The following is a 565,739-nucleotide window of genomic DNA, read 5'->3' as shown; positions in this document are numbered from 1 at the left end:
TGGCGATTTGAATAGCCCACGTGGGTTAAAAATTAAATAATAGTCTTGGAATTATTTTGAATGTGGTTTGACGAGATCTGTGTGCACCCTTAGACAAGCAACGATCTACTTTCACCGTAACACAACATATATTGGGTACAGATTAACAGGATAGCAGTTACAGGTGCCATGGTTTTGTTTTAGGGCGCCTTCCGTACATCATATAGGCAATCATTCCTCCAACCAGACGTCGAGTTTTCCAGAGTTAAGTTTATTCTCCCTGGTCCTGTATTTGGCCACCACAAATATGGAACGGAATTAATCGGTGAAAGCATATTTACAATCACTGCATGGGGATCAGGGGAACTGTATAGCATGATCAGCTGTTTTATTCATCAATCAAAACTTCCCCCGTGGTTTGGAATCCAACAATTGACAATGTGAAGTATTGTAACTTTATGTAGTTGACAAGTGGTTTCAAAACAGATGAATATGTTTATGTTTCGACCGCAAAGTCTATATGGACTCGCCGTTGATGACGTCGTTCATTAGTCTTCGTCTACTACTGAAAATGTTGAACCCCAGAAAGGGTTATGTAACACAATGAATATTTCTGCAAGTATGATGTGAGTCGTTAAAGGATTTGTCTATGAATCCTTAAAGTTGTCCCGTGATACGTATTTTTGTTCTTACCCCTTATTGTCGACTGACAAACTATCACCTGATTCTTTCGAGTGTTTTGATCTATAAATATGCTTTAAGAGCCCACCATCATCAGTTTTTATTTTCAAATTTCCTGTTTCCCATGGTTTCTTTTCGGTAAGAAAGCTCCTTTTGAACAACCAAATAGGATATATCAGTTGGCACAAAATCTATGCATTACATTGTATATGAATACATATAGTATACGAAGGCCACAGTACACTGCCTTATGCCATTGGTCACCGGTGCTTGTGGCGTTGACCCTTGACCCTTGGTAAATCAACAGTCTCCACTGCTCTGACATTAAAGGATGTGGTTCTATTATCAATAAGATCCTGAATAAAACCAGGTGCCATATCATTCATTTTCTTAAAAACTTCACATGCTATTAATTCCGTTCTTCTTATATGTAAAAAAGTAGTATTTGACATCAAAAGTATTTGTTCCTAATTAGCGGTATGTTCATTAAAAACAAAATGAAGTCTCTTTCTTATATCTCCTCTATCTTTCAGGTAGACATCTGACTACAACAAGAGATCCCAGAGGGATCTTGGCGCCCACCATTGAATGATCTTCATAGGTTCCATGTCAGATTGATCTTTTCTCTACTTTTCCCTTCATTTTACTAATCTGTGCAAATTGAGACATCCCTCCAGTACCTTTCAAACAAGGGAATCCTAGCTATATAAGAAATTTGAGATTTAACGATAATGGCTGTTTGTTTGCCAGGTTGTTTTCAGGACAGACTGGTCCAAAAATGCAATACAAGGGACCAAGGGGAACCTACTTATGAAATTTGAGAAAGATCCATTCAGTACTTTGAGAAATAGAGATAACAAACTTCAATTGTCAAAATCCAAGATGGCGGTCTGTCGGCCATATTGTTTTCCAATTGATCTCAAAATGCAATAAGCATAACGAGGCACCAAGGGGAACCTCCATATGAAATTTGAGAAAGATCCCTTCAGTACTTTCTCAGAAATAGCGATAACAAACTTCAATTGTCAAAATCCAAGATGGCTGCCTGTCAGCCATGTTATTTTCAGATTGGTCTCAAAATGCAATATGCATAACTAGGCACCAAGGGAAACTTACATATGAAATTTGAGAAAGATCCCTTTAATACTTTCTCAGAAATAGTGATAACAAACTTCAATTGTCAAAATCCAAGATGGCTGCCTTTCGGCCATGTTGTTTTCAGATTGGTCTCAAAACGCAATATGCATAACTAGGCACCAAGGGAAACTTACATATGAAATTTGAGAAAGATCCCTTAAATACTTTCTCAGAAATAGCGATAACAAACTTCAATTGTCAAAATCCAAGATGGCTGCCTGTCGGCCATGTTGTTTTCAGATTGGTCTCAAAACAGAATATGCATAACTAGGCACCAAGGGAAACCTACATCTGCAATTTCAGAAAGATCCATCCAGTACATTCTCAGAAATAGCGATAACAAACTTCAATTGTCAAAATCCAAGATGGCTGCCTGTCGGCCATGTTGTTTTCGGATTGGTCTCAAAACGCAATATGCATAACTAGGCACCAAGGAAAACCTACATCTGCAATTTCAGAAAGATCCATTCAGTACTTTCTCAGAAATAGTGTTAACAAACTTCAATTGTCAAAATCCAAGATGGCTGCCTGTCGGCCATGTTGTTTTCAGATTGGTCTCAAATCGCAATATGCATAACTAGGCACCAAGGGGAACCTACATGTGAAATTTGAGAAAGATCCCTTCAGTACTTTCTCAGAAATAGCGATAACAAACTTCAATTGTCAAAATCCAAGATGGCTGCCTATCGGCCATGTTGTTTTCGGATTAGTCTCAAAACGCAATATGCATAACTAGGCACTAAGGGGAACCTTCATATGAAATTTGAGAAAGATCCCTTCAGTACTTTCTCAGAAATAGCGATAACAAACTTCAATTGTCAAAATCCAAGATGGCTGCCTGTCGGCCATGTTGTTTACCGATTGGTCTCAAAACGCAATATGCATAACTAGGCACCAAGGGGAACCTTCATATGAAATTTGAGAAAGATCCCTTCAGTACTTTCTCAGAAATAGCGATAACAAACTTCAATTGTCAAAATCCAAGATGGCTGCCTGTCGGCCATGTTGTTTTCCGATTGGTCTCAAAATGCAATATGCATAACTAGGCACCAAGGGGAACCTACATCTGAAATTTCAGAAAGATCCATTCAGTACTTTCTGAGAAATAGCGATAACAAGAATTGTTTACGGACGGAGGGACGGACGGACGGACGGACGGACGACGGACCACGGACGCAGGGCGATTTGAATAGCCCACCATCTGATGATGGTGGGCTAAAAAATGCCATCAATGTACCGAGGGGCAATAATCGAAGTTGGATAAAACAAAGAACAAATGATTTGAAAATGAGCATTCTTTGTTAAAAATGTCCTAATCTTTTCAGGACTGCTAGCTGTCTTCAGACCTTTCTACACAGATCATAGTCATGTTTACCAATTTTCAGTAAATTATCCATTTCTACACCTAAAAACTTAACATTTGTTCACAAGATTTCCGTACTGGCTATGTTACAATGATTGAGGCCCCTCTTATCTAAACATATCGCTTGAAACTTGTCTGGAATTGGCTTTCATCTCATTGTTATTAAGCAAATCAATTAAAATTGTGGCCACTTGCACTAAAATATTTTTCAAATTACGTGTTGTTATATACTAAAATAACTGAGAGTGTTATCATCAGCAAAGTTCCAAAATGTAGCCTCTTTGCAAAAATAAAATATGTCATTAATAAAGATATTAAAACAAACGGATCCAGTGTAGACCCCTGTGGTAGCCTTTCACCGAAGATGTCCATTCTGAAAGGTTCATCCCCAGTCTGATCTGCTGCTTCTTGTTCCCAAGATAGCTGCGCATGGGGCTGACCGCCCGACCCCCATCCATCACACCATATGGTGACAGCTTCCTTAAGAACATGTCATATATATATGGAAGACAGTCAAGGGCCCTTGGAAAGGTCGGCTGTCCAGTGTTTTTCGCCAGTTCACAGCACGCGCAGCAGGACGAACTGACATCCCAAACCCTGTCTGTACGCAGCTAACAAAGGATGAATGTGATTTTCGAAATAAAGAGGACAACTGCTGGTTATGCATGGCCCTTTCAAAAGTGGGAAAGACACATGAATTTTGAAAAAACGCAGCCGAGGGTATTAGAGCAAGTTTTTAGCACCTTGACAGAAATTCCATCCGCACCTGTAGCTTTTAATGTTGTGACGTCATTAGACATGCAAAATAATGTGCAATGACCCTCAATTTGATCAGCATTATCACTTTTAACTTTAATATACAGATAGTTGTTCTACCATAATGGATCTTCTTTTGATAACCAAAAGTTTACCTCTATTCTCTATTATCTTTACTTAATCTTAATCACGCTTGTTAAGAAATATGGTATAAATTTCAGAGCTTTATTTGAAAGATTTAACAAAGAGTTGAAACATTTATCGTCCGATGCTTGATTTTTAATTTTAAAGCAATACAAATTTGAAAGAGACAAAAAAAAATCATTGAAATCATTTGCACTTTGAAGTTTTTTTTAATTTTTTATAAGGGGAGGTACAGTTGAGTGTAAGCTAACCTTTACACCTAGTGCACTACGTTTAAACTACAGGTAAACTAGTAGTGCACTACGTTTAAACTACAGGTAAACTAGTAGTGCACTACACCCTAAGAGGTGATGAACAGCAAAACCCCCATACAGGTAATGGGCAGTACCCAAGGCTACCTGTGATTGTTACCTGTACTGTATATACTATCTAACAGCTATATTCAAAGAGTTATTAAAAAGGTTTTGGAAGTTTAGTTTGATGTTATATTTCAACCTTTCTATTCTTGTTAATTATAAATCCTTTAACTAAGTTAAATTGTTCAAGCCAAGTTTCATTTATCTTTTGGTACTTTATATTTGGTATTGATTGATCAGTTACATATTTCACGTTTAACTCCAGTTTTTGTTTGTTTTCATCACATGAAAGTATATAATAAAACATTTGAAAACAATTATCGTCAATTTGATACATTTAATTTATATTGAAGTTTAATTTCAGATTAAATTACGCGACATATTCATAATTTCATTTTTGATGTGATATTATGCTTATTAAAACCTTATTCAGCCCATTATTGCATAATATATGTTGTACATTATATGTGTATACACACACTGCTTAAAGTCAGAAACCTGAACACATAAAGAAATTAATTAAACCTTGATTTAACATGTAAAGAAAGAGATTATTTGAATGTACTGGTAATTAAGTGATCATAACAGTTCTACATTTCAAAATTTTAAGTTTATAAAAGGTATATGTCACTTGAAATACACCTTCCATCTTCCTTTAATGAAATAGTTGAAATTTCTGTACATGTACCCGTGTGCAGGTATCTAATACTTTGAAGATCTAACATATTGGGTCTGATTCCAGGTACATGTATCAGTTACAGGTAACACAGAATGAGATAATGGCCTGAGGGAACGATTAATGCCATTTTTGTTATGAAATACATATACATACTGGCAAACTTGGGGAGGGGGAGGGCAACAGTTTTAAGCTTATATAACACACAAGTTCATGTATCTGGAGCTGTACAACACTTGTATTTGTGATTTCATAATTTTCTTCTATAAAGTTACCTGCTAACAAATATCTTATATACACATGTGGACCTTAAGCCAAAGTTTTTTTTTATTGTTCACGCTAACATGTTTTTTTGCAATATTGTTTAAAAACAAAATTTTGGGATACATTTTGATCAGCATTTAAGTGTTTCCCTATTGCATTAAGAAAATGATTCTTGTGAAGAAAAATGTATATAAAAATTAATCATTTTTTGAAAAACTCCACAGGTAGACATTATGTATGGGTAGTGTTAGATGCTAATTACAGGTAGGTAAGGCAAAGGAGCCTGGCACAGCATGCTATAAATGGACCCCTGGGGGGATAATTGGGGACTTGACAAAACTATAGCCAGGTGTTAAAACAGGCACACCTTAAGATGGTTATGGAGGTCCATAAGGTGGTGGCGAGGTGGGGTTTCGGGCATGGAGCCTAGGTGGCCATGACAACAGGCATGTCATGAGAGTACCAATTATACATACAGGTACATGTACATAACTTGTTGTGTAGATATTGTCTCTTACAGAACAATAAATGAGAAGATACGAAACTTCTGATTCTTGATTATGTACTATAAAATGATTAAATGGCTGAATTAACAGATATTAGTTAGTTAAGTAACAATACGTTGAATTTGAAAATATTTTTGTCTGATGAAATAATAAATATTAAAATATATGTACATATACAGTGTACTCGAGAGAAAAAATCTACAGTCATCTAGGCCTAAGGTAGAATTAATCATTAATATAAAATGTATATAATTACATCTAAAAAAATAAATGAAAAGCTTGAAAATATAAAGATAAACCTTAATTTTACTCTATATTGAAATCTTTAAAAAAAAAATGATAAAAAAACCCACTGCAAATCCAATTGATAGAGTTTTTATTCCTCTTGTGCAATATTTCATATAAGAACCGCAGCCAATTTTATTTTGAGTTAACATTAGATAAAATTTTATCAACATTTAAATATACCTGGTAAAGTCAGGATGACAGATATAAGGTAGTCAATTCACACAGGTCTGTAACAAAAGTTGGGGGTTTTCCGTAAAGGCGGTAAAATTCGAAATAAGGAATCGTGGACTTACCACGGGAAAAAACTTGATAGTGTTGACGAATTTTCTTACCTTGGTGTAAACCTTAGATACAACAATAAATTCACGAATTTACAAAAAAAATTGGCGGACCAAGGACGTAAAGCCATGTTTGCTTTATTTTCTAAATGTTCAAATATGAGTTTAAATTGTAAAACCATGTTGAGTTTGTTTGATACTTATGTAAGTAGTATTCTGTTTTATGCATGTGAAGTGTGGGGCTCGACCAAAGGACCAGATATTGAAAATGTACATGTTCTTTTTTGTAAGAAATTACTTAAGGTTAAAAAATCAACAAATAATGTAACAGTTTACTGGGAACTTGGTCGTTTGCCCTTAGAATATACACGCAGATATAGAATTATTAAATATTGGTTCAAACTACTCGACACAAAAAACTGTATTTTGAATACTGCATATGATTTTTTATTAAGTAAAAACACTGGTTTATGTTTTAATTGGGTACACGGTGTAAAGGAGTTATTATGCTCTTTAGGTTTCGGCGAAATATGGTTCTGTCAATCACCAAATAACTCTGAAACTATTTTACCTTGTATACGACAAAGAATTTTTGACCAAGCCCAACAGTATTTGAGAGATGCATTAGAAAAGTCCTCGAAATGTGTTTTATATAAACATATTGTGGATAATTTTTCTATTCAGTTTTATTTAACTAAGTATATACCTATGAAATTCAGAATATGTTTATCAAAACTACGCATGTCTGCGCATTCCTTAGCAATCGAAACTGGCCGCTTTAACAATATTGATCGAATTTTGAGACACTGTTTAATTTGTAAATCAACGACTGAGATAGAAGATGAATACCATTTTGTATTAATATGTAATAAGTATACCAATTTAAGAAGACGCCTCATTAAGAAATACTATTGGCAAAAGCCTTCAATGTACAAATTGATACAGTTATTAAGTGTACAAAATATCAAAGAATTAAGTCGCTTAGGCAAATTTATATTTGAAGCAAACAAAATCCGATCTTTATATCTTTAATCCGTACTCCACTTTGTATTTGTACTGTAGCATTGCTGTTCTATGCCATTATCATGTATTGTTTTGTTTATAATATGTACTTATGGGCCGTATGGCCTACAGTCAATAAAGAAATTGAAATTGAAATTGTATATGTAACAACTACAGGTGTCTAACACAAGTGTCCAGTGGCACTGTCTCATTACCTGTATAGGGGGATTTGTGGTCACACTTGACTGGACGTAGTGCACAACTAGTTTACCTGTAGCTTAAATGTAGTGCACTACTAGTTTAAACGTAGTGCACTAGGAGTGCACTACGGTGTAAAGGTTAGCTTACACTCAACTGTAATTATCGGGTCTTTATGGCGTCATGATTTATCTAAATCAATATAGTGTGATATGTCCTGAAAGGTGTACTATACTATCTCTGTGCTTATTCTAATGTATATATATAGTTGTTCTATCAATTATTATTAGTAGTATTCAAGCAGAGACATATATAGAGAGATAAGTAACATCGCTATTTCCCCGTACAAGTGGTGGCTCCCTTTATTCGTGACCACTCAAGCATATCCCTTATCGAGAGCGCCCTGTCCCCTATCAAACACACGCGAGTACAGGTAAATCGGGCTTTGCGCATGTGTGTATCGATGTACTGGAACTTATTCGACATGTTCTGGTTAATCCGCCATTACGTCAGACCAAAACATTGTCATTTTAAACACACACAAAAAGCACATCGTTTTATTTAGGCCACTACAAAAGTTACCACATTAACCAAAAACTATCATACTTATGGGATATAGTCTTATTGATCATGCACATTGTTGTCATTAATCCGTATTTTCGAAAATCCATTGGGTCCTATTCGACAAGCCGCCATTACGTCAGACCAAAACATCGTCAATTTTAAACGCACACAAAAAGCCAAAAAGCACATCGTTTTATCTGGGCCACTACAAAAGTTACCACATTAACCAAAAACTATCATACTTATGGAATGTGGTCTTATTTATCATGCACATTGTTGTCATTTATCCGTATTCTCGAAAACCCCATAGGGACTTTTCGAAAATTGGAGATTCCCGCCGATCTTTCCTGCGGTGTGCTTGATTTTCATAGTCAAAATACAAACACTTGGACAGCAAATTGTGATATATTTCATATTGATTACACTTCTGCACTTTGGTATTAATAAAATTAAAGCACATAATTGGATCTTGGTGATGATTTCAAATAGAAATTATCGATAATTATGTGCTGGTTTTCAAGTTTTCTCCAATATGGCGTCTAGTGAAGACTGAACCGCAAATGTCTCTGATTCAAGTAAGGTATACTGAAAGTGAAAAAATAACTCCTTCTTTTCGGTGATGGCTTTAGAATTTTTAAATATTAAGCAAGACATGTTACAGATAATGGAAACCAAAAAATAAATTCTTTTGCAATTAGTTTGAGGTTAGCCATATTTTTACTATAAAATGACTGGACTATTTTTTCTTCTGGAAAGTGTCGATTATCTATGGCGCGGGAAGGATGTCATAATTAAATATTTTGCCTAGGCAAAATTATTTTTGCCTAGGCAGAAATCGAATTTTGCCTAGGCAAAAATAAAATATTGCCTAGACAAAAATATTTAATTATGACATCCTTCCCGCGCCATAATTATCTGTGTAATCTTAGTACTATTTATATGTAGACCTATAACGTTAACTGTTTTGTTAGGTATTCAGATTTTTATTTATTTTATTTCACCGTATTCTTAATTCCTTTTTCAGCAAATAGGTCCTATATTATTTGTGCCATGTTTTAACGGCACACTATTCGACAAACAAGGAAACAGAGACTTTCTGTCTACCGGGCGCTACCGAGCGAATAGTCGGTTATGCCATTGTGCCAGACATAATCGTGCGCCAAAGTTCTACCGAGCTGTAATTAGGATCACCCTGGTGTTGTCGGGGAAGATGGGACTAAGACCACAATTAGCTTCGCTATATGTTTCATTGTAACATTAAAATTCATAATAAATTCCCAACATCTCATATGCAACTTTCCATCTCACCTGGCCAAGACCAACATCTGAGAAGCAAAATATAAAAGTTTCAACCCAGCATGTTCAGCATTTTCTGGAGATAGCTGTCAAAATGTGTCACCAACGTGGATTATATACATCCGGGTCAGGGGTAGAGGTCAAATCAGGACTCATCACACAGGGTCCTGGAGCACATAATAAATGATCAATATTATTATTTTACATCACAAAACCTAGATTGACATCTCTGCTATAAATCCACATTAAATTCATCAACAGAAATCAAGTTAAAAGAGGCATTTGATTTGTTTTCCTGAAATACATACATTTTTGAGGGGACTTCATTCGTGGGGCCTGAACCCGGAAGTACTTAATTGTGGTCTTAGTCCAGATGAAGGCAAACATGATCGATGCATAATCGTGCATTAAAATGGTTGCAGGGAGAGTCACGAACCCAGTGCATCTGTACCGACATCTAATGAGATGTGTCAAGCAGCTACCGAAAGAATCACAGCCGTATTACAAACATCACATACAACAGGTGAACACAAACGTTCCGTTCAGGTTATTACCTCCCCTTACTTAACTTATTTGACATCTTTGAAGTTTTCAAGTTTAGGTTTAGCTGAAGCACCTGTGAATCATTCTGCGACCTATTTACCAGCTGAATTAACACGCACTTATCCATGATAACTGACAAATTGATCAGCATCTTAACTAGACTATCTTACTGAAATTTTAGAGAAAAAAATAGAAGAGTGGGAAAATGCACGGCCAAACCGGGGTTCGAACCCGGTAGTACCTTAGAACACTACTGTACGGTAAGCAAATGCTCTATCAATTCAGCTACAGGGTTGCCGATGATAGACTAGGTCCTGTTCCACAACACACTTTCCTCCCATCTTAACAGCTTAAGTCTTCGACCTGAAGACCTACCAACTCGCAACCTAGCCCAAGTTGCCTCTGGCCTACTCCAACAATGTTAGAGGTTCAACACGGCGAGAAACTTTTGACAGGCGCCGTGTAACAGATTCGCCAATGCAATCAGGCGGACTAAGACCTCTTATACGTATAGGAGTACTTCTGGTCCTGACACGATGTCTGGTGTTAGGCAAACCAGTCATGGTGTCAGTGTCAGAGGAAGCTCGGGCTGCTCGCAACCCAGGTTCAGTTTTCTCCTTTTCAAGTATTCACCTGACTTGAAACGTAAGAGGAGTGGATTTTAAAATGCATGACTAGACCAAAGTTCGAACCCGGAAGCAACGCTTGAAATAAAGACGTGAAGTATTTGTAAAGAATCAAAACAGTAAAGTTATGCATTAGAATACATTCAATACAATAATTGTATCATAAATAATAGAACAACTTCAGAAAATTCAGAAATATTACTTGTCAATGTTTTGGTTGCTTGCAACTTGTTTGATATTGTTGGATAATACCAAGGGGAAGTAATTTGCAGTCTTTTATCAGAAGCTTCCATTCAACAAGCTAATTTTGCTTTTTAACAGGAATCATGTGGCACTTATTTTAGGCAATAAAAAAGTCTGAAAAATATCATTTTATTGTAAATTGATTTGCAATGTGGATAAATGTCAGATCGATTTTTAACTACAAGGTAATTGTAACACTACTACAGTACATTTTGATAGATATTATAAATATGTGTAACAATAATTAAATTTTTCCTCTGTTCTGCCTCTATGTGATGAAGGCATACAAGAGCCATTCAGACGAGACTGACCCTGAAAGGATTCAGCAGATAGTGGCTCGGGCAGTGGAAGATGCTGAGTGGGTTATTAAAAAGGTAAACACACAAGGCCATGAACATAGAATGTTAAATATCGCTACATATATACATGTGTATGACAATGTCACAATACAGCTGAGAAAACATGTAAATACTAGTCACAATATGCCTCTTGACTAAAGTCTTTTAAAGTTATTTGAGTGTATACTTATAGTAATCCAGGGATCCTATAGTGGGTTCGATCCTGAGCAGGGTAATTGTTAAAATAAATAATTAATACAGTAATAGCTAGTTACATTTGATATTCAAAAGGCTGTGAAGGTCATCCTTAGTGTGTCCTACAATGACAAGTCACATCAATTTAAATGGTGACGGATTGTCATCAAAATAGCTCTTCAATCCATAAGGATAATTGTTAAAATAAATAATTAATAGGCATAAATAGCTCTTCAATCCATAAGGATGACACCGTCAACAATGATTGAGTATTTTATTTTATGTTAACTAAATTAGAATCTATATAAACCAGTGTAGGACATGGAGATATTACATATATCACACATTAATAGAGTGCTGCAAAGTTCTGTTGAACTATGAATACATTATCAAAACAGCAAGTTCACTGCTATAGATATGACAAGTGTTTGGATACATATGTTCAAAATATGTCTGTAACCTTTTGTATTGTGTTTACCCTTTGATCAATGGGAGAGATTTTGTATATATATGGAAGTAATAGTTGTTTTTGACTGGGCCGTAATTTTTAAGTATTGAAATATTCTTTATAGATCACAGCTTGTGTAGACCCTAGAACACAAGATGTGTGTAGACCTTAGAACACAGGTTGTGTGTAGACCCTAGAACACAGGATGTGTGTAGACCCTAGATCACAGGATGTGTGTAGACCCTAGATCACAGGATGTGTGTAGACCTTAGAACACAGACTGTGTGTAGACCCTAGATCACAGGTGTGTAGACCTTAGATCACAACTTGTTTGTAGACTCTTGAACACAGGTTGTCTGTAGACCCTAGATCACAGGATGTGTGTAGACCATAGATCACAGGATGTGTGTAGACCCTAGAACACAGGATATGTGTAGACCCTAGAACACAGGCTGTGTGTAGGCCCTAGAACACACGGTGTGTGTAGACCCTAGACCACAGCTTGTTTGTAGACTCTTGAACACAGGATGTGTGTAGACCCTAGATCACAGGATGTGTATAGACCCTAGATCACAGGATGTGTGTAGACCCTAGATCACAGCATGTGTGTAGACCCTAGAACACAGGATGTGTGTAGACCCTAGAACACAGGATGTGTGTAGACCCTAGAACACAGGCTGTGTGGTGACCCTAGAACACAGGATGCGTGTAGACCCTAGATCACAGGATGTGTGTAGACCCTAGATCACAGGATGTGTGTAGACCCTAGAACACAGGATGTGTGTAGACCCTAGAACACAGGATGTGTGTAGACCTTAGATCACAGGCTGTGTGTAGACCCTAGATCACAGGATGTGTGTAGACCCTAGATCACAGGATGTGTGTAGACCATAGAACACAGGCTGTGTGTAGACCCTAGATCACAGGATGTGTGTAGACCCTAGAACACAGGATGCATGTAGACCCTAGATCACAGGATGTGTGTAGACTCTTGAAGACAGGATGTGTGTAGACCCTAGATCACAGGATGTGTGTAGACCCTAGATCACAGGATGTGTGTAGACCCTAAAACACAGGATGTGTGTAGACTCTAGAACACAGGATGTGTGTAGACCCTAGAACACAGGATGTGTGTAGACCCTAGATCACAGGATGTGTGTAGACCCTAAATCACAGGCTGTGTGTAGACCCTAGAACACAGACTGTGTGTAGACCCTAGAACACAGACTGTGTGTAGACCCTAGATCACAGGATGTGTGTAGACCCTAGATCACAGGGTGTGTGTAGACCCTAGAACACAGGGTGTGTGTAGACCCTAGAACACAGGATGTGTGTAGACCCTAGATCACAGGCTGTGTGTAGACCCTAGATCACAGCATGGGTGTAGACCCTAGATCACAGCATGTGTGTAGACCCTAGATCACAGTAACTTCCATCACTCTACACTTCATCTCGAAGTCAATACTTTATTTCAAGGTCATAGGTCTGATAAAGGCAGACTCACCCACAGACATTGTTCATTGCACTAAAACATGCTTACTTGAATCCACTTGGTTCATTACAAATCATTTTAGTGGAATGTCTGTTTAATTACAACTGTGATGTATATTTCACTAAATTATTTTTGTATTTCAGTACAAGAAAGACTGAAGTGAATCATTCTGCAGTAGAGGCTGAACATTTTCAAGTGTGATAGTATTGAGAGATCTTAAGGTTGTCTCCATTTATCAAAAAATTAATTTTAACTTGATGCTGCATTATTATATTTATATCCTTGCTTTACATTTATTTATATTGTAATGCATGAAGTGAGTTTTGTGAAATGCTCTTTATCAGAAAACTTTTATACTGTATGAGGTTTGTTAATAAAAAATGATTGAAATGACAAAGTAGCAATTATTTTATATCATAGGTAAGTCCATTATACCAAGTACAAGTAAATACTACACCAAACTAATGGACTTATCTTGCATACATATGTACCTGGCTAGATATTTTAATGTGAAAATAAATTTTAACCTTTAATATACCCACATTTTACAGTAAAACAAGTATAATCGATACATCCCCCTACCGGCCCTGCTAGCTATTTACAAATACCGGGTATCTGAAGTTTGAGCCAAATGCCTTAAGGAATCAAGCCTCTAGAACACCGACAATGACTTTCTAAAAATAGTAATGGTGACCTTGACCCAACATGCCTGAAACTCATATTTGTCTAAGGTACAGTGTAATATATGATCCTAAATAAGAGTCTGAAGTTGATGAAAATCACCCAAAGGAACCCACTAGAACGCTGAAAAAGAATTTTTTGAAACTAGAGTAACGTTGAACCTGACCTTGACCCAGCATGGTCCTTTGTAATTGGGTGAAGGTCGATTAAAATCCCTTGAGGAATGAAAATAGTGACCTTGACCCAACAACTCTGAAACTCAAAAGGTTTTATCAAAATCTCGAGGAATTCAGATTTTAAAGCCGACAAGGATTTTCTAAGAAAATAGTAAAGGTGACTTTGACCTTGATCCAACAATCCTGAAACTTGAACTTGTCCCCGATTTTATGCTCCTTTCTAATGGTGTGAAGTTCGATGAAACAGCTAAAACTGCGGATGAATGAAGAAGAGGCTAGATATCAACTTCATATAAGCTCAAAGCAGTAATTTTTAGTCCACCATCATCAGATGGCAAGTTATTCCCTATGATATTTCTAAAACAGATTACATTTGGTCCCTAATTGTACCTATTCTATTTCAAGTCTGGGGAAAACAAATGGTAGACAGGCAGCCATATTGAATTTAGCCAGTTCCAGTTTTCATTACAATTTGGATTTCAAACTCGCAACCCAGTGGTGGAGGGCTAGTGATAGTGTCGATACCACTCATTCACTACATGTGGCCCCTGATTTTGATGCCCCCTCCTGAATGTTCTTTAAAGGCTCTATGTCCGACTGATCTTCTCTCTACTTTTCCCTTCTCTCCGTCTAAATCTGATACTGTCAACATCCAAGACAGCTGCCTTTCAGCCTTTTCCTGATCAGATTTAAAGTTGAACTTTTTCCTGCACTTTTCAAGAATTAGTGATAAAATTTCTTATTTGTCAAAATTCAAGATGGTTACCTGTTGTTTTTTTATCGCCCTGTGAACAGTCAAGGTTTCCTTGTAGTAGTTGGTCACTAACTCACTGAACAAATTACGGAGGCAAGTTGCATGCCATCCAGAGCAATAAGGATAAATCTTCCCCAACGACACGACGGCATAGACCTGCCCATTTCTCAGCTTCTCAAGAAACAAACTGACATGGGTTACATGGCGGCCGCTCTAACCCACTAAGCTATTGCACTACTTGTTGGGTCATTTTTTTTCAGATCAGACTTAAAATTTGGTACAGCTAAGGACCAAGGGGAATTGTGAGACTATCTTCAATTCTCAAAATCCAAGATAGCTCTTCATTTCTGTATCAAAGTAGACCAAATGTACCATTTTAGACAAATCCACCTCTTTTGACACTTGTGACCTTGAAAGCAAGTTCAGGTTCTCCATTTGTACCAGCAGCGGAAAGTTGACAGACAATACTCCAAGGTGCAAGCCACCATACATGTCTAATAACCGAAATACCTGTACTGAATCAAGGACCCTTTTGGGCAACAGGCCAGGATTCAACTCAATTCCATCTATGCACCCTGTGTAGGTCAATCATAACATTTTATAAATGTTATCTGTTGCATTCTGGTTAAAACACTAGATAAATTTCAATCAAAACTTCACATTTCACCTCATATAAAGTTCCTTCATTAATTTTAAGGTTGTACACTCAAATTTAGGTTTTGATGAATTTTTTAAAGAACTCTACATTATCTGTGTTTATAGTACAAAGTTTTCAAGGTTGCAGCTTAAGGTCCCTTGGGTCTTTTTACCATGATAAATGTGGCAGTATAAACTTGACACTGTCCATCTCAATCTCCAGTTGGTAGAAGGATTTTTTCAAACTATCGAATGTATATAAACAAAATAATCAATACTCAAGTTCTTTAGGTGAGTTTATTTATCTTACAATAAAATAACAAATGTACACAGCCACCCATTTTAGATGATTCCAATCTGAAAGCAGAAAATACAATCAATTAAAATCAAATCAACAACGCAAGTTTACAAAATATTTAGGTTGTAAGGACACTGAACTGAAAATAACCATAAGAGCAATTAGAAACTGGTACATCATGTTTTATTTACACTTCAAAATGCTTAACAATCTACCACAAAATATAAATATTTATCATCACAGTAAAGTTAAAATAGTAAAGGGACTTTTAATTACCCTGTTTATCAAATCATTTCGAGAATGCTTAATAAATACTTAATCTGTCCTATGAAGATCTTTTTTTTCATGCTTAAAGGTGGCTTAATTCAGGGCCATAAGGGCACAAATGTACAACGTACTTTGTTGGCAACATCGAGAGCATCATAATCGGGGGCTAGTCGTACATAAGCCTTCTTCTCACCATCGGGCCTACAAAAATAATATAGCAATGTAAACCATAAGTAAAATCATCAGACTGAAATTTGGTGACTTTCAGCCATACAAGTTTGGTTCAGAATAAACAATCTTATCTCACCATAAAAACACATGTAAAAGTGATGTTTTATTACTGTTTGTTAACCTACATATGGTAGTGATACCAATTGTGAACATTTGTTTTACATTTATATCACATTTATTCACTGCCAATGACAAACTGGAAGACAATGAAATAATACATGTACCCAAAATCTAAATAGTCTAAAATCTCTGGTAAACAGTTTTAGATAATTCCTTTTTTGTATAAGAGCTACTGGTTCCTAATTCACTATATAAATATGATATACATTTGTTATTCATTTTAACTATTGTATAATACTAGATTACCTGACCAAAGTGTTGACTTTTGCAACATCAATATCGTAAAGTTTTTTCACAGCCAGTTTGACTTGTGGTTTGTTGGCCCTTTTATCCACAACAAAGACTAAAGTATTGTTATCCTCAATCTTTTTCATGGCGGACTCAGTTGTTAATGGGTATTTGACAATTCTGTATTTGTCTAACCTGAAAAATGAAAGAAAAGTATACATTAGGAATCTTTTCACAGCAAATATAATATTTTTATCATGATACTGCAATTAACAGACACAAGTATACCAACATCTGACAAACTATAAGTTATACAAATGGGCAGTGTAATAGAGAAATTATAGTACTGGATTCTCATGTGACAGTCAAAAGTTTACTAGATACACTGATATTCTATGTTCTTGCACAATCTGGAAAAATAGGAATAAGTCAGAATGACCTACTTTTGATACAGAATCCAATGCTACACATAAGTGATTGAATGGTGGCACAAGAGGAGGACAGATTTACCTAAATTGTGGGTGTCTGTATAATGCCTCCTCATAATGTAGGACCTCTTCAGAACAAAAAGTTGACTGGGAGAGATGTTATGCCAATGTGACTGGACTGGGACAGATATGTAAATATGCCTATGGACTGGGAGAGATGTCATGCCAATGTGACTGGATAAGGAGATATCATGCCAATGTGCTTATCGACTGGGAGAGATGTGCCAATGTGCCTATGGGGTAGGAGAAATGTCATGATGATTTGACAGGGCTGGAACAGATGTCATGCAAATATACCTATGGACTAGGAGAGATGTCATGCCAATGTGCCTATCGACTGGGAGAGATATGCCAATGTGACCATAGACTGGGAGAGATGTCATGCCACACTAATGTGCCTATGGACTGGGAGAGATGTCATGTTAATATGCCTATGGACTGGGAGAGATGTCATGTTGATGTGCCTGCAACATGACATTACAGTGGGATGGCACTTAATTAAGAGCAGCCCTTAATTTGGCAACATTCATGTAGACCTCAAATGGCCATTTTTAATACAACTGAAAGACGAAATAGAAACTAGCTTACGTTGCAGTCTTCGGCACACTTTTCCTGGGATATTTGGGCTCCCTGGGTAGCTTGAGGGTCTTGGGTCTCCTGAAGTGTACTGATGTGCGAACCTTACGATTGCGCTTGTCGTGCACTCCTCTTAGCTGAGACTTCTTGGCCTTCTGAGCCTTTTGCTTGGCCTTACCTGGAGCTGTGTTGGACTCCTTTGTTTTGGCAACATCTTTCTTGCCGCTCTCTGAAATAAATACAAATGACAAATTTTTAATCTCTTAAATAAACTAATGGAGCAAATACTTTATGAAAACAGAGTTTGTGACCGAGGATTTGTTAATATAAAAAAGAGGATAGGCAGAAATATTTAAAAATTACCTGGTTCTTAAAGCCCCAATATACCTATTATCTGGCAAATTTTCCTGATTTCTGAGAAAATATCCACTGATGATAATGCAAAGTCAATACTAAATAAACATATTTCAGCTTAGTGTTATCTATTAAGACACACTTGGTGGGAACATCAAAAGAAATGAAAATTAATCAAAGTGGGCCCCACTAAATAAACCTATATATGTTATGCAAAGATCCGAAGGCACCCCTGAAACAAGAGGCCCATGGGGCCTGTATCGCTCACCTGGTTGAATTAGACCAAATGTCAAAATAATGTTCATATTCAATTTGTTTTATTTGTAAATCTCAAACAATGCTATATATGGTTATAGTGTGGGAATCGGAACTGCTATAAAGATTAATGAAGTCCAGACTATCTAAGGTCTGAAAGTCCTCAAGAATTGTTTTTAGAACATGCATTCATCACTTTATTACTAGTAGCAATTTAAAGGAATTACCTCTATTTCCCCTATTGGGCCCCGCCCCTTTGGCCCCTTTGGGGTCAGAGTCACCATTTATGCAAAATCTGTTCCCCTTCCTCCAAGGATGCTTCTGACCAAATTGGGTTCAAATCCATTCGTAACTTAATAACTAGTAGTGATTTAAAGGAATTACTTCTATTTCCCATATTGGGCCCCTCGGGGGTCAGAGTCACCATTTACGCAAAATCTGTTCCCCTCCCCCCAAGGATGTTTCTGACCAAATTGGGTTCAAATCCATTCATAACTTTATGACTAGTAGCGATTCAAAGGAATTACCTCTATTTCCTGTATTGGGCCCCGCCCCTTTGGCCTCTTTGGGGTCAGAGCCACCATTTATGCAAAATCTGTTCCCCTTCTGCCAAGGATGTTTCTGACCAAATTGGGTTAAATCCATTCATAACTTTATGACTAGTAGCGATTTAAAGGAATTACCTCTATTTCCCCTATTGGGCCCCGCCCCTTTGGCCCCTTTGGGGTCAGAGTCACCATTTATGCAAAATCTGTTCCCCTTCCCCGAAGGATGTTTCTGACCAAATTGGGTTCAAATCCATTCATAACTTTATGACTAGTAGCGATTTAAAGGAATTACCTCTATTTCCCCTATTGGGCCCAGCCCCTTTGGCCCCTCGGGGGTCAGAGTCACCATTTATGCAAAATCTGTTCCCCTACCCCCAAGGATGTTTCAGACCAAATTGGGTTCAAATCCATTCATAACTTTATGACGAGTAGCGATTTAAATGAATTACCTCCATTTCCCATATTGGGCCCCGCCCCTTTGGCCCCTCGGGGGTCAGAGCCACCATTTATGCAAAATCTGTTCCCCTTCCCCGAAGGATGTTTCTGACCAAATTGGGTTCAAATCCATTCATAACTTTATGACTAGTAGCGATTTAAAGGAATTACCTCTATTTCCCCTATTGGGCCCCGCTCCTTTGGCCCCTCGAGGGTAGGTCACCATTTATGCAAAATCTGTTCCCCTTCCCCCAAGGACATTTCTGACTAAATTTGGTTCAAATCCATTCATAACTTTATGACTAGTAGCGATTCAGAGGAATTACCTCTATTTCCCCTATTGGGCCCCGCCCCTTTGGCCCCTCGGGGGTCAGAGTCACCATTTATGCAAAATCTGTTCCCCTTCCCCCAAGGATGTTTCAGACCAAATTGGGTTCAAATCCATTCATAACTTTATGACTAGTAGCGATTTAAAGGAATTACCTCTATTTCCCCTATTGGGCCCCGCCCCTTTGGCCCCTCGGAAGTCAGAGTCACCATTTATGCAAAATCTGTTCCCTTTCCCCCCAAGGATGTTTCAGACCAAATTGGGTTCAAATCCATTCATAACTTTATGACTAGTAGCGATTTAAAGGAATTACCTCTATTTCCCCTATTGGGCCCCGCCCCTTTGGCCCCTCGGGGGTCAGAGTCACCATTTATGCAAAATCTGTTCCCCTTCCCCCAAGGATGTTTCAGACCAAATTGGGTTCAAATCCATTCATAACTTTATGACTAGTAGCGATTTAAAGGAATTACCTCTATTTCCCCTATTGGGCCCCGCCCCTTTGGCCCCTCGGGGGTCAGAGTCACCATTTATGCAAAATCTGTTCCCCTTCTGCCAAGGATGTTTCTGGCCAAATTTGGTCAAAATCCAGTTAGAACTTTTTGACTAGTAGCGATTTGAAGCAAATGTTGACGGACGACGGACGGACGGACGGACGGACGGACGGACGACGGACGCTGCGCTATGACATAAGCTCACCGGACCTTCGGTCCAGGTGAGCTAAAAATTGTGACCAATAAAACCCATGGTCACAAGAACTGTGTGCATCGTGGATGGCGGATCTGGAAAATTTACGAAACAAAGAGTTTTGGTTAAAGGACACAATTGTTAGTGCCTTGGATTAAATTTCATCATCAGTTTTTGGTACTCTTACTCCTTTATTCCCGTGTCCCAGCAGACGACACATCATGTGGTGCCATACTGGATTGACTCACCATTATAGTTCAATAAAAACAGTGTAGGGTCATGTGTAGTTTGTTACAATGCCATATTTTCAGTCATGTAGTTATGCATGTTACTGTTTACAGGGAGTGTTCTCTGTTTACCTTTGATGTCTATTTATAGTGTCCATATGTGTCCAGTGGTTATGCAATGTTGCGTCTATTTATTTGTCCATGTATGTCAGAGTGTGAAGTGAATGCATGCAAGTTTGAAAGTAATTAGGGGCATGCAAGTGAGAGTATTTAAGTAGTTCGGCTTTGAGAGGAGCGGCGCACTAGCCAGGGATAGATGCACCATAACGAGCATCCATGGGGCTCAACTTTGGATATATCATTACATGTGATCATGAGACCATTATATCTGGACTACATCTCGTAATCAAAGGTATGCTATATTACATGTGTATCTGTTAATGATTTAATATCATTAGCATGCAGACAATGTATAATTATATGTGACTGCATATAACATCAGTTCTTTTCCTTCAATTGAACAATCTTGCTTTTTAATCACATGGGTTTTATCTCTCGGTATGTGTAGCGATGTTCCTGCCTAATCAACTCACAGGCGTCTGAAGTTCTGACAGTAAACTGAGATATAATACCATAGAAAAAATAAGAGTATCTACTATGAAAAAAGAAAAATCGTATATTTTTCCCGTTTGCAGAGATTTAAGTGATTGTTGACATCGGAGGCGTTGCATACCTGTTCTTTTTTTATAGTAGATTCTCTTATTTTTTCTATGGTATTATATCTCAGTTTACTGTCAGAACTTCAGACGCCTGTGATCAACTTCAGAAGGAAGCAATAGGTTGTTTCTTTTCCCCATATGGCTGGATTTGCCGGTACTTCCCGATTATGATGTTACACCGCATGAAAAAGACATTCGAAAGTCCTTCCCACTACAACAGAAGTACACCCCCCCCCCCCCCCCCCCCCATCTTATATGTGTGAATCTATATCGATCTATGCCTTTTCTAACAGATTAGCACATAGACTGGCAACACTTAATTTCTTATGCAAATTATGACTGATATAAACAATTTTTACATCTTAGGAGTGTGATAGCAGTTCAAAGAAGCACCTGGAAGTGGGTCGCCTGGAAGTTGTTACAACTTACATTATATATAAACATCTTTTTCTAAATGTGATAATTATGCATTTGATGTGGATAATATAAACCACATCATGGATATAAACATTTTTTTCTATTAAATATCGTATTAAGTAATTGCAGAGACGAAAAAAGTAATGTTTAATTAAATTCAGGGCTCGCTTTTGACATTTTAAAAGACACATACTTTCTGCTGTTGCCTTCTTTTTGGGAGCCATGTTGAAAAAGGACGGATTTGGGGTTTCCACGTGGTTTGTAAAGACCAAATTTGCCTTGTACGCATGTGCACAAATTTGACTTCCGCCTCCTTGATTTTTAATGGATCATGTAAACGTTTTCTTGAAACAGACGGGGTTAATAAACATTAAGCGTTCATTGATGCAGGTATTGCGTGCATAGTTTCACTTCCGCTAAATCGAGGAATGGAATGAACACCTTGAAATTGGCAGGTTGATGTTTAAGAAACAAATAGTGAATGAAATACGCCAAACAGCTGTTTTAACATACAAAATTTACCAGTTTATTTTAATTTTAACTCAATGTAAGTATATTGTAACCTCGTTGATTTTTAAATGCAGTGAATTTTTGGAAAGTTGAGATCCTGACGCTCTTAATAAAAAAAAGAAATGCCACAAATGTGTATTAAAAATGATTCGAATGCGTCTAAATCAGCCTATAGACTCCATACTACCAAATATAATATTACCACAGGTACTTGTGGACAGGAGTGATTTATTCCCATTAAATATGGTGTGGATTGTTAATATTATAAATTTTCGAAGTTTAAAAAAAATAAGCATTCGATTGTTACTGTTATGTCCAGTCAATTATCTATTAGACTATTACGACCGTAATATTAATTAACTTCACTCATGTCAAGGCTTATCAGCCCAGGCCCCGATCATGGATATTACACAGGTGTATACTGACAGTATTCTGTACATGTATCTGTATCAGAAGGCACCATAGCCATGTAGCAATAAACATGTAGTTAGCATAATTACGGCCACAAACAAACGCAATATAACAGTTACAAAACAGTTTATTCTCTCCTTACTTGCCATTTATCGCCATTTTTATTTCATGCACAACTATTTTGATGTTTTAAAGTCCAACTTCAATTCAGCAAGAATTAAAATTCCAATTTCATGGTACTGGAGTTTAAGAATTTGTCAAGAAATCGGGATGTACTTTAGGTAGCTAAAGGTCTCTTGCATTTGTAGTGGGACTGGACTGGGTCGATCATCGGTGACCAGGTAGCTCAATTAATAGAGCATCCGGCTAGTGTTTGTAGGTACAGGGTCCAAACCCCGGTCTGGCCGCTACATTTTCTCCTCTCCTGTTAAAAAATTGGCACCTAACTAAAATACCCACAGTGATGGTATAGGGGTCTCGTGTGTCTTCGAGGGCGAAGACTTGGTAAAAAAGGAGGGAGGTGTGTAGCGGGACTGGACTGGGTCGATCATCGGTGATCAGGTAGCTCAATTGGTAGAGCATCCAGCTAGTGTTCGGATCCGGAGGTCCCGGGTTCTAACCCCGGTCTGGCCTCTACATTTTCTGCCCCCCCCCCCCCCCCCCCCCCCCCCCCCCCGTTACATATTGCTAATTATTTGCTGTGATGCCAAGCCACAAGGCACCCATCATAAGCTCTTACATTGTTGGAGTAATCGAGAATCTGAGTCATTGTTGATTTTTATAAGTTGGTAGCCATCTTCATGTCATTATGATTTGTCCCCAGCCACTGATATCATGCAATTTGGGCTAGAATGACTGAAAAGCTAGAGCAATTACAGTTAGAAAAGATGAGCTGCAAAACATTCAAGACAGGTGTTGCTGCTGTTACATTGCTATAACAACATTTGGTTGAGATTTATCAAGGATTTTTATACGACAGAAAAGTAAATATAATCATAAAAGAAGGGTGGAAGGAAAAACGTTTTTCATGATTTAAAAAAGAAGTTTAATTGTTTTATTATCAAAAACCTATTGTCATTGAAGCAAACTACAGGATACAAAGACATGATTTTATCTGAGACTATATAGTACATGCTATATTTAGACCGATGAAACTATATCAGGTAGTATAGATTAGATTTTGACCTGATATTTGTTATTGATAATTGTAGATTGATGAAGGATCACACGATTTGTTGACTACTAAGTTAGACATCTTGTCATCATGTCCTGCTGGAAGGACCATCATATCAAATACAGTAGCCAAGGATCGGGTCATCTCTAAATTTCCCCAGGTAATAATCCAGCCATCTCTAAATTTCCCCAGGTAAGTAATCAAATACTTACAGTGACTACAAATCCAGCCATCTCTAAATTTCCCCAGGTAAGTAATCAAATTCTTCCAGTGACTACAAATCCAGCCGTCTTTTTGGGTAACATATCGGTTATAGTGACCAAAGATTGGGTCATCTCTAAATTCTTCAGTTAGTTCATCAATCACAGTGGCCAGTTGTGAATTTGTCGATAAATTCCTTCTGAGTATGTCAAAGTCAAACATAGTTTTCAATTGGAAATTCCGTATAAGATATAGCATTAATGTTCATAGACAGATAACTGGTTCTCATCATCATGCTTTCAATTTTCCTTATGACAGGCCTTCCATCCTGATGCCACCCCCTACCAAAAGATGAATTTTCACCCGAAGGTGAAGAATGCCTGCGCAGAAAACAGAACTGGAAGAGTTGGGTATGGTCATTGACATACTACTATTGTTAATCAGTCTATCAATCCTAAACTAAAATTACAAACATCATTTCTCATATAAATATATATATACAGACTTAATTATTATATGTCCCATGAAATAATAACTTTGTGTGTTAGTGAGTGGGTCTATCTGTACATCCATACAAAGCTTGTGTATAACATATCTCATTACCTCAAGACAGATTTAGTTAAGTTAAGGTTAAAGTTCAAAGGTTGCATTTGACCACTTTGTGTACAACATCTCTCATGAAGCCCTGAACAGATTCAGTTCTCATGTTATGGAGGGTATATCTGTGGGTGAGACCTGATTCAGATCTCATGGGATGGAGGGTATATCTGTGGGTGAGCCCTGATTCAGATCTCATGGGATGGAGGGTATATCTGTGGGTGAGACCTGATTCAGTTATCATGGGATGGAGGGTATATCTGTGGGTGAGACCTGATTCAGTTATCATGTTATGGAGGGTATATCTGTGGGTGAGACCTGATTCAGTTCTCATGGGATGGAGGGTATATCTGTGAGTGAGCCCTGATTCAGTTCTCGTGTAATGGAGGGTTTATCTGTGAGTGAGCCCTGATTCAATTCTTATGGGATGGAGGGTATATCTGTGGGTGAGCCCTGATTCAGTTATCATGTTATGGAGGGTATATCTGTGGGTGAGCCCTGATTCAGTTATCATGTTATGGAGGGTATATCTGTGGTGAGCCCTGATTCAGTTATCATGTTATGGAGGGTATATCTGTGGGTGAGCCCTGATTCAGTTATCATGTTATGGAGGGTATATCTGTGAGTGAGACCTGATTCAGTTCTCATGTTATGGAGGGTATATCTGTGTGAGCCCTGATTCAGTTATTGTGGGATGGAGGGTATATCTGTGGGTGAGCCCCGATTCAGTTCTCATGTTATGGAGGGTATATCTGTGAGTGAGCCCTGATTCAGTTATCATGGGATGGAGGGTATATCTGTGGGTGAGCCCTGATTCAGTTCTCATGTTATAGAGGGTATATCTGTGGGTGAGCCCTGATTCAGTTATCATGTTATGGAGGGTATATCTGTGGGTGAGACCTGATTCAGTTCTCGTGGGATGGAGGGTATATCTGTGGGTGAGCCCTGATTCAGTTATGTTATGGAGGGTATATCTGTGGGTGAGACCTGATTCAGTTATCATGTTATGGAGGGTATATCTGTGGGTGAGCCCTGATTCAGTTATCATGTTATGGAGGGTATATCTGTTGGTGAGCCCTGATTCAGTTATCATGTTATGGAGGGTATATCTGTGGGTGAGCCCTGATTCAGTTATCATGTTATGGAGGGTATATCTGTGGGTGAGCCCTGATTCAGTTATCATGTTATGGAGGGTATATCTGTGGGTGAGCCCTGATTCAGTTCTCATGTTATGGAGGGTATATCTGTGGGTGAGCCCTGATTCAGTTCTCATGTTATGGAGGGTATATCTGTGGGTGAGACCTGATTCAGTTATCATGTTATGGAGGGTATATCTGTGGGTGAGCCCTGATTCAGTTCTCATGTTATGGAGGGTATATCTGTGGGTGAGACCTGATTCAATTCTTATGGGATGGAGGGTATATCTGTGGGTGAGACCTGATTCAGTTATCATGTTATGGAGGGTATATCTGTGGGTGAGACCTGATTCAATTCTTATGGGATGGAGGGTATATCTGTGGGTGAGCCCTGATTCAGTTATCATGGGATGGAGGGTATATCTGTGGGTGAGACCTGTTGCTTTTATATTGATTATTTTGGTGTATTTTGTTGACATGATAGATTGTTGGAGAGGTTGACATACTAATGTAACTGATTTGTTCACAGTTCACATATAGGTACTTATGTAATCAGCTGCTTTTCGCAATTTGAATGAATTAAAATTACCATTTTTGACCCCATGCCTACATCAATTTTGATCAGTCAAGAGTGGTTTAGTAATTTAAGTTTATGATTTGTTTTTTTAGCCCACCATCATCAGATTGTGGGCTATTCAAATCGCCCTTCGTTCATGGTCTGTCGTCCGTCCATAAACAATTCTTGTTATCGCTATTTCTCAGAAAGTACTGAAGGTATCTTTCTCAAATTTCATATGTAGGTTCCCCTTGGTCCCTTATTATACATATCGCGTTTTGGGACCAGTCGGAAAAAAACATGGCCAACAGGTAGCCATCTTTAATTTTGACAATTGAAGTTTGATATCACTATTTCTCAGAAAGGACTGAAGGGATCTTTCTCAAATTTCTTATGTAGGTTCCCCTTGGTCCCTTATTATACATATTGCGTTTTGCAACCAGTCGGAAAACAACATGGCTGACAGGTAGCCATCTTTAATTTTGACAATTGAAGTTTGTTATCGCTATTTCTCAGAAAGGACTGAAGGGATCTTTCTCAAATTTCGTATGTATGTAGGTTCCCCTTGTTCCCTTATCATGCATATTATGTTTTCGGACCAGTCGGAAAACAAAATGGCCGACAGGCAGCCATCTTGGATTTTGACAATTGAAGTTTGTTATCGCTATTTCTCAGAAAGTATGGAAGGGATCTTTCTCAAATTTCATATTAGGTTCCCCTTGGTCCGTAGTTTTGCATATTGCATTTTGGGATTGATCAGAAAACAGCATGGCCGACAGGCAGCCATCTTGGATTTTGACAATTGCAGTTTGTTATCGCTATTTCTCAGAAAGTACTGAAGGGATCTTTCTCAAATTTCATATGTAGGTTCCCCTTGGTTCCTCGTCTATTCATAAATAATACATTTTTTTTTTCAGATTGAAGATTTGTAAAGCTGTTCTGGTTGGTGATGTCTCTGTAGGGAAAACAAGTCTTGTGAATAGGTAAGTATAGAGAAATTCTGTTAGAGGCATGTCCGTATAGTCGATACAATGTATTTCTATTGTTTATTTAGTACTGGACTACTGGTACATATTTCAATTGTTTATTGAGATACCTTGAATACACTGAAAAAATTAATCCAATGCTAGCCGGTCCCATCTTCAGATGGATCTACGATGTCCTCCAGAGGTGTGCCTGCCAGGTTGATCAGGCCCAACCATGGACCCGTCAGCTGTCGCTTCCACTTGTTGCTGCAGCGTGTTTAACTCGCTGTTTCCACATCTTGTAACCTGCTGCATCACCTTGAGCAGTGATACCTACCTGTCTCTCGTCTCCTTGTGACTAGCATTGTATCTAAAAAAAAAAATGTAAACTTTATTTATTTTACAACAATTGTGATATTGTTATATCAACTTATATTAATCATGCTTATTGGCCCAGATCGAAGCACGCAAGGGTCTTACTGTGGGAGGAAACCGTAGTACCCGGGGAAACCCCATGTGGTCAGGCAGGTGATTCCATACCTTTTTATGTGCAATCCCGGAATCAAACCTTGGCCGTCTAGGTGAAAGGCAAGTGTGACCACTGTGCCACCCAACCACCCAAACTTTTCTTCCATATCTAGTTGGAAGCAATCTCTGCCTGCCTGCTTGCTTCCTGTATCATGTTCCTCCGGTCTGCTCCTTTGACTCCTAATAGACATAATAGACATTTTTTGGCCCTTTGGATAAAGTCTGTCTCCTTGGTCAGCGCAGTCGATGTTTGCCGCTATCTTTTTCAGAACCTGGTAATGCCTCCATGTGTACCTCCCATCTGACAGTGCAACCTAGCAAGATGTGAGAATATGTGCCAGATAAGCTGGTCACCAACAAAGTGCGCCTTCTGCACTGTCCTTTAGGCCCCAGGAGAAAAGTTTGGTTGGACGGAGCAGTACAATGTAAGCTGACGTCAGTAGGAAACTAAGCCCTCACTTGCCTAGCCTCTTCATCCATAGCTCTGATCTCTGTCTGAGTAATGTCCCCTACATTCCGACTGGTTAGCATTGCCCCAACTTGGTCTTGTGATGGTTTCTAGACAAAGGCACCCTCATGCTACAGTTCTAACTGTATTTCCGTGCTGGAGTCTTGACTCTGCCTCTTTCAGTGCCTGTTTGGCGTCCCATTTCCTTCCTGTCCGTGTGGCTCCCGAAGCTCCTCTGAACTTTTCACTGGCTCTGTCCTTCATCATGGTGACCTTTGCACCCTAGTTACCTTGAAATCCTCCGTCAACGACTTGAATGAGAGTTGGAGCCTGGATCCTGAATTATACAAACAGAAACTCTGAGGTACACTCAACCATTGTCAAAGGTAACCGCTGGTACTTTGTAGACAAGTAATGGCCACACGAGTATGGGAAGCACACCATGTTAATATCCAAGCCTTGAACTTCCCCAGTAATCCACCTCTGCCTGTCTTTTCATCTCAACAATGCTGTTTCTGTTGTTTAATGAACCATCAAACCACTTGATGAGGGTCTTCACTGGTTTTTCTGACATTTGGTACATCCTATCCCCTGTTCTTGAACTTTTCCTTCTTGCCGTTTTTCAGTACGAGACTGTGGGACTTGGCTGGTTTGAATTTCATGACATCGTCTCGACAGCTTTGACAATCAAGTTCATGACTGCTGTAAAGAGTATCACAGATATCATTCATCAGGTACTATCCGGACCTCAAGGGTGTGCTCGATTTTGAGTCTGGAATCTTATGGATGTTTTGAATCGCATTCAATTACATTTTGGAACATTCTGGAGGCATCCAATTTCTTCCCACCAAGGAAGTGGTGTGCATAGAATCATTTTACATGTATATCATTTACATTGGTCTCTGTCGGATGTGATGATGAGAATTGCGATAGAAAATATGGTCATTCACAGTTTATTTAATACATACAAAGCATCTGGTATTACTGGCAATATAGTAATGATAAAATTACCATGATCTTCCTCATCTTGAGTGCCAATGAGGTCAAGCTCACATAGCACAATAGCAAAGATGGAAGCAGCCATATTTAATTTGTCCGGAATATGCCGTTTTCATTAGATTTACAAGTCGTTTCAAACTTTCAGAACATTTCAGGACTGTACAAATCGAGCACACCCCTAGTCTCTGTCAAACTGTCATTTGTCACCTACGGTTTGGTTTGATTAGTTTTATTTAACGTCCTATTAACAGCCAGGGTCATTTAAGGACGTGCCAGGTTTGGAGGTGGAGGAAAGCCGGAGTACCTGGAGAAAAACCTTTCCTTCTTGATTAGTTCCTGAACCCCCCAAAAGCTTGGGTTCACTGTCTACATGTTGAATCCCAGAATTCTCTGCCAGAGTACTAGACTACTACATGTATATATTATTTTCTGTTCCCGTCAGGTTCTGTCATGACGTGTTTGATAGAGACTACAAGGCTACCATTGGAGTGGACTTTGAAGTAGAAAAGTTCAGCATCCTTTCTATACCCTTCACACTACAGATGTAAGTATATACTGTAGATTACACTGTGGCACTTGTCCAGGCTATTGTTTCCTCAATTAAAAAATATCACTGGTATTTTGACCTTGTATTGAGATGGTATTGTGCACTTATATCAGACATGAAAATATATTCTATAAAGACACATTTTGAGAAATATTTTCCCAGTTTCAAATCTTGTGGTCTGATTCCCAAATAATAGTGAGTGAATGTGGAGAGGAGTTGTGATTGTTTGTGTCCTTAAATCCACACCTTTATATATAATTACAGATGGGAGTGATTGTTTGTGTCCTTAAATCCACACCTTTATATATAATTACAGATGGGAGTGATTGTCTGTGTCCTTACTCCCACACCTTTATATATAATTACAGATGGCAGTGATTGTTTGTGTCCTTACACCCACACCTTTATATATAATTACAGATGGGTATGATTGTTTGTATCCTTACTCCCACACCTTTATATATAATTATAGATGGGAGTGATTGTTTGTGTCCTTACACCCACACCTTTATATATAATTACAGATGGGAGTGATTGTTTGTATCCTTACACCACACCTTTATATATAATTACAGATGGCAGTGATTGTCTGTGTCCTTACACCCACACCTTTATATATAATTACAGATGGCAGTGATTGTTTGTGTCCTTACTCCCACACCTTTATATATAATTACAGATGGGTATGATTGTTTGTATCCTTACACCCACACCTTTATATATAATTACAGATGGGAGTGATTGTTTGTGTCCTTACTCCCACACCTTTATATATAATTACAGATGGGAGTGATTGTTTGTGTCCTTACTCCCACACCTTTATATATAATTACAGATGGGAGTGATTGTTTGTATCCTTACTCCCACACCTTTATATATAATTACAGATGGGAGTGATTGTTTGTGTCTTTACTCCCACACCTTTATATATAATTACAGATGGGAGTGATTGTTTGTATCCTTACTCCCACACCTTTATATATAATTACAGATGGGTATGATTGTTTGTATCCTTACACCCACACCTTTATATATAATTACAGATGGGAGTGATTGTTTGTGTCCTTACACCCACACCTTTATATATAATTACAGATGGATATGATTGTTTGTGTCCTTAAATCCACACCTTTATATATAATTACAGATGGGAGTGACTGTCTGTGTCCTTACTCCCACACCTTTATATATAATTACAGATGGGAGTGACTGTCTGTATCCTTACTCCCACACCTTTATATATAATTACAGATGGGTATGATTGTTTGTGTCCTTACTCCCACACCTTTATATATAATTACAGATGGGAGTGATTGTTTGTGTCCTTACACCCACACCTTTATATATAATTACAGATGGATATGATTGTTTGTATCCTTACACCCACACCTTTATATATAATTACAGATGGCAGTGATTGTTTGTGTCCTTACTCCCACACCTTTATATATAATTACAGATGGGTATGATTGTTTGTGTCTTTACTCCCACACCTTTATATATAATTACAGATGGGAGTGATTGTTTGTGTCCTTACACCCACACCTTTATATATAATTACAGATGGCAGTGATTGTTTGTGTCCTTACACCACACCTTTATATATAATTACAGATGGGAGTGATTGTCTGTGTCCTTACACCCACACCTTTATATATAATTACAGATGGGTATGATTGTTTGTATCCTTACACCCACACCTTTATATATAATTATAGATGGGAGTGATTGTTTGTGTCCTTACACCCACACCTTTATATATAATTACAGATGGCAGTGATTGTTTGTGTCCTTACACCCACACCTTTATATATAATTATAGATGGGAGTGATTGTTTGTGTCCTTACACCCACACCTTTATATATAATTACAGATGGGAGTGATTGTTTGTGTCCTTACACCCACACCTTTATATATAATTACAGATGGGAGTGATTGTCTGTGTCCTTACTCCCACACCTTTATATATAATTACAGATGGGTATGATTGTTTGTATCCTTACACCCACACCTTTATATATAATTACAGATGGGTATGATTGTTTGTATCCTTACACCCACACCTTTATATATAATTACAGATGGCAGTGATTGTTTGTATCCTTACTCCCACACCTTTATATATAATTACAGATGGGTATGATTGTTTGTATCCTTACACCCACACCTTTATATATAATTACAGATGGGAGTGATTGTCTGTGTCCTTACTCCCACACCTTTATATATAATTACAGATGGCAGTGATTGTTTGTGTCCTTACACCACACCTTTATATATAATTACAGATGGCAGTGATTGTTTGTGTCCTTACACCCACACCTTTATATATAATTACAGATGGCAGTGATTGTTTGTATCCTTACACCCACACCTTTATATATAATTACAGATGGATATGATTGTTTGTATCCTTACTCCCACACCTTTATATATAATTACAGATGGGTATGATTGTCTGTGTCCTTACTCCCACACCTTTATATATAATTACAGATGGCAGTGATTGTTTGTGTCCTTACACCCACACCTTTATATATAATTACAGATGGATATGATTGTTTGTATCCTTACTCCCACACCTTTATATATAATTACAGATGGCAGTGATTGTTTGTGTCCTTACTCCCACACCTTTATATATAATTACAGATGGCAGTGATTGTTTGTGTCCTTACTCCCACACCTTTATATATAATTACAGATGGCAGTGATTGTTTGTGTCCTTACTCCCACACCTTTATATATAATTACAGATGGCAGTGATTGTTTGTGTCCTTACTCCCACACCTTTATATATAATTACAGATGGATATGATTGTTTGTATCCTTACTCCCACACCTTTATATATAATTACAGATGGCAGTGATTGTTTGTGTCCTTACACCCACACCTTTATATATAATTACAGATGGGAGTGATTGTTTGTGTCCTTACACCCACACCTTTATATATAATTACAGATGGGAGTGATTGTTTGTATCCTTACATCCACACCTTTATATATAATTACAGATGGCAGTGATTGTTTGTGTCCTTACACCCACACCTTTATATATAATTACAGATGGGAGTGATTGTTTGTATCCTTACTCCCACACCTTTATATATAATTACAGATGGCAGTGATTGTTTGTGTCCTTACTCCCACACCTTTATATATAATTACAGATGGATATGATTGTTTGTATCCTTACTCCCACACCTTTATATATAATTACAGATGGCAGTGATTGTTTGTATCCTTACTCCCACACCTTTATATATAATTACAGATGGGTATGATTGTTTGTGTCCTTACTCCCACACCTTTATATATAATTACAGATGGGTATGATTGTTTGTGTCCTTACACCCACACCTTTATATATAATTACAGATGGGAGTGATTGTTTGTGTCCTTACACCCACACCTTTATATATAATTACAGATGGGAGTGATTGTTTGTATCCTTACATCCACACCTTTATATATAATTACAGATGGCAGTGATTGTTTGTGTCCTTACACCCACACCTTTATATATAATTACAGATGGGAGTGATTGTTTGTATCCTTACTCCCACACCTTTATATATAATTACAGATGGCAGTGATTGTTTGTGTCCTTACACCCACACCTTTATATATAATTACAGATGGGTATGATTGTTTGTATCCTTACACCCACACCTTTATATATAATTACAGATGGCAGTGATTGTTTGTATCCTTACACCCACACCTTTACATATAATTACAGATGGGTATGATTGTTTGTGTCCTTACTCCCACACCTTTATATATAATTACAGATGGGAGTGATTGTTTGTGTCCTTACACCCACACCTTTATATATAATTACAGATGGGAGTGATTGTTTGTGTCCTTACACCCACACCTTTATATATAATTACAGATGGGAGTGATTGTTTGTGTCCTTACTCCCACACCTTTATACAGTGGAACCTCTATAAACCGAACATGCATGGGACATGACTATTTGTTCGGTTTATAGAGGGTTCGGTTTGGAGAAGTTGATCGAAAAATGACCGGTCAAATTCTGGATATAATTGGTTGGACGATGTTTTATTAGAATGCACCCGATTACAAAACGGCACGTACATACTTAGACAATTTGGATTGTCTGAATAATATGCATATTATGAAAGTTAATCAATGTATATATTGCAGAATATATAAGAAAGGCAAATGACTATAACAATAGTTTTAAACAGTATTTTCACATGTACAACTACACTTTACGATCGGCCTACATTTTGTTACATCCGGTGAAGCCTCGTCATGTGGATGGGGCCAATAGTCCGATACAGAATATTTTACACATCAAATAATATTAAAGGGTGTGAAGATGTTTTGTTTCAATATCACAATTGATCAGATGATACTGGTCGTATTTCCGACATCGCTGTTGTCTAAAAAAACATCACGGGCTTCTTCACGAAAACAACCCCTTCTGGGCCTCATTTAAATTAAATGCGAAACTCAGGCTTCTAGCTCTACTTGCATTGAGAAGATAAACGAACCGATGCGCGTCAATGAAGTGTGGCATTGTTTCATAATTGTCGTGTTGATTATACACTAGGCCTTCCGTCATAATGCCCCCTTGGGGTATATATTGGATACCTGTACAAATCACCTACGTAAGTCCCGAGACAATAAGGCTTCACACAATGCCCGTCACAGTTGTTGTTTCACGGTTGACTGGCCTGACCTCGTGTCATAATCGCTCAGGTAAGGCCGGTTTTCAGAAGTAATTTTTGGTATATTTTAACAGGAACCGGACACAAAATCAGTCCGGTGTTCAGAATTCAGAGGGATCGGTATTTGGAAGTTTTTTAATACTATAATAAAGAAGGACCAATTCCGTACAATGACAATTCGTTCGGTATTCAGAGGTGTTCGGTTTTTAGAAGGTTCGGTTTTCGGAAGTTGCACTGTATATAATTACAGATGGGAGTGATTGTTTGTGTCCTTACACCCACACCTTTATATATAATTACAGATGGGTATGATTGTTTGTGTCCTTACACCACACCTTTATATATAATTACAGATGGCAGTGATTGTTTGTGTCCTTACACCCACACCTTTATATATAATTACAGATGGGAGTGATTGTTTGTGTCCTTACTCCCACACCTTTATATATAATTACAGATGGCAGTGATTGTTTGTGTCCTTACTCCCACACCTTTATATATAATTACAGATGGGAGTGATTGTTTGTGTCCTTACACCCACACCTTTATATATAATTACAGATGGGAGTGATTGTTTGTATCCTTACACCCACACCTTTATATATAATTACAGATGGGAGTGATTGTTTGTATCCTTACTCCCACACCTTTATATATAATTACAGATGGGAGTGATTGTTTGTGTCCTTACACCCACACCTTTATATATAATTACAGATGGGAGTGATTGTTTGTATCCTTACACCCACACCTTTATATATAATTACAGATGGGAGTGATTGTTTGTATCCTTACTCCCACACCTTTATATATAATTACAGATGGCAGTGATTGTTTGTGTCCTTACTCCCACACCTTTATATATAATTACAGATGGGTATGATTGTTTGTATCCTTACACCCACACCTTTATATATAATTACAGATGGGAGTGATTGTTTGTATCCTTACTCCCACACCTTTATATATAATTACAGATGGGAGTGATTGTTTGTGTCCTTACACCCACACCTTTATATATAATTACAGATGGCAGTGATTGTTTGTGTCCTTACTCCCACACCTTTATATATAATTACAGATGGGAGTGATTGTTTGTATCCTTACACCCACACCTTTATATATAATTACAGATGGCAGTGATTGTTTGTATCCTTACTCCCACACCTTTATATATAATTACAGATGGGTATGATTGTTTGTGTCCTTACTCCCACACCTTTATATATAATTACAGATGGCAGTGATTGTTTGTATCCTTACTCCCACACCTTTATATATAATTACAGATGGGAGTGATTGTTTGTATCCTTACTCCCACACCTTTATATATAATTACAGATGGGACACGGCAGGCCAGGAAAGATTCAAGTGTATCGCTGCCTCCTACTACCGAGGCGCCAACGGTAAACACAACATAAATCTATACCGACTGTGGTATTGGTTGTGTTATATTAATTCCTATAAGATCAGTATTGGATGGCAGTTTGATGTTATTCACATATTGACCATGACTAAGCCCGGGGAGCTGACCATGACTAAGCCCGGGGAGCTGACCATGACTAAGCCCAGGGAGCTGACCATGACTAAGCCCAGGGAGCTGACCATGACTAAGCCCGGGGAGCTGAAGGGATGGGCCAAACAAATTTAAATCTGACTTCTCAATACCCAGATATAAGATTTGATAGAATCAAGTACTCTTCATAGATGGGAGGGTCTTAAGGTGCTTTACCAAAGTTGTGAATTTCATTACCCTTAGGTCTCACATTCCCCCCTAGGAAGGGGGTAACCTTCATCATAGTTTATATAAGGAAATCAGTTTTTGAGCAGGATTTGTTTAATTACCATTGGAAATGATATAAACCTGGTTAGAATAATCAGTATGGGATGGCAGTTTGATACTCGACTCACACTGACTCCCAACGGATGTTCAGCGAGGCCAAGACGAGGCAAATATTTTAAAACTCGGGTGCCTGCTGAGGCCCATGTTTTTCCCTTTTTCATTTTTTATATAAAATTCATTAGTCTGTTTTAAAGATGTTTTTTTCATACATGTGTCAGTAGGATTAGTAAATACTCATATATTGAATCCTTATACCTGGAAGTGTCTGTTTCAGTGGTGGTGGTAGTATTTGATCTGACAGATGAGATGTCCTTGTCCAACGCTGCTAAGTGGATGCATGATGCATCAGAGAGTGCCAGTGATCCTATCAAACTGTTGGTCGGCAGCAAGAAAGACATCATGGTAGGTCCCCTTCAACTTTATATAAAGATACCAGTAGCACAGGCTTTAAGTTGTATATATAGAAATAACTTTGTGTGGATGAATCCTTGAACAGATTATTTAAGAAATAATTAACGATGATTCGTGTATTATTGCAGGATATACAACGAGGACAAGGATATTTTGCAATTGAATTAATAACGAAGGCCACAGGCCTGAGTTATTAATTAAAATTGCAAAATATCCGAGTCCGAGTTGTATATCCTGCAACAATACACGAGTCAAAGTTGATTATTTCTATTCTACCATGTACTGTTTAGTTCTGAGATCGACCTCTTTCTAATAGAAAAACAGCAAAGAAACCCTGAGAAAACCTTGTAATTTATTTCTTGAGTATTGCATTATTTGTTGATGAAATATACAGGCAATACAGTACTACGATCAAGAGCATCTATCATATAGCATTGATTTTGAAAATAAAAAAAGGATAAAAAAAGAAAGAAAAAAGAAGAAAAAAAAAGGGGGCTTCCGTAGGATTCGAACTCGCGTTGTGATACAAATTTATTGAAAGACTAACCCATTAGCCCACTCGGCTATGGTAACCTTTTATAAAATGGGTGAATATTAGATATATAAAATTGTTACAGCCGTGACTCCCGACCGTGTATTATTGGCACGAGCGTGGGTTATTGGAAAATAATACATGGTTTTAAACCAATCAAAACTGGCGTTGCATAGCAAACATGGTAGAATACAGGTTATAACATTGTATTACAGTATCTGTATAGCATTGTATTACAGTGTATATCATTGTTACAGTGTATATCATTGTATTACAGTGTATATCATTGTATTACAGTGTATATCATTGTTACAGTGTATATCATTGTATTACAGTGTATAACATTGTATTACAGTATCTGTATAACATTGTATTATAGAGTATAACATTGTATTACAGTATCTGTATAGCATTGTTTTACAGTGTATAACATTGTATTACAGTATCTGTATAGCATTGTATTATAGTGTATAACATTGTATTACAGTATCTGTATAGCATTGTATTACAGTATCTGTATATCATTGTATTACAGTATCTGTATATCATTGTATTACAGAGTATAACATTGTATTACTGTATCTGTATAACATTGTATTATAGTATTTCTATTATACATGTATTATTATAGTCTGATGCTGGTTATGAGGCTGTGGAGCGGCGAGCGGCAGACATTGCTAACAGTCTGGGGGCGGAGTACTGGGCCGTGTCCTCAAAGACAGGTAACCAGTTGTATACAGTATAAAGCCTCTAACTCAAACTTCAGGGTTCCATGTCAATCGTTGGGGGAATACAGAGATATGACACTCCTAAACTGTTAAGATCTTATAATAAACTTCATGCTTATAACATCACCAATTATTGCAATTTATTACACTTTTAAACAGTGTAGTACATACATGTAATTTCATAAAAGGATAAACTGAACTTTGTAGTCATTCAGTTACAATGGAAAGAATGCATATATCCGAAATCACAAGTCCTACATACACTTTATCTACATAACAAGTATGTGTAGATAAAAAAAATGCAAAAATTATGGGTACACCCATGCAGTTAAGTCAAATTTACTAAATTATAAAGATATATGCAAATGTCTTCCACACTTAAATTACCCCCCTTCCAAGTCATTTATTGTGTCGCCTTCAATGGATGCCGGAAAGGCAGCACATAGGCGTTGCTTTTCCGACGTCGGTGGTGTCAACATTGTTAAGGTTTTGTGTTTAGCTCTGTCTCTGTTCCTGACAGTTAGACCAACACAACCTTGATCATAGATGTATCATTGGTAGTAGAGCCTACTACACTAAAAATATTTCATGGATTTCTCCATATTTGGGGAAAGAACTCAACTTTCCGCACATTGGAAAAAAAATTAGGTTTTGTGTTTAGCTCTTGCATATTAGACTGCTTTTGATAAACTATAAAAGCTGAAGCAACCAAACTTAGGTTATAGGTGTATCATGGGATGTTTATCTGAATGCATTACACTCTTTACTAGTTTGTCTGTTCCTGACAGTATAAGAGCTGAAAATCAATGTTAAGGTTTTGAGTTTGTCTGTTCCTGACAAAGTATAAGAGCTGAAAATCAATGTTAAGGTTTTGAGTTTGTCTGTTCCTGACAAAGTATAAAAGCTGAAAATCAATGTTAAGGTTTTGAGTTTGTCTGTTCCTGACAAAGTATAAGAGCTGAAAATCAATGTTAAGGTTTTGAGTTTGTCTGTTCCTGACAAAGTTTAAGAGCTGAAAATCATTGTTTAGGTTCTGAGTTTGTCTGTTCCTGGCAAAGTATAAGAGCTGAAAATCAATGTTAAGGTTTTGAGTTTGTCTGTTCCTGACAAAGTATAACAGCTGAAAATCAATGTTAAGGTTTTGAGTTTGTTCCTGACAGAATATAAGAGCTAGACCAACAAACCTTGGCCATAGATGTATCATAAGTAGAAGAGCCTGTTCCACTAAAGCATTTCATAAGTACTCGTGTAAAATGCTTATGATATTGTGGGAAAGGCTACAAAAATAATTACATGTAATTCTTGTAAAAACATATACTAAGTAGTGTCTGTCTGGACCAGACAGCTGTGACAGTGTGTAAACGTGTACAACATCTAGTGTTTGTCTGGACCAGACAGCTGTGACAGTGTGTAAACGTGTACAACATCTAGTGTCTGTCTGGACCAGACAGCTGTGACAGTGTGTAAACGTGTACAACATCTAGTGTTTGTCTGGACCAGACAGCTGGGACAGTGTGTGAACGTGTACAACATCTAGTGTCTGTCTGGACCAGACAGCTGTGACAGTGTGTAAACGTGTACAACATCTAGTGTTTGTCTGGACCAGACAGTGTGTAAACGTGTACAACATCTAGTGTTTGTCTGGACCAGACAGTGTGTAAACCTGTACAACATCTAGTGTTTGTCTGGACCAGACAGTGTGTAAACGTGTACAACATCTAGTGTTTGTCTGGACCAGACAGCTGGGACAGTGTGTAAACGTGTACAACATCTAGTGTTTGTCTGGACCAGACAGTGTGTAAACCTGTACAACATCTAGTGTTTGTCTGGACCAGACAGTGTGTAAACGTGTACAACATCTAGTGTCTGTCTGGACCAGACAGTGTGTAAACGTGTACAACATCTAGTGTTTGTCTGGACCAGACAGCTGTGACAGTGTGTAAACCTGTACAACATCTAGTGTTTGTCTGGACCAGACAGTGTGTAAACGTGTACAACATCTAGTGTTTGTCTGGACCAGACAGCTGTGACAGTGTGTAAACGTGTACAACATCTAGTGTTTGTCTGGACCAGACAGCTGGGACAGTGTGTAAACGTGTACAACATCTAGTGTTTGTCTGGACCAGACAGTGTGTAAACATGTACAACATCTAGTGTTTGTCTGGACCAGACAGTGTGTAAACGTGTACAACATCTAGTGTCTGTCTGGACCAGACAGTGTGTAAACGTGTACAACATCTAGTGTCTGTCTGGACCAGACAGTGTGTAAACGTGTACAACATCTAGTGTCTGTCTGGACCAGACAGTGTGTAAACGTGTACAACATCTAGTGTTTGTCTGGACCAGACAGCTGGGACAGTGTGTAAACGTGTACAACATCTAGTGTTTGTCTGGACCAGACAGCTGGGACAGTGTGTAAACGTGTACAACATCTAGTGTTTGTCTGGACCAGACAGCTGGGACAGTGTGTAAACGTGTACAACATCTAGTGTCTGTCTGGACCAGACAGTGTGTAAACATGTACAACATCTAGTGTCTGTCTGGACCAGACAGTGTGTAAACGTGTACAACATCTAGTGTCTGTCTGGACCAGACAGTGTGTAAACGTGTACAACATCTAGTGTTTGTCTGGACCAGACAGCTGAGACAGTGTGTAAACGTGTACAACATCTAGTGTTTGTCTGGACCAGACAGCTGTGACAGTGTGTAAACCTGTACAACATCTAGTGTCTGTCTGGACCAGACAGTGTGTAAACGTGTACAACATCTAGTGTTTGTCTGGACCAGACAGCTGGGACAGTGTGTAAACATGTACAACATCTAGTGTTTGTCTGGACCAGACAGCTGTGACAGTGTGTAAACCTGTACAACATCTAGTGTCTGTCTGGACCAGACAGTGTGTAAACATGTACAACATCTAGTGTCTGTCTGGACCAGACAGTGTGTAAACGTGTACAACATCTAGTGTTTGTCTGGACCAGACAGTGTGTAAACATGTACAACATCTAGTGTTTGTCTGGACCAGACAGTGTGTAAACGTGTACTACATCTAGTGTTTGTCTGGACCAGACAGCTGGGACAGTGTGTAAACGTGTACAACATCTAGTGTTTGTCTGGACCAGACAGTGTGTAAACGTGTACTACATCTAGTGTTTGTCTGGACCAGACAGCTGGGACAGTGTGTAAACGTGTACAACATCTAGTGTTTGTCTGGACCAGACAGTGTGTAAACATGTACAACATCTAGTGTTTGTCTGGACCAGACAGTGTGTAAACGTGTACAACATCTAGTGTTTGTCTGGACCAGACAGTGTGTAAATGTGTACAACATCTAGTGTTTGTCTGGACCAGACAGTGTGTAAACGTGTACAACATCTAGTGTTTGTCTGGACCAGACAGTGTGTAAACATGTACAACATCTAGTGTTTGTCTGGACCAGACAGTGTGTAAACGTGTACAACATCTAGTGTCTGTCTGGACCAGACAGTGTGTAAACATGTACAACATCTAGTGTCTGTCTGGACCAGACAGCTGGGACAGTGTGTAAACGTGTACAACATCTAGTGTTTGTCTGGACCAGACAGCTGGGACAGTGTGTAAACGTGTACAACATCTAGTGTTTGTCTGGACCAGACAGTGTGTAAACCTGTACAACATCTAGTGTCTGTCTGGACCAGACAGCTGTGACAGTGTGTAAACGTGTACAACATCTAGTGTTTGTCTGGACCAGACAGCTGGGACAGTGTGTAAACATGTACAACATCTAGTGTTTGTCTGGACCAGACAGCTGTGACAGTGTGTAAACGTGTACAACATCTAGTGTTTGTCTGGACCAGACAGCTGTGACAGTGTGTAAACATGTACAACATCTAGTGTTTGTCTGGACCAGACAGCTGGGACAGTGTGTAAACGTGTACAACATCTAGTGTTTGTCTGGACCAGACAGCTGGGACAGTGTGTAAACGTGTACAACATCTAGTGTTTGTCTGGACCAGACAGTGTGTAAACCTGTACAACATCTAGTGTCTGTCTGGACCAGACAGCTGTGACAGTGTGTAAACGTGTACAACATCTAGTGTTTGTCTGGACCAGACAGCTGTGACAGTGTGTAAACATGTACAACATCTAGTGTTTGTCTGGACCAGACAGCTGTGACAGTGTGTAAACGTGTACAACATCTAGTGTTTGTCTGGACCAGACAGCTGTGACAGTGTGTAAACGTGTACAACATCTAGTGTTTGTCTGGACCAGACAGCTGGGACAGTGTGTAAACATGTACAACATCTAGTGTTTGTCTGGACCAGACACCTGGGACAGTTTGTAAACGTGTACAACATCTAGTGTTTGTCTGGACTATCATTTAATAAGAAATCAGCATTCTGTGTCCAGGTTGTTATTGGTTTAAGTAACAAGACTCTTGGTATGAAAACTAAATTTTCTGATTCATTTTACATTGGTACATTTTTCTAGGGGAGAATGTAAAGGATTTCTTCTTCCGAGCAGTATCTCTGACATTTGAATCAGCTGTTTTGAGGGAGGTAGACACAGACCATTCCCAACCAGCCAAACAGATCGGCAATGACTTCATTCGTAAGTGTCAGGAAATGATGCTGTTTTGCTTATTTAGCAACAATCTTACCTGTAGACATTGTTTTTGGTGACACAATACCTTAATATGTCCCTGTCTTCATTTAACAGGTTACAGAGAATGGTACGCATTGTAAACATTGCAAAATGTTATGTTGTGAAGGTTTTGCTATTTAGCTTGATACTGATATATTTTTAGGGTTTCTGTGAGGATTAAGTTTTACCGGGTACTTCCTGGAGTCAGAATAAACTATTTGTGGGGGGAAAAAATCACTTTTTTTTCAAACATTTTGGGCTTAGACTTTTTATGTCAAATCAATTGTGTAAATAATTAAAGTTTGGTGTTGATAGCAATCGATACATGTATTATAATATGTATGTAGTAGGCTACCAATATTTGGTATTGATGCCAGTTTATGAAGATATCCCCTAATGGTTTCATGATGTCCCCTAATGGTTTCATGATGTCCCTTAATGGTTTCACTATGTCCCCTAATGGTTTCATGATGTCCCTTAATGGTTTCACTATGTCCCCTAATGGTTTCATGATGTCCCCTAATGGTTTCATGATGTCCCCTAATGGTTTCATGATGTCCCCTAATGGATTCATGATGTCCCCTAATGGTTTCATGATATCCCCTAATGGTTTCATGATGTCCCCTAATGGTTTCATGATGTCCCTTAATGGTTTCACTATGTCCCCTAATGGTTTCATGATGTCCCTTAATGGTTTCACTATGTCCCCTAAAGGTTTCATGATATCCCCTAAAGGTTTCATGATGTCCCCTAATGGTTTCATGATGTCCCCTAATGGTTTCATGATGTCCCCTAATGGTTTCATGATGTCCCTTAATGGTTTCATGATATCCCCTAAAGGTTTCATGATGTCCCCTAATGGTTTCATGATGTCCCCTAATGGATTCATGATGTCCCCTAAAGGTTTCATGATGTCCCCTAATGGTTTCATGATATCTGTACTGGATCTGTACCATTTACGGTGCACTTGTTTGGTATTGGACTGTTTGATTTAACTTGATAGTTACCGTATATTAACAAATGGAATTAAACTTATTAACTATATATAGAACCACACTAGTGATCACTATGACAACCATGAGTACTACAGACTAGTAGGTACATAATTTATGTACGATAGAGATAACAAAAACTAACTACTGGTGTTTATCACTTATAGACAAAACATTGTTTGTAAATCATTATTGAAACTATTAGATATTAAATAATATTCTTCATTTACAGGAGTGGAGAAGGACAATCTGTATGAAAGGAAGAAAAAGAAAGGCCTCAACAAATGTTGTGAAGCATGATGATATGGCTTAATGTGCTACAGTACATTCCTGTTGATTGGTGCTGATAATCTATCGTTCTAAACAACATGTTATCATTGTACAGCTGGGCATCGTTACATTACTATAAACAATATGTTGTCATTCTACAGCTGGGTATCGTAACATTACTAAACAATATGTTGTCATTCTACAGCTAAGCATCGTAACATTACTTAACAATATGTCGTCATTCTACAGCTAAGCATCGTAACATTACTAAACAATATGTTATCATTATATAGCTGGGCATCGTAACATTACTCAAACAATATGTTGTCATTCTACAGCTGGGCATCGTAACATTACTCAAACAATATGTTGTCATTCTACAGCTGGGCATCGTAACATTACTCAAACAATATGTTGTCATTCTACAGCTGGGCATCGTAACATTACTCAAACAATATGTTGTCATTCTACAGCTGGGCATCGTAACATTACTAAACAATATATTGTCATTCTACAGCTGGGCATCGTAACATTACAAAACAACATGTTACCATTCTACAGCTGGGCATCGTACCATTACAAAACAGTATATTGATTTAATCATTCGACAGTATTGTAGTATTTCACAAACAACATTTTCAATCATTATTTTGAACTTAAGTATGGTCACATAACATGTTTAAATCCTTGTCTTACCTCTGAACAACTCTATGTGTAAAAGTTTTTTTCATGTCACAAAATATTTTGAACTTTTGAAGCCCGCCATCATAAGATGGTGAGCTGTTCGAAACGCATTGAGTCTTTGGTCTGTGGTCCGTGGTCCATGGTCCGCTGGTCCGTGGCCTCTGGTCAGTCATTAAACAGTTGTAGTTATTGCTATTTCTTGAGATGTACTACATAGATCTTTCTAAAATTTCATATGAAGCTTCACCTTTTTAGAACTGATCAGAAAACAAAATGGCTGATGACAGCCATCTTGGATTTTGACAATAAATATTTGTTATTATACCCCACAACGAAGTTAGGGGGGGGTATACTGGAATCAGGTTGTCCGTCTGTCTGTAGACACAACGATATACCGGCTACTCCTCCTAAACTAATGATCCGATTTCAACGAAACTTCATGACAATAATCCTTATACATTGTAGATGTGCGTAATCTATATAACATCGTAATTTTTTGGTTACCATGGGAACCAGGGCACAAAACTTAGTTTTTTGGTCGAGTTTGTAGATGCAACGATGTACCGGCTGCTCCTCCTAAACTACTGATCCGATTTCAACGAAACTTCATGACAATAACCCTTATACATTGTAGATGTGCGTAATCAATATAACATCGTAATTTTTTGGTTACCATGGGAACCAGGGCACAAAACTTAGTTTTTTGGTCTACTCCTCTTATGGTTACCATGGTAACCAGGGCACAGAACTTAGTTTTTTCATGACAATAATCCTTATACATTGTAGGTGTGCGTAATTTATATCACGTCGTAATTTTTTGGTTACCATGGTTACCAGGGCACAAAACTTAGTTTTTTGGGCGAGTTTGTCACAACGATGTACCAGCTACTTCTCCTAAACTACTTATCTGATTTCAACGGAACTTCATGACAATAATCCTTATACATTGTAGATGTGCGTAATCTATATCACGTCATAATTTTTTGAATAAATCCCATTCACACTTTACCTTTCTCATAACCTTTTTAATTTTTTCTTTGTTATAAATTGATCAATTGAAAAGATTTTCTCATGTGAAATCATTTCATAATGTCATGTACAAACATTTCTTCATAATATAGATAAAAAAAGAATTAGGGTAACCAAGAAAACTGAATACGACTAAGTGAGATTTAACTGTATATCTCGTTTATTGTATAAATGAACACATAGTAATGATGTGGGATGCAGGAGCAGGGGGTATGAGTTGGCCCTCTGGACGACAGTTCTAGTTGCTTTTTCTTCAGAAGTTCTCAATGGATTTTTTTTCAAATTTCAAATGTTCTGTATGTTCCCTTTGGTTTTTTGATATTTCTCAAACTTTATGAATTGGTCCATAGGTTCATATGTATATTCAATTTGAGTCTGATCTGGTAAACAAAATACTCAATCTGGGGACCATCTTCAATAGTTGAAGTTTAGTATCACTATTTCTTGAGAGTACTTGGAGGATATTTCTCAAACTTCATATTTAGTTTGTTTCCTTTGCTCCCAATCAGATGAAGAAAACAAAATGGCTGACAGGTGGCCATCTTTGATTTTGACTATGGAGATTTGTTATTGATATCAGAAAGTTTTTTTCAAGCCTTCCTTATAAAGGTTCCCCTTGTTATCAAATTATTGACAGGAAGTGAGGAAAGAAGGAAAAATAGGAGAAAAACATAAAAATCATAAAACCAATAAAGATCATTCTGTGGTGCATGCAAAGATCCCTCTGTTTTATAAATTATATATTATGAAGGTCAAAGGGACAGATATTGACCTTTTCGATGCCCATTCTTTCCCGTACTTGTTGTTGATTTGTTGAGTTGAGTAATGTTGTTTGTATTACCTATATCGTGTTCCATAGTGCTATATTTTGTTATTGGTTACAAATCTTGGACATTTTGACAACTACTTAAAAATTTATTTGAAATCAACATGAAGTAGAAGGTCCAAGATTTTCTGGACAATCAGACTGTACAGTACTGTAAACATATGTATCTTGGAGCAGTTAAAGTTGAGCGTTTACCAGAATTAAAACAAAATAATGCCATTAAGAATTTGTGCTACCATGATACTTGCCATAGAAAACAATGTACATAACCTACAATACGGTGGTCATAATTTGGTTTAATTAAATGCTGAATTACAAATATCTCCAAGATATTGCCGCTAAAATATGTATGTTTACGTTTGTAGGCTATCCCTTCTGGTGTCATATCTGTGTTACCTATAGAGTTTTATGTGTACCACTACATATCCAGTCAATGTGTGTCATATTTTTAAAGTATTCATAATGAATCATTGTCTTTTTAATTACATTCCACCACAAGATGAGTTAAGTTTGTCTCTGCTATCTACATCATTACGTCCAACTAACTGCTGCAGGGTACTGTAAGCTTTGTTGTGTTACTGTATATCTTTATTTCTTCAAGGAGCCTTATTTCCCGAGACTCTGATTTCTGGTCTGTCATGGTTAACCGTAAATGATTGGCCGAGATCCTTATTTCCCAAGACTCTGGTTTCTGGTTAGTCTGTCATGGTTAACCTTAAATGATTGGCCGAGATCCTTATTTCCCAAGACTCTGGTTTCTGGTTAGTCTGTCATGGTTAACCGTAAATGTATGGCCGAGATCCTTATTTCCTGAGAATCGGGTTTCTCGTTAGTGTATAATCCAAAATACGGTTGAAATATATAGTGATTTTTTTTATAAGTATCTATTTCACTTTAATAGTCTGATCTTCATTTAAGTTACGCAAAGCTAAAACTGTCAGGTGCTAAGAGGTTTTGTATTTCAATCTTTTATAGAATTCATCGTCTGAAAAATTGTTGAATAGTTTTGTAATTGAGCATGATTTCATTTATAGCCTTGGCATTGAACATGTTTGATTTTTAAATGCTCACATTTATTCCTTGTACATTGTAACATTATTATATATAGTAGCAATAACTACCTACATTATGTGAAATTATTACTTTTCTATAATTATTTTCAAACTAATACAGAAATCTGGCTAATCCTTATAATGAGGTGTGTGTGTATAGCTACATGTTAGTGTATCCAGCAGAACTACCAAAGACCTTTATACAATCAGCTGTTGTGATGTTGATCCTTGCCCTATGCAGTAATTGGAAGTGTCGTCCATGCCAAGGCTTTGAAGTCATTGGTTATATAAAAGCCGGACAATGAAGTTTAAAACAAAGCCCTGTTACTGTAACAAGGTTATGGAACTAAAGTTCATTGTGTAGGAAGTTATTTCAAATAATGATATGCTATTTTAAAAGTGCTTTCAGAATTTTGACATAATACATTTTATGTGGATGTTCATGTATGATGAGGCTGTATATACCTGTTTTCATTTATTTGTTAGATTAAGTGTGAGGTGAGTAATGTGAAGCGATATAATATTGTTTCTCCGTAAGTGTGAGGTGAGTAATGAGATGAGATATAATATTGTTTCTCCGTAAGTGTGAGGTGAGTAATGAGATGAGATATAATATTGTTTCTCCGTAAGTGTGAGGTGAGTAATGAGATGAGATATAATGTTTTTCCTCCATAAGTGTGAGGTGAGTAATGTAATGCATTTTGTGAATATTTTTCCCTTTTGTATGAAATTATTGCACAGAGTACATTTACAAGCATGACCGTCCAATGAAATTGATATTTTTAGTTAGATTTACATTTACATGTGCATTCTCAGAAGAAAAATAAATCTTGTTTGACATTGGTAAGGTGATGAATGCATGACATTGTTAGTAAAACAAATTTGTGATAAAGAATAATTTTGATAAAAGGATGTTATATTACGTGATTTGTTATGAAATAGATATGTATAAAAAACTAAATTATTTCAAAGGATTCATTCAAGTGGAATTGGTTGTCGTGAATTGTAATTAAACAATGGTGTTGTATTGTTAAGGTATGGGTAGTTGGTTGTGATTGAAGATTTACTATCCGTCCACGTACGACAGTAAACTTCGGCACTTTATTTTTATAAGTTGTCATTGGAATCTCCTGGTCTGGTGTGATAATTGACTCATTAAGTATATGTGTTTTATAAGAGCCATATTTGCTTTTAAAAATTGCTTTATTTTATATATATACACACATGATGTATGATTTGATGTGATGATCAGTAAAATGTAAAATGGCCTGCAATTGTGTAGCTTGTTGTCAAGATACAGTTAATATCACATTTATCCAAAGTCCTAATAAAATTGTTTATCCTAAGTCATTATAAAGTAACAGTATACGATTTACATTCTAGATCTGATTCTAGATTTGTTTTCTTTGTAGCAGCCTCTGGTTACCCCAGATATATATGTACTCCCTGTAGGGGCCACCACCTTCTCGGAGTTTTTACTTCCAGCAGCTGCCAAGGTCTACTCTAGAATCACGATCACGATTCATGCTCCCTGTAGCGACTACTGTCTACTGTAGATTCAAGCTCACTGTAGCGGCCACTGTCTACTGTAGATTCAAGCTCACTGTAGCGGCCACTGTCTACTGTAGATTCAAGCTCACTGTAGCGGCCACTGTCTAATCTAGCTTCATGTTCCCTGTAGCGGCCACTGTCTACTCTAGCTTCATGCTCCCTGTAGCGGCCACTGTCTACTCTAGATTCAAGCTCACTGTAGCGGCCACTGTCTAATCTAGCTTCATGCTCCCTGTAGCGGCCACTGTCTACTCTAGATTCATGCTCGCTGTAGCGGCCACTGTCTACTCTAGATTCAAGCTCCCTGTAGCGGCCACTGTCTACTCTAGATTCACGCTCCCTGTAGCGGCCACTGTCTACTCTAGATTCACGCTCCCTGTTGCGGCCACTGTCTACTCTAGATTCATGCTCCCTGTAGCGGCCACTGTCTACTATAGATTCATGCTCCCTGTAGCGGCCACTGTCTACTCTAGATTCATGCTCCCTGTAGCGGCCACTGTCTACTATAGATTCATGCTCCCTGTAGCGGCCACTGTCTACTCTAGCTTCATGCTCCCTGTAGCGGCCATTGGCTACTCTAGATTCATGCTCCCTGTAGCAGCCAAGGTCTATACTAGATTTATTCTCCCTGTAACAGCCACTGTGTACTCTAGATTCTTGCTCCCTGTAGCGGCCACTGTCTACTCTAGATTCATGCTTGCTTTAATGGCCACTGTCTATTATTGATTCTTGCTCCCTGTAGCGGCCACTGTCTACTCTAGCTTCATGCTCCCTGTAGCGGCCATTGGCTACTCTAGATTCATGCTCCCTGTAGCAGCCAAGGTCTATACTAGATTCATGCTCCCTGTAGTGGCCACTGTCTACTCTACATTCATGCTCCCTGTAGCGGCCACTGTCTACTCTAGATTCATGCTTGCTTTAATGGCCACTGTCTATTATTGATTCTTGCTCCCTGTAGCGGCCACTGTCTACTCTAGCTTCATGCTCCCTGTAGCGGCCACTAGCTACTCTAGATTCATGCTCCCTGTAGCAGCCAAGGTCTATACTAGATGCATGCTCCCTGTAGCAGCCAAGGTCTATACTAGATGCATGCTCCCTGTAGCGGCCACTGTCTACTCTACATTCATGCTCCCTGTAGCGGCCACTGTCTACTCTACATTCATGCTTGCTTTAATGGCCACTGTCTATTATTGATTCATGCTCCCTGTAGCGGCCACTGTCTAGTCTAGATTTATTCTCCATTAATAGGCCACTGTCTACTCCAGATCCAGGCTCCCTGTAGCGGCCACTGTCTACTCTAGATTCACGCTCGCTGTAGCGACCACTGTCTACTCTAGATTCATGCTCACTGTAGCGGCCATTGTCTACTCTAGATTCATGCTCCCTATAGCGACCACTGTCTACTCTAGATTCATGCTCCCTTTAAAGGCCGTTGTCTACTCTAGATTCATGCTCACTGTAGCGGCCACTGTCTACTCTAGATTCATGCTCCCTGTAGCGGCAACGGTCCACTCTAGATTCACGCTGGCTGTAGCGGCCACCGTCCACTCTAGATTCTTGCTCCCTGTAGCAGGCCACTGTCTACTCTAGATTCATGCTCCCTTTAACGGCCACTGCTGTATCTAGATTAATGCTCGTTGTAGCGGTCATTGTCTACTCTAGATTCTTATTTCCTAAAGCTGTCACTACTGGGTCTCGATTCATTCTCTTTTTGCAATCACTGCATATTTCCTGTAACAGCTGCTGAAGCTGTAGATTTGTGCTCTAATTAGAGGCCACTGTCTACTCTAGATTCTTGCTTCCTATTTCGGTCACTGCTGGGTCTAGATTCATGCTTCTTGTAGCGGCCACTGTCTACTATAGATTCATGCTCCCTATTGCGGCCCGTCTACTTTTACATTTAAGTTCTGCAGTGTCTCCAGTTTCATATAACAAGACTCCTACATTCTATCATCATAATGGACAAGATACATCCTAAATAGACCACTTTATTGAAACAGGAAATCAGATCACAACCTACACAACTTTCCAGCGGGAAGCAAGTAATAACACAACTCACGACTCTATACTAATCACAGTTAAGTGTGAGCTATAACAAAACCTTCAATCATAGAACGCTATGGCCCAGGATGGACAAGACTGCATATCAGGCAATAACTGAAGAAAAAAATGAAGAACTTATTAGTGATGGCGGAGTTATTACCAAAGAGAATTTGGGTGTATTTTTAGAGACTACAATACAAATACTGTCAGCTACAGATGAAGCACTAATCAACAGGCCGGAAAAAAGCATGGACCCCAAAACTGACAGAAGCCACAAAAAAAGCAAGGTACATCATGCAAGATGGAAAGCGGCAGGAAGACCAAAACAAAATATAATGCAAAAGATATCTGAGATCCCTACTTTAACTTTAAGCAGCAAAACAAACAGACAACAATAAACTTTACAACGATGATGTCAGTGTATGTGAAGCCTGGGCCGACTACTTCGAAGAGATTTCCACACCTACCCATAACAAAAAACTTCCATGATGAACACAAAACTGTAGTAGAGAATGATATTGTAAACCTCTGGCATATCCAGCGAACAAAGCATCAAAAACCTTCCAACTGTCTCTAAGGAAGACGTCATGCAAACTATAATGTCCACGGAACATTTAAAGTACGGTGACCCTCTTCTCATGTCAATCATCACCAACCTTGTCAACTGTATATTTAAGAACCTACATATACCAGGCATTATGAAAACCGGCATCGCAACACCAGATCTCACAACAGGGTGCAGCAGGGAGTAAGACAAGGTGAAGTCTGGTTTTCCCAGCGCCTACAAGATATTAATTAACGACCTGCTCATGACCCTTGAACAGAACCAGATTGGAATGCATCTAGGGAACATTTACAGTGAAATTCCACCAGTTCCGCCGACGACGTCACCTTGATTAGCAACGATGCATTCGAGCTACAAATCCAAGCTTGATATACAGGCGGCTTATGCAAATAAACAAAGGTACGTTCTGAGAGCAAAAAGTCCACACAGTTCTCATATTCAATGAGAGTGAAGAACAAACCTGGCTGATAAATGGCGAAAAACTCCCAGTATCAAACTCAGCAACCCATCTTGGAATTGAGAGAGACTATGGCAAGCCGTTTTAACATTTAATCCCATTTCCTCTTAAGGTAAAATATGCTTCAAATTTATTTCACTTAAGTGAAATACTTTTTACCTTAAGGTTAAAAGACTTTTTTTTGCATTATGTTTTATTTCACTTAAGTGAAAAAGAATTTCACTTAAGTGAAATAAATCTTATTCATCTTAATGGAAAATCTTTTTCACTTAAGTGAAATAAAACATAATGCAAATGCTGCTGTTGAGTAAATCGGACACCCACTCTCATGAATCAGATATGGACTAGTCCATCTATTGACCAAGCATTGGGTGTTTAATTTCTGACCAATTCGAGACGTTTCTCTACTTCATTTGTTGTTAGTAAAATCAATACTATTTCCCATATGATTTACTTTCATATGTTTTATTTATTTCCCTTATGATAAGTGATAAGAACGTATCAAGGTTAAAGTTTACTCACACTGTTTCTTAGTTGACAGGTCCAAGGGGTTCATTCCATTATACCATGGGGTGGATAGGAGGACAGAGTGACTTTATGGACATATGGTCAGTTTTATTTACCTTAAGATGAAAAGAATTTCACTTAAGGGACAAGTATTTTGCATTATGTCTGCACATAATTTTTTTTCACTTAAGTGAAATTCTTTTTGTCTTAAGGGATTTTAACATTTATTTGCATTATGTTTTATTTCACTTAAGTGAAAAAAGTGAAATTCTTTTCACCTTAAGGTGAATAAATTACATGTATTTGCATTATGTTTTTTTCACTTAAGTAAAATTCTTTTTTCACTTAAGTGAAATTCCTTTTTCACTTAAGTGAAATAAAACATCCCCTTAAGAGGAAATGGGATTAAATGTTAAAACAGGCTTGCCATAGAGACACGAAATCAACCTCAGGAACAAAGGGCGTAACTGAGAGTCGTGTCACCACCGCAAGTAACCTCTCACCTTATAGAGATTTATGTATTACCAAGGTTAACCTACGGGCTAGCTAGATATAGTGAACATCACAGCCTCAGATATGGATAAGCTGGACCTCAACTTTCGGCAGCTGATCAAACGCATACAGCATCTACAAACTCGGTCTTCAAACGCTGCTGTAACGCGGAGACACACAAACGGATCCTTAAAATCTTAGGGACCATCATAAGAAATGCAAAACTCTAGTACATTGTCATCCTGAACAATTAGGGTAAATTGCCTTTCCCAAGAATGCAACCATGACAGCACACACATGACCGTTTTCAGCTTCCTGAGATACACAAACTGACACTGATTAGTAGCGTCGAACCACGCACCTTGAATCTTCAACTGATATTATTTCATGGCAAGCGCTATGATCGACAGAGATATGCATGTAAAAACAAGATTGTCAGCGGTCAAGAATGTCCACGGAACATTTAAAGTACGGTGACCCTCTTCTCATGTCAATCATCACCAACCTTGTCAACTGTATATTTAAGAACCTACATATACCAGGCATTATGAAAACCGGCATCGCAACACCAGATCTCACAACAGGGTGCAGCAGGGAGTAAGACAAGGTGAAGTCTGGTTTTCCCAGCGCCTACAAGATATTGATTAACGACCTGCTCATGACCCTTGAACAGAACCAGATTGGAATGCATCTAGGGAACATTTACAGTGGAATTCCACCAGTTCCGCCGACGACGTCACCTTGATTAGCAACGATGCATTCGAGCTACAAATCCAAGCTTGATATACAGGCGGCTTATGCAAATAAACAAAGGTACGTTCTGAGAGCAAAAAGTCCACACAGTTCTCATATTCAATGAGAGTGAAGAACAAACCTGGCTGATAAATGGCGAAAAACTCCCAGTATCAAACTCAGCAACCCATCTTGGAATTGAGAGAGACTATGGCAAGCCGTTTTAACATTTAATCCCATTTCCTCTTGAGGTAAAATATGCTTCAAATTTATTTCACTTAAGTGAAATACTTTTTACCTTAAGGTTAAAAGACTTTTTTTTGCATTATGTTTTATTTCACTTAAGTGAAAAAGAATTTCACTTAAGTGAAATAAATCTTATTCATCTTAAGGGAAAATCTTTTTCACTTAAGTGAAATAAAACATAATGTAAATGCTGCTGTTGAGTAAATCGGACACCCACTCTCATGAATCAGATATGGACTAGTCCATCTATTGACCAAGCATTGGGTGTTTAATTTCTGACCAATTCGAGACGTTTCTCTACTTCATTTGTTGTTAGTAAAATCAATACTATTTCCTATATGATTTACTTTCATATGTTTTATTTATTTCCCTTATGATAAGTGATAAGAACGTATCAAAGTTAAAGTTTACTCACACTGTTTCTTAGTTGACAGGTCCAAGGGGTTCATTCCATTATACCATGGGGTGGATAGGAGGACAGAGTGACTTTATGGACATATGGTCAGTTTTATTTACCTTAAGATGAAAAGAATTTCACTTAAGGGACAAGTATTTTGCATTATGTCTGCACATAAATTTTTTTCACTAAAGTGAAATTCTTTTTGTCTTAAGGGATTTTAACATTTATTTGCATTATGTTTTATTTCACTTAAGTGAAAAAGAATTTCACTTCAGTGTAATTCTTTTCACCTTAAGGTGAATAAATTATTTGCATTATGTTTTTTCACTTAAGTGAAATTCTTTTGTCACTTAAGTGAAATTCCTTTTTCACTTAAGTGAAAAAACAACCCCTTAAGAGGAAATGGGATTAAATGTTAAAACGGCTTGCCATAGAGACACGAAATCAACCTCAGGAACAAAGGGCGTAACTGAGAGTCGTGTCACCACCGCAAGTAACCTCTCACCTTATAGAGATTTATGTATTACCAAGGTTAACCTACGGGCTAGCTAGGTATAGTGAACATCACAGCCTCAGATATGGATAAGCTGGACCTCAACTTTCGGCAGCTGATCAAACGCATACAGCATCTACAAACTCGGTCTTCAAACGCTGCTGTAACGCGGAGACACACAAACGGATCCTTAAAATCTTAGGGACCATCATAAGAAATGCAAAACTCTAGTACATTGTCATCCTGAACAATTAGGGTAAATTGCCTTTCCCAAGAAAGCAACCATGACAGCACACACATGACCGTTTTCAGCTTCCTGAGATACACAAAATGACACTGATTAGTAGCGTCGAACCACGCACCTTGAATCTTCAACTGATATTATTTCATGGCAAGCGCTATGATCGACAGAGATATGCATGTAAAAACAAGATTGTCAGCGGTCAAGAATGTCCACGGAACATTTAAAGTACGGTGACCCTCTTCTCATGTCAATCATCACCAACCTTGTCAACTGTATATTTAAGAACCTACATATACCAGGCATTATGAAAACCGGCATCGCAACACCAGATCTCACAACAGGGTGCAGCAGGGAGTAAGACAAGGTGAAGTCTGGTTTTCCCAGCGCCTACAAGATATTAATTAACGACCTGCTCATGACCCTTGAACAGAACCAGATTGGAATGCATCTAGGGAACATTTACAGTGAAATTCCACCAGTTCCGCCGACGACGTCACCTTGATTAGCAACGATGCATTCGAGCTACAAATCCAAGCTTGATATACAGGCGGCTTATGCAAATAAACAAAGGTACGTTCTGAGAGCAAAAAGTCCACACAGTTCTCATATTCAATGAGAGTGAAGAACAAACCTGGCTGATAAATGGCGAAAAACTCCCAGTATCAAACTCAGCAACCCATCTTGGAATTGAGAGAGACTATGGCAAGCCGTTTTAACATTTAATCCCATTTCCTCTTAAGGTAAAATATGCTTCAAATTTATTTCACTTAAGTGAAATACTTTTTACCTTAAGGTTAAAAGATTTTTTTTTGCATTATGTTTTATTTCACTTAAGTGAAAAAGAATTTCACTTAAGTGAAATAAATCTTATTCATCTTAAGGGAAAATCTTTTTCACTTAAGTGAAATAAAACATAATGCAAATGCTGCTGTTGAGTAAATCGGACACCCACTCTCATGAATCAGATATGGACTAGTCCATCTATTGACCAAGCATTGGGTGTTTAATTTCTGACCAATTCGAGACGTTTCTCTACTTCATTTGTTGTTGGTAAAATCAATACTATTTCCCATATGATTTACTTTCATATGTTTTATTTATTTCCCTTATGATAAGTGATAAGAACGTATCAAAGTTAAAGTTTACTCACACTGTTTCTTAGTTGACAGGTCCAAGGGGTTCATTCCATTATACCATGGGGTGGATAGGAGGACAGAGTGACTTTATGGACATATGGTCAGTTTTATTTACCTTAAGATGAAAAGAATTTCACTTAAGGGACAAGTATTTTGCATTATGTCTGCACATAATTTTTTTTCACTTAAGTGAAATTCTTTTTGTCTTAAGGGATTTTAACATTTATTTGCATTATGTTTTATTTCACTTAAGTGAAAAAAGTGAAATTCTTTTCACCTTAAGGTGAATAAATTATTTGCATTATGTTTTTTTCACTTAAGTAAAATTCTTTTTTCACTTAAGTGAAATTCCTTTTTCACTTAAGTGAAATAAAACATCCCCTTAAGAGGAAATGGGATTAAATGTTAAAACGGCTTGCCATAGAGACACGAAATCAACCTCAGGAACAAAGGGCGTAACTGAGAGTCGTGTCACCACCGCAAGTAACCTCTCACCTTATAGAGATTTATGTATTACCAAGGTTAACCTACGGGCTAGCTAGATATAGTGAACATCACAGCCTCAGATATGGATAAGCTGGACCTCAACTTTCGGCAGCTGATCAAACGCATACAGCATCTACAAACTCGGTCTTCAAACGCTGCTGTAACGCGGAGACACACAAACGGATCCTTAAAATCTTAGGGACCATCATAAGAAATGCAAAACTCTAGTACATTGTCATCCTGAACAATTAGGGTAAATTGCCTTTCCCAAGAATGCAACCATGACAGCACACACATGACCGTTTTCAGCTTCCTGAGATACACAAACTGACACTGATTAGTAGCGTCGAACCACGCACCTTGAATCTTCAACTGATATTATTTCATGGCAAGCGCTATGATCGACAGAGATATGCATGTAAAAACAAGATTGTCAGCGGTCAAGCGGCTACAGTCATTGTGAGACTTTGATCGAACTTCAAGCAATAATAAAGGACCATGATATCTTTAACTAATATTAGTTTAGGAGTTTTTGGGTCAAGGTCACCGTTACTAGGTTTATAAAATCCTTCTCAGCGCTTAGCGTCTTCATTCCTTGACGATTTTGATCAGACTCCACACAATTGAAATCCAGTTTCCAGTTTCACTCGTTACATCTCGGCCGATTCCGGACCTATGGTTTGACGAAGTGTACCGGAATGACTTCAATTTTAGGGTTGTTTGGTCAAGGTCAAAGTCACCATTTCTATTTTTAGAATATTCAATGTCGGCCTGTAGCGACTTTATTTTTTGAAGGATTTTTATCTAACTTCACACTACTTAGGGACCATAATATCATTCAGTGTTTGGGCCAGGGTCACCATTACTATTTTTAGAAAGTCACTGTCAATTATGTTGAGGCTTCATTCCTTAATGGATATGGATCAAAGTTCAGACATTTGTAAATGACCATAATTGCAAGCGGGGCCGGTAGCAGAAATGTATTGCTTCAGTAATACTCTGTTTGTTTGAGTCAAAATTACCTTCTTTTAACACAGTAAAAAACACACATCGAAGTGCATTGTACATATTGCGTTAGATTTAATTGCAATTATCACAGCATTAGTAAAAAATAAAAATTAGTAAAACAAGTGAATATGAAGAAGGGAAATATGCTACTACACCAGTCGAATGCCACATAATATTGCATTGAAATAAGATTTACATCACCGTATCTGTGATTAGGTGACATGCTTTAACCCTCGCCATTTGCTATCATTATTATGAAAACTTCACCTGGCAACTTTAAAAGAAATCGATTCTGTTCATAGGACAAGATTAGAACCAATGGAATCAAAGTGCCGCTCTGGGAACCATAACTTTATTGCGTGTTTACTAAGACGTCCCTGATAATGCCTACCAAGTTCAAAATAAATTGGGAGAAAACTATAGAAGACAAGAAGTACTAGAAATAAACAGAAAGCAATAGCTGAATCAAAATAACACTCATGGAAACACTTATATTATGATGATAAAGCCTACCGTAAATTTTCACTGAAATTCATGGTTTTACAGAAATCGACAGAAAAGTAGGTGGAGAGATCCCAGGCCGGTTAATCAAAAACTGAAAAAGGCTAAGGGCAAGGGGGAATTACTCATTGAAAAATAGCCGGTTAAAAATAACACAAAAAATAGGGGATTACTTCTGAAAAAATAGTCGATTTAAAATGATTCTAAGGGAAACACCACATTATATCATGATTATAAATTACAAATCCTGCAAAGTTTGAAAGAAATCGATCAAAAATTGTAGAAGGATATCCCAGGCCAATAAATCAAATACACAAATAAGTAAAAGGCAATAACCTTCGCGGAAACTGTCGAATCAAAATTCTTTCGAGCTGGAAACATTCGCATGCCTATAAAGCCTACGGATTCCACGTTTAAAAGAAAAAAGAACCGTACTGGATCTCCGGGGAAGATAAAAGTACTCAAAAAACGCGGGAGGGTATTACTTCTGGAAAAATAGTCAGTGAAAAATACACTAAAAAAAAATAAGAAAAAAATGGGCAAATTACTTTTGGAAACGAAATAGTCGGTTTAAAAAGTTTCGCAGAGAAACACAACATTATATCATGATTATAAATTATAAATCCTGCAAAATCTCAAAGAAATCGATAAAATGTTGTAGAAGATCTCCGTGATATATATCAAATACTGCAATAAATAAAGGCCAATAATTTTCGCGAAAATATTCCTAGCAAGTTTCAAGGAAATTAGTTGAAAATGTAGAAGAAATAACGAAAAGGCAATTACTTTCACAAAAAATAGTGAAATCAAAATGCTGTTAATTATCCATACATAGTTTCAAAGAGATCGGTCAAAAATGTAGGAGGCGATCTCTGGTCAAACGAAAGTTTACGCCATATCACGATATAATGTCAAATGACATGTGTATGGAAATGAAAGTCCAGGTAGAGATATAAAACAGAATATGGTGGATTAAAATATACGTTAACCTTACACTGGGTGGATTATCATAAAATAATGTCTTACTGGATAGGTACTGGGGACAACTAGATAGTTTGTTCAACCATAAATGGTGAACTTGTCCATCTTCATCCAGAACTAATGTTATCATTATTGTTCGATAGTTGTGGGTTTGATTTTCTCCTCCTCCACTTTGTGATAAATTCGCGGATGTTGCCCTCGGACATTGTCCAGTCGTCAGCAGCCACGTACTTAGTTCCTTTACTTATGTCTGCAATCAACAGACAGCGGCGTTTCTCAGCTCCCACTAGGAAATTGTAGAAAATCCCGCTCAATCGGCCCTGTAATGAAAATAAAATAAATAAAAAGAAACCTCTTTGTTGACGTCACTTACATTATATAAATACCCCTCTCTGTTCACATCACCTTAGACTCTGTGGGGACACTTACATTATATAAATACCTCTCTCTGTTCACATCACCTTAGACTCTGTGTTGACGTCACTTACATTATATAAATACCTATCTCTGTTCACATCACCTTAACTCTGTGTGGACGTCACTTACATTATATAAATACCTCTCTCTGTTCACATCACCTTAGACTCTGTGTTGACACTTACATTATATAAATACCTCTCTCTGTTCACATCACCTTAGACTCTGTGTTGATGTCACTTACATTATATAAATACCTCTCTCTGTTCACATCACCTTAGACTCTGTGTTGACGTCACCTACATTATATAAATACCTCTCTCTGTTCACATCACCTTAGACTCTGTGTTGACGTCACTTACATTATATAAATACCTCTCTCTGTTCACATCACCTTAGACTCTGTGTTGACGTCACTTACATTATATAAATACCTCTCTCTGTTCACATCACCTTAACTCTGTGTGGCCGTCACCTACATTATATAAATACCTCTCTCTGTTCACATCACTTTAGACTCTGTGTTGACACTTACATTATATAAATACCTCTCTCTGTTCACATCACTTTAGACTCTGTGTTGACACTTACATTATATAAATACCTCTCTCTGTTTACATCACCTTAGACTCTGTGTTGACGTCACTTACATTATATTAATACCTCTCTCTGTTCACATCACCTTAGACTCTGTGTTGACGTCACTTACATCATATAAATACCTCTCTCTGTTTACATCACCTTAGACTCTGTGGGGACACTTACATTATATAAATACCTCTCTCTGTTCACATCACCTTAAACTCTGTGTTAACGTCACTTACATTATATAATATAAGGCTCTTTCATATGTGAATATGTAGGATAGGGATATTCCACCCGAGGGGTCACAAAATGTGGTGAAACCCGAGGCTTGCCGAGGGTTTTACCACATTTTGTGATCCCGAGGGTGGAATATCCCTATCCTACATACACACATAATGAAAGAGTCTTTTTCTCTCATATCATTACCGAATTTCTGGCGAAAGTGTCCCTCAACCATCCATTTTTTTCAATTTGTTAATTTCTTTATTTGACGTTTTTACTAAAAAATACTTGTGATATTCTGAAAGATCATACCCTTTTTTGGCAAACTAAGTTTGCACACAAATTTCATTCATTTTGTGGTTAAGTGATGAACGAATGAACAGTTCCCCGATAAAAATTACCGTAACTTGACCGACTTTTAACGTGGCCGTGATCAAATTGTCAACATCCGAGAAAAAGAAGTTCTATCAACAATACTGAAAGCCAACGCTAAAATGAGTTTTCCAACTTTACATATAATTTGATTTGCACCTCGACATATTTAATCATTTCACAGAACACACTGTACTTTTAATTGTCAAGTCAATTTTTTTTTATAAAATACTACGTCACTGCATGACGTCACGACTGTTATTGGAATTCCATTCATAGTTCAAGGATATTGAGAGTGATGTCGATCTCGATCGCCATGACGCGGCGATGTTTCGTGGCTGGTAATTTTAAATTCACTGTGATTTTGGCAACTTCGTGTGTGAACCAGCGAACAGTGACTCTATACGAGTATTCGATCTTTTCTGTGACATAGGATTATATGTGTTTAATCGGTTGTCTTGATGGAATGACGAAGGTAGGTCAGTCGATAACGATGATCATATTGAAAGGCTAGGATGACAGTTAGTTTTCATGGTTACTCTACACAAATATAGACTCAATTAGTTACAATTAAAATAAATATTTTTATATGAACATCGAGGGGTGTCATTTTTACCGAATGTTCGTTCATTTAAGAGCCAATTCCCAACTTCCAAATACACAGGTTACTGAGTAGGCCTAACAGTTACTGACAGTAGGCCTACAGACCTACAGTAGAGTAAACAATATTCCGCTCAGATGAAATGTCTAATCGTTAAACCGTGTAGCCCTATTGCTTTACTGCTGATATGATATATATTTATCTAAGAATGTATGTATTTTTATAGTTAAGTCCAACGTTTCAAAACCGACACCGACGATAAGGTTCACATCACCTTAAACTCTGTGTTAACGTCACTTAGATTATATTAATACCTCTCTCTCTGTTCACACAACCTTAAACTCCGTGTCGAGATCACTTACATGATATAAATATCTCTCTCTGTTCACATCACCTTAGATTCTGTGGGGACACTTACATTATATTAATACCTCTCTCTGCTCACATCACCTTAAACTCTGTGTTGACGTCCCTTCCATACTTAAATAATTACGCGTATAACTGTATGTACAGTAGGGGGAATAAAGGAGTCCTCCCCTTCTGTGTGTCAGGCAGTGCGTCCACTCAGTTTCAGGGTTTTGGGGTAAATATCAAGGTCACTGTTACTATTTTTGCGGGGCACGGTAAAATGCTTATTTCTACTTAATATCCGTTTGTGACTAATATATATTGAAATAATAGCATTATTCAACGACCTTAACATAGCAGCTATGCTCATTTAAGGACGAATATGTGATGGCCAGAGCAGCAGATGCTGATAAAAATACCTTATCGACATTTCCCCCCACAAAGAAGTACAGTTTCTGTTCTTCGCCATCTTTGTAGTACTCATTGGCTGGTCCTGACATGATCTCCTTGGACTTCTGCACATCTTCAGGATCTACAGCAAAAAGGGTACAACTACAAAAAGGCATGTATTTGTTATATGGAAAGTAAATGTATTGATTTTAGTGCTTGGTCTCAATCACAGAATGTCAGCAAAAGAGTCATGTCCATCTACTAAACTTCAGTGTTGAATAGTCGTATCCTAAGCTAAACTGCAGTGGCACATAGTTATGTCCTTAGTTAAACTGCAGTGTCGAATAGACGTGTCCTCGGCTAAACTACAGTCGTGAATAGTCGTGTCCTCAGCTAAACTGCAGTGATGAATAGTGGAGTACTTCAGCAAGATTTTAAACACAGCAGTCAGTCAGTTTATCTAAATTGTTAACCTAAACAAGCCAGGTCTTAGCCAAATTGAGCTGGTGAACAGTCGTTTTCTTTGCCAATCGCAGTGGTGAACAGTCGTGTTTTTAGGCAAATTGCAATGCTGAACAGACATGTCCTAAGCAAAACCGTAGTGTTGAGCGATTGTGTTCTTGGCCAAACTGCAGAGCAGAACAGTCATGTCAAATCGTAGTGAATCGTAGTGTTTTTTAGCCAATATGCTGTGTTGGAAAGTCATGGTCGTAGCGAAACTGTAGTGTTGAACAGTTGTGTTCTTGGCCAAACTATAGTGTTGAACAGTTGTGTTCTTAGCCGAATCGAAATGGTGAACGGACGTGTTCTTAGCCAAACTGCAGTGGCACACAGTTGTTGCCTTAGCCAAACATTCTCAACCAATTTATCACGGCTATTGGCCAAGAGTTGTATTGTTAGATAATTTACAGGGTGGTTACAGTATTCACTGTACAAAACGTAGTTATATAATTTATTTCATACATCTTAACCAAGTTTTGTTATAAAAATAACAACAAGAGCCCCATGGGGTATGCATCGCTCAACTGGATATCTCAGTAATGATGGCAAAGCACTCTATGTTGTATTACAAATACATTTTTCGATCTGTATCTCAGTACCATTTATTGCAGACAACATTTCCCTTCAAAACTCATTTACCCGGTAGATTTCTGTGTTCAATGAAGATCCAAAGCAAGTTACATTTAACTTGAAAAGTACTTGACATAAGAAATCTCCCTGTATTTGGTACTGCCTCTCTACCTCTGGATAGATACGTAAATTCATGTTCAGTTGTCTAAGGATTCTACAGATCAAATTGTGATCAAATCATACCTCTGTAACAGGAAAGGAGAAAATGTAGCGGGTCTGGACTGGGCCGATGATTGACCCAGTCCAGTCCCGCTACACACCTCCCTCCTTTTTTCAAGTCTTCGCCTCACGTTGGGCGTCAATTTTGTAACAGGAGAGGAGAAAATGTACCGGCCAGACCGGGGTTCGAACCCAGGACCTCCCAACACTAGCCGGATGCTCTACCGATTGAGTTACCTGGTCGCCGATGATCGACCCAGTCCAGGCTCGCTACACCTCAAAAAAAAAATAAAGAAAATTCTTTCTTTTCCCTGTTTGAGCCCCGCCCCTCCACCTCCAGGAAGACAGACTCTCCATTTATACAACAGTGTGCCTCCTTCACTCAATAATCCTCAATATGAAATTGATCAAAACCCATCCGGCAGGTCAGAAAAAGTACTCTAAACGATTTATCTCTGATATATCATATTTCCCCTTGTGGCCCCGTCCCTCAGGCTCATGGGAACCAGACACAAGAGTGCCTCTGACTACCTGATAGTTGTAATTTTAATGAATGGTTGCATAATTTATATCACAGATTAAAATTAGATTAGTTGTATCAGACTCACAGGAGGAGTATCTTTATGATATAAACAAATTAGATGAGATTAAGAAATTGGAATTTATTCATTCAAATAGATCATCGGATAACCCATAGACGGACGCTGCGCCCTGGTATCAGCTCACCCACCCACCCTTCCTTCTACTTTACACGCAGAAAGTTGATGCGTGGCCGAGCATCGCCTTACCTGTGAAGTATATAAGGCACCTGGAATTCCCTAAAGTGTCGAAGAACCTTTCAGACACCGGATTTACTGGCCCAATTTTGTAAGGGAATTCCTGTTTGACATCAAATCACAAAATAACAAATTATACTCTTTTTAATTTAATCTTTATTTATTTATATTTCTTTATTTAATTTCTGTTTCCGTGTTTATTTTTCTTCTTTGAAATATTTTACCGACACTGATACAGGTGGAATATTACTAAGCAAAAGCTGTTAATCTACCATTGGAAGATTATTTCATTAACAAATAAAAAACATTAAATTTGACAATTTGACATGGAATAATCCCACTACCCATATCAATTATCTTTGTGGTTAGGAATACCTACCACAGTTGAGAGTTGTTAAGAATGTATTGATATAACACAAACAAAAGAGGTATACAATTTCTCCTAAGGATGGATAGCGTTTTGATGGTGTTCGATCTACACGTTTTACTGCAATGATTAACTATTATTAATCTAAGTAACCAGCGGGATAATTAACGGGATGTTATCATAGTTAACACAGAACCCCCCGTCAGCAATATTACAGTCTATACCTCAATCGGAGATTCCATGATTGCGTGCTGGCCAGCTGTTGTGATCAAAGTCCAATCTACGTTTATTAAAACCAAAGCAGGAAAACCTAGAGACAACAAAGTAAACTGGAATTACTTAATGCCAAAATCTCACAAGAACTCGTTAGGAAGGAATGGGAGGAATGGCATTATAGCAATGTATACTGTGTGTTCGTTTTCTTTCTACAATAGTAGGACTTAACATTAGACAATGACAGTTAATGAGTACTAAAAACATTTCTGCCATTTGAAATCAGATTTCAAAAAATCAACTGAAAGTTTAAATAGTGTGTACAGTAACATATATTCCTGACACACTACTGTATGTACAGCAAGACACGTCTCTGATGTATAATTTATTACTGACACACTACTGTATGTAAAGTAAGACACGTCTCTGATGTATAATTTATTACTGACACACTACTGTGTGTACAGTGAGACACATCTCTGATGTATAATTTATTACTGACACACTACTGTGTGTACAGTAAGACACGTCTCTGATGTATAATTTATTACTGACACACTACTGTATGTACAGTAAGACACATCTCTGATGTATAATTTATTACTGACAAACTGTGTGTACAGTGAGACACATCTCTGATGTATAATTTATTACTGACACACTACCGTGTGTACAGTGAGACACACCTCTGATGTATAATTTATTACTGACACACTACTGTGTGTACAGTGAGACACATCTCTGATGTATAATTTATTACTGACACACTACTGTGTGTACAGTGAGACACGTCTCTGATGTATAATTTATTACTGACACACTACTGTGTGTACAGTGAGACACACCTCTGATGTATAATTTATTACTGACACACTACTGTGTGTACAGTGAGACACATCTCTGATGTATAATTTATTACTGACACACTACTGTGTGTACAGTAAGACACGTCTCTGATGTATAATTTATTACTGAGACACTACCGTGTGTACAGTGAGACACATCTCTGATGTATAATTTATTACTGACACACTACTGTGTGTACAGTGAGACACATCTATAATGTATAATTTATTACTGACACACTACTGTGTGTACAGTGAGACACACCTCTGATGTATAATTTATTACTGACACACTACTGTGTGTACAGTGAGACACATCTATAATGTATAACTTATTACTGACACACTACTGTGTGTACAGTGAGACACACCTCTGATGTATAATTTATTACTGACACACTACTGTATGTACAGTAAGACACATCTCTGATGTATAATTTATTACTGACACACTACCGTGTGTACAGTGAGACACATCTCTGATGTATAATGTATTACTGACACACTGTGTGTACAGTGAGACACACCTCTGATGTATAATTTATTACTGACACACTACTGTATGTACAGTAAGACACACCTCTGATGTATAATTTATTACTGACACACTACTGTGTACAGTAAGACACATCTCTGATGTATAATTTATTACTGACACACTACTGTGTGTACAGTGAGACACGTCTCTGATGTATAATTTATTACTGACAAACTGTGTGTACAGTGAGACACGTCTCTGATGTATAATTTATTACTGACACACTACCGTGTGTACAGTGAGACACATCTCTGATGTATAATTTATTACTGACACACTACTGTATATACAGTGAGACACATCTCTGATGTATAATTTATTACTGACACACTACTGTGTGTACAGTGAGACACACCTCTGATGTTTAATTTATTACTGACACACTACTGTATATACAGTAAGACACATCTCTGATGTATAATTTATTACTGACAAACTGTGTGTACAGTGAGACACGTCTCAGATGTATAATTTATTACTGACACACTGTGTGTACAGTGAGACACGTCTCTGATGTATAATTTATTACTGACACACTACCGTGTGTACAGTAAGACACATCTCTGATGTATAATTTATTACTGACACACTACTGTATGTACAGTGAGACACAACTCTGATGTGTATACAGTATGCATACCTTCTATGTTGAATTCCTCACGAAAACTTTGAATGCGCGGGTCTCCATATGGGAAGGCGAGCCACGGCATCTTCTTTCGATAGTCATTGTATTCATCTTCGCTGCAGTCTGCGGTAGCGAATACGATTTCGAACGGCTTCCCATCATTCTTGAGTTCTGTATACTTTGTCACGAGCTGGGATGTGAATGCACGACATGGTGGAGACTGTAATATAGAAGGTGAAATAGTTAGCTCCGATATCGAACTCCTCTGTAGCGATCAAGATCAAGAGATCCGGTAAGAATTTTTGAAGCCACTTTCGAAATTCCTTTTCTGATTTTTTGTTATATCTTTCCTCTTTTCTCCTTTCCTCTAATCTCCTTTCCTCTAATCTCTTTTCTTTATATTTACCTCCTGCCATATACAGGTTTAACGCTTTACATAAACGTATTTTTCTTCCCCAATATATATTTCATCGGGAACTTTTGTACTTTTGAATGCTGTAAAACATAATATAGAGACAACTGCTTTTAGAGGTCTGTCTTCTTTATTGGTCCGAATCAAAGTGACACAAATTCAGTGTTTACAATCAATGACACATATCAAATGTACATACAAGAAAATTAAAATAAAGATCCAACATCTAATGAGCTTCAATTGATTTTTACAAATTCGGAGGGAAACAACAGACATAATAACTTACAAAACTATTCGAAATAAGAATGATTACACACAACTGACTTTCACAATTTGGGGAAAATTAGCAAAACATTCAAATATATGGTAGAACTCGTTTGACAGTAAGAGGGATGATGAAGGATATTTTCACTTTTAAAAATGATAACTTAAGTTACATGTATAATCTGTTTCTGTGTTTTGTAATATTTTAAACATTTAACCTTGCTGAATATTGTCACTTATTACTAAATTTCATTAAAAGGTACTTATCTGAAGTTAATCAAGTTTCATTACAATAAAAAAGAAAACTTCCGGTTTATAAAAGTTATTTCCGGTTTATGAAAGCAACTTCCGGTTTATGAAATTAACTTCCGGTTTATAAAAGTAACTTCCGGTTTATAAAGGTTTAATTCCTGTTAGCACATTAAATAGGAACAATAATATATGTAGCATACTAAGTGTTATCACTGAATAATAGAGACTTGAATTATAAAACATTTGGTAATTAATAAGTTTTAAAACAAATGTATTAAGCTATGAATCTAAAAATTGATGAATAAGAAAATCACTGAAATTACAGAGGAGAAATTGATAATTTGTTAACCGAATAAAATAGTTATGAGTGAAGATAGTTATTCGTAAAAGTTGTAATCAAATGTTAAGCAAATAATTAATTCCCTTAAGGAAAATCTACAAATTAGAGTATTCTGTAGTAAGTTAACCTGTTTATTTCAATATGTGGTAATTTAAATTATAGATCAATCAGTATGTTATATATCAAATAATAATAGTAGCCATATTTCTAAATCAGGCCTTTTCTACAGAGACATCTCTGATAAATATTAATCATTCAACTATCTGGAAGTATCTATTTTCTATAACAGGGGAGACAACTTTAATTTATTTTTCTTAACAGAGGAGCTGTCTCATTATCCCTAATTAGATATTATCAATTAATAATCTACTTATATAGTATCCACAGAGATGTTTGCCCTCAGAGACAAAATCTAAATGCTCGATACATTTTATATTGTATATAACATCAGTAGATTAACAAGATTTAAAAGCATATAAGCAGATAATAAACTAGCCCGAGTTTGCTCTGGCCCTGTCACCATGTCTGGTGTAGGGCCCCTACAGCAGACATAGTGACAGGGCCAGAGAAAACACGGGCTAATAATAAACCTGAACAATAAACTTTGATTAACAGTGCAAACTATAGCCAGTGATGCCTCTTGTGCTCTCAGCGACAATGGAAAGAACTATCAATCAAGTTTACAATATTGACATTTATAACAACAGTTACCTGTTTTAAAAAACATATATCCAACCTTCAGCATGTCTATTACTTTAGAAAACACTTGAGATTTCCTTTCCCAGACTGTCAGTTATCTTGAACGCAGGAAACGCGCTGAACAACAAAATGGAATAACTCGCGTCACCCGCTTAAGTTATTTGGCTGTATTCCAGTAATTACAAAGTGGCCAAGTTTGCAATAATTACTAACTACTGGGAATATGATCCAAAGATAGTAGATTCATATTTTAAATAACAAACATGCTTCCAGTGTAGGATTTAACAAATAATACACATAATATTTAGACAAGATTTACAGGAAACAAACTAATTGAAATATCAATTAATTTCCTATTAAAAATCATAGTTTTGGATATCATTGATAATAATTTGTACATTAATTCAACATTTGAAACATAGCAAATTATAACAAATTGAACATACAAAATATAAAAATATTGTGCTCACCTGTAAAACATAATGTAGAGACAACTGCTTTATTGGTCCGAATCAATTTTTTTCAATTCATTTATTGACTTTAGGTCTATGACCCATCAGTACATCAATTAATATACATGTATTTATATATGTATATATATATATATGAATACAACATGAATTATAATAAAATTACAAAACGTAATTAACTTATGATAATTAAATACGGAAACCGATTAACCGACATATGTACTATATTATGAGGAATATTAATCAACCATATTGTCTGCTGGCAACATCAGCAAAAAAAAATACATTGTAACCACTTAATCTTACAAGGGCTGCGCCCAATCACAGTGACCAAGACAGTTGACCGAAACAGCGTCTCCGGACAGGTGAGCATGCGCAATCGCATGGATAATTAAATGGTAAAACAAACAAATCCCTGAACCCGGGCGGACGGGCCCTTACACATTACATTAAAAGCAATTAATCACCTTGGGATAATTATGTACAAAGATGCCAAAACCAGTGTCCGGTTTGGACAAAGGCGAGTTTTAGATAAAAGACCCGACATCATAAGCTCAACAGATTTGAATTAGGGGTTCGAGCAATAAAATCTGTGGCATGGAAAGCTATTCTTTGTTCCATTTCTTAAGACACTAATTAGAGCGACTAATAAAATCTTTCATGACAGGAACTGGATAATATGCTGTGTTTGCTAAGATTTTATATGTAAACAAGTTTTACAGTCTTTCAACCCTGTCCTGAACTTATAAAATTATTTACAATTTCTGAATTACAAGATATCAAATATAAAATAAAACACAGTTTTCCACTATGAAATATATTTGATCACATGCAACTAGCGACAAAAGAGGTCACGGATAACATATTGGAAATATTCATTGACAAATATCTCAGAACATGTAATTGCGAACTAATCTGTCAAAATCTACGGTGTCCGTCTATTAAGCATGTTATTTTTTCAATCAGTCTCAAAAAGGAACGTGCAAAACTAGGGGGGTCTTCCCCGAACACCAACTCTGGTTAGGGTTGGGTGTTGACATAGGGGTTAAGGTGTGTTGATAGGGAGTTATAGTCTGTTACAGAAATGTTCTCAGTGTAAGAACACAGGTAAATCCGAACACAGGTAAATCAACTCACCTGATTCAAGATTGCATTCATTCAAGACACACAAAGTGTGTAACAAGAGCCAATATGACAAACCAATGTATAAGAGTGCATATACTAACATGGCTATAAACAATGTTATCTCACTATACATATAATAACTACAATACAACATATGAAATATTATACTTATCTATTATCTACTTGAAATACAAAGTTTTTCTACAATTATCAGGAAATGACTCACTCTAGATAATAATGACTTGTTACATATTTCAAACATACGTTCCATTTTAGTTAAACTTGGATTTATATAGTAATAATTTGGAATGTATTTGTGTCTAAACTCTGTCACTAAAATAGTATTGCATTGAAATAAATAGTGGTATTCATCACCAATAGTGTATGACATAATAAGCAATCACGATTATTACGTGGTATACCAATCCAATTACCAGTTTCAACAGGTAACTTTAAATTTGACATTCTAAATTTGCTGATGATAATGCGTTCTTGGGAATTAAGCTTAATTAGATAAGACTCAATGCTAAACTGTTTTTTAAAGATAGAGTAAAATTGTCCACGAGACGATGATTGGATAGTTACATGAAAAAATCAGATGTCTCACTTCCGTTTCGAACACATTATTTAGTGTTATCATATAAATTATTGATAACTTTGAAAATTTTACCCGTGAGGGAAGAGGTCTGCATTTTTCTCCATAATCCGATACGCCACACCGTATCAAACGCTTTTTTAAAATCAATAAAAGAACAGTATAGTTTATTTTTTATTTTTAGAGAAATCGAGATAAGAACATGTAGTATGAAAATAGTTTCAGTGGTTGTGTATCCTTTTCTAAAACAAGATTGTGCTCGAGATATACGACTATATTTGTCTAACAATACTTAGTTTTTTTTTTTTTTTTTTTTTTTTAGTTTAGATGTATTTATTTATATATATTTTAATCTAATATTGTCATTATATTTATATATTGTAATCTGATATTGTTACTATTAACAATAAAATATATAGTTAGGCATAGTGCTTTGAAAATTAGATTTTTTATTTATATATTATATAATATTGTCATTTCATTTTTATTACTAGTAAAATCATCTATATGATAGTGCTTTGTATTAGAAAACTATATCTGATTTATTTACCTGAGTTGACCCTATTTTTTTTACCTGAGTTGGTATTCCATATTGAAACAGACTATAACTAAACTTCAAAGAACTTCCTACAATAACACCTCCCTTTGTCTTCACCAGAGTTGGTGTTCGGGGAATGAGCCAAACTAGGGACCAAGCAAATCCTAAATGTGAAATTTGACTAAGATACTGCGAGAATTCATCAAGAAAATTAATAGTGGAAACAAACTTCACCTATCAAAATCCAAAATCGCCACTAATCGGACATTTTGTTCTTATTATCAATCTCAAAATTTGCAAACTTTGCAAAACAAATGACCAATGGGAACCTACAAAATGTATGTAAAATTTGAAGATCCATCAAATACTTTCTGAGAAATAGTGTTAAGAAACATTCCCTGGCGAAAATCAATATGGCCGACAATCGGCATTTTGTTTTCCGATCATCGTCGAAATTTGACATCCAAAATTGAGAATCCACATAAGTTTTCAAAAGATCCATTTGGTACTTTCTGAGAAATAGTGGTTATGAATTTTAAATGTGAACATTAAAAATTATTAACGGTCATTTTAAGGGACCAAGGGGAACATACATACTAAATGTTAGAAAGATCCACTGAGTACATTCCCGTAAACAGCGAATGTTGTGGGGAATCAAGCTACACGTACATCAGATATAAATATCCAAATACGAGTAGATGCCCATAAGGCAATGCGTGACAAACCACAGTACAACAATGTTAGGAAGTAAACCGATCACTGAAATGATCCGGAAATCTGTGTCCCATGGACATGGACTAACTTAAGTCCGTGCAGGCCCGATTTCTCTGGGATAACAGATAAGACCACTGTGACTGTCGTACCCTTGAAAAAATTAACGAAAAATACTGAATGTGCTTACGTAAATCTTGAATGCACAGAAAACAAAGCAAAAATTTACATAAAATCCGTATTCACGAAGAGAAGAAAAGTTCCGACAAAATTACTACGTGAACAAACAGCACATAGATGTCTTATGATTTCAAATTGGTACAAAGAATGTTGACTACTATGTGGCATGTGGCTAGAACATTACTTGTTAGTGCCATACAAATTGTCCAAAACTGAATCCAACACAAGAGACCAATCTAACAATTAAATTTGGGCTGCAGAGAGGAGCAGAAGGCTATGTAAGTTTACGGACCTCACCAATGAAAATAAATTTGCAAGTGAATATTTGAAACCAGTGGAAAAGTTGAAGGCCTCACCATTTAACCATAGAATTTAGTGTCTCATATCAATACACAGATAACAATATGTATCATTAAGTATAAATTATATATTTCGGATGTATAGAGAATTTACTGTGTTCTCTCTCTGTGTCATTTCCTCTAGTCCCTTATATATACTTATACTCTCTCTCATCGGCTTACATCCGCTCATCGGGGCACCTGTAACATTCCTCACACTGACTGGTCAACCCCATCTCACCTGGCTCCTCAAAGAATGATTACTATACTAGTAAGCTGTAGTTTTACATTCACTGTAGTACACATACTTACTGGCACATTTGTAAAATACTATACGATCTCCATGGCAGCAACCTTTGACATCTGACCAACCAGAAAAATAAAACTTCGTCAGGACCATCCAAGGATGGCATCAGGTAAGGTAGAGCTGAACCTGACAGGCGGAACTTAAGAAGTTTGAAACGTGAAATGTTTGCGGACGACGGGCAAAACACAATGGCTATAGAACGTACCAATAGTGTTCATCAACAGAATCATTTACCACTGTACTGAATCACCAACCACTGAACTGAATCATCAACAACTGAACTGAATCATCAACCACTGTACTGAATCATCAACCACTGAACTGAATCATCAACCATTGTACTGAATCATCAACCACTGTACTGAATCATCAACCACTGTACTGAATCACCAACCACTGTACTGAATCACCAACCACTGTACTGAATCATCAACTGTACTTAAACATCAACCACTGAACTGAATCATCAACCACTGTACTGAATCATCAACCACTGTACTGAATCACCAACCACTGTACTGAATCACCAACCACTGAACTGAATCATCAACCACTGTACTGAATCATCAACCACTGTACTGAATCATCAACCACTGTACTGAATCATCAACTGTACTTAAACATCAACCACTGTGCTGAATCATCAACCACTGTACTGAATCATCAACCACTGAACTGAATCACCAACCACTGTACTGAATCATCAACCACTGTACTGAATCACCAACCACTGTACTGAATCACCAACCACTGTACTGAATCATCAACCACTGTACTGAATCATCAACCACTGTACTGAATCATCAACCACTGTACTGAATCACCAACCACTGAACTGAATCACCAACCACTGTACTGAATCACCAACCACTGTACTGAATCATCAACCACTGTATTTAATCATCACTTTTATCACACACCTTAAACCCCATCAGACGTTGTAAGAAAAGATCGATGTATGGTATTATATATATATATATAATATGCAATTAAGCCTTTACATATTGCATTCATTGTTTTGCGAAACGAGAGGACACTTACCCACTGAGCTGAGAAATACAATCCGAAGACTTTCCCCTCCAGTTTCTCCAGATAATCGCCCTTTACAAACGTTTCCTGATATTTTTCAGAGACTCCATCGCCGTTGAGAATTTCTCGGTATGTCTTCGGACTCCACGGAAACATTATCCCGTCAGGATCAGTGCCGACCTTCTGACGACCGTTACGTGTGATAAGCTTCCCTGTTTTGACCTCTAGTAAAACCAATGTAGGAATTCCTCCAACCTTGAACGTTTTGGAAAGCTGATTCTGTTCGGAAAATAATAACGGTACAGGCAGATATGGATGTTCATATGATTTGCATTATTACACAGTACTAATCGATGGTCTGTTACAACAGCTTGGTATTACTTAATGACGAAGTAGGCTGACCGGTCTATGGAAGACTGATCTTTCCTCTGCTTACCTCTTAATCATTTGAATTGAAGACAAGCCTATGAAAAATGAGAAAGGTCCTTCAAGAACTTTCTGAGATATAATGATAACGTACCATCAAAATCCAAGATGGCCCCCTGCCGCTATTTGTTTTCTTTTTTCTTTTCCGCGGTCTGCACGAGTCAATGGTGAATTGGAACTCTTAATTAGAGGCTAAGATAACCCAGCACATCTGCATATGGTCCTCTATATTTGTGTGAGGTTTCATTGAAATCGGCCCTTCGGTTTAGGAGGAGTTGTGCGGACAAACTTAAAGTTATGGTTCTTATCAGAAAACCTGTTTATAGTGACCAGTTGCCATAGCAACCATAATCTTAAGAAAAAGAAAGTGAGATGCACATCTACACATGATCATTAATATGTGTGTGAAATTTCATTGGAAACGGCCCATCGGTTTAGGAGGAGTTGTCTGGACAAACTTACAGTTATGGTTCTTATCGGAAAACATGTTTATAGTGACCAGTTGCCATAGCAACCATAATTTTGAGAAAAAGAAAGTGGCATGCACATCTAAACATGGCCCTCTATATTTGTGGGAAGTGTCATTGAAATCGGCCCTTCTGTTTAGGAGGAGTTGTCCGGACAAACTTAAAGTTATGGTTCTTATTAGAAAACCTGTTTATAGTGACAAGTTGCCATAGCAACCATAATTTTGAGAAAAAGATAGTGGCATGCACATCTACACATTATCATTAATATGTGTGTGAAGTTTCATTGGAATCGGCCCATCGGTTTAGGAGTTGTCCGGACAAAATGTGTCTACAGGCAGACGGACGGACGGACGGACAACCTGATTCCAGTATATCCCCGTTGCGGGGGTATAAAAAGAGTGGAAAAGTATTAAAATACTGAAATAAAGCCATAATGATGTAGTAGCGGACGTAAAACCCGTTTGAGTCTAGAGTTCGGAGGTCCCGGGTTCGAGTCCTGGTCTGGTCGTTGCATTTTCCTTCTCCTGTTTCACCTAGGTGTTGTAAGAGAGCATATATTGGTGCTTGCTGTTCACAGATTCTGAATACAAACGTGCGAAACAGAATCGGTGTTGAATTGTATTTCTCGACGACCCGCATTAACTCGGGTATTGTCGCTGGTACCTGCTGCCTACAAGGACACTTGTGGAAGGATCCATGCTACATTTGGTGGCAGGGCTGGAATTTCATGAGTGTCATTAAAACGTTTAATATTATACAAAGTCTGTACTTTTCTGAGACATGAACAATTCACAATATCTCCCATTGATATTTAAATATTTCAATTTCTACTCAATTGGACTCAATGAAACTACCAAACTTAATTTGTTTCATTTGCTCATGAATTTGACCAGATTTACACTGATCAGTGCGTATGAATACCTAGACAAAATCCTTCCACGGAACGATTTCACTTTTTCTACATTGTTGTAATAACCATGGAATAATTATTAAAATTTCAAAAATGTATTCTTGTATTCTATGAAAGACCAGATATGATAAATACCTCTATTTTGACAAAATAATGCTGGTTTTTTTTTAATCCTAAAATGGCGGAATGTTTTACTCGACCGACTAGACATGCACAATCCGGAACTCCTCGGGCTTTTCTGCATTTGGACTTTCACAGGCTTCGAGACCGACTTTTTTATTCGAAAAAAAACCCCAATTGAAATATAAGGATTGAATCTTGATTTGGTCGATTTCATGGGGTTAATGCTGTCCTCGGTTTATCTCCCTTGAATTACGCACGATAGCCTACACTCACCTTTCTATCCCGGTCTGTATACGGCAGGTATAGCCATGGCATCTCCTTCGCATATCCCTTGAATGACGATTCGTCTCCGTCAGAACTAAAGAAGACAACTTCGAATTTGTTTGCTCCAGCTTTCTTCATTTCTTTGTAAAACTGTATCAGTTGTGGTGTAAAGGATCTGCATGGAGGACACCAATGTGCAGAAAAATATATTCCAACATACTCCTTTTCACCAAGTCCTTCCGATTGGTCGGTGTCCACCTGGATAAAGTTATCTCCATTTTGCTTCAGGAGACTCTTTCCTAAAAGCTCACATATTTTTCCTTCAGCCATTGTACCAATAGGATAATGGTCCGACTTGTCGACCTAAACAATCGAGAACGACTATATATGCACGGTTGTCTATGATCTTAATTTAACGCTGAACAACTCGTTCGACTAGGTTCTACTATTTATAGTAATGATCCGTCAATTACGATAATTGATCCAGACCGTCCCATGCTATTTTAATTCAAAGCGAGATTGCACAAAGTATTGAGTGACGTGTATTCACAATGTACCTGTAGATAGGCGAGGCGTAATGATATACCGGTACCATTGTCTAGCCAGAAAGGTATATGTATATATGTGTATATAATGCACAAAGTATTGAGTAACGTGTATTCACAATGTACCTGTAGATAGGCGAGGCGTAATGATATACCGGTACCATATTTGTCTAGCCAGAAAGGTATATGTATATACATATTGTATATATATATAGGCATTAGCGATCAACCTATATCAGCAAATGAAACTGCTGCAGCGATCAAAGGTATGGACGACGGTAAAGCAGGCGGGCATGATGGCATAGTCATTGAACACATTCGGTATGGTGGCAATAGCCTACTCGACGCGATTGTTATACTTTTCAACCAAATACTTTCGAAGGAGGAATACCCAGTACATTTTAAGAAAGGCATAGTAATAACGTTATTCAAGGGTGGTAATAAAGATCAACTAGATAAAAACAATTATAGAGACATCACGCTAACGCCTGTTCTTCAAAAGTTATTAGAAAAGGTTTTATATCAAAGATTGAAAGTTAGATGTGCTGAAATACAGTTTCCGCATAGACTCCAACAGGGATTTCGGGCAGAATGTGGAAGCATCATGGCGGCGTTTACTGTTAAGGAATCAATATGTCACTACATCGAAAATAAGTCAAAAGTATTCGCTGCGTTCTTAAATAATGCTAAAGCATTTAACAGTGTATGGATAGAGGGGCTATTACATAAGGTGTACAGACTCGGTTTTAATGGAAAATTCTGGAGAATATTAAAACATTCGTTCGAGAACGTGACTTCGTGTGTGCTTTACGAAGGCAAATCCAGCGGAAGCTATCCGGTCAAACAAGGGGTCGGTCAAGGGAGAACTTTGTCAGCATGGCTGTTCCTTGTGATGATAAACGATCTCGCAAACGCTCTGGATGACGCGGAACAGGGGTTACATATACAAAAATTACATATCCCCTGTGTGTTTTTAGCCGATGACACGCTACTATTAACGGGAAGCATCGCAAAGCTTCAAGCTCAATTAGACATTGTATTTGAGTATGCTAAAGAGTGGAGGCTAAACTACAACTCTGCTAAATCCTCACTGATGGAGTTTTCATATAAGAGAGAGATCTTAGAGAGAGATCTTTATTAGCACTCAGGCACACTATTGTGTGCGACAAGAGGTCAACAAAAATTACAACATCATAATACAATATATAATATATAATATTCTGTACAGAGTAGTGAACCATACATTGAGACAAAGTTTGTAGTGTACACTGCATGAAACGTTCGTTCAATACAGGATGGTATATTTAACCTTACAGTAGTACTTACATAACATTATGTTTTAAAACATATAATTTCAATATTTTTACAATACTGTATACACTATATAAATTTTAGAATTTGATGTTGGAAATTCACATATTATTTTTTAGATGTTTTTCTAGTAATTGGATGAACATAGATAGATTTGATAATACTCTAATATTGCATAATGATAATAATCCTTTCATTTTATGAATAGATGGGTTACATGTATAATAACTAGGTATATACTTTCTACGAATTTGATTTACATATATACTAGAACATAAAAATAAATAATGGTACTCGCATCCAACCCCAGTAAAACATAGCGGACAAATCCTATTTTGACGAGACGTTCCGGTCCATCGCCCTGTCTCTACCGGAAGAAATATATTACTAGTTCTGAATTTACATACTGTTATTCTATCTTTTTGTTTAAGCATGGTTAAATATTTTTCAATCTGGAACTGATTTTTAAATACTGCATATGTTTTACCACGGGAAGATTTGTCAATATCAGTATACCACTGTTGTATAAATTGATCGTGCAGGATAGTTTTTAACCGTAATTTGAGGTAATTTTTATTCATAGTGCAGCTATTTTGATGTAACCAAACGTAACTTAGCCCTGTACTATTAAGTATATCCTTTATATAAGAAATCCATTTGAAACCAGAAAAATCATTTACATGTAAATTCAGTATAAGCTTGTACATTAGACTTGATAATTTATTTTCACCTGTAATTAATTTATACCAGAACATTATCATTCTAGACTTAATTTCAACATTTAGGGGATATCTACCCGTTTCACCATATACCATTATATTTTCTGTGGAACTACGAACATTTAAAACTTTTTTACAGAATTGTACATGCAACTTCTCACACACCTTAGCATTTTCAAACCCCCAAATCTCAGACGAGTATAAAAGTATGGGGGAGATTAAAGCATCAAACAATTTCAACTGAAGGTCTATTGGTAATATAATATTTCTAATTTTTCTGTATAATGCATATGTTGCTTTTTGAGCCTGCTCGACCAGTTTTTTCCTCGCTTTACAGAAACTGCCATTACAATTAAACAGCAGTCCTAGAAAAGAATAACTGTCCTGGGTATCTAGTACTTCACCAAAAAGGGTAAAACGAACATTTTGTACATTGCTTTTTCTTTTTTCAAAAATTACAACTTTTGTTTTATTAAGATTTACCTTAAGTTTCCAAATGTTACAATATATTTCGAATTCTTGAAAAGCTTTTTGAAGACCTTCTGCTGTTTCAGAAATGACAACTGTGTCATCTGCATATAGCAGAATAAATAATTTAACGAATATGCCAATGCGTTCTTGGAAGAGAGTATCGATATAGTGAAGTTGGTCAACATTATTATGCATAAAAAAATCTTCCATGTCGTTTAGATATATCGAGAATAAAAATGGGGAGAGATTTTCCCCTTGTTTTACCCCGACATGACATGTGAAGAAATCGGTCATACCATTGCTAGTTTTTACACAAGATTTAGTGTTATCATAAAGACTAATTATAACATTAAAAATTTTCCCCGTGATATTGCTTTTTAACAATTTCTTCCATAATCCTACCCTCCAAACAGTATCGAACGCTTTTCTAAAATCAATAAATGAACAAAATAGTTTTTTATTTTTGGAAAGGTATATAGATATCAAAGCGTGCAGGATAAATATGTTTTCAGTTGTAGAGTAACCTTTTCTAAAGCCAGCTTGGACATTTGAAATTAAATCGATTTCTTCCGAAAATTTGTTTAATCTTGAATTCAAAATAGCAGTAAATACTTTACCGAGACAAGAAACTAGAGTTATTCCTCTATAGTTATCGAGATTTTTAGGGTCACCCTTCTTTTTGTATATAGGTTTAACGACTCCAATAGTCCACGCTTCTGGTACACATCCTGAGTTTAAAATAACATTAAAAAGTTTAACATATATAGGTAGAAATGTGGACTCTGTATGTTTTATGTACTCATTAATTATATTGTCATAACCAGGTGCCTTATTACTAGGGAGGTTAACAATAACCTGTCTGATTTCATTTTCAGTTATTTCACTATTTAGTATAAAATCAAATTCATTTTCAGTTGTATCTGGAATGATAACTTCATCCTCTTCATCCTCAGAGCTGTTTAATTTTTTGAAATAGTCATAGAGCTCATCCAAAGATATATCGACATCGCCATTTCTATTATTACTTTTATTGAATGAATCTAAGATGTCCCAAATTTCTTTGGGATTAGATTTTGACATAGTACGTATTTTATTTTCAGTGTTAAATTTATATACGTTATAACAGTTCCTTATGATTTTTTTATATTCCCTAGATTTTTTATTCATATTTCGTCTATTGATATCAGTTTTGTGAGTTGTGTATATATTTTTCGCATCATGGAAGGCCCGCCTTTTGGTGAGACACTCAGCTGTAAACCATGGCTTGTTATTAGAGGCATTATTTATATTTTGTTTACCGATGTGATTCTTTTTGTATCCAAAAATGTCTGTAGCTGCCGTTTTAAATAGATTAGATATTTGGTTAACTACCTCATTCACTTCAGATTTACTTACAGAAGCCTTCTCCGACAAAACATTGAGTTTATCATTTATAGAATTTAGTTGATCAGGAGAACAATTGTGTACTTTATGAATAAATTCGTTTTTCTTCCCGTTCTTCCACCTGATATATTGACCTTGACCTTGGTCTGAACATGTTAGGCATACGTCTTCAATATTTTTCAACCAACCTTGAAGGGTAAAGACGATTCTACAATGCATGTCGGAGAAGGTTCCATCAAAATCAATAATTTCAAAGTCATGTAAACAAGGAAATATCCCTGATGATACAATTAAATAGTCAACCACACTAATTCCGCCACATGTTGTCTTGCCCAGAAGTTTGTCCTTACCAACTCTGCCATTGGCTATATATAAATTGTTATTTTTACAAACGTCAAGAAGCTTAGACCCGTAATTATTAGGTCGAGATTTGCATTGGCTACATCTTAGTAATGGGACATTAAATACCGGTAACATTTCAAAGTCATACAAATAATTATATAACGCATCATTATTATTAAAATCAACAGTATTTGTTAGGTTATTATCGGGTACATTGTAATCTACGCACTGTGCTGTTTTGGCGTTGAAATCACCAATTAACATTACATTATAACTACTCTTTTGAAGGTTAATTAGTTCATTCTCAATTTCAGTAAACGCCTCAGAAGAGGAGTATTTAGAGTTTTCAGGAGGCACATACGTGCACCCTAATAACAAATCACCTGCGTTATTTATTAAATGTGCAGACAGTATAACCCACTGGACATATTCAGAGTCTGTTGTACAGAATTTTAGAAATTGACTAAGCTTGGTTCTGTATATGATTACAATGCCCCCGGATTTTTTCTTAACTTTTGATCTATTTTTCACATGATAAGAGTAATCTTTTGGTATATCAAGTATATCGATATCATCTGTTTTGGATTCAACAAAAATAAGTATATCATGGCATGTAATAAGATCACTAAATTCAGGTAAAAGCAGTTTGCTTTTGATACCACAAACATTGAGACATGTTATTTTCAGGTCAGTACTCGCAACACCGGGGTTGTCATGGTGACTTATATTGCGACCTCTTGGTGCGCGTCCCTAGTAACGGTAACCGGATGGAGCGGCGTTGCGCGATTGGTCGCGAGTATGATGTCCTTGAGAATTCCTTCCGGTTTCTCTTTGGGAATGATTACCGTTTCGCGAGTTGCTGTTCGATGAGGCATTAGGTGATGCGGTTGGTGCTCTCACGCGTGTCACTGCACTGAAAGAGGGACTATTTGTAGATTGCGGCATAGTTGGTGCTGGAGACCTACTAACATTGTTCTGGATGATGACAGGTCCATCATAAAGTCTACCGTCAACTATAAGTTTATCTCTCACTAACCTCACATTTTTGCCTTTGCTGCGGAGCTCTTTGATGGTTGGTCCGAGTTCTCTCCGACGTTGATGTATTTCCGACGGAAATTGCTCGTTGATGTAGAATGCTGTTCCCTTTAACCTTCGCGCACACCCTAGCACATTTTCACGGTCTTTATTGAAAAGAAATCGGGCTACTACTGGTCTTTTCTTCCCCTCAACGACCCTGCCGAAGCGATGAACATTTCCAAATTCAATATGGTAATCTATGCCAAGTTCTATTTGGATGAACTCCCGTAGTAACAGTTCTGTATTTTCGCTCGGGTTTTCAGCAAGGCCGCTGAACACTAAGTTATTTTTCATTGACCTCCACTTTAGCTCAGTCACACTTTCTTTCAGTTCCTTGTTTTCCTTTGTTATATTGGTTATGTTTTCAGTCAGTTTAACGATGGTCCCCTTGCACTCGCTGATGTTTTCTGATTGTCTCCCTTGTTCCTTTGTGAAATTACGTAGGACATTCTGGGTATTTGTGTTATTCTTCTCAAACTCGTCGATTTTATCCGAGACAAATTTAACTGACCGTTCAAGATCTTTTGCTTTTCTTTCACTTTCTGCCATCCTCGATTCCATTTTGTCAATTTTTTGTTCAATCATTTCAAATCTATCAAGTTTTTTTAAGATAATCTCAAAGTTTTTATACATGTCTTTTTGGAAGTTGTCTTGTTCTTGACTAGGCTTTGTTTTAGGTGTGGGTGTTGACGTTACCATATCTGTGCCATATAAAGTTTCACTGGCCTCCCCAATTATAGTACTAACGGGTACGTTACTGGATATATCAGTGCTGGTGTCACTCACTGACTCAGTTTTCCTTTTCTTTCCTTTATGTTTGCCCATGGTTAGTATATACAGGTATGCTCACTAGTTACTGGTATGCAAGTCATTTATACTCATCAGACCGTGACGAGTCGCCGACGATAAGGACAGTCCCTACAGGTAATCGCACGTGAGCTTGTCACCTCGATATCTAAAAACAGCACCACAGTAGGGTTTGATAGAGCGGTAAACCTGGTCTACAAACAACAGTTTTTCGCAATATTTATATCATATGACTACCAACAGTACAGTAACAATTGTATCAGGACGAGACATCGTTATCCGTATTGAAAAAATCGGACAGGAATCGGTCAAAATCGAACTTCATACCTTCCGACACTCATGTACGTCCACCTGTCAAGGCGCCATCTTGAAATCTGAGACGATTTGCCAATAGCAAAACAGCCGTATGTTCTCTGGGAGACGCGATTATCCAATGGGCCGATACAAAGACTTACGCGGGAATAACTTTTTGCCCGAACCTAAAAGCTGACGTAGGCATAGAAAGTGCGTGTAGTAAAGGTAGAAGGAGCCTTAACAGTCTAATGAGTGTGGGTGTTCATCCTGGTGGATTAAATCCTCTTATAAGTGCGAAGCTCATAAAAACCATTATCCTACCTGGTGTCATATATGGATGCGAACTTTGGGCTGTCACGCAGAAATCAGCGGACATGTTGAATAGAACTATGCGGTATGCTGCACGAAGATGCCAAGGTTTTGAGGAAACTTCGCCATCGGCCATAACTACTAGAGCTATAGGCTTACCCGATGATTTATAGTCTGATGTAGAAATAAGAAAACTGTACCTATGGAACAAGCTTTGTAACGCTAAATCGTCATTTGTGTGGAAATCTCTTTTTATCATTCGACTGTGCTCATTTATGTTCACCGCGCAAACTTTCCAAAACGTGAGCTTCGTTGTAGACATTCTACAAACAATGGTAAAATATCAGATAGAGTCATTCTTTTTCGAATATATCCTTTCTGGTACGTGTTGTAGAGAGTTTCAGTGGAAATCGTTTGTTAAGAAAGTCGTGACAAACTATCATTTTGATGCATGGTGTCAAACGTGCGAAAGTCGTCCCGATTTGTTATACTATAGAGCTGTCCATCAAGATATTGGACCAAATCCACCATGGTTACTGACTTTGAAGTTCCCTAAAATGACATGGAAAATCTGTGAACTAATCAAACTTTCCTACAGAGTTGATCTCAAAAATGTGATGAGCAAACTGTGCAATAAAGCTGTTAACAACGACGTTAAGCACTTTCTATTACAATGTCCTGCACTGTTCCAAAGCAGAGACATGTTACTCGAACAAATTGTTAATTGTATAAGTGTTGACAAGTATGTGCAATACGATATGATAGGAGAAGACGAGAAGTGTTCATTCATACTCGGCGGAAGGCACGACATCATCTTGGGTGACGAGGAATGGGACAATTTAATTGTTGCTATTAGTGACAAACTTACTGAGATGTTTTCCGAAATGACCAAACTTCTTCAGAAGAGTTCTTGACTTTTTATAATCTGATCAGAACCATGATTATGTACATAAAATAATTCTTTGTTTAAATCGTTACACACAAAATGACATGATAATGTAATATCTCAAGAGGAAATAAAGAATGTCTGTCTGTCTGTCTGTCTGTCTGTCTGTCTGTCTGTCTGTTTGTCTGTCTATATGTGTATATAATATGTGTGGCACTAAAGATATACATTACTAACCCTGACTCGACTATGGGCGGCCGTTTTAGGATAAAACACAGACACTACTTAAGTGCAAAAAAAGCCAAATGGCCATTATGTTCTTTTGACACTTAAGTGCAAAAGATTTGCACTTAAGTGTCAAAAAAATTATTTGCACTTAAGTGCAAAAAAAAAATGAAGCGGTTTCCAACAAGAAATTCACCTACCGAAGTAACTTTTTCGACTGGTCCAAAATGAAGCACAATGATTGGTCGACCAATGGGCGAAGTTCTATCAATTTCGTATCGACCAATCAAATCATGCATACTGTCGCAGTGTGCCCTAGCGATACGTAAACAATATGGCGGCTTCTATATTACCTCGTGTTAATCTTGTAACCGACACATGTCGCCCGAGACACGAATTTCATGGAGGTGTCCACAGTTGTAGCAAATGCTCGGCAATTAATATAAAGATAGAATGTAAACAATTTTATCGAAATTAGCTGTAGTGATGAGGGAAGTAACCCGTACATATAGAAGTGAAACAATTATAAAGCTTTGTTGGCTTTTAAAATCGTACAATTGATCAATGTGAAAATATAAACCATAATAGAAGGTTTTTTACAGTAGACCTTCTTTGACCACGTCTTCCAGTATATGTTTGGCAACAAGTTATGGTAATATTACATAGTACTGTCTTTACCACGCAAATATCTATGAATTTACTTACTTTTTGTGGAAATAAATGCAACTGTATTTGACTTGAATGCAAAGCTGAAAACCAGAGCTTGAAACTGTGCTGGTTGAATTATTATGCCACACCCCAAGTATTGATTAAAGAAATATTCCTATTTTGCAAAGAGTATCACATGTCATGGCGAATATCGACATTTCCGGGAGTGTAGCATAATAAATGGGATTAACTGTAACATTTATGACCAAAATAATGTAAACAGTGAAGGAATAAGGACACTTCACATGCTTTTATGTATTAATTTAGACATATTTACAATTACAGGAATTTCTTATTAAAAAAATATAAAATAAAAGCCTCCTCTCCCCGCCCAGGCCTGATAATGAAAATGGATGATAATCTAGGGATGAATTTATTACAGCCTTAAGTGTCACAGTAGTTTTTTGCACTTAAGTGTAAAAAAAAAAGTTTTTTGCACTTAAGTGAAAAAAAAAGTTTTTTGCGCTTAAGTGTAAAAAAAAGGGGGTTTTTTGCACTTAAGTGTAAAAAAAAAGTTTTTTGCACTTAAGTGTAAAAAAAAAACCTTTACTTTCCCCCTATTGCTCAGCAATGGCCAAGTTTGCAGTACATGTATTTGGGAGCAGCTATGTTACTCCTCTTGAGAGATATTGTCATGGTGACCTTAAGGAAAATAATGATAACAAATGTGTTTTAGAAAAGAAAATATCAAAATCTCTATTTGTTGGGTAATTCCCAAAATGCAAGTAATATATAAAAAAAATCATAACTGTCAAAGTTAGTATTTAAATTTAATTCACAATCTTGTCCACTATTATGAAATGTTATATTTATTCATACTATTGTTTCTTATGCATGTTCCTGGCACTGTCAGATTCTTCGGGAAGGATGGCATGCGTTCAGATTCGATCATAAGACAATTACTTAGAGACTTGATAGAGTACAACCCTGATGTTGTACTCATCCAACTAAGAGGAAATGACATCTCGGCGACATTATCCCCAGCTACATGTTCCAGAGATTTCCGACACTGCAGGTGGACCTACATCATGCTGGGATTCAGGAGGTGTACTTTTCAGAGATTGTGCGACGTGGTAACTCTGACAAGTCCCCCGGCCTGACAACGACCTCTTTTGAGAAACAACGGAAGAAGATAAATGAACAACTGCTTACTAGAGGACTTTGACTGTGACCAAGTGCATTTCAACAACTCAGGACTCAGGACCAAGTTCCATGCTTTGAGACGACCATTTTTTGTATAATTGATTGAAATTGATAAACATCTTTAATATGTCATGTTATGCTTTGTAATTTATAATATGTTTCAAGCGATTAATCTTTAAAATGTATAACTATTAACTAGGATCATTTCATGATAATCATATTTTATTTTATTATTCAATCAACTTTATTGATTGTGAGTTAGAAATGTAAACATTATGATTGATGTTGTTTCCATTATCATTATTTTTTGTCTGTGTCATATTAATATTTTGATCTATCTGCTTGTGTATATAATATAATAATATAAATATCCGATTCCTTTTAAATGTTTAATTCCTTTAAATGTTTTGTGTACTACTTTATTGTATATAAAACTATATATCTGCCATTGATAACAATATATAACACATAATCATGATTAGTTTTCATAGTTGCAGTATATGGACTGTATTAATATCTTTAATAAATAAAAAGTGTTTAATAGTGTCCAATCTGGTTTTTTTCATTTTGTAAATGTAAGGGTTATGCCTTTAAAATACATATTTAAAAACAATTTTTGGTAAAAAAAAAAAAGGGGGTATTTCAATATGTAATAGAAACAAAACACTGCGAAATAACACATTTATAAGCGATAAACACCTTTAATACCCATTCTGGTCCAGTTTCATGTCTCTATGATGACTTTGTAAGAGTTACTTCCCTTGAATTGACCTGAAATTACGATAGACAAAAAATACCGATATTCGTACAAAATACACATTTTTGTTTAATGCAACTTTACTATATCATGTATATTACACATACAATTTGAAAAATCCTTTGATTTTGCAGAAACAACTCTTGAATTTTACTATGGCGTGCAGAAACACGTATGCCGAATAGTAGTGCAAAGCGCTTCATCCTGGCTACGCAAATAAGACCGACTTTTTACAAAGTGCACAATTTTTTTAATGAAACTTCATCAGAACCTGTAAAAGAGGTAGACCAACGCAAAAAACAAGTTATTTTGTGTATATATCGTTAACATTTTGCTATGGCGTGCGAAAACCCCTATGGCGTATATTTTCCTATGGCGTACATGTATTTAAGGGTCACCCGACATGCGCAGACAAGGGATAACATTTGTGTTGTTTAGTGCAAAGGAGTTCTAGTATTACTGGAACGATCCATTTTGAAGAGAGGGATACGAAGAATTTTTTTGTACTTAAGTGCGCAGCTACATAATGTAAAAAGATTACTACATAATGACAAAAGAGGTTTTTTTGCATTATGTGGTTTTTGCACTTAAGTGAAAAAGTTTTTGCCATTATGTAATTTTTTGCCATTATGTTAATTTTTTTCACTTAAGTGCAAAAGATTTGCACTTAAGTGCAAAAGTTTTTGCACTTCAGTAGTGTCTGTATTTTATCCTAAAACGGCCGCCCATACTCGACGGAATCTTGTTCTCTGTCATTGAGAACTCCGGCGGATATTCCGTGAACTGAACTCTTAACGGAAACCCCGTCGATGCGAGCACACTAGTAAACTGTAGACTTTATTGTTTATCAGAAAAAACATAAATAATCGATATATATATCTGTTGTTCCTTTTTCTATAGTCATATATAATCCAAACAATAACGTATCTGTATATTCAATCAGAAATATGTCTATTTCATTAAAACAACTTTTTGAATTGCTTAGAAATTTTACACAACAGAAGAAACTGTGTGTTCTGCTTCATCGTCAACACCTCATATAAATTTTCCCAGTGCGAAATTTCATCCCGGTTTTAGCCCATCATCATCAGATAGTGTGGCTATTCAAATCGCTCTTAATCCGGCGTTCGGTTCGTCTGACGTCTGTCCGTCCTTTAACACTTCTTGTTAGTGCTGTTTCTGGACAAGCGATGGATCGATCAAGGCCATATTTCATATGCAGGCTTCCCCTGGCCCCTAGTTGTGTGAATTTTGAATGATTTCGTCTAAAATAAGTTATTTTCAAATCAAGTCTTTTGAGAATATATCTATTCATTATACCCATGTTTGATACAATTAATAAAATGATAAAACCTGTGTCATTAATATGGTAAAGCATGTGTCATTAAGTAAAGTAGTAAAACATGTGTCATTAAGTAAAATGGTAAAACATGTGTCATTAAGTAAAATGGTAAAACCTGTGTCATTAAGTAAAATGGTAAAACGTTTGTCATTAAGTAAAATGGTAAAACCTGTGTCATTAAGTAAAATGGTAAAACGTTTGTCATTAAGTAAAATGGTAAAACATGTGTCATTAAGTAAAATGGTAAAACGTTTGTCATTAAGTAAAATGGTAAAACGTTTGTCATTAAGTAAAATGGTAAAACCTGTGTCATTAAGTAAAATGGTAACACCTGTGTCATTAAGTAAAATGGTAAAACGTGTCATTAAGTAAAATGGTAAAACCTGTGTCATTAAGTAAAGTGGTAAAACATGTGTCATTAAGTAAAATGATAAAACCTGTGGCATTAAGTAAAATGGTAAAACCTGTGTCATTAAGTAAAGTAGTAAAACATGTTTCATTAAGTAAAGGAGTAAAACATGTGTCATTAAGTAAAATGGTAAAACCTGTGTCATTAAGTAAAATGGTAAAACATGTGTCATTAAGTAAAATGGTAAAACATGTGTCATTAAGTAAAGGAGTAAAACATGTGTCATTAAGTAAAATGGTAAAACATGTGTCATTAAGTAAAATGGTAAAACCTGTGTCATTAAGTAAAATGGTAAAACATGTGTCATTAAGTAAAATGGTAAAACCTGTGTCATTAAGTAAAGGGTAAAACATGTGTCATTAAGTAAAGGGTAAAACATGTGTCATTAAGTAAAGGAGTAAAACATGTGTCATTAAGTAAAATGGTAAAACATGTGTCATTAAGTAAAGTAGTAAAACATGTGTCATTAAGTAAAATGGTAAAACATGTGTCATTAAGTAAAGTAGTAAAACATGTGTCATTAAGTAAAGTAGTAAAACATGTGTCATTAAGTAAAATGGTAAAACATGTGTCATTAAGTAAAGTAGTAAAACATGTGTCATTAAGTAAAGGAGTAAAACATGTTTCATTAAGTAAAGGAGTAAAACATGTGTCATTAAGTAAAATGGTAAAACATGTGTCATTAAGTAAAGTAGTAAAACATGTGTCATTAAGTAAAGTAGCAAAACATGTGTCATTAAGTAAAATGGGGTAAAACATGTTTCATTAAGTAAAGGAGTAAAACATGTGTCATTAAGTAAAGGAGTAAAACATGTGTCATTAAGTAAAGTAGTAAAACATGTGTCATTAAGTAAAGGAGTAAAACATGTGTCATTAAGTAAAATGGTAAAACATGTGTCATTAAGTAAAGGAGTAAAACATGTGTCATTAAGTAAAGGAGCAAAACATGTGTCATTAAGTAAAATGGTAAAACATGTGTCATTAAGTAAAGGAGTAAAACATGTGTCATTAAGTAAAATGGTAAAACATGTGTCATTAAGTAAAGGAGTAAAACATGTGTCATTAAGTAAAATGGTAAAACATGTGTCATTAAGTAAAGGAGTAAAACATGTGTCATTAAGTAAAATGGTAAAACATGTGTCATTAAGTAAAGGAGTAAAACATGTGTCATTAAGTAAAATGGTAAAACATGTGTCATTAAGTAAAGGAGTAAAACATGTGTCATTAAGTAAAATGGTAAAACATGTGTCATTAAGTAAAGTAGTAAAACATGTGTCATTAAGTAAAATGGTAAAACCTGTGTCATTAAGTAAAGTAGTAAAACATGTGTCATTACGTAAAGGAGTAAAACATGTGTCATTAAGTAAAGTAGTAAAACATGTGTCATTAAGTAAAGTAGTAAAACATGTTTCATTAAGTAAAATGATAAAACCTGTGGCATTAAGTAAAATGGTAAAACATGTTTCATTAAGTAAAGTAGTAAAACGTGTCATTAAGTAAGATGGTAAAACATGTGTCATTAAGTAAAATGGTAAAACCTGTGTCATTAAGTAAAGTAGTAAAACGTGTCATTAAGTAAAATGGTAAAACATGTTTCATTAAGTAAAGTAGTAAAACATATGTCATTAAGTAAAATGATAAAACCTGTCTCATTAAGTAAAATGGTAAAACATGTTTCATTAAGTAAAGTAGTAAAACATGTTTCATTAAGTAAAATGATAAAACCTGTGGCATTAAGTAAAATGGTAAAACATGTTTCATTAAGTAAAGTAGTAAAACGTGTCATTAAGTAAAATGGTAAAACATGTTTCATTAAGTAAAGTAGCAAAACATGTTTCATTAAGTAAAATGATAAAACCTGTGTCATTAAGTAAAATGGTAAAACATGTGTCATTAAGTAAAGGGTAAAACATGTGTCATTCAGTAAAATGGTAAAACCTGTGTCATTAAGTATTGACTTTACATATCCAAGGCATGACTTACCTTAATTTCGATTTCTAGTGGAAATTTTCCCAGCTCATAATACACCATGAAGCTTGATTTACTACTTCGAACATGTAACATTTTCCTACAAAATTATAAATGGATTAAAAAATATACTTACATTTTCAACATCCCGTAATTCACAGACATATAGTTGGAGAGACCAACGAGTAAACATTTTTCAGTTGTAGGTCAATTAATAATGGAATGCTGTCATTTTCTTGGGGGGCCGCGGTGACCGAGTGGTTAAGGTGTCCCGACAGTTTAACACTAGCCCTCCACCTCTGGGTTACGAGTTCCAAACCTACGTGGGGCAGTTGCCAGGTTCTGACTGTAGGCCGGTAATTTTTCTCCGGGTACTCCGGCTTTCCTCCACCTTTAAAACCTGGCAAGTCCTTAAATGATCCTGGCTGTTAATAGGACGTTAAACAAAAACAAACCAAATCAAACTTTTATTTCTTTGTTTCAACAAATTATCAACTATAGTTGAACCAAGATAAGGATAAGAATCTTGACGAGTTATTGGATCGTTAAATAGAGTCAAATTGAAATGTCGTCAACATTTACGCTTTATCAAAAATAACCGTTTTTGCCTTTTGGGTATTGACAGGTAATTTCCAATTTTTACAATCATGTTTAAGTATTCAAGAGCACTCTGTAAACCTTCTGTAAACCTTCTGACATCAACACAGTATCATCTGCATATTAAATAATTAATTTTATACAAAAACTAAGTTTATATTCACATAAATGACCAATTTCTCCAAAGTTTGATACATTTTGTTGTAGATACTTCTCTAAGTCAGAAGACTGTATGAAGGTACTTTTCCAACTGGGGAACCCAGTGACTGCCAGGAAAGACTGGATGACAACCAAGAACAGAATGGTGATACTGGAAAGACAGATGGCAACTAGGAACAGACTAGTACCGGGGTGTAGTGGGGTAGCATCCCACTCCACAGCTTCCGCGAGGGGGCAACCTACAGCCAGCTACGAGTAAGAATACAAAACAACACCCCCAGAGTCTTCCGAGAGGGGGGGAGGATGAAAGACTCAACATGGCAGATAACACGGCAACGACTAAGCTAGTACAACGGACTTTGACTGGAGAAAAGACGAAGGAGACCAAATGCAAGTGTGGAAAGGTCTGCAAGAACTTGCGTGGATTGCGAATCCACCAGGCGAAAGCGAGGTGCCAACCTGAGGAGATACAGCAGCAGCGCACAGGTAGAAGACCTGATGAGACGCAGGAGGTTCCCAGCCAGGAGTCACACCACAGTGCTGAGGACCTCTCCGCTGATGTGTCATCGCAGCGAGACACCCCGAATTCATTAGGGGGAGAAGCGAGCCAAGGGGCGCAAGTAGACAATGACCACACAGAGAGGAGGGAACGGGTGAAGTGGCCAAAGATAGTCGACAGAAGCAGATGGAAACAACTTGATGAAGACCTAGATAGTATTTTGGAAGCAACGCTACAAGGCGGAGTGGAGAAGAAAATCAAGTCTCTGACAATGATTGTTTATAAAGTCAGCTGTGAGAGATTCGGTGTAGAAGGGGAAAAAGCAGAAGTAGTCCACCAGCCTAACAGGAGACAACAGGAAGTGGCCAAGCTTCGGAAAGAACTGAAGGTACTGAGGCGACTATTCAGGGAAGCTAACGAGCAAGAGAAGTTCGGATTACAGCAGTTAAGATCCGACATTAGAGGAAAGTTGACAACACTACAGAAGGCAGAGAGATCTAGGAAGAGAAGAAGAGAGACAACAAGGAAAAGGGCAGCATTTATAGCCAACCCATACAAGTTTACAACCTCACTTTTGGGTGGAGAGAGATCTGGCAAGTTGGAAACCTCCGAACAAGAAATAGAGCAACATCTGGAAGAGACACACTGTGATGCTGAACGGAACAATCCTCTGGGAGAGTGCGACAGAATACCATCAGAGGAAGAGCCAACAATTCCATTAGATGAGAAAGAACCAACCTGGAAGGAAGTTGTAGAAGTGGTGAAGAAAGCAAGATCAGGTTCAGCACCGGGGCCGAGTGGTATACCTTACAAAGTTTACAAGATGTGCCCGAAACTTCTACGACGACTTTGGAGGCTACTGAAGGTGATTTGGAGGAAGGGGAAAATACCAGAATGCTGGCAGACGGCAGAAGGAATATTTGTTCCGAAGGAGAAGAACTCTGCATCCCTAAACCAGTTCAGAACCATATCACTCCTGAGTGTAGAAGGAAAAATCTTCTTTGCCATACTTGCCAGAAGGATGACAACATACATGACATCTAATGAGTATATAGATTCTTCTGTGCAAAAAGGAGGGATTCCGGGATTCCCTGGATGTATTGAACACACCAGCGCAATCACACAGCTTATCCGGGAAGCAAAGATTAATTATGGAGACTTAACAGTTGTATGGTTGGACCTCGCCAATGCATACGGTTCTGTCCCCCACCAACTGATCTTTAAGGCTCTGGAACATTATCACATCCCGGAACATATCCAAACAATTGTGAGGAGCTATTTTAGTAACATCAGGCTACGGTTTACAGTTGGAGAGATAACAACATCATGGCAAGCACTTGAGAAAGGTATTGTGACTGGATGCACGATATCTGTCATACTCTTTGTGATGGGGATGAATTTGATCATCAAGGCTGCAGACAGGGAAACTAGAGGACCTAAAACTTCATCAGGAGTGCGATTACCACCAAACAGAGGATTCATGGACGACCTGACGATAACAACTACTACACATGTACAGGCGCGATGGATCATATCTGCTCTAGAGGCAACAGTTGGATGGGCAAGGATGAAGTTCAAACCGGGGAAATCTAGATGTCTCATCTTGAAAAGAGGGAAGGTGACCAGAAGGTTCAAGCTCTCAATACAGCAGGAGGAGATACCCACAATTGTAGACAATCCAATCAAGTGTTTGGGGAAGTGGTTTGATGCAAGCCTGAATGACAGCAGGAACATCAAACGGTTACAGACCCAGGTAGAGGAGGGTTTAAGGAAGATCGACAAAACAGGGCTGCCTGGGAAATTCAAATCCTGGATTTACCAGCATGGACTTCTTCCTCGCCTGACTTGGCCTCTTACACTGTACGAAGTCACCACTACTACAGTTGAAGCTCTTGAGAGGAAGATCAACAAGTATCTACGACGTTGGCTTGGAGTCCCTCCAAGTTTCACCAGTGTGGGCCTGTACAGCACAACAGCCAAACTTCAACTACCCATATCATCATTGGTGGAAGAGTTTAAGGTGGCAAAGGCTAGGCTGGTGATGACTGTGAGAGACTCCAAAGATGAGAAGATCAGGAATGCAGGGATTGAGACTCGGACAGGACGAAAGTGGTCAGCAAGCAGCGCGGTCCAGGAAGCAGAAAGCAGATTAAGGCACAGCGACATTGTTGGGACTACCTGCATTGGAAGACAGGGGCTTGGGACAACACAAGTGCAAAGGTGGGGAACAGCGGACACAGTTAGTAGGAGGAAGATGGTCCAAGACAACATCAGGAAAATGGAAGAAGAGATACGGAAAGCAAAGATGGTGGAAATGGGAGCACAGGGTGCATGGACCAGATGGGAGACAACTGAAAGGCGTCTTACATGGTCAGACATCTGGAAGTTGGAACCATGTAGAATCCAGTTCCTCCTGCGTTCAGTGTACGATGTTCTACCAACACCTACCAACTTGCATCGATGGGGAATGACAGAAACCCCCAACTGCTCGTTATGTGATCGTCCGGGAAACCTGGCCCATGTACTGTCATCGTGCAACACTGCTTTGACCCAGGGGAGATACACATGGAGACACAACAAGGTTCTGCGGGAGCTAGCAGACACGTTGGAGAAAGAAAGGCAGAAAAAGAGGAGATGTATGAAACAACAACCCTACATCAACTTTGTAAGATCTGGAGAGGCAGGCAGTAAAGTAACAGCACACCAGAGAGGGATACTGGACGGAGCTCAGAATTGGGAGATGCGAGTTGACTTGGGACAAAGACTGGCTTTTCCAGAGGTCGTCCAAACCAACCTGCGTCCAGATATTCTACTCTGGTCACAGCAAGGGAAGAAAATGATAATGATTGAGCTTATTGTCCCCTGGGAGGAGCGGTGTCAAGAGGCCTACGAGAGGAAAAGAGAGAAGTACGCCAATCTTGCTGATGACGTGAGAGCAAAAGGATGGTGTGTGTGGGTCATGCCAGTAGAGATGGGGTGCAGAGGATTTCCTGCACAGTCCATGTGGAGGATGTTTGCTGCTGTAGGCATCCGGGGGAAAGACCGAAGGGCAGCTGTACAACGACTGGCAACAACAGCAGAGAAGTCGTCCAGCTGGCTTTGGTGGAGAAGGGAGGACAAGAGCTGGAAGCCATCCATCGACGGGCAGTGATTTGGCCAATCACTGTCGACTCGCCACCTTTAGGGCGTTCCAGGATAGGAGTCGAAACGCCCAGTGAGAGGTGGTCCTGGCTGATGACGTCGATGGATTTTGCAGTCAGAAGACTGTATGAAGGTACTAAATCGTTTGTATTTAAACATATTTTATTGCCAAATTAAATTTGAAAAGGGGTTGGGCAAAAATTATAACAACATTTGCAATGGTAAGAATGAAATACACTTAAATGGAGTAGATATACATGTATATATAATACCAGGTAAAGTCATTTTCACTAGGCAAGGCTTCTAGTTGTTACACTTAAAGCAATCAGACTTCTTGGCTTACGAAGCTCGGTACATGTACACAACATAAAAAATATACCACTCTCAAAATACATTTAAACTGGATTTGATATAACTGTGTACACCTCTAAACACAATGGCGTTAAAGGTCTATAGAAAGGTCTGAATTACCAAACAAAAGTAGTTCTGAGTTTAACTCGGCTCCTAACGTATCTAAATTAATGCACATAACGCGCCTTTCATTTTCAAACAAATGATGTCCAAAGAAAAAGTGAAAGACATTCTCACATGGATGTCCACAGAAACAATCTGGATCTTCAACATGATTCACACGATAAAGAGCATATCTAAGAGAACTGCATTTGTGTCTCAGTTTAAAATGCAACATGTTCAACATTCGTTCTCCAATACTGAAGTAAATAGGTAGGAATGGCTGTATATTTAAGGTAAGAGGGGTTTTAGGTAAATTATGGAGGACAATAATAGATCTAATGAGTTCCATCTACGAATTATGGAAGGTATGGAGGATAAAGCCCAAAAGGGGAAGTATATAATCATTGTCATTTGTAAGAGTGTATTGGTTATTTTCTGCTACAGTAGATGGGAGGAGATAACCAGGTACATCTTATATAAAAGTTGGAGTTTGCTTCGCTTTCGACGATAAGGAAGAGTATCTAACCCTGTTTAAAGATATAAATCTTCGATACTTACAATACTGTTATAATACGAGCAGCTTCTCTTTGGGCTTTCTCTATTTTTTCGGGTTCAACTTGAATACAAGAATCTCATAATTAAACATGCAAATTTTTGAATTGGCAAAATAAATTATCTATATTTTTAAAAAATGACTATTTCGAGTTAACAAATATTTCAAACTTTGTACGACATCAATTTTCTTCGTGACATATTTACATGTCATTGATATAAACCCACTCAACACACCAGCACACACTTGGCGCTGGAATTTAAAACTACACCCAAATACTGACGATCTGTAAAATTGAAATATTTCCCATCAAAATTTAATTAAATCTTCATCTAGTTCAGCATAATGTGGCACAAATATTCAAAGACACCGACAATATCATAAATGTAAATAAAAAACAATACAGAACCAAGAATAGATCATTTAGGCACACGTGCTAAGATCAGACCTAAATGAGAACAAGAATTATTTACAAAACAAAATCTGCTGCTTGTAAAGTAAGTAATTTACTAACCAAGTATAGAGTTCTCCACAAAGTCCGTAGGATTTTAACTTCAGCTTCAAACGTGCGTGTCAATCCCGGTCAAAGGCCTTAGAAATGTCACAGACTAGCATGTATTTTCTCTTCGAGAGCAATACAAATATGGTATATTTTAATGAGTTGATATACACTACAATGATCATGCATAAAACCAGACTTATGTTTATAAAACAAAAAAATTTCTACTAAATTATTATGAAAATGTTTAAAAATTACTCTCTTTACCATGGTCCTGGTAAGGTGAAGCATTTCACTATTTTCTTACTAATTAACTTTTTTCACCAAATCTCTTTTTTTTTAGATTACTTTGTTTAATTCCTCTTAACACAATAACAAAGAAAAAATGTTTGGGTTCAGGAAATTTAGGATGGAGCAGGGCGCTTCACTTTACCATGGCCATCGAAAAGTGTAGCATTTCACTATTTTCTTACTAATTTACTTTTTTCACAAAATCCTTTTAGATTGTCTTGTTTCATTCTTCTTAACACATTAACACGAGGCTTGTAGATTAGTGTTCTTCACCACCCTAAATGTCCTGGTCCACAAAATATTTTCGTGTGTTATTGTGTTTAGGGGAATAAAACAAGGTATTCTAAAAAGGATTTGGTGAAAAATAGTGAATAAGTAAGAAAATAGTGAAATGCTTCACTTTACTATGGGGAAATCGTGTGATTTGTTGTCATTTACCGGTGACCTACAGATAATAAACTCAATCCACATCCAAGAGAAAAGGTTCAAAGTCAGAAACTTCAAATTTCTTAATACAGCCCGCTGATACCAGACGATTAGTACTAGTGAATTATTACCTGTAGTTTTGTCTGTGTAAACAGTTGAATGGCTAGAGGTTTCTGGCGGGATAGATATACTACCCAGAAGTATAAACCAAAGACATATAGCTAAGCTAGTTTGGGATGAATATCTTTAACATATGAAAGCCATTCCTTTGCATTGATATCGATGTTTATCAAACAATGCAGTAAGACTACCCGGCCTTCCGGTACATCAGATTCATCCGTTTAAAAAAAAAAAAACAAAGAAATACAAATAAATAAAATTATTTGAAAGTTGTTCAAATTCTGTTAGAATCACTTTTTACTTTAGTCCATAAACATTTAAGAATGTAACTTTTAGGGTAGGGGCAGGGTCAGTTACGATTTGGGGAATCTCTTGTCCCTATGAGTTGCTCGGTTCGTTGCCTGACGGGTTGATACCGCCCTGGGCACTATAAGTCCTATTACTGTTAATATTAAGCTAAGAATGATAAAGTTTTGGTATACTCTTCTAACCAATAAAAGCAAATTGTCTAGTACTATATACAAATTGATGTATACTCTCCATGTAACTGGTCAGACTGAGTTTAAATGGATGAAATATGTTAAAAATATTTTAGATAGCGTTGGACTAAGTTTTGTCTGGATACAACAGAGAAATTGTGTACCTGATATTAAATATCTACAGTCAATTATTACTAAAAAATTACAAGACCAATTTATACAAACATGGTTCAATCAATTAGAAAACACGTCGAGAGGACAAACATACTCTATATTTAAATATCAGTTTGGCTTTGAAGATTATCTTCTGCGACTAAATGTAAAAGATAGGAAAACTATATGTAAATTTAGAACGTCAAATATCAAACTTCCGGTTGAAACCGGAAGATGGACTGGAATCCAGCGACAAGATAGAGTATGTCCACTTTGTAACGCTGGTACTGGAGATGAGTTCCATTTTTTATTTGTGTGTAACAGCCATAATGTACTCCAGTTGCGTAGTAAATATATCCCAAATTACTACTACAGAAATCCTAATTACTTTAAAATGAAAGGAATGTTCTCAATCTTTTATAAGAAATTGTATATGAATGTCAGTTTATTTATCCAAAAACTAGTCGAGTTATTATAACACACCTTTATCATCCAGCATTGTGATTATGCAGTATGTAAGCTTTATTATATTAATAATTATATTTATGAAAGGTTAAAATGTATTTTCCCACATTTCCTCTTCAAATTATATTATATTTTGCCTGTCATGCATCCATTCTGTTGAAAATGTCTGACCTCTTGTTATACACTATTATGTGTGTCTGAGTGAAAAATAAAATCTTGAAATCTTGAACATTGATGAGGAAGGTATGTCCGTCTTGCCGTTGACTATTCAGAATTACTAGCTTGGGGGAAAGTATGTCCGTCTTGCCGTTGACTATTCAGAATTAATAGCTTGGGGGAAGTATGACCGTCTTGTCGTTGACTATTCAGAATTACTAGCTTGGGGGAAGGTATGTCCATCTTGTCGTTGACTATTCAGAATTACTAGCTTTGGGGAAGGTATGTCCGTCTTGCCGTTGACTATTTAGAATTACTAGCTTTGGGGAAGGTATGTCCGTCTTGCCGTTGACTATTCAGAATTACTAGCTTGGGGGAAGGTATGTCCGTCTTGCCGTTGACTATTCAGAATTAATATCTTGGGGGAAGGTACATGTATGTCCGTCTTGTCGTTGACTATTCAGAATTACTAGCTTGGGGAAGGTATGTCCGTCTTGCCGTTGACTATTCAGAATTACTAGCTTTAGGGAAGGAATGTCTGTCTTGCCGTTGACTATTCAGAATTACTAGCTTTGGGGAAGGTATGTCCGTCTTGTCGTTGACTATTCAGAATTACTAGCTTTGGGGAAGGTATGTCCGTCTTGCCGTTGACTATTCAGAAATACTAGCTTGGGGAAGGTATGTCCGTCTTGCCGTTGACTATTTAGAATTACTAGCTTTGGGGAAGGTATGTCCGTCTTGCCGTTGACTATTCAGAATTACTAGCTTTGGGGAAGGAATGTCTGTCTTGCCGTTGACTATTCAGAATTACTAGCTTTGGGGAAGGTATGTCCGTCTTGTCGTTGACTATTCAGAATTACTAGCTTGGGGGAAGGCAAAAAAAAAGCATTTACTGGAGGCACAAGTGCATGAGTACTAGTCCTTCAACTGTGTAAAAAGTTTCAAGAAAATCCATTGAAAACAAAATATATCTATACTATAGCGGGACAAACTTGTAACCAATTTTTTACATAAAGCGTCATAACTCTGGATTTTATAGGAAAAAGCTGTTCCTGGCGGCAAAATTCCATGTGGTCCTTCAACTCCGTATAAAGTTTAAAGAAAAGTCATTCAAAAATAAGTGTATGCATAGACGGACAAAATTTTGCTCGTTTTAAAAGAAGAAGGGGGAAAACTCTATTAGAACTGGTAATTCGGCAAATTCTTTGCATAGAGCTAAGCCTCATAGGGTCCTCTAACTATATACCAAATTTTAGTAAAATCCATTGAAAACAAAGCAAATGCATAACCGGACAAGCTAGTAACCATTATTTACATAAAGGGGCATAACTCTGTAAAAAGTTTTTTTCGGAAGAAGCCATTACTGGAGACACAATTTCATGCAATCCTTCAACTCTGTAAGAAGCTTCAAGAAAATCCATCAAAAACTAAGTGAATGCATAGCCGGACAAAATTTTGCTCGTTTTTTAAAGAAAACGGGAAATAACTCTATTAGAACTGGTAATTCGACAAAATCTTTGCATTGAGCTAAGCCTCCTAGGGTCCTCTAACTATATACCAAATTTTAGTAAAATCCATTGAAAACAAAGCAAATGCATAGCCGGACATGCTAGTAACCATTTTTTTTCTTAAACATAAAGGGGCATAACTCTGTAAAAAAAATTCGGAAGAAGCCGTTACTGGAGACACAACTGCATGCCATCCTTCAACTCTGTATAAAGTTTCAAGAAAATCCGTCAAAAACTAAGTGAATGCATAGCCGGACAAAATTATGACACATTTTGTATGAAAAAGGGGCATAACTCTGTTTAAAAGGGCTAAATCTCAAAATCACTGCAGGAAACACAAGTTCATACGGTCTTCTAACTATATACCAAATTTGAGTGAAATCCATAAAGAAATGAGCAAATGCATAGCCGGATTAAATTTTGTGACAGACGGACGGACTAGGTTAGTCCAGCATAAGATATTGATGTATTTTATATCATTTTCCAATCAAGGGTACCAGACATATTTATACAAGACTGGCATAGAGAGCTTGTAGAATCACCACGAGCCAGATGTTATAGACTTTTCTTAAATGAATTAAGTTACAAGAGATATCTTGATATTGTAAATATATATATACATGTATATATATAAAAAAAAAACAAACAAAAACAACAACAAAAAAACAATTAACAAGGTTTCGAGTATCTTCCCATAGATTGAATATAGAAGCGGGAAGATGTCATCGCCCGATTCCAATACCTCCGGAAATGCGTTAGTATTGCAGTTTTTGTACTCGAATATCATTTGAAAACGAATATCATTTTATTATGGAATATCCCTTATACTCAAAAAAATAGTTCTTTTTTTTGTATAGGAAATATTGTGTTAGACCTAATATGTTTAGATTTATATATGTTATGACATCAGAGAACTGTACCATTATTCAAAGCGGCTGTGTATATTTACATTATAAAGCAAATAAATTAAGAAATGAAATACTGTTAACAAAGATACATATGAAATTACGTGTACTGGTTTATTATCATTCGCTTAGTTTATGCAATACTGTTTTTCATGCTTTAATATTCTGTCCTGTTATTCAATTAATTTGCAACAGTTATGTTTGTAGAATTTAAGCAATATTTTTATTGTACCCGCACATACAATATTGTGTAATAATTGGCCTACTGTAACTATGTATAGCTATTCCCCAACCGAATTACATCAAATCCAACGCGAAATGTGTGTAATTTGACCATCAACTACCATGGTCAACCATGGTCGACCATGGTCTACAGATGTTCGACCATGTTTGGTAATTGGCACCATGGTTTGAAAACATGGTCGACCATGGTAGTTGATGGTCAACCATGGTTCATCATGGTCGACCATGGTCCTGGAAAACCACGGTCAATCATGATTCATATAAAAAGAAACGGAGGGTCAAATCAAGGTATTATAATTGGCATTTGCATGACATTCATACAGTTTTCACAGGGCTTTGGATCCAGCATCCGTTCTCTTTGATATTGTGCAAATAAAAAAAACAAATTCAAACTCTGGCTATTTCTAATACCTCGTCAAATAAGTATTTTACAACGCTGCAACTTGCAAGTGATAACATTGTTGTACAAGTCTGTAATCTTATTATTTGTTAGAATCACGTCACTTGATAAATATATTTTTGGGGGATAATGTAATGAATAAACTTGTACATTATTAATAAAATTAGCCCAATATTGTTCAACTAATAAATATACTACCACTGAGTGAACGATCTTATAAAATATGTTACCTCCAACAACACGCCCCCCTCCCCCCCCCCCCCCCCCCCCAAAAAAAAAAGAAATAATAATCCAAGACGCATGATCAGCTGGTGGGCTGTTCTGTTTGAGATCAAAACAATTTCATTTTTTTTTCAAAGGTCTTAAAGAACAAAAAATCAAACGGTTTTAATTTGTGAATCTCTGATTTGGGGGGTTTATGATGCACTAGAATGCACCACAGAGCTTTATATAATTCATTTTTTCGGGGGAGCACACCCGGACACATTCTGCATCCCCCCCCAAAAAAGGCGCTCCCAAAATCCTGCATCCACCACTGCCCCCCCCCCCCCCCCCCCCCCCTTAACTGTCTAAAATATCTAGTGCAATTCCCTGCTGAATGTACATATGCTGACTTCGCTCTGCATGAAAGTAATTTCTTCATATATATATGTATTGCATATTTATGGAACGCCCAATTAACATACAATGTATATTCAATTAATTGAACCTATCTTCAAATAATTGAAGATAGGTTCAATTCAATTAAAGATAGGTTTAATTCAATTAGAGATAGGTTCAATTCAATTGAAGATAGACAATTCTATAAAAGATAGGTTTAAATAGGACTTATTGAACATATCTTCAATTGATTTGAACCTTTATCTAATTTAATTGTGAACCTATCTCTTAATTGATTTAGATATTGAATTGAAGATAGGTTTGATTAATTAAAGATATGTATGGAACGCCAAATTAACATATATATTCAAGCTGAGCTGAGGAAATGGTTGTATCTGTCCATAGTCTGTCCTCCTCGAAACGTGTCGAATGACCTCTATTGACGCATTTAACCGTTGGCGAGAAGAGTTTTTCTCCGTTCATTAATTTGTTGGCGGAACTCGTTTCATGATCCATTCCTCTTAGCGCTCGGCCATAATAGCCAACTGGCTAAAAGGGGTTGTCTTCGTTTCTTGGACAGGGCCTGTGCACCATAAATTACAGTGTAATGCCATAGAAAGGGTACTTGGTCAGGAATTTCAATAACATTACTGATAAACTCCTTTAGGTCCTACCACTTTCTCAGCCCACGCAGATATATACGTCTTTGGTCCACAGTATTAATTAGCAATTTTTTTATAACAGTTAGGTAACTTATGGCATCACTACAGCACTAACAGTGATAGATTCTTGTCTAATATACTCTCTAGTCTAAATAAATATTTTTGCATATTGATATTCACGAAGCCGTCCATTTTGCCGGACAGCGGTTTGTCGTAATAATACATGTAAGTTACATCACAAAGGGACTGTACGTCTGTATCATATATATTATACGACGTGGTAGGAAATAGTTCACGAGGAATCTCCAACCTAACAAGGTCATACAAATATGGAAACGAGGCTTGTTGTGACGTCAAACTCCGCCAATGTCCTACACACAAACAAAGATGGAGGTTTATCAGACGGGGGACACACCAGGGGGATAGAAAACAACGTAGATTTTAAGTGATGTGTGTTTCGTGACTGTTGATTTCTTCTGCTGTCAAAACAAACAGCATTGTCATGCAATCTTTAGCTCTTTGTGGGCGATTTTTCTCTCGAGCGTTTGTAACAAGCCTAGGACTGAACCCCGAACGTCAGATTAAATCAAGAAAGGATTTTCACCTTGTGACTGGATCTGCGGGATTTTCGAAGTCACTTACAAAGACACAGGGTCCAAAACAGTGGACATATGGGGACGATGCTTATTTCATTACCAGAAATAAAGTAGCGGACGTCATAGGTAAGTACAGATATTCTGTGTTGTCTCTGGGGGTCTCTTAAAACGCACGTGATGAGGTTTGTTATTGTTGATTTGTTCATAACTGTACACGAGCGCCCTCCGTAGAGGTCACGTTTGGGGGAACACACATTCTGTGTTTTGTTCATCGGCCTGGTTAGTTTACAAGTATGCATCTGATTTAACGGTGTGACGACATACCAACACCAGTCGCGTGCTTTGACTGTTGAAGGCAATAATCTTTTTGATCCGTGTCCAGAGAATTATATCTTCCTGTCCAATTTGATGTCAAAACTTTAACAAGTTGCATTTTGGAATTCCCTCGGAAAGTCGATGCTATTTTGATAAGACAACTTTGTAAAGATATTACAACAGCTGCCTATTATTTTCAATCAACCATAATCTCTCTTTTGTCAGCTATTATTATCATCTTTATTTCCTCCACAAAGAAGAGCATGCTAATACAAATACAATCAATGTAACGTAGATAATACGTGACTATTTCCATAGTGATATCAAGCAAAAAAGTGCATGCGATTAATTTCACAATATGATTTTATATACATATAGTTAATTATCATAGATATAAGCCTCAATGTTTTTTGTTAGCTTCATATAATGCCCTATGGGTTCATTTAACTAGTGGGGTGACACCTAAAGGATTCGTTGTCACAGAAAGAATGAAGTGAAGTGAGGTGTGATAACTCCATTTCAGCACGGTTATCATCAAAACCGCTCAATATCTTAATTTGTATCATTACCAAGAAGAAGACTCCGTGTTGTTCCTATTGGCAACGAGACAAAAAAAGTTTAATTTGCAGTCCCCTAATACAACTACATACCAAATTTAATCAATATCGAACAATATCTAAATTTCGACCAATCAGACAGATGTCAGGAATTGGCAGTCATTTTGTTTAAATATGAAAGTGAGGTATCAAGAGTAACTGTGTCCCATATACATACATGTACATACATACAGCAGTACCTACATATCAAATTTCATCAAACTCGGATAATATATAAAATTGGACCAATCAGAGGCCTGGAAAGGGTGGCCATTTTGTTAAATGCGAAAGTGAGGTTACGAGAGTGACCTGTGTAGGTTTAATTTAAATAGTCTTACAAAATTAATTGAAATCCCAGTCATATATAAGTTGCCAGTTCTACATATGCTTGCAATTGTAATATGATATAACTGCAGTAATATTCACCGAAAAGGTTAGTCTTTCTCGTGCGAGCATGATGTAGCAAGATAGATGTGCCCAAGTAAGACTTTTCTTCTCCGTGGGGACACTAGTAAGTCTATGTGATTGTTATTAATTCTAGTTTATTCATAAGGTAATGCATATACAACAGTAGCTGCAAAGTTGAATCTCAGTAACCTTTCATTTGTCCAGACTGTTTTGAGTTAACTGTACTGTAATGTTTCTACAGCTTGGCATTTTTTACCCACAGATGATCGTTCACTAAATATATTGGTCCACATTCTTTTCAACCCTGTTTTCAGCATAGTTTTGAAGAAGGCTGCCATCATCAGGACAAAAGAGTTTGCGAGAATTCAATGTAAACAGATAGGGCAAAAGTCCCTTGCAACGAGATTTAGGTCATGTGAATAGCTATAGTGCACGTAGCTTTGAAATTCTCTGAAAATGAGATGGCAAAGTATATATGTGGACAGATATATGTAGTGAACAATGACCAGTAGGTAAAATATGTACGTAAGCTAATAATACATGTATATGATCTTATCTGTTAATCGATGTATACCATTGATGAGCCAGGTTGAAGAGAATGGGGAGTAAATGTTGTTCAAACACCGACCTGAGTGAGGGTGGGTCGGAAAAAATTGCTCATTTTCTGTATATAAGAAGTTCTGACGTATCTACAAAGTAAGATCGTCAGAAAATTTGGACTAGTTGAATATGTAAGTCGTAGATCTGTTGATGTGTGGCAGCAGCCAGTAGGTCCAATCAACTTTGGGCTTCTGATGTGCAGGTTTTTCCCTGACACAGGTTTCCTGCATCTTGGACACAGTAAAAACATGAAGGACTCCCAAACTAAATACAATGTAGAAATAAGAGTTTATTTCATTTAACACTATAATTTTATTGTGTTTGTATTTTATTACATAAGGCAACATTGTTATACCAGATGACCAACTTGGATTCTGGAACTGCTTTACCATGATTTATGTCATCAGACTCCTGGATTTCAGAATGGAACTCATAATTTTCACATCTGAGAGTCCCTATAGGACCCTGCATAGCAAAATTACAAGGAAAACCCTGGATGCATAGCATAACTGCAAGTCTGCAATTCTATAAAACAAACCACTTTGCACATATGCGTGAAGTTGATGAACAACATATTTTCCATTGCTCATTTACATATAGAGAGTGGAGCACTGCATTAGAATTTCCCTGTAATTAGTGGGTATATATATATACATATAGTTTCCCAGTTTTGACTGCAATTAGGAAGAACGACAATGCTCACATTATATCATCGTTAGGGTATATTTTATATCATTCAATGTACTTTTGTAATTTTGTCATAATTTATATGTTACGAAAACATAGAGAGGCTTTAAAGCATCTTAAAAACTGTTTATTATTTTGTTTATGTAAAGATTTCATAATCGTCAATCCTTTGCACTTCATTAAGGGCATTTATTCTGTATCACCGGGGTAATCAAATTAAAGGAAGGTAGATCAATTGCCAGGTGAATCTCCAGTATCACTTAACACTGAGACATTTATTTTTGTGACTCCAAAATTAGAATCTTAATTGTCTGTATATAATTAGATCATAAGGTTTGTGATTTGACTTCTGAAATTGCTAAATGTCAAAGGTCAGCTGAAAAATCTTTTTTTTTTTTCATCAATTTGTAATTTTGATCATGATAGCTATAATTGAGTAATTAAGCTCTACATGTCATTGAATTAATTCAGAATGAGTACCTGGTCCGCAGTAGCTAATTGTTTATTTATAATCAGTTCAGTTTTCTGTGGTCGTGGACCTTAGAGGTCTATGCCAATTACCTTTTATACATGAGTTGTATTATGTTCTATAAACATTGTTTTGGGAACCCATGTGAGAAATAAACCAAAGTCTCATTTGAACATGGTTTATACAGATATGAAAAATATTTGGATTACATATGTACACACAGCTCTTGCCTAAAAAATCTTGGAAATTATTTGAATTCAATGTCATACCGTAAAAGTCTTTTAATTTGACCTAAAGGCCTTGAAAAGTCCTTGAAATTGTATTTTGAAATATTCACTGAATCAAATCAGACATACTAGCTATAGTGTCCCAACCTACAAAATTGTGACATATATACTTCTTTTCATACTTATTTTCCTTTAATTTGTTGCAAAATTTTGCTCTGTTCAACATAATATATAATGACATGACAATTACTATCTGTACACTGGCATGCTTTCAACATAGATGATGTGACGATTACCATTTGTACACTGCTTTCAACATAGAAGATGGATTACAAATAAATACTCTGGTCTCACCTAATCATAAACATGTTGTTAATTTCAGGTGTAGCTGATGGAGTAGGGGGATGGAGAAATTATGGCGTGGACCCTTCAACTTTTCCAGAAACCTTAATGACAACATGTGAACGCATGGTCAAAGAAGGAAGATTTAACCCCAGGACACCAGCGAAAATCATACAGGCCAGCTATGAAGAAATGCAGGAGCAGAAAATACCCCTGATTGGTATGTTTCTACTCGTATTCTTATGTAATTCTATCCCATTGTATTGAAATTGTGACCCTTGGCTTGCAGGTCCAATCTGCATGCTCTACCGACTGAACTAAAGCTAGGAAAAGTCCCTCTAGGTCAAACCTGCAAGGTGACCACATCATTATGTACACCATTTACAATTAAAATCTGCTCCACTAGTTTACCTCTCTATTTTCAAATGTGTTCATTGACTCAGGTGCTTACTTCAATGAAGGCTCTCAATTTCCTATAGCTTGCACTTGGAGTGATCAATGGCACCAAATACAACAGGAAAGAGAGTAGTATTCTCCATCAAGAGTTCAAACCTATGACCCTCAGCTTATAATGATTACTGTCCATCTCTGCTGACTGAGTTAAAGGGTAATTCCCACAAGTGTGAAGCAAGAAGGCAACCATATCACTATATGCACACTATTTACAACTAAAACCTGTCATACATAAATGTGACAGCCATATGCATAGAGGCCTTAGAGGAGTCTTAACATAGAATGTCAGTTGGCAATCTGACACTTGATTGAGCTTAAGAGTAAGGACGATTCTCTGTAGGAAGCAGGATGGGCTTAAGCATTTTACTAATCTTTTTAAACTCACAAATATATGATAAATTGCTAAACTGCATAAAATGTTCTTCTGGTACTTCCTAAGTTCACCTATAATATCCACTTTTAGTTTTACATATATATGTACCTGGAACAGACTTCCAAATTTGAATTAACAAAGAAACCAGATTGCCATACACTTGCCACTACCATGCAGATCTAAGAATAGCTCCAAGGTACACATTGTACGTGATAATGGGATTTATTTGTCTAATATTCAGCTGACACTTGATGCAATTAAATTACATATATATGTATCACATGTGAATGATCATTTGATGTGACGAGACAAGGCATGAGTTCATTATGAGGTGGGTCTAAGAAGATTTCTGATTATTGATCTTCATTGAACTCATGCTGTGTGGACAAGCTTATTTCAGAGCTTAATGCAAACTACTGTAAAATAAAACATGGTTTACACAGAATTCTCAGTGGGAGCTCGAGTTAGCCCTTGTAAAACCTGATACTGGTGACATTGTTAATGTCAGATCTAACAAGGAAAGTCATCACCCTGATAAGCTGTGAGTTAAGTAGCTATATATAATGTAAGTGTACAGGTATCCTATAGATCTAAGAGCTTAAGGGCCACTTGTTTATACCTGAGTACAGACACATTTGTCAGCTATGACCATGAATAACAGATTACTTCAATCTTTTAGTCATTAACCTCCACAATATACATATTATCAAACATGACCTTACACAATACTATAAGTATGTATAGGCAGACATGTACTCAATTCATCAACTCAATACATGAGCTCAATACCTGAACTCAATACCTGAACTCAATACCTGAACTCAATACATGAACTCTGTACATGAACTCAATACATGAACTCAATACCTGAACTCTGTACATGAACTCAATACATGAACTCAATACCTGAACTCAATATACATGAACTCAATATACATGAACTCAATACATGAACTCAATATACATGAACTCAATACATATGCATGAACTCAATACATGTACTCAATACATGTACTCAATACATGAACTCAATATACATGAACTCAATACATGAACTCAATATACATGAACTCAATACATATGCATGAACTCAATACATGAACTCAATACATGTACTCAATATACATGAACTTGAGCAGTATCATACTCATCAGAACTCTTGACTTTTAGGGGCCAATTAAATGGCCAAATGGATAATCTGCAAATGAAAACATTTATACTAATTATAGAAGTACAGTAAACTCCACATATAAAGAGATTGTTTACTGTGGGACATCTGCTGTAATGAGACGAAAATAAATCCCTTTCAACAAGAGTACATGATGTGTATTATGTTACAGTTTCTATTGCATGGAATGATTACTATAAAGATTATCCCATCTCTTGTGTACAGGCAGTAGTACAGCATGTGTGGTGTCCTTACACAGAGAGGATCGTACTGTGTATACAGCTAATTTGGGTGACAGTGGCTTTCTCATCATCCGTGACAGTGAGGTGATCCATCGCTCAGTGGAGCAGCAGCACTATTTCAACACTCCATTCCAACTGGCAGTGGTTCCCCAAAGTCAAGAGGGTCAAGTGCTCAGTGACAGGTATGTCTACAGTTCTCCATAGTCACAAGGGTCGGGTGCTCAGTGACAGGTACGTACGTCTACAGTTCCCCATAGTCACAAGGGTCAGGTGTTGAGTGACAGGTACGTCTACAGTTCCCCATAGTCAGGAGGGTCGGGTGTTCAGTGACAGGTACGTCTACAGTTCCCCATAGTCACAAGGGTCGGTTGCTCAGTGACAGGTACGTCTACAGTTCCCCATAGTCAGGAGGGTCGGGTGTTCAGTGACAGGTATGTCTACAGTTCTCCATAGTCACAAGGGTCGGGTGCTCAGTGATAGGTACGTACGTCTACAGTTCCCCATAGTCACAAGGGTCGGGTGTTGAGTGACAGGTACGTCTACAGTTCCCCATAGTCAGGAGGGTCGGGTGTTCAGTGACAGGTACGTCTACAGTTCTCCATAGTCACAAGGGTCGGGTGCTCAGTGACAGGTACGTCTACAGTTCTCCATAGTCAGGAGGGTCGGGTGTTCAGTGACAGGTACGTCTACAGTTCTCCATAGTCACAAGGGTCGGGTGTTCAGTGACAGGTACGTCTACAGTTCTCCATAGTCACAAGGGTCAGGTGTTCAGTGACAGGTAGGTACGTCTACAGTTCTCCATAGTCACAAGGGTCAGGTGTTCAGTGACAGGTACGTCTACAGTTCTCCATAGTCACAAGGGTCAGGTGTTCAGTGACAGGTATATCTACAGTTCTCCATAGTCACAAAGGTCAGGTGTTGAGTGACACGTATGTCTACAGTTCTCCATAGTCACAAAGGTCGGGTGCTTAGTGACACGTATGTCTACAGCTCTCCATAGTCACAAGGGTCGTGTGTTCAGTGACAGGTACGTCTACAGTTCCCCATAGTCACAAGGGTCGGGTGCTCAGTGACAGGTACGTCTACAGTTCCCCATAGTCACAAAGGTCGGGTGTTCAGTGACAGGTACGTCTACAGTTCCCCATAGTCACAAGGGTCGGGTGCTCAGTGACAGGTATGTCTACAGTTCTCCATAGTCACAAAGGTCGGGTGTTCAGTGACAGGTACGTCTACAGTTCCCCATAGTCACAAGGGTTGGGTGCTCAGTGACAGGTACGTCTACAGTTCCCCATAGTCACAAAGGTCGGGTGTTCAGTGACAGGTACGTCTACAGTTCTCCATAGTCACAAGGGTCGGGTGTTCAGTGACAGGTATGTCTACAGTTCTCCATAGTCACAAGGGTTGGGTGTTCAGTGACACGTATGTCTACAGCTCTCCATAGTCACAAGGGTCGTGTGTTCAGTGACAGGTATGTCTACAGCTCTCCATAGTCACAAGGGTCGGGTGCTCAGTGACAGGTATGTCTACAGTTCCCCATAGCCACAAGGGTTGGGTGCTTAGTGACACGTATGTCTACAGTTCCCCATAGCCACAAAGGTTGGGTGCTCAGTGACCGGTACATCTACAGTTCCCCATAGCCACAAGGGTCGGGTGCTCAGTGACAGGTATGTCTACAGTTCTCCATAGTCACAAGGGTCGGGTGCTCAGTGACAGGTACGTCTACAGTTCCCTATAGTCAGGGGAGGTCGGGTGTTCAGTGACACGTATGTCTACAGTTCTCCATAGTCACAAGGGTCGGGTGCTCAGTGACCGGTACATCTACAGTTCTCCATAGTCACAAGGGTCGGTTGCTCAGTGACAGGTACATCTACAGTTCCCCATAGTCACAAGGGTCGGGTGCTCAGTGACAGGTACGTCTACAGTTCCCCATAGTCACAAGGGTCGGGTGCTCAGTGACAGGTACATCTACAGTTCCCCATAGTCACAAGGGTCGGGTGCTCAGTGACAGGTACGTCTACAGTTCTTTGTAAAAGGTTTTATACAGCACGTCCCTTTCATGGTTTTATAAGATCACCAAGTACTTATTAGGTCATGTACAGTCTTACAATGTCTCCCATTTAAATAAAATAAAAGTCCTTTCTCTTTACACCATTACTCTGGTATGTGTTAACTGTCTTTACACCGTTACTCTGGTATGTGTTAACTGTCTTTACACCATTACTCTGGTATGTGTTAACTGTCTTTACACCGTTACTCTCGTATGTGTTAGCTGTTTTTAAACCATTACTCTCGTATGTGTTAGCTGTCTTTACACCATTACTCTCGTATGTGTTAACTGTCTTTACACCATTACTCTCGTATGTGTTAACTGTCTTTACACCATTACTCTCGTATGTGTTAGCTGTCTTTACACCATTACTCTCGTATGTGTTAGCTGTCTTTACACCATTACTCTCGTATGTGTTAACTGTCTTTACACCATTACTCTCGTATGTGTTAACTGTCTTTACACCATTACTCTCGTATGTGTTAACTGTCTTTACACCATTACTCTCGTATGTGTTAGCTGTCTTTACACCATTACTCTCGTATGTGTTAACTGTCTTTACACCATTACTCTCGTATGTGTTAGCTGTCTTTACACCATTACTCTCGTATGTGTTAACTGTCTTTACACCATTACTCTCGTATGTGTTAGCTGTCTTTACACCATTACTCTCGTATGTGTTAACTGTCTTTACACCATTACTCTCGTATGTGTTAGCTGTCTTTACACCATTACTCTCGTATGTGTTAGCTGTCTTTACACCATTACTCTCGTATGTGTTAACTGTCTTTACACCATTACTCTCGTATGTGTTAGCTGTCTTTACACCATTACTCTCGTATGTGTTAGCTGTCTTTACACCATTACTCTCGTATGTGTTAGCTGTCTTTACACCATTACTCTCGTATGTGTTAACTGTCTTTACACCATTACTCTCGTATGTGTTAGCTGTCTTTACACCATTACTCTCATATGTGTTAGCGGAGAAAAACTCTGTAGACTAGCCCTTTATTTGTGAAAAATTGCTGGGAATCTTTGTGAAGAATATTGAGGATTTTGGTTTTGTTTGATAGCCCTGCCATGGCAGACAGCACATCATTTAAAGTGGAGGAAGGTGACATCCTTTTACTTGGCACAGATGGCCTATTTGACAACATGTGTGAAGATATGATTGTGGATCACATCTCAAAAATCAAGGTATGTTGAATTTGTAGGTTGTTCCGAGGTATACTGTTGGTAGATTGAACCGAGGTATACTGTTGGTAGGTTGTACCAAGGTATACTGTTGGTAGGTTGTACCGCGGTATACTGTTGGTAGGTTGTACCGAGGTATACTGTTGGTAGGTTGTTCCGAGGTATACTGTTGGTAGATTGAACCGAGGTATACTGTTGGTAGGTTGTACCGAGCTATACTGTTGGTAGGTTGTACTGAAGTATACTGTTGGTAGGTTGTCCCGAGGTATACTGTTAGTAGGTTGTACTGAGGTGTACTGTTGGTAGATTGAACTGAAGTATACTGTTGGTAGGTTGTACCGAGGTATACTGTTGGTAGGTTGTACCGAGGTATACTGTTGGTAGATTGAACTGAGGTGTACTGTTGGTAGGTTGTACCGAGGTATACTGTTGGTAGATTGAACTGAGGTATACTGTTGGTAGGTTGTACCGAGGTATATTGTTGGTAGGTTGTACCGAGGTATACTGTTGGTAGATTGAACTGAGGTGTACTGTTGGTAGGTTGTACCGAGGTGTACTGTTGGTAGGTTGTACCGAGGTATACTGTTGGTAGGTTGTACCAAGGTATACTGTTGGTAGATTGAACTGAAGTGTACTGTTGGTAGATTGAACTGAGGTGTACTGTTGGTAGGTTGTACCGAGGTATACTGTTGGTAGGTTGTACTGAGGTGTACTGTTGAATTGGTAGGTTGTACCGAGGTATACTGTTGGTAGGTTGTACCTAGGTATACTGTTGGTAGGTTGTACCGAGGTATACTGTTGGTAGGTTGTACCGAGGTATACTGTTGGTAGATTGAACTGAAGTATACTGTTGGTAGGTTGTACTGAGGTATACTGTTGGTAGATTGAACCGAGGTATACTGTTGGTAGGTTGTACCGAGGTATACTGTTGGTAGGTTGTACCGAGGTATACTGTTGGTAGGTTGTACCGAGGTATACTGTTGGTAGGTTGTACCGAGGTATACTGTTGGTAGGTTGTACCGAGGTATACTGTTGGTAGATTGAACTGAGGTATACTGTTGGTAGGTTGTACTGAGGTGTACTGTTGGTAGGTTGTACTGAGGTGTACTGTTGGTAGGTTGTACCGAGGTGTACTGTTGGTAGGTTGTACCGAGGTGTACTGTTGGTAGGTTGTACCGAGGTGTACTGTTGGTAGGTTGTACCGAGGTGTACTGTTGGTAGGTTGTACCGAGGTGTACTGTTGGTAGGTTGTACCGAGGTGTACTGTTGGTAGGTTGTACCGAGGTGTACTGTTGGTAGGTTGTACCGAGGTGTACTGTTGGTAGGTTGTACCGAGGTGTACTGTTGGTAGGTTGTACTGAGGTGTACTGTTGGTAGGTTGTACATAGGTATACTGTGGTAGGTTGTACATAGGTAAACTGTTGGTAGGTTGTACCTAGGTATACTGTGGTAGGTTGTACCTAGGTATACTGTTGGTAGGTTGTACCTAGGTATACTGTGGTAGGTTGTACATAGGTATACTGTTGGTAGGTTGTATCTAGGTATACTGTTGATAGGTTGTACCTAGGTATACTGTGGTATGTTGTTCCAAGGTATACTGTTGGTAGGTTGTACCGAGGTGTACTGTTGAATTGGTAGGTTGTACCTAGGTATACTGTTGATAGGTTGTACCGAGGTATACTGTTGGTAGGTTGTACTGAGGTATACTGTTGGTAGGTTGTACTGAGGTGTACTGTTGGTAGGTTGTACTGAGGTATACTGTTGGTAGGTTGTACCGAGGTATACTGTTGGTAGGTTGTACCGAGGTATACTGTTGGTAGGTTGTACTGAGGTATACTGTTGGTAGGTTGTATCGAGGTGTACTGTTGGTAGGTTGTACCGAGGTATACTGTTGGTAGGTTGTACCGAGGTATACTGTTGGTAGGTTGTACCGAGGTATACTGTTGGTAGGTTGTACTGAGGTATACTGTTGGTAGGTTGTACCGAGGTGTACTGTTGGTAGGTTGTACCGAGGTATACTGTTGGTAGGTTGTACTGAGGTGTACTGTTGGTAGGTTGTACCGAGGTATACTGTTGGTAGGTTGTACCGAGGTATACTGTTGGTAGGTTGTACCGAGGTGTACTGTTGGTAGGTTGTACTGAGGTATACTGTTGGTAGGTTGTACTGAGGTATACTGTTGGTAGGTTGTACCGAGGTATACTGTTGGTAGGTTGTACTGAGGTGTACTGTTGGTAGGTTGTACCGAGGTGTACTGTTGGTAGGTTGTACTGAGGTATACTGTTGGTAGGTTGTACTGAGGTATACTGTTGGTAGGTTGTACTGAGGTATACTGTTGGTAGGTTGTACTGAGGTATACTGTTGGTAGGTTGTACTGAGGTGTACTGTTGGTAGGTTGTACCGAGGTGTTGGTAGGTTGTACTGAGGTGTACTGTTGGTAGCTAGGTTGTACTGAGGTATACTGTTGGTAGGTTATTTATGATATTGTTAAGCACTGAAAAGGAATAATACGTCCCAGATTCATCAATCCTTTTGGATATAAGGAAATTCTTTTACCCAAAAGAAAGCACTTTCGGAGTGCAGAAAAAATCATAGCTGAGAGAAAGTTTCCAACTTTTGTAATGCCTTTCTATAGAAATGTTTGAAGTTAGGAACTTCCTCAGGTTAAGAAGCATTAATGACACTCTGGCCAGGAGTACCAACAGACAAACAGTAACTAATGAAGACTGGTATGCTACCTTAGGATCTGTATCAAGTTAAGGGCTATTCCATTGAAATATCTACCTGACCATAATCCATGGTTGGATTTCTTTCCTATACGTTCTAGTAATTTATCAAATAAATTCTATGGGTAGTACCCTTTAACAAAACCTGGTGTCCTGGGGTGGGATAGATGTTTTACTGGAATGGTCCTAAGGAATTATCAGACCATTGTTCTATCATTAATGGTTTCTTTGTTGCCAGGACCACCGAGCAGATATACAGAAAACAGCCAACAACATGGCAGAGGATGCCCTGTCTCTATCCTTGGACCAAGACTACTTATCTCCATTCTCCCTGTCAGCTATTGATGCTGGAATCAATCTTAAAGGTAAGTTTATATATATAATTGGTCATCATTGCTCCCACACAATGTTTCAGTTGTGAGCTAGCCTACACCTGTATGCATTACTATTTCGATACTTCCACATAAACAGTACCATCTTCTCTAATAAGCCCCCTCCTCTAGAGTAAAGCTAATAGTATTGAAGTTAAGGGAGAGCTTATTTGTTAACCACTTCCAGCTGCTGAAAAATTGACGATTCTGGAAAAGTGAAGAAGGGGGCTTTTAGTTCTCGGGGGATCATTTGTGGTGGGTGGGGGTTTACTTGTGGACAGGGGATTATTTGTGGGTGGGGGTTTATTTGTGGACAGGGGATTATTTGTGGACAGGGAATTATTTGTGGGTGGGGGTTTATTTGTGGATAGGGGGTTATTGGTGGGTAGGGGTTTATTTGTGGGTGGGTTTATTTGTGGGTGGGGGATTATTTGTGGGTGGGTGGGGTTTATTTGTGGACAGGGGATTATTTGTGGGTGGGGGTTTATTTGTGGGTGGGTGGGGGGTTACTTGTGGACAGTGGATTATTTGTGGGTGGGGGTTTATTTGTGGACAGGGGATTATTGGTGGGTAGGGGTTTATTTGTGGGTGGGGGTTTATTTGTGGGTGGGTGGGGGTTTATTTGTGGACGGGTTTATTTGTGGGTGGGGGTTTATTTGTGGACAGGGGTTTATCTGTGGGTGGGTGGGGGTTTATTTGTGGGTGGGTGGGGGTTTATTTGTGGGTGGGGGATTATTTGTGGACGGGGGTTTATTTGTGGGTGTTTTTTTTTTTGTGGGTGGGGGTTTATTTGTGGACAGGGGAATATTTGTGGGTGGGTGGGGGTTTATTTGTGGGTGAGTGTTTATTTGTGGGTGGGGGTTTATTTGTGGACAGGGGATCATTTGTGGGTGGGTGGGGGTTTATTTGTGGACAACTATAAAGGTAAATATTCTTGAATTTGTTTTGCATGTAAACAGAACTGTCTATTGATATATCCCTTATATATGGCTAGATGACGTGCATTGCAGTATATTATACTGTGTGAAATACTTAAGTAACAGCTGAGGTAATGATGTTAACCTGTTGTTTGGTTTTATTGTACAGGAGGCAAACCTGATGATATAACAGTGATCCTCGCCAGAGTAGCTGTACTAGATATGTAACGTCTAGTAATAACATAGACCCAAGTATCTGTCTTCTCCATGTCGATGAGCCAGCACACCTACTGGAATTCTGGTGTACCTAGCAAACTTGTTTTCTGAAGGAGAGGAATATTTTCATTGTAACACGCAGGAAGTGTTGGATTATATCTGATTTATAATGTTTTGTTTTGTAGTTAAGTGATAAAGTAAAAGTCTTGTTAATCCAATTTTATTGAAGATGATTTTGACTTTTAACTGAAACTTTGACATGGTTCACTGCAGGGTTACCTTAACTGACACTACAAACTTGTTGAATTTAAATTCCTCAGTAAAACTTTGTAATACTGATATAAAAGATTGAATGTTTTTATGTACTAGAATAACCATGTGATATTTGTAATAGATGTGATTGAACTGTGTCAAAAGACTGCAATAGTTATACAAGGCTTGCTTGGAACTTAAGATTAATAGACTTCAAGTTAGTAATTCATGTAAAGGTCATACATGGGAAAACCTGTGCTCGTACTTTATCAGCATCTAGGCAGGAAAAAAATGTGAATGTCGAATGATGCAGCCAGTATAAAGCTCTGCTATTATTTATCAGCACATGATTAAAAGTGAAATTATAGGTCAAGTATTTTCGCTATCTTCAATTAAAATTTCAGATATCTTACTAATTGTAATGTAATGAATTGTGTCTGGATATTAGTAATAAAAGATAGAAAATTAGCATGTAAAAGTGACATCTTGGCCGCTGTCTATAGCTGGTGATAAAGAGATGGCATTAAATCCAGAACTTTTCTCTCCCAGTCTGTAATTAGGTGTTACAAAATAAGGAAGATTGTCTGTAGTTGTTACCACATACAAATTATGTGTAAATACTTTATTGCTGATTTCATCTCACTAAGACAACTGAAAACATGAACTAATAGGTGTCTGATCAGTTTGAAAATGACCAAATCTAATCAAAGACTACACTAAGAGTTACCTCAGTACTAAGCTGCGGCCATGCTGATGTGTTGAGAGGTGTCCACTGTATTGATGTGTGTTAGCAGAAGATTTGTACCCCACACCAGTTCAGTCTGATTTTGTTTTATATTCTGTATTTGGTGTCAGTAGAAATGATGTAATAATTAGCGGACTGTGTATGTGTATCTGTAATGTGGATTAGCGGAGTGTGTACTACTCGTACCTGTAATGTAGATAAGTGGAGTGGATATGAATGAGAGATGAAATTGATCGTTTTATTGTGATCGGTATAAATCATCCTGTCGTTGTTTATATGTTTTACAACAGTTGTAAAATTTATCTGAAGTGGTTTCATTTTGTATTTCAAATGTAATACTGAATGTCAAGGTTAAGTTCACATCATTATAAAGCAACTGTTAGTTTGATCTGATCCACTAATTTAGGGTAACTAATTAGGATAAAACTTTCAGCTGTTTTTGTTTTTTTATTTTTTTTATAGGATTTTATGGACCAAGTTGTGTGCCATTTTTTAAAGCTCTTATAATATTAAAACCCGATACTTACTTCAATCTAGAAACAAACTGTATTTGTGGGTGACAAAACACCAAATTTATCACTTCGAGCATTTAAAACTTTCACAGCATTGGAAATGATTCCTAAATATTAAAATGCTGTTCTCTATGCCAATGCCAAGCTTATAATGATCGACGGTAACTAATAGCTTTGTTTTCACACGTGTACATTAAACTGTAGATGAAATGTATACCCAGTATTCTAACAAACAAAGAAAATCATTCTGTTGAATCATGCCATATGTACATTTTTGTTTGTTATGCTTTTGCTGTGCTATGTAAGTAATTTTATAGAATGAGGAAATGTGAAGTACCCTGTCGGTTTTTTTGTGTTCATACTTTATAATGTAAACTGGTATATAATTGTACTTACCACACAGGCACTTTTGTTGTTGTTGAATGAAAACATTAAGAAGAATCCACTTAATTAGGTAAATATATTGACTTATACATGTACACCTTGTATTATTAATAAGAGTCCTAGCAAGTTGATAAAGAAATAATTCTTATGATTACTGACTCTCCATCATACACATATATCTACTGTAAACAAAGTTGTATAGACACCATAGGACTGTGATCTGTAGGTAGTAATACAGCTTAAAATTTAATATATGCTAAAACATACACATTATTAATATAATTTAGGGTACCTAGGCAAGTTAGTATTGAAATTATGATATTTGTATTAAATATAATTTAGGGTAGGCAAGTTATTATTGAAATTATAATATTTGTATTGATACAATTTAGGGTAGGCAAGTTATCGTGGAAATTATGATATTTGTATATATTATTCCAGCCATCTACAACTATAGAAATCCTCATTTAAGAAGTTACAAAGTTCATAGTTTCTGATCTGTAAAGACAACTAGAATACTCGATCCTTCTGTTTAAATGGTAGATCTTAACTGTACAATACACCAATAATGTTGTAGTAGTTTTTGAGGTTATGTCTTTTCACGCTCTCAAAGTACTTAATCTCTTTAAATTTCCTGAAATACAACCTATTGGAGATGTTCAACTTTTTTCTCCAAGTGTTCACTAAACAGGTACTTTCTGAAAACCTGACAGCGTAGAGGTTACGTATATATTGGTACTATAAACTACTGTAAAGTTGGTATTTGCAGGGGATTTAATATGCCTATATTTCCAGTGATCAAAATACAGCAGGTATAAAGTGAAAGAAAAAAAATACCTAGTTATTATTTTTACAAATGTTTAAGAGTGTTCACCGCAGAATGTTTACGATGCAAAGTTACACGAAATTTAATATGCCCCAACTCTAGGTTTAGTGTACATAATTCTTTAAGTTTACTTGTATCATTGAATAGTGTGGTTTGTCGTATTTACTCTGTTTAACAATTATAATTTTGAAATATGCAATTTCAAATGTAGTTGCATGGATTTCAGTTATTACTTGTGATTTCTGTTGCATCAGTAAGAATTTGAATGCACTTACTGTATATTCATATTTGTCAGATCTCATTGTTGTATTGAAGAGAAAGAAATTAATATATAATATCTTCATGTAATTATGTTGTAAATATGATTTGTGGTAAGGGTGCAAGTATATATAAGCTCATTCAATCAGAAACATACAGACAGCCTCAAAATAAATAACGTTTTGGAAAAGATATTCTGAACAATGCTAAATTCCCATCTGTTAATTCTGAAAAATAATCTCACATTTCCAATATCATATCAAAAATGTCAAAAATGAATTGCCAAGAACCATTAAATGAAACATATTTTTGTTCAGACTTGGCAGAATTTCAAGCCCAATTCTCTTTATTTAGGGGCCATGTGTGCATGCCCCACTGTTTGAAGAGCAATAAATATAATATGAAAATAATTCTGAGATTGTGCCTGAAATGGATATTGTATATTAGTACACTTGTACAGCACTTATGAATCAATGTATTTTGGAACATTGTGTAGTTTCTGATTGAATGAGTCTCTTGTGTGATTCCTTAATTGTAGTTAATGAAAGGTGTAACTTGTGGATGTATTTCACACAAAAGACTATAGAATGAAGGGTTGTTTGATCAGAAACATATATAATTATATTCTATGTTCAGTAATATTGAGGATAGGTAAAACTTTGTATAATTGTGTGCGAGATGTTTTCAGACAAGGCTTCATTAAGTTCAGGAAACCAGCATTTCTTTCTCTCATGTATGTGCAGTCTTTATTGATTTACTGATATGTGAGTTATTAACTTTGAGAATCAATTAAGATGAATTTACATGTACTGAAGGCTGTAATTCTGTACACCACATCAGTATGTGTGGTATCAAGTCTGGTATTATGTTAGTTTTACAAATTTTACACTTGTGCATAGCTCATAGCATGCATTAAGATGTAAACCAGACTTTTCAAAACAAGGTTTCAAAGTTGGATCACTATCAAATTTTTCTTTCATGTGAAGTGTTTCTTCTAGTCATTGTGTCCGTGACGCCAATTTGTTAACTAGCTTATATTTCACTTGTATTTTGATGTCATGACATCTATTTTGATGTCATGTATTTTGGAATTCAAACAGTTTTTCAGCACTCTCCTCACCTGTACAGAGAGTGCTGTGCTTGTAACCCCTGGAGTATCAGTATACCGTGTCCAAACTTATCTAATTTAAATTTACACTGGTACAAAGACATGGCAATGGTCAACCTGAGTCAATATTGTTTATAAATGTACATACTGTAACATTCCCCTAAACAGTTTAGAATACTGAATACCATTTCTACGTGTGCTATTACTTAGTCACTAGTGGTATATGTTACCAGTCTGATAATATATAAATGCCACTCCTTTGGTGTAGTACAGGTTGAATCAACTCCTCTTCCTGCAGGCATACAAGACAAGTACTCCACTTTAAAAAACTTAAATCTATTCTGAATACCAGTATAATTTACTTTTTAAGTACCTATATACCTTTTTAAGTACCAACAACTCCATGTTCATTGATGGGGTACCTTTTACCATTTTATATATATCTCAAAAACTGTCCTTTCTGTAGTCATTCATGTAGGTGTTATGAATTGTAAGGAATAGTCATCCTTCTCTGTAAACTTGACCAGTACTGTCCAGATTAGAGACTAGCCACCTCTGTAAACTTGACCAGTACTGTCCAGATTAGAGCCTAGCCTTCTCTGTAAACTTGATCAGTACTGTCCAGATTAGAGCCTAGCCTTCTCTGTAAACTTGACCAGTACTGTCCAGATTAGAGACTAGCCACCTCTGTAAACTTGACCAGTACTGTCCAGATTAGAGACTAGCCTTCTCTGTAAACTTGACCAGTACTGTCCAAATTAGAGACTAGCCTTCTCTGTAAACTTGACCAGTACTGTCCAGATTAGAGACTAGCCACCTCTGTAAACTTGACCAGTACTGTCCAGATTAGAGACTAGCCACCTCTGTAAACTTGACCAGTACTGTCCAGATTAGAGCCTAGCCTTCTCTGTAAACTTGATCAGTACTGTCCAGATTAGAGCCTAGCCTTCTCTGTAAACTTGACCAGTACTGTCCAGATTAGAGACTAGCCACCTCTGTAAACTTGACCAGTACTGTCCAGATTAGAGACTAGCCACCTCTGTAAACTTGACCAGTACTGTCCAGATTAGAGACTAGTCGCCTGACAGTTATTGAGGTTATTCCAGATAAATTCAGTTCATTATCTTTTTGGCACTGTTATACCAGTGTTGACATTTCTATAAAGATTTGCTGTCATCCTGTTGTTTCTTATGACATGGCATATTTAGCAAACACTTTTTATGTGGTAATCAAGGAACATTGCGTAAGGTTAGCTTCTATCTTGAATATCATTACATCACAATTAATTTGGGGAATATGTGTGCAGAATGAAAGTTACAGTGTTTTCTAGAAATCACACATGTGGAATGTTTGATAAAAATAAAATTTGTAACATTTAAACTTAGTTTGTTGTGAGCTTTTGTAGTGTTTCACATGAAAGGTAAAAATAATCGTGAAATTCCGTAACACAAACTCGCTTGAGCTATTGTGCCATGGAATATATGTAGCATGTTTGATCAAAATCTGTTGATAGATAAAGGAAAGAGAGCGCTAACAAGGAAAAGTTAACGGATGGACAGCGCAGGGTATACCATAATACGACCCATTGTTAAGGGCATATAGAAATAATTACGATCTACAAAACCAAATCATATGAAAAATACTTATTTTATTCAACAAATAATGATATCCATTATTATTAGAGAAAATGGATACTGTGTCAATGATAATAAATAACAATGATATCTGGATAAAACATTTAACTTGCAGCATGATCTCCACAAACACTTTATATGAATAGCACTTTAAAACAAAATTTGATAAATCTTTTGAATAAAAATTGTCCCTTCATCTTTGAACACTATTCTGAGGATATGCCTCATAGCCATTCAAAATTTACATAGTACTGTATTCATCAACTCCGTGTTACTGGTAAATATATAACACTGCTATTAAAGCAATATAGTCTTTCATTGAGAATGCTAAGGAAATCCTCCTAAAAGATCTTCAAAAATACATTCTACAGTTGCAAGGTTTGTATGCATCATAACCCTGAAGTTCATTAAAATATCCATATTTATGGCCTTCAATATCACAAAATCTGAATCCGGCTGTGGTCCTTGGATGTCTGAAATCTTAAAGGACATCCTGCCCCAGGACTCAGTGTTGTCTAATGAACCAAAAATAGATGTCAGTCTTCTTCGTCTGTGTCCTCTGCCAGAACCACACTGGTCTGCAGAACCGACTGTGTTTGTGTGCTTGCCTGAGAGCTACCAAAAAACAGCGACCGGAACTGTAAACAGATATAAATGTCAAAAGAGTATATATTGAAAGCAGAAATATTATTGCTTCAGTCAATTTCAACCCTTAACCAGTCAACCTTTATTAGCATCTCCCAGACATGTTCATAGTTTTAGAGAAATATTAAATCAAAAGGTTATGTAGGAACCATATTTGTGCATTTTAACATGACGCCCAATAGACCTGCATTGCTTTTGCAGCTATGAAGTAACTTTTTGAAAATTGATCTTTGTATAGTTGTGTTTAGTTGGAATAACACCAATACTTTTTGAGAATTAATCCCAACACAGCTTTTAAAACTGGGGGAGGGGACAGTTAATGAAAATGGTTCCCCTTCACACAAGGATGCTTCAGACCAAACCCTTTCATTCCTACAGAAGAAAGATTTTTAAATAAATGCTATATTTCCCCTATTGGGCCTGCCCCTCAGCTGGTCCCTAGAGGGCCAAGCCCACCATTTATACAAAATTGATTCCCCTTGACCCAGGGATGCTCAGACAAATATGGACTGAATCCTTTCATTCCTACAGAAGAAAGATTTTAACCACAACTAGGGACCAAGGGGAAGCAGACATCAAAGTTAAGAATGATCCCTTCATTACTTTCTGAGAAAAAGCGGAAACAAAATCTCAAAATCCAAGATGACCATGTAGTTTTCGAGTGGTTCCAAAATGTAACATGCACAGCTAGGAACCATAAGGAGCCCACTTATGAAATTTGAAAGAAACCTTTAGTACTTTCTAAGAAGTAGCAGTAACATAGTAATTGTCAAAATCCAAGATGGCCGACCTATTGGTCATGTTGTTTTCTGATCAGTCCCAAAAAGGAGCATGTACAACTAGGGACCAAATGGAATTTGAGAAACATCCATTCAGTACTTTATGAGAAATAGTGGTACCAAGAAATGTTTATAGTCAAACAACGGTCACATGGTGATTTGAACAGCCCACCATCATCCGATGACAGTGGGTTTAAGAGAGCTGGTATCAATGTGCCACTTTAGTGACTAGAACATACTGATGTTAAGGTTAACAAGAAATTTGTAATCTGAGCTGGATATTCATTAGGTGTTATTTGAATAATAGTGGCAAGCATAATTCATTAAAACAAACTATGATGTTTAAATTAATGAAGCAAAGTAATATGTTGAATGGACAAGGTGTTTTGCTATCTTTACTGGAATGGTGTTGCAAAATATGAAATAGTTGCTGAAGCTTATACTAGCTTTCAGAAAAGAGAAGAAAATGTTGGTATGAACTTTTTGATTTTTTTTTAGACCAATAATAATGTAAGTAAAACGTTACAAGTCTTGATTCAGCTGATGCTGTACATGTTGAGGCATCCACTTCCAAATTCTGTAATGTCAATTAATGTCAAACCCGTCTTCTACAACTTTCCGAGGGAACCGGTAAAAATGTCACAGAAGACAGGTGGTCTCTTGTTAGAAGTTAGAATTGTACGTCACATTTGTTTATCATATACTGTGTTTACTCAAAATGCAAGGAAAGACATTTTACCGATCATAACAAATTATATTTTCTTTAAAAATACAAGATAGTTGTATTCTATTATGGTACGATTTTTGCACTGACATGTAAGACTTAATACAGTGTTTCTATTGTGTAATGCAACTAAAAACAAGGTTGTTGGTTGCAATAGAGAGGAAATTGCTAAGAACAGGTCCTAATTGTAGTGAAATGCAATGGGAGGATATGAAAAAATGGGGTTGCTAAGACAGGCTTGACTGTTTTTATGAACAATGCAGCAAATGTGGTGACCAAAGTGATTCCTTGGCCATAAATAGCGCAGGAAAGCAGTCTAAACAATTGTAAGAAAGGCTACAGATGTTGTCTATGTTTGCAGCTGGTTCATAACTTCATTACAAGTAGCAATTTATAGGACTAAACTCCATTTCCCCTATTGGGCAACACCCCTCAGGCCCCAGGGGGGTCCGAGTCAATATTTATAAAAAACACTGTTCCCTTTCCTCCAAGGATGTTTTTAACTAAATCGGGTTCAAATCCATTCATAACTTGATGACAAGTAGCAATTTAAAGGACCAACCTCTATTTCCCCTATTGGCAACACCCTCAGGATGTTTCAAACTAAATTTCATATCATAGCACACCAAGTTTAAAGGCTGTACAAGGAGATTTCCAGACATACAAGATTTTACACAGGATGGACAACACTATATCATAATACTCTCAAATTTTAACTGGCATACGAAAATGATGTTGGTTGAGGGAGGAGGACGCCATTTGGTTATGTATGTACAGACAGATCCTTTTTGATACTGTACAAGAATATAGCAGAAATTTGGATGTCGTACCTTTTTCCTCGGCGGTGTACCAGGCACTACATCTTCCTCCTCCTCCTCCTCATCTTCATTAAATGTAATATTTGCAGCACTCATGTCAAAAGACTGTAAATGAACAAGTACAAATCAAAATTTAGCTGCAAGCAAATGCATGTTCCCTACCATAACATTATGTAGTATATGTCACCTATCCAGGACGTTGTTTAACATATCTTAATAAGAGAAAGATAATCGTACTTCAGATTATCATAGTCAGTGCTGGACAGATTATCATACTCAGTGCTGGACAGATAACCATACATCAGTGATGGACAGATTATCATACCTCAGTGCTGGACAGATTATCATACCTCAGTGATGGACAGATTATCATACCTCAGTGATGGACAGATTATCATACCTCAGTGATGGACAGATAACCATACTTCAGTGATGGACAGATTATCATATCTCAGTGATGGACAGATTATCATACCTCAGTGATGGACAGATTACCATCTCAGTGATGGACAGATTATCATACCTCAGTGATGGACAGATTATCATACTCAGTGCTAGACAAATTACCATACATCAGTGATGGACAGATTACCATACATCAGTGATGGACAGATTACCGTGCATCACTGATGGACAGATTATCATACCTCACTGATGGACAGATTATCATACCTCAGTAATGTACAGATTATCATACCTCAGTGATGGACAGATTATCATACCTCAGTGATGGACAGATTATCATACTCAGTGATGGACGGATAATCATACTTCAGTGAGGGAAAGATTATCATATCTCAGTGATGGACAGATTATCATACCTCAGTGATGGACAGATTACCATGCATCACTGATGGACAGTTTACCATACCTCAGTGATGGACAGATTACCATACCTCGGTGATGGATAGATTATCATACCTCGGTGATGGACAGATTACCATACCTCAGTGATGGACAGATTATCATACCTCAGTGATGGACAGATTATCATACCTCAGTGATGGACAGATTACCATATCTCAGTGATGGACAGATTACCATACCTCAGTGATGGACAGATTATCATATCTCAGTATGGACAGTTTACCATACCTCGGTGATGGACAGATTATCATACCTCGGTGATGGACAGATTATCATACCTCGGTGATGGACAGATTATCATACATCAGTGATGGACAGATTACCATATCTCAGTGATGGACAGATTATCATACCTCAGTGATGGACAGATTATCATACCTCAGTGATGGACAGATTATCATACCTCAGTGATGGACAGATTATCATACCTCAGTGATGGACAGATTACCATACCTCAGTGATGGACAGATTATCATATCTCAGTGATGGACAGATTATCATACCTCAGTGATGGACAGATTAACCATACCTCAGTGATGGACAGATTATCATACCTCAGTGATGGACAGATTATTATATCTCAGTATGGACTAGTCATTGTACCTTAGTCATTGACTGATTGGGTATAACAGGGCTGTCCACGCTTTCCTGAGATGTCCGAGCTGTAAACATTGGAACCTCCTGACGAGATGTGTGTGGTACTGGGCTTTCTCTCGCAGGTTCAGTTGTATTTCTGCCTTGATGATGGCCAGCTGGCTCACTTTGGCATTGCTTATGTGTCAGTAAAGTCAGGTCAGTGTCATCATTGATCATTTCATCATTGAAATCATCTTCCATCAATTCTACATAGGCCATTTCTAGACGCTCACTCCTATTCTGTTTTTCTGTGCTGTAGGATACAAAACAAATTCTTTGCATCTGATGAAGGCATTTTCATAAAATTGAATGCATATTTATTATCTACACTGTATTTTTTTTTTCTTAATGTTTTTTATTCCAAATAAAATGCATGTCATATAGATTTAAACTGAAAATTCAATTTCAGTATTATCAAATTTAAATATGAGAATTAAATTTCCATAAGGAACTGTTTGATTAAAACTATGAATGACAAGGCAATCACAAGCAGAAGTTTTTAAAGTGACTTTTTGTGTTCCTGTGTCCCCTGTTTTAACAACACAACATACAGTCTGTTCTATACACAAAACAACACAACATATACAGTCTGTAAATAACACAACATACAGTCTGTAAACAACACAACATACAGTCTGTAAAAAACACAACATAAGTCTGTAAATAACACAACATTCAGTCTGTAAATAACACAACATAGCTTGTAAACAACACAACATAGTCTGTTCTATACACAAAACAACACAACATACAGTCTGTAAACAACACAACATACAGTCTGTTCTATACACAAAACTACACAACATACAGTCCATAAACAACACAACATACAGTCTGTAAACAACACAACATACAGTCTGTAAATAACACAACATACAGTCTGTAAATAACACAACATACAGTCTGTAAACAACACAACATACAGTCTGTAAACAACACAACATACAGTCTGTAAATAACACAACATACAGTCTGTTCTATACACAAAACAACACAACATACAGTCCATAAACAACACAACATACAGTCTGTAAACACAACATACAGTCTGTTCTATACACAAAACAACACAACATACAGTCCATAAACAACACAACATACAGTCTGTAAATAACACAACATACAGTCTGTAAACAACACAACATACAGTCTGTAAACAACACAACATACAGTCTGTAAACAACACAACATACAGTCTGTAAACAACACAACATACAGTCTGTAAATAACACAACATACAGTCTGTAAACAACACAACATACAGTCTGTTCTATACACAAAACAACACAACATACAGTCTGTAAACAACACAACATACAGTCTGTTCTATACACAAAACAACACAACATACAGTCTGTAAACAACACAACATACAGTCTGTAAACAACACAACATACAGTCTGTAAACAACACAACATACAGTCTGTAAACAACACAACATACAGTCTGTTCTATACACAAAACAACACAACATACAGTCTGTAAACAACACAACATACAGTCTATTACCATATACTGAATTCCCTACCCCTTTCTTTGTCCTTTGTGGTTATTGGTGGCCTCATTGATGTTATGGTCTCCATCACCTCTGTTAGATGGTCCTCTTTGATTGCAGGATACATGATCACTGGGTTTGGATTTTCTGGTAAATAAAAGAAAACTTAAAAGAAAAGACATCCTAAAGACTCTGAACAATTTTGTCCCTTCATTCTTTTAAGGCCAACCCAACAATGTTATAACACCTACTGGATAACTTTTATATCCGATATCTTATACATGTAGTTATAGTAACTGTTATGGATGCAGCCATATTTTGCCTCTATATCCATATACCATATATTGTGATTGATTCATTATTCATAATTCCTTCAAATTATTCAAAATCATCATGACTATCAATTAAAATCATCATGATAACCAATTAAAATCATCATGACTACCAATTACAAGAGGCCCATAGGGCCTGTATCGCTCAACTGGTTGGATTAGAACAAATGTCAAAATAATGTTATGTTCAATTCGTTTTATTTGTAAATATCAAACAATGCTATATATGGTTATAGTGTGGGGATCCCAACTGCTTTACAGATTAATGAAGTCCAGACTCTCTAAGGTCTGGAAGACCTCAAGACTTGTTTTTAGAACATGTATTCATCATTTTATGACTAGTAGAGATTTAGATGAATTACATTTATTTCCCCTGATGGGCCCAGCCCCTTTGGCCCTTTGGGGGTCAGAGTCACCATTTATGCAAAATCTGTTCCCCTTCCCCCAAGGATGTTTCTGACCAAATTGGGTTCAAATCCATTCATAACTTTATGACTCTTTTTGGGGATCCATCCTTTGGGTTTTTGCTTTTTCTTTGTTATATCTTGAGCCTTTAGACACATAAACACGTATCAACCTGGTATACATTAGTATACGTATTTACTATGTAAAACGCAAGATATGGCAAAAATACTGCCCCGTCTCTATGGGGCTACCAAATACACAACAGTATCCTTGGCTTCACAGCTGGATATAACTGACTGTAGATTGAATGTCTTCACCAAAACTATAAAATTTGTCTCAAATTGGTTTAAAATTGTGTTGAAAGATCTAAGAAATTCGGAAATGTTTTTAGCATGTTTGATAGTTCTCAAATAATTTATACCATATCCTGCCATTAAAAAGGTTTATCAAAGGCTTAACAAAGACAAAATCAGAATGACTTTTCAGTACCTCCCTGTATAACCAGTACCTGTTCTGTTTCTGTGGGACACTCCTAGATGAAGAAGCTTGCTGTGAGACAGCCCCAGACTGAGATTGCTGTTGGTCAGCTAAAGTTGCCAAGACAAAATTGGCTTCAAATGCACTGTCACTGTCTATACACAGCACTACAGGCCTGCAAATATTTAATATAGAATGTTACATTAGAGGTCTGCAAATATTATAGAATGTTACAGTAGAGGTCTGCAAATACAGAACTACAGGGCAAGCAAATGTCATAGAATGTTACAGAAGTCCAACAAAACTACATGTAGATAAATCAACCAGCCATGCTAACCTTCCAGAAGTCTAACAAAACTAAATAAATCAACCAGCCATGCAAACCTTCCAGAAGTCTAATAAGTGCAATCAATGATTGCGAAAGCTCACCGGCGGCAGCAATCACACTATGCATTCATTTTTTATGTATGTATAAGCATGTCATTTTGAAATTGTATGTCACATAATATCGCTCCTAGACCTCTAATGGATGTATAAACCAAATAAGAAGGGTGTGGACTTACAAGCTTTTCAAAACTAACCCCCAAAATCTTTAAAGTGAGTTTTTGTGTCAAAAAAAGTAAGTCCACAAAATGGTAAAATACCAAAATGCCAATTTTTTTCTGCATGATTTGCCACAGCATCACTCCTGGATCTCTAATGAATGTATAAACCAAATTAGAAGGGCATGAGGTGTATACATTTGGACTTACAAGCTTTCCAAAAACTTACCTCAAAAACTTTAAAGTTTTGGGGTGGGACGCTGACCCCAACGCGACAGCATTAGCTCTCGGTTACTCGTAACCGGTGAGCTAACAAAACTAGATAAATCAAACAGACATGCTTACCTTCCAGACGTCTAACTAAACTAGATAAATCAGACAGACATGCTTACCTTCCAGAGGTCTAACTAAACTAGATAAATCAGACAGACATGCTTACCTTCCAGAGGTCTAACTAAACTAGATAAATCAAACAGACATGCTTACCTTCCAGACGTCTAACTAAACTAGATAAATCAAACAGACATGCTTACCTTCCAGAGGTCTAACTAAACTAGATAAATCAAACAGACATGCTTACCTTCCAGACTTCTAAACTAGATAAATCAAACAGACATGCTTACCTTCCAGATGTCCAACTAAACTAGATAAATCAAACAGACATGCTTACCTTCCAGACGTCTAACTAAACTAGATAAATCAGACAGACACGCTAACCTTCCAGACGTCTAAACTAGATAAATCAAACAGACATGCTAACCTTCCAGACGTCTAACTAAACTAGATAAATCAAACAGACATGCTAACCTTACAGATGTCTAACTAAACTAGATAAATCAAACAGACACGCTAACCTTCCAGACGTCTAACTAAACTAGATAAATCAAACAGACACGCTAACCTTACAGATGTCTAACTAAACTAGATAAATCAAACAGACATGCTTACCTTCCAGACGTCTAACTAAACTAGATAAATCAAACAGACATGCTTACCTTCCAGACGTCTCAAACTGTAGAGAGATTGGCATTCCTGTGGCTTCACCAAAAGATAAAATAGCCTGAAAAAAGCACTATTATATTGTAATATCAACATTACATCTTGGAAACAAACCCTAAGTGTACTTGTGGCCAATACAGCAAACAAGCAGATCAAATGTATTATGTTAAAAGAGCAATGATAAATATGTTCTGCTAATATCAGACAAGGTATTCAGATTTAAACATGTTTTTCCCATTTCCCCGACAGCTATCAACTTGGTTACCACATTCCCCTGATAACTATCAAACAGGGTTATCACATTCCCCTGATAACTATCAAACAGGGTTACCACATTCCCCTGATAACTATCAAACAGGGTTACCACATTCCCCTGATAACTATCAAACAGGGTTACCACATTCCCCTGATAACTATCAAACAGGGTTACTACATTTCCCTGATAGATATCAAACAGGGTTATCACATTCCCCTGATGACTATCAAACAGGGTTAATACATTCCCCTGATAACTATCAAACAGGGTTACCACATTCCCCTGATAACTATCAAACAGGGTTACCACATTCCCCTGATAACTATCAAACAGGGTTACTACATTCCCCTGCTGACTTTCAAACAGAGTAGATTTTGCTGACGGACGAGTGATTTTAGTTGTCAACAAGTCTGTCGGACGAGAAGAATTTTTCTATGTTATTTCAGTATTTGTTAATAAAATTGCTTAACAATCGATGCATTGTTAGTTATGTATTCTTTTTTGTGCCATTATTACGAAAAATAGTAAAATTTCTGCATGGTAGCAGGTAAGTAGGTTTATCTTCGTCTGTAGATCGTAAGTCCATGTACGATGACCAATAACCTCTGAGTGTTCCGGGTGACATGTAAGTATAATGGGTGTTGTCCGAGGATGTCTGAATAAAAATGGCTCAACAAAAATTGGATTGTTTTTTTTATTGCCAGTCAACCTAAAAACAGGATGACAGTTGTGTTGAGACGACTGATTCAAATGAAAACCGGAACCATTATGATCTCTAACAAATAACTGATTAAGTCACTGCTATATTTTATACTGGCTCATTGAAATCTTTCTCACAATTACTCGTGTATTGCGACCTTTTTTCCGATGTTTACATTAGCTACAGTCCTGTACTTGTAGTTGCTTTAGTCGTAATTGACATCTAAATTGCAATGAATAACTGTATTTGAATGAAATAATGAATTTCAAAAAGTTTCAATTGTCATATGAATTAAATAAAGTTGAATACAAATGGTAAACAGCCTTGTTTTGAATACTGTAAAAAATGAGAATGTTGTATAAAGCAGATAATTCTGAAAATTTCCGGACTAGTGAATTCTTTGTTCGTACGAGTACTTTTAACCAGGCCACTAGTCCGATGGACGAGTGCTTTTGAAAGTTTTTCCTGGGCCCTGATATCTACACTCACCCGTAATCACTGATATTTACACTCACCCGTAACTCCTTTAGACAAAAGGTGATTTCGGCGTCCACGCCAACCTGACAGCTATCAAACTCACTGGGGTCAAGGTTCAACATTGTATGCATAACTTTGTTTGGGTCTATAACATCAAAATAAATAATATAACACAGCATTGGAAGATTTGTATATTGAGTGATTTAATTGGAGAAAGATAAGCAACATAATACTTGTTGAAAGGTAATCTAATATGTGTTTGGACAAAGTCTTATCAATAGAGGACAGGCAGAAGAACATGCTGCTTCCAGTATACCTCCACTTCATTATACATGTAAGAGGAAAAGGATTGTTGTTGTAATAATTAAACAACATGTAAAAACATTTCATTGGACTTCACCATATATTCGCTTTTTTTTCTCAGCTGAAAATAATTTTGTAAGCAACCAATAATGCATTATGTACCAAACCACAGAATCCTATCACGGATTGTTAACTAGTATTACCTGGTTCCTCTTCCACATAGTTTTTTAGACTTATTCTTTCAGGAGATGCAATCAGTGTTATTTCCTCTTGATTACTTTGGAAATTCAAAACAGCATCTGATAACAATCTACAACAGAATAAATATCATTTCATTGCAAAATCTATTCTCATTAAACATAACTTGATACCTGATCGGAAAGCCTACCAACTTTCAAATAAATTGACAGAAAACTGTAGGAGTTCTGCGAACAAGAGTTTATGCAGACGGACGAACAGACAATGCCATATCATAATACTCTCTGTGAACTTTATTTTAAAAAGATGGAATACTCGTTTAGAATCAAATTTCAATTTATTGCCTATTATATTGTATTCAATGAAATAGAATCACTGACACAGCAAAATCATTCACACCAAATTACTTAATCAATGCTAGCCATTTATAAGAAATATTTCAAACTGTTTGAACAAATTAAACAGATCAAAAGTTTTAATAAACTATTGTCATGATTCAAAATTAAAGGCTTCCATTTCTTTTAATCATGTAAAATGTATGGCAACATTGTATTAATTGTGACTATAATCTGATATACTTAGGATGAGCTGTGAGCTTGTTGATACACATGTCTTTAGAAAACACTGCCTGGAGGGTCTCACACTCTATAAAGGCTAAGTTGTGGGTCTTCACAATACCTAAAGTAATAAAAAAACAATTTATCTCTATCAATATGAAATATTTCTCTTTTTGCGATACAATTTGTGTTATAAAACTTCACTTCTTAAAAAATAATTGCTGCATCAAAATACAGCCACTGCAAAAAATGATATCTAGAACTCAAAACCCTGCTTTATAGAAATCTCAGATCATTTACTAAAACACTTTCTATCTTAGTGTACTTCATTTGTATGATTAATTTGATTTATAAGGTGTACTTTGGTTAATTTGAATTATCAGGGGTACATTGAATAACTTGATTAATAAGGTGTACTTTGATTAATTAGGTGTACTTTGATTAATTAGGTGTACTTTGATTAATTTGATTAATTAGGTGTTCTTTGTCTGATTAATCATAGCTGAGCAGATAGATGATTGTTTTCTCAAGTATATTTTTAACATACCATGTTTACAATGAAGTTGGAATATCAGCCGTGCTTCCTGCATATTCATTTTGATCTTACATCTCTCCACTGTCTTCTCGATGCTGGCCATCGATTTAAACACAGTCAGACAAGACTATTGAAGAAAGGTATAATTATATTATTAATCAGTTGAGAATGTTAAAGAAAAAACAAAATAAAATTTAAAAGTAGAACACAAAATATAACACATCAGACTATGGCTGGTATTTTGATCAACGTTATGAAAATATCCGAAACATACCTGAACCTGAATCAAAATTTAAAACCAAGACTGATAAGAAATCAGCAAATAATATACTTGAATATATGTAATCACCTACTGTAAAACAGTGTTTCTCACCTTCATCCCAATTTTACACCTGAGTGCATCCTCATCACTGTTTTGAGATGAAATATCAGATATTCCATCATCATAGTCTTGGAAGAATGAGGGAGAAAACAGGAAACATGCATAGGCTGATCTGGAAGAGTTCACTGTCCTCAATGCCAGCTGTAAGTATAGAAAACAAGGAATGAAAAGTTTAAGATTTCATATGCATAACTAATTAGGCTTATAAATAAAATTAATTACTTGGTTCTCAGGTCATTTTTTTTCTAAAAAGAGATGAGTAAGGAAGATAAACAGGAGTGATTTTTTTTTTCAAACCAATCGTTATCCATTTTCATATCAGTTGCTTCAAAATGTGGGAACAATGATTTATCACAGTCCTTTATTTTTGTTCCTCATTAATGAACATGAGCTCCTATTTCAAGGTCAAATAGCTATAGTATAGTGGATATTACAGGAGAAAGTTTTGTTGATGTTTTTTTCCCCCACATATTCTCCCAAAAAAATAATGGAGATAGTTTTTTTCCTCAACCAGGAAAAATATCTGAGGCAATTTTAAGGTTTTCTTTCTTTTTTTTTCAACTTCAAAGTCTGAGAACCAAGTAAAAAAAAAAGTTTTGGCCTCAATATGAAAGAAATGATTTAGTCAATTATCTTGTGTACAGTTTTGCAGTTTCTGTAACTTTTTTATTTCTATCTAGTATGGAATACTACATATATTTCCAAAGCAAACATTGATATTTTCATTGACCCTTACACAATCTACTATTTGCTGGTGTTCAGTTGGACTAGTGAAATTTCTTTCATGATTCAAATTTTCATATAATTATACTAACCCCATGTTCTAAAGGTTCAAAGTATAGCTCATCTCCAATTTTTGACAAGGAATGGATTGCTCTTCCAAACACTGAAAAAGAATCAATAGGATGATAAATAACATTAATGCAGCATGTTACAATGAAATGAAACATGCTGCTGACAATACAACTAATTATCTCATAGGTAATTATTCTGTGTTAAGAATCAAATTTAAAGTCCTTCAACAAGCTATTTGCTTACAACCTTTTATGTACAGACTTGTTGCAAGGATGTAACACCTAAAAGAAATACAGGGTATTCCACATTTCACTGAATTGATAATGGGGATTTACATGAACAAACATATTCACAAAATAAATTTGGCATCCAAATTCAGCTGGATTCCCCCATTTATTTTGTCAACATCCAAAACCAGGACACAAAATCAAAGATAAAAACATTATTTCCAACAACAATTTCTGAAACTTTTATTAACTGTAACCCTAGGAATCTTAATATATTACTATGTCAATTACGAAATAATGCAAGTGACTTACAACGTGATAAATTTATTGATCACTTGACTGATGATGGTTCCTGTGAATGTGGTGCACCAATAGAAAATACTGAACATTTTTTTCTAGAATGTCCTATATATAATGAATTTAGAATACATATATACACAGTATTTAATATTATTGGTTTGGTAAATGTGAATATTTTATTAAGTGGCCCTCTTGAGAAATCAAATGAAATTAATGAAATTATTTTATTTCATACAAGTACATGTACATATTTAAATTTTTTTATTTTTTTTTTAAACTTATAAGTAATTTGTACTATAAAAACACACCAAAATGTTATATAACACAATATAATTATGTGTGACAGTGTGTATGTGAGTGTATGTATGTACAAGTGTATGTATGTATCTATTATGTATGAAGATAGGCGATGGTTTTTTTTTTCTTTCTTTTCTTTTTCATCTCTCCCTGTTGTTTTGTTTTTTCAGCATCTCTATTATTTACTATTATATCTATTATTCATTTTTTTTTTAATTTTTAATATTTTTTTTTTATTGACCTTTTCTCTTCTTTGTTAAACTTTCTCTTCAATAAATTATCTTCTCTATTATAAAGCAAAACTTTCCTCTCAATTATGATCTTTCTTTTCCTCCATTAACTGATAATTAACATATAAAACATATAACATTTAATATATATATCGTTACATAATTAGAAATACAACTATACCACTAAGATTATTTATAATATTTATGATAACGGAAGTACGGAAAGGACCTGTATAGGCTTAGCCTGTTGTCCAATCCATTTTTATATCTAAATTCTATCTCTATTATGAAATAGTATATGCAAATTAATTCAAATGCTTGATTGAATAAAATATTTTGAAATGAAACCATGCAGGGCACAAAATTGCATTGGAAAATACCATTTTCACATTGGTGTAAAAGGTTAAGGATTTAATAATAAAATAATGGATGCAGGCTGTAAGCCTCTATATATCCATATCAATTGATATTACAATATTTAATACTTCTGGCATAATTAAATGTCCTTTGTATCTAAAAATAGCTAAATTGTTTGTTGGAATTCCCTTCAATGATAGTCCTGCAGTAGAATTTCAAATTGTTTTACATCTATAACATGTTGTGGCAATTAAGTTGTTCCAGGCAACTTCAACACAGAAACTAAAAAATGTTTTTTCCCAATATTCAGTTTACATTAATATATTGCTTTGGAACATAAATGTTGAAACTTGTTCATCATAGATAATTTTCAAGATTTTAAATTCCTTAATTGGGTCCCCTCTTTTCCTTTGGTGTTCTAGTGTTGGCAGGTTTATAATCAACTAATTAGCTTTAAATAACCCCCGGCAGCCCTTGCCCAAAAAATAAGCCAGCTTCTTCATTTTTGTAGAATTAATCATAAAATAAAATAAGTCATCCCCAAACCTTAATACTTCAATTATTCATTAGGGGAGGAGGGGCTATATTGGAGGATGGATACAGTCGTTTTCCATAATTATATACATTTGTATATGGTTTCAGTCATTAAGCTGACCAAGCAATGTTTCTCTCGCCAGACTTGGTTTGATTCCTGTTTGGGCACTCATGATCAGCTGAGAATAAATGTTTTTCCTTGTTCTTTCAACTTGACACCATGAACTATAGTCCCACAATAATGGAAGTGAATAAAGCCTATTAATTAAAGGTTCAGATTTGGTAAAAAAGTACAGGCTCTGTCACTCAGTTGATTGGGCATACTTTTCAGGGGGAAGTGCCGGATAATATCATTATCGTTGCTGTTGTTGCGGAAAAATACTTCACACTTCTGTCTACTTGTCAAATACTTTTCGGCTACAACAGTAGCTATCCTATCAATAAATCATTACATTATATGACTGCTGTCTTATCAATGAAGCCTCTAGTTTCAACCAGATTCAACACTCTACTTCCAGTTTCCACAATCAGTTTGATTTGGCACAGTAACTACTATTTGTAGAATATTAAAGCATATTTAAAATTATATACAAGAGAACAAAACAAAATGAATAAACATATAACAATAATAATGAAGAGTTTTCGTTCTGTTGTTTACAATCACTGATCAGATAGATCTAACACATTTACGCAATCTGATGTGCTTCGATTTTGCACCTTTGATGTGAACGCCTGGGATAATGCACTTCATGTTGGATTCATCATCAGTTGGAATCTAACTTGCTGACGAATGGAATGTTTTCAACAATAAGTCTTAAAAGTGAGCAAAAAAAAGTTAAAGATCAGAATGACTGCTTTCAAGCAGACCGCCATAGTCGTCTTTTAACCGAGCGTAATATGAAACGACTAATTTCATTGGCCAAATTTTATGCATTCTTGCCAATCAGGACACGTGTTTCAACGTAATTCACGGAAGTAGTTCTCTATGTTATTTCCGGATATTGATCACATGAACTTCTGGATTGCAAGATGGTAAAATGACTGTCTATGTATAATTTTTGTTAAGAACTCGGCACTTCAGTTGTTTTGGAAAGCAATAGAATCACGTTTTTTGAGAGACAACCGTTTCTTATGGCAATAGAATTAATTAGATCAATGTTATAATTGCAGTCGTCATCGTGGGGGTGTGTCAGGCTAACGTACGCGTGTTTTTGGTCCCATTGATATGCTCTGATCTCCTGTCGGGAGAAATCACAAACACGACTTCGTGTAATTCATTCATTACTTCATGCACATGTACTCGCATCATACACTATTGAATAGTTGGGTGTATTAACAGACGAGGCGAATACCCTTGCTTCATGTTCAAATGAAATGGATAATTGTGTTGTCATAGATCTTCTCTTCTTCTTATAATAACTCCCTTCCGTCAATAATGACGATTATGTGGAGTGTGTTTTGGTGTTGGGTGCACAGGGGCGCTGATTTAAAAAAAACTTGTTTGACCTAGTGTTTGTTTATTAGGGGTTCAAGGACTGAGTGTGGTATGTGTGCTTTGAAGCCCTCTAGTGTGGTGCACTGTACTACTGCTACCGGGAGGAGGTTCCGAAGGAGAATTTATATGTGTCCTTGGTAGCAGATATGTGTTTGTAAGTGTAGGGGTGTGCTTGTCTGGTTCTAGAGTCTGTTGGGTGAAGGATGTTCTTCTTCTTCTTCTTCTTTGGTTGGCTAACCTCCGTCAAAAATGACGATTACGGTTGTGAGAAGGATTGTACTATGCTTTAAAAGAATTAAAAACAGTGCAGGGATTTGGTTACAGTGAGAGGGTTTTTTTTTAAATTAATTTTTTTAGTGGAAACTAAGATAAAACATTATGAGGGTGTGTTTATGGTGTGTGTTTGAGATCATCAAGGGCTGCATTGTGTATATGTGCCTTGAAGATCTCTAGTGTAGTGCATTGTACTGCTGCCACTGGGAGGAGGTTCCATTGTGTTATTGTGTGTGGGAAGAAGGAGTATTTGTATGTGTCATTGGTGGCAGATAGGTGTCTGAAGGTGTAGGGGTGTGTTTGCCTTGTCCTAGGGTCTGCTGGGTGCATGATGCCGTGTGGGTCTATTGCGACATGATGGTGAATGATTTTGTATAATAGTATGAGTCTGGTCTTGAGTCTACGTGTTTGAAGTGTGGGCCAGTTGAGTTTGTCCATCATGTCTTGTACTGAACTTGTGTTGTGGTATCTGTTTTGTACGTATCGTGCTGCTCTGCGTTGAATTTTTTCTATTTGGTTGATTTGGTTTGTGTTGTGCGGGTCCCATATGGAAGAGCAGTATTCCAGTTTGGGTCTCACTAGGGCTTTGTATGCATGTTCTTTTATATGTTGTGAGTTTATTTTCAGGTTGCGTTTTAGGAAGCCTAGTGATCTTGGCGTTTGCGGTGATGTTGTTGATGTGTGTATCCCATTTGAGATTTTTCTGTAGTGTGAGTCCTAAGTATTTGCTGGCGTCGACTTGTTGCAGTGTGTGGTCGTGCAGTTTATAGTTGTATGTTGTTTTGGTGCGTTTGTTTGAAGTGGATATGATATTGCATTTGTTTGGGTGAAATTTCATGAGCCAGTCTTGTTCCCACTGTCCTGCTGCGTTTATGTCTTGTTGTAATTTGTGTGCGTCGTCTATGTTGTGGATTGTCTTGTAGATGATGCTATCGTCGGCGAAGAGTCTGAGAGTGCTGTGTTTGATGTAGTCTGGTAGGTCGTTGATGTATATGAGGAAGAGTATGGGGCCCAAGCAGGTTCCTTGAGGTACTCCTGAAGTGACTTGGACTTTGTCCGATTGTTTCCCTTCAAGTCATACTGTTTGGGTGCGGTGTGTTAGAAAGTCTGTAATCCATGTGAGTGTGTTCCCTGTAATTCCGTAGTATTTGAGTTTGTACTGGAGGCGTTTGTGTGGGACTTTGTCAAATGCTTTGGCAAAGTCCATTATGACAATGTCTGTCTGTTTGTTTGTATTGTTATTAAGTGTTAGGTCGTGTATGAATGTGGCGAGTTGTGTTTCGCATGATCTTGAGGAGCGGAAGCCGTGTTGGAGGTTGTAGAGTATGTTATTGTCCTCTAGATGTTTCATTGTTGCGCTTGTGATGATATGTTCCATGATTTTGCATGCGATACAGGTGAGTGAGATTGGGCGGTAGTTAGTGGGGTTGTGTTTGTCTCCTTTCTTGTATATTGGGTTTACATTTGCGTGTTTCCAGTCATGTGGTAGTGTCCCTGTGCTGAGTGAAGTGTTGAAGATTTTTGTGAGTATGGGTGCTATATGGGGTCTTTGAGCTGTTTAAGAATTTTGCCGTGTATTTGGTCAGGTCCTGTCGCTTTGTGGGGATTTATGTTTCCTAGTAATTTGTCTACTCCGTTGCGTGTAATGTGGATTTGCGGCATGGTGGGGTGTGGCGATGGTCCTTTGTCTGGTATATTGTTGTTGTGTTCTGTTGTGAATGTGGCTTGAAATTCATGATTGAGGATGTTTGCTTTTACGGTTGGGTCTGTAGTCAGATGTCCGTCTTTGCGAAGGGATGTGATGTCAGTATTTTCTTTTCTTGTGGTTTTGATGTAAGAGAATAGTTTTTTGGGGTTGTATTTTCGGTTAGGAGTGTGGGGAATCTGGTTCGTTTATGGGTATGTCTTTGATCATTTTCTCTATGTAGTTTAGGTATGCATTGCGTGTTTGTTTCTGTACTTCTGCTTTTATGGTTTTGTATTTTTGTGTGAGGTGGTGGTTAGTGCGGCTTTTGGAGTGTAGACGTTTGGACTGCTTTATGAGGCAGCGTAGGGGGTGTGTCATCCATGGAAGTCGGTGTTTGTAGGTCAGGAGTTTTTGAGGTATGTTTTTGCTTACTGATTCGTGGAGTGTCGATTTAAACTTGTTCCACATGTCATTTGCTGTTTTGTCAGTCTGTTGGTTAAGTGCAATATTTTTTAGTTGCTGTATTCTATGGATACATGTTGGTGTATGATTTTGTAGAACAGAATGAGTCTTGTTTGTAGTCTTCTTGTTTGTAGTGATGGCCAATTTAAGTTGTCTAGCATGTCTTGTACTGAGTTTGTGTTGTGGTATCTGTTTTGTATGTATCGTGCTGCTCTGCGTTGTATCTTTTGTAACTGGTTTATTTGACTTGTGTTGTGAGGGTCCCATATGGAGGAGCAGTATTCCAGTTTAGGTCTAACAATGGCCTTGTATGCATGTTCTTTGATGTGTTGTGAGTTTATTTTTAGGTTCCATTTCAAAAATCCTAGTGATTTGTTTGCATTTGATGTGATGTTGTTTATATGTGTGTCCCATTTAAGGTTGTTCTGTAATGTTATGCCTAAGTACTTGCTGGAATCTACTTGTTGTAATGTGTGGTTGTGGAGTTTGTATGGGTATTTAATTTTTGTGCATTTGTTGGATGTGGATATGATATTGCATTTGTCGGGGTGAAAGGTCATCAGCCAATCGTGTTCCCATTTGCCTGCTGCGTCTATGTCTTGTTGTAGTTTGGTTGCATCATTGATGTTGTGTATTATTTTGTAAATGATGCTGTCATCTGCAAAAAGTCTGAGGGTGCTGTGTTTAATGTAATCTGGTAAGTCATTTATGTAGATGAGGAAAAGGATGGGTCCCAAACAGGTTCCTTGGGGTACTCCTGAAATTTGAAATTTTGACTAGCGTAACGCGAGGGTCTATACTGACAGAATAAAACATCTAGATGAGACTAAATTGGTGTTCTGGGGTAAATAAATACCTTAATATATTTTATTGTATTTGCACCACATGGTGTCAGGGCCAGAAGAAACTCGGGCTAATTCAACCCGTGACCCCTAGTTAAATAATTTCCCCCTAGCCAAGTCAGAAGGAAACTACAAGTATTAGTGTAATAAGCTGTAATAGGAAGGAGTAATGAATGATACAAAGCTTTCCATGCTGGTGCTCGAACTAGTGAACATCCTATCACAAGGCTGCAAGGAAATTCCCCAAAGGCTAGAAGGTGACTGTGTCACTATATTCTGTTCACAATTTACAATTTGAACCTGCCACCCTACTCCCATTTCGAATTTTTTGACCACTCCCTACAACACACATCAACCCAGGTTCTATCTCAAAAAGATGAGAGCCTCTTGATCTAGCCCTTGGAGCGGCAAAACTATCTTGCCCGCACCTTGGATAAAATTAACACCGATCCTAGAGTAGAGCTGCAACCCTGTTACTTTAGTTCAGGTTTGGTTGGTTCTGTTGATCCTTTGCCTGGATACCAACCAGTATTTAAGGAAAACCTAAGAATAGAGTCAACCGCAGCAAGCTTGGGATCAATTGAATTTTCTTTATTATGGATCCATCTACCAGTTTTGCTGAACAGCGAGTTTCTTCAGGACAATAAAATGAGGAGAGCTTGTTCACTGAAGTACTAAAAAATGACATTTATGTCGTTCATTGTAACGTGAAACAATTAATATCACGATGATCATATCTATTTTTAATGTTCTTTAATGTTCCATCATGGCTATCTATTGAATGAACATTTCCTAGTCTGTAGCATTGAAAACATTAATACAATTTACTGATTATTTTTAAAGATACCTATATATGTGTACATAGTTTCTGCAAAAGTTGAAATCTCTTTGACCTGTACATGTAAGCACTATTGATCCATGTATCGAAGTGTTCAAGTTCACCCTGACATACTGTTCATGTGACTTGCATTCTAAACTCCTGTAGTCTATATATTATGTTACCTGTCTCTGATGTGGATGCTGTGTCACCACTGTCTGATAGCTCCATGTCCACCTGGAGGATTTCTAGAGCTTCACTGAGACCTGAACTGTTTATATGCTGGTCCAACTCTTAAGATTAAACCAGCACAAGGGATCTGTCTCCTATAGTACATTACTTGTCACTGGAGTTCATACTTGGGACATGGATTCACATTCGGGGTAAAGTGATGTGTTGTGTAATAAACAGTAGGTCCCTTTAAATTGAGCTTTATTTTTGTCTTTGGCCCATAAACTCATCATCTATGCATTCTTGGCATATTATTTCCTGTCAGGTGGGTGACGAATTTGCCAAATTGTCTTGTTCTTTAATGCCTCTGAAGGGGATCAAACCAATGCAAGGGTCCTTGATTCATAATCTACTAGTCTAACACCCTGAACAATAGGCTAAATAATTCTCTACGAAGACAGTAGGAAGCAGCTGAGTATTTACCATTGTTACATCCCAATTCTACTTTAAATTAACACTGTTATAAGCTCTGTTATAAGCTCTGTTATAAGCTCTGTTATATTAATATAAGCACTGAAGGACTCTGCACCTTTTTTAATACATTTGACTTTCTAATAAAAAGAGCATGGTGCAATAAATCTTTGGATTGATTAGAGTCACCAGCATTGTTATCATACCAATGGGGCTATTTATTATGGGTGTATCAACAGAAAGGGCAAGTGTTTAAGCTGAATAATCACATTTCTTCAGGAATTATAGATAAAAAGAAATATGTAAGTTGTTACATGCTTAATTCTCATTTCAGTTGGTTTTAGTACTAGGAGATCTTCACCTTCCTCACCGTTGCCATACACTGCCGTCAAGGTTCAAGAAATTACTTGTCCCTGGAAAGATACAACACATCTTATGTACAGGAAATCTTTGTACAAAGGAGTCATTCGACTATCTCAAGACACTAGCCAGTGATGTTCACGTTGTGAGGGGTGATTTTGATGATGTAAGTCATATTTATACTGATAAGATTGATTGATAGACTGAAGCTGATTAAGGCTATCAACCAATTATGATCTCATTTTATGCAGCAATACATACCCATCCATTTTAAAAATGAAGACTCAAAAGATTCATGCATACTTGAGAGAAAGTAATGTTGTCATGTTATATAATTAAAGTCAGCTATTTACAAAACAGGAATCTTGTTCCTCAAACAACTTTAAAGCAATAAGATTGTTTTGTAGCCCTGTTTGGTATAAAACCTTACTTCTTCCTAACCCTTAGATTGATTACATCTGAATTTGGTGTCAAACATCATTGGGGAAGTCAATCATATTTTATACAAATGAGGCTGGTATGATCCCTGTATGATCCCTGGGACCAGTGGAGTGGGGCTACAGAGGGGGGAACTTGGCTGAACTTTTGCTTTAAAACTTTACTCCTCCTTAACCCTTTGGTGGATTACAACCAAATTTTATGTGAAACATTTTTGGGAGAGGACAGTCATATTTTATGTAAATGAGGCTGAACTGACTCCTGTTGACAGGCAGGCGGGGCCCAAAAAGTATTTTATAAATGAGGCTGGTGTGACCCAAGTAGTGGGCTCCTAAAGGGGAACTTTGCTGTAATTTTGCTTTCTATATATAATGATTCCATTGTCAGATGTCTGTTAAGGGCCATGGCTTAACTAAGAAGGCTTTATAATTATGATATTAAGTATTGTGTAATGATTTGGAAACTACTTTAGTAACGTCGGCTTACTGGTAATCTTTAAAATGTTAGAAAATTAAGCATTGTCTTTATAGTGAAAGTAAAGGTGAGCGTAAAAGCATGCCACTAAACCACTCGTATGGTGATATAAATCTTATTTAAATACAAGATAGTATATAACACTACATGTTATTCGTATATTGTGCCGCCATTTGCAGCTCGTTTTTATTTGTTGAACAAATTATCTCAGTATTCCTTTATTGGTTTGGTTCCAGAACCTGAATTATCCTGAGCAGAAGGTTGTGACAGTAGGACAGTTCCGTATTGGTTTGTGTCATGGCCACCAGGTGGTGCCCTGGGGTGACACAGAAAGTCTGTCTATGGTTCAGCGTCAGCTAGATGTAGATATACTCATCTCTGGTCACACACACAAATTTGAGGCATTCGAGCATGAAAACAAATTTTACATTAACCCTGGTTCAGCTTCAGGAGCATACAATGCTTTAGACAGGTACGTTTTTCATACAGTGAATGAACCACCAATATGAAATTAAAATTTGAAGCTGATTAATTAGGACAGAGATCGAGTTACTCTCTAAAGTAGCTAATGAATTAGGACGGAGATCGAGTTACTCTCTAAAGTAGCTAATGAATTAGGACGGAGATCGAGTTACTCTCTAAAGTAGCTAATTAATGAATTAGGACGGAGATTGAGTTACTCTCTAAAGTAGCTAATGAATTAGGACGGAGATTGAGTTACTCTCTAAAGTAGCTAATGCATTAGGACGGAGATCGAGTTACTTTCTAAAGTAGCTAATGAATTAGGACGGAGATCGAGTTACTCTCTAAAGAAGCTAATGAATTAGGACGGAGATCGAGTTACTCTCTAAAGAAGCTAATGAATTAGGACGGAGATCGAGTTACTCTCTAAAGTAGCTAATGAATTAGGACGGAGATTGAGTTACTCTCTAAAGAAGCTAATGAATTAGGACGGAGATCGAGTTACTCTCTAAAGTAGCTAATGAATTAGGACGGAGATCGAGTTACTCTCTAAAGTAGCTAATGAATTAGGACGGAGATTGAGTTACTCTCTAAAGAAGCTAATGAATTAGGACGGAGATTGAGTTACTCTCTAAAGTAGCTAATGAATTAGGACGGAGATCGAGTTACTCTCTAAAGTAGCTAATGAATTAGGACGGAGATTGAGTTACTCTCTAAAGAACCTAATTAATTAGGACGGAGATCAAGTTACTCTGTAAAGAAGCTAATTAATTAGGACGGAGATCGAGTTACTCTCTAAAGTAGCTAATGAATTAGGACGGAGATCGAGTTACTCTCTAAAGTAGCTAATGAATTAGGACGGAGATTGAGTTACTCTCTGAAGTAGCTAATGAATTAGGACGGAGATCGAGTTACTCTCTAAAGTAGCTAATGAATTAGGACGGAGATCGAGTTACTCTCTAAAGTAGCTAATGAATTAGGACGGAGATTGAGTTACTCTCTAAAGTAGCTAATGAATTAGGACGGAGATCGAGTTACTCTCTAAAGTAGCTAATGAATTAGGACGGAGATCGAGTTACTCTCTAAAGTAGCTAATGAATTAGGACGGAGATCGAGTTACTCTCTAAAGTAGCTAATGAATTAGGACGGAGATCGAGTTACTCTCTAAAGTAGATAATGAATTAGGACGGAGATCGAGTTACTCTCTAAAGTAGTTAATGAATTAGGACGGAGATCGAGTTACTCTCTAAAGTAGCTAATGAATTAGGATGGAGATCGATTTACTCTCTAAAGTAGCTATTGAATTAGGACGGAGATTGAGTTACTCTCTAAAGTAAAGCTTAAGTCTTGTTTATTTTACAGCAATTCCGAAAGTTATTGGAATGTAAACTTAACAATCTTGTTGATCCTGCTGGAGGAAAACAACTAAATGTGTGATAAACTAAACCAGCATTGTTGTAAAGTGATAATGTAATTTTGAGAACTTATAAAAATAATCATTGGTATCACATACATGTCTTGGTAAGAATCCTGTGTTTTGTTTTTCCAGCAACACTTCACCGTCATTTGTTATCCTGGATATACAGCAGTCAACAGTGGTAGCCTATGTGTACAAATATATAAACAATGATGTCAAGGTAGAGAGAATCGAGTACCGCAAAAACTGAAATCCCGCAGACCAGAAAACTGTTGAAGTGATTTTCAAACTCATCACCATTTCAACACTACTTTGGACTTGATGATAGTGCTTTGGACCCATCTGAATGATACACACAATTTCATAAGATACACATTTTGTTGCGTGTCATCTTGCTAACATGTCATGCTGTCACCATTCTGTTGAAGTAGTTGATGAGTCAAATCTTGTTGTTTTCTCGTATTGATAAGTGTAATTATTCAGAGAAATCTGACTTATAATTAATGTCCTGTATGCTTCAGTAAACATCAATTTCTCACCTAGAAAATGTTGTGTATACAGTCAGTACATACAACAGTACCTAGTTTTCAGTACTACCTGTGAGCCTCTTGTTTTCAGTACTACATTTGGGCCTCTTGTTTTCAGTACTACCTGTGAGCCTCTTGTTTTCAGTACTACATTTGGGCCTCTTGTTTTCATTGCTACCTGTGGGCCTCTTGACCAAAAAAAGTGATTTGTGGATAATTTTATGTACATATCTATATGTATATAAACATTTGTATAAAAGAAATTGTTAAAACAGAACCAGTTTAAAAGTGTGAAGTAAGACCTAGTATAGTATAGCAGTGTAACATCAGATGTTGTTCTTGTCCTTTATGTTACAAATGGGTACTTGTAGTGATGGTTTAAACAGAAATCTGTACATGTGATGTTTTATGAGTTGCTAAAATACATATACTTCAAATACTAGTAAACATTTCATTACTATTTCAGTGCAATACAAATATAAAAGTCAATGCAAATATACAAGTCAGTTGTCAATACAGATATACAAGTCAGTTGTCAATACAAATATACAAGTCAGTTGTCAATACAGATATACAAGTCAGTTGTCAATACAGATATACAAGTCAGTTGTCAATGCAAATATACAAGTCAGTTGTCAATACAGATATACAAGTCAGTTGTCAATGCAAATATACAAGTCAGTTGTCAATACAGATATACAAGTCAGTTGTCAATGCAAATATACAAGTCAGTTGTCAATACAAATATACAAGTCAGTTGTCAATACAGATATACAAGTCAGTTGTCAATGCAAATATACAAGTCAGTTGTCAATACAAATATACAAGTCAGTTGTCAATGCAAATATACAAGTCAGTTGTCAATACAGATATACAAGTCAGTTGTCAATGCAAATATACAAGTCAGTTGTCAATACAAATATACAAGTCAGTTGTCAATGCAAATATACAAGTCAGTTGTCAATACAAATATACAAGTCAGTTGTCAATACAGATATACAAGTCAGTTGTCAATACAGATATACAAGTCAGTTGTCAATACAGATATACAAGTCAGTTGTCAATACAGATATACAAGTCAGTTGTCAATACAGATATACAAGTCAGTTGTCAATACAGATATACAAGTCAGTAGTCAATACAAATATACAAGTCAGTTGTCAATGCAGATATACAAGTCAGTTGTCAATACAGATATACAAGTCAGTTGTCAATACAGATATACAAGTCAGTTGTCAATACAGATATACAAGTCAGTTGTCAATACAGATATACAAGTCAGTAGTGCTTTTATCTAGTACTGATCACATTACACTCAAATTAATTCAATGTATAAAAAGAAATATCTAGAAAATTTACTTCTAAAACATTAATCTTAAAAACAGTAAATTAACATCGAGTGATGAATATATCATTATGTAACTATTAATTTGTTAGTTGTACTGAATGCTGTTATCATCACTGTTTGTTCCCTGTAAGTCATTAGTATATGTTTTTATTGTTTATGTCTGTGAATTAATTTATATGTATAAATTGGTACTTGAAGAGAACTATAAAACATGATGTAACAGTTGGTGTTGTTTGGTCTGTTGTAGTTATCAGGTCAGTTTTTGTAGGATTTTTTTTCGGGCAATCAGTCTAGAACACCTGAATTAAAATGTTTGAGTCGTGGAAATCACTGCAGCCATTCTAGAACATTGTGGTTTGGTTGTAGTATTCAGCTTAAATAGGGTCATGTAAAATACCTGTGCTGGGCCTCGACCTAGTGACCTTTCGCTCTCCGAGGAGATATTGCACCACTACACCAAAGGGACATTCCTAACTAGTAAGGTGACCTATACTCTCCACTTTTACACGACTCCCGCCTTCCCAAAGTCTTCTCTGCCCCAAGGAAGCCTCCCAATCTCCTAAAGCTTAATACTTGGAGTAGTTACGGTACCAAATCTGTGTTAGGAAGGAGTATTGAAATATACCCTGTTTATGCTGGGCCTCGAACTAACATCCTTTCGCTCTCTGAGTAACCATCCTACCACTAGCTAGTAAATGGAAATCTCCACTAAATCTCCACTAACTCTCCACTAACTCTCCACTTAATTTCCACTAACTCTCCACTAACTCTTCACTAAATCTCCACTAACTCTCCACTACATCTCCACTAACTCTCCACTGAATCTCCACTAACTCTCCAATAAATCTCCACTAACTCTCCACTAACTCTCCACTTAATCTCCACTAACTCTCCACTAACTCTTCACTAAATCTCCACTAACTCTCCACTTAATCTCCACTAAATCTCCACTAACTCTTCACTAAATCTCCACTAACTCTCCACTACATCTCCACTAACTCTCCACTAACTCTCCACTAACTCTCCACTAAATCTCCACTAACTCTTCACTAAATCTCCACTAACTCTCCACTACATCTCCACTAACTCTTCACTAGCCTAATTAGCTAGTAAGGCGACCTTGATACACTCCACTTCTACATTTCACTTCTACATTAATAGAACATTTTGGTTAGCTATTTCAGAAATTCGTGATAATAGTACTTTTTGGTGGAGAAGGGCAGTTTCATGTTATTTCTGGATAAATTTGTGTTTCCTGAGACTATCTCAAAACCTCAAAAATTTGCTTATTTCAAAAGCCCTGCTTCACACATTTCAATACATTTCAAAATATTAAAATGTAAATTAGTTTTAGAAGTTTGTTCCACAAAACGTTTTACACAAGTCTATCTCTATCCAATACCTGTGAGGAACGTTATTTTCAGTGCGAGTCTGTGTTTAAATTTTAAGTACAAGTTTTATCTCCAGAATGCTCTGGCATTTTTATAAGGGCATCTACATCTATTTTCTATAAACAAATGACAACTTCAAAATATATTTGTAATGTACATATTTAATGAAATTCCTCAAAAAGCGCAACATTTAAATCAGGACAATGAAACTATAGACTTTTAATTTTAATATGTAAAACAGTTATGATTAATTTGGATAACTACTTAATCATCATCAATGGTGACTACCACATAGAGCTATAAAGGAGATTAAAAACAATACAGTAGAAAAATATAAGTGTCTCTAAAACTTGTACACCTCTCTACACTAATACTGACATTGATGACAATGTCGATCTCTGTCATCATCAACAGCTACATGTCATACATGTATGGATAAAATCTAAAAAGGTCTAAAAAACAAACAAAAAATCACAGACTGTTTTAATACTGTTAAACAATGGCTGCATTCACTATACAATTTCATAAACATTATCATGTTTGTGACGTCTGTTTAAACTAGAATTATCTCCCTTACATCTGCTTTTCTATCTAGCTAAGCAAACAAAATCACATAAACCTGCTTAGACAGCAACAAAAACATAAGAAAAGTTTGACCGATTGACACTCATTTTTTAAGGCCATTACAGATGGAATAATGGAATAATTTTTACCATCCAAGGTACAGCTGACAGTCCGACACTACCATCCAAGATACAGCTGCCAAGCCGATACTACCATCCAAGGTACAGCTGACCGTCCGATACTACCATCCAAGGTACAGCTGGCAGGCAGATACTACCATCCAAGGTACAGCTGACCGTCCGATACTACCATCCAAGGTACAGCTGGCAGACCGATACTACCATCCAAGGTACAGCTGACAGTCCGATACTACCATCCAAGGTACAGCTGACCGTCCGACACTACCATCCAAGGTACAGCTGACCGTCCGACACTACCATCCAAGATACAGCTGCCAAGCCGATACTACCATCCAAGGTACAGCTGGCAGGCAGATACTACTATCCAAGGTACAGCTGGCAGGCAGATACTACCATCCAAGGTACAGCTGTCAGTCCGATACTACCATCCAAGGTACAGCTGTCAGTCCGATACTACCATCCAAGATACAGCTGCCAAGCCGATACTACCATCCAAGGTACAGCTGTCAGTCCGATACTACCATCCAAGGTACAGCTGTCAGTCCGATACTACCATCCAAGGTACAGCTGTCAGTCCGATACTACCATCCAAGGTACAGCTGTCAGTCCGATACTACCATCCGAGATACAGCTGGCAGGCCGATACTACCATCCAAGGTACAGCTGCCAAGCCGATACTACCATCCAAGGTACAGCTGCCAAGCCGATACTACCATCCAAGGTACAGCTGGCAGGCCGATACTACCATCCGAGATACAGCTGGCAGGCCGATACTACCATCCAAGGTACAGCTGACAGTCCGACACTACCATCCAAGATACAGCTTCCAGGCCGATACTACCATCCGAGATACAGCTGGCAGGCCGATACTACCATCCAAGGTACAGCTGGCAGACCGATACTACCATCCAAGGTACAGCTGACAGTCCGATACTACCATCCAAGGTACAGCTGACCGTCCGACACTACCATCCAAGGTACAGCTGACCGTCCGACACTACCATCCAAGATACAGCTGCCAAGCCGATACTACCATCCAAGGTACAGCTGGCAGGCCGATACTACCATCCAAGGTACAGCTGGCAGGCAGATACTACTATCCAAGGTACAGCTGGCAGGCAGATACTACTATCCAAGGTACAGCTGGCAGGCAGATACTACCATCCAAGGTACAGCTGTCAGTCCGATACTACCATCCAAGGTACAGCTGTCAGTCCGATACTACCATCCAAGATACAGCTGCCAAGCCGATACTACCATCCAAGGTACAGCTGGCAGGCCGATACTACCATCCAAGGTACAGCTGGCAGGCAGATACTACCATCCGAGATACAGCTGGCAGGCCGATACTACCATCCAAGGTACAGCTGCCAAGCCGATACTACCATCCAAGGTACAGCTGACCGTCCGACACTACCATCCAAGGTACAGCTGGCAGGCCGATACTACCATCCAAGGTACAGCTGCCAAGCCGATACTACCATCCAAGGTACAGCTGGCAGGCAGATACTACCATCCAAGGTACAGCTGCCAAGCCGATACTACCATCCAAGATACAGCTGACAGTCCGATACTACCATCCAAGGTACAGCTGCCAAGCCGATACTACCATCCAAGGTACAGCTGGCAGGCCGATACTACCATCCAAGGTACAGCTGACCGTCCGACACTACCATCCAAGGTACAGCTGGCAGGCCGATACTACCATCCAAGGTACAGCTGGCAGGCCGATACTACCATCCAAGGTACAGCTGGCAGGCCGATACTACCATCCAAGGTACAGCTGGCAGGCCGATACTACCATCCAAGGTACAGCTGGCAGGCCGATACTACCATCCAAGGTACAGCTGGCAGGCCGATACTACCATCCAAGGTACAGCTGGCAGACCGATACTACCATCCAAGGTACAGCTGGCAGGCCGATACTACCATCCAAGGTACAGCTGGCAGGCCGATACTACCATCCAAGGTACAGCTGGCAGGCAGATACTACCATCCAAGGTACAGCTGGCAGGCCGATACTACCATCCAAGGTACAGCTGGCAGGCCGATACTACCATCCAAGGTACAGCTGGCAGGCCGATACTACCATCCAAGGTACAGCTGGCAGGCCGATACTACCATCCAAGGTACAGCTGCCAAGCCGATACTACCATCCGAGATACAGCTGGCAGGCCGATACTACCATCCAAGGTACAGCTGGCAGGCCGATACTACCATCCAAGGTACAGCTGGCAGGCCGATACTACCATCCAAGGTACAGCTGCCAAGCCGATACTACCATCCAAGGTACAGCTGGCAGGCCGATACTACCATCCAAGGTACAGCTGGCAGGCCGATACTACCATCCAAGGTACAGCTGGCAGGCAGATACTACCATCCAAGGTACAGCTGGCAGGCCGATACTACCATCCAAGGTACAGCTGCCAGGCCGATACTACCATCCGAGATACAGCTGGCAGGCCGATACTACCATCCAAGGTACAGCTGGCAGGCCGATACTACTATCCGAGATACAGCTGGCAGGCAGATACTACCATCCAAGATACAGCTGCCAAGCCGATACTACCATCCGAGATACAGCTGGCAGGCCGATACTACCATCCAAGGTACAGCTGGCAGGCCGATACTACCATCCAAGGTACAGCTGGCAGGCCGATACTACCATCCAAGGTACAGCTGGCAGGCCGATACTACCATCCAAGGTACAGCTGGCAGGCCGATACTACCATCCAAGGTACAGCTGGCAGGCCGATACTACCATCCAAGGTACAGCTGCCAAGCCGATACTACCATCCAAGGTACAGCTGCCAAGCCGATACTACCATCCAAGGTACAGCTGGCAGGCCGATACTACCATCCAAGATACAGCTGCCAAGCCGATACTACCATCCAAGGTACAGCTGGCAGGCCGATACTACCATCCAAGATACAGCTGCCAAGCCGATACTACCATCCAAGGTACAGCTGGCAGGCCGATACTACCATCCAAGGTACAGCTGGCAGGCCGATACTACCATCCAAGGTACAGCTGGCAGGCCGATACTACCATCCAAGGTACAGCTGGCAGGCCGATACTACCATCCAAGATACAGCTGCCAAGCCGATACTACCATCCAAGGTACAGCTGGCAGGCCGATACTACCATCCAAGATACAGCTGCCAAGCCGATACTACCATCCAAGGTACAGCTGGCAGGCCGATACTACCATCCAAGGTACAGCTGGCAGGCCGATACTACCATCCAAGGTACAGCTGCCAAGCCGATACTACCATCCGAGATACAGCTGCCAAGCCGATACTACCATCCAAGGTACAGCTGGCAGGCCGATACTACCATCCAAGGTACAGCTGGCAGGCCGATACTACCATCCAAGGTACAGCTGGCAGGCCGATACTACCATCCAAGGTACAGCTGCCAAGCCGATACTACCATCCGAGATACAGCTGGCAGGCCGATACTACCATCCAAGGTACAGCTGGCAGGCAGATACTACCATCCAAGGTACAGCTGGCAGGCAGATACTACCATCCAAGATACAGCTGCCAGGCCGATACTACCATCCGAGATACAGCTTCCAGGCTGATACTACCATCCAAGATACAGCTGCCAGGCCGATACTACCATCCGAGATACAGCTGGCAGGCCGATACTACCATCCAAGGTACAGCTGGCAGGCCGATACTACCATCCAAGGTACAGCTGACAGTCCGATACTACCATCCAAGATACAGCTGGCAGGCCGATACTACCATCCAAGGTACAGCTGGCAGGCCGATACTACCATCCAAGATACAGCTGGCAGGCAGATACTACCATCCAAGGTACAGCTGGCAGGCCGATACTACCATCCAAGATACAGCTGCCAAGCCGATACTACCATCCAAGGTACAGCTGCCAAGCCGATACTACCATCCAAGGTACAGCTGGCAGGCCGATACTACCATCCAAGGTACAGCTGACCGTCCGACACTACCATCCAAGATACAGCTGGCAGGCCGATACTACCATCCAAGATACAGCTGCCAAGCCGATACTACCATCCAAGGTACAGCTGCCAAGCCGATACTACCATCCAAGGTACAGCTGGCAGGCCGATACTACCATCCAAGGTACAGCTGGCAGGCCGATACTACCATCCAAGGTACAGCTGGCAGGCAGATACTACCATCCAAGATACAGCTGCCAAGCCGATACTACCATCCAAGGTACAGCTGGCAGGCCGATACTACTATCCGAGATACAGCTGCCAAGCCGATACTACCATCCAAGGTACAGCTGGCAGGCCGATACTACCATCCAAGGTACAGCTGCCAAGCCGATACTACCATCCAAGGTACAGCTGCCAAGCCGATACTACCATCCAAGATACAGCTGCCAAGCCGATACTACCATCCAAGATACAGCTGCCAAGCCGATACTACCATCCAAGGTACAGCTGGCAGGCCGATACTACCATCCAAGGTACAGCTGTCAGTCCGATACTACCATCCAAGATACAGCTGCCAAGCCGATACTACCATCCAAGATACAGCTGGCAGGCCGATACTACCATCCAAGGTACAGCTGGCAGGCAGATACTACCATCCAAGATACAGCTGCCAGGCCGTCTATAATAACTAGGCAGATCTGTTCACTTAAGAACAGTATACTTGTAAGATACTCGCACAAACTTTTTACATAGCTATTAACTTAAGGTTGCTGCAGGTACTGATATACATATAGGGCTAATATACAAGTCTTAGGATATTGTTTGACACCTGGGTATAAATGAATGACAGATATATTTCAAAACGTATCCCTAACCAAACATTCTGAGTAATATACAAAGACAAAATCAACATTGAAATGGGATTGGGGAAATGTACATTACTAAACATTCAATCACTGAACAGAAAATACTGATACAGTATCAACTTTACCACAGGTGATATACTGATACAGTATCAACTATACCACAGGTAAAATATTGATACAGTATCAACTTTACCACAGGTAAATACTGAAACAGTATCAACTTTACCACAGGGAAAATACTGATACAGTATCAACTTTACCACAGGTAAAATACTGATACAGAATCAACTTTACCACAGGTAAAATACTGATACAGAATCAACTTTACCACAGGTAAAATACTGATACAGAATCAACTTTACCACAGGTAAAATACTGATACAGAATCAACTTTACCACAGGTAAAATGCTGATACAGTATCAACTTTACCAGAGGTAATATTATACTGTTTTCACTCAGTTCCTGTCATGTTGTAATGAGGATGTTATTTATAGACAAATTTAAACATTTATTAATGGTGTAGAACTCTGCCAATCTGTCATTGATAACTACAATAGGAATGTCATCAGTGTGTAATTAAAGTCATTGTTAAAATTAAGTTTCCAGTGTATGAACTGGACAATAATTTTTTAATTGTTTTAGTAATATAGACACTCAGTATTCTATTTGATCTACATCCTTGTTAACACGTCTTGGTTCATCTACATCATCAAGTTCTAGGGAATCACGTCTAGGTTGCACCTTACTGTCATCAGTATAATTTGTGGTGGTTTTGTCCTCAGCTGAGCTGGACTTCTCAGTGCTGAGATTTCGGATATCTGATGTTGTATTATCTGTTGGCTGGTTGGTGGCAGAACTGTCGTACGTCATAGTGTACGTGTCATCATTAGTACTCTCGGTGTTGTCACGAGGTGAATAACCCTGTGTAGCAGAGCTGGTGTGGGCGTCAGATTTGTCCTGTGTTGTTTGAGACGTGTAGGTGTTTTCTGTTGTAGACTTTGTTGGCTGGGTTTCCTCAGAGGTTGTGTAGTCAGACTTCGTGTTGTGGTCATCATCTCGGCTGTAATCTTCAGTGACCGACACATCCTGACCAGTACTCTCCTCATTTGAGGACTTTAACTGACTTTTCTCTTCATCGGTTAAAGACCTTTGTTGACTTTCACTATCATCTGATGACCTCTGTTGACCCTTGCTGCTATCATCCATTGATCTTTGTTGACCTTGACTGTCATCTGATGACCTCTGTTGACCCTTGCTGTCATCATCTGTTGATCTTTGTTGACCCTGACTATCATCTGATGACATCTGTTGACCCTTGCTGTCATCATCTGTTGATCTTTGTTGACCTTGATCATCATCTGATGACCTTTGCTGACCCCTGCTGTCATCTGATGATCTTTCCTGACCTTTGCTTTCTTCAGATGATGACCTTTGTTGACCCTGACTTTCGTCAGATGATATATTGCTGTCGTCTTTTCTGACATTTGAACTATCACTACTTTCATTTTGTTCAGAACTTGTTTGATTTTCTAATACAGGTGTAAGCCGCTTATTTTCATATGAAGAAGTACCATTACTCTGCGATTGCTCATCTCTTGGAGACGAAGGTGGAACTTTCTGGTAGGTGGTGCTTGTGTCAGTTCCATTATCTTTTCCACTGCTTTCTGAGTCTGATCTCTTCTGTTCAGCTGTGAGAAAAATAGAAAGGATAAAATATTACTGGTCTAAAAACTAGTGACAATTGAATCATTACCTGAATTTACCAACACCTGACTGACTGACTGACTGACTCCTGGTTATACTGATACCTGCCTTGACTGATACTTAATTTTACTGACGTCTTATTGACAGACAGCTGTCTTAACTGACATCTGACTCCTGGTTAAACCAGCACATGACTTATCTGATGCCGGACTTTACTTACACCGGACTTTACTTACACCTGACTATTGACAACGACTTCTAGTTTAACCGACACCTGACTATTGACTACTTGTTCCTGGTGTAACTGACACCTGACTATTGACTTCTTGTTCCTGGTGTAGCTGACACCTGACTATTGACAACGACTTCTAGTTTAACTGACACCTGACTATTGACAACGACTTCTAGTTTAACCGACACCTGACTATTGACTACTTACTCCTGCATGGTGTAACTGACACCTGACTATTGACTTCTTGTTCCTGGTGTAGCTGACACCTGACTATTGACTACTTGTTCCTGGTGTAGCTGACACCTGACTATTGACAACGACTTCTAGTTTAACTGACACCTGACTATTGACTTCTTGTTCCTGGTGTAGCTGACACCTGACTATTGACAACGACTTCTAGTTTAACTGACACCTGACTATTGACTACTTGTTCCTGGTGTAGCTGACACCTGACTTTTGACAACTTACTCCTGGTGTAACTGACACCTGACTATTGACTACTTACTCCTGGTGTAACTGACACCTGACTATTGGCTACTTACTCCTGGTGTAACTGACACCTGACTATTGACTACTTAGTCCTGCATGGTGTAACTGACACCTGACTATTGACTACTTACTCCTGATGTAACTGACACCTGACTATTGACTACTTACTCCTGGTGTAACTGACACATGACTATTGATTGCTTACTCCTGGTGTAACTGACACCTGACTATTGACTACTTACTCCTGGTGTAACTGACACATGACTATTGACTACTTACTCCTGGTGTAACTGACACATGACTATTGACTACTTACTCCTGGTGTAACTGACACCTGGCTATTGACTACTTGTTCCTGGTGTAACTGACACCTGACTATTAGCTACTTACTCCTGGTGTAACTGACACCTGACTATTGACTACTTACTCTTGGTGTAGCTGACACCTGACTATTGACTACTTACTCCTGGTGTAACTGACACATGACTATTGATTGCTTACTCCTGGTGTAACTGACACATGACTATTGATTGCTTACTCCTGGTGTAACTGACACCTGACTATTGACTACTTACTCCTGGTGTAACTGACACCTGACTATTGACTACTTACTCCTGGTGTAGCTGACACCTGACTATTGATTGCTTACTCCTGGTGTAACTGACACATGGCTATTGATTGCTTACTCCTGGTGTAACTGACACCTGACTATTGACTACTTACTCCTGGTGTAACTGACACCTGACTATAGACTACTTACTCTTGGTGTAACTGACACCTGACTATTGACTACTTACTCCTGGTGTAGCTGACACCTGACTATTGACTACTTACTCCTGGTGTAACTGACACATGACTATTGACTACTTACTCCTGGTGTAACTGACACCTGGCTATTGACTACTTGTTCCTGGTGTAACTGACACCTGACTATTAGCTACTTACTCCTGGTGTAACTGACACCTGACTATTGACTACTTACTCTTGGTGTAGCTGACACCTGACTATTGACTACTTACTCCTGGTGTAACTGACACATGACTATTGATTGCTTACTCCTGGTGTAACTGACACATGACTATTGATTGCTTACTCCTGGTGTAACTGACACCTGACTATTGACTACTTACTCCTGGTGTAACTGACACCTGACTATTGACTACTTACTCCTGGTGTAGCTGACACCTGACTATTGATTGCTTACTCCTGGTGTAACTGACACATGGCTATTGATTGCTTACTCCTGGTGTAACTGACACCTGACTATTGACTACTTACTCCTGGTGTAACTGACACCTGACTATAGACTACTTACTCTTGGTGTAACTGACACCTGACTATTGACTACTTACTCCTGGTGTAGCTGACACCTGACTATTGACTACTTACTCCTGGTGTAACTGACACCTGACTATTGACTACTTACTCCTGGTGTAACTGACTTTAGTGACGCCTGACGTCACTAATATTTTGTCCTTTATTTTATTAATCAGTTCATATACTTAGGACAAATTTACATTCCTTACCTGCTGTGGTCTTGGGGCTTGCATGACCTAGACGAGATTTTGGTCTATCGTTTCCCTCTCTGTGTGAGCTACTGCCTGCCTCTCGTCTGTTATTATCAGATGAACTCTCGGTTGATGAAGATGCTGGGGAGACTTCTGTCTTGTTGTTCACCCCTTGCTTTCCATTGTTTTGAGAGCGATTGGCCTTCACAGGAGGCTTGTTAGTCGATTCTTTGTTTGATCGTGCTGGAGGAATCTCTTGAGTTGCTTTATAGATTTGCTGTGTCTTTGACCTTTGTGATGACTGTTCCCTGGTTGATCTTGGAGCTCCTGTTTTCGGTCGCTTTCCTTCCTTTTCATCGTTGGAATTTTTCTTGGTATCAGAGCTGCAACAGAACAAGATTATGGTTATTACACCATTTATCAGTAACAATCTGGGTTTTTATACAACTGTTTGTCTAATCATTCCATGTTGGTGACTTTACTTACAATTGTCTAATCATTCTATCTTGGTGACTTTACTTACAATTGTCTAATCATTCTATGTTGGTGACTTTACTTACTATTGTCTAATCATTCTATCTTGGTGACTTTACCTACAATTGTCTAATTCATCATTCCATGTTGGTGACTTTACCTACAATTGTCTAATCATTCTATGTTGGTGACTTTACCTACAATTGTCTAATCATTCCATGTTGGTGACTTTACTTACGATTGTCTAATCATTCTATCTTGGTGACTTTACTTACAATTGTCTAATCATTCTATGTTGGTGACTTTACTTACTATTGTCTAATCATTCTATCTTGGTGACTTTACTTACAATTGTCTAATCATTCTATCTTGGTGACTTTACCTACAATTGTCTAATTCATCATTCCATGTTGGTGACTTTACCTATGATTGTCTAATCATTCTATGTTGGTGACTTTACTTACAATTGTCTAAACATTCTATGTTGGTGACTTTACTTACAATTGTCTAATCATTCTATGTTGGTGACTTTACTTACAATTGTCTAATCATTCTATGTTGGTGACTTTACTTACAATTGTCTAATCATTCTATCTTGGTGACTTTACATACAATTGTCTAATCATTCTATCTATCTTGGTGACTTTACTTACAATTGTCTAATCATTCTATGTTGGTGACTTTACTTACAATTGTCTTATCATTCCATGTTGGTGACTTTACCTACAATTGTCTAATCATTCTATGTTGGTGACTTTACTTACAATTGTCTAATCATTCCATGTTGGTGACTTTACCTATGATTGTCTAATCATTCTATGTTGGTGACTTTACTTACAATTGTCTAATCATTCCATGTTGGTGACTTTACTTACAATTGTCTAATCATTCTATCTGGGTGACTTTACCTACAATTGTCTAATTCATCATTCCATGTTGGTGACTTTACTTACAATTGTCTAATCATTCCATGTTGGTGACTTTACTTACAATTGTCTAATCATTCCGTGTTGGTGACTTTACTTACTATTGTCTAATCATTCCATGTTGGTGACTTTACCTACAATTGTCTAATCATTCCATGTTGGTGACTTTACTTACTATTGTCTAATCATTCTATGTTGGTGACTTTACCTACAATTGTCTAATCATTCCATGTTGGTGACTTTACCTACAATTGTCTTATCATTCCATGTTGGTGACTTTACCTACAATTGTCTAATCATTCCATGTTGGTGACTTTACTTACAATTGTCTAATCATTCCATGTTGGTGACTTTACTTACAATTGTCTAATCATTCTATGTTGGTGACTTTACCTACAATTGTCTAATCATTCTATGTTGGTGACTTTACCTACAATTGTCTAATCATTCCATGTTGGTGACTTTACTTACAATTGTCTAATCATTCCATGTTGGTGACTTTACTTACAATTGTCTAATCATTCCATGTTGGTGACTTTACTTACAATTGTCTAATCATTCTATGTTGGTGACTTTACTTACAATTGTCTAATCATTCTATGTTGGTGACTTTACTTACAATTGTCTAATCATTCCATGTTGGTGACTTTACTTACAATTGTCTAATCATTCCATGTTAGTGACTTTACTTACAATTGCCTAATAATTCTATGTTGGTGACTTTACTTACAATTGTCTAATCATTCTATCTATCTTGGTGACTTTACTTACAATTGTCTAATCATTCTATCTATCTTGGTGACTTTACCTACAATTGTCTAATCATTCTATGTTGGGGACTTTACTTACAATTGTCTAATCATTCTATGTTGGTGACTTTACTTACAATTGTCTAATCATTCTATGTTGGGGACTTTACTTACAATTGTCTAATCATTCCATGTTGGTGACTTTACTTACAATTGTCTAATCATTCCATGTTGGTGACTTTACTTACAATTGTCTAATAATTCTATGTTGGTGACTTTACTTACAATTGTCTAATCATTCTATCTATCTTGGTGACTTTACTTACAATTGTCTAATCATTCTATCTATCTTGGTGACTTTACCTACAATTGTCTAATCATTCTATGTTGGTGACTTTACTTACAATTGTCTAATCATTCTATGTTGGTGACTTTACTTACAATTGTCTAATCATTCTATCTATCTTGGTGACTTTACTTACAATTGTCTAATCATTCTATGTTGGTGACTTTACTTACGATTGTCTAATCATTCCATGTTGGTGACTTTACTTACAATTGTCTAATCATTCTCTGTTGGTGACTTTACCTACGATTGTCTAATCATTCTATGTTTGTGACTTTACTTACAATTGTCTAATCATTCCATGTTGGTGACTTTACTTACAATTGTCTAATCATTCTATGTTGGTGACTTTACCTACAATTGTCTAATCATTCTATGTTGGTGACTTTACTTACAATTGTCTAATCATTCTATGTTGGTGACTTTACTTACAATTGTCTAATCATTCCATGTTGGTGACTTTACTTACAATTGTCTTATCATTCTATGTTGGTGACTTTACTTACAATTGTCTTATCATTCTATGTTGGTGACTTTACTTACAATTGTCTAATCATTCTATCTATCTTGTTGACTTTACTTACGATTGTCTAATCATTCTATGTTTGTGACTTTACTTACAATTGTCTAATCATTCTATCTATCTTGGTGACTTTACTTACGATTGTCTAATCATTCCATGTTGGTGACTTTACTTAGAATTGTCTAATTCATCATTCTGTGTTGGTGACTTTACTTACAATTGTCTAATTATTCTATGTTGGTGACTTTACTTACAATTGTCTAATCATTCTATGTTGGTGACTTTACTTACAATTGTCTAATCATTCTATGTTGGTGACTTTACTTACGATTGTCTAATCATTCTCTGTTGGTGACTTTACTTACGATTGTCTAATAATTCTATGTTGGTGACTTTACCTACAATTGTCTAATCATTCTATGTTGGTGACTTTACTTACAATTGTCTAATCATTCCGTGTTTGTGACTTTACTTACAATTGTCTAATACATTAATCTGTGTTTACTTAGTGACTTACGATTTTTCTGTGGAGAAGGAATCGTCATTGTTGCTGTATGTGTTACTGTCATACATGTGATATTTCTGGGGTGGAGCAGACATGACACGTCGGAACCCAGTCGTAGGCCGTAACATCTGGTATTGGCGATCCTTTCCCATGTTGATAAATCTGCCATACCTCTCCACCTCATCTCTACCGTACAGACCTGTCAACCAGGGATAGATTTGAAAAATAGTAGACTGGGGCAAACATTCAAAAATAGTAGACTGAGGGATAACATTAAAAAATAGTAGTCTGGGGCAAAACATTGAAAATAATGGACTGGGGCATAACATTGAAAATAGTAGACTGGCGTGTTACATTGAAAAATAGAGGTGTGTTAGGGATGGGTGTAAGAAAATTGAATTATACATTGGCACTTCCTACATAGCAAATTACAACATAAAGTAATTACATATATAAATTGTTATTAAACAACAAGGCAACTAATAATTATAGTACTATAGTTAACTAGGTTATGGACAGGAAACCTATAGTCTCCTCAGTGACCGGTAGGGGACTAATAATTATAGTACTATAGTTAACTAGGTTATGGACAGGAAACCTATAGTCTCCTCAGTGACCGGTAGGGGACTAATAATTATAGTACTATAGTTAACTAGGTTATGGACAGGAAACCTATAGTCTCCTCAGTGACCGGTAGGGGACTGATAATTATAGTACTATAGTTAACTAGGTTATGGACAGGAAACCTATAGTCTCCTCAGTGACCGGTAGGGGACTGATAATTATAGTACTATAGTTAACTAGGTTATGGACAGGAAACCTATAGTCTCCTCAGTGACCGGTAGGGGACTGATAATTATAGTACTATAGTTAACTAGGTTATGGACAGGAAACCTATAGTCTCCTCAGTGACCGGTAGGGGACTAATAATTATAGTACTATAGTTAACTAGGTTATGGACAGGAAACCTATAGTCTCCTCAGTGACCGGTAGGGGACTGATAATTATAGTACTATAGTTAACTAGGTTATGGACAGGAAACCTATAGTCTCCTCAGTGACCGGTAGGGGACTGATAATTATAGTACTATAGTTAACTAGGTTATGGACAGGTAACCTATAGTCTCCTCAGTGACCGGTAGGGGACTGATAATTATAGTACTATAGTTAACTAGGTTATGTCACCTTTCTCCATCTCCTTGAAGAGAAGTTGGTTGTACTGCGCCTGTTTCAGTTTCATCATCTGGCCTGCGCTGTAAATGCGTGCGATGTGTGTAAGGTACGCTCGCTCTCCAGGCTTCAGCTCCGGGTGGGTAAGGAGGGGACTGGATTGGAACCGTGCCGGCAGAGAAAGTCGACTGGAGGAACGTCGAGGAGATTCTGTTAACATGCCGATCTGGAATGCTGTAGGATCAGTGGGTACTCGGCATGAAGTGTGTCTCTTAGGGTTGACAGGGGAACCATCTGTGGAAAAGAAATTCAATTTGACCATGTCAGAAAAAAACTGTTCAAAAGTTAAAACTGCTTGTTTTTCAAAAAGATATATATGTTCATGTTCTGTAATTTTAAAATGAAAGTTCTTATATGAATGTGTTTATAGGTCTGTATGCTATATGTACCGTATTTGACCTAATAAGGGCGCAGGGCGCGGGTAATTGACAGTGGGGGCGCCCTTATTAAGATTAATTATTCTGAAGTTTTATGAAACAGACTATACCTTATAGCAGAATACCCAAGGTTGTGGAAACGGTAAAATATTCAGTCATAAAAATATTCCAGATGAAGATATCTATTCATTATCATATATTAAGCTTAAACATCACTTGAATACTCCTGTAAACTTGTAAACCATGCCAGCTGATCTTTAGACCAGAGAACGTGTGTTCCGCCATTTATGTTCAAATGGAACTCTTTTGTGTTCTATTTATTGAAACAGGTGATTTTCCAGATCATATCAGACATCGTTTCCTTTGACCTAATAATTGATTTACAATGTCTTTTACTAGCTTTCTGTTCTGAACAAATCTTATTTATCAACAAGAATGAAGTCTTTACTTTATCTTCAAATAAAGATGGTAAGTTATTATGTGTATGTGTGTTTAGTTTTGGGTGCTCTTTGCACTGACATGTCATCTGTAGCCTGTAGGAATACAAAAAATGTTAAGAAAACACGTGTTCCAGTTACTTAATTTGCTAAAGAAAATTGAACACATAAAGTAGCAAAATATTTCACATGAATTTTTACTTTTGATCACCATTTTACACCATTTTGACACTCAGTCAAAGATGTATTTCCTTGAAAAAAGGTAGGAGTGCCCTTATTAGGGCAGGCGCCCTTATTAGGTCAAATACGGTATGTGATTTTAGTGCATACTTGGCTCCAATGCAATACATGTACTCGAACATAAATAGTGTCTGATACTGGGAAACTTACTCTTACAACACAAATAGTGTCTGATACTGGAAAAACTTACTCTGACAACCCATAAACCCTACAGCAGTATACATGTACTCGAACAAAAATAGTGTCTGATACTGGGAAACTTACTCTTACAACACAAATAGTGTCTGATACTGGAAAAACTTACTCTGACAACCCATAAACCCTACAGCAGTATACATGTACTCGAACACAAATAGTGTCTGATACTGGGAAACTTACTCCGACCACCCATAAACCCTACAGCAGTATACATGTACTCGAACACAAATAGTGTCTGATACTGGGAAACTTACTCTGACAACACAAATAGTGTCTGATACTGGAAAACTTACACTGACAACACAAATAGTGTCTGATACTGGGAAACTTACTCCGTCCACCCATAAACCCTAAAGCAGTATACATGTACTCGATCACAAATAGTGTCTGATACTGGGAAACTTACTCTGACAACACAAATAGTGTCTGATACTGGAAAACTTACACTGACAACACAAATAGTGTCTGATACTGGGAAACTTACTCCGACCACCCATAAACCCTACAGCAGTATACATGTACTCGAACACAAATAGTGTCTGATACTGGGAAACTTACTCTTACAACACAAATAGTGTCTGATACTGGGAAACTTACTCTTACAATTACCACAAATAGTGTCTGATACTGGGAAACTTACTCTGACAACCCATAAACCCTACAGCAGTATACATGTACTCGAACACAAATAGTGTCTGATACTGGGAAACTTACTCTGACAACCCATAAACCCTACAGCAGTATACATGTACTCGAACACAAATAGTGTCTGATACTGGGAAACTTACTCTTACAACACAAATAGTGTCTGATACTGGAAAAACTTACTCTGACAACCCATAAACCCTACAGCAGTATACATGTACTCGAACACAAATAGTGTCTGATACTGGGAAATTTACTCTTACAACACAAATAGTGTCTAATACTGGGAAACTTACTCTTACAACACAAATAGTGTCTGATACTGGGAAATTTACTCTTACAACACAAATAGTGTCTGATACTGGGAAACTTACTCTTACAACACAAATAGTGTCTGATACTGGGAAACTTACTCTTACAACACAAATAGTCTCTGATACTGGGAAACTTACTCTTACAACACAAATAGTGTCTGATACTGGGAAACTTACTCTTACAACACAAATAGTCTCTGATACTGGGAAACTTACTCTTACAACACAAATAGTGTCTGATACTGGGAAACTTACTCTTACAACACAAATAGTCTCTGATACTGGGAAACTTACTCTTACAACACAAATAGTCTCTGATACTGGGAAACTTACTCTTACAACCCATAAACCCTACAGCAGTATACATGTACTCGAACACAAATAGTGTCTGATACTGGAAAACTTACACTGACAACACAAATAGTGTCTGATACTGGGAAACTTACTCCGACCACCCATAAACCCTACAGCAGTATACATGTACTCGAACACAAATAGTGTCTGATACTGGGAAACTTACTCTTACAACACAAATAGTGCCTGATACTGGGAAACTTACTCTGACAACACAAATAGTGTCTAATACTGGGAAACATACTCTTACAACACAAATAGTGTCTGATACTGGAAAACTTACTCTGACAACACAAATAGTGTCTAATACTGGGAAACTTACTCTTACAACCCATAAACCCTACAGCAGTATACATGTACTCGAATACAAATAGTGTCTGATACTGGGAAACTTACTCTTACAACACAAATAGTGTCTAATACTGGGAAACTTACTCTTACAACACAAATAGTGTCTAATACTGGGAAACTTACTCTTACAACACAAATAGTGTCTGATACTGGGAAACTTACTCTTACAACACAAATAGTGTCTAATACTGGGAAACTTACTCTTACAACACAAATAGTGTCTGATACTGGGAAACTTACTCTTACAACACAAATAGTGTCTGATACTGGGAAACATACTCTTACAACACAAATAGTGTCTAATACTGGAAAACTTACTCTGACAACACAAATAGTGTCTAATACTGGGAAACTTACTCTTACAACCCATAAACCCTACAGCAGTATACATGTACTCGAATACAAATAGTGTCTGATACTGGGAAACTTACTCTTACAACACAAATAGTGTCTAATACTGGGAAACTTACTCTTACAACACAAATAGTGTCTGATACTGGGAAACATACTCTTACAACACAAATAGTGTCTAATACTGGAAAACTTACTCTGACAACACAAATAGTGTCTAATACTGGGAAACTTACTCTTACAACCCATAAACCCTACAGCAGTATACATGTACTCGAATACAAATAGTGTCTGATACTGGGAAACTTACTCTTACAACACAAATAGTGTCTAATACTGGGAAACTTACTCTTACAACACAAATAGTGTCTAATACTGGGAAACTTACTCTGACAACACAAATAGTGTCTAATACTGGGAAACTTACTCTTACAACACAAATAGTGTCTGATACTGGGAAACTTACTCTTACAACACAAATAGTGTCTGATACTGGGAAACTTACTCTTACAACACAAATAGTGTCTAATACTGGAAAACTTACTCTGACAACACAAATAGTGTCTAATACTGGGAAACTTACTCTTACAACACAAATAGTGTCTAATACTGGGAAACTTACTCTGACAACACAAATAGTGTCTGATACTGGGAAACTTACTCTTACAACCCATAAACCCTACAGCAGTATACATGTACTCGAATACAAATAGTGTCTGATACTGGGAAACTTACTCTGACAACACAAATAGTGTCTAATACTGGGAAACTTACTCTTACAACACAAATAGTCTCTGATACTGGGAAACTTACTCTGACAACACAAATAGTGTCTGATACTGGGAAACTTACTCTTACAACACAAATAGTGTCTGATACTGGGAAACTTACTCTGACAACACAAATAGTGTCTGATACTGGGAAACTTACTCTTACAACACAAATAGTGTCTGATACTGGGAAACTTACTCTGACAACACAAATAGTGTCTGATACTGGGAAACTTACTCTGACAACACAAATAGTGTCTGATACTGGGAAACTTACTCTGACAACACAAATAGTGTCTTATACTGGGAAACTTACTCTGACAACACGAATAGTGTCTAATACTGGGAAACTTACTCTTACAACACAAATAGTGTCTGATACTGGGAAACTTACTCTTACAACACAAATAGTGTCTGATACTGGAAAACTTACTCTGACAACACAAATAGTGTCTAATACTGGGAAACTTACTCTTACAACACAAATAGTCTCTGATACTGGGAAACTTACTCTGACAACACAAATAGTGTCTGATACTGGAAACTTACTCTTACAACACAAATAGTGTCTGATACTGGAAAAACTTACTCTGACAACCCATAAACCCTACAGCAGTATACATGTACTTGAACACAAATAGTGTCTGATACTGGGAAACTTACTCTGACAACACAAATAGTGTCTGATACTGGAAAAACTTACTCTGACAACCCATAAACCCTACAGCAGTATACATGTACTCGAATACAAATAGTGTCTGATACTGGGAAACTTACTCTTACAACACAAATAGTGTCTGATACTGGGAAATTACTCTGACAACCCATAAACCCTACAGCAGTATACATGTACTCGAACACAAATAGTGTCTGATACTGGGAAACTTACTCTGACAACACAAATAGTGTCTGATACTGGGAAACTTACTCTTACAACACAAATAGTGTCTGATACTGGAAAAACTTACTCTGACAACCCATAAACCCTACAGCAGTATACATGTACTCGAACACAAATAGTGTCTGATACTGGGAAACTTACTCTGACCACCCATAAACCCTACAGCAGTATACATGTACTCGAACATAAATAGTGTCTGATACTGGGAAACTTACTCTGACAACACAAATAGTGTCTGATACTGGGAAACTTACTCCGACCACCCATAAACCCTACAGATATGAGAATCATGATGAACAAGACAGTCACATTGACCAATCAGCCACCAGCTACATATAACAATAAAAGCAAATTCTACTTCAATTTCATAATTTAAGCTTACCTTATTATATACCTTTGATTCTATTAAAAACAACAAAGAATAAAACATAATACCACTTCAGTGTGGTGTCCTTACCATAGAACTTGGCTTGTGACCTTTGAGAATTCCACTCCAGGTCACTACAGACAGAGGGTGTATAGCGGGGAGACTGGGAGTTGAGACACTTCGTGTGAAATTCCTTGTTGACTGGGGATGATGTTCGCAAATGGCGATCAGGGTTGGGGATTCTAAGAAAAACATTGTAGAGAATTTATGAAAAACTTTTTGAGGCCACACAAAACAAAATTTCTGAAAAGTTCTTAAATTCAAAATTAGACATTAGAATTTTGTTTTCAATTATGCCACCCCCCCCAAAATAAACTGGAAAATAAAAGTTAAAAGAAAATTCTCTAAAGCTTAACAAGAATTACACATTATCATGTCTCACCTGTTCACTTTGTCACTATACAATGTAGTAAGTGTTTAACTTTAAAATAGTATGGAAGCATCCTGTATACATTACAGACATGTATAAATATTGATGCATTGCATAACAAATATCATATTTTTACAAAATCATTAATTCTCAAAATTCACCTAAAAATTTACCCCAAAAAATCACTCTCTGAAACATGAGAGGAAAAATAATCTGATATCTGATCAAATTAAATTTTGCTTTAAACTATTTTGTAAATCACTTGGAGAAGCAATCAAGATTTTTTACCAATTTTTCAAAATCTAAGGTTTTTACACAAAAATACAGCCACAAAATACAATCCAGTTAATCTGTAAAGTGTGTGTAGATGTCTACCCAGATGTTAATGAAATGACATTGATACTTTTTGAAAAACTAAGCTAAACACAAAACTTTAAAACCCAGATAACCAGCATCCCTAATTTAAAAGTCACTGGACCATAAATTCTGGATGATATTCTGTAAATGACGGGCATGTTGATATGCCCACTATATGATCTAAATAAATATATATAATAGGTCTGGTGAAATGGACTTATAGTTTTTGAGCAATGGATCTTTAAACTTTAAAGTGTACTGTTGACAGCGCTGCTGTATATTTGAGTTATTTCTGTATAATTTTCTTGGATTACAATAAATATCCAATATGTTCTTGAAGACTTTTGTTGACCTAATAACTGGCAATTTGCATAAAACATGAATAGTTTGATAAAAAAATACAAAATACCACATACTTATCTAATCATACAGAAAAATGTTTCTTATTGTCAATATTGTTATGATAAACATGAATTAGAAATCAAATTATAGTATCCCTGTGACATTTAAAAAAGCATTAAATTCAAAAGAACTGCATATTAAACTGTTGTGGCAACAACTGAAAAATATTTTTGTCAACACCGTGGTATTGTGTAGCTAATCTCCATAAATGTATTATAATTGAGCTGTCAGACTCCAGGTAAAGCTTAAACTCACCTGTCCGATTCCTCGTTTGCATCATTGTAACCTCTTAGCTTGCTTTTCTATAAAAAAAAGTTGGAAACATTTAAACCATCTAATGATAAAGAATAAAAAGACAAAAGTGTTTCTGTATCCATATTGACTCTAGCATAATTAAACAAGAGGCCCAGAGGGCCTAGCTGTATCCCTCACCTGGTTGATTTGAGCAAATGTCAAAATATTGTTCATGCTCAATTCGTTAATAGCGTTATTTGTTAATGCCCAACAATGCTATATATGGTTATGGGGTGGGGATCTGAATGCTTTCAAATATATAACAAAGAAACCAAGTCCCTTGGATTGGTGAAATGCCCTTCCACCTATTTTTATATCAGGATTGTGTTTATCCCTTGATACCCAGTAATGCTATATATGCTTATGGGGTGAGGATCTCAACAGTTTCAAAAACATAACCAAGAAACTACTACATAATGTAGTATGTCCTTAGGGCTGGGGAGTTACCCTGAGGGCCTGTTTTGACAACATGAACATGTCTATCTTTAGATGCCCAGCAATGCTATATATGGTGACGGGGTGGGAATCTTAACAGTTTCAAAAGTACAAGAAGTCGCTTATAGCAATATACTAGAAGTCAAATTGCTCCCTTTTGCCCCGCCCTTCAGGTCCCTGGTATCACTATAATATAGATGTCATAGATTGCTTAGTTCCAGAGAAGTCGTTATCAATATCAATATTGCCAATTGGACCCTTTTTGCCCCAGCCCCTTAGGCTCTTTGGGGTCAGCCCTATCATTTGTATAAAGGGCCTGTTTCCAGAAATGTTAATTCTCCATAGGAGCCTGCCCCCGTATAATTTCTTATCTAGCTCAACTACAGTTTTTTTCTTTTCCGAAGAATAATTTTACACCTTTCCGACACCCATATTTCATAATGTCAGTGAAAATGTATTTTTATAAAGTTGTCATTTTGAGCATCAAAGACATAAGGTCGTAAATAAAAGAAGGTTATCTCGAAATTGTAATTCGCAACATAGTATAAATTTCTTTTGATAAATATTTCCAAAACATCGTGTTTATTCATAAAACATAAAACAAAAATTTTCTCGGATGAAAATGCACTTGCAGAGACACAATTATGAAGAAAAATGCCATAAAATTGCAATTTTCTCCCGTTATATAGTTTTGGATGCAAACTTCCATCACAAAATCGGATAGAGCTTTACTTGTTTCATATGTGTACCAAAAATCAGCGAATTCCATGTGGTGGAACGTTCTCATATCGCCGCCTGAATGTGGTTGTAAATTGAAAGAAAAGGGGAAATGAGTAACAACCTTGTCTGAAACCCTATTATATAGCTTATTATATACAAAATTTTATATTGAATATCAGAGCGGATATTTTCATGACAGTTTTATGATATCTAACGACTAAATAAACAGTATCGATATAAAGATTTAAAATTCTTTTGAATCAGGTTCTTTGTTCGTTCGTTTTTTTTCCTTAAACAATCAATGCGTCTTGTAGTTCATTGGCGGGGCTCACTTTTCTCCACGATATGTTATCAGAAAATATGTCAAGGTCAAGGTCTAAGCGCAAGGTCAAATCAAGGTCAAAAATTCAAAATTCAAAATGAGTTAATTTTTGACTGCATTGCAAAGTGCATGAATAATGAAGACGAACGGTGCAAGTTTTATGGTCGTGCGATAAAAAATGACGTAGAAATGGCACTTTGAAAAATGTTTGTTTTCCCGCCAAAATTCAAATTTTCCCCAAAATGCCCTTAATTACCCTCTGCTCCAAAATCTTTACATACACAGATATTATATTTGGCACAGTGATAGCATGTACGGATGCCTACAAACTTGATTGCTTTTCAATGATCTTGACCTTCATTCAAGGTCACAGAGGTCAAATGATCAAAAATCGAAAATTTCAAATTCTCTTTCAAACGGTTAATTTTTATTGTATATTTAAGAAAACGTTTGTTTGAAGATGTTTGCAACGTTTCCAGGTCAAAACGTGAACTTTATCTCAGAAAAAATACGTAGGAAAACATTTAACTGCCAAAATTAAATATTATCCTACAATTCCACTTCAAATGTTTTCCTCCAATACTCTGACACCAACAGACTTGATAATTGGCACATATAAAGCATTAATGACTGGCTACAAAAGGTATGCACATATTTGACCTTGACCTTCGAAGTTCAAGGTCACAGAGAGGGTTGAAAGTCAATTGATCGGTTAAAGAAGGGAAGCGAAGAGAAAACGAAGAGAAATCGTAGGTAAAAGGTACAAAAGCGTTCGTCAGAACGAGAACATGACTGCAATCATTTTCTAGTTGGAAATCCTGTGTTTTGATCTTGATCTAGTTTTGTTTGTTGTTCTGTCTATTTGTCAGCCAATGTCTTCAACCACGGGGACTTGTGAAGTAGCCATCTTGTATTTTTTTTTATGAGAAAGTGTTTCTCTCACTTTTTTTCATATCTGTGTACATATTCTCAACATACCGAGCAAATACTCTCATGTTTTTGTTAATTATCTAAAGAAAGTGGAAAATCGGCAATTCAACCAACGGCTAATTCAACCCAAGATTTGAAAATGTTCCACCACTTACATATTGATGATTTTTCCTCTCATCAATAGCATATTAAGTACTTTTTAATAGGATAAAAATTGGTTTGCATCCAATGCCCATAAAAGGGTGTATTCTCTAAAAAACACAGTTTTTGTGTCTAAAATGTTATCATCGAAAATGGCATTTTTGAGATTGTTTCTTCCATAAAACAGCCAAATGGCGCGATGGAAACATGATTTCTTGTCACAATAATGCCATGAACATGTTCTTTACGGTGACCATCATTTGATTAGATTTTCATTAATATTTTACATAACATGCACATTTTATCAACACTTAGACAGCTTCTGAAAGGTACAACTTTGAGGAGCCATAAAAAACAAACCAAGTGACCTAAATCTTTATACTTTATAGATTTGTGACCACAACGGCATGGGCAATGCACCACCAACAGGAAATTTGAATCAGAGAAGGGGCCATTTTGGAAACAGGCCCTTTGAATCCCTGCCTCCTACCGATTACCACTGAAATATAAATATCATACCTAGCTTAGTTCTTTAATATCAATATTGCCAAATGGACCCCTTTTGGCCCCACCCCTGAGGGGTCAGTCCCATCATTTGTATAAATTTGAATCCCAGCCTCCTAGAGATGTTACAGGTCACTCTACACCAGGGTACATACCTTACAGGGGAGGTAACTCTACACCAGGGTACATATCTTATAGGGGAGGTCACTCTACACCAGGGTACATACCTTATAGGGGAGGTAACTCTACACCAGGCTTACAGGGGAGGTAACTCTACACCAGGGTACATACCTTACAGGGGAGGTAACTCTACACCAGGGTACATACCTTACAGGGGAGGTAACTCTACACCAGGGTACATACCTTACAGGAGAGGTAACTCTACACCAGGGTACATACCTTACAGGGGAGGTAACTCTACACCAGGGTACATACCTTACAGGGGAGGTAACTCTACACCAGGGTACATACCTTACAGGGGAGGTAACTCTACACCAGGGTACATACCTTACAGTGGAGGTCACTCTACACCAGGGTACATACCTTACAGGGGAGGTAACTCTACACCGGGGTACATACCTTACATGGGAGGTCACTCTACACCAGAGTACATACCTTATAGGGGAGGTAACTCTACACCAGGGTACATACCTTACAGGGGAGGTAACTCTACACCAGAGTACATACCTTACAGGGGAGGTAACTCTACACCATGCTTACAGGGGAGGTAACTCTACACCAGGGTACATACCTTATAGGGGAGGTAACTCTACACCAGGGTACATACCTTATAGGGGAGGTCACTCTACACCAGGGTACATACCTTACATGGGAGGTCACTCTACACCAGAGTACATACCTTATAGGGGAGGTAACTCTACACCAGGGTACATACCTTATAGGGGAGGTCACTCTACACCAGGGTACATACCTTACATGGGAGGTCACTCTACACCAGAGTACATACCTTATAGGGGAGGTAACTCTACACCAGGCTTACAGGGGAGGTAACTCTACACCAGGGTACATACCTTATAGGGGAGATAACTCTACACCAGGGTACATACCTTACAGGGGAGGTCACTCTACACCAGGGTACATACCTTACATGGGAGGTAACTACACCAGGGTACATACCTTACAGGGAAGGTAACTCTACACCAGGGTACATACATTATAGGGGAGGTAACTCTACACCAGGCTTACAGGGGAGGTAACTCTACACCAGGGTACATACCTTACAGGGGAGGTCACTCTACACCAGGGTACATACCTTACAGGGGAGGTAACTCTACACCAGGGTACATACCTTACAGGGGAGGTCACTCTACACTAGGGTACATACCTTACATGGGAGGTCACCCTACACCAGAGTACATACCTTACAGGGGAGGTAACTCTACACCAGGGTACGTACCTTACAGGGGAGGTCACTCTACACCAGGGTACATACCTTACAGGGGAGGTAACTCTACACCAGGGTACATACCTTACAGGGGAGGTCACTCTACACCAGGGTACATACCTTACAGGGGAGGTCACTCTACACCAGGGTACATACCTTACGGACTTTGTTGTTCATCATGATGAGCTGCGTGCTACTGTTACTGATGTCATACACTCCCGCCACTGGACTCGGCGCTGGCCAGGGTCGGCCATTGTATGGTAATCTGTAACATACAATATATAACATGTTCAATATTGATGATTTAGGATGATCTGATTAAATCTGTTCCACATGTATGACAATTAAGGATGTAGGGGAACTGGACCAGGATGAACGCCGGCGAACCAGGTAACTCTATTGATAGAGCACCTGGCTAGTGTTTGGAGGTCCTGGGTTCAAACCCCCGTCTGACCAGGCATTTCCCCCCTCCTATATTACAAGGCTGTCATTACAACTGTAATCCTTTGTTGGACCAATCTGTTAAGATACTACATCTATGTCATATCATCTGTGTGTATGTGTGTTTTAAGACAATTTCTTTTAAAATTTTCCATTGTGAAGTTGTTAGCTGGAGTTCTGAACTGAGAGCTTGTATATGCATGTAGGAAGAACAACACTGTCAGGTTGTTACATATAAAAGCAAAGTGAGCAGGAGCCCCACCTTCCTCATAAATGAAATAAATCTGTCCAGGGGTTGAAGATATATCAAGTGTGCAAGGTTTTTGGAAAGTGGTAATGACCACCAAAACCTTATCAGGTGTAGAACTTGATGCTGTGATGTCATGAGATAATATATACAGAGGTTTGTCACAGGCACATTCACAGATGTATGGGTGTACAAATGCTGATCAATAATAAAATTCAGATGTTTCTTTTTTTCCTGAAACTTGTCCATTAAAAACTTAAGGCCTGGCCTAACAGGTTCACCTATTTTGTAGCTTATTTAAGAAAAATTAAAAGGTTTCAATGAAACTTTATATGTTGAATTTGAAGTCTGATGTGAATCAATACCTTTCCTCCTCAGGGTGTCCCATCAAATGTCATGACCATGGACTTCATGGTATTCCAGTTGTTTAAAGATTTTAACACATTTGATTTGTGTAACTGTAAGACAACTTATCAGCCCTTCATCCCAGCATGCTAAGTATCTTGGTTTGATCGATAATTCTTTTTTATTTAGAATTTTTTTTTTTTTTAAATCAAGATTTTTAAATAGATTCGACCCTTCTGATCTTTGGAGTAAAGCCACGGTCATTCATTTGAAAAATAAACTTCAAAGTCCCTTTTCCAAGCATGCAAATATTAACCAAGGAAAAGGTTGGCAGTGAAGGGACCACTCAGCTCTGGATGTGTCAGGGAATGTAGAAATTCATTTATTATGAAATTAACTGCACATTGACATGATCATTCCAGGTAACACTATAGACACTGTGTTATCATTGTTTCCTTCTATCTATTGATTGACAGCAACTTTCCTGGAGAAACCAGCCACATCCCCAAATGGCATTGATTGAGCAATTTTCCTAGCGTAGCACAATTTCAGTTTATGTGTAGCAAATCAAACAAACACAATATCACACGGAAATAAGATTGATTTTTTTTATCATTGCTTGGTTAAGAGCTGAAATCGCTACACCAAATGAGTCGTTCACTATTGAAATAAATGTTATGTTAACTAGTGTAAAAAGTGGTTTGTGTATACTGTTATGGTAAAGTTATTTATGGCTCTGTGAAAACTGATGTGAAACATGTCACATGTCCATTGTTCTGGCTTGTTTACATGGCCATATTGACAGAACAAAGAGCATATTTAACCAAATTATGAAATGGGAAATGCTCATATATAACATTGCTTGATGCCAATTTCTGTTAACTTTACAAATCTATATTGATTTAGACTAAAAATATCATTTTCTAAATTAAAGTAAAATTCTTTCATCAATGTTTTTTCTCTGTATTTAATGTAACATATGAATACACTCTGTAACATACTGACATGTAAAGTAATATATTGACATAAGATGTAACATAATGACATACAATGTAACATACTGACATAAAATGTAACATAGACATACAATGTAACATAATGACATACAATGTAACATTGACATACAATGTAACATACTGACATACAATGTAACATTGACATACAATGTAACATTGACATACAATGTAACATTGACATACAATGTAACATATTGACATACAATGTAACATACTGACATACAATGTAACATAGACATACAATGTAACATACTGACATACAATGTAACATACTGACATACAATGTAACATAGACATACAATGTAACATAGACATACAATGTAACATAGACATACAATGTAACATACTGACATACAATGTAACATACTGACATACAATGTAACATTGACATACAATGTAACATACTGACATACAATGTAACATACTGACATACAATGTAACATTGACATACAATGTAACATACTGACATACAATGTAACATAGACGTACAATGTAACATAGACATACAATGTAACATATTGACATACAATGTAACATTGACATACAATGTAACATACTGACATACAATGTAACATATTGACATACAATGTAACATACTGACATACAATGTAACATAGACATACAATGTAACATACTGACATACAATGTAACATAGACATACAATGTAACATAGACATACAATGTAACATACTGACATACAATGTAACATACTGACATACAATGTAACATAGACATACAATGTAACATACTGACATACAATGTAACATAGACATACAATGTAACATATTGACATACAATGTAACATTGACATACAATGTAACATACTGACATACAATGTAACATAGACATACAATGTAACATATTGACATACAATGTAACATATTGACATACAATGTAACATAGACATACAATGTAACATACTGACATACAATGTAACATTGACATACAATGTAACATACTGACATACAATGTAACATACTGACATACAATGTAACATAGACATACAATGTAACATAGACATACAATGTAACATACTGACATACAATGTAACATAGACATACAATGTAACATATTGACATACAATGTAACATACTGACATACAATGTAACATAGACATACAATGTAACATATTGACATACAATGTAACATAGACATACAATGTAACATATTGACATACAATGTAACATATTGACATACAATGTAACATAGACATACAATGTAACATACTGACATACAATGTAACATAGACATACAATGTAACATAGACATACAATGTAACATACTGACATACAATGTAACATTGACATACAATGTAACATACTGACATACAATGTAACATAGACATACAATGTAACATATTGACATACAATGTAACATACTGACATACAATGTAACATTGACATACAATGTAACATTGACATACAATGTAACATACTGACATACAATGTAACATACTGACATACAATGTAACATTGACATACAATGTAACATACTGACATACAATGTAACATAGACATACAATGTAACATAGACATACAATGTAACATTGACATACAATGTAACATACTGACATACAATGTAACATTGACATACAATGTAACATACTGACATACAATGTAACATTGACATACAATGTAACATACTGACATACAATGTAACATACTGACATACAATGTAACATAGACATACAATGTAACATAGACATACAATGTAACATAGACATACAATGTAACATACTGACATACAATGTAACATACTGACATACAATGTAACATAGACATACAATGTAACATAGACATACAATGTAACATACTGACATACAATGTAACATACTGACATACAATGTAACATACTGACATACAATGTAACATAGACATACAATGTAACATAGACATACAATGTAACATAGACATACAATGTAACATAGACATACAATGTAACATATTGACGTACAATGTAACATTGACATACAATGTAACATTGACATACAATGTAACATACTGACGTACAATGTAACATAGACATACAATGTAACATAGACATACAATGTAACATAGACATACAATGTAACATACTGACATACAATGTAACATTGACATACAATGTAACATACTGACATACAATGTAACATTGACATACAATGTAACATTGACATACAATCTAACATACTGACATACAATGTAACATTGACATACAATGTAACATAGACATACAATGTAACATACTGACATACAATGTAACATTGACATACAATGTAACATTGACATACAATGTAACATAGACATACAATGTAACATACTGACATACAATGTAACATTGACATACAATGTAACATATTGACATACAATGTAACATTGACATACAATGTAACATAGACATACAATGTAACATAGACATACATAGACATACAATGTAACATACTGACATACAATGTAACATATTGACATACAATGTAACATACTGACATACAATGTAACATAGACATACAATGTAACATAGACATACAATGTAACATACTGACATACAATGTAACATTGACATACAATGTAACATACTGACATACAATGTAACATAGACATACAATGTAACATAGACATACAATGTAACATAGACATACAATGTAACATAGACATACAATGTAACATACTGACATACAATGTAACATATTGACATACAATGTAACATATTGACATACAATGTAACATACTGACATACAATGTAACATAGACATACAATGTAACATAGACATACAATGTAACATACTGACATACAATGTAACATTGACATACAATGTAACATAGACATACAATGTAACATAGACATACAATGTAACATACTGACATACAATGTAACATATTGACATACAATGTAACATACTGACATACAATGTAACATAGACATACAATGTAACATAGACATACAATGTAACATACTGACATACAATGTAACATTGACATACAATGTAACATACTGACATACAATGTAACATAGACATACAATGTAACATAGACATACAATGTAACATAGACATACAATGTAACATAGACATACAATGTAACATATTGACATACAATGTAACATATTGACGTACAATGTAACATTGACATACAATGTAACATTGACATACAATGTAACATACTGACATACAATGTAACATAGACATACAATGTAACATAGACATACAATGTAACATAGACATACAATGTAACATAGACATACAATGTAACATACTGACATACAATGTAACATACTGACATACAATGTAACATATTGACATACAATGTAACATATTGACGTACAATGTAACATTGACATACAATGTAACATTGGCATACAATGTAACATAGACATACAATGTAACATTGACATACAATGTAACATACTGACATACAATGTAACATAGACATACAATGTAACATACTGACATACAATGTAACATTGACATACAATGTAACATACTGACATACAATGTAACATAATGACATACAATGTAACATACTGACATACAATGTAACATTGACATACAATGTAACATTGACATACAATGTAACATACTGACATACAATGTAACATTGACATACAATGTAACATATTGACATACAATGTAACATAGACATACAATGTAACATATTGACATACAATGTAACATTGACATACAATGTAACATATTGACATACAATGTAACATAGACATACAATGTAACATACTGACATACAATGTAACATACTGACATACAATGTAACATTGACATACAATGTAACATTGACATACAATGTAACATTGACATACAATGTAACATACTGACATACAATGTAACATATTGACATACAATGTAACATTGACATACAATGTAACATTGACATACAATGTAACATATTGACATACAATGTAACATACTGACATACAATGTAACATATTGATATACAATGTAACATACTGACATACAATGTAACATATTGACATACAATGTAACATATTGACATACAATGTAACATAGACATACAATGTAACATTGACATACAATGTAACATACTGACATACAATGTAACATAGACATACAATGTAACATACTGACATACAATGTAACATAGACATACAATGTAACATAGACATACAATGTAACATACTGACATACAATGTAACATAGACATACAATGTAACATAGACATACAATGTAACATATTGACATACAATGTAACATAGACATACAATGTAACATTGACATACAATGTAACATTGACATACAATGTAACATAGACATACAATGTAACATACTGACATACAATGTAACATATTGACATACAATGTAACATAGACATACAATGTAACATACTGACATACAATGTAACATACTGACATACAATGTAACATACTGACATACAATGTAACATACTGACATACAATGTAACATAATGACATACAATGTAACATATTGACATACAATGTAACATAGACATACAATGTAACATACTGACATACAATGTAACATACTGACATACAATGTAACATACTGACATACAATGTAACATACTGACATACAATGTAACATACTGACATAAAATTTAACATTGACATACAATGTAACATTGACATACAATGTGACATACTGACATACAATGTAACATTGACATACAATGTGACATACTGACATACAATGTAACATTGACATATAATGTAACATACTGACATACAATGTAACATAGACATACAATGTAACATACTGACATACAATGTAACATACTGACATAAAATTTAACATTGACATACAATGTAACATATTGACATACAATGTAACATATTGACATACAATGTAACATTTGACATCAAATGGAATACATGTAAATTGATATTAGTTACTGATATACAATGTCTCTCCTTTATTTTGTTTTGATATGACAGAGATAGTAGTATCGCCCCTCTACTTCATTTCTACATTGTATTATGATACTTAAAATATGTGTGTTTGAGGATTTCATGCAAAGTCTGTGTGATTTTAAGTTAAGCATGGAAAGTTTCTTCACTTTAAAAGCTTAAACAGTAAGATGCACACGAATCATCATCATTTTGAAGATTTGATGACTGTAATGTGTAAACAGTGTTTATTTTAGTCAGTAAACAGATTTTGAAATTATCGTATGGTAATTTATTGACGTTTACAGCAGCTGTAGTCATACGATTTCTGTCCCATAGCTAATGAAGCAGAAATGACATTTTACATGAATTAGCATTCAAATCTAACTGACAATTGTTCAGTACATTTAAATAATTATGTAATGTGTTCCAGTGGTAATTGATACCTACCACTGTAGATTGTTTATACATCAGCACAGTGGCTCTACCACTCGGTGTGTTTCTCAGTCACGCTTTGTCAAAAGTTGCTTTATGTTACTTTGCAGAAATCAATTCAAAATTGATCAAGAAAACCATGCGCAAACATGTTATCTATCAATATAAATTCCTGTTTATTCTGGATAGACCTTGACAATGAGATTACTGTTTGGACGGGCTATATCTTAAAACATCATTTTCCGAACCTTGGCTTTGTCATTGAGTTAAGTAAGCATTATAGGAAATTAAATAAAGTAAAAGATGTATATTAAAAATCAAAGTAAACAGAAAAGCTCCTTCTTCCTTAGCTCTGTCTGATAGGAATGATTGCTTAGATTACATAGTGGAAGGGCATGTATTCAGACGTCCATATTTCTTCCCATATCTTACCAGTTTCTTCCCATATCCTACCAGTTTCTTTCTATATCCTACCAGTTTCTTTCTATATCCTATCAGTTTCTTTCTATATCCTATCAGTTTCTTTCTATATCCTACTAGTTTCTTTCTATATCCTATCAGTTTCTTCCCATATCCTACCAGTTTCTTCCCATATCCTACCAGTTTCTTTCTAGATCCTACCAGTTTCTTTCTATATCCTATCAGATTCTTTCTATATCCTATCAGTTTCTTTTTATATCCTATCAGTTTCTTCCCATATCCTACCAGTTTCTTCCCATATCCTACCAGTTTCTTTCTATATCCTATCAGTTTCTTTCTATATCCTACCAGTTTCTTCCCATATCCTACCAGTTTCTTTCTATATCCTACCAGTTTCTTCCCATATCCTATCAGTTTCTTTCTATATCCTATCAGTTTCTTCCCATATCCTACCAGTTTCTTCCCATATCCTACCAGTTTCTTCCCATATCCTATCAGTTTCTTCCCATATGCTACCAGTTTCTTTCTATATCCTACCAGTTTCTTCCCATATCCTACCAGTTTCTTTCTATATCCTATCAGTTTCTTCCCATATCCTATCAGTTTCTTCCAATATCCTACCAGTTTCTTTCTATATCCTACCAGTTTCTTCCCATATCCTACCAGTTTCTTTCTATATCCTACCAGTTTCTTTCTATATCCTACCAGTTCCTTCCCATATCCTACCAGTTTCTTTCTATATCCTACCAGTTTCTTCCCATATCCTACCAATTTCTTCCCATATCCTACCAGTTTCTTTCTATATCCTACCAGTTTCTTCCCATATCCTACCAGTTTCTTCCCATATCCTACCAGTTTCTTTCTATATCCTATCAGTTTCTTCCCATATCCTATCAGTTTCTTCCAATATCCTACAAGTTTCTTCCCATATCCTACCAGTTTCTTTCTATATCCTATCAGTTTCTTCCCATATCCTACGAGTTTCTTCCCATATCCTACCAGTTTCTTTCTATATCCTATCAGTTTCTTCCCATATCCTATCAGTTTCTTCCCATATCCTACCAGTTTCTTCCCATATCCTACCAGTTTCTTTCTATATCCTTTCAGTTTCTTCCCATATCCTACCAGTTTCTTCCCATATCCTACGAGTTTCTTCCCATATCCTACCAGTTTCTTTCTATATCCTTTCAGTTTCTTCCCATATCCTACCAGTTTCTTCCCATATCCTACGAGTTTCTTCCCATATCCTACCAGTTTCTTCCCATATCCTACCAGTTTCTTCCCATATCCTACCAGTTTCTTTCTATATCCTTTCAGTTTCTTCCCATATCCTACCAGTTTCTTCCCATATCCTACGAGTTTCTTCCCATATCCTACCAGTTTCTTTCTATATCCTTTCAGTTTCTTCCCATATCCTACCAGTTTCTTCCCATATCCTACGAGTTTCTTCCCATATCCTACCAGTTTCTTCCCATATCCTACCAGTTTCTTTCTATATCCTATCAGTTTCTTCCCATATCCTACCAGTTTCTTCCCATATCCTACCAGTTTCTTCCCATATCCTACCAGTTTCTTCCCATATCCTACCAGTTTCTTTCTATATCTTACAAGTCTTTTTGGTAAATAATGTCCTTAAACATTGACCTGTCCATCAGTAAAAATCTCAAATTAACAACTTGAGCAAGGATGCATGAAATTTCACTTTGATCGATCAGATGGAATTAAATATTGCTAATTATAACCATATACAGAACCTTTGAAGATTTAAATCTCCCGTGAGATAAGAAATCTAACCCAATATTCCTGTGTAAAGTATATCCACAACACAATCAGAGATTATACAATGATATTTGGAGAGAGGTAATTACTCCAATATTTACACGTCCAGTACATCTGTGCCACACATTGATATTATTGACACATCGATTCATTACCTGTTCATTGAAGTGTTCCAATGTTACCCAGATTATAGGTAAAGAAGTGGATAGGCCACATACAGATATTGATATGCCATTCTGAAACTTGTAATAGGAAATTAACTACATGTTCATTGATGACAAGAATTAAAAGATTTATTTTTTACATTTTCACTCACCTACCTGTAATCAATTATTCAATGGAAATCATGTCCTGATATGAAATACACTGTACAATACTTTTGATTTGAATCAATCTACGGGTGATTATGAATGTCATGGTAAACACCAATTAACGAACAATCCAAATGGCTGTAAAATCTTAGCAAACCCCATGATAAATGAGAAGCTTAAAATCAAACAATATCATAAATTGCCTTATAAGGTGTAGTTCTTGCTTAACTTGGCTAAAACTAACAATATAATTTCAAAATATTGCTTTACCTATAAATAGTGTATTATTGCCCTATATAAACCTCTGTTAGGATATCCTACCTTATCCTGTATAAAACAGAACTCTGTTAGGACATCCTACCTTATCCTATATAAAACAGACCTCTGTTAGGACATCCTACCTTATCCTATATAAAACAGAACTCTGTTAGGACATCCTTCCTTATCCTATATAAAACAGACCTCTGTTAGGACACCCTACCTTATCCTATATAAAACAGAACTCTGTTAGGACATCCTACCTTATCCTATATAAAACAGACCTCTGTTAGGACACCCTACCTTATCCTATATAAAACAGAACTCTGTTAGGACATCCTACCTTATCCTATATAAAACAGACCTCTGTTAGGACATCCTACCTTATCCTATATAAAACAGACCTCTGTTAGGACATTAACCTTATCCTATATAAAACAGAACTCTGTTAGGACATCCTACCTTATCCTATATAAAACAGAACTCTGTTAGGACATCCTACATTATCCTATATAAAACAGACCTCTGTTAGGACATCCTACCTTATCCTGTATAAAACAGAACTCTGTTAGGACACCCTACCTTATCCTATATAAAACAGACCTCTTTTAGGACACCCTACCTTATCCTATATAAAACAGACCTCTGTTAGGACATCCTACCTTATCCTATATAAAACAGACCTCTGTTAGGACATCCTACCTTATCCTATATAAAACAGAACTCTGTTAGGACACCCTACCTTATCCTATATAAAACAGAACTCTGTTAGGACATCCTACCTTATCCTATATAAAACAGACCTCTGTTAGGACATCCTACCTTATCCTATATAAACAGAACTCTGTTAGGACATCCTACCTTATCCTATATAAAACAGAACCCTGTAAGGACATCCTACCTTATCCTATATAAACAGAACTCTGTTAGGACATCCTACCTTATCCTATATAAACAGACCTCTGTTAGGACATCCTACCTTATCCTATATAAAACAGAACTCTGTTAGGACACCCTACCTTATCCTATATAAAACAGAACTCTGTTAGGACATCCTATCTTATCCTATATAAAACAGAACCCTGTAAGGACATCCTACCTTATCCTATATAAAACAGGACTTTGTTAGGACATCCTACCTTATCCTATATAAAACAAACCTCTGTTAGGATCCTATATAAAACAGGACTCTGCTAGGACAACCTACCCTCACATTACCTAAATATCGTGCAGTGAAGCCATTATAATGTTATCACACATGCTGCCCCCTGGTGGAGTGTAACTTGTCCCAAAGTATGGTACTCTGTGTGTTTGTGTGTTATCAGAGTTTACTTTATGATTGTATACCAAAGGAAACCAATATATCATAAAGCAGATAGATTTACAAGGAAAAAAAAGGAAAGATAAACTTCTAAGGTACATGTTGTTTAAATACCCCAAAATGTCATTACAACTAGATGTAGTTACGGTATGTGTTATAGAAATGTGTTTTAGTTTAGTGATCTAACAGGTATAATGGGTGTTACATGATACATGGACATGGAAATAGGAGCTGTCAGGTTCAAAAAGGAGGGAAATCTTCAACAACATGTTGTTAAGCACTGACACAAGTTCTAACTTTGTTACAAAATACATGACTTGTTTTACACCAGTGGCCTTTATAGACAGGTTTTGTTTTATACTGGTGAACTTTATAGACAGGTTTTGTTTTATTCTGTTGGCCTTTATAGACAGTTTAAAAAAGTTTTAAAAAAAGTTGTTGCCTTTATAGACAGGGTTTTTATACTGGTGACCTTTATATACAGGTTTTTATACTGGTGGGTTTTATAGACATGTTTTTATACTGGTGGGTTTTATAGGCAGGTTTGAGTTATATACAGGTGGTCTTTAGAGACAGGTTTTTTACTGGTGCCTTTAAAGACAGGTTTTTTATACTGGTTAATTTAATAGACAAGGTTTTATACTGGTTAATTTAATAGACAGGCTTTTTATACTGGTGACCTTTATATACAGGGTTTTTATACTGGTGACCTTTATAGACAGGCTTTTTATACTGATGACCTTTAAAGATAGGTTTTTTATACCGGTTAATTTAATAGACAGGGTTTTATACTGGCGACCTTTATAGACAGGCTTTTTAAACTGGTGACCTTTATAGACAGGGTTTTATACTGGTGACCTTTATAGACAGGCTTTTTATACTGGTGACCTTTAAAGACAGGCTTTTTTTTTTATACTTGTGGCCTTTATTGACAGGTATTTTTGTACTGTTAGCCTTTCTATACAGGTTTTGTTTTTTGTACTGGCAGCCTTTTGGTCTGACAGTACTTTTCTCTTTCCATTCTTTTTCAAACAAAGGAACCACTAATCTTAGCTTTTGTATTTCTTAATAATTTAAATCTTCCAACTTAATTTGCTTTTCCTTTATCATGGAAAATGAATGTGTGATTTTCCTATTACAATCTGTTCAATCATGATGTGCCATTAGTCAACAATGATCTGTGGTTTGTACTTGATAGCAAAAGAATTTCTCAGGAATTTCAGGGAATGAATTTTGATCAGAAAATTTGGTCCTATGCCATTTAATATGGAGAGGCAAGAAGGATTAGCCAGGAAAAGGGATTTGTGACATTAAACACACAATCAATTTAATTGCTGTTTACTTTTGAATACTCTCCAACACATCTGAACAAATAAAGATCTCAATCAGTATTCTGGCATGCTATCAAACTTAATCCACATAACCAGGTGATGAGTGCATGTAGACCGTGGAGTGATATATAAGTTATTACTATCAGTCACCTGTATAGATAAGTCTGTGGTGTGTCTGACAGGGAACCCCCTCCCTATATCTACCTGTATAGATAAGTCTGTGGTGTGTCTGACAGGGAACCCCCTCCCTATATCTACCTGTATAGATAAGTCTGTGGTGTGTCTGACAGGGAACCCCCTCCCTATATCTACCTGTGTAGATAAGTCTGTGGTGGTGTGTCTGACAGGGAACCCCCTCCCTATATCTACCTGTATAGATAAGTCTGTGGTGGTGTGTCTGACAGGGAACCCCCTCCCTATATCTACCTGTGTAGATAAGTCTGTGGTGGTGTGTCTGACAGGGAACCCCCTCCCTATATCTACCTGTATAGATAAGTCTGTGGTGGCCTGACAGGGAACCCCCTCCCTATATCTACCTGTATAGATAAGTCTGTGGTGGTGTGTCTGACAGGGAACCCCCTCCCTATATCTACCTGTATAGATAAGTCTGTGGTGGTGTGTCTGACAGGGAACCCCCTCCCTATATCTACCTGTATAGATAAGTCTGTGGTGTGTCTGACAGGGAACCCCCTCCCTATATCTACCTGTGTAGATAAGTCTGTGGTGGTGTGACAGGGAACCCCCTCCCTATATCTACCTGTATAGATAAGTCTGTGGTGTGTCTGACAGGGAACCCCCTCCCTATACCTACCTGTATAGATAAGTCTGTGGTGGTGTGTCTGACAGGGAACCCCCTCCCTATACCTACCTGTATAGATAAGTCTGTGGTGGTGTGTCTGACAGGGAACCCCCTCCCTATATCTACCTGTATAGATAAGTCTGTGGTGGTGTGACAGGGAACCCCCTCCCTATATCTACCTGTATAGATAAGTCTGTGGTGGTGTGTCTGACAGGGAACCCCCTCCCTATATCTACCTGTATAGATAAGTCTGTGGTGGTGTGTCTGACAGGGAACCCCCTCCCTATATCTACCTGTATAGATAAGTCTGTGGTGGTGTGTCTGACAGGGAACCCCCTCCCTATATCTACCTGTATAGATAAGTCTGTGGTGTGTCTGACAGGGAACCCCCTCCCTATACCTACCTGTATAGATAAGTCTGTGGTGGTATGTCTGACAGGGAACCCCCTCCCTATATCTACCTGTATAGATAAGTCTGTGGTGGTGTGACAGAGAACCCCCTCCCTATATCTACCTGTGTAGATAAGTCTGTGGTGGTGTGTCTGACAGAGAACCCCCTCCCTATATCTACCTGTATAGATAAGTCTGTGGTGGTGTGTCTGACAGGGAACCCCCTCCCTATATCTACCTGTATAGATAAGTCTGTGGTGGTGTGACAGGGAACCCCCTCCCTATATCTACCTGTGTAGATAAGTCTGTGGTGGTGTGTCTGACAGGGAACCCCCTCCCTATATCTACCTGTATAGATAAGTCTGTGGTGGTGTGACAGGGAACCCCCTCCCTATATCTACCTGTATAGATAAGTCTGTGGTGGTGTGTCTGACAGGGAACCCCCTCCCTATATCTACCTGTATAGATAAGTCTGTGGTGGTATGTCTGACAGGGAACCCCTTCCCTATATCTACCTGTATAGATAAGTCTGTGGTGGTGTGACAGGGAACCCCCTCCCTATATCTACCTGTATAGATAAGTCTGTGGTGGTGTGACAGGGAACCCCCTCCCTATATCTACCTGTATAGATAAGTCTGTGGTGGTGTGACAGGGAACCCCCTCCCTATATCTACCTGTATAGATAAGTCTGTGGTGGTGTGTCTGACAGGGAACCCCCTCCCTATATCTACCTGTATAGATAAGTCTGTGGTGGTGTGACAGGGAACCCCCTCCCTATATCTACCTGTATAGATAAGTCTGTGGTGGTGTGTCTGACAGGGAACCCCCTCCCTATATCTACCTGTATAGATAAGTCTGTGGTGGTGTGTCTGACAGAGAACCCCCTCCCTATATCTACCTGTATAGATAAGTCTGTGGTGGTGTGACAGGGAACCCCCTCCCTATATCTACCTGTATAGATAAGTCTGTGGTGGTGTGACAGGGAACCCCCTCCCTATATCTACCTGTATAGATAAGTCTGTGGTGGTCTGACAGGGAACCCCCTCCCTATATCTACCTGTATAGATAAGTCTGTGGTGGTGTGACAGGGAACCCCCTCCCTATATCTACCTGTATAGATAAGTCTGTGGTGGTCTGACAGGGAACCCCCTCCCTATATCTACCTGTATAGATAAGTCTGTGGTGGTGTGACAGGGAACCCCCTCCCTATACCTACCTGTATAGATAAGTCTGTGGTGTGTCTGACAGGGAACCCCCTCCCTATATCTACCTGTATAGATAAGTCTGTGGTGGTGTGACAGGGAACCCCTCCCTATATCTACCTGTATAGATAAGTCTGTGGTGTGTCTGACAGGGAACCCCCTCCCTATATCTACCTGTATAGATCAGTCTGTGGTGGTGTGACAGGGAACCCCCTCCCTATATCTACCTGTATAGATAAGTCTGTGGTGTGTCTGACAGGGAACTCCCTCCCTATATCTACCTGTATAGATAAGTCTGTGGTGGTATGTCTGACAGGGAACCCCCTCCCTATATCTACCTGTATAGATCAGTCTGTGGTGGTGATATGTCTGACAGGGAACCCCCTCCCATTTACAAGCGGCCCAAAGGGCCTGCATGGCTCACATGGATATTTTGGTCCAGGTGAGCTAAATATAATCATCCACCTTATCTTCAGTACCTGGTCTCAGGAAAATGTCATCTTTAGCTAGCCCTAACACTTCCTTATTTTTATCACAATAAAAGTGCAGAAATGCTACCATAGTTAAAATGAAATTCAATTGTTGAAAAACATTTGGCGATAATATTCAGATTCTAGAACACACAAAAAACAAGATGTATTGATTTTTCAGTAAGGCAAGTATACCGTAGGTTTGTCCTGCTGATCTGTAACGATATCAGTAGCTGGACAGATTCATGTATTATACATATAAATCTGGACATCTAATCTCATCAACACAATATTACCTTGCATGGGAATACACCAGGTGTCACACGTCAAAAAGTCATTTACACAGATAAGTGGGTCAATCAGTATATGGTAGACATTCTATGGTAAGACCATGTATTGTCCTGTGTTAAGATTATGTATTGTCCTGTGTTAAGATTATGTATTGTCCTGTGTTAAGATTATGTATTGTCCTGTGTTAAGATTATGTATTGTCTTGTGTTAAGATTATGTATTGTCCTGTGTTAAGATAACCTATTGTCCTGTGTTAAGATTATGTATTGTCTTGTGTTAAGATCATGTATTGTCCTGTGTTAAGATCATGTATTGTCCTGTGTTAAGATTATGTATTGTCTTGTGTTAAGATTATGTATTGTCCTGTGTTAAGATAACCTATTGTCCTGTGTTAAGGTTATGTATTGTCTTGTGTTAAGATTATGTATTGTCTTGTGTTAAGATAACCTATTGTTCTGTGTTAAGATTATGTATTGTCTTGTGTTAAGATTATGTATTGTCCTGTGTTAAGATTATGTATTGTCCTGTGTTAAGATAACCTATTGTCATGTGTTAAGATTATGTATTGTCTTGTGTTAAGATAACCTATTGTCCTGTGTTAAGATTATGTATTGTCCTGTATTAAGATTATGTATTGTCCTGTGTTAAGACCGTGTATTGTCCTGTGTTAAGATAACCTATTGTCCTGTATTAAGATCATGTATTGTCCTGTGTTAAGATAACCTATTGTCCTGTGTTAAGATTATGTATTGTCCTGTATTAAGATTATGTATTGTCCTGTGTTAAGATTATGTATTGTCCTATCTTAAGATTATGTATTGTCTTGTGTTAAGATTATGTATTGTCCTATCTTAAGATTATGTATTGTCTTGTGTTAAGATTATGTATTGTCCTGTGTTAAGATTATGTATTGTCCTGTGTTAAGATAACCTATTGTCATGTGTTAAGATTATGTATTGTCTTGTGTTAAGATAACCTATTGTCCTGTGTTAAGATTATGTATTGTCCTGTATTAAGATTATGTATTGTCCTGTGTTAAGACCGTGTATTGTCCTGTGTTAAGATAACCTATTGTCCTGTATTAAGATCATGTATTGTCCTGTGTTAAGATAACCTATTGTCCTGTGTTAAGATTATGTATTGTCCTGTATTAAGATTATGTATTGTCCTGTGTTAAGATTATGTATTGTCCTATCTTAAGATTATGTATTGTCTTGTGTTAAGATTATGTATTGTCCTATCTTAAGATTATGTATTGTCCTGTGTTAAGATTATGTATTGTCCTGTGTTAAGATTATGTATTGTCCTATCTTAAGATTATGTATTGTCCTGTGTTAAGATTATGTATTGTCTTGTGTTAAGATTATGTATTGTCTTGTGTTAAGATTATGTATTGTCTTGTGTTAAGATTATGTATTGTCCTGTGTTAAGATAACCTATTGTCCTGTATTAAGATTATGTATTGTCTTGTGTTAAGATTATGTATTGTCCTGTGTTAAGATTATGTATTGTCTTGTGTTAAGATTATGTATTGTCCTGTGTTAAGATTATGTATTGTCCTGTGTTAAGATAACCTATTGTCCTGTATTAAGATTATGTATTGTCTTGTGTTAAGATTATGTATTGTCCTGTGTTAAGATTATATATTGTCTTGTGTTAAGATTATGTATTGTCTTGTGTTAAGATCATGTATTGTCCTGTGTTAAGATCATGTATTGTCCTGTGTTAAGATCATGTATTGTCCTGTGTTAAGATTATGTATTGTCCTGTGTTAAGATTATGTATTGTCCTGTGTTAAGATCATGTATTGTCCTGTGTTAAGATAACCTATTGTCCTGTATTAAGATTATGTATTGTCTTGTGTTAAGATTATGTATTGTCCTGTGTTAAGATTATATATTGTCTTGTGTTAAGATTATGTATTGTCCTGTGTTAAGATTATATATTGTCTTGTGTTAAGATTATGTATTGTCTTGTGTTAAGATCATGTATTGTCCTGTGTTAAGATTATGTATTGTCCTGTGTTAAGATTATGTATTGTCCTGTGTTAAGATAACCTATTGTCCTGTATTAAGATTATGTATTGTCCTGTGTTAAGATCATGTATTGTCCTGTGTTAAGATCATGTATTGTCCTGTGTTAAGATCATGTATTGTCCTGTGTTAAGATTATGTATTGTCCTGTGTTAAGATTATGTATTGTCCTGTGTTAAGATCATGTATTGTCCTGTGTTAAGATCATGTATTGTCCTGTGTTAAGATTATGTATTGTCCTGTGTTAAGATAACCTATTGTCCTGTGTTAAGATTATGCGCTGACCTGTGTTTAGATAAATGCTGACCTGTGTTTAGATAAATGTTTATGTTCCAATATATATATTACGTATCTATTTATGCTCATGAATATTTTCATCACCAACATTTCCCACGTTATACAGCAATGCATTGATTGTCCTGAAATCTTTTGAGCTTGTTATTGAATTTGTGCTTAGTGTAAAGGACATGGTGCAGCTTAGCATTGTAAAAATTTTCAATGAATAAATGACACATGTACTGAACATGTTAAGCTGAATGGTACAATGACAGTGGCGTCCCTGACTTGGTACTGGCCACTAATACACCTAACAGATCCTATCAACTGATATCTCCTATGTTGATATAAAAAATCACAGGACTTCTGAAGCATGCAATGTTCTCAAAGAATTTTACACATTGTCTATTCAACAGTTAAACAGCTAGGGGTTTGATCTGTATTGACTATACCTGGAAGTTTGTTCATGTAGTAATTAACATATATATAAACAATACCTTGTAGTTATCATATAAACAATGTCAAGAAAACTTATCCTGTACACAATCGGGGTCATCCTCTACACAATTAGGGTCATTGTGAGGTCATCCTGTACACATTCAGGATCATTGTGAGGTCATCCTCTACCCAATCAGGGTCAGCGAGAGGTCATCCTGTACACAATCAGGGTCAGTGAGAGGTCATCCTGTACACAATCAGGGTCAGCGAGAGGTCATCCTGTACACAATCAAGGTCAGTGAGAGGTCATCCTGTACACAATCAGGGTCAGTGGGAGGTCATCCTGTACAAAATCATTGTCAATGCACTTACCTTCTATAGCGCTTTGCTAGTTCTTCAGAAGTGGTGCCAGCCTTTGAGGGTGTTGACCGACGATTGAGTCCCGGAGTACAAAACAGGGTACCAGGATAAAGGGAGGTCATGGCTGGATCTCACAGACACCTGTAACAAGTCAAACAATATAATCACAACACACCTAACTACAGGTCATACAGGTCATACAGGTCATACAGGTCATACAGGTCATACAGGTCATGCAGGTCATGCAGGTCATGCAGGCCATACAGGTCATACAGGTCACTATCAGATGTTCATTGTAGTCTTAACATCTTGGTCATGGTGATGTCATAATCATGTTGTGGTGATGTCATGGTGATATCAGGGTGTAGTTATATGAGTTTATCTTACCATAATCGTGCAGTGTTTTTTATCCTGATTTAAGGGAGTCCCAATGCAAAATTATTATCTTTCTTTCAGAACATTTTATCCAAAAATTTCAAAATGTAAAAAAAAATAATTCAAAGTTTTGAGTTTTCTACTTGAGAGATGTAATAAACATTGTTCTATTTACCTTTGTGGAATGGCACTTAACATTTTGAGGTCATGATGATGCGATTTTGAGGTCATGATAATGTCATTTTGAGGTCATGGTGATGTCATTTGAGGTCACGATAATGTCATTTGATGTCATGGTGATATCATTTGAGGTCATGATGATGACATTTGATGTCATGGTGATGTCATGGTGATGTCATGGTGATATCATTTGAGTTCATGGTGATGTCATTTGAGGTCATAATGAATGGATCATTGAACCTGTAAACCATTCAGAAGGAAGTAATGTGGATAAGAAAGATCTGCATGAAGTTTGAGATTTATCAGCCCAAGGAAACTTGAGTTATCACTCGAAAAAAATGTTAAATTCTCAGTAACAGTGATCTTGACCTTCAGCATTCAGAGCTGAAAAGCAATTCAAAACAAGCACTTTTGGTAAGGGAGATCTGCATGAAGATTGAATTTGAACAAGAAACTATAGTAAGATGGTCCCTCCTTAAGAAAGGAAAGACCACAGTCTTGGTCCTATCGGGAAGGAAAGACCACAGTCATGGTCCTATTGGGAAGGAAAGACCTCAGTCATGGTCCCATTGGGAAGGAAATACCACAGTCAGGGTCCTCTTGGGAAGGAAAGACCACAGTCATGGTCCCATTAGGAAGGAAAGACCTCAGTCATGGTCCTATTGGGAAGGAAATACCACAATCAGGGTCCTATTGGAAAGGAAAGACCACAGTCATGGTCCTATTGGGAAGGAAATACCATAGCCAGGGTCCTATTGGGAAGGAAGGACCACAGTCATGGTCCTACTGGGTAGAAAAGAACACAGTCATGGTCCCATTGGGAAGGAAAGACCACAGTCATGGTCCCATTGGGAAGGAAAGACCACAGTCATGGTCCTATTGGGAAGGAAATACCACAGTCATGGTCCTATTGGGAAGGAAAGACCACAGTCATGGTCCTATTGGGAAGGAAAGACCACGGTCCTATTGGGAAGGAAATACCATAGCCAGGGTCCTATTGGGAAGGAAGGACCACAGTCATGGTCCTACTGGGAAGGAAAGACCACAGTCATGGTCCCATTGGGAAGGAAAGACCACAGTCATGGTCCCATTGGGAAGGAAAGACCACAGTCATGGTCCCATTGGGAAGGAAAGACCACAGTCATGGTCCTACTGGGAAGGAAAGACCACAGTCATGGTCCTATTGGGAAGGAAAGACCACAGTCATGGTCCAATTGGGAAGGAAAGACAACAGTCATGGTCCTATTGGGAAGGAAAGACCACAGTCATGGCCCTATTGGGAAGGAAAGACCACAGTCATGGTCCTATTGGGAAGGAAAGACCAAAGTCATGGTCCTATTGGGAAGGAAAGACCACAGTCATGGTCCTATTGGGAAGGAAAGACCACAGTCATGGTCCTATTGGGAAGGAAAGACCACAGTCAGGGTCCTATTGGGAAGGAAAGACTACAGTCATGGTCCCATTGGGAAGGAAAGGCCACAGTCATGGTCCTATTGGGAAGGAAAGACAACAATCATGGTCCTATTGGGAAGGAAAGACCATAGTCATGGTCCTATTGGGAAGGAAAGTCCACAGTCATGGTCCCATTGGGAAGGAAAGACACAGTCATGGTCCCATTGGGAAGGAAAGAACACAGTCATGGTCCTATTGGGAAGGAAAGACCACAGTCATGGTCCTATTGGGAAGGAAAGACCACAGTCATGGTCCTGTTGGGAAGGAAAGACAACAGTCATGGTCCCATTGGGAAGGAAAGAACACAGTCATGGTCCTATTGGGAAGGAAATACCACAGTCAGGGTCCTATTAGGAAGGAAAGACCACAGTCATGGTCCTATCGGGAAGGAAAGACAACAGTCATGGTCCCATTGAGAAGGAAAGACAACAGTCAAGGTCCTATTGGGAAGGAAAGACCACAGTCATGGTCCTATTGGGAAAGAAAGACCACAGCCATGGTCCCATTGGGAAGGAAAGACCAGTCATGGTCCTATTGGGAAGCAAAAACCACAGCCATGGTCCCATTGGGAAGGAAAGACCACAGTCATGGTCCTACTAGGGAAGGAAAGACCACAGTCATGGTCCCATTGGGAAGGAAAGACCACAGTCATGGTCCTACCATCAAGGAAGGAAAGACCACAGTCATGGTCATATTGGGAAGGAAAGACAACAATCATGGTCCTATTGGGAAGGAAAGACCACAGTCATGGTCCTATTGGGAAGGAAAGACAACAATCATGGTCCTATTGGGAAGGAAAGACCACAGTCATGGTCCTATTGGGAAGGAAAGACCACAGTCATGGTCCTATTGGGAAGGAAAGACCACAGTCAGGGTCCTATCGGGAAGGAAAGACCACAGGCATGGTCCTATTGGGAAGGAAAGACAACAATCATGGTCCTATTGGGAAGGAAAGACCACAGTCATGGTCCTATTGGGAAGGAAAGACAACAATCATGGTCCTATTGGGAAGGAAAGACCACAGTCATGGTCCTATTGGGAAGGAAAGACCACAGTCATGGTCCTATTGGGAAGGAAAGACCACAGTCATGGTCCTATTGGGAAGGAAAGACAACAATCATGGTCCTATTGGGAAGGAAAGACCACAGTCATGGTCTCATTGGGAAGGAAAGACCACAGTCATGGTCCTGTTGGGAAGGAAAGACAACAGTCATGGTCCCATTAGGAAGGAAAGACCACAGTCATGGTCCTATTGGGAAGGAAAGACCACAGTCATGGTCCTGTTGGGAAGGAAAGACCACAGTAATGGTCCTATTGGGAAGGAAAGACCACAGTCATGGTCCTATTGGGAAGGAAAGACCACAGTCATGGTCCCATTGGGAAGGAAAGACCACAGCCACTGTCCTATTGGGAAGGAAAGACAACAGTCATGGTCCTATTGGGAAGGAAAGACAACAATCATGGTCCTTTTGGGAAGGAAAGACCACAGTAATGGTCCTATTGGGAAGGAAAGACCCCAGTAATGGTCCTATTGTGAAGGAAAGACCACAGTCATGGTCCTATTGGGAAGTCATAGACCCTTTAGAAAGTGATGTTCACCCTGGGAATTAAAAATCCACAGTTATGGTCCCTGGGAATGAAAATCCTCAGGTATGGTCCCTGAGGAGGATAATGTGGGCATAAAGCTGATCCACAGTAGTGGTGTGACAGATTAGTGTTGGCAGGTGTACATATAGTAGTACTATGTGTCCCTGATCAGACCTGTCATCACTTCTTAAAACATTGTCAGCTTACCAGCAATTTAAAACATCACCGTATAATAATTTTTGCTAAATAATATTGCCATTTAGATATTAATAACTTGTTTTTATTGTATTTCTGGATTTCCTCACTCATAATGCATTGTCCTGGCCCTCCCTGCCTCTATGCCCTTACCCGAAACAGTATAAAAATATTTAATTTGTTAACCAAACAAAATAAGATTTAAGTAAGAGCTATACATGGTAATATATTCTTTAAATCTAATAAAACATTGTCATCTGTTAGTACAGAGGTATTGTAAGCTGCTTTAAGTTATTTCAGTGGGAGATAAGATTTGGCCTGGTAATGTCAAACTTGTAATCACAACATAGACAAGTACCATGGCTTTGTTTTCCTTTGTCTTTACACACTACTGGTAATTAGGAGAGTAACTCAGGAGTAACAATGTTGTTATTCAAACTATAGCAATGTAGGAAAGGCATGACTATAGTATACATATACAACAATAGTGATTTCTGAACAACCAGTCCCACAAAACACCTGTATAATCTGACACCCAGCCTCCCAAAACACCTGTATAATCTGACACCAAGTCTCATATAACACATGTATAGCCTAACACCCAGTTTCATGAAACACCTGTATTATCTGTCAACTATTCTCACAAAACACCTGTATTATCTGTCAACTATTCTCACAAAACACCTGTATAATCTGTCAACTATTCTCACAAAACACCTGTATAATCTGTCAACTATTCTCACAAAACACCTGTATAATCTGTCAACTATTCTCACAAAACTCCTTTATAATCTGACACCCAGTCTCATAAAAAACACCTGTATAATCTGTCAGCTATTCCCACAAAACACCTGTATAATCTGTCAACTATTCCCACAAAACACCTGTATAATCTGTCAACTATTCCCACAAAACACCTGTATAATCTGACACACTGTCTTAGAAAACAAATGTATAATCTGACACCCAGTCTTACAAATTAAAGGAGCTTTGACATATGCCAAACTACCTGTATAGTCTGACATGACAAACATATCAAGATTATACTGTATAATAAGACATTCTGTTTCACAAAACACCTGTATAATCCGACATACTGTTAAAAATCCTCTAAAACCTGATATCTTGTTAAAAACTTGACACCCTGTATAATCTGACACCGTGTAAAAGCCTGTATAATCTGACATCCTGTAAAAGCCTGTATAATCTGACATCCTGTAAAAGCCTGTATAATCTGACATCCTGTAAAAGCCTGTATAATCTGACATCCTGTAAAAAAAGCCTGTATAATCTGACATTCTGTAACAAGCCTGTATAATCTGACACCTTGTAAAAGCCTGTATAATCTGACACCGTGTAAAAGCCTGTATAATCTGACATCCTGTAAAAGCCTGTATAATCTGACATCCTGTAAAAGCCTGTATAATCTGACACCCTGTAAAAGCCTGTATAATCTGACATCCTGTAAAAGCCTGTATAATCTGACATCCTGTAAAACCTGTATAATCTGACATCCTGTAAAAAGCATGTATAATCTGACATTCTGTAACAAACCTGTATAATCTGACACCCTGTAAAAGCCTGTATAATCTGACACCTTGTAAAAGCCTGTATAATCTGACATCCTGTAAAAAAGCCTGTATAATCTGACATCCTGTAAAAAGCCTGTATAATCTGACACCCTGTAAAAGCCTGCATAATCTGACATCCTGTAAAAGCCTGTATAATCTGACACCCTGTAAAAAACCTGTATAATCTGACATCATGTAACAAGCCTGTATAATCTGACACCCTGTAAAAGCCTGCATAATCTGACATCATGTAACAAGCCTGTATAATCTGACACCCTGTAAAAAGCCTGTATAATCTGACATCCTGTAAAAAGCCTGTATTATCTGACATCCTGTAAAAAAGCCTGTATAATCTGACACCCTGTAAAAGCCTGTATAATCTGACATCCTGTAAAAAGCCTGTATAATCTGACACCCTGTAAAAGCCTGTATAATATCACATCCCGTAAAAAGCCTGTAAAATCTGATATCCCGTAAAAAGCCTGTATAATCTGACATCCCGTAAAAAGCCTGTATAATCTGACATCCTGTATAATCTGACTTTCTGTAAAAAGCCTGTATAATCTGACATCCTGTAAAAGCCTGTATAATCTGACACCCTGTATAATCTGACACCCTGTAAAAAGCCTGTATAAAAACACTGTTATCTAGTTTTTGTTTTTAAATACATTCATGAACGATTTGTTGACATTTACAAAGCATGATCGAATGGACAACGAACATCGAGAGAAATCAATATAGCGCATACTTAATGACAATTCGATAGTAAGTTAACAGTAAAGCTGAGAATGATCATAACAGCTACAGGACCGTATCAATTAATCGAGCACTTACATCAAACACAGGCCTCCCATAACGCACAGTAATATCTATAGTATATCAACTGGCTTTCGTTGGGAATTTCGACAAATCTCCAAGCCCTAAGTTAGCGAATAGCCTACTCCCCTGTCTGTTATATAAAGAGTGAGTGTTCGTTCAACACACTTAACTCCTTACCTGTAGCTATATGTCCTCTGGTTGTGTAAACTAAATATTGGTATCCTTTTGGAATATCACTACTGTGGGGGCCGCCATTTTCAAACGACCCTACTCTCCATGGTTGCGAGTCTTACAATAGATCGAGCACACTCGGAACAAACCGTACCGGGACAATTTAAACTTGTATAACTATTTTGGTCAGGTATTTAAACATGTACACGTAGATAGTTATATGTGTATCCAAACACACAGACAATGCAACGCATGGTCGAATCAATCGTACATACAATATGCTCTCCTTTTCTTATTATGAAGACTTTAAACATTCTGCAATCGTGAAGGAAATACTCTTTTGATTATATCGATCGCCTAATACCCAATAAATTCTTTCGCCTACATAAATCTGACTAATCCAAGGCCGTCAATTTTACACTGCGACGTTCACGTTAGAGCGACAATCAACGGTATAAATGTAAAATAAATCACAACGACTATGGTTGATAGAAAAAAAAAAACATAGGACAAATAAAATAGTCCCGGCCACTAATGCTTGGTAGAGAAATCCTAGGGGGGAAAGTCACAGCCACCATGACTGATAGGACAATCCTAGGACAAAAATGGGAAAAGAAGAAATGAAAAAAATAGTTACGACGACTTCCCGGGACAGAAAATGCCTGTAGGATGAAAAGAAAGTTACAAAGACTATCCATGATAGCAAATAGTCTAGAACAGAAACCACGAAACAAAGTTTCTATGACAAATTGAAATTTACCACGTCTACCCGTGATAAAAACATCCCCGGACAAAAACGTCAGAACGCAAAGCCGTGCTTTTTCGTTCCTGGTCTACAGTTAAATATTAAAAGTTTACAACACCCATCGACAAAATCTAAAATTCCATGGAAACCAGACACAAATCATGATACGTACAAGTTACAAATTGAATTTTAATTTGACGTTCAGTTTTTGGTATACACTAAGTAAATGAAATACACGTAAATCATACCAATAAAATTTATCATTAACTCGAGTTCTGATTGCCTGTTACTTCAGTCAGTCTATGGATGACATCAACCTATACACTACCTGTTAACTTACCTGTGTGAATCTCTCAGCTAAATCACTACTCGAAAAGTTTCCATTTAAAATTAAACCCTTAATTCTAAACTATGTATATATGTACCCACCTATAGATTCCACGTGTATATGGTCCTCAATTAAATGATGCAGATAAGCGATGGTATTAGAGGGAGTTCCTATACACACACCGGTACTTTGTGTACCTCGAGCAAATGATAAACAGCTTTTGGAGCCTTTTATACACTGCGCCAGCGGAACGTGTTTCTCGACAAGGGCCAAATATCAATAGACTGGCTGTCACTAAACACAATCGGCGCTATCGATTAGTATTGATTGATTTTGGTAATATCACTAATACGCACTTAACATATGCCTATACTGGAAAACTAAACAAACCTTCTTAAACAGGTCAAAGCTTAACATCCTAATTTTGTTTGGAGAATATACTTTTTATAATATTTAACTTACCTTCACCTAAAATCTAGTTTCCAAATTTTGTCTACGAGTTATTTCCCTTCAAATATATAATGTCTAACCCTTTTTACTATTTTCCGCATCATCATTAAATTCTCAATGTCTTGATTGCTGTTCTTCAAAAGCCGAAGGTTTCTTTTATAGTCATAAGCATAACCCCTTAAATCAATTGTTAAACTATAAAGAAAGGGAAAAAACGCAATTAGGAATTACCCGGTTTACCGGAAATAAAAGTGTTATATATGGTGTAATTGAAGAATAGGGAACCACTCTATCGTCTATGGAAATTTCATTATGTACGTTTAGTTCTCTCCTATCCTTTCAGTATATCATATGGTAATCCGGAATCTATATTCACTTATCCGGATCACAACATTAACTGGACACACATTCGTTATTCCGGACATTACATTAATCCGGTAAAACAGTAGTATATCGCCCCCATTTGATTTCGAGGTTTCATCAGGTTGACAAACTTTTATGAATGTACTAGTTCAGTGTAAAATATCAACAAATTAACGTATGTCTAATTACTGTACAATTAATTACTATATATGTAATTTTATAAGTCATTATGTAAATACCAACGAAGGTTACGCAGCATGTCAAGGTCTCATTACGGATTAACCTTTCAATACTGTATATCCGAGTATTAATACCATCAGTGAGGAGTTGAATACAAGCTGTAACTTGAACGTCCTCGGATCTCTGAATGGTGTCACACAGTATGATACGATGAACTGTCGTGTGACATATTATGGCCAGAAGGATTATCTCCCTTTTAAAATAGCGATTATGTACACGTAATTGTAAGTAGTCATAAATGTCACTTTTCTTTCATAATTTTCGCTCCGAAAATTTAAAATTATTTTCTTTTAGGATTCAGAAATATTTTGTAAGAGGGAGGTACGTATGGCCCTCATACAGCCGCCATATCTAATCCATCCGTCTATCCGTCATCCATCAGATTCAGATTATTTTATTTCCTTGTGTTACGAGACACATTGGAGAGTAGACATATACATATACAATAATACAATAGTACAGATAGTGATGGACAATCATATCATTATATCAATCAAGAATATATATATCTTGATATAGAAGAACACATTACATGGTATATCATTAAAAAATAGCACAATGCATTACATTTACTTAAATTCATATTAAATGATAATCACAGTGTTTATGCACTGATATTTTAACATTCACTACGTTGACAACAAAATTTTCCGGATTTTTTAAAAGAAATTCTTCATACAAATCCTCGATATAAGCCCCAGGATAAAATCTATATGAACGCTGACATATTTATTAAGTATAGATAATATTCATATACATTTATCATAAATGCATAATAAAGTAATATAGTACACAATATGTTTCATTGATAATACAAGCATGATATAGTATACTAGTACTATAGAAACGGTAAATAGTGCCAATCCTTACTTTAAGTATATACATATACGATTTTACATATTAGCTTTATAAGGACCACTGATTTGTAGACAGGAAGTACACTGATATATACCTTTTATCCTATAATTATACAATCTCAACCATTCGACATGTCTTTTAAACTGATATAAAATTTAAATGAAAGTACAGGTCTGATATGTTTGTATCAACCTAACTTGAGGCAAAATTAGATATAATTATTTCGGCGCTTAAAAGACAAAGATATATATTTGCCTAACTTATTTAATTCTCCAATATTCCGGGTATTTAATAGAAGGATCAACTTAAAAACACTGGGACGTCTGTAATAATATGACTTAATGTACTTTTGCCTTAAATCAGTATAACAGTTACACCTTAGAAGAAAATGAAATTCATCCTCAACATCATTAGAATTGCATACTTCACATATCCTATGATCTCTAGGACGGTTTCTATACCGTCCTTGTTCAATATTTAAATTGTGTGAACTAAGTCTAATACGTGCTATATTCTTTTGGTAAGAACTACTAATAGTTTTAGTTAAATAAAATTGTAGTGTAAAATTATCGATAAGATGTCGGTATAGAAAACCCTTTGGAATTGCTTGTATGTTTGATAAAAGTTCTTGACGATAAACGTCGTAAAATCTATTTTCAATAATTTTATAAGCTTTCCTATCATTGCATGTTATATTGTTCCAAAGATAAGATAATCATAATTTATCTAATTCTGCTCTTATGTTTAAAATCCAACTGTCATTTGATCTTATCCTTTCCTCATAGCAATTTCTTAATATACAATTATATGAATTTCTCAGTTTCAACCAGTACTTAATTATACGAAGTTTTCTGAATGTTGACAATGGTAATCTTCCGAGTTCACAATATACTAAATTATTACATGTACTTTTTTTCACACCAAGTACTTTTTTACAAAAATTAATATGTATCTTTTCAATATCTAAGGCTTTGTGGAAACCCCATACCTCGGCACTGTATCTAAGTATGCTATTTACATATGTGTCAAACACAGAACATTGGGTATTAATGTTGAAATCATGATTTTTGAACTTATTATATATAGCGTAATATGCTTTATTGCCCTGTTCAGCCACATGCTTTTGGGTAACATAAAATTTACCATTATAATTGAAAAACATCCCTAGATAATTGAATTGGTCTACAATTTGTAGTTCAGTTTCATTGTAAAACCACTTTTCGTTATTTTTAATATTCCCGCCGTTTCTAAAGACCATTATTTTCGTCTTGTCTGTGTTCAAAATAAGACTATATTTATTGTTATAAGATTTGAGAGCATCTATGACCTGTTGCAAATTCTCTGGAGAGTCAGCAAATAACACTGTATCATCAGCATACATAAGAAGAAAAATACTGATTAAGTTAAGTTCAATTGATGGACAACATTCACTTATAAAATGCATTTCACAGTCATTTACAAATAATGAGTACAAAATCGGGGAGAGGATTTCTCCGTGGAAGAGACCGATTGTGTTGGAGAAGAAATCAGAGTAATAACCGTTATGTTTCACACAAGATTTAACTGAATTATCCATTCCTTTGAGGGTCGTATTCTCCCTGTCACGTGTAGGATTTCGGTCCATGGAGTCGTCGGGGTGCAGGTTTGTAATGAAGTCTTGTACATTAGAAACGTCCTGAAATGAACAATACAAAACTGGGATCGTGACGTCATAGCATAGACAATGACGTGAGTTCATGAATGTGAATGGCTCAACAAAATGGCTGTCTCCATGTAATCATTAAATCATCCCCATTTAAACAGCTTTCTGTTCTTTGTTATGGTTGTGTAACACGGAACTGGTTGCAGACAAATAACCTTCACGCGCGTACAGACAGTTCGCAGACAAATTGAATGACGTGCGTTATGATTACGATAGGACCATAACAGAATGCTGTGTAATATATTATTTCTAACATTCGTAATTTCGTTTGCAAGTAACTTTTTTATTTCAATTTTTGAAATCTGTTCCACAAGTATAACAACCGACGGAACCGCTCATGGAATTTTGTCTTCTGACTTTTCCTGGGAAAAAAACGGAGTGCGTGTAAAATAAGAAAAACAATGATATCATTTTTTAAATCTAATCAATCAATAGTTGCTACTAGTATTCATATCTTATGTTATTTTCTGTCATCAGGTAAAAAATATTTGGCCGCGCTTTAGAGGTTGTTACGTCGAGAGAAAAAAAACGACGTTTGTTACTAACATGTATTTTGCATATTACTACGCTCGTGCTATGGTTTCTAACACGGAACTGGCCTTGGTAGTGTTATATAGGGACAAAGCAGAGCGATCTGTCAGAGTGAATTATCTTATAGTATGTCATGGAAAGTATCTTAAATGTTCTTAAACTCATCTCGGAGTTTTAATTTTTGCTTGCCAAGTCTTGCAAAATTATGAACTTCTAAAACACATTTCATAAAATCTCATATGAAATGAAAATTCATTTAAGACCCTTTTATATCCATGACCCCTTGTAACAGAATTGTTCTTTTGTTACATGAACTTGGACACTTCGGGATCGCATTTCTGTGTCATTATTTTCAAAAAGTTCAATCATGTCTCTCTGGGTAGGACAGGCATATGTTATAACCGGTATCAACTTGGTCGCTCTTCTCTGGACGTTTTCAAAAGCGTCCACATGTTTTGTCAGGTGCTGGCTCCAGACTTAGTTGATATAATCATGTTGAGGTCTTACGACTGAATACACGTCTCTGTTTGAACCGAGCTTTGAATGTGTTATGGTTCATAGTTCTCCTAGTGACACCTTTAACCAATTCACTGTATTGACTCTTTTTAGATATGTGTACATGATTGATAGTTTGCTGTCAATTGCTACACCGATATTTTTTTTCTTTTCGCGGTAAACGGAAGTTACTTACCATCTTCTATAGATTGTACATGTACATATATATATGTCAAAGGGACCTGAGGAAGTTTTACAGCCTATATGTAAAAGGATTTTCTCTAGTGTGTATAGCACATTTTCAGACGTTATGGGGGCTAGATTAAAATTTGGTAAAGTGACACCCGCTGTTCATTATATACTATATAGCCCTTAATAACAAAATCTCTGTACAACTTTTAAACGTTTGACACATGTAAATGGAAAAACAAATACGACTAGGGCTTCATTATTATTCCAGCCACAAATATTTAGTAAGATGCTATCCAACCCACCAGTATACTGTCAGTCATATATCAATCATACATCAATCATATATTGAGCAATTATCATGGATATATTCAATAATGTTTAATGTATATCTTTTATATATCTATATGCCTTAGGACTTTTGGTAAATAAAGACTTTGAACTGACAGTCAGTCATTTTAATCCATATTCAGGAGAATGATATATGGCTATGCAGGTTCTTGGCTTGTGATCAACGACAGCATATCTGCAATTTACTGTAATGTAAATTTTATTTTATTTTACTACAACTACGAAACAGTATCATAGGATGGACTAGCCCGAGTTTCCTCTGGCCCTGACACCATGTCTGGTGTAGGGGCCCTACACCAGACATGGTGTCAGGGCCAGAGGAAACCCGGGCTAAGGATGGACGCTCACCACTAGTACTATTGCAGCCAAGTTTTGAAACGGACTATAAGCGTTGTGTCAGTGTAGAGGAAAAGTTTGTATGTCATGTCACGTGACATATTGACCGATTTATTTTGTCTATGCCTACCTTGACCTTTCAGTCGCTTGGTCCGTAGATACCGTAGTGACCAGAAAAAAAACGTTTTGAAGTTATCTAAATACTGTTGTTGGTCTATGAAAGGCCGTTCATGCCATGGGCGTTAGCTAATAACATGTGCTTTATTTAGCCCACCATCATCATAAAAGGGATCTTTCTCAAATTTCATATGCAAGTTCCCCTTGGTATTAGTCTAGTTGTGTATTTTTCTTTTGCGGACTGACTGGAAAACAACATGGCTAATAGGCAGCCATCTTGGATTTTGACAATTGAAGTTTGCTATCGCATTTTTTTCAGAAAGTACTGAAGGGATCTTTCTAAAATTTCATATGTAAGTTCCCATACCCGGTAAGTCCCTAGTTGTGAATACTTAATTTTGGGACTAATCGGAAAACATGGCCCACAGGCAGCCATCTTTGATTTTGACAAATGAAGTTTGTAATCGCTTTTTCTCAGAAAGTACAAACGGGATCTTTCTCAAATTTCATATGTAAGTTCCCCGACGTCTTTAGTTGTGCATACTGCATTTTGGGACTGATTGGAAAACAACATGGCCAACAGGCAGCCATCCTGGGTTTTGATAGTTGAAGTTTATCGCCTTTTCTCAGAAAGTACTAAAGGGATCTTTCTCAAATTTCATCTGTAAGTTTCTCGTGGTATTAGTTGTGCATATTTCAATTTGGGACCGATCAGAAAACAACAGACAGACATCTTGTATTTTGACAATTGAAGTTCGCTATCGATATTTCTCAGAAAGTACTAAAGGGATGATCTTTAATTTCATATGTAACTTGACCTAGGTCCCTAGTTATGCATATTGCATTTTGGGACCGATCGGAAAACAACATGGCCGACTGGCGGCTATCTTGGATTTTGATAATTGAAGTTTGTTAATCGCTATTTCTCAAAAAGAACTGAAGGGATCCTTCGTAAATTTCATATGCAAGTACTGCATTTTGGGACCGATTGGAAAACAACATGGCTGACAGGCAGCCATCTTGGATTTTGATAATTAAATATTATTATCGCTATTTCTCAGAAAGTACAAATGGGATCTTTCTCATATTTCATGTTAGTTCCCCTTGGTCCCTAGCTGTGCATATTTCAATTTGGGACTGATCAAAAACATGGCCGACAGACAGCCATCTTAGGATTTTGACAATTGAAGTTTATTATCACTATTTTTCAGAAAGTCCTTAAAAGATCTTTCTCATATTTCATGTGTAAGTTCCCCTAAGTACTTAGTTGTACATACTGCATTTTGGGACTGATCTGAAAACAACATGGCCGACAGGCAGCCATCTTTGGTTTTGATAGTTTGAAGTTTGTTATTGCTTTTTCTCAGAAAGTACTAAATGGATCTTTCTCAAATTTCATATATGTTTCCCTTGGTATTAGTTGGACTGTGAACATACGTTAAACCTGAGCAAGTTAGTATTTAAGGGTATCAAGATCAATGCTTCAATTACTTAGTACAAATATTAACAGAAAATATTTATCATAATGGTACTAATTCCATTTTCAACAATTTCGGCATTGCCTTGTCACATAATTATATCAATTACCAGGAAATAAGTTGATAGTGTGAGGTGATGTGTAACTAGATACTTTTGTATCATAACAGCATTTATCTGGTAATAACCCCAGACATATCTATCGTAGTTCATTGGAAATGTCAACTATTTTAATGCCCCACATAAAGTCAATCCCTACTTTGTACCCACATGTTGATATGTTGGCTCCAGTATATAGTATAAATGTAGTATAAAGACAAAAATACAAATACAAATATTGTTTAACATTAATGATAATACATAGAACAAGTTCACTGCAGTTTCAATTGTTTTATTTATCATAGTAATTTCAATATAGAGTGATGCTGGCATTGTGTAACAACTTAATTATATACAAGCTGTACCTGTTGGTAATGCTGATACTATTAAGCAGCAAATGATAACCTAAATTGATTAATGAATTAATTAATTTTGAACAGTAAATAATACCCACTAACACTTCCAAAATGGTATCTTGTTTTGGAATAAAAACCATAACAAAATATTCACAGGCATAAACAAATTTGAATCATTTTTTTTTCAGATGTAACAGAATCATCCATGAGTTAACTTCAATGCTGTTAACAAACTTGGCAGATGGTGTTTGGCTATGAGCCAGGGATGTTTTTAATGACTCAGCCTACCTAGAGTGTATATAATATGTTTATCTGGTAGGTAGTTCATACCTATCTATACACAGCCTACCTAGAGTGTATATAACATGTTTATCTGGTAGGTAGTTCATACCTGTCTATACACAGCCTACCTAGAGTGTATATAACATGTGTATCTGGTAGGTAGTTCATACCTATCTATACACAATGCTATGTGATAAACTCGTCCACACATTTTGAGTCTTAAGTATTACTATTGGTTCTCAAGCTTAGAGGATGAATACATAGAATAGCTGAACTGCCAAAGTTTGAGTAAGCTTCTCGGGTACTCTCATGATAAGAACACTAGAATGTATTATAATATAAATTATAAGGTAACCACAATGAAGTGTTTCTGTAGTTCCAAGCTAGCATTTGAGATATACCAAAGGTACAGTGACTAAATAGTGGAGAAATAACTTGTAAAAATCCTACAAACATACTGTAAACATGGCTATTATAATATGTACAGTGGACATGTAAAATAATGAGTTAAGCACTAGAGATTTTACAGTGAAATTCTGTCACCGTTACCAGTAACCACCACCTTCTGTCCTTCAGTAACGCAAGCATCTGAGTTACAGGACAAACACGAATCCTGTTGTATTAGAAACTGTCCAGCCAGACCCCATCTATATAACATGACAATCCAACCTTATTATTGTAGGGTTACTTTGGACTATATCATCTGTAAATGTGGTCACAGATTAAAGCACTATGGCTATGATAGGATTCAGCACTACAACTGCATTCAGCACTGTTTGTAAAATTCTAAATTTAGCACTAAAGATTTAAATTATTTAAATAGCATGAGGTCAAATGGGCATGTATTGCTCAGCTGGTGGCCAATGCGTAACTTTTTGGTCAAACTACAAAAGCTAACAGCACTCCAGACCAACTGTTTTTGCTACAGCTAATTGATCCTTGTCTGTAGACTTCAGCTTTTTTTATTCGAGATTTTCAAAATATCAATAAAAAGATATTCATCTGAAAAAGCTAACTGGAACAATTTAGAACACTGTGACATAGGATAGACAGCAAGGTCATCCTAAAGCAAACAAATATCCTTGATTAACTACAGTGTAAGCCAGCTGTACAGAAGATACAGGCTACATGTATAAATATTGTACCTCAAGGTCATTTGGTTCATCATTAGTCACTTCAGAATTTGACAAAAGTTACAAGCAAAGTCAGCCTTCCAATAAATCATCAGAAGTCTTTTGCAAGTTTTAACAAAATTGACCCTTGACCTTCAAAGGTCACGCTTTCACAAACTTTGTTGGGATTTCATTCCCCTGAATCTTCTAGCACTATTATAACTGTGTGACAATGGACAGCTGCTGTACTATGACATATGTCCAGCAGATCAACTATATATACCAGTTGTAATCAATCATCTGTAACATATTCATGTAATAAACAGTACATAATTTACCTGTAAAATGTTGAGGCCAGGCAAACCACAATTCATCAACTCTTTTAAACAAAACCAATGACAGTCAGGGTGACTGATAAACTAAAATCAAACATAACAGATAAATCATATGGTGTAATTTACAAAATATATATTCACAATGTACATCTAGGTAAAAACGAAAACCTTAAATAAACCATCAGGTTTATATTATCAACAACCATGATAACAAAGCCAACAACATTCAATAGAAAGAGTATTTACGGCACATCTCAAAATGATGAAAGTGTTTTGGTTTGGGTAACTTTAAAGACGTATAAATACAGCAATTAATTCATGAAAAGTATTCTAAGTATTCAAGCAGGTAAACAAGCAGATTCTACAGTAAACATCTGAATACTGATTTGTATTACTGATTGTACTGTGTGATCGGTGACAGCTGTTATAAATCATCATGATCCCATCAAAATGTAAACTAACCAACATCACAATAAATTGTATTTTGACCTGTGCAAACAATGTAATGGACTAAAACAATAATATAAATTGGAAAGATTGTCGGACCTTAAATCAGGAATGCTGATGATATCATTATTCATAAAGAAATTCAAGGTAGAATGTATCACGGTAAATGCAGACAAATCAATTAATTGTCAATGATATAAGTTTTTTGTTTTATCACTGCCATTCTAGCTCATTATGAAACAATCCTCACAGACAACAAAAACGCAGCAAAGAATTTCAAACTCAGTTCTCGGTAGGTACAAAATACATTTAGTCAAACACAGAAATTCATGCTCAATTAAGAAGGGCAAATAAAGGACATGAATTCCAAACAGATGACAACTTTCATAAGCTCCAGATATTAAAACCAAAAACAATTCCCTTTATGGAAATGTTGATTAGAATAGCATGACAAAGGCACAAGAGCAGGTATAACTCACCTGATTACTATTTCAAAATACATATACTTCAAAGGAATTAAACTAGACAGACAGCAGATGTCACACCATGGTATAACATGGTCCGGTCTTACCATTGAGTTATCAATCATAACTTCATCACATGACATTCAAATGCCTAACACAACGAGGGCTACTCCAATAAAACATCTGTGCGATGGGAGGTTTGTCAACAGAAGTGATTATTTAAACAGTACCATATATTAACCTGCATTTTCTCTAGCAATCAACATTCATAGAAAATCTTCATTTCTGTTTATCCTCCTGTAGGATATATAATTAAACAGAACATCCCTGAGGTAAATATGTTGTGGTAGAAATTAAAGCTCATCACATATACTAGACGGATCAAAATGCATTTATCGATAGGCAAACATATTTATATAATTCAAATGTAAGCTACATAAATTTGGCGCCGAAAGTACATCAATTCATATGTATATACCACATGACCATTTTTTATACAGTCAACTTCCGAAAAATCTTGATCATTTGAGTGTAAGAATCATAAGCGGAGGCACTGAAATAAATACAATTGATCTTAACCACTGTTACATTGGCCCCCATGTAAGCACTCTGTAAATTACCGGTATGCTTTAATAGTATTAATTTCACATGTATCACTAACCATTGGAAACTCAAGGACAAGTTCTTCTCTGCTATGTAGCAATATTGCAGCAATATAGTGCCCAGCCAGAGGTCCCAGGTTCGATCTCATGGGGATGCACAAAAATTGATAAAATTGAGTTGACTCTATTTTGTATATAATAATGCTATTCATTTTCATAAAGGACTTTTGATTAAATTTTTTGTAGCAAGCTTAGTGCTATTGAAGCCTATTTTGCCAAGTAATTTCCAACATAGCGAAACTACAATCAATGTAAAAGCATGGCAATATTTAAATCTAAACTAACAACGTTTAGGAAACATCTTGATTTAAATATGAAAATGTTACAGTGAGTCAGATCCTTTAAGAAAATAAATTATGCATATTTGTGGAAAAAAACAACTTTATGCATGATCATTGTGGATAAGTCCTGGAAAAATAAAATAGGAAACAGTGGTTTCGCTGATGAATTCAGTGAGTGCCAGGATAGAAGTTTTTTGTGTGGCTTCTGTAGATCTTTGAGAGTCAGTAAGTTGTGACACACTAGATGTTGTGGTACTTTAGATACTCCTTGAGGCGAAGTGGCATGTGGAGGTGGTCGATGATGGTTGTTGGAACAATTCTGCGGATGGTCCGGCGTGTTTGATGCTGCAAACTGGCAACTTTATTGGGAGTTCTGTAGAACGCTATGCCTCCATCCCTGTCACTGTAATAAAAAAATAAGTGTTCAAAGTACTGTTGCTGGGGAGAAGTTACCAGTAGGGATATATATCTCAGTTATTGTTGTTTAATTATGTTAAATTATCATGGTCTAGGGTAGGAAAACTATTCATGTGATGGGGATTTGTTAATAAATTGAATGAACCACATTGCTTTAAATTACATAGAAACATACTGTGTTAAACAAACTAATATACATAATGAATTATATGATGTAAACAATTAATTTCTGGACTTGAGTATGCAGGCATTTTCAGTTCTGCTTATAAAACGATTCATGCTAGTACTTTTTTAAAGATATGTTATTTGTTTACTTTTTGGTCTTATCAATAACATTAAATCATATGTGTATGTTGATACACAAAAGTTCACAACAAAATATGGCAACAGCTGTTTCCTTTTTATCAACCTAAAGGCTATAATTATATTACAGCTTGAAATATCATAGCAAATGTTTCAAAATAAAGTGTATTCTTATTTGATGATGAATCACACATGTACACTACAATACATTCATGATATAGTTACATATATAAGAATATCCACGGTACAAACCTCCCACAATTAACTAGTCACATGACTGTTCACTTTGCATATTCATGAGGCTGTGCTGGAAAGTTTTGGCTTTCCGCGCAGCTCGAGAGTGGATTGTGAACTGCAAAGACACGTCCTCTGTACATGGCGTACAGTCTATTTTCCATTAAGATCACTTCTGCAGAACAAAATATGCACCAAACTAGTAAGCTTGACCTATAGGTCAAGCATGGGTAAGATAAGGAAATGAGGAAAGCAAAGAATTTCCAACAAATGTCACAGGTGTTGCCTACAAGCTGTAACCAAAATATCAGTTCAAGAATTGATCAAATTATTTCAAGGATTCCAGACCATTTCGATTGAAACGGATATCAAAAGTGCATGAAATTTATGGTCAGCATGGACCTAAACAAACAATCTTCTCACACACAATCAGCATAAGATTGAATGAAATTTGTATAAACTTTACAACAAAAGTAATGCTTTTGAATAAAAACAATGATTTTCCTGGTCATTTTCTCTGAGATAACCTATTGGGACTCTTTATGAAAGTGAGGACTTTACAGCTTCATCTATCAGTGCAGACTTATTTTTTGCTGAAGGCAATTAAAAATCAAAGAAAAATTAAAGATATCTTCAAGGTTGTGATCATCATTCTGCCAGTATAAAAACAAAATAATTGCAAATTAAGCTGGCAATTTTTTTTTCACAAACTCTCTATTTTTTAAATACTATTTATGTATATTTTACACTGTAGATATTTTTTCACATTTTGATGAGAGAAAAAAATAATTTATTTACATGGATTAAAAATGCTGTAAATTTATCCAGTACATAATATTTGACTAGCTTTGATTGGAATATAAAGATGTTAAGAGGGCCATGGCCCATCATTACCAGATTATAAACATACTGTGTAAGGTAGTAAAATATAACTGTCCACCCCTAAAAATACGACTCTTGGATTTACAGCTTTATCAGGAAAAGTAATTCCAAGTTTTGAGCATACAGTGGAACTTCTCTAAACCGATCATGCACAGTACATCAATGTTTGGTCGGTTTAGAGAGGGTCTGATTAGGAAAAGTGATCCATTTTGACCAGTCAGGGTCCATACATTTGTGTTTGCAATTTTGCACAAAAGATTAGGGTAATGTATTTGGATAAGTATGACAGCTCTTCATCTTGGCAAGTTGTAGACCACATTAATGTGACATATTATGATCATAAGCCTTATGGTTTTGGTGAAACAGTTATTATCAACAGATAAATACATAGGAGCCAAAATAGATTCAGAACTTCTCTCCAGAGTTGTATGCAAGGATTATATTGTAAACACAAGCATAGGGACTTGCTTTGAAAAAAAGCGGAGATACAGAACAGATTAAAAGATACTGAATTTCCTATAACATTTCTGGGTTTATCGTAATTATCACACAACCATCATTATCTGGTCTCTCCACCTTTTTAAGGCAACTGCCCGAAACCAAAAGTGTCCTCCAAGTTGTTTGTGGGGTTTATGATGATTTTTCAATTAAATTTTTTGAAATCCATTTCACTTCAAACAACCCAATGGCAGCAATTTACTTTTACCAAGGAAGACACATTCTAGCAGGCTTTGGAATTCTCACCATGCAAAAACAGATTTAAAGATGCTTTGGAATTTTCATCATGCATGGAAGACACTTTCATTGATGCTTTGGTGTTTTCAAAATCATCCATTTTAATGATATTTGTTAACAAAGAGGAGGAATCCTAGCTGGTGTTAATACACATTAAGTAGGATGATAAATAGCTTACTGCTCTATGATACAGAATTACTGACATAATAAAACCTTTATTATTGAAAAACAGGAGTTTGAAGACTACACTGGACTTAAGACTGGTAATAAATGCAGGCTGTTCAATTGTGTTACATATCAGTACAGAAATAATTTCAACACCTTGCCAATATACAATCAATACACAAACTCTCACCACATTCTCGTTTATATAATGATGGTAATGTCAGTGAAGGAGTACCTACCCTACAGCAATGGTGTGTCCATTCGGGGACATTGAACAACACAGGGCATTGCTATGGTTAGCAACAGACTTCGGGTTACTCGCGTCCTGTAGGTCCCAAACTCGCATGTAGCTAAAAATTAAGTAAATTGCTCAGTTAATAACATTAAATGGTCCCCAATAATACAAATAGTCCAGCATTAGCTGCTCTGTCAATTTCGATACATAGCATTAATCAGTGACAATTTTTACAAAACTGTAATGAAGTTCAACTTTTGTTTTTTGTTGTTTAAAAAAAGGAATATAATTAAGTACTGGTGCAGACATGATTTACTTTTTTAGAAACAATCTTATCTAAGCTAGTTATTGGTGTAACTTACCCATCATCACAGACTGTAAATGATTTATACATCGTATCTAAGTCATTGGCGTAACTTACCCATCATCACAGACTGTAAATGATTTATACATCGTATCTAAGTTATTGGAGTAACTTACTCATCACAGACTGTAAATGATTTATACATCATATCTAAGTTATTGGAGTAACTTACCCATCATCACAGACTGTAAATGATTTATACATTGTATCTAAGTTATTGGCGTAACTTACCCATCATCACAGACTGTAAATGATTTATACATCGTATCTAAGTTATTGGCGTAACTTACCCATCATCACAGACTGTAAATGATTTATACATCGTATCTAAGTCATTGGCGTAACTTACCCATCATCACAGACTGTAAATGATTTATACATCGTATCTAAGTCATTGGCGTAACTTACCCATCATCACAGACTGTAAATGATTTATACATCATATCTAAGTTATTGGAGTAACTTACCCATCATCACAGACTGTAAATGATTTATACATCGTATCTAAGTTATTGGAGTAACTTACCCATCATCACAGACTGTAAATGATTTATACATCGTATCTAAGTCATTGGCGTAACTTACCCATCATCACAGACTGTAAATTATTTATACATCATATATAAGTCATTGGCGTAACTTACCCATCATCACAGACTGTAAATGATTTATACATCATATCTAAGTCATTGGAGTAACTTACCCATCATCACAGACTGTAGCCAGTTGTAAGCCATTGTTACAGAACGTCAAATCCCTCACGTAATGGTCGTTGGCGCCACCAGCAAATATTGGACGAGGTTCTGGGAACATATGTCTGTAACAGAAGCATGTTAAAACTTATTAATGCTTGCTGTGCAGTGTGCAAACAGTGATATTAATTGCAGCAAGAACAATGTGACATTTAAAGTATCAAAGTAAATCTTAATCCGTGATATGGTAACTCTTTATCCTCTTGATCTTAATTAGCACTATCCACATTTAGCCATCAAAATTTTAGTAAGAAAAAGATTGGTAGAATTCAAATGGAAGAGTTAAGATGTTAAAACCTCTGTTCCAAATCTTAACAACACATACATTGATACTGTCAGACTGAATCAAATGAAAAGCATTGTGACCATGTCTGTAGAGTTCTCACCCCAGTTCAGCGATGGCATCGCCAGTGTAGGGATCCCAAATGATCACTCGGGTGTCGTAGGAAGCTGTAGCCAGGAGAGCCCCGTCAGGGGAGAATTCACATGAACACACATCATTATAGTGGCCCTTCAGCTGGATACACTTATTTCTATCTTCTGTGTCAAACAATGTTACCTGAATACCAAATAATATTAATGCTTGAATTGTGCGGGAGAAAATACTGAGGATTTTTCATCTAGTAAGACTGTATAACACAGTTTAAATTTGAAATATAAAGCTTGATTTGTTTTCTTTAAGATTTGATCATCATTTCTCCTCGCCTATAAAACAAGTCATAGCAGATGAAAACAATTCCCCTAATATACCAAAATCTAATATCTGATGTGAATTATTTCGATTGGTAGAAATACCCACACACGCTCCATATCCAACTTTAACGGAATTATCGATTATCTGATATTTATGTTTGTCCTACAATAAGCTCACAGGGCTTTTTACCTCAGGTGATAAAACCCTAACTTGTACAAGAGATGATCGTTATGAGCACATTTATATGTTTAAGAGTAAATGTGTAAATTAGAAATTATCAGAAAAATTCAATTATTGGATATTTAATGAAGTCAGTAGAGCAAGGACGTTGTTTGGTTATATAAGTACAAGCTGACTCCTATAGCCCCTCGCTAACTCATCACAAGAAGAAAATTTAATCCAGACTACGGCAACAGCATTATCCATCCATCAAACTTGTTGGTTGAGATAATCTTGTGCTAGTCTAGATCTGTATATATGGTAATAAAGCACTCAAATCTTGTCAGCCCAAACATCATTTTTCTATTTTGTCATACTAACCCACGAGTATTTGGTAGATATCTTAATAAGTCTATAGGTCAGTCGTCCATTTTTTTTCAAAATCTACCTTTTTTTAGAAAGGTGTGTGACTGAACATTTATCTAGGACGAAAAGTGACTGAACTTGTATTTAGGACAAAAGATGTCTGAACTTTAGGTCAAAAAGGCAGGTAAATTACCTTTAGGCTATTAGTGAAGGTGACTGAACTTTGAACTATAAACGAGGGTGGCTGTACTCATACCTGTATAACATTCTCTATTTTGGAGAGAAATTCCTGAGTTTTGACTCTAGTATTTGCTATAAATCATCAGTAAAACGTTTTACATTACCCATAATTTAGGTAGGCAAGGTACTAGTTGGTCATGATAAGGACGTACTTAAATGCACACTATCTCTCCTATGGAAACGTCGAATGTTAGGCCAGGCTAACACCTAACACAGCTTTAGTGTAAACAGGACTGAAGTGTACTTAACGATGTTTTAGTTACTTACTGATTTATTGTTTCCAGCACATGCTATCTTTTTACAATCTGGAGACCATTTACACGAGTTGGCCACTGATGCTTTCCCTCGTAAAGTTTTTGTCATATTGCCGTCATCATTAAGATCCCAAATTTTCAGTGTCCCATCACGAGAAGCAGAAACAAACAACAAGCTTCTGTCTGGGGCAAAGTTAATCTCTTTTATACAGTCCCTGTGGTCAATAAGTTCCATCAGCAGATTACCTACAACAGAGAAGATAGCATGCTAACAAAACTCTAACTCGAAGTTCCATCAGTAGATTACCTACAACAGAGAAGATAGCATGCTAACAAAACTCTAACTCAAGGTCTACAAAACTCTAACTCGAGCTCTAACTCAATAAAACCAGGGGAAAACTCCTGAATCATCGTGTCAAAGGCCCTGAGAAAATTTAAGGTTTGAACTAGCTTGTAAGATGAATGTTATGGTCAGACAGCAATCAGACATATAAAGTCTAAAATAGTCTTTGGTCCATAGGAAATAACATTCCGTTGAGAGTCTTTATTTTTTTCTGTATAAGAATAAAAAAAATTCCTTAATTATCAAATTACAGGCAATGTTTTAAAAGATTACCTTTAATTTATTTACAATTTAGTTTATTATGGATAGTGTTCATGTTGTTAAATTCAAGTTCAAGAAATGTGTACTGCAGACTGAGTAAGTAAGTAGTCCTATAAGCCAACCAAAACATACGCATACATACGTATTGTGTTGTCTTGTTGCTTTCTGTATCAGATAATCATAATAAATTGATATATCAAAAGAACAATATTCCCCGACAATATAAAGTCAACTTTTTTTGTAAATAATTGCAGTTTAAAGGGAACTATAATTTCAATATCTAACTTGGAAGTTTTCAACTATGACTGTAGTGATATGCCAGTAGTTCTGTACTATTTCCATTTCCTGGTTCAGATACAGTATATACATTTAAAGCTATCATAATGCAGTTCAGAAGATAAAAAAAAAAAGAAGAAGAAAAAAAAAAAAACAAAATCACTACTAGATATTGTCTGCAAACAACACATGTATCTTATCAACTCCTATCTGTGGTGCACTACAGTTTTATAAACAGATAAATCTCCTGTAGATCTCTATTTACCTCACCGTGAGACAGACATGCTACATACTCCTAATCTGTACATATCATTACCTATATTGTATTCTCAGATTTATAGTGCGAAATACTAATTCTCTATGTACTCTAAAGCTACAGTACATGTGTTGTATCTGAACCAGGTGTAATATATCCTTCATTAGATATTCCTACCTGTGTTGCAGTCCCAGGTTTTTATCTTTCCATTCAGTAACCCAGTAGCAAGTATCAGGACATCGTCAAACTTAAATCGTTTCCACATCGTCTGATAATCATGTTTAGATGTCCCTGTACCAAACGCCAGAGCAGACACAAATCCTCCACAATCAATGGTACGTGGAACTCTGTATCGTTGTTGACTATGGACGTCATTTCTTTCTTGTCGTATCAGATCTTCAATCAGTCGGAGGCTGGTCAGGTGTTGTTCACCTATTTGATTCACCAATCTACGTCTTCTTTCAGAACAGCTGTTGTATTCTTTTGCTTCATCTGTCCTGTTGGTAGAGAGAGGATGACGGTATTAAACACATAGAAACAGGTTTTTGGCGACATCATGTGTTACACCAATCATTTTCATCAAATTTGGCTAAAATTTCATTTTGATGACTGATGTGAAGATGATTTTATCATTTGTTTTTATGGGTTTAACAACTTCGCAACAGCCAGGGTGATATCAGGACAGGGATTTTATAAAAAGTTGATCTTTTAACAACAAATTAAATGGGTCATACTCCATGTGTAGAGCCTATGTAAACTTTTAAAATGCTATAGGTCAAATCTGAAAACAGATGTGTACTAATTTGTTTCTTTAATCATAAGTTTACATAGAGGCAAATGAATTTTTAAAATTCATGATAAATTTAGAATGCATTCAAAAACAACTGCAAAACAAGTAATATCAACATATACTGATTACTCTTATATAAAATTATTGGCCAGGATTAAGCATGCATGTGATGGATCTTACTGTGGAAGGAAACTCAAATACCCAGATCTAGAAGAACCCCAAAGACCCAATGGTGACCAAATACTTTGACATTTGATTAAGGAATTGAACCAGCTGGTCACCTCTGTGAAAAGCAAATGTTCACCATGGCCACTTTCATTGGCCATCCTACTCATCATTTCAGGCCCACCAATTTATATCCCAGTGAGTTGTATTATGCTTGTGACTTACAGCTGTCCTTTGTTTTTCTCCCAGGGAACAAGCTGTACTGTACGGGAACCGCAGGACCAGGCAAAGTATGAGTTGTCTGGGGCCCATGCACACGACCAGGTCTCCTGGCCTGATCGTCCATATGGTAGGCCCCGTGGTGTCACTAAAGGCGACAACTCATCACAAGGACGGAGAATATCTGTAAGGAGAAAGGGGTTCATATAGACAAGATCACAAACCTAATCAGATGTGTATCAATGTAAATACACAGTATCTGATAAATATAAACCTCGATATATATTTTTTTAATACAAAATGAGGTAAAAAGAATTTGAAAACCTACAAAAAATACTGCCTTCAAGACCAGATATAATAACTAGTATACAAAATTAATAATGTAGTTAATTATAAGACAGTATATATGACCTGGACAACTTCTGCATGGAAAGATCTAGACTTACCATGATAACCTGGTATAGAACCAAAAATACTACTGTATATATATAATTCTTATACTTAACAGAGAATAAACTGAAAACAAGAAACACTATATAAAAGAAGAAGAAACACTTAGTCATTTATAAATATTAAAGTTATAATAGAAAAGTCTTCAAATTAGTATCTGAACTTGTTCTGAAAACAAGAAACACCATATAAAAGGAAAAGAAACATTTAAAAGTCATTTCTTTATTTTAGATAGTAAACAATTTAAATTAGCATCTGAACTGTGATAAATATAAAATCATAATATCAATTACAATGTTGAACAATCTTCTGACAATGTTTTAATATGGATAGATACAGGTGTTGTTTTTGCCTGCATTCATTTATATATATATAAACTATAAACTAAATTATATTCATATGCTTGTCCACTAAGTAAGGGTATAATAGCTCTAGGGCATGACAAGTCCTGCAAACTAGACCGGCTGTATCTCCATTTGCCCACTTTTTAAAATCACAATATGGGGAAAATGTTGTGATAGGGATTATAGTCTATTTCAGAGTAGTTCACCTTGTTTTTACCTGTGATTTACCTGTGATTTTCACCTGTGTTACCTGCGCTACATGGCTCATACCTATAAGGAACTATAAGATATAAGTAGCTACATGTATAATTTTATGCAGTACTTTATATAGGAAAAAATACACATTGATTACAGTATTATTATTTTGTTGTTATTTATGATGCGCAATGTACCTGTTTATAAGTATTTATATTTAAATATACAGTACTTTATATGAAAAAAAAAAAATATTGTTTAAAAGCTATTAATGTTTAATATTAAAAGTAATAAGATGTATTTTCATTTGATGTTGTACAGTTCAAAATTTATGTCAGCATAATGATGTGAATATGATGTTCTTTTTAAACTGAAGAATGTAACATAGAATGTTTGAAAAATGTTAACTATTAAAAATGCAATATGTTACTGCTAATGTATTACTAGTGCTTAATGTATAATGTGCTATATATGTTTGTTAATATGTTATGTATCTAATATTATATATATGTGTGAATATGATGTTCTTTTTTAACTGAAGGATGTAATATAAAATGTATGAAAAATGTTTTTAGTATATATATTATAATGTATTACCAGTGCTTATGTATAATGTTTGTAGATATGTTAACTATCTAATGTGTGTTCTTTCTTATATATATATGTATGTAAATATGATGTGTGTATGATGAAATTCACGAATAAATGATAAAATTAAAAAAAACCTATAACTTAGTGTTATTTTCCCCACTTCTCAGGTACATAAATATACCTCTCTTTTTGCCCACTTTTTAGCACAGGTAAATCATACAGGTAAACACAGGTAAAATTATTATGGAACTGACTATAATTGGTTTTCCATTGTTCTCCTATGTATACACTTTTCTTTGTTCTAAAAAAAGTGGGCAAATGGAGAACACACCACTAGACCTTTAACACATAATAAATATATCTGAATTTATTGTAGCTCACATGTACACCAATTGGCAATTGGTAATTTATGAAATTGAGATGATCATAATAATTTTACACCAGCTGTTAAGTCTTTCTAATGATCATAAATCTGCCAGTGCTAATCATAAGTACCTCTCAAATGTATAGAAGTTACACTTAGTCAGGTAGGCCTAACTGTAGATTTCAATACCCAAATTCAAGTACAGATATGTCATAATGTAATTTATTCTACAGCGCAAGCTGAGACAAAAACTAAAGGAGATAATATATAACTCATCACAAGGCTTGATCATATCCACGAGGAGAAAATAAATGGCTCATAGACAAGATCACAAACTTGTATCTGTAATTAGGACAAGCTGCCTAAGTTTTCTTGTTTGTTTTAATTATAGATATCTTACATGTATAAAACAGAGAAAAAATATAGTTTTTGGTCGGATAGACCATAGCTGTCTTGCAGACATGGTCACGTGGTTTCAGTGTTTCCGTTGGAGGGGTCACTACTCTTTGTCAAAAACTTCCGATCCATGTAAAATGATATTCGAAATTTTGATACTTGCTTGTCACACGAATCATTAAACTTTAAGTAAATTAGCAATTGTTTGTTTGTTGTACTTACAATGAAACAAACGCGAATAAATACAAGCAAAAAAAGCCAAATTAACATATTAGTACACCGTTCATTACCGGTTGGTGTATCTGTGTACCACTACATGTGTGTCGTCTGCTACAAATTGTCCTATTCTCTTTGTATAGTTTGCATGTACTTGTGCGTTTGGTAGGACGTGGATAATATCGGTCATAAATGATCTGTGGTAGAGTTAAAATTAGATAATTCAGTTTAATAAGGTATATTGATTTTAAGAGTTAGTGATCATGTCATGAGTCTGAAGTGAGATTCTCATGTTACATTGTATACACGTGTCACCGTATATGTATACGTATACGTACTAGGCTAGCTAGTGTAACACTGTGGGTTTGTTAGGGCGCGTGAACCTGCCATTTCACCTCGAAAAACATTAATTTCAATTAGGAACATTGTCCCCGAATAACATTCCAGGCTACTGGTGTCAAGATACGTAATTCACCTAAAGGGTCGCCTAAGTGACCACTCTATACTTGACCAGAGCTATTTACCTAAAGGGTCGCCTAAGTTACCACTCTATACTTGACCAGAGCTATTCACCTAAAGGGTCACCTAAGTTATCACTCTATACTTGACCACAGCTATTCACCTAAAGGGTCGCCTTAGTTACCACTCTATACTTGACCAGGGCTATTAAATTAATCAAACGTATCGTTGTTTCTGTGTTTTTAATTCACGAATATGTGAACCATTTGTACAAAACGTCAATTTAAATACATATTGCAAACTGTCCTGAACATTCCCAGCTTTATTACACAGGACAAAAAACTAGATTCGTTATATATTTTTTCGGGAAATCAGTTGTTTACTCGCTCCCGTCCGACCGGAAGTTCTCGAGAGCAGAAGTTTAAAACAAGTTGGACGTTATACGTAAATTTAGACATCTAAAGTTGTGTTACGTATTGTTAATTTCATTATTTATTGCCAAACATTATCTCATTCAAGTAAGAATCAGTCATGATTATTTAAATCGCTGTATCATCACTTCAAAAAAATGCAGAAAAAAATCTACTTCCGTGATGCATTAATGCATCATTCGGCCCCGGCACGGTGATGCATTAATGCATCATTCGGCCCCGGCCCGGTGATGCATTAATGCATCATCAGGGCTTAAAGGGTTAAATCAAAACTCGTGTACGATATAACTAAATTATATCAAGGCTACAACTGCACAGTGTATACGTATGAAACTTTTCATACAGCGACATTAATAATATTAGTAATTATTGATAAACTATTTGTCAATTTATGAAATCGGTGAATCGCTAATATTGTATTTATTTAATTATGTATTATTGATCGGTTAATATGTAGAGTATAATGTAATGATACAACTACATATACATGTATTTTGGTGAAGTTTGCTAGGTACATGTATTTGAACCGCACGAAGAGCATGTCGTCCAATTCAAATAACAGCAACAATTTATGAAATTGACATGTGTTTATAAAGATTAATCACTAGGATATAAATACTGCATTCTTGATTGTCAATTTAATTCAACTGTGAAGCAAAGCATATTTGGATCTGGTTGAATATTATATACATCTATATAAATTGTCAATGCTGTATTGGATCTTTGAACTTTTAAGGGTAATTAGTATATGTATGTATTATATATAGTAATCCGTTTTGATGCATCTCTCTTTTAATCAATATATCAATAAAGAATGTTGTTGAATTTAATGTCTTGATTATCTACATAGCTTTCATTAAATAGAGCAGCTATTGCCCATTCAATCCTTACAAGTCGGTCATTTCGAATTTGAATTGTGAATTTCTGTTTACACAATTCTGAGTGTTGTTGGGAAGTTTTATGAAGTTATAGTAACAGCTGAGGTCATTTAAGTCTATCCGACCAACAGGCCTTTCAGGCCTTTGATTATTTTATAAATATTGATTGTAGATTCGAAGTAAAGCTGAAGACAACAGTTTATGTTATTAGGTGATATTGTCATAGAAAGCAAGTTAATACTAATCCATGTACAATATATATATATGTCCTTCCAGTATAGTATATACTAGCTAGGTCAATGACTGTCATGGACTGTTTATTATAAGGTGGTGAAATCAAATGGCCTGAAGTTGTGGGTTACTCTCCAAGGCGTACATCGTGTCCCGTTACCAAGGCTTTAACAAACAAGTGTACTTTGTGGACCTCATGAGTTACTCTAGTTTATGACACTTGAAATTGATACATTGCTTGTCTATTTGACATGTTAACAGTGAGAGTGAAGTCACATACATATATGACTCACGATTGTGTCAAAGTGGCAATCCACCGATGTTTTGAGGAAGTTAATTAGAGAGAACAGGATTTCACCTTCAAGCCAAATTGCAGTGAAAATCCTCCCAGGATCCCCAACAAGCATGCATCCTTGATTAAAATACAAAGACAAGAAATGTACAATTGTACCAAAGTCTAGCAACCCCTAGCCCATTCTGAGCCCCATATGCATAAATATGATTAAACCACAGGGGTCTGCTTCGATTTTCTGGTTAGTGTATACATAATAGATTCTGTTTATCAGATAACAGATTGCATTTATATTGACATAAATACAATATTGAAGTCATGTATGACATCGCAAGAACAGATCCCACTGACAGCACAAAATTTGACTTTGGAATTCAATATACCACTGTTACTGGTAGATATAAAGAGAAATTTAAATTTAAACGGAAAATGTAGGGATCAAACTGTCTGCTAAATTGTCCTATAAAGGAATAGTAATGCAAACAATTTTTAAGTTTCAATTTGTCTGCAATCCTGTTTTCTAAATTAGACCCAAAATGGATCACAAACTTCCCTTTTTCAATATTGTACACATATATAAATGAGCTTGTCTTTAGAAAGGAATTTTTAGTCTACAATTTTATCCTTCAGTTGATCAGAAAACACAATCATAGGCCTAGCATGTGCTATTTTTTTAACAACGTAAGCAAAAAAATAAACATTCAAAGTGTCCTTTATTCTTGTCATTATTTAAAATTCATTTAAAATTGCTGTTAGTAAAAAGTGATTTGATTTGTGTGCTGTCATCTCATATCAAATCAAAATATTTTTTTCCATTTTCACTTACACTGCACATATAGAATCCATCCAAATCCTCTCTGGCATTTCCAATTCAAATTGTTGAAGTTGGGGCAGTACCTAGCCTGAGTTTCCTCTGGCCCTGACACCAGACTTGGACATTCTGACAGATAAATGTGTGGCATGTGCCATGTTGTCAGGGACAGAGGAAACACGGGCTAGCCAGTAGGGTGGGGCTTCATAATTTTAAACACTTTCAGGTATTTGAATACATTTCTTACAAATTTGTTTCAAATTGACAAAGACTATCTTATAATGTTAGATGTACAAGTGCTATGTAACATTTAAGTTTTTTTAAGAAATAATTGTTATTTTTTGTTGTTCACTGGTGTATATATATATGAATGACATTTTTTGACAGATATTTTAAATGATGCGCGTCAGCTACAATTATTAACAAGTTTTAAAGTTGATAAAACATTATTTCATCTGCAATCAAACGCGATTTTATATTCACACTTCTGCATGTGCACCGTCAACAATGTACTGTATGTATTCATACGCGGCAGGTTAGTTGTGCACCTATAGGAATGAACGCTAATTTTGTTAGCACCTTCATATACAGTAGAGAACACACAGTGAAAATGTAAATATAACCTGATGTGCCCACACATATCACTGCACATGGTAGGACCTGGCTGTTGTTAATATTGTGTTTTATTCCTGGGTTGAAAGATCGGGAACATATTTTCACAATTTCACATCCAATTCTGCTTTTAATAATGACCGCTCCATATGGATGCAGAGACATGTATATATATCTCTGATGGATGTAAACATAAGGCAACAAAAATAACATGATGTCTGCAAATCAACACTGTTATTACAATGTGGATTCAAAAGTCTTTCCGTAAAATATTTTCAATCACTCACTCTGACTTCATTCACGGCTGTAGGTTATTTTTTCATGTTTTGTGTGTTGATAAAGAAATAATAGACAGAATTTCCTCATGTAACTATGCATGTATATTTATATATAATGTCAGAAGAAATCAAAATTAGCAACAAAATTAAAACAAACCGTATCACCGTCATCATTTATACACTTGCAAAAATCCATGTAGTAAATAACCTTTACAGTAGGCCTTCCAGAATTATTGTGAAAAAAAATCGGTCAGTTTGCTAATTTACGCACTGCGGCACTGTACCCCCATATTTCCCGATGTTTTGCATATGTTAGGGCGGTAGTAATACAACCATATTAGATCTTGATCATTCTAAAATAGAGTCATGCTAAGAAACAATACCGGGTTATTAATATAAATAATAAAAATCTTACCGATGTCTTCTGCATCGATGTCAGAGAAGCTGGAAGGAGCGTCGATATTTCTCATTTAATGAAAATGATGAGCTGTTCCTGTTTTTGTTTCTAAATTTAACCGGATTATTTACGCTGTTTAGGTTTCTGTATTGCTTCAGCTCTTAAGATATGAGTGGCAAATGAACTTATTAATCCGAAAAACACTCAAACATTTATAAAATCTTCGTTTATGTCTACAGATCCTTTCCCACATTCATGACTCGATCGAACACCGCTTACGTCCTACGTCCTATTCAGTTCAAGCTCTTGGCTGCGGCAGACGTGCGCTAAGTCGTGTGCAACATAGACTATAGTCTATTTCAGAATTCCATAGGAAAGAAATTTTAAGGATTTTTAAATAAACTTAGTTTTTTCCTCCATCCGTTTGTTTCGGGCAGGGACGTACTTACATACGTATGTCCCTGCTTTGGGCAAATATTAGGCCTACATCACCTGAAATTAGACAACTGAGAAAAAATATAACCACTTATATGTGACATTAGGCCTGATCTCCTTGCAAATTTATAGTAACAGCTATGTTAGGCTTACTTTTTGTTTGTATTTTGCCTTGTTTTTTTTTTACCGATTTTGGGTAAGATTACAGTTTTGTTATTTCATTACAAATCTCTGTGGTATTGGACGCTTCCACATCTCATTGACAGAATTTTTTAAATCAAATGTTTAATGACATTAATAATGATACAGAAGAAAAAGTTCCTGAACATTTTAAGTTCCCCTTTGACATGTTTTACCCTTCTATTCCGACTAGTCACCTCTTAATTAATTAATTTATAAAGTTGTGGATTTATACTTGTGTAATAGGAGTGGGAAAATGCACGGCCAGACCGGGGTTCGAACCCGGGACCTCTGAACAATAGCCGGATGCTCTACCGATTGAACTACCTGCAGTCGCCGATGATCGACCCGGTCCAGTTCCGCTACACTCTTCCCTCCTATTTTTTTGAGTCTTCGATCCCGAAGACTTCACAACTCACAACCCAGGTTCAGGGTATCCCCTTGTCAATTTAAGTATTCGAATTCACCTCACTTGAAACAAGGTTTGGTCACAGGCACAAAATCTAATAGGAGTGGAAAAATGCACGGCCAGACCGGGGTTCGAACCCGGGACCTCCGAACACTAGCCGGATGCTCTACCGATTGAACTACCTGGTCGCCGATGATCGACCCGGTCCAGTTCCGCTACACTTGTATAGAAGTTCCTGGAAAGCCCAATATTTATCCAATATATTAAATGTGTTTACATCTGTCCCTGGTACTTCGCTCTCTATAGTAAAGTGTTACAAACGTTCACTATTCGCTGTGATAAAATTAAAAAAAACTTTCTGATATTAGTTTTAGCTCTTGAAGGAAAACATTTTTTAGTTTCCTGCACCGTTCTTCCTGGCCGACACACACTATCACATGGTTTCAGAATATTATTGGTATCCATGAAGTGTGCTTACTATTTTCATTATTTAGGGTGCAATTGCAAGAACCATTTCTTGTTCCATTCACAGGTGCCTGACTCGTTTAATATAAAATAACATATAGAGTACATATAAATGAGATATTTATATGTACTCTATATGTTATTATTTTATAAAACGAGTCAGGCACCTGTGTTCCATTCTTCCAAACTTTCCAGATACTTTTGGAAACTTGTCTTATCCGTAAATAGAAACATTCTTGATTTAACCGAGACTGGTAGATCGTTTACAGACGAAATATATCACAGTTCTCACTTAATGAGTTCATATAAAAGCACACCATTTTCCTATAAATTTATAAAGATGTTTTCAATGACATAGTTGGCTTTATTGTAAATGGTCACTGTTTTCCTGGTGTTTATTATCATAGTATAACATCTAAAGTCCAGTACTAGTACACAATAATCACTTTTACCGAGAAGGCTTTGGAACTCCATGTTCGATACCATGTGTTCCTCATTGATGATAACAAGACCCAGGACATCTGAGGTGTCTACTCCTCTCCACCGAGTTGGTGAGTTTACGGTTTATGTTGGGGGAAAAAAAGCTCCTGCATACATAACACAAATTCAAATTCCCGCGAATCCATGATATCCCCCTTGCTCTTGTAGGTTTCCCAATTTATTTCTGGATAGTTAAGATCTCCCATAACCACGAGGTGAGAGTATCCCAGGCCTGTTTCCCCCTCCAGAAGATTACATATGCTGGTCATTTTTTATATTGATTCACAATCTGATCTGTATTAATCCAAGCAATGATGTGTCCATGTTGTTTATTGCAACATGAAATATCTTCTTCAAATTCCGTTTTCGTTTCCACTATGTTACAATAAAGGCTGTTATCGATATACAGCATCATTCCTATTCCTTTGTTGTTTTCAATGATTTTGTCGAAAGCATTATAATCATCTAAGTTAATTCTGCTAGATTGGGTTTGAACCTGCAATATTTCTGCTTAACTTCTGTAATTCCTATCATTTCTGGCTTTATTTGGTCTACTCTTATATTAAATTCTGTGAGTTTGTTGGTAAGATGGTCCGTGTTTATATACACACATATCAGCTTTTTATAAGTTACTTCTTTTAAGATCTCTCCTCCTATCAATTTTTTCTCTGTTGATATTCTTACGATGTTACGGGCCCATGGGGCCTCTTAATTGTAGGTTACTTAAATTCCTCCAATTGGCTCTTCTTTTTCACCTTATGCCACAACTCCTTTTTCTGTTCTCTGTTTTAATTAGGTCATTACTTATGCGAATACATTTCAGACTTGATTTTTTATAACCAGCTTCGTGCGTGGAGCTAGGTAACAGACCTTCCTGGCCTCTTGTACCATAGTCATTACAGTATTGTCTTAACAGAGACTGAGAAGGACTAGAACAGTACATAGGGACAGGTATGAATACTGATGACTATAGACAGATAATCTAGTATCTGAAATTGGAGGTCATGAGTTCGAATCCTGGTTAGACCCTTGTTTCTTCACTAGACAGTTTTAAGCCTGTGAATATAAAGAAAATCCTTCATAAATTGTGTTACTATACCATGTTAAGTTTGTTGGCCTTAAAATATTACCTGTTGTAACTATGTCAATAATTTGTTTATATTTTCTATGTTTTATCATATGAAGTACCACAGGGTAAACTTATACATTTTCTCGATCTTATTAAAATACAAGTCATCATCATACAACGTATGCGTTTAACATATATCTGTCATGTCTAACGATAATCTATATTTTAATTAGATTGTACATTTTCTATGATACATGAAAAGTTTATGTTGGTATATAACATTTCCTATGTTGTATAATTGAGAAAGCGCAGTCAATGAAAATGACAAATAACTGTAAAATAAACTGAGGCTATGATTGATCTAATAATCTTTGAAACGAGATATACTGTACCTTAATTGCTTCCAGCAATACTAGTATACATTTACACAGGTCATATAGCTAAGTGGCATGTCAACTGACAGATTCAGTACATTATATATCATCACACTAAATCTATATTACACTACATTAAACAGAATTGAGACTAACTTCACAGTATTTCTCCAGGCGTACTTTCTCAGAATCATCAATAATTTACTGTAGATACTGAAAGTTTCCCCTGTAGAGTTATTTTGTGGTAAGATACAGCTAAATAAAATATATAAGTCACATAAATAATGAAACCTGAAAATTACCCAGGCATGCTGTCATACTCGCAAGTGTCTATAGCACACAATAAGGGCATTTATTTGACCAAATTAAATTATATTTTGACATTTAATTGAAATAAAAATAGTTGTGAATAATATTACAAAAATCTGACATAAAGGGAGGCATTATGCTCGTATTGATATACAGTTAAAGCATGTGGTTGGGGGATATGGCAAGTTTCTGGTGTCCTGAGACCATGTTTATTTCCATGTGATTGTCCTAGCCACTGTAGCAAAAGGGCCAAGTGATAAATAATATTAAGACATATGGTCATAGTAAGAAGGATGCTTTGAAGACAAAAAGTTAAACTGTTTTTTTTTTCAGAAATCTACATCTTTTACCTAAGTCTTTGTGGCTAAACACTTTTTCCTAAAATCAGTCTTGTCATATGTTCTAAGTTCTTAACAGTTTTTAATAATAGTGTCTTAAAAAAATGTCTTACAATAGTATCTAATAAGTGTCTTATAATAGTGTTTTTTTAAAAAGTGTCTTACAATAGTATCTAATAAGTGTCTTATAATAGTGTCTTACAATAGTATCTAATAAGTGTCTTATAATAGTGTCTTACAATAGTATCTAATAAGTGTCTTATAATAGTGTCTTTTAAAAAGTGTCTTACAATAGTATCTAATAAGTGTCTTACAATAGTATCTAATAAGTGTCTTATTATAGTGTCTTTTAAAAAGTGTCTTACAATAGTATCTAATAAGTGTCTTACAATAGTATCTAATAAGTGTCTTATTATAGTGTCTTACAATAGTATCTAATAAGTGTCTTATAATAGTGTCTTTTAAAAAGTGTCTTACAATAGTATCTAATAAGTGTCTTATAATAGTGTCTTACAATAGTATCTAATAAGTGTCCAATAAAAGTGTCTTACAGTATCTAATAAGTGTCTTACAATAGTATCTAATAAGTGTCTTACAATAGTATCTAATAAGTGTCTTACAATAGTATATAATACAATAAAAGTGTCTTACAATAGTATCTAATAAGTGTCTTACAATAGTATCTAATAAGTGTCTCATAAGAGTGTCTCATAACAGCGGCGTTTTCTTGGACAGCCAAGTGTTTCCGGTTGTGGCTGACTTATTAATGAAGCACTTGTAAAAGGAGGTTATAGCCACGGCCCCCGTGGAATGCAAACCTAGTCTGTGTGAACGGTATGTCGATGATATTTTGGAAATAGTGAAGCACAGGTGCCCGACTCGTTTTATAAAATAATAACATATAAGAGTACATATAAATATAAATTTATATGTACTCTTATATGTTATTGTTTTATAAAACGAGTCCGGCATCTGTGAGTGAAGGGGACACAGGATGATTTGACTGTACATATCAACACCGTAGATACCACCAACAGCTTCCAACATTTCCTGCAGGCCTTACCTGTGAATGTGGACTTTAATACCATATACATTCAGAGGCATGGTCTCAATGGGTCTTGCATATATATCACAGCCATATTATTCAAGTACTTAAACTTCATATTTCAATTCATTATGTAATAGTATGACTTATTCCATTATAGTTGCAATCCAGAATTTTAATTTTAGTGTATATTAAGGATTGATGTTTTTTTCTGATTTAGTTTAATGAAATAATTTAGGTTTTGTGGCACAAGGACTGCATTGGAAGTATGGATTGTCTCCCCTGACCTTTAGTTCAGCATGTAAATGGCTCAGATACATTGTGACTGATATAGATGTAGTAAGGTAGAAATGATATCTTCAGTCCGAGCTGGAAAAACAGACCTACCTGTTGTCCTACATTGTACCATGTAATACAATCTGTAAACAGAATACAAAACCATAAGGCACTCACTTGTGATCATCATTTTATTAACAAACACTGGAGACATATGACTCCAGGTGTCCACATGTAAAACATGAAATGTTTCACTTCTTATATACAAAAACATTGCCAGTCTATTTCATCGTATTTATTATGACATCACAGCATCACATGACTTAAGGTGATACACATATAACACATCGGAAGTTCAAACATCATTTCCTTATAAGGTAAAGCACATGAATTACATCCACAGAACATTGATCATGTGGCATTGTAGTAGGTCTGGACAGAGAAGTTTAAACATATATCAACACATTCACAAATCATTGTACATCACAAATCTTCCATATACAATCGGGAATCACAAATTGCAAGTATTGGACGAAAGCGATGAGGATGTTAAGTACAATTGTAAGGATACAAAGTCTGCTGACATTCTGTTTACCACCGTGAGATGAGTCCACCGTCAGTACAGGGTGTCAGGAGGAGGGGAGGGGAGGGGAGGGAGGGGAGGAGGGGAGGAGGTGGAGAGGACGGGAGGGGAGGAGATGGGTGGGGAGGAGAGGAGAGGAGGAGATGGGAGGGGAGGCCAGTATTGTCCAAATAATTATGCATTCTTGTGTAACTATAATCTGTAGAGGGAATTACAGTACACAATGAGTAATCCCGGGTAAGTCTCTATCAGTTTTAACATTAACCATGAAATCATCATAACTAGTCAGGCCCCTGTGGTCGCTCCATATAATTATTAAATGTCTGACCCCTGTGGTCGGTCCTAATAGTTATCAAATGTCTGGCCCCTGTGGTAGGTCCTTATAATTCTCAAATGTCTGGCCCCTGTGGTCGGATTTCTCTGTCACACTCTCAAGGTTGGGGATGATTCTGTTACGGGTAGTCATTATCCTTAATAAACAAAGGACAGGAAAGTATTGTAAATGACATTACACCGTTCCTACGATTTGGTGTACTACTATACCACAGAATAGATAACAACGTACAAGTATTTCTAATTAACACAAACACTGTGGAATGGTAGCGGACATACAGTACAAAATCATCCTGAAGTTGTTCCCAGCACATAAACGGGATATATCTGATTAACTTACACGATAACCCCATCACATAAACGGGAGATATCTCTGATTAACTTACACGATAACCCCATCACATAAACGGGACATATCTCTGATTAACTTACAGGATAACCCCATCACATAAACGGGACATATCTCTGATTAACTTACACAATAACCCCATCACATAAACGGGATATATCTCTGATTAACTTACACGATAACCCCATCACATAAACGGGACATATCTCTGATTAACTTACACGATAACCCCATCACATAAACGGGAGATATCTCTGATTAACTTACAGGATAACCCCATCACATAAACGGGACATATCTCTGATTAACTTACACGATAACCCCATCACATAAACGGGAGATATCTCTGATTAACTTACACGATAACCCCATCACATAAACGGGATATATCTCTGATTAACTTACACGATAACCCCATCACATAAACGGGACATATCTGATTAACTTACACGATAACCCCATCACATAAACGGGATATATCTCTGATTAACTTACAGGATAACCCCATCACATAAACGGGATATATCTCTGATTAACTTACACAATAACCCCATCACATAAACGGGAGATATCTCTGATTAACTTACACGATAACCCCATCACATAAACGGGATATATCTCTGATTAACTTACACGATAACCCCATCACATAAACGGGATATATCTCTGATTAACTTACACGATAACCCCATCACATAAACGGGATATATCTCTGATTAACTTACACGATAACCCCATCACATAAACGGGAGATATCTCTGATTAACTTACACGATAACCCCATCACATAAACGGGAGATATCTCTGATTAACTTACACGATAACCCCATCACATAAACGGGACATATCTCTGATTAACTTACACGATAACCCCATCACATAAACGGGAGATATCTCTGATTAACTTACACGATAACCCCATCACATAAACGGGAGATATCTCTGATTAACTTACACGATAACCCCATCACATAAACGGGAGATATCTCTGATTAACTTACACGATAACCCCATCACATAAACGGGAGATATCTCTGATTAACTTACACGATAACCCCATCACATAAACGGGAGATATCTCTGATTAACTTACACGATAACCCCATCACATAAACGGGATATATCTCTGATTAACTTACACGATAACCCCATCACATAAACGGGATATATCTCTGATTAACTTACACGATAACCCCATCACATAAACGGGACATATCTCTGATTAACTTATACGATAACCCCATCACATAAACGGGATATATCTCTGATTAACTTACACGATAACCCCATCACATAAACAGGATATATCTCTGATTAACTTACACGATAACCCCATCACATAAACGGGATATATCTCTGATTAACTTACAAGATAACCCCATCACATAAACGGGATATATCTGATTCTACCACAATACCCTGTGTTATTCAACTCTCAGACCATCAGTTAACCATTACAGCTGTTGATTAGCAATCTGTTTATACCACACGTGGTATAAACTCTGTACGCATTTTGATTGGCTAACACGGTGAACTTTGACCCAAGCTGCAGTTGTTATTGACGTCATCAATAATCTAATGACGTCACATCACCGGGTCCCGGACGTCACCGGTACACTTTATTTGCATACGCGAAATTATACTTGGCCACGTTTCCCTTTGATTCAAGCCGATATTATTGTGGTAGAAACAGGTCACACAACTCGAAATTGTTGGATATGGAATTTACTTCACACTCGTAAATTATTTTTTAAAAGTTGCAAAAAACACTCGCTAAAGCTAGAGTCTTTTGTAACTTTTAAAAAATAACTCGTAAATTATTTTTTAAAAGTTGCAAAAAACACTCGCTAAAGCTTGTGTCTTTTGTAACTTTTAAAAAATAACTTACTCGTGTGAAATAAATTCCATATCCAACAACCACTCGTTGTGTAACCTCTATTTAACTTACACGATAAGTATGTGTTTATACACGTAACACTCTTACAGTAATATGTCTGCTCGAGTTCAATATGGAATGTAGAAATATAACATGAACAAACAACAAGAAAATGACAGGACGTTCTTTGGAATGAGTAATATGTGATGCCATTTACTTTGTTACTGTTAAATCATTAACTTTCCTGGGGTTATATTTTCGTTGATTTTGTGGGTTCTCTTCATGCTTGTAATCAAATGTACACGAGTTACAATATCAACATGTTTAAAACATGACAAAAAGGTACATGATAATATAGGTATAATTATAGCGAATGGACTAGTAGATTTTAAAATTACTATCAAACAAGTCGTACCAATTTGAAAAACACTAAGTTTGAAACCCACGAAAATATGTGAATTGTGATTTTACAGTATTTGTAAGTTTTATACATCTTGCGTGTACTTGATAGCCAACTGAACATTGTACTGACCGGACTGAGAAATCAATTGTGAATTCCTACTCTACAATGTACCTGTCCGTTGATACAATGCAAAAGATTCTTTTTTCCAAATATACAAATTCCAATCTGATACAGAGGTTTTCAAAAAAAATATCTATCAAAACTTGTCATAATGATTATGTGTTTGACAGCTACCAGTAAATAAAAATTCAACCACAATTTTTTTTTATAAACACAATATCCATTTGACATTAAAAACAATGCAAATGGCATTTTCTGTTTACTATCCATAAAATTCTAAGTACATGTATCACTACATGAACAATGCTATATACAATGTACTTTAATATCAACACCAATATCACTACATGATGTTAAAATAAATAAATAAACAATCAAATAAATAATTCAATAAAATTACGTATTGCACATCAAACCAATGGATTTATTTAAATAAATATAAAAAAAACATACCTCACTCCAAAATATTACAACTTGCGATTCATCTGAGTTTTGTATTTAAATATTCTTAAATCACCATTTTTTATTACAATCATGACTACCAGTTGTGACTCTAGAAACATTCTCAATACCATGTCTCTGTGGGTAGTAAACTCTGTAATGGCTATGAGGACAGAAAATTGAACTTTGTATAAATATGATAATTACAACTTCTTTTAAACATGATACCAGCTAGGTAATTTGGTAATCAATATCGTACAATGGTTAGTACATCAGATTACTATAAAACTTATCATTTATCAATATTGCACCTATAACTGTCCGAGAATCACAACTACTTCCAGTATACTATAGTTTATATAATCATTTCATATTCTTATAATTATTAAAAAATTGTAAGTATAACTATGAGATATTTTCATAATTATAAAACATTCTTATCATTGGAACTATGAAATATTCTTATTATCATAAACTATGAAACATTGTTATACAACTGTAATTATAACTATTGAATAATCATATCTATAGATATAAATATTCATATAATCATAACTTCTAAACATTGTTATAATTTAAGTACACAGAATAACTTATAATTATTTATGAAATATTCCTTGTTTCATCATTATTGAGTTTGAGTTAAACAGATAAATGCCAGGCGTTAGCTCTTGTGTCGCCGTGTTCGTGAGAAACTCCTGCTGCGTGAGCGATACCGGGGTCTGGATCTACTGCGTGAGCGACTGTATCTGTAGTACGAGTCATAACTGCTCACAGAGCTCGGGGAGGGGGGAGCAGGCCGGTAGTATGGTACAGGACGTTTTCTGGCACTAAAATAGAGAAGAATGAAATAATAAATGAAAGATTCGGAAAAACATATTTCAATACAATTTTGTTTTTAACTTTTTTCATTTTTTTTTAAGAATACCAAAAAGCTTTCAAATTGTTTACCCATAAAAACAACAAAAATAGTTTTAAAATATTTCCACATTATAAGACTGCATAGAATCCATAGGAAATCAATATATATCAGCAGCTAGTCTAATGTTTATACAGCACGATATAAATATGTAAAAGATACAAATTAGATTTATCTCCCTTGAATGAGATCTAACAAATCTTAGTATTATCATTAGTAATAAAAAGCATTGATGTAGTTCTGATTGCTATTTATTATAAAACTGCTGCAGAGTTTTTGGATTGTTACAATTGTTTTCATAGGAAATGCATACAGTGTGATGATTAAAGGTAGCATACAGCCTTAAGTTGGACATGTGATCTGGTACTTCATCACTAGCTCTGACCACAATCCTATCACTTCTTTCCTTAATGTTGTACTGTATTGTTCCTGACTGAATATTATCTTTTTAACTCATTATAACAGAGAATTTAATAAACAGTCCTTGGTTTGGCCCCTGTCTCCAATTCTACACACAGAAGTAGCACTTCCAAATCTCCCAATGAATATGCTTATGAAATATGACACATCTTATTTCTTCTACACATACTCAGCAATTTGGTAAAATACATCAACATGCCTTTTTATGATAGACACATGTATACAGAAAACATGCACATACAAATTTTTATTTGATAAGCAAAACTAGAATGCAGAGTAACATAGAATTTAAAGAGGCATGCATGATCTTCACTACAGCTTGTGGAATCTTTTTTTTTCCTTTGTGAGTTGGTGTACTGGGTTGTATTGATATTGATTATTTCTACATTATCTTCAGCAGGGCGACATTTTTCAATCTAACCTCAGAAATATGTCCTACAGATTATATAGAAGGACTATGGTTTCTAGCACTACTGATAGTTATAGCACTACCGCTTGAAACAGCTATGAGAAAAGTTGTCAATAAATTAAATCCATCTATATTTTTCAAGCACACAAAAGATAAACCTTTAATAAAAGTTAGTAAAACAATTTCAACTCAAACTGTTGTATAGGGAAGCATGCAGAAACATATTTAGTGGCGTGTATTATCCCATTGATCCCTCAGGGACCTGACACAAATTCTCAACCCACGGTCCATATATATCATGATAATATATGCTAGGGACCATGGGTTCAGAATTGGTTCCAAGATCCTGAATTTTATGCTTTGCATTATTTTTCAGTATTACATAATTTGATGGTGCCAAACCCCTGTGCTCTACAGTGTATCTTGAATTTTGTACTTTTCCTTATTTTGATAATCATAGGGTCAGAATTAAATTGTGCCAAATCCCTGTGATTTATATTGAATTGTATACTTTTCATTATCAATTTCAGAATGAAATAATAATATGAATTTATCATCTTTTTAAAAAAAAATTCAGATTCAACTGAAATAAACCTTTGTTTACTCAATACTTTATTACTTTCATTCGACTTGCAGAGCACGACTCATCTAATGGCTGGTACTATGTACTGTTCTGTATATCACTAGTGACAGTCACTCAGTATAGAGATTAGTACTGTATATCACTAGTGACAGTCAGTATAGAGATTAGTACTGTATATCACTAGTGACAGTCAGTATAGAGATCAGTACTGTATATCACTAGTGACAGTCAGTATAGAGATTAGTACTGTATATCACTAGTGACAGTCACTCAGTATAGAGATTAGTACTGTATATCACTAGTGACAGTCACTCAGTATAGAGATCAGTACTGTATATCACTAGTGACAGTCAGTATAGAGATTAGTACTGTATATCACTAGTGACACTCAGTATAGAGATTAGTACTGTATATCACTAGTGACACTCAGTATAGAGATTAGTACTGTATATCACTAGTGACAGTCACTCAGTATAGAGATTAGTACTGTATATCACTAGTGACAGTCAGTATAGAGATTAGTACTGTATATCACTAGTGACACTCAGTATAGAGATTAGTACTGTATATCACTAGTGACAGTCACTCAGTATAGAGATTAGTACTGTATATCACTAGTGACAGTCAGTATAGAGATTAGTACTGTATATCACTAGTGACACTCAGTATAGAGATTAGTACTGTATATCACTAGTGACACTCAGTATAGAGATTAGTACTGTATATCACTAGTGACAGTCAATCAGTATAGAGATTAGTACTGTATATCACTAGTGACAGTCACTCAGTATAGAGATCAGTACTGTATATCACTAGTGACAGTCAGTATAGAGATTAGTACTGTATATCACTAGTGACACTCAGTATAGAGATTAGTACTGTATATCACTAGTGACACTCAGTATAGAGATTAGTACTGTATATCACTAGTGACAGTCACTCAGTATAGAGATTAGTACTGTATATCACTAGTGACAGTCAGTAAAGAGATTAGTACTGTATATCACTAGTGACAGTCAGTATAGAGATCAGTACTGTATATCACTAGTGACAGTCAGTATAGAGATTAGTACTGTATATCACTAGTGACAGTCACTCGGTATAGAGATTAGTACTGTATATCACTAGTGACAGTCACTCAGTATAGAGATTAGTACTGTATATCACTAGTGACAGTCACTCAGTATAGAGATTAGTACTGTATATCACTAGTGACAGTCAGTATAGAGATTAGTACTGTATATCACTAGTGACAGTCACTCAGTATAGAGATTAGTACTGTATATCACTAGTGACAGTCACTCAGTATAGAGATTAGTACTGTATATCACTAGTGACAGTCAGTATAGAGATTAGTACTGTATATCACTAGTGACAGTCACTCAGTATAGAGATTAGTACTGTATATCACTAGTGACAGTCAGTATAGAGATTAGTACTGTATATCACTAGTGACAGTCAGTATAGAGATTAGTACTGTATATCACTAGTGACAGTCAGTATAGAGATTAGTACTGTATATCACTAGTGACAGTCAGTATAGAGATTAGTACTGTATATCACTAGTGACAGTCACTCAGTATAGAGATCAGTACTGTATATCACTAGTGACAGTCAGTATAGAGATTAGTACTGTATATCACTTAAGTGACAGTCACTCAGTATAGAGATTAGTACTGTATATCACTAGTGACAGTCAGTATAGAGATTAGTACTGTATATCACTAGTGACAGTCAGTATAGAGATCAGTACTGTATATCACTAGTGACAGTCAGTATAGAGATTAGTACTGTATATCACTAGTGACAGTCAGTATAGAGATTAGTACTGTCTATCACTAGTGACAGTCACTCAGTATAGAGATTAGTACTGTATATCACTAGTGACAGTCAGTATAGAGATTAGTACTGTATATCACTAGTGACAGTCAGTATAGAGATTAGTACTGTATATCACTAGTGACAGTCACTCAGTATAGAGATTAGTACTGTATATCACTAGTGACAGTCAGTATAGAGATTAGTACTGTATATCACTAGTGACACTCAGTATAGAGATTAGTACTGTATATCACTAGTGACAGTCACTCAGTATAGAGATTAGTACTGTATATCACTAGTGACAGTCAGTATAGAGATTAGTACTGTATATCACTAGTGACAGTCAGTATAGAGATTAGTACTGTATATCACTAGTGACAGTCACTCAGTATAGAGATTAGTACTGTATATCACTAGTGACAGTCAGTATAGAGATTAGTACTGTATATCACTAGTGACAGTCAGTATAGAGATTAGTACTGTATATCACTAGTGACAGTCACTCAGTATAGAGATTAGTACTGTATATCACTAGTGACAGTCAGTATAGAGATTAGTACTGTATATCACTAGTGACAGTCACTCAGTATAGAGATTAGTACTGTATATCACTAGTGACAGTCACTCAGTATAGAGATTAGTACTGTATATCACTAGTGACAGTCAGTATAGAGATTAGTACTGTATATCACTAGTGACAGTCAGTATAGAGATTAGTACTGTATATCACTAGTGACAGTCACTCAGTATAGAGATTAGTACTGTATATTACTAGTGACAGTCACTCAGTATAGAGATTAGTACTGTATATCACTAGTGACAGTCACTCAGTATAGAGATTAGTACTGTATATCACTAGTGACAGTCACTCAGTATAGAGATTAGTACTGTATATCACTAGTGACAGTCAGTATAGAGATTAGTACTGTATATCACTAGTGACAGTCACTCAGTATAGAGATTAGTACTGTATATCACTAGTGACAGTCAGTATAGAGATTAGTACTGTATATCACTAGTGACAGTCACTCAGTATAGAGATTAGTACTGTATATCACTAGTGACAGTCAGTATAGAGATTAGTACTGTATATCACTAGTGACAGTCAGTATAGAGATTGGTACTGTATATCACTAGTGACAGTCACTCAGTATAGAGATTAGTACTGTATATCACTAGTGACAGTCAGTATAGAGATTAGTACTGTATATCACTAGTGACAGTCAGTATAGAGATTAGTACTGTATATCACTAGTGACAGTCAGTATAGAGATCAGTACTGTATATCACTAGTGACAGTCACTCAGTATAGAGATTAGTACTGTATATCACTAGTGACAGTCAGTATAGAGATCAGTACTGTATAGCACTAGTGACAGTCAGTATAGAGATTAGTACTGTATATCACTAGTGACAGTCACTCAGTATAGAGATTAGTACTGTATATCACTAGTGACAGTCACTCAGTATAGAGATTAGTACTGTATATCACTAGTGACAGTCAGTATAGAGATCAGTACTGTATATCACTAGTGACAGTCACTCAGTATAGAGATTAGTACTGTATATCACTAGTGACAGTCACTCAGTATAGAGATTAGTACTGTATATCATTAGTTACAGTCAGTATAGAGATTAGTACTGTATATCACTAGTGACAGTCACTCAGTATAGAGATTAGTACTGTATATCACTAATGACAGTCAGTATAGAGATCAGTACTGTATATCACTAGTGACAGTCAGTATAGAGATTAGTACTGTATATCACTAGTGACAGTCAGTATAGAGATTAGTACTGTATATCACTAGTGACAGTCACTCAGTATAGAGATTAGTACTGTCTATCACTAGTGACAGTCACTCAGTATAGAGATTAGTACTGTATATCACTAGTGACAGTCAGTATAGAGATTAGTACTGTATATCACTAGTGACAGTCAGTATAGAGATTAGTACTGTATATCACTAGTGACAGTCACTCAGTATAGAGATTAGTACTGTATATCACTAGTGACAGTCAGTATAGAGATTAGTACTGTATATCACTAGTGACAGTCACTCAGTATAGAGATTAGTACTGTATATCACTAGTGACACTCAGTATAGAGATCAGTACTGTATATCACTAGTGACACTCAGTATAGAGATTAGTACTGTATATCACTAGTGACAGTCAGTATAGAGATTAGTACTGTATATCACTAGTGACAGTCAGTATAGAGATTAGTACTGTATATCACTAGTGACAGTCAGTATAGAGATCAGTACTGTATATCACTAGTGACAGTCACTCAGTATAGAGATTAGTACTGTATATCACTAGTGACAGTCACTCAGTATAGAGATCAGTACTGTATATCACTAGTGACAGTCAGTATAGAGATCAGTACTGTATATCACTAGTGACAGTCAGTATAGAGATTAGTACTGTATATCACTAGTGACAGTCACTCAGTATAGAGATTAGTACTGTATATCACTAGTGACAGTCAGTATAGAGATCAGTACTGTATATCACTAGTGACAGTCAGTATAGAGATTAGTACTGTATATCACTAGTGACAGTCAGTATAGAGATTAGTACTGTATATCACTAGTGACAGTCACTCAGTATAGAGATTAGTACTGTATATCACTAGTGACAGTCACTCAGTATAGAGATTAGTACTGTATATCACTAGTGACAGTCACTCAGTATAGAGATTAGTACTGTATATCACTAGTGACAGTCACTCAGTATAGAGATTAGTACTGTATATCACTAGTGACAGTCACTCAGTATAGAGATTAGTACTGTATATCACTAGTGACACTCAGTATAGAGATTAGTACTGTATATCACTAGTGACAGTCAGTATAGAGATTAGTACTGTATATCACTAGTGACAGTCAGTATAGAGATTAGTACTGTATATCACTAGTGACAGTCAGTATAGAGATTAGTACTGTATATCACTAGTGACAGTCACTCAGTATAGAGATTAGTACTGTATATCACTAGTGACAGTCAGTATAGAGATTAGTACTGTATATCACTAGTGACAGTCACTCAGTATAGAGATTAGTACTGTATATCACTAGTGACAGTCAGTATAGAGATTAGTACTGTATATCACTAGTGACAGTCACTCAGTATAGAGATTAGTACTGTATATCACTAGTGACAGTCACTCAGTATAGAGATTAGTACTGTATATCACTAGTGACAGTCACTCAGTATAGAGATTAGTACTGTATATCACTAGTGACAGTCAGTATAGAGATTAGTACTGTATATCACTAGTGACACTCAGTATAGAGATTAGTACTGTATATCACTAGTGACAGTCAGTATAGAGATTAGTACTGTATATCACTAGTGACAGTCACTCAGTATAGAGATTAGTACTGTATATCACTAGTGACAGTCAGTATAGAGATTAGTACTGTATATCACTAGTGACAGTCAGTATAGAGATTAGTACTGTATATCACTAGTGACAGTCACTCAGTATAGAGATTAGTACTGTATATCACTAGTGACAGTCAGTATAGAGATTAGTACTGTATATCACTAGTGACAGTCACTCAGTATAGAGATTAGTACTGTATATCACTAGTGACACTCAGTATAGAGATTAGTACTGTATATCACTAGTGACAGTCAGTATAGAGATTAGTACTGTATATCACTAGTGACAGTCACTAAGTATAGAGATCAGTACTGTATATCACTAGTGACAGTCAGTATAGAGATTAGTACTGTATATCACTAGTGACAGTCAGTATAGAGATTAGTACTGTATATCACTAGTGACAGTCAGTATAGAGATTAGTACTGTATATCACTAGTGACAGTCACTCGGTATAGAGATTAGTACTGTATATCACTAGTGACAGTCACTCAGTATAGAGATTAGTACTGTATATCACTAGTGACAGTCACTCAGTATAGAGATTAGTACTGTATATCACTAGTGACAGTCACTCAGTATAGAGATCAGTACTGTATATCACTAGTGACAGTCACTCTGTATAGAGATTAGTACTGTATATCACTAGTGACAGTCAGTATAGAGATTAGTACTGTATATCACTAGTGACAGTCACTCAGTATAGAGATTAGTACTGTATATCACTAGTGACAGTCAGTATAGAGATTAGTACTGTATATCACTAGTGACAGTCACTCAGTATAGAGATTAGTACTGTATATCACTAGTGACAGTCACTCAGTATAGAGATTAGTACTGTATATCACTAGTGACAGTCAGTATAGAGATTAGTACTGTATATCACTAGTGACAGTCAGTATAGAGATCAGTACTGTATATCACTAGTGACAGTCACTCAGTATAGAGATTAGTACTGTATATCACTAGTGACAGTCAGTATAGAGATTAGTACTGTATATCACTAGTGACAGTCACTCAGTATAGAGATTAGTACTGTATATCACTAGTGACAGTCACTCAGTATAGAGATTAGTACTGTATATCACTAGTGACAGTCAGTATAGAGATTAGTACTGTATATCACTAGTGACAGTCACTCAGTATAGAGATTAGTACTGTATATCACTAGTGACAGTCAGTATAGAGATTAGTACTGTATATCACTAGTGACAGTCACTCAGTATAGAGATTAGTACTGTATATCACTAGTGACAGTCAGTATAGAGATTAGTACTGTATATCACTAGTGACACTCAGTATAGAGATTAGTACTGTATATCACTAGTGACAGTCAGTATAGAGATTAGTACTGTATATCACTAGTGACAGTCACTCAGTATAGAGATTAGTAGTCTAAAACACTGTTAGTACTTCATCCCAGACATAACTGCTCCATTCCATGTTATATACCAGATAGTGTGATTTTATGAGAGTAGCCTCCCCTGAGTCGTCACACCAGACGCCCGTAGTCAAGGTAACATTGACCGTGTGATGGATTGTACAATCCTGTCGCTGTCAATAAGTTGTGTCCTAAATATAGGAACAGGAAAAAATAGGAACAAAATACACAACATCAAACAAAATAAACAGAAATGAAAAACACAAATATAAAGCAAATGATAGAAACAAACAAATAAAATCTATATACAATATGGAACTGAAAATCAAAGTAAACAGTAATGAACTGAAAACTTAAAGAAGGAAAATATAAAGAAACAAGAAAAATAAACATACTATGTGATAGTTTTAGAGTAATTAGCGTCTAGAACGTTTAAATTTTCATTTCCAAACTGATAAACAGCATGGCGATCTTCAATTATATAAATACATATCAACATTTTCTATTAGAAACATGGGTTGATGTAAGTTCATCCTAACATGTATACTGAGTTAAGATACTAGTTGGAAGCCAGGTTTATCTAAATCATTCTTTTATTAAAAGTATAATCTAATAGATGCAGATCTTTTGAATTATTTCTGGAATGTGTCATCTATAAAGACACACAGGTGTCATTCTGTACAGTTGAATTATGTGTCATCTATAAAGACACACAGGTGTCATTCTGTACAGTTGAATTATGTGTCATCTATAAAGACAGACATGTGTCATTCTGTACAGTTGAATTATGTGTCATCTATAAAGACACACAGGTGTCATTCTGTACAGTTGAATTATGTGTCATCTATAAAGACACACAGGTGTCATTCTGTACAGTTGAATTATGTGTCATCTATAAAGACAGACATGTGTCATTCTGTACAGTTGAATTATGTGTCATCTATAAAGACACACAGGTGTCATTCTGTACAGTTGAATTATGTGTCATCTATAAAGACACACAGGTGTCATTCTTTACAGTTGAATTATGTGTCATCTATAAAGACACACAGGTGTCATTCTGTACAGTTGAATTATGTGTCATCTATAAATACATACATAAAGACAAACAGGTGTCATTCTGTACAGTTGAAGAGATATGCCACCAGAGGGGGTGCTATGTGGAGCTTTATCAAATAACTACATATAGATAATATATAAACAAGATCTAGTGAGAAAGTAGGACATACCTGGTTATACGCCGCTTCTCCAGATGGCTGGGCGACCCCTTCCTCCGTCGTATGGAGGGGCTGCGAGACATCCGGTGCCGTGATCTACTTCGTGATGGACTCCTGCTGTAACTACGACGACGACTGCGACTTCGGGACCGAGACCTTGACTTACTGTAACTATGGCTTCTCCTAAAACAAATAACAGTTTTTATAAATTAGAGAAGGTACTGGTCTGGTAGAGGTCTCAGATTATTCCTTTGCTGTTACTTTCCTCAATGAAACTAGCAGGTGAGGAAAGAAAAGGTTATTTTATTTCATTTAAGCATTGAACTGCTTTCAGTTGGAAGTTATGGGCTGATGAATGCCAACTGGACAAAGGCAAATTTATTGAAGCGCGCTAAAAGCAGTTCAATGCTTATATTTACATTTGACAATGATTTTTAAAGACTATATCCAGGAATTTTGCTCCGACGATGAATGAACAAATTATTAACGTCAATGATGGAACAGCCTTTTCAACAGCCATCTTTCGTTATCGCTGACGTGACAATCATGACGTCACTATATTAATGACGTCATCATAAAGATTTGGAAGTTATGGACTCATAACTTCCAAATGAGCTTGGTAAAGTTATATAGTGGGGCTGCAGTGTAAATGTAAATATATTCTGATGAAGAGCATACAGGATAGTTTATGTCAAATAAGTCTCTATTTGACCAAAGGACAAACCAATTCTGTAGCTCCTTGTCCCTGAAAAAATGATAGTGCATTAAAGGCCAATCCGGTTTTTACCCCCGAATTTATACAAGAGTTTCTTGGAAGCCAATAAAGATAATAGAATGTCTGATTCCTTTGTTATATTCTTGAACAAGGGTTACATGAAAGGGGTTTATTTGTTTGTTGGCTTTACCACCCTGTGGATAGCCAGGGTCACTTTGAGGTGGGGTCTCTTTTTAGTAGTTGGTGGCTACCTCACTGAACAACATATGGGAGGCATGTTGCATGCCAATCAGAACAGTTACGGTAAAATGTCTTGCTTCTTGCTCAAGGACACAACCATAATAGAATGGTCCATTTCTCAGCTTCCTGAGAATCACAACTCACCACAGTTAGGGAGCATCAAACCACTCATCTCGGATCTTCATCTGTGGTTTGTAGGGCGATGCTCCAACTGCTTTAGCTATTGTAGGCCTTACATAAAAAGGGGATCACATAAATTCAAGTTGCAGCCTTATATATTCTTTGAACTGCTTAGCCAGATTTTGGAGCTTGTTCAACTTAGGGCCTATATGAGCAATTACTATCATACAAATCAATGTTCATCATAACCACTGTTAGTTCCAGTGAAATAGTGGTAACAAACTTGACATAGAAAATCCATGATGGCTGGCTGGTACTCATTACAGTTTTCTGATCAATAAAAAATTGGAACATGAGCAAGTATGGAGCATGGGGATCATGTAAATGTATACTATCTTTATCACGATTCCATAAATAGAATTTGTTACTTTCTTCCAGGGAATGAGTAACTTTGGTGTGAGGGAATGAGTAACTTTGGTGTTAGGGAATGAGTAACTTTGGTGTGAGGGAATGAGTAACTTTGGTGTATGGGAATGAGTAACTTTGGTGTAAGGGAATGAGTAACTTTGGTGTGAGGGAATGAGTAACTTTGGTGTGAGGGAATGAGTAACTTTGGTGTGAGGGAATGAGTAACTTTGGTGTACAGTAATGAGTAACTTTGGTGTGAGGGAAAGAGTAACTTTGGTGTGAGGGAATGAGTAACTTTGGTGTGAGGGAATGAGTGACTTTGGTGTGAGGGAATGAGTAACTTTGGTGTGAGGGAATGAGTAACTTTGGTGTAAGTGAATGAGTAACTTTGGTGTGAGGGATGGAGTAACTTTGGGGTCAGGGAATGAGTAACTTTGGTGTAAGGGAATGAGTAACTTTGGTGTATGGGAATGAGTGACTTTGGTGTGAGGGAATGAGTAACTTTGGGGTCATGAATGAGTAACTTTGGTGTGAGGGAATGAGTAAATTTGGTGTGAGGGAATGAGTAACTTTGGTGTGAGGGAATGAGTAACTTTGGTGTGAGGGAATGAGTAACTTTGGTGTGAGGGAATGAGTAACTTTGGTGTACAGGAATGAGTAACTTTGGTGTGAGGGAATGAGTGACTTTGGTGTACAGGAATGAGTAACTTTGGTGTGAGGGAGTGAGTAACTTTGGTGTGAGGGAATGAGTGACTTTGGTGTGAGGGAATGAGTAACTTTGGTGTGAGGGAATAAGTAACTTTGTTGTGAGGGAATGAGTAACTTTGGTGTAAGGGAATGAGTAACTTTGGTGTGAGGGAATGAGTAACTTTGGTGTGAGGGAATGAGTAACTTTGGTGTGAGGGAATGAGTAACTTTGGTGTGAGGGAATGAGTAACTTTGGTGTGAGGGAATGAGTAACTTTGGTGTGAGGGAATGGGTAACTTTGGTGTGAGGGAATGAGTAACTTTGGTGTGAGGGAATGAGTAACTTTGGTGTGAGGGAATGAGTAACTTTGGTGTGAGGGAATGAGTAACTTTGGTGTGAGGGAATGAGTAACTTTGGTGTGAGGGAATGAGTAACTTTGGTGTGAGGGAATGGGTAACTTTGGTGTGAGGGAATGAGTAACTTTGGTGTGAGGGAATGGGTAACTTTGGTGTGAGGGAATGAGTAACTTTGGTGTGAGGGAATGAGTAACTTTGGTGTGAGGGAATTAGTAACTTTGGTGTGAGGGAATGAGTAACTTTGGTGCGAGGGAATGAGTAACTTTGGTGTGAGGGAATGAGTAACTTTGGTGCGAGGGAATGAGTGACTTTGGTGTGAGGGAATGAGTAACTTTGGTGTGAGGGAATGAGTAACTTTGGTGTGAGGGAATGAGTAAGTTTGGTGTGAGGGGATGAGTAACTTTGGTGTGAGGGAATGAGTAACTTTGGTGTGAGGGAATGAGTGACTTTGGTGTGAGGGAATGAGTAACTTTGATGTGAGGGAATGAGTAACTTTGGTGTGAGGGAATGAGTAAGTTTGAGGTCAGGGAATGAGTAACTTTGGTGTGAGGGAATGAGTAACTTTGGTGTGAGGGAATGAGTAAGTTTGAGGTCAGGGAATGAGTAAGTTTGGTGTGAGGGAATGAGTAACTTTGGTGTGAGGGAATGAGTAAGTTTGAGGTCAGGGAATGAGTAACTTTGGTGTGAGGGAATGAGTAACTTTGGGGTCAGGGAATGAGTAACTTTGGTTGAAGGGAATGAGTAACTTTGGGGTTAGGGAATGAGTAACTTTGGTGTGAGGGAATGAGTAACTTTGGGGTTAGGGAATGAGTAACTTTGGTGTGAGGGAATGAGTAACTTTGGTGTGAGGGAATGAGTAACTTTGGTGCGAGGGAATGAGTAACTTTGGTGTAAGGGAATGAGTGACTTTGGTGTGAGGGAATGAGTAACTTTGGTGTAAGGGAATGAGTAACTTTGGTGTGAGGGAATGAGTAACTTTGGTGTGAGGGAATGAGTAACTTTGGTGTGAGGGAATGAGTAACTTTGGTGTGAGGGAATGAGTAACTTTGGTGCGAGGGAATGAGTAACTTTGGTGTGAGGGAATGAGTAACTTTGGTGTGAGGGGATGAGTAACTTTGGTGTGAGTGAATGAGTAACTTTGGTGTGAGGGAGTGAGTAACTTTGGGGTTAGGGAATGAGTAACTTTGGTGTGAGTGAATTAGTAACTTTGGTGCGAGGGAATGAGTAACTTTGGTGTGAGGGAAAGAGTAACTTTGGTGTGAGGGAATGAGTAACTTTGGTGTGAGGGAATGAGTAACTTTGGTGTGAGGGAATGAGTGACTTTGGTGTGAGGGAATGAGTAACTTTGGTGTGAGGGAATGAGTAACTTTGGTGTGAGTGAATGAGTAAGTTTGGTGTGAGGGAGTGAGTAACTTTGTTGTACAGGAATGAGTAACTTTGGTGTGAGGGAATGAGTAACTTTGGGGTCAGGGAATGAGTAACTTTGGTGTGAGGGAATGAGTAACTTTGGTGTGAGGGAATGAGTAACTTTGGTGCGAGGGAATGAGTAACTTTGGTTAAGGGAACTTTGGTGTGAGGGAATGAGTAACTTTGGTTTAAGGGAATGAGTAACTTTGGTTTAAGGGAATGAGTAACTTTGGTGTGAGGGAATGAGTAACTTTGGTGTGAGGGAATGAGTAACTTTGGTGTAAGGAAATGAGTAACTTTGGTGTGAGGGAATGAGTAACTTTCGTGTGAGGGAATGAGTAACTTTGGTGTGAGGGAATGAGTAACTTTGGTGTAAGGGAATGAGTGACTTTGGGGTCAGGGAATGAGTAACTTTGGTGTGAGGGAATGAGTAACTTTGGTGTGAGGGAATGAGTAACTTTGGTGTAAGGGAATGAGTAACTTTAGTGTAAGGGAATGAGTAACTTTGGTGTGAGGGAATGAGTAACTTTGGTGTGAGGGAATGAGTAACTTTGGTGTGAGGGAATGAGTAACTTTGGTGTGAGGGAATGAGTAAGTTTGGTGTGAGGGAATGAGTAACTTTGGTGCGAGGGAATGAGTAACTTTGGTGTGAGGGAATGAGTAACTTTGGTGGGAGGGAATGAGTAACTTTGGGGTCAGGGAATGAGTAACTTTGGTGTGAGGGAATGAGTAACTTTGGTGTGAGGGAATGAGTAACTTTGGTGTGAGGGAATGAGTAACTTTGGTGTGAGGGAATGAGTAACTTTGGTGTGAGGGAATGAGTAACTTTGGTGTGAGGGAATGAGTAACTTTGGTGTGAGGGAATGAGTAAAACTTTGGTGTGAGGGAATGAGTAAAACTTTGGTGTACAGGAATGAGTGACTTTGGTGTGAGGGAATGAGTAACTTTGGTGTGAGGGAATGAGTAACTTTGGTGTGAGGGAATGAGTAACTTTGGTGTGAGGGAATGAGTAACTTTGGTGTGAGGGAATGAGTAACTTTGGTCTGAGGGAATGAGTAACTTTGGTGTGAGGGAGTGAGTAACTTTGGTGTAAGGGAATGAGTAACTTTGGTGCGAGGGAATGAGTAACTTTGGTGTGAGGGAATGAGTAACTTTGGTGTGAGGGAATGAGTAACTTTGGTGTGAGGGAATGAGTAACTTTGGTGTGAGGGAATGAGTAACTTTGGTGTGAGGGAATGAGTAAAACTTTGGTGTGAGGGAATGAGTAAAACTTTGGTGTACAGGAATGAGTGACTTTGGTGTGAGGGAATGAGTAACTTTGGTGTGAGGGAATGAGTAACTTTGGTGTGAGGGAATGAGTAACTTTGGTGTGAGGGAATGAGTAACTTTGGTGTGAGGGAATGAGTAACTTTGGTGTACAGGAATGAGTAACTTTGGTCTGAGGGAATGAGTAACTTTGGTGTGAGGGAGTGAGTAACTTTGGTGTAAGGGAATGAGTAACTTTGGTGCGAGGGAATGAGTAACTTTGGGGTCAGGGAATGAGTAACTTTGGGGTCATGAATTTCACAACTTTAATAAAAACAAGAAGACTACCACAGATTGGATGAATACAGGCCTGTCAAATGACTTACAATGCACTGTTACATAATATCTTGCAGTTAAATAAGATTTGTATCACCTTATAAGTGGTTACAAGCGGCACGATTTAATCCTCATGTTTACTTTAACTACAAAGTCAAATCAGGACTAAAGTAGTCGCCAACTCATTAAACGTAACTTGATTAACAATATCATAATAAATCGTTCCGAAAATGTTGGTTCTCAGGACAAGTATCAAATACTGAAATTAACAAAGGGAAATTAAATTTTGGAAAAATAGTTGAATCAAATTTCCTTTCAGAGAAACACAAATACATATCATGATTATAATGCATACCCGGTATCAAAGAGAGTGGCCAACAAATGTAGGAGATCTCTGGACAAACAAAAGTTAACACTCGATGAACGGACAACCCCATACCATAATATTCTATTACAAATTTGAGGGTGTATAAATGGGTAATATCTGAGTATCAGATCAAATTCAAAGTAATTGGCTCCTTGGGGCCTGACATTATTTGCTGGTGGGTGGAGTAACCTGCATATTATCTCCAATTTAGTTTGTCTTTGGCTGTGGAAGCTGTCTGCGAAAATTTTATAGAAATCATTGTAACAGTTCTAAACAAGGTGAACAAGTGGCTCATAGGGCCTGTATTGCTCACCTGGATATATTGATGATTATAGCAAAACAGTAAAAATGTAAGAAGAAGAATTTTAAATAATGTCCTATACTTCCCCTTTTGGGTACCGTTCCCTCAGACCCCTGGAGGGCTAGACCCGTCGTTTATACAAAATAAGATTCCTTTCACACAAGGATGCTTCAAACCAAAGGAAGGATTTTAAAGAATTTGCAATATTTCCCTATTTGGCCTAGGCCCCTTGAGTGCCAGACCCACTGTTGATATAAAATTGGTGTTCCTTTTCGAACCAAAGGATGCTTCAGACTAAATTTAGTCAAAATCATCTGAGGTGTAATGATAAGCAGAAAGTTTTAGGGAAAGTTGTCGTGGACAGATGACAGATGCTGTGTCATGGCCTAAGCTCAATGGTCAGCTAAAGCATGATGCATGGGTAAATTGTATTAATTTTTCATACAAATATCTTAAAAATTTGTGACCTCAAAGAATTGCTATTCATAGTTCAAATGCATTGGTGTCAGGCACTTTTGGTTAACGGCATGTTATTAAACCTCTAAGGCTATAACATCAAAGAAATATTGTACCTTTTTCTGCCTCTTGAGTGTGTCCTTGACCGTGACCTTGAACTTGACTTGGACCTTGACCGTGACCTTGACCATGAAGATGACTTGTGTCTGTGACTTCTTGACCTTGACCTTGAGGGCCGTGAGTGCCGATTTGGAGGGGAGGGGGATTTGTAGGGAAGTTTCGGAGAGAACACAGACTCCTTGGTCTTTTGACCTTCAGCAGGAGAGTAGCTCAGTGACCGACTAAGGCGCTTGTGGGATTGATCTGGTGACCTGTAACACATATATCAACCATCAAAACTCTGTGGATGAAAGAAATTCCTCAAATTACAACCAGTTTTTACCCAGGTAAATCATTTCTCAATACATGGTATAAACTAATGCACATGACAGTGTTGATTCTCTGTGATAAGGTTGATAACTATAACATCCTAGCAAAACATCTTTACCACGGATCATTTAATATGACAACACATATCTTTACTATGACAACAGACATATATCCCATGCCCAATTATATCTTTTCCATGGGAACAGACATGATTTTTAATAAAAATGACAATACTTCCAAGGAATCATTGAGTTTAGACATGAAAACAGACACATATTTATCATGATATAAGCTTGATCTTTTGCAGAATATTTAAAAAAAATTACAAATGACATTGTTACTATGGAAATATAAAACTTTATCAGCATAAGTTTTATGGGCGAGCTGACCTGGAGGATAAACTGTTGCTTTGCTTGTGTTGTGATGCAGTGTTATGGCCGTTGGTTTTCAGTTGCTTTTTCCTGCAAGTAACATGAATAAAAAGTCCTGGTGAAAGATTAAGTTAAAATGATTATCACTAAAAGTCAAATCAATTATAATATGTCTGACAGTACATAAACATTGATAGGTATGTTTAAATGGCAGTAAATAAAAGGATAACATCATCAAGTTTGTCCCATTATTGTAACCTGGCAACATCTCAGTTTGAATCAGACATTGTTAAGATATATAGAGAATGGGTTAACAAAAGAACACGAGGCTGATTGGCCTTACAGTCAACTGAGTTTTGAAATATTTAAGTTGATTTTAATTGCCTGTTTTTTGCCCCGGCAATCAGCCCAGGGGTCAGTCAGGGCCAACATGGGCATACCATTGAGCTGTCATCCCATGCTGATAATGTTGACAAAATTAGAATGAATTCCAATAGAAATCCAACAAATCAGTCAAAAATGTAATTTCCCTATATAAACTATAGTAAAGTTTACCCCTTCCTCAGGCGCACACATGGGTCCAAGGGTAATGAAATACACAATTTAGGTAAAGCACTTAAATAAACATGTAGTTTACAAGAGACATCCCATACTGATAATTCTAACCAAGTTTGTATTATTTCCAAAAAGTGATCAGGATCAAACCATGTAACAATCTGTAAAGTGATCAGGGCCAAACCATGTAACAACCATAGAGTGATCAGGGCCAAACCATGTAACAACCATAAAGTGATCAGGGCCAAACCATGTAACAACCATAAAGTGATCAGGGCCAAACCATGTAACAACCATAAAGTGATCAGGACCAAACCATGTAACAACCATAAAGTGATCGGGCCAAACCATGCAACAATCTGTAAAGTGATCGGGGTCAAACCATGTAACAATCTGTAAAGTGATCAGGACCAAACCATGTAACAACCATAAAGTGATCAGGGCCAAACCATGTAACAACCATAAAGTGATCGGGGCCAAACCATGTAACAAACTGTAAAGTGATCAGGGCCAAACCATGTAACAATCTGTGATCGGGCCAAACCATGTAACAACCATAAAGTGATCGGGGCCAAACCATGTAACAAACTGTAAAGTGATCAGGGCCAAACCATGTAACAACCATAAAGTGATTAGGGCCAAACCATGTAACAACCATTAAGTGATCAGGGCCAAACCATGTAACAACCATAAAGTGATTGGGGCCAAACCATGTAACAATCTGTAAAGTGATCAGGGCCAAACCATGTAACAACCATAAAGTGATCCGGGCCAAACCATGTTACAATCCGTAAGGTGATCAGGGCCAAACCATATAACAACCATAAAGTGATTGGGGCCAAACCATGTAACAACCATAAAGTGATCAGGGCCAAACCATGTAACAATCTGTAAAGTGATCAGGGCCAAACCATGTAACAACCATTAAGTGATCAGGGCCAAACCATGTAACAATCTGTAAAGTGATCAGAGCCAAACCATGTAACAATCTGTAAAGTGATCGGGGCCAAACCATGTAACAACCATAAAGTGATCAGGACCAAACCATGTAACAACCATAAAGTGATCAGGGCCAAACCATGTAACAACCATAAAGTGATCAGGACCAAACCATGTAACAATCTGTAAAGTGATCAGGGCCAAACCATGTAACAATCTGTAAAGTGATCAGGGCCAAACCATGTAACAACCATTAAGTGATCAGGACCAAACCATGTAACAACCATAAAGTGATCAGGGCCAAACCATGTAACAATCCGTAAAGTGATCGGGGCCAAACCATGTAACAATCTGTAAGGTGATCAGGGCCAAACCATGTAACAACCATAAAGTGATCAGGGCCAAACCATGTAACAACCATAAAGTGATCGGGGCCAAACCATGTAACAACCATAAAGTGATCAGGGCCAAACCATGTAACAACCATAAAGTGATCAGGGCCAAACCATGTAACAACCATAAAGTAATCAGGACCAAACCATGTAACAACCATAAAGTGATCAGGACCAAACCATGTAACAACCATAAAGTGATCAGGACCAAACCATGTAACTCCGTAAAGTGATCGGGCCAAACCATGTAATAACCATAAAGTGATCAGGGCCAAACCATGTAACAACCATAAAGTGATCAGGACCAAACCATGTAACAACCATAAAGTGATCGGGGCCAAACCATGTAACAATCTGTAAAGTGATCAGGGCCAAACCATGTAACAACCATTAAGTGATCGGGGCCAAACCATGTAACAATCCGTAAGGTGATCAGGGCCAAACCATATAACAATCTGTAAAGTGATCGGGCCAAACCATGTAACAATCTGTAAAGTTGATCAGGACCAAACCATGTAACAACCATAAAGAGATCAGGACCAAACCATGTAACAACCATAAAGTGATCAGGACCAAACCATGTAACAATCTGTAAAGTGATCAGGGCCAAACCATGTAACAACCATAAAGTGATCGGGGCCAAACCATGTATCAACCATAAAGTGATCAGGCCAAACCATGTAACAATCTGTAAAGTGATCGGGGCCAAACCATGTAACAATCTGTAAAGTGATCAGGGCCAAACCATGTAACAACCATAAAGTGATCGGGGCCAAACCATGTTACAACCATTAAGTGATCGGGGCCAAACCATGTAACAATCTGTAAGGTGATCGGGGCCAAACCATGTAACAATCTGTAAAGTGATCGGGGCCAAACCATGTAACAATCTGTAAAGTGATCGGGGCCAAACCATGTAACAACCATAAAGTGATCAGGGCCAAACCATGTAACAATCTGTAAAGTTGATCAGGACCAAACCATGTAACAATCTGTAAAGTTGATCAGGACCAAACCATGTAACAACCATAAAGAGATCAGGACCAAACCATGTAACAACCATGAAGAGATCAGGACCAAACCATGTAACAACCATGAAGTGATCAGGGCCAAACCATGTAAAAATCTGTAAAGTGATCGGGGCCAAACCATGTAACAATCTGTAAAGTGATCGGGGCCAAACCATGTAACAACCATAAAGTGATCAAGGCCAAACCATGTAACAACCATAAAGTGATCGGGGCCAAACCATGTAACAAACTGTAAAGTGATCAGGGCCAAACCATGTAACAACCATAAAGTGATCAGGACCAAACCATGTAACAATCTGTAAAGTGATCGGGGCCAAACCATGTAACAACCATAAAGTGATCAAGGCCAAACCATGTAACAACCATAAAGTGATCGGGGCCAAACCATGTAACAATCTGTAAAGTGATCGGGGCCAAACCATGTAACAATCCGTAAGGTGATCAGGACCAAACCATGTAACAATCCGTAAAGTGATCAGGACCAAACCATGTTACAATCCGTAAAGTGATCGGGGCCAAACCATGTAACAATCTGTAAAGTGATCAGGACCAAACCATGTAACAATCCGTAAGGTGATCAGGACCAAACCATGTAACAACCATAAAGTGATCAGGCCTAATTATTGTCATTCTCTGTCTTTTTCCCCCCTGATAATTGAACACAACTGCCTTAACACATAATGCTTTGTCTTCTTGAAAAATATAGTCTCTGAGAGCCTGGTGACCAATAAGCTGGTACGTGACCTCCAGAACATAAAGACAATCCAGTTATACATCTAAAGAGTGAAGCTGGTCCTCCTAACCAGTGACCTTCACAACATAAAGACAATCCAGTTATATCATAAAGGAACTTGAGAGCATGACCTTGAAACAAAAAGCTACCTAAACACACAGTACACCAAGTGAACCCGACAACACATACAGATGAATATTTATTCAGCTATTATTCCCAGGCCAAATCAAGATAGTATTACTTGAATCATAATATGACTTGATGCAAATTTAATGTGACCGTAACACCATCAGAGGGATTTAGGTTTCATATAACCATGGTTACTTAATATGTGTAAGTACATCTGAGATATCATTGGCAAGCTATGTGTAAGGCTATCACATGAGTAACAATCTACAAAATACACTTTGTAGAACTGCTTTGAAAAACATCTGTATATGTTATCTGTATATGTTATCTGTATATTTTATCAATGTATCTGTATATGTTATCTGTATATGTTATCTGTATATGTTATCAATGTATCTGTATATGTTATCAATATATCTGTATATGTTATCAATGTATATGTATATGTTATCTGTATATGTTATCTGTATATGTTATCAATATATCTGTATATGTTATCAATGTATCTGTATATGTTATCAATGTATCTGTATATGTTATCAATATATATGTATATGTTATCTGTATATGTTATCTGTATATGTTATCAATATATCTGTATATGTTATCTGTATATGTTATCTGTATATGTTATCAATATATCTGTATATGTTATCAATATATCTGTATATGTTATCAATGTATCTGTATATGTTATCAATATATCTGTATATGTTATCTGTATATGTTATCAATATATCTGTATATGTTATCTGTATATGTTATCTGTATATGTTATCAATGTATCTATAATGTTATCTTATATATTATCTGTATATGGTTATCTTATTGTTTTTTATCTGTATATTTATCAATGTATTTTATATGTTATCTGTATATGTTATCAATTTATGATATGTATGTTTGTTACAATGTATCTGTATATGTTACTTATATATTTCTGTATATGTACAAATATCTGTATATGTTATCAATGTATCTGTATATGTTATCTGTATATGTTATCTGTATATGTTATCAATGTATCTGTATATGTTATCAATGTATCTGTATATGTTATCAATGTATCTGTATATGTTATCAATGTATCTGTATATGTTATCTGTATATATTATCTGTATATGTTATCAATGTATCTGTATATGTTATCAATGTATATGTATATGTTATCTGTATATGTTATCAATATATCTGTATATGTTATCAATAATTCTGTATATTTATATGTATTTTAATATGTTATCAATGTATCTGTATATGTTATCTGTATATGTTATCAATATATCTGTATATGTTATCAATATATCTATATGTTATCTGTATATGTTATCTGTATATGTTATCAATATATCTGTATATGTTATCAATATATCTGTATATGTTATCAATATATCTGTATATGTTATCAATGTATATGTATATGTTATCTGTATATGTTATCAATGTATCTGTATATGTTATCTGTATATATTATCTGTATATGTTATCAATATATCTGTATATGTTATCAATGTATCTGTATATGTTATCAATGTATCTGTATATGTTATCTGTATATGTTATCAATATATCTGTATATGTTATCAATGTATCTGTATATGTTATCTGTATATGTTATCTGTATATGATATCAATGTATCTGTATATGTTATCTGTATATGTTATCAATGTATCTGTATATGTTATCTGTATATGTTATCTGTATATGTTATCAATGTATCTGTATATGTTATCTGTATATGTTATCTGTATATGTTATCAATGTATCTGTATATGTTATCTGTATATGTTATCTGTATATGTTATCAATGTATCTGTATATGTTTATCGGGTATATGTTTACATGTATCTGATATGTTATAAATGTATCTGTATATTTACTGTATATGTTATCTTATATTATCTTATATGTTATCTGTAAAATGTTATCTTTGTTATAATATATCGGTATATGTTATCATATATCTGTATATGTATCAATGTATCTTATTCTGTTAGCTAATTTTAATCTGTTATATGTTATCTGTCGTATAGTTATCTAATGTTCTGTATTGTTATCTGTATATGTTATCTGTATATGTTTCTTATATGATACCCATGTACATTATGTTATCTTAATGTTATCAATTATTGTATATTTTATAAAGTATCTGTATTGTTATTAATGTTCTTTATAATTTATCTGTATTTTTTCTGTATATGTTATCTGTATATGTATCAATCTTTTTTATCGTATATGTTATCGTATATGTAAATTACTGTATATGTTATCAATATATCTGTATATTTTAATCTTATATGTATCTGTATATGTTTCTGTCTGTTTGTTCGTGAAAATGTTATCATGTATCTATAGTTACTTATATGTTATCAATGATCTGTAATAGTATCAATTCTTATATGTTTCATGTATCTTATATGTTTCTTATATGTTATCAATATATTGTATTTGTCAATATTCTGTATAGTTATCCTTAATGTTTTGTATTGTTCAATATCTGTATATTTTACCCAATTTCTGTATATGTTATCTGTATATGTTATCAATATATCTGTATATGTTATCTGTATATGTTATCAATATATCTGTATATTTATCATGTATTTATTTATCTTATTTTGTTTATCGTATATTATCTGTATATGTTATCTGTATATGTTATCAATATATCTGTATATGTTATCTGTATATTTTATCTGTATATGTTATCAATATATCTGTATATGTTATCTGTATATGTTATCTGTATTGTTATTTATCTGTATATTTTTGATATGTTTAATCTGTATATGTTATCGTAATGTTATCTGTATATGTTATCTGTATATGTTATCTGTATATGTTATCTATATCTATAGTATCTGTATATGTATCTGTATTATATCAATGTATCTGTATATGTTATCAATATATCTGTATATGTTATCAATGTATCTGTATATGTTATCTGTATATGTTATCAATGTATCTGTATATGTTATCTGTATATGTTATCTGTATATGTTATCTGTATATGTTATCAATGTATCTGTATATGTTATCAATATATCTGTATATGTTATCAATGTATCTGTATATGTTATTAATGTATCTGTATATGTTATCTGTATATGTTATCTGTATATGTTATCTGTATATGTTATCAATATATCTGTATATGTTATCTGTATATGTTATCTGTATATGTTATCAATGTATCTGTATATGTTATCTGTATATGTTATCTGTATATGTTATCTGTATATGTTATCTGTATATGTTATCTGTATATGTTATCTGTATATGTTATCAATATATCTGTATATGTTATCAATATATCTGTATATGTTATCAATGTATCTGTATATGTTATCTGTATATGTTATCAATATATCTGTATATGTTATCTGTATATGTTATCAATGTATATGTATATGTTATCAATGTATCTGTATATGTTATTAATGTATCTGTATATGTTATCTGTATATGTTATCTGTATATGTTATCTGTATATGTTATCAATATATCTGTATATGTTATCTGTATATGTTATCTGTATATGTTATCAATGTATCTGTATATGTTATCTGTATATGTTATCAATATATCTGTATATGTTATCAATATATCTGTATATGTTATCAATATATCTGTATATGTTATCAATGTATCTGTATATGTTATCTGTATATGTTATCTGTATATGTTATCTGTATATGTTATCTGTATATGTTATCAATGTATCTGTATATGTTATCTGTATATGTTATCTGTATATGTTATCTGTATATGTTATCAATATATCTGTATATGTTATCTGTATATGTTATCAATATATCTGTATATGTTATCAATATATCTGTATATGTTATTTTTATATGTTATAAATATATCTGATATGTTATCTGTATATGTTATCAATTATCTGTATATTTATCAATAAAACTGTATGTTATCTGTATATGTTATCTTATATGTTATCTGTATATTTTATCTGTATAATTTCTGTATATGTTATCTGTACTATATGTTATCAATGTATTGTATATTACTGTATATATTATCTGTTATGTTATCAATGTACTTAATGTATCAATGTATCTGTATATTATTGTAAGATCATGTTCTGAAATATGTTATCATGTATCTGTATAGTTATCTGTATATATTATCTGTATATGTTACAATATCTGTATAGGTTATCAATGTATCTGTAATGTTTATCAATATATCTATAGTATTTTTATAGTTATCTATATGTTATCTGTTATGTTAATATCTGTATATGTTATCTGATATGTTATCTGTAATTTATCTTATATATTATCTGTATATATTATCTGTATATGTTATCAATGTATCTGTATATGTTATCTGTATATGTTATCAATATATCTGTATATGTTATCAATGTATCTGTATATGTTATCAATGTATCTGTATATGTTATCTGTATATGTTATCAATGTATCTGTATATGTTATCTGTATATGTTATCTGTATATGTTATCTGTATATGTTATCTGTATATGTTATCTGTATATGTTATCTGTATATGTTATCTGTATATGTTATCAATGTATATGTATATGTTATCAATGTATCTGTATATGTTATATGTATATGTTATCTGTATATGTTATCTGTATATGTTATCTGTATATGTTATCTGTATATGTTATCTGTATATGATATCAATGTATCTATATGTTATCTGTATATGTTATCTGTATATGTTATCTGTATATGTTATCTGTATATGTTATCTGTATATGTTATCTGTATATGATATCAATGTATCTGTATACGTTATCTGTATATGTTATCTGTATATGTTATCTGTATATGTTATCTGTATATGTTATCTGTATATGTTATCTGTATATGATATCAATGTATCTATATGTTATCTGTATATGTTATCAATATATCTGTATATGTTATCTGTATATGTTATCTGTATATGATATCAATGTATCTATATGTTATCTGTATATGTTATCAATATATCTGTATATGTTATCAATGTATCTGTATATGTTATTAATGTATCTGTATATGTTATCTGTATATGTTATCTGTATATGTTATCTGTATATGTTATCAATATATCTGTATATGTTATCTGTATATGTTATCTGTATATGTTATCAATGTATCTGTATATGTTATCTGTATATGTTATCAATATATCTGTATATGTTATCAATATATCTGTATATGTTATCAATATATCTGTATATGTTATCAATGTATCTGTATATGTTATCTGTATATGTTATCTGTATATGTTATCTGTATATGTTATCTGTATATGTTATCAATGTATCTGTATATGTTATCTGTATATGTTATCTGTATATGTTATCTGTATATGTTATCTGTATATGTTATCAATATATCTGTATATGTTATCTGTATATGTTATCAATATATCTGTATATGTTATCAATATATCTGTATATGTTATCTGTATATGTTATCAATATATCTGTATATGTTATCTGTATATGTTATCAATATATCTGTATATGTTATCTGTATATGTTATCAATATATCTGTATATGTTATCTGTATATGTTATCAATATATCTGTATATGTTATCAATATATCTGTATATGTTATCTGTATATGTTATCTGTATATGTTATCTGTATATGTTATCTGTATATATTATCTGTATATGTTATCAATGTATCTGTATATGTTATCAATGTATCTGTATATGTTATCTGTATATATTATCTGTATATGTTATCAATGTATCTGTATATGTTATCAATGTATCTGTATATGTTATCTGTATATGTTATCAATGTATCTATATGTTATCTGTATATGTTATCAATATATCTGTATATGTTATCAATGTATCTGTATATGTTATCAATATATCTGTATATGTTATCTGTATATGTTATCTGTATATGTTATCAATATATCTGTATATGTTATCTGTATATGTTATCTGTATATGTTATCTGTATATATTATCTGTATATGTTATCAATGTATCTGTATATGTTATCAATGTATCTGTATATGTTATCTGTATATGTTATCAATATATCTGTATATGTTATCAATGTATCTGTATATGTTATCAATGTATCTGTATATGTTATCTGTATATGTTATCAATGTATCTGTATATGTTATCTGTATATGTTATCTGTATATGTTATCTGTATATGTTATCTGTATATGTTATCTGTATATGTTATCTGTATATGTTATCTGTATATGTTATCAATATATCTGTATATGTTATCTGTATATGTTATCTGTATATGTTATCTGTATATGTTATCAATGTATATGTATATGTTATCAATGTATCTGTATATGTTATATGTATATGTTATCTGTATATGTTATCTGTATATGTTATCTGTATATGTTATCTGTATATGTTATCTGTATATGATATCAATGTATCTATATGTTATCTGTATATGTTATCTGTATATGTTATCTGTATATGTTATCTGTATATGTTATCTGTATATGTTATCTGTATATGTTATCTGTATATGATATCAATGTATCTGTATATGTTATCTGTATATGTTATCTGTATATGTTATCTGTATATGTTATCTGTATATGTTATCTGTATATGTTATCTGTATATGATATCAATGTATCTATATGTTATCTGTATATGTTATCAATATATCTGTATATGTTATCTGTATATGTTATCTGTATATGATATCAATGTATCTATATGTTATCTGTATATGTTATCAATATATCTGTATATGTTATCAATGTATCTGTATATGTTATTAATGTATCTGTATATGTTATCTGTATATGTTATCTGTATATGTTATCTGTATATGTTATCAATATATCTGTATATGTTATCTGTATATGTTATCTGTATATGTTATCAATGTATCTGTATATGTTATCTGTATATGTTATCAATATATCTGTATATGTTATCAATATATCTGTATATGTTATCAAGGTATCTGTATATGTTATCTGTATATGTTATCTGTATATGTTATCAATGTATCTGTATATGTTATCTGTATATGTTATCTGTATATGTTATCTGTATATGTTATCTGTATATGTTATCAATGTATCTGTATATGTTATCAATGTATCTGATATTGATCAAATACTGTATATGTTATCTGTATATGTTATCTGTATATGTTATCAATATATCTGTATATGTTATCAATGTATCTGTATATGTTATCAATATATCTGTATATGTTATCTGTATATGTTATCAATATATCTGTATATGTTATCAATATATCTTTATATGTTTATCTGTAAAATGTTATGTATTTTATATTTATCTGTATATGTTATCTGTATATGTTATCTGTATATGTTATCAATATATCTGTATATGTTATCAATGTATCTGTATATGTTATTAATGTATCTGTATATGTTATCTGTATATGTTATCAATATATCTGTATATGTTATCAATATATCTGTATATGTTATCAATGTATCTGTATATGTTATCAATATATCTGTATATGTTATCTGTATATGTTATCTGTATATGTTATCAATATATCTGTATATGTTATCTGTATATGTTATCTGTATATGTTATCTGTATATATTATCTGTATATGTTATCAATGTATCTGTATATGTTATCAATGTATCTGTATATGTTATCTGTATATGTTATCAATATATCTGTATATGTTATCAATGTATCTGTATATGTTATCAATGTATCTGTATATGTTATCTGTATATGTTATCAATGTATCTGTATATGTTATCTGTATATGTTATCAATGTATATGTATATGTTATCAATGTATCTGTATATGTTATCTGTATATGTTATCTGTATATGTTATCTGTATATGTTATCTGTATATGTTATCTGTATATGTTATCTGTATATGATATCAATGTATCTATATGTTATCTGTATATGTTATCTGTATATGTTATCTGTATATGTTATCTGTATATGTTATCTGTATATGTTATCTGTATATGATATCAATGTATCTGTATATGTTATCTGTATATGTTATCTGTATATGTTATCTGTATATGTTATCTGTATATGTTATCTGTATATGATATCAATGTATCTATATGTTATCTGTATATGTTATCAATATATCTGTATATGTTATCTGTATATGTTATCTGTATATGATATCAATGTATCTATATGTTATCTGTATATGTTATCAATATATCTGTATATGTTATCAATGTATCTGTATATGTTATCTGTATATGTTATCAATGTATCTGTATATGTTATCAATGTATCTGTATATGTTATCTGTATATGTTATCTGTATATGTTATCAATGTATCTGTATATGTTATCTGTATATGTTATCAATATATCTGTATATGTTATCAATGTATCTGTATATGTTATCTGTATATGTTATCAATGTATCTGTATATGTTATCTGTATATGTTATCTGTATATGATATCAATGTATCTGTATATGTTATCAATATATCTGTATATGTTATCTGTATATGATATCAATGTATCTATATGTTATCTGTATATGTTATCAATATATCTGTATATGTTATCTGTATATGTTATCTGTATATGTTATCAATGTATCTGTATATGTTATCTGTATATGTTATCTGTATATGTTATCTGTATATGATATCAATGTATCTGTATATGTTATCTGTATATGTTATCTGTATATGTTATCTGTATATGTTATCTGTATATGTTATCTGTATATGTATATGTTATCTGTATATGTTATCAATGTATCTGTATATGTTATCAATATATCTGTATATGTTATCTGTATATGATATCAATGTATCTATATGTTATCTGTATATGTTATCAATATATCTGTATATGTTATCTGTATATGTTATCTGTATATGTTATCAATGTATCTGTATATGTTATCTGTATATGTTATCTGTATATGTTATCTGTATATGATATCAATGTATCTATATGTTATCTGTATATGTTATCAATATATCTGTATATGTTATCTGTATATGTTATCTGTATATGTTATCTGTATATGTTATCTGTATATGTTATCAATATATCTGTATATGTTATCAATATATCTGTATATGTTATCTGTATATGTTATCTGTATATGTTATCAATATATCTGTATATGTTATCAATATATCTGTATATGTTATCTGTATATGTTATCTGTATATGTTATCTGTATATGTTATCTGTATATGTTATCAATGTATCTGTATATGTTATCTGTATATGTTATCAATATATCTGTATATGTTATCAATGTATCTGTATATGTTATCAATGTATCTGTATATGTTATCAATATATCTGTATATGTTATCAATATATCTGTATATGTTATCAATATATCTGTATATGTTATCTGTATATGTTATCTGTATATGTTATCTGTATATGTTATCAATGTATCTGTATATGTTATCTGTATATGTTATCTGTATATGTTATCTGTATATGTTATCAATGTATCTATATGTTATCTGTATATGTTATCAATATATCTGTATATATTATCTGTATATGTTATCTGTATATGTTATCAATGTATCTGTATATGTTATCAATGTTACTGTGACAGTAATCAGTCGTTAAAGGTTCTCAATATACCATATTACAGAAAATGGCTACCTTGGGTTTGGACTTTGGGAACTATCTGATGAAGATGAAGTTGACCTCCTCGTGACCTTGGGAGATTTTGACCTTGAGATCCTTTTGGCTATTATTTTTTCTGACAGATGACTTGGGCTCAATGAACTCTTCTTACTTTTTTCTGTTGGCTTCACTTTCTCACCATTAAATGTTGAACTGTAATGATACAATGAAATACATTACAATATTTATCGTTAAATTAACTCCCTCCTCTAGTGGAAAAGTTATTACCGTTTTTATCTTCAAATTAGTCTCCTCCTGTGTAAAAGTGTAAAAGATAAGAACAGTGAAACCTCTCTATTAAAACCACCTGGAGGACTGAGTGAAAATTGTCTTAATAGTGGGGTGGTCTTAATACCAAGGTTCACCATATTAACCTTAATACCAAGGTTCCCATCAAGAACCTTAACTCTGTATGACATCAGTAGAGTAACCATTGTTCTCCACATGTACCATCTGTAATATATCCTTATGTGACCATTGCTTTTAACATCTGACTAAACTTCAAGAAAAACAATTTCATGTTAGATAAATATTTTGGAAAATAATTTAAATACTTGGTAAAGCACAGTATGTATATTTGTAATGATTTTCAAAAATTCTTATATTCTTGATTTTGCCATCAATTCAAATAGCCATAAAATATCACAATTCATAATGTTATCATGTATTCATATGGAATACAAGAAAATAGAGAGACATTTTCACAGCTAAATATCTAACTAACAAGCTTGACAAAAAAAACTTTTGTTGAAATTCTTGTTGCTGAAAAAATAATTAAATAGTGTTTTTAATCAACTATTAATCTCTGTAATTCATTCTCTTTGTAAATCATGTCTAAATATCTGGCCTCAAGCAATGATGGTCACATAACAATCCTTACGATCTTAGTCAGGGGTGGGGTATGTTGTTCTGGATTGTAGAACAACATGGTGGCGTTTTTTATCCCCACCTAGGACCAAATGTGTTTCTTGTATATCAAGTTGGATGTCAGACTTGATAATTCATATTTTCAAGTCCGTCGTTTATATATAATAAACGGCCAATTTCAATTTTAACTAGTCTCTGTGTTGTCTTTATCATTGTTTGTATTTGGTCCAACAAGCTTGCCCTCACGACGGTCATGTATAACAATCCTTACGATCTTAGTCAGTAAAGTGTTTGAAAGACTGCTTCACTGGTATCAAAGCATATTATTAGCCAATGACTTAACAAGGACCGATAGACAAATTCATTTATCATAACAAAAGAGAGAAAACCATCAAGCTCTTTTAATTTGATGCAAAAATATCAAGCGAAAGATGATGTATTGGTGGAAAAAAACAAGACTGAATATATAAGACAAAGTTCCAATGATGTAATATAGCAGCAAAAGAACGAGTCTGTTTCTGTCGGAGTCTGGGCTCGCTTGATTCCCCAATTTTCTTATTTTCTAAGCCTTTGTATTCACGTTAATCTATAGCATTTTACTATGTGTTTCATTATCAATATTGTTATGTCCCCGCCACCATGGGGGCAGATAGTATACCCATGTCCGTCGAGGCATCCCGTCCTGATGCAATGTGACTAGCTAATCTCAGGAAATCCTCACCGAACTGTGTTTCGGGGTGTCAAGTGGCAGCAGGGGCATTTATGTCTTACAAACATTTTCTAGTTTTTTTTTATTTATGAATGAATATATTTATCCTATAATTTCAATTACTCTATATATTATCTATTGTCGTAGGTTCTTTGTGTGGACTTATTTAGAATTCTATGTCGCCCTGCGTAATACCCACTCCCACACATTGCCCACTCCAACACTGACACTTATAATTAATTATTGATGTACAGCAAGTGTTACTGGAATAGGTTTGACACAAAATCAACCGTAACACATCAAATAGCTACAACATCTCACAGCAATATCCATAGTTATCATTCACAACTCTCATAAAACAATGTTCTAGATCTGATATCGTGATGATATTGAGGCTGTTACTATTTGTGTTGCTGTGGTGACGTCAGTGACGCACCAATCAAAGTCTTGATACAACCTTAAGATGCGGGAGGTAACAAAATTGCCATAAAAATAGATGGCAATTAGCAGAACTTCCCGCATTGTTATGTTTCTAAATGTCTGGGGACTTAATTAGCACAACTCTGGTGTACAAACAACCACAGCCCGGGACAATGTCTCTGCCCTTTGTCACAGCAAAGCTGAGGAGAGTTGAATGAGAACCCCTTCATCTGTTACACCATAAACCTGAGGAGAGTTGAGAGAGAAACCCTTCATCTGTTACAGTAAACCTGAGGAGAGTTGAGAGAGAACCCCTTCATCTGTTACAGTAAACCTGAGGAGAGTTGAGAGAGAACCCCTTCATCTGTTAAAGTAAACCTGAGGAGAGTTGAGAGAGAACCCCTTCATCTGTTACACCGTAAACCTGAGGAGAGTTGAGAGAGAACCCCTTCATCTGTTACACTGTAAACCCGAGGAGAGTTGAGAGAGAACCCCTTCATCTGTTAAAGTAAACCTGAGGAGAGTTGAGAGAGAACCCCTTCATCTGTTACACTGTAAACCCGAGGAGAGTTGAGAGAGAACCCCTTCATCTGTTACAGTAAACCTGAGGAGAGTTGAGAGAGAACCCCTTCATCTGTTACAGTAAACCTGAGGAGAGTTGAGAGAGAACCCCTTCATCTGTTACAGTAAACCTGAGGAGAGTTGAGAGAGAACCCCTTCATCTGTTACACCGTAAACCTGTGGAGAGTTGAGAGAGAACCCCTTCATCTGTTACAGTAAACCTGAGGAGAGTTGAGAGAGAACCCCTTCATCTGTTACAGTAAACCTGAGGAGAGTTGAGAGAGAACCCCTTCATCTGTTACAGTAAACCTGAGGAGAGTTGAGAGAGAACCCCTTCATCTGTTACAGTAAACCTGAGGAGAGTTGAGAGAGAACCCCTTCATCTGTTACAGTAAACCTGGGGAGAGTTGAGAGAGAACCCCTTCATCTGTTACAGTAAACCTGGGGAGTGTTGAGAGAGAACACCTTCATCTGTTACACTGTAAACCTGAGGAGAGTTGAGAGAGAACCCCTTCATCTGTTACAGTAAACCTGGGGAGTGTTGAGAGAGAACACCTTCATCTGTTACACAGTAAACCTGAGGAGAGTTGAGAGAGAACCCCTTCATCTGTTACAGTAAACCTGGGGAGTGTTGAGAGAGAACACCTTCATCTGTTACACTGTAAACCTGAGGAGAGTTGAGAGAGAACCCCTTCATCTGTTACAGTAAACCTGAGGAGAGTTGAATGAGAACCCCTTCATCTGTTACAGTAAACCTGGGGAGTGTTGAGAGAGAACCCCTTCATCTGTTACACTGTAAACCTGAGGAGAGTTGAGAGAGAACCCCTTCATCTGTTACAGTAAACCTGAGGAGAGTTGAGAGAGAACCCCTTCATCTGTTACAGTAAACCTGGGGAGAGTTGAGAGAGAACCCCTTCATCTGTTACAGTAAAACCTGGGGAGTGTTGAGAGAGAACACCCTTCATCTGTTACACTGTAAACCTGAGGAGAGTTGAGAGAGAACCCCTTCATCTGTTACACAGTAAACCTGAGGAGAGTTGAGAGAGAACCCCTTCATCTGTTACACCGTAAACCTGAGGAGAGTTGAGAGAGAACCCCTTCATCTGTTACACCGTAAACCTGAGGAGAGTTGAGAGAGAAACCCTTCATCTGTTACACATAACCTGAGGAGAGGTTGAGAGAGAAACCCTTCATCTGTTACACCGTAAACCTGAGGAGAGTTGAGAGAGAACCCTTCATCTGTTACACCGTAAACCTGAGGAGAGTTGAGAGAGAACCCTTCATCTGTTACACCGTAAACCTGAGGAGAGTTGAGAGAGAACCCCTTCATCTGTTACACTAAACCTGAGGAGAGTTGAGAGAGAACCCCTTCATCTGTTACACGTAAACCTGAGGAGAGTGAGAGAGAACCCCTTCATCTGTTACAGTAAACCTGAGGAGAGTTGAGAGAGAACCCCTTCATCTGTTACAGTAAACCTGAGGAGAGTTGAGAGAGAACACCTTCATCTGTTACACGTAAACCTGAGGAGAGTTGAGAGAGAACCCCTTCATCTGTTACACTGTAAACCTGAGGAGAGTTGAGAGAGAACCCCTTCATCTGTTACACGTAAACCTGAGGAGAGTTGAGAGAGAACCCCTTCATCTGTTACAGTAAACCTGAGGAGAGTTGAGAGAGAACCCCTTCATCTGTTACACGTAAACCTGAGGAGAGTTGAGAGAGAACCCCTTCATCTGTTACAGTAAACCTGAGGAGAGTTGAGAGAGAACCCCTTCATCTGTTACACGTAAATCTGAGGAGAGTTGAGAGAGAACCCCTTCATCTGTTACAGTAAACCTGAGGAGAGTTGAGAGAGAACCCCTTCATCTGTTACAGTAAACCTGAGGAGAGTTGAGAGAGAACCCCTTCATCTGTTACACAGTAAACCTGAGGAGAGTTGAGAGAGAACCCCTTCATCTGTTACAGTAAACCTGAGGAGAGTTGAGAGAGAACCCCTTCATCTGTTACAGTAAACCTGAGGAGAGTTGAGAGAGAACCCCTTCATCTGTTACAGTAAACCTGAGGAGAGTTGAGAGAGAACCCCTTCATCTGTTACACAGTAAACCTGAGGAGAGTTGAGAGAGAACCCCTTCATCTGTTACAGTAAACCTGAGGAGAGTTGAGAGAGAACCCCTTCATCTGTTACACCGTAAACCTGAGGAGAGTTGAGAGAGAACCCCTTCATCTGTTACACCGTAAACCTGGGGAGAGTTGAGAGAGAACCCCTTCATCTGTTACACTGTAAACCTGAGGAGAGTTGAGAGAGAACCCCTTCATCTGTTACAGTAAACCTGAGGAGAGTTGAGAGAGAACCCCTTCATCTGTTACACCGTAAACCTGAGGAGAGTTGAGAGAGAACCCCTTCATCTGTTACACTGTAAACCCGAGGAGAGTTGAGAGAGAACCCCTTCATCTGTTACAGTAAACCTGGGGAGAGTTGAGAGAGAAACCCTTCATCTGTTACACCGTAAACCTGAGGAGAGTTGAGAGAGAACCCCTTCATCTGTTACAGTAAACCTGAGGAGAGTTGAGAGAGAACCCCTTCATCTGTTACACTGTAAACCCGAGGAGAGTTGAGAGAGAACACCTTCATCTGTTACAGTAAACCTGAGGAGAGTTGAGAGAGAACACCTTCATCTGTTACAGTAAACCTGGGGAGAGTTGAGAGAGAACCCCTTCATCTGTTACAGTAAACCTGAGGAGAGTTGAGAGAGAACCCCTTCATCTGTTACACAGTAAACCTGAGGAGAGTTGAGAGAGAACACCTTCATCTGTTACAGTAAACCTGAGGAGAGTTGAGAGAGAACCCCTTCATCTGTTACACTGTAAACCTGAGGAGAGTTGAGAGAGAACCCCTTCATCTGTTACAGTAAACCTGAGGAGAGTTGAGAGAGAACCCCTTCATCTGTTACAGTAAACCTGAGGAGAGTTGAGAGAGAACCCCTTCATCTGTTACACTGTAAACCTGAGGAGAGTTGAGAGAGAACCCCTTCATCTGTTACAGTAAACCTGAGGAGAGTTGAGAGAGAACCCCTTCATCTGTTACAGTAAACCTGAGGAGAGTTGAGAGAGAACCCCTTCATCTGTTACAGTAAACCTGGGGAGAGTTGAGAGAGAAACCCTTCATCTGTTACACCGTAAACCTGAGGGGAGTTGAGAGAGAACCCCTTCATCTGTTACAGTAAACCTGGGGAGAGTTGAGAGAGAACCCCTTCATCTGTTACACCATAAACCTGAGGAGAGTTGAGAGAGAAACCCTTCATCTGTTACAGTAAACCTGAGGAGAGTTGAGAGAGAACCCCTTCATCTGTTACACCGTAAACCTGAGGAGAGTTGAATGAGAACCCCTTCATCTGTTACAGTAAACCTGGGGAGAGTTGAGAGAGAACCCCTTCATCTGTTACAGTAAACCTGGGGAGTGTTGAGAGAGAACACCTTCATCTGTTACACCGTAAACCTGAGGAGAGTTGAGAGAGAACCCCTTCATCTGTTACACCATAAACCTGAGGAGAGTTGAGAGAGAAACCCTTCATCTGTTACACCGTAAACCTGAGGAGAGTTGAGAGAGAACCCCTTCATCTGTTACAGTAAACCTGAGGAGTGTTGAGAGAGAAACCCTTCATCTGTTACAGTAAACCTGAGGAGAGTTGAGAGAGAACCCCTTCATCTGTTACAGTAAACCTGAGGAGAGTTGAGAGAGAACCCCTTCATCTGTTACACAGTAAACCTGAGGAGAGTTGAGAGAGAACCCCTTCATCTGTTACAGTAAACCTGAGGAGAGTTGAGAGAGAACCCCTTCATCTGTTACAGTAAACCTGAGGAGAGTTGAGAGAGAACCCCTTCATCTGTTACAGTAAACCTGAGGAGAGTTGAGAGAGAACCCCTTCATCTGTTACACAGTAAACCTGAGGAGAGTTGAGAGAGAACCCCTTCATCTGTTACAGTAAACCTGAGGAGAGTTGAGAGAGAACCCCTTCATCTGTTACACTGTAAACCTGAGGAGAGTTGAGAGAGAACCCCTTCATCTGTTACAGTAAACCTGAGGAGAGTTGAGAGAGAACCCCTTCATCTGTTACAGTAAACCTGGGGAGAGTTGAGAGAGAAACCCTTCATCTGTTACACCGTAAACCTGAGGAGAGTTGAGAGAGAACCCCTTCATCTGTTACAGTAAACCTGGGGAGAGTTGAGAGAGAACCCCTTCATCTGTTACACCATAAACCTGAGGAGAGTTGAGAGAGAAACCCTTCATCTGTTACAGTAAACCTGAGGAGAGTTGAGAGAGAACCCCTTCATCTGTTACACCGTAAACCTGAGGAGAGTTGAATGAGAACCCCTTCATCTGTTACAGTAAACCTGGGGAGAGTTGAGAGAGAACCCCTTCATCTGTTACAGTAAACCTGGGGAGTGTTGAGAGAGAACACCTTCATCTGTTACACTGTAAACCTGAGGAGAGTTGAGAGAGAACCCCTTCATCTGTTACACAGTAAACCTGAGGAGAGTTGAGAGAGAACCCCTTCATCTGTTACACCGTAAACCTGAGGAGAGTTGAGAGAGAACCCCTTCATCTGTTACACCATAAACCTGAGGAGAGTTGAGAGAGAAACCCTTCATCTGTTACACCGTAAACCTGAGGAGAGTTGAGAGAGAACCCCTTCATCTGTTACAGTAAACCTGAGGAGAGTTGAGAGAGAACCCCTTCATCTGTTACAGTAAACCTGAGGAGAGTTGAGAGAGAACCCCTTCATCTGTTACAGTAAACCTGAGGAGAGTTGAGAGAGAACCCCTTCATCTGTTACAGTAAACCTGAGGAGAGTTGAGAGAGAACCCCTTCATCTGTTACACAGTAAACCTGAGGAGAGTTGAGAGAGAACACCTTCATCTGTTACAGTAAACCTGAGGAGAGTTGAGAGAGAACCCCTTCATCTGTTACACTGTAAACCTGAGGAGAGTTGAGAGAGAACCCCTTCATCTGTTACAGTAAACCTGAGGAGAGTTGAGAGAGAACCCCTTCATCTGTTACAGTAAACCTGAGGAGAGTTGAGAGAGAACCCCTTCATCTGTTACACAGTAAACCTGAGGAGAGTTGAGAGAGAACCCCTTCATCTGTTACAGTAAACCTGAGGAGAGTTGAGAGAGAACCCCTTCATCTGTTACAGTAAACCTGAGGAGAGTTGAGAGAGAACCCCTTCATCTGTTACACTGTAAACCTGAGGAGAGTTGAGAGAGAACCCCTTCATTGGTTACAGTAAACCTGAGGAGAGTTGAGAGAGAACCCCTTCATCTGTTAAAGTAAACCTGAGGAGAGTTGAGAGAGAACCCCTTCATCTGTTACACTGTAAACCTGGGGAGAGTTGAGAGAGAACCCCTTCATCTGTTACAGTAAACCTGGGGAGTGTTGAGAGAGAACCCCTTCATCTGTTACAGTAAACCTGAGGAGAGTTGAGAGAGAACCCCTTCATCTGTTACACAGTAAACCTGAGGAGAGTTGAGAGAGAACCCCTTCATCTGTTACACAGTAAACCTGAGGAGAGTTGAGAGAGAACACCTTCATCTGTTACAGTAAACCTGGGGAGAGTTGAGAGAGAACCCCTTCATCTGTTACAGTAAACCTGGGGAGAGTTGAGAGAGAAACCCTTCATCTGTTACACCGTAAACCTGAGGAGAGTTGAGAGAGAACCCCTTCATCTGTTACAGTAAACCTGGGGAGAGTTGAGAGAGAACCCCTTCATCTGTTACACCGTAAACCTGAGGAGAGTTGAGAGAGAACCCCTTCATCTGTTACAGTAAACCTGAGGAGAGTTGAGAGAGAACCCCTTCATCTGTTACAGTAAACCTGGGGAGAGTTGAGAGAGAACCCCTTCATCTGTTACAGTAAACCTGAGGAGAGTTGAGAGAGAACACCTTCATCTGTTACACCGTAAACCTGAGGAGAGTTGAGAGAGAACCCCTTCATCTGTTACAGTAAACCTGGGGAGAGTTGAGAGAGAACCCCTTCATCTGTTACACTGTAAACCTGAGGAGAGTTGAGAGAGAACCCCTTCATCTGTTACACCGTAAACCTGAGGAGAGTTGAGAGAGAACCCCTTCATCTGTTACAGTAAACCTGAGGAGAGTTGAGAGAGAACACCTTCATCTGTTACAGTAAACCTGAGGAGAGTTGAGAGAGAACCCCTTCATCTGTTACACCGTAAACCTGAGGAGAGTTGAGAGAGAACCCCTTCATCTGTTACAGTAAACCTGAGGAGAGTTGAGAGAGAACCCCTTCATCTGATACAGTAAACCTGAGGAGAGTTGAGAGAGAACCCCTTCATCTGTTACACCGTAAACCTGAGGAGAGTTGAGAGAGAACCCCTTCATCTGTTACAGTAAACCTGAGGAGAGTTGAGAGAGAACCCCTTCATCTGTTACAGTAAACCTGAGGAGAGTTGAGAGAGAAACCCTTCATCTGTTACAGTAAACCTGAGGAGAGTTGAGAGAGAACCCCTTCATCTGTTACACAGTAAACCTGAGGAGAGTTGAGAAAGAAACCCTTCATCTGTTACAGTAAACCTGAGGAGAGTTGAGAGAGAACCCCTTCATCTGTTACAGTAAACCTGAGGAGAGTTGAGAGAGAACCCCTTCATCTGTTACAGTAAACCTGGGGAGAGTTGAATGAGAACCCCTTCATCTGTTACAGTAAACCTGAGGAGAGTTGAGAGAGAACCCCTTCATCTGTTACACTGTAAACCTGAGGAGAGTTGAGAGAGAACCCCTTCATCTGTTACAGTAAACCTGAGGAGAGCTGAGAGAGAACCCCTTCATCTGTTACAGTAAACCTGAGGAGAGTTGAATGAGAACCCCTTCATCTGTTACAGTAAACCTGGGGAGAGTTGAGAGAGAACACCTTCATCTGTTACACTGTAAACCTGAGGAGAGTTGAGAGAGAACCCCTTCATCTGTTACAGTAAAGCTGAGGAGAGTTGAGAGAGAACCCCTTCATCTGTTACAGTAAACCTGAGGAGAGTTGAGAGAGAACCCCTTCATCTGTTACACTGTAAACCTGAGGAGAGTTGAGAGAGAACCCCTTCATCTGTTACACAGTAAACCTGAGGAGAGTTGAGAGAAACCCTTCATCTGTTACACTGTAAACCCGAGGAAAGTTGAGAGAGAACCCCTTCATCTGTTACAGTAAACCTGAGGAGAGTTGAGAGAGAACCCCTTCATCTGTTACAGTAAACCTGAGGAGAGTTGAGAGAGAACCCCTTCATCTGTTACAGTAAACCTGAGGAGAGTTGAGAGAGAACCCCTTCATCTGTTACAGTAAACCTGAGGAGAGTTGAGAGAGAACCCCTTCATCTGTTACACTGTAAACCTGAGGAGAGTTGAGAGAGAACCCCTTCATCTGTTACAGTAAACCTGAGGAGAGTTGAGAGAGAACACCTTCATCTGTTACACTGTAAACCTGAGGAGAGTTGAGAGAGAACCCCTTCATCTGTTACACTGTAAACCTGAGGAGAGTTGAGAGAGAACCCCTTCATCTGTTACAGTAAACCTGAGGAGAGTTGAGAGAGAACCCCTTCATCTGTTACAGTAAACCTGAGGAGAGTTGAGAGAGAACACCTTCATCTGTTACACAGTAAACCTGAGGAGAGTTGAGAGAGAACCCCTTCATCTGTTACAGTAAACCTGAGGAGAGTTGAGAGAGAACCCCTTCATCTGTTACACTGTAAACCTGAGGAGAGTTGAGAGAGAACCCCTTCATCTGTTACAGTAAACCTGAGGAGAGTTGAGAGAGAACCCCTTCATCTGTTACACAGTAAACCTGAGGAGAGTTGAGAGAGAACCCCTTCATCTGTTACAGTAAACCTGAGGAGAGTTGAGAGAGAACCCCTTCATCTGTTACACTGTAAACCTGAGGAGAGTTGAGAGAGAACCCCTTCATCTGTTACACTGTAAACCTGAGGAGAGTTGAGAGAGAACCCCTTCATCTGTTACAGTAAACCTGAGGAGAGTTGAGAGAGAACCCCTTCATCTGTTACACAGTAAACCTGAGGAGAGTTGAGAGAGAACCCCTTCATCTGTTACAGTAAACCTGAGGAGAGTTGAGAGAGAACCCCTTCATCTGTTACACTGTAAACCTGAGGAGAGTTGAGAGAGAACCCCTTCATCTGTTACAGTAAACCTGAGGAGAGTTGAGAGAGAACCCCTTCATCTGTTACACAGTAAACCTGAGGAGAGTTGAGAGAGAACCCCTTCATCTGTTACAGTAAACCTGAGGAGAGTTGAGAGAGAACCCCTTCATCTGTTACAGTAAACCTGAGGAGAGTTGAGAGAGAACCCCTTCATCTGTTACAGTAAACCTGAGGAGAGTTGAGAGAGAACCCCTTCATCTGTTACAGTAAACCTGAGGAGAGTTGAGAGAGAACCCCTTCATCTGTTACAGTAAACCTGAGGAGAGTTGAGAGAGAACCCCTTCATCTGTTACACCATAAACCTGGGGAGAGTTGAGAGAGAACCCCTTCATCTGTTACAGTAAACCTGAGGAGAGTTGAGAGAGAACCCCTTCATCTGTTACACTGTAAACCTGAGGAGAGTTGAGAGAGAACCCCTTCATCTGTTACAGTAAACCTGAGGAGAGTTGAGAGAGAACCCCTTCATCTGTTACAGTAAACCTGAGGAGAGTTGAGAGAGAACCCCTTCATCTGTTACACCGTAAACCTGAGGAGAGTTGAGAGAGAACCCCTTCATCTGTTACAGTAAACCTGAGGAGAGTTGAGAGAGAACCCCTTCATCTGTTACACTGTAAACCTGAGGAGAGTTGAGAGAGAACCCCTTCATCTGTTACACTGTAAACCCGAGGAGAGTTGAGAGAGAACCCCTTCATCTGTTACAGTAAACCTGAGGAGAGTTGAGAGAGAACCCCTTCATCTGTTACAGTAAACCTGAGGAGAGTTGAGAGAGAACCCCTTCATCTGTTACAGTAAACCTGAGGAGAGTTGAGAGAGAACCCCTTCATCTGTTACAGTAAACCTGGGGAGAGTTGAGAGAGAACCCCTTCATCTGTTACAGTAAACCTGAGGAGAGTTGAGAGAGAACCCTTTCATCTGTTACAGTAAACCTGAGGAGAGTTGAGAGAGAAACCCTTCATCTGTTACAGTAAACCTGGGGAGAGTTGAGAGAGAACCCCTTCATCTGTTACAGTAAACCTGGGGAGAGTTGAGAGAGAACCCCTTCATCTGTTACAGTAAACCTGAGGAGAGTTGAGAGAGAACCCCTTCATCTGTTACAGTAAACCTGAGGAGAGTTGAGAGAGAACCCCTTCATCTGTTACAGTAAACCTGAGGAGAGTTGAGAGAGAACCCCTTCATCTGTTACAGTAAACCTGAGGAGAGTTGAGAGAGAACCCCTTCATCTGTTACAGTAAACCTGAGGAGAGTTGAGAGAGAACCCCTTCATCTGTTACACCATAAACCTGGGGAGAGTTGAGAGAGAACCCCTTCATCTGTTACAGTAAACCTGAGGAGAGTTGAGAGAGAACCCCTTCATCTGTTACACTGTAAACCTGAGGAGAGTTGAGAGAGAACCCCTTCATCTGTTACAGTAAACCTGAGGAGAGTTGAGAGAGAACCCCTTCATCTGTTACAGTAAACCTGAGGAGAGTTGAGAGAGAACCCCTTCATCTGTTACACCGTAAACCTGAGGAGAGTTGAGAGAGAACCCCTTCATCTGTTACAGTAAACCTGAGGAGAGTTGAGAGAGAACCCCTTCATCTGTTACACTGTAAACCTGAGGAGAGTTGAGAGAGAACCCCTTCATCTGTTACACTGTAAACCCGAGGAGAGTTGAGAGAGAACCCCTTCATCTGTTACAGTAAACCTGAGGAGAGTTGAGAGAGAACCCCTTCATCTGTTACAGTAAACCTGAGGAGAGTTGAGAGAGAACCCCTTCATCTGTTACAGTAAACCTGAGGAGAGTTGAGAGAGAACCCCTTCATCTGTTACAGTAAACCTGGGGAGAGTTGAGAGAGAACCCCTTCATCTGTTACAGTAAACCTGAGGAGAGTTGAGAGAGAACCCTTTCATCTGTTACAGTAAACCTGAGGAGAGTTGAGAGAGAAACCCTTCATCTGTTACAGTAAACCTGGGGAGAGTTGAGAGAGAACCCCTTCATCTGTTACAGTAAACCTGGGGAGAGTTGAGAGAGAACCCCTTCATCTGTTACACTGTAAACCTGAGGAGAGTTGAGAGAGAATATCCAATTATTATGTTACAGCAAACTTGATGAGAATTGAGTGATTATTCCTTCTAAAAGTACAACATGATTAAGGACAGGTGTTCCTGAAGGGCATGCATCATCTGGTACACCGACGACATCACCCATGTAATATGGAAAAACCAAGATGTGTAACAATCTGAAAATGAAAACAATGATGGTGACATCGAAACCACTAGGCATTTCAACAAGCATGAAGCACGTCTGACTTCATCTCACACAAGGAGATAGATTATATCATCTCACACGAGGAGATAGATTATATCATCTCACACAAGGAAATAGATTATATCATCTCACACGAGGAGATAGATTATATCATCTCACACGAGGAGATAGATTATATCATCTCACACGAGGAGATAGATTATATCATCTCACACAAGGAAATAGATTATATCATCTCACACAAGGAAATAGATTATATCATCTCACACAAGGAGATAGATTATATCATCTCACACGAGGAGATAGATTATATCATCTCACACAAGTAATAGATTATATCATCTCACACAAGGAAATAGATTATATCATCTCACACGAGGAGATAGATTATATCATCTCACACGAGGAGATAGATTATATCATCTCACACAAGGAGATAGATTATAGCCCAATGAGATTCTGATGTCGACCATAAAACCTCCCCGTGGTCCTCATCAACATGTGTATCTGGAAACCCTGTCAGCAGTTGATGAAATGGTGTGTTTTCTTGGTTTAAACCTCACTTAATTTATTAGTCTGTAAATAAAATCTAGAAAATCAACATATACAGTTGTAGATGGGAGCAATATTGTTGTTTAATTAAACAGCCTTTTTTTTAACCTTAACTTGTTTTCAAGAAAACAACACAATTAGATCTCAAGTCAATGCTTAATGTAGCAATGTAACACAGGAGTGTCAAAGTGCTTTAGGTGTATGGATGTTCTCTTTGTACCCGTGTAAGTAATCTGTGTCATCAGGGGCTAATGGGGACTAGTTCAGGCTGGAGACTGGGGGGAGAAGGATATCATAAATGTATTATAGACTCAGCAGAATTCAGGCAGCAATTCCACAGTCTTACATACCAGGATTTAGTGGAAATAAATTGTCTTCAAAAATTGAACATATATTTTCATCAATTTCTAAATTAATAAAAATAACTTTCTGTATTCTGGCACATGAAACTGATAATGAAGCCATAATTTTCAATTTGATTTTTCTAAAATCAAAACAGTTTAAGACTTCTAGAGCTTGCATGGTTCCCTTAATCAAAGTGATTAATCATATATAACTAGTTAATGTTAGTTATATTGGATATGGAAATATGAAATTATTCCAGAAATATGTATGGGGTATTTGCTTTCAAAGGAACTAATAACTCATACAAATCCAATTAAAGCTGTGATGGATTGTAGAAATGGGACCATGGTGTGGGGCCTGTGGTGTTGGGATCCCCGTACAGGCATCTATCTCCATTACAGGCACCACAACTCACCCTTACTAACAGTAAATACAGTCATCAATCCAACAGAAATTAACCTTCATCAAACATCACTTCTCTACCTTCAACAATTGTCAATATAACTCCAACAACTCACACCAGGCTATTTTCTCATGCATTAAAATTGGCTGCATGTGTCGGTAACTTCTTAAGTAGGTGATAATGTACAAATAAATTTATTGGATCTTGGCGCCCACCATTAAATGATCTTAATTGGTCCTAAGAAAGACTTTCCTTTACCTTTACTTTCATTCTCCTCTTCCTCTTAATCATTTGATACTATGGGAAACCTTTATATGAAGTCTAATTAAGATCTAAGTAGAGGTAGCATTAACTAACTTCAAACTGTCAAAATCCAAGATGGTTGCCTGTTGGCCATCTTGTTTTTCAGATCAGACTCAAAGTTGAATGGCAAAACTACAGGTCAAGTGAAATCTTCTCATCGGGTCTGAAAAATATCCTTCTAGTATCAGGGTATATAACATCTTAACATGTATCAGGGTATATAATGTCTTAACATGTACCAGGGTATAAAATGTCTTAACATGTACCAGGGTATATAATGTCTTAACATGTATCAGGGTATATAATGTCTTAACATGTATCAGGGTATATAACATCTTAACATGTATCAGGTATATAATGTCTTAACATGTACCAGGGTATATAATGTCTTAACATGTACCAGGGTATATAATGTCTTAACATGTACCAGGGTATATAATGTCTTAACATGTACCAGGGTATATAATGTCTTAACATGTACAAGAGTATATAATGTCTTAACATGTACCAGGGTATATAATGTCTTAACATGTACCTGGGTATATAATGTCTTAACATGTACCAGGGTAAATAATGTCTTAAAATGTACCAGGGTATATAATGTCTTAACATGTATCAGGGTATATAACGTCTTAACATGTACCAGGGTATATAACATCTTAACATGTACCAGGGTATATAATGTCTTAACATGTACCAGGGTATATAATGTCTTAACATGTACCAGGGTATATGTCTTAACATGTATCAGGTACATAATGTCTTAACATGTACCAGGGTATATAATGTCTTAACATGTATCAGGTATATAATGTCTTAACATGTACCAGGGTATATAACATCTTAACATGTATCAGGGTATATAATGTCTTAACATGTATCAGGGTGTATAATGTCTTAACATGTATCAGGTTATATAATGTCTTAACATGTATCAGGGTATATAATGTCTTAACATGTATCAGGGTGTATAATGTCTTAACATGTACCAGGGTATATAATGTCTTAACATGTACCAGGGTATATAATGTCTTAACATGTACCAGGATATATAATGTCTTAACATGTACCAGGGTATATACCATCTTAGCATGTATCAGGGTATATAATGTCTTAACATGTACCAGGGTATATGATGTCTTAACATGTACCAGGGTATATAATGTCTTAACATGTACCAGGGTGTATGATGTCTTAACATGTATCAGGGTATATAATGTCTTAACATGTATCAGGGTATATAATGTCTTAACATGTATCAGGGTATATAATGTCTTAACATGTATCAGGGAATATAATGTCTTAACATGTATCAGGGTGTATAATGTCTTAACATTTACCAGGGTATATAATGTCTTAACATGTATCAGTGTATAAAATGTCTTAACATGTACAAGGGTATATAACATCTTAACACGTATCAGGGTATATAATGTCTTAACATGTACCAGGGTATATAACATCTTAACATGTATCAGGGTATATTATACAATTATTGCCCTTGTTCCGGGTTGACATGAATATTTGACCACCCGAGAGGTGTCATGTCACCCGAGGGCGTAGCCCGAGGGTGACATGACACCTCAAGGGTGGGCAAATATTCATGTCAACTCGGAACAAGGGCAGTAATTGTTTTATTATACCGAAAAAAACATAAGTGAATTAATTTTGGTATCAATAAGTTTATTTATTACTATCAACAGTTTTTAAGAAAAGTTTTTAAGAGGTACCCCATCGTCTTTCTGGACCCGGCATAAAATTCTCCCAGTTGAACTTTCAATGTATGGACGTCGAAGTTTTCACAATCCTTTGGTCTAGGCCTACCTGTTGCAGATAGGAAATGTCTAAAGGAATCCACGGCCACATTAATGACCCTTTTGGTGTTTTTAGAATCCTTTTCTTGCAATAATTTCGCCAATTCCTCCTCTGTTGGCAGACGATAGCGTCCGCCGGCAGCCATTGTTGTTGTCAAGCAGAATACTCGGAACTTCTCTGATTCGACTACTTTTGAAGACGTTACGGAAGAGAGTTCCGAGTTGGGGCTCACGAGAGGGTGACATAACGATTTTGGAGGGCTCACGAGAGGGTGACATAACGAATGTTTTTAATCACGTGACATGGTTTTCACTAATCAGAAGCTGTGATACAAGTCTGAGGTATAATAAAATGTCTTAACATGTATCAAGGTGTATAATGTCTTAATACAGGGTATATAATGTCTTAACATGTATCATGGTATATAATGTCTTAACATGTATCAGGGTGTATAATGTCTTAACATGTATCAGGTTAAATAATGTCTTAACATGTATCAGGTATATAATGTCTTAACATGTATCAGGGTGTATAATGTCTTAACATGTATCAGGGTGTATAATGTCTTAACATGTACCAGGGTATATAATGTCTTAACATGTATCAGGGTATATAATGTCTTAACATGTACCAGGGTATATAATGTCTTAACATGTACCAGGGTATATAATGTCTTAACATGTACCTGGTATATAACATCTTAACATGTATCAGGGTATATAATGTCTTAACATGTATCAGGGTGTATAATGTCTTAATACAGGGTATATAATGTCTTAACATGTATCATGGTATATAATATCTTAACATGTATCAGGGTGTATAATGTCTTAACATGTATCAGGTTAAATAATGTCTTAACATGTATCAGGTATATAATGTCTTAACATGTATCAGGGTGTATAATGTCTTAACATGTATCAGGGTATATAACATCTTAACATGTACCAGGGTGTATAATGTCTTAACATGTATCAGGGTATATGATGTCTTAACATGTACCAGGGTATATGATGTCTTAACATGTACCAGGGTATATAATGTCTTAACATGTACCAGGGTATATAATGTCTTAACATGTATCAGGGTATATAATGTCTTAACATGTACCAGGGTATATAATGTCTTAACATGTACCTGGGTATATGATGTCTTAACATGTACCAGGGTGTATAATGTCTTAACATGTATCAGGGTGTATAATGTCTTAACATGTACCAGGGTATATAATGTCTTAACATGTATCAGGGTGTATAATGTCTTAACATGTATCAGGTTAAATAATGTCTTAACATGTATCAGGTATATAATGTCTTAACATGTATCAGGGTGTATACTGTCTTAACATGTATCAGGGTATATAACATCTTAACATGTACCAGGGTGTATAATGTCTTAACATGTATCAGGGTGTATAATGTCTTAACATGTACCAGGGTATATAATGTCTTAACATGTATCAGGGTGTATAATGTCTTAACATGTACCAGCTCTTAACATGTTGTATCAGGGAATATAATGTCTTAACATGTACCAGGGTATATAATGTCTTAACATGTACCAGGGTATATAACATCTTAACATGTATCAGGGTATATAATGTCTTAACATGTATCAGGGTGTATAATGTCTTAATACAGGGTATATAATGTCTTAACATGTATCATGGTATATAATATCTTAACATGTATCAGGGTGTATAATGTCTTAACATGTATCAGGTTAAATAATGTCTTAACATGTATCAGGTATATAATGTCTTAACATGTATCAGGGTGTATAATGTCTTAACATGTATCAGGGTATATAACATCTTAACATGTACCAGGGTGTATAATGTCTTAACATGTATCAGGGTATATGATGTCTTAACATGTACCAGGGTATATGATGTCTTAACATGTACCAGGGTATATAATGTCTTAACATGTACCAGGGTATATAATGTCTTAACATGTATCAGGGTATATAATGTCTTAACATGTACCAGGGTATATAATGTCTTAACATGTACCTGGGTATATGATGTCTTAACATGTACCAGGGTGTATAATGTCTTAACATGTATCAGGGTGTATAATGTCTTAACATGTACCAGGGTATATAATGTCTTAACATGTATCAGGGTGTATAATGTCTTAACATGTACCAGCTCTTAACATGTTGTATCAGGGAATATAATGTCTTAACATGTACCAGGGTGTATAATGTCTTAACATGTACCAGGGTGTATAATGTCTTAACATGTATCAGGGTATATAATGTCTTAACATGTATCAGGGTATATAATGTCTTAACATGTATCAGGGTATATAATGTCTTAACATGTATCAGGGTATATAACATCTTAACATGTATCAGGGTGTATAATGTCTTAACATGTATCAGGGAATATGATGTCTTAACATGTATCAGGGTAGAAGATGTTATTGTTTACATTATACCAGATCAGGAAATGTCAACATATATCAGGATAGATGTTTTATTATATGCCCCAGGGTAGAAATAACCTTAACTGATGATGTTTTATGGTAGCTGTACTAGCAGGGATGACTTCCAGTATGAGAATAGATGGTACAATGTATTACGATATGGTGTAGGTGATGAGTTACATAAGTCACCAGTAATGAACTAACAGTCCCAGATAACCTGTTAGTCAGCTGTTATACTACAAACACATTTCCCTGAAGCATTAAATACTGGTTATGTTATTATCTCTGTGTCAAACGCTTGTTTAAATCATTTACAAAGTCTTCAAGCATGATCATAATGGTTAAGCTGTGATAAAATACCTGGAAAGTCCGGGAGTTTTAACGACTCCCAACAACCTGTGATAAAACACCTGGAAAGTCCTGGAGTTTTAACTACTCCCAACAACCTGTGATAAAACACCTGGAAAGTCCTGGAGTTTTAACTACTCCCAACAACCTGTGATAAAACACCTGGAAAGTCCTCGAGTTTTAACTACTCCCAACAACCTGTGATAAAACACCTGGAAAGTCCTTGAGTTTTAACTACTCCCAACAACCTGTGATAAAACACCTGGAAAGTCCTTGAGTTTTAACTACTCCCAACAACCTGTGATAAAACACCTGGAAAGTCCTTGAGTTTTAACTACTCCCAACAACCTGTGATAAAACACCTGGAAAGTTTGTCAAGTTTTAACTACTCCCAACAACCTGTGATAAAACAGCTAGAAATTAAAGTCCTCGAGTTTTAACTACTCCCAACAACCTGTGATAAAACACCTGGAAAGTCCTTGAGTTTTAACGACTCCCAACAACCTGTGATAAAACACCTGGAAAGTCCTTGAGTTTTAACTACTCCCAACAACCTGTGATAAAACACCTGGAAAGTCCTTGAGTTTTAACTACTCTCAACAACCTGTGATGAGACATCTAGAAAGTCCTCGAGTTTTAACTACTCCCAACAACCTGTGATAAAACACCTGGAAAGTCCTTGAGTTTTAACTACTCCAAACAACCTGTGATAAAACACCTGGAAAGTCCTCGAGTTTTAACTACTCCCAACAACCTGTGATAAATCACCTGGAAAGTCCTGGAGTTTTAACTACTCCCAACAACCTGTGATAAAACACCTGGAAAGTCCTTGAGTTTTAACTACTCCCAACAACCTGTGATAAAACACCTGGAAAGTCCTCGAGTTTTAACTACTCCCAACAACCTGTGATAAAACACCTGGAAAGTCCTGGAGTTTTAACTACTCCCAACAGGTCGGAAATACATTTCCAAATGTGATGTGAAGGTCACCTTACATTCATATGATTTTACAAAGTAAAGCTAATAATTCAGGGTGAAAATAGCTGGTTTACTATTAAAGCAGTGAAATAAATATTTCAAGACAAAAACAAGGAATTATGAAGCAATAATAATTCACTTCAACAGCAGCGACAGTTATAACAAAAGAACAGAATAACGACCTTGACATTGGAAGATCCCATTCAAGGTGAGGATATCCTTAATGATATCTGAGCTTCATCTCATAAGAACACAATTATTGTCTTCAAACTGATGTTGTTTTCACAGTAAAAGTAAACCGCCTTGATGTTTTAACTTTAATGCCCATACCAGCCCTTCGGGTAGATTTTTGTAAGGCAGGCCTGTACGATGCCTAAGATTGATTGGCCCTTGAGAACTCTAGTTATTCTACAGAAATTGATTTTTTATTTACTACTTACAGTGACCTAGGCTTTTGGATTTGAAATGTAATAATCTTAAGCAAGCTAAAGAAGCCCTATATTATGTGTGGAAAGGGATGGTGGACAGACAGACTGACATACATTATACAGGAGGGTGGACAGACAGACTGACATACATTGTACCAGAGGGTAGACAGACAGACAGACAGACAGACATACATTGTACCAGAGGGTAGACAGACAGACTGACATACATTATACAGGAGGGTGGACAGACAGACTGACATACATTATACAGGAGGGTGGACAGACAGACTGACATACATTATACAGGAGGGTATACAGACAGACAGACATTGTACAGGAGGGTGGACGGACAGACTGACATACATTATACAGGAGGGTGGACAGACAGACTGACTGACATTATACAGGAGGGTGGACAGACAGACTGACATACATTGTACCAGAGGGTAGACAGACAGACAGACAGACAGACATACATTGTACCAGAGGGTAGACAGACAGACTGACATACATTATACAGGAGGGTGGACAGACAGACTGACATACATTATACAGGAGGGTGGACAGACAGACTGACATACATTATACAGGAGGGTATACAGACAGACAGACATTGTACAGGAGGGTGGACGGACAGACTGACATACATTATACAGGAGGGTAGACAGACAGACTGACATACATTATACAGGAGGGTGGACAGACAGACTGACATACATTATACAATTTTTTACTGCATTTTTAATTTTTCAGAAGAGAGTTTTTAAATTTTTTTTTTTTTTAAAATAGTGATGTTGGGCTGAGCAATATACCCCTGTACAATGACACAGACATGTAGTGTTATATATATCTGACACTGGATAACTAACCCTCACCTTTCACTACAAAGTCAATACTTAATTTTATAACAGTTTAGGAATACAAGTTACAGTAAGGACCGTAGCTTTTAATACTTTTACCCTTTCCCCCGCGATTTATGGTGACGAGTGTACATGGAGAAATAATCACCGTGTTTCCTGGTGATAGACCAATTATGCCGATCGATCACCGGGGTTAAATCATCAAAGATCGCGGTGACCAAGCGTGCCGCGGTGAACCTCCGCGATCGAGACACTGAGGACCACAGAGGATCACAGAGGATCAGCAGGACTCATCGGTGCCGACTCATGCGATAAAATTTACCTGTAATATGAATCGGTATGGAGTAATTACATGTATATAACTGACACCCATCAACGCTATGATCGATGTGACCAGGGACGTACGGTATAACCATTTGCCATTGGTTTTAATTGTTTCCATCTCTTATAAATGCCGTAGAATTAAACATCAGTTTTACTTAGTTTGAAAATATGATGATTTTTTTTTTCACTAGTCGTAGCCTAGAGGGGACATAGATAATGTCTAGTATATTTAGATATATAAAGAACTGTAAAAATTCCGCTGTGTGTCGCTGACAGGTAAAAGAAAGTAGATTTGATGGAAGTTATTTCTTGAGTAGTAGATCTAAGAATCACTGTGTGATGATCATTTATCATTTCAAACAACTTTAATCCAAGTAAGGATATAATTTGCATACATTTCTGGTGTAGGGCCAGAACGCACTAGCCTACTACAGTATATGAAAACATTGAATGTGCCGTCACCGTTTGGTGTCGCTAAGATATAAGGTGTAAATACAATAAAACCGGTGTGAAATCGCACGTATCTTACCAATATGGATAAATGAGATATTTATTTACCCCAGATCACCCATTTAGTCCCACCTAGGTGTTTTATTCCGTCAGTATAGACCCTTGCTTTACGCTAGTCAAAATTTCACGCTGTTGACCTGCCATTTTGTAAGTGACAGTACGACTAACAACCCGAATAGGAACGCAATGGACCGAAAAGACCATATATAATTTATTGTGTTTTTCTTCTAAAGTAGTTTGAATCAAGAAAACTAAGCTTATTATTTCACAAAACCTGTTATATTAAATTCAAAAATTCATAATTTCTTAATTATAAGCGGTAAAATCTATAGAAATAAAAGTTGTATCATCGCACATGGTTAGGTAATTAGGCCGACCGCGACCTACAATGTATAGTTAGCAACATGGCGTCGAATCCAGAATGAAATATTGACTAGCGTAAAGCGAGGGTCTATAAGGACTGAATAAAACACCTAGATGGGACTAAATGGGTATACTGAGGTAAATAACTATCTCATTTATCCATATATGTAAGTGTTATGTCATTCCCGATTTTATTGTCAGCTGTCGGAGAATTCCACGTTTTCATATCGTAGTGTGCCAGACGAGGCCAATAGAAACTCTGGCTAATTCCACATATGAAACTGATCAAAAGTGGGAATAACACTAATTATGTGTAATGATACTGGTTGCATAGTCAAAAACCTGCAATATATCGTATCTTAGGGCATCCATATAATATGGGTGTTAAATGTACCGGCAGTTTCATGTCTTCACATTAATATCATGTCACTGAGTATTTTTTTTTTCACTCTGGCCTATTTTATGGTTACTGTTTCTATCAAAAATGTGATTTCAATGATTTTTATAAAATCTTAATACTTGTACGAATTTCATCGGTTAGATTGACAAGTCACCTTATACAAAGCAGATGACACTGAAGTTCGTCACACCTCAGTGAGCATTGTTGCTGTCAATCAAACGCCGCGGAAAGGCTTTGCGCGTATTTCATTGGTTGATAAGAATGATTGACAAGTCATTCTCCGTGCACAGGTAAGATTTACAAGACAGTTACGAAATGTCTTGTTATTACTATGCATCAATCTTTTACAGATAAATATATTTTCAAATAAATGATAACTATTCTTTTAAAGTTTTGCTATCAGAAAGTTAGTTTTATCACGTTTATGACCATAACGAGTTAAATACATGTATATCAATCCATAATTTTACCATCGATCATTGGAATTGTGGAAGTTATTTAATTCATGTTACGGTGTTTGTCTTGTTGAGTACGGCAATAAGATGCATGTTAAAAGCACACGATTTGTAAATGATCTCCATTTCGATAGTGATACTTCACGCATACGAAAGTCAGTACATGGTATTACATCAACAGTTTCTTTGGTATTTTTGATAATAAACATTATATTTATTTAACATTATTTAAGAAGACAGTACGGTGGTTTTTAGAAGATAAAAAACATATTTGCTGATTATTTCATGTGATAACAATAAAATTTCAACGTATATTTTTTTCTGAAGCGTGTGATTTAAATATTAAGCTGTTAAAGCATTTCTTTATTTTAGAATCCATGTGACACAATCAAATGTTTTTTCCAAAGACTATATTGCTAGAGATCATATATATTTATGAATATATATGAATTACATCAATTGTATTTGACATGTATTTTGAAAGTTCATTGCATTATCTAAAAACATTTTCTAATAAAATATTTAACATAAAATGTGGGTTTTTTTTTAGTCATACATGTATATAAAACTTTAGTCATTTCAGTATATATCACAAGTGGTACATGTACAGAATTAAAGTTTTTGGTGCTCAAATGCTGACGTGGTGAAACTCGGTGTTAAAATGTACCAAGAACAAAAAAAAAACGATATTCAAACATGGTATTTTTTGTAAAAACCAATGAATGATGTCGCGAACCACATCAAAATCGGTTGGCCGAGTTCCGAGATAAAATCTAAGCATTATATTCTATACAAAACCCGCTTCAAGTCATGAAGAACACTTAATTCAGAAAGTAATATATTATAATCATCATGATCTACAATAGACTAAATCTCTCACGTATGAATACCAGTGTTGGAGCCTGCAACAAACTTCTACATATACAGATTTTATCCCGAGGGTATTTTACATGTCATGGTCTCGGGGATAACGGACGATTACATTCTTGAGAAAGATATAATTTTTATTTGATCGTTGTCAGTGAAATTAAATAAAAGTGATTCGCAACAATTATAATATAATTGATACTTTATGTACAGGTACATAGTATAGGTTCTTACTAAAACCATCATTTTCGCTCCGTTTTTTTATATATATATAGAAAACATACAATTTAGTTTATCGTGATTAATCATAATTAATACTAAAACTTATTAACTCGCAATAATTTTCGTGTATGAATTTTTCAAATTTTATTTATTTATTTTTTATTATCATTAAAAATTTTTTTTTGTTATTGTGTCATTATTGTGAAGTGATCGAGATCATTGTGGTTTTACTTTCCATTCGTGTGTCACAAGTCATATCTTCACTTAAAACAGGACTTTAGAAGATTAGAAACATATATAACCGCTAAACAATTACCAAGTGTGAAATTATGGTCCACAAGCACGTCACACCTGTCACTGCACTACAGGTGTCTGGTGTTCTAATCGGCACACGCCGATAATTCTTGTGAGTTCTCGCGTTTGGTTTCTATGTACTTCAAAAAAGTTCCGAAGATATACTTTTACATGTTGTACGTAAATTGAGCTTGAATTTTATTAAGAATTGCGTGTTACTATAGGGAAGGCATTTTTAAGTTGTTGAAATCAAACATATTATTTTTGGAATTCAGTGGGTTTCGTTTTCCTTTCAAGCGAAAAAAATGTATCTTAAAGGTTTGTCTATAGAATGATTAACCTAAGTTACCTCATTCATAAACCCACGTTGTTGAAAATTTACTCTATGAATCTTTCCGAAAATCACAAATAACGGTATCTTCAAGTGTATTTGCAACATATCTATTGCTGTTTTGGCTAATAAAAATTCCAATTTTTTTAACTTTTATTTCACATCGTGTATGAATTGTATTTTAAATTTCTATTACTAGAAGTATTATAACCGAAATCAATATTGGTATGTAACAACCCGGAAATGCCCTCATAATAAAGGCTATATGATGTAAGTCGTTGTAAACGACCCATTATTCAAATGCCATACATGTTACAGCGACCCGTTAAAATAGAAAATTATTCAAATTTTACATGTTATATACGACCTGTTATATTAGAAAATGAGTAAGATGATACACGTTGTATTTGGCCCGGTATAATAGAAAATTAATAAGATGTTACATGTTGTATATGGCACGTTATAATAGAAAATTATATGCCCCTGGTTTCGGTAACATTTGTTATTAACTAACTCACAAATATAAGTCAAAAAGTTTATTCAGTACTTTCATTATTGTTGTCTCATTCGCATTAATTGCAGGCACGTGTTCACGTTTGTTTCTATATATATTTCCTATATGACGGCTCTGATCCCATTAAACCTCTGACGTCACAGGTCAGAGGTCACCGAAACGTAGTCAACGGCTCTGGGTTCGAGAAAAATCGCAATTATTCTAAAACTAAAGTCGCTGTGAAAGTCGACCTTTCAGCATTTTTAGTTTCATCCTAAATCACATTTAAACTTGAAATAGCAAATCGTTACGGGTACACTTTAAGACCACCACGTAATTAAGTCAATTACGCTATGAAGGCTATTTTCACTCCATTCAATTTCATCTCATCTTAAATTGTCCTTATTTGTATTAATTACGAAAGAAATGCATTAAATCTCATAATTGTATGAAAACCTAGCATGTTCAAATTAATAGAGCTGTTAACAAGAAATAATAGAAGTTATATCTCAAATCTTGCTAAATATATTAAATTTGCAAGGAAGAGAAAATTAGAATGGCTTAATAACCAATAATTATGTATAGTCATCTGTTTCTCATACATATGTTGTATTACTTTTATTAGTAGTTGAATTGTCTGTATGTGCAATTCCAGCACAAATCTATGATAGGATATTGTTTATGATGTAAATAGTAAATTAATTGTTATATACATGCATATAATCACATATCACTATGTGTAAGGGTATATATGTATACAATAAAAGATCCGGATTTTACAACTTACCATCAGTCCATGTTTTTTTATGATTTTTACGTACCAGAAACCCCAAGCTATCTATTTAAAAGTACGGGACACTAGCGAGAACTACCCAAGATGTCCGATAATTATTAAACCCGTATTCACTTAACAATGTGACGCTTACATAATTAATTAAGTATCAGACGACTATTGACTAATTTGTGTGTAATCAACCCAGTTCTTGTGATCACTGCTTAATACGTAAATGTGTATGTAATTAATAGCATGCATCTTTCAATGAGTTTCACGTAACGGTGTTACAAGCCGATATCCGTGTTTACCCAATACAAGCGTTAATGATGTTAATTACCGATCATAAATTTATTACATGTATTTGAGATTTATTAATTATCGTATCACGCACTGTATGTTTGTGCATAAATTCTTGCTAACTACGAAATAGCAATATGTGTTCCTATAAAAGTTGCCGTCTGTAAAATAACTATCATAGATATTGTACGTCAAGTTGATAAAAGCAAGACCAGGCTATACTATAAAATCCTTTAATACTGTAACATTTAGGTCGTAGAGAAAAAGCAATGTACCGTTATAAAAACAAAAGCTACACATTGTAACACAGGTAAACACCCGGGGCTATGACCTAGCAGCGGTCGCTATGACTACGCACAGTGTCAAGTGATAGTCTGTACAGCTGTCGACACGGGTGACTTGCCCCGACATTTTTTTCTCCTCGTGGTGAAGAAATCGTCCGGATTATTGAGGGAAATTTACTAAAAGTACGCTCCGTTCCCAAAATGGGCTTCCGGAATCGGAATCCAAATTTCCGGACTCGTGAGTACAAATAACGTTACGGAAATCCGTTCCCGTGCATTTCCGTCCGGACTGTGAGTTGTCCGGACTATCGGCGTCCGGATTATCGCGGGTCCACTGTACACGTGTTGTAGTTTAAGTTAAAACATATTTTATTGATATACAGAAATGACAAAGGGATTAGTCAGCAAATTTTACCAACTTATAAACGACTTCTCCCGTAAAATTAACAAAACAATGAATAATAACATAGTCACATGATGGTACAAAATACAAGAATATTCAATTCAAAAATGTGATAAAGAAGAGAGTATAAAAAATTGAGCATTTTGGATTAAGTTGCTTTTGAATGATACGTGTTGTATATGTATAAACGAGTGAACAGGCACACGTATTCATACATGTGTGTGTATTGGATGAAGATATAGTAAATATACATACATGATGTATACTTGGTATTTACAATCTGAAAACTTTTTGTCCGTACCTCGAATAAAGAACTTTAAACTCGTCTTCGGTATTTTTTAGTGTGTCTTATTTAAATATCACAGACATGTACATAAATTAACCGACCATAGGATCTTTCTCCCAGTATTTTTTTTTCTTTCTATGCATATTATTCTCGGTTTTGATTTTCCTGAAAAGTTTGACATTTTGTGTTCCTAAATGGTTACTTTAACTGCTTGATAATACCGCTGAAAAAAATGACGTTTGATACCTGAAATTAGCTGCAGACAATTACACAACTATCAAATTATTAGGAACATGTGTGAATTTAGTTGTGTACTCGTCACCGTTTATCACAGATAAGTTGCAAGGTTCCTTTGAACTGCAGTCAGAAAACTTTAGATCACAGTCCTACCACAGGCGCTAACAGATTAAACATACCACTGTCATATCAAACAAAAATTGAAAGTAATATTTTCTATGCAAGCGCCTGTGGGCTCACATGAGGGTACGTTATAAATATAAATGAAAATATCTGAATGCGTACCACCCTTATATTGTGAATGACGATGTGGCTAGCAACAACTAAGTTTTATGCCACATGATATATATGTTTTAGCAGAGACATATAATATGTCTTTGGTTTTAGTAACGACATATTATGTTTATGTTCGATAACACAGTATTTTATGTAGCAAATAAATGACCACGACAATGGTACACAGATGAAGATACGGCCGGAGACAGATGTCTGCTTATTGTAATGTTCAAGTCAACAATGTGTCTGATTTTAATGCGTTAATTGAACGAAATATGGTAATAAATAAATAATCACATGCACCCTAATTAAATTGCACTGCGGTCGGTACTGACGATCTGCGGTGTCTGATTTTTGCCGAGTCTCTACGAGTTTGCTATTGTACAGGTAACTGTCTTCTGATTAAATATATCAATCAATGTACATGTACGGTAACAAGCGAATCTATATGTCTGTTTATAGCCTTTACATTAATTTCATTAACGTGCAGTGACATCAGCAAACGATTAAAACTTCGACGATGTCCTTTGTAAAAATCATCTAGACATGTCAATCACACATGTGGCAACAAATCTGAGAGTATGTGGGCGGAGCTATAGTAGGCTGTGCCTGATTATGGTGTGTCATCAGGTAAACTGTCCACCCCATTCGATGCAGGTATCCCAGCAATCTATTGTCTAATTAATTCTCTGTAAAAAAAGTCTTACGCTAGGATTTATGAGAGTGTCGCCCAAAACATAAGGGTATAATTTCACAATATTTAGTTTATATTTACTGAAATAATTAGGGTAGTTGTTATCCCGTGTATTTGTTATTAATTATTGAGATAATACACGAACACTAATTGTTGCGATTTAAAACGTGTAATTTCATTTATTTATTTAAAAAAAAATCCTACGGTAAGATGTGAGATACAGGTAGTAGACATGGACCAACTACAGCCTAACATCCTTCTGGATAACAACATATACTCCCCCCAGGTAAAAAAACCATAGGGGTCCGATGGGGTCATTGCGAAACAGGTATACTCTCTATTGTAATTAACATATGTGATTGACAGGTGTTAACAGTTGGTGAAAACATTTCTATAACGGTAATTACACGGCATGTAATTGTTCTGTGTATAGAGAATTAATCTATATCGCTTTCACTAACTTCAATTATGATTATATTACGCGATATAGAGATTTTTTTCTAGAAAATAATGATACACCATTTATAACTCATTTATAAGTATGACCGTTTAATAGATCATTCAGTTTGATTTCATTTGGTTTTAAACGGTAACGATTTGGAATATATGATTTCCTAGCGAATTTTCAATGATTGCGGTAAAACAAAACCACGATAATGATATAATATATCTATTATATACTCTTCTCCGACATTCTCTTCACAGAAGGTAAATATTTTCTTCTGGAACTCCTTTGTTACCTACCAGTTCAATGGACAATTTCAAATTACATGATCTATCATCAGGCTTCGTTGGACGTAAAATAGACTGGTCTGTAGATAGAGAAAGGACGAAATAGTTCACATTGTTTGGACGTTAGGTCTTGATCGTAATGGTGACGTCTGTATTGTTAGTACGTTATTTTGTTTTGCTTCCAAAATAAAAGGGACGGGAAAGATTCCCATGTTATGCTTATAATTAATTGAAATATGTTAAAATGTATTTTATAGATTTCTTTATTACATACACCAATGTATTGTTTTCTCACAATAAAGAGGGCACATCAGACTATACATACACATCATTCTGTAGTCTATGTATTTCAAACAATATTTATTTGACAATTTCCATTTAACAATATACACAACATTTATAGTATACACACATAGATTCCAATCATGCATGTAATAGAAAAAAAAGAGACCTCGCATAATGATTTTGCTGTGACAATTTGGCTGTTAATGAAATAATGAAGTTGATTAACTACTATATATATAGTTTGGAAAATATGAGCATGGATTTCTATATCTACAGGTAATTTGAATGCGCCCAAGTGTATGTCTATGCTATTAGCCACCCCGGAATCGTCCCTGTAAACTGCAAGTAGCATATATATCAACATAAATAATGATAGTAAGAAAACACACAACGTCTTTAAGTCGTGTATTTAAACTACGAAATGTTTAAATAATTGTACAGTCTATGTATGAAACCCGCTACAAAAAGTCAGACGAAATAATTATAAGCTATAGTATTCAGGATAAAATTTGTTTTCTTCAAACAATTACGAAACCAAAAAAATACATTATGTCCCCGCGAGGACAAGTAATGATCTTATCAATGTTTATCGTCTTCTCATCCGTCACAGGTCGTACACGTATATGGATCAATTTCTCAAACAGACATCTTACTAGCTATATACTTCAGATATATGTGATGACTAAATTATGCAATTAAGGACTTTGCTAGATCACGTAAAAATAAGTCCGAGATCTTTCACTAAATAACGAGCCCCTTATGTGGCCTCTCCGAGGTCATGGCATCTGAGGTCATGCACAAAGCGCCATCTGTAAACAGGTCAGCTAAATCAGTAGTGATTAAATGCATAGGCCTATATACAAGTATTGAATTGCAGATCATTTAAACCACATCATTTATCAACAGCAGCAATTGAGACGTTAAGGGAATTTCGTAGACTCACTATACGGTATCCAGATGTTTTTTTTATTTAGTTATACCCATGATCGTCACGGAGAACCGTATCACTTCGAATTCGAGTCTTACATTAGGGATAGGACACTTGCATGTAAGTCACAAAATCTACCAATCGTCTCGACTGCTAGCGGTAAAAAAATCGGTACACGTACAACGATAAGGGTCGATAATGGTCAACTGAGAGCCACACCACCACAGGTAAAACCGAGGGCTGAATGTAATCGTGGCCCTCCGGGGCTGCATCATCAGGATTCGCGGCGGACAAATTGCTTTGATGTTTCGCGGAGAAACGATCACCGCGGATTTTGATGAACACATTACCACCGGGGATCGCGATGACGCCGTTTTCATGATCCCTGATAGGGATTTAGGGTGATCGGTCGCTGTGATTTACCCCTTGAATAGAAAATCAAACGCCGGCACATGGTGACTTTGTGTTCATTCCTACGGTCTGCACTGTATATAGGAGTTACTAATGTAGTCTCCGACTCATTAAGCACAACCTGATATCATTATTTAAAAGCCTACCAAGTTTCAAAGAAATAAGCCGAAATATGTAAGATCTCAAAATAAAAATTAAACACTGAAATAAACAAAGGAAAATAACTTTTACAAAAATAGTTGAATCAAAATATCGCTCAAGAAAACACAACTTAATATCATGGTTACACTGCCTACCAAGTTTCAAATAAATAGATTAAAACAAGCAGGAGAAGATCTCTGGGCAAAAAAATCAAATACCAAAATAAATATACGGCAATAACTCTTGAAAAAACTGGCCAATCAAAATGCCATTCCGGGAAACAACTGAATTTATGATTATAACTATTACAGTGACATTTAAGAACCCTAGATTATTGCTGCCATATATGACAGGTTTTCTTATTACACTGAATTATCTAGAACAAATTACATAGTTGATGAAAACTTTCAATTCAAACCACACCATGCTTTGGTCAAGAACATATCTGGTAATATTTCTTTCATTTCGACCTGTGGAGAATTGGGTAACATAACAACAATTAATGATCACAGGTACTGTATATATAAATGGTGGAGAATTGGGTTACATAACAACAATTAATTATCACAGGTACTGTATGTATAGATGGCATACTTGCCAACTTTCCCGATTCCAGACTCCCTGCCCCGTCTCCCGATCGTATAGATAAAACATAGTGTATTCTCCCGATTTTGGAGAATATGTCTTGATAACCCCGTATGGAGCCCCTATTCATCTTGTTAGATTCCCTTAGGCCTATGACAGGTAACACTTGCTGGCTAGTGAAAGACATATGTGTAGGGCATTGGTCAGTTAACTGACCTGCTCACAGACCGTAACGAAATTCTGACACTTCACTGACTGCAAGGGTGACAATACCCCGATAAATAAACAATTAATTAAACCAATTAAGCTGAGGACGCGTGGTGATGGTTTTGTAGCAGGTCAGTCATGGTTGATTAAACGCTTGTAAATGGCTTCGTATACTGCCTTTGATGTCAAGCGCATAAACGACCTCTACTTGACAGTATATCTCGGACAGAAAAAGTGAAAACAACACTGGCAATGTTATCAACGGAGTATCAAATTTGACAGATTACTTATTGAAATGTTAACTACATTTAAACATTGGTTGATCTTTAGATAATTAGCACAAGGAAATAAATTCACAATAACGACCATATAGACCGAAGGCCTGGTTGCCGGTAGGTAACGTCGTTTCAATCACCGTATCATCAGCATACTTGGTGTCATTTAGCAGAGACTTATTTTGGCAGAAACTTTCCCAATTCACATTTTGAAAGACAAAAACATGTCCACAAATACTCACTTTCTTAAACTAAATACTGTCATGTTAAAAACTTAGAATTAAGTATCAGTTGTAAGCCTATAGTGAGTACAACTGCTAGTACAGCCCCCCCCTTTTTTTTTTTTTTTTTTGTATTATTGTCTTTGTTGTAATCCAAAGGAAACTTTTGAAATTTCATTCAGATATTATATTGTACTCTAGATATTTATCGTGACATTTTAGGTATTTTCCTTTGAAGTTTACTGCCGGAGAGAAAGCTTGATAGAAAGTGATATCATTGTGATAATTTGAATTTAATTGACTGACATCTATCTTACAACATAATTTTCATAACATATCTAAGTAAATACTTTATTTAGAGTGAACAGTGAGTTAAATAATTTCCAGAAATAATAAAAAATGATGTAATTTTGCAGCTATTTTTTTGTAACTTGTTGCTATATATAATTATCTTTCCAAACTTGAATAAAAAAAATCATTGGCCAAGCTTGAAATAAGTTTTTTTCCCCTTTTTTTCAGTGAGGGAAGGAAGCTTAAGTGATCATGCAAGGAATTTATTTTCCAATAGCAAATTATCTCCCCTTAGTTTTTGTTTGCTAAATGTGTCGCGCGTGAAATGTGTTTTCCGGTCAAAAATGTCGCTCACGCACTTTCTCCCCCATGAGAATTTTAAAAAGTTGGCAAGTATTTCGACCTGTGGAGAATTGGGTAACATAACAACAATTAATGATCACAGGTACTGTATATATAAATGGTGGAGAATTGGGTTACATAACAACAATTAATTATCACAGGTACTGTATGTATAGATGGTGGAGAATTGGGTTACATAACAACAATTAATTATCACAGGTACTGTATATATAAATGGTGGAGAATTGGGTTACATAACAACAATTAATGATCACAGGTACTGTATATATAAATGGTGGAGAATTGGGTAACGTTCATAACAACAATTAATGATCACAGGTACTGTATATATAAATGGTGGAGAATTGGGTTACATAACAACAATTAATGATCACAGGTACTGTATATATAAATGGTGGAGAATTGGGTTACATAACAACAATTAATGATCACAGGTACTGTATATATAAATGGTGGAGAATTGGGTAACATAACAACAATTAATGATCACAGGTACTGTATATATAAATGGTGGAGAATTGGGTAACATAACAACAATTAATGATCACAGGTACTGTATATATAAATGGTGGAGAATTGGGTAACATAACAACAATTAATTATTATCACAGGTACTGTATATATAAATGTAGGAATTTGTTTTTTTGATAGAGTGCATAATTACTAGTGGAAATCCCTGAAGTGTAAACGACGTCAAGGTTACTATGGTAACAACGCCACCATCCTTCATGTCCCTCCAGGGGGACAGTCCTGTAATTCTGTATGTCTACCATGGTGGATGGTCAGACTGATAAATGTCTGTTGGTAGTACTGTATGTTTCTCAAGGATGTCATCACTACCCGACTTATGTAGAAGTTTCTTGGGTCTGGCAGACGTTTCTCGGGTCTTATAGATGTCCCCAGGGGATTAAGGTACATGTACAATTAACATGTACATTATTATAAAGGGGAGTGAAGTAAAGCTGAAAATTGTTGGCTTTCCTCACAGGTCTAGTGATGCGATGGTTAATTTCTTATACCTGCCCATTTCATCTTGTGTAAGAATTTCTCAAGTCACTTGTTTCCTATTATCATACAATTCCCTACCCTCTATAGTCGTCTGTCTAGTGTATGAGATAGCTGTCACTGCGTCGGAGTTTCCTCTATGGAACCTTTCTGGAACAATGACTTGAAGGAGTGTTCCCTCAGTGGACTAAGCAGTACAGACAAATAATTCATACATATATTTAGTGGTGTCACAATGATCGATTTGTAATTGAAAGTCAGTTGGAAACCCGTCCGATTCACAACAATCAATTGCAAAAACTCATAATCCAATAAATACAACAGTACTTTTTATTCGTCAGGAATTTCCATTTTGGATGGAAGCCCTATTGTTTTTGTTATTTTTTCTTCTTCTTTAACACTTCCAATAAAAAACGAAAACAGATGAAATGTTCATATTTTAGAACATGATAACAAACATTGAGCTGATCAATTCTCTAACATATAAGTGATCATAAGTACAAAGGACAAAGTCACAGATCTAAAAATAAATTTAAGTTACAGAGGTCAAATAATCATTCTATTCCTTGCATGTGACACTCTGTGCGTCATGTAGTTGTTGGACGGGCTACCTTTTCTCTGTAACATAGTATCAGAAAATGTGTCAAAGTCAAGGTCACAGTACAAGGTTAAATGAAGGTCAAAAATGAGAAAAGAATAAATTTTTTATTGCATTTCAAAACGCATTATTTACTGAAACGGAATGGTACTTTGAAACATGTTCATTTTCTTGCCAAAATTCAAAATTCTCTAAAAACTGCATTTAGTTTCCTGCTACTCTTTTATCTTTACAGATACAGATTTGATATTTGGCACATTGATAGCATGCCCGGGTGTCTACAAAACGTATTACTTTTCATTGACCTTTACCTTCGTTCAAGGTCAAAGAGGTCAAATAATTAAAATTAGAAAATTTCCAATTCGAAAAATGGTTTATTTTGATGAATTATAGAAGAAAATGCTCTTTTAAATATGTGTGCAATGTTTTAAGATAAAATAATAACAAATAACACAGAAACTGCACTTATATAAAAACATTTTCCTGTCAAAATTCAAAATTATCCTAAAATTTCATTTGAAATAACCAGTCAGAGAAGAGAAGCAAAGAGAAAACAAAGAGAAAACATAGATGAAATGTATTAAAGCGACTGTCAGATCGATAACATGTCTAAGTTTGTTTCTTGGATGGGGAGTTTTGATCTTGATCAAATCTAGTTTTCCATTGCTTCACTTCTGAAATCGTTGCGTTTCAAACCTAAGCATTTCACAGACCATAGTAGGGAGTTACTAAACTATGACCAAGTAGCGTGAATTTGAAAGTCGTTTCAATAATACCAAATGCTGATTTCAATGAACTTATAATGTATGAGTGGAATCAGACACGAAAAAAACTTTTAAAAACATGTGACTATATAATCTTAAACTACAGGTGTTATGATTTTACTTTTGTCAAAATTTCGGATTGAGTGACTACAACTCTCAATATTAGTTTGTATAATTTTGTCGGCCAAAGACATTTGACCACCAAGGGTTGAAAAGGAAGTCAGTATAAAATGAGATAAAGATGTCTTCCTTATTTGACAATATTTTTTGTTGTATAATCATGAGTTATGATAATAAAATATGTAGATGTCCGAAGATATTTTGGCCACTCAACAGTGCATGAATTTACTAACTTTGAAGTACATACAAACGGTGTAAAATGTTGGCCTTTTCCATTTTTTTTCATGGTAGACAGTACCAGACAGTCTCACTACAAAGTAAGTAAGTTACAGTAGCATTTGACCAGTATAATCAAGTTACAGAAGCATTTGACCAGTATAATCAAGTTACAGAAGCATTTGACCAGTATAATCACGTTACAGTAGCATTTGACCAGTATAATCACGTTACAGTAGCATTTGACCAGTATAATCAAGTTACAGTAGCATTTGACCAGTATAATCAAGTTACAGTAGCATTTGACCAGTATAATATAGTTACCGTAGCATTTGACCAGTATAATCAAGTTACAGTAGCATTTGACCAGTATAATCAAGTTACAGTAGCATTTGACCAGTATAATCAAGTTACAGTATTATTTGACCAGTATAATCAAGTTACAGTAGCATTTGACCAGTATAATCAAGTTACGGTAGCATTTGACCAGTATAATCAAGTTGCGGTAGCATTTGACCAGTGTAATCAAGTTACGGTAGCATTTGACCAGTATAATCAAGTTACGGTAGCATTGACCAGTATAATCAAGTTACGGTAGCATTTGACCAGTATAATCAAGTTACAGTAGCATTTGACCAGTATAATCAAGTTACGGTAGCATTTGACCAGTATAATCAAGTTACGGTAGCATTTGACCAGTATAATCAAGTTACGGTAGCATTTGACCAGTATAATCAAGTTACGGTAGCATTTGACCAGTATAATCAAGTTACGGTACCATTTGACCAGTATAATCAAGTTACGGTAGCATTTGACCAGTATAATCAAGTTGCGGTAATTGGTTACAGACAACCAAATTTACTGGTTAACCAATTAAGGTCTTCAACCCATTTGACATCATTACAAATTTTCCTCTATGATACAGACAGCTAGAGCTGTGATACACTTTTAGACATTACAAATTTTCCTCTATGATACAGACATTTTAGCAAGAGCTGTGATACACTTTTAAACATTACAAATTTTCCTCTATGATACAGACATTTTAGCTAGAGCTGTGATACACTTTTAAACATTACAAATTTTCCTCTATGATACAGACATTTTAGCTAGAGCTGTGATACACTTTTAAACATTACAAATTTTCCTCTATGATACAGACATTTTAGCTAGAGCTGTGATACACTTTAAAGTGTAACATTTTTATAATCTGGCAGGCTAAAACATGACAATGAACTGAGTGTAGACACATTTTACAATCATACTCAAGTTCTTTTCCCTGCTTTGTACCACTAAATTAGGTACGTGTTAAATTGACATTCAGACATAGGATATGGTGTTATTCCAAGCTTTTAAAAAATCATAAAAGTTGAGGAAATATCTTCTTCAAATTAATGGAAATTATTAATCCAACTCAAAATGTAATGATATTGAATTGAATTTTAGAAACCTGACATTTTATAAAGAATTGATTGTATCCGATTACCACCGACATGATTATCATCATCTGAACACCTGCTACACAGCGAGCCTCTTTTTACTTCCAATTCATGGCTCGATATTTCACGGAGAAGCAAGTTGAGTGGTTCAGTGTGTGGAGGGGAATTGGCCACTATCTCCGGTCCCAGAAGTCTCACAGTATCAGAGAAGATTTTTTCGATTTTTCTAACCAACAGAACCTCACTTTCCAAAGTAAATTGGGCTCAATAAAAGACCATGTGTCGGTTGTGTATACCGTAACATCAAAATCAAAGAATCTCTTTAAAGTCACTATTAGACATGTATGTAAAAACTGTTTTGATAGATTTAACAAAAACCTGGAAGCAAAGAGAAATATTGTTCACATAATACTATATCAATACTGAACATATATTAGTGTGATTTTATTGACTATTAATACTAGACATATAAGTGTGATTTTAAGTGTGATTTTATTGACTATTAATACTAGACATCTATTAGTGTGATTTTATTGACTATTAATACTAGACATCTATTAGTGTGATTTTATTGACTGTATTAATACTAGACATCTGTTAGTGTGATTTTATTGACTGTATTAATACTAGACATCTATTAGTGTGATTTTATTGTCTGTATTAATACTAGACATCTGTTAGTGTGATTTTATTGACTATTAATACTAGACATCTATTACTGTGATTTTATTGACTGTATTAGTACTAGACATCTATTAGTGTGATTTTATTGACTGTATTAATACTAGACATACATCTTTTTTATATTAGTGTGATTTTATTGACTATTAATACTAGACATCTATTAGTGTGATTTTATTGACTATTAATACTAGACATCTATTAGTGTGATTTTATTGACTATTAATACTAGACATCTATGAGTGTGATTTTATTGACTGTATTAATACTAGACATCTATTAGTGTGATTTTATTGACTATTAATACTAGACATCTATTAGTGTGATTTTATTGACTGTATTAATACTAGACATCTATTAGTGTGATTTTATTGACTATTAGTACTAGACATCTATTAGTGTGATTTTATTGACTATTAATACTAGACATCTATTAGTGTGATTTTATTGACTGTATTAATACTAGACATCTATTAGTGTGATTTTATTGACTGTATTAATACTAGACATCTATTAGTGTGATTTTATTGACTATTAATACTAGACATCTATTAGTGTGATTTTATTGACTGTATTAATACTAGACATCTATTAGTGTGATTTTATTGACTGTATTAATACTAGACATCTATTAGTGTGACTGTATATATTTTTTTTTACATTTTTGTTCACTGAAAATAATGACTTCTATGTAACCGTGGTTCATTCAGCTTTTAAGTAATCAATTCTAAGGGTTTAACGTAGGTTAGGGCAGTGATGAACTTTTGTTAAGAATTTATGTAATTCTGTAACATAATACAAAGTTTGTTATTCGTATTTTCCATGGCATTAACAGTCATTGTAGTGTAATTGTAAACACATCGCTTGTAAAAATCTCATAAAAAAAGCCACAACAACAAGCAGACTTCATGAACCTCCATATTGATCTACGCCCAACTAAAGAAAAGAAAACTACCCATACAGGTATCAATTCGGTTGCTTGCATAAAATGTGATATTGAGGTCTTTAAACCATTTGTTTCCATGGAAACAGGAAAATTATGAGAAATGCAAACCACTTCCTACCAAAAAGCACCGCTAGAGCTCTGGAAATGGTAGTATTTTTGTTTTTTACCATCTGCTTCCATGGTAACAGGAAAGTTATGAAAAATCCAAAGCACTCTATACCAAAAGGCACCACTAGACCACCAGAGCAATCGGGTTTCATGGAACAGTTTTGGGGTTGTGCTTAAGAAATAGGAGTCTAATGGACAGGCAGAACTCAATTTAATATGCCACATGCAAAACATTTTTTTGTGTGAATATTTAAGGAAAACAATTTTCCATATTCTTTTTTAACACCAAAGACATAAATTCAAGAATTTTTCAAGACATTTATGCCAAATGTCATGACTTTTGAAGGCATGACACTGGATTCCATTACTTCTCCAGGCAGGGGCTGAAATTCAAGGACTTCCATGGTATCTTGAAGCAATCTCCTTAAAATCATGTAGAAAAAACCCAACAAAAACACAGAATGTGTCTTAGATCAGTTTCAATTACTTTATCTAATATTCAATGTTATAGATGCCTGATGTTAAGAGTAGAAGCCAGTGACTGTCAATATCTGATATTGTAGCTAATAAAGACAAACGACTGAATTTCTAGTACATGTAACATCTCTTAGAGCCCTCCTAGGTCTCTGTACTGTCCGGCTAAATTGTTGTTTCCTGCTACACCCCACCAACCATGGCCCCCCCCTCCCCTACCACCACACCCACCAACCATGGCCCTCCCCTCCCCTACCACCACACCCACCAACCATGGCCCTCCCCTCCCCTACCACCACACCCCACCAACCATGGCCCCTCCCCTACCACCACACCCACCAACCATGGCCCTCCCCTCCCCTACCACCACACCCACCAACCATGGCCCTCCCCTCCCCTACCACCACACCCACCAACCATGGCCCTCCCCTCCCCTACCACCACACCCACCAACCATGGCCCTCCCCTACCACCACACCCACCAACCATGGCCCTCCCCTCCCTACCACCACACCCTTATCCCAAGGAAACCCGTACCTTTCTCCCACATTACAGACCCATCCCATCTCTCAGACCTTTTTTTACCCCTCTCTTCTCTTTGTTAAATACATTAATTCCTTCCCTCTCTAGATCCCTAGCTTCCCTCTCCAAAGATCCGATTTTATTTCATTTTCCTCTCTCAAATTTAACTGTCTATTATCTTTCCCTTCCCACTCCCATAAACACAGACACAGTTATGCATAGTCTCCCTCCCCCTCCCATTAACACAGACACAGTCTTCCATGTCCCCCTCCCATTAACACAGACACAGTCTCTCATATCCCCCTCCCATAAACACAGACACAGTCTCTCATATCCCCCTCCCATTAACACAGACACAGTCTCTCATATCCCCCTCCCATTAACACAGACACAGTCTCTCATATCCCCCTCCCATTAACACAGACACAGTCTCTCATATCCCCTCCTCCTCCCATTAACACAGACACAGTCTCTCATATCCCCTCCTCCTCCCATTAACACAGACACAGTCTCTCATATCCCCCCCATTAACACAGACACAGTCTCTCATATCCCCCTCCCCTCCTATTAACACAGACACAGTCTCTCATATCCCCCTCCCCCTCCCATTAACACAGACACAGTCTCTCATATCCCCTCCTCCTCCCATTAACACAGACACAGTCTCTCATATCCCCCTCCCATTAACACAGACAGTCTCTCATATCCCACTCCCCTCCCATTAACACAGACACAGTCTCCCATATCCCCCTCCCCCTCCCATTAACACAGACACAGTCTCTCATATCCCCCTCCCATTAACACAGACAGTCTCTCATATCCCCCTCCCATTAACACAGACACAGTCTCTCATATCCCCCTCCCATTAACACAGACACAGTCTCTCATATCCCACTCCCCCTCCCATTAACACAGACACAGTCTCTCATATCCCACTCCCCTCCCATTAACACAGACACAGTCTCTCATATCCCCCTCCCCCTCCCATTAACACAGACAGTCTCTCATATCCCCTTCCCTCCCATTAACAGACACAGTCTTCCATGTCCCCCTCCCATTAACACAGACACAGATTCCCATGTCCCCCTCCCCTCCAATTAACACAGACACAGTCTCTCATATCCCCATCCCCTTCCATTAATACAGACAGTCTCTCATATCCCCCTCCCCTCCCATTAACACAGACACAGTCTCTCATATCCCCCTCCCCTCCTATTAACACAGACACAGTCTCTCATGTCCCCCTCCCATTAACACAGACACAGTCTCTCATATCCCCCTCCCATTAACACAGACACAGTCTCTCATATCCCACTCCCCTCCCATTAACACAGACACAGTCTCTCATATCCCCCTCCTCCTCCCATTAACACAGACACAGTCTCTCATATCCCCCTCCTCTCCCATTAACACAGACACAGTCTCTCATGTCCCCCTCCTCCTACCATTAACACAGACAGTCTCTCATATCCCACTCCCCTCCCATTAACACAGACAGTCTCTCATATCCCCCTCCTCTCCCATTAACACAGACACAGTCTCTCATGTCCCCCTCCTCCTCCCATTAACACAGACACAGTCTCTCATATCCCCCTCCTCTCCCATTAACACAGACACAGTCTCTCATATCCCCCTCCTCTCCCATTAACACAGACACAGTCTCTCATATCCCCCTCCCCCTCTCATTAACACAGACACAGTCTCTCATATCCCACTCCCCTCCCATTAACACAGACACAGTCTCTCATATCCCCCTCCCATTAACACAGACACAGTCTCTCATATCCCCCTCCCATTAACAGACACAGTCTTCCATGTCCCCCTCCCATTAACACAGACACAGATTCCCATGTCCCCCTCCCCCTCCCATTAACACAGACACAGTCTCTCATATCCCCATCCCCTTCCATTAATACAGACAGTCTCTCATATCCCCCTCCCATTAACACAGACACAGTCTCTCATATCCCCCTCCCATTAACACAGACAGTCTCTCATATCCCCCTCCTCTCCCAATAACACAGACAGTCTCTAATATCCCCCTCCTCTCCCATTAACACAGACACAGTCTCTCATATCCCCTCCTCCTCCCATTAACACAGACACAGTCTCTCATATCCCCTCCTCCTCCCATTAACACAGACACAGTCTCTCATATCCCCCTCCCATTAACACAGACATAGTCTCTCATATCCCCCTCCTCTCCAAATAACAAAGACAGTCTCTAATATCCCCCTCCTCTCCCATTAACACAGACACAGTCTCTCATATCCCCCTCCCCTCCCATTAACACAGACACAGTCTCTCATATCCCCCTCCCATTAACACAGACACAGTCTCTCATATCCCCCTCCCATTAACAGACACAGTCTTCCATGTCCCCCTCCCATTAACACAGACACAGATTCCCATGTCCCCCTCCCCCTCCCATTAACACAGACACAGTCTCTCATATCCCCATCCCCTTCCATTAATACAGACAGTCTCTCATATCCCCCTCCCATTAACACAGACACAGTCTCTCATATCCCCCTCCCATTAACACAGACACAGTCTCTCATATCCCCCTCCTCTCCCAATAACACAGACAGTCTCTAATATCCCCCTCCTCTCCCATTAACACAGACACAGTCTCTCATATCCCCTCCTCCTCCCATTAACACAGACACAGTCTCTCATATCCCCCTCCCCTCCCATTAACACAGACACAGTCTCTCATATCCCCCTCCCATTAACACAGACACAGTCTCTCATATCCCCCTCCCATTAACACAGACACAGTCTCCATGTCCCCCTCCCCTCCCATTAACACAGACACAGTCTCTCATATCCCACTCCCCCTCCCATTAACACAGACACAGTCTCTCATATCCCCCTCCCCTCCCATTAACAGAGACACAATTGAGACCACCTGTGAAGGTTTGTCAATATTAACTACTTGTGATTCAAAAACAGATACTACACACAATCAAGTTTTAAAATACTGACATTACAAACATGCCTTCCCATAAATCAAATTGACAGTTAAAAAATTGTGTGCGTAATTATTTTAAAAAATTTCCTAATTTAGATTTATAAGTATTAGTTTCTATGTATTGATCTGGTACTTTTAGCAAAGCATATTTTGTTTAAGTCACAATTCAAAATGACGGAACCAGACAAAAAATCATTATGATTAATGTATGCTTGGTTTTTTTGAAAATATCTTTTGAAGTGCATTTACGACTTTTTTTTGGTACCTAATTACAAAATCTTCAAAGCTGGGCTCAAATTCAATTATTTGATAATTTTATTTTTATTGTGTAATTGAGCAGAAATTTTTCATCCTCATGTGGCACCTATCCTGTATGAAGCTGGATTTATTGATGATATGCAACATGGTTCTGTTCAGTGTTTTTTGAAAAACTAGAAATGTCGTCCAGAGGGCCAACTCATACCGCCCTAATATATACACATTATGAGTCCTTAACATTCCTGTGTATTTCAAATAAAATCGGTTGATAGCTATATAGGAGTTGTCTGAGTTGTCTTTCCACAAGAATATGGGTATTAAAACTTGGTAACCATGGAAACCAAAAATTCTGTAGAGAAATATCATGCACATTTACACATGGTCCCTATCACTCCTGTGTAGTTTGACTTGAAGCAGTTCACAGGTTTATGAGGAGTTGACTGGACAAAATTCCCCTCACCCAAAAAACAAAGTATAGTGACCTGGTTACCATGGTAACCACAAAATTACAACATGATATAGATTATGCACATCTACAATGTATAAGGGTTATTGCCATAAAGTTTTGTTGAAATTCCCTCAGTAGTTTAGGAGGAGTAGCCGGTACAGATGGACGGACAGACAGACGGACGACCTGATTCCAGTATACCCCCTAACTTTGTTGCAGGGTATAAAAACAAAAGCATTCTCAGATCGGACCATGATGTGGGTGGGCTATTACAGATGACTTAGTCTCGACTAACAGGAAGGATAACTCTGTCTCAACTAACAGGTATGGGAAATAACTCTCTCTACTTGTGTGTGTATGGGGGGATAACTCTGTCTCAACTAACAGGGGGGATAACTCTGTCTCAACTAACAGGTATGGGAAATAACTCTCTCTACTTGTGTGTGTATGGCGGATAACTCTGTCTCGACTAACAGGTATGGGAAATAACTCTCTCTACTTGTGTGTGTATGGGGGATAACTCTGTCTCGACTAACAGGTATGGGAAATAACTCTCTCTACTTGTGTGTGTATGGCGGATAACTCTGTCTCAACTAACAGGTATGGGAAATAACTCTCTCTACTTGTGTGTGCATGGGTGATAACTGTCTCGACCAACAGGTATGGGAAATAACTCTCTCTATTTGTGTGTGTATGGCGGATAACTGTCTCGACTAACAGGTATGGGAGATAGCTGTCCCTCCTACAGGTATGGGAGATAACTGTCTCCTCCTACAGGTATGGGAGATAACTGTCTCCTCCTACAGGTATGGGAGATAACTGTCTCCACCTACAGGTATGGGAGATATCTGTCCCTCCTACAGGTATGGGAGATAGCTGTCCCTACTACAGGTATGGGAGATAACTGTCTCCTCCTACAGGTATGGGAGATAACTGTCTTCACCTACAGGTATGGGAGATAACTGTCTCCTCCTACAGGTATGGGAGATAACTGTCTCCTCCTACAGGTATGGGAGATAACTGTCTCCTCCTACAGGTATGGGAGATAACTGTCTCCTCCTACAGGTATGGGAGATAACTGTCTCTACCTACAGGTATGGGAGATAACTGTCCCTCCTACAGGTATGGGAGATAACTGTCCCCACCTACAGGTATGGGAGATAACTGTCCCCACCTACAGGTATGGGAGATAACTGTCTCCTCCTACAGGTATGGGAGATAACCGTCTCCTCCTACAGGTATGGGAGATAACCGTCTCCTCCTACAGGTATGGGAGATAACTGTCCCCACCTACAGGTATGGGAGATAACTGTCTCCACAAACAGGTATGGGAGATAACTGTCTCCTCCTACAGGTATGGGAGATAACTGTCCCTCCTACAGGTATGGGAGATAACTGTCTCCACCTACAGGTATGGGAGATAACTGTCTCCATCTACATGTATGGGAGATAACTGTCTCCTCCTACAGGTATGGGAGATAACTGTCTCTCCTACAGGTATGGGAGATAACTCTGTCTCCACTAACAGGTATGGGAAATAACTCTCTCTACTTGTGTGTGTATTGGGGGATAACTCTGTCTCGACTAACAGGGGGGATAACTCTGTCTCAACTAACAGGTATGGGAAATAACTCTCTACTTGTGTGTGTATGGCGGATAACTCTGTCTCAACTAACAGGTATGGGAAATAACTCTCTCTACTTGTGTGTGTATGGCGAATAACTCTGTCTCAACTAACAGGTATGGGAAATAACTCTCTCTATTTGTGTGTGTATGGCGGATAACTGTCTCGACTAACAGGTATGGGAGATAGCTGTCCCTCCTACAGGTATGGGAGATAACTGTCTCCACCTACAGGTATGGGAGATAACTGTCTCCTCCTACAGGTATGGGAGATAACTGTCCCACCTACAGGTATGGGAGATAACTGTCTCTCCTACAGGTACGGGAGATAACTGTCCCTCCTACAGGTATGGGAGATAACTGTCTCCTCCTACAGGTATGGGAGATAACTGTCTCCTCCTACAGGTATGGGAGATAACTGTCTCCTCCTATAGGTATGGGAGATAGCTGTCCCTCCTACAGGTATGGGAGATAACTGTCCCCTCCTACAGGTATGGGAGATAACTGTCCCTCCTACAGGTATGGGAGATAACTGTCCCCTCCTACAGGTATGGGAGATAACTGTCCCTCCTACAGGTATGGGAGATAACTGTCTCCACCTACAGGTATGGGAGATATCTGTCTCCACCTACAGGTATGGGAGATAACTGTCTCCACCTACAGGTATGGGAGATAACTGTCTCCACCTACAGGTATGGGAGATAACTGTCCCTCCTACAGGTATGGGAGATAACTGTCTCCACCTACAGGTATGGGAGATAACTGTCTCCACCTACAGGTATGGGAGATAACTGTCTCGACTAACAGGTATGGGAGATAACTGTCTCCTCCTACAGGTATGGGAGATAACTGTCCCCTCCTACAGGTATGGGAGATAACTGTCCCACCTACAGGTATGGGAGATAACTGTCTCCACCTACAGGTATAGGAGATAACTGTCCCCTCCTACAGGTATGGGAGATAACTGTCTCCTCCTACAGGTATGGGAGATAACTGTCTCCATTAACAGGTATGGGAGATAACTCTTTACTGCACCCTACTTGTCTGCTATCATCAATACTCGGAAAAAGCTTTTCTCCCATTGACAGATATTTGAGAGATAATAAAACGCTACACTCCTGCTCTGGCAATTGTCCATTCTGAGCCTGTCCCTATCATTGATCACCTGGCAGAATGCAATGTGGGTAATTACATGACCCAATACTCCCGATGGATATATGTATCACAGCTGACATTTTACGGGGCATGACTGCCAACAACTGCTTTCTTATTTGGGTGGGAAAGCGTCTCCAATGCCTGACAAAAGTCATAGTCCAACTACCAGATTTGTAACATAATGAATGGAGAATCCAATTACTGAGTATTCTATCCAGTTGTGGTCCTAGATCTAAATAATGGTGATGCTGTTACACTTCATCATCCCATCACTCACATGTATACAACAGAACAGGTATTGTAACAACAGTACAGGTATTGTAACAATGGTACAGGTATTGTAACAACGGTACAGGTATTGTAACAACAGTACAGGTATTGTAACAACAGAACAGGTATTGTAACAACAGTACAGGTATTGTAACAACAGTACAGGTATTGTAACAACAGTACAGGTATTGTAACACCAGTACAGGTATTGTAACAACAGTACAGGTATTGTAACAACAGTACAGGTATTGTAACAACAGTACAGGTATTGTAACACCAGTACAGGTATTGTAACAACAGTCCAGGTATTGTAACAATTGTACAGGTATTGTAACAACAGTACAGGTATTGTAACAACAGTACAGGTATTGTAACAACAGTACAGGTATTGTAACAACAGTACCGTATTGTAACAACAGTACAGGTATTGTAACAATGGTACAGGTATTGTAACAACAGTACAGGTATTGTAACAACAGTACAGGTATTGTAACAACAGTACCGTATTGTAACAACAGTACAGGTATTGTAACAACAGTACAGGTATTGTAACAACGGTACAGGTATTGTAACAACAGTACAGGTATTGTAACAACAGAACAGGTATTGTAACAACAGTACAGGTATTGTAACAACAGTACAGGTATTGTAACACCAGTACAGGTATTGTAACAACAGTCCAGGTATTGTAACAACAGTACAGGTACTGTAACAACAGTACAGGTATTGTAACAACAGTTCAGGTATTGTAACAACAGTACGGGTATTGTAACAACAGAACAGGTATTGTAACAACAGTACAGGTATTGTAACAACAGTCAGGTATTGTAACACCAGTACAGGTATTATAACAACAGTACAGGTATTGTAACAACGGTACAGGTATTGTAACAAGGGCACAGGTATTGTAACACCAGTACAGGTATTATAACAACAGTACAGGTATTGTAACAATGGTACAGGTATTGTAACAAGGGTACAGGTATTGTAACAAGGGTACAGGTATTGTAACACCAGTACAGGTATTATAACAACAGTACAGGTATTGTAACAACAGTCAGGTATTGTAACACCAGTACAGGTATTGTAACAACAGTACAGGTATTGTAACAACAGTACAGGTATTGTAACAACAGTACAGGTATTATAACAACAGTACAGGTATTATAACAACAGTACAGGTATTGTAACAACAGTACCGTATTATAACAACAGTACGGGTATTGTAACAACGGTACAGGTATTGTAACAACAGTACAGGTATTGTAACAACAGTACAGGTATTATAACACCAGTACAGGTATTATAACAACAGTACAGGTATTGTAACAACAGTACCGTATTATAACAACAGTACGGGTATTGTAACAACGGTACAGGTATTGTAACAATGGTACAGGTATTGTAACAACAGTACAGGTATTGTAACAACAATACAGGTATTGTAACAACAGTACAGGTATTGTAACAACAGTACAGGTATTGTAACAACAGTACAGGTATTGTAACAGTACAGGTATTGTAACAACAGTACAGGTATTGTAACAATGGTACAGGTATTGTAACAACAGTACAGGTATTGTAACACCAGTACAGGTATTGTAACAACAGTACAGGTATTGTAACAACAGTACAGGTATTGTAACAACAGTACAGGTATTGTAACAACAGTACAGGAATTGTAACAACAGTACAGGTATTGTAACAACAGTACAGGTATTGTAACAGTACAGGTATTGCAACAACAGTACAGGTATTGTAACAACGGTACAGGTATTGTAACAACGGTACAGGTATTGTAACAACAGTACCGGTATTGTAACAACAGTACAGGTATTGTAACAACGGTACAGGTATTATAACAACAGTACGGGTATTGTAACAACGGTACAGGTATTGTAACAACAGTACAGGTATTGTAACAACAGTACAGGTATTGTAACAACAGTACAGGTATTGTAACAACGGTACAGGTATTATAACAACAGTACGGGTATTGTAACAATGGTACAGGTATTGTAACAACGGTACAGGTATTGTAACAACAGTACAGGTATTGTAACAACAGTACAGGTATTGTAACAACAGTACAGGTATTGTAACAACAGTACAGGTATTGTAACAACAGTACAGGTATTGTAACAACAGTACAGGTATTGTAACAACAGTACAGGTATTGTAACAGTACAGGTATTGTAACAACAGTACAGGTATTGTAACAGTACAGGTATTGTAACAACGGTACAGGTATTGTAACAACAGTACAGGTATTGTAACAACAGTACAGGTATTGTAACAACGGTACAGGTATTGTAACAACGGTACAGGTATTGTAACAACAGTACAGGTATTGTAACAACAGTACAGGTATTGTAACAACAGTACAGGTATTGTAACAACGGTACAGGTATTGTAACAACGGTACAGGTATTGTAACAACAGTACAGGTATTGTAACAATGGTATGGGTATTGTAACAACAGTACAGGTATTGTAACAACAGTACGGGTATTGTAACAACGGTACAGGTATTGTAACAACAGTACAGGTATTGTAACAACAGTACAGGTATTGTAACAGTACAGGTATTGTAACAACGGTACAGGTATTGTAACAACAGTACAGGTATTGTAACAACAGTACAGGTATTGTAACAACAGTACAGGTATTGTAACAACAGTACAGGTATTGTAACAGTACAGGTATTGTAACAACAGTACAGGTATTGTAACAACGGTACAGGTATTGTAACAACGGTACAGGTATTGTAACAACAGTACAGGTATTGTAACAGTACAGGTATTGTAACACCAGTACAGGTATTGTAACAACAGTACAGGTATTGTAACAACAGTACAGGTATTGTAACAACAGTACAGGTATTGTAACAACAGTACAGGTATTGTAACAGTACAGGTATTGTAACAACAGTACAGGTATTGTAAAACAGTACAGGTATTGTAACAACAGTACAGGTATTGTAACAACGGTACAGGTATTGTAACAACGGTACAGGTATTGGAACAGTACAGGTATTGTAATAACAGTACAGGTATTGTAACAACGGTACAGGTATTGTAACAACAGTACAGGTATTGTAACAACAGTACAGGTATTGTAACAACGGTATGGGTATTGTAACAATGGTGGGAGACTTTTTTCTCTTTTACTCTGTACAAGTGTGGAATTTTACTTTATATGGCTGTTTTCTTTGCTGTAAAGCTACAAAAAACTGTTTATTCATAAAATAAAAACAAGATAAGACATCAGCAGATATACTGTATACCTCATCAGCACCTATCAGCAATAACTGTCCATGTAACGCCATCACTTAAATGTATCTACTTTATCCATTCAATATGCCCATAGATGTACAAATGACTTTTGTACAGTGACGCATAAAGATATTTTATCATTAGGAGGGGAGGCTAATGTCTCTGAAATGGATGTAAGATCATCACTGGTTATTTTCTTGTATATCTAATAATACTTTTGCTGTGTACGTCCCAGGAGGGAACAGGAATAGATTGACGCCTGTGAAGTGGTCACTGGAGGGCTGACGGGGTCATATCAAAATGGCAGCCACAAATCACAAAATAAGGACAAAATACCCTGTCACAGAAATCAGTTACAGAATGAACAAATGGTAGGTTAACTAGTGTCACAAAGACAGATATATATTGTTCTCTCAGTATTAATGATGACGAACCCAAAGAGCATAGTTTTGGGAGTTTGAAGGCCCCCCGGACAAAATATATACAGAATTTTGTGTCTTTCCTTCAGTTAGAAACTGTTTCAGCTTTTCTGGTGGGTGGTGGAAGGTGGTGGTGGTGGGTGATTGTGGCGATGATTTGTTTCCTTCTCAAATTACATTTGACTTTATCATTCATTTCACATGAAGTTATTTCAAGGAAACAATTGACCAAGTCATGGTGTGGTAATTAATTACACATAGATTATGCTCAACTTCTAACTTAGTCCCAGCAGAACTTCATAAAGAAAGTTATTTTTGTGTGCAGATTGACAGACGAGGGAAACAAATTTTAGTTATAAGGGGAGACAACTGAGTCAACAACAGATAAAGTGTGTTAGCATTAGCTCACCTGTCACTATCTGATGGGCTGGCAGATCTGCTGTCGGAGCTTGAACTGGGTGAACGCCGCCGGCGCCGTTTCTTGGACCTTTTCTGGGAATGTGACGACTCACTGCAGAACAAACAAAAAACCTTCCTGCATTAGTAACACAAGAAAACAACCGCATACAACTCCTATTCTAAAAATACTGGCTCTATTCTGGATAAATTTTGAAATATATGTTAAGGTCGATAATGGTTTCTAGGAAATAATTTAATTTTTGTGAGAGTGAAAGTGTGGAGAGAATTCTGAATTTCCAGGGTATTGAATATAGCTGGATCAGTTAAGCTGTACATTTACAGTGTAGAAAAGGCTCATTTACTGTCAAAGAAACAGGATCTCAGTACCACCAAATACTATCACATGTCTCTCAAGTAATCCACTCAGGGAAATAATAATCCCCTCATCCCCTCAGAGGAAAAAAACTATCATATTACTCAAGTCCCGTGCTGATTTGTCTTTTATAATAACAGTTTTTCCAACCTCACTAAAATCTGAGAATGCTGTATACTGCTCTATGTGTTGTATTCCAAGTCTGATATCATCAAAATGCCACTAATGTAATCTTTGTTTTCAATTATATAAAGAAGGCTTTTAACAGAAGAATTGACCATGTTTTTTGTCTACAAAGTAATAAACTGGATAAATGAATATTTTTTACGGAAATGGCCTTGAGTCTAAGACTTAAATCATTGGTGGCACCAACATCTCCTGTTATCAGTTAACCTTGACTACTTCAAAACTAAAAACATCAATCACATTATCTTAAAGGAGAAAAAAATATCACCAAAATGAATTAAAAAATAAAGTTGTTTAAGGTTTTCAAGAGACCCGGACTCCAATAATGTGTAAACCGCCCAGCAGTTTGTGTTTGTTTGATCAAAGTCATTACGTTATGGCGCAGTACGAAAACAAAGGTTGTATTGCGCCTTGGGTAGGAAAGAGGTTTATATTATGTTGAACCATTCAACTACTTACCTGAAGGTTAACTCTTCAAGGTCATGCACAGGGAATATAAAAATCCACGCTTGTTATTACATAGCATAGTCTATTCATTTTAGTACTTAAAATCAAATTAATTGCAACAGAATTTTTTTTCTGAGAAAATTATGGCTATTATACATTAAAGCAAAAATTTGTTTTTAAATTTTCAGGAAAAAAGGACTTCAGTCTTGCAGTTTATATTGATATTTTCTCAATGTTGTGTAAAAATGTAATGATCAAGCATGAACGATTTCTGATGAGTTGCTTTCAAGGTCACCAATCTAGATTGTTTGCATCTGTTTTCTTGGCTGAGTCAAAGTTATCATGTAACAATTTGACCAAACTAATTGTATTAAACTGAAACACAAACCTGTAGCCTTGAGCTTAATGTCACTACTATACAAACCTTTTCTCTCCTTATATACATCCACAATGAATGCAAAAAAAATCATCTAATCTAGGACATTTCCGACTCCATCATTTCTCAGGAAAAAGGAGGAAATCATAGCACTGTATGTTTTAATGTATAAAAGGGGAAGATATTATAATCAACTAGTCAACACCCTACTTAACAATGGATTATACGGACTTAGGTAAAACAACGGATTATACTGACTTAGGTAAAACAATGGATTATACTGACTTAGGTAAAACAATGGATTATACTGACTTAGGTAATAACTTAACAATGGATTATACTGACTTAGGTAATAACTTAACACTGGATTATACGGACTAAGGTAATAACTTAACAATGGATTATACTGACTTAGGTAATAACTTAACAATGGATTATACTGACTGAGGTAAAACAATGGATTATACTGACTTAGGTAAAACAATGGATTATACTGACTTAGGTAAAACAATGGATTATACTGACTTAGGTAAAACAATGGATTATACTTACTTAGGTAATAACTTAACAATAGATTATACTGACTTAGGTAATAACTTAACAATGGATTATACTGACTTAGGTAATAACTTAACAATGGATTATTCTGACTTAGGTATTAACTTAACAATGGATTATACTGACTGAGGTAATAACTTAACAATGGATTATACTGACTTAGGTAAAACAATGGATTATACTGACTTAGGTAATAACTTAACAATGGATTATACTGACTTAGGTAATAACTTAACAATGGATTATACTGACTTAGGTAATAACTTAACATTGGAATTTACTGAAATCTACCGTTAATACAATTGTATCTGTTCAGATGAGACTAGTGTTGTTTACAGACTAGTAGTAGGTGGACCAGGACATTCCCTATAGACATGAGTAGTAGGTGGACCAGGACATTCCCTATAGACATCAGTAGTAGGTGGACCAGGACATTCCCTATAGACATCAGTAGTAGGTGGACCGTCCCTATAGACATCAGTAGTAGGTGTACCAGGACATTCCCTATAGACATCAGTAGTAGGTGGACCAGAACATTCCCTATATACATCATTAGTAGGTGGACTGTCCCTATAGACATCAGTAGTAGGTGGACCAGGACATTCCCTATAGACATCAGTAGTAGGTGGACCGTCCCTATAGACATCAGTAGTAGGTGGACCATCCCTATAGACATCAGTAGTAGGTGGACTAGGACATTCCCTATAGACATCAGTAGTAGGTGGACCGTCCCTATAGACATCAGTAGTAGGTGGACCAGGACATTCCCTATATAGACATCAGTAGTAGGTGGACCAGGACATTCCCTATAGACATCAGTAGTAGGTGGACCGTCCCTATAGACATCAGTAGTAGGTGGACCGTCCCTTTAGACATCAGTAGTAGGTGGACCGTCCCTATAGACATCAGTAGTAGGTGGACCAGAACATTTCCTATAGACATCAGTAGTAGGTGGATCGTCCCTATAGACATCAGTAGTAGGTGGATCGTCCCTATAGACATCAGTAGTAGGTGGACCAGGACATTCCCTATAGACATCAGTAGTAGGTGGACCAGGACATTCCCTATAGACATCAGTAGTAGGTGGACCAGGACATTCCCTATAGACATCAGTAGTAGGTGGACCGTCCCTATAGACATCAGTAGTAGGTGGATCGTCCCTATAGACATCAGTAGTAGGTGGATCGTCCCTATAGACATCAGTAGTAGGTGGACCAGGACATTCCCTATAGACATCAGTAGTAGGTGGACCAGGACATTCCCTATAGACATCAGTAGTAGGTGGACCAGGACATTCCCTATAGACATCAGTAGTAGGTGGACCATCCCTATAGACATCAGTAGTAGGTGGACCAGAACATTCCCTATAGACATCAGTAGTAGGTGGACCAGAACATTCCCTATAGACATCAGTAGTAGGTGGACCGTCCCTATAGACATCAGTAGTAGGTGGACCAGGACATTCCCTATAGACATCAGTAGTAGGTGGACCGTCCCTATAGACATCAGTAGTAGGTGGACCGTCCCTATAGACATCAGTAGTAGGTGGACCGTCCCTATAGACATCAGTAGTAGGTGGACCGTCCCTATAGACATCAGTAGTAGGTGGACCGTCCCTATAGACATCAGTAGTAGGTGGACCATCCCTATAGACATCAGTAGTAGGTGGACCAGAACATTCCCTATAGACATCAGTAGTAGGTGGACCGTCCCTATAGACATCAGTAGTAGGTGGACCAGGACATTCCCTATAGACATCAGTAGTAGGTGGACCGTCCCTATAGACATCAGTAGTAGGTGGACCAGGACATTCCCTATAGACATCAGTAGTAGGTGGACCGTCCCTATAGACATCAGTAGTAGGTGGACCGTCCCTATAGACATCAGTAGTAGGTGGACCAGAACATTCCCTATAGACATCAGTAGTAGGTGGACCGTCCCTATAGACATCAGTAGTAGGTGGACCGTCCCTATAGACATCAGTAGTAGGTGGACCAGGACATTCCCTATATAGACATCAGTAGTAGGTGGACCAGGACATTCCCTATAGACATCAGTAGTAGGTGGACCGTCCCTATAGACATCAGTAGTAGGTGGACCAGAACATTCCCTATAGACATCAGTAGTAGGTGGACCGTCCCTATAGACATCAGTAGTAGGTGGACCGTCCCTATAGACATCAGTAGTAGGTGGACCAGAACATTCCCTATAGACATCAGTAGTAGGTGGACCGTCCCTATAGACATCAGTAGTAGGTGGACCAGAACATTCCCTATAGACATCAGTAGTAGGTGGACCGTCCCTATAGACATCAGTAGTAGGTGGACCAGGACATTCCCTATAGACATCAGTAGTAGGTGGACCCTCCCTATAGACATCAGTAGTAGGTGGACCAGTACATTCCCTATATACATCAGTAGTAGGTGGACCAGGACATTCCCTATAGACATCAGTAGTAGGTGGACCGTCCCTATAGACATCAGTAGTAGGTGGACCAGAACATTCCCTATATACATCAGTAGTAGGTGGACCGTCCCTATAGACATCAGTAGTAGGTGGACCAGAACATTCCATATAGACATCAGTAGTAGGTGGACCAGGACATTCCCTATATAGACATCAGTAGTAGGTGGACCAGAACATTCCCTATAGACATCAGTAGTAGGTGGACCATCCCTATAGACATCAGTAGTAGGTGGACCAGAACATTCCATATAGACATCAGTAGTAGGTGGACCATCCCTATAGACATCAGTAGTAGGTGGACCAGGACATTCCCTATATAGACATCAGTAGTAGGTGGACCAGGACATTCCCTATAGACATCAGTAGTAGGTGGACCGTCCCTATAGACATCAGTAGTAGGTGGACCGTCCCTATAGACATCAGTAGTAGGTGGACCGTCCCTATAGACATCAGTAGTAGGTGGACCGTCCCTATAGACATCAGTAGTAGGTGGACCGTCCCTATAGACATCAGTAGTAGGTGGACCGTCCCTATAGACATCAGTAGTAGGTGGACCGTCCCTATAGACATCAGTAGTAGGTGGACCATCCCTATAGACATCAGTAGTAGGTGGACCGTCCCTATAGACATCAGTAGTAGGTGGACCAGAACATTCCCTATAGACATCAGTAGTAGGTGGACCGTCCCTATAGACATCAGTAGTAGGTGGACCGTCCCTATAGACATCAGTAGTAGGTGGACCGTCCCTATAGACATCAGTAGTAGGTGGACCAGAACATTCCCTATAGACATCAGTAGTAGGTGGACCGTCCCTATAGACATCAGTAGTAGGTGGACCAGAACATTCCCTATAGACATCAGTAGTAGGTGGACCAGGACATTCCCTATAGACATCAGTAGTAGGTGGACCAGGACATTCCCTATAGACATCAGTAGTAGGTGGACCGTCCCTATAGACATGAGTAGTAGGTGGACCAGGACATTCCCTATAGACATCAGTAGTAGGTGGACCAGGACATTCCCTATAGACATCAGTAGTAGGTGGACCAGGACATTCCCTATAGACATCAGTAGTGTGGACCAGAACATTCCCTATAGACATCAGTAGTAGGTGGACCAGAACATTCCCTATAGACATCAGTAGTAGGTGGACCGTCCCTATAGACATCAGTAGTAGGTGGACCAGAACATTCCCTATAGACATCAGTAGTAGGTGGATCGTCCCTATAGACATCAGTAGTAGGTGGACCGTCCCTATAGACATCAGTAGTAGGTGGACCGTCCCTATAGACATCAGTAGTAGGTGGACCGTCCCTATAGACATCAGTAGTAGGTGGACCAGAACATTCCCTATAGACATCAGTAGTAGGTGGACCAGAACATTCCCTATAGACATCAGTAGTAGGTGGACCAGGACATTCCCTATAGACATCAGTAGTAGGTGGACCATCCCTATAGACATCAGTAGTAGGTGGACCGTCCCTATAGACATCAGTAGTAGGTGGACCATCCCTATATACATCAGTAGTAGGTGGACCGTCCCTATAGACATCAGTAGTAGGTGGACCAGGACATTTCCTATATAGACATCAGTAGTAGGTGGACCAGAACATTCCCTATAGACATCAGTAGTAGGTGGACCGTCCCTATAGACATCAGTAGTAGGTGGACCAGGACATTCCCTATAGACATCAGTAGTAGGTGGACCCTCCCTATAGACATCAGTAGTAGGTGGACCAGAACATTCCCTATAGACATCAGTAGTAGGTGGACCCTCCCTATAGACATCAGTAGTAGGTGGACCAGTACATTCCCTATAGACATCAGTAGTAGGTGTACCAGAACATTCCATATAGACATCAGTAGTAGGTGGACCATCCCTATAGACATCAGTAGTAAGTGGACCAGAACATTCCCTATAGACATCAGTAGTAGGTGGACAAGGACCATCCCTATAGATATCAGTAGTAGGTGGACCGTCCCTATAGACATCAGTAGTAGGTGGACTGTCCCTATAGACATGAGTAGTAGGTGGACCAGGACATTCCCTATAGACATGAGTAGTAGGTGGACCAGGACATTCCCTATAGACATCAGTAGTAGGTGTACCAGGACATTCCCTATAGACATCAGTAGTAGGTGGACCGTCCCTATAGACATCAGTAGTAGGTGGACCAGGACATTCCCTATAGACATCAGTAGTAAGTGGACCATCCCTATAGACATCAGTAGTAGGTGGACCAGAACATTTCCTATATAGACATCAGTAGTAGGTGGACCAGGACATTCCCTATAGCTAGACATCAGTAGTAGGTGGACCAGAACATTCCCTATAGACATCAGTAGTAGGTGGACCATCCCTATAGACATCAGTAGTAGGTGGACCAGAACATTTCCTATAGACATCAGTAGTAGGTGGACCGTCCCTATAGACATCAGTAGTAGGTGGACCAGGACATTCCCTATAGACATCAGTAGTAGGTGGACCAGAAAATTCCCTATAGACATCAGTAGTAGGTGGACCAGGACATTCCCTATAGACATCAGTAGTAGGTGGACCAGGACATTCCCTATAGACATCAGTAGTAGGTGGACCAGGACATTCCATATAGACATCAGTAGTAGGTGGACCCTCCCTATAGACATCAGTAGTAGGTGGATCGTCCCTATAGACATCAGTAGTATTTGGACCAGAACATTCCCTATAGACATCAGTAGTATTTGGACCTGAACATTTCCTATAGCTAGACATCAGTAGTATTTGGACCTGAACATTTCCTATAGCTAGACATCAGTAGTATTTGGACCTGAACATTTCCTATAGCTAGACATCAGTAGTATTTGGACCTGAACATTTCCTTTAGCTAGACATCAGTAGTATTTGGACCTGAACATTTCCTATAGCTAGACATCAGTAGTAGTATTAAATCTGTGTCAACAGTTTTTCATTGGCCACTTTTAATTCAGTATCAACTTGACACCTGTATGGTCATGCAAGTTTAATTTCCGTGGTACATCGCATGCCATCAATCTGGAATTAAAGAAGACCTATCGATCACCTATGATAGTATCTCTTGAATGCTTGAGGACAATAGCCCAATGTTAAACCCACGGATACTTGAATTCATTTAGATTACTACCAAAGATGACACGCAAACAACAAATTACTTTTTTCCTATCATAATTTTTTTCGCACAGTGACGAAAGCTATAAAATGTAGGGGATCAGAATCATCTATGTTGTCTCGGAAACCAGTCAAATCAATAATAAAAAAGTTGCCATCGGTAATGGTGTGATGGAAATATACCATGCATAGTCTCTACAATCAGTTGTACGGCGCAGATAAGATTCCTATCTTTCTACTGGTTTTTTCTGTGGTACAGTCAAATGAATTATTTGTTAAGTTTGTACAAACATTGTGGCTGTCTGCCTCCATTTGATCGTGAGTGAAGGTCCCCAATGGATTCGGGTAACATTTCATGTGGTATGTTTGTAGATTGTTTTTTATAATATTTAGGAACAGTGCCAAAGTATTGGCTCTCATTGATTCACATCTGGTCCCGTCTCATTTAATGCAGAGGTTAATTAAGTCAAATGAGAATTTCAGGTGTTAATTAACAACTCTGTGTTGTAATCCGTTATTGTTTACTCAGCGTAGGTAGGACCTAGCCAGACTAATCAACGATTGCTCAATATGCTTGCACATTTAATGAAGAAAGTGTGATCACGATCAGACTTCCCCGATTAAGTATGGGTACACATGGACCAACAGGCCGGCGGCTATACCGATGCCCTATTAAAATACATATTACATATCAACTCCTCTTAAAACAAGTATATAGATTCTCTAAAGAGCAGATAAAAAATATATAAAAATGTCCAATTCCAACAAAAAATAAGGATTTAATGATATATTGTTTGTTTTTCCCCTCAATCTATCATCAAGAAGTGTAATAAGTTGGGTTTAATTGGTAGTGACTGCCATCAGTCGTACATTAATCCTAATTTAATTATAACTAATTTCCTGATCATAGTCTCTGGAGTATCTATTCCTTTCCAGCTCAGTAATAACATTGATTCTCTCTCTCTATAAAAAGTCTCAATTTGATTTTCCTTTTCAAATAAAAACACATTGCATCAATAAAAATCTGCAGACATATACTTGTAGGATTTCTGTCTGATATGTCATCAGGATTAAATTAACATTCCATAACAATATTTGTCCTTTTATTTCCTCACACACAAGATCCAACCAACTCTTGAACAATATTTTATTAAATTATTATTAAATGCATTTTACCCTTGTAATCATTAAATACAATTTTCCCTTGTAATCATTAAATACAATTTTTCCTTGTAATCATTAAATACAACTTTCCCCTGTAATTATTAAACATAATTTTCCCTTGTAAACATTAAATGCAATTTTACCTTGTGATTATTAAATACAATTTTCCTTTCTTATTATTAAATATAATTTACCCTTGTTATTATTAGATAGAATTTTCCCTTGTAATTATAAGATGGGATTTGCCTTTGTCATTATTAAATAGAATTTTCTCTTGTAATTATTAAATACAATTTTCCCTTGTAATTATTTACTAGATTTTTCCCTTGTAATTATCAAATACAATTTGTCCTTGTAATTATTAAATACAATTTTCCCTTGTAATTATTAAAAACAATTTGTCCTTGTAATTATTAAATACAATTTACCCTTGTAATTATTAGATGGAATTTTCCCTTGTAATTATTAAATAGAATTTTCTCTTGTAATTATTAAATACAATTTTCCCTTGTAATTATTTACTAGATTTTTCCCTTGTAATTATCAAATACAATTTGTCCTTGTAATTATTAAATACAATTTTCCCTTGTAATTATTAAAAACAATTTGTCCTTGTAATTATTAAATACAATTTACCCTTGTAATTATTAGATGGAATTTTCCCTTGTAATTATTAAATAGAATTTTCCCTTCTAATTATTAAATACAATTCCCTTGTAAATATTAAATACATTATTATTGATGATTCTTATTATTTCCATTTTTATGTAAGATCTAATGTAAATATTAAATGTAGAGTTGAGAGATTCACAGGATAGTGTATGATATGGTTAAAGTAATGAACAACAGGATTAATACAATGTGTGTAGGTATATATATATCAGAAAGAAAATAGAAATAGATGTTCAGAGTACAATCATTCACTTAACTTTCACTTTCACTTTTCATGTGAAATACAAAGTTAATCGAATTAAAAAAAGAAAAAAAGAACTAGTTCACACATGTTGATAATTGTGCTCCTTAAAGCCTGTGTTAAAATTATAATTGTATACCAATTCCACTTTTTGTACAAAATGATTTGTGTCCATCAACTCCCTAGTCACATAAGGATGATTCATGGACACAAATAAGATGCAAATCTATGTATGCTGCAAGTGTTGCACAGTTACAGAAGGAATAATCTAAATCAAAATTCCATCTTTATACCCTGGCCTCATACTATTAGGAATCGGCTCAATTCATGACAGCATAACAATAGAAATCAGAATACCTATCTACAATAAATCGGTGCCTGGTAATATATAATAGACTCACATTAATCTTTTGCAGTGAATTGCAAATCAGCACTACTTCACTGTTATAACATTTCCTTAGGTAGGACATCATTCCTATGAAGTCATGTAGACTACAGGCTTTTAGTACTAATCACTGACTACGGACACTTTGGAGAGTGGAACCTTCTAATCCAAATATATTAATAGTGTATCTAGTTAAACATATAACTTATACAACTGACGGGGAGCTCTTACGCAGGATTGTATATGAATGCAGCGTTTTTAGGAACAAGGGGCCCATTGGTCCTGTATTGACACCTGCTTTTCATTTAAAACAAAAAAAGCATCTTATATCTGTGTTGTTTCGACTGGGTAAAGATTACATTTACTTGAGAAGCTAACAATTAATACTGTCGGCCTTCCCTGAAGTTTTATCTTACTTCTGCATCATTCTGAAAGTACCACTAATTAGTCATTGTTTAAGATTTGAATGAAATTTGACACCTCTGACCTATAAAGGGTTGAATGCTATTCATTTGAACTTTATAATCCTTCACCTTCAGCATGCTTTAAACTAAATATTATTATCTGAGATGTCTTGTATATAAAAAGATGTTACAAATATCTTTAACCTCTATAGCCTGGATAGAGCAATAATTTACCTTTATTTTAAGTATGTTACAAATTATATTTGTTTATTAATCAGAAGCAGGCGATAAAGGACAGACGCTGTGCCAGGAAAAAAACGCTCACTTTCCTGATAATACAACAAGTAGAGTAGAGATAACACAATAATGACATGCGCAACAACCAGTCCCTTGGCTGAAATTAGCAAATAAATGATTAAAACAATACACCAACATAAAACATAACATTCCGAAGATAAAAGATGTTCGTGGACAGTTTATAAAATGAAGATATCAGCAAAATAACAATGGCAATAGTTTATGAAAAAAAGATAGACTTGTCACAACATATAGGCTATAATTGATGATTTAAAAAGGAAACAAGCCAAATGAAAAAAATGTCACATTATATGTTACAGAGAGTGATTAGGCTGAATAAATGTATGAATGACGTCACAAAATCACAACCCAACATGACAGGACAAAAATACTGTAACAATAGACAAAAGTACTGTAACAATAGACAAAAATACTGTAACAATAGACAAAAGTACTGTAACAATAGACAAAAATACTGTAACAATAGACAAAAGTACTGTAACAATAGACAAAAATACTGTAACAATAGACAAAAGTACTGGAACAATAGACAAAAGTACTGTAACAATAGAAAAAAGTACTGTAACAATAGAAAAAAGTACTGTAACAATAGACAAAAATACTGTAACAATAGACAAAAAATACTGTAACGATATTGCTGTGATACCATATTTAGAGCAATAATGGATTCACTTCGGTTCACCATCCCGATGATCCTGGCAGTGGTCCCAGGATCGGCGGTGTGATGGATTTGTTATGGTTCACAATCTCCAGTATCATGTCGGTGATCTGCTGATCATGGTATGAACGTTTCAGTAGAGTTCACACTCCTGATGGTCGTGTCAATGATCTGCTGATCATGGTATGAACGTTTCAGTAGAGTTCACACTCCTGATGGTCGTGTCAATGATCTGCTGATCATGGTATGAACGTTTCAGTAGAGTTCACACTCCTGATGGTCGTGTCAGTGATCCGAGGACCATGGTATGATTCCTGAGGGTTATGGCAGTGATCTGAGGATCTGCTTATCATAGTATTAGGGATTCAATTTGTTTCACATTCCCAAGGATTGTGGCAGTGATCTTAGAATGTGCTGACCACAGTGTGAAGGTGTCCCCTAGCACTGATTCCTGATGATTCTGATAATGGTACAATCCAAGTGTTGTGCTCGTCCATATGAGGTAAAAAATATCCAACAGTGCACTCGATCACTCACTCAATGTTTATCACTTGTCAAGAATGCTTCCTCCCATTTCATCAAGACTCCACAGGGGTTTGTAAAGTCCAATATAATATTGCGATTGTGACATTACGCTGAGAATTTACTGCTATATGAAAGCTTCAAGATTGACAACTTAAAATCTGAAATTACAGGTGATGTGTACCTTAGTCCCTCATGTTACAGAAATGCTGGCCGAGAGGTTAATGTCACAATGTTGTAAAAACTGTCACAGAATGAGGGTGAGCTCCCTTGTGTTTCCTATTTTCCGGGTACTAATTCTGTAATTGTCCAAACTTTCAATATCAATCAGACACAATGTTTAAGATAATTTAGCAGATTGAATTAATTTGGATCATTGTGAGGGTTAATTATCTTGTTTAAAGTCAGACATGTCACATTTGAAGGTAAAGTACAGATTTGATATTTTAACTGAATCTTTGAACGTAATTTAGTACATGAGCTGAAATCTCCATGCCCTCAACATAATTACAATGTAGAAGACTAATCACAGCATCGCCTCATGTAAAGTCCCATACAATCTTTTATGTTGTTTATCTTTGTATTTGGTGTCTCCAGATGTTGCTTTCCTTTTTCTTTTGGTATCCCACAATGTACCTTATGTTTTATTTCCTTTTATTGAAGATCTGTATGTAAGTTTAATGCTGTTGTAGTATTGTTGTACTGCCTTTGTACTTCACCTGTACTTCTATTCTAGTGCCTGTATTACCATTGTATTACCTTTGTAGTACCATTGTAGTACCATTGTATTACCTTTGTAGTACCATTGTAGTACCATTGTACCATTGTATTACCATTGTAGTGCCTGTATTACCTTTGTATTACCTTTGTATTACCTTTGTAGTACCATTGTATTACCAATGTACCATTGTAGTACCATTGTACCATTGTATTACCAATGTACCATTGTAGTACCATTGTACCATTGTATTACCATTGTATTACCAATGTACAATCATTGTACCATTGTATTACCATTGTATTACCATTTTACCATTGTATTACCATTGTAGTACCATTGTACCATTGTACCATTGTAGTACCATTGTACCATTAGTACCATTGTACCATTGTAGTACCATTGTAGTACCATTGTAGTACCATTGTACCATTGTAGTACCATTGTATTACCATTGTACCTTTGTACCAATGTATTACCATTGTACCATTGTACCAATGTTTTACCATTGTACCATTGTAGTACCATTGTACCATTGTACCATCATTGTACCATTGTACCATTGTAATACCATTGTACCAATGTATTACCATTGTAGTACCATTGTACCATTGTACCAATGTATTACCATTGTACCATTGTATTACCATTGTAGTACCATTGTAGTACCATTGTACCATTGTATTACCAATGTACCATCATTGTACCATTGTATTACCATTGTATTACCATTTTACCATTGTATTACCATTGTAGTACCATTGTACCATTAGTACCATTGTACCATTGTAGTACCATTGTAGTACCATTGTAGTACCATTGTATTACCATTGTACCTTTGTACCAATGTATTACCATTGTACCATTGTACCAATGTTTTACCATTGTACCATTGTACCATCATTGTACCATTGTAGTACCATTGTACCATTGTAATACCATTGTACCAATGTATTACCATTGTAGTACCATTGTACCATTGTACCAATGTATTACCATTGTACCATTGTACCAATGTTTTCCCATTGTACCATTGTAGTACCATTGTAGTACCATTGTACCATTGTACCAATGTATTACCATTGTACCATTGTACCAATGTTTTACCATTGTACCATTGTAGTACCATTGTAGTACCAATGTAGTACCATTGTAGTACCAATGTAGTACCATTGTAGTACCATTGTAGTACCATTGTACCATTGTACCATTGTAGTACCATTGTACCATTGTAGTACCATTGTTTGCTCTGTTAGCAGATATATTTGAGCATGTTCTGACAAGGAACTACCATTTTGAGCAATGTGATACCACTGTGCTACCATACTAGTACCAATTCCTGTGTTCCCACTCCAGCTCTTGAGAACCAAATCACCTAGGTGTGACATGCCTTTATTACACAGCTCTATCCATGTGGACCTGTTGTTATATTGTGATGTTTAATGTGACAGAGTCTTTTTTAATTACAAAATAGTTACCCTCTTTTCTGATAAAACCGAACCATTTGTCAAGTAGTAGGGCCACAGACTAAACCATCTATCAAACTCTATCAGCAAACATGAGCAGGTCAGACAATTTATCAACCTCTTCCAACTTTTATGTTCTGTGTAGTTGACAGCTTGATTAAATTCTGAGGATTTCTCCTCGTTATAAACACCAGATAGAAATGTCACCAGTTGGAACCTGATAGTGTGGTGCTTCTGACAACACGGAGGTCCATCTCTCCCTGGTTGTAGTGAAGTAACTATCATGGATGGTGGACAGATACAAGTCAAAATCAAAGTTACAGGTGGATTAATACAAGTCAAACCTCAAAGTTACAGACTAATACAAGTCAAACCTCAAAGTTACAGACTATTACAAGTCAAACCTCAAAGTTACAGACTAATACAAGTCAAACCTCAAATTTACAGACTAATACAAGTCAAACCTCAAAGTTACAGACTAATACAAGTCAAACCTCAAAGTTACAGACTAATACAAGTCAAACCTCAAAGTTACAGACGGACTAATACAAGTCAAACCTCGGAGTTACAGACTAATACAAGTCAAACCTCGGAGTTACAGACTAATACAAGTCAAACCTCGGAGTTACAGACTAATACAAGTCAAACATCAAAGTTACAGACTAATACAAGTCAAACCTCAAAGTTACAGACTAATACAAGTCAAACCTCGGAGTTACAGACTAATACAAGTCAAACCTCAAAGTTACAGACTAATACAAGTCAAACCTCAAAGTTACAGACAGACTAATACAAGTCAAACCTCGGAGTTACAGACTAATACAAGTCAAACCTCAAAGTTACAGACTAATACAAGTCAAACCTCAAAGTTACAGACTAATACAAGTCAAACCTCAAAGTTACAGACTAATACAAGTCAAACCTCGGAGTTACAGACTAATACAAGTCAAACCTCAAAGTTACAGACTAATACAAGTCAAACCTCAAAGTTACAGACTAATACAAGTCAAACCTCAAAGTTACAGGCAGACTAATACAAGTCAAACCTCAAAGTTACAGACTAATACAAGTCAAACCTCAAAGTTACAGACTAATACAAGTCAAACCTCAAAGTTACAGACTAATACAAGTCAAACCTCAAAGTTACAGACTAATACAAGTCAAACCTCGGAGTTACAGACTAATACAAGTCAAACCTCAAAGTTACAGACGGACTAATACAAGTCAAACCTCAAAGTTACAGACTAATACAAGTCAAACCTCAAAGTTACAGACAGACTAATACAAGTCAAACCTCGGAGTTACAGACTAATACAAGTCAAACCTCAAAGTAACAGACAGACTAATACAAGTCAAACCTCAAAGTAACAGACTAATACAAGTCAAACCTCAAAGTTTCAGACTAATACAAGTCAAACCTCAAAGTTACAGACTAATACAAGTCAAACCTCAAAGTTTCAGACTAATACAAGTCAAACCTCAAAGTTTCAGACTAATACAAGTCAAACCTCAAAGTTACAGACTTATACAAGTCAAACCTCAAAGTTACAGACAGACTAATACAAGTCAAACCTCAAAGTTACAAACAGACTAATACAAGTCAAACCTCAGAGTTACAGACTAATACAAGTCAAACCTCAAAGTTACAGACTAATACAAGTCAAACCTCAAAGTTACAGACTAATACAAGTCAAACCTCAAAGTTACAGACTAATACAAGTCAAACCTCAAAGTTACAGACTAATACAAGTCAAACCTCAAAGTTACAGACTAATACAAGTCAAACATCAAAGTTACAGACAGACTAATACAAGTCAAACATCAAAGTTACAGACTAATACAAGTCAAACCTCAAAGTTACAGACTAATACAAGTCAAACCTCAAAGTTACAGACTAATACAAGTCAAACATCAAAGTTACAGACTAATACAAGTCAAACATCAAAGTTACAGACAGACTAATACAAGTCAAACATCAAAGTTACAGACTAATACAAGTCAAACCTCAAAGTTACAGACTAATACAAGTCAAACCTCAAAGTTACAGACTAATACAAGTCAAACATCAAAGTTACAGACTAATACAAGTCAAACATCAAAGTTACAGACAGACTAATACAAGTCAAACATCAAAGTTACAGACAGACTAATACAAGTCAAACATCAAAGTTACAGACGGACTAATACAAGTCAAACCTCGGAGTTACAGACAGACTAATACAAGTCAAACCTCAAAGTTACAGACGGACTAATACAAGTCAAACCTCGGAGTTACAGACAGACTAATACAAGTCAAACCTCAAAGTAAGAGACTAATACAAGTCAAACCTCAAAGTTTCAGACTAATACAAGTCAAACCTCAAAGTTACAGACAGACTAATACAAGTCAAACCTCGGAGTTACAGACTAATACAAGTCAAACCTCAAAGTAAGAGACTAATACAAGTCAAACCTCAAAGTTTCAGACTAATACAAGTCAAACCTCAAAGTTACAGACAGACTAATACAAGTCAAACCTCAAAGTTACAGACTAATACAAGTCAAACCTCAAAGTAAGAGACTAATACAAGTCAAACCTCAAAGTTACAGACAGACTAATACAAGTCAAACCTCGGAGTTACAGACAGACTAATACAAGTCAAACCTCAAAGTTACAGACTAATACAAGTCAAACCTCGGAGTTACAGACTAATACAAGTCAAACCTCGGAGTTACAGACTATTACAAGTCAAACCTCAAAGTTACAGACTAATACAAGTCAAACCTCAAAGTAACAGACAGACTAATACAAGTCAAACCTCAAAGTAACAGACAGACTAATACAAGTCAAACCTCGAAGTTTCAGACTAATACAAGTCAAACCTCAAAGTTACAGACTAATACAAGTCAAACCTCGGAGTTACAGACTAATACAAGTCAAACCTCAAAGTTACAGACTAATACAAGTCAAACCTCAAAGTTACAGACTAATACAAGTCAAACCTCAAAGTTACAGACAGACTAATACAAGTCAAACCTCAAAGTTACAGACTAATACAAGTCAAACCTCAAAGTTACAGACTAATACAAGTCAAACCTCAAAGTTACAGACTAATACAAGTCAAACCTCAAAGTTACAGACGGACTAATACATTTGTACAAGTCAAACCTCGGAGTTACAGACTAATACAAGACAAACCTCAAAGTTGATGGGTGTCGCCTACTACAGGATGTATCTAAAACAATGCCCCTAAATCTACCAAAGTGTTGTAGCAAAACAATTTTGTTTCTATTTCTAGAGAAATTAGAGGACTAAAATATAGCACATATAGGCAGAAGGCTGTAAAACTTGTCCGTTATTGACATAGCATTCTGCTGTGACGTCAGACTAATATCCTACAGAGAATTCTAGGAGAGGATAAACAATTACATTTTCAGTAAGTTATTGACGGAAATCTAAAAGTGAAGCTTTCACCTTGATGTTTATCATCACATTGAAAAGTGTTTCTCAGATGTTAAAAAAAAGGTTATGTGGTCAAGTGTGGTACTGACTCAGGTAAGGTGTGGTACAGACTCCAGTACAGTGTGGTACAGACTCCAGTACAGTGTGGTACAGACACCAGTACAGTGTGGTACTGACTCCGGTACAGTGTGGTACAGACTCCAGTACAGTGTGATACTGACACCAGTACGGTGTGTTACTGACTCCAGTACAGTGTGGTACTGACTCCACTACAGTGTGGTACAGACTCCGGTACGGTGTGGTACAGGCTCCAGTACAGTGTGGTACAGACTCCAGTACAGTGTGGTACTGACACCAGTACGGTGTGGTACAGACTCCAGTACAGTGTGGTACTGACACCAGTACAATGTGGTACAGACTCCAGTACAGTGTGGTACTGACTCCAGTACAGTGTGGTACAGGCTCCAGTACAGTGTGGTACAGACTCCAGTACAGTGTGGTACTGACACCAGTACAGTGTGGTACTGACTCCAGTACAGTGTGGTACAGACTCCAGTACAGTGTGGTACTGACTCCAGTACAGTGTGGTACAGACTCCAGTACGGTGTGGTACTGACTCCAGTACAGTGTGGTACAGACTCCAGTACAGTGTGGTACAGACACCAGTACAGTGTGGTACAGACTCCAGTACAGTGTGGTACAGACTCCAGTACGGTGTGGTACAGACTCCAGTACAGTGTGGTACAGACTCCAGTACGGTGTGGTACAGACTCCAGTACAGTGTGGTACAGACTCCAGTACGGTGTGGTACAGACTCCAGTACAGTGTGGTACAGACTCCAGTACGGTGTGGTACTGACTCCAGTACAGTGTGGTACTGACTCCAGTACGGTGTGGTACAGACTCCAGTACGGTGTGGTACAGACTCCAGTACGGTGTGGTACAGACTCCAGTACAGTGTGGTACAGACTCCAGTACGGTGTGGTACTGACTCCAGTACAGTGTGGTACAGACTCCAGTACAGTGTGGTACAGACTAGTACAGTGTGGTACAGACTCCAGTACAGTGTGGTACAGACTCCAGTACAGTGTGGTACTGACTCCAGTACAGTGTGGTACTGACTCCAGTACAGTGTGGTACAGACTCCAGTACAGTGTGGTACTGACTCCAGTACAGTGTGGTACAGACTCCAGTACGGTGTGGTACAGACTCCAGTACGGTGTGGTACTGACACCAGTACAGTGTGGTACAGACTCCAGTACAGTGTGGTACAGACTCCAGTACAGTGTGGTACAGACTCCAGTACAGTGTGGTACTGACTCCAGTACAGTGTGGTACTGACTCCAGTACAGTGTGGTACAGACTCCAGTACAGTGTGGTACAGACTCCAGTACGGTGTGGTACAGACTCCAGTACGGTGTGGTACAGACTCCAGTACTGTGTGGTACTGACTCCGGTACAGTGTGGTACAGACTCCAGTATGATGCGGTCCAGTGTGGTACTTATTCCAGTACAGTGGTGTACTTATTCCAGTACAGTGTGGTCCAGTGTGGTACTTATTCCAGTACAGTGTGGTCCAGTATGGTACTTATTCCAGTATGATGTGGTCCAGTGGTGTACTTATTCCAGTATGATGCGGTCCAGTGTGGTACTTATTCCAGTAAAGTGTGGTCCAGTGTGGTACTTATTCCAGTATGATGCGGTCCAGTGTGGTACTTATTCCAGTACAGTGTGGTCCAGTATGGTACTTATTCCAGTATGATGTGGTCCAGTGGTGTACTTATTCCAGTATGATGCGGTCCAGTGTGGTACTTATTCCAGTACAGTGTGGTCCAGTGTGGTACTTATTCCAGTATGATGCGGTCCAGTTATGAACAAGATTTTTATATGAAGTGGAAAGAAAGTAAAGAGATAGAAAAAAAAAAACAACTAGAAAATTAAAAAAAAATGAAAAAAAAAATGCAAAAAATCTAACAAATATCTAACACCAAAGCAAAACAAAAGGTATATGTCTAGTGAGTAAATCATGGTGCTTTTGACCAGAATTAAGGTATACAAAATAAAATAAACATTAAATTATTTAGAAAATATTCATTCAATCAACTTGTGTTATAAATTAATCGTAAGGACATCATTGATTGGACCAATACAAATGATGAATAGGTCAATACTTCTTAGAAAGAAATTAAACAATGAAATTACCAAGCTGAAATAAAACAATCTATAAAACAAAAAGAAGCAAACAAAGACATATACTCATTACACCACGACTAAAACAAACACATGCATGTTTACCTCTTCTTCCTCTTATGCTTATGTGAACTTCTCTGCTTTTTACATTGAGAACTGAAACAAGGAATTGGATCTGGTATTGAATATTAGTAACAAGACAAAACAGGGCTATCATATTAGTAAACATGTTAACAATGGTCTCCAGCTGCTACTGTAAAACAAGCATGCAGAGGTGACGTTATACAGCGTTGTTACAGCACTCCTACAGTCCCCAGTATCATGTACGTAGTTGTCCAGTTATCAGGACCACAATGTACACCTCATGTGTTAAGACTACAATATGTATCCCAATCCAATAATACTCGTGTAAACATATTAAATAAGGTTTACCCCAATAAATGCCTTTATTCCCTCATATTACATACCACGGTATTTTTGACAATATTATTAATTGTTTTGTGGGTAGAATCTTTATTTTCTGATAATGTTTGTGCCTCAAATTGGCAAAGGGCAGATAATCAAGCATCTACTGGCCAAGGGCAGATCATCATAGCAGAGAATAGAGGACATTTCAGGCATATGAACAGGGCACCTAGGGCTTTGCTGGTGGATATAGACTTAGCAGAGTTAAGTAACTTTTAAAAGGTTGCGAGTAAAGACTATACACTTGATAGTTCACATTAATACCAGCCTACACGTGTGAAATGAACGTAAATATCTACACATTGAGTGGTGAAGATCCTCGAGTCTCCGTGTTAATCTCCACTAAATCCTACCAGCTAGCATGATACTCGTGTACAATGTAATTATAACCAACCAACAATCAGGCTATCATCAAACTGGATTAGTTGTTACACTTTAACAATTCACCAAGCAGTTTAATATATAACTATTTAACACCAAAATCACAATAATCTCACATTTTTTTAGCAACAATAACATGACAAGAAATGTTACACTTATTTCAGATCTTAAAAACAACTAACAATAAAGTGATTAGTATTCAAGATACACTAGTAATTAAGTTACAAACTATCTTAACAGCTACCTAAGTAACATTAATAAACTAACAGCTATTTTAAAATGAGGCTATATTTGATGTCATTATATTATCTAACATTACTGAAAAAAGGGAAATGTCAATTTCATTGATAGGCCATTGTAAATTAATTACTGGATTCTCATCCTTCCTTTCAAAATCAGGGGTTGAATAGAGGGAGGGGGGTGGGTGAATTTCAATTTTTATTTTCAAACAAAATTTCACGTTTACAGCATCAACAATTGTTTACAGCATCAACATCTGTTTACAGCATCAACAACTGTTTACAGCATCAACTGTTTACAGCATCAACAACTGTTTACAGCACCAACAACTGTTTACAGTATCAACAACTGTTTACAGCATCAACAACTGTTTACAGTATCAACAACTGTTTACAGCATCAACTGTTTACAGCATCAACAACTGTTTACAGCATCAACAACTGTTTACAGCATCAACAACTGTTTACAGCATCAACAACTGTTTACAGCATCAACAACTGTTTACAGCATCAACTGTTTACAGCATCAACAACTGTTTACAGCATCAACATCTGTTTACAGTATCAACAACTGTTTACAGCATCAACAACTGTTTTCAGCATCAACAACTGTTTACAGCATCAACAACTGTTTACAGTATCAACAACTGTTTACAGCATCAACAACTGTTTACAGCATCAACAACTGTTTAAAGCACCAACCAAAAAGAATAAAATGAGACATTTTGATATATACCTTGGAAGTTTTATTTTCATTAGAAATCATAAGTATTTCTCTTGTGACATGTCAATATATATTGCAAATACAGCACACAGACTTAGATATATAGTAAAATATGGAGAACGATAAAGACAATGTGGATTCCATTTTCCCCCAAGAAATAAAAAACATGGGGAGGAGCCAGAAAATTAGGGTGCATGCATTTAGGGTGCATGATGAGAATCTAGGAATTCATTTATAATGGCCATACTATATTTTCTATGGAACATTTTTGTATTTTGATATTCTGAGGGGCCTCTGTGACTGTTCTGTACTGTGTTGGATATCTATATCAAAGGGAGACTTATTAGCAGTCCACTGAGGGACATGCAAAGGACATGCATGAATGTGTTAATCTGTTGTCCCAGAGGGACACTAAAACAGTTAACATTTAATAACCGCACACACAAATATCTTCATCATTTTACAGCATCTCTGAAATAAATCATGTACATACACGTATGATAACAAAATTCATCAAAGATTCATATTTCAAGTGAGGATTTAGTCAGAAATTCAGAAGAAATGTTGAGCAAGTAATTCTGCATTATTTTTTGTATCATATTAATGAATTTCCCTTTGTAATGATTATAGAATGGTTGGAAGTCCAATGATCAGTGTACATTAAAGTCTAAACCCTCACCTTCACAACTAAACATATGTATAACATTTAAACAGCAATGCTTAATTACGGTCATGGCTTATGTTAAATACACTGAAAATGAAAGTAAGAGCAAAGTACACTGAAAATGAAGTATTAAGGGGTTGAGAACATGTGTCAGTAAGTACAGGCTTACCTGTAGGTAGTCCTAGACATCAGGCCAAATGTTAGTGTGAGGGATAGAAAATCTCATGCAATTATTTTCATGTGTCATAAAAAAACCCTGTACCACAATATCTGTTCCACATCAAAATACAGCAAGTAGTTCAGAACAATTCTAATTCAGCACAGAACATTCAAGACAACTTTTTTTCACAAATTGCTGAACAATTAAAGCACATAATAAAACTTTTTCTTCAGTTATTATAAGGAAACTATATACAACAATTAATTGTGATTATCCTTTCTTATGTCTCCCTGTTAACATGGATCTGATAGCCATCTAATTAGACAAAGATCAGTTCAACAAAAGACAACACCAGTGAGTATCATGTTCATTCCAACCCCTATCTTTACCACTTCTACATTCATTGCCACAAAAATGAAATGTAGAAATCTCCTTTGACAGACACTAATCAACTCCTCCCGCATATTCATTAAGTAAAGCCACACTCTGGTCACAACAATAATTGTGTTGTCTTCTCCCCCGCACTACAATAAAACAACATATCACAAATGCTATCAAGTATGGCTTGTCTCAGAGGAATACTATACAAAATGTCATCTGTATTTTTTGGCTGGAGATTCTGAGGTGACATTAGATTCAAGTGCACGAAACATTAACATTCAACACAAGGAGACTTTTACCAAAATTCACCACAATTTATTGTGGGTAATGTTTTTGTGACATTTAACAAATACTCACCGATACAAGCAAGTCCTATAACAACCAAGAGAGCCATAGTCTCATCAGGTATTAAGCAAGTACTCACAAAGTTAGTCACAATTAACAAGTACTCACAAAGTTAGTCACATTTAACAAGTACTCACAAAGTCAGTCACAATTAACAAGTACTCACAAAGTCAGTCACAATTAACAAGTACTCACAAAGTTAGTCACATTTAACAAGTACTCACAAAGTTAGTCACAATTAACAAGTACTCACAAAGTCAGTCACTTCTAACAGGTACTCACAAAGTTAGTCACATCTAACAAGTACTCACAATGTCAGTCACATTTAACAAGTACTCACAATGTCAGTCACATTTAACAAGTACTCACAAAGTTAGTCACATTTAACAAGTACTCACAAAGTCAGTCACTTCTAACAGGTACTCACAAAGTTAGTCACATCTAACAAGTACTCACAATGTCAGTCACATTTAACAAGTACTCACAATGTCAGTCACATTTAACAAGTACTCACAAAGTTAGTCACATTTAACAAGTACTCACAAAGTTAGTCACAATTAACAAGTACTCACAAAGTCAGTCACATCTAACAAGTACTCAAAAAGTTAGTCACATCTAACAAGTACTCACAAAGTTAGTCACATCTAACAAGTACTCACAATGTCAGTCACATTTAACAGGTACTCACAAAGTTAGTCACATCTAACAAGTACTCACAATGTCAGTCACATTTAACAGGTACTCACAAAGTTAGTCACATCTAACAAGTACTCACAAAGTCAGTCACATTTAACAAGTACTCACAAAGTTAGTCACATTTAAAAAGTACTCACAAAGTCAGTCACATCTAACAGGTACTCACAAAGTCAGTCACATTTAACAGGTACTCACAAAGTTAGTCACATCTAACAAGTACTCACAAAGTTAGTCACATTTAACAAGTACTCACAAAGTCAGTCACATTTAACAAGTACTCACAAAGTCAGTCACATTTAGCAAGTACTCACTAAGTTAGTCAGTCACATATTACAAGTACTCACTAAGTCAGTCACATTTAACAAGTACTCACAAAGTCAGTCACAATTAACAAGTACTCACAAAGTCAGTCACAATTAACAAGTACTCACAAAGTTAGTCACATTTAACAAGTACTCACAAAGTTAGTCACAATTAACAAGTACTCACAAAGTCAGTCACTTCTAACAGGTACTCACAAAGTTAGTCACATCTAACAAGTACTCACAATGTCAGTCACATTTAACAAGTACTCACAATGTCAGTCACATTTAACAAGTACTCACAAAGTTAGTCACATTTAACAAGTACTCACAAAGTTAGTCACAATTAACAAGTACTCACAAAGTCAGTCACATCTAACAAGTACTCAAAAAGTTAGTCACATCTAACAAGTACTCACAAAGTTAGTCACATCTAACAAGTACTCACAATGTCAGTCACATTTAACAGGTACTCACAAAGTTAGTCACATCTAACAAGTACTCACAATGTCAGTCACATTTAACAGGTACTCACAAAGTTAGTCACATCTAACAAGTACTCACAAAGTCAGTCACATTTAACAAGTACTCACAAAGTTAGTCACAATTAACAAGTACTCACAAAGTCAGTCACATCTAACAAGTACTCACAAAGTTAGTCACATCTAACAAGTACTCACAAAGTTAGTCACATCTAACAAGTACTCACAATGTCAGTCACATTTAACAGGTACTCACAAAGTTAGTCACATCTAACAAGTACTCACAATGTCAGTCACATTTAACAGGTACTCACAAAGTTAGTCACATCTAACAAGTACTCACAAAGTCAGTCACATTTAACAAGTACTCACAAAGTTAGTCACATTTAAAAAGTACTCACAAAGTCAGTCACATCTAACAGGTACTCACAAAGTCAGTCACATTTAACAGGTACTCACAAAGTTAGTCACATCTAACAAGTACTCACAAAGTTAGTCACATTTAACAAGTACTCACAAAGTCAGTCACATTTAACAAGTACTCACAAAGTCAGTCACATTTAGCAAGTACTCACTAAGTTAGTCAGTCACATATTACAAGTACTCACTAAGTCAGTCACATTTAACAAGTACTCACAAAGTTGGTCACAATTAACAAGTACTCACAAAGTCAGTCACATCTAACAAGTACTCACAAAGTTAGTCACATCTAACAAGTACTCACAAAGTTAGTCACATCTAACAAGTACTCACAATGTCAGTCACATTTAACAGGTACTCACAAAGTTAGTCACATCTAACAAGTACTCACAAAGTCAGTCACATTTAACAAGTACTCACAAAGTTAGTCACATTTAAAAAGTACTCACAAAGTCAGTCACATCTAACAAGTACTCACAAAGTCAGTCACATTTAACAAGTACTCACAAAGTTAGTCACATTTAAAAAGTACTCACAAAGTCAGTCACATCTAACAAGTACTCACAAAGTTAGTCACATTTAACAAGTACTCACAAAGTCAGTCACATTTAACAAGTACTCACAAAGTCAGTCACATTTAACAAGTACTCACAAAGTCAGTCACATTTAACAAGTACTCACAAAGTTAGTCACATCTAACAAGTACTCACAATGTCAGTCACATTTAACAAGTACTCACAAAGTTAGTCACATCTAACAAGTACTCACAAAGTCAGTCACATTTAACAAGTACTCACTAAGTTAGTCAGTCACATGTTACAAGTACTCACTAAGTTAGTCAGTCACATTTAACAAGTACTCACAAAGTTAGTCAGTCACATGTTACAAGTACTCACAAAGTGAGTCAGTCATATCTAATACATACTCACTAAGTAAATCAACCATATTTTTTTTAACAAGTACTCGCCAAGTGAGTCAACCATATTAAACAAGTGCTCACCAAGTGAGTCAGTCATATTAAATACATAATCATCAAGTGAGTCAACCATATTTAACAAGTACTCGCCAACTGTGAATCATTCATATTTAACAAGTACTTGCCAAGCGAGTCGGTCCCTTCAGTTTTCTTGTTTATTTTACCACTTTTTCACATGACTATAATTACAATATCATCTCTCCTTTTACTGTATATCAAGAAAAAATGAAAAACATGTTAAAAGTCAAATATCACTAATAGGAAAAATAAATGTTTTTTATGTCAGATCCTGGAATCAAGCCACAAGTGTCTTGAGTGGCTAGGTGTGTTTCTACTATATGCTACAAAGCATGTACCTGGCCATACTTCATCAATGTCATTTTAGGAAAAAAATCTCTGATGCAGGTGTTTTATCATCCAGCTGAGTCTCAAAATTGATTATGGAAAATTAAAGATAAAGATGAGCCTACATATGAGTTTGTGACAAACTCATCCTGTAGTCCTTAAGCAACAGAGAAAACAAGATGGACCATGTTGATTGGGAAAATTTGAAGAGATGATGTTTTCTCTTTATTGGCCTCACATGTCTTTGTCCCCAAAGGAAGGAGTCACCACCGTCCAAATTACAGACCATCGTGTCCCTTTGGCCCAATTGTGTTTTATAGACCAGCTTTAATAAGAATTGATTCAGCCATTTTAGGATACCAGGTCAGTGCTGTTTTCATGTAACAGTTGATTGACGACAGACAATGTGCCATAACAATGAGCTGAACAAAGTGGGAAAACAAATGTTACTCTTCCATCACAGTAGTAAATTAACCAACAGGAAAACACTTGCCCCACCTACATGTGTGACCTAAATGATCAGAGGTTATGCCAATATGACAGAAGGTGTTAGATTTCCTGAAGCTGTGACGTACAGGTAGATTTATGTGTACATGTCCCCAAGGGCTGTCATAACTATGCTCTCATTCCAAGAGGCTGAGTGAGAGCATGTGTAGCTACAGACACGATCAATGTGACAATCCAGGCCACAAAAGAAGCCATGTCACCTTCACTCCCGTAAAAACACTTGACTGCAGTCGACACCTGATTTACGATGACTGAAATGGAGTTACGGGCATCCCTACCCCTCGGGGATCCCCTCCTGATCGATGCCACAGTCAGCGTTGGTGTGTTAAATTAACCAGAAGAACACAATTTAGTTTGCCATATTCAAAGGCTTTAGTGTATGCTGTTTTGAGTTGTGTTATCAAAGTCTCTACTATTCATTATAATGGACATCACTAAGAGTTTAGTTTTTACTTAAGTCTACTAGTTATTATGATATACATCACAAAGAGTTTAGTTGTGTTACTCAAGTCTCTATCATTAATTATAAAAGACATCACTAAGAGTTATGCGCCCTTGACTCTGTGTTATTGACATATGATTGCACTCACTGACCCTGACACTACATTTTGTTAGATAACATGACATGTACAGATAACATAGGGAACATGTACAGATAACATAGGGAACATGTACAGATAACATAGGGAACATGTACAGATAACACAGGGAACATGTACAGATAACACAGGGAACATGTACAGATAACACAGGGAACATGTACAGATAACATAGGGAACATGTACAGATAACACAGGGAACATGTACAGATAACATAGGGAACATGTACAGATAACATGGGGAACATGTACAGATAACATAGGGAACATGTATAGATAACACAGGGAACATGTACAGATAACATAGGGAACATGTATAGATAACACAGGGAACATGTACAGATAACATATGGAACATGTACAGATAACATCGGTAACATGTACAGATAACACAGGGAACATGTACAGATAACATATGGAACATGTACAGATAACACAGGGAACATGTACAGATAACATAGGGAACATGTACAGATAACATGGGGAACATGTACAGATAACACAGGGAACATGTACAGATAACACAGGGAACATCACAGATAACACAGGGAACATGTACAGATAACACAGGGAACATGTACAGATAACACAGGGAACATGTACAGATAACATAGGGAACATGTACAGATAACACAGGGAACATGTACAGATAACACAGGGAACATGTAGAGATAACACAGGGAACATCACAGATAACACAGGGAACATCACAGATAACACAGGGAACATGTACAGATAACACAAGGAACATGTACAGATAACACAGGGAACATGTACAGATAACAGAGGGAACATGACATGTACAGTGACATTCTTGGAACAAAATATGAGATTGATATTGATAAAAAAACACACCCATAAATTGTTGCCTTTTATTTTGTATTTTATTAGAAATATTGATGATTTTTAAATCTATTCATGAAGTGATTATAATGTACAACATTTATACAAGCACACCAAAGGCTATAAAGTGAAGCTCCCTGCAGTATTTAACATAAATGTGCATCATCAACTCATTTTAATGAAAAAAAATCATGTATCTTTAGATTTCCCAAAGGAAATTACAATTGTTTTACCTAGATTGTTGAGATAGAATCATGTCACCGTGTTGAATCAACAAATACCGTACTTTGTAACTTTAAAACAGCTAAGATACCATACTTTGTAACTGTAAAGTAGCTAAGATACCGTACTTTGTAACTTTAAAACAGCTAAGATACCATACTTTGTAACTTTAAAACAGCTAAGATACCATACTTTGTAACTTTAAAACAGCTAAGATACCATACTTTGTAACTTTAAAGTAGCTAAGATACCATACTTTGTAACTTTAAAACAGCTAAGATACCATACTTTGTAACTTTAAAGTAGCTAAGATACCATACTTTGTAACTTTAAAACAGCTAAGATACCGTACTTTGTAACTTTAAAGCAGCTAAGATACCATACTTTGTAACTGTAAAACAGCTAAGATACCATACTTTGTAACTTTAAAACAGCTAAGATACCATACTTTGTAACTGTAAAGTAGCTAAGATACCATACTTTGTAACTGTAAAGTAGCTAAGATACCGTACTTTGTAACTTTAAAGCAGCTAAGATACCGTACTTTGTAACTGTAAAGTAGCTAAGATACCATACTTTGTAACTTTAAAGCAGCTAAGATACCATACTTTGTAACTGTAAAGCAGCTAAGATACCGTACTTTGTAACTTTAAAACAGCTAAGATACCGTACTTTGTAACTGTAAAGTAGCTAAGATACCATACTTTGTAACTGTAAAGTAGCTAAGATACCGTACTTTGTAACTTTAAAACAGCTAAGATACCATACTTTGTAACTGTAAAACAGCTAAGATACCATACTTTGTAACTTTAAAACAGCTAAGATACCGTACTTTATAACTTTAAAACAGCTAAGATACCATACTTTGTAACTTTAAAACAGCTAAGATACCGTACTTTGTAACTTTAAAGTAGCTAAGATACCATACTTTGTAACTGTAAAACAGCTAAGATACCGTACTTTGTAACTGTAAAGTAGCTAAGATACCATACTTTGTAACTGTAAAACAGCTAAGATACCGTACTTTGTAACTGTAAAGTAGCTAAGATACCGTACTTTGTAACTGTAAAGTAGCTAAGATACCATACTTTGTAACTTTAAAACAGCTAAGATACCATACTTTGTAACTGTAAAGTAGCTAAGATACCATACTTTGTAACTGTAAAACAGCTAAGATACCGTACTTTGTAACTGTAAAGTAGCTAAGATACCGTACTTTGTAACTGTAAAGTAGCTAAGATACCATACTTTGTAACTTTAAAGCAGCTAAGATACCGTACTTTGTAACTGTAAAGTAGCTAAGATACCGTACTTTGTAACTTTAAAGCAGCTAAGATACCGTACTTTGTAACTTTAAAGCAGCTAAGATACCATACTTTGTAACTTTAAAACAGCTAAGATACCGTACTTTGTAACTGTAAAGTAGCTAAGATACCGTACTTTGTAACTGTAAAGTAGCTAAGATACCGTACTTTGTAACTTTAAAGCAGCTAAGATACCGTACTTTGTAACTTTAAAACAGCTAAGATACCATACTTTGTAACTGTAAAGTAGCTAAGATACCGTACTTTGTAACTGTAAAGCAGCTAAGATACCATACTTTGTAACTGTAAAGTAGCTAAGATACCGTACTTTGTAACTTTAAAGCAGCTAAGATACCATACTTTGTAACTGTAAAACAGCTAAGATACCGTACTTTGTAACTGTAAAGTAGCTAAGATACCGTACTTTGTAACTTTAAAGTAGCTAAGATACCATACTTTGTAACTTTAAAACAGCTAAGATACCGTACTTTGTAACTTTAAAGTAGCTAAGATACCATACTTTGTAACTTTAAAGCAGCTAAGATACCGTACTTTGTAACTGTAAAGCAGCTAAGATACCATACTTTGTAACTGTAAAACAGCTAAGATACCGTACTTTGTAACTTTAAAGAAGCTAAGATACCATACTTTGTAACTTTAAAGAAGCTAAGATACCATACTTTGTAACTTTAAAGTAGCTAAGATACCGTACTTTGTAACTGTAAAGCAGCTAAGATACCATACTTTGTAACTGTAAAGCAGCTAAGATACCGTACTTTGTAACTGTAAAGTAGCTAAGATACCGTACTTTGTAACTTTAAAACAGCTAAGATACCTTACTTTGTAACTGTAAAGTAGCTAAGATACCATACTTTGTAACTGTAAAACAGCTAAGATACCGTACTTTGTAACTGTAAAGCAGCTAAGATACCGTACTTTGTAACTGTAAAGCAGCTAAGATACCGTACTTTGTAACTGTAAAACAGCTAAGATACCATACTTTGTAACTTTAAAACAGCTAAGATACCATACTTTGTAACTTTAAAACAGCTAAGATACCATACTTTGTAACTTTAAAGCAGCTAAGATACCATACTTTGTAACTTTAAAGCAGCTAAGATACCATACTTTGTAACTGTAAAGTAGCTAAGATACCGTACTTTGTAACTGTAAAACAGCTAAGATACCGTACTTTGTAACTTTAAAGTAGCTAAGATACCGTACTTTGTAACTTTAAAACAGCTAAGATACCATACTTTGTAACTTTAAAGCAGCTAAGATACCATACTTTGTAACTTTAAAACAGCTAAGATACCATACTTTGTAACTGTAAAACAGCTAAGATACCGTACTTTGTAACTGTAAAACAGCTAAGATACCGTACTTTGTAACTTTAAAGCAGCTAAGATACCGTACTTTGTAACTGTAAAGCAGCTAAGATACCGTACTTTGTAACTGTAAAGTAGCTAAGATACCGTACTTTGTAACTTTAAAGTAGCTAAGATACCATACTTAGTAACTGTAAAGCAGCTAAGATACCATACTTTGTAACTGTAAAACAGCTAAGATACCATACTTTGTAACTGTAAAGCAGCTAAGATACCATACTTTGTAACTGTAAAGTAGCTAAGATACCATACTTTGTAACTGTAAAACAGCTAAGATACCGTACTTTGTAACTTTAAAGTAGCTAAGATACCATACTTTGTAACTGTAAAGTAGCTAAGATACCTTACTTTGTAACTGTAAAGTAGCTAAGATACCATACTTTGTAACTGTAAAACAGCTAAGATACCGTACTTTGTAACTGTAAAGCAGCTAAGATACCATACTTTGTAACTGTAAAGTAGCTAAGATACCTTACTTTGTAACTGTAAAGTAGCTAAGATACCATACTTTGTAACTGTAAAGTAGCTAAGATACCATACTTTGTAACTGTAAAACAGCTAAGATACCATACTTTGTAACTGTAAAACAGCTAAGATACCGTACTTTGTAACTGTAAAGCAGCTAAGATACCATACTTTGTAACTGTAAAACAGCTAAGATACCATACTTTGTAACTGTAAAGCAGCTAAGATACCATACTTTGTAACTGTAAAACAGCTAAGATACCATACTTTGTAACTGTAAAGCAGCTAAGATACCATACTTTGTAACTGTAAAACAGCTAAGATACCATACTTAGTAACTGTAAAGCAGCTAAGATACCATACTTTGTAACTGTAAAACAGCTAAGATACCATACTTAGTAACTGTAAAGCAGCTAAGATACCATACTTTGTAACTTTAAAGTAGCTAAGATACCGTACTTTGTAACTTTAAAGTAGCTAAGATATCGTACTTTGTAACTTTAAAGTAGCTAAGATACCGTACTTTGTAACTGTAAAGTAGCTAAGATACCGTACTTTGTAACTGTAAAGTAGCTAAGATACCGTACTTTGTAACTGTAAAGTAGCTAAGATACCATACTTAGTAACTTTAAAACAGCTAAGATACCATACTTAGTAACTGTAAAGTAGCTAAGATACCATACTTAGTAACTGTAAAGTAGCTAAGATACCGTACTTTGTAACTGTAAAACAGCTAAGATACCGTACTTTGTAACTGTAAAGTAGCTAAGATACCATACTTAGTAACTTTAAAACAGCTAAGATACCATACTTAGTAACTGTAAAGCAGCTAAGATACCATACTTAGTAACTGTAAAGCAGCTAAGATACCGTACTTTGTAACTGTAAAGTAGCTAAGATACCATACTTTGTAACTGTAAAACAGCTAAGATACCATACTTAGTAACTTTAAAACAGCTAAGATACCGTACTTTGTAACTGTAAAGTAGCTAAGATACCGTACTTTGTAACTGTAAAGCAGCTAAGATACCATACTTTGTAACTTTAAAACAGCTAAGATACCGTACTTTGTAACTGTAAAACAGCTAAGATACCATACTTTGTAACTTTAAAGCAGCTAAGATACCATACTTTGTAACTTTAAAGCAGCTAAGATACCATACTTTGTAACTTTAAAGCAGCTAAGATACCGTACTTTGTAACTTTAAAACAGCTAAGATACCATACTTTGTAACTGTAAAGCAGCTAAGATACCATACTTTGTAACTGTAAAGTATCTAAGATACCGTACTTTGTAACTGTAAAGTATCTAAGATACCGTACTTTGTAACTGTAAAACAGCTAAGATACCGTACTTTGTAACTGTAAAGTAGCTAAGATACCATACTTCGTAGCTTTGAAGTAGCTAAGATACCGTACTTTGTAGCTTTGAAGTAGCTAAGATACCGTACTTTGTAACTTTAAAGTAGCTAAGATACCATACTTTGTAACTGTAAAACAGCTAAGATACCGTACTTTGTAACTTTAAAGCAGCTAAGATACCATACTTTGTAACTTTAAAGTAGCTAAGATACCGTACTTTGTAGCTTTGAAGTAGCTAAGATACCGTACTTTGTAACTTTAAAGCAGCTAAGATACCGTACTTTGTAACTTTAAAACAGCTAAGATACCGTACTTTGTAACTGTAAAGTAGCTAAGATACCGTACTTTGTAACTGTAAAGTAGCTAAGATACCGTACTTTGTAACTGTAAAGTAGCTAAGATACCATACTTTGTAGCTTTGAAGTAGCTAAGATACCGTACTTTGTAGCTTTGAAGTAGCTAAGATACCATACTTTGTAACTGTAAAACAGCTAAGATACCGTACTTTGTAACTTTAAAGCAGCTAAGATACCATACTTTGTAACTTTAAAGTAGCTAAGATACCGTACTTTGTAGCTTTGAAGTAGCTAAGATACCGTACTTTGTAACTTTGAAGTAGCTAAGATACCGTACTTTGTAACTTTAAAGCAGCTAAGATACCGTACTTTGTAACTTTAAAACAGCTAAGATACCGTACTTTGTAACTGTAAAGTAGCTAAGATACCGTACTTTGTAACTGTAAAGTAGCTAAGATACCGTACTTTGTAACTGTAAAGCAGCTAAGATACCATACTTTGTAACTTTAAAACAGCTAAGATACCGTACTTTGTAACTTTAAAACAGCTAAGATACCGTACTTTGTAACTTTAAAACAGCTAAGATACCTTACTTTGTAACTGTAAAGTAGCTAAGATACCATACTTTGTAACTTTAAAGTAGCTAAGATACCGTACTTTGTAACTGTAAAGTAGCTAAGATACCATACTTTGTAACTGTAAAACAGCTAAGATACCGTACTTTGTAACTGTAAAACAGCTAAGATACCGTACTTTGTAACTGTAAAACAGCTAAGATACCATACTTTGTAACTGTAAAACAGCTAAGATACCATACTTTGTAACTTTAAAACAGCTAAGATACCGTACTTTGTAACTGTAAAACAGCTAAGATACCGTACTTTGTAACTTTAAAGTAGCTAAGATACCGTACTTTGTAACTGTAAAACAGCTAAGATACCGTACTTTGTAACTGTAAAGCAGCTAAGATACCATACTTTGTAACTGTAAAACAGCTAAGATACCGTACTTTGTAACTTTAAAACAGCTAAGATACCATACTTTGTAACTGTAAAACAGCTAAGATACCATACTTTGTAACTGTAAAACAGCTAAGATACCGTACTTTGTAACTGTAAAACAGCTAAGATACCGTACTTTGTAACTGTAAAACAGCTAAGATACCGTACTTTGTAACTGTAAAACAGCTAAGATACCGTACTTTGTAACTGTAAAACAGCTAAGATACCATACTTTGTAACTGTAAAACAGCTAAGATACCATACTTTGTAACTTTAAAGTAGCTAAGATACCGTACTTTGTAACTGTAAAACAGCTAAGATACCATACTTTGTAACTGTAAAACAGCTAAGATACCATACTTTGTAACTTTAAAGTAGCTAAGATACCGTACTTTGTAACTTTAAAGCAGCTAAGATACCGTACTTTGTAACTTTAAAACAGCTAAGATACCATACTTTGTAACTTTAAAATGGCTAAGATACCATACTTTGTAACTGTAAAGTAGCTAAGATACCGTACTTTGTAACTGTAAAGCAGCTAAGATACCATACTTTGTAACTTTAAAATGGCTAAGATACCATACTTTGTAACTGTAAAGTAGCTAAGATACCGTACTTTGTAACTGTAAAGTAGCTAAGATACCATACTTTGTAACTTTAAAACAGCTAAGATACCATACTTTGTAACTTTAAAACAGCTAAGATACCATACTTTGTAACTGTAAAGCAGCTAAGATACCATACTTTGTAACTGTAAAACAGCTAAGATACCGTACTTTGTAACTTTAAAACAGCTAAGATACCATACTTTGTAACTTTAAAACAGCTAAGATACCATACTTTGTAACTTTAAAACAGCTAAGATACCATACTTTGTAACTTTAAAACAGCTAAGATACCATACTTTGTAACTGTAAAGCAGCTAAGATACCATACTTTGTAACTGTAAAGTAGCTAAGATACCGTACTTTGTAACTTTAAAACAGCTAAGATACCATACTTTGTAACTTTAAAACAGCTAAGATACCGTACTTTGTAACTGTAAAACAGCTAAGATACCGTACTTTGTAACTGTAAAGTAGCTAAGATACCATACTTTGTAACTGTAAAACAGCTAAGATACCGTACTTTGTAACTGTAAAGCAGCTAAGATACCATACTTTGTAACTGTAAAACAGCTAAGATACCATACTTTGTAACTTTAAAACAGCTAAGATACCATACTTTGTAACTGTAAAACAGCTAAGATACCATACTTTGTAACTTTAAAGTAGCTAAGATACCGTACTTTGTAACTGTAAAGCAGCTAAGATACCATACTTTGTAACTGTAAAACAGCTAAGATACCGTACTTTGTAACTGTAAAGTAGCTAAGATACCATACTTTGTAACTTTAAAACAGCTAAGATACCATACTTTGTAACTTTAAAACAGCTAAGATACCATACTTTGTAACTTTAAAACAGCTAAGATACCATACTTTGTAACTTTAAAACAGCTAAGATACCATACTTTGTAACTGTAAAACAGCTAAGATACCATACTTTGTAACTTTAAAACAGCTAAGATACCATACTTTGTAACTTTAAAACAGCTAAGATACCATACTTTGTAACTGTAAAGCAGCTAAGATACCATACTTTGTAACTGTAAAGTAGCTAAGATACCGTACTTTGTAACTGTAAAACAGCTAAGATACCATACTTTGTAACTTTAAAACAGCTAAGATACCATACTTTGTAACTTTAAAACAGCTAAGATACCGTACTTTGTAACTGTAAAGTAGCTAAGATACCATACTTTGTAACTGTAAAACAGCTAAGATACCATACTTTGTAACTTTAAAGTAGCTAAGATACCGTACTTTGTAACTGTAAAGTAGCTAAGATACCATACTTTGTAACTTTAAAGTAGCTAAGATACCATACTTTGTAACTGTAAAACAGCTAAGATACCGTACTTTGTAACTGTAAAGTAGCTAAGATACCATACTTTGTAACTTTAAAACAGCTAAGATACCATACTTTGTAACTTTAAAACAGCTAAGATACCATACTTTGTAACTGTAAAGCAGCTAAGATACCATACTTTGTAACTGTAAAGTAGCTAAGATACCGTACTTTGTAACTTTAAAACAGCTAAGATACCATACTTTGTAACTTTAAAACAGCTAAGATACCGTACTTTGTAACTGTAAAGTAGCTAAGATACCATACTTTGTAACTTTAAAACAGCTAAGATACCATACTTTGTAACTTTAAAACAGCTAACATAAACATAAGACTTTGAAATGCTGTGAAAGGTAAGAGTTTAGAGTTTCGTATAAATCTGTAGATTTAATGCTGAGATGAAATGGTATCAGTGCAGCAAGTCAAAGACAGCAAAACTCTTGGAACTGCTGAATTACAGATTATGACATATTTAAAAAGCTCACTATCAAACAAACAAATATTTGGAAGAAAAGGCCATATTCATATATGAAGGCAGAAAGGCCTTTCGGTAAATCTTGAAGTCTTGTTGTATACTGTATACTATTTTTCGGCAACTTGAATCCAGTAAAAATTAGAACAATAAAAATGCCTTTTAAAACCTTAATGAAAAAACTCCAATGATCATGAATAATATTGAACATACCTTGTACTGACACTTTGTATAGACACACAGATACCTTGTACAGAAGGTTTGAAGAGACACAGATACCTTGTACAGAAGCTTTGTATAAACAGATACCTTGTACAGAAGCTTTGTATAAACAGATACCTTGTACAGAAGCTTTGTATAGACACACAGATATCTTGTACAGAAGGTTTGTATAGACATACACAGATACCTTGTACAGAAGGTTTGTATAGACATACACAGATACCTTGTACAGAAGCTTTGTATAGACACACAGATATCTTGTACAGAAGGCTTGTATAAACAGATACCTTGTACAGAAGGTTTGAAGAGACACAGATACCTTGTACAGAAGCTTTGTATAAACAGATACCTTGTACAGAAGCTTTGTATAAACAGATACCTTGTACAGAAGCTTTGTATAGACACACAGATATCTTGTACAGAAGGTTTGTATAGACATACACAGATACCTTGTACAGAAGGTTTGTATAGACATACACAGATACCTTGTACAGAAGCTTTGTATAGACACACAGATATCTTGTACAGAAGGCTTGTATAAACAGATACCTTGTACAGAAGGTTTGAAGAGACACAGATACCTTGTACAGAAGCTTTGTATAAACAGATACCTTGTACAGAAGCTTTGTATAGACACACAGATATCTTGTACAGAAGGCTTGTATAGACACACAGATACCTTGTACAGAAGCTTTGTATAAACAGATACCTTGTACAGAAGGTTTGTATAGACACGCACAGATACCTTGTACAGAAGGTTTGTATAGACACACACAGATACCTTGTACAGAAGGTTTGTATAGACATAGATACCTTGTACAGAAGGTTTGTATAGACACACAGATACCTTGTACAGAAGCTTTGTATAAACAGATACCTTGTACAGAAGGTTTGTATAGACACACATATATCTTGTACAGAAGGTTTGTATAGACACACAGATACCTTGTACAGAAGGTTTGTATAAACAGATACCTTGTACAGAAGGTTTGTATAGACATACACAGATACCTTGTACAGAAGGTTTGTATAGACACACAGATACCTTGTACAGAAGGTTTGCATAGACAGTCACACACACAGATACCTTGTACAGAAACTTTGTATAGACACACAGATACCTTGTACAGAAGCTTTGTATAGACACACAGATACCTTGTACAGAAACTTTGTATAGACACGCACAGATACCTTGTACAGAAGCTTTGTATAGAAACACAGATACCTTGTACAGAAGCTTTGTATAAACAGATACCTTGTACAGAAGCTTTGTATAAACAGACACCTTGTACAGAAGGTTTGTATAGACACACACAGATACCTTGTACAGAAGCTTTGTATAGAGTCACACACACAGATACCTTGTGCAGAAGCTTTGTATAAACAGATACCTTGTACAGAAGGTTTGTATAGACACACAGATACCTTGTACAGAAGCTTTGTATAGACACGCACAGATACCTTGTACAGAAGCTTTGTATAGACACACAGATACCTTGTACAGAAGCTTTGTATAAACAGATACCTTGTACAGAAGCTTTGTATAAACAGACACCTTGTACAGAAGGTTTGTATAGACACACACAGATACCTTGTACAGAAGCTTTGTATAGAGTCACACACACAGATACCTTGTACAGAAGCTTTGTATAAACAGATACCTTGTACAGAAACTTTGTATAGACACACATATACCTTGTACAGAAACTTTGTATAGACACATATATATACCTTGTACAGAAGGTTTGTATAAACACAAACAGATACCTTGTACAGAAACTTTGTATAGACACACACAGATACCTTGTACAGAAGGTTTGTATAAACACAAACAGATACCTTGTACAGAAGGTTTGTATAGAAACACACAGATAAAGTGATTATTTATACTGCTACAGTAAGTAGGAGGTATAATAAATGTTTTAATTTCAGTCTCATCGAGTTTCTTTCTGTAATGGTGTGTCTCTGAAGAGTTATACAGTATGGCCTTAGGACTCAATCAAAATCCTTGTTATCGACAAAACATTTCATCAGCTAGAATTTTACATACCATTGCATGCTTTATGGGTTCAGGATAAGAAAAGGGATTATCTATTTTGTTTTCAATTCCATTGCTATTCTGATTGCCTGTAAATGGATTTCACTGCAGCACTGCATGCTTATACTAACAAGTTTATTACCAGACATGTATCGCGCATTTCCTTTCAATTACGATGCAATATAATACATTGAATGTTAAATCTGACGTAACTGTTTAAAACAAAGTAAAGGAAATATTCAGGTATTACAGATTTTATATTACCATGTGAGTGATCCTAATAATGTAGAACCATCGGAACAATTCATTAAAATTGTAAATGTGCTACTCAATAGAATTGCCTGTTATGTTCCTATAAGCCACCCTGGTGTCACCATATCTATCGTAAAGGTTTAGTCGGAGTGTTTAGAACACACTACGAAGTTTCTCTCAGAAGAAATTATTTCTAGTATCTGATTTCAATCACATTATTGTTCTACCATTATTCCCTGAAGCAAAAACCTACAAATTGCGTGTGAGCAGATCGACTGTTTATATGGACTTATAGCTGTTCCCATCCGTACTTGTTCCATTTAATATAAGTCAGGAGGTAATGTCCAAATATGTTTGATTCCCTGTAGTGATGTAATTTAATGTCCTTGTTTGGTTTGTTTCAAACACTATCACATAGAAAGGTTGCAGTGTATGTCATGATATTTGGTTTCAATCATTTATAAAGTCACGTTTCCTTGATATTGAGACAGACAATTGTCGTGAAGTGCATGCATCCTCACTGTACAATCGACTGGGTCCAGCTGGACTAAACGACTCGGTTTAGACCTGTGTATATGATAGATAGGCAAAGATGCCTGCTAACCAGCTCTGTAGACAATACTTAATTCGGTACATGCATGTCTCAATTCCTCTCAAAGTGTGACAGATCTGTTTCTATAACAAGTCTGGCAGACAGCTTTATGATTCACTTCCTGTATAAGCTTGGGTGACATGTTCAAGTACTGATCTGCATGTCCGAACCCATCCCAACAAATGTCATCACCAACACTATCAGTCCGAACCCATTCCAACAAATGTCATCACCAACACTATCAGTCCGAACCCTCCCCAACAAATGTCATCACCAACACTATCAGTCCGAACCCATTCCAACAAATGTCATCACCAACACTATCATACAGACTTGTCTACAATCCTGTATGTCCGAACCCATCCCAACAAATGTCATCACCAACACTATCAGTCCGAACCCATCCCAACAAATGTCATCACCAACACTATCAGTCCGAACCCATTCCAACAAATGTCATCACCAACACTATCAGTCCGAACCCATCCCAACAAATGTCATCACCAACACTATCAGTCCGAACCCTCCCCAACAAATGTCATCACCAACACTATCAAACAGACTGGTCTATATTCCTGTATGTCCGAACCCTCCCCAACAAATGTCATCACCAACACTATCATACAGACTTGTCTACAATCCTGTATGTCCGAACTCATCCCAACAAATGTCATCACCAACACTATCTGTCCGAACCCTCCCCAACAAATGTCATCACCAACACTATCATACAGACTTGTCTATATTCCTGTATGTCCGAACCCTCCCCAACAAATGTCATCACCAACACTATCAAACAGACTGGTCTACAATCCTGTATGTCCGAACCCATCCCAACAAATGTCATCACCAACACTATCAAACAGACTGGTCTACAATCCTGTATGTCCGAACCCATCCCAACAAATGTCATCACCAACACTATCAAACAGACTTGTCTACAATCCTGTATGTCCGAACTCATCCCAACAAATGTCATCACCAACACTATCAAACAGACTGGTCTACAATCCTGTATGTCGGAACCCTCCCCAACAAATGTCATCACCAACACTATCAGTCCGAACCCATCCCAACAAATGTCATCACCAAAACTATCAGTCCGAACCCATCCCAACAAATGTCATCACCAACACTATCAGTCCGAACTCATCCCAACAAATGTCATCCCCAAAACTCGTACAGACTGGTCAGTTCCAAGTACAAATGAATGTACTGTTCTTTATGTCCTTACTCATCCTAACCAATTTCATGCTGGATGGCCCTCAAAACTATCACACAGACTCGATTCCTGAACTCTGACATGAAGAATTTCAAAATAAGTGCTTCAAAATATAAAAGAACAAAAGTACAAAAGCTAGCAAAGTTGGCAAATGAAAATTTTTGTCTCTTTCTTAACTTGTGTATTTTCTATTGAGTGCTTAATATTGAAAGTGGCATTACAAACAGGTTTTATCTAGGTCAGTTGTCCCAGGTTTTTGTTATTGTACAGACATCTTTGGTTATTGTTTTTCAGGCTGAATGACTCCAGACTTTGGAGGAGATTAACCATAACAGGCCTTTCTGATTGTATTAAATTATTGTTGGTAGGATTTTGTGATTTTGTGTTATTACAAATCTCTTCTGTAAAATTGTTTCAAGCTGGATGGCCCCATATTATGTTATTGTAGATATTTTGTACAGATTTGTTTTAGGTTGAATGATCTAAAGCCAATAACCTGATCACTGTCTCCCCGTTCTACAACGAAAGCAAGACTATACCTTCATGTGACATTTAACTATTAGTGAGCTGTCTGTATAACTACTGGATCTACACAAATGACCTGTTAACGCTGCCCTATTAACCCTGTAGGCTTTGGTCCAGCCAGCATTGTGCTATTTCATCAGTGGGTGGCCATCAGTCTCCACTTTTCTCTCAAGAGTTCTATCTTGTCATGTAGTAAGATTTGTTTTCTTCTGGCTAGTGAATAAAGTTAATGCTACTCTCTCTCTTCCCTATAGATAAACATATGTATGTCTCCCACATCACCTGGCTTGGAAGTATCACTAAGTCAACTGGTCCATCAGGAAAACAGTATCTAAATGTTGTAAGCCATTATCAAATCAATTTTCTGTTCTTATTATCAGTTCATTTAAACATTTATCAAAGCTTGCTCCATGATTCTTTCTCTTGCATTTTATTTTATTGAGTTGCTCTGAATAAAAGAGTAAGATTTACCGAAGTACTGACATGTTTCAGTGCAGTCACACCAAATACAAGTCTGTTATTGACAACACTTACATACTAATTGCCTAGGGGAACATCCCCAGCATGTTCCCAGAGGACCGAAACTTTAATTACACTTCCTGTAAAACTGCACTTCTCTAAACTTTAACCTTATAATCTCTCAACTAGAAGTCAAATCCAAATTTAAAGTCATTGTGCTAAAATGACTTAAAAAGTTAAAACACATTTCTACATTTGTGTATGTGGTTTTAAACTGAACATACAAGCGGTTTTCTCAAAAAGGGAATCTGCCAATGGCATTTACTTAATTAACACTCTTATGTAAATACATCAGTTGCCAGTAATAATGTGTTTCAGAATTCTGTTGCCAGTATTTTTTGTGTTTAAGAATTCTGTTGCCAGTAATTTTTGTGTTTAAGAATTCTGTTGCCAGTATTTTTTTGTGTTTAAGAATTCTGTTATCAGTAATGTTTGAGTTTAAGAATTCTGTTGCCAGTAATGTTTGAGTTTAAGAATTCTGTTGTCAGTAGTGTTTGAGTTTAAGAATTCTGTTGCCAGTAATGTTTGAGTTTAAGAATTCTGTTGTCAGTAATGTTTGAGTTTAAGAATTCTGTTGTCAGTAATGTTTGAGTTTAAGAATTCTGTTGTCAGTAATGTTTGAGTTTAAGAATTCTGTTGTCAGTAATGTTTGAGTTTAAGAATTCTGTTGCCAGTAATGTTTGAGTTTAAGAATTCTGTTGTCAGTAATGTTTGAGTTTAAGAATTATGTTGCCAGTAATGTTTGAGTTTAAGAATTCTGTTATCAGTAATGTTTGAGTTTAAGAATTCTGTTGCCAGTAATGTTTGAGTTTAAGAATTCTGTTATCAGTAATGTTTGAGTTTAAGAATTCTGTTGCCAGTAATGTTTGAGTTTAAGAATTCTGTTGTCAGTATAATGTTTGAATTTAAGAATTCTGTTGTCATCTCTAACCAATAAAAATATGAAATCTCAAAACAAACTGCTGCCACTTTTGTTTCCATTTTTATCCCTTAAGTCAAAAGAATGTCTTTTTTTTTTTTTTAAACATACCCCCTCATACGAAGAAATAGCTTAAACAATTAGAATCTACGTTACAACATCCTGGCTTTACTCACAACTTAATCTCAATAGTAAATTCTCACCAGGAAGCAATTAGCTAAATGTGTTCTATTCTCCCCATAAGAAGCACCATCAGTGGCCATGGAGATAAATTATTTAAGATGACAAAAGAGGATTCCTTGTCATTCAGCCACCTTTTCCATAGAATTAAAGCTTGACATGGAAACATTCAAATTTTCAATGAATGGTGAGACAGTCTGATTTGCAGATTGTTATCACTTGTTATATATTGAAGTAAATCTATATTTTAACAAGAGAAGCTCACAACAGGTATACCACCACAGGTATATCACCACAGGTATATCACCACAGGTATATCACAGGTATATCACCACAGGTATATCACCACAGGTATATCACCACAGGTATATCACAGGTATATCACCACAGGTATACCACCACAGGTATATCACCACAGGTATATCACCACAGGTATATCACAGGTATACCCCCTCAGGTATATCACAGGTATATCACCACAGGTATACCACCACAGGTATACCACCGCAGGTATATCACCACAGGTATATCACAGGTATATCACCACAGGTATACCACCACAGGTATATCACCACAGGTATATCTCCACAGGTATACCACCACAGGTATACCACCTCAGGTATACCACCACAGGTATATCAGCACAGGTATATCACCACAGGTATACCACCACAGGTATATCACCACAGGTATACCACCATATGTATACCACCACAGGTATATCACCACAGGTATACCACCACAGGAATACCACCACAGGTATACCACCTCAGGTATACCACCACAGGTATATCACCACAGGTATACCACCACAGGTACATCACCACAGGTACAGGTATACCACCACAGGTATATCACAGGTATACCACCACAGGCACAGGTATATCACCACAGGTATATCACCACATGTATACCACCACAGGTATATCACAGGTATATCACCACAGGTATATCACCACAGGTATACCACCACAGGTATATCACCACAGGTATACCACCACAGGTATACCACCTCAGGTATACCACCACAGGTATATCATCACAGGTATATCACCACAGGTATACCACCACAGGTATACCACCTCAGGTATACCACCTCAGGTATACCACCACAGGTATATCACCACAGGAATATCACAGGTATACCACCACAGGTATATCACCACAGGTATATCACAACAGGTATATCACAGGTATACCACCACAGGTATACCACCATATGTATACCACCATATGTATACCACCACAGGTATATCACCACAGGTATATCACAGGTATACTACCACAGGTATACCACCACGGATATATCACCACAGGTATACCACCACAGATATATCACCACAGATATATCACCACAGGTATACCACCAGAGGTATATCACCACAGGTATACCACCACAGGTATATCACAGGTATATCACCACAGGTATATCACCACAGGTATATCACCACAGGTATACCACCACAGGTATACCACCACAGGTATATCACCACAGGTATACCACCACAGGTATACCACCACAGGTATATCACCACAGGTATACCACCACAGATATACCACCACAGGTATATCACCACAGGTATACCACCACAGGTATACCACCACAGGTATATCACCACAGGTATATCACCACAGGTATATCACCACAGGTATACCACCACAGGTATACCACCACAGGTATACCACCACAGGTATATCACCTCAGGTATATCACCACAGGTATATCACCACAGGTATACCAACACAGGTATATCACGACAGGTATATCACAGGTATACCACCACAGATATATCACCACAGGTATATCACCACAGGTATATCACAACAGGTATACCACCACAGGTATATCACAGGTATACCACCTTAGGTATATCACCACAGGTATACCACCACAGGTATATCACCACAGGTATATCACAGGTATACCACCACAGGTATACCACCACAGATATATCACCACAGGTATACCACCACAGATATATCACCACAGGTATATCACCACAGGTATATCACAACAGGTATACCACCACAGGTATATCACAGGTATACCACCTTAGGTATATCACCACAGGTATACCACCACAGGTATATCACCACAGGTATATCACAGGTATACCACCACAGGTATACCACCACAGATATATCACCACAGGTATACCACCACAGATATATCACCACAGGTATACCACCACAGGTATATCACCACAGGTATACCACCACAGGTATATCACAGGTATATCACCACAGGTATATCACCACAGGTATATCACCACAGGTATACCACCACAGGTATACCACCACAGGTATATCACCACAGGTATACCACCACAGGTATATCACCACAGGTATACCACCACAGATATACCACCACAGGTATATCACCACAGGTATACCACCACAGGTATACCACCACAGGTATATCACCACAGGTATATCACCACAGGTATATCACCACAGGTATACCACCACAGGTATACCACCACAGGTATATCACCTCAGGTATATCACCACAGGTATACCACCACAGGTATATCACGACAGGTATATCACAGGTATACCACCACAGATATATCACCACAGGTATATCACCACAGGTATATCACAATAGGTATACCACCACAGGTATATCACAGGTATACCACCTTAGGTATATCACCACAGGTATACCACCACAGGTATATCACCACAGGTATATCACAGGTATACCACCACAGGTATACCACCACAGATATATCACCACAGGTATACCACCACAGATATATCACCACAGATATATCACCACAGGTATATCACCACAGGTATACCACCACAGGTATACCACCACAGGTATATCACCACAGGTATACCACCACAGATATACCACCACAGGTATACCACCACAGGTATACCACCACAGGTATATCACCACAGGTATATCACCACAGGTATACCACCACAGGTATACCACCACAGGTATATCACCTCAGGTATATCACCACAGGTATATCACCACAGGTATACCACCACAGGTATATCACGACAGGTATATCACAGGTATACCACCACAGATATATCACCACAGGTATATCACCACAGGTATATCACAACAGGTATACCACCACAGGTATATCACAGGTATACCACCTTAGGTATATCACCACAGGTATACCACCACAGGTATATCACCACAGGTATATCACAGGTATACCACCACAGGTATACCACCACAGGTATACCACCACAGATATATCACCACAGGTATACCACCACAGATATATCACCACAGATATATCACCACAGGTATACCACCACAGGTATATCACCACAGGTATACCACCACAGGTATATCACAGGTATATCACCACAGGTATACCACCACAGGTATACCACCACAGGTATATCACCACAGGTATACCACCACAGGTATACCACCACAGGTATATCATCACAGGTATACCACCACAGATATACCACCACAGGTATATCACCACAAGTATACCACCACAGGTATACCACCACAGGTATATCACCACAGGTATATCACCACAGGTATACCACCACAGGTATACCACCACAGGTATATCACCTCAGGTATATCACCACAGGTATATCACCTCAGGTATATCACCTCAGGTATACCACCACAGGTATATCACCTCAGGTATACCACCACAGGTATATCACCACAGGTATACCACCACAGGTATATCACCACAGGTATATCACCATCCAAACTTATGAGGCAGCTGCCCAATTCAAGCTCCAAGAAACTTTGATGTTCACTTTGAAAATGGAGAAACATATTGCGAATTCCTGTTATCACCGAATCTGATACATTGGGTGTATCAGACAGTTCATCACAGATACAATTCATTCAATTGTGTCACTTCTCAGACTACAGTAATGTTTCGTTCTAGTTTATCTAATACATTATAGGTAGCAGCCACTTTGTGGAACTGCTCATCCTCTGCTACCAGTAAGATAATACACTGGCCTTATTCAAGGAGATTAAAACTAACCTTTTTTTTTTTTTTATTATATCTCGGCCATATCTAGTCACTGGTAATCTTCTGATGTACAGGGAATGGTATGTCTATATAAATGTTGTATATCATTATATCTCGGCCATATCTAGTCACTGGTAATCCTCTGATGTACAGGGAATGTTATGTCTATATAAATGTTGTATATCATTATATCTCGGCCATATCTAGTCACTGGTAATCCTCTGATGTACAGGGAATGTTATGTCTATATAAATGTTGTATATCATTATATCTCGGCCATATCTAGTCACTGGTAATCCTCTGATGTACAGAAATGTTATGTCTATATAAATGTTGTATATCATTATATCTTGGCCATATCTAGTCACTGGTAGTACTCTGATGTACAGGGAATGTTATGTCTACATAAATGTTGTATATTGTTATATAGACCTCGGCCATATCTAGTCACTGGAATCCTCTGATGTACAGAAATGTTATGTCTCTATAAATGTTGTATATCATTATATCTCGGCCATATCTAGTCACTGGTAATCCTCTGATGTACAGGGAATATTACCGTATTTGACCTAATAATGGCGCCTGCCCTAATAAGGGCGCCCCTACCTTTTTTCAAGAAAATAAATCTTTGACTGAGTGTCAAAATGGTGTTAAAAAGTAATAATTCATGTGAAATATTTTGCTACTTTATGTGTTCAATTTTCTTCAGCAAATTAAGTAACTGGAACACATGTTTTCGCCACATTTTGTGTATTCCTACAGGCTACAGATGACATGTCAGTGCAAAGAGCAGCCAAAACTAAACACACATACAAATAATAACTTACCATCTTTATTTGAAGGTCAAATAAAGACTTCATTCTTGTTGATAATAACTTTTGTTCAGAACACAAAGCTAGCAAAAGACATTGTAAATCAATTATTAGACCAAAGAAAACGATGTCTGATATGATCTGGGAAATCACCTGTTTCTATAAATAGAACACAAAAGAGTTCCATTTGAACATAAATGGTGGAACACACGTTCTCTGGTCTAAAGATCAGCTGGCATGGTTTACAAGTTTACAGGAGTGATGTTTAAGCTTAATATATGATAATGATTAGATATCTTCATCTGAAATATTTTTATGACTTAATAATTTACTGTTTCCACAACCTTGGGTATTCTGCTATAAGGTATAGTCTGTTTCATAAAACTTCAGAATAACTAATCTTAATAAGGGCGCCCCCACTGTCAATTACCCGCGCCCTGCGCCCTTATTAGGTCAAATACGGTATGTCTATATAAATGTATTATATTATCATATCTCGGCCATATCTAGTCTCTGGTAGTCCTCTGATGTACAGGGAATGTTATGTCTATATAAATGTCGTATATTATCATATCTCAGCCATATCTAGTCTCTGGTAGTCCTCTGATGTACAGGGAATATTATGTCTATATAAATGTCGTATATTATCATATCTCAGCCATATCTAGTCACTGGTAGTCCTCTGATGTACAGAAATGTTATGTCTATATAAATGTTGTATATTGTTATGTCTCTGCCATATCTAGTCACTTGTAATCCTCTGATGTACAGGGAATGTTATGTCTATATAAATGTTGTATATCATTATATCTCGGCCATATCTAGTCACTGGTAATCCTCTGATGTACAGAAATGTTATGTCTATATAAATGTTGTATATTGTTATATCTCGGCCATATCTAGTCACTGGTAATCCTCTGATGTACAGGGAATGTTATGTCTATATAAATGTCGTATATTATCATATCTCAGCCATATCTAGTCACTGGTAGTCCTCTGATGTACAGGGAATGTAATGTCTATATAAATGTTGTATATCATTATATCTGGGCCGTATCTAGTCACTGGTAATCCTCTGATGTACAGGGAATATTATGTCAGTTTTCTTTTACAATGTGGCGTCTCCGTGTCTTAACATAAAAATTGTCAATATTTTGGACTAAAAGCAGATTTCAGTCTGCTTCTTGTCTGAACACTGCATAGTTGTCACAATTAAAATTTCAATATTTTCTGAGACCAAAAACATTGTTTGGTCTGTTTCTTGTTTTTAGATCGTCACAAATTGTCAATATTTTGAGAATGAAAGCAGATTTCAGTCTGTTTCTTGTCTGAACATTGTAACAAAATTTCAATATTTTGAGACTGAAAGCAGAGTTTGGTCTGAATATGAAAACTCATATGATATCAAATAATTATGAAAGAAATAGAATGAAACCTTTCTTCTCCAAATTAATTGAGTATTTACCATCACAGGTAACATTATTCTCCCCCACCCCCAAAGTTTTCTTTTCAGATATTAATTAACTTTGCAACTGTTAAAAGCATGTTCTATCTCTGAAACCAGACAGTAAATCTCTGTATTTTGTCAGCTAATTAGAAAATATCTCATATTTATGTGAGAGAATTCAAGGCAGAAAAACTTTCCAACAATGATAAAAAGATCTAGGCCACATTCTTGACAATACAATATACAGTTTCAAGCTGATTTTGTCCAAGAAGAAAACTTTGGGTAATAACGTCCTAATACAACAAATACATTTCAGCTTTAAAGAAATACAGAACTGCTTATAAGTTTCCCGTCACAAACCGGACATTTAATTGTGAAAAAAAACAACATTTTAACTTGTATGACAGGTAGGTTAACAAAATGTTGAATATACCATGAATATGAAATGAGTTTTTATTTCAGTTTTTATTTTTATTTCATAAAAACTGCCAATGAAACATATGTCAACAAAGAAAAACCCAAGACCATTTGTATAGTGGAATCCTGTCAGGTGTAACACTGGTTACAATCTCCACCCCACCAATCATAATGTTTTTGAAATACTCTTCAAAATGTCAAAGTATTAAATTAAGACTGTAGTAGTTTTGTGCAAAATGAGGTTTGATGGATCAAACTTTTGAAACATTTACCAATTTTTGAAACATTTACCAATTTCTTGAAACATTTACCAAATATTTGAAACATTTACCAATTTTTTCAACACATTTACCGAATTTTTGAAACATTTACCAATTTTTTGAAACATTTACCAAATTTCATTGGCTGTCTTCAATCTTACTACATCATATTGGAAATGGAAACAATAGAAGATTGTTTGTGTTGAATACAATATTGTTTATAGAACAGAAAAATATGACAATGACATAGAAACACATTACACTGTGAAACCTACATAAAACAATAGTTTAAACCTACATAAAACAATAGTTTAAACAGAAAACTATAGCATACCTGCTAATTGATACCTGGAATTTACCAAGGTCATCAGAATCACCTGTCTATTGTGTAATTATAGGTACTTATTATTCTAACTTCAGGTTCTCCAACAGTCCTTTTGTTAAAGTTGAACAAGTGTTTGAATATAACCAACATACATGACTTTTACATCTCACATGGCTACATATAAAAACAATATTCACTTAGGACTTTTTATTCTTGGAGAATTTTCTACTTTTGATGTACATTGTATAGGAAAGATTGTTCACTAAAATCAATTTTTGACTTTACAAATGAGTAACACAAGACTGTATGAATCCTCTATTCTAAGGTACCAAGGTATAATGTAATGCTTCAGTCCTTTATCTATTGTTTGGTGACTTGTCCAACAAAAGCTTGTTTTCATTGCTAAAAGATTTCATCAAAACTAACATGCATTAGATGTCAGCTGAGGACACCCCCTTGGTTTCAAATATTTAGTTAAAACATATAGCTTATGGTTGCTGTTTTGATCCCCAGTAGTGTGCTATGGTTTGAGACCCTTGTAAACTACCCTGAGAAATTCAGGTACTAGCAGGTATGCTATAATAAAACTCCCCTCAATTCATTAAGATCTCAAGAATATATATAAACATAAAATATGTGTTGTTATGATACGACCACTGACTTATATATAAAATTCAATGTATTATTATATACACATAATGATAAAATGATGAAACAAAGTTAAAAAAATAAAACTTTTTTCCACAACATGATGACAATATGTATTGGTAGTCCAGCAGTTAACTCCATAGTTCAGTCTTGGTGTATAGGACTTGTTTTATAAACAAACAGCTCAGTCATTGGAGGAAACACACCGATCCCTTTGTAATGTTGTAAATTCCAAGTTTGAACAAACGCAACAAGAACAGAAAAATAGAATGCAGCGATATTACCTTCGACATCAGAGATCATATTTTGTCGCAGCTTAAACAATAAGCATTAAAAAATAAAAAGAAGAAAAAAGTTGTATGAGTGTACAGACATCAGAAACAAAATACAAAATGAAAAGTTGCTACTATTTCAGAATCAGTCCAAACCAATAAAACAGAGAAGTTCCACTGAGGTGGGTCAAAATTACACCTTAGTAAATCACACAAAACAGAATTCATATTGTGTTTGGCTTACAAGAGAAAAACAATAGTTGTTTTACTAGAGTTTTAGTTGGCAGTGGAATCTCAACATTATTGGTTCAGAGTGCTGAAACTTCCGGACTTGTCCACCTCAACATACCAAATTATCTCCCATTGTTTTGGTTAATGGTGTGTTGAGGTACCAAATTCTAAACACTCTTCAATCACATCAATAATTTTTACATGTTTTTAATACTCTTTATCATTTTAACTGTTTAACATTACATAGAAATTCTTTAAATTGTAAACTCTCTTTTACATGGTACATAAAAGTCTATAAAACTCTACATTTGTTGTTGTCTTTTCGTTAAATTAGCCAATGCTGCTGTTCTAATAAATACCTCCACGTATAGACAACACAACTTTAGATTAAACTTGAATCTTAATGTAATCTTGATATTCCAAAATGTTCTCAATGCTTTGATTAAAACATCTGTGTGCTTCTTTAAAACCATGCATTTCAAAATCCAATTGATGCCAAAATTCATCAAAAGAATCTAGTTTCCCTGAGACAGAGTGAAGTTATACTAGAGTTGCCTCCATGCTGGATACCTCCCAATGGCTAATCTGTTATAAACTGACAATCTAAAATTTGCTTTCCTTTATAAATGATGCATGCATTAAAATAAAACTTTGAATGAAATGCTTGATGAGCCTTCGTCAGTGTTGGGAGTTACCTCCAGTGTAATGTAGCTCGCTGACAGAAATGGTGATGAACAACTTGACAACATCAAAATATTACACGGACAACGGATCTACACATACCGATCTCGCTTATGTTTTTTGCTCTTCTTTTTCTTTTGTCGTCTTTCTGGGGAACTACTGTCGTCCCTGTAATAAAATACAACATCACGACTAAAATATGGAATCTTCAGATACTTAGCACTCCCCATTCCATTCCCATTCCCACTCAATACTCCCCATCCCATCCCGATTCCCACCCATCATTCCCTGGTCTACCCCGATTCCCACCCTGTACTCCCCATGCTACCCTGATTCCCACCCTGCACTCCCCTTTCCACTCTAATTCCCGCCCTTTGGATCCTTCTATCTATGAAGAGTATTTGATTCCACTTTATTTGGGTATTGAGAAGAAGATTTTTGAACTTTCAGTCAATTTGACCCCTTTTTGCCCCACTCTTAGGCCACTGGAGGGTGAAGACCATATAATTCATAAATTTGGTTGACCTTCGTTCAGCCATGGAAAGTTTCTGCCAAATTCCATTTAAATTGGTGCAGGGATTTCTGAGAAATGTAAAAAAAAAAAACACCCATCAAGTTGTTTCAAATGCGAAAGACTGGACGAAAGGGGAATAGGTGACTTGAGACTATAGGTGCACACCTTTTGAGAGATTTGATGAGAACTGTAGGAAGATTTGTCTGGACAAAATTCTGACACAGGACATAGTTGGGCAAGCAACTTAATCCCCCAAACTTTGTGGCGTGATATACAAAAACTGAAAATTAAATTGAAATGTATCTGTCAATAAAGGTCTTGAGTTAACCTAGATATCTGTATGGTGTCTATCAGTAAAGGTCCGAGTTAACCTAGATATCTGTATGGTGTCTGTCAGTAAAGGTCCGAGTTAACCTAGATATCTGTATGGTGTCTGTCAGTAAAGGTCCGAGTTAACCTAGCTATCTGTACGATATATGTATGGTGTCTGTCAGTAAAGGTCCGAGTTAACCTAGATATCTGTATGGTGTCTGTCAGTAAAGGTCAGAGTTAACCTAGATATCTGTATGGTGTCTGTCAGTAAAGGTCCGAGTTAACCTAGATATCTGTATGGTGTCTGTCAGTAAAGGTCAGAGTTAACCTAGATATCTGTATGGTGTCTGTCAGTAAAGGTCCGAGTTAACCTAGATATCTGTATGGTGTCTGTCAGTAAAGGTCCGAGTTAACCTAGATATCTGTATGGTGTCTGTCAGTAAATGTCCGAGTTAACCTAGATATCTGTATGGTGTCTGGCAGTAAAGGTCCGAGTTAACTAGATATCCGTATGATGTCTGTCAGTAAAGGTCCGAGTTAACCTAGATATCTGTACGGTGTCTGTCAGTAAAGGTCCGAGTTAACCTAGATATCTGTTTGGTGTCTGTCAGTAAAGGTTTGACTTAACCTAGATATCTGTATGGTGTCTGTCAGTAAAGGTCCGAGTTAACCTAGATATCTGTATGGTGTCTGTCAGTAAAGGTCCGAGTTAACCTAGATATCTGTATGGTGTCTGTCAGTAAAGGCTCGAGTTAACCTAGATATCTGTACGGTATCTGTCAGTAAAGGTCCGAGTTAACCTAGATATCTGTACGGTGTCTGTCAGTAAAGGTCCGAGTTAACCTAGATATCTGTATGGTGTCTGTCAGTAAAGGTCCGAGTTAACCTAGATATCTGTATGGTGTCTGTCAGTAAAGGTCCGAGTTAACCTAGATATCTGTATGGTGTCTGTCAGTAAAGGTCCAAGTTAACCTAGATATCTGTATGGTGTCTGTCAGTAAAGGTCCAAGTTAACCTAGATATCTGTATGGTGTCTGTCAGTAAAGGTCCGAGTTAACCTAGATATCTGTATGGTGTCTGTCAGTAAAGGCTCGAGTTAACCTAGATATCTGTATGGTGTCTGTCAGTAAAGGTCCGAGTTAACCTAGATATCTGTATGGTGTCTGTCAGTAAAGGTCCAAGTTAACCTAGATATCTGTATGGTGTCTGTCAGTAAAGGTCCAAGTTAACCTAGATATCTGTATGGTGTCTGTCAGTAAAGGTCCAAGTTAACCTAGATATCTGTATGGTGTCTGTCAGTAAAGGTCAGAGTTAACCTAGATATCTGTATGGTGTCTGTCAGTAAAGGTCTGAGTTAACCTAGATATCTGTACGGTGTCTGTCAGTAAAGGTCTGAGTTAACCTAGATATCTGTACGGTGTCTGTCAGTAAAGGTCTGAGTTAACCTAGATATTTGTACGGTATCTGTCAGTAAAGGTCAGAGTTAACCTAGATATCTGTATGGTGTCTGTCAGTAAAGGTCAGAGTTAACCTAGATATCTGTATGGTGTCTGTCAGTAAAGGTCTGAGTTAACCTAGATATATGTACGGTGTCTGTCAGTAAAGGTCTGAGTTAATTAACCTAGATATTTGTACGGTATCTGTCAGTAAAGGTCAGAGTTAACCTAGATATCTGTATGGTGTCTGTCAGTAAAGGTCAGAGTTAACCTAGATATCTGTATGGTGTCTGTCAGTAAAGGTCTGAGTTAACCTAGATATATGTACGGTGTCTGTCAGTAAAGGTCTGAGTTAATTAACCTAGATATTTGTACGGTATCTGTCAGTAAAGGTCAGAGTTAACCTAGATATCTGTATGGTGTCTGTCAGTAAAGGTCAGAGTTAACCTAGATATCTGTATGGTGTCTGTCAGTAAAGGTCTGAGTTAACCTAGATATCTGTATGGTGTCTGTCAGTAAAGGTCCGAGTTAACCTAGATATCTGTACGGTGTCTGTCAGTAAAGGTCCGAGTTAACCTAGATATCTGTATGGTGTCTGTCAGTAAAGGCTCGAGTTAACCTAGATATCTGTATGGTGTCTGTCAGTAAAGGTCCGAGTTAACCTAGATATCTGTATGGTGTCTGTCAGTAAAGGTCCAAGTTAACCTAGATATCTGTATGGTGTCTGTCAGTAAAGGTCCAAGTTAACCTAGATATCTGTATGGTGTCTGTCAGTAAAGGTCCAAGTTAACCTAGATATCTGTATGGTGTCTGTCAGTAAAGGTCAGAGTTAACCTAGATATCTGTATGGTGTCTGTCAGTAAAGGTCTGAGTTAACCTAGATATCTGTACGGTGTCTGTCAGTAAATGTCTGAGTTAACCTAGATATCTGTACGGTGTCTGTCAGTAAAGGTCTGAGTTAACCTAGATATTTGTACGGTATCTGTCAGTAAAGGTCAGAGTTAACCTAGATATCTGTATGGTGTCTGTCAGTAAAGGTCAGAGTTAACCTAGATATCTGTATGGTGTCTGTCAGTAAAGGTCTGAGTTAACCTAGATATATGTACGGTGTCTGTCAGTAAAGGTCTGAGTTAATTAACCTAGATATTTGTACGGTATCTGTCAGTAAAGGTCAGAGTTAACCTAGATATCTGTATGGTGTCTGTCAGTAAAGGTCAGAGTTAACCTAGATATCTGTATGGTGTCTGTCAGTAAAGGTCTGAGTTAACCTAGATATCTGTATGGTGTCTGTCAGTAAAGGTCCGAGTTAACCTAGATATCTGTATGGTGTCTGTCAGTAAAGGTCTGAGTTAACCTAGATATCTGTATGGTGTCTGTCAGTAAAGGTCTGAGTTAACTTATTGTAAGACATGTGGACGGAGATGGACTTACAAACAGATGGACAGAATCTGTGAGTAACCACACAAATATGACTTGGGAGGTTTTACAGGATTATACAGCGTTGATGTTACAGCCCCAGTGGTATTAATAGTAAGATTACAAGTTGACTGCAGTTTAAGTTAACATAGAACATCCTCAGGAGATTTTTTCCATAGTAAGAAGAAGTATAGCTCCCAAGGCAAGGTTACCCAGCACACTGAAGTCTACAAGTACAAATTACTCGTATCATTTGTAGTTCTTTAAAAAATAATACCAAAGACTATGTTCTTCTCAGGCACTTTATTTTCACACCTCCCCTCCCAAAAGAGTTCCTTATTCTGTATAATTTGATTCAATGCCTACATACCGATCACTATATATAACAGACTAGACAAGATATGGCCACCTCCTCAATGTGTTCACTACCACCAGGACACAAAGCACCTATACCACTAGCCACACTGTAATACAATAGAATTTTCACTACAAAAACTATTTCTGAAGACAATTCAATATAAACTATGAAAATCTATTGTTGAGAGTTCAAAAAGAGAAAATGGCTGTAACATACCTAGATTTTGATTTCTTTTTCCGTTTTGGAGGTGGAGAGACGGATCTTTCTGATGAGCTGGAGTCTCGTACTATACTGTAAACAGTTAAAAACAGTTTCATTACAGTCAGAATCACACTAATTCTATCAAAAACCTTCCCTTCCAAAATATTTTAATCACCAGAGAGATGTATTCCACGAAAACAATCAGAAACAACTCTACAGAAATAATCATTGTCTGATGCTTAAAGAAAATGAGCTTGTTGCCAATAAAAATCTTAAACAGACCTGAAATCTGTTTTTGGTGAATGCAGATACTCAGTATCTAACCAAAGACTATACCTATCAAAGACACTTACACACACTGATACCTATCAAAGACACTTACACACACTGATACCTATCAAAGACACCTACACACACTTATACCTATCAAAGACACTTACACACACTGATACCTATCAAAGACACCTACACACACTTATACCTATCAAAGACACCTACACACACTTATACCTATCAAAGATACTTACACACTTATACCTATCAAAGATACTTACACACTTCAGACTACAGTAATGGTTTTTTACTATAAAGCAATTGTTTCATATCATAGCAATGGTTTCAGAGTCCAGTATTGGTTTCTGACAATAAAACAATGGTTTCAGATTGCAGTAATGGTGTCTTGACTACAGCAATGGTTGTAAACTACAGCAATAATTTCAGACGATTTGGTTTGTTTTTGTTTAACGTCCTATTAACAGCCAGGGTCATTTAAGAACGTGCCAGGTTTTGGAGGTGGAGGAAAGCCGGAGTACCCGCAGAAAAACCACCGACCTACGGTCAGTACCTGGCAACTGCCCTAGAACTCGCAACCCAGAGTTGGAGGGCTTTTGTTAAGTGTCGGTACACGTTAACCACTCGGCCACCGTGGCAGTAATGGTTTCAGACAGACTGCAGTAATGGTTTCAGACTGCAGTAATGTTTTCAGACTACAGTAATGGTTTCAGACTACAGTAATGGTTTCAGACTGCAGTAATGGTTTCAGACTACAGTAATGGTTTCAGACAGACTGCAGTAATGGTTTCAGACTGCAGTAATGTTTTCAGACTACAGTAATGGTTTCAGACTACAGTAATGGTTTCAGACTACAGTAATGGTTTCAGACAGACTGCAGTAATGGTTTCAGACTGCAGTAATGGTTTCAGACTGCAGTAATGGTTTCAGACTGCAGTAATGGTTTCAGACTGCAGTAATGTTTTCAGACTACAGTAATGGTTTCAGACTGCAGTAATGGTTTCAGACTGCAGTAATGTTTTCAGACTACAGTAATGGTTTCAGACTACAGTAATGGTTTCAGACTGCAGTAATGGTTTCAGGCTACAGTAATGGTTTCAGACTACAGTAATGGTTTCAGACTGCAGTAATGGTTTCAGACTAGAGTAATGGTTTCAGACTACAGTAATGGTTTCAGACGACAGTAATGGTTTCAGACTGCAGTAATGGTTTCAGACTGCAGTAATGGTTTCAGACGGCAGCAATAATTTCTGACTATAAAAAAATGGTTTCAGTCTACATCAATGGTTTCAAACTACAGCAATGGTTTCAGACTACAGTAATGGTTTCAGACTACAGTAATGGTTTCAGACTACAGTAATGGTTTCAGACTACAGTAATGGTTTCAGACTACAGTAATGGTTTCAGTCTACATCAATGGTTTCAGACTACAGTAATGGTTTCAGACTACAGTAATGGTTCATGTTATCATAACTGATACTAAGTTAATGTGGAATGTATTTCTATACATTGAAGTCTTCATGTATTGTACATAAAATTTTATGGGTGTGCACAATACATTTTTGCATGCATGGTTACAATTTTACTCTGAATTGAAAGTTAGCTGACAACAAGTCAATTAATCAAACAGAAGTTTATTTTGTATTGCAGTAACACTGTGACCATGGCCCTTCACAATTGGAATGAAAAACAATACAAAGCAATCACTTTGATGAAACAAGGCATCACAGATGATATAAATCTCCTTGAACCAATAACAAATGTCAATCTATTTATAGTAACAAGACATCAATTTTCAGTTCAGGTGGTTGAAACACACCCCAGTTAACAAGAGATTGGATAATTAACTAAGTTGATAGAGTGAGGACATATAACATCTACTTATAGTAATGGTGACCTCAATTTTCACCATTTGATATTGTGAAATACAAACACGTAAGAAGAAGAGATGACAAATTTTGTGTATGTGTATGAAGTTTCAGGACAATTGGATATTCAATGAAATCAACACAGCAAGGACATTGGAAATCTAATTATAGTAATAGTGACCTCAGTTTTGACCCCAGATAGTTGAAACAGGAACTCTTGGTGATGATTGAAAGTAATTAAGTGTATAAAGTTTCAGGACCTTAGATAAGTAATGGAGTCTAATGAGCAAGGCCATTGCAAATCTATTTATAGTAATGATAACTTTTTGACTCAAGGTGGTTGAAACACAAACTTGTACAAACTTGTACAAGAGATGATTGTTGTAAACAGGAAGTATGAAGTTTAAGGACAATCAGAGAGTTATGATGTTAAAAGAGAGAGGAGCTCAAAATGCATCTATTTATAGTAACAGTGACCTCAATTTTAACCACAGGAGGTTGAAGTGCAAGCAAGTCCAAGAGATGACGGTAATGAGTAAATGTTCAAAGCTTCAGGACAACTGGATAATTCAAATCAAGTTAACTAGAATGAGGATGTTATTTGGTTATGTATGAATATACTAGCTAGCCTGTCAAGGAGGGAATAAAAATCAGTAAGAGTATAGTATCCCTTATAGAGATTCAGGGAGGGAATCAAAATCAGTAAGCATATAGCATCCCTTATAGAGATTCAGGGAGGGAATCAAAATCAGTAAGCGTATAGCATCCCTTATAGAGATTCAGGGAGGGCATACAAATCAGTAAGCGTATAGCATTCCTTATAGAGATTCAGGGAGGGCATACAAATCAGTAAGCGTATAGTATCCCTTATAGAGATTCAGGGAGGGCATACAAATCAGTTAGCATATAGCATCCCTTATAGAGATTCAGGGAGGGAATACAAATCAGTAAGCGTATAGCATCCCTTATAGAGATTCAGGGAGGGCATACAAATCAGTAAGCGTATAGCATCCCTTATAGAGATTCAGGGAGGGAATAAAAATCAGTTAGCGTATAGCATCCCTTATAGAGATTCAGGGAGGGAATCAAAATCAGTAAGCGTATAGCATCCCTTATAGAGATTCAGGGAGGGAATCAAAATCAGTAAGCGTATAGCATCCCTTATAGAGATTCAGGGAGGGAATACAAATCAGTAAGCGTATAGCATCCCTTATAGAGATTCAGGGAGGGAATAAAAATCAGTTAGCGTATAGCATCCCTTATAGAGATTCAGGGAGGGAATACAAATCAGTAAGCGTATAGCATCCCTTATAGAGATTCAGGGAGGGAATAAAAATCAGTTAGCGTATAGCATCCCTTATAGAGATTCAGGGAGGGAATACAAATCAGTTAGCGTATAGCATCCCTTATAGAGATTCAGGGAGGGAATAAAAATCAGTTAGCGTATAGCATCCCTTATAGAGATTCAGGGAGGGAATACAAATCAGTAAGCGTATAGCATCCCTTATAGAGATTCAGGGAGGGAATAAAAATCAGTAAGCGTATAGCATCCCTTATAGAGATTCAGGGAGGGAATAAAAATCAGTAAGCGTATAGCATCCCTTATAGAGATTCAGGGAGGGAATAAAAATCAGTAAGCGTATAGCATCCCTTATAGAGATTCAGGGAGGGAATAAAAATCAGTAAGCGTATAGTATCCCTAGTATCAGTAATGTAGTATATATAGTATCCCTAGTATCAGTAATGTAGTATATCACATAAGAGATTCATCAGCCCACACGAATTGAGATTACCACACAGAAATCTGCCTGGCAGACAAAAAACCACATTGTCTACCAAGAAGTGATCCCTATGTCTCTTTAAGGCGACACAAAAGCTAGAAGTGTCCAAAGGGGAGTTTTTAATCCTGTGACATATAGCTTGTTTACATCTCAAGTCGGTGAGTGCTCACATTCCAATACATGTGATCAAAGCTTTAACTAAATAAACACATTCTAATACTTTTTTATAAGAGTTGAAATTGTTGAAGTATGCATTAATTAATGTAGATGTTATGAATTTCTGCAATTAGTAAGATATCAGTGGCTCTGTTGTGGCAAGTTGGCAGTGTTGTGGTACGATGGCTGTGTTGTTGTAAGATGACAGTGTGGTGGTAAGATGACAGTGTTGTGGTAAGATGACAGTGTTGTGGTACGATGACAGTGTTGTGGTAAGATGACAGTGTTGTGGTACGATGGCTGTGTTGTTGTAAGATGACAGTGTTGTGGTACGATGGCTGTGTTGTTGTAAGATGACAGTGTTGTTGTATGATGACAGTGTTGTAAGATGACAGTGTTGTTGTATGATGACAGTGTTGTAAGATGACAGTGTGGTGGTAAGATGACAGTGTTGTAAGATGGCAGTGTTGTGGTAAGATGACAGAGTTGTGGTAAGATGACACTGTTGTGGTAAGATGACAGTGTTGTGGTAGTGTTGTGGTAAGATGACAGTGTTGTGGTAAGATGACAGTGTTGTGGTATGACGACAGTGTTGTGGTAAGATGACAGTGTTGTGGTAAGATGACAGTGTTGTGGTAAGATGACAGTGTTGTGGTAAGATGACAGTGTTGTAGTATGATGACAGTGTTGTGGTAGTGTTGTGGTAAGATGACAGTGTTGTGGTAAGATGACAGTGTTGTAAGATGACAGTGTTGTGGTATGATGACAGTGTTGTGGTAAGATGACAGTGTTGTGGTAAGATGACAGTGTTGTGGTAAGATGACAGTGTTGTGGTAAGATGACAGTGTTGTTGTAAGATGACAGTGTTGTGGTAAGATGACAGTGTTGTGGTATGATGACAGTGTTGTGGTAGTGTTGTGGTAAGATGACAGTGTTGTGGTAAGATGACAGTGTTGTGGTAAGATGACAGTGTTGTGGTAAGATGACATAGTTGTGGTAAGATGACAGTGTTGTGGTAAGATGACATAGTTGTGGTATGATGACAGTGTTGTGGTAAGATGACAGTGTTGTGGTAGTGTGGTGGTAAGATGACAGTGTTGTGGTATGATGACAGTGTTGTAAGATGACAGTGTTGTAAGATGACAGTGTTGTGGTATGATGACAGTGTTGTGGTAGTGTTGTGGTAAGATGACAGTGTTGTGGTAAGATGACAGTGTTGTAAGATGACAGTGTTGTAAGATGACAGTGTTGTGGTAAGATGACAGTGTTGTGGTAAGATGACAGTGGTGTGGTAAGATGACAGTGTTGTGGTAGTGTGGTGGTAAGATGACAGTGTTGTGGTAAGATGACAGTGTTGTGGTTAGATGACAGTGTTGTTGTAAGATGACAGTGGTGTGGTATGATGACAGTGTTGTAAGATGACAGTGTTGTGGTAAGATGACAGTGTTGTGGTATGGTAAGATGACAGTGTTGTGGTAAGATGACAGTGTTGTGGTAAGATGACAGTGTTGTGGTAAGATGACAGTGTTGTGGTAAGATGGCAGTGTTGTGGTAAGATGACAGTGATGTGGTAAGATGACAGTGCTGTGGTAAGATGACAGTGTTGTGGTAAGATGACAATGTTGTGGTAAGATGACAGTGTTGTGGTACGATGCCTGTGTTGTGGTAAGATGACAGTGTTGTTGTAAGATGACAGTGTGGTGGTAAGATGACAGTGTTGTTGTAGTGTTGTGGTAAGATGACAGTGTTGTGGTAAGATGACAGTGTTGTGGTAAGATGACAGTGTTGTGGTAAGATGACAGTGTTGTGGTAAGATGACAGTGTTGTGGTAAGATGACAGTGTTGTGGTACGATGGCTGTGTTGTTGTAAGATGACAGTGTTGTGGTACGATGGCTGTGTTGTTGTAAGATGACAGTGTTGTTGTATGATGACAGTGTTGTAAGATGACAGTGTTGTTGTATGATGACAGTGTTGTAAGATGACAGTGTGGTGGTAAGATGACAGTGTTGTAAGATGGCAGTGTTGTGGTAAGATGACAGAGTTGTGGTAAGATGACACTGTTGTGGTAAGATGACAGTGTTGTGGTAGTGTTGTGGTAAGATGACAGTGTTGTGGTAAGATGACAGTGTTGTGGTATGATGACAGTGTTGTGGTAAGATGACAGTGTTGTGGTAAGATGACAGTGTTGTGGTAAGATGACAGTGTTGTGGTAAGATGACAGTGTTGTAGTATGATGACAGTGTTGTGGTAGTGTTGTGGTAAGATGACAGTGTTGTGGTAAGATGACAGTGTTGTAAGATGACAGTGTTGTGGTATGATGACAGTGTTGTGGTAAGATGACAGTGTTGTGGTAAGATGACAGTGTTGTGGTAAGATGACAGTGTTGTGGTAAGATGACAGTGTTGTTGTAAGATGACAGTGTTGTGGTAAGATGACAGTGTTGTGGTATGATGACAGTGTTGTGGTAGTGTTGTGGTAAGATGACAGTGTTGTGGTAAGATGACAGTGTTGTGGTAAGATGACAGTGTTGTGGTAAGATGACAGTGTTGTGGTAAGATGACAGTGTTGTGGTAAGATGACATAGTTGTGGTATGATGACAGTGTTGTGGTAAGATGACAGTGTTGTGGTAGTGTGGTGGTAAGATGACAGTGTTGTGGTATGATGACAGTGTTGTAAGATGACAGTGTTGTGGTATGATGACAGTGTTGTGGTAGTGTTGTGGTAAGATGACAGTGTTGTGGTAAGATGACAGTGTTGTAAGATGACAGTGTTGTAAGATGACAGTGTTGTGGTAAGATGACAGTGTTGTGGTAAGATGACAGTGGTGTGGTAAGATGACAGTGTTGTGGTAGTGTGGTGGTAAGATGACAGTGTTGTGGTATGATGACAGTGTTGTGGTAGTGTTGTGGTAAGATGACAGTGTTGTGGTAAGATGACAGTGTTGTAAGATGACAGTGTTGTAAGATGACAGTGTTGTGGTAAGATGACAGTGTTGTGGTAAGATGACAGTGGTGTGGTAAGATGACAGTGTTGTGGTAGTGTGGTGGTAAGATGACAGTGTTGTGGTAAGATGACAGTGTTGTGGTTAGATGACAGTGTTGTTGTAAGATGACAGTGGTGTGGTATGATGACAGTGTTGTAAGATGACAGTGTTGTGGTAAGATGACAGTGTTGTGGTAAGATGACAGTGTTGTGGTATGATGACAGTGTTGTAAGATGACAGTGTTGTGGTAAGATGACAGTGTTATAAGATGACAGTGTGGTGGTAAGATGACAGTGTTGTGGTAAGATGACAGTGTTGTAAGATGACAGTGTTGTGGTAAGATGACAGTGTTGTGGTAAGATGACAGTGTTGTGGTAAGATGAGTGTTGTGGTAAGATGACAGTGGTGTGGTAAGATGACAGTGTTGTTGTAAGATGACAGTGTTGTGGTAAGATGACAGTGTTGTGGTAAGATGACAGTGTTGTGGTAAGATGACAATGTTGTGGTAAGATGACTGTGTTGTGGTAAGATGACAGTGTTGTGGTAAGATGACAGTGTTGTGGTATGATGACAGTGTTGTGGTAAGATGACTGTGTTGTGGTAAGATGACAGTGTTGTGGTAAGATGAGTGTTGTGGTAAGATGACAGTGTTGTGGTAAGATGACAGTGTTGTGGTAAGATGACAGTGTTGTGGTAAGATGACAGTGGTGTGGTAAGATGACAGTGTTGTGGTAAGATGACAGTGTTGTAAGATGACAGTGCTGTTGTAAGATGACAGTGCTGTTGTAAGATGACAGTGTTGTGGTAGGATGACAGTGTTGTGGTAAGATGACAGTGTTGTAAGATGACAGTGTTGTGGTAAGATGACAGTGTTGTTGTAAGATGACAGTGTTGTGGTAAGATGACTGTGTTGTGGTAAGATGACAGTGTTGTGGTATGATGACAGTGTTGTGGTAAGATGACAGTGGTGTGGTAAGATGACAGTGGTGTGGTAAGATGACAGTGTTGTGGTAAGATGACAGTGTTGTAAGATGACAGTGCTGTTGTAAGATGACAGTGTTGTGGTAGGATGACAGTGTTGTGGTAAGATGACAGTGTTGTAAGATGACAGTGTTGTGGTAAGATGACAGTGTTGTAAGATGACAGTGCTGTGGTAAGATGACAGTGTTGTGGTAAGATGACAGTGTTGTGGTAAGATGACAGTGTTGTGGTAAGATGACAGTGTTGTGGTAAGATGACAATGTTGTGGTAAGATGACAGTGGTGTGGTAAGATGACAGTGTTGTGGTAAGATGACAGTGTTGTGGTAAGATGACAGTGTTGTGGTAAGATGACAGTGTTGTGGTAGTGTTGTGGTAAGATGACAGTGTTGTGGTAAGATGACAGTGTTGTGGTAGTGTTGTGGTAAGATGACAGTGTTGTTGTAAGATGACAGTGCTGTGGTAAGATGACAGTGTTGTGGTAAGATGAAAGTAAAATAGAGGAGACATTGAGCTGCCAACAGTGTTGATCATAAGACACTGATACAATTTGATGGTGACATCCTGATAGTTGTGGTTTATCATCAACTTAGGATAAAAGTGTATAAGAATAACAGGACATCAGAATTTATACCTGGCTATATACAGCAATGCTGATAATCCAAAAATTGTACATCCAAATTGTCTCTATAAAGTTAGCAATGCCAATTGATCATGTCTAAAAGTTGCAGCTTGCCTTCAACACAATTATCATCTTCCCAATTCTCAACAACACAAAGCTGTTACTACACCCGCAATACTCCTAAAATCTCACAGCTACTCTCTGAGGAAATCTAGCTGTTCTTGGTATAGGTCTTACTGTTTTCTCAGATTTCCCCCCCAAATTTAACAGACATGTTTTGACATTTGGGAAGTAAATAGTTTTGTTATAGGTAAAACAAATCAACGTAAGTGTGAATTAAGACTTCAAGCTGTGAACTTTTTGAACTGGAAACAAACACAACTAAAATCTCTTTCAGATGAATTCAGTTTCTCCAATACACAAAAATGACAGTCAAATTCAATGTAACAAAGGAGTATTTTAATTACACTGGACTACCTCTGAGACTTGCTCATTTATTTAACGAACAACAATTAATTTACTTTTAGATTTCATATGAATGGTTGATTGTTTAGCCAGTGACAATTGTAGGACCTTGGCAACACACAATATGGCCTGACCCCATTTATCTCCTAAAGGTGGCCTGACCCTATTTATCTCCCTAGGGTTTCTCATTACAGTGACAAAGGAGTAAGGAATTCATTTAATTAGTGTTCACAAATTAACACTTGGATTCTGCCAAATATATTACTAACTGAGGGAAACAAATGTTTGTCTGACAGCAACTGATCCTGTTGAATAGCAGTTCTAGCTGTAAAGTTTAGACTGGAACCAGTACCTTACACTGCATCATGAAACTGTTCGCTGATAACTCAAAACTTTTCAGAAACAATATCAGCCCAGCTGAATCACAAGAACTTCAGACAACATTAACAAAATTGTCAAATGGACAGCTGACTGGAAAATGTCCCTTAACACCAAAAAAAATAAACACCTAAACATTGGCAACTTAGAACAAACTAGAACTGTCGCCAGGATGGCTGACTAATACCCCCGCAATCTACACGAGTCAATGGTGAATTGGAACTGTTAATTAGAGGCTAACTAAGATAACCCAGTAATATAGTGACCAGTTGCCATAGCAACCATAGTTTTGAGAAAAAGAAAGTGAGATGCACATCTGCACATGGTCCTCTATATTTGTGTGAAGTTTCATTGAAATCGGCCCTTCGGTTTAGGAGGAGTTGTCTGGACAAACTTAAAGTTATGGTTCTTATCAGAAAACCTGTTTATAGTGACCAGTTGCCATAGCAACCATAATTTGCAGAAAAAGAAAGTGGCATACACATCTACACATGGTCCTCTATATTTGTGTGAAGTTTCATTGAAATCAGCCATTCGGTTTATGAGGAGTTGTCCGGACAAACTTACAGTTATGGTTCTTATCAGAAAACCTGTTTATAGTGACCAGTTGCCATAGCAACCATAATTTTGAGAAAAAGAAAGTGGAATGCACATCTACACATGGTCCTCTATATTTGTGTGAAGTTTCATTGAAATAGGCCATTTAGTTTAGGAGGAGTTGTCTGGACAAACTTAAAGTTATGGTTCTTATCAGAAAACCTGTTTATAGTGACCAGTTGTCATAGCAACCATAATTTTGAGAAAAAGAAAGTGGCACGCACATCTACACATGATCATTAATATGTGTGTGAAGTTTCATTGAAATCGGCCCATCGGTTTAGGAGGAGTTGTCCGGACAAAATGCGTCTACAGACGGCCGGCCGGCCGGCCGGACGGACGGACAGACAACCTGATTCCAGTATACCTAACTTCGTTGCGGGGGTATAAATACAAAGTACTACTTTCTATGAAATAAACAAACAGAAAAGGTAAAAAAAGAAGATCTATGTGTGGTGTTCGACGATAAACTTAAATTTAGCCTTCATGTGTCGAGTCAAACAGTAAACAAAGGCAACCGTATCCTAGGTCTTTATATTGTCAGAACATTTGTCTGTACGGATATATCTGTTTCCCACTGTACAAGAGCCATATTAGACCCGACTTACAGTATGATACAAAGGTATGGTCACCTTTGCTAAAACAAGGACCAAATTGCAATTGAAAAAAGTCTATCTTCATCGAATAATTCAGCAAACAGGAAAAGAAAACTTCAAGCTTCATTTTCAACTTCAAACCTGATCACAAAGATTACAGTCCATTCGATGGGACGACATATTCCCTATTTATTGTCCCTTTCCAATGTTGATCATCCAATCATACTGAACCACACAGTTCAGCAATGTAATTGCACAAATCACACCTTTATGTGGAGAGAACATTTTTGGGGGTGTTATAAGATTCCATAACTGTATGCAAATTTGTGAAGCATTCCATATCTATATCTACACATATCAAAATTGGAATGACACAGGAGATTTGCAAGTTTAAGTTCACCATTAGTCATGGGAGGTTTATGTAAAATGTTGTATTTACCGGGGTAATTAGTAATTTTGAGAATATATTTATGAAGCTCTATTTTGTACTTTCTACCAGTGCTTAGAGAATGGACACAATTATATGTTCTCCAATGTCAAAATTAATCATATGTCAAATATTAGGGGTTTATTTGACCGAGAAGTATTTAAAATTTTTGTAATCATTCGCCATTTGAGGCCTGATTGCCGTCATAGTTGAATTACCAAAATGGACCTGAAATCAATATTTTTAAAAGAGAATGATCTGACTTGAATATTTCATAAAAATAATTTAATACATCGTTTATTTACTTCATTCAGATCTTCAGACACCATATAATTTGTGAAGTCATATATAGAAATATATGAACTATTTTTTTTATTGATTTATAGTTCACACAAGTAAGCACTAGATGTAAGCAGTAAGTATATGTACCGCTATCTACTGGCATGACTTTGAGTACAGTAGACTACACTCGCTTTGTGGATATTGACAGGATAACATATATTTACATACTAATTCAATTTTAGAATAGTAACTGAAATCTTGTAACAGCATGGCACAAATAGTCATCTAAACATTTGTTGTATATTGAAAAAATATTTAAGGTAAATATTAACTCATTTGCTTGACTTCAATTTTCAGTTTGATTACTCCGTGTTTGAAGTATGGTGTAGTGAGAATTTCAAGTCTTGATAATGACTTGATGAAAATTCTAAATTAACAAATTATTAAAATAAATTTGTTTGAAAAATAACACAAGTTCCACAGCAATATTATATAGAGAATCAATCACAATATTTCAGAAGTTATAAAACTACAAATAACAATTAACGGCTGAATATCAAATTAAGTGAATATCACAAGTATTTTTGCATTTGTTTTTAGATAATCCGGATTTCCGTTTTCAGGCTTTAAAAAAAATTACGTAGACGTAGTGCATTGTAAACGTAGCCATGTAACAGCTGATTTTAATCAGATTGACTTAACATGAACTTAACACCGTCTCAGTAGTTCGTCACAATCGAAAATTTGGTCGTGAATTCGGTATTTAAAAAAAATTCATATGGTCTCTATACACACGCCAAAGATTACTATATTGGGTCCATTCTCTCGTAAAAATATCGATGTTGGGTCCACTATCGGCCATTTCGGTAATTCAACTCTAACGACAATCGGGCCGTGATTCGCAAATGAAAAATTAATTTAAAATTCGGTCAAATAAACCTCTAATATTTTACATATGATACAATTAGGCATTGAATAACATATATTTGGGTCAATTCTCTGAAAATAATGCCAATTTATATTATAATTAAGCCCCATTTTTCTTCGTTTCGGTATTTCCAAGTCCGCTTCACCTGTGGTCCGTTTCAGTAAATATTCTCGTCTTTGCCGAAATAAAAACAAGCTATATAATTGTTCATTTTAAACATGACAACAACTGCCAACCACACATATCCATAAATGTTGATATCATCTGAATATTGCCGTAGTTATCTGCCACTTCGATTGTAAACCCCCTGCCAAAATCATGGAAGAATCGACCAATCAAATTGGTTTAACTTTTGATTTCCGTAATCTTGCAGTTACCTCCCTTACAACAGTAAATACGTTCCAAGAATCGCCTACAACAAGCAACCCCGCGCACATAACAAGATATTATCATTTGCATTTGATTTATTGGTCATTTTCGTCAAAGGAAAATGGTATTTGGAAATTTGATGACAACGTTAACGCTATGACCAGTCACCCTGACCACAAATGCCACCTAATTGTAAGTCTATACATATGTACAGTTCTTTCTCGCAAGCACGTACAGTAACCTATAGTATGATACAATGTATCGTCTCGTATGCCGTCATTGATATATTTCTTTCTCAAAATTATAGAAATACACACCTAGTTGATAAACATGTAACATTCTAGAATATATATATTGCACATTTAAGTAAATCGCGGACATATTTGCAGACCTATGCTATAATGTCAGCCGTTTTGGAATGAACACGGAAGAGCAAAACTTTCTAAACATCCGGAGACGAATGCGCCTGCGCAATAGTTGTTTACATAAATATATTGACCTGGAGTTATTCGCAAAGTTCAGGTTCATTTAGTCTTCACAATTCGCTAGCGTTATGCATTTCTCAAATCGTATGCATCTTGAAAACATCTACTGAATACATTTCAACATTTTCGGTACAACTACTACATAAAACGAAGATGTTTTTGCAAGTAAATTATTTGAAGCGTTAGGCAATGGGGGCAGCCATATTTCATTGAAACAGACAGTAGATGGCGTATTGGTGAATGTGGTTACCAAATATGGTCATTTTCTCAGTCCAGTTCTTGATTGCAATAACCGAACATTAATGTTCGTTTAAAAACAACATTGACAAACTCAATAAGGATAAACTATTTACTAGCTCAACAACTAGCAGATCAGGACAAATGTTACTTTCTGCCCAATAGGTAGTAAGAAGCCCCTACTCTTATAAAATAGCCTGAATGCGCATTGGTGTAAAAATACTGTACAAGTTTATCAAAGTTATAATCGGATAACCAAGATATATAAGTAGAACGAAATGCAACTCAACTAGCTGAAGTTAGCTAACAAGTGGTGTCTAAAGTAACAGGAGATAAAAAGTTAGTACCTTTCTAAATCTCTGTATAAAATGTGAAGATAAACTGGTAGTTAGAGGATGTTCTATTGTTAGTATAGATATAATCTGCTATGTAGAGTATGTCTAATATAGACCAATTCTAAAAGGTGTGAACATAATATTATCACTGGCCAAACAGAATTGTATGGTAATGAAATCTTCGTTTAAACCACACAACCAACAAGAGCTGTTGGAGAACAGCATAGCTCGTCTCGCAAATGTTTGTCAATAAATAATTAAAATATATTAATTGGAATGGTTTCGCAAATTGCATTAATAATATTTATATTATTTACTTGATCAGATTGTGTTTTGTGAATTCATGCAATTTTCAAAACCATACCAATTTATATATATATAAATTTTTTATATTGTCAAACATTCGGGAGACAAGCTATGCTGCTGTAGATTAAATGAATATATTAAATACAAATGTAATTGCTTTTGGACATATTTCTTAATTTTTTTGATAAAATAGTATCCTCATGAGAGTTGTCTCCCTTGAAAAATGTGGACCGGTATAAATTGTTTAATGTGAGCATTTTCACATTGTTTTATTTTCAGTTTCACTCCAAGAATGGAAAGTATAACTCCATATGGACTCTTTTACCAAATATCAGCACCTTAGTACAATCATAAAGTGATAAGTTAATAGCTTTCAACATTTCCACAAAAAAAATTAAAAAATTCGTTTTTTCCCCAAAAAAATCTTTCAGTTTAACTCTGGCAAGGGATATTTTAACCCCCACAGGGAACCTAATACCATTCATTACTATGCCTTTCAACACTCACAACATCAACTTAACACAAAGTCCAAAGATTTAAAAACAAAAACAAAACAAGAGATCCCAGAGGGATCTTGGCGCCCACCATTGAATGATCTTTATAGGTTCCATGTCAGATTGATCTTTTCTCTACTTTTCCCTTCTAAGTCTTACTAATCTGTGTAAATTCAGAAACAGCCCTCTAGTACTTTTCAAACAAGGGGTACCTATATATAAAATTTAAGATTTAGCGATAATGGCTGTCTGTCCGCCATGTTGCTTTCGGATTGGTCCCAAAATGCAACACCAGGGACCAAGGGGAACCTACATATGAAATTTGAGAAAGATCCCTTCAGCACTTTCTTAGAAATAGCGATAACACGTTTCAATTGTCAAGATCTAAGATGGCTGCCTATCGGCCATGTTGTTTTCCGATTAGTCTCAAATTGCAATATGCATAACTAGGCACCGAGGGGAACCTACATATGAAATTTGAGAAAGATCCCTTCATTACTTTCTGAGAAATAGCGATAACAAACTTCAATTGTCAAAATCCAAGATGGCTGCCTGTCGGCCATGTTTTTTTCCGATTGGTCTCAAAATGCTTTATGCATAACTAGGCACCAAGGGGAACCTATATATGAAATTTAAGAAAGATCTCTTCAGTACATTCTGAGAAATAGCGATAACAAACTTCAATTGTCAAAATCCAAGATGGCTGCCTGTTGGCCATGTTGTTTTCCGATTGGTCTCAAAATGCAATATGCATAACTAGGCAGCAAGGGGAACCTACATATGAAATTTGAGAAAGATCCCTTCAGTACATTCTGAGAAATAGCGATAACAAACTTCAATTGTCAAAATCCAAGACGGCTGCCTGTCGGCCATGTTGTTTTGCGATTGGTCTCAAAATGCAATATGCATAACTAGGCACCAAGGGGAACCTACATATGAAATTTGAGAAAGATCCCTTCAGTACCTTCTGAGAAATAGCGATAACAAACTTCAATTGTCAAAATCCAAGATGGCTGCCTGACGGCCATGTTGTTTTCCGATTGGTCTCAAAATGCAATATGCATAACTAGGCACCAAGGGGAACCTACATATGAAATTTCAGAAAGATCCCTTCAGTGCTTTCTGAGAAATAGCGATAACAAACTTCAACTGTCAAAATCCAAGATGGCTGCCTGTCGGCCATGTTGTTTTGCGATTGGTCTCAAAATGCGTTATGCATAACTCGGCAGCAAGGGGAACCTACATATGAAATTTGAGGAAGATCTCTTCAGTACATTCTGAGAAATAGCGATAACAAACTTCAATTGTCAAAATCCAAGATGGCTGCCTGTCGGCCATGTTGTTTTGCGATAGGTCTCAAAATGCTTAATGCATAACTAGGCACCAAGGGGAACCTACATATGAAATTTGAGAAAGATCCCTTCAGTACCTTCTGAGAAATAGCGATAACAAACTTCAATTGTCAAAATCCAAGATGGCTGCCTGTCGGCCACGTTGTTTTCCGATTGGTCTCAAAATGCAATATTCATAACAAGGCACCAAGGGGAACCTACATATGAAATTTGAGAAAGATCCCTTCAGTACTTTTTGAGAAATAGCGATAACAAACTTCAATTGTCAAAATCCAAGATGGCTGCCTGTCGGCCATGTTGTTTTTCGATTGGTCTCAAAATGCAATATGCATAACTAGGCAGCAAGGGGAACCTACATATGAAATTTCAGAAAGATCCCTTCAGTGCTTTCTGAGAAATAGCGATAACAAACTTCAATTGTCAAAATCCAAGATGGCTGCCTGTCCGCCATGTTGTTTTCCGATTGGTCTCAAAATGCAATATGCATAACTAGGCAGCAAGGGGAACCTACATATGAAATTTGAGAAAGATCCCTTCAGTACTTTCTGAGAAATAGCGATAACAAACTTCAATTGTCAAAATCCAAGATGGCTGCCTGTCGGCCATGTTGTTTTCCGTTAGGTCTCAAAATGGGATATGCATAACTAGGCACCAAGGGGAACCTACATATGAAACTTGAGAAAGATCCCTTCAGTACTTTCTGAGAAATAGCGATAACAAGAATTGTTTACGGACGGACGGAGGGACGGACGGAGGGACGGACGGAGGGACGGACGGAGGGACGGACGGAGGGACGGCCGGACGGACCACGGACCACGGACGCAGGGCGATTTGAATAGCCCACCATCTGATGATGGTGGGCTAAAAACACAGATTTAAAAAGAAAAAATCCAATTTTTTAAAAAGTTTTAACCCAGGAAGAGATCATCTTACTCCATAGAGACTCTACTGCCAACTATCAGCACCCTAGTACAATTATAAAGTGATGTATTGATACCTTTCAACACTTGCACCAAAAACTTAACGTAGAAATATTCTAAGTCCAAAAATTTTCAAAAATGTGTTTTTTTTCCAAAAAAATCTTTTAGTTGAACTCCGGCAGGGGATAGTTTAACCCCTACAGGGACCATATTATCATAAATTACTATGCCTTTCAACACTTGCACCAAAAACTTAACATTTGAAAAACCGACGCCAACCCCGGAGTGACAACATAAGCTCTCACTCTTCTTCGAAGAGACGAGCTAAAAAGGGCTGACAAAAAAGATGTCTACCAAGAAATTTGTATATGTTGAATTTTTGAAATTTGAAATGCATGACAACATAACGTATAAGTTTTGATGACTAGAAAGAGTCCTGGTGTCTATATACAGAATACAGATTCTCAAAGAGAAATGTGACCAACTCTTTCAGAACATACATTGTAGTTCAGAAACTGAGCTCCCTCCCTCTGTATTGTTAAAGGTCTGAAGCCGTCATTACCTGTACTTTTTCTGGGCCATGGCGAGTGCTTTGGCTGCGTCTTCCTTTGCTTTGCGATCAGGATCAAATGAGGACCCATCCACATAATGCTCACTGATGCCGAATGCCTCTTTGAGCCGAGCATTTTTTTGTTGTGTAGCCTCTGCTATCTGGTGGCTTTCCTTTGCTCTGTAATAAACAAAACAGGTTGATTATAATAAATCCAACTCAATACCAATGAGATTTATAATACTAAGTGTCCTTGTATCGTCATGTTTGGTTGGGTGTTGATGAAGAGAACATACATCGTTTTACACTCGTGTGTGTTATACATCTATAACATGAATATTACTTATCTAATTTGACTTTCTTTTACAGATATTGAGAAATTATTAAGCAGGTCTACAAGTCAATTAGAGCTGAGTTCAAATATCAATCCCTTGGCCTTAGCATATTTGACACCAGTGACCTTGAATGTAGGTCAAGGTCATTCATTTGAACAAACTTAGTAGTCTTTCATCCCAGCATGTATGATGTTTGAACCTTTTTTACCCCTGCGACCATGAATGTTAGTCACTGTCATTCATTTGAACAAACTTGGTAGTCCTTCACTGCAGTATGCTACATTACTAATATCAGCTCCCTTGGTATCTTGGTTATATGATATTTAATATTAAAGATTTTTGCTTATGTGACCCCTGTGACGTTTAATAAAGATCAAGGTTATTCATATGAACAAACTTTATCTTAGCATACTACAGACCTCCACTATCAACTCCCTTGACAATTTGGTTATTGAGAAGAAGTCATTATTTTTTTTAGCCTATTTGACTCCTGTGACCTTGGATGTAGGTCAATTTCATTCATTTGAACAAACTTGGTAGCCCTATACCCCAGCATGCCAAAGGACCAATATCATCTAGGTCTCTTTGCCTCATAGTTATTGAGGAGAAGTTGTTTAAAGGAAAAAGGTGACACCGGACAGTCGGAGGAAAGGACAGCTAGACAAACAGACAAGCAGGCAGATGGATGGACGGATGGACAGAAGATAGACGACACACCACGGCATAAGCTAACTTGCCCTTCTGGCAGGTGAACTAAGATAACAACACAGCACCTACAGATGTCCAGTTTTTAATAATATGTGTCACATCGATCCAAGTCAAATTGTTCTTTACTTCTGTACCTACAATGTTGCGTTAAGAAAACTGTTTTGTACAGCCAATGTGGCAGTAAGTCATTTTCAGTCTGTGACGAGGTTTCATTAGCCAATAGGGCAGTTCAGATGTATAAGATTCTCATTGTGTGTGTGTAATTGTGAGGCCTATAAACCTGACTGTTGTTCCAATAAATCTGTGGACTAACTATGTAACACAAGGCCAAGAGGATACAGTCATACAATTCTATCATAAAATCATGTCATTACCACATTGGAAGATACAGAAAATTTCTTTCTTTCCAGTACATGTTAAATTAACCCAGGACACATATCATTCCAAACTTGATCTACTACATTGGTAAGCAAGCCTTCTTTTATCACCAGAATGACTCCTGATGATAAGTCCGCATTCAACTCCTGGTAACTTACCAACAACAACTTGTTTCCATGACAACAGTTAGATCAGAACACACAAAGAAAAGGTAAATCACAACACAACCTAAATCTGTCCTAGGCTTTTGAAACAAAGGACACAATTGAAATATGCTATCTTTAAGTCTGTTTAATTATTACATGTTCAAGCTATGATGGATAATTAATTTGTTGTGGTCAATATCACACAACAGAGTCTTCACACAAGGAAAATACACTTGACGCAGCAGAAAAATCATGGATTCATCTGCCAAAGCATTATGAATCCTTACAGCTTGCTCTTAAAGCCTTGACACAATATGTGAATATGTTTGTTAAAGGTACAACATTGGCTCAGATAAAGATGATCAGGGTACAAACCATTGTCCTACTTACAAAATGTGGAAAATGTTGATGTTCCTAGTGGATTATAACAGATGAGTAAGTTTAGCTTGTCAGTTCGTATGGTGATTAAGAATGAAGGCAAGGTCATTGAGACTCATTTCTGTGTCACAGTGCATGCTTCACACCAATTTATACTGCACCTCCAAGATCCACTGGCTCTGCAGAAGTCTTATGCAGTACTTCATCTGAACCATAAGTACAAATTAATTGTATATTATTTCCCAGGAGACAGCTGGGTTTGAGAAAAAATTTTTAACCTTTTTTCTTTGTTTTCATGGTAAATATTGAAAATTATCAATTTTAACTTGCCCAGACAAGATTTACCATTGCATGGCATTGACCTCAGTGGAATATTTGGTCACATCTGATTAGAATGCTATCAGTACGAAGCATTGGTACAGTATATATAATACAGTAGTATACCCACTGGGAATTGTCTGTGTATACATCAGTACAAAACATTGGTAAATTTTATATAGGCACAGTAACAGTACACGCCGGAAATCGTCTGTATAATTATTAATGTATGAACCAATGATCAAAGGTATATCAACTTTTCTGACCAGTCCAAGAGTTCATCAACAAATTGATTTGTCCAATTCCAATCAATCTAAAACAAGAGATCCCAGAGGGATCTTGGCGCCCACCATTGAATGATCTTTATAGGTTCCATGTCAGATTGATCTTTTCTCTACTTTTCCCTTCTTCTAAGTCTTACTAATCTGTGTAAATTCAGAAACAGCCCTCTAGATCTAGTACTTTTCAAACAAGGGGAACCTATATATAAAATTTAAGATTTAGCGATAATGGCTGTCTGTCGGCCATGTTGTTTTCCGATTGGTCCCAAAATGCAATACCAGGGACCAAGGGGAACCTACATATGAAATTTGAGAAAGATCCCTTCAGTACCTTCTGTACAATAGCGATAACAAACTTCAATTTTCAAAATACAAGATGGCTGCCTGTCAGCCAGGTTGTTTTCTGACTGGTCTCAAAATCCAATATGTATAACTAGACACAGAGGGGAACCTACAAATGAAATTCAGAAAGATCCTTTCAGCAATTTCTGATAAATAGCGATAACAATCTTCAATTGTCAAAATCCAAGATGGCTGCCTGTCGGCCATGTTGTTTTTCGATTGGTCTCAAAATGCAATATGCATAACTACGCACTGAGGGAAACCTACATATGAAATTTGAGAAAGATCCCTTCAGTACTTTCTGAGAAATAGCGATAACAAACTTCAATTGTCAAAATCCAAGATGACTGCCTGTCGGCCATGTTGTTTTCCGAATAGTCTCAAAATGCAATATGCATAACTAGGCACAGAGGGGAACCTACATATGAAATTTCAGAAAGATCCCTTCAGTACTTTCTGAGAAATAGCAATAACAAACTTCAATTGTCAAAATCCAAGATGGCTGCCTGTCGGCCATGTTGTTTTCAGATAAGTCTCAAAATGCAATATGCATAACTAGGCACTGAGGGAAACCTACATATGAAATTTCAGAAAGATCCCTTCATAAGTATCTGAGAAATAGCGATAACAAACTTCAATTGTCAAAATCCAAGATGGCTGCCTGTCGGCCATGTTGTTTTCCAATTGGTCTCAAAACGCAATATGCATAACTAGGCACCAAGAGGAACCTTTATATGAAATTTCAGAAAGATCCCTTCATAAGTTTCTGAGAAATAGCGATAACAAACTTCAATTGTCAAAATCCAAGATGGCTGCCTGTCGGCCATGTTGTTTTCCGATTGGTCTCAAAATGCAATATGCATAACTAGGCACCAAGGGGAACCTACATATGAAATTTGAGAAAGATCCCTTCAGTACTTTCTCAGAAATAGCGATAACAAACTTCAATTATCAAAATCCAAGATGGCTGCCTGTCGGCCATGTTGTTTTCCGATTGGTCTCAAAATGCAATATGCATAACTAGGCACCAAGGGGAGTCTACATATGAAATTTGAGAAAGATCCCTTCAGTACTTTCTCAGAAATAGCGATAACAAACTTCAATTATCAAAATCCAAGATGGCTGCCTGTCGGCCATGTTGTTTTCCGATTGGTCTCAAAATGCAATATGCATAACTAGGCACCAAGGGAAGCCTACATATGAAATTTGAGAAAGATCCCTTCAGTACTTTCTCAGAAATAGCGATAACAAACTTCAATTGTCAAAATCCAAGATGGCTGCCTGTCGGCCATGTTGTTTTCCGATTGGTCTCAAAATGCAATATGCATAACTAGGCACTGAGGGAAACCTACATATGAAATTTGAGAAAGATCCCTTCAGTACTTTCTCAGAAATAGCGATAACAAACTTCAATTGTCAAAATCCAAGATGGCTGCCTGTCGGCCATGTTGTTTTCCGATTGGTCTCAAAATGCAATATGCATAACTAGGCACCAAGGGGAACCCACATATGAAATTTGGGAAAGATCCCTTCAGTACTCTCTGAGGATTAGCGATAACAAGAATTGTTTACGGACGGATGGACGGAGGGACGGACGGACGGACGGCCGGACGGACGGACCACGGACCACGGACGCAGGGCGATTTGAATAGCCCACCATCTGATGATGGTGGGCTAAAAAAACAGCAACAAAATGAATCTTATTGAGATATCAGAACTTATTAAGTTAAGTTTGGCATTGAAAGCCTTTGTTTTTTTTTTCATTATACTTGTTCACAGATTGTGTAAGGGATTCAGTGGCTTTTCATGTAAGAGGCACAGGCCCAAATCGACAGACAAAATGAGCTTTTATTTTGCAACAAGAAATCCAAGAGGGATCTTATTTTAAGTGTCTACCATTCATGGAATGATATTTATCGGTTGTATATTGTAAAACTGTTTTTGACTCTAATGATTTGATAACAATGGAAATCTACATATGAAATTTAGGAGAGATCTATGAAGAAATAGCAATACTAAACCTCAACTGTCAGCAATTTTGCTTTCTGGATATGACTATAAAATAAAATTTGCAAACTAGGGACCAAGGGGACCTACATATGAAGTACAAAAAGGAAAACATGACCAGCTGTTCTGGAGGGTTAAGTTTAATCTGCTCCAATGAAGGTTAAGGTTGTCCTCTCCTAAAGATGAGGACCAAGTTGGTGATAATGGAACCACTAGCACTGTAGAAAAATCTTGATCAACCTGAATCTCTAGAAATCCTGTGGTCCCCCCCCCCCCCCCCCCCCCCCCCCCATCAGCATTATAAATGCATAAATAATATAAATAATATAAGTAAAATAAATCAAAAGAAAGTGTAGATAGTCCAAGTTTTAAATTATATGTTTCAAGAAATAAGGCTATAGCTGATGCTACAATCGAATCATTTTATTCTATACAGATTGTCAGTGGAAACCATAATCATTCAGACTACAAGTGCAAACTTTTATTAATTACGACAATAAAGTTGTATGTGGTGCCATTGGTGGGATGTTGCCTGGCCAGTTATAGTGTGATGTCAGTGAGCTCTGTCCTCATACATGATATAAGGTGCATTACTTACATCACACATGGGAATATATAGACGGTAAGACATCTTCCCTGTGATAACAAAGTGACATATCTCTGTAATGATATGTTTTATATTCTGTCTGTCCTTAGTTAACGCCAGTCTCAACAGAAGATACAGTATAACTACATATATACTTTACATTATAACTACATATATACTTTACATTATAACTACATATATACTTTACAGTATAACTACATATATACTTTACAGTATAACTACATATATACTTTACATTATAACTACATATATACTTTACATTATAACTACATATATACTTTACATTATAACTATATATATACTTTACATTATAACTACATATATACTTTACAGTATAACTACATATATACTTTACAGTATAACTACATATATACTTTACAGTATAACTACATATATACTTTACAGCTGAATATATCTAAACAAGCAAACTTTTCAACTTTTTGTTTTGATAAAGCTTTAAAACTTTTAAGTATTAATCATAATGTATGTAATATTTCAAAAATCTGTTTTTAGTTTTTGCCTCGCCAGGACAATGTAAGAAAGTTATTTGAAAAATATGAAATGAAATTTGCCATACTTAATATTATGTAGTTAATCAAACTCAACATCTACAAAGTTGAAACAGGTGCCCGATTCAACTGCTGTCACAATTATCTCTATACTTGAATTAGTCCACAGCTAGTGGCAAACCAAGCTCAGACATAAAGAGCCAATTTTGTTTCCTTTACACAAACCATGCATCATCAGCTTGGCAGTTTTCCTTGGTGTCTGGTGATTTATTGATGTCTTTGGACAAATGAAATAACATGATCAGCTTAAAGAAGATGGGGTATTTCAATAGCTATCGTCATTTCTTGAGTCATCCAAATACAAGCTCACAAAATATCTTTACTTTAAGTCTAATTTGTTTTTTTTATTTGATACATTTATAATATCACATAATACAAAATCATTATAATACACCCTATCATGTCTTCATTATATATTATATTCATATATAAGTGCAAAGCATCAGCCATGCTCTTGGCATGGTGACTTGACAGTAGATGAAATTCAGATAGGTCAGTCAGGTGTAACTGTTTACATGGTGACTTCACAGTAAATGAAACTGATGTAAAATCAGTCAGGTGTAACTGTTTACATGGTGACATCGCAGTAAATGGAATTGATGACAAATCAGTCAGGTATAACTGCATGTTGACATGGTGACTTGAAGGTAAATGAAATAGATGTAAAATCAGTCAGGTGTAACAAACTGTTGGCATGGTGACTTGACAGTAAATAGAAATGATGTAAAATCAGTCAGGTGTAACTGTTTACATGGTGATTTGACAGTAAAAAGAATTGATGTAAAATCAGTCAGGTGTAACTGTTGACATGTTGACTTGACAGTAAATGGAATTGATGTAAAATCAGTCAGGTGTAACTGTTGACATGATGACTTGAAGGTAAATGAAACTGATGTAAAATCAGTCAGGTGTAACAAACTGTTGACATGGTGACTTCACAGTAAATGGAATTGATGTAAAATCAGTCAGGTGTAACAAACTGTTGACATGGTGACTTGACAGTAAATGAAATAGATATAAAATCAGTCAGGTGTAACTGTTGGCATGGTGACTTCACAGTAAATGAAACTGATGTAAAATCAGTCAGGTGTAACTGTTGGCATGGTGACTTGACAGTAAATGGAATTGATGTAAAATCAGTCAGGTATAACAAACTGTTGGCATGGTGACTTGACAGTAAATGGAATTGATGTAAAATCAGTCAGGTGTAACAAACTGTTGGCATGGTGACTTGACAGTAAATGAAATAGATATAAAATCAGTCAGGTGTAACTGTTGGCATGGTGACTTCACAGTAAATGAAACTGATGTAAAATCAGTCAGGTGTAACTGTTGGCATGGTGACTTGACAGTAAATGGAATTGATGTAAAATCAGTCAGGTATAACAAACTGTTGGCATGGTGACTTGACAGTAAATGAAATAGATATAAAATCAGTCAGGTGTAACTGTTGGCATGGTGACTTCACAGTAAATGAAACTGATGTAAAATCAGTCAGGTGTAACTGTTGGCATGGTGACTTGACAGTAAATGGAATTGATGTAAAATCAGTCAGGTGTAACAAACTGTTGGCATGGTGACTTGACAGTAAATGGAATAGATGTAAAATCAGTCAGGTGTAACTGTTGGCATGGTGACTTCACAGTAAATGAAACTGATGTAAAATCAGTCAGGTGTAACTGTTGGCATGGTGACTTGACAGTAAATGGAATTGATGTAAAATCAGTCAGGTGTAACAAACTGTTGGCATGGTGACTTGACAGTAAATGGAATAGATGTAAAATCAGTCAGGTGTAACAATTAGATTCTAATTTCACAATGTTACTTGTTAATGTAAGCTTTAATACCATCATATATTTAATATTTTACTGTATATAGTACTAGAAGTAAAATATATCCTTTTACACATTCAACAACACAAGGTTCTTCTTTGTCATTCACAATACACAAAGCCAGATATATAACTGTAGTTTTTAGCTGATTACTTCCCCATGTTTCCTGGGATAGAGATGTACAGACTGAGAGGCCTGATAGAACTGTCTGACACACGCAATGTGGAGATTTTATTTACACACAAGAGGATTGGAGATATCACACCACATAGAACATAAGAGATGGCTCACATCAACCAATACCTGCTCTGTATGGTGGGCCTCAGGATCACACATTACCTATGGCCGCCTATCATGCATACTTTATATTTCTTACAAATGATAGACCATCAGACAGCTTTATTGAGGATGTTCTCGAAATGAAATTTGTCTGACATAACATACTGTTTTGACTTGGGAACAAAACACAGTAACCAACCGTCACACTCTTTCTGTGTGTACACTCGAAAGCTGTAGAATTTGTTTGATGGGTAAAGGTACCTAAATGTCACTTCGAAAATTGAAAAGTAATAAGTAACAATTTAACTATTTCCATAATTTAATATTGTCCATATTGCTTCATGCAATGTACTATAGTGGCATGGAGTAAGATCTGATTCCATCAACTCTATGATAACCACAGTCCTAGAAATACATCGTAGTGTACATCAATTAGTGAGAAATATATTGACGAGATCTGATATCACATATATAAGTCAGAATAAGTAATATTGTAAGCTAAACTGGCTATCTCAATATCAAACAATACTTTCTTACATTGCCCTCATCTAATGAAAATATAAATGATCTAACAATGTCTAAAAAAATTGGCTCCTTTTAGACAGTACAGAATCTGAAGGCCGCGGACAACTGACAAGGGGAATGGCGGGAGGACTTATTGCCGTGGATAACTCATAGGGACTGGCAGTAGGACTAGTGGCCACGGAGAACTCATAGGGACTGGCAGTAGGACTTGTGGCCATAGAGAACTCATAGGGACTGGCAGTAGGACTTGTGGCCACAGAGAACTCATAGGGACTGGCAGTAGGACTTATCGCCATGGAGAACTCATAGGGACTGGCAGTATAGGACTAGTGGCCACAGAGAACTCATAGGGACTGGCAGTAGGACAATTATTTGGTTTATTATTTCAGGAGTCATCTTTATTGCAGGAAAGACACTAATAGATGTAAAACATTGAATAATACATGATGGCTATTCTATCTTATAGAAGCTGGTATAATATACAGCATATTCTTGGCTTCTTCATTAATATCTGTTGTACTTCAAAAGAAGGATGAGTATTTTGATATTTTCCAGAGGTGAATCATAAGTGAAAAATATGAAAAATATTCTATCTTTGAGTGAAAGTCTTGTTCATCAAGAAACCAAGCATTTTCTTTTTTTTCTCTTTATAAAAAACCTTGAAGTGAAAATGTCATGTCTTTGTAAGTAATGTAGCACTAAAAGTCACACTTTGGAGACTTTTCGTTGCAGTTGAGAAAAAATGTTATAGACAAGCTCTCTCTTCCACAAACATAATGTAACAAATTGGATAAGATTTAGCTTTCCTGATAAGAAAAGCCTAAGTTCTGTACTTTAGACCTAATTTCATCTCTACAATGGTACTATAAAATCATTTTAAGCTCCTAATAACTTTTGACTTTATTTTCAGTTTAACTATACAGCACAGTTCCTTCCGTGAACACATTAGCTCTGAGGTTTCGATCCTTACATATTGTGGAAGTTATTTTGTAAGGAATCAAGATGTCGCCTGTCTGTACTTTTGGTGTACCATACGACCTTTACTTGCCACTTTGGTTTTACAGCAATGCCACATTGATTATTCAAGATTCATTTGTTAGAGGGATAATGGATAACAAATTGTCAAGACAAATGTGTTCTCTCTGGAATTACGATTTAAAATTAGTCTAGGGGGATATTAATATTCACCTGGATCCCAATGGTATCAACATAGAACAGTAGAACTACTTCTAGAAACCGTGATATAACTCTAATGGATATTTCATTACAGAAATCTTACAGAGCTTTACCATCTTACCATAGTCAGTGGACATTCCTTATAGACCATAAAAATACTATCTATTACCTTCTATTGAAACTAAGATCGGCTCTACATAACCATGGACTAAACAAAAGCTTCTTGCATTTCACAAAACCAAAAAATCGCACAGCAACATAACCATGAAATTAGTAAGTTTGTCTTTCTCATAGAAAATAAGACATCAACATTGTCATGGAAACAATAATTATATATAGAAACTAAGACATCAACATTGTCATGGAAACAATGACTACATCCTCTCTATAGAAACTAAGACATCACCATTGTCATGGAAACAATGACTACATCCTCTCTATAGAAACTAAGACATCATCATTGTCATGGAAACAATGATTATATATAGAAACTAAGACATCATCATTGTCATAGAAACAATGACTACATCCTCTCTATAGAAACTAAGACATCACCACTGTCATGGAAACAATGACTACACCCTCTCTATAGAAACTAAGACATCACCATTGTCATAGAAACAATGACTACACCCTCTCTATAGAAACTAAGACATCACCATTGTCATGGAAACAATGACTACATCCTCTCTATAGAAACTAAGACATCACCATTGTCATGGAAACAATGACTACATCCTCTCTATAGAAACTAAGACATCACCATTGTCATGGAAACAATGATTATATATAGAAACTAAGACATCACCATTGTCATAGAAACAATGACTACACCCTCTCTATAGAAACTAAGACATCACCATTGTCATGGAAACAATGACTACATCCTCTCTATAGAAACTAAGACATCACCATTGTCATGGAAACAATGACTACATCCTCTCTATAGAAACTAAGACATCACCATTGTCATGGAAACAATGACTACATCCTCTCTATAGAAACTAAGACATCATCATTGTCATGGAAACAATGACTACATCCTCTCTATAGAAACTAAGACATCACCATTGTCATAGAAACAATGATTATATATAGCGACTAAGATAATTCTTCTCGAGTCTTTACCACAGATAACAAGACTTCCATTTTTCAAGGAAACTTAATGTCTGGGGATCTTATAGTTCCAAGGCAAACATTGACAGGACAGATCAAGCTGAAACCTATAGAATTTCATCAGGCTTTTGACAGAGAGGCCTAGGATTTTGTATATAGATCTCCATGAAGGTTTTAACAGAGAGGCCTAGGATTTTGTATCTAGATCTCCATGAAGGTTTTTACAGAGGCCTAGGATTTTGTATCTAGATCTCCATGAAGGTTTTGACAGAGAGGCCTAGGATTTTGTATATAGATCTCCATGAAGCTTTTGACAGATCAGAGGCCTAGGATTTTGTATATAGATCTCCATGAAGCTTTTGACAGAGAGGCCTAGGATTTTGTATATAGATCTCCATGAAGGTTTTTACAGAGAGGCCTAGGATTTTGTATATAGATCTCCATGAAGGTTTTGACAGAGAAGCTTATGATTTTGTATAATATATAGATCTCCATGAAGCTTTTGACAGAGAGGCCTAGGATTTTGTATAATATATAGATCTCCATGAAGCTTTTGACAGAGAGGCCTAGGATTTTGTATATAGATCTCCATGAAGCTAAAAATTTGACAGAGAGGCTTAGGATTTTGTATATAGATCTCTGTGAAGGTTTTGACAGAGAGGCTTAGGATTTTGTATATAGATCTCCGTGAAGGTTTTGACAGAGAGGCTTAGGATTTTGTATATAGATCTCCATGAAGGTTTTGACAGAGAGGCCTAGGACTTTTGTATATAGATCTCCGTGAAGGTTTTGACAGAGAGGCTTAGGATTTTGTATATAGATCTCCATAAATGTTTTGACAGAGAGGCCTAGGATTTTGTATATAGATCTCTGTGAAGCTAGCAGCAGTTGCATGTTACTCCTTTATCTATATATAAATTATAATTATAATTTATAAATACATATTCACTGATCAATGTTTATCAATGAAAAATATTAGCATGACAATAATTATATGTGATTCTCTTGGAAATGTCATTTAGTGTAATCGGTTGGGATGAGGCCAACTGGAGAGACTGAACAGTCATTGGGTATATTGCCAAGGTGACCAACCGAAGTGACTAAGCACTCATTGGTGCTCTGACAGTGATTATGTTGTGGAGAAGATGAAATCTGCAGTCCTGTGACGCTCAGGTTTGGCAAGTTGTGGAAGTTAAAAGCTTCTCAGGGGCTACTTGACCTACATGTTGCCAAGCAAAAGGTCACTTATCCAAAATATATTACCATACTAGACAGGCTCATGGATTTCCTTCATGTTGACTTTATTCTTCAAAACTTCCTGATGTTCCTAGTGAGAAAGCTTCCTATATGTTCCCTGACTTCTTGACCTAAAATCTTCTTTTTACAAATTGTTTCTTGTATAAAATGTGTCTTCTTTTGAATGAATATCTTGAATCCATAAAAAGATTCAGCTAACAGATGACACTTAATACCTGTACTGTATTTTTTTTTCTTTCCCATGTAAGTCAGGTATAATTATTATCTTTGTTTCATACCTCTGTCAGAGCTTGGATAGTTCAAATTTCTGCATGGAATATTAAATATATTGAATGAGGTCAGAGATCAGATTATATAGGTAAAAGTGGTCTCATTTTGTAAAGGTATGGAAAATCTACCTTTCTGTATCTAGAATTGGATAATTCTACATGAAGTTCTACATACAAGAGGAGATATCCAGAAACTGATTTACTTTCAATCAAATTCAGAGGTCAAAATATAGGTCAAAGTGTTCTAGTTTGATTTGATGACAATCAGTTTTCACTAAATGTATAATTATATATATACAGACTGCATTCAGAAAGCTAATCAAGATAACAGAAAGTGAGACAAATTATATTATCAAAGTATGAATGGTTGCCTGTTAGTTATATGAGGGTGGTAGTTCATTATCTACCAGGTTATAGTCATCTGAGGGTAATAGTTCTATACACTATCTACCAAGTGATAGTCATCCTTGGGTAATAGTTCTATACACTATCTACCAGGTGATAGTCATCTGAGGGTCATAGTTCTATACACTATCTACCAGGTTATAGTCATCTGAGGGTAATAGTTCTATACACTATTCACCAAGTGATAGTTATCAGAGGGTAATAGTTCTATACACTATCTACCAAGTGATAGTCATCCTTGGGTTATAGTTCTATACACTATCTACCAGGTGATATTCATCTGAGGGTCATAGTTCTATACACTATCCACCAAGTGATAGTCATCTGAGGGTATTAATAGTTATATACACTATCTACCAAGTGATAGTCATCTGAGGGTAATAGTTCTATACACTATCCACCAAGTGATAGTCATCTGAGGGTAATAGTTCTATACACTATCCACCAAGTGATAGTCATCCTTGGGTAATAGTTCTATACACTATCTACCAAGTGATAGTCATCTGAGGGTAATAGTTCTATACACTATCCACCAAGTGATAGTTATCAGAGGGTAATAGTTCTATACACTATCCACCAAGTGATAGTCATCTGAGGGTGATAGTTCTATACACTATCCACCAAGTGATAGTCATCAGAGGGTAATAGTTCTATACACTATCCACCAGGTGATAGTCATCTGAGGGTAATAGTTCTATACACTACCCACCAAGTGATAGTCATCTGAGGGTAATAGTTCTATACACTATCTACCAAGTGATAGTCATCTGAGGGTAATAGTTCTATACACTATCCACCAAGTGATAGTCATCTGAGGGTGATAGTTCTATACACTACCCACCAAGTGATAGTCATCAGAGGGTAATAGTTCTATACACTATCTACCAAGTGATAGTCATCTGAGGGTCATAGTTCTATACACTATCTACCAAGTGATAGTCATCTGAGGGTAATAGTTCTATACACTATCCACCAAGTCATAGTCATCAGAGGGTCATAGTTCTATACACTATCTACCAGGTGATATTCATCTGAGGGTCATAGTTCTATACACTATCTACCAGGTGATATTCATCTGAGGGTCATAGTTCTATACACTATCCACCAAGTGATAGTCATTTGAGGGTAATAGTTGTATACACTAGTCACCAAGTGATAGTCATCTGAGGGTAATAGTTCGATACACTATCCACCAAGTGATAGTCATCTTTGGGTAATAGTTCTATACACTATCCACCAAGTGATAGTCATCTGAGGGTAATAGTTCTATACACTATCTACCAAGTGATAGTCATCAGAGGGTAATAGTTCTATACACTATCTACCAGGTGATAGTCATCTGAGGGTAATAGTTCTATACACTATCTACCAGGTGATAGTCATCTGAGGGTAATAGTTCTATACACTATCCACCAAGTGATAGTCATCTTTGGGTAATAGTTCTATACACTATCCACCAAGTGATAGTCATCTGAGGGTAATAGTTCTATACACTATCTACCAGGTGATAGTCATCTGAGGGTAATAGTTCTATACACTATCCACCAAGTGATAGTCATCAGAGGGTAATAGTTCTATACACTATCTACCAAGTGATAGTCATCTTTGGGTAATAGTTCTATACACTATCTACCAAGTGATAGTCATCTGAGGGTAATAGTTCTATACACTATCCACCAAGTGATAGTCATCTTTGGGTAATAGTTCTATACACTATCTACCAAGTGATAGTCATCAGAGGGTCATAGTTCTATACACTATCTTCCAGGTGATATTCATCTGAGGGTCATAGTTCTATAATCTATCTACCAGGTGATAGTTATCTGAGGGGAAAGTTCACAAACTATCCACCAGGTGATACTGCCTAGCCTAGGTTTCCTTACGAGTGTGAACACTGCTTGATCATCTCCTGAATTGGATGTTAGGAACATTCTTACAGATGTGTTATAGTGTACTGTCATGTAGCCTCTTATGTATTTGTAAAGAGTCTATTTTAAAGTGTTTGACAACTTGATCACCATGTCAGCAAAATGAGCTTAAGACTTGACACAATAATCAATGTATGATTGGCTGACAGGTTAAGGCAGTTATACAAGACGTACAGGAATCCTTATCTGTAAATCAATCAGAGTGCTTAATCCCCTCAAACCAAATAAGGTAATTAACTGTCCTGTGTTTATCACTACAGTACTGGGGCCATCTTACGATTCAATAAACATTATGTAAGGATCTTTATCAAATTAATAAAATATTCCTCGTGTTCATCATCACCAGTATTTTCCAATTAATATTCAGAATGCCAGGGGTATCTATGGAATGAACAATATCTAGAGGTGATTTCTTTGATTAAGATAACTGGAGGATGCCTTGAAGCTATGTCTAGTTAGCAGAGAAGTCAACAGGTCTTTATAACAGGGGTTTCAAAGGCCTACTTGTCTATCAAATACTATTGGCAGATACATCTCTTAGCCTTGACCTTCAAAGAGGGCCAAGGTCAACTTTATCTAAACAAATGATTATTACACTTTGTCATATAACAGTTTTGCCAATCTCTCAGAATAACATATCAGGTCATGAACATTTAAACCAATGGCAAATTCAGAGTTCAAATTAACAGTCAAGCGAGAGAGACAACATTTTTGTGATTTTTCTTACTCAAGCGTTAAGAAGAGAAAAGAAGTCAAGAAGACCTAGCTTCACAGAGCAGGTAGATAATACATTTGTAGTTGATAGAAAACTCCACAAGAACATTGAGATTTCACTTAAGATTTTTTTGGATTTAGCATATGCTACACAAAGGTTTAAGAAGTTAATTCAGATACAAAAGAAGGTCAAGGTTGTTTATTCAGACACAAAAGAAGGTCAAGGTTGTTTATTCAGACACAAAAGAAGGTCAAGGTAGTTTATTTAGATATACAAAGTAGGTCAAGGTAATTTATTTAGATAAGAAAGGAGGTAAAGGTAGTTTATTTAGATACAAAAGAAGGTCAAGGTAGTTTATTCACACACCAAAGGTCAAGGTAGTTTATTTAGATACAAAAGAAGGTCAAGGTAGTTTATTTAGATACAAAAGAAGGTCAAGGTAGTTTATTCACACACCAAAGGTCAAGGTAGTTTATTCAAACAAAGTTATTTACGTGGCATTGTCAATCAAGCAGGAGATACGTCTGACCATGTGGACTAATTATCCTTACGTCTGACCATGTGGACTAATTCTCCTTACTTCTGACCATGTGGACTAATTCTCCTTACGTCTGACCATGTGGACTAATTCTCCTTACTTCTGACCATGTGGACTAATTCTCCTTACTTCTGACCATGTGGACTAATTCTCCTTATTTGTTTCTTTATGCTTCTTTGTGTAAATTCAAATCCTTTGTTTCATGACTTTGCAGAGTTTACAGTTTAGTTCACAGAAATTGTTTGTGCTACCTTTTAGACTACAAAACTAACAGGAGGGACATCACATTTAACGTACTTCTAAATGTAGCAATACTTCTTATTGGTCACTTTAAAAAGATTAGATATACAATCTGAGGATAGTTTTCTGTCAAGGTACCATGCCCTGCTAACAGCCAGGATCATTTTGAGGGTATTGTAACAGGTGGTGGCCATCTCGCTGTAAATACATAGCATTGTAAAGCTATCCAGAGCAATGAGGCCTAACATTGTACGCTATCCAGAGCAATGAGGCCTAACATTGTACGCTATCCAGAGCAATGAGGCCTAACATTGTACGCTATCCAGAGCAATGAGGCCTAACATTGTACGCTATCCAGAGCAATGAGGCCTAACTCCAACATTGTACGCTATCCAGAGCAATGAGGCCTAACTCCAACATTGTACCTATCCAGAGCAATGAGGCCTAACTCCAACATTGTACGCTATCCAGAGCAATGAGGCCTAACATTGTACGCTATCCAGAGCAATGAGGCCTAACATTGTACCTATCCAGAGCAATGAGGCCTAACATTGTACCTATCCAGAGCAATGAGGCCTAACATTGTACCTATCCAGAGCAATGAGGCCTAACATTGTACCTATCCAGAGCAATGAGGCCTAACATTGTACCTATCCAGAGCAATGAGGCCTAACTCCAACATTGTACCTATCCAGAGCAATGAGGCCTAACTCCAACATTGTACCTATCCAGACCAATGAGGCCTAACACTGTACCTATCCAGAGCAATGAGGCCTAACATTGTACCTATCCAGAGCAATGAGGCCTAACATTGTACGCTATCCAGAGCAATGAGGCCCAACTCCAACATTGTACCTATCCAGAGCAATGAGGCCTAACTCCAACATTGTACCTATCCAGAGCAATGAGGCCTAACTCCAACATTGTACCTATCCAGACCAATAAGGCCTAACATTGTACGCTATCCAGAGCAATGAGGCCCAACATTGTACGCTATCCAGAGCAATGAGGCCTAACATTGTACCTATCCAGAGCAATGAGGCCTAACATTGTACCTATCCAGAGCAATGAGGCCTAACTCCAACATTGTACGCTATCCAGAGCAATGAGGCCCAACATTGTACGCTATCCAGAGCAATGAGGCCTAACTCCAACATTGTACCTATCCAGAGCAATGAGGCCTAACTCCAACACTGTACCTATCCAGAGCAATGAGGCCCAACTCCAACATTGTACGCTATCCAGAGCAATGAGGCCCAACATTGTACGCTATCCAGAGCAATGAGGCCTAACATTGTACGCTATCCAGAGCAATGAGGCCTAACTCCAACATTGTACCTATCCAGAGCAATGAGGCCTAACTCCAACATTGTACCTATCCAGAGCAATGAGGCCCAACTCCAACATTGTACCTATCCAGAGCAATGAGGCCTAACTTCAACATTGTACCTATCCAGAGCAATGAGGCCTAACATTGTACCTATCCAGACCAATGAGGCCCAACTCCAACTTCCAAAACAAGGAATTCAAGAAATGGAAACATTCCCTCCAATCTTCACCTGAAATTTACAAGTCTAATGCCCTGCTAAATGATCAATATCAATGTCTGACAGATACAAAGAAAGCACAGAAGCTCAGATATGATAAAACATGATCTAAAACATAATCCTCATACTTCAAAACTAATCCCGCACAGTATAGTACCTTACACAGCCGACACTTGATGCTTTATATATTATTATCTATAAATAATGATTTTATGAAATCGCTTGTCCAGTTAATTGTTGTATATTGTCAATGCTGCACCAGATGCCCCCATATTACACTATAATTTATGGTTTGATCAAAATATATTTTGCCATAAATCTGTCTTTTGGATGTTTGGGCACTTCCTTGTAGCCTTATATACCTGCCTCCAAATCTGCCATAACTCAAATACTGCTCTGCAATATTTTATCTCATTTGAAAACATTTTGTGATCATGAAAAAAAAATCTGGAATAAGGTTTGGTTTCCCATAAATGGTCATTGTAGAAAAGTGTTCTTTTGATGGTCTAGCATCATGGACTTCACTGGTCCAATCATTCATGTTTTGGTTGTCGTAGTTGTTTTTACATGTTTGTGTCCTGTAAATGGCCTCGTTTACACACACACAGGTTTGTTTCCTATAACTGTTAGGCTCTATAACTCTTACTGAGACTCATTAAAAATGGATGCAATAACAGCTAGTTCACCAAAACAAAATAATCTTTACTAATCTTGTTGTACACTTCTGCTCTGGCTTTTTGATATGACCTCCCACACACTGACTTGTAACGCCACAATTGGTAAGGTTTTACACGAGTAGAAATATCTACAAATCTGCTAAAAATGTTTTACTTCAGACAGATTTTCAAAAAAAAGTTATACCTCACACTGATTTTCAAAACATGTCTTACTCCAGAGGGATTTTCCTCAATATGGTCTGACTTACAGGAGACCCCACAGAAACTACTTGCATTCAACAGTAATAGTGAAACCTTTCTCTATCAAACATCCGTTTAACGTTTCTTCAACTCATATTTCAATCTTCAAGATTCCACCAATGTTACAAACAGTGAGTAAGCATGTCTGAAATAATTGAATTTCAGAAAGGGATATCTCATCACAACAATTGGGAAAGAGAAGTCTTGATGATATAAATCTTCATATTCTGTATAAGGTGTTGGGAAGCAAGGAAGAAAACACTCAGTTTGTCAATAATATTGGTGTGATCAGGTGCAGGAAGTGCATTAAATATCATAAGGCAATGTCATGTCTGAGAAAGAAATTTTTGTTCTGTGAAAGCAGACAATGCCATATTTGAGAAAGAAATTTCTGTTCTGTGAAAGCGGACGATGTCATGTCTGAGAAAGAAATTTTTGTTCTGTGAAAGCAGACAATGCCATATTTGAGAAAGAAATTTCTGTTCTGTGAAAGCGGACGATGTCATGTCTGAGAAAGAAATTTTTGTTCTGTGAAAGCAGACAATGCCATATCTGAGAAAGAAATTTCTGTTCTGTGAAAGTGGACGATGTCATGCCTGAGAAAGAATTTTTTGTTCTGTGAAAGCAGACAATGCCATATCTGAGAAAGAAATTTCTGTTCTGTGAAAGCGGACGATGTCATGTCTGAGAAAGAATTTTTTGTTCTGTGAAAGCGGACAATGTCATGTCTGAGAAAAAAATGTTTGTTCTCTGGAATCACACAATGTCATGTCTAACAAAGAATTGGTTGTTGTGTTAATGTAGGCAATGTCATGTCTGTGAACGAAATGTTTTTTGTGCGAAAGTAGATCTAGACAATGTCATGAGAAATAAATGTTTGATCTGTGAAAGAAGACAATGAAAGTGTTTTGAACAATTAATGTTTTATACCAGAACCCAGACAAATATGGAAAAAAATGTTTTCATATAGAACATTATACATATGATCTGGTGACTAATGAAGAGTCACTGAGAACTATAAAGGGTGTGCTGTACTTATTTCATATTTAAACTGCGAGGTCTTGACAGTATACATTTGAAATTGAATATGAAGGAATTAATGAAAGAATATCTTAATTACAAATATATTTGTACAAACATTCAAACTATTCTGATTCATTCTTCAGCAAAAAATTAACAAAAACATTTTTAATGTTAGGAAAAAATCTACACATCTAAATTATTATTCCGGACAGAACATATTTGCTTTATTGTGTTGGTATGGACAAACAGCACTATACTTAACCTAGGCAAGGAAAATACAAACTAAGGCAACAGTAGTACCTATGGTTAAGGACCATTAAAACTAAGGTTATATGAATAAGGTAAGGTTAAATAACATTAAAACTAAGGTTACATGAATAAGGTAAGGTTAAGGACCATTAAAACTAAGGTTATCAGAATAAGCTAAGGTTAAGGACCATTAAAACTAAGGTTATCAGAATAAGCTAAGGTTAAGGACCATTAAAATTAAGGTTATATCAATAAGGTAAGGTTAAGGACCATTAAAACTAAGGTTATCAGAATAAGCTAAGGTTAAGGACCATTAAAACTAAGGTTATCAGAATAAGCTAAGGTTAAGGACCATTAAAACTAAGGTTATCAGAATAAGCTAAGGTTAAGGACCATTAAAACTAAGGTTATCAGAATAAGCTAAGGTTAAGGACCATTAAAACTAAGGTTATCAGAATAAGCTAAGATTAAGTAACATTAAAAAAAAAAATATATATATATAAGGTCATATGATAAGCTAAGATTATGTAACATTAAAAATAAAGTTATATGTATAAGGTAAGGTAATGTGAATAAGGTAAGGTCATATGAATACGATAAGGTTAAGTAACATTCAAACCAAGGTTATATGAATAAGCTTAGGTCGTATATATAAGCTTAGGTCGTATATATAAGCTTCTGTCAGATGAATAAGCTAAGGTCATATGAATAAGCTAATGTTTTATTGATAAGCTTATGTCATATTAATAAGCTTATGTCATATCAATAAGCTTTGGTAATTATATTTCTTATTAAATTTTCACAAAATCTTTACACTACAAGGGTTTGCGTTAATTGCCTGTATGATAATTGTGCCATACATTTTAAATAAGACGGAAGAAAAACAAACAGCCCCAGCTATCCTGATTAGATACACTATTCCCTACATATAAATCTTTGTATGGTTAACCTAAAGCACATATTTCAGAACTATGTAGCTACTTGTGGTCATCAAGTTTTGTCAATTAGGCTGACAGATGGACAGAAAAATTCAGCTCCAGTGCGTCCAAACAGGTCAGTTACATTGAAATGTAGAATTAAAAACTATAATATCAGTCAATAGCTGATATATTGGGCACAACTATCAGAGTGGAATTGATGGGTAAAACTGACAAAGCAGATTTATTCTGATATAAAATCCAAAAATAGTTGTTTGACATTAGTTAGAGGGTAACCATGCAATCCATGATAAAGCCCAGAAAATACCAATTCTTAAAAAATATTTTGGATGTAAATTAAAGTAGCAGTCATAGCCCAGAAAATATCTATTTTATATAAAAATTTTGGATATAAATTAAATCAGCAATCATAGCCAAGAAAATGAAGCACATGAAGAAAGTTTTTTTTTTTTGAAAGATTTCAACCCGCAAAATACAATACAAATCAAGATGTAATTATAGCCCACAGTATATATATGAAGAGGGAAATTACAGGTAATGAAGTGCCAATGGTATATGTAACTTTCATTCCTTTTAATTGATTGGAGCATTCACCAACAGGTAATTTTAGAGGTGTGGCATTCATGAATCTAAATTTAATAGAATTGTTTATGTTTGTGATGTCAGTGCGATTGGAAGCTCTTGATGCCATGAAGGTTTAAGAATTGTAATCTTAAAGCTAAAGCCACGAGACCCTTTAGTACTGTCATTTTCAATTCCACAAGGTGTTATTGAAAGTGTGTTCATAAAACAATTTTTGTAATGGGTATTATGACACTGATGAGTGGGTAGTTATGTGATAAAGAGATGAATTTTAATTGAAATTTTGCTGCAATATGAATCAATACCATTTGTTGTGAATTAGAAAGCAATTTATTTTGGGATAATCTGCATTAAAAGTGAAGCATACTGATAGTACTAGAGTTATTATACTATAGAAGGGGAAGTTAACATACACATGTTAGGGCAGCATCAACAAAATCTAAATAACGAATAATTAAAGTGAGCATAACTAGTGACAGATACATTGAACACTTTTTTAAATACCAGTATTTTACAGCTTGAGTCAAATTCACCTTCTAAAGACAAAGCTCGGACCCAAAACTTTAACATAAAAATAAAATTTTAAAATGAAACAAAACAAAACGTAACTTTAGCAATTTAAGCTAGTAATTGTAAAGACCTTTCTGATTGAGGGGACGAGATGGTATTAGATATGATTTTATAGGAAATGAGAGTATAACCAAAGGCAGGTGACAGGAGAAAATAATACGTACACATACACATCAAATGATCCAAGTGGAATGACAGCAGCCTGGGGTCCTGTTCCACACTGACATTCCTGGGAGGAACGACATTGGGGGGACACCACTAAAGTGTTAGCCGGACATCTCGGCAGAACACCATGAATTTGTTCCCAGAATTCATCAAATATACTCCGGTGTTTACTCGGACATTGAGCCCCACTGTAATATTCTTTCACATTTGAGAAACTGTCTGTGTGACAGCCACGACTGTTCCAGTTTTTCTCCAGAATGAGTACTTTGCGGCGTTCCTGCTTTGGACAGAGACAGTGACTTTGCTGCGAGGAATACTGGTAGACTCGAGTACTGAGAGTGCTGACTGAGCTCTCCATGTTCATATTAGTATATACTTACCCTAACACACTTCAAATACACTCACATCTAATACCAATACACATCCCTAACTCACTGGTCACCAATCCGTACCAACTAGAAATCCCTGTCCACAGTACCTGGGTGTCGACAATGGTACCGTGTCTGACCTATGTATGTAGCTTCTACAGTAGCTACCAATTGACTGACACTGGCGGCACACCACACTAACTGTGCAAACCCTGTCACTGACACCAGTCTTACAGTAAAGAATCAAACCGGATTCCAAATTCCAGACTGTGCCAGCGTTTCTGCCAACTAACACCTGGGGCTCCAGGTGTGAATGGTATTGACGGGATAGCCCAGTACATCAGCTGGCCATTATGTAACACGCTTAGTGGTGAAATGAATTGACAATTGAACAAAGACCTAGCATTGCTGTGGAGGAGTAGAGCACATCATAGCCGTCCCTCATCATTAATTAACCACATATTTACGCTCTGGGTCGTCAGTGCTCCACCAAATATATAGATTAATATCCTCTACCTTATTCGCCTCTGGAGGGTTATGATAATGTCAGATTACAGAAATAGACTTCCTCCGAGATGATACGTATCATAGTTCAAATTGCTCACTCTTGCCTCGATACTCCTAATATTAATGAATTTCTAAACCTGTGGTTTATTACAACAGGCGGGGAGTATATATCTTCCATAATAAGCTATATACTTCATTTGTTAGTGGTTATAAATTTGACTTGTTAACAGCCAGTTATCCTACAAAACTGGTATCATTAAAACAATTCCGTCATTAATCTTACAAAATCAGTACAAGGTCTGTATTATCAAATTTCCTCTAAGAAAACCATTTTTTATGCTCAAAATTTCTGGTACCATTAGACTGTGACTAATTTCTAAAAGAGAATTTCAAACAATTACATTTCTGAAAGTCCATTCCAATTATTACAGGTATATAACACTATGGTTTTATCACTATTAAACGTTACTCCAAAGTGTTACAAGTTAAATCTGTATCTTAAACCAAGATTCTGACCCATCATTAAACAAGGTGTCATCAGTTACTGTCGCGGTATCACTCATCTATAAACACCCCCTGCTTCTGTTCAAACTAATCCAAACAACCCCTACTCCTGTTCAAAGACAAAGTCCTTTTTTGCCTGTCATATAAACTTCATGGTTGTTTTTTTTTGCATGAAACATTTCATGCACAAAGTATTCCGTTTGATCACTGTATCATATAATGCATACAGTCCCTGGTCACCGCTGAGTGTGGGCTCCTTCTCTATCATCGGAGAGCAGGTACCCATTACATAAATCTATCAACTTTACTAACAAGTGCAGCGATTGGTCCAATGAAAACCACAAAGGCAGTTGGATGTTGATAGAGGAAAACAAAAACAGCATAGTGTGGAATGGCACTGTCATGTGGGAGGGCCTCATGCCAATGTGTATTAAAGAGGGGGAGGGGCTAAGATCTGAAGCTTCGGACTGTGTGTGATGATACTGTATTCCATTACTTTGAATTCCTGTAGAATAATTCATGTGATGTAGTTGGTGTTCCATGGTCACATATCAGACACGGATGTGGCCGCTCATCTCCATCATACACCAATCAATATGCTAACTGCACTTCTCTTTGTCATAAAAAAAGACAGTAAAACTATTCACCTAGCACCATCGTCCGTACGTTAGTGTTACGACAAATTGTGTGATGATCTCCAACTCAATGCACTCGCGGAGATGACTCGGGGACAAGGAAACCCACACCCTCCTATCTATATAGCTCATCATTATCAGGCTTTGAATCTTTAACCCTTGAAAAAAGCATGCAGTAAAAATTTTCTTTTGCCAGAATGCCGTATTCCATCTATAGATTGGGAAACTGTTAATGGATACACTCAGTAGTTTAGTTGGATATAAAAGTTGAAACAGTTGACGAATTTTCCCTGATGGAATTTTTTGTCATAAATTTTCTCATTGTTTCTACCTACAAAAATTACGGACTCTATCGCAATAATGGCTTTCACTTTGTGTGGCACAAAGATCCATCGGCAATACAAATGGGTACCTCGGGACTGGATCAGGCCGAGTTTACCAATTCCATCCAAGTGCTTGGCACATGAAATTTTAACAGGATAGCAGACACACCAGTATACAACTCCACATATTCTCTAAATGCATTGCCTAGCTGTGTTCACTAACTTTCAGCCAAATTTACACATTGTTTTTTCCTTATAAATTGCATCTTGCCAACTTTATCACATGTTGAAAATATCTGTTTTGTTGCTTTCTCGTTGGAGGTCTCTTGTGACTACACACATACGGAACACCATCTTATATTGATCTAAAGCCATGATAATGATGTATAAAAAATATTTGTGATTTGTGTGAATTGTAAAGAACAGTTAAAGGAAATGATGGCATTTGTGTGTGAGGAGATGGGGTATCCATCATATTGTATACAGCCCTGTATCATTTAGTCATTAAATGTATGTATAGCCTTCCTTATTTCTCGTCTCAGTCAGCACTTCTGGCACAAATTGTTACGTTAACTTGGAGAATCGTCATAACTGGTTTCATTAAAATTTAATTGCTCTTTCTCACCGTAATATCCTGTCACATTTAGCATTTCAATTTCCTTGAATGTGTCAAACTTGAGACATAATAATACATTGTATGTAAGTGTCGTTTATACCAATATTTAACTCTATCGAACAATAATAACCTATTTCAATAGGAACCCAAACGTTGATTGCTTTGTTACATGTTTTACCTTGCTTTCTCACATTGGTTAACGGTATTGAGTACTATCCTCAACTATCATTACCACGAAGATATTAATTGATTTCAGTGAAATGCAGTAGGTTTCAGTTCCTCCAGAATATAACAACAGAAAGATATTGGTTACTTTGGCATCCAGGGTTTCAGGAGACAAACACACATACCAACACATCCCAGTCCTAAATGGTATCCAATGTTTCTGAGACAAATACTGACAAACCGACACATCCCTGCAGTCCTAAATGGTATCCAATGTTTCTGAGACAAATACTGACAAACCGACACATCCCTGTCCTAAATCCTGTCCTAAATGGCATAAGGTGCCTCATAGATCTAATATTGATAAACAAAGAACTAGCACTGATTTCTATGGCACCAGTGACTATAAGAACAAACAATGATGAGGAAACACTTCCAGTTCAGTGATACTAAGGTCTTAAAGTGTTGATAGCTTAATGGAGGCAGCTGAAAAACTCACAAAGTAGGTGAAAAGAAATGTAGTAAAGCTGGACAGGGAGAAGCAAAAGCCCCATAAATTCAAACAATTTCTATGATTCTATATATTTGATTTCAAAAGAACATTAGGTATGTGTATAATCTAAATCATGTCATTATTCCAATGAATTAAAATTGAAAACACATAAACACATTGTTTTTTATTAGGGCATTAAATGTCATTGTCAGACCTAATGCTGATGAAAGTAGACATCTGTATTGGATGACATCCAGTGCCTTTTAGAACAATGATGAAAATAGATATTGGTTTCCATGACAATCAGTTGTCATATCCTAAAATAACATTGATAAGTAAAGACAGTTTAAGTTTCCATAGTATCCTGTCTTTCTAGAACAATGATAAAAAGATAATTGCTTTGTGTGGTAACCTGGGCCTTTTAGTGGATACAGACCCTGACAAACTGATTGATATTGGTTTCCATGGTATTTGGTGTTTTCTGCAACCTTTGGATTTAATTACGAGTACACAATAGACAAAGACAATTTTTGTGTCAAGGATACTCATAGGAAAAAAGATAGAAGCTTTCCTGACAGGTGGAAACAGTCACCTGTTACAACTAATCATATCTGCCTATCACAAACAAGAAGAATATTTAAGAAAACATTCAGAAACATAAAAGACAGAACAAAGAAAATTGACGTAAACAACTCCTTAGGCTATTAGTGGCGTGTCTACTGTCAAATTCATATACCAAAATCTAATTTCATTGTACAAAGTTGATGAAATATTCATGTTGTTGCTTTGGCTACGTTTGGCAGTGTAGAGGCGGCCGGTGAGAGAACACATCAATTCTGTCATTGTGGGACTGTGATACATGTCAAACGGTGTCCAGCTGAGAGGGATATGAAATTATTGTCAAGTAAAATTATTAATGATAAATATTGAGAGTTCCCTAAGTGCGACATCTACCAAGCCCCTCCCCCATGGGGTTGGCCTATCTCACCGCTCGGCTGGCAGAGCTAATGACCCCTATTGTGTGTTAATAAGATCAAGCAGCATTAGCCGGAGATGAGAGCAGGACCAGACTGAGGCTTCTCTCTGCGACTCTCTGATACTTGCTCTGTGTGAGCACTCGGTGAAGTCTACGCTGCTGTCTATAACCTGATTGTGCTATGTTGTCTGATGTTTGTTATTCATTAATAGGTGTTCAGTAGAATTTCCACATCACTGATACCACTGATGGTTATAAAGACAATGTTGTGTCTCAATAAATATTCTATTAGAGAGAGTCTGTCCAATCCCGAGATTTTCAAATCCTCCAATATGAATACTCTAAACTAACTCACAAAAGATGTCAATATAGAAATAATACCTACCAATTACTTAAGTTATCTAATCCATAAAAAGTCCAACAGTTGTATATAGTGCATCTGGAGTTAACATATTTGTACAGAAACAAATTAAAATATTCACTTCTTGCTACATGTGTTATTCAATATACAGACGCCATTTCATTTTTGTGTGGAATTTTTCAAAATTATATAGCTCCAGAAATGATTTCATCAATCTAATATTTCACAATGTTGTAAATGCCTTTAGGAGAAATCAATGATCCGATTTTAAAATTCCTCCATCAGTTGAGATGTTCCAGATGTCTTGGGGACCTATTGAAATTTTCAGTGCATTTTTTGTCAGTGGCGTTTGCAGGCAATGCATGATAAATTTTGACTTCTATAGACTTCCTGTAAGTCTGATTAAACTATTTCACACTCGCAGCTCCATTAATATGGCTGTTTCTTGTCTCTGGAACAATTTGAAATGTTTTATTGAATAAAAAGCTGATCAGAACATAAAGTTAATCACCCAACATTGGCAGTACATCTCAATTCCTTTTAGTCACTGATTGATAGTAACTTACTCTACAGTTTTATCTACACGTAGAATGTAAATGGAATGAAACTGAATCCGTCAGGAAGGCCAAGGGAGCGACTGTACAGGAGTACATTGAGAAGGCAGGTATGAAATGTAACAATGTTACACAACCTTTCTACAATCTTGTTTGTCGTAGTACAAGAGAAAAACTTTGAAATTTCATACTGTTTGATATACATCTATATATTAAGTACCTGAATGGAAAGTTTCACAGCTTCAGTTCCTGACAACTCTTTGCAAATTTAACAAACTGGTGATCTATTTCCTAGATAAAACTGAAGAAAAAAAGCAAAAAAAAAACACCCCGAAAAAACAAAGAACAAGATGTGCCTGTCAGATTACAAAGTTACTGATGTACAGAAGGGAAGTTTGTTTTCTACTATCAGATGATTTACCTGTGGAATAAAATATATATTGTTTTCTACTATCAGATGATTTACCTGTGGAATTAAATAGATATTGTTTTCTACTGCCCCAACTATAGGAGTTACCAGGGGAATTAAATAGATATTTGTTCTATGTATATGTGTGTACATATATACTGTATATAGAATAAAACTTGTAGATACTTTGTGTATCGATTAAATAGTTTAAAAATATAAATTCAACACGACAACTGTCGCCTGAAGATGGCCGTCAGGCCTGAAAACGTTAGCGAAACACAACAGTTGTCGTGTTGAATTTATATTTTTAAACTATATATATATATTTAAACTTTCTACCAAACTAGAGTTGCACCAAGGAATTAAATACATATTTGTCTTCTTTTTGATAGGAGTTTGAACTCTAGAGCAGGCTGACTGTAAGTGAGATTTTCTAAGGCTGCAGTTGTAGAATTGCAGCCATTGTGATTGGCTATCATTACTCCCTAACTCAATAAACATGGCTTCAATTTCCAAAACACTCTTTTACACTCCTCAGTCAATTTTTTTAACAAAAATGAAAACTGTAAAGCCAGTAGTTTTGTGAAATGAGGAAAGTTTTTTTAATGATTTGATAGGCCGTATTCCCAGGGAGCATCATCATCACTCTGAAATGATGCTGAGCTTTGTTTGTATCTATAGTTCATTGGATCAGGCTAGCATTAAATGTCAAATTGTTGAAGGTTATACTTGGAACTTAGAGAAATCATCTTATTTTCCAGACCTCAGATTGTAAAATGTTCATTATGACTTCACATCATAAGATTTCTCCTCAAATATTCTTGGTATATAGACTGTATTTATTGAAAAGTCCACAAAATGATTTTACATCAATTTTAAACTTGGCCAGAATCTTTTTATTATCACATTTAAACTAATCTTACACATAAATATCACACACCAAAAGGTCAGATTTAGTTACTGTATTTGCCTGTCCATTGTTTGTATGAAACTTTAGTTTCAAGCATTTTTTTTTTTTTATTTCTAAATGCAATATAGTAATTCACAATATATTATATATACAAACATCCCCATTTCCCCATATAACTTCAGGTCATATGCTAACAAATTTCAAAACTGTTCATGGTCAAGAGAAGCAGGGTACAATTTTGGGATGAAAATTGGTGAATTGAGAAAGATTTATTCAGGAGCAAATTACCAATTTTGGAAATTTGGCTTAAATATGAAATAATTTCAATTGGGAATGGAGCCTATCAATGGCTCAAAAAAGTCATCAGAAAAAGCCCTAGAGCTCGACCTTATTGTTAGACTTTATTTGAACAAAATCATGTAAGGACCTAATTAAATTGATTGTATTACATAACAATTATAAATCTGCTTTAACACATCATCCATGCCAGGGCATCTCATACTTAATCCCATTACACCTGATTCCAGGTGTTTGAAGTCAAGATAACTATATCAAATAAATGATTGTTTGTGTACTTTATGTAACTTTCAATATCACAGCAGCTGATCAAGCAGTTAATTTTATATCGGACAACATCAGATATTATAGAACACAACACATTTAAACTGTGGGGTAAAAACAGGATGGATGTAGTTTTCATACACTCAGGATTAATTTGATATGCATTAAAGAAATGCATATGAAATTAACAAAACATAACATGGGTCATTAAACAATGGGTCACAATATACTGTCAGCTATTACCGCCTAAAACTCAGATCAGCATGCAGTGTATTTATCTCCCCTATCCACTACGTGATATATGGCAGAATTTTACCGTATTTGTCAAATTATTCTTTCAATCATTGATGACATCTAAGAGAAGAACCATGTAGGAATGATTTGATCCCTGATTGAATCCATCTAGTTTTGTTTTTAATTTTTTTTTACAGGTGGCTAAAAATATGCATTGTATCAAATAGTCTCAAACATAGGAAAAATGCTATTGTAACGCGGCAATATTAGCCTTATTTTGCATGAAAACAGTCCAGAGGAACTATGAACAGTTATGTAATATAAGGTCATTGTAAATTAATTCCTAGATTCTCATCCCTGCCAGCCCCTATTTTCTTGGCGCGACCTGGTTTTTTTCTTCTTCATTTTTTATTTCTATGAAAAAATGGAATCCAAATTATCTTTACCAGTCTCTGCATTTTACTGTATATCTAAGTCTGTGTGCTGTTTTTGGAATATATAATGACAGGTCACAAGAGAAATACCTATATACCCAACAAAACTTCCTGTCAATGCACATGTTATTTCTGGTTTACTGATGCTGTAAAACATCACTTTAGTAATAGTTGTTGTTGCTCAGGTAAGATTAAAGTGGGAGCAAAATAGAGAAACACCATTATAGTAGCCATCATTCTAACCAATTCAATATACTTTATATATAAGACTTGGTAAAGAACTCAAGTTCATCTGTCTAAAAAGGGAACTGACATTCAGGCATAAAATCCGGAATCATTTTATTGTTTTTCTTTGATTTTAGTCTTTCTTCATTTTTGCCATGCTAAATTGGGGTTTAGGTAAATGAACACATTGAAAATTAAATCAAACTTTTGCTTTAAGAAGAAATGGAAAAACATAAGTTCTTAACATTATGAGGGTAAAACACCAACATCAATGTAAATAAAAATTTTCATTTATTTTTTAGAGACCTCTCTATAGGCCAACTATATCAAGTTAGACATCTATATAGGCTATGATAACTAGAGACCTCTCTATAGGCCAACTATATCAAGCTAGACATCTATATAGGCTATGATAACTAGAGACCTCTCTATAGGCCAACTATATCAAGTTAGACATCTATATAGGCTATGATAACTAGAGACCTCTCTATAGGCCAACTATATCAAGTTAGACATCTATATAGGCTATGATAACTAGAGACCTCTCTATAGGCCAACTATATCAAGTTAGACATCTATATAGGCTATGATAACTAGAGACCTCTCTATAGGCCAACTATATCAAGTTAGACATCTATATAGGCTATGATAACTAGAGACCTCTCTATAGGCCAACTATATCAAGTTAGACATCTATATAGGCTATGATAACTAGAGACCTCTCTATAGGCCAACTATATCAAGTCAGACATCTATATAGGCTATGATAACTAGAGACCTCTCTATAGGCCAACTCTATCAAGTTAGACATCTATATAGGCTATGATAACTAGAGACCTCTCTATAGGCCAACTATATCAAGTTAGACATCTATATAGGCTATGATAACTAGAGACCTCTCTATAGGCCAACTATATCAAGTTAGACATCTATATAGGCTATGATAACTAGAGACCTCTCTATAGGCCAACTATATCAAGTTAGACATCTATATAGGCTATGATAACTAGAGACCTCTCTATAGGCCAACTATATCAAGTAAGACATCTATATAGGCTATGATAACTAGAGACCTCTCTATAGGCCAACTATATCAAGTTAGACATCTATATAGGCTATGATAACTAGAGACCTCTCTATAGGCCAACTATATCAAGTTAGACATCTATATAGGCTATGATAACTAGAGACCTCTCTATAGGCCAACTATATCAAGTTAGACATCTATATAGGCTATGATAACCTCTCTATAGGCCAACTATATCAAGTTAGACATCTATATAGGCTATGATAACTATAACAACTATAACAAGTTTTCTGAATTTTCACACCGCTTAATGTAGATTTTTATTTGCTTGCTTTTCCTCATCTCTTTCTACAAGTATAATAGTAGGTCAAATGATTATAATGTGTCAAATGTCCATTTCAAGAGGTTCAAATTGCTTGCTGAAGGTTTTCAAATTGCTTGCTGAAGGTTATCAAATTTAATCTTGATTAAGATATTTTTTATTGTTACAAATGTAAGAAAATGTTGGAAAAACTTGGATGAGAATCTAGGAATTATTTTATTATGGTCTAAAATGTACTGATATTTAAAAGTCTAAATTTGTTGTACAATAATGGTATTTACAAGGAAGGTTCTAACATTAACTACAGGAATGTGAGATCAGCATGCTTGAAATTTCCAATCAATTTTTTTTTATTTCTATTTCAGTAGTAGCTGGTGACTACCACACTGAACAATGTACAAGATCAGGTGCATACTATCCAGAGTAAGGGGTAATGTGCCTAACCTGTAGCAGACAATGAGTTTACGTTTTTTTACCTTCATTTTTTTCCCAATCATTGAAAACAAGTAAATCATTGCTTTCGGTAATTTGAAATGCAATATTAACATCATAACAATGCTCAAAGTGATGATCTACTTTAAGCACTCAGTACTCCACACACACACAAATTTAAGTAATCATATTAGTAATGAATTCACAAGTGATTTGTTTTCTTTATAACATCAAACATGTTTGTTGCTGATTGAAATACTGCTGTTAAAATTTATGACAGGTCATTTTTCATTATGTTCAATTCTCATCAAAACTTTGAAAACAATTTGGGCCAATTCCTCAAGAGTATATAAATTACGTCACCATGCCAACACTCAAGCTATTGATGTCATCATGTTTTCATGGCTTGCCCACTTATAATCAATTGATTCCCATAACAAATTATTGTAAATTGAAATATTTAATTAAAATTTGAAATTGATACTTATCTGAAAGCTCAAATACCTCATACAAAACTTCAAATAAATGCAAAAATTACAACCCTTCCGAATCTGTGGTGGAGGTCTGATTTTGTAGATTTTCGTCTAAATAAGATGGTGTGTGAAAACAAAGTTGAAAGAGAATCACTTGACACCAGACTAGTCATTACAACGACCTGGGTGGCTCTGTGTCAGTTCTGCCAGGTTCATGCTTGATTTTCAATAATGATAGTTTTTTTATCCAAACACAGATGACAGGTTTGTCAGAGATGATGGCATATTCTCAGAGGATTCATGCACAACATGCATTTTCCCAATTGATGATTTTATAGAATGCTGTATAAAATTTATTCTTGGAATGCATGATATCCAGTGATAATGTGATATTCAAAACTATTGTTACACATTGATAACTGATGCTATGGTAACACTATAAAATGTCAAAACACACCTTATCAACCAATCACACTGATCAGAAGATTTATATTGTCATCCAATAAAATAATGTGTTCATCCTATCAGCCAATCGGAAAACAGTATTTCCAATACATCAGCGAATCAGACATCTGTGTATAGTACATAGTAATTATATATATATATAGAGGTTACACAATGAGTGGTTGTTGGATATGGAATTTATTTCACACGAGTAAGTTATTTTTTAAAAGTTACAAAAGACATGAGCTTTAGCGAGTGTTTTTGGCAACTTTTAAAAAATAACTTACTCGTGTGAAATAAATTCCATATCCAACAATTTCGAGTCGTGTGACCTGTCTCTACCACAATAATATCGGCTTGAATCAAAGGGAAACGTGCCCAAGTATAATTTCGCGTATGCAAATAAAGTGTACCGGTGATGTCCGGGACCCGGTGATGTGACGTCATTAGATTATTGATGACGTCAATAACAATTGCAGCTTGGGTCAAAGTTCACCGTGTTAGTCAATCAAAATGCGTACAGAGTTACCACCACGTGTGGTATAAATGGATTGTTAATCAACAGCTGTAATGATTAACTGATGGTCTGAGAGTTAAATAACACAGGATATTGTGGTAGAAAGTCATATATAAGATACGTTTGATTAGTCATATGTTAAGTATACATTTGAATCAACTACTTTCACTAAAATTTCTTATTTTTCTCCTTGAAAGACTTCTGCCAGAACAACTGGCGTCATACAGCCTAGACCATAAACTTTTAACTTTTTCCATAATCAGGTCACTTAAAAACTGAATACTTGTGAGTTTTATTTACTAATTGAATTTCTGAACTTAGGTGTCTATATTATAGACCAGCAATAGAAGAAATAAAAATGTTCACTGTAACTTGTAATAATATGAAATATTGACATTTGGAATACGGTAATACATTCTGTATTTTATCCTACATGATATAATTAGATTTTACTGAATTCTTAATTCATTTTAAAAGTACACCTGATACTAAAGTACGGAGAAAAATCACATGAAATTCAGTTTGGTACGTTGATTTAGTTTAGGCTGGAGACTGTGACATATGAAATGAAGATCAGTGTCACCTACCGAGTTACATTAAAATAGACATTATTATCCCAGATGACTGACCTTGTACTTCAAACATAAAAAAAGTGAATTCATATCAATATCCAGCAAATTAGGAGGAATCTCAAATGTTTAGATATACATATACATCTACCAGAAACTCGGCCAGTACTGGTGTAAACTGATGGACAACAGATATCTACCAGAAACTCGGCCAGTACTGGTGTAAACTGATGGACAACAGATATCTACCAGAAACTCGGCCAGTACTGGTGTAAACTGATGGACAACAGATATCTACCAGAAACTCGGCCAGTACTGGTGTAAACTGATGGACAACAGACATCTACCAGAAACTCGGCCAGTACTGGTGTAAACTGATGGACAACAGATATCTATCAGAAACTTGGCCAGTACTGGTACACTGTAAACTGATGGACAACAGACATCTACCAGAAACTCGGCCAGTACTGGTGTAAACTGATGGACAACAGATATCTATCAGAAACTTGGCCAGTACTGGTACACTGTAAACTGATGGACAACAGACATCTACCAGAAACTCGGCCAGTACTGGTGTAAACTGATGGACAACAGACATCTACCAGAAACTCGGCCAGTACTGGTACACTGTAAACTGATGGACAACAGATATCTACCAGAAACTCGGCCAGTACTGGTGTAAACTGATGGACAACAGACATCTACCAGAAACTCGGCCAGTACTGGTGTAAACTGATGGACAACAGATATCTACCAGAAACTCGGCCAGTACTGGTGTAAACTGATGGACAACAGATATCTACCAGAAACTCGGCCAGTACTGGTGTAAACTGATGGGACAACAGATATCTACCAGAAACTCGGCCAGTACTGGTGTAAACTGATGGACAACAGACATCTACCAGAAACTCGGCCAGTACTGGTACACTGTAAACTGATGGACAACAGACATCTACCAGAAACTCGGCCAGTACTGGTGTAAACTGATGGACAACAGACATCTACCAGAAACTCGGCCAGTACTGGTACACTGTAAACTGATGGACAACAGACATCTACCAGAAACTCGGCCAGTACTGGTGTAAACTGATGGACAACAGACATCTACCAGAAACTCGGCCAGTACTGGTGTTAACTGATGGACAACAGATATCTACCAGAAACTCGGCCAGTACTGGTACACTGTAAACTGATGGACAGACATCTACCAGAAACTCGGCCAGTACTGGTGTAAACTGATGGACAACAGAAATCTACCAGAAACTCGGCCAGTACTGGTGTAAACTGATGGACAACAGATATCTACCAGAAACTCGGCCAGTACTGGTGTAAACTGATGGACAACAGATATCTACCAGAAACTCGGCCAGTACTGGTACACTGTAAACTGATGGACAACAGACATCTACCAGAAACTCGGCCAGTACTGGTGTAAACTGATGGACAACAGACATCTACCAGAAACTCGGCCAGTACTGGTACACTGTAAACTGATGGACAACAGATATCTACCAGAAACTCGGCCAGTACTGGTGTAAACTGATGGACAACAGACATCTACCAGAAACTCGGCCAGTACTGGTGTAAACTGATGGACACCAGACATCTACCAGAAACTCGGCCAGTACTGGTGTAAACTGATGGACAACAGACATCGACCAGAAACTCGGCCAGTACTGGTACACTGTAAACTGATGGACACCAGACATCTACCAGAAACTCGGCCAGTACTGGTGTAAACTGATGGACACCAGACATCTACCAGAAACTCGGCCAGTACTGGTGTAAACTGATGGACAACAGACATCGACCAGAAACTCGGCCAGTACTGGTGTAAACTGATGGACAACAGATATCTATCAGAAACTTGGCCAGTACTGGTACACTGTAAACTGATGGACAACAGACATCTACCAGAAACTCGGCCAGTACTGGTGTAAACTGATGGACAACAGATATCTATCAGAAACTTGGCCAGTACTGGTACACTGTAAACTGATGGACAACAGACATTTACCAGAAACTCGGCCAGTACTGGTGTAAACTGATGGACAACAGACATCTACCAGAAACTCGGCCAGTACTGGTACACTGTAAACTGATGGACAACAGATATCTACCAGAAACTCGGCCAGTACTGGTGTAAACTGATGGACAACAGACATCTACCAGAAACTCGGCCAGTACTGGTGTAAACTGATGGACAACAGACATCTACCAGAAACTCGGCCAGTACTGGTACACTGTAAACTGATGGACAACAGATATCTACCAGAAACTCGGCCAGTACTGGTGTAAACTGATGGACAACAGATATCTACCAGAAACTCGGCCAGTACTGGTGTAAACTGATGGGACAACAGATATCTACCAGAAACTCGGCCAGTACTGGTGTAAACTGATGGACAACAGACATCTACCAGAAACTCGGCCAGTACTGGTACACTGTAAACTGATGGACAACAGACATCTACCAGAAACTCGGCCAGTACTGGTGTAAACTGATGGACAACAGACATCTACCAGAAACTCGGCCAGTACTGGTACACTGTAAACTGATGGACAACAGACATCTACCAGAAACTCGGCCAGTACTGGTGTAAACTGATGGACAACAGACATCTACCAGAAACTCGGCCAGTACTGGTGTAAACTGATGGACAACAGATATCTACCAGAAACTCGGCCAGTACTGGTACACTGTAAACTGATGGACAGACATCTACCAGAAACTCGGCCAGTACTGGTGTAAACTGATGGACAACAGAAATCTACCAGAAACTCGGCCAGTACTGGTGTAAACTGATGGACAACAGATATCTACCAGAAACTCGGCCAGTACTGGTGTAAACTGATGGACAACAGATATCTACCAGAAACTCGGCCAGTACTGGTACACTGTAAACTGATGGACAACAGACATCTACCAGAAACTCGGCCAGTACTGGTGTAAACTGATGGACAACAGACATCTACCAGAAACTCGGCCAGTACTGGTACACTGTAAACTGATGGACAACAGATATCTACCAGAAACTCGGCCAGTACTGTGTAAACTGATGGACAACAGACATCTACCAGAATTAACTGATGGTCTGAGAGTTAAATAACACAGGATATTGTGGTAGAAAGTCATATATAAGATACGTTTGATTAGTCATATGTTAAGTATACATTTGAATCAACTACTTTCACTAAAATTTCTTATTTTTCTCCTTGAAAGACTTCTGCCAGAACAACTGGCGTCATACAGCCTAGACATAAACTTTTAACTTTTTCCATAATCAGGTCACTTAAAAACTGAATACTTGTGAGTTTTATTTACTAATTGAATTTCTGAACTTAGGTGTCTATATTATAGACCAGCAATAGAAGAAATAAAAATGTTCACTGTAACTTGTAATAATATGAAATATTGACATTTGGTAATACATTCTGTATTTTATCCTACATGATATAATTAGATTTTACTGAATTCTTAATTCATTTTAAAAGTACACCTGATACTAAAGTACGGAGAAAAATCACATGAAATTCAGTTTGGTACGTTGATTTAGTTTAGGCTGGAGACTGTGACATATGAAATGAAGATCAGTGTCACCTACCGAGTTACATTAAAATAGACATTATCCCAGATGACTGACCTTGTACTTCAAACATAAAAAAAGTGAATTCATATCAATATCCAGCAAATTAGGAGGAATCTCAAATGTTTAGATATAGATATATATATATGAACAACAGATATCTACCAGAAACTCGGCCAGTACTGGTGTAAACTGATGGACTACAGACATCTACCAGAAACTCGGCCAGTACTGGTATACTGTAAACTGATGGACAACAGATATCTACCAGAAACTCGGCCAGTACTGGTGTAAACTGATGGACAACAGACATCTACCAGAAACTCGGCCAGTACTGGTATACTGTAAACTGATGGACAACAGATATCTACCAGAAACTCGGCCAGTACTGGTGTAAACTGATGGACAACAGATATCTATCAGAAACTTGGCCAGTACTGGTACACTGTAAACTGATGGACAACAGACATCTACCAGAAACTCGGCCAGTACTGGTGTAAACTGATGGACAACAGACATCTACCAGAAACTCGGCCAGTACTGGTACTGTAAACTGATGGACAACAGACATCTACCAGAAACTCGGCCAGTACTGGTGTAAACTGATGGACAACAGATATCTACCAGAAACTCGGCCAGTACTGGTACACTGTAAACTGATGGACAACAGACATCTACCAGAAACTCGGCCAGTACTGGTGTAAACTGATGGACAACAGACATCTACCAGAAACTCGGCCAGTACTGGTACACTGTAAACTGATGGACAACAGATATCTACCAGAAACTCGGCCAGTACTGGTGTAAACTGATGGACAACAGATATCTACCAGAAACTCGGCCAGTACTGGTGTAAACTGATGGACAACAGATATCTACCAGAAACTCGGCCAGTACTGGTGTAAACTGATGGACAACAGATATCTACCAGAAACTCGGCCAGTACTGGTGTAAACTGATGGACAACAGATATCTACCAGAAACTCGGCCAGTACTGGTACTGTAAACTGATGGACAACAGACATCTACCAGAAACTCGGCCAGTACTGGTACACTGTAAACTGATGGACAACAGACATCTACCAGAAACTCGGCCAGTACTGGTGTAAACTGATGGACAACAGACATCTACCAGAAACTCGGCCAGTACTGGTGTAAACTGATGGACAACAGATATCTACCAGAAACTCGGCCAGTACTGGTACACTGTAAACTGATGGACAACAGACATCTACCAGAAACTCGGCCAGTACTGGTGTAAACTGATGGACAACAGAAATCTACCAGAAACTCGGCCAGTACTGGTACACTGTAAACTGATGGACAACAGACATCTACCAGAAACTCGGCCAGTACTGGTGTAAACTGATGGACAACAGAATCTACCAGAAACTCGGCCAGTACTGGTACACTGTAAACTGATGGACAACAGACATCTACCAGAAACTCGGCCAGTACTGGTGTAAACTGATGGACAACAGACATCTACCAGAAACTCGGCCAGTACTGGTACACTGTAAACTGATGGACAACAGACATCTACCAGAAACTCGGCCAGTACTGGTGTAAACTGATGGACAACAGACATCTACCAGAAACTCGGCCAGTACTGGTGTAAACTGATGGACACCAGACATCTACCAGAAACTCGGCCAGTACTGGTACACTGTAAACTGATGGACACCAGACATCTACCAGAAACTCGGCCAGTACTGGTGTAAACTGATGGACACCAGACATCTACCAGAAACTCGGCCAGTACTGGTGTAAACTGATGGACAACAGACATCGACCAGAAACTCGGCCAGTACTGGTACACTGTAAACTGATGGACAACAGATATCTACCAGAAACTCGGCCAGTACTGGTGTAAACTGATGGACGACAGACATCTACCAGAAACTCGGCCAGTACTGGTATACTGTAAACTGATGGACAACAGATATCTACCAGAAACTCGGCCAGTACTGGTGTAAACTGATGGACAACAGATATCTACCAGAAACTCGGCCAGTACTGGTACACTGTAAACTGATGGACAACAGATATCTACCAGAAACTCGGCCAGTACTGGTACACTGTAAACTGATGAAAGATGGACATCTACCAGAAACTCGGCCAGTACTGGTACACTGTAAACTGATGAACGACAGACATATACTAGTAAACTGAAGAACAACAGACATCTACTAGAAACTCAGCCAGCACTCAAGATTAATTCTTCTCAATGAAATTGCCGGAAAAGTAAGGCTTTTATGTTTGCATAATCTTTTACACAAAACAGTAGCTTAACAAAGCAACAAGATTAAGCTGGATCTATAGTCCACATGAACTTTGATGCCATTGATCAGACAGCAGGTCTCACAGTATAATCTGACCATCAATATACAAGGTTGGGATAATGATGATAGTGTGTATGCATATTGCATCTGTTGTAGTGACGGTAACTATAACAATTCAGAATTGCATATTGGATTTAAATTCTTCAGATAATTAAAGGTTCTTTCCTGCCAGATAATGATTCTCAATAAATTCTTTACATAGATGTAAACTTAATTCAGCATCAGTACATTGGTTTGAAGTAAGATTGATAGGTCACCAGCCTCAGTAATGGTCGTGAGGTTGGTAATATTTGACAGTGTTTTCAAAGCCCATTTGCAATCTGCTAAAATGTAAGGACTTTTACAATCACTGGTAACTACTACTGACCTTTGAAATGTTTAAGTTCTTTGATAATCATGTACATGTCAATATTTTCAAATGTTTGAATGCAGTGTCATTTCTGAACTTTGGGAAATGGGGCCAGCGGCCCTTTAAAACTGGAAATTTCCTCTTGCCAGGTAGCACATAGACAATAATGGAAGCATGTCTGGTGTATGACAAGATCTGTCAGGTAGCACACCACCAATAATGGAAGTATGTCTGGTGTATGACAAGATCTGTCAGGTAGCACACCACCAATAATGGAAGTATGTCTGGTGTATGACAAGATCTGTCAGGTAGCACACCTCTGCCAGGTAGCACACCACCAATACTCAAAGTATGTCTGGTGTATGACAAGATCTGCCAGGTAGCACACCACCAATAATGGAAGCATGTCTGGTGTATGATAAGATCTGCCAGGTAGCACACCACCAATAATGGAAGTATGTCCGGTGTATGACAAGATCTGCCAGGTAGCAACCACCAATAATGGAAGTATGTCTGGTGTATGACAAGATCTGCCAGGTAGCACACATACCACCAATAATGGAAGCATGTCCGGTGTATGACAAGATCTGCCAGGTAGCACACCACCAATAATGGAAGTATGTCCGGTGTATGACAAGATCTGCCAGGTAGCACACCACCAATAATGGAAGTATGTCCGGTGTATGATAAGATCTGCCAGGTAGCACACCACTAATAATGGAAGTATGTCCGGTGTATGATAAGATCTGCCAGGTAGCACACCACCAATAATGGAAGTATGTCCGGTGTATGATAAGATCTGCCAGGAAGCACACATACCACCAATAATCTAAGCAGCATTTCTATATGATGGATTTAACAAGCAAGACGCTGACCCTTTTTCACACACACAATAGGGAAAAGTAACCATGTGCAAGCAAATTAGAGGAAAAGCTTGATTTTTGCCACTGAAAATGGGGCCTAATTTTGGCTACCAAAAACCAGCAAAGCATTACACTGGAATGTGAACTTTGACCCTTTGAAGACATAAAGTATAAAACTGTTGATTGGTTATTGAGACATATTTTCACTAATGAATGTACAGACAGGGGAGGTAACCTGTGAGAATATTGTGTGTCTTTCAACAGTTTCATGACATTTGAGATTATACATGATTATGTACAAAATATAATACATATATAATACATATATAATACATATACGATTCTTGTTGATGTCATGTTCATTTGATGAAACTTCCAGCAAACAATATGTCATCATTGAGACTGTTTCTGACTGACAGAATTTGTAACAGGTAATTTAAGTTATATATTAACATGCTTTCGGCATACAGTTCAGTTTACCGATTTTTCATCTTGTTTGTCCGTGGTGAATATCTAGGGGTTTTTCCTAACTGTTCCAGCCACTTACCACTATTCACTATATTTGATGGCATAAGTTACAGAAATAAAGTACTTTCGGTACTTTGATGAAAAGTTGAGTAGAATATATATTCCAACCAGCTCTAATGACCACCTGTATATAATGAACCCTCTCTATAAAGACTGTCTTGAAATATCCCAAGCATTTTTATTATATCATGACACAGTATATAATGACCACCTGCACAATGCGACCAACAACCAGTCATTTTCGTCCCAGAATCGATGTATAACGACCAGACTATTGAGAATGACCTGGAAGTAGCTTCCCTTTGACTATAATTTCTTTTTGATTTTTGGACTAGCTAGAGCTTTTCCCATCATAACTAAATGATCATTATGGCAGCCATTACAAAGCTCACGCCAACTGCAAGTGTGGCTGACCAGTCGTTTTAGTCCCAGAATTAATGTTTAACGAACATGCAGTCTCTTGAGATTTATCGTGGGAGTAGCTTCCCTTTGACTCGGATTTCTTTTTGATTTCTGGAACTAGCTCGGCTTTTCCCATCATAATTAAACAATCATTATGGAGGCCATTACAAAGGCAAACCAATTGCAAGTGTTGTTTTTGTAAGATGGGCCACTCAATAGTCCAGCTTCCCTTTTAGGAATAGATTGATGTAACAGGCTTTGTAGCCTGAATGACCCTCTAACATTAGAAAATTGCATCGAAAACTCTTTTCTGTCCCGAGATACCTTCAAAACTGATTTCACAAAATTTTGGCTAGCATTATATATAGGTTAAAATTGTTTCATTTGCATTCGGTAAGAACTTTTGCTGATGTTACTTACTTTAAGATCTATAAACAGTGAATAATCTAGTTGTCCATACAAGTTTGGTATTTGTTGTAGATATAACATTGAGATTGTGGTTATTTGTCATCTTAGAAATATATCCTTAGACTATTACACAATAAATAAAGATTATCTTTTTGATAAGCTCACCCACCACTATGTCATGTAATAAGCTCACCCACCACTATGTCCTGTAATAAGCTCACCCACCACTATGTCCTGTAATAAGCTCACCCACCACTATGTCCTGTAATAAGCTCATCGAGGAAGTTCACCCACCACTATGTCCTGTAATTAGCTCACCCACCACTATGTCCTGTAATAAGCTCACCCACCACTATGTCCTGTAATAAGCTCACCTCCCACTATGTCCTGTAATAATCTCACCCACCACTATGTCCTGTAATAAGCTCACCCACCACTATGTCCTGTAATAAGCTCACCTACCACTATGTCCTGTAATAAGCTCACCCACCACTATGTCCTGTAATAAGCTCACCCACCACTATGTCCTGTAATAAGCTCACCCACCACTATGTCCTGTAATAAGCTCACGCACCACTATGTCCTGTAATAAGCTCACCCACCACTATGTCCTGTAATAAGCTCACCCACCACTATGTCCTGTAATAAGCTTACCCACCACTATGTCCTGTAATAATCTCACCCACCACTATGTCCTGTAATAAGCTCACCCACCACTATGTCCTGTAATAAGCTCACCTACCACTATGTCCTGTAATAAGCTCACCCACCACTATGTCCTGTAATAAGCTCACCCACCACTATGTCCTGTAATAAGCTCACCTACCACTATGTCCTGTAATAAGCTCACCCACCACTATGTCCTGTAATAAGCTCACCCACCACTATGTCCTGTAATAAGCTCACCCACCACTTTTGAGTCAGTGATTATATCTTGTGCCCTATAGCAGGACTAATAGAGTATCAGTATATCATACCTGATTTTTCTGTCTTTGAAATGTTCAGGTTTTCCCTGAGAACAACAAAACAGTACCAAGAAACAGTTTATGGCTTTTCCTCAGAAAACCATGATGCAATGAATTAGGAATGCCAAGAAATTTGTGTTCTAGAGGACCTATTAGTTTTGAATCTACATGGAAATTAAGGCAGGATTGGTAGGATAATTGGCTTGAAACCTTCAGGGAAACATGTGAATTTCGTCAGAATAATTGAATATGTTTATGGTGGTTGTAACAAGATGAGAGGGGAGAGCCTTAGGGAATGGTAAGACTTGAGATGGATTAGGTTTTAGGGCTGTCAACAGGGACCTTCCTGTCTATTGGGGACCACCAGGGACCTTCCTGTCTATAGGGATCAACAGGGATCTTCCTGTCTATAGGGGATCAACAGGGACCTTCCTGTCTATTGGGGACCAACAGGGACCTTCCTGTCTATAGGGACCAACAGGGACCTTCCTGTCTATAGGGGACCAACAGGGACCTTCCTGGGATCAACAGGGACCTTCCTGTCTATATGGGATCAACAGGGACCTTCCTGTCTATAGGGGATCAACAGGGACCTTCCTGTCTATAGGGGATCAACAGGGACCTTCCCATCTATAGGGATCAACAGGGACCTTCCTGTCTATAGGGGATCAACAGGGACCTTCCTGTCTATTGGGGACCAACAGTGACCTTCCTGTCTATATATAGGGGATCAACAGGGACCTTCCTGTCTATTGGGGACCAACAGGGACCTTCCTGTCTATAGGGGATCAACAGGGACCTTCCCATCTATAGGGATCAACAGGGACCTTCCTGTCTATAGGGATCAACAGGGACCTTCCTGTCTATTGGGGACCAACAGTGACCTTCCTGTCTATTGGGGACCAACAGGGACCTTCCTGTCTATTGGGGATCAACAGGGACCTTCCTGTCTATTGGGGATCAACAGGGACCTTCCTGTCTATAGGGGACCAACAGGGACCTTCCTGTCTATAGGGGATCAACAGGGACCTTCCTGTCTATAGGGGACCAACAGGGACCTTCCTGTCTATAGGGGATCAACAGGGACCTTCCTGTCTATTGGGGATCAACAGGGACCTTCCTGTCTATTGGGGACCAACAGGGACCTTCCTGTCTATAGGGATCAACAGGGACCTTCCTGTCTATAGGGGATCAACAGGGACCTTCCTGTCTATAGGGATCAACAGGGACCTTCCTGTCTATAGGGGATCAACAGGGACCTTCCTGTCTATTGGGGACCAACAGGGACCTTCCTGTCTATAGGGGACCAACAGGGACCTTCCTGTCTATTGGGGACCAACAGGGACCTTCCTGTCTATAGGGGACCAACAGGGACCTTCCCATCTATAGGGATCAACAGGGACCTTCCTGTCTATTGGGGACCAACAGTGACCTTCCTGTCTATATATAGGGGACCAACAGGGACCTTCCTGTCTATTGGGGACCAACAGGGACCTTCCTGTCTATAGGGGACCAACAGGGACCTTCCCATCTATAGGGATCAACAGGGACCTTCCTGTCTATAGGGATCAACAGGGACCTTCTCAGACCTCGTGGGTATAGCATGTTAACTTCTTACTGTGCAACATATTTTCATACATAGCAAATGTTATATGTTATTCAGGTGTTTTTCATTTAATTTCTTAAAATGACATGCCTCTCCTGTTTAAAACTGTTCTTTCAAAAGGTCTAATTCAAGGACATATGCTAATTTGTGTTAACAGATTAAGAAAACACAAGTCTCATATCATATAACATAAATGTGTTGAAAAAAATAATTAAATCAATTAATTTTATGAAAATCGAATTAGCGTTAAGGTCTACAGTAGCGATTTCAAGGAAATGTTGAAGGATCCAGACCGACAATGCCAGATGTCGGTGGTAAAGATCACCAGTCCTTCTGAGCAGGTGAACTAAAATGACCATGTATTTCATTAAATATGTAATTTTTGATATTTCGCTAATAAAAATGTCACATTTCTACCATGAATATATGTGATCAGTACAGCCGCAGTCTCTCTGTACATTTCTATTTCATGTATGAATATTGTAGCATGTAAATGATGATAATTGATTACCATATATATGTCTGAAAATATCCCTGCAGTTGAATTGGATCTAATTTGACTGGGGCTTTTTTTTCGATGCATTTGTTTTTACACGTATAAACAAGTCTAACGGACTCCTATCATAGATGATATCTACGTTATATCAAAGTTAACCAGAACCAATCAGATGGAGGCATCTTCAAACCATCAAATCAATTATCTAAGGGAGATAACTACTGAGCATACACATGTGATCAATATAAAAAACACAAAATACATTTTCTTGGCCTAGGTTGCCTATTATGATTAGCAATATCCTGATCACTAAATCACTTAATGTCACAAATATTGTTTAACAAGCAATTCAATATTCTCAGGGTTTTAGGCTAGAAACAACTTTATTATTTAACATAGAATCGAATCCTGCATCATTTTACAAAGTTAGGTCTATGAAAAGCAAATTAAATTGTAATTACAAGTCGTCTGATGAATACAGAGCTCAGACAATTTGTCGCCATTTCCTATGGATTTGAAACAATTACGAGGGAAACCTGTCCACCGACTCTATTGGCAGGGCAACCTGGATTAAGTAAGCTTCAAACACAACTATGGTTCACCCCTCCTCATCTTCAGATGATAACTGAATCAGAAATCAATATTTATGCAAATATGGGACTATAACACATAACGCCTTTATAATTTATTAGGAAGCATTGAGAAAGCATTAATTGTTTTTGTAAGATGATGATTGCTATATCTCAACACACGTTATTGGGAAAAGATGTATGATAAAGACTAATGTTAATTTTGTTGGTCTTAAAACTTCTTTAGCTGGCTCCACTGGGAACGCACAATAACCTTGTAAGTTAATATAAATAGGAGAATCTTAAAAGTACATATCATGTATGCCTTGGTTTTAAACAGTAATTTCTATGATTGGAAAACCTTGAATTATTCTATGTGTACACTTAATGTCAATGTATTCTATCCAAATTGGCCTGCACATGGTAAAAAACAAATAAACATCATTTGTATTGAAAATTTCTAAACATTTGGGAAATTGAAATAGCAGATATTTGCTGGATCCTGTCCAAAGTTTAGAGGATTATTAGGGTAATACTAAGTAATGGTATCCCATGGTATTGTTTATCAAGAAAACCGCAGCAAATCATGCAAGCAACAATAGGCTATTATAAATGTCAGAAGACTTGTCAATTAAAAGTGGAATTCCAAGTATATGTATGCTGTTATGAACAGGAAAACTACACTGATGACACCAAAGTAACAAAATGACCAGGTCAGTATCATCATCCATAAGAAAGCTTTACATAATTAAAGGAAGATTCCTAAACTAAGATTTTATAATGCTTTCCTATGGAAAAATCCTATGGAAAAATCTAAGTTAAGGAATACATCCTTAAATTAATGAACATTGATGGAACTGTGGCTACTGCCCTTAGTTTCCTTAATATTCCTTAACATTACCAAATTCCTCAACTTGATTTTGAAAAATTTCTGAACTATTAAGATTTTTTCCTTAAATCAAATGAAATTCTTCAATTTGATTTTGAGGAAGCTTCTCTTAAGATTTTTTCCTAAAATTCAATTAGGCTTTCCAATGGAAAATTTTATTTTATGGAATATGTATGTAATATTCTTATATCATTTAAAATAAGTAATCTTTTTAAAACAATGGAACACAAAGGAACAAAGCTTTCTGTGTAGTAAATACAGGAGATTTATATCTGGTGAGACTGACCAATGATCTAGTGTATGAGATATCTGGTGAGACTGACCAATGATCTAGTGTATGATATATCTGGTGAGACTGACCAATGATCTAGTGTATGATATATCTGGTGAGACTGACCAATGATCTAGTGTATGAGATATCTGGTGAGACTGACCAATGATCTAGTGTATGAGGTATCTGGTGAGACTGACCAATGATCTAGTGTATGAGATATCTGGTGAGACTGACCAATGATCTAGTGTATGAGATATCTGGTGAGACTAGTGTATGAGGTAATTATAACCTCACTCACATTTCAGGTTTGTAAATGGAGGTACCACAATCAAATTGTCTGCTGCCCTAGTCTACTCCAACTGACTGGTAAAGCTCTCCACATTGACTACTCCAACTGACTGGTAAAGCTCTCCACATTGACTACTCCAACTGACTGGTAAAGCTCTCCACATTGACTACTCCAACTGACTGGTAAAGCTCTCCACATTGACAGGGTTGTACGACTTTTCTCCAGTCGTAATATGTATTCCCACCTATGGGTTGAAGATCACTTTCTCTGGCATTAGCTGAATTAACCGTATATAGTCCAATAAACTACATCCCCTGTTTGTAAATCACCTGAAATGCTACATCACCATTTAATTGGTCTCAACAGTACTGGTAACAAAATTGTCAGTCCGATTCTTATCTAGGATATAGGATACAAAGAGGAAGTGTCTGGGCAGGTGTATAGTCCTCAAAGGGATCTGATTCAGAATTTGTTTTGTATATATATACATAGATATTTTCGTCTAAAAAATCGAAACTGAAACTGAAATCTAAAAGAATTTCCTCAGTAAGATTTCTTTAGAGACCAATTAAGTTTGTGATGATTTGGTAAAATGTATTTTACATATATTCAATGCATATTGGCCCCACAGGGTTTGTTCTAAAACTGCAGCTTGTCTTGGGTTACCATAGAGCTAACCTTGCAATTCACTTTTCGATTGTAACGAGCCCTTCGGGGCAGCGGTGGCCAAGTGGATAAGGTGTCTTGACATTGATATAGGGAGTTAACAACTCTGGTTAACATTGATATAGAGGGAGTTAACAACTCTGGTTAACATTGATATATAGGGAGTTAACAACTCTGGTTAACATTGATATAGAGGGAGTTAACAACTCTGGTTAACATTGATATAGAGGGAGTTAACAACTCTGGTTAACATTGATATAGAGGGAGTTAACAACTCTGGTTAACATTGATATAGAGGGAGTTAACAACTCTAGTTAACATTGATATAGAGGGAGTTAACAACTCTGTTAACATTGATATAGAGGGAGTTAACAACTCTGGTTAACATTGATATAGAGGGAGTTAACAACTCTGGTTAACATTGATATAGGGAGTTAACAACTCTGGTTAACATTGATATAGAGGGAGTTAACAACTCTGGTTAACATTGATATAGAGGGAGTTAATAACTCTGGTTAACATTGATATAGAGGGAGTTAACAACTCTGGTTAACATTGATATATAGGGAGTTAACAACTCTGGTTAACATTGATATAGAGGGAGTTAACAACTCTAGTTAACATTGATATAGAGGGAGTTAACAACTCTGGTTAACATTGATATAGAGGGAGTTAACAACTCTGGTTAACATTGATATAGAGGGAGTTAACAACTCTAGTTAACATTGATATAGAGGGAGTTAACAACTCTGGTTAACATTGATATAGAGGGAGTTAACAACTCTAGTTAACATTGATATAGATGAGTTAACAACTCTAGTTAACATTGATATAGAGGGAGTTAACAACTCTGGTTAACATTGATATAGAGGGAGTTAACAACTCTGGTTAACATTGATATAGAGGGAGTTAACAACTCTGTTAACATTGATATAGAGGGAGTTAACAACTCTGGTTAACATTGATATAGAGGGAGTTAACAACTCTGGTTAACATTGATATAGAGGGAGTTAACAACTCTGTTAACATTGATATAGAGGGAGTTAACAACTCTGGTTAACATTGATATAGAGGGAGTTAACAACTCTGGTTAACACTGATATAGAGGGAGTTAACAACTCTGGTTAACATTGATATAGAGGGAGTTAACAACTCTAGTTAACATCTATATAAGGAGTTAACTCTTGTTTAAATGTCAGTATGGAGGAGTTGAACACTGGTCAAAGTCAGTATGGAGGAGTTGAACACTCTGGTTAACATCAGTATGGGGGAGTTGAACACTCTTGTTAATGTCAGCAGTATGGGGGAGTTGAACACACTGGTTAATGTCTTTATGGGGGAGTTGAACACTTTTGTTAATGTCAGTATGGGAGAGTTGAACACTCTGGTTTATGTCAGTATGGGAGAGTTGAACACTCTGGTTAATGTCAGTATGGGGGAGTTGAACACTCTGGTTAATGCCAGTATGGGGGAGTTGAACACTCTGGTTAATGTCTATATGGGGGAGTTGAACACTCTGGTTAATGTCAGTATGGGGGAGTTGAACACTTGTTAATGTCAGTATGGAGGAGTTGAACACTCTGGTTAATGTCAGTATGGGGGAGTTGAACACTGGTTAATGTCTATATGGGGAAGTTGAACACTCTTGTTAATGTCTGTATGGGGGAGTTGAACACTCTGGTTAATGTCAGTATGGGGGAGTTGAACACTCTTGTTAATGTCAGTATGGGGGAGTTGAACACTCTTGTTAATGTCAGTATGGGGGAGTTGAACACTCTGGTTAATGTCTGTATGGGGAGTTGAACACTCTTGTTAATGTCTATATGGGGGAGTTGAACACTCTTGTTAATGTCATGGGGGAGTTGAACACTCTTGTTAATGTCTGTATGGGGAGTTGAACACTCTTGTTAATGTCTATATGGGGGAGTTGAACACTCTGGTTAATGTCTATATGGGGGAGTTGAACACTCTGGTTAATGTCAGTATGGGGGAGTTGAACACTCTTGTTAATGTCTATATGGGGGAGTTGAACACTCTAGTTAATGTCTATATGGGGGAGTTGAACACTCTTGTTAATGTCAGTATGGGGGAGTTGAACACTCTGGTTAATGTCTATATGGGGGAGTTGAACACTCTGGTTAATGTCAGTATGGGGGAGTTGAACACTCTTGTTAATGTCTATATGGGGGAGTTGAACACTCTAGTTAATGTCTATATGGGGGAGTTGAACACTCTTGTTAATGTCAGTATGGGGGAGTTGAACACTCTGATTAATGTCTATATGGGGGAGTTGAACACTCTGGTTAATGTCTGCATGGGGGAGTTGAACACTCTTGTTAATGTCAGTATGGGGGAGTTGAACACTCTGGTTAATGTCAGTATGGGGGAGTTGAACACTCTTGTTAATGTCTATATGGGGGAGTTGAACACTCTTGTTAATGTCATGGGGGAGTTGAACACTCTGGTTAATGTCAGTATGGGGGAGTTGAACACTCTAGTTAATGTCTATATGGGGGAGTTGAACACTCTTGTTAATGTCAATATGGGGGAGTTGAACACTCTAGTTAATGTCTATATGGGGGAGTTGAACACTCTTGTTAATGTCTATATGGGGGAGTTGAACACTCTAGTTAATGTCTATATGGGGGAGTTGAACACTCTGGTTAATGTCTGTATGGAGGAGTTGAACACTCTGGTTAATGTCAGTATGGGGGAGTTGAACACTCTGGTTAATGTCAGTATGGGGGAGTTGAACACTCTAGTTAATGTCTATATGGGGGAGTTGAACACTCTGGTTAATGTCTATATGGGGGAGTTGAACACTCTGATTAATGTCTATATGGGGGAGTTGAACACTCTGGTTAATGTCTATATGGGGGAGTTGAACACTCTGGTTAATGTCTATATGGGGGAGTTGAACACTCTGGTTAATGTCAATATGGGGGAGTTGAACACTCTGGTTAATGTCTGTATGGGGGAGTTGAACACTCTTGTTAATGTCAGTATGGGGGAGTTGAACACTCTGGTTAATGTCTGTATGGGGGAGTTGAACACTCTTGTTAATGTCAATATGGGGGAGTTGAACACTCTGGTTAATGTCAGTATGGGGGAGTTGAACACTCTTGTTAATGTCTATATGGGGGAGTTGAACACTCTTGTTAATGTCATGGGGGAGTTGAACACTCTGGTTAATGTCAGTATGGGGGAGTTGAATACTCTGGTTAATGTCTATATGGGGGAATTGAACACTCTGGTTAATGTCAGTATGGGGGAGTTGAACACTCTTGTTAATGTCTATATGGGGGAGTTGAACACTGGTTAATGTCAGTATGGGGGAGTTGAACACTCTGGTTAATGTCAGTATGGGGGAGTTGAACACTCTGGTTAATGTCAGTATGGGGGAGTTGTTTTTTTTATTCAATACAGGCTTAGTGATCCTGATAGAGTGTGGGTATGATGGAGTAGATAATGTACATATAGTTAGACATTTCCTGGCCTGGCATTGATGGCTTAATCAAGAAAAGGTCATTTTAATAGATGTTACCTCTGAGCTTAATTAACATTTGCCTGTAATAAAATTATACTGGACATAAGTGTTACATTTGCTATAAGACAGACAGAAAACCTATCAAAATTGAAACATTTATTAGGATGTGAAAGGTTGGTGCAACACAAAAGAACCTGGAATCTAAAGGACAAGCATTTGGATGACACTAGGGGATCACTTTATTGAATGTGTATAGTTCACGTAGATACAGGATTTATATAAGTACAGATGGCCTTACCTCAGGATAATGGTATTGAGTGCAGGTTGTTTACTACCAGATCAGTCCTCCAAACAGAAAGACAACATCCCTTTCCAGCCAGGATTGGATAATTAGGATCAGAGGAGCAAAGAGGATAGTCATGATTATACAACATCCCTTCCCAGCCAGGATTGGATAATTAGGATCAGAGGAGCACAGGGGATAGTCATGATTATTACGAGGAAAGTCATGATGGCAAAATATCAACTCTCTGCACCTTGAACTTTAGAAGAACTTATCATACCCCTGTGATCTTGAAAATTGAAAATTGGTTAAGGTAATTTATATGAGGACATTAATGTACACTTCTCCATGTACATCCTGGCCAAATATCAGTTCTGGGTTACATCCTGGCCAAATATCAGTTCTGGGTTACATCCTGGCCAAATATCAGTTCTGGGTTACATCCTAGCCAAATATCAATTCTGGGTTACATCCTGGCCAAATATCAGTTCTGGGTTACATCCTGGCCAAATATCAGTTCTGGGTTACATCCTGGCCAAATATCAGTTCTGGGTTACATCCTGGCCAAATATCAGTTCTGGGTTGCCTATCGTTTTGTAGAAGAATAAATTAATTATTATGATTAATAATTGAAATGCTTAGAACTGTGCAAGAAGTAAATCATATCACTACAGCGAGATATCACTAACTGTACAGAAATCTGACACATGTTTAAATTTCAGAATTGTAGAACCTTGAATATGAATAGGAAAGTTCAATATAATAGTGTGGTAATTCTATGGCAAACCACATTACTGATAGCCGCATGTGTTACAGTAATTAAGACAGTTGTCTTTGGGTACCGGATGTCACCTTGCTCAACGTGATGGCTGACATTTAGCTATGGTGAGAAAAGGACCCTAGGGAGCCATGAACAAGTGGCATTAAAATTATAGTCGGAAGAGTTGGCACAGGATACATGAGGAAGACACTGGATGATATAGAATAGTTAAATTTGTAAAGTAATTACTATATCATGTTGATTAAAACCTGCTCAAATTAAAGTTATTATTATATATAGAATAGTTAAATGTAAATAAAGTAATTACTATATCATGTTGATTAAAACCTGCTCAAATTAAAGTTATTATTATATATAGAATAGTTAAATGTAAATAAAGTAATTATTATATCATGTAGATTAAACCTGCTCAAATTAAAGTTATTATATATTGAAGATTAAACCTGCTCAAATTAAAGTTATTATATCATGAAGATTAAAACCAGCTCAAATTAAAGTTATTATATCATGTAGATTAAACCTGCTCAAATTAAAGTTATTATATCATGTAGATTAAACCTGCTCAAATTAAAGTTATTATATCATGTAGATTAAACCTGCTGTTTGAGATATATAGTTTCTTTATCATCAGTTTAAGACAATACATTGTATATGTCCAGTTACTGAAAACAGTAACTAATACTATGACACCCAGTTACTGGAACCAGTATACAAACTACTATGATGCCCAATTACTGGAACCAGTATACAAATTACTATGATGCCCAGTTACTGGAACCAGTATACAGATTACTATGATGCCCAGTTACTGGAACCAGTATACAAATTACTATGATGCCCAGTTACTGGAACCAGTATACAAATTACTATGATGCCCAGTTACTGGAACCAGTATACAAATTACTATGATGCCCAATTACTGGAACCAGTATACAAATTACTATGATGCCCAATTACTGGAACCAGTATACAAATTACTATGATGCCCAGTTACTGGAACCAGTATACAGATTACTATGATGCCCAATTACTGGAACCAGTATACAAATTACTATGATGCCCAGTTACTGGAACCAGTAACTATGACCTTGTTTGAAGGACTCCCTTGCCTTAGAAATCAATGATACTGTTAATGAGAAAAAATAACTGCCCAGCTTTTAGGGAAATGAATCTCAAAGTGAGTAAATTAATTTGAAAAACTTTGTTTTCATTGTCATAATCGTAATCTTGGAGATTCTGATGATAGTTTTCAAAGTAAAAGAAAACTTCATATATTTTTTCATTACAAATTACATGAAAACAACCAATGTATTTGTGAGGAAATAGATCCTTTGTGTTTAACAGCCTGGCAGACAAACAAGTACAATAAGACTGCCAGCTGTTGGCACCAATATTAGAATTTCTAACTCAATAAATCATTGGTTTTATCTCCTCTGGCATCCCCTCAGTCATGAGCAATGAAAATCTGACTGGTACTATCCTACACATCAACATCGTGTAAAAGGTTTAACACAGATATATTAACAAGTTGCGGTTGCAAATTTTGGCTATAAAGTATATTTTTGAGGATGTTGGGGCCAGATTGAGGCCTAAAATTCTTGGTTAATGTCCATATAAAGCTCTGGCTGACATCTAAATTCTAATTTATTTCTATTCCATACCATCAACACACTACTCTCTTCCTCAAAGCATTCCCTTCTGAGGATCCAGTCAATAAAGTGATGTATAGCTGGTCCTCGTTGGCTGAAGTATTAATGGCTTTGATTGGCTGAAAATGGACTTGATCCTAAAAAACTCCTACACATCAATCTTTGTCACCTTTACTTGACCAGAGGCAGCCTTTGTTACTTGGAACGGTCAGAAGTATTATGTTAGCTAATGAGATCTTCATACAATGCTGGTATCAATAATTTCCATGCTCTTCTTCGATTCTCACTCAATAAAACCATTTTATTGCATCCGGGCCAGTATACCTTAGTGGTATATTACTTGTTCAAGCTTATTCCCAGGCTCCATATATGGTTCATATACCTACTGCAGATCTCAAATACAGGTCTAGGGAAACAGGGCCGGACTGGAAGAGGGGTTGACAAGGACACTGAGGTCTGGCCTGTATATCTAGAGAAACAGGGCCGGACTGGTAGTGGGGTTGACAAGGACACTGAGGTCTGGCCTATATATCTAGGGAAACAGGGCCGGACTGGAAGAGGGGTTGACAAGGACACTGAGGTCTGGCCTGTATATCTAGAGAAACAGGGCCGGACTGGTAGTGGGGTTGACAAGGACACTGAGGTCTGGCCTGTATATCTAGGGAAACAGGGCCGGACTGGTAGAGGGGTTGACAAGGACACTGAGGTCTGGCCTGTATATCTAGGGGAACAGGGCCGGACTGGTAGAGGGGTTGACAAGGACACTGAGGTCTGGCCTGTATATCTAGAGAAACAGGGCCGGACTGGTAGAGGGGTTGACAAGGACACTGAGGTCTGGCCTGTATATCTAGGGAATCAGGGCCGGACTGGTAGAGGGGTTGACAAGGACACTGAGGTCTGGCCTGTATATCTAGAGAAACAGGGCCGGACTGGTAGTGGGGTTGACAAGGACACTGAGGTCTGGCCTGTATATCTAGAGAAACAGAGCCGGACTGGTAGAGGGGTTGACAAGGACACTGAGGTCTGGCCTGTATATCTAGAGAAACAGGGCCGGACTGGTAGAGGGGTTGACAAGGACACTGAGGTCTGGCCTGTATATCTAGAGGAAACAGAGCCGGACTGGTAGTGGGGTTGACAAGGACACTGAGGTCTGGCCTGTATATCTAGGGAAACAGGGCCGGACTGGTAGAGGGGTTGACAAGGACACTGAGGTCTGGCCTGTATATCTAGGGAATCAGGGCCGGACTGGTAGTGGGGTTGACAAGGACACTGAGGTCTGGCCTGTATATCTAGGGAAACAGGGCCGGACTGGTAGAGGGGTTGACAAGGACACTGAGGTCTGGCCTGTATATCTAGGGAAACAGGGCCGGACTGGTAGAGGGGTTGACAAGGACACTGAGGTCTGGCCTGTATATCTAGGGAAACAGGGCCGGACTGGTAGAGGGGTTGACAAGGACACTGAGGTCTGGCCTGTATATCTAGGGAAACAGGGCCGGACTGGTAGTGGGGTTGACAAGGACACTGAGGTCTGGCCTGTATATCTAGGGAAACAGGGCCGGACTGGTAGAGGGGTTGACAAGGACACTGAGGTCTGGCCTGTATATCTAGGGAAACAGGGCCGGACTGGTAGAGGGGTTGACAAGGACACTGAGGTCTGGCCTGTATATCTAGAGAAACAGGGCCGGACTGGTAGAGGGGTTGACAAGGACACTGAGGTCTGGCCTGTATATCTAGAGAAACAGGGCCGGACTGGTAGTGGGGTTGACAAGGACACTGAGGTCTGGCCTTTATATCTAGGGAAACAGGGCCGGACTGGTAGAGGGGTTGACAAGGACACTGAGGTCTGGCCTGTATATCTAGGGAAACAGGGCCGGACTGGTAGAGGGGTTGACAAGGACACTGAGGTCTGGCCTGTATATCTAGGGAAACAGGGCTGGACTGGTAGTGGAGTTGCCGAGGACACTGAGGTCTGGCCTGTATATCTAGAGAAACAGGGCCGGACTGGTAGAGGGGTTGACAAGGACACTGAGGTCTGGCCTGTATATCTAGGGAATCAGGGCCGGACTGGTAGAGGGGTTGACAAGGACACTGAGGTCTGGCCTGTATATCTAGAGAAACAGGGCCGGACTGGTAGTGGGGTTGACAAGGACACTGAGGTCTGGCCTGTATATCTAGAGAAACAGAGCCGGACTGGTAGAGGGGTTGACAAGGACACTGAGGTCTGGCCTGTATATCTAGAGAAACAGGGCCGGACTGGTAGAGGGGTTGACAAGGACACTGAGGTCTGGCCTGTATATCTAGAGAAACAGGGCCGGACTGGTAGTGGGGTTGACAAGGACACTGAGGTCTGGCCTGTATATCTAGAGAAACAGAGCCGGACTGGTAGAGGGGTTGACAAGGACACTGAGGTCTGGCCTGTATATCTAGGGAATCAGGGCCGGACTGGTAGTGGGGTTGACAAGGACACTGAGGTCTGGCCTGTATATCTAGGGAAACAGGGCCGGACTGGTAGAGGGGTTGACAAGGACACTGAGGTCTGGCCTGTATATCTAGGGAAACAGGGCCGGACTGGTAGAGGGGTTGACAAGGACACTGAGGTCTGGCCTGTATATCTAGGGAAACAGGGCCGGACTGGTAGAGGGGTTGACAAGGACACTGAGGTCTGGCCTGTATATCTAGAGAAACAGGGCCGGACTGGTAGTGGGGTTGACAAGGACACTGAGGTCTGGCCTGTATATCTAGGGAAACAGGGCCGGACTGGTAGAGGGGTTGACAAAGGACACTGAGGTCTGGCCTGTATATCTAGGGAAAATGGGCCGGACTGGTAGAGGGGTTGACAAGGACACTGAGGTCTGGCCTGTATATCTAGAGAAACAGGGCCGGACTGGTAGAGGGGTTGACAAGGACACTGAGGTCTGGCCTGTATATCTAGAGAAACAGGGCCGGACTGGTAGTGGGGTTGACAAGGACACTGAGGTCTGGCCTTTATATCTAGGGAAACAGGGCCGGACTGGTAGAGGGGTTGACAAGGACACTGAGGTCTGGCCTGTATATCTAGGGAAACAGGGCCGGACTGGTAGAGGGGTTGACAAGGACACTGAGGTCTGGCCTGTATATCTAGGGAAACAGGGCCGGACTGGTAGTGGAGTTGCCAAGGACACTGAGGTCTGGCCTGTATATCTAGGGAAACAGGGCCGGACTGGTAGAGGGGTTGACAAGGACACTGAGGTCTGGCCTGTATATCTAGGGAAACAGGGCCGGACTGGTAGAGGGGTTGACAAGGACACTGAGGTCTGGCCTTTATATCTAGGGAAACAGGGCCGGACTGGTAGAGGGGTTGACAAGGACACTGAGGTCTGGCCTGTATATCTAGGGAAACAGGGCCGGACTGGTAGTGGGGTTGACAAGGACACTGAGGTCTGGCCTGTATATCTAGGGAAACAGGGCCGGACTGGTAGAGGGGTTGACAAGGACACTGAGGTCTGGCCTATATATCTAGAGAAACAGGGCCGGACTGGTAGAGGGGTTGACAAGGACACTGAGGTCTGGCCTGTATATCTAGGGAAACAGGGCCGGAGTGGTAGAGGGGTTGACAAGGACACTGAGGTCTGGCCTGTATATCTAGGGAATCAGGGCCGGACTGGTAGAGGGGTTGACAAGGACACTGAGGTCTGGCCTGTATATCTAGGGAAACAGGGCCGGACTGGTAGAGGGGTTGACAAGGACACTGAGGTCTGGCCTGTATATCTAGAGAAACAGGGCCGGACTGGTAGAGGGGTTGACAAGGACACTGAGGTCTGGCCTGTATATCTAGAGAAACAGGGCCGGACTGGTAGAGGGGTTGACAAGGACACTGAGGTCTGGCCTGTATATCTAGGGAAACAGGGCCGGACTGGTAGTGGGGTTGACAAGGACACGGAGGTCTGGCCTATATATCTAGAGAAACAGGGCCGGACTGGTAGAGGGGTTGACAAGGACACTGAGGTCTGGCCTGTATATCTAGGGAAACAGGGCCGGACTGGTAGAGGGGTTGACAAGGACACTGAGGTCTGGCCTGTATATCTAGAGAAACAGGGCCGGACTGGTAGAGGGGTTGACAAGGACACTGAGGTCTGGCCTGTATATCTAGGGAAACAGGGCCGGACTGGTAGAGGGGTTGACAAGGACACTGAGGTCTGGCCTGTATATCTAGAGAAACAGGGCCGGACTGGTAGTGGGGTTGACAAGGACACTGAGGTCTGGCCTGTATATCTAGGGAAACAGGGCCGGACTGGTAGTGGGGTTGACAAGGACACTGAGGTCTGGCCTGTATATCTAGGGAAACAGGGCCGGACTGGTAGAGGGGTTGACAAGGACACTGAGGTCTGGCCTCTATATCTAGAGAAACAGGGCCGGACTGGTAGAGGGGTTGACAAGGACACTGAGGTCTGGCCTGTATATCTAGGGAAACAGGGCCGGACTGGTAGAGGGGTTGACAAGGACACTGAGGTCTGGCCTGTATATCTAGGGAATCAGGGCCGGACTGGTAGAGGGGTTGACAAGGACACTGAGGTCTGGCCTGTATATCTAGGGAAACAGGGCCGGACTGGTAGAGGGGTTGACAAGGACACTGAGGTCTGGCCTGTATATCTAGGGAAACAGGGCCGGACTGGTAGAGGGGTTGACAAGGACACTGAGGTCTGGCCTGTATATCTAGAGAAACAGGGCCGGACTGGTAGAGGGGTTGACAAGGACACTGAGGTCTGGCCTGTATATCTAGGGAAACAGGGCCGGACTGGTAGTCGGGTTGACAAGGACACGGAGGTCTGGCCTATATATCTAGAGAAACAGGGCCGGACTGGTAGAGGGGTTGACAAGGACACTGAGGTCTGGCCTGTATATCTAGGGAAACAGGGCCGGACTGGTAGAGGGGTTGACAAGGACACTGAGGTCTGGCCTGTATATCTAGAGAAACAGGGCCGGACTGGTAGAGGGGTTGACAAGGACACTGAGGTCTGGCCTGTATATCTAGGGAAACAGGGCCGGACTGGTAGAGGGGTTGACAAGGACACTGAGGTCTGGCCTGTATATCTAGAGAAACAGGGCCGGACTGGTAGTGGGGTTGACAAGGACACTGAGGTCTGGCCTGTATATCTAGGGAATCAGGGCCGGACTGGTAGAGGGGTTGACAAGGACACTGAGGTCTGGCCTGTATATCTAGAGAAACAGGGCCGGACTGGTAGTGGGGTTGACAAGGACACTGAGGTCTGGCCTGTATATCTAGAGAAACAGGGCCGGACTGGTAGAGGGGTTGACAAGGACACTGAGGTCTGGCCTGTATATCTAGGGAAACAGGGCCGGACTGGTAGAGGGGTTGACAAGGACACTGAGGTCTGGCCTGTATATCTAGAGAAACAGGGCCGGACTGGTAGAGGGGTTGACAAGGACACTGAGGTCTGGCCTGTATATCTAGAGAAACAGGGCCGGACTGGTAGTGGGGTTGACAAGGACACTGAGGTCTGGCCTTTATATCTAGGGAAACAGGGCCGGACTGGTAGAGGGGTTGACAAGGACACTGAGGTCTGGCCTGTATATCTAGAGAAACAGGGCCGGACTGGTAGAGGGGTTGACAAGGACACTGAGGTCTGGCCTGTATATCTAGGGAAACAGGGCCGGACTGGTAGTGGAGTTGCCGAGGACACTGAGGTCTGGCCTGTATATCTAGAGAAACAGGGCCGGACTGGTAGAGGGGTTGACAAGGACACTGAGGTCTGGCCTGTATATCTAGGGAATCAGGGCCGGACTGGTAGAGGGGTTGACAAGGACACTGAGGTCTGGCCTGTATATCTAGAGAAACAGGGCCGGACTGGTAGTGGGGTTGACAAGGACACTGAGGTCTGGCCTGTATATCTAGAGAAACAGAGCCGGACTGGTAGAGGGGTTGACAAGGACACTGAGGTCTGGCCTGTATATCTAGAGAAACAGGGCCGGACTGGTAGAGGGGTTGACAAGGACACTGAGGTCTGGCCTGTATATCTAGAGAAACAGAGCCGGACTGGTAGTGGGGTTGACAAGGACACTGAGGTCTGGCCTGTATATCTAGGGAAACAGGGCCGGACTGGTAGAGGGGTTGACAAGGACACTGAGGTCTGGCCTGTATATCTAGGGAATCAGGGCCGGACTGGTAGTGGGGTTGACAAGGACACTGAGGTCTGGCCTGTATATCTAGGGAAACAGGGCCGGACTGGTAGAGGGGTTGACAAGGACACTGAGGTCTGGCCTGTATATCTAGGGAAACAGGGCCGGACTGGTAGAGGGGTTGACAAGGACACTGAGGTCTGGCCTGTATATCTAGGGAAACAGGGCCGGACTGGTAGAGGGGTTGACAAGGACACTGAGGTCTGGCCTGTATATCTAGAGAAACAGGGCCGGACTGGTAGTGGGGTTGACAAGGACACTGAGGTCTGGCCTGTATATCTAGAGAAACAGGGCCGGACTGGTAGTGGGGTTGACAAGGACACTGCATGAGGTCTGGCCTGTATATCTAGGGAAACAGGGCCGGACTGGTAGAGGGGTTGACAAGGACACTGAGGTCTGGCCTGTATATCTAGGGAAACAGGGCCGGACTGGTAGAGGGGTTGACAAGGACACTGAGGTCTGGCCTGTATATCTAGAGAAACAGGGCCGGACTGGTAGAGGGGTTGACAAGGACACTGAGGTCTGGCCTGTATATCTAGGGAAACAGGGCCGGACTGGTAGAGGGGTTGACAAGGACACTGAGGTCTGGCCTGTATATCTAGAGAAACAGGGCCGGACTGGTAGAGGGGTTGACAAGGACACTGAGGTCTGGCCTGTATATCTAGAGAAACAGGGCCGGACTGGTAGAGGGGTTGACAAGGACACTGAGGTCTGGCCTGTATATCTAGGGAAACAGGGCCGGACTGGTAGAGGGGTTGACAAGGACACTGAGGTCTGGCCTGTATATCTAGAGAAACAGGGCCGGACTGGTAGAGGGGTTGACAAGGACACTGAGGTCTGGCCTGTATATCTAGGGAAACAGGGCCGGACTGGTAGTGGGGTTGACAAGGACACTGAGGTCTGGCCTATATATCTAGAGAAACAGGGCCGGACTGGTAGAGGGGTTGACAAGGACACTGAGGTCTGGCCTGTATATCTAGGGAAACAGGGCCGGACTGGTAGAGGGGTTGACAAGGACACTGAGGTCTGGCCTGTATATCTAGAGAAACAGGGCCGGACTGGTAGAGGGGTTGACAAGGACACTGAGGTCTGGCCTGTATATCTAGAGAAACAGGGCCGGACTGGTAGAGGGGTTGACAAGGACACTGAGGTCTGGCCTGTATATCTAGGGAAACAGGGCCGGACTGGTAGAGGGGTTGACAAGGACACTGAGGTCTGGCCTGTATATCTAGAGAAACAGGGCCGGACTGGTAGAGGGGTTGACAAGGACACTGAGGTCTGGCCTGTATATCTAGGGAAACAGGGCCGGACTGGTAGTGGGGTTGACAAGGACACTGAGGTCTGGCCTATATATCTAGAGAAACAGGGCCGGACTGGTAGAGGGGTTGACAAGGACACTGAGGTCTGGCCTGTATATCTAGGGAAACAGGGCCGGACTGGTAGAGGGGTTGACAAGGACACTGAGGTCTGGCCTGTATATCTAGGGAAACAGGGCCGGACTGGTAGAGGGGTTGACAAGGACACTGAGGTCTGGCCTGTATATCTAGAGAAACAGGGCCGGACTGGTAGAGGGGTTGACAAGGACACTGAGGTCTGGCCTGTATATCTAGGGAAACAGGGCCGGACTGGTAGTGGGGTTGACAAGGACACTGAGGTCTGGCCTATATATCTAGGGAAACAGGGCCGGACTGGTAGAGGGGTTGACAAGGACACTGAGGTCTGGCCTGTATATCTAGAGAAACAGGGCCGGACTGGTAGAGGGGTTGACAAGGACACTGAGGTCTGGCCTGTATATCTAGAGAAACAGGGCCGGACTGGTAGTGGGGTTGACAAGGACACTGAGGTCTGGCCTGTATATCTAGGGAAACAGGGCCGGACTGGTAGAGGGGTTGACAAGGACACTGAGGTCTGGCCTGTATATCTAGAGAAACAGGGCCGGACTGGTAGAGGGGTTGACAAGGACACTGAGGTCTGGCCTGTATATCTAGGGAAACAGGGCCGGACTGGTAGAGGGGTTGACAAGGACACTGAGGTCTGGCCTGTATATCTAGGGAAACAGGGCCGGACTGGTAGAGGGGTTGACAAGGACACTGAGGTCTGGCCTGTATATCTAGGGAAACAGGGCCGGACTGGTAGAGGGGTTGACAAGGACACTGAGGTCTGGCCTGTATATCTAGGGAAACAGGGCCGGACTGGTAGTGGGGTTGACAAGGACACTGAGGTCTGGCCTGTATATCTAGAGAAACAGGGCCGGACTGGTAGAGGGGTTGACAAGGACACTGAGGTCTGGCCTGTATATCTAGGGAAACAGGGCCGAACTGGTAGAGGGGTTGACAAGGACACTGAGGTCTGGCCTGTATATCTAGGGAAACAGGGCCGGACTGGTAGTGGGGTTGACAAGGACACTGAGGTCTGGCCTGTATATCTAGGGAAACAGAGCTGGACTGGTATAGGGGTTGACAAGGACACTGAGGTCTGGCCTGTATATCTAGGGAAACAGGGCCGGACTGGTAGAGGGGTTGACAAGGACACTGAGGTCTGGCCTGTATATCTAGGGAAACAGGGCCGGACTGGTAGAGGGGTAGCTGAATTTAATACAGATCTATGGAAAGGGCTGGGGATTGTTGGAGGGTGGGGAGATGAATACTTTACAGATTGTACATACTGTTGACCTAAAATACATATCTGGGTGACAAGGAAAGGGTTAAGGGCCCCAGCTGTTGGGGATGAAGAGGTGTTAAGCAGATATCTTTAAACATTAAATACTGTTTGAGATGATGATTTGGCTGAGAAATTTTATAAAAGGGAGATAGATCCATTAAATAAAGTATGCTGGTAAACACAAAACATAATATTCAGTGTGATTATAAATTAGTGGAGTTTAGTAATATGGATTAACAGTTGTGTGGATTATGCAAGTTTTATTTCAAATTTAAAGAAGGGAAATAACTCCCATGAAAATAAAGGTATAACTTCAGTTTGTGTAGAGCACAACAAAATTTTTTATAGAAATCGAGTAAGTTGACAAAATTTTGCATCTGCAGACAGACTGATGGATTATAGAGATAACCTGCTTCCAGTATAATCCACCTCCTCCAATAAAATTGGTTTTTATGAAATTTTTTCGATAGAATATGTCACAGTAAGATAGTTTATCCTGAAGTTAGTAATGTTAGTTTTTATATAATATTGGTAAGGGTTTTAAAAGTGCAAATTTGTGATCATTTATCAGTGGTTCCCCGGTGATTTGTGGATATATTCATGGCCAGTGGTGACCACATGTACCCTATAGGATCATCCATTACATACAGCCAGCCTTTAATTACGGCCAGGCTCAGGTCACATGTGACACACACAATCCCATTTATCCCAGGACAAGTACGATAGCTATGTGGTTTCTTCCCAATATTGGCATTCATTCATCACCTCTATCATACAATATTTAATTGTAATCGGAAAAGAAATGGTGTGATAATAAAATCTTCCAAGATATACCCTATACCTGTTACAAATAGGATTTAGTTGTGATGGTGGAGAGTGTTACTGGTACAAACAAGCCAGCCTAACTCAATAACAGGCCAGACATGTATCCTACCTAAGTATTAAGTTTTCTGTCTACAAAGTCCGCTCCCCTCATCTAATTGCTTTACTTTACATTGCTTACATATACAGTGTTAGGGCCCCCATCACATTACAAAGTCCGGCTGTATTTGGGCCTGTTCTCATTATATCACAGACAAATATTGTATTTGGGCCTGATGTCATTATTTTTGATCTCTCACATGTATATATAATGTTGCATAACAGGATCCCATTTCTTCTTATACCTATCACGTGGCACCCTCCCGACTACATCTTTATACCTACGACTTCTTATACCAGTCACTGGGCCACAATATCATCCAGACTACTTCCTTATACCAGTCACGGGGCCACAATATCATCCAGACTACTTCCGTATACCAGTCACTGGGCCACAATATCATCCATACGACTTCCTTATACCAGTCACTGGGCCACAATATCATTCAAACTACTTCCTTATACCAGTCACTGGGCCACAATATCATACATACGACTTCTTATACCAGTCACTGGCCACAATATCATTCAAACTACTTCTTATACCAGTCACTGGGCCACAATATCATCCAGACTACTTCTGTATACCAGTCACGGGGCCACAATATCATACCCACTACTTCCTAGCTTATACCAGTCACGGGGCCACAATATCATACATACGACTTCTTATACCAGTCACGGGGCCACAATATCATACAGACTACTTCCTTATACCAGTAACGGGGCCACAATATCATACAGACTACTTCCTTATACCAGTCACAGGGCCACAATATCATACATATGACTTCTTATACCAGTCACGGGGCCACAATATCATACAGACTACTTCCTTATACCAGTCACGGAGCCACAATATCATACAGTCTACTTCCTTATACCAGTCACGGGGCCACAATATCATACCCACTACTTCCTTATACCAGTCACGGGGCCACAATATCATACAGACTACTTCATTATACCAGTAACGGGGCCACAATATCATACAGACTACTTCCTTATACCAGTCACTGGGCCACAATATCATACATACGACTTCTTATACCAGTCACTGGGCCACAATATCATACATACGACTTCTTATACAGTCACGGGGCCACAATATCATACAGACAACTTCTTATACCAGTCACAGGGCCACAATATATCATACAGACTACTTCCTGATACCAGTCACGGGGCCACAATATCATACAGATGACTCCTTTATACCAGTCACGGGGGCCACAATGTCATACAGATGACTTCCTTATACCAGTCACTAATATCATTGTTAAGTTAAATATAAGCATTAAGACTACAGTATCATTGTAAAGTTAAGCATTAAGACTACAATATCATTGTAATGTTAAGTATTAAGACTACAATATCATTGTAAAGTTAAGCATAAGACTACAATATCATTGTAATGTTAAGTATTAAGACTACAATATCATTGTAAAGTTAAGCATAAGACTACAATATCATTGTAATGTTAAGCATTAAGACTACAGTATCATTGTAATGTTAAGCATTAAGACTACAATATCATTGTAATGTTAAGCATTAAGACTACAGTATCATTGTAAAGTTAAGCATTAAGACTACAATATCATTGTAATGTTAAGTATTAAGACTACAATATCATTGTAAAGTTAAGCATAAGACTACAATATCATTGTAATGTTAAGTATTAAGACTACAATATCATTGTAAAGTTAAGCATAAGACTACAATATCATTGTAATGTTAAGCATTAAGACTACAGTATCATTGTAATGTTAAGCATTAAGACTACAATATCATTGTAATGTTAAGTATTAAGACTACAATATCATTGTAAAGTTAAACATAAGACTACAGTATCATTGTAAAGTTAAGCATAAGACTACAATATCATTGTAATGTTAAGCATTAAGACTACAATATCATTGTAATGTTAAGCATAAGACTACAATAGCATTGTAATGTTAAGTATTAAGACTACAATAGCATTGTGATGTTAAGCATAAGACTACAATAGCATTGTGATGTTAAGCATAAGACTACAATATCATTGTAATGTTAAGCATAAGACTACAATAGCATTGTGATGTTAAGCATAAGACTACAATATCATTGTAATGTTAAGTATTAAGACTACAATATCATTGTAAAGTTAAGCATTTAACAGCCTTCTTTTGAAAGTTATTGTTATAATTCTCATAGGTTTGCTGACAAATTTAAATATGTGTGTTAGCACATTATGATTAATTTGTCTGCAATCCTGTGAGAATCATAAGACAATAATTTTCAAATTAGAATGCAGTTAAATACTTAAATTTCAAGTTTTCTTATATAAAACCTGAAACAGTCTAAAGTCAAATTTCATGCTGTCAATGGGAGCTGTTCTTGGGAAGTCGTGAGTATATACGACTGTTCCAAAAATTATTGACTCCAGTCAAAACAACATCATTAAGTGACAATGTCACAAACATTACACTAATAGGAATTATTATAGAATCACTCTATGGAGTTGTTAATGTAATACAGATCACCTTTGACCCGATCCCTATAACAGATTTCACTCTATGGAGTTGTTAATGTAATACAGATCACCTTTGACCCGATCCCTTTAACAGATTTCACTCTATGGAGTTGTTAATGTAATACAGATCACTTTCGACCCGATCCCTATAACAGATTTCACTCTATGGAGTTGTTAATGTAATACAGATCACCTTTGACCTGATCCCAACAACAGATTTCACTCTATGGAGTTGTTAATGTAATACAGATCACCTTTGACCCGATCCCTATAACAGATTTCACTCTATGGAGTTGTTAATGTAATACAGATCACCTTTGACCCGATCCCTACAACAGATTTCACTCTATGGAGTTGTTAATGTAACACAGATCACTTTTGACCATATCCCTATAACAGATTTCACTCTATATTTTTCACCTTACTCAGGGAATTCTTTATTTTATATCTTACTCAGGGAATCTATATCTAATATCTTACTCAGGAATCTATATTTTATATCTTACTCAGGGAATCTATATCTAATATCTTACTCAGGGAATCTATATCTTATATCTTACTCAGGGAATCTATTTTATATATCACTCATGCAGGACATTTAGGATCCAGTACCTATGTTGGATCATACCGTCGTTATTACTTACTAGACCCTATACAACACTATGTTAGGATCCAGTACCTATGTTGGACCATACCTTCGTTATTACTTACTAGACCCTATACAACATTATGTTAGGATCCAGTACCTATGTTGGATCATACCGTCGTTATTACTTACTAGACCCTATATTATATAACATCCGCTCTAGGATCCAGTACCTATGTTGGACCATACCGTCATTATTACTTACTAGACCCTATATTATATAACATCCGCTCTAGGATCCAGTACCTATGTTGGACCATACCGTCTTTATTACTTACTAGACCCTATACAACACTATGTTAGGATCCAGTACCTATGTTGGATCATACCGTCGTTATTACTTACTAGACCCTATATTATATAAAATCTGCTCTAGGATCCAGTACCTATGTTGGACCATACCATTGTTATTACTTACTAGACCCTATATTATATAAAATCTGCTCTAGGATCCAGTACCTATCTTGGATCATACCATCATTATTACTTACTAGACCCTATACAACACTATGCTAGGATCCAGTACCTATGTTGGACCATACCGTCGTTATTACTTACTAGACCCTATACAACACTATAATGTTAGGATCCAGTACCTATGTTGGATCATACCGTCATTATTACTTACTAGACCCTATACAACACTATGTTAGGATTCAGTACCTATGTTGGATCATACCGTCGTTATTACTAAATACTAGACCCTATATTATATAAAATCTGCTCTAGGATCCAGTACCTATGTTGGATCATACCGTCGTTATTACTTACTAGACCCTATATTATATAAAATCTGCTCTAGGATCCAGTACATGTACCTATGTTGGATCATACCGTCGTTATTACTTACTAGACCCTATATTATATAAAATCTGCTCTAGGATCCAGTACATGTACCTATGTTGGATCATACCGTCGTTATTACTTACTTAAAAAAAAAGACCCTATATTATATAAAATCTGTTCTAGGATCCAGTACCTATGTTGGATCATACCGTCGTTATTACTTACTAGACCCTATACAACACTATGCTAGGATCCAGTACCTATGTTGGACCATACCATTGTTATTACTTACTAGACCCTATATTATATAAAATCTGCTCTAGGATCCAGTACCTATGTTGGATCATACCGTCGTTATTACTTACTAGACCCTATACAACACTATGTTAGGATCCAGTACCTATGTTGGATCATACCGTCGTTATTACTTACTAGACCCTATATTATATAAAATCTGCTCTAGGATCCAGTACCTATGTTGGACCATACCATCGTTATTACTTACTAGACCCTATATTATATAAAATCTGCTCTAGGATCCAGTACCTATGTTGGATCATACCGTCGTTATTACTTACTAGACCCTATACCATATAATATCCGCCATATCTGATCGTAAATCTGGGGACCATTGTGATTACTGAGAACAATTTTAAGTTGGGACTGGGGGAGGGTGACACTTCCTTTATTATCTCATCTCTAACTGACAGTTCTTTCAGCGGCAGTTTTTCACTCTGCTGAATCAATACACAAACTATTGTTTTTTGCCAAACAAAGGTGAGACAGCGTTTTAGGGTAAATGACAAGCCAGACTTAAAAACAGCTTCATGATGAAACTGTTAAAATGATGCATCCCTGGTCAGTATCGACAGTTTAGGAAAACAAAAGGTTAACATCATCAGCAGCATACCACCTCCTGATGTGATTGTCAATTGTTTTCCTTGTTTTCCAGACAAAACAGTTTATCTAAATCTGGACAGCTTCACCAGACATATGTCTCTGACAACACCTTGTCACTGGACCTAACTGACCACAGGGCAAATATTTGGAGGTGTTGACCTATAGGCTGAGACACTTGTACACAACTAGGCATACCCCATATTGGTCTGAATGATTTAGGTTATTAGGCAGATATGGCTAGCTTATTACATATGTACAGGATAAAATCTTCAAACATCAACAGTGTTTGAATTAAAGTCACAATCCAAATTAACAATTCCTTCAAAGTATTAAATAAGATTATTTTCAGAAATCTAATGTTGTTAGTCAAGCAAGCTTATATATGAAAGATTTAAACATCCGTGTTAAATGTTTGATGCAGGTTTAAAAACATGATAATTTCATTATTGTTAAATACTTGAGTCTATCTATAAATGTGAATATTATTATTAAATTTCTGTAATTAAATAATTAAATTGATATAATTTATTATAAGATTGATACCCAAAGTGTTCAATCTATTACATGTTTGATAACACTGATACCCTCAGTATTTATTTCAGAAAAAAATTCTAACCTGATCAACCATGAAATTTAACAGATGATAAAAGCAATGTCAAATATAATGACATTAATGAAGAATCATTTTATGAAGTTTGATCATCCCAAGGGAGGTCAATCAAAGTAATGTGAAGGAACTTTAATTTTTCATCTATGGCAGCTTTTATGATGATCTTGACTTTTGACTCCCAGACCTAAAAAACAATCACATAAAGACACATTCAGAAAGAAAGCATTGTAGGAAGTTCTTGGTATGGATGACAAGAATCTGAAGAACGTTAACAATAGACAGTGTTCCTGATCTGATCCAGAGATGAATTCAATGTGCTGTTTGTGCATTTAGAAATCTTAAAGACTCCACAACAGTACCCAAACTTCCATTTCCTCAGTACTTTGATCACATTCACTTTTAATCATATTCATTATTCAGCCTTACATGAAGAGATGTTCAGAATATAGGCTTAATATATACAGTGAAAGGAAACCTCTCTAGTTTTGTCCATCAAAGGAAACCTCTTTTGTTTAATTTGTCCACCATTAGGAAACCTCTCTAGTTTTGTCAACCAAAGGAAACCTTTTTAGTTTAATGTGTCCATTATTAGGGAACCTCTTTAGTTTAATTTTTCTGCCATTAGGAAACCTCTTTTGTTTAATTTGTCCGCCATTAGGAACCTCTTTTGTTTAATTTGTCCGCCATTAGGAAACCTCTCTAGTTTTGTCAACCAAAGGAAACCTCTCTAGTTTTGTCCATCAAAGGAAACCTCTCTAGTTTTTTCAACCAAAGGAAACCTCTCTAGTTTTGTCCATCAAAGGAAACCTCTCTAGTTTTGTCCATCAAAGGAAACCTCTCTAGTTTTGTCCATCAAAGGAAACCTCTCTAGTTTTGTCCATCAAAGGAAACCTCTTTAGTTTTGTCCATCAAAGGAAACCTCTCTAGTTTTGTCCATCAAAGGAAACCTCTCTAGTTTTGTCCATCAAAGGAAACCTCTCTAGTTTTGTCAACCAAAGGAAACCTCTCTAGTTTTGTCAACCAAAGGAAACCTCTCTAGTTTTGTCCATCAAAGGAAACCTCTCTAGTTTTTTCAACCAAAGGAAACCTCTCTAGTTTGTCCATCAAAAGAAACCTCTCTAGTTTTGTCAACCAAAGGAAACCTCTCTAGTTTTGTCCATCAAAGGAAACCTCTCTAGTTTTGTCCATCAAAGGAAACCTCTCTAGTTTTGTCCATCAAAGGAAACCTCTCTAGTTTTGTCAACTAAAGGAAACCTCTCTAGTTTTGTCAACCAAAGGAAACCTCTCTAGTTTTGTCCATCAAAGGAAACCTCTCTAGTTTTGTCCATCAAAGGAAACCTCTTTAGTTTTGTCCATCAAAGGAAACCTCTCTAGTTTTGTCCATCAAAGGAAACCTCTAGTTTTGTCCATCAAAGGAAACCTCTCTAGTTTTGTCCATCAAAGGAAACCTCTCTAGTTTTGTCCATCAAAGGAAACTTCTCTAGTTTTGTCCATCAACGGAAACCTCTCTAGTTTTGTGAACCAAAGCAAACCTCTCTAGTTTTGTCAACAAAAGCAAACCTCTTCAGTTTTGTCAACCAATGCAAACCATTTTAGTTTGATTTATCCATCATTAGGAAACCTCTTTAGTTTTGTCAATCAAAGGAAACGTCTCTAGTTTTGTCCATCAAAGGCAGCCTTTCTAGTTCCATCCATCATTATAATAAGGAAGCCTCTCTAGTTTTGTCCATCATCAGAAAGCCTCTTTAGTTTAATTTGTCCATCGTGATGAAACCTCTCTAGTTTTTTCCATTGTCAGGAAACCTTTCTTGGTTTGTCCATCGTAAGGAAACTTCTCTAGTTTTGCTCATCATAAGGAAACCTCTCTAGTTTTGTCCATCAAAGGAAACCTCTTTAGTTTTGTCAACCAAAGGAAACCTCTTTAGTTTTGCCCATCGTAAGGAAGCCTCTCTAGTTTTGTCCATCAAAGGAAACCTCTAGTTTTGTCCATCATCAGGAAACCTCTTTAGTTTAATTTGTCCATCATCAGGAAGCCTCTCTAGTTTTGTCCATTGTAAGGAAACTTCTCTCGTTTAGTCCATCATCAGGAAACCGCTTTAGTTTAATTTGTCCATCATCAAGAAGCCTCTCTAGTTTTGTCCATCATCAGAAAACCTTATAAGTATAATTTGTCCATCGTAAGGAAACCTCTCTAGCTTTGTCCATCATAAGGAAACCTCTCTAGTTTTGTCCATCGTAACAAAACCTCTTTAGTTTTGTCCATCGTAAGGAAACTTGTCTAGTATTGTCCATCGTAAGGAAACCTCTTTAGTTTTGTCCATCGTAAGGAAACTTGTCTAGTTTTTTTCCATCGTCAGGAAACCTTTCTAGTTTTGTCCATCATCAGGAAGCCTCTTTTGTTTTGTCCATCGTAAGGAAACCTCTCTAGTTTTGTCCATCGTAAGAAAACCTCTCTAGTTTTGTCCATCATCAGGTAACCTCTGTTTTGTCCATCATCAGGTAACCTCTTAAGTTTAATTTGTCCATCATAAGAAAACCTCTTTAGTTTTGTCCATCGTAAGGAAACTCGTCTAGTTTTTTTTCCATCGTTAGGAAACCTCTCTAGTTTTGTCCATTGTCAGGAAACCTTTCTAGTTTTGTCAATTAAAGGAAGCCTCTCTAGTTATGTCCATGTTTTAAGGGCTTTTGTGTTGGTGCTAGCAATTAAATGTTAGCACAGAAAAACTTAACATTTCAAAAATGAAAGTTTTGCATGGTATTTCCACCTTTTAAACTTGTAAATCATTTTTTTTTTCAAATATAACTTGGGACATAAACTGATTCCATTCCAATGATATCATACATACTTAAATCAATGAAATGTTGTTACCCATTCTAAAATTTAAATCTTCAAAGATTATGTTTTAATTCCTGTCAAACTCTTATTATTACTCATAAATGTGCCAATTTAACTTGTCACCTGAATGTCAACCTGTTTAATGCCTATTCATTCAACATGTAATTACAATAGTAAAATTTGATGTAAGAAAATTTACTGAGCCCAATATTAAGCTCTATAAAATTATTCTGTGGCCTTGACAATATAACTAGAAAATCATTTCAAATAAATCACATTAATGGAGGAATAGAAATGAAATCAAAAACAACACAAGGAAGATAAACGTTCAATGTTGTAGAATGATCTTGATGCTTTTTACATATAACATCATTACCAATTGATATTAAACAAAGAGAATAGTGCCTTTGGCCTAATAATTGATTGTGATGGGTGCCTCAGGAATGTCCCCTATAGCAGCATCACACATATAAAAGTCTCCTAACTCTTTACAAAGCCTCTGTGTTCGCCACAAATCATCCCAATCTGACTTAAAACAAAGAACTCTCCTGTATTTATCCTCAGATTAGTTCGTGATCTGCATCCATATGATCGTCAAGGTCGTTTCCATTACAATGTCGTGTCATTTGTGTATAGGGAGCAGTGCTGTTTGTTCTTCAGTGTAAGTATATGGTAATTTCTAGCCAAGTCTGGTCAGAACGGTGGTCCCAGTTTAATGAGGATTTGACGGGAGGAAATCCACAAATTTATATAAAAATAAACATGTTGTTTACTGACTATCATACAGTATACACCATTATGATTATGTGGTTCATTTGTGTTACATTTTGTTGTATCAGTGGATTGTTAGAATTAGTGCCACAACTAAGAAACATGTCTCCAAACAAAACCTGTCAAATGTCTCTAAATCAGGTGTCTCTGTGACATTACTGGCAGTCAACATGGTTCCTGTATCTTATAGTCGCAGCGTCTTGTTGTGTCAGGATATAAGTCACTAGGTTGGTGTCTTATAGTCACAGCGTCTTGTTGTGTCAGGATATAAGTCACTAGGTTGGTGTCTTATAGTCACTGTCTCGTTGTGTCAGGATATAAGTCACTAGGTTGGTGTCTTATAGTCACTGTCTCGTTGTTGTGTCAGGATATAAGTCACTAGGTTGGTGTCTTATAGTCACTGTCTTGTTGTGTCAGGATATAAGTCACTAGGTTGGTGTCTTATAGTCGCTGTCTTGTTGTGTCAGGATATAAGTCACTAGGTTGTTGTCTTATAGTCACTGTCTTGTTGTTGTGTCAGGATATAAGTCACTAGGTTGGTGTCTTATAGTCACTGTCTTGTTGTGTCAGGATATAAGTCACTAGGTTGGTGTCTTATAGTCACTGTCTCGTTGTATCAGGATATAAGTCACTAGGTTGGTGTCTTATAGTCACTGTCCCGTTGTGTCAGGATATAAGTCACTAGGTTGGTGTCTTATAGTCACTGTCTCGTTGTGTCAGGATATAAGTCACTAGGTTGGTGTCTTATAGTCACTGTCTCGTTGTGTCAGGATATAAGTCACTAGGTTGGTGTCTTATAGTCGCTGTCTTGTTGTGTCAGGATATAAGTCACTAGGTTGGTGTCTTATAGTCACTGTCTTGTTGTGTCAGGATATAAGTCACTAGGTTGGTGTCTTATAGTCACTGTCTCGTTGTGTCAGGATATAAGTCACTAGGTTGGTGTCTTATAGTCACTGTCTTGTTGTGTCAGGATATAAGTCACTAGGTTGGTGTCTTATAGTCACTGTCTTGTTGTGTCAGGATATAAGTCACTAGGTTGGTGTCTTATAGTCACTGTCTTGTTGTGTCAGGATATAAGTCACTAGGTTGGTGTCTTATAGTCGCTGTCTTGTTGTGTCAGGATATAAGTCACTAGGTTGGTGTCTTATAGTCACTGTCTTGTTGTGTCAGGATATAAGTCACTAGGTTGGTGTCTTATAGTCACTGTCTCGTTGTGTCAGGATATAAGTCACTAGGTTGGTGTCTTATAGTCACTGTCTTGTTGTGTCAGGATATAAGTCACTAGGTTGGTGTCTTATAGTCACTGTCTTGTTGTGTCAGGATATAAGTCACTAGGTTGGTGTCTTATAGTCACTGTCTTGTTGTGTCAGGATATAAGTCACTAGGTTGGTGTCTTATAGTCACTGTCTCGTTGTTGTGTCAGGATATAAGTCACTAGGTTGGTGTCTTATAGTCACTGTCTCGTTGTGTCAGGATATAAGTCACTAGGTTGGTGTCTTATAGTCGCTGTCTCATTGTGTCAGGATATAAGTCACTAGGTTGGTGTCTTATAGTCACTGTCTTGTTGTGTCAGGATATAAGTCACTAGGTTGGTGTCTTATAGTCACTGTCTCGTTGTGTCAGGATATAAGTCACTAGGTTGGTGTCTTATAGTCGCAGCGTCTCGTTGTGTCAGGATATAAGTCACTAGGCTGGTGTCTTATAGTCGCAGCGTCTCGTTGTGTCTGGTTATAAGCCTCAGGGTTGATCAGTACACATCTCACATTTATTTTATATACTAAGCTGTTGCTCCATTTTCAGTTTTTCTTTGAATGTCTACCGTTTTCGTTTTCTTTTTAATTCTAAGGCTTATACATAAGATTTTTTTTATTTAACTATCTCTATTTACTTGATCAGATTATCTAAGAAATCCAGATTTTTTCTACAACACTGAGAGAAAACAATTTCTGATATACAGTCATCTAATGCATATGATACTTATTTTAAAACAGTACATCTAGCCTGACACTCACTAAAACACTAGGAGACAAAAATTCATCCAAAAGTGAAAGGAAGAATATTTGAACTGACAGCTTTCTAAATATTTTATAAGTGAAATGTTTTGTAAGCATGCAAACCAGTTTTAACAGTAAAAATGTTGTCATTGGTATAAAACTATTTCAGCATTGCTGAAATCCCTCAGGGCTATAATCTCCCATAGTTTATATGGAGATAGAATTTTAGTGTGGTACATAAAATCATTAGCAAAATTGTCAAATATGAGAACAGTTGAGTTTTATGTCAATTTCCCAAAATTATGCAACTTGAAAAAAAATATTCAAAACAAATTTAAAATGTCACTGCCACAAGTGCTTCCAATCAAATTAGGATTCGATTTCAATGTTGTACTTTAAAATTAGGCACAGAAGAGATAAAATTTAAATGTAGAAAATCTGACATGGAGTTGGACGACAGTTAAAGGTACAATAAATCTCCTAATGTAGAAAACTGACATGGGTTGGACGACAGTTAAAGGTACAATAAATATCCTAATGTAGAAAACTGACATGGGTTGGACGACAGTTAAAGTGTTCCACTTTAACGTCCATTCAAATGTCACTGATTTAATCAATATCCTAAGAAATTATCCTTTAAATGTTATGGCCATGCAAGAAATCTACAACAGTATCTAAATATTATTGATATAACAATAAAAATGTCTTACTTAACACAGACCCAATATCACTTCTCAGTGTCTCTTGGTCATCAAGAAATCATTGTTTAAAAATATTTTAACATATTTCCCCCCTGTGACCTTGAAAGTAGGTCAATGTCATACATTTGAACAATCTTGGTAGCCCTTCACCCCAGCATGCTACAGTCCCAAAGTGTCTCTAGGCCTCTTAGAACTTGGTGATTGTGAAGAAGTTGTTTAACTGAAAAGTTGCCCTTCAGACAGGTGAGCTTAATGAAACACTTTTTAAGCCTTTGATATATTTGCAGGATCTTACATATTGAGTAACTATGTATGTCATATGGAATTGATTAAACAAGTTCAAGAAGTTGATATTCCATGACACAACATGTTCACACCATCTCACTAGAAAAACTGTCAGAACACTCCCCAGTTAGACAAAGTTCCAAGTCCATAGAGTGACTGTTTTACATAGATATGTGACTGTCAACATTTGAATAAATTAGAAAAGCTTACATTGGTCGTCCAAACTCGTCTTTCTCCACTGTTGATTCTGATACCCCTTCTTTGTTGATCAGCATAGTTCTGAACATGGACACCTTGCTCTCAATCTCCTCAGCTGGGTACCTACCAAAAGTCATTAAGTATATATACAACTACATTTTGTATATAGATAGAAGGTTCTTCCAAAAGTCAGAGTATATACATTTCTATAGATATAAAAAGGTACAACGAAAAGTCATCGAGTATATATAAGTTCATATAGATACAATAAGGTACTACCAAAAGTCATAGAGTATATACCTGGTACATATTTTTTTCACATTTTTCTTTCTTTTAATTTTGTTTTTTGTTTTAAACATTTGGATATTACATGCATTAAAGTTTATTATAACTGCATATTCTAAGATAACACTGCATGAGCATCTCGCAGCATCACTCTTAAGTAACGAATACACTCTATTGTACTATATTAGATTTTTAAATGAAGTATATTTAAATTCATTTTTGAAGTGCTGATGATTTTTAGCCACATACACAGATATAGACTTCTACATACCGTATTTGACCTAATAAGGGAGCGGGTAATTGACAATGGGGGCGCCATTATTAAGATTAGTTATTCTGAAGTTTTATGAAACAGACTATACCTTATAGCAGAATACCCAAGGCTGTGGAAACGGTAAAATATTCAGTCATAAAAGATATCTATTCATTATCATATATTAAGCTTAAACATCACTTGAATATTCCTGTAAACTTGTAAACCATGCCAGCTGATCTTTAGACCAGAGCACGCGTGTTCCATCATTTATGTTCAAATGGAACTCTTTTGTGTTCTATTTACAGACACAGGTGATTTCCCAGATCATATCAGACATTGTTTTCTTTGACCGAATAATTGATTTACAATGTCTTTTACTAGCTTTCTGTTCTGAACAAAAGTTATTTTTCAACAAGAATGAAGTCTTTTACTTTATCTTCAAATAAAGATGGTAAGTTATTAGTAGTATGTATGTTTAGTTTCGGGTGCTCTTTGCACTGACATGTCCTCTGTAGGAATAAACAAAATGTGGTGAAAATATTGGGCAGGAACCCTTATTAGGGCAGGCACCCTTATTAGGTCAAATACGGTACATATGAATTTAAATCTTTTACAATAACTGTGAAACAAGGTATTCATCACTCAACTTACATTTTCTGGTATTCATACAAGCCTTATCATCCAGGGGTAAAATTGATAATCATATTACTGGATTTGGTTAGTATGTGTCATCTTGAGACAATACAATGCAAGTATAAATATTAGTTATTGGTAATAAAGTTTATGATTATATATATAACCTAAATTTAAAAATACTAAAAAAGTTTGTATTCAATGAAGAAGTGATAATATATGAATGGGTTTTTTTTTTTGCGAGACAGATGGGCAGTATATTGATAAGCAATTTTTAATTAATTAGCATAGTCATGAATTTTAGTTTAATCTGGCCTGTTTTTTCATTGTTATTACATATCAAGATATATAGCAATACTGTTTGATACCAGTCACCATTTCTTCCATTTTGAAGATGTACATTCTGGAATGGTTGTAAATGATCAGTTCAGATTTAATATACCTCAACCAGAAGGTACAGTTCTTGTTACCAGAAATACCAAGACTCTATGAGAAGAAATAAACCAAAATTTGATTTAGAATCAATATGACATTAAACATCTTAAACAGAGAGAAATGTTTGGAATCCTACTGTCTCTGATTTAAGCGCCTGTGTAGACCCTCCTGCAGCGTGTCATGTCTATCTCGGACAGAAAGCCAAATTCATCTCTCAGAAATGATGCAACAATTGATTTACTTTAAATGCTTCTGGATTTCATAAAATCCAAATGAATCATGCAATGATGTACATTCTGTCCAGCTATTTACTGAGACCAGAACTGTAAACCCGACCCAATCAGAAAGGTGAGCAACAAAAGACGTCTGTGAAATGCAGTGCAACTAAACTTTATCAACATGTATAGGGTTGGGCCAAAAGAGCAGAGGAAAATATGTCTGAAATTAAAACAAGAGGCCCAATGGGCTTGGATCACTCACTTGGTAATCTTTTCTCTTCATTTCAGTTAATCAAAAGAACTCATACAGTAAAACTCGGATAAGTCGAAGTCGACAGGACCAAGCAAAATATTTGACTTATCCGATGGTTCGACGTATCCGTGTCCGTTTGTATACGGAGACAAAATACCCGACTATCATCGGTTGTATGCAGAACAAGTGCTTGATAACATAGTCGAAAATAAGCAATAAATGATAACAAAGAAATTAATTAATTATTCCTTTAGCCTTTTGGTTTGTAAAAAGAAGTACAGTACACATCAGGTGGTATGAAGATGTTGTTAAAAAGTTTAAAACAAATTTGACCCATGAACTTGAATATGTGTCAATTAAAGTCAATTCTTTTTGCAAACTGTGTCAGGCCTCGTCAAATGTCATGACTCTAGGACTCTTGGTTAATAAGAGGAAGTATTTAAATGGAAAAAGTTGATGCCAGGTGGCATAAGCTCACTTTGCCCTTCAGACAAGGTGAGCTAAAAACAAGACGATTAATTAAGTGAATCAGCCCCCCAGACAGGAGGATAGACAAAATAAAGTGTGGAAGGACAGATCAAAGACCGCACTGACAGTAGGATAGACAGACAAAATAAAGTGTAGAATGACAGATCAAAGGCCGCACTGACAGGAGGATAGACAGACAAAACAAAGTGTGGAAGGACAGATTCAAAGGCCGCACTGACAGGAGGATAGACAAAATAAAGTGTGGAAGGACAGATCAAAGACCGCACTGACAGTAGGATAGACAGACAAAATAAAGTGTAGAATGACAGATCAAAGGCCGCACTGATAGGAGGATAGACAAAATAAAGTGTGGAAGGACAGATCAAAGGCCGCACTGACAGGAGGATAGACAAAATAAAGTGTGGAAGGGCAGAACCAAAAGGAGGATATAGACAGACAAAATGCAAAACCAAAAAATTCTATGAAAAATTCAGTGTACATAAATATTGGATAATTTGTTCTGTCTTAATTCTCTGAGGATCCATGTGCAATGGGAAGTGTTAATGATTTCTTAGAAACTATGACGGTAAACAACTTTTAAACAAAATGCATGACACTTGCTGACATTAAATTATTCTAATTTACATAATAGACTGATCTGTAACCAGGTAGAAATAAACACACACAGGTTCATGCTTCAATCCTTTATCTAATATACTCCCATTAATCTGTCTAGTGCTGTTAAAATAAAATCATATTGACACACTGCATGTCATATTCTGTATGAGTCTATATCATAACAAAGCTGAGCAACACTTAGGTGAAGTGACTTAATGACCGGCGAGACAGCCAATAGATATGGCTAGCTAAAAGAATCGGGATTACAATTGTTTATGCAATGATGTAAGTGATAGTGTCACTGACACTGCAGAAAAATGTCTATGGCCATGCCAGTTCTTAGTCTGGTTACCAACAACTGACAGGGCGTTATTCTTGAATTTTTTACAACGAACAAACCTGAGTTTTCTTCATAAATTCTTGTTATATCTAAACTGGGGAAGCTATGGTAATAGGAAGCTACACTATATAACAACATCCCAAATCGTGTGATATGGAAGATTTATGAAGCTAGCTTTCATGTCATGGTCGTGGTGGTCTGGGAGAGCTGCCAGTAGTAACTTATCCTTATATCAGGATCACTACACCAGAAAGTCAAGAGTGTCACAACCTATCGCCTTTGTGGAAACTTAATTGGGCTTTAAACTACGTCAATTTGAATAGTGTGGATGTTTCCTGTGGGCTGACATGTATATCACTACAGAGATGTGAGATTAATGACCGACACTGTCGCTGCTACATCAGACCAAGGATCTCCTGATTACCATACAAACTTAATTATCTCCCTTATTTGATGATCAGCAGTGACAAACATTGTAATGGCCAAGATTTACTGGCATTATCAAAGGGAGACAATTACACCAGCAGTGGGCAGGGAGTTACTGCCCTTTGGAAACAAGCTCAATTTCCAAGAATGTTTTACTTGTCAAGATATAGAAAAAAATCTGATAGAAATAAGGTAGACCAGAGTTTCTTATAACTCCAATCTCCCACTCTGCTATAAAGGATGGGATATAATTTCACACCAACTTCCTTTTCAATTTTTATTTTGCAAAATCATATATTGAGATATGTCATGTCCTGAACCATGCAAAATCACTTACAGAAAGTTGGACAGTCGAAATCTGTGGGGAAATGAACTTTCTGTCCAAGCAGAGTGCAACAAAGCCATTTATTCACATGAACAAATAAGAATTTGGAAGGGTTGAAAGGTAATATGTCTGGTATATGTTCTAGGAACATATTACTGTCTAGACTAGAAAGTCTAGAGATGTTAAAAGGTTGACAAATAATAGAAACAGGAAAATTTCACAGACATAAGAAATGTTATGAAAACTTTATTATCTCACTTTTAATATAAAGGTGATGAGGAATTAGACAGACATGATCCTGTACCTTCAGTGATCGTTAGATAATTCAATGACAGTTGGGTCATTGACATGATCCTGTATGTGATCGTTAGATAATTCAATGACAGTTGGGTCATTGACATGATCCTGTATGTGATCGTTAGATAATTTAATGACAGTTGGGTCATTGACATGATCCTGTAAGTGATCGTTAGATAATTCAATGACAGTTGGGTCACTGACATGATCCTGTATGTGATCGTTAGATAATTTAATGACAGTTGGGTCACTGACATGATCCTGTATGTGATCGTTAGATAATTCAATGACAGTTGGGTCACTGACATGATCCTGTATGTGATCGTTAGATAATTCAATGACAGTTGGGTCACTGACATGATCCTGTAAGTGATCGTTAGATAATTTAATGACAGTAATGGCCATGGGTCATTGACATGATCCTGTGACTTCAGTGATCCGTTAGATAATTTAATAACAGTTGGGTCACTGTCATGATCCTGTAAGTGATCGATAGATAATTTAATGACAGTTGGGTCATTGACATGATCCTGTAAGTGATCGTTAGATAATTTAATGACAGTAATGGCCATGGGTCATTGACATGATCCTGTGACTTCAGTGATCCGTTAGATAATTTAATAACAGTTGGGTCATTGACATGATCCTGTAAGTGATCGATAGATAATTTAATGACAGTTGGGTCATTGACATGATCCTGTAAGTGATCGTTAGATAATTTAATGACAGTTGGGTCATTGACATGATCCTGTAAGTGATCGTTAGATAATTTAATAACAGTTGGGTCATTGACATGATCCTGTAAGTGATCGATAGATAATTTAATGACAGTTGGGTCATTGACATGATCCTGTAAGTGATCGTTAGATAATTTAATGACAGTAATGGCCATGGGTCATTGACATGATCCTGTGACTTCAGTGATCCGTTAGATAATTTAATAACAGTTGGGTCACTGTCATGATCCTGTAAGTGATCGATAGATAATTTAATGACAGTTGGGTCATTGACATGATCCTGTAAGTGATTGTTAGATAATTTAATGGCAGTTGGGTCACTGACATTGTAATTTAATTTTTACACTGAGACAAGAATCTGGAGAAATTTGGTGAAAGTTTACGGAGGTACAGTGAGGACAGAGTAATTATGTGTGACAGGAGATTCCCCTAATCTCTGGTTATGACCAATGTTTACACTACCCTAGGGACCTACACTTAGTCACATTATCGCTTCCTTCTCAATATTATCGTCATGTCATCTTATGCACTATCTGATTAACAAATACCAGTGGTTAAACGAATCACTGAAATTTCCACCAAGTTTAGATTTTCAGATAAATGAAAAACATTGATATCTAGTCTGACTCATACAGGGAACTGGGTTTTTTTCTGTCTTGGCATTTCAACTGTACTTAAAACTTTAATTTATAGTCAATATTCAGAAATATTCTGAACATAGAGAATAAACAAACTGCCTAGTAGCATCCAGAGAATTACGATAGCACAATGTCTTTACCACATTACTTTGTTTAATGTGGCCAGAGAGGAAAAGTACTTCTCATTCTATGTTTGATAGTTCAATGATCGTACTCTTAGAATAGCACAATTCAATCATTTCTGACTTTTAAGTAAGAAGTAACAAAATCTTCACTTTATTATTTACAAAAAAGTATATAATTAATGTCTTTAACTATGTAAAAAGATGAAGTGACAATTCTTTATAAAATATTGCATTTAAACGAGAATCCTTTACATAGCAATAACCGAATTTTTTTATAACCTTTTCACATGGAACATGTTAAAATCTTTACCGAACAATGAGCTTTAGTTGCACCAAAAAAATTTAACGAGAAACACGTACAATCATAAGATGTACATGTATATATAAGTTGTCACAATAATTTTATGTTTTAATGTAAACATCTTTTATGATTGCGACACTTGAACACCTTCCAGTAGTTTCTTTTTCAAAGATTTAAATCACTCAGACTCTGTACCATTATGTTCTGAGGCTGAAGACATTAGTTGTGAGCCGACTGATGACATCAGTTCTGAGCCTACAGAAGACATTAGTTCTGAGCCTACAGAAGACATTAGCTCTGAGCCTACAGAATACATTAGTTCTGAGCCTACAGAATACATTAGTTCTAAGACTACTGAAGACATTAGTTCTGAGCCTACAGAAGACATTAGCTCTGAGCCTACAGAATACATTAGTTCTGAGCCTACAGAATACATTAGTTCTAAGACTACCGAAGACATTAGTTCTAAGCCTACTGATGACATTAGTTCTGTGCCTACAGAAGACATTAGTTCTGAGCCTACAGAAGACATTAGTTCTGAGCCTACAGAATACATTAGTTCTGAGCCTACAGAAGACATTAGTTCTGAGCCTACAGAAGACATTAGTTCTGAGACTACCAAAGACATTAGTTCTGAGACTACTGATGACATTAGTTCTGAGACTACAAAGACATTAGTTCTGAGCCTACTGATGACATTAGTTCTGAGACTACAGAAGACATTAGTTCTGAGCCTACTGATGACATTAGTTCTGTGACTACAGAAGACATTAGTTCTAAGCCTACAGAAGACATCAGTTCTGAGCCTACTGATGACATCAGTTCTGAGACTACAGAAGACATTAGTTCTGAGCCTACAGAAGACATTAGTTCTGAGACTACAGAAGACATTAGTTCTGAGACTACAGAAGACATTAGTTCTGAGCCTACTGAAGACATTAGTTCTGAGCCTACAGAATACATTAGTTCTGAGCCTACAGAAGACATTAGTTCTGAGACTACAGAAGACATTAGTTCTGAGCCTACAGAAGACATTAGTTCTGAGACTACAGAGGACATTTGTTCTGAGCCTACTGATGACATTAGTAGGGCGTAAGAATTGTACCTGCTGCCCCCATTGCATGATCGTAAGAGGCGACTAAATTTGGGATCTTATCTTTTCTATTCTTTCTGAACAACTTTCTTTTCCTAACGTCTCCCTTGATACTGCCTCACTTTTGGCCTTAAGTTGAGCGTTCGCCCCTGTGAGGAAGGCTTTGGGTTCTGTCCCCTGGCCGAGACATACCAGAGTCTTTAAAAATGGTAGTTGCTGCTACGGCTTAGCGTTCAGCATACAAGGAGTGGAACGACTGGTTCGCCCGTTGTCAGTATAATGTGACCGGGTGGGGTGTCCTGCTGGGTGTCTTCGGCAGTATGTTTCAGTGAGGTAGCACTATAAATCGGCAAAAGTTCCGGCCTATCACAAGGAGACTTAACACGAACATACCGCAGCCTCCCAAAACACACATACGCACTCACCACACGCATGCATGTCGCATGCACGAGAGGCCATCCTTAAATGACCTTAGCTGTTAATAGGACGTTAAACAAAATAAACCAAACCAAACCAAATGAAACATCGGTTCTTCATGATGCTTCCAGTTGATCATGGGAAGTCTTGGTATTAATATCTATCAATTTTCCTGATGGAGGAAGTCTTGGTGTATAGAATGATCAACTTCCTGTTTACAGAGTGATGTCTTGGTGTCAGAAGTATCAACTTCCTGTTTACAGAGTGATGTCTTGGTGTATAGAATGATCAACTTCCTGTTTACAGAGTGATGTCTTGGTGTCAGAAGTATCAACTTCCTGTTTACAGAGTGATGTCTTGGTGTCAGAAGAATCAACTTCCTGTTTAAGGAGCAAAGTCTTGCATGGTGTCAGAATTATCAACTTCCTGTTTATACACAGCAACGTCTTGCATGGTGTAAGCTTGATTAATGATCTACTTCCTGTTTATGCAGCAATGTATTGCATGGTGCCAGATTAATGATCAACTTCCTGTTCAATCACATCTGAGATGTTGAGGAAAGTTTTGCCAAGCCTGCTACCAGTGTTTAAGGAAAGGCATAATGTATAGAAAGTAACTTGGATTTCCATAAAGGAGGTCAGATACACATGTCACATCAAGTTATTTACATAAAGCATGGGATTTCCTCATTTCCTTATACAACACTTCTCTAACACTGGCACAGAGAATACATTACAGTGATCAAAAGCTATGTAACTCCTTCATAAACGACAGGAGGTAATGCGAAAAGACAATGAAGTTCGAATGTTCTATATATACCTATCAATGGAATACACATTTTTAATAGAAATCATGTACAAAGTTATTCTTTTACTTAGTAAGTCAACTTTTCAGTCTATATCAACACAGAATAATAGGTCATATGGTAGTCCCCCCATTTCACTTTAGCCATTTTCTCAGTTATGGCTTCACTTGCAAAGTTAAGCAACTTAAAACACCTTTGTAGGTCATTTGAAATAAAGGAGACCCAGAGATCCCTCAGTATAACATATGTAGGAGACGCAGAGCTCCCCTCAGTATAACATATGTAGGAGACCCAGAGCTCCCCTCAGTATAACATATGTAGGAGCTCCCCTCAGTATAACATATGTAGGAGACCCAGAGCTCCCCTCAGTATAACATATGTAGGAGACCCAGAGCTCCCCTCAGTATAACATATGTAGGAGACCCAGAGCTCCCCTCAGTATAACATATGTAGGAGACCCAGAGCTGACCCCTCAGTATAACATATGTAGGAGACCCATATTTCCCCCCGGCCAGTATAACATATGTAGGAGACCCATATCTCCCCTCAGTATAACATATGTAGGAGACCCAGAGCTCCCCTCAGTATAACATATGTAGGAGACCCAGAGCTCCCCTCAGTATAACAAATGTAGGAGACCCAGAGCTCCCCTCAGTATAACATATGTAGGAGACCCAGAGCTCCCCTCAGTATAACATATGTAGGAGACCCAGAGCTCCCCTCAGTATAACAAATGTAGGAGACCCAGAGCTCCCCTCAGTATAACATATGTAGGAGACCCAGAGCTCCCCTCAGTATAACATATGTAGGAGACCCAGAGCTCCCCTCAGTATAACATATCTAGGAGACCCAGAGCTCCCCTCAGTATAACATATGTAGGAGACCCAGAGCTCCCCTCAGTATAACATATGTAGCAGACCCAGAGCTCCCCTCAGTATAACATATGTAGGAGACCCAGAGCTCCCCTCAGTATAACATATCTAGGAGACCCAGAGCTCCCCTCAGTATAACATATGTAGGAGACCCAGAGCTCCCCTCAGTATAACATATGTAGGAGACCCAGAGCTCCCCTCAGTATAACATATGTAGGAGACCCAGAGCTCCCCTCAGTATAACATATGTAGGAGACCCAGAGCTCCCCTCAGTATAACATATGTAGGAGACCCAGAGCTCCCCTCAGTATAACATATGTAGGAGATCCATATCTCCCCTCAGTATAACATATGTAGGAGACCCAGAGCTCCCCTCAGTATAACATATGTAGGAGACCCAGAGCTCCTCTCAGTATAACATATGTAGGAGACCCAGTGCTCCCCTCAGTATAACATATGTAGGAGACCCAGAGCTCCCCTCAGTATAACATATGTAGGAGACCCAGAGCTCCTCTCAGTATAACATATGTAGGAGACCCAGTGCTCCCCTCAGTATAACATATGTAGGAGACCCAGAGCTCCCCTCAGTATAACATATGTAGGAGACCCAGAGCTCCCCTCAGTATAACATATGTAGGAGACCCAGAGCTCCCCTCAGTATAACATATGTAGGAGCTCCCCTCAGTATAACATATATAGGAGACCCAGAGCTCCCATCAGTATAACATATGTAGGAGACCCAGAGCTCCCCTCAGTATAACATATGTAGGAGACCCATATCTCCCCTCAGTATAACATATGTAGGAGACCTAGAGCTCCCCTCAGTATAACATATGTAGGAGACCCAGAGCTCCCCTCAGTATAACATATTTAGGAGACCCAGAGCTCCCCTCAGTATAACATATGTAGGAGACCCATATCTCCCCTCAGTATAACATATGTAGGAGACCCAGAGCTCCCCTCAGTATAACATATGTAGGAGACCCATATCTCCCCTCAGTATAACATATGTAGGAGCTCCCCTCAGTATAACATATGTAGGAGACCCAGAGCTCCCCTCAGTATAACATATGTAGACTTTCTAGACTCTAACTTACTACAATGCTCTACACAGATATTTCTTAACCAGTAGTAGTGGTTCACAAATAAGATTCGGACACCATATCAATTTGTCTGAGATAAGTTTACCTTGTAAAAGTATTGCCATGAGGCAGAAGAATATACTGTATGCCCGTCAAATACCATTGGATAGAGTGTTTATGTTATACACGATAGTACCGAGGGGCAGAACAATAAACTGTACGCCCCTTGAATTTCACTTCATGTTATATACTATCTCGCATTGAAGTCATTATCACCTTACACTGTACGAGTGTGCTATTGCCCTCACCTTTCTCTACAAACCAATGTTTAATTTTCAAGCAGTTTGAGGATTACAAGTAATCTGGAGTTAGTCTCCAACTAATTAAACACTACGGGATATCTTGATCATAAAGTTTCAAGGAAATTGGTAGAAAACTGTAGATCTCCAGACAAGATTCAAGCTCTAGAAATAAGCAAGTGGCCTAGAGGGCCTTCATCGCTCACCTGGATATTTCAGTAATCATGGTAAGAATATTTTTAAGTTAGATTACAATTATTTTTCTGACTTTTTTGCTAGATCTTCCAACTATGGTTTTAAGTTAATTTTTTCTTCTTCCTTTTTTGCAACATTTCCCATATTAGGCCCCCTCTCCAGCCCCAAGTGACACATAACCTCCATATATACAACATTAGACCTCCATTGCTCAATAATGCTTTAGTCTAAATTTCATCAAAATTCATTCAGTCATTTAGGACTAGTAGGGATATAAAGGATTTACCTCAATTTCCCCTATTGGGCCCAGCCCCTCTGGCCCTATAGGTGTCAGTGTCACTATTTATGCAAAATCTGTACCCCTTACCTTGAGGATGCTTCTGACCAAATTTGGCTCAAATCCATTCATAACTTATGACTAGTAGCTAGATATCTGTAGACTACAGAATTTAAAGGAATTACCTCTATTTCCCCTATTGGGCCCCGCCCCTTTGACCCCTTTGGGGTGGGAATCGTCATTAATGCAAAATCTATTCCCCCTCCCCCAAGAATGTTTCTGACCAAATTTTGGTTTAAATCAAATAAGCATTTTATAACAAGTAGCGATTTAAAGCAAATGTTGTTGAAGACGACACACGCCGCAACATGGCATATTGCTCAAGGGGCCTTCGGGCCAGGTGAGCTAAAAATAATTTTGTAAAAATAATTCAAACAAAATTCATTTCAGGGCAACACACTATGTATCATGATATTAATTAACAACAGTTTCAAAGAGATCAGTAAAAAAAATATGAGAAATGTCCGGGCAAACAATTAAGTTTATGCCAGACTGCCGACACAAAAATTCATTCCATAATTGTGTTTATAGAAACCCAAGTTACATATATATGTGATAATTGATATCAATAATGGAGAGCTCCAACATTTTACCTCTATGTTACGTCAGTTTAGGACTATGAAAACAGAGAGCACAAGCAGATTGACCTTAATGCTTTACCAATACACTTTCTATTCAATGAAATGAAGATTTTTTTCAACTTTCCTGTGTCAGTATATTCAGAAACAGGGGATGGAATATGAGTATGGAGTGTGAGTTTGTGTGTATGTGTGGAGTGTGAGTTTGTGTGTATGTGTGGAGTGTGAGTTTGTGTGTATGTGTGGAGTGTGAGTTTGAGTGTATGTGTGGAGTGTGAGTTTGTGTGTATGTGTGGAGTGTGAGTTTGTGTGTATGTGTGGAGTGTGAGTTTGTGTGTATGTGTGGAGTGTGAGTTTGTAGAGTGTGAGATTGTGTGTATGTGTGGAGTGTGAGTTTGTAGAGTGTGAGATTGTGTGTATGTGTGGAGTGTGAGTTTGTGTGTATGTGTGGAGTGTGGGTTTGTGTGTATGTGTGGAGTGGGAGTTTGTGTGTATGTGTGGAGTGTGAGTTTGTAGAGTGTGAGATTGTGTGTATGTGTGGAGTGTGAGTTTGTGTGTATGTGTGGAGTGTGGGTTTGTAGAGTGTGAGATTGTGTGTATGTGTGGAGTGGGAGTTTGAGTGTATATGTGGAGTGTGAGTTTGTGTGTATGTGTGGAGTGTGAGTTTGTGTGTATGTGTGGAGTGTGGGTTTGTAGAGTGTGAGATTGTGTGTATGTGTGGAGTGGGAGTTTGAGTGTATATGTGGAGTGTGAGTTTGTGTGTATGTGTGGAGTGTGAGTTTGTGTGTATGTGTGGAGTGTGAGTTTGAGTGTATGTGTGGAGTGTGAGATTTAGTGTATGTGTGGAGTGTGAGTTTGTGTGTATGTGTGGAGTGTGACTTTGAGTGTATGTGTGAAGTGTGACTTTGAGATTGTGGAGGGTGAATTTGTGAAGTGTGAGTTTGAGTGTATATGTGGAATGTGAGATTGAGTGTGAGATTGAGTATATGTGTGGAGTGTGAGCTTGAGTGTGAGATTGAGCGTATGTGTGGAGTGTGTAGGGATAAGGAAACACAGCGACATTTCATTTGGTTTATTTAAAGTGTGAGTGAGATTGAGGGGGAAGGGGAGGGAGAGGGAGGGAGAGGGAGTGGGAGGGAGGGGAGGGAGGGGGTGTGGACAGAGGAGAGTTGATGAAGAAAAACAGAGAAACATTAATATACATTAACTGATTACAGTATTCAAGGTAAGTAATTATCAGTAATTCAATAAGCTAATTAAAATGATTCTAAAGGATTATATGGACAAACTCCTCGTCTGTGTTCAGTCACCTTTTCTTCCCAAGGCCTGTACTACACACTCAACATTACATTTACAAGCCAAGTGAAATGGATAAATTACATTAATACCATAAAAGATAGAAAGAAATGCCATCATCATCAGTCTCTGCAACATGGTAATTAAATCTAACACACATGACCAGTTGGTGAGTAGTTTCCATTATTTCCATGTCTGTGTCCTACGGGAGGATTAAGGAAAGATATATATACATTAAAATTACCTGACCTTTTTATTTGGCCCTGACATTTGTAGTTAATGTAATATACACGACACTGATACTAGTCCAAGGCTTTACATCAACATTCTATATTCTACTTCATTTGGAATGTAACACAGAATTTGATTGGTTAATAAAATTCATACGGATACAAAGACAATATATACTGTCATAAAGTTTCTTCTTTGCAAATTTAAACAACAACAAATAGCAAGGTTCAATTATGCCCATGACCCCAAAAGTCTTGAAATTGATCATCAGTGATGTCATAGACAATACCATGACCTTAAAAAGTCAGTTTGACGTACCCTTGCTCTGAAAGGTTATCCTCCGTTAACGACTGTGTCACTAAATGATTGACTGCAGGTAATGAAGCTCTATAGCTGCTACTTAAGTAAAATAATTGACGCAGGAAAAAAAAAAACAATAAATTTTGCAACAATGCAATTCTGCAATTTAGTCCCCAACATGCACAAAATGTGAAATTATTTGTCAAGAATTGACTAACTTTTTTTCTTAGATGTAGGTTAGGAGAAAATAGACTGAAAATGACCTACTTTTGTAATATGACATACACGTATACCATGCCCCAGGTATATAAAGCTCCAGTGACTAATAGTACTATAGGAAATGGAGCGACCAGGTTCATGAAGGACAAACTATTTCTTTGATGACACGGAAGGTCAAAGTTCAAAGTGTAGGTCAAAGTGAAAAAGAAAATGGAAATACTAGATAGCCTTTTGATGGTATTAATAAATGATAACACTAATAAATCCATGATTCCTTGATTTTGTGATGATCTTTTCAAATTTCTGTTTATTACACAAAATAATCTCAGGAGTGAGATGGGTCAGTCAGAAAATTAACAGCATAAAACAAATTCACCTTGACTTGGGAATATATAAGGTGTGTGATTTGACCCCTTATATCAATATTCAGGACAGTACTATATATCTGCTATAATATTTGCAAGGGATTTATTTTCGCTATTTGCACAGCATAATGCTAAAATAAATACCCCATGAATATTCTTATATTGTGTATTGTTAATACAAATTCACTTATTCTAACTGCAAATGCTTTCATGTCAGTACTGCGTGAAATTTAATACCCCTAAACTAACTGACAGGAACAACCATGGATATTAGCCCCAAACAACTATACACAATATGGTTTGTCAGGACCATCATGTTCATGGACTGTCTTGGTCCTTGGAAAAGACATCATACTGCAAATTAATCTGGATACTTAAATCTTCCATATGTTGTTAAGTGAGGTAGCTACCAGCTACTACAGGGAGATCCCACCTTAAAATTACATGGACTGTGTTGACAGGGCAATAAACCCAGCAAAATTTTTTTTTTTTAATTTGGACTTATTTCTTACTGTCTATATCATGAAACTGGTATTTACTCACAGAAATTCAAAGGAATATCAAAACAATTGTACATCAAGTTCCATGAGAATTGGATTAAGAGTATGTTGGATTACTTTTTTAAAATAAATGCTTATTTTACAACTTTCACAGAAATAGGGATCTGGCTTTCTCTCTTGTTCCCATGCCAATATTGTAATTAACTATATACGAAACCAATCACCACTATACTCACTTGATCAACAGTAGCTGGAGGAAATGATCAAATCTAAACCGTATCCCTTGATGGTAGGTATTGTTATCTTAGATTACATGGTGCGTAATGCAGAACTATTTAAAAATATTCAGCTAAAGCAGGCAAAATTATTATAAAACATAACAGTCATATCATAATCATATATGATATCATACTCCACATATCATAGAAAATTTGCATGATTTTGATGGATATGTTTAATTTGCCATCGATGTCTCTTGAATATTCAATTAAATAACATGTGATTGTTACACTGTTGTCTATAAATGATTGAATATGTTTATCATTTGACGGTGACACTGGTATAAGTAATCACCGAGCTGAGGATAGGGTGATACAGAAGTGCCGGGCCTATATAGACTACAGCACTCAAAACATAAGTCAAGACACCTGATAAAATTTGGAGTTTGGTGGAGCAGAATTTATATACTGGAAAAAAGATCCTCAATCACTTGTTCTTTAATTACGGAAACAGCTAGCTTACAATCTAAATACAGATCTTGTTTCTTTTTCAATTAAAGCATCTTTTTGAACAATAATCAGAAATCTATTATTCTTGAACAGATAATGCTGGCATTACAAGAAAAAAAACTTTGCATGCAAATGAAACAAGGCTTTAAAATTTAATTTTCTCCACGGCGGTCACTAAAGACTGATGGGAACACTAACACATGACACTGTGCTTACGTCATATAGCCCACAGTAAGTGACGCACAGCAGTTTTCTCTCTCAACATAACACTGTATGTTATAGGATTTATCAACTTATACCGGACTCAAATTAAACCAATTTTATACAAAACCCAGACCAATCAATCCATGCATCAATGTTTCCTAATGCAAGGCAGCTTTACATAAACAAATCTTTCACCTAAACATCCTCTTGTAAAACTTATATGTGTAATTTCTCAAATACTTCTGATTTACAGTCTTACAAAGTACAAATTGATATTGTTACAATACTGGTACCAGGCATTAATGAGATAAACTACTAGAGAGTGTTAGGATGACCAGGAGTCATATAGAACATCGCCGTCACAGTGTTAGATTGGAGATTTCCGTGTCTGTATTTAAACTATTAATCCAATATAAACTCCTACACTTACCTCCTCCAGGAAATACAGAAGATTACAAAGTTAACATCATTAAATTCTACAAATTAAACTTCTCTACTGGTTCCTTAGCAACACGAACCGACATTATAATCCAACAAAGGTGATGTACCAACAAGGGAGATAACTAGTGTTAATAACTCTTGCTGATCGGGCAGATTGTTTTGGTGTGTTTCTTGTAGTTCTTGCATTTGATTCCATAACAAAGGAATTCTATATAAATGAAGAGACACAACTGATGAGAATTTACAGTCCACAGCTGAAGTCAAATCAAATGCAAAGAACTGACTAAATGATGTATTTGATGAAGGTTAAAGTAAATATGAAGGTTAGAGTGACCTATTTTGATACAAGACACATTAACTCATGTAATTATATATAAGTGTACCCATTACCCAATGCCACACATCATCTGATGGGACACCAGTTGTGATAGTGATTACCTTACATCATCTGATGGGACACCAGTTGTCATAGTGATTACCGTACATCATCTGATGGGACACCAGTTGTCATAGTGATTACCTTACATCATCTGATGGGACACCAGTTGTCATAGTGATTACCTTACATCATCTGATGGGACACCAGTTGTCATAGTGATTACCTTACATCATCTGATGGGACACCAGTTGTCATAGTGATTACCTTACATCATCTGATGGGACACCAGTTGTCATAGTGATTACCTTACATCATCTGATGGGAAACCAGTTGTCATAGTGATTACCTTACATCATCTGATGGGAAACCAGTTGTCATAATAATTACCTTACATCATCTGATGGGAAACCAGTTGTCATAGTGATTACCTTACATCATCTGATGGGACACCAGTTGTCATAGTGATTACCTTACATCATCTGATGGGAAACCAGTTGTGATAGTGATTACCGTACATCATCTGATGGGACACCAGTTGTGATAGTGATTACCTTACATCATCTGATGGGAAACCAGTTGTCATAATGATTACCTTACATCATCTGATGGGAAACCAGTTGTCATAGTGATTACCTTACATCATCTGATGGGAAACCAGTTGTCATAATGATTACCTTACATCATCTGATGGGAAACCAGTTGTCATAGTGATTACCGTACATCATCTGATGGGAAACCAGTTGTGATAGCGATTATACCGTACATCATCTGATGGGACACCAGTTGTCATAGTGATTATCTTACATCATCTGATGGGACACCAGTTGTGATAGTGATTACCTTACATCATCTGATGGGACACCAGTTGTCATAATGATTACCTTACATCATCTGATGGGACACCAGTTGTCATAGTGATTACCTTACATCATCTGATGGGACACCAGTTGTGATAGTGATTACCGTACATCATCTAATGGGAAACCAGTTGTCATAGTGATTATACCGTACATCATCTGATGGGAAACAAGTTGTCATAGTGATTACCTTACATCATCTGATGGGAAACCAGTTGTGATAGTGATTACCTTACATCATCTGATGGTAAACCAGTTGTCATAGTGATTACCTTACATCATCTGATGGGACACTAGGTGTCATAGTGATTACCTTACATCATCTGATGGGACACCAGTTGTCATAGTGATTACCGTACATCATCTGATGGGACACCAGTTGTGATAGTGATTACCGTACATCATCTGATGGGAAACCAGTTGTCATAGTGATTACCTTACATCATCTGATGGGAAACCAGTTGTGATAGTGATTACCTTACATCATCTGATGGGAAACCAGTTGTCATAGTGATTACCTTACATCATCTGATGGGAAACCAGTTGTGATAGTGATTACCGTACATCATCTGATGGGACACCAGTTGTGATAGTGATTACCGTACATCATCTGATGGGACACCAGTTGTCATAGTGATTACCTTACATCATCTGATGGGAAACCAGTTGTCATAGTGATTACCTTACGTCATCTGATGGGACACTAGGTGTCATAGTGATTACCTTACATCATCTGATGGGACACCAGTTGTCATAGTGATTACCGTACATCATCTGATGGGACACCAGTTGTCATAGTGATTACCTTACATCATCTGATGGGACACCAGTTGTGATAGTGATTACCGTACATCATCTGATGGGAAACCAGTTGTCATAGTGATTATACCGTACATCATCTGATGGGAAACCAGTTGTGATAGTGATTACCTTACATCATCTGATGGGAAACCAGTTGTGATAGTGATTACCTTACATCATCTGATGGGAAACCAGTTGTCATAGTGATTACCTTACATCATCTGATGGTAAACCAGTTGTCATAGTGATTACCTTACATCATCTGATGGGACACTAGGTGTCATAGTGATTACCTTACATCATCTGATGGGACACCAGTTGTCATAGTGATTACCTTACATCATCTGATGGGACACCAGTTGTGATAGTGATTACCGTACATCATCTGATGGGAAACCAGTTGTCATAGTGATTACCTTACATCATCTGATGGGAAACCAGTTGTGATAGTGATTACCTTACATCATCTGATGGGAAACCAGTTGTCATAGTGATTACCTTACATCATCTGATGGGAAACCAGTTGTGATAGTGATTACCGTACATCATCTGATGGGACACCAGTTGTGATAGTGATTACCGTACATCATCTGATGGGACACCAGTTGTCATAGTGATTACCTTACATCATCTGATGGGAAACCAGTTGTCATAGTGATTACCTTACGTCATCTGATGGGACACTAGGTGTCATAGTGATTACCTTACATCATCTGATGGGACACCAGTTGTCATAGTGATTACCGTACATCATCTGATGGGACACCAGTTGTCATAGTGATTACCGTACATCATCTGATGGGACACCAGTTGTGATAGTGATTACCTTACATCATCTGATGGGACACCAGTTGTCATAGTGATTACCGTACATCATCTGATGGGACACCAGTTGTCATAATGATTACCGTACATCATCTGATGGGAAACCAGTTGTCATAGTGATTACCTTACGTCATCTGATGGGACACCAGTTGTCATAGTGATTACCGTACATCATCTGATGGGAAACCAGTTGTCATAGTGATTACCTTACATCATCTGATGGGACACCAGTTGTCATAGTGATTACTTTACATCATCTGATGGGACACCAGTTGTCATAGTGATTACCGTACATCATCTGATGGGACACCAGTTGTGATAGTGATTACCTTACATCATCTGATGGGACACCAGTTGTCATAGTGATTACCGTACATCATCTGATGGGACACCAGTTGTCATAATGATTACCGTACATCATCTGATGGGAAACCAGTTGTCATAGTGATTACCTTACGTCATCTGATGGGACACCAGTTGTCATAGTGATTACCGTACATCATCTGATGGGAAACCAGTTGTCATAGTGATTACCTTACATCATCTGATGGGACACCAGTTGTCATAGTGATTACTTTACATCATCTGATGGGACACCAGTTGTCATAGTGATTACTTTACATACATCATCTGATGGGAAACCAGTTGTGACATTGATTACCGTACATCATCTGATGGGACACCAGTTGTCATAGTGATTACCTTACATCAGAAGACAGCTGTCATGCACTATATGATGCTGCTTCATTTTACGTTGAGTAACCAGGTCGTAAATGATGATGTCATCAATTTTGACACACATTCCAAAGAGGATTGTAGATATGGCGTGATGAAAACCTTACTTTCGCTAGCAAGTATGTGAGAAAAATAATCAAACATAGGTCTGTTCTGTGAACAAGGATATATAAACCCTTGTGTAAGAGTTTGGCTGCCCAGTACTCGGCAAGCCTCGTGGTGACTGGCCAAACTCTTACACTCGGATTGAGATATCCCTGTCCACAGACCCATGTTAGATTCTATTAATCTTACACACAGCAGGTTAAGTATTGTTGGATTGTTAATAGTTTCCACTGATTTGAGAAGTGGTAAGGGAGATAATTACGTACCCTTGTTCCTCCATCAGTTCTTGCATCTCCATACACTTTAACTCCACCTTACGCTTCCTTTCATGATCAAGGATCTCTTTATTAGGGGGTTTTTGTAGGGCCTGATCAAGCTTCTTCAGTTCTTCCTCCGACTTGTAGTCCACTCGATCTTTGTGTTTGCGAACAAAGGACAAATTGCGCTGGACATACCCATTGGTTCCGCTACCTCGGGCAGTATCCAGACCTATACCGTTATACATGGTGTGTCAGGGGATGTTGTCTGTGTTACCTCTACAAATAGAAAATAGACATAACATTGATTAGATTAGATATAACATTGATTACAATAAAAACTTTATATACAGTTGTATTTTAAAACAATTATGAAAGAAGTTATATACAACTTATATCAATCATTTTGTTGGTTTGAATGAAGATGTGTAGGGGCGGTGACCTGTCTATGTAGAAGGAATCGGAGTACTGATAGAAAACCCATGTGGTCAGGCAGGTGTCCTGTACCTTTCAAATCTGATCAGGGAATCAACCCGCCCACCATTATACCTCTGATATACATCATGACAGCAGTAACACCAAGGAAATACCTTTGGCATATACCTCTAGTAGGTCAAATCTGTGACAGAAATATACACACCCAAAAATGGTACTTTGTTACCTAAAACATTAGTGTTATCAATTCAACAATAGGAAGATTTGGCCTTTTAATATCCATGATTAAACTAGTTCTTTTGTACATAATTCATTATAAGGCAGGTATTGAAGGACAACAATTGTCCACAACCATGTGCTCAAAGGCAGGGACAAAGGTTCACAACCACATACTCCAAGACAGGGTCTAATGATACTTCTGGTCCCGAACCATGTACTCCAAGACAGGGCTCAAGGACATCAATGGTCCACAACCATGTACTCTAAGACAAGATCCAAGGACATCAAAGATCCACAACCATGTACTCCAAGACAGTAAGTGTATATTACTGTCTAAGGTGGTATGTGTATGAGATTGTGTAAGTGTACATTACTGTCTAAGGTGTTATGTGTATGAGATTGTGTAAGTGTACATTACTGTCTAATGTGTTATGTGTATGAGATTGTGTAAGTGTATATTACTGTCTAAGGTGGTATGTGTATGAGATTGTGTAAGTGTACATTACTGTCTAAGGTGTTATGTGTATGAGGTTGTGTAAGTGTACATTACTGTCTAAGGTGTTATGTGTATGAGATTGTGTAAGTGTACATTACTGTCTAAGGTGGTATGTGTATGAGATTGTGTAAGTGTACAATGCTGTCTAAGGTTGTATGTGTATGAGATTGTGTAAGTGTACATTACTGTCTAATGTGTTATGTGTATGAGATTGTGTAAGTGTACAATGCTGTCTAAGGTGTTATGTGTATGAGGTTGTGTAAGTGTACATTACTGACTAAGGTGTTATGTGTATGAGATTGTGTAAGTGTACATTACTGTCTAATGTGTTATGTGTATGAGATTGTGTAAGTGTATATTACTGTCTCAGGTGTTATGTGTATGAGGTTGTGTAAGTGTACATTACTGTCTATTATAAGGTGTTATGTGTATGAGATTGTGTAAGTGTACATTGCTGTCTCAGGTGTTATGTGTATGAGGTTGTGTAAGTGTACATTACTGTCTAAGGTGTTATGTGTATGAGATTGTGTAAGTGTACATTACTGTCTAAGGTGTTATGTGTATGAGATTGTGTAAGTGTACAATGCTGTCTAAGGTGGTATGTGTATGAGGTTGTGTAAGTGTACATTACTGTCTAAGGTGTTATGTGTATGAGATTGTGTAAGTGTAAATTACTGTCTAATGTGTTATGTGTATGAGATTGTGTAAGTGTACAATGCTGTCTAAGGTGTTATGTGTATGAGATTGTGTAAGTGTACAATGCTGTCTAAGGTGGTATGTGTATGAGATTGTGTAAGTGTAAATTACTGTCTAAGGTGTTATGTGTATGAGATTGTGTAAGTGTACATTGCTGACTAAGGTTGTATGTGTATGAGATTGTGTAAGTGTACATTGCTGTCTAAGGTGTTATGTGTATGAGATTGTGTAAGTGTATATTGCTGTCTGTTATAAGGTGTTATGTGTATGAGATTGTGTAAGTGTACATTGCTGTCTAAGGTGTTATGTGTATGAGGTTGTGTAAGTGAACATTGCTGTCTAAGGTGTTATGTGTATGAGATTGTGTAAGTGTACAATGCTGTCTATTATAAGGTGTTATGTGTATGAGGTTGTGTAAGTGTACATTGCTGTCTAAGGTGTTATGTGTATGAGATTGTGTAAGTGTACATTGCTGTCTAAGGTGTTATGTGTATGAGGTTGTGTAAGTGTACATTGCTGTCTAAGGTTGTATGTGTATGTGATTGTGTAAGTGTACAATGCTGTCTATTATAAGGTTTGGTTTGTTTTTGTTTAACGTCCTATTAACAGCCAGGGTCATTTAAGGACGTGCCAGGTTTTGGAGGTGGAGGAAAGCCGGAGTACCCGGAGAAAAACCACCGGCCTACGGTCAGTACCTGGCAACTGCCCCACGTACGTTTCGAACTCGCAACCCAGAGGTGGAGGGCTAGTGTTAAAGTGTCGGGACACCTTAACCACTCGGCCACCGCGGCCCCTATTATAAGGTGTTATGTGTATGCGATTGTGTAAGTGTACATCGTGCTTCATCCACTGTTCATTTGTCTGATGGACAGAGTTGTCACCTAAACGTGGCACTCAAATCATACACTGGTTGTAATATACCAAAGTCTATTCACATGTTCTTTACTCAATATCAATGCTTGGTTATGAAGTGACAGTGAAATCTGGGTCACTTTGCCTTATATAGGTCTGTACATAAAGGGAAATCAATTACATCTGTAGATGGTACAGAACTGAACACATCTGTACAGTCGGGTTTGTATGTAATATATCATTGGATTCAAAATGTTAGAGATTGTTGATAAAAATCTCTATCTTCATTTGTAGGAGTAATTGCCTTGAATCATAATTCATTTTTTTGTGACCTTTGGTTTTCGTGTATAACAAAATGGCAAATTACAAAATACACATAAATATAATTGCTTTGCAGTTATTAAACTTTTATTCTATAAGTTTATACGTATACGTATATCCACACTCACAGCAATGAACTCTTATCAATACTAATTATATTATGGCATCAAATCTACGAATAAACTATAATATACTCTACATCTAAATTGCTGAAACAACACAAAGGAATCTTTTGCAATGATTTATGTAACTTTTTATGGGTTTTTATCTGATCCAAATCAATTTGCCGGTATTGATGCGAGTCTCTCCAACATGGACGTCAGGTGTTGGGCCTGTTTGTGATGCGGCCATGTCAGATCTATTGGAACACCTCTCTGAGCACGCCTCAAGGTGAGACAATCAATATGCAGCCAATAACGGGAGGCAGCCTATGCGCAGGTTGCCAGACATCAAGATCAGATTCCTGATAGTGCTTGACAGGTACAGGAGAATGTTGACAAAAGCAGGCCTACAAAGCAATGTTATACAGACAGATGATCAGATTCGTTTTGACCCTCAGAGTTACATAATGCCACTAGAGACGGTTGATACAGACAGGGGAATAGGCAATCATCAGGTCATGACAGAAGACCTTCTATCAATTACATGGTGACCTTCTCTATCTAAGGCAGTGATACCTGACCCCCTCCAACTTATGTAGAACTAAACATCAGCTATAACCTGATCTCTTTCTTACATAGAAATGACATCAGCTATAACCTGATCTCTTTCTTACATAGAAATGACATCACCTATGACCTGACCTTTAACTTATGTAAAACTGACATTAACTATAACCGGAATTCTAACTTATGTCAAACTGACATTAACTATAACCTCACCTCTAACTTATGTCAAACTGACATTAACTATAACCTCACATCTAACTTATGTAGACATGATATTAACTATAACCTCATCTCTAACTTCTATAAATCTGACATTAACTATAACCTCACCTCTAACTTATGTCAAACTGACATTAACTATAACCTGACTTCTAACTTATGTCAAACTGACATTAACTATAACCTCACCTCTAACTTATGTTAAACTGACATTAACAATAACCTCACCTCTAACTTATGTTAAACTGACATTAACTATAACCTCACCTCTAACTTATGTTAAACTGACATTAACTATAACCTCACCTCTAACTTATGTTAAACTGACATTAAAGCCACATAATCCCAAAGAAACATATTTCAATGTTTACATTTTTTTACAGTTTTCGGACTTGATACATATCTAACAGATTATCGTGAACCAGAAACTGAAAGAAAATGTGTATTTATGAAAGTATACAGTGAATTTCCAAAAATAGTAGCTGTGGCTGCCGGTCCAAGTTTCTCTGAAAATTAGTCCCACAATACAACAGTGGGTTTTACAGTCACTACAAAATGGCAGAACGCTGAAAGCGTGAACCTGCAAAAACGCAGACAGATTCTGCCAAAAAATAACCTAACCTCTAACTTATGTAAAACTGACATTTAAACTATAACCTGATCTCTAACTTCTGTAAATCTGACATTAACTATAACCTGATCTCTAACTTCTGTAAATCTGACATTAACTATAACCTGATCTCTAACTTCTGTAAATCTGACATTAACTATAACCTGATCTCTAACTTCTGTAAATCTGACATTAACTATAACCTGATCTCTAACTTCTGTAAATCTGACATTAACTATAACCTGATCTCTAACTTCTGTAAATCTGACATTAACTATAACCTCACCTCTAACTTATGTTAAACTGACATTAACTATAACCCGATCTCTAACTTCTGTAAATCTGACATTAACTATAACCTGATCTCTAACTTCTGTAAATCTGACATTAACTATAACCTGATCTCTAACTTCTGTAAATCTGACATTAACTATAACCTGATCTCTAACTTCTGTAAATCTGACATTAACTATAACCTGATCTCTAACTTCTGTAAATCTGACATTAACTATAACCTCACCTCTAACTTATGTTAAACTGACATTAACTATAACCCGATCTCTAACTTCTGTAAATCTGACATTAACTATAACCTGATCTCTAACTTCTATATAACTGATCATAACAACACATCTATCTTATATGGAACTGACTTCACCAGTAATGTAACCTGGTCGCGTCTATCTCAACAAGAACTCAATGGTCCTTGTTGTTGAAGGCTATTCCCAAAGTACAATTTTCATCATCTTAGTGGATGGTTGTCAGAGTACACATTCCTGTGTGGGAGGATTTTCTTGAAAACCATAAAAATTTGTAACAATTGCCATGTTAATCCAATAACATTTAATTAGTTTCTAAAAATACCATTGATATGACCACAAGGCTATAACTGGGAGGTAATTATTGACAGATAGACCAAATATAGTTAGACTACTTATGTCATAGCTTTACATCCTAAAGTGCCACAAAAGTATCGACTGACGCAATCCACGATCCGTGATAAATAACAAGGTTCTTCCTCACACAGACACTGTGCCAGGAGAGGTGTATTATCATCTCAGGGTTCTATACAAACATAACTCATACATTATAAACCATTACTGAATCAGCTACACACAACACCAGTCATACATTATAAACTATTACTGAATCAGCTACACACAACACCAGTCATACATTATAAACCATTACTGAATCAGCTACACACAACACCAGTCATACATTATAAACCATTACTGAATCAGCTACACACAACACCAGTCATACATTATAAACCATTACTGAATCAGCTACACACAACACCAGTCATACATTATAAACCATTACTGAATCAGCTACACACAACATCAGTCATACATTATAAACCATTACTGAATCAGCTACACAAAACATCAGTCATACATTATAAACCATTACTGAATCAGCTATACACAACATCAGTCATACATTATAAACCATTACTGAATCAGCTACACACAGAACTGATACCTTTCTTCTGTATGTTTGACATATATGTGAAAATCTCTGTCTCAATTTAAGTCACATAAAAGTGTGACAACATCCCTCTGTTTCAGTCACATACAGATGTAACAACATTCCTCTTTGACTGTCACATACTGGTTTTGACAATGTTCCCCTGTTTCGGTCACCTACAGATGTTAACAGCATTTCCTGTTTCGGTCACATACTGGTGTTGACAACATTCCCCTACTGTTTTGGTCACCTACAGATGTTGACAACATTCCTCTGTTTCAGTCACATACAGGTGTTGACAACATTCCTGTTTGATTGTCACATACAGGTGTTGACAACATTCCTCTGTTTCAGTCACATACTGGTTCGACATCATTCCTGTTTCAGTCACATACAGATGTGACAATATTCAAGTTTCAGTCACATACAGGTTTGACAACATTATTGTTTGTCACATACAGGTGTGACAACATTCTTCTGTCTCAAGTCACATACAGGTGTGACAACATTCTTCTGTCTCAAGTCACATACAGGTGTGACAACATTCCACTGTCTCAAGTCACATACAGGTTTGACAACATTCCTCTGTCTCAAATCACATACAGGTGTGACAACATTCCCCTGTCTTAAGTCAATTACAGGTGTGACAACATTCCCCTGTCTCAAGTCACATACAGGTGTGACAATATTCCCCTGTCTCAAATCACATACAAGTGTGACAACATTCCCCTGTCTTAAGTCAATTTCAGGTGTGACAACATTCCCCTGTCTCAAGTCACATACAGGTGTGACAATATTCCCCTGTCTTAAGTCACATACAGGTGTGACAACATTCCCCTATCTCAAGTCAATTACAGGTGTGACAACATTCCCCTGTCTCAAGTCACATACAGGTGTGACAACATTCTTCTGTTTCAGTCACATACAGGTGTGACAACATTTCCCTGTCTCAAGTCACATACAGGTGTGACAACATTCCCCTGTCTCAAGTCACATACAGGTGTGACAACATTCCCCTGTCTTAAGTCAATTACAGGTGTGACAACATTCCCCTGTCTCAAATCACATACAGGTGTGACAACATTTCCCTATCTCAAGTCAATTACAGGTGTGACAACATTCCCCTGTCTCAAGTCACATACAGGTGTGACAACATTCTTCTGTCTCAAGTCACATACAGGTGTGACAACATTCCCCTGTCTCAAGTCACATACAGGTGTGACAACATTCCTCTGTCTCAAGTCAATTACAGGTGTGACAACATTCCCCTGTCTCAAGTCACATACAGGTGTGACAACATTCCCCTGTCTCAAGTCACATACAGGTGTTGACAACATTCCCCATCTCAAGTCAATTACAGGTGTGATAACATTCCCCTGTCTCAAGTCACATACAGGTGTTGACAACATTCCCCATCTCAAGTCAATTACAGGTGTGACAACATTCCCGTCTTAAGTCAATTACAGGTGTGATAACATTCCCCTGTCTCAAGTCAATTACAGGTGTGACAACATTCCCCTGTCTTAAGTCACATACAGGTGTGACAACATTCCCCTGTCTCAAGTCAATTACAGGTGTGACAACATTCCCCTGTCTTAAGTCACATACAGGTGTTGACAACATTCCCCTGTCTCAAGATGTGATAACCATACAAACTGTTAAAATTCACTGATTCTTCTGTCATACACATGATCATGAGACAAAACTGTCTAGTTCTGTTGCTGTCATACTTTTTTTATCATGTTCTGTTTTCTAAGGGAAAACAAGACCATATCCAATATATGCTATATGGTCGAATTCGTTAAAAGAGATTGATAGAATTTATCGTATATAGGATATAAAAGGATATTTCTGTATCTCATTAGAGATTTTATGGTTTCCGAGGAAAGATTGTATATCGTCAAAGCAAGAAACCATGTGTAGTTTAATGACAATGGATTCTTATATATACATTTTTATTGATAAAATATTTTCATGGGGATGGGTTTTCCTATTAGGAAAATACATGAAAAACATCATGTAAATGTCAATGCTGTCTTAAGTGTATCACAATTAAAGTTCTACATTATATTAGAATATGCTGTAATATTTGTTATATAACTGGAATATGGTTTTACTTGAAGCAGCTGTGTTCATGGACACAAAAGGTATTTTCAGATAATTTTCAGTGACACAAAATGTCAAGTCAATGCGGGGAAGGTGTAGTAGAATATCCCTATATCAGTAACCTTTCTGTAACAATGTGTGGGAAATAAAACACACACCATAAAAGGTAACATTATAGTGATCAGCCCCTTCTGTTACAGTCACACTCAGGTGTAATAATTTGTGTTACCTCCTTGTGATCATAATGTAGTAAAATACCACTCCGAACTATTCCACAGTGATGAGGTCATAATCTATACAGTAGGCTATTATATTAAGTTTTCTGAGTTTGTACACATCTATATTTTTGGAGATTTGTATTTGCTTGCTTTTCCTCATCTCTTTCTACACATAGTAGTATGTAATTGATTGTAATTGGGTTTAGGTTTAATGATATATATAATGACGGTTACTGACAGACACCAAAATGGACCAAGAAAAATAACTCTTTCAGAACTTTGTGTAAAACAGCATAATGTGGTCAAATCCAGCCTAAGGGAAGCAACCTCAAATACAGTACTATTCCAGAAATCATGGCAATATTCATTTGACTTCTAATTCTTACATGAAATGATGATCACAGGAGAAATATGAAGTGATAACCATTGTGTTTAGACCAAACGCAGGTATAAAATATTGTTCCAACATCGTACATTAACCAACGTTATTAAAGTGAATGTCTACCATTGATTGACATTTAATAGTTACAATGGCCATTTCAAAAACTTTCTTATCACTTTAACTTTACAACTGATTCTATTTATCAAGGTTTTAATTGTGCCAGTCAATTCTTACCTTAATTCATACATTGTACATATCAATGCCTCACAAAATTATTGAATTGCCAATATTTTTCATTATATAAAACAGGTGCGGGTCAGTAGAATAAATCAAGTTCTTTTATTCACTTTAAACCAATTGGTTCATCAGTAAGAAAAATAAATTTCATAAAAATCTCCCATTATCTGTTCACTCATCTACTGCCATTCATAAGGAAACCCTTTGTCATATTCCCTTAGACTTGTTTATATGTGTATGTAGTCACAATGACCTATGAGGTAAGTACTCTTGATTAAAAGGAAATCATTTAGCTGAATTTCAACGGCAATGTTAACGCTCTGCATACATGTATCTTTGTTGATTTTCTGCTTGTCAGCCATCTCGTGTTTAGATCAAAGTTGAACATACACAACTAAGGAAAACCTTAATATGAAATTTGAAAAAGATCCATAAAGAATGTCACTCTCGAGTACGAATGACATTCATGTACAGGGGTACCGGTGCATTCTACAAAATCGTACATATCTCGAAAACGGTACAGCATTTTTACATACAGTCAAACCTGTCTATAAACACCGCCCAAGGGGAGACAAAAAAAACGGCCACTATAGACAGGCAGTCGTTATATACAGGCAGTCATTAGAGCAGGTTTGACTGTAATTTCCTCACAGCAATTTATTTCACAACTTTATTTAACAATCAGAAACCATAACAGAAATCATTTAGGGAGTACTTTAAGGACAAACAGAGACAGACGAAAGGCAATTTGAAAAGTCAAATCAGAGGTTAGGCTAAAAACAAATTAATTAAGAACAAGTATAGTTCACAAGTGACACATCGAAACGCATATATGGCTGGTGATCACTCCACCATGACTAGTGAATGCCTTGTTGTGATATATAGGTCTTTTTGTGCTTGCTGGGTTTATCGCCCCATGAACAGCCAGGGCCATTTTGAAGCAGGGTTTATCATTGTAGTAGTTGGCGGCTACCTCACTGAAAAACATACAGGAGGCCGGTTGCATGCCATCCACAGCAATTAAATAAGGGTAAAATGTCTTGCCCAAGGACACAAGTACACACAGACTGGCTAATTTGTTAGCTTCCTGAGAAACACAAACCAATGCAGGAATGGCCAACCACACACCCCAGATCTTCACCTGAGGTTATGCGGACCAAGGATTGCTTTAGTTTGGTCTTGTATTGTTTAAAGGTCTTTTCAACAACTATTGTCATATAAGGATTACCTCCCCTGTGTGCGAGATGCATGGGAATAGTAAATATGTGCATGATTTGGGATGCTGTGGAATATTTGTGTTTGTCTGCTTGTGATTTGAGTTACATTATACTGACAATTTGGGAGAATCTGCTGTCTCACTCCCTAAAATGCTGAGACTTTAGCAGGAGTAGCATTTTATTTTTATAAACTCAGGGTTGAAAGATCAACTAAACGCCAAGAAAGCACTGTGTCCAGGGTGACATTTGAAAGAAAAAAAGTTGTTTGGAAATAAGAGAAAAGATCAGATTCCAAATTTGTCACATCTTACAATCTTTCATTCGCCAGGCACTACAGCAGAAACTATTCTTGAACCCGACCAGGGAAACACTTCTAGGGTATGAATAAGAAGTGGCTACCCAAGTTGTCATTTCAATCTGATTAAAATCAGGTGTTACCAGGGATTTACCGGACGCAAATTCCTGCGTATATTACTCCCCAAAAACGTCATGGGACTCTCATATAAGATACCTCTGCATCCCATGGGACGCAATTATTCATACTGGTGTCTTCCCTGATACAATGTCTTTGATGGATTCATACTATATTTGCATTTAACACTGATAAATTGGAGCGGTCTTGAAAAATATAATATACATTGACTGTTTGGAAATACCTGTTTCTATTTATAGCAACAAATGCATTTCCGTTTCAATAGCCTTGTTGTGATTATATCTTGGTAAATTGTTGGCAAAACATTTTGATCAAGTGTTAGACAAATGACAAAGGCACCTGAAAGAAATTAATGCCAAAATCCATCAAGGAAAAATTGCATGATGCTGATGATCGTTCCGACTACCTATTTCCCCCAGGGAAGATAACTCTGAAAAGAGTTAGACTTTCTCAAGTTTTTTTTTTTTTTGATAATAAAGGAATTGAACAAATTTTACTACAGTTATAGACATGGTATATCTGGGGGAAACAAGACAATATGATTTAAAATCATACATAATATTTCAGATCTAGATATCATCGCAAAAAATAAATAACCTTCACTGTACAGATTAATTTTAATGAATATTTAAAATTCTGAAATGGATTCCACCATGTATTATATTTTATGATGATTGGTTTAAAATAGTGAACTGTAAGTCTTTTACTATCGAAATAATTATCTAGGTTCTTGAAAAGAAATTTCAAAACACTTGGAGAAAAAGAATAAAAAAGAATAACATTTGTTCCAATTAGAATCTGCAGTAACATAATCTAACCACCAAATGAATCATATTTTGTATAGTACAATAGAACATGTGATTATCAATGATCACATAATGCATACTTAATAAAAAAAATCCTACCTACCTGCATGTAATAATATACATAAATATATTATTGAAACTTAAATTAAATATTAATTCATTTTCATATCAAACAGGAACCAGACTTACATAATGGATAATTGTTCAACAATTGGTATTTAAAATATTAATTTCATCAAGCATTTAATTATGATTCACGATGGCATTAATATGCCTGACTGACTTATATTTAGCAGGGTTATTAGCAAAAACAGCAATGTTAAATATGTGGACTCCCATTTTTTCATGGACCCTCAATTTTTTTGGCTGGCAGTCCCAAGGACTCCCAGTTTTAAAATGTGAGGTAAATCCCTGGTGTTACTTGGCTACGTAAACGTGACCTTGACAGGAGCACTTTCAGATGTTCAGGCGTAGTACGCATGCGCAGTTTACGTGGCAATGTAACAGCTGATTTAAATCTGACTGGTTCTCGTTTCAAACTGAATTATTTTTGAAATTTACTGTACATGCAAGGAAAGGGCAAGCAATTTGCACAGAAATTTTTCGATTTAGATTTTTTTATAGGGTCATGAAATTCAAAAAAATTAGATATGCACTAAACATTCCATGCCAGCGTCTATTTACCAAAATTGAAAAGATGGGGTATGGTTTTCCCCGGTATGTATACAAAAAGGCATCCACAACATGGTCAATATCGTGAATGTGTGACCAGGACTAAGGATAAGTCAAATCAGAAGTCTTGATGTGACTTGAATTTATACAAGTTGTGTAACAGGGGATGTTTTTCTCTTGAACATTTTGTGTTCTATGTTAATGTGTTTGGTAAGAGTCCACTATATATATAGCTAATGTCCCATTCCTATGCTAGCTAGTTTCAGGTCAGAGTGCCTGTTGTGTATTTTGTACCAGTCATGCATTGTTGTGTCAAGTCCCTATGTCAGTGTTCTGTGTTTTGATTGATAGGTTGTTTTTGCATTATCACTTTGGTGTATATAGAGGGGTGCAACGTCATGTTAACGTTGGGCCTATTAATGTAAATGTGTAGCCTGGTTGTTATTGTTAAAAACTTCTTGGAATTGAGTCTTTTCTACACCAACACAACATTCAAACCCAGGCCAACGGACTTGGGCTGACTTGGGCTGGCAGACGGTTAGGTGGTGAGCCAGTTGTAGTTTGTATGACTACAAACTGGGCCCGTCTCCCTCCTGTTGTGTTAGCTTTCACCGCATCATTAGTTCGAGTATGGTGAAGAGGACATATATCCTGTACCAGAAAAACTGTCAGTAAATGTCATTATAAGTCATTACAATGACTGGTGTACTAATGGGATTTGAATGGCACGGTCCAGCAGCTGATATTTCCATTGTAAACAATTGATGTGGACCTCATGTTTCATTCTTTAGCCACTTGCGTTATTTTTTAGAATTAACATTTGCCAGTACACACGTTTTAGTGGTATAATGTGAGCTTACCTACCCTATAATATTGTCCACGGGTTAAGCTTTCATTGTACCCTTTGCATGTTACGAAGAAAGTACTGGTCGCCGATCGATCGTCTTGTGTTCGCTGACTCTCTGACGCATGTGTGAGAGGAAGTCAACAACCAACTTGCTTCCTGTTGTGTTCTTGAAGGGAGGCTACTCTAACCTATGTTTATGTTTTTTCTTCGCGGGAGTATTTCGAAACGTGCCCAATGTCTGCGATACGAATTGGAATGTATCCATTGCTAACCGAATCAGTTCATGGTCGACTTCGAGAAGCTGGTATCAAGACGGTTTCTGATTTAATTGTAGCGGACATCGAGACATTATCTCAGAGTACAGAAATACCGTACAAGGTTGACTCACAATTCACTTATTCAGTCAATGTCAACAAAATATGGCATTAGTCTCGTGTTAGTCTTAGGGCTACTATTTAAATGTTAGGATTCAAATAACCCTCCACTTTGGAAAGGTGAGGGTAAAGTAACCCTCCACTATGGGAAGGTAGGGGTAAAGCAACCCTCCACTATGGGAGGATAGTGGTAAAGCAACCCTCCACTATGGGAAGGTAGTGGTAAAGCAACCCTCCACTATGGGAGGGTAGTGGTAAAATAACCCTCCACTATGGGAGGGTAGTGGTAATGTAACCCTCCACTATGGGAGGGTAGGGGTAATGTAACCCTCCACTATGGGAGGGTAGTGGTAATGTAACCCTCCACTATGGGAGGGTAGTGGTAAAATAACCCTCCACAATGGGAGGGTAGGGGTAAAGTAACCCTCCACTATGGGAGGATAGTGGTAAAGCAACCCTCCACTATGGGAAGGTAGGGGTAAATTAACCTCCACTATGGGAGGATAGTGGTAAAGTAACCTTCCACTATGGGAGGGTAGGGGTAAAGTAACCCTCCACTATGGGAGGGTAGGGGTAAAGTAACCCTCCACTATGGGAGGGTAGGGGTAATGTAACCCTCCACTATGGGAGGGTAGTGGTAATGTAACCCTCCACTATGGGAGGGTAGGTGTATAATAACTGTCCACTATGGGAATTCGAAGGTAGGGGTAAAGTAACCCTCCACTATGGGAAGGTAGTAGTAAAGTAACCCTCCACTATGGGAGGATAGTGGTTAAGCAACCCTCCACAATGGGAAGGTAGGGGTAAATTAACCTCGTCTATGGGAGGGCAGTGGTAAAGTAACCCTCCACTATGGGAAAAGAAGACATAAAATAACGCTCCACCAATGTTTTTAAAAAAATGTCCTGAAAATGCACAAAAAACTCAATTTTAGATGATAATACTTTTTTGACAGGAGCTGCTGGCATTGCGTAGAGTATTGTTGGCCCAGAATGCATCTTTTCCAGTCAGTGGCAAAGATATGTATGAAACCGCCATGACATCCATTTCCATTCTGACCACGGGCTGTAACAGGTAACATGTATATGTGTCATTATGTGAACCTAAAGGTTTTAATATTCATTTCTATTTTCAATTTCTAACGGAGGGGCTTTTTGGTTGATTTCCATGCTCTTTTTGTTTCTGGAAGGAATTTAATATGTTAACTAACTGTTGTACCAATTGAGAGCATTAAAAACTCTTGCTGATCCTTGACCTGACACCTTATCAATAAATGTGTCAATGACTTGGATTGCCTGTTGATGAAGAAGATGAAAGTTTCTGATAAATTAAACTTAAGTCAAGTATGTGATTAAACTTCATTCCTTAATTTTTGTGTAGTAAATACATTCTGTTGCATTCAGGGGTTGTATATAGGAGTCTACATTGTATAAACTTAATACTGAATATTTATCCTGATTTCCAATGCTTCCATAGTACCATAAATCATATACAATGATGTACAACCAAAAAACATTTGACCGTGATGTAGACTTTACAGTATGATGTAAGATAAAAATTTATCACTCCAAACTTTTCATTTATATATCTTTATAGATATATCACCACTTAAACTACTTTGTCTGGGTGTGTACTGGGTTTTTGGCTTCTGATGAAGTTTTTGGTTTTAGTTTATAGTTTATATATTTCAGAGTTGATAACTTGTTAGATGGAGGACTATATACCGGGGAAGTGACAGAAATAGCTGGGGAAATCGCAGCAGGTAAAACACAGGTTAGTGACAATATTGTTGTTATTTTTCAATTAGCCAATTCAATTGAGCTAACATATCAACTTTGACTTAATTTATTGCAAGACAAAGCAACAGCTTTTGTTCTGTTTCATTTTCATTGAAATAGAAGACATGGGTATGTTATTACAAAATGTGGGCCTATTGTTGGATAAATACTGTCTAAAAGCAAGGTGAAATAGCAACCAAGTGTTGACACAGATCCTGTATTTCTAATGGTAGCTGTGTAAAATCTATTTGTAATTGTGATCCTTTACTATCTATTTCTGGTTGTAGTTAAGTATGACCTATTTTTTATTTTAGTTTTTTATTACCTATTTCCTGTTGTAGTTCTGTATAACCTTTCTCTGCTTTTAGGTCTGTATGACCTATTTCTGGTTGTAGTTCTGTATGACCAATTTCCTGTTGTAGTTCTGTATGACCTAGCTATTTCTGGTTGTAGTTCTGTATGACCTATTTCTGGTTGTAGTTCTGTATGACCAATTTCCTGTTGTAGTTCTGTATGACCTATTTCCAGTTGTAGTTCTGTATGACCTATTTCCTGTTGTAGTTCTGTATGACCTATTTCCTATTGTAGTTCTGTATGACCTATTTCTGGTTGTAGTTCTGTATGACCTATTTCCTATTGTAGTTCTGTATGACCTATTTCCAGTTGTAGTTCTGTATGACCTATTTCCAGTTGTAGTTCTGTATGACCTATTTCCTGTTGTAGTTCTGTACGTATGACCTATTTCCAGTTGTAGTTCTGTATGACCTATTTCCTATTGTAGTTCTGTATGACCTATTTCCTGTTGTAGTTCTGTATGACCTAGTTGTAATTCAGTATGATCTGTTTTTGGTTGTAGTTCTGTATGACCTGTGCAAGTACAGTGATTTGTAGAGCAAAACAGAATGTTTACTATATCGACACGTGTGGAGCTCTGTCTGTTGAACGAGTGCTGCAGATAGCAGAGCATTCAGGACAGGTAATGACTGAACAATTAATGTCTAAAGGGTTGAATCTGTAGTAAAATTGCAACTAAAGTGTTAGAACATTCTACCACCCTACTAAAGAGAGATTAACACCATCCTGAGCCAGTAAGATTATCTTTTACATAATGTACACTTTTTCTTTTACAAAACTCCCTCCTTCACAATTTTTTTTTCTCCAAAGAAAACCAACGATGCCTTTGCTCATCACTCCCAATCTGTAATAGTAAGGAGTATGAAAAATACCTTACCATGCTCTAACTCAAATGAGAGACCTTCCACTCTCTAAGCAGATAACCTACCATTTTAAGGGAAATTCCCACAAGTTTCATCTAAATGTCACCATAACATTTGCTTTATACTTGATACTTCACAGTTCAAATTTAGAGTTTGACTCTTTTAACTAAAAACTTTACAAATCAGAAGATATAAATATATAGCTAGAATTTCATTTTACACAGAAATGACATTGGTATTGATATGGTTCCATCAATGATTACAGGAAATACAGGAATCTACATTCCAGAGAATGAGGTGTCATCAAGCATTTGACATCTTCTCCTTGCTGTCAGAACTGGAAAACCTTAGATGTCAAATTTTACAACAGGTACCTGATACTTGTATGGTTATATGTGAGCAAAGAAATAGTTTAGGAATTTGTTTAAAATACATCAGCATTAATACACATCACTAAATTATAATAACTTCTTCTGTAAAAGTCTGTGGTGACCTTTTCTTAGACAAGGTAATAGCAAGACAACAATTTGTGCTGGGTATTTTATCATTGGGGTCCTTTTGTGGGGGTCTCTATACAGTTGAACAGATTCTCGAAAGTAAGCTTTTAAGCCCACTGGCACCATTATCAGATGGTGGGCTATTCAAGTCGCCCTGCGTCCGTCGTCCGTCATCCTTGTTATCGCTATTTCTTGAAAAGTACAGGAGGAATATTCCTCAAAATACATGTGTAGGTTCCCCTTGGTCAATAGCTGTGCCATTTGGGTTTTGAAAGTTGAAGTTTGTTATCACTATTCCTTGAAAAGTACATGAGGAATATTCCTCAAACTTCATGTGTAGGTTTCCCTTGGTCCCTATTTGTAACAATTATATCTAGATTTTTGATCAGAAATATAAAATGGCTGAGGGGTGGCCATCCTAGATTTTGAGAATTGGAGTTTATCACTATTTCTTGAAAAGTACTGGAAGAATATTCCTCACACTTCATGTGTAGGTTTCTCTTGGTCCCTTGTTGTGCCAATTCAATTTTGATAAAATAGAATGACTGACAGGCAGCTTTCTTGGTTTGAAAATCAAAGTTTGTTATTGCTATTTCTTAAAAAGTACTTGAGGGAATCGATATTCCTCAAGTTTCATGTGTAGGTTCCCCTTGGTCCAAAGTTTCACCAGTTCAATTAAAAAAAAATTATCAGAAAAATTAAAAAGACGATGAGTCTGACATAGAACCAATAAAGATCATTCAAATGTGGGTGCCAAGATCCATTTTGGAACTTTTGTTAAGCTTATCCCAAAGGGCAAGGTGAGCTTAGTGAGCTGGTGATGTGGTGCAGTGTCTGGTGCTAATTGCAAATTTCTTCTTCTCAAAAGCCAAAAGGCCAAGAATCAGGATATTTAATAGCTAGTATAGTGATAGGTTGCTGGGATGGAGCCCCACAAAAGTTAAATTGTGCAAACGACTTGTGATTAACTTACAAGTCTACAATCAGGACAGCTGGATGGTGGTTCCTGGGATGATACAAGACCTTGTCTCATGTTTAAAGCTTTAGATATAACACATAAACAACTTCATTTCATTATATGAACGGCAGAAACTTATAAAAGAAGTGGATACCATGTGAGAGATGTAGGCCCATTGGGCTTTTTTGTTATTTTTCAAGGTTATATGAACATCTTCGACACTAACTGATCACTCACTGGTATTACAGTAGCCTAACTCCTCTGACATAGTTTTTGGGTGACTTTTAGGGTTCTGTTGTGTATTTTGTAAAGGTATGTCTGTTAAGCAGGTGAAATGTGCAAAATTTAATATATTTTACGTTTTTTTTATTGAAACCAATTAATTAATTTTGGGAAGTTATGCTGTTGTTGTTTGTTCCAGACTGATGGTTTCTATAGCAACATGAAGCTACTGGTGGTTGACAACTTAGCATCAGTCATTTACCCTGTGTTGGGAGGTCAGCAAATGGATGGTATGTCAGATTCCATCGACAGATTTTATGTCGCCCGAGGCAAAGTCTCAAGTGACCTATTCTAATCACCCTTTGTCCATCATCTTGTGTCATCTGATCGTAAGCAATTTACATTTTTGACATCTCAGAAACCGCTGAACAAAGAGTTATGTTTTACATAAACCTTCCATGGCCAAATATGCATAGAAGCTGGTCTAAATTAAAGGTGCTTTGCCAAAATTGTGAATTTCATGACCCTTGGGTTTCATATTTTAGGGGCTAAACATTACTATAGTTTATATAGGGAAATCACATCACTGTATTGATCTTTTTGTATGCTGATATAAGTTTCCAAAATTTTCTAGGATATATTGACCAGCCACTTTAAGTAAAGTGGATTTCTATTAAAAAAAGACAAAAGCATTTTGCTATAATTATCACTGATGTATGTAGTAAAACCTTTCGACCAGCGCTATACTATATGGCTATATTGACTAGAGGTCTTTCCTTCTGCCCAACACCACGCCCGCCCAAGGAAACAGAAACCCGCACGGATTCTCTTTTATTCTTCCGCCGACTCAGACTCAAGTTCTTTTTCCACAATAAAGAACCGCTACCTGCCAACCCATTCAGACCCACCTCGGGCTGGACCCCACGACCAGGCCTCAATGCCAATCTGGACTCTTTCATCAATGTAACCAATTACCACATCCAAACCTCCAATCAACCAGCGCCAACCCGTAAAAACCTTAATAAAGATGAACAACTTGCAGTACTCCCTCCGAATTACGCCATCTTATTCATGGATCATTTGGAAACGGCCTTCCTACAATCACAACTCCTGTCCCCGCTCGTGTGTTGGCGATATATTGATGACATATTTTTTTCATCTGGACCCACAGCAGCGAGTCCCTTGACTTTACTTTTAGGGGCCGCGGTGGCCGAGTGGTCAAGGTGTACCGACACTTTATCACAAGCCATCCACCACTGGGTTGCAAGTTCGAAACCTACGTGGGGCAGTTGCCAGGTACTGACCGTAGGCCGGTGGTTTTTCTCCGGGTACTCCGGCTTTCCTCCACCTCCAAAACCTGGCACGTCCTTAAAATGACCCTGGCTGTTAATAGGACGTTAAACAAAAACAAACCAAACCCTTGACTCCTTCTTGGGAAACCTTAACGAATTTCACCCTACCATCAAATTTACCCACGAGGCCAGTGAAACACAGATAAACTTTCTAGATACCACCATTTCCAAACTAGAAGACGGTACCCTGCAAACCTCCCTTTACACCAACCCTACCGATGCACTCCCGCCATTTTACATCAGACAATCACAACATCGATGACGTCAAAGTAATTGTTATCACCACGACGACGTCCAACGTCAACATCCGCCTCAGAAAGGAGAACACTACCTTAAATTCCACATTTAACCAACTTACCTGAGAGACGCGCAAGTCGCTATTTACAGTGTTTATGGCATCTTTGACTCTGTTATTAAATCACAACAAAACTAAAAACTATTAATGTAATTTTATTCAACAGTAATCTTCTATCTTTAAATATCCCAACCATAAACATATTTCCATTATGTCCATCACAAGTTACTTTGCCTTTTCCCAGCACTTTATTATACCATTGTTTAATCACGTGACAATGTAACAATCAGATTGTTGAACCGTAATTTGCACCTTAGCCATCCTTTTACCAATGTAAAATTGTTCTGATGACGGTTGGCCTAGCCATCCGAAACATGTAAACATATTAAAACCTACAAGTTTACGGAATCCTTTGTGTTGATGCTCCATCCCTTATCTATTACTGATGTATATAGATAACAAAATTCACCTTATCTTGTAGGACATGGATTGATGGTGACGTTGTCCAGAAAGCTAAAACAACTGGCAGTAGACTGTTCTATAGCTGTCCTGGTAATGTGAACATAATTTCTGTGAACATTTTTGTTTCTGAAATCCTTGAGAAGCCCAGGTACGGTGAAAACCAACAAGAATATATTAATGAACCTGGCCTCTTAGCTTTTGTGATTTACTTCCACTTAATTACTTGTCTCTGCCCATTGCAATCTTCATCATTTTGTTTTTGTATTCAGGTCTGTTGTCAGAATAAAAGTCCAAATTTTACAAACTTGATATACAATTAGATTACACAGTGGGCTTTTCAATATACTCCTCATTCACGGACTGTCAAATTTTATGGTCCAGGACTCGACATAAGGGGTGCTGGAAAACTGGACTGTAAGATTTTAAATTTAGCTAAATTTCTGGGAAAGCACCTGTCCAGTTCTATTGACCTTCCAATTTAAAGTTTTTTTTAGTTACTTGCTGTATTACACCACTTATTTCCACAAGATAATCTTATTCATTATTGATGGTACTTTGTAAAATGGATTTGAGTGATATCTGTCAACATTGCCTGTGACTGTGTCTTTATGAAACACTGTCACCTATTTAATTCATGTTTCTGTGAGATTCATTTATAATTAACAGCAGTCAGAAATTTCTTGATTGTTTCCTTGTCTTCACAGATCACCAACAATGTGGTTGGAGGGGACTGGGATAGGACCAGGTCAGCCGCCCTTGGTAAAACCTGGTCACATGTCCCACATACACGAATCATCATCACGACTAACAATGGACAACGGCAAATCTCATTGGTCAAAAGTTCAAAAATGGTAATTCTCTTTATTTTCATTTCAACATTTCTATCCTCTATACCTTTGAATAATAATCAGTATAATATTTATGCTTTAAAGAGGTTATATGAAAAAAAAAACTATTTTGTATACCGAAGAGCTATTTCAACTATCTGGGATCAAATTGAGGTCACTGTTACTTTAAATAGATTTTTGAAGTCCATGCTCAACAGACTTTATGAATTACCCGATTGTCCTTAACCTTAGATTCATTGAAGTACTCACAACCATCATCTCTAAAGCAAGTTCAGGTTTAACCCACCTGGGGTCAAAATTGAGGCCATTGTTGTTATAAATAGAATTTCAATGTCATTGTTCTACTGACTTCATTAACTTTCTCCTAGTTCTGGATCTCCATACACTTATTCTCAACCATCATCCTTTGGGCGAATTTTGGTTTAAATCTCTTGGGGTCAAAACTGAGATCACTATTACTCTATTACTATAAATATATGTTTGACTATTAATTATATCGGTTTCTCCTAAAATGTACAATATACAACTATGATCTTTTGAAAGAATTTGCATTTCAATCTTCTGGGGTACAAATTGAGGTCAACCATACTATAAATGAATTTTGTCATCGTCACTCTTTATTATCGGGTATACATGTACATTTGTATATAGTTCTGTTACTTCAAACACTTCCTCACAACTTTTACCTCTTGTTATTTTTAGCAGCGTTTTCCTGTTCAACATTGTGATTAGACAACTCTTACTATTGTTTGTTGCATATTGGTTAAATGTTGAATAGCCTGGAGATTGGTATTGCTCGAGATGCCTTGTTAAATACATGATTAAATTACTATTTTCATGTTTCAGAAAACGAACTCCAGTGTAAGCTGTGTGATAACAGAAGCAGGGGTGTGTAACAGTGCAGATCCTAGTTGATGACACCAGTCAACACCACATCATAGTCTGAACAGATCATGGCCACATATGTCATCTCAACCAAGGATCAACAGAGTACATGCTGTCCTAGATCAACAGAGGGTGTTATCCTGGATCAACAGAGTATGTGTTATCCTGAATCAAAAGAAGACATGTTATCCTGGATCAACAGACGATGTGTTATCCTGGATCAACAGAGTGTGTTATCCAGGATCAACAGAGTATGTGTTATCCTGGATCAACAGACGATGTGTTATCCTGGATCAACAGACGATGTGTTATCCTGGATCAACAGACGATGTGTTATCCTGGATCAACAGACGATGTGTTATCCAGGATCAACAGACGATGTGTTATCCTGGATCAACAGACGATGTGTTATCCAGGATCAACAGAGTATGTGTTATCCTGGATCAACAGAGTATGTGTTATCCTGGATCAACAGAGGATGTGTTATCCTGGATCAACAGAGTATGCGTTATCAGACCATGTGTTATCCTGGATCAACAGAGCATGTGTTATCCTGGATCAACAGAGTATGTGTTATCCTGGATCAACAGAGTATGCGTTATCAGACCATGTGTTATCCTGGATCAACAGAGCATGCGTTATCCTGGATCAACAGATTTTCTGTGTTATCCTGGATCAACAGAGCATGTGTTATCCTGGATCAACAGAGCATGTGTTATCCTGGATCAACAGAGCATGTGTTATCCTGGATCAACAGAGCATGTGTTATCCTAGATCAACAGAAGACGTGTTATCCTGGATCAACAGAGCATGTGTTATCCTGGATCAACAGAAGACATGTTATCCTGATTCAACAGAGCATGTGTTATCCTGGATCAACAGAGCATGTGTTATCCTGGACCAACAGAGGACGTGTTGTCATGGATCAACAGAGGACGTGTTATTCTGGATCAACAGAGCATGTGCTATCCCATCTTCGCTAGCCAAGGCTTCTGATTATGTTACACTCCATGAACCCCTGGCAGTTATAGTCGTCAGTTCTAGCCCTCTAGCGGAGATTAGAAATTACCACCCTTTACGCATGAAATTTGGGACCAATCAAAGCGAGCGTTACCGATGTACTTCATTGGCGACATCTACAAACACACGTGGAAGCTTGTGTCATTTTGATGAGTTATATATGTGATCAATAACTTCTCTCAATTGATCGAACACTGTGAATGTTTTACCAAAGATTGTAGTCTCTGTATTTAGGTAAAATGCCATGACATAGTCAAAGAGGTAGCTCTGTACTGGGCGCCACAATTTTTAATTTACTGCGAAACCAAGCCTGAATGTAAAACATGATTTGATTGGATGCCCTGGGATTCCAAGGCGGGCGGTTTAAACAGGACTATATCTGCCAGTGGTTCGTGGAGTGTAACGTAATCAGAAATCTTGGCTAGCGAAGATGGTGTTATCGTGGATCAATAGGGTATGTGTTATCCTGGATCAACAGAGGACATGCTACCCTGTGACAGTACCTTGGCAGTGAAAGCTGCAAAAAGCCTGCAATCTTCACAAGGGTGCCTCCATGTGTACATGTGCTTCTATCCATCAGGAATAGCCTAGGATTGTGGATTTAACTTCCAATGGCTATCAGAATCATTAATCTTTGTTTAAAATGATATTTAATATTAGACCAGAATGTTTTTCAGTGTAAATTGAAGACACATGTACAACTCACAGCTGTTGATTAGACACTTTATTTCAATATCTGTATTTATAAATATATATAAAGCACTATTAGTTTCTATACTGAATCATGTTGGAGTTGCTATCATTTCTTTTCAACAGATTTCATTCCAACAAAACAGATGGATTAGGCATCAGGCAAAGCCTTTGTGTGAGCCTTCTCCCACCTAAAACAAACATTACACATAGATTATTACTGTAAACCATCTTTCTTTAATGTGCATTTTGCTTTGAAATTCGCAAATTTTGCCATGGCAACAAAATTTTGAAACTTAAAACTTAATCCCAAAAATTAAGATGGGGATTGTTGACACAGTTGTCCATAGTTTGTGTTTAAGTTACATGTATAATTTATGACTATTTACCTTAAGTGTATTTTATCTTAAATCATCATTGAGTTATATTTACATACCTATAGACAGATAGTATATCATGTAAACTTGTTGTGTATCAGTTTCGGGATAAATTTTTTTTCTTTAGGTGGAACTATTATTATGTTGTCCTTTTATCATAATAACAATTGTTTTCACAAATCTCTTTCCTAAATCTATCTAAAATTGAGACCTCTGTGTTTCTAGCTTTCAGCTGAAGATTGCCTGTTCTCCTCATGCACTTAATAAGAAATTCAATCACATGTACACCCAGTAAACAAAGTCACAGAAGCTTTTAATAAACTCTCACATTGCTTACAAAAATGATCCACAAGACACAAACTTATTTGGATATAGTCAGACTGTTCTAGTAACTGTTAAGTCATTAATATATTCCAGTCTATCTATATATGAACAAGCCATTCATTGACCAGTGTCCTTCAGTCTCCCTACAGAGAGCTTACCTTATCAAATTACCTTTTAGATATAGAGGTACACCATGGGATGTCCGTGAAGGCCATGCACTTCATATTACACAATAATGGTTAGGAAGTAATTATGTAGGGCTTAAGTAAATAGGCTGTGATCCACAGAAGTTAATTTCACTTAACTTTTATTGCAAAAATCATAAAAGTAATTAGTGTTCAAAAAGAAAGCTGATTTTCAGTATCTACGTGCACGTGTCCAACATTTGTTATCGTTGATTCACGGCCGACAAATCTTCAGGCTCCATGTTGATTGAGACCACCACCAATCACCATTCTCTATACATATATTTCTGGTATACAAGATAATCCAGACAATTTTGTCTCCACAAGATAATTACACCCTTAATTATTTTTTTACATCATTAGTGGAGCCTGGTAATCAACTTTCATAATTCAGATGTATCTGGTAAACCTATATTGTCCTCATTAAAAATTTTGAGTTACCTTTAAGAATATAAGATTATCCATAAAATAATCTAACACCCGTTTCATAATAAGAAGGTCCGACAACCTTATCCCTATAAGATAATCCAGACACCCGTATCATTATAAGATAATCTGACCATATTATCCTTTTAAGATAATTCAGACAGCGATTGTACATCAGAGGTACATTGCACCAGAACCAAACAATGGGGCCAAAAAATACTTCTTCCCCTAAAACACTGACTGGACAGGGGAGTAGCAGCAGGCCAGGGTGTGAGGATATAATGTACCCTGTAATCATCAATTATAGAATCACATTTCTGATTATTACCATACATGAAATTGTTTAAATTAATTTGTTACATACACATACATGCCATACCTCCCGGCGTGAGACAAAATCTCCCTTATTTTCAAGTCATTTATTTCCTCCCGGGAGGAGAGCCCAAATTCCCGTAATTTGTAATTCCCTCCGGTATTTTTGCCGACGCCATTTTTGTTTACAATTCAGTAGTTTTTCTCGCGAGATTTGGCTAAATTTAGCGATCACGTGATCCATCTGTTCACGTGATCACTCAATCAAAATGGCGCCTGTTGGACACGGCTTTCACACGAAGCTCTGGCTAGTGTAATGTTTGCGCTAGAATATCTATCACCATGAAATAAAGGCAAGTCACTTGCAAACAACTTTAACCCCCTTAGCTAACAGACTTGAATTATTGTTTGTTTTCTTTTAGGACCATACTTTGATGATGGTAATTGATACAGAGTCTGGTCAGATGCAAAATCACACATGTTTTTCATTTACTATGTGTATCGTTGATCAGTGATAGCAAGATGAAATCCGATATTTTCTTTTAGAAAACTATCAAAATTAGCACATCTGTTGGTCGTTACAAAGTGGTCAGTCATGGTGTTTACAATGACTGTACAGTCCATGACAGAGACAATATACAAAATCTAGAATGATCGTGATAAGATTTACTGCAGTCTCCGGGATCCTAACATGAACATCTTCCGTTCTCATGATTTCATGTATACACTTGCACACTTGGAATATTTTTATATCTAATTGGTCCAACATAAGGTATCCCACAGAACATTTCATGGTGATTTTTACAACTGATGTGTTCCCTCAGAGTGGATCAAGCTTTCTAATTTAAAAAAAATCCCAACTGATAAATGAATAACTTGCTTGTCTTAATCTTTAGCTACATGTAATTATAATATACCCTTTTCAAATGCTGTTATGCAATATGCATAAAGCTGTAAAACTTTTTGTGTTGCATAAAAAAAATCGAAAAAAAATTTCATATCATGAGAATCTGAATGTATACTTATTGCATTTTTTACCTTATACAACTTTTTGTGGTTTGCATATACAATATGATTAATATCCAAAATAAATATAAATATTCTTTATCACTTTCAAAATTAGTTAATTGCTTAAAAATTGAGTAAAAATGTTGATATTCATGCCGCGCACAAATCTCCCTTATTTTAGGCAAAACTCCCTTAAAATAATCATCAATCTCCCTTATTGGTCTCCCAAAAATATGGCATGTATGCATACAATACAGTAATTTTCATGATTGTCTTTCTTTAAGTAGCATATTACTGTTCATGATGATCAGTAAGCCTTATAAATTACTAATAAAATCACAATTTATAAATCACTATTTGCTTCTATGTTAATTTGGATTGTTAGTGTTGTTGAGGTTACTGTTCATGATGATCAGTAAGCCTTATAAATTACTAATAAAATCACAATTTATAAATCACTATTGGCTTCTATGTTAATTTGGATTGTTAGTGTTGTTGAGGTTACTGTTCATGATGATCAGTAAGCCTTATAAATTACTAATAAAATCACAATTTATGAATCACTATTTGCTTCTATGTTAATTTGGATTGTTAGTGTTGTTGAGGTTACTGTTCATGATGATCAGTAAGCCTTATAAATTACTAATAAAATCACAATTTATGAATCACTATTGGCTTCTATGTTAATTTGGATTGTTAGTGTTGTTGAGGTTACTGTTCATGATAATCAGTAAGCCTTATAAATTACTAATAAAATCACAATTTATAAATCACTATTGGCTTCTATGTTAATTTGGATTGTTAGTGTTGTTGAGGTTACTGTTCATGATGATCAGTAAGCCTTATAAATTACTAATAAAATCACAATTTATGAATCACTATTGGCTTCTATGTTAATTTGGATTGTTAGTGTTGTTGAGGTTACTGTTCATGATGATCAGTAAGCCTTATAAATTACTAATAAAATCACAATTTATGAATCACTATTTGCTTCTATGTTAATTTGGATTGTTAGTGTTGTTGAGGTTACTGTTCATGATGATCAGTAAGCCTTATAAATTACTAATAAAATCACAATTTATAAATCACTATTGGCTTCTATGTTAATTTGGATTGTCAGTTTTGAGGTCTGACATGTCTGGTCCTGTATCAGATGAACCTTGTGTATCAACGTTACTTCCATCAGTCCCTGGATCAGGTAAGGAATGTACATTATCCTGAGTGGTTCCTTTATCACGGGAAGGCTGTATACTGTAGATATTGTGGTAGGCTTTCTTGTTGTAGGACAGGACCGGTGTGGCTACTATTGCCACAGAGCTGCCGCGGGCAACATGTTCCCTATAACACTGTACGACAAACTTATTGGTGTCCGTCAGTGAGGGATGATTGGCATACGCATCTATCTGTAACAGTTAGTTGATAATCAGTAAGGATAAGGTCGTTTAACATCTGAGGTCGTTAATAATAATAGTTATTGCTATAAAACCTCCGAGGACTTCTGGTTTACAAGCCGTGCATCCACTGACTGAGCAAAGAAAAAGTTTAAAGTTCTCTTTAACTTAATCGGTTGATTGTAAGGAATAGTTTTCAGCAAGCAGTCCATGGTTTGTTCCCTAGCGGAATCATAAATAATAGCCTGTGTTACATACACATTTAATTTGCAATAAACTGAATCTGTCTCGGTAAATAATTTACAGCAGCTTTACCTATATATTTATTCTACAGAAATGTTATTACTGGTATACATTTGTTAAAGATGACTTACATCCATCCACTTGCATTCTGCTATTTCCTGTGGACAGGGCTTGATGGATCCACCTACTGCCTTCATCAGGCAGATGTAGTACCAGTCAGAACAGCCATAACGAAAGTTATGTTGGTGTCGGAATGTTAACACAGATACAAACTCCGCCTTCACTCCCGTCTCCTCAAAAACCTCTCGTTGAGATGTAACTGCCAGGTCCTCACCTGGAAACAACACAACAAGGACGTTTCTTTCTTTTCAAAGGAAATGGTAGGATGTTTGTATCAACAGAAACTGTTCTGAGCAATATGTCCTTGTGAAACAAAGGGGGTGAAACAAAAATCAGCAAGAAAACGTCTGTCTTTAAGCCAAGTTACAGATACATTGCCCTACAATAGAGTTGTTGTGTGGGTCGTGATATTTGTAACTGTTGATTTACTGAAGGTCAAGGTCACAAGTTCATACCTTCATCAGCTAGTCCCCCAGGTAGTTTCCAGTGTTTCTGACTGATGTTGAACCTCTCCTGTATCACGAGTACCTGGTTGTTGTCATTGATGACAAAGCCTGCTACACCTTCAAACCAACACAAGTAACTTGAGGGACACTGCATGTCCATTTTATAAATAAATCTCCTTGTCTGATTAACTATTTATAAGAGGGATCAGGGAAAATATATTTTAGTAAGTTTCTCTAACTTTTGTGTACAATTGTAGTAAATATGGGTCAAATAAAATTTGTCTATAGATATTTTGATTTAATATTCTAAACAAAACAGTAGGTAATAAGAAAGCTATGCACAAAGCGATGCTCCATACCGTTTGGTCGAAATCTCTTCGTCTATATTAAAGGAGTAGACTTTCAAAGATTAATTCCCATTTTGCCCATTCCCCAGCAACCAGTGAGACCATATATTATGCCCTTCATTTCTAAAATACATGTACATCAAACCCCCATTCATGAGCTAGAAACAAGGAATGTGTACCTAAATACTGGTTAGCAAATCCAGGCAGCCTGTTCTCTTCAGATTCAGCCAACCATTGATTCAACATGACATAACCTGGTTTGGCATGATGGAAGTCAAACCCCAGCTGTGGAGAAATAACGGGTTAACATTTAATGTTACCACATAATAAAATGGTGTGCCAATCGCTGTCAATCTCAATCTAGCATTCAAAGTTATGTTGTTGGTTTTGTTTTTTTTAATTCATATACTAGTATGAAGTATAGGAACATAGATTGTGAAATAAGTTAATTTGTCTTAAAAGTTTCAAATTCATAGTCCTTGTCCACCTTAAAACTCAGGATCTCATGATGGTCAGGTGGTAACACTTGCCTTTCACCTGCCTGACCACATTGGTTTCCTCCCACAATAAGACCCCTCGTGTACCTCTATCCAGGCCAACAAGAGTGAAAGTCGATATAACTTGTTTCACAATTGTTATATTTAGATAAGTTTACCTGAGAACTTACCTGTATACACACAGAGACAAACGAGGACTGCTTCTTGTGTACCTTCACCCACAGAGCTCTGATGCCAGATTTTTTCCAATTTTCAATGGCATCTAAAATATGATGTCGGGAAATGTAACTCAACATTGGGAAAGTAAATGTAATATACAAAGTTAGTCAATTTAATTCAGTATCTTGAGCTCAGTGCCCGATGGTTGAGCTTTATCATGCTATACGTGGTGTACAGCCATTGTGTGTTATCCATCTAATGCAACATGTTTTCTTTAAGCAACTTCTTCTTAAAAACAAGTAGGCAAAGAATCATATTTGGCTTGTAGGATCCTAGGATGGAGCCCAATAAAGATTGTAAAAAGAAATGACCCCTCATATATAAGGTCACAACCAAACAACTTCTGAACAGACTTATCTTGACATATACTCAAGGTCACAGGGGTCTTTTAGAAAATAAACAACAGGCCCAATCACTCATCTGACTACAGCAATTTTGTAAGTTGATTTAGGTCATTTCTGCAACTATGCCGATAACCACTTTATTCAAATATCAGAGTAGGCTAGTTTTATTCATGTCATTAAATTTTCAAGTTCTTCATTCCAGCATACAATTGGCTTAATATTAGGTCTCTTTGCTATCGACAAATCATTGTTTCAAGATTTAAACCTATTTGACCCCTGTGACCTTTATTGTAGGTCAAGATTATTTATTTGAACAAACTTGGTAGCACTTTACCCCAGCATGCTACAGGCCCAATATCAAGTCCCTGGGCATCTTGGTAATTTAGAAGAAATTATTTAAAGATTTTAGCCTATTTGACCCATGTGACCTTGAACGAAGGTCAATGCCATTCATTTGACAAACATGGTAGCCCTTCACCCCAGGATGCTACAGGCCCAATATCAAGTCCCTAGGCGTCTTGATTTCAGCCTATTTGACCCCTGTGACCTTAAATGAGGGTCACAGTCATTCATTTGAACAAACGTGGTAACCCTTCATCCCAGCATGACACATGGCCATATCAGGTCTCAAGGCCTCTTGGATATTGAGAAGAAGTTGTTTAAAGGAAAAAGTTGATGCTGGTCAGGCAGGTGAGCTAAAAACTCAAAAGACTCTGTCTGATTATTTGTCTAACAAATTAAAGTTCCAGGTCAAGAGAGTGTTAAAACACACAAAACTACTTTAAAGGGAATACTAGGTGAGCAAAGCAGGCCCATGGGGCCTCGCGTATATTCAGTTATTACCTTTAAGATGTTGATGTGTATCTTCAGGTACTGAATCTGTCCATTCCTGTTTATCCGTGTCTATGGTAAGGCCATTGTACCTAGAAAATCATCGACATTAGTTCAGATTATATTATATTGTTATTAGAAGTCTGAATACTCTATATACATGTACACAATACACCTGGACAGTGCTATGCAGTAAATTTTATGTTCTGGAGGAGGTCAGTTGACTGCTATCAATTGGAGACAACTGATACAAGTCAGGAGGACTTGTTGGATTAAATATCCTATAAAAAAAAAATTGATTTCACCAGATGAAAACTTCTGAGAGAGAAAGTGGAAAGAAATTATTTTGAAATTTTGACTCATCATAAAAAATCGCAATTTATCACTAACTTTGTACTCCTACTCACATATCCTTTGTGACCTTGAATCCCTCGCTGTTCTGCATTGTTGTTATTGGTTTGTCTCCACATTCATTTACCTCACAAGTACAACTACCAGTATGCAAGTCTTTGATCCCTCTGTCCACCAGTGTCAAGGGCTAGGCCAATCGTTTAAGCCCAATAGCACCAGTGTCTGTGGCTAGGTCAATCAGAGAAGTCCAAAATCACAAGTCTCGGAGGCTAAAGTGTTGGGGCCATTGATGCTATCCAAGCACTAGACTTGCATGTTTCAGCTGCAGATGAAGTTCCAGATTAAAGTGTTGAGGCATCCGACAATTCCAAAATACACCCCAAAAAAACTGGGCTGTCCTTGATGTTGAGGTATTTCACTGTGTCACCACTCAGTCTGTAAATACATCACAGCTCCAGTATTTTCCACATATCACAAGGAAATTGATATTGAATTTGTCACTAATCTAACAATCGGAAGAGATTCCTCACCAGTAGCTACTCGGTTTACCCGACTTCAGGATTTGCTACTCTTCTTTTTATTTTCAATTTACTAATTACATACAATGATGACCTATATACCTGTACCATGATTTATTGACACCATGATCCAAGTATCTAGGTGGACTTATTCCGTCCCTACCTTTTATCCTATATATTGGGCTAGTGCTGTTCGAATCGGTCTTAATTCACTCAATGCTCAATCCTTGTTTTTAGTTAAAGAATTCTTTTTGTTGCTATTTCCCTGAAAATACTGAAGAACTCCAATTTGCATGTAGATTCGCCTGGAACCCTATGTATTTTGCATCTTAATTATGACTAATCAGAAGAACAGGATAACCTCCCACACAGACAGGTGGCCATTTTGGATTTTGTTAGTTGGAAAAGTACCTAGTTCTCCAATCTGATGTGTTGGTTCTCTTTACATTGTTTTATGTTGTGAATATGGAATTTTGGGACTGGTCAGAGGAATATAATGATTGGCAGATGGTAATTTTTGGATTCTGATAGTTATTTCAACTCTGTTCCCTTAGTCTTTCCCTTAGTCTCTAGTTTTGGAGTTCAACATAGCCTACAGGTGGTCATCTTTGATCTTTTGAATAATTTGTTAGTTTTAAGAGATTGTGTTATAGACTTCTCAGAAATAACAATTGTAATTACTGGTTTCACACTGATCATAAGGATACCCATCTTATCCCCATATCAAACCAGGTGTTCTTGAAGTTGTTGGGTTCTGTGCTGCAATGTGATTTTTTTACAATACAGGTACATAGTTAAAAGTGGACAGGGAGGGAAAGAGAAAGAATAATTGGGAAAAGGCAATTTGTCATAGAGCTATTGTAATAGGATGGTGGGTGAACTATCTTGAATGTCATCTTAAATTCACATGTAAGTCCTTTATGAAACAAAATGTCAGAAGGTCCTGATCAGTGTATGTACTCTCAAGAATATAGCATTTCTCAATAATACTGAAAATAAAAAACTGAAATCTGGTAGAGGAATCTTTTAATAATTTCAATGATAATTTTAACAATTAATGTGTATTGAATTGTAGATTAATTTCATAATCTGACAAACATTAAATTTGACAGTACTAGTGAAGTCAATCCTCATTGTCCATTTTCTCAAGACCTTTCTTAAAGGCTTTCATTTTTTCCCGAACAAGCTCTGCCTTTTTCTTCATTTTCTGTTTAGCTCTACTTTTTTCTGCCTTCTTCTGTTCGTTAAAGCTGTTTTCTTTATTGAAATGAAAATCCAGTTTTTCTATCATTTTCTCTCGTGCTTTCTTCCTGTTTACTTCAAGAGACCTTGATACATGCATCTACAATATAAAACAAGACCATCATGAATACATAGATCCTGTTCAAATGAAGGCTTCTCCTGTATATAAAGATCCTGATCAGGCAGCTATGAAGCACCATCTCATGAATTTATTTTCTCTCTGTAGCATGTAGTATCAAAAAGGTCAAATAGTATTTTTTTTTCATATTTGGGTTTTTTTCCCCCCTACCTGTATAATTTCGTTTTGTGGAGTATACATGTATGATTACAGAACCATTCTTTATTACAACAGAACTTGATGCTTGTTTTATAAATAACATAATATAACAGGAATCTTTTTTAAATCCTCTACAATATCAATCAAATTTAAGTTACCGGGTAAACATGATTTAGGTCACACATAAAAGTTATCTGAATAGCTATTTTGATGTTGACCTAGATACTAGTGAATTCACATAAATACATTGGCTATACTGACCTTGGCATGTTGACCTTAGATACCTGTGGGGTCACAAACTCCAATGATTACAGGTAAACTAGTATAATGACTTTGCCAAAGATGATTTTTGGATAATGTATTACAATGGCACTTCTGATCTTGACAAGTATTTTAGCTAGTTCTGTGATGTGGTATACTTTGTACCTATCTTGACCTATACTGACCTTGACCTTGACCTTTGTGTTAGTCCTGTGATGTGGTTACTACCTACATGTACCTTGACTTATACTGACCTTGACATGTGTTAGTCCTGTGATGTGGTTACTACCTACCTTGACCTATACTGACCTTGACATTGACCTGTGTGTTAGTCCTGTGATGTGGTTACTACCTACATGTACCTTGACTTTCACTGACCTTGACCTTGACATGTCTTAGTCCTGTGATGTGGTAACTACCTACCTCAACCTTTACTGTCCTTGACCAGTGTTAGTCCTTTGATGTGGTTACTAGCTACCTTGACCTTTACTGACCTTGACCTGTGTGTTAGTCCTTTGATGTGGTTACTAGCTACCTTGACCTTTACTGACCTTGACCTGTGTGTTAGTCCTTTGGTGTGGTTACTACCTACCTTGACCTATACTGACCTTGACCTATGTGTTAGTCCAGTGACATGGTTACTACCTACCTTGACCTGGATGCCTGTTGGTTTGTGCAGTAGTAACACACAGTTATTGGTCTTTGCCACGGCCTGACCCCCTGCACCACCTCCTCGCATAAAACTCTCCACTAAATCATCCTCTGGTAGTTCTGGAAATTCATAAGTCTTCTTGGAGATCCATCGGTGTTTCAAACCACTAACTATCAATGGACTGGATGCCAAGATTTGTGGTTGTCTCATCTGACAAGAATGTCTGTGTATGGCTAGTGATGAGAACAAGTTAACAGTAGGTGTGGTGATAAGATGATGTACAGACAGTAGCCTGTTATCCTTGTTGTCAGAATACAAGAAATATCTGTTACTGTGTTGGCTGATACTGTAATGTTTTACCTGATGTGACCACATGGAATAATTCACTTTAGGATGATATCCAACACAATGTGAAGAGATATTGCAGGAAGAAAATTGATTGTGTTTTTTCAGAAGCTGTCTATGCAAAAGTGCACTCTGACATGAATGGCCAGACATTGTATGAAGTGATAAAGGATCCATCCAGCCAGAAATTTCTGATAATGTCTCTGACCTTATGAAACACTGAAAATCTCCAGCCGCTGTATAATCGAGAAAGTTGACATTTTGTTTATTATGAATCCTTTCCACAGACTTTGTACTACTTGAAGAACAGTCACATTTTTTAAATATTGGCTCTGATACATAAAAAGATACACACTTTTGGGATAAAAAATGTTTCACCAATTTGCACAAATTTGTTAAATCATCAATTCCAACAGAGGACAGAAGGAAGACATTATCTGGTGTAGAACTGTTTGACACTGTCCCAGTTTCTGATGTAGCATCCTCTAGGTGTTTAGGTTGATGGCCTTTTGACATGCATACATTTAGCTGTGATTGTCCCCTCACCTGCAGACCAGCCAGATCGCGAGCTTTAAATAACACATCTTCACTCTGTTTCCAAATCCTTTTCAAACAAGTGGGTCTCCTTATCAGCTGAGTCATGTCTCTGTTATAATTAATAACAGGCAAAGAGTCATGCCAAATGTCCGTACACATAAATTATCTTATTTAAAACAATGGTTTCTTTAGAGGCATCTCACATTTGAAATTCAACTCTTAACTTCCTGCCAATGTGTTCACATTGTGAACCTCAGAAAAGAAAGAAATAATATGTGTGTGTGTGTGAGTGTGTGAGTGTGTGAGTGTGTGCATGTGAATGGGGGGGGGGGGGGGGGGGGGGGGGGGGAGAGGGGGCAGGGAAGGCTAGAAAGAATCTATATTTTATACAATAGACTGAAGCAGACAGTTTGTAATCAGCACCGTTAGTTAGATTGGATCTGTATAATTCTGGTACAATCTCTGATCTCTCATGTAGCAAGTTAGCATGTCACACTAGTGTGACTAGCTGCCACCCCTGAAGTAAATATAGAAAAAAAAATTAGCCCCTACACCTACTATAATAATATATGATATAGGTGTAGAGGGCTTAAATGTTTTTAAAACTACTAACTAGATACAGACACCTGTGATACTATTATAAACAAGAGGCCCAGGGGCCTTAACGGTCATCTGACTCTAAATTAAAAACCTTATATAATTGTAGTATGTACTCTCTGTAGCAAGTATATAGTGGCGCCGTTTGCCATGGTGGCCATCTTGGATTTCTGACCGACCCAATAAATAACAACACTTGGTAAGGACCATCTCAGGATCATTTCTGGTTACAGTTACAGCTGAATTCCATTGGGGGAATTTGAGAAGAAGTTTAAAATAGGCATTGTTCAGGAAAACCATGATTGCACAATCATGTTACAAATGGCCACCATGGCTGCCAAGTCAATGATTTTACAAGGCAGAAAAATATTAACACTTTGTTGGCACTCCTTCCTTAAAATCCTCACCAATTTCCAACTCAATGGCACCAGTGGAACTGGAGAAGAAGTTTAAAATGTTTTTTCAAGATGGTTGCCATGGTGGCCATCTTGGATTTCTGGCCGACCCGATAAATAACAACACTTGGTAAGGGCCATCTCAGGATAATTTCTGGTAACTTAGGGCTGAATCCCACTGATGGAATTTGAGAAGAAGTTTGAAATAGGTGTTGTTCAGGAAAACCATGATTGCGCAATCATGTTAAAAAATGGCCCCCATTGCTGCCATTTCAAAGTTTTTACGAGGCCAAAAAAATAACACTATGTTGGCTCGCCTTCCTTGACATCCTCACCTATTTCCAGCTCAATGGCACCAATGGAACTGGAGAAGAAGTTTAAAATGTGTTTTTCAAGATGGCGGCCACGGCGGCCATCTTGTATTTCAGACCAACCCAAAAATAACAACACTTGGTCGGCATCATATCAGGATCATTTCAGCCAAGTTTCAGCCCAATAGCACTGGTGGAACTGGAGAAGAAGTTTAAAATGTGTTTTTCAAGATGGCGGCTATGGCGGCCATCTTGGATTTCAGACCAACCCAAAAAATAACAACACTTGGTCGGGATCATATCAGGATCATTTCAGGCAAGTTTCAGCTTAATAGCACTGGTGGAACTTGAGAAGAAGTTTAAAATGTGTTTTTCAAGATGGCGGCCACGGCGGCCATCTTGGATTTCGGACTGACCCGAAAAATAACAACACTTGGTCGGGATCATATCAGGATCATTTCAGGCAAGTTTCAGCTTAATAGCACTGGTGGAACTGGAGAAGAATTTAAAATGTGTTTTTCAAGATGGCGGCTATGGCGGCCATCTTGGATTTCGGACCGACCCGAAAAATAACAACACTTGGTCAGGATCATATCAGGATCATTTCAGGCAAGTTTCAGCTTAATAGCACTGGTGGAACTGGAGAAGAAGTTTTAAATGTGTTTTTCAAGATGGCGGCTATGGCGGCCATCTTGGATTTCGGACCGACCCGAAAAATAACAACACTTTGTCAGGATCATATCAGAATCATTTCAGGCAAGTTTCAGCTTAATAGCACTGGTGGAACTGGAGAAGAAGTTTAAAATGTGTTTTTCAAGATGGCGGCTATGGCGGCCATCTTGGATTTTGGACCGACCCAAAAAATAACAACACTTGGTCGGGATCATATCAGGATCATTTCAGGCAAGTTTCAGCTTAATAGCACTGGTGGAACTGGAGAAGAAGTTTTAAATGTGTTTTTCAAGATGGCGGCTATGGCGGCCATCTTGGATTTCGGACTGACCCGAAAAATAACAACACTTGGTCAGGATCATATCAGGATCATTTCAGGCAAGTTTCAGTTTAATAGCACTGGTGGAACTGGAGAAGAAGTTTAAAATGTGTTTTTCAAGATGGCGGCCACGGCGGCCATCTTGGATTTCGGTCCGACCCGAAAAATAACAACACTTGGTCGGCATCATATCAGGATCATTTCAGGCAAATTTCAGCCCAATAGCACTGGTGGAACTTGAGAAGAAGTTTAAAATGTGTTTTTCAAGATGGCGGCTATGGCGGCCATCTTGGATTTTGGACCGACCCGAAAAATAACAACACTTGGTCAGGACCATCTCAGGATCATTTCAGGTAAATTTCAGCTCAATAGCACTGGTGGAACATGAGAAGAAGTTTAAAATGTGTTTTCAAAATGGCGGCTATGGCGGCCATCTTGGATTTCGGACCGAACCGAAAAATAACAACACTTGGTCAGGGCCATGTCAGTATCATTTCAGGCAAGTTTCAGTTTAATAGCACTTGTGGAACTGGAGAAGAAGTTAAAAATGTGTTTTTCAAGATGGCGGCTATGGCGGTCATCTTGGACTTCGGACCGACCCGAAAAATAACAACACTTGGTCGGGATCATATCAGAATCATTACAGGCAAGTTTCAGCTCAATAGCATTGGTGGAACTTGAAAGAAGTTTAAAATGTGTTTTTCAAGATGGCGGCTATGGCGGCCAACTTGGATTTCGGACCGACCCGAAAAATAACAACACTTGGTCGGCATCATATCAGGATCATTTCAGGCAAATTTCAGCCCAATAGCACTGGTGGAACTTGAGAAGAAGTTTAAAATGTGTTTTTCAAGATGGCGGCTATGGCGGCCATCTTGGATTTCGGACCTACCCGAAAAATAACAACACTTGGTAAGGACCATCTCAGGATCATTTCAGGCAAGTTTCAGCTTAATAGCACTGGTGGATCATGAGAAGAAGTTTAAAATGTGTTTTCAAAATGGCGGCTATGGCAGCCATCTTGGATTTCGGACCTACCCGAAAAATAACAACACTTGGTCAGGACCATCTCAGGATCATTTCAGGCAAGTTTCAGCTCAATCCCACTGGTGGAACTTGAGAAGAAGTTTGAAATGTGAAAAGTTTACGCACGGCGCACGGCGCACGGCGGACGGCGGACGGCGCACGACGACGGACGAAGCATGATGACTATAGGTCATCTTGACCCTTCGGGTCAGATGACCTAACTAGAAAGTTGCCCAAGACACAATATTGCAATAGGACAGGAAAAATGCAGGATCAAACCAGGGAATTCATGAACTTCAGGTTGAAGCCCTAATTATTTGAGCTACCCAGTCACCGGCATTCAACCCAGTCCAGTTCCACTACACTACTCCAGCATTCATCCCTGAAAACACACACAAGTACATTGTACCTATAAACCAGCTTTGTGTGTATACACATGTATTTAGTTTGGTGTCAAAGGTAATAGGATAGAAAGATTTCAATGATTAGACTGGGGCTGAAACCCGAATGTCCCAACTCTAGCCAGAAGCTCTCACCATTTGAGCTAACTCAGGCTGCTAGTATTCAGCTTAGCCCAGTTCCACTAAAGTATTACAGCTACAAAACAGTTAAGAAAGACCACCCCATTATAAGGCCATCTGATACCTGTCCCATAGCTATATAGGTGGTCTCATAAGAGAGGGTCACCACTATAGTAACACTCATTTTAATGGTAATTATGTAGGATGTTATATAAGAAGAGGCCCAGATAACCTACATTGCTCACCTGGACATTTTTGTAATCATGGAAAAATTACCTCATTAAGTTGAACAAGGGCCCGTTGGAGGGCCACAACATACGCCCGCCGCAATATTTGACACTTGGAAGGGGGTAGTTTCACAGGTTGTAATGCTTTAAAATGAAGTATCATTGTTGGAAAGTTGGAAGGAGATATTGATACACATAATGGTGTGTAGTCGAAACCAAAGGGCAACTTTAAATGATGAGATGTATACATATATGTTTCAAATATGGGAAACCTTGGTTTAGACACAACACAAAAATTAGTTCACATGTTTATATACAGAATATATACAAAAAAACTTCTTTGCAAAGAATCAGCCTCCTAATACCATTATTAAGTGAATGGTGAGCCATTACAAAATCATCAAAGGGGAATAACTCTGCAAATACGGGGATAAGGGGCATGATTTTGGTATGCGACACTCCGGCTCATCAAGATGTATATTTGTGTCAAGTATGGAGAGCCTCATGCTGCCTGGGTCCAGCAGTAATGGAGTTATGGTCCGGACAAGTAAAATCATCAAAGGGGAATAACTCCGCAAATACTGGGGTAAGGGGCATGATTTTGGTATATGACACTCCAGCTCATCAAGATGTATATTTGTTTCAAGTATGGAGAGCCTGGGTTGAGTAGTATTGGAGTTATGGTCAGGAAAAGTAAAATCATCAAAGGGAAATAACTCCACAAATACGGGGGTAAGGGGCATGATTTTGGTATGCGACACTCCGGCTTATCAATATGTATATTTTTTTGTCAAGTATGGAGAGCCTTGGTCGAGTAGTACTGGAGTTATGGTCCGGACAAGTAAAATCATCAAAGGGGAATAACTCCGCAAATACGGGGGTAAGGGGCATGATTTTGGTATGCGACACTCCGGCTCATCAAGATGTATATTTGTGTCAAGTATGGAGAGCCTTGGTCGAGTAGTACTGGAGTTATGGTCCGGACAAGTGAAATCATCAAAGGGGAATAACTCCACAAATAAGGGGGTAAGGGGCATGATTTTGGTATGCGACACTCCGGCTCATCAAGATGTATATTTGTGTCAAGTATGGAGAGCCTGGGTCGAGTAGTACTGGAGATATGGTCCGGACATCATATGTGCCCGAAGTAAAATCATCAAAGGGGAATAACTCCACAAATAAGGGGGTAAGGGGCATGATTTTGGTATGCGACACTCCGGCTTATCAATATGTATATTTTTTTGTCAAGTATGGAGAGCCTTGGTTGAGTAGTACTGGAGTTATGGTCCGGACAAGTAAAATCATCAAAGGGGAATAACTCCGCAAATACGGGGGTAAGGGGCATGATTTTGGTATGCGACACTCCGGCTCATCAAGATGTATATTTGTGTCAAGTATGGAGAGCCTTGGTCGAGTAGTATTGGAGTTATGGTCCGGACACCATATGTGCCCGTAACATTAGATCTCCTTTGCAAAATAATGTTCCAGATCAAACTTGCTCAAGAAACATTCAGACATTCCACACTTGTAGCACTTTAAGGAAACATTGACTGATGTATAATGGACGATGGACACTGCGCCATTGCATAAGCTTACTTCCTTTGGACAAGATTAGCTAAAAGCCTACCCAAATAGATTTCATATACTTACATAGAGGCCTGTCTGACATGTACTGTACGTTGTATCAGTTTTTAGTCTGCAATCAAAATGAAGAAATATTCTACAATTAAAAAATGTTTCGAACACTTTAAATTTGAAATTAAAAGGTTTTTCCTTTAAGTTAATACTAAGTAGAAGTTCAGCATGCCATTTTTTTAAAGATACATAATAATTCTTAACTACAGTATAAGTAAAAATTATAAAAAGGGGCATAACTCCTTTGAAAATCATCAAAAGCAAAAATAGTCCACAGGGGAACAAGGTTTTATAAATACGTGTACTGGTAAGAACCAACAAGAGATATTACTTCTGAAATATTGAAGTTAACCTTATGATGAAAACTGAAAAAGCCCTTCTAATGAATTATTCTTACAGAGTCAGATGTTGACAGAGACGGATGCAATTAATAAACACAAAGTATGAAACGTCACGCTCTACAGGTTGGAATGAGTGTGAATGTGAATATATTATACTATCATCTTCAACATTGCTGCTGTATATGTACATACTTAGTCATTTGTCTCATGAAAGTGACAGTGAAATAACCGAAAATGTCGAGCTCAAATCATTCAGTTGTGAATTTTTTTTTTTTTTTTTTTTAGCTTCAGATTCAGATTCTTTTATTTCCTTGTAATACAAGACACATTGGAGAGTAGACATATACATATACAATAATACAGTTGTGAATTATACCAAAGTCTATATATTCACATGTATTTAACAGTCACATATATACATGCATGTATGTAATAGAATTGTCATGATAAACTGTATCTTAATTTCAATGCTCAACCAATCAAATTATTCTATCTAGCGAAGCAGTATATTTCAGCTATAGTTATTTATAGTATAAGAGTATTTACCAGAGTAACATATGTGTACTTCCCCTCCAGGAAAGATTCCAGGGGTTTGATGCTTGAGAAAGTTATAACTCGAAATACAAAAATTAATTCTCAAGCCCCAAGTTGGGTAAAAATGCATAAGTTCTATAGCTGTTAAAGGTTCTTGATTTGTTGGGTTTGTGTTAAGGTTAATCCGACCAGCTCCTTTAACCTCTTCTCAATATGTAGGCCTATACTTTAATTATATTTTACAATTTTTTGTTAATTTTGTTAATTAGTTATTATACTAGCTTGTGAGTGCCTCATATGGGAGCGAGCAAGCTTAAGAGTCTTAACAAAAGTACCCATAGAAACTTATGTGGTCATGAAGGTGACCCTGCATCTTGCCTTATTAGTAGCCTTTAAATAAATTTGTGAATTTTAACCAGTATGCCACTTAATTAAAACATAAAAAATGTTAGAAAGTGTGGTTATGTAATTTAGTGGATGGCACTCCTCCCTCAGCAGACGAGTGTGACTTGTCGTCAAGTTTGTCATATTTGTGTGAACATATCATAATGTATTGTAGGCCTATTGCATGTTAACACAAATAAATTATATTTCTTTTCTGCTTTTAACGACTTTAACTTCAAGTCTCGAGATTAAATTAAAGTAGACAATGCCTACCATCCCTTCGTCCATACTCTTCAAACGTTTTTGTGACACGGATTCATCTGGCTAAATTAGACGCGAGCACACAGTATTACGTTAATTTTCTTAACGCTTTTAATTTGTTTTGAAATGATTCTTGCTGGAATAGATAAAACGATCACGTATACAGTATAATTGAATGATGGTGTGGCTAAGCTGGTTATTATAATTATATTAGAATAGTGTTGTCGATAAACGTCGACTGAAGGGTCTACACTATACTCGCGTGTTACACCACATGACCCCGCGGAGGCAGACGCATGTTTTGACTTGAGACAGGAAGAGAGAGAAGCTGAAAAGTTCCTTTGCTCCGATAACATGTTGTGTGTATGCATGGAATCTTTCCCCGAGCAGTAAGTATCAGATGCACAGGTTTACTTTGAAACTAAAGTGACTTACCAGTTTTACCTCTAGAAGCGTCAATTATAGGATGAGTAGGTCGTATATGCTGTTGTTTGTTTTGACCCAAAATGTAAACACAAACTATATGCAAAGTCGATGAGTAAACTGACAGCAGTACTCGTTGATAATCTCATAATCTCAGTAGCCTCATCGCGCTTCCTGTGATTTTATTTTTCAATTTTGTATAAACCCCTGATGTTAAAGAAAATCTCAAACATGCTCTTCATATTGACAGGATTTGAAACTAACCAATCTCCTAGGCCTGATCATGATACAATCATATGGCTTGAAATTCCCAAAGGGGAGGTTCAAATTCAGACCAGTTTTTGACAAACTAATTTAATATCTTAAGACTGAATACTTTAAGCTGCTTCAAAGCTTAAGGGATAACTGTATTTTTAAAATTGTAAAAATTAAAGGCATGATTTTACTGATGATTCATATATCTTAATTAATTTTTTTTTAAATCAATAGTTAAAAGTGCAAATGTTAAAGTGCAAACTGTTCCCTCGGCTTCTTGAGGTGTAAAATATAACTTGAATATATCTTCCACTAAGGTGAAGGGAAAAGTATATAAAGCATCCAGAGCCAAAATTAGAAATACACCAGTGTATTGTTTCAGTCAACATTAAAAGAAAGATGTACATGTAAAGAAGAATGTAATCTTGGCCAGATTTAGAAGGTCCAATGGCTATATGCTGTGCTGTCCAATTTGCAACAATTCACCACAGGAATATGTCCAGTGTGAGTGGTATATGCTGGGCCATTAACAGTATCTTACTATATATATAGCCTAGAAGACCAGCATTGAAATTGTGTTTCTCATGATCATTTCACCATAATATAAAGATATATCTATAGTAAATTAACAAATAGCTGTCCGCTCCCAGATCTGATCCCATCAAAATTGAGTTAAATGAATAATAGCTTAAAATATAGCATATATAAATGTACTATACCGTGTATACAGTCACTGTCATGTACATAGCATTCAACTAAGAAAGCTCACTCTTCTTCAAACTGTATTTTCCCCAGATATCTTTGGGCAGCATGATGACTGCATGACTTTTCTAATCCTGTCAAAATCTAGGTGTGTGTGTTGAAGTAAGGGACCAAACTGATTGAAAGATCAAAACAAAACAAAATTCAAGAGGCACTACTATTTGGATGTTTCTTTTGAACTAGTCACAGGATTAAAAAGTTTTATTAAAAGCTAAAATAGACCCATCATCAGTTCAGAGTTTATAAATGGAGATATTTAATTTGCAGAATGGTGAAATAAATTTGGTGTACAATGTACTTAATTAACAGCAAGACTCACTGTGTGTGTTCTTCTGCCTAGTGTTGAACTAGTTTCACTTTTTTAAGTCCAAATGACACCCTCACACTTAGAGGTAAAGTTTAATTTGTTGGCCAATAACAAACAAAACATTTAAAGCTTCAACTGTGATTGCTTGCAATAACTTCATACTCCTGAAACCAAATTTCATATTTGTATTTTCTTCTCAAAAATGGGCACTATGTTGCATATTTTAATATTGATACATATTTGTTATGTTTCAGATCATAATCAATACTACATACTAGTATGGAAGGAGAAGGTGATGGTACAGTTCAGACAGAGGATGGCCATATGAGGATGGAAGGGGCTGATGGTGGGTCAGGTCCTACGTATACCATCTCTAAGGAAGATGGCACAGCACATGGCACAGAAGGCAACACTACACCATCTCCAGAGGAAGGTGTCCAGATAAATGATGAAGAGTCAGTAGCTTCCACCGAGACAACCCTGACTACAAAGGCAGACAGGGAAGTAAGAGAGTTGATGAAATCTGTTATTGACTCTTCTGAATCCATTGAGGACCAGTCAAGCTTCACTCAGGATGGTAGTGAGGCAACAGAGATACACATACCAGATCTGGATATTAGCTTTGACCAGTCAGAAACTGGTTCTGTTATTTTGGGACAAAACATTAACCAATCAGAGAATGATTCAGTCATTGAAGGTGTTGTAGGTCAATCAGAAAATTGTGGGTTAGAGATAGAAAGTGTTGATCAATCAGATAATGGGTCTGTTGTGGAAACAGTACCAATCATTTCACAGGGAGCCAACCGTATCAGTGTCAACAATGAATCTGATTCTCAGGAAGATGAATTAGATTCTACAAGTACAAACTTTGCTGATAATCCAGAAGACAATAATTATAAGTTTCCAACTTCAGACCAGTCAGATTCAAGTCCCAGAGATAACAGTAATCCAGAAGAGTATGGTCAGTTGATTCATAAAGAATCTGTGTCACCTGTATTAATTACATCACAACCTGATGGTACTGTTTCTCCCAGGTTACAGGTTCAAGATGGCAACATCTCTCAAGAAAAATCCTTGCAAGAGAAATCTGAAGATGGTAATATTTTCCCGGCTTTTCCTGAGGAAGAGGTGTCAAAAGACGGTACATTGTCTGATGTTCAGTTACATGAGATGTCGGAAAAAGGATCACCATTAAGTTTACAGTCACAGCAACAAGGCCAAGTTGGACAAGATGATCAACAGAGTCTGAATTCTGTGTCAAGCACACAACTAGAGGAATATGATAGTATGAACTCTTTTAACCAATACACGGAGCAGAAAAATGAGGACCAAGTAAGTCCAGAGACAGATGAAGGTCAATCTTCAGATGGAAATACCCAACCAGACATGACAGCCAATTTGTATATTACTAGTGAAACCAAAGATGGTGATGATGACCAAGCTGGTGACATTGAGGAAAGAAGAAAGGAAGAAAGCAAAGAAGTGGCCGATGAATCTGAAGAAGAGGATTCTAGTCAGTTTGCTCAGCTAATTGTTCAACATGTTCTAGGCCATGCAGTATCCTCTTTCAATGAAAGTGACACTTCACTTCATGATGATACAACCGATGCTGGTTCACAGATATCTTTGCCTACAGATGTAGGTGTAAAACCCACAATTGATAACAGTGTGCCCCAGTATCATCAAGCTACTAATATACACGGAGACATCAAAGCTACAATTAATGGTGGGACATCACCCCCAATGTATCAGGCTACAGGTACAGAGGACAGGTCACTGGACCAGAGTGGTGGGCAACAAATTACCAGGAGTCTTGCAGACTTTCAGATCGATAATAGTACATACCTGGAAGATTCATCAGGAGGTAGTGGGTTGGAACTTCTTAAAAGATCTAATATTACTTTGGATTCAGAGATGGAAAATGAAACATTTGATATTTCCATGGTTTCTGGTGAAAGTACCCAGACAGACAACCCAGAAGGCATTGTTATTTGTGGGAAGGGAACTCAGAAGTATACTGTTGAGGATACAATGTCCGACACAGATTGTTGTGGACCACACAGCAAGTTAGCTCCCTTGGCAGCATATCCTGAATTTCCTGAAAACTATGGTAATTATAAAGTGTGTAGAACGGTGGGACCAAATGAAAAAGAGTGTTTAATTTTGGAAACAGGGGAAAATGTCACCTGTAAGAAGAACAGCAAAATTCCAAAAACTTTCAGTGTTAGACAAACGGATAAAGGTAATGGTAAGGAATTTGTGTCGCAGCCTCTGAATGCTGACCAGTCCTCTCACAGTTCTCATAGCTCAATGCTTTCTGATAGCTCCAGAAATCATAAATCTTTCCCTGAAAAAGGCAGTGTCCCTGTGTACACTTCTATACCTAGAGAGGAAGAGGAAGTGAACAAACATCCAGTAGATAATGGTAATCCTGTCCTATATAATTTAAATCATGGGCAACCTTCAGTTTTGGCATCCCAAGAAAATGGAAATCCTGTAATACCAGTATCAGAAAACAGTTTTCAAGATGGTGGAAATGTTAGTTATAATGGTAATTTGCCTTCAGATGTTTACAGAGGTCTGAATAAAAATCAGTTGACTGATAGTCGTGTAGACCAAAAGATGGACCTTCATGTGGATCAGGGTGATGGGAGACAGTACAATAGGTATGGATCACAAGAGGTCGGTGCTGATGTACTAGGTCATCCCAGTTACAATGGTGATAGTGCTCAACTAGATCCACATCTTCTGAACTCCGAAATATTCCAGGATCCAATTTCTGTACGATTGTCTCAAAATTCAGGCAATGACGAAAAGAATCGATCACAGAATTCTTCAGTCCTCAAGTTTATATGCTCCTAGTTCAGGACTAACAAATTCTCATGTACAACAAATTCAAAGTCATGAAGGACAGTCTTCAAGATCATTGAATGACATGGGATCAGATAGACCACATGCTGTGCCACAATTCAGACATCATGCCCAGTTTCATAGTGAGCGTCCTGGTCAGGCTCTGGGTACACAGAATAGGGGACCTCTCATCACAGAGGAGGACTTACAGCGATATAATGTGAACTTCACTGACCCTGGGGCCTATCAGCGATACCAACAGGTACTGGCCAGGGAAAACAGTACTGGTGAAACATACGCCAAATTCTCGTCGGACCCATATCATGGTCAAACTGTACAACAGGAACCACCCATAGAGTTAGTGGATAGTATTTACAACCGAGTGCTACGTAATGAAGATCCCCGTCACAGAAACCAGATGCCACAAGGAGCATTTGAGGGTAGTTATCTTGATGCCAGGAATGATTCCAATGCTGACTTACGTAATGAAGATCCCCATCACAGAAACCATATGCCACAAGGAGCATTTGAGGGTAGTTATCTTGATGCCAGGAATGATTCCAATGCTGACTTAACTGAGACGGAGAAAGCTTTACTGTCCCGTATCTACAAGGAGTATGGAGCAGCACACCTGAGTGCTGGTGTGCCCCAGTGGTCAACCTCACTTACCAATGGCCACAGTGTCCCCAGTAGTAATGAGGTCTCGATGTCCACTCCAAGCTCTGGACCAATACCAACATTTAAAACTCTGCAAGAACAACAGGTATAATATATATATATATGATTATCCTTTGCAAGGACTTTACTTCCATATGTACAAATAATGATAAATTCTTAAACATGAATTACATTGCATAATAATTTATATAGTTCAAATACAGAGTAATAGAATGTGTATAAGGTTTAGTACATGCACAGAGTTACAGAATGTGTTGTTATGTAAAATTGGGCTATAAATGTGTAATTAATGTCTTTAAACTACCAAGGAATTTAGTACCCAGACATGAACAATTTGTATAATGTAATATGTAAGAAACACATAGTGAAATCAGATCACATGAAAATAAGAAATTATACATACCACTGATATAATATGGTGGACCTTAAGCATGGACAGTGTTATTATGCTGTAAGTATACATTAATTATCTACCATAACTATGTACCCACCTTCCTGGTTATTTTTGTGGTATGATTACAGACTAGCTGTATACATTAATCTACCATAACTATGTACCCACCTTCCTGTTTTTGTGGTATGATTACAGACTAGCTGTATACATTAATCTACCATAACTATGTACCCACCTTAAAGCTTCCTGGTTAGTTTTTGTGGCATGATTACAGACTAGCTGAGTGATACAGGCCCCATGGACCTCTTGTGTTATTTTTGTGGTATGATTACAGACTAGCTGTATACATTAATCTACCATAACTATGTACCCACCTTCCTGGTTAGTTTTGTGGTATGATTACAGACTAGCTGGATGCAGATGTTCCAGACTCTGGAGGAGAGACATGAGCAGGAGATGAAACACCAGCTTCGTCAACACAAGGACACCATATTTAATATTCAACAGAGGATGGAGAATGAACTGTTTGATCAGCAACAGCAGCTCAAGCACAAACTCAAGGTTCATAAAAAGGCTTTGGAGGACAGTTCATTCAACAGCACTGCCGAGTCACAGACACCAGATACTTATAGGCAAGTATATATGGAGTCCTGTTTTGGATCCCAAATCTTTAGTCATGTATCAAAATTGGTACATGGTGGTTTGTTATTTCTGATGAACAAAATATGTAAATACTACCAGATATATACATATGTACTGGGAAGCTTTGACCCTCTAATTTTCATCTCAAGGGGAATACACATGTACCTGTGAAATTTTTAATATCTTCTTGAATTTGTCCTCTTCTTATTGGGAGAAAATTGTGAATATAGTTTCAGCAAAACAAACTCTGAATTGGTGATATTCTTAAATTAGAATCAGAAAGTGCACCCTAAGTCAGAGAAATTGATAAATGATTTTCTTTGTGTATAGAGGTGAAGTGAGATCTCCATACATATCCCCAAGACAGAACACAGACAAATCCCCAAGACAAGCCCAAAACAGGGATTCAACAAGAAATCCTCGCGAACACTCTCCCTCCTGGCGTGAAATTTACCAGGAAGTCAGGCAGTCACTTGAGGATCATCCACCTGTTCGGCGATCACTGGATGGTGAGTTTACTCTTGCCCCTAGAGAGTCACCATCACAGAGGGCTCACAGTTCACCCCCAACATTAACAACACCTCCGAGGACAAGGTCACCAGAAAGACCTAGATCACCACGGCCAAAATCTCCACCAAGATCAAGACTCCAACGGTCAAAATCTCCACCTATGTCAAGATCATCAAGGGCAAGGTCACCACCTAGGTCGAGGTCACCTGAAATGAGATCACCACCAAGGTCAAGATCTCCGAAAGCAAGGTCAAGATCCCCTAAGGCAGTATCACCACCCAGAGCTAGATCAAGGTCACCTCCAGTATCTAGATCCTATCTAGAGAGGATGACTGGCGATGCAGGTGAGGTACCTCCCAGGGCTGGAGTATACAGCAGTCCCATGCCCATACGCCGAGGGAAAGGCAGTCAGTCAAAGGTATGTAGACTCTGTCATACATTTAGTATTTACTTAAGGTCATGTATGTAATGAAAACATGTTGGAGTTTGGTGCCCCTGGAAGGGTGAAACATCAGGTCGCCAAACAATTTTTTTATTGCAAATTAATCTTTTCTTTGAATCTTTGAAAAAGGAAAAATCGCATCAGCGTTTTTTGCATTTGAACAATACTTTTAATTGTAGGTGTCTCCATCAGCCAAACCAAGAACACCTCCTAGAAACAAGGAAATCTACCCCCTGATTGTCTCCCCTTCCATGAGCGAGAAACGCCAGAGTTCTGTACTACAGAGGGAGCTAGAGGACCGACATCGTGAACGTGTGGAGCAGCAGGAGAGTTTTAACTCAGAGCTGTATAGCTCAGCCACCCTGTCTGATGACGTTCATCTTTCATCTAGGTAGCCCATGTACTGTACAGACATCCCTTAATACAATATATCGTAATTTCCAGTTGAAACATTGCCATCATATTTCGAATATCTACTTGGTTGAAGCTTGATAATGTATAGTATTCACTCTTCATTGTAGAAACTAAACAGTGACTTTCATTATAGGATTCAGCTGGAGCATTTAAAACTTTTTTCCTATGCTATAGTCTAAGTATTTATATCATTCTGCAAAATATCATTTTATTGTGCATACATTAAATAATATGTAGGTTAAGTTTTAGTTTAAACTAATTAATTTGGCTAATCAGTGATAAGAGATTGGGCACAAGTTATGACAATGCTGTGTCCTCTCATAGTGAAAAAGAGGAAAATATAAATATTAAGCATTAAATTAGAAATAAAGGGCACAAATTCTGTGTTATATTCCATTTGAAGTAAAAAAAGTTCTGTTTTTTTTTAATCAGCACAAGAGTCGGATTGAGAGAAAAGCATGCCAAGCACATGGCAGACCTCCGTGAATACTATGAGAAGGAGCTTCAGGGATTGAGGCAGGCACTCAGAGCTTCTGATAGTGACACTGCCATTGGACACAAATCACTTCAGCATTTTGTATCAGAAAATGAGAGTTTACATCATGAGATTGGGCTACAGAGAGAGAAGGTTTCTGAATTAGAGGACAAACTGAGCTTGTCTGACAGGTGAGGGGTACTGGGTACCCAAGTTAATAGTGGTATAAAGAGTAACTTAAAAATGAATGTTTAACACTTAACATAAAGAGCATGAAAACTTGTTTTGTTTCCATATCAAAATTTAGATGTCACAGATTATTAGTTTCAGGATTTTTTGGTAACAGTTAGTAGGTAATGGAAATTGTTTTCCTTTTTTTCCCCTTTTGTTCCTTTTTTTTTTAAAGATGTTGCTTATTTTATTTCAGGAGGAACTATGACATTGAACAGAAAGTGAAAGCTTTGGAGGCCAGGGCTGTAAGTCTTTTCATACATCAGAAAAATGATTTCATTTAATCAATTAATAGGGTATTTTAGACTATTTATAAGAGTTTAGACATAACTAACATCCAAAGCCAGAATTCAAACCTGCACTTACTGTTTGAATCAACAGTCATAGAAAATAAAAAGACTTGTAAGAAAGAATCAGAACCAAACAACGCCATATCAAGTAGATCTGTATCATAATATCACACTCTGTATGGAATTGTTACTTTTTTGTCCTTCTCAGAACTTAAAATCATAACTTAACCAATATTTTGAATTGATTATTTATATTGTCCATTTTGATTTAAAATCAAGGAATATTATATATCGGTATACCATGTCATGTTTCAGGCTGAATATGCTGACTTCTACAAAGAGGCCCAGGATAAGATTTCCACATTCCGCTCTACAGTAGAGGAGCTACAGTATCGTATTGGAGAGAAGGACGACTTACTAGAACAGCTGAGGGCAGAGAACAACGCACATAAAAACAACCTGAAAAAGGCTAAAAAGGTGGGAAGAATGGTCACCAAGACAACAGGACATATTCAGTTATACATGGCAGACTGATTTTAAATATATTTTCCCTTTTGATCTGAATTTTTCCAGTGTGTCTGAAAGCTCAGTTCATGTAAAGTGTTGGCTTACCTAATGAATTTGTTAGAATATGTTGGTTCATCTGATTACCAGTAAAAGTTAACAAGATATAAAGAGGTTACACAACGAGTGGTCATTGTACATGGTAAGGTTACACAACGAGTGGTCATTGTACATGGTAAGGTTACACAACGAGTGGTCATTGTACATGGTAAGGTTACACAACGAGTGGTCATTGTACATGGTAAGGTTACACAACGAGTGGTCATTGTACATGGTATTTCTTTCACTCGAGTTAGTTATTTTTCAAAATTTAAAAGATAACACAAACTTTAGCAAGTGTTTTTTGTAACTTTTGAAAAATAACTAAGTCGAAAGTACTTATTAATAACAACACCCATGAGTTTGTGTGGCCTGTTTCTACCACAATAGAAAAGATATTCTGAGGATTTCATACCTTTGGAGTTGAATAACAGCACAGGTGTCTGCTTCTGGTTAGTGTTTATAGAAAAAATATCAACAAGGTGTAACACTCGAAAAGTTGTAAGTAGGGGTGAGCTTCGATTTACTTTAAATTTAAGTTCAATCCGACTGAAATATCAATTGCACACACTTCGGTAACATACCTTGGTTTAGAATCCGTAAATAGTAATGCATGTTATTCTTTTGTCGTATGATAATGATTTTAAGATGAGAAAATGGATCAAAAGCGGCCGTGATAGCTGACAATACATCGACTGTGATATAGAAGTAGTCTGTATATTTTTGAGCAGTATGCAGTTTGATTGGTCGACAGCTCTGTAAATAATACTAACTATGATTGTCGACCAATCAATAGCCTACTTCCATTCCACAGTCGATGCATCATCTGATCTTTAAGTGTTAGTCCCGGAGTCATACTAAGGGATTTTTGAAAATAAGATCTGTTTTATGACATGTTTTATACTATAATTTTTGTATTTTTGAAGATATCAAAGATTTTTCAGCTATTTACGAATGATATCAATTAAGGTTGAGTAACACAATTTAATTCTGTTAAGTACACAATATAAATCTTATTTATCCAATATGCAAAACAATACCCATTCATATATTTTGAATATCTATTGACAAACATTTATGAGGTGAGCTATCTGTTCTACAACAGCTCTTTGTTTTTAATGGTGGTCTAGTGGTAGGGAGCAAGTCTATATGTTACAGAAAGGTTGTCTGTATGAGACCCAGGCACTGTGTTGTGTCCTTGAGAAGGATACTTTACTCCATTGTGTTCAGTTGACTCAGCTGTGATTGACTACGTAATAGGACAGCACAAAAAATGTCATTTATAAACTATTTGCTCCAAAATGTCAGCTACGGCTGCATGCTCCCTAAGGAGTTGAGAACGACTGGTTACTAAGGGCAGCTTAAACTACAGATAATGATTGGTAAACTGCTTTGAGATGGCTATATTGCTGTGATATAGTACTACATGTATATAAGAACTTTAAATTCTCATTATTATTATTTGTCCAGGTACAAGAAGATCAGGCTACCTACATACACAGGGACCGTACAGCTTTGGAGAAGGTGAGGATGCTAACATTTTAATGTTCTATATTTTCAATTTCCATATTGTTACAAAACCCGAAGACATATGCATTTCTGCTGTAGTCCTATTCTACTTGCCATTGAGATTAACCTTTGAATTTATACATTTTAGTTGGTAGAACAGTTCCAGGCCAATGAGAGGGAGCGTAGCATACTCAAGGTATGTAACGTTAAAATCTTAATATCTAATTTTTGAGAGAAAAAAAATAAGGACTTTTATCTTATAAGTCCCCTCCTGGTGAAACTGGGGGACTGTAGGTTTTCTATCTGTCCATCTTGTATCTATGTACATACTCCAACGTTTGTCAGCACTCTAGCAGCTGAGGGTGTACATACTTACATACTCCAACGTTTGTCAGCACTCTAGCAGCTGAGGGTGTACATACTTACATACTCCAACGTTTGTCAGCACTCTAGCAGCTGAGGGTGTACATACTTACATACTCCAACGTTTGTCAGCACTCTGGCAGCTGAGGGTGTACATACTTACATACTCCAACGTTTGTCAGCACTCTGCCAGCTGAGGGTGTACATACTTAAATACTGCAACGTTTGTCAGCACTCTAGCAGCTGAGGGTGTACATACTTACATACTCCAACGTTTGTCAGCACTCTGGCAGCTGAGGGTGTACATACTTAAATACTCCAACGTTTGTCAGCACTCTGGCAGCTGAGGGTGTACATACTTAAATACTCCAACGTTTGTCAGCACTTTGGCAGCTGAGGGTGTACATACTTAAATACTCCCAACATTTGTCAGCACTCTAGCAGCTGAGGGATTTTAATCAAACTTCACACAAAGATGAAGGACCATAATATCTCAGACAAGTCGGAGTCAGTCAAGTCAGGAGTCGGGGATTTCGGGACAAGGTCAATGTCCCTGTTACAAGTTTTAGTAGGGGCAGGTATGGGACATGTATTGCTTTAGCAATACCCAGTATGCTTCTTTCATTTTACAACGTGTACATACAAGAATGTATATGATTTAAGTGAATTTTGCTTGATATATGAGTAGATTAAATGTTAATGACAAAGTTGTCACTATCAATACTTTCAGTCAAGTTAATTCAATGTATTTAGAAATCACTGTAATTAACAAAATGTACCATTTCTTTTGGAATAATGAAAATGTAATTAACCTTTAGTCTAAATGCTAAGCTCCATGCCATGGTAAAAATTGCAGTATTATAACCTATGAAAAAATGGCCTGGGTCCTTTGAGTAATGAGACTTTAATACTAGGGTTTGTTTAAACTTATTATGTTCTTTTGTCTGTTGCAGGAATCGGTTAATGATCTAGAAAATAAACTGTATGATGCTAGGACAGAGAATGTGGAGATGAAGAGGTAACTATTTTTTGTTACAAACTTTTTGATAGGAATTACAACAGAAAATGCTACCTACATCTTATTATATTGCTCCTTATAGATATCATCATTCCTAAATGAAAGATTTGGTCTGTCAAGATTACACAAAAATACCAATCTAGACTACCATTTTGACATGATTTATTATTTTTTTTATAATGTAAAATGTTTAAATCATCAGCTGAGGTGTATAATGAAAAAAATATTTTTTGTTCAGAACCATCACGAAGTTAGAGTTGGAGAACAGGAGACTGGGCAGGGAAAACGATAACCTACACCATAAAATCTCCCAGGGTATCAGGTAAGTATCTAATAACCTACACCATAAAATCTCCCAGGGTATCAGGTAAGTATCTAATAACCTACACCATAAAATCTCCCAGGGTATCAGGTAAGTATCTAATAACCTACACCATAAAATCTCCCAGGGTATCAGGTAAGTATCTAATAACCTACACCATAAAATCTCCCAGGGTATCAGGTTAGTATCTAATAACCTACACCATAAAATCTCCCAGGGTATCAGGTAAGTATCTAATAACCTACACAATAAAATCTCCCAGGGCATCAGGTAAGTATCTAATAACCTACACCATAAAATCTCCCAGGGTATCAGGTTAGTATCTAATAACCTACACCATAAAATCTCCCAGGGTATCAGGTAAGTATCTAATAACCTACACAATAAAATCTCCCAGGGCATCAGGTAAGTATCTAATAACCTACACAATAAAATCTCCCAGGGTATCAGGTAAGTATCTAATAACCTACACCATAACATCTCCCAGGGTCTCAGGTTAGTATCTAATAACCTACACCATAAAATCTCCCAGGGTATCAGGTTACAGGTAAGTATCTAATAACCTACACCATAAAATCTCCCAGGGTATCAGGTTACAGGTAAGTATCTAATAACCTACACCATAAAATCTCCCAGGGTATCAGGTTAGTATCTAATAACCTACACCATAAAATCTCCCAGGGTATCGGGTTAGTATCTAATAACCTACACCATAAAATCTCCCAGGGTATCAGGTAAGTATCTAATAACCTACACCATAAAATCTCCCAGGGTATCAGGTAAGTATCTAATAACCTACACCATAAAATCTCCCAGGGTATCAGGTTAGTATCTAATAACCTACACCATAAAATCTCCCAGGGTATCAGGTTAGTATCTAATAACCTACACCATAAAATCTCCCAGGGTATCAGGTAAGTATCTAATAACCTACACCATAAAATCTCCCAGGGTATCAGGTTAGTATCTAATAATGTACACCATAAAATATCACAGGGTATCAGGTAAGTATCTAATAACCTACACCATAAAATCTCCCAGGGTATCAGGTAAGTATCTAATAACCTACACCATAAAATCTCCCAGGGTATCAGGTAAGTATCTAATAACCAACACAATAAAATCTCCCAGGGTATCAGGTAAATATCTAATAATGTACACCATAAAATCTCCCAGGGTATCAGGTAAGTATCTAATAACCTACACCATAAAATCTCCCAGGGTATCAGGTAAGTATCTAATAACCTACACCATAAAATATCACAGGGTATCAGGTAAGTATCTAATAACATACACCATAAAATCTCCCAGGGTATCAGGTAAGTATCTAATAACCTACACCATAAAATCTCCCAGGGTATCAGGTAAGTATCTAATAACCTACACCATAAAATCTCCCAGGGTATTAGGTAAGTATCATATAACCTACACCATAAAATCTCCCAGGGTATCAGGTAAGTATCTAATAACCTACACCATAAAATCTCCCAGGGTATCGGGTTAGTATCTAATAACCTACACCATAAAATCTCCCAGGGTATCAGGTAAGTATCTAATAACCTACACCATAAAATCTCCCAGGGTATCAGGTAAGTATCATATAACCTACACCATAAAATCTCCCAGGGTATCAGGTTAGTATCTAATAACCTACACCATAAAATCTCCCAGGGTATCAGGTAAGTATCTAATAACCTACACCATAAAATCTCCCAGGGTATCGGGTTAGTATCTAATAACCTACACCATAAAATCTCCCAGGGTATCAGGTTAGTATCTAATAACCTACACCATAAAATCTCCCAGGGTATCAGGTAAGTATCTAATAATGTACACCATAAAATCTCCCAGGGTCTCAGGTTAGTATCTAATAACCTACACCATAAAATCTCCCAGGGTATCAGGTTAGTATCTAATAACCTACACCATAAAATCTCCCAGAGTATCAGGTAAGTATCTTACTGTAATTTACAAGATCTAAACAAAATGATAACATTAACATTGATGTCATTGGTAGGCTATGTTTTAGAGATAATTACTATCATGATTAATGATTTACATTGGTAGGTTATGTATAAGTAATAATCACTATCATGATTAATGATTTACATTGGTACGTTATGTATTAGAGATAATCACTTCCATGATTAATTATTTACATTGGTAGGTTATGTATAAGTAATAATCGCTATCATGATTAATGATTTACATTGGTAGGTTATGTATAAGTAATAATCACTATTATAATTAATGATTTACATTGGTAGGTTATGTATTACAGATAATCACTACCATGATTAATTATTTATTGGTAGGTTATGTATTAGCATGGTTAACTTATTTTTTTTTTCACTTTTCAGTCACACAATATCCGGCTCTATCTACAACAGTTTAAATGAGTCCTTGGCAGTTCAGCAGGAAGCACTGGCCCTAGACCATCGCCACCCTTCTCCTGCCAGGCCTGCCAGTAAGCCTACCCCAACTCAAACCAACCATGCTTCTTCCAGACATCACACAGATCACACCTCATCTAGGCTCCATCCTCAATCTGATAGCCACTCTCCTACAAGGTCACAACCTGTATCAGCACCTTATGTGGACAATAGTGGCCTAAACAACTCTGTACACCAAAGTCAGGAGAATGTTCTGAATGGATCCTTCCATCGATCAGAGGACACTTTGTGAGTAACAGTCACATGTCTTCATTACAAGATTGATTAATAATATAGAGATGTTACTATCAATAATCAACTTAAGGATAAAACATGAACTAGTTCAGTGTAATGATAGAAGTGATACTTGGAGTTTTATTGATAGAAGTGATACTTGGAGTTTTATTGATAGAAGTGATACTCAGAGTTTTATTGATAGAAGTGATACTCAGAGTTTTATTGATAGAAGTGATACTTGGAGTTTTATTGATAGAAATGATACTTGGAGTTTAATTGATAGAAGTGATACTTGGAGTTTTATTGATAGAAGTGATACTTGGAGTTTTATTGATAGAAATGATACTCAGAGTTTTATTGATAGAAGTGATACTTGGAGTTTTATTGATAGAAGTGATAGAAGTGATACTTGGAGTTTTATTGATAGAAGTGATACTTGGAGTTTTATTGATAGAAATGATACTCAGAGTTGTAATGATAGAACTGATACTTGGAGTTTTATTGATAGAAATGATACTCGGAGTTTTATTGATAGAAGTGATAGAAGTGATACTTGGAGTTTTATTGATAGAAGTGATAGAAGTGATACTTGGGAGTTTTATTGATAGAAATGATACTCGGAGTTTTATTGATAGAAATGATACTTGGAGTTTTATTGATAGAAGTGATACTTGGAGTTTTATTGATAGAAATGATACTCGGAGTTTTATTGATAGAAGTGATAGAAGTGATACTTGAGTTTTATTGATAGAAATGATACTTGGAGTTTTATTGATAGAAGTGATAGAAGTGGTACTTGAGTTTTATTGATAGTTTAGTTACCAACATGAGGTTCTGTTGCTTTGTATAACAAATTGGTCCAGTATACTTCATTTGTTATATTGTCAGATTGGTGAGAACACCACCCAGAAGTACAAGGTCAAGGTCACAACTAGAGAGGGAGGATGATCTGATTCCTGTGACCTCTCCAATCATGCGGGCAGAAGAGGAGCTCTACCGATTGCGAGACGTCTTACGGAACTCTCCCACACCATCAAGGGAGCCTGCTCAGCCAAAATTACAGAAGAAAAAGTTCTATGGTAGTGATGTGGTTACGCAAAGTCGACGGGCAGATATGTCCCCAGACAGGCGCTCAGACAATTTGAAACTGAAGAAAAAATCAACTCCTAGCTCACCATTAGTGAAATCCTCAAAGCATTCCAAATTAGAACCACCACATTCTAAATCAAGATCTTCTCGTAAAACTACACAGACATTAGTCAAAGACCAGAATGGAAAAGAGGATTTTTCTAGTCAGACAAGATTTGATGTAAATGCTGACAATCAAGTGCCAAGATCTCCAGGTGATGGTCAGCATAACGGTGTTGTATGGACAAACAAGAAACCCCCAGGTGGAGATAACTCCAGTGTTACTCATAACGAGGACAGAAAGAAAAAGAAAGGTAATGACACCATCACATGGTCTTTGCATGTCTTGAATTTTGTGTAAAACTTTGTGATATTGTTTGTTTGGATAACAAACTTGGTAAAGAACATATATAAAATAAAGTGTCAGTGGTTTTATGTACAAACTCTTTATTTTGGTGTCAACGTAAAAGCTAAAAACCAATCTAATTAAAAAACATTTTTTGAAATTTGATTGAAAATTCAAAATTGGATATTTTTATTTTTTGAAAGAATTGAAGTTAAATTCATTTTAGTTGGTGAAAACAGAAATATTAATTGATGAGAGTAGAACTGATTTATATTGAAGAGCCTACTAGTGAGATTACATGGTAAACATTTTCTTATAACTATGCTGTTGTTTTGTAGAACTGGATGTTTTGTTTTGTGTTGTTTTTTTTTTACCATTTCTCTATGCATGTGTTTTTTGAGATTGATAGAGGATAATTTTGGTTGAAATTGACAAATTTGCATGCAAATGTTTTTGTATAATTTTTCGTGAAAGAAATATTTTGTGATAAGGATAGAATTTTGAAGAGTGCCTTTTACCACCATTCTTGTTCAGTAATGAGAAGCCCTAGGGGGCGTTCTCGACCAAGGTCGAGGTCATCAAGTCCTTGTGTGAGGCGGCGCCCCTCCAGTCTACCTCGGGTGCCCCGCCCTTGTCGTAGTAAGTCGAGTGACTAGCTAACTCAGACTAACTCAACAGTTCAATGGCTTGGGACATTATATATTACCCAGTAAAACATGCTTATTGTTTAGGTGGTGTGTCTTAGTACAGTGTTGGAATATTTACTCATTAATTTTATTGTTTGGAATTAATTGTCGCATTAATTTATTTTCCAAATTTGGCAACCCAGTATCTACTTACACGTGTTTTGGGATAGGTTATTTTTGTTGCCTTTTTATGTTTTTTACTAAATTTAATTTGACTGTTTTAAAAACATATTCTGTATAGCTGTTTTAAAAACATATTCTGTATAACTGTTTTAAAAACATATTCTGTATAGCTGAACAAATTTTTGATACTAAAACTACCTAGTACTAAAATTTAGTGAATATCTAGGTTGTTTGACATTTATAACAAGAATGTCAAATTTTTTTATTATCTTTAAATAAAAGACAGATATTTAGAAGGTCCAAATGCTCTATATGATATATATATTTTAAATGATTATTGATTTTAATTTACTGAACATGTCATAATCTAGAATGATCGGTAAATTACTCTGGCTAGATCTGAAGCTTGAAATGAAAAATAACTACATGTATCTTCATTGTATTTATAAACAAACTGAACCTTTAAGTACAACACCTCACAAAATCTAATATCTCAAGATTTCATGTGTCTTAAATTGGTGTACAGGATGGTTTTTATTCCTCTTAAGTAGAGCCTTTATGCTGTCCCAGAATTAAATTTGTCAAGATGTATTTTCTTTTGTGTACCAGTAATATTTGCCTTGGTGAATTCTCCTCATTAGCTTCAATTCATGGACATGGAAATAATTACACATGTACAAATTAGGTCTGGTTGGTTTGTAAAGTACAAAATTGTATGAATATTTTGTAAAACTTTAAAAACAGAGAAAAAGTTTCTGTGTAAATTTCTAAACTTATTATAATGTATAAGTAACCAATTGTCCATACAGAGAAAAAAAAACTTGCTAAACAGAGTTTGATGTTTATGATATACATATTCCGTGACAGGGGAAATAATTATATAAATATCTTGTTATCAACAGAAATTTTCCATAACAGTGAAAAGCATACCATTTTTAGGAGTCTTTTCCCATGAAATTGTTATATTACCAAAAGATGGTCTCTGTACTCTTGTTATGTTCATGTTCAAAATTTTGTTAAAGTCTGTAGGACATAGGTATCACATATCACTATTGTAATTATCAAAGTGTGGGAGTGAAATGTCTTACTGTAATATATATATAGTAAGACAATATTTATGGTACAGGTATAAATTCACTCACAGTTAATTACCTCCCCTTACAGAAGCTGTAGAACCCACTATGACTGTGGATCAGATGCTGGACAGAGTACGAGCCGGGGATTACCTCTCTAGACCTGACTGGGAAGATAAATACACATCTATGGCATCTAAACCCAAGGCCTCTCCTGCTTCTCCACGACAACCTACAGTAAGTATGACATCCTAACACAAGGCCTCTCAAGACAACCTACAGTAAGTATGACATCTAAACCCAAGGCCTCTCACGACAACCTACAGTAAGTATGACTCTATACCCAAGACCTCTTGTCCTTCTCCACGACAACCTACAGTAAGTATGACTATAAGCCCAAGACCTCTTGTCCTTCTCCACGACAACCTACAGTAAGTATGACATCTAAACCCAAGGCCTCTCGTACTTCTCCACGACAACCTACAGTATGTATGACATCTAAACCCAAGGCCTCTCCTGCTTCTCCACAACAACCTACAGTAAGTATGACATCTAAACCCAAGGCCTCTCCTGCTTCTCCACAACAACCTACAGTAAGTATGACATCTAAACCCAAGGCCTGTCCTGCTTCTCCATGACAACCTACAGTAAGTATGACTCTAAACCCAAGGCCTCTCCTACTTCTCCACGACAACCTACAGTAAGTATGACATCTAAACCCAAGGCCTCTCCTGCTTCTCCACAACAACCTACAGTAAGTATGACATCTAAACCCAAGGCCTCTCCTGCTTCTCCACGACAACCTACAGTAAGTATGACATCTAAACCCAAGGCCTCTCACGACAACCTACAGTAAGTATGACATCTAAACCCAAGGCCTCTCCTGCTTCTCCATGACAACCTACAGTAAGTATGACATCTAAACCCAAGGCCTCTCACGACAACCTACAGTAAGTATGACTATAAGCCCAAGACCTCTTGTCCTTCTCCACGACAACCTACAGTAAGTATGACATCTAAACCCAAGGCCTCTCGTACTTCTCCACGACAACCTACAGTAAGTATGACATCTAAACCCAAGGCCTCTCCTGCTTCTCCACGACAACCTACAGTAAGTATGACATCTAAACCCAAGGCCTCTCACGACAACCTACAGTAAGTATGACATCTAAACCCAAGGCCTCTCCTACTTCTCCACGACAACCTACAGTAAGTATGACATCTAAACCCAAGGCCTTTCTAGCATCTTCACAACAATCTACAGTAACTCTGATAGGCTGTACTTTCATTTAAATAAAAGGTTACCAGATGGTGTGACCGTACTGACCCTACAGACGATATTGAATGGGTCCAGTCGAATATAACATGTTTATCACTCCCCATTTTCAGATAACCCACCATTGCCATGTATAAATGTTGACATTGTTCTCTTTTTGCCTTTTATACTTGATATATTAAGAAGTGTGTATGTCAATTTATCAACAATGGGGACTTTTTGTTAATAAAGATATAACTGTATTTTCAGTCTCGTGAGGACAGAATCAAGGAGAGACTGAGGTCCATAGGTGACCTGGAACACCGATACGATGACCTCAATACAGAAAAACGACAAGTAAGGATTACGATAACTTAACTTCTGAATTTTCATTTCATTTGTTAACTTACTATACTATCAGTGGTACCAATACTGAGTTTGTTCAGGTTTTTACACAGTACCTTCAATTCATGCTTTCATTTATTTCAGCTTGAATCAGCTCTAAGTCGGTTACCTTCTCATGGTAAAAGTAGGAAAAAGAAGGTAAGTGATTTTATTGATTGATATCACTTTCAAAGTTTCCAATTCTACCTTCATCATCTTATCTTTTAAAAATTATCAGGGAATATTTTAAAACTTGACACAATTTACCCGGCGAGTAACAGTTAACAGTGTAAACTAATAAAGAGCAATAAGTGTCCGTATGCTCTCCAGAATGTTACAAAATTTGAAATAATGCTTTGAGTCCAGAAAATTATGGTTAAGAAATTCTTCAATTTAAATGATAGGGTCAAAAACATCAAGGTTACAGGTCTGTAGAAAAACATAATGATTTAATTAGCAGGTCAAGGAGACTTGTCATTTAGAGTCTTTTTGTATCCTTTGAAATTATATTGTAAAGTCTTCTAAAAGTATTTTTGGAGGGAAAATTGATATCTACATATGAATTTGTGATGAACAGTTGGCTGGTATTGTTTGTATTAGATATGATTGATTTAATGTAATGTATATTAATTCTACAGGAGGAAATAGAGGATAACCTTGACCGAGTGGAGCGGGAACTGGGATCAGTGAGAATGTCACTGAAACGGTACAATGTTCTCAAGTCTACTATATAAAATTGTCACTGAATCCATGTACCGAACTCCAGGATTCTGTGTACCGATCTCCAGGACTCTGTGTCCCGATCTCCAGGACTCTGTATATGTGTATCAAGGACTTTTTGTACCACGTTCACTGAAGTGAGATATAACTATGTTTGTGTACCAAGGACTTTCACGTTCACTGAAGTGAGATATAACTGTGTTTGTGACAAAGGACAGAAATGCCAAGAAAACTGGAGTCTTCCTAGGATATTCCCTGTTATACGCTGCCAGCCCAGATCACATTCTCTATGACTCTGGGTTAAAAAAGAACTATATACTGCCTTCTTACAATATGACAATGTTCAGGATGTGATAATCAGTTTTCACCTGAATCTGTTTTATTATACATTTTGAGATGGTAATAATTAACCTAATCAGTTACATTTGAATTAATGTAATTGGATTGTTGTTAATTAGTTATGATTATATACATATAATTATTCCTTGATGGTTAATTTCAAATTAGTTAATATTATATATGATACATGGTTTTAGTGTAGCTATCTCCAGCTCCACGAAACGTAGCTATCTCCAGCTCCACAAAACTGAAACTGTTCTTAGCATTTTAATCCTCTCTTCCTCGATCTTTAATGTTCAAGAATTCTCAACAGTGTCTCATGATCATAGGTCTGACATCATTTGAAACCTTGATGTTTGTAAATGTCTTAGACACAACCAATTCACTGTTTCAGATATTGAAAAAATACATTTCAAACTGTTATTGGATATATTGAATTATTGCAGATGATATCAATATATGTCACATGTACATGATCATAAATGAAACAACAAAAGTCAGATTTGATAAATAACTGTTATAACGATGTAGATAAGGATTTTTTCACATCAGGCAGAGATCTTTAATTCATTAAAAGTAAATTGGCTACATCTTTATATTCATAGTCAATGAAAAAAGATGATTATTTTTCAATTGTAAACAATACTACCATTTTTCAATAATTCTACAAGAATAACTGAGTTTCCTCCCTTTAAATACCTTGAAATATATGTAGACAAATCAATTCATCCATTTCAGATCTCTATGGGGAAAATATAAACTAACTGTTTAACATGATATTCTTATTCTATTTGATTATACAAGTAGTTATACTATAAACAGTAAAAGCTAGCAGTTATTATATATATAATTCAGCTGTAGATCATATATTGCCAATTTTAAAGTGATGTACGTACATACTAGCAATGGTAGTTAATATATTCTGTAGGGAAGATTCAAAACAACCAGCAAATTATATAGGAAAAAGCTGTTAACTAGTTGCTGCTTATAGCTATATACATCCATGTAGCCATAAATGTATATTTGTAAATAGAGTTTGTGTATATATAATTGACATTATAATTACTCTTCTTGTATATAAATGTATATTTGTAAACGGTAGTAGAGGTTGTGTAAACTGACATTGTTATTATTATACTGGTATGTAAATGTAAGTATATACTCACAGTTTTATCACTTAACACCTGCCTACATTAATCATTAATTGTTATAAGCTTGGTGCAGAATTGTGCGTCACTTCTACCTTCTTGCCATAGTGTTTTAGTATGTTGTTTTATAACGATAATCACAATTCATTTGATAATCAGTGTTAAATTTTATCACAACATTTTATAACTTGTCGCTATATAATTAATCCGGTCAAACTAAGGCCAGTTATATCAACTTTTTACTGCTTTGCTTATTAGGGGTTGCAGATTTGTTCAAAATTCCTTTGTTATTCACTGTAAACTATATTTGTTTATGTTTTGATTTAACTAATTCTGTCTCATTTTAATTTATGAACTATTATCTATTGATTAATCGGTATCAGTTTGATTTGTGATAAATCGGGTATATTTATTATCAATTGTTAATCATTCTTGATTATATATATTTATGTTTTAATGTACAGTATGGATCACATGGTCGACCATTAATCACAAACTTCTAATGAAATTTGTAAAATCTTTCATACAGGCTGACAAATATTTCATGTGGCACCTAATATTTTGTTTGAGAAAGACTGTAGCATTCTAAAAAGATTTAAAAAAACACTTTTTGTGAAGTATACTTTCTGAAACTGTCAGAATTGGCAGGAATGTAAAGTAATAATAACCACAAATTATTGATTTATAATTGTAATTAATCTCATGACTGCTCTTATCTGAAAAAAAAACTTACTCGAAAGTTCCAAATTTAAATGTGTATAAATTCAAATATAAGATTGAAAATGTTTTGCATTCTTGTTAAAGATGGTGCTGTTGATGTAAGTTTCCAAGATAAAAACAAACAGAATTCTAACATCCTAACAAAATCATAGTTCTAAGTTAATTAACACAAAATCCATTAAATCAAGGGCAAAATACCAATATGATTTCTACTAGAGAAGGTAGGATGCTCTAGAAGGGAAACTTCCAAAGTGTTTTCTTCTTCATTGACGACACCTTCCTTAGTCATATTTTCAAAGCGGGAACTAGCTTATAAGGTGGTGACAACAGAACCACTAGGCATATCAACAAACATCAAACATGTCTTACGTCATATCCCACAAGAAAATAGAACATTTCCTAATAAAGATGGTTGATGTTGAAGAGTGCGCATAATGTCCTTGATTTGTAGTTCTTTAAGCTATATTAGATCAACATAGTCAAGTTTTTTAAAGATAAAATTGAAGGACTTTTCATGGACAGTGTAATTGTAACTTCTTAATTACAAATGTAGCTAATTTGTATGAAAACAAAAATAATTCATCCAAGAGCAGGCTGTATTTTAATCCCATTTCAATGCCATTAGTCTGATGGAAGATCTACAAAGATGTAAAAAAAAAACAACACACAAATAAAACTACAATGTACAGTTATCGTTCTAAAACAAAACTAGAATAAAAGATTGGGTAATCAGATACTTATGAGATTTTCCTTTGTATATTTCATATATTTCTAAAATAGAATTGTTTGTTCTTTAAGATTTTATAAGTGGTTGTGTAGAATGGTGAAGAGTGTGATACATTCTGTACATATGTTATAACCTACAGCAATATCAATGGTATTGGGTGCTTTGTTAGAAGTGTGATTGGTAGCAGGACACTTACATACAAGGACTAAGGGTAGGACACATACATACTAGGACTAAGGGTAGGACACATACATACTAGGACTGAGGGTAGGACACATACATACTAGGACTGAGGTGACATGACACATACATACTAGGACTAAGGGTAGTAGGACACATACATACTAGGACTGAGGGTAACAGGACACATACATACTAGGACTAAGGGTAGTAGGACATATACATACTAGGACTAAGGGTAGTAGGACATATACATACTAGGACTAAGGTTAGGACACATACATACTAGGACTAAGGGTAGGACACATACATACTAGGACTGAGGTATAACAGGACACATACATACTAGGACTAAGGGTAGGACACATACATACTAGGACTAAGGGTAGTAGGACATATACATACTAGGACTAAGGGTAGGACACATACATACTAGGACTAAGGGTAGGACACATACATACTAGGACTAAGGGTAGTAGGACACATACATACTAGGACTAAGGGTAGTAGGACACATACATACTAGGACTGAGGGTAGTAGGACACATACATACTAGGACTGAGGGTAGGACACATACATACTAGGACTGAGGGTAACAGGACACATACATACTAGGACTAAGGGTAGGACACATACATACTAGGACTAAGGGTAGGACACATACATACTAGGACTAAGGGTAACAGGACACATACATACTAGGACTAAGGGTAACAGGACACATACATACTAGGACTAAGGGTAACAGGACACTTACATACTAGGACTAAGGGTAACAGGACACATACATACTAGGACTGAGGGTAACAGGACACATACATACTAGGACTAAGGGTAACAGGACACATACATACTAGGACTAAGAGTAGCAGGACACATACATATTAGGACTAAGGGTAGGACACATACATACTAGGACTAAGGGTAGGACACATACATACTAGGACTAAGGGTAGGACACATACATACTAGGACTAAGGGTAACAGGACACATACATACTAGGACTAAGGGTAACAGGACACATACATACTAGGACTAAGGGTAACAGGACACTTACATACTAGGACTAAGGGTAACAGGACACATACATACTAGGACTGAGGGTAACAGGACACATACATACTAGGACTAAGGGTAACAGGACACATACATACTAGGACTGAGGGTAACAGGACACATACATACTAGGACTAAGGGTAACAGGACACATACATACTAGGACTGAGGGTAGGACACATACATACTAGGACTAAGGGTAACAGGACACATACATACTAGGACTAAGGGTAGTAGGATACATACATACTAGGACTAAGGATAACAGGACACATACATACTAGGACTAAGGGTAACAGGACACATACATACTAGGACTAAGGATAACAGGACACATACATACTAGGACTAAGGGTAACAGGACACATACATACTAGGACTAAGGGTAACAGGACACATACATACTAGGACTAAGGGAAGCAGGACATACATACTAGGACTAAGGGTAGTAGGACACATACATACTAGGACTAAGGGAAGCAGGACATATATATATACAATGTACTAACATATGGAGGTTATGTTTAGAGACCATCTTAAAATATATGTATCAGCTTAAAACAACAAGTGTGAAACAAGGCAACTTCACAAATGACATACTGGTATATAATAAGGCACTGTCAGAAACCCAGGTGATACTAGAAAAGATGAATGACAATATCAAAAATAATAACTAGAAAAAATGTAATATCAAAAATAATAGGTGTAAAATCAGGTAGAAATGTGGACCAAGGTTTACCTACAGGATTGAAACATCTTTGTCAGCCTTAACTCAGCTCTCTCTAATCTTGTCTTTTAATTCCTTTGTAATCTGGTCATTTAGAAGAGAAATACTGCATGTATAATGTTTATTAGATAAAGCCACTAGCAATGAGGGCGAGGAATCCGATGTTGTTTCCATGGCACTAGATACACATTCTACAGTGTGAACAAATTGGATCATATAAATATGAGTATAAAGGATCAAAGGGATGAAAGGCAATTGAACAACTGTATCTGATGAACAAATCCACATTAATCAATGCTCCCATGCCAATGGGTTTTTCATGCAGTGCTTTGTGAACCTATTAAAAAGGGTTGAACACATTAAGATTTTAAAGATTTTCTCAATATCAATAGTCTAATGAGAAAAAAAATCAAACATATGGTTTGAAATAGCATTGGAAACTCCCTAGTATTTTGTTTTTGGTGCACAAGTGTTTTTATTGAATAAGCACGGAATGTGAAGTGTGAGAGATGTTATCATTAGTCATAAACATGGACACAGTACATGACAGTGTGATTACTTTGTGTCCTCATACACCGTCACAAACAAACCTCACTGCTAAAGGGTTACAGTTATTTAATAGATTTGGCCAACATCAATGATTCCATTTCTATAAAAATACATGTATGGTTGACACTTTCATTTCTGTGTAATAATTCATTGTTTGATATTACATATATGTCTTTAAATGTTCACCTGTAAAGTTTGCAAAAGCTCATGCTATTTTTTGAGATATTTTGATATGTTGTTAAGAATACTTGTTACCTTAGTCATTGAATACTCGACAAAATGTTTAATTACTTCTCAATGACTATGTAGGTATACCAATATTGGTATGTAATATTGAATGCTATGCAATTAAAATTCCTGCTGTCCAAAAGTAAATGACTGGATTCCTAAAGAGACACTTGACTCACTTGTTCTGTGTGTTACAGCACAATGCCCTCTGTCTATATCTGATAGTGCCTAAACATACATTCTGTTAATTGTTTTTATGTCACAAAAACTCCATATTTTGTGTAAGCATAACCAATAAAATTTGGTGTAACAGTTAAATGGCTCTTGTATTTTTTATTAGCCCACCATCATCAGACGATGGGTTTTTCAAAACGCCCTGCGTCTGTGGTCCGTCTGTCCGTCATAAATAATTCTTATCGCTATTTCTCAGAAAGTACTGAAGCGATCTTTCTCAAATTTCATATATAAGTTCCCCTTGGTACCTAGTTGTGCATATTGTATTTTAGGACCGATCGAAAAACAACATGGCCGACAGGCAGTTATCTTTGATTTTGACAGTTGAAGTTTGTTATCACTATTTCTCAAAAAGAACTGAAGGGATCTTTCTCAAATTTTCATATGTAAGTTTCCCTAGGTCCCTAGTTATACTTAGTGCATTTTGGGATCGATTGAAAAAAAACATTGCTGACAAGCGGCCATCTTGGATTTTGACGATTGAGTTTTGTTACTGCTCGTTCTCAAATTTTATATGTAGGTTCCCCTTGATCCCAAGTTATGCATATTCCTGTCTAGGACAACCTGACAACAACAGGCAACCATCTTGAATATTGTCAATTGAAACTGCACTGTTATAACAATTTCTTAAAGTACTAAATGGCCATTATTTGTCTTTCTCAAAAGTGAGGTTTCCAGCAATGTTAATTTCCCAAAGGGGTCAGCCAAAAGATTTTTTTTACACTTAGTGACCAGTCACCGATAAATTGCTTTGTGCCGTCAGAGGTGGTTCCCTTGGCTATGTATTTAAACCAAATAATTCAATGATGCACTTGCCTTATTAACTAATTACGTAACTTAATTTCTAAACTAAGAATGCAGATTATCACAAAACAGATAAAAAAATAAGTATTTATTTTAAAGAAATAGGAAAACATAACTTAATATCAAAATACTAAAACAGTAAGTATACCGCCGATTATATTTATCTTTTGGGCAATTTGTGAAAAAATTTCACTTCTTGTAAACAAAATAAATGACATCTTGAATGTCAGTCCATTCAAAATTATTTAGCGTATAGAGAGATTAATAATTTACCCTTATCCTTCCCAGAGATAAAAAAAAATTACCATTTGTTTAAATTGTGTGTTAATTTTTTGCTTTGATGTGTGTCACCCCAATGACTTGATGAACGATAGTGAACATAACAGACCACTCTGTAACACTCCAAACCTAATGCTCAAATGTGCCATTCCTAATATATAACGACCCGTACCAGGCATACAATTAATGCAGACATGTGTAAGCCACATCCTTAAATGACAATCATTGTTTTAAATTATAATTAGGAGGTTAAATTTAATATATTACTGATGGTGACTAAACAAATCTTGTAACAATATACCTCATTGTTCTTTTACATTTTCTTCAAATAAATAACTTCTATGTCCATGATTTGAAATATTACATTAAAGCACTTCTATCCTATTTACAAAATCGCATCAGACGGAGACTTTAAACACGTAATACAGTGCCATTCTCACAATGAGAGATAGGTGTGTAGGTGACCTAATACAGTGCCGTTCTCACAATGAGAGATAGGTGTGTAGGTGACCTAATACAGTGCCGTTCTCACAATGAGAGATAGGTGTGTAGGTGACCTAATACAGTACCGTTCTCACAATGAGAGATAGGTGTGTTGGTGACCTAATACAGTGCCGTTCTCACAATGAGAGATAGGTGTGTAGGTGACCTAATACAGTGCCGTACTCACAATGAGAGATAGGTGTGTTGGTGCGGTACCGTCCTCACAATGAGAGATAGGTGTGTTGGTGCGGTACTGTCCTTACAATGAGAGATAGGTGTGTTAGTGCGGTACCGTCCTCACAATGAGAGATAGGTGTGTTGGTGCGGTACTGTCCTCACAATGAGAGATAGGTGTGTTGGTGACCTAATACAGTGCCCTTCTCACAATGAGAGATAGGTGTGTTGGTGACCTAATACAGTGCCCTTCTCACAATGAGATATAGGTGTGTTGGTGACCTAATATAGTACCATTCTCACAATGAGAGATAGGTGTGTAGGTGTGGTACTGTTCTCACAATGAGAGATAGGTGTGTAGGTGACCTAATACGTCACCGTTCTCACAATGAGAGATAGGTGTGTTGGTGACCTAATACAGTGCCGTTCTCACAATGAGAGATAGGTGTGTTGGTGCGGTACCTGTCCTCACAGTGAGAGATAGGTGTGTAGGTGACCTAATACAGTACCGTTCTCACAATGAGAGATGGGTGTGTAGGTGACCTAATACAGTACCGTTCTCACAATGAGAGATTGGAGTGTAGGTGACCTAATACAGAACTGTTCTCACAATGAGAGATAGGTGTGTAGGTGACCTAATACAGTACCGTTCTCACAATGAGAGATAGGTGTGTAGGTGACCTAATACAGTACCGTTCTCACAATGAGAGACAGGTGTGTAGGTGACCTAATACAGTACCGTTCTCACAATGAGAGATGGCGTGTAGGTGACCTAATACAGAACTGTTCTCACAATGAGAGATAGGTGTGTAGGTGACCTAATACAGTACCGTTCTCACAATGAGAGATAGGTGTGTAGGTGACCTAATACAGTACCGTTCTCACAATGAGAGACAGGTGTGTAGGTGACCTAATACAGTACCGTTCTCACAATGAGAGATGGCGTGTAGGTGACCTAATACAGTACCGTTCTTACAATGAGAGATGGCGTGTAGGTGACCTAATACAGTACCGTTCTCACAATGAGAGATAGGTGTGTAGGTGACCTAATACAGTACCGTTCTCACAATGAGAGATAGGTGTGTTGGTGACCTAATACAGTACCGTTCTCACAATGAGAGATAGGTGTGTAGGTGACCTAATACAGTACCGTTCTCACAATGAGAGATAGGTGTGTAGGTGACCTAATACAGTACCGTTCTCACAATGAGAGATAGGTGTGTAGGTGACCTAATACAGTACCGTTCTCACAATGAGAGATAGGTGTGTAGGTGACCTAATACAGTACCGTTCTCACAATGAGAGACAGGTGTGTAAGTGACCTAATACAGTACCGTTCTCACAATGAGAGATAGGTGTGTAGGTGACCTAATACGTCACCGTTCTCACAATGAGAGATAGGTGTGTTGGTGACCTAATACAGTGCCGTTCTCACAATGAGAGATAGGTGTGTTGGTGCGGTACCGTCCTCACAATGAGAGATAGGTGTGTTGGTGCGGTACTGTCCTCACAATGAGAGATAGGTGTGTTAGTGCGGTACCGTCCTCACAATGAGAGATAGGTGTGTTCGTGCGGTACTGTCCTCACAATGAGAGATAGGTGTGTTGGTGACCTAATACAGTGCCGTTCTCACAATGAGAGACAGGTGTGTAGGTGACCTAATACAGTACCGTTCTCACAATGAGAGATAGGTGTGTAGGTGACCTAATACAGTACCGTTCTCACAATGAGAGACAGGTGTGTTGGTGACCTAATACAGTGCCGTTCTCACAATGAGAGATAGGTGTGTAGGTGACCTAATACAGAACTGTTCTCACAATGAGAGATAGGTGTGTAGGTGACCTAATACAGTACCGTTCTCACAATGAGAGATAGGTGTGTAGGTGACCTAATACAGAACTGTTCTCACAATGAGAGATAGGTGTGTTGGTGACCTAATACAGTACCGTTCTCACAATGAGAGATGGCGTGTAGGTGACCTAATACAGTACCGTTCTTACAATGAGAGATAGGGTGGGAGAATAGTGCGTTAGGCGGTGTAGGTGACCTAATACAGTGCCGTTCTCACAAGAGAGATAGGCGTGTAGGTGACCTAATACAGTACCGTTCTCATCAATGAGAGACAGGTGTGTGGTGACACTAATACAGTACCGTTCTCACAATGAGAGATGGGTGTGTAGGTGACCTAATACAGTACCGTTCTCACAATGAGAGATAGGTGTGTAGGTGACCTAATACAGTACCGTTCTCACAATGAGAGATAGGTGTGTAGGTGACCTAATACAGTACCGTTCTCACAATGAGAGATAGGTGTGTAGGTGACCTAATACAGTACCGTTCTCACAATGAGAGATAGGTGTGTAGGTGACCTAATACAGTACCGTTCTCACAATGAGAGATAGGTGTGTAGGTGACCTAATACAGTACCGTTCTCACAATGAGAGATAGGTGTGTAGGTGACCTAATACAGTACCGTTCTCACAATGAGAGATAGGTGTGTAGGTGACCTAATACAGTACCGTTCTCACAATGAGAGATAGGTGTGTAGGTGACCTAATACAGTACCGTTCTCACAATGAGAGATAGGTGTGTAGGTGACCTAATACAGTACCGTTCTCACAATGAGAGATAGGTGTGTAGGTGACCTAATACAGTACCGTTCTCACAATGAGAGATAGGTGTGTAGGTGACCTAATACAGTACCGTTCTCACAATGAGAGATAGGTGTGTAGGTGACCTAATACAGTACCGTTCTCACAATGAGAGATAGGTGTGTAGGTGACCTAATACAGTACCGTTCTCACAATGAGAGATAGGTGTGTAGGTGACCTAATACAGTGCCGTTCTCACAATGAGAGACAGGTGTGTAGGTGACCTAATACAGTACCGTTCTCACAATGAGAGATAGGTGTGTAGGTGACCTAATACAGTACCGTTCTCACAATGAGAGATATATGTGTAGGTGACCTAATACAGTACCGTTCTTACAATGAGAGATGGCGTGTAGGTGACCTAATACAGTGCCGTTCTCACAATGAGAGACAGGTGTGTTGGTGACCTAATACAGTACCGTTCTCACAATGAGAGATAGGTGTGTAGGTGACCTAATACAGAACTGTTCTCACAATGAGAGATAGGTGTGTAGGTGACCTAATACAGTACCGTTCTCACAATGAGAGATAGGTGTGTAGGTGACCTAATACAGAACGTTCTCACAATGAGAGATAGGTGTGTAGGTGACCTAATACAGTACCGTTCTCACAATGAGAGATAGGTGTGTAGGTGACCTAATACAGAACTGTTCTCACAATGAGAGATAGGTGTGTAGGTGACCTAATACAGAACTGTTCTCACAATGAGAGATAGGTGTGTAGGTGACCTAATACAGTACCGTTCTCACAATGAGAGATAGGTGTGTAGGTGACCTAATACAGAACTGTTCTCACAATGAGAGATAGGTGTGTTGGTGACCTAATACAGTACCGTTCTCACAATGAGAGATAGGTGTGTAGGTGACCTAATACAGTACTGTTCTCACAATGAGAGATAGGTGTGTAGGTGACCTAATACAGTACTGTTCTCACAATGAGAGATAGGTGTGTTGGTGACCTAATACAGTACCGTTCTCACAATGAGAGATAGGTGTGTAGGTGACCTAATACAGTACCGTTCTCACAATGAGAGATAGGTGTGTTGGTGCGGGTTGTGAATAAAGTTGTCTTTAGGAGAGACATTAAAACCAAGAAAACTGCTAGAAACATATACCAAGCTTGATGTTTAAAAAGCAGATGGCAATAACTTTACTGAGGATCAAGACACCGACGTGTTCGAAGTGTTTCAAGAATTATCAGAAACGAAAGCCGCAACCTGAAGATTAAAACATATGTATTGATGATGTGGCCGAACATCCAATTATTATTTATAGAAGATC

General features: G+C 37.1%; 16 protein-coding genes and 1 long non-coding RNA gene across 27 annotated transcripts; 9 read left to right on the top strand and 8 right to left on the bottom strand.

Annotated features, from left to right (window-relative positions):
* Nucleotides 1-15,898: 15,898 nt before the first annotated feature.
* On the bottom strand, nucleotides 15,899-22,113 carry LOC117333509 (60S ribosomal protein L23a-like). The gene is made up of 5 exons (XM_033892831.1): nucleotides 21,989-22,113; nucleotides 17,841-18,057; nucleotides 16,783-16,959; nucleotides 16,317-16,386; nucleotides 15,899-15,977 (listed from the first exon to the last, which is right to left on the bottom strand). The coding sequence occupies exons 1-5, from the start codon at nucleotides 22,017-22,019 to the stop codon at nucleotides 15,963-15,965; spliced, it is 510 nt and encodes a 169-aa protein (XP_033748722.1). The 5' UTR covers nucleotides 22,020-22,113; the 3' UTR covers nucleotides 15,899-15,962.
* A 92-nt stretch (nucleotides 22,114-22,205) lies between these two features.
* Nucleotides 22,206-44,375, top strand: LOC117333508 (ras-related protein Rab-34-like). Its single transcript, XM_033892829.1, has 10 exons — nucleotides 22,206-22,342; nucleotides 23,928-24,050; nucleotides 24,410-24,501; nucleotides 27,298-27,363; nucleotides 29,763-29,864; nucleotides 35,915-35,979; nucleotides 36,691-36,818; nucleotides 37,991-38,081; nucleotides 42,558-42,677; nucleotides 43,935-44,375. The coding sequence occupies exons 3-10, from the start codon at nucleotides 24,443-24,445 to the stop codon at nucleotides 44,000-44,002; spliced, it is 699 nt and encodes a 232-aa protein (XP_033748720.1). The 5' UTR covers nucleotides 22,206-22,342; nucleotides 23,928-24,050; nucleotides 24,410-24,442; the 3' UTR covers nucleotides 44,003-44,375.
* A 4,703-nt stretch (nucleotides 44,376-49,078) lies between these two features.
* On the bottom strand, nucleotides 49,079-50,947 carry LOC117332325 (nipped-B-like protein B). The gene is made up of 2 exons (XM_033891211.1): nucleotides 50,901-50,947; nucleotides 49,079-49,706 (listed from the first exon to the last, which is right to left on the bottom strand). Exons 1-2 carry the CDS (start codon nucleotides 50,945-50,947, stop codon nucleotides 49,079-49,081), a joined length of 675 nt encoding a protein of 224 aa, XP_033747102.1.
* A 7,024-nt stretch (nucleotides 50,948-57,971) lies between these two features.
* Nucleotides 57,972-76,917, bottom strand: LOC117333507 (nucleoredoxin-like). Of its 2 annotated transcripts, XM_033892827.1 has the most exons (7): nucleotides 76,457-76,913; nucleotides 74,267-74,533; nucleotides 67,010-67,214; nucleotides 64,998-65,083; nucleotides 64,419-64,509; nucleotides 62,370-62,482; nucleotides 57,972-59,725 (listed from the first exon to the last, which is right to left on the bottom strand). In XM_033892827.1, the coding sequence occupies exons 1-7, from the start codon at nucleotides 76,775-76,777 to the stop codon at nucleotides 59,513-59,515; spliced, it is 1,296 nt and encodes a 431-aa protein (XP_033748718.1). In that variant the 5' UTR covers nucleotides 76,778-76,913; the 3' UTR covers nucleotides 57,972-59,512. The 2 variants fall into 2 exon arrangements, with proteins under 2 accessions (XP_033748718.1, XP_033748719.1); XM_033892828.1 differs by lacking the exons at nucleotides 64,419-64,509; nucleotides 64,998-65,083 and having other exon boundaries at nucleotides 76,457-76,917.
* Nucleotides 76,918-92,216: 15,299 nt separating this feature from the next.
* On the top strand, nucleotides 92,217-95,549 carry LOC117332324. The gene has a single exon (XM_033891210.1). The coding sequence runs from the start codon at nucleotides 92,217-92,219 to the stop codon at nucleotides 95,547-95,549; it is 3,333 nt and encodes a 1,110-aa protein (XP_033747101.1).
* An 8,270-nt stretch (nucleotides 95,550-103,819) lies between these two features.
* On the top strand, nucleotides 103,820-117,941 carry LOC117333502 (protein phosphatase PTC7 homolog). The gene is made up of 6 exons (XM_033892818.1): nucleotides 103,820-104,174; nucleotides 107,733-107,912; nucleotides 109,912-110,110; nucleotides 113,049-113,172; nucleotides 116,132-116,258; nucleotides 117,351-117,941. The coding sequence occupies exons 1-6, from the start codon at nucleotides 103,955-103,957 to the stop codon at nucleotides 117,407-117,409; spliced, it is 909 nt and encodes a 302-aa protein (XP_033748709.1). The 5' UTR covers nucleotides 103,820-103,954; the 3' UTR covers nucleotides 117,410-117,941.
* Nucleotides 117,942-123,113: 5,172 nt separating this feature from the next.
* Nucleotides 123,114-138,861, bottom strand: LOC117333500 (cell cycle checkpoint control protein RAD9A-like). Its single transcript, XM_033892817.1, has 13 exons — nucleotides 138,701-138,861; nucleotides 136,059-136,129; nucleotides 135,235-135,384; nucleotides 134,874-134,988; nucleotides 134,348-134,447; nucleotides 133,775-133,881; nucleotides 133,307-133,413; nucleotides 131,832-131,896; nucleotides 130,326-130,469; nucleotides 129,114-129,227; nucleotides 127,553-127,838; nucleotides 126,095-126,187; nucleotides 123,114-123,754 (listed from the first exon to the last, which is right to left on the bottom strand). The coding sequence occupies exons 1-13, from the start codon at nucleotides 138,732-138,734 to the stop codon at nucleotides 123,653-123,655; spliced, it is 1,488 nt and encodes a 495-aa protein (XP_033748708.1). The 5' UTR covers nucleotides 138,735-138,861; the 3' UTR covers nucleotides 123,114-123,652.
* A 73-nt stretch (nucleotides 138,862-138,934) lies between these two features.
* LOC117333503 (vacuolar protein sorting-associated protein 29) lies at nucleotides 138,935-148,745 on the top strand. Its single transcript, XM_033892819.1, has 4 exons — nucleotides 138,935-139,015; nucleotides 144,536-144,727; nucleotides 145,710-145,945; nucleotides 147,485-148,745. The coding sequence occupies exons 1-4, from the start codon at nucleotides 139,013-139,015 to the stop codon at nucleotides 147,600-147,602; spliced, it is 549 nt and encodes a 182-aa protein (XP_033748710.1). The 5' UTR covers nucleotides 138,935-139,012; the 3' UTR covers nucleotides 147,603-148,745.
* A 2,016-nt stretch (nucleotides 148,746-150,761) lies between these two features.
* On the bottom strand, nucleotides 150,762-202,519 carry LOC117333499 (dentin sialophosphoprotein-like). 2 transcript variants are annotated; one of them, XM_033892816.1, is made up of 9 exons: nucleotides 202,501-202,519; nucleotides 195,078-195,206; nucleotides 176,208-176,316; nucleotides 171,556-171,602; nucleotides 170,202-170,353; nucleotides 164,762-165,040; nucleotides 163,590-163,776; nucleotides 160,073-160,437; nucleotides 150,762-157,809 (listed from the first exon to the last, which is right to left on the bottom strand). In XM_033892816.1, exons 2-9 carry the CDS (start codon nucleotides 195,185-195,187, stop codon nucleotides 156,776-156,778), a joined length of 2,283 nt encoding a protein of 760 aa, XP_033748707.1. In that variant the 5' UTR covers nucleotides 195,188-195,206; nucleotides 202,501-202,519; the 3' UTR covers nucleotides 150,762-156,775. The 2 variants fall into 2 exon arrangements, with proteins under 2 accessions (XP_033748707.1, XP_033748706.1); XM_033892815.1 differs by lacking the exon at nucleotides 202,501-202,519 and adding an exon at nucleotides 201,422-201,702.
* Nucleotides 151,212-155,285, top strand: LOC117332323. The gene is made up of 4 exons (XM_033891209.1): nucleotides 151,212-151,321; nucleotides 151,437-151,467; nucleotides 151,628-151,723; nucleotides 153,004-155,285. Exons 1-4 carry the CDS (start codon nucleotides 151,316-151,318, stop codon nucleotides 155,283-155,285), a joined length of 2,415 nt encoding a protein of 804 aa, XP_033747100.1. The 5' UTR covers nucleotides 151,212-151,315.
* A 7,452-nt stretch (nucleotides 202,520-209,971) lies between the features above and the next one.
* LOC117333498 (WD repeat and SOCS box-containing protein 1-like) lies at nucleotides 209,972-228,992 on the bottom strand. Of its 5 annotated transcripts, none has more exons than XR_004533914.1 (9): nucleotides 228,708-228,991; nucleotides 221,751-221,928; nucleotides 220,748-221,067; nucleotides 219,448-219,680; nucleotides 218,108-218,280; nucleotides 217,673-217,786; nucleotides 216,610-216,720; nucleotides 210,401-214,037; nucleotides 209,972-210,339 (listed from the first exon to the last, which is right to left on the bottom strand). XR_004533914.1 is itself a non-coding variant. In XM_033892814.1 (8 exons), the coding sequence occupies exons 1-8, from the start codon at nucleotides 228,760-228,762 to the stop codon at nucleotides 213,875-213,877; spliced, it is 1,347 nt and encodes a 448-aa protein (XP_033748705.1). In that variant the 5' UTR covers nucleotides 228,763-228,991; the 3' UTR covers nucleotides 209,972-213,874. The 5 variants fall into 5 exon arrangements, 1 of the variants encoding a protein (XP_033748705.1); XR_004533916.1 differs by having other exon boundaries at nucleotides 210,462-214,037; XR_004533915.1 differs by having other exon boundaries at nucleotides 209,972-210,442; nucleotides 210,504-214,037.
* An 8,401-nt stretch (nucleotides 228,993-237,393) lies between these two features.
* On the bottom strand, nucleotides 237,394-504,364 carry LOC117333495 (serine/arginine repetitive matrix protein 2-like). 5 transcript variants are annotated; one of them, XM_033892810.1, is made up of 13 exons: nucleotides 504,230-504,364; nucleotides 491,315-491,584; nucleotides 471,042-471,152; nucleotides 394,212-394,379; nucleotides 376,812-376,886; nucleotides 372,662-372,727; nucleotides 340,129-340,179; nucleotides 320,325-320,426; nucleotides 269,171-269,347; nucleotides 255,775-255,846; nucleotides 255,073-255,327; nucleotides 248,331-248,501; nucleotides 237,394-239,004 (listed from the first exon to the last, which is right to left on the bottom strand). In XM_033892810.1, exons 2-13 carry the CDS (start codon nucleotides 491,551-491,553, stop codon nucleotides 238,839-238,841), a joined length of 1,653 nt encoding a protein of 550 aa, XP_033748701.1. In that variant the 5' UTR covers nucleotides 491,554-491,584; nucleotides 504,230-504,364; the 3' UTR covers nucleotides 237,394-238,838. The 5 variants fall into 5 exon arrangements, 4 of the variants coding, with proteins under 4 accessions (XP_033748701.1, XP_033748702.1, XP_033748700.1 ...); XM_033892811.1 differs by having other exon boundaries at nucleotides 504,226-504,329; XR_004533912.1 differs by lacking the exons at nucleotides 471,042-471,152; nucleotides 491,315-491,584; nucleotides 504,230-504,364 and adding exons at nucleotides 247,173-247,292; nucleotides 416,539-417,225 and having other exon boundaries at nucleotides 238,895-239,004.
* A 15-nt stretch (nucleotides 504,365-504,379) lies between these two features.
* On the top strand, nucleotides 504,380-513,258 carry LOC117333496 (DNA repair protein RAD51 homolog 4-like). Its single transcript, XM_033892813.1, has 9 exons — nucleotides 504,380-504,590; nucleotides 505,542-505,660; nucleotides 506,278-506,359; nucleotides 507,221-507,340; nucleotides 507,847-507,951; nucleotides 509,458-509,548; nucleotides 511,387-511,457; nucleotides 512,072-512,218; nucleotides 513,062-513,258. Exons 1-9 carry the CDS (start codon nucleotides 504,447-504,449, stop codon nucleotides 513,128-513,130), a joined length of 948 nt encoding a protein of 315 aa, XP_033748704.1. The 5' UTR covers nucleotides 504,380-504,446; the 3' UTR covers nucleotides 513,131-513,258.
* A 4,435-nt stretch (nucleotides 513,259-517,693) lies between these two features.
* On the bottom strand, nucleotides 517,694-533,517 carry LOC117332322. The gene is made up of 12 exons (XM_033891208.1): nucleotides 533,299-533,517; nucleotides 531,782-531,827; nucleotides 525,179-526,172; nucleotides 523,874-524,091; nucleotides 523,457-523,508; nucleotides 522,288-522,418; nucleotides 521,893-521,972; nucleotides 520,657-520,748; nucleotides 520,169-520,274; nucleotides 519,652-519,759; nucleotides 519,208-519,410; nucleotides 517,694-518,845 (listed from the first exon to the last, which is right to left on the bottom strand). Exons 3-12 carry the CDS (start codon nucleotides 526,166-526,168, stop codon nucleotides 518,546-518,548), a joined length of 2,280 nt encoding a protein of 759 aa, XP_033747099.1. The 5' UTR covers nucleotides 526,169-526,172; nucleotides 531,782-531,827; nucleotides 533,299-533,517; the 3' UTR covers nucleotides 517,694-518,545.
* A 1,795-nt stretch (nucleotides 533,518-535,312) lies between these two features.
* LOC117332321 (dentin sialophosphoprotein-like) lies at nucleotides 535,313-537,617 on the top strand. The gene is made up of 2 exons (XM_033891207.1): nucleotides 535,313-537,448; nucleotides 537,600-537,617. Exons 1-2 carry the CDS (start codon nucleotides 535,313-535,315, stop codon nucleotides 537,615-537,617), a joined length of 2,154 nt encoding a protein of 717 aa, XP_033747098.1.
* Nucleotides 537,618-537,733: 116 nt separating this feature from the next.
* Nucleotides 537,734-556,241, top strand: LOC117333493 (serine/arginine repetitive matrix protein 2-like). Its single transcript, XM_033892807.1, has 17 exons — nucleotides 537,734-538,646; nucleotides 539,361-539,587; nucleotides 539,928-540,525; nucleotides 540,729-540,940; nucleotides 541,396-541,629; nucleotides 541,866-541,914; nucleotides 542,275-542,436; nucleotides 544,033-544,086; nucleotides 544,220-544,267; nucleotides 545,388-545,452; nucleotides 545,691-545,774; nucleotides 548,135-548,455; nucleotides 549,332-549,885; nucleotides 551,891-552,036; nucleotides 553,325-553,411; nucleotides 553,544-553,597; nucleotides 554,077-556,241. The coding sequence occupies exons 1-17, from the start codon at nucleotides 537,840-537,842 to the stop codon at nucleotides 554,170-554,172; spliced, it is 3,798 nt and encodes a 1,265-aa protein (XP_033748698.1). The 5' UTR covers nucleotides 537,734-537,839; the 3' UTR covers nucleotides 554,173-556,241.
* A 525-nt stretch (nucleotides 556,242-556,766) lies between these two features.
* On the top strand, nucleotides 556,767-560,152 carry LOC117333497. The gene is made up of 2 exons (XR_004533913.1): nucleotides 556,767-557,596; nucleotides 557,629-560,152. It is a non-coding gene; the product is annotated as an uncharacterized LOC117333497 (long non-coding RNA).
* The last annotated feature ends 5,587 nt before the right edge of the window (nucleotides 560,153-565,739 follow it).

The sequence above is a fragment of the Pecten maximus genome, chromosome 8 (genome assembly GCF_902652985.1).
Source record: "Pecten maximus chromosome 8, xPecMax1.1, whole genome shotgun sequence".
Taxonomy (NCBI): domain Eukaryota; kingdom Metazoa; phylum Mollusca; class Bivalvia; order Pectinida; family Pectinidae; genus Pecten; species Pecten maximus.
This window is presented reverse-complemented; position numbering and strand designations above follow the sequence as displayed.

What these genes read in the sequence shown, in the direction of transcription:
- LOC117333509 (XM_033892831.1), bottom strand. Translation starts at nt 22,019, where the DNA reads ATGGCTCCCAAAAAGAAGGCAACAGCAGAAA. An exon ending in AAAGAAGGCAACAGCAGAAA is followed by an intron (nt 18,058 to 21,988) that starts GTATGTGTCTTT and finishes TATTTATTTCAG; the next exon opens with AGAGCGGCAAGAAAGATGTT. An exon ending in AAAGTCAACACTTTGGTCAG is followed by an intron (nt 16,387 to 16,782) that starts GTAATCTAGTAT and finishes TTATTTTTGTAG; the next exon opens with GCCCGATGGTGAGAAGAAGG.
- LOC117333508 (XM_033892829.1), top strand. Translation starts at nt 24,443, where the DNA reads ATGAATTTTCACCCGAAGGTGAAGAATGCCTGCGCAGAAAACAGAACT. An exon ending in GCAGCAAGAAAGACATCATG is followed by an intron (nt 36,819 to 37,990) that starts GTAGGTCCCCTT and finishes GTATTATTATAG; the next exon opens with TCTGATGCTGGTTATGAGGC. An exon ending in GGCCGTGTCCTCAAAGACAG is followed by an intron (nt 38,082 to 42,557) that starts GTAACCAGTTGT and finishes ACATTTTTCTAG; the next exon opens with GGGAGAATGTAAAGGATTTC.
- LOC117332325 (XM_033891211.1), bottom strand. Translation starts at nt 50,947, where the DNA reads ATGAATCTAGACCCAGCAGTGACCGAAATAGGAAGCAAGAATCTAGA. An exon ending in ATAGGAAGCAAGAATCTAGA is followed by an intron (nt 49,707 to 50,900) that starts GTAGACAGTGGC and finishes TGGCTGCTACAG; the next exon opens with GGAGCATGAATCTAGAGTAG.
- LOC117333507 (XM_033892827.1), bottom strand. Translation starts at nt 76,777, where the DNA reads ATGGCTGAAGGAAAAATATGTGAGCTTTTAGGAAAGAGTCTCCTGAAG. An exon ending in GTGCCTTATATACTTCACAG is followed by an intron (nt 62,483 to 64,418) that starts GTAAGGCGATGC and finishes TTTTTGCTGTAG; the next exon opens with ATCCTGAAGATGTGCAGAAG. An exon ending in TGGGGGGAAATGTCGATAAG is followed by an intron (nt 59,726 to 62,369) that starts GTATTTTTATCA and finishes TTTTCATTACAG; the next exon opens with GGCCGATTGAGCGGGATTTT.
- LOC117332324 (XM_033891210.1), top strand. Translation starts at nt 92,217, where the DNA reads ATGGCAGATAACACGGCAACGACTAAGCTAGTACAACGGACTTTGACT.
- LOC117333502 (XM_033892818.1), top strand. Translation starts at nt 103,955, where the DNA reads ATGCAATCTTTAGCTCTTTGTGGGCGATTTTTCTCTCGAGCGTTTGTA. An exon ending in TAAAGTAGCGGACGTCATAG is followed by an intron (nt 104,175 to 107,732) that starts GTAAGTACAGAT and finishes TGTTAATTTCAG; the next exon opens with GTGTAGCTGATGGAGTAGGG. An exon ending in TGCTGGAATCAATCTTAAAG is followed by an intron (nt 116,259 to 117,350) that starts GTAAGTTTATAT and finishes TTTATTGTACAG; the next exon opens with GAGGCAAACCTGATGATATA.
- LOC117333500 (XM_033892817.1), bottom strand. Translation starts at nt 138,734, where the DNA reads ATGAAGTGCATTATCCCAGGCGTTCACATCAAAG. An exon ending in AAGCTCACAGCTCATCCTAA is followed by an intron (nt 133,882 to 134,347) that starts GTATATCAGATT and finishes ATTCTGTTGTAG; the next exon opens with ATTGTTATCAGATGCTGTTT. An exon ending in GTCCCACAGAAACAGAACAG is followed by an intron (nt 129,228 to 130,325) that starts GTACTGGTTATA and finishes TTTATTTACCAG; the next exon opens with AAAATCCAAACCCAGTGATC.
- LOC117333503 (XM_033892819.1), top strand. An exon ending in TGAGGGGTGATTTTGATGAT is followed by an intron (nt 144,728 to 145,709) that starts GTAAGTCATATT and finishes GTTTGGTTCCAG; the next exon opens with AACCTGAATTATCCTGAGCA. An exon ending in GCATACAATGCTTTAGACAG is followed by an intron (nt 145,946 to 147,484) that starts GTACGTTTTTCA and finishes TTGTTTTTCCAG; the next exon opens with CAACACTTCACCGTCATTTG.
- LOC117332323 (XM_033891209.1), top strand. An exon ending in GGCAGATACTACCATCCAAG is followed by an intron (nt 151,468 to 151,627) that starts GTACAGCTGACC and finishes CTACCATCCAAG; the next exon opens with ATACAGCTGCCAAGCCGATA. An exon ending in GGCAGATACTACCATCCAAG is followed by an intron (nt 151,724 to 153,003) that starts GTACAGCTGTCA and finishes CTACCATCCAAG; the next exon opens with GTACAGCTGGCAGGCCGATA.
- LOC117333499 (XM_033892816.1), bottom strand. Translation starts at nt 195,187, where the DNA reads ATGACCTCCCTTTATCCTGGTACCCTGTTTTGTACTCCGGGACTCAAT. An exon ending in CTAGCAAAGCGCTATAGAAG is followed by an intron (nt 176,317 to 195,077) that starts GTAAGTGCATTG and finishes TGTATGTTACAG; the next exon opens with ATTACCATACAATGGCCGAC. An exon ending in TGAACAACAAAGTCCGTAAG is followed by an intron (nt 171,603 to 176,207) that starts GTATGTACCCTG and finishes TTTTTTTTATAG; the next exon opens with AAAAGCAAGCTAAGAGGTTA.
- LOC117333498 (XM_033892814.1), bottom strand. Translation starts at nt 228,762, where the DNA reads ATGAGAAATATCGACGCTCCTTCCAGCTTCTCTGACATCGATGCAGAA. An exon ending in GTGCTGGAAACAATAAATCA is followed by an intron (nt 218,281 to 219,447) that starts GTAAGTAACTAA and finishes TTTGGTATTCAG; the next exon opens with GTAACATTGTTTGACACAGA. An exon ending in GGACACACCATTGCTGTAGG is followed by an intron (nt 214,038 to 216,609) that starts GTAGGTACTCCT and finishes TTTTTATTACAG; the next exon opens with TGACAGGGATGGAGGCATAG.
- LOC117333495 (XM_033892808.1), bottom strand. Translation starts at nt 416,903, where the DNA reads ATGAACATGGAGAGCTCAGTCAGCACTCTCAGTACTCGAGTCTACCAG. An exon ending in AGCCCATCAGATAGTGACAG is followed by an intron (nt 269,348 to 320,324) that starts GTGAGCTAATGC and finishes GTATCATTACAG; the next exon opens with TTCAACATTTAATGGTGAGA. An exon ending in AGCAACAGTTTATCCTCCAG is followed by an intron (nt 255,328 to 255,774) that starts GTCAGCTCGCCC and finishes TATGTGTTACAG; the next exon opens with GTCACCAGATCAATCCCACA.
- LOC117333496 (XM_033892813.1), top strand. Translation starts at nt 504,447, where the DNA reads ATGTCTGCGATACGAATTGGAATGTATCCATTGCTAACCGAATCAGTT. An exon ending in GTACAGAAATACCGTACAAG is followed by an intron (nt 504,591 to 505,541) that starts GTTGACTCACAA and finishes CTTTTTTGACAG; the next exon opens with GAGCTGCTGGCATTGCGTAG. An exon ending in CTGACCACGGGCTGTAACAG is followed by an intron (nt 505,661 to 506,277) that starts GTAACATGTATA and finishes TATATATTTCAG; the next exon opens with AGTTGATAACTTGTTAGATG.
- LOC117332322 (XM_033891208.1), bottom strand. Translation starts at nt 526,168, where the DNA reads ATGACTCAGCTGATAAGGAGACCCACTTGTTTGAAAAGGATTTGGAAA. An exon ending in TTGTCTCTGTGTGTATACAG is followed by an intron (nt 520,275 to 520,656) that starts GTAAGTTCTCAG and finishes ATTTCTCCACAG; the next exon opens with CTGGGGTTTGACTTCCATCA. An exon ending in CAGAATGCAAGTGGATGGAT is followed by an intron (nt 518,846 to 519,207) that starts GTAAGTCATCTT and finishes TAACTGTTACAG; the next exon opens with ATAGATGCGTATGCCAATCA.
- LOC117332321 (XM_033891207.1), top strand. Translation starts at nt 535,313, where the DNA reads ATGGAAGGAGAAGGTGATGGTACAGTTCAGACAGAGGATGGCCATATG.
- LOC117333493 (XM_033892807.1), top strand. Translation starts at nt 537,840, where the DNA reads ATGACGAAAAGAATCGATCACAGAATTCTTCAGTCCTCAAGTTTATAT. An exon ending in ACCGTACAGCTTTGGAGAAG is followed by an intron (nt 544,087 to 544,219) that starts GTGAGGATGCTA and finishes TATACATTTTAG; the next exon opens with TTGGTAGAACAGTTCCAGGC. An exon ending in GTAAAAGTAGGAAAAAGAAG is followed by an intron (nt 553,598 to 554,076) that starts GTAAGTGATTTT and finishes TTAATTCTACAG; the next exon opens with GAGGAAATAGAGGATAACCT.